This window comes from Ictidomys tridecemlineatus, chromosome 13, assembly GCF_052094955.1.
Source record: "Ictidomys tridecemlineatus isolate mIctTri1 chromosome 13, mIctTri1.hap1, whole genome shotgun sequence".
NCBI lineage: Eukaryota > Metazoa > Chordata > Mammalia > Rodentia > Sciuridae > Ictidomys > Ictidomys tridecemlineatus.
The window spans coordinates 15,928,041-16,430,438 of NC_135489.1; the positions used below are offsets into that span (position 1 = coordinate 15,928,041).

Here is a 502,398-nt window from a genome sequence, read left to right on the forward strand (position 1 = left end):
GTCTCCAGGCCAAAAACTCTGCTGGGCTCTGAGACAGAAAGATGCATTTGCTGCAGCCCATCCTCAAGGACTGTAGAGCAGCAGATGTAACCCTAGAACAGCACCAGAACCACAGGAGGGCTTGCTGGGTCAGGCTCCACCCACCTGGTCTCTGAATCAGGAAGTCTGGGTAGGGCTTAAGAATGGGCATTTCTAGCAAGGTCTCAGGCAGTGCTGCTGCTGCTGCTGGTACAGACCTACTATGAGAACCATTTGGTAGAAGTTGGGGTGATCAAGAACCCTTCTCTGAGTTATGAAATAAAGCAGGATCCCAATGCTCAACCCTGGGCGTGAGGATAAAATAAACTTCAAAGTCCCCTGTGGAGGAAGAAACCATCCTGAGGCTTCTCTGGAGGCTGCAGGATCACTCTGGGTGTGGGAGCAGGAGAGCCCCATCCCCTGTGAGCAGAGCGGGCTGGGTCTTCATGGCACTGGGCGGGCTGGCGCACTTCCTTCCCCCTGGCCTCCAGCTGCCTGAACCTTCGGACCACAGCTATTAGTCAGCCAGGGTGGAGCCTGGTGACAAATGCATGGATCTTGCTTCCAACCTGAGGAGTGGAGCCAGAATTCCTGAGAATTCTTTTCAAATCATTTACTTTTGTTTGGGTGCAGGGCAGATGTCCTGCATCTGCATGAACTAATTCAGGGCTGGGTAAAATGTGCATTTTAAACTCCTCCTGCAGAAATGCCCAGAGGATGATCAATGAGGAAAGCAGCCACGTAAATAAGAAGTAAATAGAAATGCAAGATTGGCTGAGAGCCCCTGGGGATTAACTAATTAATCCCACAGCAGTTTGATGAGAAACTAATTAATCCTCTAAATGCTGGAGGGACTGAGGCCCCAGCCAAGTTCAAGAGGCTGAGGCAAGGTGTGGCTCTCCTCTGAGGACTTAAGGGAGGGCCTGCGTGAGGACCATCTCTCCAAGGGTACTCTTCTCCTCTGTGTCAAGAATCTGTCTTCCAAGCTCATTTTGGAGTCAGGCATGGCTGTCACTCTGCTGGGGAACCAAATAAAAGAAGTTCTGGGGAAAGGCTGCTGGACTCCACTTCTCCAAGGAGAAGTTCAGAGCCATAGAGTGTCAGATAAGGAAAAGAGCTCACTTTACTGATGAGGAATGCCACTTGGACCTAGAGACAAAGAAATGATCTTTCTGATCATTTCTCCTCAGCACCCAGACAAGGGGTGTCCCCATCTCTTAGGAGTTGGCTTGAACTTTTCCCAGGAATTTAGCAGGTGCTTATTATGGCTTGGATATGCGATGTCCCCACAAAGCTCCTGACAGGGTGCATCTTCCCTGTGGCCTCTTCCCTTTCTCTCTCTGCTTCCTGGCTGCCATGAACAGAGCTGCTTTTCTCCACGATGCCCTTCTGCCATGATGTTCTGCCTCCCCTTGGGCCAATCTGGACTAAACCTCTGGAACCATGAGCCAAAATAAGCTTTTCCTCTTTTAAGTTGTTCTTTTGGGGTATTTTGGTCACAGTGACGAAAAGCTGACTAACACAGTGCTGAAATCGTTCTTAAATCACTGTGGTCTGATTAGGACCAAGATGATCATTTCTTCTTTATGTGATCACATGAACTTTGGTAACAGATGCAAGGCTGGTCACAAGCTATGGGGGTGGACCCTAACATAAATCTTTTCTATCATTAGCTCTTCTGATACCTTTTAATTTTCTGTGCCCCTGAAACCCAGCTTGCCTCCTCTTACAACCTGACTTCCAAAAATTGTCTGAGAGCCACCATCTGGGAACATCGGCTGTGTGACCCTTTCTCAGAGGACATTTTACTTTAGATTATACTCTCAGCAGAACTTGCAAAACTACCCAGTGGAGGAGTCAGAGCGAGTATTCAGGCTTTGGTGGGTATCAGCATTGAGGACAGGGCTTCTTACCCCCCAGATTGCTGGGCCCCACTGCAGGAACTTCTGATCTAGCAGGTCTGTGGTGGCCCGAGGACTGTGTTTCTCACAGGCTCCTAAATAATGCAAATGCTGCTTGTCCAGAGAGCACAGTCTGAGAACCACCAGGCTAAAAGTTTCTGTTCAGGCCAAGGCACATGAGGGTGGGACCTTCCATCCAGGAGCCCTGGCCTGCCGCAGAATGGCTACCACTGGGACCATCCTGTGCTGTGAGACAGCCATGCAGACCATCTCTCCCTGCACACCTTTATGCTCTTACATTTTATTTATTTATTATTTATCTAGGTGGTTAATTTTAGAATATTTCTTTCTGTGTTTATGTTTTCACCTAGAGTGAAATGGATGAGAATCAAATCCAGATGGCCGGAGAGGATGTGGATTTGCCTGAAGATCTCCGGAAGATGGTAAATGAGGATCAAGAAGAGGAAGAAGATAAGGATTCTGTTCTTGGGCAGTTGCAGAATCTCCAGAACATGGACTTGGACACCATAAAAGAAAAGGCCCAGGCCACCTTCATGGAAATCAAGCAGTCGGCTGAACAGAAGTGTTCTATGATGTGAGGGGACAGAAGAATGAGAAAGAAGTGGGGAGGGGACATCGAGAGGTCACCAGCAGGAAGGGCACTCGCCTGTGGGCCTTTCCAGCAGCATGAATTTTAACATCGAACACAGATAAGAAACCCATGAAATAAATCTGTCTACAAGCATATAGACAATGATTTGGCTGTGCTCATTGTGCCTTGCAGAGTACCTAGAGAGCCCTTGCAGAAGATGTCATACTTCCCTGTGAGTTATAAATGTGAGTGTGAAATTTTGGCTGTGAATGATGGGGCCAAACACCTCATCATTAAAGGTCTTTAGGACAACCAGGAAGCAACAAACACAAGCAAATGGCATTTCCTCTCTAACTCTCTTCCTTAGAGGGCAGTGCCTCACCCCTCCAACCATTAGCATGAGGTCAGCTCCTTCAGAGAAAGGCGCCTAGGGTCAAGGTGCTCACTGGGAGCCACAGTGAGGCTCCAGGACGCCAGTGAGACTTTACATCAAGTTTGGCACTTTAGCCCTTCTCAGCCAAGTGGCGGAAGCAGGGTTGTGGTCAAAGATGAGAAATGAAGGCAGAGAATTTGTTTTGCCAGCCGTTTGCACTGGAGATTATTATTTAAGGGCTACGTGAAGATGGGGCTTGAGGGGTGCAGAATTAGAGGCAGAAGGACAACAGAAAGCTGACTGCTACTGCTGGGCAAGAACAACTCCTCCTGTCTGCACTGGTGACAGGAAAGGAACAAAGCGGGCAGACAAATACAGTGTCAAGCAGTGAAGTCAGCTCTCGGTCTTGGCCTCTCTCTGACCCTTCCCTGCTTCTTTGTCATTCTCCTGTCCCCATCTTGCTCCTCCCCTTACTTCTCCTCCTCCTCCCTCTCCCACCCATCACCATCCTGCCACCTTACAAGAAATCACACTGGCATTCTGTGCCTCAGTGTTCCAGGGTAGACATTGATGTCTTTGGCTATATCTGGATTCATATTCATTCATTCTCTCTCTCTCTCTCTCTCTCTCTCTCTCTCTCTCTCTCTCTCTCTTTCTCTCTCTCTCATAATCATTCAAATAGATTTGCCTCTGAAACATTTAGAGCTATTAAACCAACACCAACCAAACCAAAACTAACTACTGGTTTTTCAGTGAACATCTTCTTCATAGCATTAGAAATACCCAATGACAAATTTTATTAAGAAGAATTGCTGTATTAGAGGAAAAGGAGGTTAAGACCAAAAAGCAGAGTCTACCTTATTCTATATCCATAGATTCCAGATGCATTGCTTAAGAAGCAGTTTCATGTTTAAAAATATGCAAATAAAGAGAGTTCCAGAATCTATGGTCCTTGGCAAAAGTTAGCCTCTCCTGAAAGGCCTTGGGAGAACCCTGGAGCCGTGTTGAGGTTATTGAGCCTCGTAGTTCACAAACCCCAGATACCATGGGCACATTATAAAACCACATTGTCCTCTGTCAGAACTGACATGTGAGTTTCTTTGGTTTTAAGGTTGAAATTTTTTAAAATATAGTTTATCCAACTACAAAATAATACATAAGATTTATTTTCAGTTTGATGCTGACTCTGCCCTCCAGTTGATGGGCAGGAGAGGTGGGTGAAAGGCCCTTCATGGGACTCTATGGCACACATTCTGTTGTGATATGTAATATTGCCAGACTATTCCACAGACCAGTGCAGGATGACACAGGAGACTTGCTTTCTTATAAAAGATGCAGCCAACGATGCCAAGGAAATCACTAGATTGGCACTTCATCTCAACAACCCAAACGACTCCAGTTCCACTTGGTCACTATCCAGTGGAGCTACACACCATAACGACTCCACACCACACAGCCACATGTGTAGTGCATCAAACATGACACCCCATACAACAATACACCATTTCACATGACACCATGCCACATCCTACCACATCACGTCACACCATAACACACACCCCACGCCAATCACCCCTCACTACACCACAGTGCATCACACCCAACCACACCACTCCAACCCATAGCAATCCCCATGGGTATTAGGTTGGGGCAGGGAGGGTGTGTGTGTTAGGGTACTCAGAGGCCCCCTTCTCTCTACAGGGTAGATAGGTGTCTATGCCTTTTGATCTTAATGAGCACCAAAAGGTCTCCCATCATCAACAATTGGATATGGACCAGGAGGAAATCTATTCCAAACTCCCATATATTAAAAGAACTCCTTCTAAGATGTCTCAATTGAGCCTTTCCACAAGCTTCCAGTGGTACAGAATTCACCACCTGGTGCATTTTGGTTGTTGAGATGAAGTGCAGGTGAGGGAATCCAGCCCTTCTAACTGTAGACATCTCTAATTGTTAGGAAACCTTTCTTTTCCCAAACTCAAGTTGTCAGTTTGCTTGACCCATTTATCACAGTTCTGTTGTATGCGGCACCATAGAACAGGCCTAAATTCCCAGTCGGGTCTTTGATGTTCCCACTCAGTTTTCTCTCTTCCAGGTAAGACATCCTAAATTCTTTTACTCCATTCCCATCCTACACTACTAATACCGTGAACTCACTAGGTGACCATGCAGACTGTCATTGTCCACTCTGTCACCATCTAGGAGGGATGCCAGCCAGAAAGAAAACTGAAGTGCTATCGCCTTCTACACACTGTCACTGGACTTGGTGCTTGAGGTCATTGCTGGATCCACTCAGTCTGGAATTAGGACTTGGTGCTCATTGCACCCGGCAATGACCCCAGACAAGACCTTTACCCTCTCTGGCAATGGGTTTTCTGAACAGGAAAAATGAAGGAGTGGCTTTCCTTCACATCCTGATTCATTCTATGGTTTCAGGATGGCCAATCTCAAGACACATTTAGTGTGGGAAAGAGAACACATTAGCTATTGTCACTGTCACAGAACTAGACTTTTACCAACACCAGCTGAGCAAAGAGACAGCAGGCCCCAGGAGAGAGAGTTTTGATAGGTACTAGAGGAGAGAGGGGTCCTGGAGGATTGTCTGGAAAAAGAAAACTTGGAAAAAAAAAAAAAAGAAAAGAAAACTTGGGAATCCGGGGAGCATTTCCACCCAGGCAGGAAGAACCATAAAGACACTGGGCAGAGGGCTGAAGAACAGGCCCCGGGAAGGCAGATTAAATGGGCTATCCAATTTTGCCTAGAGTCGGTCTAGTCCCAATTATGTGGACGGGCAGCACAATGAATCGGGAGTTCTACTTCTGAAAGCATATTGACACAGTAAGCTCATAGTTGTTCAGAGGCCCACTAATCCAGTTTGTGGGTTATATAAGCCCTTTGGGTTTGCTCCTGGCATGAGAAATTGGCCAAATCACCACTAACAAACAGAACCATCAGAGACAGGGAAAGGAGTGATATGAATAATGAACACACCTGGGCTTCCAGCTTCTGGTAATGAGATAGGATTAGCTCCTGTTATATGAACCACCCTGCAGGTGACAACTATACGCTGGGCAAAATACAAAGAAATGGCTGCCCAAAGGCACTGTGAGCAGTAAAAATTAGGCCTCCACTGGAGGGGAATCAAATCTACACCTGGAAGAAGGACATACTGGTGAGTTTTCATTTTTTTACAGTTTTCATTCGAGGGCTGGCCCCAATTGATGGCAACTAAAATTCATAGAGAAAACCCACAGCCTCAACTGGGTACAGTGGCACACACCTGTAATTCCTGCAACTCAGGAGGCTGAGGCAGGAGGATCATAAGTTTGAGGCCAGCCTTGGCAACTCAGAGAAGTTCCAAGCAACTTAGTGAGACCCTGTTTCAAAAATAGAAAATAAAATTATCTGAGGATATAACTCAGATGTAAAAAGCTCCTGGATTTAATACCTAGTACCAAAAAAAAATGAAAAGACATAATTATTCTAAGGAATTTATAAAATAGCCACCAAAACTGGTCAGTTAATTTAGGAAGGTTGTAGGGAACAAGGTTGAGATATAATAACCAATTATATTTTATAATACTATCTACAAACAATTCAAAAATTAAATGTGAAACAATTTTATGTGCAATAGCTAAAATTCTTAGTAATAAATGAAACAAAAGATGTGACAGTCCTGAACACTGAAAGCTGGAACACATTCCTGATGGAAAATTTAAGAGCACTCAAATGAATGTCTGTGGATCAGAAGACTTAATGTTATGACATCAATACCCTTTAAAATGATCTGTAGACTCGAGTGGATCCCAGCTGTAAGCCCACCTATAGAAAGCAATGAGCTGCTTCTAGAATTAAGTAGAAAGGCAAACATAGTAGGATACATAGAACAAATCTTGGAAAGCAAGGATGGAGAACAGACTCTCAGAGACAGAGCGTGGAGACAGAACAGGGAGCCCAGAAACAGACACACACTGATGTGTCAACTGATTTTCTAAACTTTGTATTTGGAAATAGTTATTGGATCATGGGAAATTGCAAAAGTAGTACCAAGAGGCTTCACAGACCTTTCCCCCACTCTCCCTGAATGGTTGCATGTTGTATAATTACAGTACAGTATTCAAACCAGGAATTACATTGGTACAATGTGTGCATTTAGTTTTGTGCTATTTTATTACAGTTGTATATTTGTGTAACCACCATCATAATCAAGATTCAGGATTATTCCAATCACAAAATCTTCTTGGTGTTTACACCATCATATCCATCTCCGTCTTCCCATTCTTAACCTTGGGCAACTATTAACTTCTCCATCCCCTGGCCAGATGATTCTGAATAAAGGTGCCAGTGTATGTGCTGGAATATATCAAACCCAGACCCTTACCTCACACCATATCAAAAAAGTTGATCCAGTGTGTATCATAAGACTATAAAAGTTTTAGAACAAAACCTAGGAGAAAATATTTATAATCTTGGCATAAGGAAAGCCTTCTTGGAGCACAGAAAATCTTTTTACATATATATGTGTGTATACACACACACACACACACACACACACACAGTGTCTTTTGATGAGCAGAAGTCTTTAATTTTGAAATTATATATATATATATATATAACTTAAAACTTTACAAACTTTTTTTTAAATTTAACTTTTAAAAAATTAAACAGGCCAAGAAACTAAGCAATCACTTAACAAAGAAATATATACTAATGATCAAATATGGAAAAGTGCTCAATTAAACCTAAAGGAAATCAAAGTTGAAATCTATCACAAAGCAAAATATCACCAATGACCCACTCAAATGGTTAAAACACCAAGTGCTGGTGAAGATGGAAAACAATCAACAGTCTTGTATATTGCTAGAGAGGACATACAACTACTTGGAAAAAGTTCTGGCAAGTGAATGTAAAACTAATATACTAAGATACTAGTTTATTATATTGAACTCTAGATAATGATATGTATCCTGACATATCTGGGAGTGAACTGTACTTACTTTTACAAGCATAAAAGTTACAAGATATTGATGGAGAGATACAGAAATAGATGAGTAAACAGATGTAATAAAACAGTATATAAAATATTGATTTTAGAATCCAAGTTGCAGGCACGTGATGTTTATAATTCTTTAAACTTCATATATTAAACATTTTTTTCTTAATAAATATTTTCTATTTAGTTAAGTGTTGAGGGTAAAATGAATGAACTTCACCACTTGTTATCAGCTCTAATGAAAAAGGTCTAATTAGAAGAGAGGCTAACCCCAGCAGTGGCACATGCACAATTCCAGTGACTTGGAAGGCTGAGGCAGGAGGATCACAAGTTCAAGATGCCACCCAGCCCCCAGCAAAACACCCTTGCACTTTCTGTCTCTGGGAATCCGATTACTTTAGGTTCCTTGTGTGAGTGCCACCCCACATTATTTGTCTTTTTGTAACTGACTTACTTTCCACTTTTTGGTAGTTGTGAATAATGTTGCTAAGAACATGGGTGTACAAGTGCCTGTTTGAATCCTTGCTTTCAATTCTTTTCATATATATCCAAATAGAACTGCTGGATCACCCTCAGTTTTTCTCTACATGAGAAATAGCAGTTTTGAGAGCCACAGAATTATGATTGAGAATATAAGATTTACAAACATACAGACTAAACTCAGATTCAGAAATCTTGTATTTTTTTTTAAACCTTTCTGTCAGTTTGGTGCCACATGCCTGTAATCCCAGTGGCTTGGAAGGCTGAGACAGGAGGATCATGAATTCAAAGCCAGCCTCAGCAACAGCAAGGCACTAAACAACTCATTAAGACCCTGTCTCTAAATAAAATACAAAATAGGGCTGGGGATGTGGCTCAGTGGCCCCTAAGTTCAATCTCCAGTACCAAAATCAAAACAAACAAACAAACAAAAACTTTTTACGGAAAATTCTCTTCTAAACAAAAGCAGAAAGACTCGCATAACAAATACACAAGTACCAGAGTTTGACTCCTTTGCCCAGCTCTAAGTGCTGCTAGCTATCCTTGGAAAACTACATATTTTTATAATTCCATCTGCAAACTGAAGACATCACTCTTGGTGTCAAATTTCTGAGCTATAAAAAGATAGCATACATATACAAAGTGATATTTGCTTGTTTTCTTGAGTTGTTTCAGAATCCCTTAAAGATTTCAAGTTGTTTCTTATTGAGGATGATTCATTTAACAATGCACATGTCTTGCAGTAAGCACTAAGCTCCTGACAGTTGAATGAAGGAAGACATTTCTGGGAGCATCTGAAACCCCTACTGAAAGCATATGGGGTTAATTAGATTCGTCAGGACGTATAGGATCAGCATATTTAGGGCTTAACGGGTCAAAGGAGAAAACATAGTAAAAATGAACCAAAAAAATTGTCCCTAAAATGACAATAAAATATAAAAGTAAACCAAAGCTAATAGTCTGCAGCACAGCTGCAGGAACGACTCTGGAACAAGAATGACAGTCCCTCGGATACTGTGGGCTCTGAGCAAGATGGCAGTGGCCCTGCCTGGGAACGCCTGTCTCCTCTTTTAATGAACGCTCACATCAAAGGCGGTGGAGGAAACCCCGGCCAATGCTGATGCTAACAAGAGTGGAGTGGACTGAAATGCCTTTTGAAAGTGATCAAATGATTTCTGTGGGCTATTTGAGAAGGAAAGCAAAGCCGTTTGACAGTTTCCAAACACATGGGAAATAATTAATATCTTAGAAAACCCCAGATGGATGACTTGAGTATAAGAATGTGAAAAAATGTATATTTGCACCAATTAATGGCTATGTGAAATCAGACAAGTTACTGAACTGTTTCCTCATGTGTGAAATAAGAGTCCCTTGTAGTTATTCATTAAATCAACCACTGCTATTGGGAACACAGGTTCTGAGAGCTGGGGATCCAGCAGACAAGGTCCTTGTTTCCAGGTAGCTTGAATTCTAATGAGGAGAGACAGGTAGTACGTAGTAAAGAATATAGGTTTAGAGAGTGGTAGGTGCTTTGGGAAACATAAAATGACAATCAAGAGCTTGTGGCAATTTGTGGGAGGGGATTTCTGGGAAAGAGACGAGTGAGAGAAAGGTCCTGAAGCAGGAAAGAGTTTAGAGGATTTCAACAAGGAAAAAAGGCCAATGTGACTATCGCTTGGTAAGCAAGGTGGGAAGGACAGAAGAGAGGTCCTGTGTGTTAAATGAGGATGTTTCAGACGTGGAGAAGGGTAAGTGATACAGAGTAGTTTAGATTTTATCCTAAGCACAGCAGTGAGTTTGGTTGCATTTATGGAGGGAGCATGATGGTTTGATTCACATTTTTGAAAGGTTGTCTGATTGCTGAGTGGAAAGTAGAGAGACCTAAGAGCAGAAGGGAGACCAGAGAGAGGCTAATTCTGTACTCCATCCAAGTAGGGATGTTGGTACCTATACTATGGTGAACTAGAGAGAAATAGGCTCCAGGAAGGATTGAATCTGGGGTGCAGGTAGAGAAATGACCTGATGAGGAGCTATGAAAGAGAAATAAGCATATGTAAAGGTAACACATGCTGCCTGCCTCAGTAGACTTATCACCACAGTATCAACAATGACAAAAGCAAAGAGCAGAAGGAAGACATTGTAGCTTGCACTTTCCTGTAGAGCCAAGGGCAAAACCGTGGACCACTTGGCTTGCCTTCAGAATGGCAGGAGTTAGACAAAATTCCAGAAAACAGGCAACCTCTACAGTAAATTAGATAATGAAGAATAATGGAATGTTGGAGTTTGTTAACTATTTTTTCTGCATTTACGGATCTGATCGTATGCTTTTACCCCTTCACTCTATTAATGCAGCTCATCATCGTTAGAGATTTGTGCATGTTGAGCCATCCTTGCATTCCAGAGATAAATCCCACTCAAATCATGGTAATGAGCTTTTTAGTGTGCTATTAAATTCTGTTTGCTAAGATTTTGTTTAAGATTTTTCACCCAAGTTATCCAGGCTGTTGTCCTATGATCATCTTGTCTTATAGTGTTCTTTTCTGGCTTTGATGTGAGAGTAATGGTGGCCTCATAAAATCAGTTTGAAATGTTCCTTCCTCTTCAATTTTTTTTTTGAAATTAATGCATTGATAGTAATTCTTCTTTAAATTCTTCCTAGAAATCACTGGTGTGTGAAGCCATCTCTTAGGCTTTTCTTTGTTGAGAAGGGTTTTGAAATCATTATTATTACTTATTCATCTCCTTATTCATTGTTAGTCTGCTCAGATTTTCAATTTCTTTAGGACTCTGTTTTGGTAGGTTGGATGTTTCTATAAATTTATCCATTTCTTCTAGGTTATCCAATTTGTTGGCATGTAATTGTTTATAGTGGTCTCTTAGCATCCTTTGAATTCCAACTAGAATATCTCCTCTTTCATTTATAATTTTATTTATTTGAGTTCTTTCTTTTTTTCTTGGCTAAGCTAGATAATAGTTTGTTGATTTTTGTTTATCTTTTAAAAAATCAACTCAATTTTATTTTTCTTTTCTATTGTATTTCTAGGATATATTTCACTCATTTATGCTCTAATATTTATAATAAAAACTCTCAGCAACTTGGCTATAAAAGAATTTACCTTAACATTAAAAAGACCATATATGATAAACCCACAGCTAATATCATACCCAATAACGAAAAGCTGAGAGTTTTCCTCTTAAGGTTAGGAACAAGACAAGCTGCCCAGTTCCCCACTTTTATTCAACATAATACTGCAAGTCCTTCCCTGAGCAATCAAGCAAGAAAGAGAATTTAAAAATATTCACACTAGAAAGGAAGAAGTTAAACTGTCTCTGTTTGCAAATGACAGATGTTTTTATTGATAAAAATTCCTGAAAACTCCTTCAAAGAAACTTAAAACATGAGTTCAGAAAAATTTCAGGATGTCAGTATAAATATTAGGTGCATTTCAGAAACAATGAACTATTTGAAAAAAGTTAAGAAAACAATTCTGTGTATAATGGCATTAGAATAAAAAAGTAGTTATGAAAGTAAATTTCACTGAGGAGGTGAAAAAGCTGTACACTGAAAACTGTAAGACACTGGTGAAAGAAACCGAAGAAGACACAAATAAATGGAAAGATATCCTGAGTTCTTGGATCAGAAGGATTAATATTATTAAAATGTTCACACCACACTCAAAGTGATGTACAGATACAATGTAATCCCTATCAATTTTTTTTTTTTTTTTTTTTTTTTTTACAGAAAGTGGAAAAACAATCCTAAAATTTATCTGGAACAAAATAGTCAAAGCAATCTTCAAAAAGAACAAAGCTGGAGAAATCACACTTCCTAATTTCAAACTATACTACAAAGTTATAGTTATCAAAACACTATAGTACTGGCACAAAGAGACAAGCCATGGAGCAAAATAGAGAGCCCTGAAATGTACCCACACATATATGGCCAACTACCTCTCTCTCTCTCTCTAAGGATATCATGACTGCTCAACAGGGAAAGGATAGCTTCTTTAATAAATGGTGATGGGAAACTGGATATCCACATGCAAAGGGATGAAATTGGACCATTATCTTACACCACATACAAAAAAAATCAATTAGAAATGGGCTAAAGACTTAAGACCTGGAACTAAAACTCTGAGAAGAAAACATAGGGAAAAGCTTCTTGATGTTGTTCTTAGATATGAATTTCTGGGCACAACACCAAAAAGCACAGGTGATGAAAGCAAAAATAAACACTGGGCCTATATCTTCACAGCAAAGGAAACATTTAACAAAATTAAAAGGCAACCTACCGAGTGGAAGAAAATATTTGCAAATCATATATCAGATAAAGGTATCAACAACCAAAATGTACCAGGATGCATATAGGTCAATAGTTAAAATAAACAAACTTATAACCTGATTTTTAAAAAATAAGCCAAGAACCCAAAGAGATATTTTTTTCCCTAAGAAGGCATACAAATAGCCAATAGATATATAAAAAGTGTTCAATGTCACTAATCATTAGGAAAATGCAAAGCAAAATCCTAATAAGATCACCATTTTACACCTATTAGGAAGACTTTTTTTTTTTTTTTAAGAAAAGAAAAAGCATTATCAAGGAGGGGGAGAAATTGGAACCCTTGCACATATTTGCTGATAGGAATGTAAACTGGTGCAGCTCCTGTGGAAAATGATAGGGCAGTTCCTCAAAAAATTGAAGAGAAAGACCACATGATCTAGCAATCTCACTTCTGGTATACATTGAAAAGAATTGAAAGCAGAAACTCTCGCTCTCCAATATGAAAACTTACAAAGTCGAATCTGTTAAACTCCTGTTTTTAGAAGCCCACCGCCATTGGGAGGAGGGGATAAAGAATGTGTGTGTTAACTTTGCGTGTCCACGATCAGTAAGTGCTTGTGAGCTGGCTCCCAGGAACTCTTGTTGCAGAAAGAAGAGGCCCCAGGAGCTGCAGCCCCAGCCCCAGGGGTGGGGGCTTGTCGAGGCTGCTGCAAATGGCGTCCTCTGATTTACCTTCTTAGCACTCTAAGAGGATTGATGAGCTTCAAGACTATCATCCCCTTGAGATAAATGTCTCTAGTGCTTCTCCCTAGACACTCTGAATTCAATTAGTTTAATTAGAAAACAAGTAAAGAGGCATTATCTTAATATAGCTTTGCTCCTAACAAGTTAAAAAAGTCCATTTTGGAGGTGGGGGGGAGCGAAATCCAATTGCCCTCTTTTATTTATGTACTCTGAGATGGTGATGCAAATTGTCATTTTTAAACAAAAAGATGAACATTCTTTGGCTCAATAGATCATGTTTTGTTTTGTTTTAATAATATTATTAATAAACACTTCCTGATTCCTTCACTCTTTGGGGAGATAGGAGCAGCGATATGATATCAACCTGTTTTAAAAGCATTAACTGGGAGACATACTGGTTTTTAGTGTTTGCCAATTTCTGTGATACAAACACTCCTACTATGGCTAGTGTCAAGCTCCTAATGTGAATCACTGAATTTAGATCTGGGACAAGATGCTACCCATGTGCTCTCACAAACCAGGGATCTGGTTTAAACACACCCATGGACAGGAAGGAGTAAATATATTGTCAGGGGGCTTTTTAAAAATTGCATAGAGGTTCCTTGGACTTGCATCAGTTATAAAAGCAATCTGGGGACCCCAAACAGTTGGGTTGGTAAATGACGGGGGGTGTGGGGTGAAGAATAACTTCATTGTGCTTGCACACAGACTGGCCTACACAAGCATGGGACCTGAGTGGGAGAACCTGAGAGCTCAGCAAGCAGGTGGGAAGCCCAATGGCCTCCTGGAGAGCCAGGGAGGGCTGACACAGGGCTCTAGTCCAAGCTCCACCACAGATGTTCTCATGTTGGCAAATCCTTAATTTCCCTGGACCCACGAGTAAAAGGAAAGGTAGGAGGTAGACATGAGAGGATAGAACAAGAGAATCATCAAAGATCCCCTTATGGGTCTACCACATGGGAGGCTCTGAGACAACAGAAAACTAATGGGAAACTAGTTTTTTGTGATTTTTTTAATATTTTATTTTTTAGTTGTAGATGGATACACAATATTTTTATTTTGTTTTTATGTGGTACTGAGGATGGAACCCAGTGCCTCACGTGTGTCAGGCGAGCACACTACCACTGAGCCACAAACCCAGCCCTAGTGGGGTTTTTTTTAATATTCTTTAGTTATAGGTGGACACAATAGCTTTATTTCATTTTTATGTGGTGCTGGGGATCGAACTCAGTGCCTCACACATGCTAGGTGAGTGCTTTTCCTCTGAGCCACAACCCCAGCGCCCCCAGCCCTAGTTTTTTGTGTTCTTTTTGTTGTGGTGGTTGTTTTATTTGTGGTGCTGGGGATGCAACCCAGGTCTTTGCACGTGCTAGTCAAGCACTCGGCCACTAAGCTACATCTCTGGCCTTTGTTTTTATTTTTCATTTTGAGACAAGGTCTCACTAAATTGCTGAGGCTGGCCTTGAACTTGTGATCACCCTGCCTCAGCCTCCTGAGTGGATGGATTATAAAGCATAAGCCACCACCATGCTCAGCAGGGAACTAGTTTTAAGGGATCCTGTTTCTGAAAATAACCTAACTGGGAAGCCATGGGCATGGCAAAGGAGGATGGACTTCTGCTTTTTGCTGGATGTTCTGTAAAGAGCTGTGGTCCCCGTTCTGATGTACAAGGACAGTTACCTCTGGGAAACACATCAGCTCCTAACTGCCCTGTTTCCACCTCTGACCAGATGAAATGTTTGCTGCCATAAGACCAGGGAGGGCACCCCACTAGCCACAAATGCCTCTTTTCATTCTCTGACGGTATATGTGCCACAACTATGCGATGGGGTTCTTACTCCTAACAATAACAATATATAAATAATTAACATTTACTGTTGAGTAGTAAACTGGTGTATATGAGGTGTGTGATGTTTATCATCTGTGCCAAAGTCTTATTCTTACAAAAGTGGCCAAGAGTATTCATTATTAGTTATCCACAGATTAAAAATGAAGTTTCTGATAAACACCTCTCAGAATGTTTTTCTGATATACCTTCTCTGGTGCTTCAAGTAGGAAAACAGTTCATCAATTAGGAGGACCTGGCAGTGAGAGATGAACAAGCATACTGTCTTCATCTCTGGATTCAAGTTGTTAATATTAAAGAGAAAGATTAGCTTCAGAGTTTTTTCCAACTTTGCCAGCAACTTGCGTATTATACCCACGATGTCCAATATATAATTCAGGTTAAGCATCCCTAATTTAAAAATCTGAAGTGCTCCAAACTCTGAAACTTTTTGCATGTCAATGTGATGCCACAAGCAGAAAGTTCCACACCTGACCTCACATGACAAGTTGCAGTCAAAAGACAGGAGACCTAAAAGAATTGTATGAAGTTATCTAGGACTGTGTATAAAGTATATATGAAGTATAATTGAATTTCGTGTTTAGATTTGGGGAACCATCCTGAAGATAACTCAGTATGCATATGCAAATATTCTAAAATTGAGAAAACACCCAAATCTAAAACATTTCTTGTTTCAAGCATTTTTTGGATAAGGGACATTCACCTTATGTGGAGGAGAAATCACAACCTCAAAGGCAAATACTTCAAAATATACTTCAAATGCTTAAATCTATATTACCAGAAATCACTGAGAGTAATTTGGAACTCTGGGAACAGAGAGAGTTCCCCAAACTTCATGAGACAGCCTTGGAAAGTTGAATGGTAACTTGTTTTTTAGCAGGTCTGCCATCATTTCAACTGAAAATAAATTATAGATGACACTTCCTACCTTCCTCACTCCCTCTTGACTTTGAACTATATTTTTCCCATTTTCTTGAACTCCCAAATTTCTTATTTTATTCACTGGTTCTCTTATAACCACAGGAGAATTAACAGGTACACACACACACACACACACACACACACACACACACACACCATTGCAAGGTGGTACACATAGTGGCTAGAAAGTTGTATAACTGAACAAAACACCTGGGTTCAAATCCTGCCTCCAGGTGAAGTCAGCTGTGTGACTTGCCTGTTTCCTTAACTGTAAAGTGGGTAACGATGTTTCTTTAACTGTAAGGTGGGTAACAGTAGTGTCTGCCTCATAGGGATATTGTAAAGACTAAATTAGATAATCCATGTAAATTACTCAAAAGAGTGTGGCATATACTTGCTAGCATAGATAGAGTTCAGTAAATAAACTATGTATGTATTTAACTTTTTAATTGAATTTTGTGGAACTTCAGTGCAGGGATTTGTGTGTGCACTTAATTATATATAAGTTGGGTTTTTCTAAAACTAAACTTAAGTTGCCTTCCCTGAACACGTATCAGCAGTGGAAGGAGGTGGTCCCCAAGCGTGGAATGCCACAGGTAGGGATGTTCCAGGATTAAAATACTACTCAAAGGATAATCCCCATGGGATGATCAAGTTGGTTTTGTGCACTCTGTGAAGGGATGTCCCATAGACCCTGAAATAGACATTTTTCACCCAAACATCAAAAAGCACTGAGAAGCAAAACTACATCGTGTAGCCAAGTGGCATTGATTCATAGACATCCCCTCTTCCTTCTCCAAGTCTGGGGACTCTGTAGAGGTCCATCTCTCTTAAAGAATGTGGCAGGTAAAACAGTGCATCTACTGTAAGTGCAGAAATCGGCATCCCTGCACACAGCCAAGAAAACAGAGCCACTTTATACTAGAACTTCCACACTTCTGAAAATGTGTGCCTGAACCATGCCAAGTTTAATGGGGCTCTATCTGTGTCTAAGGTCAGCCGCAGGTGGGGGCTGGGAGGAGGGAGCTTCCTTTGATCCATCTAATGAATTAATGAATTAAACAGAGGTGGAGTTCAGAAGCCAGGCTCCCTACTTTCCCTGAAGCAGGGCTGATTATGAACTAGCATAACTGCTGGAAAAATGCAGCTTTGAGCTAGAAGAATTAGGGACATGGCGGAGTCCATTCATCTTCCCTAATCGAATTCTTGGGAAATACACATGTAGATTAGCCCCTAACAATGACCCCCGGCTGATTGCTTGGAGTACCCTCCACCGCGCCCACAATGGTATTGACTGGCTCTTTATGTCCCACACAAAGGCATGGAGCTCCCCTGTCCAGCTCAGCCCGGCCCTGCAGGCCCTCACCAGCGGCTGTTGAAGTCTTTCTGCTTTTCTCCTGAGACTTCGAAATAAATAGTAAATAAAAGCTCACCTCACCTGGACCTATTAGGAAGAGCTGGGCAGTTCTAGAAGGTATTAACTTTGGAAAACAAGGCCATAAACCCCTTAACACTGTGTGGACAGGAGCTTAAGAAATGGCTGCCAATCTTCATTTGGCAGTGATTATAAAGATCAATTAAATATTGAGGAAGTTTATATAAAAAGCATTCTCAGAAGGGAAGCAACAAACACTGATTAATGGTATCTACATCTGCCCTCCGGTCAATTCAGTCCCTGGACCACTTGGTCTATGTAACTGGCACCTAAGAAGGGGCAATGTCTTGGGCAGCAACTTGAACTGCCTAGATGGCTGATGAGGGGCTGGAGATATGTTTCACCTGGTGTACAGTGGAACCTGCTGTGGGTTTGTAAGTCTCTCTGGACATTGATGCCCATGGCCATTCTCAATGGATTCTGACTTTATTTCTTCCAAGTGCTGGCAATGTGTCCACTTCAACCTCTTAGATGCATAATCCAGGGACTCTTCAGGGAAGAATTGCAGATTGCAGCAAAGATGTGCTTTCTTAAAATAAATAAATAAAATAAAACTAAAAAACCCTCTAAATAATAATTACCAAGGTGCTGCAGCCAGAAAATCCAAGACAAGGAGTCAGTTGGCCTGAACTCTGGTCCTGACCCCTCCACTTCATGGCTGTCTCACTTTGATCCTCAGTTTCCTTGTCTGTAAAGTGGGGACCATTTTACAGCATTGTGAGGATCAGATGATATGGAAAAATGTAAAGTCTTCTTAAAACTAAAACTATAAAACATGAAGTGCTATTAATTTTCATTTAGCTTTTTTCTTAAAACAGAAAATAATTTCAATCCACTGCAAATGCAAGCGTGCTTGCTATTTTAAATTACCTTTTTTGTAATTTTATTTAAAATACAGCTATTAATGATCCCCTCCCCATATGCCTATCAGGGAGAAGTGATCATTTAACAATCCTTAAGGTATTCAGTTTTCCTTCGCAAATGGTCTTCTAACGCCAATCTCCGAGGGCGGATGTTTTCTCCTTTGCCTTGTCTCAGACTGGACGCTATAAACTCCTCAAGGCCAGGGGTACTGCCCACGACCTACAAGGCCCACGACCTCGCCAAGGGCAGTACTGGGCCAGCAGAACCAACGCAACAAAGGAGTGTCTGGATGCAAGCAGGAAGAAAGGAAAGGGGGGTAGGGAAGAGACCGCTGAGATGGAGATCCAGAGGACCTACCAAAATAATTGAGGAATGTGGTTCCCTAGATCTTTAGCTTTGGGGGGAGTATTTTAATTCGTGCTCCCAGTTAATAGTCCAGGAAGGCTGGGCTCCTGCTCCACTTGGAAGGTTGCAATGTTCCCAGTGCCATTGTCCATCAGCACCGCGGGACGTGAAAACACACTCGCCCTCACAAATCATCCTTCTGCTTAGCCTTTGAGTAGCTCTGGGTCAAGGGGCCCCATAGGGGGAAGAAACGCAAGCGGATTATGCCGGTAAACCTCAGGGAAGCGCGGGCTGTCTCTGTGGGCCAAGATTCTTCCCCTTCAGCTCTGGGTCTTCCCCTTGGCCTGGAGAAGTGTTGGGAGCTAGAAGGAAGGTGCCTGTCAGTAAAGGGCCCTGTCCTTCCCCCAGGGCAGAGATAGCGAGGAACTCCTTGCGGGTGTGCTGCCGGACATCAGCTCAGCAGCTTGTGGCTCTCTCGGCCTCCCAGCTCTTGAGGTCACCGGACCTGCAGATGGCCCCACCCGCTGCTTTAGCGGGCAAGAGAGTGAGAGAGGCTGCCCTCGCGCACGTCTTAGGGGGTAGTTAAAGCAGACAAAGACTAAAGAAACCCGATGTCTGGGACTTGGGACCACTGGGCTGAAAGAGGAGTGCGGGTGGGGTTACAAAACAGGACGCGAGATGATTCAAACTGGGAGTGTGCGCTGACCTCCCTACCCCTCAGAGCTGCAAAGCCTTCGGCTGGGATCTGGGCTCTTTCTAGGGGCGCCCGGTCGCCAAGCCTGGGTGTGCAGCCCTACAGGCGAAGTGAGCCGCAGTGGGGAGATGAAAGCAAGCGAGCGGAAGAGGGGGACCCAAGGAGGTCAGCGCCTTTGAGGCAGGACTGGGGCAGGGAAGCAGGGGAAATCAGGCTAGCCGACAGGAGCCCCCAGGCCCGTCAAACATCCCACCTCTACACCCCAGAGAGTGTTGGTGGTATTTGAAAAAGGATGATCAAGAGGTGGAGGAGAGTCGAGGGGACGTTCCTAGTGCTGGCCTTGGAGTGGCAGGGCTAGGACCCCGAGGCTGGGCAGGAGAAGGACCCGCCCCTCTGAGGGGGGAGGGGCTGAGAAGGGGCCCGGTCCGGGCGTGAGAGGAGGAGCCCCGGACTAGCCCGCTCCCAGCTTTAGCTTCCGGAGCCCCAGTTGCTCCGCCGCCGAACTTCCAACTTCTGCAGCGACTCGGGCGGCGGAGGGTCGAGCGCTCGCCCACCTCTAGCGCAGGCGGCCTGGGCGGGGTTGCAAGCCGAGCTTGACCGTGGGTAGAACCCGTGCGGTTGCGCGCGTTCCAGAAGTCCCACTCCCCTGACCTGTACAGTTGGAAAGAGTCCGCTTGGAACCTCTTCTATCTCCAAAGCGGCCAGCCTTCCTCCAGGCGCTCCCCATGCACCTGCCGGGCTGCGCGCCCGCCATGGCCAACGGGAGCTTTTCGCTCGCGGGTCACCTGCTCCGCAGTCCAGGCGGGAGCACCTCGCGGTTGCACAGCATCGAGGCCATCCTGGGCTTTACCAAGGATGACGGGATCCTCGGTACCTTTCCGGCGGAACGGGGCGCCCGGGTAGCGAAGGAGCGGGAGCGAAGGCTGGGCGCGCGGCCCGCCTGTCCCAAGGCGCCTGGGGGAGGCGCGGAGCCCTCCCCGCCGCCAGCACCCGCGCCGGTCCCCGAGTACGAAGGTGAGTGTCAACTGCAGGCTGCTGCGGCGCCCTTGAGGCGCTCTGCAAGAGGAGAGCGTCCCTTCGTTAACTTTTATTGAGGCGACTGGGCACGGGGGTGGGGGTACTGTCCACGACGGGAGCTTCCAACTTGCGTCCAGAGGATGCTTAGGAACCCCTTGCAGTTTCCACCCACCCACGACCTCTCGAGGCCAACTCTTCGCGGTAGCTGGGCTGGCCAGACACTACGAGGAGGCATGGTAGGCCCAGGGATGCTCCCGCAGTGTCTCTGACCCTCAGGGGCCTCGTCGCCCCAGCCTCTCGCCCCTACTGTTCCAAGGAGCCGGGGGAGGCACGGCCGAGTCCAGGGTTGCCTGTCGGGCCAGCCGCTGGCGATGCGAAGCTGTCGGAGGAGGAGCAACCCAAAAAGAAGCACCGGCGGAACCGCACGACTTTCACCACGTACCAGCTGCACGAGCTGGAGCGCGCCTTCGAAAAGTCCCACTACCCTGACGTGTACAGCCGGGAGGAGCTGGCGGGCAAGGTCAACCTACCCGAGGTCCGGGTCCAGGTAAAACGCCCGAATTAAGGGATTGGGATCCGAGAGGGCCCAGGCCTAAACTGCAGCCAGTGCTTCTCTGGGTTCCCGGGCATCCACGCATTTATTATCGTGTTTCTTTGGCAAGCCCAGAGGTTCCCCCACGCACCCGTCTTCTGGCAGAATGTCCGAGTTTATAGGACGATCCCCCTTTTGGGGTGGATCTCCCTCTTCTAAACTAAAAGGAGGAATTGAGAATGACTTTTGAGATAAAAGCCGGGATGGGGTTGGGGAGACGATGCTGCGCGGAAAGGGAATGTAGGCAGAGAGCACAGAGTCACTGGATTGAGATCCCAAATACCACCCTTGCAGCGCACATCTTGATGAAAAGGAAAACACTGTCTCCTTGCGCCGGACCGCAGTTGAAACTTAAGAAAGTGGATTTTAGAAAGTGACTTTTCCTTCTCTGGTGCACGTCCAACCGAAATTTAGCGCTGCAGAGGCCTTTTCTTTTTATTGTAAAGGGGTTTTCGCTTTAATTAAAGCTGAATTATCTTTAATCCCTGATCATTAAAATATTTGAAAGCCTTAAATATTTGCTAGTCATCTGTGAAAAATCTGGGAGGAGTTCCAAATTGGGAGAGTTTAGAGAGGCCTGAAAGAGAGACACTGGGAACAAATTTCAGTGCATCTGAAAGGCAGTGGAACTGAGATGGGATTCTTGTGTGTGTCTATGAAATTAGATTTCCAGGAAGTAAGGATACTCAGGTGTCTGGTGCTTTTTTAGCTGTGTTTTAGAAGTAAAAGGGAACAAGCTCTTGCCTTTTGTCTCTCTTTTGCTTAGGTTAGGGGTTTAAAGTAATGAGTAAAAAGTCGTTGTTTTTAAAAGGTTCACTAATGTGACTCAGGATTAACTAGCAAGGACAGTTCAATTTCTCCTAATTTGGGGCAGTAAAGCGGCAATCATTTCATTGAAGGGATGGAAATTTTAGCACCTGCTTTCCATTAGAGGGAGGGTTTGGTAGGGAGGGGGAGAATACAAGCCAAAGATGAAGAAAGAGGAGAGGCCCCGGCTTTCAGTGCCCTACATCATGCAGGTAAGGCAGCTTGAAGCCCACCTTTGCACTACTCTTTGCACCTGACCCCACCTTTTTTCTGGTTGTCCCACTTTACTTGTTCAGGGGTTTTGGCTTCTCTGAGTTGTGAGAATCTTGAAAACAGCGTGACTTCTCTGTGACTATAGGGCCAGCACAGCATATAGCGGTTCTTAATATTTGCGTGTGGTGTATTTGGCATTGGAGGCATTAGGAGAGCAGTAGGATAGCCAACTCTCCCAGGCTTCAGCTATATGAACTTGGATACTGTATCAGAGAGCTAGAGCTGCAGTTTCTGGCAATAAGGGAAGCCCAAGTGGTAGTGGGAAGGGAACCCCCACCCCAGCCTGTTTCTCTTTTCTCTAATGTAGCCAAACATCTAATATTTCCTGGTGGTTCAGGGCCTTGGGTATGCAGATAAATCTTTATAGGAAGGGGACAGGGATGCTTACATTTTTCTTCTTTCCTCTTTTCTCCCAAATTCCAGCCTTGCCCTACTCAGTGCTGGACTATTGTTTTCTTAGCTCTCCTAGGTTGCCCTCACCTTCCTGTCCAACATAAATCTGCTTTCCCCCTTCTAGTTGCATCTATTTGCTCCGTTCCCTTCATAAGCACAATACTGAAGCCATCTGTTTGGCCAAAGTTCTTCCGTATTCTCCCCTAAACTAAACCAATTCTCTCTGTTCTGTTTTCGAGAGTGGAACTTGGTGGTGAAACGTTAATTACATTCCATTCTGGTGCTTTTGTTAGTAGTGGAGGATTCACTGCAAGAAACCAGTGAAAGCTTGGCCAGGACTATATGAACAGCAAGAAGGAAAAAAAAAAACAACCCCTTGAGTACTTACTGAGCTAATATCTTAGGATAATGTCAACCAGAAAGTAAAAGTAGATACAATAAATGTGAACATTGTAACCTGTGAAAGTAATCCATAAGAAACTTCAGAAACACTAAACAACTATCAATGAAATAAAATGAAAACCTTATTAAAGCAATAATTGAAATGTGCATATGGTAAAATAAGCCCATTTGCTTCTATCTATATGATAACTAATAATCCATGGAAATAGCTGTATTCAACTCTGATGTTGCCAGTATTTATGTGTACCCACGTTTATAATAGAGACAAAAAGGCAGATATAACAAGGTATGAGTCAAACACATAGCAATTGAGAATTATATCATACTGGGAAAAAGCAAAATCTTAACTCAAGTGTCAAGAGGAGCTGCCATCCAGCAGGTCACAGAGATCTGGTTTCAAGGGCCTATGGTCCAGAGCAAAGTGAAACTCTTTTTTTTTTTTCTTTCTGAGCATCTGCTCCATGTCAGGAATTAGAATCAGATGTAGTCACAATCAGAGCTATGGGTGCGGTCAACAGGGGAAGGGTGTGGATGCCTCAGAGGACTAAGATGGGACAAAGAGATTCACCGCAGGGAAGAGGCAAAAAGGAAAAAAAAACAATAAAAAAGAAAATAAAGACATTGGATGGAAGGAAAGGTGGGGATGAAGGGAGTCGTAGGGGATGAAAGAAAAGAAGGCCCAAGGCCCTCTCCGCAGATGCAAAATAGTCAGTACTAATTTTGTTTGGAGCTGGGGGGTCAAACTAGCCAGTTTGCCTTTGGCGCGGGAGTCGGGCATGAGTTGCAGCCTACGACCTCGACGTCCGCTGTGCTTTCTCTTGCAGGTGTGGTTCCAGAACCGACGGGCCAAGTGGCGACGGCAGGAGAAGCTGGAAGTGTCCTCCATGAAGCTGCAGGACTCGCCCCTCCTCTCTTTCAGCCGCTCCCCGCCCTCGGCAGGTCTGGCGCCCCTCGGGGCCGGCCCGGGCAGCGGCGGCGGGCCACCAGGGGGCGCCCTGCCACTGGAGTCGTGGCTCGGGCCGCCGCTGCCCGGAGGGGGCGCCACAGCGCTGCAGAGCTTGCCCGGCTTCGGGCCGCCGGCCCAGAGCTTGCCCGCCAGCTACACTCCACCGCCGCCGCCGCCCTTCCTGAACTCCCCGCCGCTGGGTCCCGGCCTGCAGCCGCTCGGGCCGCCGCCGCCGCCCGCCTACCCATGCGGGCCCGGCTTCGGGGACAAGTTTCCGCTAGACGAGGCGGACCCGCGCAACAGCAGCATTGCTGCGCTGCGTCTGAAAGCCAAGGAGCACATCCAGGCCATCGGGAAGCCGTGGCAGACCCTCTAAGGGGGACTGAGGAGCCTGCTGCGTGTTGACTGCGAACCGAGTGCACGGTCCCGAACCCTTTCTCTCCTGGACCCCTCACTGGGCCACTCTTTCCCCGTCCCTCCTGCAAGCCGCCTGCCGGGCGTGGGTTAGGGTCGCGCGCCTGCTCCCGACTCATAGGGAAGGACCAGCCGTCAGGCCGGAGGTGGCCCTCTGGGCACTTCCATTAACAACCTCCGTCCCCAGGTTCTGATGCTGGAGGGTGGCTCCGCTGGGCACCCTGCTCTTTTCCCTGCCAGCGCCAGATCCTCGATATTCAAGGATCCACTGCTTCTAACCTTGGTTTCCGGAAGGGGAAGGAATAAGTCAGAAAAATATAGTTTGAGAAACTGTATGAGTAGTTTCAAGGTGTTTGGAAAGAGAATTAAAGATTTGCTTGTTTGGACTTGATTCTGATTGAACGCGCTGAGACAGGGGGAGTGAATTTGGGGCTACCTGAGGAGTGAACGGTGATGGACTAGGTGGGTCAGAGAACGCAGAGGAGTGCGCTGGAGCTCGGGGTTCCTTCGGTGCAAATTTGGGCATACTTTACTACAACGCAGAATCGTCGCCATCCTGTGTGCTGCGGCTCTCGACCAGAGACGCTCTTCCCCGGTGCGTGCACGCGTGCGTGCGTGCGGTGGGTTGCAGGTGTAGGGGCCTAAGACTCTGATGCTACGTGTCCCCAGTTCCTCCCTAGTCCAATAGCTGATCGCGGGGTGCTACTTCCAACCCAATAAGCAGCGCCCACCACACCTTCCGGGGCGAAATCTGAGCGTCCTGTAGCTCCAGAGGTCTCCCTGCCCTTCCCCGCCCCCTTTCCGGTCTGCGTCGCGGGGAAGGCCGTTCTCAGATCACTGTGCTGATCTCAGGGCTGGTGCCATCCTTGCCACCAAGAGTTAATGAAATTAATTCTCCGAGGACTGAAGTAGAGAGACTCTTTTTGAGCCCCACGCCTCTCTGGTCTGCCCAACACCGCCCAACCCGGAGTTGTTAACCGCGAGTGGGATTGATTGCTGCGCTCCGAGAGTGGAGAGTGTCCTGGAGGCTCTGTGCCGCTGCTCGGTGGGCTCTACCTCAGAGAGCGTAGGGAGCAGTATTCTTAATTCTTTGGCACCAGACTCAGGGGCAGGGAAGAAATCTCGGAGTCCCCGCGGTCTTGAGAAGTTCCCGCAGTCTCTTGGAGTTCAGGGCGAAGAGCAGCCAGGACTCTGACCCAAGCTGCCGCTATATCCGCGGTTAACCTCCGAAGCTGGGCCACTGCCTGCGCTAACTTGGATTCCTGCTGCAGGAGTCCTGCTCCCGCCTGGTTTGAGCACCCAGGACATTGTGGCCGTGCCTTAGCTGCAAACCAACAACTACCTGTAGGTCCTCAGCAAAAAGGCTGTGGCGCCCCCCTTTTTGCCATTTATATGGGCACTAACTCAGCGGGGGTGTGTGTGAAAAGATGGAATAAGTATCCCCCGTGAAGACTTCAACCAAGTGCCGGACATAAGGCAATAATACATGGGGTAATAGAGGTTCTCACGGCTTCACAATATTTCTGTACTGCTCACCGGTTCCTGAACCGAGTTAGGAGATGGATGAGTATCCTGGGGCTCAGTATAGTGGGAGTGTCACAGCAGGAGTCAGTCCCTGTTCTGGCGGGTTATGAGAGGCTATTACATAGCCAGGGATGGGTAAACTGGACCTTCATCTATTGCCTTGTATATAGTAGGCTTGTCAGTAAGAATTTGAATACAATAATTTCCTCAAGAGGCAGGAAGTAATACCTGCACTTTTCCTTTACAAGGATCTGTGTGGGGGAAATGGATGGGGTCGACCAAGTGATATTAGTTCTTAGCAAGGAAAAAAAAAGAACACTGTGCATGAGTATGTAAAGTTCTTTCAGTTTGGCCTACCTTCTACTTCATCCTTTAATCCCTGCTTTTAATAGGGGTGATCTGATGATTTATTCTGAGAACTCCCAACTTCACTGGTCCCAGGTGAATATATTTGCTCTGTCCTCCTCCTTTCCACAGTTCTGGGTACCTGTGACTGTGACTTTGCCCATCCCATGAACATCACTTTTTTTTAAAAAGATTTTAATTTTAGTTGTACATGCGCACAATATCTTTATTTTGTTTATTTTTATGTGGTGCTGAGGATCAAACCCAGTGCTTCACATATTCAAGGCAAGCGCTCTGTCACTGAGCCACAACCCCAGCTCCCCAGCATCACTTTCTTTAGATCATTTATGTGATTATCCATTTTGTCTCCTCTCCACTACTCCTCCCTTCATCTTCTCCCCGCCCCCCATCTTCTTCTCCTTCTTTTTCTATCTTTTTGCTCTCCCTCTGAAATAAGAAGAGTTTATTCAGCAACGTCTTCTGAACATGCAGTATGATCATGAACTGGCTGGCACTTCCTGTTATCCCAGGCAATCTCTCTGTGCCTCTGAGGTCAATTGTGTCTTCCAGATAAGGTTGTTGTGGGCTTATCTGAGTAGATGTAAACTTCTTGGAAGAGTGCTAGAACATAGCAAGGCTTCAATGGTCATTAGCTATTAGTGTTTTTATGATTATTTCCCAAGGATTTGGCTCTGCAATGGGAATGTGGCTACAGCGATGATTTAGAAGAGCATCCATTCTCAGATGTAACTAAATTATAGAAGAGGGAAGGGAAGTAATAGAAAAACTGCATATGGAAAGATAAATAGAAAAACAATTCGAGGCCCTGGGTTCTCCTTATTTCGATTCCTAAGAAGAACTTATTACGCTATATTGGGAACTGAGATCCTGAAGAGTGGGCACTAGCTGTAAGTGCTTTTCTGGGGGAGATTTAGATAACCTTCTTCCCTTGTCTGGCCAAGCAGTTCTAAGGTGGGAGATTCATTGTCAGGCCAGTAGTGGGGCTGGAATCCGTTACTTAGACTGGAGGTGAGAACCGCTTGCTAAAAGGCATTAAAGCTCTGGGTGACCCTGAAGCTCGTGGTCCCGTGGTCCCGCTGCTGAGCATCATGGCCACTGAATACGCAGAGGTTCTGGCCAACGTGTGGCAAGGCTTCTAGAACCCGACTGCTAGCTCTGGCTTGGGACGGATACAAGTCTTTCAGGAATCCCAAGGGTAAGACCTCTCCCACCCCCTCACTGTTCTGCAAGCCTACATTCACTTTTCTAAAATCCACATCTACTAGTTCTTGAATCTTCCATAAAGATACTGCAGGTTTGGCTCAGGTTATGCCATTAGTATCCACCAAAGGGAAGCGTGAATCAGTTGGGAATGGTCGTAAACGGTGCAGGGAGGAAAGCTCCAGTGCGGTTTCAAGCATAGGAGACCAGATTGAGAGAGGCCTTAATTTGGACCATCTCGCTCCAAGAGCCTTGGAGACACGCCCTTCCCAACTCTTGCCGCCGCCCAGCCAAAGTCCACTTTGGCTGCCAATCACGAGAAACAGAACTGCGGGGGACCCAGGTTGGGTGGGGCCCAGGGCGGGGCTCTCGGAGCACGGGGCGGGGCTACTACACGTTGGATTTGACCGCAACCTGAGGAGGGCGGAGTCAGGCGGGGTGCCGCCGCTGCTGGAGCTGCGGGGCTTGCTGGGCTGACTCGCAGAGCCCGAGCCCGCGTGGAATGGGCCACTCAAGCCCCCGCGGCCCTCAGCCACCCTTGCCGGTGGGAGCATTCCAACTTTGGAGTTTTTCCCTTTCTGAAGAAGCCTCTTCCTGCACTCTAGGGCGATGTGTCCACGCAGCGTTCAGTGGCTGTCGATTTCGGTTGGAGAAGCTCGCCATCCCATTTCCCACCTGTCAAAACGCCGAGGACCGAGGCGCCGTCTCACACGGTAGTTGATTTTTGGCTCCGTGGGGTCCGGAGAGCAGCCGCCAAACTACCGAGGCCCCCTAGCACGGTGTCCTAGGGTTCTGTGCGCGGGTCCGGGTTGCTGGTCACTCGTCGGTTTCCACCTCTCCCCGCCCGGCTCTGCTCGGTGTGTCTGAGCTCCCACCTGAGCCACCTGGGAACCGGGAGGCGCGGGGCGATGCGATCCCAGCTGGGCTGGGTGGGAGGCACGGTGCGCCTGCACGGAGAAACCGGTGGGGCGGGCGTCGGTTGGAGATCAGCAACCGAACTGGGACAGCCCCGCTAGCTTCATTTTAAACGTGTGTTTAATGTTTAGGGAGATGGGAAATGTCAAACTGGAGAGAGAATCTCCGCCGGTCCCCAACCCCTCTGGCGGAAGGAGGGAATGCCAGTCCCTCCCTCGCTTGCTCAAATGAATCGGTGAATTGACAATTTCTGGGGAAACTGCTGCACCCTGGCCCTGCCCGTTTATCTGGCTCCATTCCAAGCGCTCCTTTTCACCAACAGATTCTTACTACAGGAATGGAATCCAGACCTCCAGGAGGTGGACTGGGAAAGACTTTCAGGTGAGATAATCATCAAAAGTCGCGGTTCCTGTTTGCTCCGCACCAGCCCTAGGTGCGTTCTAATCCGCCTGGGAAAGGCCAGGCCCCGCAGAGCCTAGGGACGCGCCCCACCCTGCCAGAGGCTCGCCGTGTGTTTTGTAGCCAGTGTCTTCCTCTTAATTGGGGATTGGCTCTAATAATTTGGTCTCAGCTTGTTAACTGTGCAATAGTGGGCAGAGTTAATGATTCATTAGTGATTAATGCTTTAACCGCATCTTAATTGCTCACTGTAAAACCCCTTTCATAACAATGGATTAAATCATCTGCATCCTTGGCTATGCCTCAGGAAGGCGCGGAGAGACTGCTATTCCCTGCCACCTTGAGCAGGTCAGCTTCTTACTGGCAGGTGCAGTGGCGACCCCCCTCAGCCTGGCAACCCTGATCTGGGGTCAGGTCATGACTTTGACATGCCTGGTCCTGTGACTTTAAACAAGGTACATACTTCTCCCAGTAGCGCTAGATGTCTAAGACTTCCCCTCCTTCCTCATCACCACCATAGGCACCTGCAATGCAGCTCCTCCTAGAAGCAGTTTTCCTCTGATTTTTTCTTGATAGAAAGTAGGTGCCTTTATGTTGGTGGGTTCTGAGTGAATGTCATACAAGGGTGTGCCCTGTCCAAAGCTGTGAAAGGCTCTCCAGGTCTAACAGTGGCCTGTTAGTATTTTTTTAAAAAATTTGTCCCTGGGTGGTTTTTTTTCCACTTTCTATCTTTGCCCAATCTGGAGCCTTTAAGGCATGGTGGGTGTGTAACGGTAGTCTCCACACATGGCCAAGGGAGAGGAATAAGGATTCCTCTGTGCATGTTTCCAAATACCTGTTGGTTTTCTCCACCAAACATCCCATAGGCCACCCAAAACAAATGTACTCAAATCAAAGTATCATTCATATGGCTCATAAAACCTCCTTAAAACTGTCCTCCCCCTTTCTGCATTCATATCCACCAAAGATATTAGAGAATCATTCTTGACCCCTGATTCAAGTTACATTCCATTTTCTTTTCTACCTTATTTCTCAGCCATACATCTTCCACATTTTAGCTGATTGCTTGGTTGCCAGAATAAAGACACTCCTAGCCTCCCTTTCCCAGTAGATGTTATCGAATAATGATGAGAGTGTATAAAAGAAAACACTTGGAGGAAGCAGTTCTTTTACAACTGAGAACATGCCCTTCCTTTGCCCCCTCCTGCAATCCCTTTGCTGTGATAGAGATGTGTTGTGGGTACTGCAGCAGCTCTGTTGGTCTGTGTCATGAGACAGTATGTTGAGGATGTTCAGCCACAGGATAAAAAGGACCCCAGTCCTGACTCTGTATTGTACTAGCTCTGGGTTGCTGCCTGGATTTATTTATTTTTTGGGGGGGGGTGGTACTGGGAATTAAGCTCAGGGGCACTTGACCACTGAGCCACATCTCAGCCCAATTTTGTATTTTATTTAGAGACCGAGTCTCAGTGAGTTGCTTAGCACCTCACTAATTGCTGAGGCTGGCTTTGAACCTGTGATCCTCCTGCCTCAGCCTCCTAAGCTACTAGGATTATAAAAGTGTGTGCCACCACACCTGGCCCCTGGACTCTGTTTTAAATCTAATTTTTTTTGGTCATTATCAGCCAAATCTAAACTGAATTCATCATTCCTTTCCTTCAACCCCTGTGTACAGTTGATTACTTAAGCTTAAATGACTTGACTTAGTAAGAAACAAAAACCAAAACCAAACATTGACTTTGCTCTACTTACCCCTATTTCCCCCCTCCCTGCCTGTTTGCTAATTCAAGACTTTATTATCACTCATCTGTGACATGCAGTGCTTGTTATGTCACTTACTATTTGGTCCCATTTCATACAGTAGTCATTCCATCATTGATTCATTTAGAAACATTCACTGGGTCCTTTTCTCCCCCTGATCCCTGGAGCCGTGCAGATACGGCCTCCATATTGGTGTCCTTGTTCTCAGTCCTTTCAATTTACCTTTCATGCAATCTCCAGAATCAAACATCTCCAACAATTCCTGTGCTTATAAACAACTCCATGCAGCAGTCTCCTGAGACTGAATCGGAGCCCACCTGTCCTTCAGGCTTGACCTCCGCAGCCCTCTCTCTCTCCTGGCTCTCTGTTCAAGTGACACCAAGGCACGCTGCACTTCACTGATCCATCCTGTGCCTTTTCACTTTGCGACTTTGAACTTCAGAACTAATAAGTGAGTTTGGCAAGGGTGTAAGATACAAGGTCAATATGCAAAAAATTAGTTGGATTTCAAAATATTTGCAATGAACAATCCAAAAACATGAAATTAAGGAAACAATTTCATCCACAATAGCACCAATAAATAAATAAATAAAATACTTAGGAATAAATTTAACCCAAAATGCAAAACTTATACTCTAAACCCTATAAAACATTGTTGAAAGAAAATCTAAATATATAGAAAAACATCCCATATGCATGGATCCAATGTTAGCATCATTGTTGAGAGGGCAATAGTTCTAAACTGGTCTGCAGATTCAATACCATCCCTATCAGAATCCCAACTAACTTTCTAGTACAGATTAAGGAGCTGATTCCAAAATCCATATGGAGTTTAAAGAAACCCAGAATAGGAATAACCAAAAACAATCCCGAATAAAAGAATAAAGATACACACCAACTGATTTGAAAGCTGTCACAAAGCAACGATAATCTAAATAGTGGGGTATTGGTTAAAGATAGAAATATAGATCAAGTGAATAGAACGGAGTCCAGAAATAAACCTGTACATCTGTGTTCACCTGGTTTTTGACAAAGATGCCAAAAAATACTAACAGGCCACCATGAGACCTGGAAAGCCTTTCACAGCTTTGGACAGGGCACACTCTTGTATGTCATTCACTCAGAACCCACCAACTTTAAAAGTACCTACTTTCTATCAAGAACAAAGCAGAGGAAAACTGCTTCTAGGAGGAGGAGCTGCATTGCAGGTGCCTATGGTGGTGATGAGGAAGGAGGGGAAGTCTCAGACATCTGGTTCTTTCCCCCCATTCAATGGGGGAAAGAATGGTCTTTTCACAGTGGTGCTTGGACAACTGGATATGCACATGCAGAGGGGGGAAGTTGGATCCTTATACCACGTGTTAATCAGATTTCCATTATTGTGACAAATACTTGAGGCAGTGACTTAGAAAATATTTATTGTGGCTCTCAGCTTTGGAGGTATCCACCCATAATCTGATGACCTTGTTGTATTTGGTCCTGTGGCAAGGCAGAGAGTACACTGTGGCAGAAGCACGTGACAGAGCAAAAAAACACTTCCCTGTGGCCAGGGAGAGAGACTGAGGAGAGGGCTGAGGTCCCACTATCCCCTTCAAGAGTACATACCAAGGACATGAGGACTTCCCACTGGACACTACTTCTTAAGTTTCTGCCACCACCCAGTAGTGTTACCCCGAAGACTCAGCTTTTCACACACGGTCTTTGGAAGACACTTGAAATCCAAAGCATAGCAGACCACACACAAAAATTAACTCAAAATGGATCAACTACATTAACGCAACAGCAAAAAGCACAAAACTCTTAGAAAACAAAGAAATCCTTCATGACGGTGGATGTGATGAAAGAGTCCGAGATATGATACCAAAAGAATGAACAACAGCAAAATGATGAATTGGAGTTCATCAAAGTGTCACACTGTGTGTTTCAAAGGACACCATCGATAAGGTAAAAAGACAACAGAATGAAAGAAAATACTTGCAAATCACATCTGAGCAGGTACCTGCATCTAGACCGTAACACTTGCAACTTGATAGTAAAAAGACAATCCGATTTTTACAGTGGGCAAAGGATCTGAATAGACATTTCTCAAAGGAGATATACAAATGGCAAATGAGCACATGAAAAAAAAATCAGGAAAACACAAAACCCCCCAATGAGATACGACGTCACACATCTTAGGATAATTAGAATTAACAAAGGTTGTAGGAAGTGTTGATGGGAATAGGGAGAAATTAGGATCCCCAGACACTGTTGGTGGGAATGGGAAATGAACCAGCTGCTTCGGAAAATGTCCTGGCAGTTCTCCAAATGATTAAACAGTTACCACATGACCCAGGTACTCTAAACCCAAGAGGAATTAAACCCACATGATCACATAGAGGTTTATTCTTGAATGTTTATGATAGCATTATTCATGGTAGCCAAAAGGCAGAAACAATCCAAATGTTCGTCAGCAGATGATTTATAAGCAGAACACGTACGTATCCATATCACGGAACATCATTTAAACGTAAAAAGACTGAATACTGATACATGCTCCAGCAAGGGTGGCAGGCCTTGGCAACAGTTTGCCGAATGAAAGGGGCCAGTCATAAAAGACCATATGTTATATGAGTGAAGATTGAAATGAAAGTCCAGAATAGGGGAATCTCTGGGGACAAAGTATTTGCTTGCTCAGTGCTGGGATACCAGCATACGGGGACACAGGGAGGATGACAGGTAAAAGATGCACTTTCTTGAAGCAATAAAAACATTCTCAATCGTGCCACTGGGTGCACGTACCTGTGAATCTAAAAGCTCTCAGGTGGTGCTGTACCTGGGTGACGTGTATGGTATGTGATTTAGACCTCAGTAAAGCTGCTCAAGACAAAACTAGGCCTCCCCCAAGGCTCTCGCTGCTTCCACACACTTCAGGCTCTCAGGTTGGAATAATTACCATCTTCATCTTGTAGCTCCTGTGCCCACTGGGTCTACTAGAGTCAAAAAATGTATCAATTCACCTCACATACGGAGGGCCCACTGTCCTAGCTGCACAGGATGTCTGTCTGTCCTAGACACAATTCCACTGCCCTCCCAGCTTCAAGGCTCATCTGCAGGACTCACCCACCTCAGGCCCCGTCATCTTCTTAGAGACCCTCTGCTCGGAAACCACTGATCTGCCCAGCTGCTTGGCCTCCCCAGGTCCTCCCTGGTACTGTCACTCAGTGTGGACAGTGCCTTTTTATCCAATGGTAGAGACAAGCCCAGAATGCCGGGTCTCCTGGGGAAAAGAACCAGCACTTAGATTCACTCCATGATGGTTGAGCGAGGTGTGGTGGAGTGGAGGCCCTGTGTGAGGCCCGAGGCCCAGGGAAGCTCAGCTTCCTTCCCACTGCAGAGCCAGCCCTGCTGGAGGGTGCCTTTTCTCTTGCCTTGAATTTTCCTCCTCTTGGTTCAAAGCTCATCACCCCTAGGGCCTCTCTGATTTTCCCCTGCCTCACCCTTCGCCCCCCACTCATTCTCTTTTAAAGCAGACAGGCCCTCAGTAAATGTGACCTCCTGACAGTTAACCAGAACTCTGCTGGAGGCTCAAGTTTCAGCCGGTGACACTTTGCGCTCAATTTCCATTGGCTGTCAGGGCACTCAAATTGCGGCCTGTTTTGCCTTCTCTGCGCCTTACTTTGTTTTTATTTGGGTGAGGGAACATTCCCTTCAAATGATTTAGAGATTATCATTATTATTTCTTGGGCAGTGGCAGGAGCCCAGTCCTACTGACTTGATAAGGTGGCTTTAGGCAGACCCTGCCTGGGGCTGCCAGCCTGTACCTCCTAACCAGAAACAAACTCCAGCCTCAAACTGGGATCTGGGGACTAGCTCACTTCAGTCATCTGGCCAAGGGTGCCACCTGATGGCCAGTTGGAGAACTTCACCTGCCTCCTGTGCATTAGACTTTTCTCCTAGAAGGCCCACTTCCCAGGGTCACCAGCACCAGGAACAGCCTTTCCTCAGCCAAAGACTGACCTTCCTTAGGAGCCCACCTGCAATTCTTGGACTTCAGGCCTCCCTTCGGGTGGATTCCTTCACTTTCCACTCGGATTCTCACCCAGGCAGTCAACACAACCACAGGAATTCTTAAGGTCAGTCCAAGGGAAATCAGGAGTGTGTGGAAACCCGCGCTCTTGTGTTTTCATGCTGCTCCACCATTCCGGCTAGGAAGGAATTGGTTCTAAGTGGATTTATTGAGAATGTAATTGACTTAGCCTCTTAAATATCTTGTGAGTGAATGTTTGCATTTTTTTTAAAAAATAAGATAAGCCCAACTATAATGTACCATTAAAAAATGTGTATAAAATAAAATGTACCCTGGAGTAGGACAATAATATACTCAAAAAATTCTACAAAAATGTAGAATTTTAGATGCCTGAGAAGTAAAAACTATATACCTGATATATGGTAGCCCTTTGTGAAACCTTCAAAGGTTACTACTTATTAAGTAGTAAGTTTAGTTCCAATATCAGCTGATACAGACTACAGGATTTCCACTCAGTTTAGTCTCTATTATTTTATAATATTGAGGTATTTATGGCTTAAGTATTTCAATACACCATCCATCTAGAAATATCTACATTTTAAGTCAATTTACTCTGTATCATTTATTTACTTATGCAAATTTGTTATATATGACAGCAGAATGCATTTCAATTCACAGTATACATATAGAGCACAGTTTTTCATGTCTCTGGTTGTACAAAGTAGAGCCACACTATTCATGTCTTCACATGTGTACCTAAGGTAATGATGTCCATCTCATTCCACCATCTTTCCTACCTCCCTGCCCTCTCCCTTCCCCATGCTCCCCCCCACCATCCCATTATAGAGCAGTATCCATTTATCAGAGAAAACATTCAGCATTTTTTTTATTAACTAACTTCACTTAGCATAATATTCTCCAACTCCATCCATTTACCTGAAAATGCCATGATTTTATTCTCTTAATGCTGAGTAACATTCCATTGTTCAGTAACTTCTATAATCACCCTCACACAGCATATGTGTGACTGAGATATTGTTGATTCTTGAGGATCCTAGGTGGGAACTGGCGCTATTTACCTGCTTCCTATAACAGACAGCTTCTAGAACCATCCCAAGATGGTTTTTTGACTCTGGGCTATTAGTGCAGGATTGCTTGGTATAGTAAACTGGAACTTGCCTTGGAGTTGAACAAATTGATTTTATTCCTGTTTTCCAACTCATAACCAAGGTGCCCTGATGCTGGTTCTTAAACTGTGTACCTCAGATTACTAATCTTGTAATTTGCATGCTGTCATCTACCTTCAGGGTTGTTCTGAAATCCTCAACTGCATCATCAATTTGGAGGGTCCAGGTGCAACTTCAGTTCAGGCTCAAACAAGGTCTCTTCCTCCTGGGGAAGCCACAGACACATCCTTCACAAGCTCTTTCTTAAAGAGTCGCAGAGGTGGACTTCCTGTAAAAACATAGTTCTATGAGGCTGCATCTTCCCTCTCCTCTTTTCTTTCCTTAGCTGCCGTTCAAAGGAAACAAACCTTTGATCACCAATGTCGGTGCAACTAGACGATACCTGTGACTCAAAAATTAAGAGAAAATGGACAATTGCTGCTGTTATGGTTTGGATATTAGGTGTCCCCAAAAGCTCATGTGCAAGGCAATGCAAAAAGGTGTAGAGGTGAAGCAATTGGTGGAGACCCTTCAGCTAATCAGTGAATCCATGCCCTGCTTCCTCGTGTGAGGTCCTGAGCTGCTTTCCCCTGCCACATTCCACCATGAAGGGCTGCCTCACCCAGCTCTAAGGAATGGAGTTGGCCACTGATGGACTGAGACCTGTGAAACTGTGAGCGTCAGGTAAACTTTTCCTCCTCTAATTATTCTTGTCAGGTCTTTTGGTCACAGCAGCAAAAATAAATAAATAAATAAGTTGACTAAAACAGCTGCCAACAATAAAAAGGACTGTCATGGAAGCTTCATGGGAGAAAGGAGCTAGAGGTACGTCCACGGAGGTAGAGCTCAGAATGTGCCATGAAAACCCACCTGTTAACAGGAAGTATATCACCTCTGTGAGACGTAGGGAAGGTGGGGCAAAGGTGCCCAGGGACCACCTGGGAGAAAGTTCCACAAAGAAACCCACAATAGCAGCACATCTCAGAAAGCGCCTCTGAAGGCCACGGGCTTTCTATAAAGTGCAAAATACAGAGAGAAGGAAGGAAGTGGTAAAGACAAGAGCAGAAATCAATGGCACTGAGAACAGGGGGACCATCCAGAAAATCAGTGAAACCAGATGCTGGTGGCTGTGGTCTGGTTGTGACCCCCCAAATGTCCCAAGTTAGAACTTATTGCCCAGTGGTCATGGTAAGAGGAGGGGCTTTGGAGGGCTCCACCCTCCCCAGAGCCAGTGTCCCAGTAAACCAGGCTGACGGGAGTGTGGCTGTCCTTCTGCTAGGGAGGAGGCAGCAGAGAGGGGCCTTCTGGGAGAGGCGGACCTGCTCCTGGTACCATATTTGCCGGCACCTTGATCTCGGGCTTCCCAGCCTCCAGAACTGTGAGCTGTAACTTTCTTTATAATCCCCCAGGCTAAGGCGTTTTGCTTTAGAGCCTGGAGGGACTGACAGATGCTGTTTCCTTAAAACAACAGCAACCACCTCAATGAAATTCCAAAACCTCTAGTAAAACCAGCGAGCAGCACAAGATGGGGAGATGCGTGTCACCCGCATCAGGAATGAAACGGGTATCGCTGTGGGTGCTGCAGATATTAAAGTAACAAGGGAATAATTCAAACAACTTTGTGCTGCTGATTTGACAACTTGTAAGAGAGGAACTAATTCTTGAAATCCACAGACTACCCGCCTCCATCAAGGTGAAAGAGCCTCATGACTGTGCATGAACCTGAATTCAAGGGTTAACCCCCACCTCCCCCAAGGAAGCTCCAGACCCAGGTGGTTTCCCAGAAGAATTCTATTAAGCACTTAAAGAATGGCCAGTATTTTCACATAGTTTCTATGAAACGATCAAAGAAAAATCTCAGATCTTAGTCTTTGGACTTACCCACAAACTAAGGGCTCGTTCTGAATGTCACCTTCTGGTTCAGCAGCAACTATCAACCAACTGGGAAATCCTGGTTGGAACTACCGGACACTAAGACCACATCACCCCACTAACCAGGTAGCCACCTTGGGTTTCCTTCCCTTGGTCCTCTGGAACCAGTGCTTATCCACCAGTTCCACAGTGAGGGGGTGTCAGGGTGACCCTAACAGCCCCCCGGGCACAGCGGGCATCTCCTGATGCTAGAAAGCCTGTAACAATGTCGCTTCCGTTTGAAGCCCTCATTGGCTGCTGGTTCAGGTGGCGGCTGGTTGGGGTCACATCTTTTGCTCTGGGCCAACCCCAGATGAAGAAAGTGAGTCCTCTAGGGCACAGGAAGCTGGAGCCGTCCCCTCAGCTAGGAGACAGGAGTTAGAGATACTTACTGGAAAGGCCCTAGCCCCATGGGGGCCAGGGTTAGTTAGACAATTATTGACACCTTCAAAACTTGGCAGAGAGCTTCTCACTTCATGTCGCTTTTTCTTAAAATCTATCACCCATCAAAATCATGAAGAGCTGGGTGTGGCTGGTACCTGTAATCCCAGTGGTTTAGGAGGCTGATGCAGGAGGACTGAAACTTGGAGGCCAACCTCAGCAACTTAGCAAAGTCCTAAACAACTTAGACCCTGTCTAAAAATGAATGAATAATAAATAAATAAAAGGGCTGGGGATGTGGCTCCGTGGTCATGCACCCCTGGGTTCAGTCCCAGTACCCACCAAACAAAAAAGAAAAATCATGGAATCTCTTGAAGTCAAACCCAAATCAAATCCAATCTCTCTTTCTCTCTCTCTCTCTCTCTCTCTCTCTATATATATATATATATCCAGAGAACAGTGACATTTTCTACTTGGAAAGTTAAAAATCCCTAAATAATGATGGTTATTCCATGAGAAAAGCACCATCAGCCCGTCGCAAGCACATGTAGTGCCACAAGATCAGGTGGAGCCGAGCAGAGGGGCCAAGTGGGGCTTGGGCCACGCAGACCCTCATACTTGCAAGCTTCTACCTAAGTCCCGCTTCCTGGTTCCTTTTGAGATCCAGTGAGTGTTCTTGGCAAAGGAACCCCCAGAAGCAGAGGGTCCACCCCTACCCCTCCCTGGCTCTGTCAGGGCCCTGTCCACTCGCTGGCTGGGAGCTGCTCAGCAGCAGCATTCTGGGGTGGGTCGCCTTGTCCCGCAGTCACACCTCGTTCGGTGGTGAGACTGACCTGCCAAGGAAGGAGTGGATCTTCCAAACCAGCAAGGGGAGCAAACTTCCTTAAGACACGGGGCACACCACTGGAGGAGGGCAGCAGGAAGGGCAGTTTAAACCAGGTTTTTGGACAAACCATGGGGCAGTCCCATTGCCCCTCACATACAGAGGTTCAACTGGGATCACAAATTCAAGTGTCCACAGTGGGCAGGTGGGCGATGTGAACGTCAGCGGGGGCATGATGGGTGGGTGGGGTCTGTGGCAAAGCGAGCACCCGCCCTGTGGGTGCTGAAGATGTATTTAAGTCACGGAGTCTCCTAGAAAAGAAGACCCCAATGGCAGGTCTTGTTTGCAAAAGGTGAGTTTTTATATGACTTCTCTTGATGTCAAAATGTCTCTTGCTATTCTAATTTTTAAGACACTGTCCAGGCCACCAGCATATCTAGGAGCAGATCCCAGCAGGAGGCTGCCAGTTTCTGACTCCTGAGTGAAATCAGTTTCACGTTATCCACCTTCCCCTCCCCTCTGTCCCCAGGCGTTAGTGCCGTTCCTTCTGCAATCTGGCTTGCTTTTTGGTTTTGTTTTTAATGAGTTCAACCCCAGCCCGTCCACTCACACTGTCTGTATGGAGGCATCTTGGGACCCTGCCAGGTGGAGGCAAGCCCAACTGGAAGCTGTGTTTCCTTCTCATCTCTGTAGATGTCTGCGGTGCCTTCAGGCAGCAATTAAGTTGACGCTCGTCTTGCAGGGAGAGAGGAGCAGGGCAGAGACAGCCAGGCAGAGAGCCGTGCCTGTCCACCCTGGCTGCGCTGTCAGCACCTGGGGCCCAGGAACCGGCTGCTGCTGGCTCTGAAAGTCCTGAGGTCTTAAACACCATCCAGAAGGACTTCCTGGGAGCCTCTGAGGGTGAAATGAAACCTAGACCATTTGCACTGAATTGCAGTGACTGACTTTTTAAGTTGCTGTTAGTGATAGAAACAGGGTTGTGTGAAGTCACAGATGAAGTTCATGCAAACGGCCGAAGCTGTCAAGGGTCCATCCCAGCTCAGTGCCACCCTCCTTCCTTACTGGGAGCCTTAGTTTTGTAGATGCGTGCCTTCCTCCCATAGGACTGCTCAGGAAAAATCCTCATTGGGTGAGGCTAATCATAGTGGTCTGGTCCCATTTTAGTGATAGGTTTAGGGAAAACATGTAACTGATTTGGTCACTATGGTGTGAAGCCTAAAAAGAGATGTCCCTTTCTTCCTCTGAATGTTGTCATGTCTGGATGTAATACCTGGGACTCCAGCAGCCATCGTGTGACCGTGCCGTGAGGAAAGTCCACTTAAAGACAAATCTGAACTGCTGCTGGCAGAGTGGGAAAAGAAGAGAAAGACCCGCATGCCCCTGGAGATATATTCAAGTCACAGAATTAAATTGAACAAACCCGAGCACCCCGTCCCCTCTGGAGTTCTTTGTTATGAGCTACTCCATCGATCTTGTGTGCCAATTTGAATTGAGAGCTTGCAGTTACCAACAGCCACGGGAATCCTAACCGCTCTGGCGTTCATTCCTGAAGGCCTGCGGAATGAAGAGTCATGTGGACACAGTCACCCGTCATCTGGCAATTAGTGTAGAGTCGGAGCTCAAGGAAAAGAAGAGCCGTGTGTGGGTCCCCTCGGCTGAAGTCCATCTTGCCCTCGGGGGGCCGTTTGTCTCCAGCCCCCCCCCCCCGCTCCTGGGGGCCCTGTGAGTGAGGAGTGCAAACTGCCCCCCAGACACGCGCATCAGCCACGCGGGGTCCCTACACACGCAGAGGCGGGAGAGCAGGAGGAGGCTTGGCCCCTGTAAACGGGTACTGGGAAGCATCATGTCTCGGGTTTAGTTTATAAATGAAGGTGGCGTCCAGCCTTAGGAGACCTGGTTGCCATCACTGTCTCTCTTTTCCAGAGATAAAGGCAAGGCAAGGCCGTGGAGAAAGTGTCACAGTGTCTGTGCCGTGAGCTCCTGGTCCTCGGGATTCAGGAGGCCTGGGACCCGGCAGCTTCTGGGTAAGCCTGGAGCCATACTGTCCTGGAGCCTCCTGGTCACTGTGGCTTGAGACCCACCGTGTCCAGCCTGGTTCTTTCCCAGGATTTAATCTCGGAATAGTGGACATGGCAAACATTGCTAGCTGCCTACCCAACGCCTTCCTCTTCTTTTGCTTATTAAGAGAAGGAAGTTTTGGTGTTTGGGGATTTTTTTTATTGGGGGATGGGGGGTGGGGAGGTGGATAGAATGATAGAGTAGCCCTGTCCCCAGCTGAAATATGACATTTCTCAGCTTCCTTTGCTGCGAGAAGAGGCCATGTCACACATTATGACAAAAACACAAAGGTTGAAGATTTCTGAGAAAGCTTTCTTTTCATGATATGGGCCCCTCTCTTTTCTGTTTTCTGTTATTTTTCCTGAAGGAAGCCAGGGTGTGTTGATTGGAGCTTCAGCAGCCATTTTGTGAAGGCAATCTTAAAAACATCACAGAGACCTTGGCTCTGAATCTTTGGATCACTGCTTTGGCCTGTCTTGCCAGCTCTCTTTATCATACGATAATGATCTGCCTCTGTCCACCTGGCTATGTTGTATAATTTATGGGGGACACACAGAGAAGGTGGGAAGACAAAGAAAATGGAGAGAGGATTCTAGTTTTTATCTGGGTCTCATTTGAGACGGTTAATTGGAAGACACAAAATCCGAGACGTGGAGCTAGGAGACTTTTTGGTGCCCATGCAAACATCTCTCTCTTGCTGGGGGAGGGGCCAGGGTTCCTGGTGGTGGGTCTCCCTCACAGAGTTCTTCAGGTGTTCTGATCACACCCGCCCGTGGCTGAGGAAGTGAATACTGCAGTCCTCATATTCTGCCTAGATGACTCCCCATGTATCCAAGCTTGGTTAAAATGCTCTGTGATGATCAAACACCCCCAGTAGGAATGGAAAGGTGGGCATTCTGAGGCTGGAAATTGTACTGTGCTGTTTGAAATGCCCATTAGTGTGTGAGTGAACCTCTGATCATCAACAAAGATTGCTCAATCACCCACAGCAATCCACCCCGCAGCACTTAAAAAAAAGAGAGACTGTTTTTAAGAGACCAAATTTGAAGTCTATGATTGCTTTCTTCCTTTTGGATTCTTCCTCTTGATTATCCTGCTTTGCTGCAGGATTTCTAAACGTTGTCACCTCTTAGATGCGGTCCCTCTCCTTGCTGTGCACACACGGGCCGACCTGCTGTGGAGACCAGTCCCTGGGCTCCTGCTCTCCCAGAATCCCAGGCTGGTGCCGACTGTTCTCTAAGGCAGGAATAGGCAGAAATCAAAGGGGAAATTCTTTTTGGTCCAGCGGAGGAGGGGACAGCTGTTACCTGTGTTCACCACCTCTTTTGTGACCATCTCTCAGCTTTGATAGGGTCCCACATTCCCAAGCTAGAATCCTGAAAACTACATTTCCCAGTTGCCCTTGCAGCTAGCCATGGGCATGTGATCTAGATCCCACCAATCAGACCACACTCCTTCTGGACTGATTTGGGAGTGACCCCCAGGGAGAGGTTTTCAGGGCTGGGGCACTTGGTGGCAGAGGCAGGAGGAGGAACTGTGCACCCGGGGAAGCTCTGCAGAGTGCTTCCGGCATCACCATCCCATCAACTGACCAAAGCGTAGGCTCAAGGCCTGAACCCAGATTTCTGGCCTTTCCCATCTAACATCCATTCACAAATTCCTCCTTATTTACTTCAGCTGCCCCAGATGGGTGCCAGGAACCACCAGACCTCACAGATAAGTGATGTCACTCCACTTACAACAAGTTCAAGACAGTTCTCCTCGTCGGGAAGAGCCTCTCTCAAATGAAGGGATTCTGGTGCTGACCTGGGCTGGGCACGTGGGAGTCCTCAAGGGTCAGGAGCTGATGTCACAGAGAAAACGTCCCACGGACGTCTGCTCCCTGGAGATGATGCAAGCAGTGACAGTCTAGATGGGGTTTTCCTAGCAATGCTGCCACCTGTCTGGGAGCCTGGTCCTCCCTACCTGCAAGGCCACGGGTACAGAAAGCTTAGCCTGGTTCTGGAAGATGTTTTCATCTTTGGGTGTGTGCTGCCAGAGAGTGGACCCTCCCCAGGGCCTACCCTCCATCAGCAGCTGCGTGGGCTTCAGTTGACAAAACCCAGGATCAAGTTCTTGGGAAGAGAGGCCCAGGAGGCCTCCGAGGTAGAGAACAGGGGCTGGAAGAGGAGATTCGTCTTCCCAGTTCCCTAGGCCTCACTTGGTAGAAGCTTTGAATGGACATAGTGTTAGAAGGAATGACAAAGGACATGTCACCTTTTTGTGGATCTTCGACAATCAAAACCAGAACAAGATAAATCTCTCTAAGGTTTCAGATGTGATTTTCCTAAATGAAGAAAGTAAACCTTTGTCAGGAAGCTTCTCAGCCTGTTGACGTGCAAACACCCTGATAAAATGCAGCCCGGGAGCATCCGTGGCCTGCGGCAAAGGGAAGGCAAACTCTCCAGTTCATCTTAGCCTTTTGCCGACCAAATCTGGCGTGGGGGATGACCTCTCTAAGATTGGCAAGGAAGTTTTGAGGAAAAAAAAGACAACAAACCCCCAAACAAAAATAAAACCAGTGATACTTGGTAAACATGATGAACGGGAGATTTAAAATGCCGTGCTGGGGAAAATCTGTGACTATGAACATTTGGATCCCAGCTCCACCTGCTGTGTGACCTGGGGAAAGTCACCTGCCCTCTCTAGACCTCTGTTGGCTCATTTAGATGAGAATGCTCACTCTCAGCTTATAGGAGTAGGATGGGGAATGTGTCGATGACATCAGCAACTTACCTGATAGGTAGTGATAAGGACTGACTATAAGGGGCTTCCTAAGTGACAAGGAGGGCCAGCCAGCCTCCATCTCCAACCTAGCCCAGCAGCTGGCAATGACAGAGAGACTGGTGAGATCCTGGAAAGGCCATTCTTCACTCCAAGGCCTCGGTAAGTGGCCTTCAGCTGCAGAGCTGACCATTCGGCCTGACTTAGTCAGCAAACCCCGAAGCACGCCATGGAGCTAGCTGTCCCGTTCATCACTGCCCCCTCTCCTCCCACTTGGACTTGAAATAAGAGAGCAACCTGCCCCTCAGACAAGGTGTTTAAGCTTTTATTGTGAACGATGACAGATCGGGGGGCCTGGACCTAATCAACCAAGAGCCAAGATGGCAAAAGCTTCATTGGAAGACTCATTGGGGACAATCGTTTACAGCAAACAAGTTCAGACCAGAAGATGCTGCTTAGAAATCACGGACTCAGCCAAGGTTGAGAGATACGAGGATGGTTCGATGTTCTGCACAAAGGAGATCCTGCCCATCCAGCAGAGGTGACACTTGCGGAAGGCAGTCTCTCAGGGATTTTGTTGGGCTCCTCTGAGGCCGTCGTCATTGTCCCTCAGCTGGGCGTCCCTTCCTTCCTCTGGAGAGGCTGGAGCAGAGAGTCTGCCAACTGGAAAAACAGCAGAGAGAGTGAAGCAGACATATTATTAATCCTGAAGACAAACCCACTTGCAAGAAACCCTTGGCCTCACTGGGGAGCTCATTAGAAAACAAGATGAATTTTTGGGTCTGCCCGGCCTTCCTGGCTCGGAAATTCTGGGGAGAGGCATCCACCTGCCCGTGTGAGCCCTGGGGATGATTCTGACCACGCAGTGTTTGAGCACCACAGTACCCCCAAGAGAGAAACTGCCTCCGCTTTTTGAATTGCTGTATCTGGGGAGGGGTCTTCTGTTGCATCTGCCTACCTTGTGCCTGCTGTGATTTCTCAGGCAGTTGTAACCAGTGTTGGAAGTGAAAAGTGTAATCCCCAGGACTTGACTTCTAGGGTAGCAGCTGGTGGGGTGGGCTGTGGGGACATGCACTTTCGTTCTTTCTTGGCCGATTTTGGCAGAGCCTGGTGACACCAATCAAAGCCAGTTTCCAAACTGCACCATCGCACGCTCCCAGACCTAGACTGCAACTGGTAGTCGTGGGGCACCCTGGGAAGGGGGGCTCAGTCGGGGGGTCTCTGCCAGCACTCTAAATGCAGTGTGGTTTGCTTGCTGCTGCTTCTGCTCAATTTAACTAAGACTGAAGAAAGAGGAGTGAGAATTTAAAAACACTTCTCTGGTCTCATAGCAGTGTTTACCCAATGAGATGAGAAACTAGAGCTCCTTCCCCTTCCCAAGGTTCCCGGGCAATTCAGGTTCCCCAGCTTCCAGACGGGCCATTTGTTCCTAATAAAGACACTACTGCTATTCGAGGCAAACGGTTACCTGCCCTGTGGCTCCACTGGAAAGCGGGTACTAATGAGCCCGGGGCTGGGTTCAATTCCCACACAGGCCAATTAGCTTTTCCTTCCTCCCAAGGGCTGCCAGGCTGCTGGAGATGAGACCATCCATCTTGCCATGCGAGCTGCTGTCCATGGGAGGAGTCAGAGACATTGGGGAAGAGACACAGATGTCCCCCATTGGCTCAAATATTGAACTGGGAGGACTGGCTCAAGGCGGGGAAAGGGAAAAGAGCCCTGTGGCTTGGCACCTTCAGGGTACCCCCGGACAGAGGCGGCTGGGTAAGGAGGAGCTGTGTTGGAGATGGGGGCTGCCTTCTTTCTTCCTCCATAGAAACTGCCAGGACTGACAGTTATTCCTGATTGTATGCTGCCTGTTCTGTGTGCCGAGCTTCCTTTGGAGCATTACAAAGATTAAGAAAGAAAAGCTTCATCCTGTTCATACTGACTGGATGGGACAGTGAGAGGGGTCCCTTATAAGTGAGGACAAACTTGCACCTCTACTTCCTTTCCAGAAGGGCTTCTGGAGTCCCTCCCTCTACCCCTTCTTCATGTCCACTAAAAAGAAAAACCCAAGGCTACCGAAAACAGTGGCTTGGGACGCAATCACAGAGACCCCCCAAGGCTAACTAATACTGGCACCGGAAGTCAGCACCATCTACAGCCACACCCTGGAGCCAACCCCCACGCTGTCTGGCTTTATTAGAAACCATGGGGTAAAATTTCCACTGATTTCAGGATAGGATGAGAAGATTCGTGGGGAAAGTGCAGGCGAAAGGTTAAAGTTATCCTTGGAAATGGTGCCCATGTGCCCTAATCCAGAGTCAGTGCAGATTTCCACACATCTTCCTGAATTAAGTAAATGTCTTTGCCATCAAAACATAGGAAATGCTCTGGATGTCTACCTCCTGCTCCGGGAGAGTTGGCAGCAGTACTTGGTGCTTTATTACTACGGTGAGAGAAGAGAGCATATGTGGGTAGTTTTTAATTTTAAGCAAAGTCCTTCAGCTTCTGAAGCTCCTGCTGCTAATTCTGGCTAAGTTATTAAGCTTCTCTCCAGCACCACGAGATATATGGATTTCTAATAGAATTATTCTCTTGGCACCCCTTCTTTTTGAATAAGATAATTGTAAGATGTTTTCAGTTTTCATAACAACACACTTTCATTGAGGCAGAATCTCCAAAGCAAAGGGGAGTGATAAACGGTCTTGGTCTCTGTTTTGTTTTTCACATTTATGGAAAATATACCCAAAGCTTGGCACACAGGCTCTTGCCCTGGTTTCACCAGGGAAAGGCTATGCGACTGGTCTGCAGTCGCTATTTTTCAACCTGAGGTGGAATCAAATGGGATGGGTTTTCTAAACCTGTAAAAATAAAAGCAACGCATAAAAACAGAGAGCAAGGCCAGATTAGGAAAAAATTACCTTTTTTAGCTCACAATGGGAGAAGTGTCTCTCTCTCTCTCTCTCTCTCTCTCTCTCTCTCTCTCTCTTTGGTACCAGGGATTGAACCGCTTAACCACTGAGCCACATCCCCAACCCCCACCCCTTTTTATTATTTATTTTGAGTCAGACGGATCTCAACGAGTTGGTTAGGGCCTCACTAAGTTTCTGAGGCTGGCTTTGAACTCATGATCCTCCTGCCTCAGCCTCTGGAGCTGCTGGGATTATAGGTATGTGCTACCTACCAGGCTAGAAGTCCCTTTTTAAGCAGTCACTCCCCACCATTTCCCACTCCATGAATCCTATAATACTACCACTCAGAGACCTTTTTGGAGATTTTCTTTCACAATTGTCTTGGAAGCTTCCGAAATTTTTCTGAATATAGGAAAGTTTCGATCCTTGAAGGATTTGAATGTTTTCAAAAGATTTCAAAGATGTGAGCCAAGTTTGGAAAATAAGCAACTTGAACTAGAACTGTTGTTTGGTTCAACAAATGAGGCACTATAGATTGATAACATGGTGGGTGTGTTGGGAAGTAGTATTTTTCCAATGCACTGTGAAAGTCAGTCCATTTCAATGTTTGTAGAAATCGATTCTGAGGGTTTTGTGGGGTTTTTTTATTATTATTCAAACAAATGAGAAGGCAAAGCACTTGACCAAGAAGTGGGGCATGGCTAGGTAGGGCCCGGAAGCCAATCACAAGTTCCCAGAGCACTCAGCATGTGATCCTTCAGCAAAGAGGAGGGCTGGTCACCTAACACCTATCACACAGATCTGTCAAGAGACTCACTCAGGGCTCTGTACAAAGTTGGCACTTGGCTCTGACTTGGTTGATTTAATCCAGATTTTCTTTCTGAACAAAAGCTACTATAAAGACTTTCTCTCCAGGTGCTTCGTGCAACAGATGAGCTGTTAGTTTGCATTTAGCATGAAAAATCCCCAGTAGAGGGAAGAGCAGTGGAACAGAAAGTCTCCCTCCAGAGAGGCTGACTAAGGCTTGGCAAAGCCAGCCAGAGCCTCTGCAAGGGGGCCATCAATCAAAGAGCTAACCACCATGAACGAGAGAAGCTGGGAGGTCTCCAGGCTCCATAAGTGAAAAGCAATATTATTTATTGCCAGAAACAGAGAGGAGCAAGGCCTTCCGCTGCATCCTGCATCCTGTGTATCTAAGATCAATAAGGACCGTTACCCGGAACATGGCCTGCACGACACACACTGTCTGGGGCTGACCAAGCACAGGCTCTTGTCCCAGGTTCACCAGTGCAAAGCTGTGTGATTAGGTCTGTTTGCACATCTCCAAAACAGAAAGCCTGGGGCTATATAGCTCAGTGGCAAAACACGTACTTAGCATGTGTGAGGCCCTGGGTTCAATTCCTATTACACCCCACCCCCACCAATATGAGAGAGTAAAAGAATCTTTCTCCTAACACTGCTGTGAGCATTAAGTTGAAAAACTGGAGGTAAACTGTTTAGCCCAGTATTTGAACTATGAAGAACATTCAATAAACTAGCCATTGCTGTAATTGCAAATAGTTTTACCTTTTCTTGTATATTTTGTGGAAATTTCATAAAAGTGATCATCATCTCATTTTCGGTTGTCTTGCTTTTGTCCCATAAAATTTATTCTCTGTTTTATTTACTGTCTTTGCATCTAAACATTGACCGTTTGGAATCACTGTTTCCCCTATCCTCTATAACAGCCTACGCAGGACAAATCAGTTGACTTCAGATATGTTCACCAAGTTTTGAAATATGAGGATAAAACCTGAACTTGGTGATCTGGGAACCAATTGAAGAAATACTACTTTGCATATAAACAGGAATGCAATCAAAAATGCCCCCTTCTGAAAAACATCTAGGAAGAGGCTCTTTCTTCCATGGTACTTATCAAAAATAAACACATCTGCAGACCCACAGGGATTTACTGGAATAGAGTCCATGGCCTCACTATCAAAATATTTTGGTAGGGCCATCAATGAGTAACTTCAAATAAACACAATTGCTGATAGAACTCCTAAAGGGAAGTTTTGAAACAACAACATTTTGATGGGACCATAGGAAAAATCATCTATTCTGGCAAAAATAAAAGACAGCATGGAAATTGCCCGCTGTTTTGGTAAGCATATGTTGGTGTTGGCCTCGCAGAGTGGCTATTAAGACTTACATCATAAGCACTTTTGTGTTTCCCCTCTTTCTAACTCTTCTCAAATACCTTTCACCCCACTTCTCAAGTATGTTGGCCTCACCTACATCTTTCAAGTTGCTGCGTTCCTCTGAATCCCAAGAGGGTTGGCGATTGCCCAGGGGCTGGAGTTGAGGTGGCTGATGGCTTCTGTCCCCCTTATCCTGTATGAGGTCCAGCAAATTCCTTGCAGCCTCTTCCCACAGAGTGTGTCTCCTCAGCTGCTGCTTCAGGCCGTCTCCCTGGGACACGTAGGGGAATTCTCCCGTGCTCTTTTTCCCCATTAAGTGCCCTGCACAAACAAAACCAGACCAGAATGCCACACATTTAACCAGCGGGAATGAATGAATAAGAAAGATTAAAAAAAAAAAAAAAGTTATGTTTGTGCTGTTTCCTTCTAAATGCAGCGTAAATAGCATTTTATTTACACTGACAGATTTTGCCCGGTGTTAAAAATGTGCAACAAGGTGGACAGAATTCAGAACTGTAACCCAGGAGTCCTGGTGTGGGAGTCAGTTGACCAAAATGCCCTACAAGAACAACTCAGAAGAGTGAAGGTGTATTTTGGCTCTGATTTCAGAGGTTAGTCCGTAGTCTCAAGTTCTCGGCTCTAGTGCTCTAGAGTATCATGGCAGAAGGACAGGGCAGAGGGACACTGCTCTGGGCACACCCCAGTGACCCACCTCCTCCAGGCACACCCCATCTGTCTGCAGTTACTACTGAGAGGTCCCAGCTCTCATAATTCCATCCTTCCACCTCTGAACATTCCTGCATTCACACAGGAGCTTTGGGGAGGACAAGTCACATCCAAGCCGTAACATCTGGGTTTTTGTTCCATCATTTCTATGAACTAGCCAGGTGACCTCAGCCAAGTAGTTTAATATCCTGGTCTTCCATTTTCTCAGCTCTAAAATTTATAGGGTGAGCTAGATTAAACCTAAGGAACCCTCTAAATCTCAAATTCTATCATCAATTCTATGTGCACCAAATTCTATTCCCAACAGAAGAATGGGCTTTAAACATCTTCCTCGGCCAATTCTGAATTGCTTCTGAAAATAAAAGCCTTGGTATGTTTCTTTGTGGGATTAAAAGAAGAAGAAGAAAAGGAAAGTGTTGCTTTCCTCTTATCTTTAATACAAATGTACCAAAGGAATTTTTCACTTAAACTTTCTCCGAATTTTAGCTGAGATTGAATCTAGGAAACTTCACCTGGACATTATTAGTTAAGAGCGTGATGAAAAACAAGCTGGAAACAAGTTCTGACTAACACTTGGCAACCACATAAATGCAGGGTTTTCTCTTGGATGTCTGAGATGGTCAGTGAGTGTCTCTAAGTGGCCTCAGGGACACGCACCTGCTGTACAAATAAAGCCATCATTAAGGAGGCCAAAGTGCTAAAGACAGGGAAATTCGAGTTTGCAAGTGAAGTTAACACAGGATAAGAAACAGGCAGGGAATTCAGGGTCTGCGGTCTTAATACTTTAACCCATTGCTTCAGCTACACACATATGTTGTCTTCTTCTGCTTTCCCTCACCCCATCTCTCTAAAATTAGGCCTTTACCTCTTTGAAATTTTAACATCAATGAAAGATGGTTTTTTAAAAAAATTTAAAGTATATACTGGATAAAGTCCTTATGGTCCCAACAGAGACTGGCATTAGAAGTATTCAAGACAAATATCATGGAAACAATATTTGAAAGACCTTCAGTCACTTAAAAGAGGCCCCTTCCCAGAGCACTGTCCACCAACAAAGAAGCCTCATTATAACTTCATCACTGTCATATATACTGCAACTGACAGTTTCCAGAATGTTTAAATGTGGATTATTTCATTTGATTCAGACCACAATAGGTTTTACTGTAATAGATTTGGTGAAAATGAGGCTTACCTGAGGTCATACAGATATTAGCAAAGGTCCCTAGGATTAAAGTCAGCTCAGAGTCCAAATTCCATTATATTGTTTCAAAGTGCCTTTTAACTTCCTAAAACTACAAGGTAGCAACACATCATTCCAGGGTCTGGAAAAAAGAGTAAGATCTGAAAAAAAAAAAGCCTTCCAATTTTATAAAAGGCACAGAGACTGTATATTAGTATATAATGGCTCATTATGTAAATGAGAAGAATTAATTCAATATAAGGGAGACTTCAAATGAGATTTTCAGTGTAAGTCCTTGCTAAGTCACTTACAACAGGAGACTTCACATGATTTTAAGACCCTATTGAGATCAGTTTTCAAGCTGAAGCACTGGGATCCTGAATTCTTGGCTCTTCACTTATATGCGTGGCCAACTTGGTGCCTGGATATCCACTAAATAACCTTGCACTTGGCCATAACAGTGATTATGTTGAACAACTTCCCAGGAAGTTCTGATGCATCAGCTTCATTTATACAGAGGAAATTGAATCATGATGATTGGAAGGCAGGATTGGAACCCTGATGCTCCCTGTAATGACCTCAGTCCCTCTTGCCCTCCCTAATTGCCTATCATCTAGTCAGGATGCTGGAAATGAGGAAGGAGTTATTGGCTCTGAAACAGAGGGGTGATGGAGATATTATTTTTACAAACAAGAACTTTATTTTGTCATGGCCAAATAATTTTGTGGACTTTCTATAATGGGAGGATAAAGTCATCACCCATTCTGTGATCAATTTAACACAGATCCTGTGACGCTGGACTGAATTTCACGTGTGGTGGGTGTGTGATGTTCAGCTCCCCATCACTAGATCTACAAGCTGTTTATTAAGGAAAGCACACCATCTATAACATCCCAGGGAAGCACTCATTTCCTGGGTCCTATTTCACTTTTGTGCTGGCTACTGTCATCCAAATCATTGTCTCCATGGCAACATGGAGGATATGCCCACTTCTACCTCTCCTCCCATCATCATCTGTCACATGTCCATATCAAAATAATGGAGATCTCAGCATAGACAAAAGACAGGCATTTGCAAAACAAAACCTTGGTCAGAGAGACAGAGAGAAAAGAGCTTCTGTTCTTTTTAATCATTTAAAGAAACCACTAATAGACAAGTCTGAATTTCCTTGAAGTCAAAATTTGAAAATTATCCTAACTTAGGAAAATATAGACATCAACATGTGGATTAAAGTATTGAGTACTTCTAAGAAGTAGTTTTTCTGGAGTTTTTGTGTTTTGCTTTTGTGGGGCTGGGATTGAATCCTGGCTCTTGTGCATGCTAAGCAAGTGCTCTACCATGAGCTACACCCCCCAGTCCTGGAGCCACACTTTAAATCCCCCAGTTTCTGAGTCAGCACTGCAGTGTCAAGCCACTTTGCAGCTTCAGAGTGGTGCTTTCCAATTCCACCTTCTGGGATAAGCATCACATCAAAGAGCCAACACTAAGAACATTGCATGGAAGCATTGAGAATAGTGTGTGTTGACACACATTTTCATTGCACAAACATTCCCATGGACATCCAGCCACAGAGGAGCATGCTACATTTTCTAGCTGTCATCTCCTTTTCTGTTGCTACACTCTGCTTTTGTCAGGTGGAAGGAGCAAATCAGTTAACAGGCCTGCAAATGGAAGCTGACAGCTTCCTTGTAGACAGCAATATGTGTCTTTAGTTTTGCACTAATTAAAACTAAACTGTGTGTCTTTGTTATTGGAGAGGATTGGCCTTGGTTTGGGATAACTGAAAGCTAAACTTGAAACTTAACATCATTTGTCCCTGCCAACGCTTCTTATTCCAACACTGGTATGTGTACACACAACAAACTTTTAAAATATAAAATGTAATTTTAGGCTGAAATTTATATTATTCTTGACCTCCTTCTTCCCTTGGTCTTCCTCACACCCTGTACAAACAGGGGGAAGAGAAAAGGGTACATTTAATAATAAATTTCAAAGTGGCATTTGGGGTTGCTGCTGGTCTGTGTACTTTGGGGTTACCACTAGGAAGGGTGAATAAATGCAGACACCCTAAGTACCTGGGGACAGTCATGTTGCAGAACTACAGCAAAACAGGTCGGGCCTGGCTTGCACCAGAAATAATGACCATGCTCCCCAGTTAACTCTGTTCTCCTACTTTGGGCCTGCAAGGCTTACCTCATAGTAAGTCCTGTTAGTATAAAAATACAGTTGAGGAAAACAGGTTGGAAATCTGAAGGCTCACTCCACCTTTCCTCCTCCTGAATGGTGGCTATACCAGACAATGGCCACTGGACTTAAGCTCCCAGAGACCCTTGATAAGAATTACTAATTCTAAATTTGGGTTCTTTGACCCCTTGTGAGTGTCCTTCATTCTGGAAGTGCAGGGCTTCTCAGCCTCACCCAGGCCAACTTCTCCTGGGTTCCACCGGGTCCTTGGAGATCACAAATCCTCTCAACCCTGGGGGGAGGATGATACTAATAGCAATGACAAAAATTGCTCTGGGCAATCCCGGGCTCTTTCTCCTCTGACAAAACCAAAGGCAACACAGAGGCCCGGGAAACCAGTTCCAGCCTCACCACCCCTTCCCCCAAATTCCTCCTCTTCGTGGCAGGAGGTTGATATTCGAATTAATAAGTACTTTTTCAACACACTGTTTCCGGTCCTAAGTGGTTGACTAAGGAAATAGTGCGTGTCTCTGCGTGTCTGTGTCTCTGTCTCTGTTTCACACACACCATCTCTTTAGAGATGGGCCGACTCCCAGGTTGAGGTTGGTGCAGTGAGCTGCGGTGGGGTACGTCTGGGGATGTTGAACCCCTCGCGTTTGCAAGAGGCTATGCTTAGCGAGGCCCAAAGGCCCGCGGGTGATGGGTGATGGCGAAGCTGGCGGCGGGTGTGCCCTCGGCAGACCCCTGACCTGGCAGGCGCCCTCCCGCCCGGCTCCGCCCGCCACCAGGCAGTCTCTTCCGCCTTGCTTCCGGGAATCAAGACATGGGAATCACCACGCCGGTGTCGGAGAGCAGGAGGTTGGCAGAGGAGATGGGAAAGACGCTAAGGCAGAGGGCGAAGTCGTGCGTTTAGATAGACCGAGACTGAGAAAGAGCGGGGGCTCCAGGAACAGAGAGGCTAGGGTGAACGCTAAGAGCACGCGCGAGTCCCGTAGCGCGGAGCCCGCGGGCTGGAAAGAAAGAGGGTGGGCAAAAGGCGGGGTCGGGGGATAGTATCTGTAAAGGAAAGAGCAGGACCCAGACAACCCAGGAGAGCCACAAACAGTATACATTCAGGCACTGTTAGCTGAACAGATTTGGAACCCGGGGCGGGAGCGCTGCGTCCCTGGACCCCACACCTGTGGCTTTGCGAGGCGCAAAGGGGCTCCAGCCCAAGCTCGTAAGAGTCGCAGCCTGGACCTGGCTAGACCTAGGCTCAGAGACACGATCGCGACACCTCGCTCCCCAAAGTTGTTCCAGGAGAGACCCATGCCAGAGCGGGTTGAGATTAGGTGAAAAAAAAAAAAAAAAGGAAGTGTCGGATTTGTGCGGAGGGAAGGTGAGCTGAAGCGTAGGGTTGGGATTTTTGGAGAGCTGCGCGCTGGCTTCTGCGCCCTGAGGAGGAAGCGGGTGCGCACCCACAGAGAGCGAGCGGGAAAGGATTCAGGGACCAGCCTCCGGTTAGTTAGAGACCCAGTCTTCCCGGGACGGGTAAAGGTGGGGTGGAGTTTGGGAGATCAGGGTTGGTGTTTTAGTAGAAGGGTCGGAGCAAGCCCAAGCCCCACAGCCCGTCCGCGAAAAGGCTGAGATGCGGAGACAGGTCTCCTGGGGCTGGCTGATCCCTCCAGGGACAAGAGCGCGCGGCTCTTGCGGCCAGGACACTCACCCACCGCCCAGTGATTGCCGCGCGGGTACATCTTGGCCAGCACGGTCCCTTCGCCCACCGGCACCGGGGCTGCTGGCCCCAGGGGCGCCTGGCAGAGGACCAGCGCCAACAGGACGAATGGGAGCTCGGGGCCGCCCATGATGCCGGCGGGAAGCCCTGGTATCGGAGCCGCGAGGCTAGGCGAGGCCGGGCGGAGAGTGCGCTGCCCCCGGCGGAGCAGCGAAGGAGGACTGGACCTCCGAGGAGCTCCCGCCGCTGCCGCCCGCGCCACTGCTGCAGCCTCCACTAGGGCCCCGACTTTATATGGAAGCCGGGCGGGGGGGCTGGGGGGTTCTTCCACCACCGACCAGAGCGCTCTGACGTCTCCCTATCGCGAGCCGGGCGCCCGGACTCCTGGCCCGGAAAACCATCCATCTCCCCTCGAGTGATGAAGAGGCTGAGCGTACCGTGCCCCCTCTCCCTTCCCCTCCTAGCCGCGCCCGCCTTCCCCACTCCGGATTAGGTCCGCCCATCCTCGACGCCAACACAATTTCGTGAACTGCCCCCAGTCTGACCTCACCGGTCTCCCGCTTTTACTGAGCTCGCATGCAGCAAGGGGTAGAGAGCAGCGACCCGCAGCCTGATCTCAGAGGCAGAAGGGTGAGCACGGAGGATGGACGTTTTGTGATTGGGCAGTGTTGAAAGTGTTGGAACCGTGATTGCAGAGTACTCCTGATGTTCCAGACCCTTCCCTTCCAGGGACAACCTCCCCGCAGTCCCAGTCTTAGACCTCCGGGCTGGCCTCCCTCCTGCAGACCTCCGCTCCGCTCCGCCCCGCCCCGCCCCCAGCACTCGGTGCCTCCCTCCACCGCGGCTTTCCCCGCGCACCTGCCCACTCACACCGCGAGGTGGAGGACGGAACGGAAGACCCGCTTTGAGAACAGCGAGAACGCTAGTTGGACTAAACACAGGGCCCCTTCCATAAGCACGCTTCTTCCATATAATAGAGAAGGAAACTGCTCTTCTGCTGATTTCCCTCGGCTGCGCCGGCGGGAGAGCTCCAACTGTCCCTCAGCTGCTCCTGCCGCAGGAACAGGTCTCTAGAGGTGCTCAGCCTCCCTCTGCTCTTTCTGTTCTCTGGTCTAAAGACCGTTCACCCGCCCTATTCCTGAACAGTTAAATGCCTTGAATGTGAAAGGGGCTCGCGCCATAGCAATGGGACAATAAATAGAAGCTGGTAGGATGCTGTTGCCCACGATTTGGCCGCCAGAGCTGCTCGTGTGGTTGTGCTTGTCATAGATGAGGGCTAGTCCTCACCAAGGGCTGGTGACTTGCCTCCCTGGTGAGTCTTTAATGTTCCTTATCCACATGGTGTTGACAAGATTGAAGCTGAAAATGTACACTTTGGTCTGAGTATCTGGTGATTCAATGCATATGTGCCTTTCTTAGGTGAGCACACACAACATATTGCATGAGTGAACATTAAAACATGTGTTTTTTTTTTCTGTGCATGTGTCTGCCTGTAAGAGGAAAAAGGCTGATTTTATGATCATTATTAGTAGCCAAGGAAATACAATAATATTATCCTGGGGAGTGATCCAAGTGAAAATCAAAAGGAAAGAGTCTACAGTTGGCTTTGATTCCATCTCTCTTGGGTTACCAGCCTCTGCAGTGAGTCCCTCCCCCAACTCCTCTGTGAACAGATGTTCACTGACAGGTGACTGATCATCCATAGCTTGCTCCCTCCCACTGGGTGAGCTTGCTTCAACTTGCTTCTCTGTACCCCACAGAGTGCCTGGATCACAGTGGTGTTCAACAAGTATTTGATGAATGAACAACTTATCTAAGATATGCTTAGGCCTGATGCCTTCTACAACTCCAAGTCTTCGAAGGAACACTAAATTCTTTTCTCTCCACATTAACTTGTTGGGAAAAAAAAAAGGCCTTCCCATTTAGTTCAATCAAGAAATTTTAGAATCTTCTAAATGATGTTTTCACCCTATGGAACTAGGAAAAAAACCACTGTAGAGACATTCAAGTATAGGAACAGTACTACAGAAAGCATAATTTTTCTGCTAATGCAGGCAACACACATTTGTGTGTGTGTGTGTGTGTGTGTGTGTGTGTCCCTTGCAGGGCAAGATGTATCTGGGTCCCTCCATTCACCTCAGTTCTTGCTTTCAAAATTCCCAGCCCACAAGATTTCTACCACCAAACTAAGGCTGGGCTATGTGACTTGCTTGGCACTCTGTAAGGGCAGCAACTGCATCAGTCTTGTTCAGAACCGCATTCACAGTGTGTATCCCAGTCCTAGGCACAGAGAAGGGACTCAATAGATGCAAATGGATACATCGTCTTGCAGGTGTAAGATGTGATCTAGTTCCCTAGCCAGAAAAGATAATGATTTGTTGTCAGAGAACGGAACCATTGTACATTTGATTTAGCTGGTGTGAATGAGCCCAAACAGATCCTGGTTGGATGCCCTCTCTTAATGAATGCCTTTTAAAGTTCTCACCAAGGTGTGCCAGGTAGAGATGATCAATCCCACTGACTTGGTTAGGGGAAACTTAACTGCTATGAGAAAGAGATCTCACTGCAAAGACCCACCTGAAAGAGACATTGGTTTCCTATTTTTTTTTTTTTAATCCAGAGCAGGTACTCCAGGTTGGCAGGCAGTTCTATTCCTCCTGGATATTCACCCCTTTCTTGAATCTTCCATTCAGGAACATCTAATCTAATTTTTTTTCAAGTAACTGTTCCATCCTGTGCCTCTCCCATTCCCCAGAGCAGTGCCCCCCCAGAGGATTAGCCCACAGGGAGCTGAGAAGAGTGTGTCAGAATGCAAATGGATGCTCTTCATCCAGAATGGCATGCGCTGGGAAAAAACTGTCACCTGAACTAAACAATGGCCTGCTGATTCGTGGTCTGGAACAAGCCCTCGACTCATTATGAATGGATAACAAGTAACTGATCTCTTGGACCACAGTGATTCCCTCTGTCCTATAGCACTGTCCCTGTCTGCATGGCCTGGGTGGCAGCTGGCAGGACAGGGAAGATGGACGGGGCATGCCTACTGTCTTGCTATACCAGTTCCAACGTAGCTCTGGTCTCTTTTGCTTATGTTCCTTTGGGTAAAAGTCAGCCACATGGCCACAGGTAATTGCAAGAGGGGTTGTGGTTGCAGTTGACAGTCAGTGATATACTAGCCCTGATTGCTGCACTGTGAAAAAGGAGCCAGTGAAGTCTGATGGACAGCTAAGAATCTGCCAGAACCAGCCTAGGGTGTCGAAGGCCTGGAGGAAGCTTACAACTTTTACTTAATAAAATAAAACTAAATTCTACAAGCTTGGTTAGGAGGAGAGTTCCCTCATAGAGATGAGCAACTTGACCTTGAGCCACCTCCTCCACCCCAAAGATATAGTCCTTTAGGGGTTCTATTGCTATCACCATGGGCAGTAACCCTTAGGCTCATTGGGCTGCTATTGCCCAAACTAGGACACCTCTTCCTTGAATCTTCCATTCAGAAACATCTAATCTATTTTTTTTCAAATAACTGTACCGTTTAATCACAAAAGTGCTGTGTAACAAGCAGCAGGCAACATGAGGTTTATTTCTCCTGTGTGTGCAGTGGGGCTGGTGCTGCTCAGCAGTGGCATGTGGGCTCCTCTGTCTTGGCTCCAGGCCAAGGTTGGGCTTAGGTTTAGGTGCCTGCACATGTTTTTCATCCTGTTGGAACCAGCCAGCTGGCAAGAGCATGTTCCTCTCCTGGCGGGGCAGAGAGTACAATCAGCAGGGCTCCTGAAGCCTGAACTTAGGGCTCACATGCTGTCATTTCTCCCTGGTGCTATTGGAAGTCACATGCAAGCCACCTGGGCAAGATCACAGCCAAAATGTAGGGAAGCATGCACCAGGGACCAGGAAATGGCTGCAGGGAGAAGTAAACAATGGGGTCCCTATGGCCATACAGAGTAGAGGGAAACAGATTCTTAGTGACATCCTGCAAAAGAATCTGGTCCAAAGGAAGATGTTTGTTCACCCTTGGCTTGGCATCTCTGGGGTTGGAGGGTGTGTAGGGCCATACCCCTGGGGGCCTTTCTCTCCAACCCCATGTGGTATTTTCCAGGAAATCCAATGTTGGTTTCTCCCTGTGCAATCTCTGTGGCTTCCAGCCTGAAATACATTCTTTTTATGTTTATGTAGGTTTCAGGTCTCTGTACCATGACTTTTCTCTTCCAGAAATCATGGCTGTATGATGTGATTTTTAAGGGGGTTCCCCCACCCAGACTTGGATGGTCTAATTTAATCAAGCCTCTTTGTATGCTAAGAAGAGAGACCCACTTAAGCTAGTAAAGTGGGATTTGTTGTAAGGACACACTGGGAATGTCAGGAGCCCAAAGACAGGAACTGTGTGGTCCATCTGAGTCTCAGTGAAACCAGAACTAGTCCTTAGGTCCCCCATAACCTTACTCCATGTTGTGTTCCCTCCTCTTTGCATCTGCTCCTTTCTTCTCTCTGTAGACTTAATTTCAGGTCCTCTACGCATTCTCATTCCCACATAAATTCAGCCTGCTTTGCAGCTCACTGCACCTACACCAGCCTCCTGTAATGGAGCAACTTTCCCCATAGCCTCCTAACTTCTGCTTCCACTGGAAACTGCCTCTGTCTTTCAGTTTCTCATCTCCAGGTTTCCAAGAGAAATAGGATCAACCTATCTGTTTTGGTCCAGCCACACAGGTTTAAGTTGCCCAAGATCAGATGCATGAGCATCTGGCAAAGATCTAGCAATGCATGATGGTAGCCGTGGCCACGCTCACTCCACAGGACTCTGGGCAGGACTGTGTTCCTGTGCATAGGTGAGGCAGGTACCCAGATGTCTCATACACAGCATTCTTCTCCCTAGATCCTCAGGTGTGTCATCTTGGACCTGATATTTCATGATTTGTGCTGTATCCTTTAGCTAAGCCCCACATATTTCATCTCTCAGGGCAATTTTTGTTATTTTCTCCTATGAAGTTCAAGTTTTGAAGTTGAAGATTTTTACTATGAAAAAGGTCCTATTTAATTTCCCATTTCAGTTTACTGGAGCCTAAGGAATTGTCCATTAGCACTTCTAAGCAGGTAGAAATAACCAGCATTCCCAGAGTTGATGTAATTCCAAACTAAATCACTGAAACATTGATAGTGGTAGGTCTTTGCAGTTGTGTCAGGGTAACTGAATATGTCTAAAGGGACTTCTTGAAATATTGAAAATGGCTCATGCATCTATACCGTTGCCTTAGGAGATGACAGGTTGGAGTCCCTGCTTAAATTTAAAAGGCTATTTTGTAAATGAAGTTAGCCTAGTGAGAGGACTACTTAAGCCATCCCTGATCATGGGCACACTGGTGCCAATGAAGGATCTGGAGGCATGTCTGCTGCAGTGGGATGTTCCCAGATTCCCAGGCTCAGGCCAGAGCAGAGTAGGCAGTTGCAAAGAAGAATTTCGGGAACAGGAGCAATGGTTGAAACTCAGGACTCAGGCTTACCTGGAGTCCATTCACCTCAACCAGTTAGGAGCTACTGTGTGACCTCAGGCCATCCACTTCATAGCTGCATCTCTGTTTCTCCATCTGGGAAATGAGTTGGTAATGCCTTCCCCACTCCAGTACTGAGAGGGTTAAATGAGACCATATGCATCTATTGACTGACAGCTACTTAGTTTTTGTAATTAATAATAGTGGAGAACTCTCAATAGAGCAAGAGAATTTCAGTCTGATTTTGAGTTTCAAGATGGCATAATTTCCTTGTTCAGTGCCTAACCCAATGTCACGGATCAAGTCTTCTGAAGAAATATAGGCATGATATTGTATCATGCCAATAATAATTGCCACTTTGTATCTATTAGGTCCCAGGGACTGTGTGGCTGTTAGGTGCATTTGCTCATGTCATCTGCACAGCCGTCTTAGGAAGCCAGGGTTATTCATCCATTTTATAAATAAGGAAACTGAGGCTCGGAAAAGTTAAATAACTTGCTCAATACCCAGATGACAATCAGCAGAGCCAAGATTTGACCTCAAGAGCTATATGATTCTCAAGCTCTGAGTGTAGTAAATATGACAGGAATGAACTTCTTTGTAGTTGAGCTATTCCAGGGTTTGATAAATTTTGCCAGCCAGAAAACAGAAAAAGAATTTTAAAAGATAATTTCAGAAGTTGGGGGTGAGGGCGAGCCTCTGGGGGAAGTCCCACTGTGGGCCCCTCTGCTTGCCCACTTTGTGCTGTTCCCCGCCCCCAGCCCACCCTGCCTCTGGATTTGCCTGCATTGCCTCCCAGCCTGCAGGTGGAAGTAGGCGGGAGTAGTGGGAGCATATAATTTGCTTTCTGGAGAATAACAGGCTCATAGTTTTGGCTACAGAAAGGATGGCCAGAGTCCCAAAATATAGCCCACAGTGTTTGAAACTGAAAATGTATCTCTGAGATTTTCCTACTTGCACATCTTCCTGCACACTGTTCCTTGAGTTGTAGATGCTCTCCGATTGCCTTCCACGGTCTTCCAAGTTACCAGGCAGATTGAGGGGGTGAGTACCCTAGACCCAGGATGACAGCTGGTCTAATCCAGGGTGTCTCAACCTTGGCACCATTCATATTTTGGGCCAGATAGCTCTTGGCTGTGGGGGCCGTCCTGCCCACTGTAGGATGCTGAGCTGCAGTCCTGGCCTCTAGATGCCAGCGGCCCCCCCTCAGTTGTAACAACAAAAATATCCCCAAATGTTGCCAAATGTCCCCACTGCTCTCATCTAACTGCTTTGGCGCCTTGACCCCATGCTGGCTGGACAGTCCTGATGTCCCTGCTTGGACAGCTCTAGGGTTGGAGAGAACTCACTTGTTCTCAGCTTTGGAGAACACTAAGTTTAGAAAACACCTCCTCTGGTCCACCTTGTGGAGACTCTTCTAGAGACTTTAATGCATCTCTCCAGCTCCCCCATCACCCCTTCCTGGTCTCCCCTGACCACTGGGCCTCGTGGCGATGCCATCATGGCACACTCGGTTTCTTCTTGGTACTAGATGTTCTCCGTGCTGTCAACAGCTCCTCACACAGAAGGGCTGTACCTCCCCTCCCTGGCCCTGACCAATCTGCACGACCGGATTAGACATTGTCCAGGTCACGGTTTCCCCATTAAAAAGCTGAGAGACAGGAATGCTGGGTATGACCACAAACCCAGGAAGCTTTGGACCTTCCCCAGAGGGAATTGAGCAGTGGTCCAGAAATCTGGTGAGCAAGGGGCATGACTTTCCAGAACTTTCTACAGGTCTATTCTCATGTCAGGTAGACTCCTAACTGAAGGACCTAGACCTTGGAAAAGGAAAGCCATTGCGTCCTCCAGGTCTACACTGCCGGGAAGGCTGAGAGGTCTCAGAGCTTATGACTGCTCCTCAGATCAAGCCGAGGTGAGGACCAGGGCAGCCATTCCTCAGGTGATGTAGAGCGTGAGCAGAGCAGGCGATGGCGCCAAGGTAGGGCTGGCACAGTTCCGGGCTGAACAACTCATTCTTCTAAGGAACCTTCCGCACAGAAGACCATGAATGTAAAACCGCTTCGTAGACACTGGAAGAGCTGAATGCACAAACACAAAATAGGAAGTACAACGGTCTGTGAATCCCCGCCCTCCTGGCTCGATGGCTTCTGGTCAGGCAAAGTTGCAAACCAAGTTGAGTAGCAAGTTCCTAAGGAAAAGATTATGCAGAAAATTCTCTGAAATGCCATTAGCTTAACCTGATTTGACTTATTAAATCAAGAGACATCTATCAGTCTCTCTTGTTCTCCCTCTTGGTGGCGCCCAGCACGGTGGCACCCAGGTATTCAGACCAATGTATTACATTATGGCAGAAACGGGGGTGTCTGGGAGGACAAGAACATAGAGACCCCCCACAGCAACCTGGGAAGGCTCGGGACAGAGAGGGGGCTCTGCTGGTAACACAGGGACATGCACGGTGCACAGGGTTTGGTAGTAAATATCACTTATGGTCGAGTGAGAAGGGCTTTGTATTGATATCTAATTTAATCCTTATTGATGAGAGGTAATTTCATTGTCCCTTTCTTGGGGAAGGGGAGGCTGAGAAAAGGGAAGCATGTGTTCATGGCCAAGCAGCTGGCGTTAGAACCTTAGAAGTATGGTGTAGACCCTTCTCATCAAACGCTCTTCTTCAGTGCTAAGCACTGAGAGACAACAGGTTCACGGAGGCCTGGACCTTGTAATCCTCTTTCTAATCTCAAGCACAACCTGTCTGCTTTATCCCAGGTTCTCTGGAGAAATAGAATGAACAGGACATGTCTACCTACTTATCTTTCTGCCTATTTATTAGAGATTTATTTCAAGGTATTGACTCTGGTGATTTTGGAGGCTTGACAGATCCAAACGATGGAGGGCAGGTGAGCAGTGGAGACCTGGGAAAAAATTAATGTTGTAAGTTCAAGTCCAAACACAGGTTGCTGGCAGAATTCCCTATTGCTTGACAGGTTAGTCTTTGTCTATTAAGCATGCAACTGATTGGGCATGGCCCGCTCACATTGGTAGGGTAATGGACTTTACTCAAGCTTACTGATGGCGTCTTTTAAAAATGACTTTACAGAAGCATCGAGAATAATGTTTGACCAAAATATCTGGGTATGGGGACCTGGCCACATTGACACATAAAATTAGCCATCATGATGTCCCCCCTATTTGTCAAGTTGGGGGCACCTGCTGTCAATGCTGCCATAGCCCCTGATTCATTCTGCATTTCCTTTAGGTATTAGGCAAATAGCACTTTTCCTGAAGCTCTGCCAAAGCAAAATTGGAATTTTCCAGAAGGAACTTGGCGAGGAACAGAGGAAGTAAAAAGAAAAAGAAAACCATGAAAATGGAGATGTAGACAGGATTTTTTAAAAGATGTCAACTTTATTGAGGTATAATTTGCATATTAAAATGCATCCTTTTTAAGGGGCTGCTTTATTGAGTTTTGACAAGTGCATACAACCACCACAATCAAGATAGTGAACATTCCTGTCACATCAACTTGTTCTCCCAACTTTAGAAAATCACTGATAGGCTTTTGCTATGACAGACCAATTTTGTCTTTTCTGGAATTTCATATAAATGGTGTTCTACAGTCTGTCATCTTTTGCATCTGGTGTCTTTCGGTGCCATATGCTTTTGAGATTCAAGAGACTGCTGCATCTATCAGATGTATGTTTCCTTCTACTGAGCAATAGTGTCCCCTTGTGTGGCTGTCTCTCAGTGTGTTTACTCATTTGCCCACTGATGTATATTTGGGTTGTTTCCAGTTTTTTGTGATTTTTCTTTTGTCGCCTTTGTGTTGTTATTGTTGTGTTTTGTTGACTAGACTCTTTTTCTGATACTCCAAACTGATCCTCCCTGTCTGAAAAACTCTATCAAGTTAATCCTCCCTATTTGAGGATGTGTCTGATTCTATGTTTACTACACAGAAATTCCTGGTGGATCTTAAGTGAATCTTCAAGCTCCTCCCTGAGTGCTCACCTCCAGAAAGGTATGGCTTCCACTCCTACAGGTTTGTGATTTCGCTTCCTTTGGATAAACTCCACTGAAGACAACAACTGGAATAGTCCAGTTTGACTCCCTCTGGCCCAAACTTCAGCTGGAATGTCAACTGCTCAGACAGTAGAGGCCAGGGTTCTTGGCTGAGGCAAGTGGAGAAAGAGGCTGTGGCAGACACCGTGACTAGCTTACCCAGCACCCACGGCACCTTTCTTCCTTGCAAAGAGAACCTGAAGCCCAGACTCAAGCAACGGATCTGGCTTCAGCTCAGTGGTGGCAATCCTGTTTCCTCCTTTCCAGGTCTCTCCAAGGGCAGAAGTGGACATGAGACCTAGAGCTAAGTGGAGGTCAGCTTGCAGCGGCTTCTGAGAAAGTTTTGCCTTTTTGATAAAGAGCACAAATATAGAAGATACTGCCCTTCTACCTTCTATTGTTCTACAATAACAATACAAAGGCGACAAAACCCATTCAATTTTTGCCTTGAATGTAGACCTCCCAATGAGCTCTAGCAGCCTTCCTGTGCAATGAGGGAAAGGCCAAGAAACACACAGAAACTTTAGCCCTGATGAAATGGGAAATCATCACTGGTATTTGTCCACTTCTGTATTCTTGTTACATGTGACAAATAAACCCCTATTACTTTAAGCTCTCTCTCTCTCTCTCTCTACACACACACACACACACACACACATACACACACACATACATATATATTTTAGTTGTAGGTGGACACAATACCCTTTTATTTATGTGGTGCTGAGGATCAAACCCAGGGCCTCACACGTACGAGACAAGTGCTCTACTGCTGAGCCACAGCCCTAGCCCTTTAAGCTACTATTAATAAGGCTTTTGTTACAGCCAAATAAGTCCCTAGACTATATAGGAAGGTTTTTTTTGTTTTGTTTTGTTTTGCTTTTGGGTTTTTTTTTGTATTGGGGGATTAAACACAGGGCACTTTACCCTGAGCTACACCCCCAGTTCTTTTTATTTATTTAATTTTGAAGGGTCTCACTAAGTTGCTTAGGGCCTCTATAAATCCCTGAGGCTGGCCTTCATCTTGCAATACTCCTGCCTCAGCCTCCCAAGACGCTGGGGTTACAGGTGTGAACCCCTGTGCCCAGCTTATGGAGGTTCTAAAAGGAACATTGAAGCAGATGGAAGACAAATGTCATGTTTCTTTGACTAGGGCCAATCTTACCTATAAACAGAACTCACCTCTTCTCAAATCTTCTAGTAATCTCCTAGGTTTTCTTTCTGGTTCCTTCTGCTCTCTTTTTTCCTCCCAGAGAATGTAATTAGGTCTTCTCTTCTCTACCATTTATTGTATATCCCTGGGAAAAACACTTAACCTCTCTGCAACTGCATTTCTTCGTGTCTGAAATATGGATAATAATACCTGGTTGCTCTGAGGATCTAAAGGAAATAGAACAGCAAAATAAAGTTCTCCTAACAGCGTCTCCTGGATCTGCAGGAACCGCATGGGTGATGACAATGAGGATGGGGGAAGGTGTACAAGGCTTGGAATCTTGTGGAAGCTGCACTAGGACACCCCCTTCCTGCATCCCCACTTTCCTGTAGCAAAGCCGAGACCTCTAAACTAGGATCACAGGAGAAGCAGGTTTGCAGCTGCCACTTCCTGTCCCCACTGCTGCAAAATCCCCTTCACCATGCAGTATGCTGGGATATCAGGCCACCTTGCAAGGTGTGTTGGAGGATACCAGGTGTCCCTCCAGTGCCTCCACCACAGGGTGGGGCGTGCTGTTGAGTACTCAGACCTTCGCACAGAAGCAAACCTTACTGCAGAACCTGTCTCCCATTGCATTTCATCTTATTGAGTTCTGACCAAGGTTCTCACATATCCAGGTCCTTTGGTAAATTAAACTTTGATTCATCTTCCGTATTTGCCATTTCTCATTCATTTTGCATCATCTGCAAATTTAATCTAAGTCAAGTTTACTTTCCCTCCAGGTTATTAATGAGCACTGTATATTGGATGATAGGGTTTCCGGTATTAAGCCCTATGGGATCTCTCTTGATTCCTATTCACATTCGGATCTAATTTAAGATGCCACCAATTATCATTTGTATTGGCCATTTGTCAACAAAACCCAAAATGGCATTACCGTCAAATCTTCCAGGCCCTACTTCTTTAATTGCTCTATGAATTGCTTGGGTCAGAGGTTTCACATCAAATAAATGTTGAAATGATTTCCACTGAATTCCCCTGTGGGGTTTCCAGGCTGTAATTGTGTTCAAAAATGGTTGTGCCTGTATTAGAGAGAATAATTGGAGGCTTTTGAATCTGCCTGGCTTCTTGCTCATTAGATTCTCTTTCACCATGTGCATAGAGATCCATTTTCTTATTGAATTTCTTAACTTCTTACCTGGAAGGACAGGCAGACCACCAAACGCTCATTTCCTGAGTTACCGCATTGATGGATGCTCTTCTGCTTCTAAAGTTTAGAACCCTCCAGGCCCCAGGTTCGTGTTGTATCCCCAGCTTGTGCTGTGACTTTGGGGTACTAAGAGCCTGGGGTGTCCCCCTCTTCTGCTTGAGCACCAAATTTTAGGTACCCCTTACCTAGTTAGTGGTCAGTCATTCCATTATCTTCTAGTCCAGGTTCCCAGTCTTGACCAATTGTGTCCCCTCCCACACTCCCTCCCCACTGGAGCAAAGGCAATGCCTGCTGGGAGTTTTGGTTGTCACCACTCAAGTGGTGGGGGACAGTGTTACTGGTATCAACTGGGGCAGGGCCAGGGAGGGATCTCTAATTATCTCACAATGCACAGCACGGTGCCCCACAACAAAGGGCTTTCTGGCCCAGAATGCCAATAGTGCTAAAATTGAGAGATCCTGTAAAATCCAGGCCATTCTCAAAGTTGTCCCCCGTCACTGCCACCAAGGAAGAGGGAGCTGTTAACTGAGAGGCAGAGATCTGCTGCCCACTGGCTCTTCACCTCCCCGCTCTGGCTACCTCTCTTTCCCCATTAGATCTGGGAAGGGGTCAGGTCTATAGTAGAGATTGCAAATTCTTAAGTGCCATTTCACTCCCTGCCTTCCATTCCCTCCTGTGTCCTTCCTTCCCTCCTTCCTTCCTTCCTTCCCACTCTTCTTTCCACCCACCTTTTCTCTTTCCCTTCCTCTCTCTTTCCCTCCCCTTCTTTCTTGCTTCCTGTTTTCTTTAAAAATCTATTTATTGGGCTCCAGCCACAGGCCAAGCACTGTCACAGACACTGCAGATGCAGAAGTTCATAAACAGACAGAACCCCTGCCCACTGGGGGCTGACATTCCAGCAGGGGAGTGAGATAGAGCCCCACAGCAGGCATTTCAGAGACGTGTAGGTGTTCAGAGAAGAAGGTAGTGCTATCTGATCTGTACTATAACCACCCATTTTAGTGGCCCCAAACCCAGCCTCTCATCGGGGCCATGCAGAAGCTTCTGGCGACAGACCCTGGGGTTTGACTCCTGGGTTTTCTACTCATGAACTCTGTAGCCATCAGCAAGTTTATTCATCTTTTGGAGCTTTAGTTTCCAAGAAAGTAATGACATCTCTCTCGCACAGTTGTTCTAAGGATTAAAAGAGATGATGTATATTAAGGGCTCAGCACTGGTCCTGGCGTTTTGTAAAGTACTCAATAAAGGAGCTGTTATAATGTCCATATGGAGAAGAATCCTCCTGCCCATATGTTATCCTTTGCAATGAACCACCACTGCCCACTTCTTCCCCTGGTGGATACTGGGAAACAGAGACTTACTAAATACCACTCGGGTGGACACCTGGCCCTTCTCCCCCATGATCCTGACTCTCCTGTTATCTAAGTCCTCCACCAGTGGAGTCGATGAGAAACCGCTGCACTGATGTTAAAGGTGGTGAGACTGATTTTATTCAGAGACTGCTACAGCAGGAGAGATTGATGTCACTGCAGAACTGAACTCAATTCCACTGAAACAAAAGAGGAGACTTCTTAACCCCTGGGTTTTGATAAAGGAGAAGCACTGAAGGGTGTGTAAGTGAGAGTGTCACCAATGGAACTGGGCCCTCTGTGCTTGCTAATTTATTCTTGTCTTGGGGAGAAACAAACTTCTCATAGTTTTTAGACAAGAGGTAGTTTTGCAGGTTGGGTGAGGTGCCTACTCAGCCTCCCGCAGAGGGGGAGGCCAGAGAGCCAGCTTCCTCCATGTTTGTGTTTCAGAGGAACAATTCTCAGGTCCTCCGGGAAATGTTTCTGGACGGAAGAAGACCTACACCTCTAAGAGTTTATAATTGTAAGTTTTCTAAAGTAAGTTTTCTCTAGCAATGGGAAGTCGGGTTTCCATTGGAACAAACAGTAAGTTCTGGCAACATTTGAACTTTCTCAACCAGACAATTTAAGGGCCGTTCTAGGGACACAGTTTTGGATGGTAGGAGCTCTGATGGCGTTTGGTCAAGCCTCGGTGTGAAGCAGTTGGATGGAGTCATTTGTGCCCAGAGGTTTACAGTGGTTGATGGGTAGGCTCTCCCGTGGACCTCGTCCTCCTTGCCCATGGTCATGGGTTTCTGTGGACTTCCCACATTTCATTATTCCTCAGCCTCCTGAGGGTGTGGCAGATGTTGTCATCTGTTAATAGACAGGTTCTAGTTCAGAGAAAACACCTTTTACAAATCCGTTTGAACTTTCTTGTCAAAAATGTAAAGTATCCAGGGAAGGACTATGGTAAAAAAATTAAAGTCCCCTTTTCTCCAAGCCCAATTCCCCAGAGTGGATCATCCTTAACTGGGTGCGGTGGCACAGGCCTGTAATCCCAGGAACTCTGGAGGCTGAGCAGGAGGATCACAAATTCAAGGCCAGCCTTTGCAAATTAGCAAGAACCCTATCTCAAAATTTAAAATAAAAATTTAAAAGTCAGTGGGTGTAGCTCAGTGGTAGAGTACAAACAAACACATTACTAATGTTCTGTATGAAAGCTTATCATGCGCCTCGGAGGCTGGTATTATTACCCCACTTTCCAGGAGGGGAAACCAAGGCCTTTTCCCATTTGCATGGTGACCAGTTGGCAGGTTGGGGAACAAGGACAGAGATCCAGGCTCTCTGACTGCGTTTGCTCTTCCCCACAATGGCCTGTGCGAAGGGTTTTACTTTCCCCTTTTTAGTCAAGATCACATTCTATCCAGAAGTTGGCTTGATTCACCAAACAACAGGCTAAGGCTGTTTTTCTGTCAACACGTGAGTCCACCTTGTTCTTCTGAAGGAGTGTTGCCTCTCGCCTGTTTGACCCTGATCCTCTTGGTGATGATTTCAGACACTGCTCACTTCTTGCCAGTGCAAACAGTGTCGTGATGAGCCCCTCTTTACAGGATTCCATACACACTTGCGTCTCTGTTTGGTAGTCCTAAAAGTAGAATGGTGGTATCAAAATTTATGCCTATTTAGATTTTGCTGGTCATTATTTTTTAAAAAATTTTTATTTATTTTTATTTGTTTTAATTAGTTACAAATGACCGTACAATGATCTTGACAATTATACCCCATCTGACTCAAATGCTGGTCATTAGTAAAGGGCCCAGAGGACACCTTTAAGATATTGCTGTGTGACTGGGGCCGGGGGATGCCTCGCTTGGTTTACTTCTGCCAGAAACACTTGGCCTTTCACCACGTCCTGAATCCTCCGGCAAAACAGCCCGTTAATGACTGAGAGTAAATTAGTGGGGAGGGTCCCATGGGGCTGGGGAGGCTCCCTGGAGCACCTCCATGTGTTGAGAATGTTGAAGCAAATTAACTGTTAATCCTTATGAGTGGCGCGGGTGTGATAAACCTGGCTTCAGTTTGACAAGAGGGGATCCCAGTCATCTTCCATAATTCATGAGGATAGGTGTGAATGTAATCACAGTTCAGCCTCTAATCCTCCCTCGGTGCTGGGTCTGTATTCTCTACCTAAAGCCTAAGTGTCCTAACTAAGCAGGTTGAAATGAACAATCACAGTGGTCCTGAGCCACTTCTTCCATTTGAGTCCCTTCCCCACTGCTATCACCTTTTAACTTTCTTATATTCTAAAGAAACCAGATAAACCCATTTTAATTGGTTTTTAAAATATGCATACCAAGAAAGAGCCCCCTAATTTGAAGGAAGCTTACTGATTTATTTTATTTTGTTTTGTTTTTCAACCTCAGGCAAAATGATCCAGGAATGAGCCTGGGGACAGGAAGACATTAATGCCAGTAATCTCATTGCTTTGTCGTTAAAGTAGTATGTATGGAAATGACAAAAACAAAAGATTAGAACTGCCACCTATTTGTCATCATTGGGCTTACAGCATGGTAGCTACAGTGTCTTCCAAAGGACAGGACAGATAGGATCTAATCACAAACTGAGGGACATGGCTGTCTATTACCACTTTGATGCAGTTGAAGGAGTGTGTGTGTGTGAAGGAGTGTGTGCACGCGCATGCCTGTGCACACACATGTGCATGTTATTCCACATTTAATGATTATCTCTGTTCCCAGTGTGTAAACACAAACACATCCTCTCCCTCATTCCCTCCCTGCTTCTGATCTCCTGTCTGCCTTTGCCCAGACATTTCCAAAAGGAAAAAGAGTCCTGGCAGAGCAGCTTGCTCGTCAAGTTAAGGGCTTTGGCATTTCTCCTGGGTCTCCTACAGCGAGGAGAGAGTAGAACACGCAAATCGAGCTAGGAAACCTCCTAGCCACGTGGCCCCTGGGTGCAGGGAAGAGCGGGTCTGTTTGTTATGGGCTGCATGACCTAAAATGGACACATGCAGTCCTGGAAGTCCAAAGGGAGCAAGAAAAAGCCAGCCAGGACACCTCAGCACTTCCCACGGAACCCGTGGGAAGCACGCAGCCTGGCGTCCTGACCCTGTGGCGCAGCCCAGGCCGGGCACGTTGGTCTCTGCTCAGAGCTATTCTAGTTGCTGCATCCGTGAGAGTCCTGCTGTGGCTGACGCCGTCCGAGGGTGGGTTTCTGGGTATTGATCACCAGGCTTGCAGCTGAATAACTTCCATTTCTTTCATGTCTATAAACACCATCTGTTTGGGGGAAAATGGTAACAGGAAAAGGAGAGGGTGCTAAGCAATTAGAGAGGCAAGCTGTGTGTGTGTGTGTGTGTGTGTGTGTGTGTGTGTGTGTGTGTGTGTTGAGGGAGGATCTGCTTCAGTTAAGAGGAAGCTCCAAGGCTGGGATGGGATTTTTCTATGCATTTTTTTTTCTATGGATTCCGCCAATGAGGCTGAGGTGGGGAATTGACTAACGTTTGCTGAGATCTTCAGGGTGGTCAGTAATGAATTTGGAGAATGACTATGTAGGAGGGTGTGGGGGGTGTCCTATGTTCACCTCACTCCTTCCCAGTCTATCAGCCCCTGCTACTTGGAGAGACTATACCTCCAGGGGGTGACACCATACGCCCCGCCTTCACACTCTGAGATTTTGCTCAGCCTGTTGCAACCATGGCAATGGGCATGCATTCACTTCCCACCTCTGCAATCAGATTTCCTCAGGAACTCGACTTGGAATCCACACCCCAGAGTTCAGCTCAGGTATGTGCTTTCCGGCCATGTGATCAAGGGCTCCATGATGAGAGCAGGCATGGGCTTCTCCAGGGTGCAGATGGCCCGGTTCTAACAGGAGTAGTTTCCACACTGGTTGACTCAGCAGTAATTCCAATAACCTTCCTGGGCTGGAGCTGTGGGATGAGCCCTTGGGGTCGATGGAAGAAGGAGTTTTACAAGGACCAGAGTAAATTCAGCGGCACAAGGAGAATATATGGTTTCACAGCAGTTTTTATAAAACAGAAAAAGAGACAGGGGATTCCTTAGTAACAGAATATGTCTAAGGCAAGAGGGTCTTGTGGCTGCTAAAGAGGCTGAGGCCAGACTAGTCTCTGTTAACTGATGCAGAGGCAGGGGACTGAGTCCTACTATTGATGAGACACTGGGTCACAGAGAGGCATTGTGGTGCAATGGAAGAGGCTGAAGATGAGGGTGAAGATTTGAGTTTGCCTCCCAGGTCTTCCCCTGAAGGCTTGGCTGGTTTCTTTAGACAATCCATCTTATTGAGCCTCCGTTTCCTGATCTGCATTATGTGAGTTCTTGTGCCCTTCTTGCATATCTCAAAGGGTTGGAGAGAGAACCAAAGAAATTCAAATACTACAAAGGGCTATTATAAATCCTGACGTGGATCCAGTTCTCAGCATTGCATCTTAGTAGGTGGATGGTACCTATTACATCATGGTAGAACATCTAGGGAGCGGAGAAAGCGGGGAAGGCTGGGGTGACCTACAAATTTCCATGTCTCACCAGGCGCATGAAATAGGAGAAAACCCGCAAAACGCAGGCTTAGCTGTCCCGCTAACTAGCTTTAGTTAACTAGCTTTGCAGCCTTACTAGCCTTGTGACCTTAGGTCAAGTTACTTAAGCTTCCCGAGTCTCAGGTTCCCCATCTGTGACCTGGATAATCACAGGGAATTTGAAGACTGCATAAAACCCTATATATAAAGCACCTGGCATACATGACTGATGGTTGCTAGATTCTTCCCTTTCTGAAGGAAGTGAGAATGTGTTCTCCGGAGGAGGAGAGTCTGAAGAGGGACCATATTGTTGTTTTCAAACATCTGAAGGCTGTCGTGTAGAATGAGTAAACTTTTAATATGTGTTGCTTAAGAAGCTAGAAGCAGTGGGTGAGAGTCTCAGGGACTTCTGTTCAATAGGAGTGGAGCACTGTCCATGCCGTTCCACAGAACACACTGCTCCGTGAAGGACGGAGCACCTGTCACTGCTAGGTGTTAAAGCAAGGCTTGATTCACCACCTGTCAGGGACGCTGTAAAAGACAGCCCTGCTGTGGGAGACAGGGTAGACGGTAGTTCCCACTGCACTTTAAAATTCTTTGATCCATAACATGATGTTCCTTTAATTCCCTCGTATGCATTTTTACTCACAGATAAAAAAATATAAAAGCAGTCCCTTTGTTTTAGTAAGCTTTTTATTGCTGCGACCAAAATACTTGACAAGAACAATTGAGAAGAGGAAGTTTATTCTGGCTCCTGGTTGCAGAGGTTCAGTTCATGGTCAGCCTACTTCGTAGCTCTAGGCCCGAGAGAGGGCCTAGAGAACATCAGGGTGAAAGGGTTTGGTGGAGGGAAGCAGCTCAGGACATGGCAAGCAGGAAGGGAGTGGGTGGGAGGGGACGCTGTGCTCACCAGGGACAAAATATAATTCCAAAGGTACACCTGCCTATGGTTACCACCCATCCTGAATGAATCCACTGATTAGGTCACACCTCTCGTAATCTAATCATTTTAACTCTGAACTTTTTTTTTTTTTCCTGAGAGGTGCCAGGGATTGAACTCAGGGGCACTCGACCACTGAGCCACGTCCCCAGCCCTATTTTGTATTTTATTCGGAGACAGGGTCTCACTGAGTTGCTTTGCACCTCGCTTTTGCTGAGGCTGGCTTTGAACTCACGATCCTCCTGCCTCAGCCTCCTGAGCTGTAGGGATGACAGGAGTGTGCCACCACGCCCAGCTTCTTCATTTTCTTAAGAGTGTTATAAGTATATATCACAAGTCATGGTTCACAAGATGTGCCTCTGTTATTGATACCTAGTCCTATTTATTTATTTTATCATTTCTACCATGGAATTGCCTTTAACTGTGAGTTCCTCAGGAGTGCGTATTTCAGTTTCCAAACATGTTGACAATTAATTTTTCACCTCGTTGCTTTTTTTAATAGAAACTCAATAGTCAAAACTTGTTTGGAATTTGTGTCTTGATATGTGATCCTTTTTTAAAAAATGTTCTCCATGTTCTTTAAATGAGAAATATTTTCTACTTTATTGGATGCAGACCTACACATCTATGACTTATATCAAATTTTAAATCATACTGAATAAGTCTTCCATAAACTTTCTAATTATGGCTTTCTTGAACCTGGAAATTTCAAGGTTTCCATTCTAGGATTTGGTTAACTTCTAATTCTTTTAGTTTCTATTTTACATAATTCAGAGTTGCATCTTAGGTGAGTACAAAATAATGCCTGCTGCATCTTCTGGTCAATTGTTTTATGGTGTGTCGAATATTTCTTTACCCTTAGTAATTCCTTTCTCAATTAAATTCTATATATTTGTTATTAATATTGTAAAAACTTCTTTTGATTAATAGGTAACTTGAATATCATTTCCCAAAACTTTCTTTTTAACCTTTCACTGGTAACTTTGTTTATAGAAATTTTCTAAAAATTTAGTTTGTTGTCCATTTGTTTTAATCCTATTTGAAGGTCTCTGTCCTTTAATAGGTAGGTTGATTCAATTTCCGTCCCTTATGGTTACTGATATGTTTGAATCTATTTCTATCATCTGGTTTCTCTTTACCAGCTTTTTACTTTTCTTTTATTTCTTCTCTGGTTTCTGCTGGGCTGATGGAATTTTCTATATTCTCTTTGTTTTTCTTTTCGATACTGGAAATTCTTGATGGTGTTTCTTTTTTGGAGCATGAACTTTTCTTTGAGTATTTTTTTTCTGACAATGTACCAAGCTTATCAGCATCTCTAGTCTTCTCCAAAATGAAGCAAAACCCCAAGTGTACTTACCCATTAAGTGTTTGCTGCTACCCTCCCTTGTTCGTTTACTCATTTAACAAGTATCTATTGAACACCTCCAAGGTGACAGGTGCTAAGGCTAGGGTCGAGGTAGCTCAGAGAGCAAAGGAAAATCCTGTGTGAGGGCACGTCTGTTCCATGGGGAACCAACGAAGCCAAGCCTACATCTTCTTGTTATTATCCAGAGCTTCATGTTAAAAATAAACTGAAATGCACTCATTTATTTTTCATCTCTTAAAATCAATAGTTAATTAACTTTACCCATTTGCCCTTTTCATTTCTGTCTTTGTTGCTGTTTCTTGAGTCCGTTTGTTATGTTGCCTGGATTTGTTGTTCTTCTTGCTTGGTGGCTCTTCTGAAGGTTTTAAGGTTTTAAGGGTCAACTCAACTTGGATGTCTCCAAGGATCATTTGTGTACCCCTCTTTTTGGATGACAGTAAAGTTGGGGAGAATTCTGGGTCTTCAGGTGTTTTTCCAGCACTTTGAAGATTTGGCTTCAACAGCTGTTGGGGAGAAGTCTATTTTCTATCTAAATGTTCCTTTGTTGGTTAGGTTACAGGTCACTCTGATACCTCCAAAGATTTTCTGTTTAGCCTCAAGGTTCTTGATTTTCGCCAAGTTATGGCTAGTATGGATTTGATTTACTTATCTTTCTCAGTACCAAGACAATGTCTTTAATATGAGGCCTCATGGCTTCATTCAATTCCAGAATAATCTTACCTATAAGATCTTCAAGTAAGGCTTCTCTGACATTTCCTCTTTTGTACTTCCTTGAATTTCTACTGTTGCATCTTGGAGCTTTTGAGTCTGTCTGTCTGTCTGTCTGTCTCTCTTTTTCTTTTCAAGTCTTTCAACGTCTGTGGCCTGCATTACAACCCCTCAATTCGCTTGCCATTTCTTCTCCTGTTTCCAGAATTTGTCCTGTCCATCGAGTTTCCGATTACAATGACTGTGCTTTTGATTTCTAAGGGCTCCAGTTGCTTATTTATCATATACTCCATTCTTCATTCACTTATGTTGCTTATTGCCTCATGACATTTTGTTCATTTTTATATATGATTTTTCCTTCTTTGGCCCTTAATGAGTCTAAATGTAGTTACTTAAAAATCCTTTTACTTTGTTATATTATCTAATTCCAAAAGGAATCAATTCATTAAATTGCTCTTCCTGATATCGATTTTCCTACCCAGAGTTCAAATTGCAAATTTGCGCTTCTAGGCTCATCTTGTGTGGGAAGTCAGTCTCTCTCAGCTTTGCTCCACTGACACTCCACATCTCTCCAGCAAACAGTCTGGAACCAGCTCTTATAAAAACCTCAGAGAAGCCAGGCGTGGTTGCACACGCCTATAATCCCAGAAGCTCAGAAAACGGAGGCAGGAGGATCGCAAGTTCAAAGCTAGCCTCAGCAAAAGTGAGGTGCTAAGCGACTCAGTGAGATCCTGTCTCTTCATAAAACACAAAAAAGGGCTGGAGGTGTGACTCAGTGGTTGAGTGCCCCTGAGTTCGTTCAATCCCTGGTACCAAAAAATAATAAATAAATAAATGAAACACCTGAGAGAGATTGCAGAAACCATCGTGGAAGCCGGCAGCAACTTCACTCAGGTCCTGCTTGAAAGGATGGGCCTATGTTCTCTAACCCTGCTCCCTGGGTGTGCAGCTATGTGAAAAACAAAACCCAATCCGCTAGTGCTGCAATTTCTCCCAGCTCTTTTTTTAACATGGAGAAAGCCGCATCCCGCTGGGCTTAGACAGAGATGCTGCTTCCCTTTCCTACATTCTGAATCCTGTGGTTCCCCAGAACCGTACCCAAGATCCATCCTGCCTGCTATGACTAAGAACCCCTCAGGCCAGCATCTGAGAGTGTTCGGTGCAGAGGTGATGCTAACAAGGGGAATGTCTTCAAACATGAACTGTCAGTGCCACTGTGAGTCCAAGTGTCACCTCATTTTGGCTGATTCTTCCCCAACACTCAGGTTGGTAGAGGAACAGTTTCATAGCACTTCACACTGGACCAGGGCTCCTCAGGCCTCCATCAAAATATACCCTTTCTAGATAGGCACACCTGTAATCCCAGCACTCAGGAGGCCGAGGCAGAAGGATCACGAGTTCAAACTAGCCTCAGCAATTTAGCAAGACCCTATGCAACTCAGTCTCAAAATTTTATATATCTGCTGGGAATGTGGCTCAGTGGTTAAGCCGCTGGGTCCGATCCCTTAGACTTCTCAGTGCAACAGTTAACCGACTCCCCTAATCCTACCCCTATTGAAGCTGGGGGAGATTACACTTTAGAGAGGGGTAGACACAGGTGCAATTTTTATGTTTGTAGTTGGCATTCCAAGATGAAGGAACTCATTCTTAAAGGCCAACTCCATCATCAACGAGACAGAGAGTTGCTGCTGGCTTCAGTGTCATAGTCCACAGATATTTGAACTTGCATTTTATCTTCTTGCAGAGTTTCATATCGTATTTGATTTCAGCTACTTAAATATGCCACGAGCTAAAAACTTTGGGGGGGGGAACTAAAGGATTATATTCATGAATTAATATCTTAGACATTTTAGGAAGGATATTTGTGGGTCTTAACCCTTTTGATCTTCATGAAAGTCATGGCTCCCCCCTCAGCAAGTGAGTCTATCTCAGTTCCCATGTTTCAGTTTCACCTGTGGCCGAGATCAGGAGCTGGTCTTTCTGAGTGCTGACCCTTAATTAATTCACAGACTCACAGGAAAAGCCATCAAAAGCCCTTTGTACTAGGCCATAAAAATAGGACCTGATGACCAGTGGATGGATTTTTTAATTTAATCCGTAGTATTTATTATTGTGCTCATCAGTGGCCTTATCTCCAACAAATTAACATCATGTGTACACGTCACAGACTTCACCCAATAGTTTACAAGGTTTGACCCAACACAGTCAACCAAGGGCCCTGGGGTCAACTAGGAAGTAAGTCATAGTAACCCTGGTGTTCTTTGCCATTCATGTTTTTTTTTCTTGAGAACTTTTAATAAATTAGTACAAAATGTACAGGTTTGCATTTCACCTCCCTTCATTTTTCTTCTTTTGCATATATCAGCCAGAAGCAGATGGCAGAGAAATTCAAATATCTGAACCATTTATTTACAATCTGGGTGATTAATTCCTAAATGTTCTCCTTACCTGTCTTTTTGCAGAATTAAAAAATACAAGTGGGGCCAGTGTTTGTGAAGGATAATAATATGAGAAAATTAGAAGTGTTATGCTATCATAATGAAAGAATTCTGAAATAGCCAACTGAGACCTAAGACACTTTTGCACCTTCCAAGGAACAATGGTAACTGATTTCCATGCAGACTTTAACTATGTGATCATAATTCACCATTTGCAGCTAGCTATGCTCTGACCTCTAAATTTTTTTTTTATTAATGTTCCATTTTTCTTCTGGTATAGAAACACCAATTGTCATTCTGAACATTGTGCTTTATTGGGGGCTGTAAGGAATAATTTCCTCATGGTTAGAGATGCATATAGCCCAGCCTTCCGCAAAGGGCCACCAATGCCCTCTTTAATCCTTTTTCTGGGAAGCAGGTTCCATGCAGGGAAGCTGGGAAGACAAGAGACTGGAAACTGGGCAGCTAAGAGAGGCCGAGTTTGAGGGAGAAATGAATCCCCTTAGCGGTGGTTGTCATGGAGGGTTTGCAGAATGGGCTCCTGCTTAACAGTTCCTGCCAAATGACACACCTGCTTCCTGATGCTGGCGCTGCGGAAATGGGAAGTGAAAGATTGAGCAAATTATTTCACTCACGCTCGATCCACAGATCTAATTAGGGAGGACTCACTCTCAGCGGCAGACTCTCCTGGACACACTCAGGGTTGGAACGGGCAGGTGGTGGAAGGCCGGCAGCCGGTGTGTACCAGTAAAAGCAGGTCAGCTGAGTGCAGGGGGTGTCCTTAAGTGGGTGTCACAGCAGCAGGGCATGCACAGGAGAGAGGCTGTCCTCCAGGTTTCCGTGAGGGTGTGGTGATTTTCTGTGAGTAAGGTTCCTGGCCCTGTTTCCATGGTGGAGTCAAACCAATAGCCACATCCACCCCCAAGCAAGGATCCCACGTTCCTCTCACTCATGGCACCTGAATCACCTACGAAGCCATCTAACCCAATAGGTTCAAATTTAAGCCCCCAAACTTCAGGATAAGGGGAAAAGATAGCAGTGTCTAGGTCTTTGTTCTTCCAAGTGGTCCAGCAGCCAGCAGCCTCAAGATCACCTGGGAAGATGTTCAAAATCACAAAATCTCAGACCTTCTGAATCAGACCTTAACAAGATCCCCAGATGATTCCTATGCACAGTGAAATTTTGAGAAGCACTGATTTGGGAGCATTTATGTGTGGGAAGCAAAGTGCTAACCTCTCTACCTGCTATAGATGGAATGTCTGTGTCCCTCCAAATTCATATGTTGAAACCTCAACCTCAAGGTGATATGTTAGGAGGTGGGGCTTTGGGAGGTGATTAGGTAATGAGGCAGAGCCGTTATTAATGGGATTACTATCCTTATAAAAAGGGCTCTAGCGGGCTCCCTCGCCCTTCTACCAGGTGAAGAGGGCACGGTGAGAAGATGGCGGTCTATGGACCAGGAAGAGGCCCTCATCAGACACCGCCTCTGCTGACACCTTGACTTTGGACTTCCTGACCTCCAGAACAGTGAGAACTTGATTTCTGTTGTTTATAAGCTACTCCGTCTGCGGTACTTTGTCACAGCAGCCCGACTGCCTAATGCTTCATGGAGATGGCATCTCCCACCCAGGGGTAAGAAAGCTGCTCTTCTGTTAGTGATGCTCAACCATGGTGGCCTACGAGAGTTCCCTGTATTTTAGAACAAAAAAAAAAAATGCCATGTTCAAAGTGCCCAGGTGTCTCCAATGGGAAAGCCAGGGCTGAAAACCACTGGTGACTGGAGACTCTTAGAAAATGAAGTCCCTGCTGGAAAACCCCAGGCCTCCTCTGGCTGCTTCCTGAACACTTCTATCTAGTCTCTTCCCTCCTCTCCCAAACCCCTCACCTGGCAAAAGCTGGAACTGGTGCGAGATGAGGGAGGAGTCCCTGGCTCTCTGGGTAATGGAAGCTCCAGAGTTTGGGTCCTAGCAGGGGACGGTCGCCCTGTCTGGTCTTCAGTGGCTGCAGGGGTGGCCGCAGGGGGGGGCATTTCTGATGGGAAAGCCATCACACAGACATGGCCTGGCTCTTCCCTGCCAGAGCTGGGCCTGGATGGTTGAACTTACAGCCAAGAAGAATTAGAGGCTGACTGGATCCACTCCCAGACAATTTGTTACTTTTTATCTTTAGATACTTGGTTTTCAAATTTCCTCTTAAAACCCTTAATCACCATTTTACATCTTACCTGTCAGAGGCCCTCCTGTGATTTCTCATTTTTCTAAGTTCTTATCAGTCTCCTGAATGATAAAAATGTTATTTTTATATGTAACAAATTTGGACCAAAATTGTAAACTAAGCAATGCATCAGAAACAATGTCCATGCACATACATGGGGTGCGAGCCGGTGTGAGCAGGCGCACATGTGTGCATGCACGATGGCAGAGGGGTGGGAAGAATGTGTTGACATAAGTCATTTTCCAGAGGCCATAGGAAGCAGAGCTTGCAGGTGTGTATGATTGTGCATGGCATTGTCACCTAGCTAGAAACTGTCCCCACCATTCAATGAGAGCAAATGAGTGACTCCATTGGCATAAAGAGTTAGTGCTTCACACCCCAAACTTCCCTACCTCCCCTATCAAGGTATCCGCAGTGACCCCATTTATATGAAGTTTCAAATTGATGCAACCCCCAAAATATTAGAGTTGGAGATTAGGAACTAAAAGTGGCATGAAGATAAGATGTCGGAAGAATGAAAGCATCCTGGCATGAAAATCAGTTTCAAAGAGATGGCACTCATGAGCCGTAAGCAAGGGAGCTCCTTCACATGGTCAAAGGGAGAGGAGAGGGGAGCCTTGTTCTTGCATGGGCCCAGGCTGGGGGGGCCCTGTCTCTTCTAGGTAAAAGCTTGCTCAAAAGCAGCTGCTGAGTTGGTTGCTGAGAATCCTGATCATACGAGAAAGGACTTGAGCTGCTTCCAAGGGTTGGGGGTCCTCGGGACACAAAGAGAGACTCAGCCCTGTGACCTTAGCAGCTAATGGCTGAGCTAGAAAAAGAAAGCCACTGAACAGGAAATCAGGTGTACTGGTGCATTTAAACGGCTCAAAAGATAACAGAATGAAAAGCAGTTTATCTGACTATGTGCTTGAACCTTAATGCACACACACACACACACACACACACACACAAATGTCACCTTGCATCTTCATATCATCTCTGTTGTTTGGAAGAACATGTCCGGTGGGGTGAGGGGGTGAGTGTACCACATGTGCTTCATCTCTGGAACCTCTCTGTCTTCCTATGACTTGATTATGAGTCCTGGTGGGAGGTAGAGTCCTTTTCCCATTGTATAAACTGAAAACATGAGATATTTTCTTCTTGGCCTCCTTTTCCATAAGGCAAAAACACGATTTCAGTTCATCAAAGGTAACCTATCTGGAATGGTTACCTCTGGAGAAGCAGAGACAGACAGATGTGGCCAAGGGAATTACATCTAGTCTCTAGAGTCAGCCAGGTCTCTGGCAGCATCCATGGGCCGGGGCCAGGGTTAGGAATGAGAACATCATAGTTGTGTGATCCAGGGAACACAGTATATTCACAGGACTATCTCCCTGTAGCCTGATTTTTTTTTTAAGTTTTTAAAATTGAACCTCCCTCAGTTCTACTATTTTTTTTTTTGAGCTTAAATCTCCAACATCCACAGAAAATTGATGAATTACCCAACAACACCCTCCTGGAAATTGCTTTTCTGGATGAATGAGAATCAGTTTTGTTATTTGCAACTTAGAATGGACAGATATATCTAAAAATGAAAAATAAAATAACTGAAGTAAAAACCACATGGGATAAGATTACCAGAAGATTACACCCTGCGGAGGAAAAGACAAATAATCTTAGAAATATAGTAATACAAATCATTCAAAATGAAACACAGAAAAAGAAGATTTAACAAACAAAAACACCAAAGCATCAGTGACATTTAATATATGTGCAATTGGAGTCCCAGAAAGAGAGGACAGGGGATAGAAAAAATAATGGCCAAAGGGGGTCCAAATTTTATTAAAACAATAAACTTGCAAGTCCAAGAAGCCAAATAAACCCCAAAGGAATAAATGGACAGAAACCCATGTCAGAGAGCATCACATTCAAATTGCTGAACACCAGCAATAAACAGAAATGCAGCTGGAGTGGGAGGGAAAGTTTCACATTCGCAAGAGTAAATTTTATGTTAGAAAGGATGCAAGCCGTCAGATAATGGAAATCCATCTTTAAAGAGTCCAAAGAAAAACAAAGCTCTCAACCTCAGTTTCTTTACCCATAAGATACCCTTCAAAAGCCAAGGCAAATGGAGACTTTTTTCAGACAAATAATAGCTGAGAGAATTCACGGTCAGCAACCTGCACGACAAAAAAAAATTTTTTCAGGCACAGAAATATTTATATTCATTCATTTTGATGGACTCATCTAGTTTTATGGCTTTAAAGAGCATCATTAGGTTGACAACTCCTACATTCACATCTCCAGCCCCAGACTCGTCCCTGAACTCCTGCCTGGTACGCACAACTGCCTCCTCAATGTCTGAGCGTGAGTGTCTAATGACACTGCAGACCATGTGTCCCACGCTGATTTGCTCCCAGTCTTCACCATCAGGGTGAATGACAACATTATCCTTTGTATTTCTCATTCCTAAAACCTTTCAAAGTCAACTCTGAATCTGACCATTTATCTTCACCCCTGTTGCTATTCTCTGGTTTAAGCCGCCATCTTTCCTTACCTAAATTATTGCAATGGTCTCCTAACTCTTCTTATTTTCTGACTTCTCTTCTCTGGAAGTCTTTTTATAACACTCCCTCCTTGCTCAAAGCTTTCTAAATTCTTCCAATCTCATAACAGCAGCTGAATGACAAAGAAACTAAGTGGACAGTAAATTCCACTCTTATGCATAGTCCTTGACAATGACCTTCAAGGTCATGACCTTATCTCTGCCTGGATTGCATCTCCTCCTCAGCAGCTCTGTGGTCCCTCAAGTCTAACCACACTGACCTTTGCTGCTCCTCCAACTTACCAGGGCCTTTGCACTTGCTGTTCCTTCTGCCTGGAAATCCTCCCCCCTCTGATAGCCTACCTTGCTCCCCTACCTCCTAAAGCTCTTTGCTCAAATTCTACCTTTTCAGAAAGGCTTTCTCTGTCCATCATTTTTAACATTCCAGTCCCCACAGGACTTCCTTTTTCTTCCTCTGCTTTATTTTTTTTTCCATAATACTCAATGTTATCTGACATTCCCCATATTTTGCTTATTCTTATTCCTCCCTTAAATTTTCTAATAATGTAAGTTCCATGGACGCAGGATGTTTCTCTTTCTTGTTCACGGATCTGTTCCCAGGACAAAGATCAGGGGTTGGCACCCATCAAATGCTTGATGAATATTTATTGAATGAAGACATAGAACAATTGAGCTGGGAAAAACTTTAGACATCACCCATTTGGTCTCTGCTAGTCCTCAGATGACAGGAGACATCAACACATATAAGGACCACGTCTTTCACTGCAATTTTTTTTTTCCCTGCACGAGCATCCTGGGATCTCCTACGTTGCCCAAATATTTGGGACCTGGACCTAAGAATCTACATTTTCTTGTGTAATTTATTTTCATGAAAGTTTGAGAGCCCTTGCTCTGTGCTCTCTAGTTGGATTCAACCGCAGAGACACAGGCATGCAAGGTTACCTGAAAGAAAAACCTCAGCCAGTGATTGCAAGTAATGTTCCTGGGCCAGTAATGATAGCTGTCATCATGGTACATCTCTCGAGAAACTCAAAGTGGGAAGACTCATCTCTTTGGAATGTTCCCCAAATGCTGAATGCCTTTGTGCACAGTGAAAAGTTAATGTCAGTACCTCAAGGGCATCAACAGTCTGTGAGTGTGTTTGTTTAGTAATGCAAATGCATTGTCAGGTGAATCTTTGTTTAGAAAGTGGTGGGATGTGTATGTGGGTCACTAGCCAAGGCTGGATTACTGGCTTTAATGCCTTGCATATATAACACCCAATAAAATGTTAACATTGATCAGCATCTAGCAACATTCACTCTTCACCCCACTACAATCTGCCTTCTTCCCCTAGCACTCCAAAAAAAAAAAAAAAAAACCAACTCTCATTCTGGTCTCTGGTAAGAACCAAGCAAATGTCCTTCTCTTTAACTTGACTTGCTCACTGCATATGACAGCGTGGGTCTTTCTTTCTGACCTCCACATCAGTTTTCTGTTCTAGCTTCTTCCTGCCACTCCAGCCACTCCTTGCCATGCTTTGTGAACTTCTCTACTTACTCTTTCAGTGTTGATGCTACCCAGGGTTCTGTCTTCTTTGTTTCTGGGAAATAGTAAGCTGTGTGGACAGCCCCAGTTTATTCCCCCATTTAAATACCTGGAGAGGTGTTCTGGGTGGTTCCACTCACTGAATATAGCAGTTTACCACATCAGAATGCATTTGGGAGGTGAGAAGTCACAATGTGCTCAACACCAGGGATCCACAACTCCCTGGGAGTTCACCACTTCTTTGGACCCTGTAAGGACCCTCTTGTCTAAACTTTCCAGCTCTAGACTCTGTCTGAGGGAAAGTCTAGAAACATCTCTCTGTGAGCAGAATATGGTAGGAAAGACCCTCTGTGAAGCAATGGATTCAAGAATAAAACTTTGAGAATAAAATTGAAAACCACAGAGGACATTTTCCATGGATTCAACTTATGCCACTTAGTTGCACTTTAATTTTTTATTGGTACACTATGATTATGCCTAATAGTGGGATTCATTGTCCACTTAGTTTCTTTATCATCAGCTTTACTTCTGGCACCTTCTAACACAGCAGGCTCCCTCCCTCCTGATGACCAGAGAGCAAAGGACAAGCAAGCAGTTAGTAAGCGACTGCCTTCTACATTTGTTCAAAGGAACTCTTTTATGGACCACCTTTTTATTTAAAAATGCTTCACAGTGGTTTATTCATTTAGTCACTAAATATTAGAAAGTAGAAAACATAACATTTAAGGCATAAGAATGTGAAAAATGATCTCTTAATGCTGTGTTTCCTCCTTGTTTCCCATGTTGATTGAAAAGGCATCAGGTCTGCACACAATGCATGACGTACATCCATAGGCAGAGCTGTGCCCTGGCAGGGACTGAAGCATCTGATCTTAAAAATTGTTAAATTTGAGAGTGAATCACCAGGCTCCCTTTGGGTCTTTAATCCACTATTGAGCTCTGAGCAACTGTTCCCTGTGCCACCAGGTAGGAGCTCTAAATGTCAGGCTGATCCTGCTACAATCTGTTTCTTCCTTAGTGAGAAGTCAGAATCTACCTATCTGCCTGGAAGTCCACTGATCCAATCAGGAGGGCTTGAGAGTGATAACCAAGAGGGAGGGGGAATGTCTACCAGCCACAACAGGTTAACCAGATGCTGCGGAGGAAGCCAGGCGTGCCACAGTGAAGCAGAGAAATAACAGAGGAAGCTCCCAGGGATCATCAGGGGAGGAAGAGATTCAGATGTTCCCACATCAGTGCACAAATCAGGAAAGGGAGGTAAAAATCAATGGGAGATTTTAATGAAGGGAAGAATTCTCTCTTACCCATGAGATTGAAGATTGGAACTTACACAGGAATACAGAGGCTGAAAGTTGTATGATTTTTTTTTTCCCCAAATGTGAATACTTAGGGGAAAGTCTGCAGTCTGGTTATCAATAAAGTGATTCTAAAGATTATAAAAGAGAGGCAAAAGACCCAGAATAGACAACATGATAGTAAAGGAGAAGAATAAAGTTAGAGGGCGGCTTATCATATCTGACTCAATGCTTACTAGAAAGATACCACGACCAAGAGAGAGAGAGGCACGGATGAAGGAATAACCAAAGTGATCAATGCAACAGCATAGAGGGCCCAGAACCAGGCCCCACAAATACAGCCAATGGCCTCTGGTGAGGAGCAAAGGCAGCACAATGGGGGAAAGATGGTACTTTCAACAAATGGTGCTGAAACTGCACATCCACCTGCCAAATACACACACACACACACACACACACATATGACATCTTCTACAAAAGTTAACTCAGAATGGATCTTGGACCTAAGTGTAAAATACAAAACTAAAAACTCCTAGGAAATAATGTAAGAGGAAAACCTAGAAGACCTTGGCCATGGCAATGGCTTTTTAGATATTACATGAAAGTACTATCCATGAAAGAGTTGGTTGATGAGCTGGATTTGTTAAAATTAATAACTTCTGTGTAAAAGACAATGTAGAAAATGAAAAGACTAGCCACAGACTAGGAGAAAATAATTGCGAGAGAGAGAGAGAGAGAGAGAGAGAGAGAGAGAGAGAGAGAGAGAAAGAGAGAGAGAGAGAGAGAGAGAGAGAGAGACCTGAGAACTCTTGAAACTCAACAGTAAGAATGTAACCCAATTTTTAAAAATTGGGTAAAAAACCTGAAGAAACTCTTTACCAAAAAATATACAGAGAGAAAATAAATATGAAAAGACTTTCAACATCGTGTCATTAAGAATTTACAAATTTAAAACAATGAGATGCTCACTACATAGCTACTAGAATGGCTAAAATCCAAAACACTGATAACAACAAATGCTGGTGAGGATGTGGGGCAACTGGAATTCTTATTCTTTGGAAGGTGATGTGACCGCTTCTTACAAAATTAAATGTACTCTTATCATAAGATCCAGAAATCACACTCCTTGATATTTATCCAAATGAGCTGAAAACTTATGTCTATACAAAAATCTGTACATGAATGTTTACAGCAGCTTTATTCATAATTGCCAAAACTTGGAAGCAACCAAGATGTCCTTTGGTATGTGAATGGATAAACCATGGAGATCCAGACAGTGGAATATATTATTCAGCACTAAAAAAATAATGATCAAGCTATGAAAAGACACTTTTAAGGGAAACTTAAAAGCACACTGATTCAGAAAAGCCACCCTGAACCTACACACTGAGTAAGAATAGTTAATGGTCAGCAATCAGAAGTGATGGGCCCAGTTGAGGTTTGGTTCAAATGCAGAGACCACACCAGGAAGCTAATGGTAGAAATACTATTGTGCAAGGCAAGGCCTATTTCAAATGTAAAAGACCATGGGGCTCCTCTGTGGGAACACTCCAGCCAACTCCTTTGTCCCAGAGAGGCAGAAAAATGGAGGGTGGGAGTGAACCCAGATGGGAGCTTCAGGAAGGATTCAAACTCAGGCTGAAGGACGCAGCCAATACTTTTTCAGTGCCTGTTTAACATAGATTTTGCTCCATGCTCTACTCAAGACCATGTAAGCCCCTAAGCTAGCACACCTAAATGGGGTTTTCTGCTCTCTGTCCTCCTCCCGAAACTCGGAAGTTCTCCCTCTTCTCACTTAAGTAAATCATGTTCCATTTGCTCTTCCCTTCCTTTATTGTCCGTGGATTTTATTCCTCAAATTTGCAAGACAAGAGCCCAGAAGGAAATTGGTGAAGCAGGGAATCTGGTTTCATCTCAAAACTCCAGTTTCAATATGATTTCAACTATATAACATTCTGGCACACCATGGGAAAGCTAGTCGGTGGTTGTCAGGGGTTGGAGGTAGGAAGAGATAAACAGGTGGAAAACAGGGCATTTTAAAGGCAGCACAAGGCATTTTAAAGGCATTTTAATGGTGGACACATGCCATTGTACAGACATTTCACCCACAGAATGTGCATTACCAAGAGTGAAGCCTAAGATAAACCATGGACGTGGAAAGATACTGATGTCTTGTCAACAGTTGTAACATATGTCTGTGCTGGTGGGATATGTTGATAACGGGAGGTGCTATGCATGTGTGGGGTCAGGCAGCACAGAGGAAAGCTACTCCCTATTCAATTTTTCTACGAACCTAAAGCTGTTCTAAAAAATAAAATCTATAAAAAAATTCAAGCAAAATCCTGCAGCATGCAAGAAGCTACACATCTGTAGGAAAATCTTGAAACCTAGAAAGAGTCATATGGCATAGAGTGTTTGGGTGGTAACTGAAGCGGGAGGAAGGCAGAGGGAATCCTGCAACAGAAGGCCCAGCCTCAGAGAGCATGTGGAGGAAGTGTACTGTTCTGTGCTGGCACAGAACTGGTGCAGAGGCAAGATTCAGTGTAAAAGGGGTTTCTTTACACTTATATCATCCTAAAACTTCAAGTGGCTAAAAGTAGAAGCTCTGGAAAAAAATGTCCCTGCAACAATATAGCAGAATTGAAAATTCAGAGAAAATGTAGGTGGAATTTTTTTTTGGCCAAAGACAATAGGAAAGAATGTTCGAGAGGATCTTGAAAAGAAATAGTAAAGCTGTGTTCACATCCAGGCATCCAATACTCTTGACTTTCCCTGATGCTAATTCTGGAGATAAGGAAACTGAGCCCAAGTTAGTTTCAGACTACCTAGGTAGTAGGTGAAGGCAGGGCCCTATCTATCATGGGACTTAAAATCCCTCTTCCTCTCCTACCCTATCCACCCTATGCCTTTTATTTGAAATGGAAGAAGCCTGCTGAACCCAAAGAGTGGTGATGGATGAATCTTGGCCCAGAATTTCAGGAAGAGACTAAACTGATTGTCCAGAGCCCTGGGCCAAAGGCTGCTTCATAAGATATGGTGCTCAAACAGAAACCAGATGACCACTAATAGAGAGGTGAGTAGGAAGTGGTGGTGAGAAAGGGAGAGGGTGGCATGTAGACACAGTACGTTTCTGGTTTTTTCCTATCACGCAATCTGCAGATGACGTCATGAAGACGAGAAGGAAGCTATGAACAGCCAAGCATCCTAATCACATTTATTCCCAACTAATTTGTGCAGACGTCTGTTTCTTGCTGGTTCTTCACGCTGCCTGCACATTAGCTACCTAGGGAGTTTCTGGAGAGTGGGAATGCCTGGGATTGCTTCCCTTAAAGATTCTCATACCTGTTTACTTAGAAAGATCAGACTTCTTCCTCTTCACATCAGGGCTTTTATTTGCCTGGCTTTGCTGCGACAGAGGCAGCTCCAAAATTTTCAGTCATTTATTAGTGTGTGCACCATTGTTGGAGTGTGTAGGCATGTACACTCGGAGTTGTGTTTTTGCATAAGATTAACATATTGATTGTCAAAGGGAAAGGAGTGGAAGGGCAGGGCTGCAACCTGTGGGTTAGGAACTCAGAGGTCTTACCACTAACCTCTTTAAAAAATCAAAAGCAAAACCTGAAGCTTATCCCATAGCAGACACATTGTGGTTCTGATGGAAATCTAAATAGATCTTAAAAACGGTGTAGTAAATGCCATTTAATTTCTTTATATGCACCCTCTTAGAACACAGTGAGGTCTCTATGGACCGTCCCTGAATCAGATGGTGTCCTGAAATGTGATTTTTATGCTTTTGTCCACTTTTCAGTGGTATCACCTGCTTGGCAGGGGTCCAACAGGCAACTCACCGTGATGTGTCTAAGTTGTAAAAAACAGTTGCCTAATTGGGTGAGAAACCAGTCCCATGGCATCAAAAGCAGCCAGTAAGAGGCTCTATCTGATGGATAAGTGACCAGCTCTGATATGGTTCTTGGTTGTGTTCCAGATATTGAGGCTAAACTGAGATTCCCAGAGAAAAAGAGCTTGCCTTTACCAACTCCTATCACTTCCACTTTGTAAGGACCAACAGCATCAAAGGGGTAAAAAAAGAAAATCTTTTTAATCAATCATAATTAAATGGCACCAGCCGAGCCACATTAGGACTCAGGTGTCTTTGCAAAGCTCAATTCAGAATGTTAGGCATGTTCAAAGAATTCCCCAAAAGCTCAACCATGTTAAGAGCCCTTTTTTTATGTTAACCAACTACTGAACCCAAGATGATGATAAAATAATAAAGTATTGACCCAACATTTTAAAATTCTATTTTTAGTTGAGGGCAGAAAAAAAATCTATTTTTCTAAGAAAACCATTTATTAAAGGGCACAAGAAAATAGTGTTTTTAGAAAGTATTCTGTAAATATTTTTTTCTTTCACTTTGCTGATTTCAACAGGATGGGGCCCATTATTGTTGCAAAAGCCTATTTAGTAGAGAGAAAGGATTAGAGGGCAGGCTGCCCCCAGCGGAGTGCTCCTGCTGGTCTTTTACTGAATCACAGGCTCACTGGGGAAAGGGACTGTATGGGTGTGTAATATGCCACAGACTTACACCAAAAAGGAAAAAAAGTACTCCAGGTAACATTTATTGTATGCTACGTACTTGCCAAGCACTGTGCTAGCAGTATTTAGTGTATTATCTACTTATTATTCATGATAGTCTAGTTTGACAAGTATAGTTCTTATCCCCCATTTAAAACTAAGGGAAGATAAGTAGCTTGCTTGAGACTGCCTAAGTCGTTGTTATGATATAGAGTGTGCCCCAGACCCTTGTGTGATGAAGGCTTAGTCCCCAGTGCAACAATGTCCAGAGGTAGATCTTTTGGAAAGGGACTGGATTGCAAGGACCCTGACTTTATCAGTGGATTAATCCACTGATACTTGACTGGACTGCTGGGAGGTGGGTGGAGACTGTAGACAGTGGGACCTGGTTGAAGGAAGTCAGTCACTGGGGACACGCCCTGGAAGGGTTCTTCTTGTCCTGGGCAACTCTCCTCTGCCATGCCCCTCCACCCTGATGTTCTGGTCGTCTCAGGCCCAGACAACGCAGCAAGCTGGTCATGGACTGCAACCTCTAAAACCATGAGACAACAGAAATCGATTCTCCTCCAATTTGTTTTTCTCAGGAATTTGTCACAGAGACGGAAAGCTGACTAGCACAGTATTTGAAACTTTTACAGATTCTAAATTTTTGAAACCGAATTAGAACCTAAAAGAATGAAGCAGCTTTGTGAGGTCTGACTGGCTGGATGTCCATGTCTTGTAGTTCCATGAAAAGAAAACATTTTTGTAAAACTGAGAAAGCTATTTTAAAACACCCCTGGCCACCTTTGTATTCCCCTAGCACTTTGCGGTGTAGGCGCCAGTGGCCTTAGCATCACCCAGGAGCAAGGCAGAAATGCAGAATGGCGGCCCCTCCCCAGACCTCCTGAGCCGGAACCTACTTAGCCACCATCAAGGGATCTGCATGCTCTGGAGAGCTTGAGAGGAGCCGCTCAAGCCTGCCACCAGCTTCCCCTCTCAGGGCTCTGCCCTTGCTGGAAGGCTCTTCAGGACTGACTGGCCTCACTCTCTCTCATGTCTCTTGAGGTTGTCCTTCCTGACCTCCATATGAAAAATGGCATCTCTGTCACCCTCTGTCTGTTTACCCCAATTAATCTTCCTTCATAGCAATGAGCACTACTTAAAAATCATAGATTTACTCTCCCTTCCACCCACTGCACTGTGACCTCAACTAGGACTGGGACTTTGTACCTCCAGCACCGAAGACAGTGAGTGGCTGGGATGTAAGTGCTTGCTAAATATTTGAATAAGAGACTATCTTAGATGCAGGACTATCTATAGTACAAATACCTAACTTAACAGCAGAGATCCCTGGGAAATGGAAAGGAAAATGCCCCTTCACCCTTTTGTAGTTTTTTTCAAAGGTGTACAAACTGCTTTTCCAATTTATTAAACACTTTCAAATAATAGAACAAACCACCTCAAGATATATCACCAGAAAATCAAGAGCAGATTCCTTCCTTCTAAAAAGTTTTAGGAGTTATGGAAAAAATGACACCTTAATAAACACGGAGCCGTGTCCTTTGATGAGCCTACTTGTTTCCATCAGAAATGCCACTAGATGAAGCTGGGAATTTATTTTGAAAGTCAGACATTATGACTATAGCACGTGGATTGGGCTTTGTCCCACAAACTCGGCTTCAAGTGACTACCACAACAGCAGAGAGACTGAGCAGATTCCAATCAGAGTCCACAAAGAAAGCCATCTTCACTGATGAATCATTTATTTGGACAAGACAAAAACGTCTCCACAGGGTTTTCTTTTATACAGAAAGTGGAACATTTCAAATATATTAGTTTTTCGACAGAATTCATTTCAATCTGGTCCCAGGAACTGCTGCACACATTAGGATTCACGTTTTAGTAACACGTATGCGCCCATTACAGCCAAAAGAGCGTACTGTGAACAGAAACAAAATGGAAAATTACTGAGGTCTACAAATAAATTTGGCCTATGAACTTAAAAGGTAAAAACAGCTATTTTAAATAATAAAATGTATTCAGATAAAGTCTAAATAAATAATAAAATGTATTCAGATAAAGTCTGTTCAATACTGGAGTGATGACAGAATCAAAAGATGACCTCTTCCCTGTTGGCTTGTTCTCCAAATTAGCTGTTCAATGCATGATATGGTTAAAGGCCCCCAAACAGGTCAAACACTCGACACACAGACAGTGCAGTGCTTGTACCAATGCAGGACTCCTATTTCTTTTCAAGTGATTTTTTTAAAAAAAATAGAAATAATGTTTCTGTTGAAGTTGTTAGATAAACATCACTGGGTTTATTGTCCTACTTTTTCGTATGTTTGAAAATTTCCATAATAATAAGCGACAACTATATAAGTGCCATTTTAGAACACACTGTGAATTTAAAAGGTAAAAGCAGCTATTTTAAATAATTAACTTAAATGTTAATTTAAGTGGTTATGTTAATTTATAGTTAATTACAAATACTCTGCAGAAAAATTAATGGCAAAATAGCTAAAGAAGATGACCTCTTTACAGTTGTAAAGCTCCAATATTTAAAAATGAATAGGCCCAGACACACACATAAATTCCTACCTTAAATTTTGGATAGTCATTCATTATTATGGTGACCATACCAACATATGGTAAAAACCTAAGTTGTGGAAATAAAAAGGAAGAAATATATAAGTTTATGTTTATAATGAGGAGAGTGACATTTGACACACTGTGTATCAACCTTAGAAACACACCTTCCATGGGCACACCATTGGCTGGAGCTGTAGGGACAGCATTCACCCCTGTCTCACAGTGAAATGCATCAGAGCTAATAGCTGGGACAACTGTCTCAAGCAAACATGGATTTGACCTAGGAATGGCACAAGTCTTCATTTGCTACACTTAAGATCATCAGTTGAACCGTATGTTCATCCAGAATAGGCAACTTTCACAAATCTTATTTTTTCAGAGGAAAAATAAGTTTCAGGTGGCCAATATGAAAATTACTGTTAGATAAAGCTTTAAGGCACATACATAATTAGTCTGTACTTAAAAAAAATACTTTCATTTCAGCGCTTTTCAGATTAACAAATACATTTACTGGGCAGTGAATACAAATGTGAATGCCATAACCTATATGCAAATATGATTATGATCCCAGAGAGACCAAGTTCACAGCTGGTGATTATGCCGACCAAATTAATATCAATATGCAATCAGTTCCACCCAGTCTCATCATCCCTACTAATGGGAAACAAGCTAACACACCTACAGTACCCTCCAGCCAAGTCAGAAGCATCCACCTCTCTCTGGTCCAGAGCCTTTCACCAGAAATAGAGGGCAGATGACCTGAGATTCTCCTCATCTCCCCACAGATACTTGGTAATGCAACAGAGTGGTTAAAGGGATAGCAAGGGGTCTTAAGCCACAACCTGATTAATAAAGCTACCTCTCACACAACTGTGGCCAGTGTCTCCAGCATAACACAGCTATGAGACCCAGAAAACAAGAACACATTTCTAATAAGGTTAAATATAAAAAGGATCATTGAAAGAGGGGAAAAAAATCTCCTTTTTTTAAAATAAGAAGATACAACTGGGCACAGTGGTTCATGCCTGTAATCCCAGAGCCTTGGGAGGCCTAAGACTGGAGGATCACAAGTTCAAGGTCAGCCTTAGCAACTTAGCAAGGCCCTAAGCAACTCATTGAGACCCAGTCTCTAAATAAACCTCAAAAGGGCTGGGATGTGGCTCAGTGGTTAAGTCCCCTTGGATTTAATTCCCAGTACTCCCACCCCCACCAAAAAAAAAAAGATACACACTTGTTGTGTCAATTAGAAGCAGAACTCACTGCTGGAACAATCAAATAAAATTAATGTTAAAAGATTTATCAAGAACTGTTTTCAGACTGGGCATGGTAATCCCAGTGGCTTGGGAGGCTGAGGCAGAAGGACTGAGAGTTCAAAGCCAGCTTCAGCAAAAGCGAGATGCTAAGCAACCTAGTGAGATCCTGTTTCTAAATAAAATACAAAATAGGGCTGGGGATGTGACTCTGTGGAGTGCACCTAAATTCAATCCTCAGTAAAACAAACAAACAAACAAACAAACTGTTTTCAGTGGGGAAAATAGATATGACATCATTTAAATGTCTGCCACACCCCAGCCCAAAAAAATGTCTACCAAAAAATGCTTGGTTATAAAAGCTATCATTATCAATAGCACAGCATGTAGCCATGTAAAAAAATGGAGTCACAGGTTTAACACAAAAAAGTTTTTCCCACTTCCTTCTAGGTAAAATTATATATGCATCCACACTCACCTGTTAGGCACAAAGTATCCAGAACATTCACCAAAATGTTAAGCAGTGGTCATCTCTGGGAGGATTAATTGTAATTTAAAATTCACAAATAATTAATCCCTATGTGAGGATATGATAGAGTTAACCCATGATGAAAATATTGTACCCTAGAATTCAGTTTTAGATCCTAGAGAGTTCTAAGTTTTCTTTGGTCTTCACAGTACACACCAGAACTACTAGAATGCTCCTGACTCGCCATATTTGCAATCAATGATTCTATTATCCTCTAAAGGTAGTTTCCTTCTAAATATTTTCCTGGTTCCTGAACTGTCTATACGTCTTGAACGCTGGTGCTCACCCTCGTGCTCTTCCCACCACGTCCTTCTTCTCCAGCCAGTTCTGGCCTTCTTTGTATAAGCCTCTATCATCAACTTCATTATTATCTCCTTTAGTCAGAAATTTGATGTCTCCATTATCTCTGAAAAGCAAAATGATGTACTCTCAAAAATTATTATTTTTTTTTATTGTTGGTCGTTCAAAACATTACACAGTTCTTAATACATCATCTTTCACAGTTTGATTCAAGTGGGTTATGAACTCCCAACTTTACCCCGTATACAAATTGCTGTATCACATCAGTTACCCTTCCATTGATTGACATATTGCCTTTCTAGTGTCTGATGTATTCTGCTGTCTGTCCTATTCTCTACTATCCCCCCTCAAAAATTATTTTTAACATAGCACCATTAAAAAGAATTAGTTCACATACAACATTAAGGTCAGACATGAGCAGACGTGAGAAAGCAGCTGAGGAATACTTGATCTTCCATTGATCTAAGATGATTGCTTACAGACATTCAGATGAAGCACAAATATAATGACAATTCTGTGGTTTAGATTCTAAAACACTCCAGTAACCCTGACAACAAGGAAGCACGGAAGAGCGCCAGGGATGGGGAAGGCAAGGACTGGCTTCCAGTACAGCTACACTTCTTGCCTCACACCTTCTTGGAAGGAAGGAAAGGCTAGCATCTAACCTGTTTTTCAATCTGGAAATAAGGGTATTCATCGGTGGGCAAAATATGTGAACAACCTCTGTGCAATTCTTTCAAATCCAGATTCACAGCACACCGAGATGCTGCTCAGGGGGAGCTTCTCCAGGCTTGATCCCGTCACTCATCTCGAGTCAGACTAGGTCAGCAGTCAGGACACGAGGCTGATTTAACAAAGGGGTTGTACCCAAACTGTTTCTATTTCTTCTTAGACCTCATGAGCCAATTAGTCAACATGGATTATATTATTTTTCACTCTAGACATAAATTTGGTCCCCAAAATTACTTGACTTGAGCACAAAGTAAATCTAAAAGCAACTATGCTCTTAGCTGCCCTCAAACTTTCCCTTGTCAAGCACAGATGTATCAATGCACACTCCCTTCACCACTGAGCAAGCTGGTGTAAAATCCTGTTGGCAAGGAAATGAGAATCACCATGGATGGGATTTGTTAGGCACTCTAAACTGGCGCTGAGGTGACCTTGATGCCAACACACAGAACCATACAGTCTGGTGCTGTAAAGAGGGTGGTCCTTCAATAAGGCAAATGAAAAAACATACCATTCTAATGAGATAAAATATTTAAAGCCCACAAAGATTTGAAACCATGTCCAAAAGAGCGTTTTGACTTACAGTCATGGTTATACAGGAAACTGAGAAGATAAACTCCTGGCACTTCTCACAATTCATGCAAATTAAAACCAGTACCATTTCCTCAACTTTGAAATGTCTCATCTTCAGAAATTATTTTTAAATCAGGTGAGAGTACTGCCACGTCATGACTGAATGTGCTTCTTCCTCAGCAAGTAACAAGTAGGCAGCACCAACCACTGGACAGCACCAGTGCAGGGACACTAATAAAAACGGAGGGTCCCGGTGTCCAACACAAAGTGCACTGAACATGTTAAGTACCAATGTCTTTGGGGACACCTGGAAGCAGTGAATGAAATGAGAATCTAATACCAGAATACACAAGTAGTTCCTCTCTCTCTCTCTCTCTCTCTCTCTCTCTCTCTCTCTCTCTCTCTCATACACACACACACACACACACAGAGAGAGAGAGAGAGAGAGAGAGAGAGAGAGAGAGAGAGAGAGAAATGTTCCATTATTTAAAAACACATATAAATACCTAAATATAATTCTATAAATCATGTAGATAAAAATTCTACACTAAGCTACAAAAAGGGAAATGAACAAACAAGTATATAAAATGCTACATTTTCAACTGTCTCCTGGAAACTTTCTATATTTGAACTAGAGGTAAATGTTTGGTTCCAAAAAGGAAACCAGACCTTATTAAGGTCTGAAGTCCTCCCAGCACCTTAGGGAAAGGCAAGGCTGTCTGTAGGAGAAGAATTAGTGCAGGGTGTGCCATGTCCAAATAATGAGGCGAGATGGGGAAAGGAATTTTTATCCATCTAGGGCTAATAATACTGCTGAAAATGCCTCTTTGGCCAAATGTACAGAGAAACAGCTAGCTTTTTTGCACTTCAGAAAATAATTCCTTATCAAAAGAATCCTGTTACAATGTGATTTGATTCTGTTCAAGACTCCTTCAAATAACTAATGTAACACATTCCACCTAACATTTGTGTAGTGATTTGACTTTTTAGGTACTTTTGTGAACATAAGTTCATTTAATTCTCATAATCACCATGAGTTATTGTGGGCAAAATAGTATTACTCTTGCCTTACAAACTGAGGCGGCTGGTCCAAAGTCATTTGATTAGTAAATGGCAGAACTAGGAACATAACCCAATGCTTTCACTACTTTTTAATTCACCATCTACCAAAATTTACAAAAACAAAAGAAGAAGAAAGGCCTCTTTACTTTTCATGAACTTTGATTACTCTGTGAACTATTGGAATGTCTCGTCCTTCAACTTTAAAAACGACTATTTCACCGGCTCTAATGGGGTCTTCCCGGAAATTTGTGAGGAAGAGAAGGTCTCCCCGGTGAAAGGCCGGCTCCATGCTGCCACTGGAAAGAAACACAAAAGTGAACATCAGTGTCACCCAGTGTCCAAAAGGGAATGATGACAAACTTACCAGTCAGAGCTGAAATTCCCATCAACAGCCTGCAAGTCTCAGATGCTCTAAAGGGTTTCTTTCCTGCTCTGGAGACAGGATGAGAGAGGAAACAGTTTCTACCCAGCTTGCGGCAGGCAAGGGCCCCAACAGGCCCCTCTGCAGTTTGCATCAGGGAAGAAAAGAACCAAGGAGAATGTGGACTCTGCACAGTAAAAGCTGCCAGTTTGAGCCTTCAACAAGCCCTATCTCTGCCAATCCGGGACTCCTCACTCAGAACTTTAGGCCAGGCCTGCTGGCTAGTGCCCTAGGGCAATTGTTTCTTTCCTTGATACCCCAGCACCCAGGACAATGTTACTTGTTTAAGAAAAGAAAAACAGAAAAGTGACTACACCCTAGGGAGCAGGACCTGTCCTACAGCCTTGCTGAGGGTTGGGACAAAATTTGAACCCTGGTCTTGCTTCCTGCAGCAGCACCCTTCCAACCAGGTCTTTCCTAAAAAGGCCCAGTGTTAATAAGGACTGACTGATTTTGATGTGGAGGTCCACAGATAATCCCCACGCTACCTGTTCAAACTCATGCCAAAGTGTTTGGTGGATACAAAGTGAGCTGCAACCTACCGGGAGCTGGAATTTAAAAACTGGGTCCATTTCCACATGGTCCTGCTTTGTTTTAATGTATGAGAAAAGAATAAGACCTAGAAGTGTGCCTGGACTGGACGGGTGGCCAATCAGCAGAGAGCAACACGGGTCTGGCTGGAAAGAAAGGGGAGGAAGCAGCAGGCTGCCAAGGCCACAGAAATGGCCTCAAAGGCAAGCGCAGCACAGGAGGCTGCCCTCCTCTCCATTCCTCCTGCCCCTGAACTTCCAGGGGATGCAGAATGAGGAGGGAGAAAGGCCTGTCCCTGAGCCCCTGCTGGGAGCTTTGTTTTAAAATGAAACTGAGGAAGGATAGAAGAAATAAAGAGAGGGGCAGAGAGGAGACAAAAGGAAGGACGAGGACTATAACTAATCTAAAGTCCTGCGGCATACCTTTCTAGGCCTGTCACTCTCCAAGTTAGTTCTTCTCCCAGGCCTGTCACTTCTAAAGTTCTGGGAAATCTATAAATCTTAATTACCATAAACTCACCCACTTATGAAAACTATCTTGTGTACTGTTAATTAGCTATATAGTAAATATATTAAGCAGAGGGAGACGATATTTTAAGAATCGTATAATGTAGGGTACTTGCCAACATTATCTACTGATGGATAACAGAGACCATGTCAAGCCTAAGGATCCCTAAAATTGTCAGACCACCATAAACCACCTTGAGACCACCAGGCTGACGTCATCCTCACATACCCTCCATGCCCACTCCTCTCCAAGTAACTTTAAAAGAGCTGGAAAACCCCAAAGCATCTGCCACTCTCAAGATGGCCTGCATTCTCCCTGAACTTGCGCTCCTTACTTTACCCCCTCTCGAGGGACCCACATTATCTCTTGAACATGTCTCTGCTTTCCTAACTAAATTTCCCTACCTCAACTGACACATCCTTAAATTCATTTCTGTGACGTTATCGAGAGCCCCCCGTGTTCTAAGTTGAGGCCCCCCTCTCCAAGAATTTCTCAGACCTCCTCCAGTGACAAAACCAGTTGCCCCTGAGATAGACACCAGATCAGCACTCAAAACCAAGAAATCTGAATAAAAAGGGAGAAGATAAGCAACAGGAATGGCTAACAGGGCAGGAAAAAGAAAATATCTGAGCAAAACAAATATGGGTGTTTTCTTTTGTTCCCCAACATGGAATTTTATTTTGCCTTCTTCTGATAATGACTCAAAATTGCTTCAGGGTTTTGTCTTCTCTTAAAGAACAGCAGCTAAACTACTCAAGGTGATTTCTTGAGATGGCTTCATCTCTACTCCTTCCACAGAATTCCTGAGGACCCACAGTAGGAAGATATTTATAGAAAATGGTCTTGGTCCATGGAAACAGGACCACAGTGAGGAGAACCTCCCTCCACAAGTCTCAGAGGTCAGAAGAGCACACTGAAGCTTGGCGATGAGGGACAGGATGTGTACCATTGGGAAAGTGGTCCTTTTAAATATTTTCCTAATAACAGCTTAGAGTTGCTTTCTCCTGAGCCAGGGGTTCCCCCAAGGCCACATACCCTTCAGGGTATCAAAAGTTTATGCTGCCAAATCAAATGGCTTTAGAGTAAGAAAGGACACTTTTTAAAAGTTCCCATGCACTGTACTCTCACAATAACTTCCATGGGTAAGCATGTCTGTGTGATGTGAGAAGGAGGGCCAGTGATCTCAGATCCAGTATTATTCTTCATGTAGCCATAACGTCAGCCAAAGAGAAACACTTAAGTCAATTTGGAATCAAATGACCACGTTTGGGAGCCAGGAGATGCCCCAGGATGCTCTTATCCAGTGTCTTAGATCACTGGGTCTTTCTGCCAACTCTGGAGCTAGATCACTGGCCCTTGAGATGTTTGTAACTTGGTCTCATTGGGCCCCAAGTTCCGTATCTACTAGGTGAGAAGATCCATCTAAATTTGAGGCTTTTAATTCTCCTCTTCCTCCTTCTCCTCCTCTTCCTCCTTATGGTGGTGGGAACAAAATCCAGAACCTTAGACATGCTAGGCATGCACTCTATTACTGAACCCCCTTCTTCTTCAAGGAAAAAAAAAAGGCTTAAAGTCCTTCCTTCATTGAGATATGACCAGATAAAATACCTGAAAGAGGAGCTGCTGCAAGTGAAATAAAGCTAGGTGCTGGGGATCCAGAGGCCTGGACCCTTTCTCCCTTCTCATCTATTCACCACTCCAGGGACCTCCCAGAGCACAGTGTGAAGACCAGTGAGACAGGGTCCCCTTGGTTCTGTTGTGAGCCACCCCCTTCTCAGGCTTCTACATTTACGAAAACTCGACATCTCTGCAAGTGTGCCCCTTGGCCGGTCACACGGAAGTGTATACAGGGCTGCAGCCCATTACATGGTAGCAGGCCCCGGGGAGGGAAAGGGCACTGGCTCCTGCACTGGTCAGCTGTGACTGCCCACATGACTGCTGCACTGCCCAGCCTGGAGCAGTGAGCCCCAGTGACCTGAGATTCAGTGGACATGACTTCATAGACTGCACGAAGTTGACTGAAATATTCATGCTGTACTTTCGTAAGCATAATAGTCTCCAGAAGATAGCAGCCATCTACAACAGTAGCACTGAAGCCTGAAAAAAGAACAGGCCCTTGCTGGGCACCAGGGAGACGCACACATCCTATCCATTGCATGAAGAAAACCAAGAGACATTACTAAAATTAATCATGTTTAAAAATCAATTTGCACACCAATAAGGCACTAAAACCATATTGCTAAACTGTCATTTTGAAATGGATTAAATGTACCAGCATGACATGATTAAAACTATAAAATGTCTTTTGAAAAGGATAAAAATTTTCAACAAAAGTCAAGAAAAAAATGAGACATTCTCAAAGCAGATATCAAAAAAGAAAACTCTACTAGTTTATTAAATTAGAGTCTGTAATCATAGCTGTCACACAGGCTCAGCTCAAGGCACCCCGTCCTGTCTTGGCTAAGCAGTGTGACAGAGCCCGGGGCCAGCTGGCGGGACCTACCTCAGCACCACCACGATGGGGCTCTCACTGCCCGTGAGGACGATCAAGCCTTTCCATATCATGAGTGCAGAAGACACGATCATGGCAAAGTTTAAAACCTGGTAGTAGAGCTGGAACGAGAAAAGCCAGGCTCAAAGTGAAACCAATGACAGAATATTCATCAACCCAAAGCTGGAGACCCACTTACGAAATAAAACAAAAAAGATGTGATTTTACGACGTGGAACTAATTTAAACAAAGTCAGAAATCAGGTGGCATTCCAACTTGCACCCATGAAATAAGTCCTTCAGATAGAGTCTCTCCTTCAGTGAGAAAAAAGGAAGCAAATCAGAGCTATTCATGCTGAGGGCTTGCTTTTTTCAAGCCCCCCCCCCCAGGCTCTGCTAACCACTCTCAAACCCCTCAGGGAACTTGCTATACAAATTCCAACACCAGGGCCTCCAGCTCTAGACTAGCCACAGGCCACAGTTCTCCCAAAAAAAGCATGTGCCTAATCCTCAGGGACTGTGTGAATCCACCCAGAACTACCCTTCAGTAGCACAGCCAAAGACAGCCTCAAGTGAAAGGGTCACAGTACTTGGCAACGAGGCCTCTGCACCTGAAGATTACCTGTTGAAAGGAACAGAACCTTTAAATCTCCAGATGTTAAATTTTCCAGAAGCATCTAAAAAGGTGAACAGCAAATATTTGGTTGAGACACCTACAAGGTGGGTGATGGAAATCAGTATGGAGATTCCTCAAAAGAGTAGGAAGGCAACTACCATAAGACCCAGGGTCTACCACCCCTTGGTATCTATCCTGAAGAATTAAAGCCAGCAGAGTACAGCAATACACGCATGCCTATGTTTATGGCAGCACAATTCACAATAGCCAAACTATGGAACCAGCCTAGGTGTCCATCAACAGATGAATAGATACAAAAAATGTGGCATATATACACAATGGAGTTTTATTCAGCCATAAAGAAAAATGAAGTTATGTCATTTGCAGGAAAATGAATGGAACTTGAGAACATTATGTTAAGTGAAATAAGCCAAACTCAGAAGGTCAATGGTTGTATGTTTTCCCTCATATGCAGAAGCTGGAGAGGAAAAAGGAAAAGAAAGATGTTTGGGGGGGGGTCTCATGAGTATCAAAGGGAGATTAGTAGAGTAGAGGAAAGGAACCAGGAGGAGGGAGGAACAGAAGGAAAGGGGAGATACTGGGGAATGCTGTTGGCCAACGTTATATCATGGGATGCATGAATATGTAATGATGAGTCCTACCAATATGTATAATTTAATGCATCAATAAAAATATTTTTAAAAACACAGGTGAGGAAGTCACACAAGTCAACATATAATGGCCAGTTGTCAGCTAGGAGAATGATGTGTTAAGCTGCCCTTGGCCCACTTCAGAACACTTCTGAGCTTGACAACCCACACGTCTCACTCTTGCTCCCTCCCTGCTCCACAAATGCTAAAACACAGGTGTTTCTCAAGACTGCTGCCTGCCACACCTCTTGGGGACTAAGGGGCAAAGCAACACTTGCACACAGCCCAACTCCCTTTGAACTTCAGCAGTATTGTCAGCCAAATTCTTATCATCCTTCAAGATGCTAAGTGACTAAGTCCTTTGTACCTAGTACTACCCAAAGGGTAAGCTCCAGAGGGCCTGGCCTTCCCCGCCCACGGGAAGGCGTCTGACTTTGGTAGCTGCTTCAATCTTCCCACTATCAACTCCTGTGTGTGTCGCAGTGATTTGCAGAGCTATGTGGATCCAACTCAATCCCAGACCTCCTCATCTTCAGCGACCTTCTTGCCCCCCAGCCCCGCTGGACCATCCACATGTGTAGCAACACACCTATAATGGCAACTGCTCCAAACAGACACCTCTCTTTCAATGATCCCTCCCACCTGGCTGCATAGGCCTACTCTCCTGGCACCTGGGCTCACCTACATGTTAGTTCTCTGGTTCTTTCAGGACCTCCATCCCTCACGTGTGCTTTCTATCCTTGGCATACAGCATGCAAGCCGCTCAGGTACAGTGTCCACCTTCCATCAAGCCTGGAAGCCCTTACTCCAAAGGCTTCTGTTCATCCCTCCAACGAGCGAGTGAACTTCTAGACCCTCATCTGGGAGGAGACCTTGGAGCAGAATGGGGAGGACAGTTAGGGGGTCGTATGCTTCTGTTTTTCTAATTTACTTCAGCCCTCCCTCCCCTTTGCCTTCAGCTCCAGAGACATCTGCTGCCATCAATTCTTGAGTCTATGAGGGTTCTGCACCCAAAAAGTGAAGCACTGTTCCTCATTCTCCCCCAGGGCCACACAGGACTTTGGCTTTCTCAGGCAATGTTGGTTACCATTCTTCCATGTATTCTGCAGCTTCTAGTGTCTGGCTGATCTTCTTTCCTTGCCTGGCCTCCTTATCTTGGAATAGCTGATGACTTCCAAAATCTTCTTACTGTAGTTTTAGTGATGCTTCAGGGGAAGTGAAACTAGATCATTCAAATCCCCACCTTACCTACCCATCAGCTCTCTAGAACATCCTTTTGAACTGGGTTTGGAACTAGGGCCCAATCATGTTCTGAACATTGTTTACTCAAATATCCAAGTTTAAAATCAACTGAAACAGAATGTGGGGTATGGGCTCTTTTTGAGGACTGAATGTAGTTTAAGAATAAATTCTGGTATTCTATTGCAAAGTAGTGTGTACGGTATATTTAAAAATAACCAGAGAGAAGATTCTGAATGTTTTATTACAAATAAATGATAAAGATTTAAGGTGACAGATATGTACTTACCCTTATTTGATCATTACACAATCTACACATGTATTAAAACATCACATTGCACTCCATAAATCTGTATGATTATGTATCAATTAAAAAATTAAACTACAATTTTTAAACATAGTTTAAGTGGTTTAAAATACAGTTTTAAAAATGCACAGGACTGGATAAATGTGGCTACAGACACTCAGGAAGAGCTACTAAGGAAGTGCCATGTCATTTTTTTCTGGATGTGTAGACCCCCCTTTACAGCAGGGGCTCTCAAACATCAGCATGTACAAGAATCATTTGGAGGCCTGATGACTGCATTTCCAACAAGCTCCAGGGGATACTAAAGCTGTTTGTCTGGGACCACGGCTCTATACCATTAGTTCTCAACCTTGGCTGTACTCTAGATTCAAGTGGGAAGCCTTTCAAAAGTAGGATACCTGGCCTTCATCCCAGACCAAGTGAATCAGTGATGGGGAAAGGGAACATCCATGTTTCATAAACAGCCTATCCAGTAATTCTGATGCATAGCAAAGGCAGAGCCACTGCTCCTGCCCATCAGCTTAAGTTGCTCCATCTTGAACCCTTCCTCCACTTCACATCCCCCTTCACCTTTAACACTTTTCTCTTTCACAGCCAAACTTCTCAAAAGAGCACCAAACCCAGGCAGAAATCTGAGAGTCCACTCTTTGAACACTTTCTTCTCTGTCTTCCTGCTCGTTCTTCCATCTGAACCTCCAAATGAGGCCCTAGTACCATCACACTACTGACTCCCAATCCTGAGATTCCCAGCCACCTCCCTGACACTTGCATGTCTTTAAAGGTAGCTGAAACTCTACATATCAGAACTGAGTTTTCCTTTTCCAGAAAAACTTGCACGTCCAGTGTTGTCCAGCTCAATAAGTGGCATTGCCACCTAGTTGTCTGGAGACACTCCCTTCCCATCCACTCTCTGCAGTTTACCTTCTAGACGTTTCCAGAATGAGTACAGTTCTCTCCATTCCCACTGCCACCATTCTTATCTAAGCCACAAACAGAGCCCATGGAGCCCCTGCAAGAGCCTGCCATGGTCCAGAGATCCACTCATCTCTCCCAATCTATCCTACACTTAGTACTTTTTTTCACATGTATGTCTGGTCATCTGGTCACATCAATGCTCCACTTAAATCTTTTCAATTGTCTACCACAGCTCAGAGGATTAAGACCAAACCTCAATTTAAGCACAAAGGTTCTGTGTGACAGAGCTGGGAAGTACCCCTATTGTCCAGTTTCAACTCGGGAAGCTCACGATGCCCAGATGAACTTGTTGTATCTGTCGATGCTCCAAAAAGCATGTGCTCCTTCCCAATCCAGGCTCTTTACTCAGCTCCTTCCTCTGCCCAGAAGGCTCTCACCCTGGACCCCATGGCACTCATTCATCTTTAAGTCCCACTGCAAACACCAGTGTCTGTGAGAGGCCTTCCCTTATCTGCCAGACCAGGAGTCAGCAAACTTTGTGTAAAGGGCCAGACAATAAATATTTGGGGTTTACAGGCGACGTGATTATCAACCAAAACCACTTAACTCTGCCACTGTAGCCAGAAAATACCCAGAGACAATATATAAAAGAAGGAACATGGTTATGTTCCACATGACAACTTTATTTATAAAAACAGGAAGACCACTAGAGTTAGCCAATCTTTACTGTAGGTTGGTCTAGGTCTTCGTATTACATATTCTCACTGCATCCTGTACCTCCCATATTCAACACAGTTCTGGCAAAAAAAATAAGTGCCAAAATTGTTGAATAAATAATGATAAAATAAAACATCTTTGATACATGGTGAACGCAAATGAACCATTAGTAAGAAAAACACCATGGGGCTGGGGCTGGGGATATAGCTCAGTTGGTAGAGTTCCCTGCTTTGCATGCACAAGGCCCTGGGTTCAATCCCCAGCACCACATGAAAATAAAAAAATAAAATAAAGGTACTGTATCCATCTACAACAAAAAATACTTAAAAAAAAAAAAACCAACACACCAAAATCCCAACAGAAAGAGGTAAAAACTTAAAACTGTACTTTTCCAAAGAGGAAATACAAATGACAAATAAACATTTACAATGTTCAAACCAAAAATCCTGCCTGTTTCCCCCTCCCACCCAACCCCACACCCCAGCAAATTTAAAGTTTTTATTTTTTTAATTGTTTTTTAAAGCTAAGACTCAGTGTGGTGGGGATGTAAATTGTTTTAACCATTCTGAAAGCAATCTGGCACTAGTATCAGGAAGTTACTCTTGACCAGGTAATCCCACTTCTGGAAATTCCATCCAAAAAGCAGAGAGGGAAGTATGACCTGAAGATGTTTATCACGGCCAACTAGCTAACTTGTTTGCTTTCTCTGCCTTATTTCTGATAATGTGGAAAAGGAAATAAATTACCACCATCAGGAAAATAATTGAGTAGAAAAATGGCAGATTACTCTTCCAAATAATGCATAAATAACTTCAATGACTTGATCAAACACTTAAAGGATGTTCAGAAAAAAATGTAGGCTGCAGTAGAATCTCAACAAACCATAAAACAAACACAAGGAAATGCTCCATGACGCTACCAGAGGCAATCTTAGGATGATAGAATTATGAGTCATTGAATTTTCTTCTTTAAACTATTCCCTATTGTTTAAAATTCCTATATGGGCAGGGATTAAGTCCAAAACCTAAGGGGGGAAACGTGTTAAAAGGAAGTGCTATTTGAAAGAAATTAAAATAATCACTTTGAAGAGTGCGGCAAACACTAAACATATTCTGATATGATGTAAAGTAGGAAAAGCAAAGCTTGAAATTGCCTCTTGCCAATATTACAACTGTGAAATATGTAATTTGAGATAGTTATGAAGGATACAACTGAGAGTGGAGACATAAAATGCAAACTAAAACAACTGTTAAGGTATTTGGGTGCAATAAATGAAAACAAGAAAGTAAATATAATCCAATACAAAACTACACCATTTTAAACTACGTGGCTACTATGTCAGTAGTAAATTATGAAACTATCACTGTATTTCCAAGAGAACAGAAAATGGAAACTGAAGTGCTAAGGGGACACTGTTAAACCATCGCTTTTTAAAGTCAAATCAGCCTTGCAAGTCACATCTGTCTAAAGCAGAAGTTGTCACTGGAGTTCACATTCAAAACCTTTCCCACCTGCTGTGCTTGACTTAAAGGACTTGATAAACAATTGTTCTTTCATTATGAATTACAGGTCTGATTAGGAAAGCTCCAAACCGTGGTATTAAACAAAGATCACCATTTTTAGACAGGTTTTTCAAACCATCAGGCTCCACCCTGATACAAGAAAATTATAAATACTTGCCACTTGTCTAATAAAGAACTTGTACTAAGAACATATTTTTCTAGTATCATTGTCTTTGCTTGAAATTCTTTGAGAGAAAATAAAATCAATTCTTCAATAATACTTACTTTGAACTAGGCATCTATCTGCCAGGGAAATGACCAGTAGAAAATGGCATACATAAAAACATAATAATCAAACTAAGTACAAAACCACAAATCACGATTCCAACATCCTACTTTTAACCTATGAATCTGAGTGTAGGTTTGACATCCTGGAATCTAGAAACAAAATTTTGACCAAACTACTGACAAACTGAATGAGTTAGAAAACATACACCGCCACATTTTTGTTTGTATTCCTCTTTGGCTACCAAATTTGTATGCTTAGCATTTAACAACTCTAGCAGAGTTTAGAAGTAAGCCCACACTGAGTGGTTGCCAACCAAAGATGAAGTAGTCACTTTATACGAGTTTTAAAAAAACATTTCAGACCAGATATTCTGGCTACAGAGCAGCAGAAATGCCAGAAGCTGTATTTCTTTCTTTCTTCCTCACTGCAGAAACAAAGAGCCCTTGTTTTGCATGTGGCTCTTGCCTTAATTAATAGTAAGCAGGGGCAGCAGAGAAAGGAGGTCCCGCTTCCAACATTGGCAAAGCATGAAGGCCTGACAAGGTGTCACAAGGATGCTAATTTGAAAGGAAAAAAGAAACAAGCAAAAAAAAAAAAGAAGAAGAAGAAGAAGAAGAAGAAGATAAACTTTAAAACAAAAAGTACAACAAGGCAGTATATTTCAGCTTCTACATTTGAATTAGAAGATTAATAAAATAAGCAATGCAACTAGCTAGCTTCTGACAGGCCCATCCCTGAAGAGTGGGAACACCCAGGGCTTCCAAAGGGCAAACTGGGTTAGGGATTGATACACTCACTGGAAGTCTTTCTCTAATAGTCCGCAATTATAGCCCTGAGTAATCAGCACCAGTTTGAGAAACATTTTTAAAAATCTAGCCAATAATCTGGATTTTAAAATACAGTTCTGTTTCCTGGAGAATCTTCCTGCAAACCGCATCAATGCTCAGATCATTAGCTTTCGGTGTTTCAAGCTAGTAGCATACTCTACAATTTCTCTTAATCACGGAAACCACAGGAGCTCATCAGCTATGCATACCTAGATACAACCAGATCCTAAACAGTTTTGAAATCCAAGTCATCAAACTCTCCCACATTGCTACTCTGGTCTGAAATTCTACAGAAAAAAAAAAAAAAAAGGCGCCCAAAGGAGTAAGCTGTGCCTTGCCACAGGCATCATTTTGCATCCTCATATAACAATAAATGAAACTGGATAAAAATCATGAGCATTAATACCATTTTTAAAGACAATCAAAACCCCCTAGTAAAGGTTCCAGTATCTATCATGATAGGGAGCGCAACAGGTCCTCCAAATTCTCTATCTAGACGCCTAAGTAATACATTTTTCCTGGCTGAGAGGGCTTCCAGTCCCTTCTCATTCTTGCCATAAGTTGAAGGGACAAGGACCCAAAGACAGTGATGATGGCCAAGAACTGGCTAAGAAGAGCAGTTTTCCTCTGAGGTCCTATCACGAAGGAATCAGAAATCAATTTCAGCTAACCAAAGACCCCCAGCTAACTGCCTCCCATATTCATGGTGCAGACAGCATGATTCAATCTGAGAGGAAAGTTAGAGAAGACGCCTGGAATTCGCTTTGGAACACTGCTCGGTCCACAATGACTGAGCAGCACCTGTGAGATCACTAGGCACGGAAAATCCTGCCCCGGCCGGGAAGAAACAGCTTTGGGAGGTATCACTGGACAGCTCCCATTGTCAAAAAGTTCTTTCCTTCTGCCTGCCTCTCAGCCACTTCCATGCGCGCGCAATCAGGCCTCTGGATGGCTACAAGGAAAAGTGTTCCTCCTCACTGAGGGGCCCTTCAAATCTGCGCACAGACAGCTGTCACTCGCGCTCCAGTCATCTCTCCTCGCTTTCCCAGCGCATGTCATCCACTATTCTCTTCCCCTTCCTGACCATCCTCCCCTCATTTGCTCTTATCAGTGCAAGAAAGCACACATTTGCCCACACGTGGGTCTGGGAGGATTTGAATCCAGAGGCTCTGAAAGCTTCGGGTCGCCACCGGATCGCAGTCACCCGCAACTGCCCTTGTGCAAACCCTACACTCCAAACCCGGACTCCCAGCTGCCGCAGCGCAGCCCCGGCGAGCCCCCAGCCCGGGCATCGGTTACCTGCCGCTTGTTCATCTTCCTCAGGTCCCCAAAGATGTCCAAGCCGGACGCGGGGAGGTGCGTCCCCACGGCGCCCGCGCGTACCATGGCAGGGTCTCTGGGGGCCAAATCGGCCCGCCGGCTCCGGTTGTCACAGACGGCTGCGGAGCACCGCAGGCCCCGCCCACCAGCCCCGCGTCCTTGCGGACCACGTGACCGGCTACATGCTTGGGCGTCTGGGAATCGTAGTCTCGCGAGTCTCGGCCACGGGTCCGCCCCGTAGGAATCGAGAGGAGAAAAACTACCATGCCCAGAATGCCGCGGGCCGACAGCCTCGGCCAGTGAAGACCCTGGGCTCCCAGGGAGGGCAGCGACTGGGCTCGGGAGCCTTCATCGACCGTTCCGAGGGACTGTGGGGCAGTGGGTGAATCCGCATGTCTTAGGGGCAACTCGGGGAAGTGACTGCTCAAGAGAAACTGAATTCCCAAGTCTCTGGTCAGGCGCCAAAAGGACACCTAAATATCCCTCGCAATTACCTAGCCGTGTATCTTGGCCATTGGATGACTGCGACACGGGAAGGCGGAGCTTCTGCCTGGGGTCGGACAGTGCAGAATCGGGGTGGGGCCCAAAGTAGGCACGCCTGATGGGCGGGGCCTGAAGAGGCGGGGGTTTTGAAACTGCAGAGCTCCGTGCGCTGGAAGACTAAAAAAGTAGGGTTTGAATGCAAAGGAGCATCTTTAAATCGTCATGACCAAAATGTGTAGAAACAGGTATTAATTGAATGAATAAATAACCACCTAACTCTTTTATACAAGGAGTCAGAGACCCAGAAAGGTTTAATGACATGGCCAAGTGACAGAGTCCGAAATGGAAATCATATTATGTAATGACAAGTCCTACATTACTAAGTCCCAACTTTAGATTACCTTTGATTTATTCACTTACTCGCTTCTGCCTTATTTATTTTGTTCCTTTATTTATAAACCTTCATGGAGCTCCTACTATACACCTAGTTCAATTCTAACACTTGAGAAAAATCAGCAGAAAAATGAGCAAAAATCCTTCGAGTTTATTGAAGGCAAACATAATAAGATAAGCAGATTATAATAGTACCCGAAGGGTGGTGGTGGTGCTGTGGAAACAAGAGAAGCAGAGAAGCTGGATCTGGATCTCTGGAGGAAGGGAGCATGCTGCAATTTAAAATATGCCAGAACTTGACTTACCGTGAAGCTAATAAAAGGTGAGCTTTTAGATGCTTCTTGCATAGATCCTTTCCTGGTAGAAATACAGCCAAAGAGCTTTGTAAAGTTTTCCAAAGAAAGATACTCAGATTGCTGTTGATTAAGAGTTCTGGGGGTTTTATTTGTTTGGTTTTGGTTTTGGTTTTGCATTCCAACTTTTTCTCCATCATACTTTTTTTAAAATTTATTATTGGTTGTTCAAAACATTACAAATCTCTTGACATAACATATTTCATTAGATTCAAGTAGGTTATGAACTCCCATTTTTACCCCAAATACAGATTGCAGAATCACATCGGTTACACATCCACATATTTACATAATGCCATATTAGTAACTGTTGTATTCTGCTACCTTTCCTATCCTCTACTATCCCCCCTCCCCTCCCCTCCCATCTTCTCTCTCTACCCCATCTACTGTAATTCATTTCTCTCCTTGTTTTTTTTTCCCATTCCCCTCACAACCTCTTAAATGTAATTTTGTATAACAATGAGGGTCTCCTTCCATCATACTTCTATGGGGGTGGGTACAGTAAGCATTTGGGGATCAAATTAAGGAGAAGTTGAGTTGGAGTATTTATGTGACTCATGGTCATTTCCTGTCATCCTAGTATAGAAATGGCTTTAGAAATACTGTCACCCATTGTGCCACCTCATGACAGGAAGTTGCACTAGAGGTGGCATCTGATATGAGACTATCCTACAACCCCTGGCCTCAGAAGTAGGAGAGGAGAAACAAGGTTTGAAATGTACAGATCCAGAATCTTAGCTGTGTTGCTGAGGGACAGAAAGTGGAACATCTATGCCCAGCCCCACCCTGGTGCAGTGTTTTCCTCTTTGGGGAAAAGGTGAAAGATGAGATGCTATACCTCTAAACAACTATCATGAGTAAAGAGACTCAACACTTGGTAGGCCTTCTTGTAATCTGGAGGCAATATAGATCTCTTTGAGTGTATATTTTAGTCTATCTGCAAGTGACTCCTGAGGCTGCCAGTTTTAAGAGGTAACCATAAACCAGGCATGGTGGTGCGTGCCTCCAGGGACATGAGAGGCTGAGACAGGAGGATTGAAAGTTGCCAGCCTCAGCAATTTATCAAGTCTTAGCTAATTAAGGAGACCCTGTCTCAAAAATTAAAAGGGGTGGAGCTGTAGCTCAGTGGTAAAGTGCCCCTGGGTCCAACTCTAGTAACAAAGAAAAGAAAAGAGGCAACCATAACAAGAAAAGGCTCTGCAGCATATCCAGCTCCTGTGTTAGATCTCATGATCCAACTGATACAATAGTAACTCAAAGTGTGGTTGATAAATATGACAGATGTATCAAAACTCTAGCAAAAGAGGAACAGGACAGATTTTTAGGATAGTGAAGGAATTTGTGCCCTCTCCATAAATGACTATATTCTTCTTGAGAAACAGCTTCTATATTGCCATTGGTCCTTGGGAGAGCCTGAATGCCCAGCAGTGAGATCTCAGTAGACCATGCAGCCCAAGCTTCCTATCAGGTACTAAGTGTTTTATGCCCCATCTAGCCATTAGGATGAATGGATGGATGAATGGAAGGATGGACAGATGAATGGGGCAGGAATTTATTTCCAAATGAAAATGGTACATAAGAGACCACTCTCAGGCAGATCCAGAGGAATGAGTAACTTGAGTAAGCAGGTGTCTCCAGCTCCTGCAGCCTAGTGCATTGCCTCCTCTCCTTCAATCCCTCCCTCCACTCCCCTCTTGAGGATTACCTCATGTGCAGTTGACTAAGAAAGCAAAAACTCAAGTCTCGTTTATAATTGGGTCTATATGATATGCCAGTACTCCCAGAAAGTTGAGTATTATGTAACACAATAGCCACACAGAGGTGATCCTAAAGGATACCCAAGAGGAAAATCTTCCCAGTAGACAGAACTGCAAGTAGAACACTAGATTGAAATATGGCCAGAAGTCTGGATCTACAGTAATTTGCGGAATTTTGTCAGTGATTTGACTGGATCACTTTAGATGGGGAAGGAGCACGACTGGAATTTGGTGATGAGGATGTCTTTTTGAAAAAGTATGTGGCTAGCTAGACCTCTCAGAATGGGGTACAGCCATGAAGATGGTGATTTCCCAACTGAATTCCTACATCTCCTTTAAAGGAGGCTCTTAATAACCAGGTAGGCAGAATTACATTATCCATGAATATCAGTTAGACTCTTTGGTCATTCCAACACTTGCTCAATATTCCCATAACTTAAGTAGGCTTAGTGCAAAGACAGAAGTTATGCATGGGCCAACAACATGGACTTTCCTTCCCTAAGGCTGACCTGAATAATGATTACTGATTGCCTACTGTGAAAATAGTAGAGACCAACATTGATCCCCAATATGACATAATTCCTTGGTCAGAGCAGCCAGTTGTCTAGTCCCAGATTGGTTACATTTGTTATCTTCCACCATGCAAAGGGCAGGGAATTGCACTCACTGATACAGATACATCTGTACCTACGGACATGCCTTCCTTGCCGCTAATGCTTCTGCCAGCATCATCATTTATGAACTCACAACATGACTCACTCACATCCTGGCATCTCATCAAGGAACTCTTTTCATAGCAAAGAAACATACAGAAATTGGCATGTGGCTAAGAATAATATGTTTCTACTACATACGTTCTTGTCCATGAACAGCTGGATTGATTGAACAGGTGACTGGCTTTACTGAAGACTTGATAGTGGCACTAATTGCCACTATGATACTTTGAAACATTTCCATTTTCTCTTCTGGGATGCATCATATGCTTTGAATTGATGACCATTCTATAGTGCTCTCTCTATAGCCAAGGCCCATACAGGGCCTGGAAATCAAGGGGTGGTAGTGAAAATGGTTCTTCTCACTATTATACCAAATCAACCATTCTCACTGGTTTAGCTTCCCATCTTGGCAACTTTAAGCTCTGCTAGTTTGGAGGTCTTAAATCCTCAAAAAGAAATGCTCTCACCTGGAAACACAGCAACGAATTCATCAAATTGGCAGAAGAAATGGCCCTCTGATCCCTTGCGGGTCCTTTTACCACTGAACTAGAGAGTATTAAAAAGTGACTGATATAATTGATCCCGATTGCCAAGAGAAAATTGGATTATTGCTACATAATGTGACCAAGGGTGATTATATCTGGAATCTAGTTGATCTTCTGGAATATCTTTTAATTTGTCCATGATCAATAGATATTGTTAATAGAAAACTACAGCAACCAAAAAAAATTACTATCGAGGACCTATACCCTTCAGCAATTAAGATTTTGTTCCTTCAGCAGATAATCCTGAGTAGCCAAGGCCCGATTGGAAGTAAGGGAACTATATAGAATGAGTAGTGGAAGAAGAAAGTCATATCCTCTTGAGCTTGTGAGCAATTTTAGAAATGAGGATTATATTAGAGTTGCAAATTTTAATTTTTCCTACTATACATACACCTTAATTTTTAATATATAACATTTTCTTCTCCCTCCTTCTTCCCATTACTAATTTACATGAAGTTGTTGGAAGTTAATTTCCCAATTTAGTCTTTAGGCAACAGAATGTTCAGTGGGGCTAGGTCTGAATTTGAGAAATAATTAGTAGAGCCAGTGAGGATACAATGACTGAGACTGTAAATGACCTCATTTTGGAGAAATTGAGAACTTTGTTTTGCCTTTACAAATATTAGCTGTAGCTTGTTAGTTGGAAACATAGGGTATTTTTATTGTTTTCCCAAGTTCAAGTGTGAATAGAAGAATATAGATGAAGCAGAGTAGCTAAACCCCTTGCCAGTGATTATAAATTATAGTAATTACAAATTACTGCCTCTCTGCAAATCTACCCTTCCTCACCCTGCTTTGTGATATGGAGCCGAACCCTGTAAACATTTCTCCTTTGCTTGCTGGCGCAATGCTAAACCATACCAGTAGAGAGCGCTGGAGGGACCCTGGAGGAGGGAGGGGTGCTGGTGTCCCTTTTCTCCTTGTCCCTGAGGGATGCAGATGCCAGTAGCATTGCAAGACTCAACGCTGCTCACCCTCCAGCAGGTTGCAATGGCACCTCAGAGACTGGCTACCATTGAGTTTTATAAGCACCTTAGCTGGCTTCTCAGTCACTCTCACTGGCTCCCCAGTGGGCAGGCTCCTCTTGCAACCTGTCACACCTCCGAGAACTTGTCCGCTACCCAGTGGGTGGCACTCTCACCCTCTAAATGGAAAACTCAGCAAGGCTTCTTTCCTTGGGTTCTGTGCCTCAGCCCCATAGTGACTGTTACTTTCTGATCTGCTGTTCCTGTATTCTTTACAGTTATTTTTACCTCTTAGTAGCTAATCCACTGTTACTAATATCATTGAATTTTCCTTTTTGGGGTTTTTGTTGAGATCTGTCTCTTGACCGATATAATTAATCATTCAGGAGGCTGCTCCAACCCCCAAACAGTGTCTTACTCAACAAAGTTCGTTGTTCTAGTTATTTTAATCACGAAAGTGACAAATCACTATTCCACTGAAAAACCAAATTACACACTCAAAAAATGGAATTCTCTTCATCCCACTCAACTCAGCATAGCCTCGTTCACTTCCCAAAGTTGACGTGTGTCCTTCCAGTCCTAGTCTCTCTCCTCTGATGAATTTATTTCCCTTTTTGCTTTTGAAACAATGTCACAATGGGTGGTGTGTGGGATTTACGTGTGTTGGATCTGTAAGACGAAATTCCTAGAAACTGAATTATCGAACCAGAGTATGAATATTGAAAATCTAGCTGTCCTTCCAGAATAGCTAAACCAATTTCTTATCCCTCACAAAAGAGGTTTGACATCATGTGATGTCAAAATTGGGAGGAACCCAAAAGTCACATGGTTAAAAACTTTTTGACCTTATTGATGACAAACCCAGGGTCCAGAGAGAGAAATGATTTTTCAGAGTCACAGAATTACTAGATCTGGACCGGGTAGGGGAAACTGAAGTCCAACTAGGCTTGACGGGATTACATTTTAAATAATAGTTAGAGGGGGGACTGAGAAAATGCTTCACATAACACTCTTCTAATTATCCTACATTTCAAATAAAATAGTCTGTGCTTCTTCAACCATGGTGATTTGGTAGCCTGAGTGACCCAGCTATTGGCCAATTGTTCTGTTTAGGATTGTAACATCTAATGCTTCAAAGGGAGTAGAATCCTTCTGGGTCAAGTTCCTGCCCACGGTTGGCATCTCCTCTGGCAGACTAGATAATCACAAAGCCTCTGTTGAAATGTTATTGAACAGCTCCTCAATTCCCTAGTGAAAATAGAGCAGAGGCTGACTATTTATCAAAAATCAGGCTTCCCTCTCTTCCAGTTGCACCTTTTTTATATAGTAGACCTTTAAAAACATGGAAGGAGGCTCACTTGATGAAGGTGAACTGGCAGAAACAGGGATACCAGCCTCCCATCCTTCCAGCCTCACCCGCCATCCACAGGGCAGGGAACACTCCTGGTACTGTCACTCTAATAGGTTGATGTTGGAGACCCCTCCTGGACCAATTCTTGTTGCTGCTGGGCTCCTAGTCTTATCGGTTTGATTTGTTCTTACAAAGGAAGTCACTAAATCAAGTGAGATCTCAAAATTCCGTGGGGCACCTGAACAGCCTCTGCCCACCCTTGGCCGGCTCTCAGCCTCTCCCTGGCTCTGTCTTCGCTCCTTGTTCCTCATTTCTCCATCTTCAGTTGCGCTGTGATAGCAAATACAGGATTTTCACTCTTGTGGGCTGATTCCCTCCCAAGACCCATAAAAAAGAGCAGAGTTGACTTACTGTTGGCTTTACTGCCACCATCTGGGGAGGAGCATTGACAATCAAGCCTTCCTTTATTATTCCTTTATTTGCCTATTTGTCTTTGTAGATGGATCCTTTTCTTTATTATATGTTGGAAACCAAAACATAGTATTGTTTTATTTCTCCTTTATGAATGGAGAAGAAAATGTGTGAGTTTTCCTTATGAAATTCCATAAACACAGGCTGACCCCACACGTTCTTAGTCATTCTCTGACGCTTTCGATCCCCTTGGGAGAGAGAGAGAAAGAGAGAGAGAGAGAGAGAGAGACAGAGACAGAGCCCAAAAGATAATTCTAAGAGGTCTCCCATACGACAGTTGGCTCATTCCCTTAAATATTAAGCTATTTGCCCCATCAGGCACTCGGAATTCAGAGCTAAAAAAGACAGTTTTTAGGCACAGCCAATGCTGTGAATGTGTAGGCATGATCACCATGCAGAATGAGAGAGGACCTCCGTAGACTCAGAGGTGTACCGTCTGGTTCAGAACCCCTTAGCACACCAGCATGACCTTTGTGAGCAGTAGGGGTGATTGCTCATGGAAATTCAAACACTTGGGGATTCTGGTCTGCTAAGGTGTGGTGAGAAGATGTGGCACCCATTTAGAAATGGAGCACAAACAGGAAGACATCAGATGAATGACTTGGACTTCGCTGGGCTCCAGCACTTCTGCTGGGAAGGACTCGAGATGTCTCAGATCTGAGTCAGAGGCACTTGGTTAATGGTGCCAGACACCAGCTTTTTGAGTCACTCCTGACCTTCTCCATCTTTTGTACCTGCAGAAGAACAGCACCGTTACCCAGGGATGTCACAATCCAGGGTAGAAACTGGGGCTGCCTGTCCCTCCTCCACAACTCTTCTTCTGCTCCACTGCCCAAAAGACTCTGGTCAAAATCAGTCATTTCTTATATTACCACCCTCTTCTACCCCAGCTGACTGCTCTGATGACCCCTTCCTCCTTGTAGCTGCTGCAACAAGCCCCAACCAGTGTGATGCTTTGGAATGTGTCAGAAATAGGTAGGGGCGGGGAGGTGGAAAGGAACATGACATTCATTAACAAAAGATGCTCATTTTGATTTTGTGTCTCATGTTACTTGATGCTCATGAAACAATCAAGAACTCTGAAAATTTGGCCTCAAAGTTTAACTAAATGCTTTGTGTGTGTGTGTGTGTGTGTGTGTGTGTGTGCGTGCGCATAGGACCTTGTGCGTGTGAGGCCAGCACTCTACCCAATGAGCTACATCTCCAGCCATGAATGCTTTAGTTTCAAAAATGGTAGGGAGGCATTTTCTCCCCACATGTTGATACATCAGTAATTCCCACAGGAATTTAAATAGACACAAGAAGGCTGCCTCCTGTGGTATGGAGCATCCCGGAACAAGACACAGGACATCCACATTGTCCCCCAGGCTGTGTTCATACAGAGCAGAGTCACCTTGAGCTACTCTGGGCCCCAGCTTCCCTACCTCTGTGGAAACAAATCTGTAGCCTCTAACATTTTGTGGCAGGTTCCCCAATCATAGCCTCCAGGAAACAAAAATGTTTAAATTTTATTTTCCTGAAACTCAGAAAAGTTATATTAAAGTCGTCTTCTGTCTGGTTAGCAGCAACAGAACGATCACTCTCTGTGTCACAAGTGGTCAGTTTGAGGGGACGTTTCAACTCCCTGCTCTGCCCACTCTTTTCTCCCCAGATAACAGTGAGTTCAGGGAAGTGTGTGGCGACTTGCGGGGCAGTTTTTTTGTCTGCTTTTCCCTCTGATCTGTCTCATTCTTGCTCCAGCATCCTTTGAAGTGGAACTTGTCTGGCCTGGTCCTCAGATGTGACCTCTCTTCATAGGGACACTGTCTGAGTGGCCGGCCCCTGTCCTCACTGCCCCGCTAAAGTGTCTGAGGCACGGCCATGGCCTCTGGCCTTCCTAGCCACAGGCATCATTAGCGGTCTTCTTTGAGTTCACCAGTCCTCTGCCTTTGGGGCCTTTCTGGACTCACTTCCCGAGCTCATCTCTATTCTGTTATCCTACACCTTTGCAGTTCAGGGACATGGCAAGGGAGTTGACACTCAGAGGTCCAAGTGACACATTTCCACTCTGGAATTATCAGTCTTGGAGGGGACAGGTGTTTTTATCCCTCACTCTCCCTTTGGGACTCAGCTGGAAAAGGTCAGATGCCAAGACAGTCCTCGTAACCTTGACTCAGTTTTTTCTAACTTTCCTTCCCATGCCTTAGCTTCGAGAGCTTTGAAGGAGGTTCAAAGGAAAATGGGTGATTCTAGACATTTTCCTCTTGAGATTTCTCTGGTCTTAAATCTAAATGGTGTCTCTGGACTTAGAAGTCAAGAATTTACCACTGGCTTTATAATAACTTCTTTTTTCACCAAAGTTGGTAACTCATGTGTAGCTGTCTTTGCTGGGACAAGGACCGTGTCTTGGGATTGGAATGACACTATTAAAAGAGTGGACATGGAGATGTAAAGCAAAGCTCTGGGTCCTACCTATGCCAGTATGACAACTCAATGACTGGGTGAACTAACCTAGGTTAAGAGAGCGACTCATTCAGGAAACTTCCTAAAAATCAGGAATTCACAGATCCTCACTACTTACACTGTTCTAGAACCCAAGGATTCAACAAGCACAAGACAGACAAGGTCCTTGCTTGCATGATACTTTATTCTACTAAGGAAAGATACTAAACAAACAGACAAAAACAATTAGACTAATACAAAACATTTATAATTGTTATAAATGATGAGAAGTGTCTGGCCATTCCATATCCTAGGGGAAGAACATTTGGAACCTTGAGATCAACAATTACAAAAGCCTGAGACAGAAAAGAAACTAGAGGATATGTGTAAGATGGATGTAAGAAATCTGTGCAAGGCAGGTCAAACATCAGAATAGCACAAAGGCATTATTCACATATTGAAATTTAGATAGAATAGGGTGTTTCAGTGAGGTAGGGTCCCCTGAAATTGAGATGTGGTAGGGAAGTAGGGACAACCAGAATGTCATTTAATGATATATTTTTCCATCATTAATTCAGTTACTTATTCATTCATCCTATAATCACTCATGGAGAACTCTAGGGGTTATACAAACAGAAAAATCATGGTCCTAAATCTCAAAATGCCTACAAATCAGTGGTGTAGCATGTGCTTATCATTCATGAAGCCCTGATTTACATCCCTAGCACTGCAAAAACAAAAGAAAGGAAGGAAGAAAGAAAGAGAACCCACAAGGAAGGAAGACCTATCAAGGAAGGAATTGGGACATATAATGAATTACATTCAAGTGCATTAAATGCACACAAACACATGCATGCACAGATCTTCAGTGCATCCTGGTCTGGAGGCAATGGAAACCCAGATAAATTGAAAGGGAGCCAAAAGTGCCCAAGGTTATTTGTCACTTGCTTTGCAAACCAAACCTTTGGAGGGAGAAGCAAATTCTCTTTTATAGGTTCTAAGGTTCTGTTTTCTTTCTTTCTTTCTTTCTTTCTTTTTTTTTTTTTTTTTTTTTTTTTTTTGTACTGCTGGGGATCAAACTACCACTGAGCCATATTCCCAGCCCTGGGTTCTGATGCTTGCAATCAAAAGTCCTGACTTTGAAAGCGATAACTTCTACAGGGAGTTTAAAAGTCTACAGTAATTAGATGGTAGCATGAGGAGCTCCATGGACCCATTCACTAGTGAAAAAAAAAGCAAAACTGGTGAAAACAATCATGTGAAGTCTCTGGAAATTGTCGAAAGGAATGTACAACCAGTGAAGAAACACTTATTCAAGAGGACCTATTAGTGCTCAATAAGAATAGTAAAAGTTAATGGCGTCTGAGCCACAACCCGGTCCCCTCTGCCCAGCTCAGCTTGACAGAAGCTCCACTCTGGGTGGGAGGGTAAAGAAGATGGGCCACATGTGGCTACTTCGGGAAGCTGAGAAGTCCCAGATGAAGGCACCAGCAGCTAAGTGTCTTGTAAGGATTCACTCTCTGCTTCCAAGAATGGCTCCTGGTTGCTGTCTCTTCATATGGCAGAAGGGACAGAAGGGCCAAAGGGGACATGCAGGCTCCCTCAAGCCTTTTTATCATCTCATCTGTGAAGGCAGAGCCCTCACCACCTAATCACCCAGCAAAGGCACCACCTCTTAATGCTATTGTACTGGGGGTCAAGTCTCAGCAAGAATTTTAGAGGGGCCTTAACATTCAAACTATCCCAGCTAGCTAGTTCACCAGCAAGAACCAGGACAACAGGCGGCTCCCAAGAGCCCTCCCAGGGTCAGGAAAACCTTCCACTGCCCTTGGTGGGCATCACTAAATGGTGCCATCACTCTAAGAAGCATGCAGCAATCCCTCAAATGCTTAGTTTAGACATAGAAGTATTGTATGATCCAGTAATTCTACTCCTAAGTATGTGCCCAAGAGAAGTGAAAATATAAATCCATGCAAAACCATATGTCTTGGTTAAATCAGTATCATTTATAACAACAAAGAGCAGAAAAAAATCCAAATTATCCATCAGCTGATGAATGGACTAGTAAAATACATACAATGAAATATTTGACAATAAAAGAGAAATATAATACTGATACATGCTACAACATGGATGAACCTTGGAAAGTATTATTCTAAGTAAAAGAAGTGACGTACAGGAGACCACATATTGTATGTCTACATTTATATGAAATATCCAGAATAAGTAAATCTTATATAGAGAGAGATCTATAGAGACAGAATTGGTGTGTATGGAGACAGGATAGGGAGGGATGGGAAGTGTGGGAGGTGACAGGGAGACTGATAGGTGAAGAATATAGGGTTTCTTTTAGGGGTGATGAAAATACCCTAAAATTGTGTTCATGGTTGCACATCTCCAGGAATATACTAAAAGCCAGTGAACTGTGCTCTTAAAGTGGGTAAGTTATACGGCTTGTTAACTATACCTCAATAAAGCTGTTTTTTAAGGGTTCTATAATGCTTTGATTCTCTGTTATTGGCTATGGCCGCATAGAGAAAACCATCACTGCTCCAAGAAGATTGGGTGCAGGGTCCTGGTTAGGGTACTATAGGAATAAGGAAGAAAGCAGGTCACAAGGCAGCCCCAATACTAGGGGTAGGAAAAAAGATTCTTCCCCATTATTAGAGCAGTAAAGAATAATGTGCATTTTTATAATAAACCACACATACCTTAACTTGTGCACTGCAGGTTTCTTCTTAAATTTTCCTTGATTTCATAACAGAATTTTCTTTGGGGAAGTTTTAGAATTTGAATGTACATCTACTCCCTGGGGAAGGACAGTTTGGGGGCCATTAGTCCTTAAAGCAGGTTTTGGGGGTCAGTGCAGGGCAGTGTAGAAAATCCAGTGCCCCAAGGGGTAGAAGAGGGAGCAGCAGGTGTGTCCTGGAGTCCTCTGCTTTGGGAGGACAAAGTCTAGAATGGAGCATCCAAACAGGCAGGAGTGCTAGGGAAGAACCTTCTCAGGTGACAGGGGTCCTGCAGGCTGGCTGACCCCAGGCAGCCAGCCATGTGTCAGCAGCAGAACACCCCCACCTGCCAGAGCTGTGGGATGTTAATCTGGGACCAGGATTTTAAGATGTTTCCATAACAACAACAAAGTTCTTCTTGTGAGTCGTAGACCAAGTCCCCGATACCAGGCAGAAGGCAATTCCCAGGACAGGGGCTGGGATCAACCAGCAGCAGACCTGGGAAGAAGGGCTTCTCCTGCCTTTGCTCAGGATGAATTCCGGATCCAGCAGCAGGGATGAGCCAGATAGCTCTGAGAGGAAGAAGTCGAACAGAGGCCGGCCCCCGGTGCTGCACCCTGGACTAAGGCCTAGAACTAAGGGAATTTTCACAGACTAAAAATTGAAAGTAATCGTGAACATGATGAAAGAGGAAGCCCCAGGTGAGAGTCAGGAGTGGAAACGTGAGCTCCAGAGTGTCCGCAGCCTTGTGCTCAATTTTCTCTGGGCTGAGGAGGGCCCCCTGGAGCAAGGTTTCTCTGCTGATCAAAATTCCTTAAGAGGATCCTTAACAAACAACAGCATGTCAAGAGAAGAGCTTTGAAACTGGGGAGAGAGGACTGAAGTGCCATAGCACGTTAGAGATGGATGAGAAAAAAGAGAAGTGAAGGCTCATTTGGGTCGTAAACAAGAAGAGAGGCAAATAGGGGGAGTAGGGACAGAATTATAAGTGCTTTAAACTAGTCGGTGGGGAGGACAGATTTTAGACCTCAGAAGGAAAAGCCAGGACTAATCTGTGAAAGATGTCACTTTACAGGGAAAATCCAGAGTGGAAAAATGAAATAGGATTTCTTGTAGGGGTAATGAGTCCCTGGTTCCTGGAAGTATACAAGCAGAGATTGTTGGGAAACTATAGAAGAAATTTGTGCATTTAATAAAGAGAAAATCAGGATGAACTCTAAATATCTTATGATCAGAGATTCTAAGTCTCTGAGACCTAACTGGAGGAGCAGTGAGAGCAGTAAACATAGTTAGCCGGAGTCCTTTATGGAGAATGGATTTCAGGAAGAGCAGTTAATCAGTAAGTAAAACAGATTGGAGAGTGTGGGGGCTGGGGGTGGTGGCCAGTTGGCAGAACAGTGGGCATCCCTAAGATAGTGTTCCTGCTGCTCCTCTTTTCCTAGGAACTGGCCCCTCTGCTCACTAGCCACAGGCTGCGGAAGCATCCTCTGTGTTGAATAAGATCCTGACCTCAGCCATATACCTGACCACAACTGACCAGCCCCAGTGTCTACTCCAGTGGACTTCCTGGGCCCTGCCCAGAATGGGCTTCTGCCTGAGCTTACTCAGTAATCCCTTCTCCAGCAATTTTAGATCTGGAAGTCTTTCCCTTGGTGGCCAAGACTACCCACTACTATGTGTGCTTCATGAACCAGGCAAGAAGAGACAGTGTGTTTACAGACAGGGAGAAGGAGCCCTGCAGGGATGCCCAGGAAGACAGAGGTTGGAGGTGAACAAGCCCTGCTCACCAAGCTCCACTGTCTCCTAGCATAACCTTGTTCCTACTCTGGATTTCTGGAGATCCCCTGGTGTCCTCATAATAAAGTCCCTTTTGGTTTAAGTTGGATAAAGAGCAGTTTCTGTCGCTTGCTACCAAGAAAGTCTTAACTAATTCAAAGCGTTTTTAACAATAGCATAAGAGGAACAGAAGGGGGGTGCTGACTTCAGTCACAGACGGAATTGATGGGCTGTCACACTTCCTGTCTGACTCCCCACAGAGGCTCTGAGGCTGATGCCTGAGAACATGCTCAAGTGCCAATTTACTGTGAAGCCGGTAAATTGGCCATGGAACAGATGCTACGCAGAATGGGACTTAATTTCATTAGCAACTTTGCATTTGCCAAACAATGTTTTTGCCAGAAGTGCCAGCACATCAGGGTTGTGTGTTTGTTAAAATTAAGCAAGATCCCAGGGAGCCCTGGAGAGGGTCATAGGCTGCCTGGCAGATTGTCTGCCGGCTTCCTGCAGCAGACCCACAGAGTTGAGATTCCCAGGAGCCTCTGTTGCTTGCTGCCCCCAGCTGGACTGGGATGGACCACAGGGGAGGTTTTCCACCTGAGCATCACTCAGTTCAGAAGGCTTGCTAAGAGCTTCCTAACACCCACATTTTTCCACAAGTGGCACCGCTCATGCCCACCCCCTACCCCAGAGGGACAGCCATCGCCTCTGCAGTTGGTAGTCAGTTTGCAGTCATTAGAGTGCCTTTCCTCTCCTCTTAACTGTTTCCAGTGGTGTTCAAGCAACTACGCCCTCCCCTCACAGAGTGGATGAGCCTTAGTTGACTTCTCTCACTGGTAGCAATCCTTCTTTCCTTTGAAGCAAATGCTCTTTTTCATTAGGGCCTAATGATAATGGCTTTGAATTTGCCAGAAGGACTGTCTCAGCCACCCACACCTCACCTTTGGGGCGAGACCCCAGTCCCCATCACCAGTTTCACCATCAACAGCTTCATGCCCCTCAAGGAACATGGTCTCAACAAGTGCAAGGCTCTTTATAAGACATCTTCGGGTTGTTCTCTCACCAGCAAACATGCTCACTGGGGCTATTTCTCATCCACTTGTGGACTATGAGCATGTATTCACACACGACTAAATATTGTAGGTCATATGTCTCAGTATTGGCCTATCCCTGAGCACAGAATACCTTAACGATAATTTTGTCTTGAATTTACACTAATAGTATGTTTAGCTTAACAGATTTACATGATCTTTGGTCTAGAAATAATTCCTAGGGTCAGGACTTGCCAGAATTCTTTGGATGGTAAGTGACTCAAGGCGGATTTGGCTTTCTACAACCTTCTGAGGAAAGGCAGGTTGTTGAACCTCAGGACTCACATTTCCTATTTTTTTCTCTCTTCCTCTTATGAACACATTAGTTTTATTCTCCCAGGCTGACTTTTTCCATGGGGCCAAAATCTAGCTACCTTCCCTGCTTCACCTCCAGAGAGGAAAAAAAAAAATCACCTAATCCAGAGGAGAAGCTCTGGAGTCTTCTAACAGGTTTACTTACCCCTTACTCCAGCCAGGGGTAAGAGGAACCGTGACTGGAGCCTCCTCCCCAGCGCCATGATTGGGAGGCTACAGATCCTGGGAGGGGGCTGTTTCCCAAACAACCACATAGTCCCCCACAAGATGGAGGAGGTTCCAGACAGGACCAGACAACAAAGAGTCATTCTGGAGGTGACCGTACCATTTCCAGAAGAGGAGGCAGAGGTCAAGAGGCTGGGTGACTTGTCCATCCAAATCCCAGACTGGAAAGACAGTTATAGTTTCCAATCCAAGAGTGAGACAGAGTTCAGACAACTTGTTGTTCAATATTAGGGGTTGAATATTTGAGATCACAGCAGTCTTGGAAACTCTGGATTTTTTAAAGAGCCATATGCTCCCAGAACAGAACTTCACATGCGGTAGATGCTCAAATGCACTGAATTCTACAACATGATAGCACTTAATTATTTTCTTCTTATTCCAAGTCTCTTGTCCTCTCTTCCCTGGCGTCTATGACGTCATGAGAGGGGAAAATGAAAGACTCAGAGCCCCCTGGTATAACCAGAATGGCAACTCAGTCCTAGAGCTTTTTACCTTCTCTCAACCTGCTTGTCACAGTCCCCAAATGCTGAGGAGCAAGGGGGATTCTGGAATAGTGTGGGTGAATGTGCTGTTTCAATGCAGCTTTTGTGCAAAGCAATCGGGGAAAGAGCCCTGTAGCTGGGGCACAGCAGTGGAACCCACTGCCAGCCTGATAGTTAAGGTGCCAGAGGTATTCCGCTGATGGTGTTCTTAGGGATCTTCCTCTTTGCCCTTGAAGAGGTCCAGTCACATGGCAATTGTAAGCTTCCCTACAGGACAGACCTTGGGCTTGGGTAGGAAACGCCCAACCTTCCTGTAACTCTATCCTCCTTCTGTTGTCTCTCCTCCCAGACTCCAGTGCCCCAAATCCTCCCCTTGTACCAGACCCAGCCTCAGAATGGGCCCATGTTTCTCTTTCCTATCCCAGCCTTCCTCCCATCCAGGACGACTTTGCGATAATCTGGAGGTTTTTGATGGGAAACCCGCAGAGACATTATCCTTATCCAAGTCTTTGATTTGCAAAACATAATGAGTGCTTAACTGCTAAAAAGTCAATGGGAAGGACTTCCATTTTGAACAATATGGCAGACTAGCTTTCAGAGACTCAATACAGCACACGGAACTCTGCTTTAGAAACGGAATGCACAGTTGAACTGTCAGGAGAATAAAGGAATTATAGATATGTAGAAGATGGAGATTCCTAGCAGCATAGAACCTGGATTTTAATGGGCCACATGCACAGGGACCATGAATATCCCAATTTACTTTTCAAAATGTTTAAAAATATAAAATTCTCATACAGTGAGAACAAATCAAAGTTTTATTTAACTCAGTAATGAGAGAAGCAGAAGATGGCAAAACTAGTTCGAGGGGGAGATACCAGAAACCCACGTGTAAAATGGTTCAGGGACACTGGTTACACAACTCTGAAGTCAAACAGAAAGAGGGGAGGGGGGCTCCCAGAGAGTCAAGGATCTATCTTGGGAGTGTTCTAGTTCTTAAAATGGGTGGTGGTATATATTTACTTATTTATTTTTACTGAAACTATGAAGATAAATTAAATAACCTCTTGTAGGCATGATTTATTTATGATATATTTCACATACACACATGCACACACGCGCGCGCACAGTCCATTGGTATGAAAACCAGCAAACCGAGAGAGTGTGGGAGACCTGCTGTGACACCTCCCTCCCTCCACACCCTCTGGTGGATGTTCCAAGTTCACGCCGCACCGCGCCCCCCCCCCCCCCCCCCCGGCTGTCCTGCCCATGCAGGAGACTCTGTTCTGTCACAGAGACTTGCTCCTAATTCGTAATTCCTTTGTCCCCCTTACTAAACAGCTTCTGAGGGTTAGGTCTATGTTTCGTTCAGATCCTTTATCTCTTCAGTGACAAGAACACAAAAATAAATACATACACATATTAACACACACACACACACTTTCCTGATTTTTTTCCCCTCTAAATTGGGAGGACTGTGATTTGGGGAAGAATGGATTTAGGCATGTAATGGTTTGGATCTGGAACGTCTCCCAAAAGCTTGTGTGTTGAAAGCTTGTGTGTTGAAAGCTCGGTCCCCAGGGCAGCAACCTTAAAGGTGGGGCCCTTGGAAAATGTTTGGAGCAGAGGGCTCTGACCTCATCCATGGATTCATCACATTTTGGAACAATCACGCAACCTACCTAGGTTGGTGAGAGCCTAAGAATCTGGGTCCTTATTGACATCACCGAGTTACACTCTGTAACCTTATGATTTTCCACATCTCTGGACTTGCTTGGGAGATATTTTTAATTGACTTCTTCACCTCTTCATTGTTTAAACCATAGTTGCTTTAGTCCACAGAGATTGGGTGACCTCTTCCAAGGACATTGGTTATTTGCATATTTTTAAGCAAGAAAGCTCAAGATTTCTGATTATTTGACCCCATAAACATGACATAATGGTCCTTAAGCTTTATAAATAGCCTCAAAGAGGTCAGGGGGATTTTTGTGGAGCAAGGCCAGATAGCAGAATTTTCAGATTTTCAGACTCATAATTCAGCTAATTTGCTGTACCTTTATTCAGATAGTTGTAGAGGTGTGTGATGAATTTTATTTATCCAGCAAATAATCCCCCCCCCCACACACACACAGGGGATATTTTTCTAATACTGAGGATTTACCCTAGGGGTGCTCTAACACTGTGCTTTATCCCTTTTTATTTTTTTTATTTTTGAGACAGGGTCTCACCAAGTTTCTGAGGCTGGTCTCAAATTTGTGATCCTCCTGCCTCAGCCTACTGGGATTACAGGCACGTGCCACCATTTCCGGCTCAAACCACTCCTGCCCCCTTTTTCTTGGCACACTATAATTATACATGATAGTGGGATTCATCATGCCATATTCATATATGCATATAATCTGTCAAACAGCCCCTTTTGAAGTACTCCTACCCCATCTCTTCCATGCGGAACGTCCGTCCCCTTCAACGCGTGCCGCAGGCTGACTCTGACTAGTGACCGTTCTTCAACTTTCTGGCCATAGAGAGCCTCCCTGGAGTCTCCAAAATGGCCGATTGCAAACGATAGAAAAACACCCCATCTCCAGCACACCAAGCAACAGAATTAGTGTAAGCAGGCTGCAGAGATGGGACCCGGAATTGACCGACCTGCTTCCCCCAGAACCTTGACCAAGGGTTCAAAACTGAGTGAAGCCTGAGAATGACACACACACTCTCTCATCTCTGCCTCTCACAGGAGAAGCTTCGTCTCTCCCTGTGTGTGTGTGTAGATCCGCTTCCTCCACATGACACAAAGGTATCCGTTGAGAACTCTCAAGTTTTAGGTTTTCTGACTCCCCTAGTTCAAGTCCTACATCCCAGGGAAAGCCCGGCTTGGCCTGGCTTGGGGCAAAGATCTACCCCTAGTCAACTAACCTAGGTCAGGGTCTTATGATTGGCCCAGTGGGGTCAGGGGCCAAGTGTGCAAGGACCCAGCAGCTTCTGCAGGGACCACCAGGACGGAAAGTGGAAAGGAGCAGTTCCTAAAACATTGGGGGAGCTGCCCTTAGAGGATGGGCAGGAGATGCTGAGCAGACACACGACAGACATCCGCTCTGCCTTCCACAGCACCCCAGGCTTTGTGCTGTGACTGCATGTCTGCTCACTCCCCAACGAAGCTGAGTCTTGGGGTAGAAAGCTGGTTTTCCCCAGTGAAGACACACCTCAGGCAATAGGGTGCCATGGAATGACCTCTGACACCTAGTCCAGGCCTGATCCTATCAGTGTGAGCTCAGATAACATCCCCATCTCTAGGTGACAATATGCAGAGTGGTGCCAACCAGGAAGCTTGACCAAGCCTCAAGGCCTAGCATTTTATTGAGAGTCCATCACGTAGACATCTGCAGAGCTGCCTCCAGCCCCTCCAGAGATGGAGCTAATACAGGTGATCCAAAACCTCCCCCTCAAGTTAGACTGTGTGATGTCACTCCAAGCCCCCAAGGAACCGCACTCTTGCTGGGCATAGAGATCCAAGGAGTTGAAAATCACCTCTTCGGAGTCACAAAGAGGAGACTGCTCTTTGGTAAGGCTGATTCCTCATTGCACTGTCATAAGTTTCTTATATTATTAGGTATAAATAGTGCCTCGATCAACCCTGCACCTTGTCTTACCTTACCTTTACATCAAGCCATCTAACTGGGAATGGAGCCCTTGGCAACCGTAGAATAATTGTACCAGATCAGTTGAAGACTGACACACTTTAGCACATACTGAGAAGTGGACACCCTTGCACCCAGTAATGGTGCAAACAGAGAGAGAGGCTGGGTATGTGGGGACCATTTCCCAGAATTTCCTCTCGAAAAATTCTGGGAAAAGCAGCCAGTAGTGCATTTCAAATTTGCAGGCAATTTAAAAACAAAACATCTTCATTCCAATTTGCTTTTTTAGTAAATCTATAGTCATATATTCAAGTTCAAAAAGTACAAAGTGTGTGTAATGAGAAGTCCTCCCTCTCAGGCAGGCAACCCCAAATGGAATTCAAACTGATGGAAACATCTGCTTATTTGCTCTCCCCACCCTTGTGTCCCTGGAAATATTCTGCTCTCAAGAATGATTTGAGGGAACTTCATTCAGGTTTTGTTTGGTCCAAATGAGCCGCATAAACAAACAACAGTCTTCATCTGAGTGGTGTGTCCTGCTCTCTGCCAGGCAGGCATGGGGTAGAATTCATTAGAAAATCCTGACCTTCTATTATAACCTAGTCACCTTGCTCTGAGACTCTTTTCCTGCATATTTTGGCAAACTCGGGGCAGCTTCCCCGGGATGATAAAAGATGATCTGTCCACGGAGTGAGGGTCTAAACCTGCACATCCCCTTTGTGTGGGTCTCCTCCTGTCTCTATCCAGGTGAACTTCATTTTACTTTGCTAAATAATGTGTTTTCCATCCCTTTGCCTTGCCAACTCGAGGCCCTGAGACCAACACATACTTTCAGCTATTCACCTGGAAAATAAAGCGACAGTATTCTAGGTCTGTTCATCTCCAGGAAGCCTGCTGAAGCGCCACGCGTCAGGCGGGCATGCTGCAGAGCACACAGGTTAATAGGGACCAGCTTTGCAAACAGCAAAGCCCAGCTGGTGAAAACCAGGGAGAAATGACATTTGCAATTACCTGTGTGTCGGAAGCCGTGTGGAGAGTGTCTGGGAGCATTTCATTTTGAAAGCACTCCCCCGCACACCCACTGCACTTCTTGGCATCCATTATCAGAGTTGGCAGCAACTGGGCATCTCTTCCCTGTTTCTCACCGTTTGTGCCAAGAAAACAGAAGATAGGGAAAACAAAGCCCGGAGGGTTGGTTACCTGAACACTGCCAGCTCTCTTTCCCAGCAGAGCTTCTAAAACCCTCAGAATTGTCTTTTTGAAATGCTGCTTGGGACCTTGACCCTACCTAATGCACTGATGCCACACCTTGACCTTACAGTCTTCAAGGGGGACTCGGGGCCTGGCCTGGGTGTCCCTCCTGGCTCCATGGTTTGACTGTACTGATCTGCTAGGGCTTCCATCATGAAGTGCCAACTGGGCTGCCTGAGCAACAGACATCTCTTGTCTGGACTCCCTGGAGGCTGGAAGAGTGAGATCGAGGTGTCCACAGGTTGGTTCCTTCTGGGTCTATGAGGGAAAATCGGCTCCAGGTCTCTTGCCTAGCTTCTGCCAGCCGTGAACACTCTTTGGCCTTCCTAGACTTATAGGTGTATTAGTACGTCCATCTTTCACGGCATCCTCCCTGCACGCGTATCTGTGCCCCCGTTTATAAGGCACGGTCGTGTTGGAACAGGGCCTACCCTTCTCCAGTGTGGTCTCACCTTTCCTAGGTATATCTGCAGTGACCCTGTGTCTAGTGTTGTCACATCCTGAGGTACCGGAGGTTAGGACTTCAACACGGGAACTTGGGGGAGACACAGTTGGATTGGTAACACCAGGTGAGTGGACCTGGACAGGTTTCTCAACCTCAGATCCTCCACTTCCTTAAAAGTTGGAGCCTGCCTTCCAGTGGACACCTGTGAGCTGCGCATTTGGTAGTTCTGCACAGAACCTGGCACATAAAGTCTGTCCGGTCCCTTCAAATAATCACAAGGGCTTCCAGATTTGTACTCTGTTGTTGTCTGATCAGTTTGGCCTTCAAAGGTCTTCTTTATTGGGTTCTACTTCTGTTTAGAGAGAAGTCTCTACTGCTTAAAAACAAACCAATGATCTAAAAACAGCAGCACTTGAGGATGCAGAGTAGTACTCGAGATCCGAAGAGTGGGACCCGAGCTCACGCAGCCCTCCTTTCTCACTGGAGAAACAGAAATACCAGAGGGAGTCGCTTCCCACCCACACCAGTTGAGAGAACTATTTGCCAACTCCACATCCTATTGATCCCAGTAATCGCTGTCTCCAACGCTGCCCACTGATTTACGGGGTAAGAGGCACCTGTAATGTCAACATCATTCATTAGACCTCACGCCACCCCCAAAATCAATATCAACGTTTCAGGATGGAACAAGTCTTCAGAATTTGCACCACGCCCATAAATTAAGCAAAGTTCTGGGCTTTGTCATTTCATGCAGCTGAGTGTTGGCAAAAGAGAGAAGAAGAGATGGAGAGAAAAGGAAGGAACACGTCCAAGGAAATCAGGATCCCATATGCAAGACTTTGGGACTCCATGGCTCCAGTGGGCACTGGCACTAGGCCAAGAGCTAGTTTTGTGGCCCCCGATCAACGGCACCTCCTGATTGACACCTTCACAATCCTCCCAACTTCTTGCCACCGGTTCATGCAGATTCCACTCTCCAGCCCCCTGCGGCTCTGGGTTCAGGTTTTTCCTCCCACTCAGGACTGTGCCATTTCTTCAGCTCAGGCTTCACCGAGGCCTGACAGCATCCCTTCCTGGCAGACCCTGCAGGCTCACTCGCCCCTCTCCTTCTGTCCCCTCACTTAGGTCTGACGTCTACGCTGGCGCCTGCCCCTAGCTTTCATGTTCTTGGTCGGCATGTACTTTCCAGAAAGATGTTCTCCTGAGCAGTGGGATGATCAAGGCCCATGGACAGCCAGGGCTCCCTTGGGGCTTTGAGGCCAACCAGGCAGGGCTGAGAGACAGACTCACCAGAAGAACCCAGGCACTGGGGAAGGCAAGACAGACAGCCATCTGGAAAACACTCGGAATCCCAGAAAAGCAGCAGGAAGGCCAGACTCCTCCAGGGACGCAGGTGAAGCGGGTCAAGAAACCCCGGGAGAAGCCGATAGGAAAACCCAGTCCTTGTCCCAGATGCCAATCTGACAACAAGCACAGGCTTTTGAGGAAAGGAGTGAGGAGAGTTATTGCTTTGCTAGCAAAGGAGAAATGCAGGACTCCTATCCCAGGGGCTGCGACTGGGGCAGGGAACAGGGGCTTTTTAAAAAGGTGATTCAAAGGCTACACCCTAGGGTTTCCATCATGAAGTACCAACTGGGCTGTGCCCTGTCAGGGGTCATAGTTCACTTGTAGCCTTCAGAGAGTCATCCGTAGCCAACGTGAGAGTCTGGACTCCTCGATTCTTGTGGTCTATGAGCCGAAGAATGGATACCTTGGCCTAGGATAGGAGGACGGCTCACCCTGCCTCCCTCCATGAGGAGTGAGGGAGAAGGGGAGAAGAGAATGGAAAATAAAGAAAGGGGGGAAAGATATGTTTTAAAATAAGCCGCAGTGGCGGAGCAGCAAGGGTTATGTTCATGAAGTGGACCCTGTTACCAAGCCACAGACCCAGTGCAAAGTCCTGTACATTATTGTCAAATAAACAGATGACCTTGAAAGCTGAAAAGAGAAGCCCCTGACCCTAACACAAACATTTAGCCCATCAAAGGAACTTGCCCATGACTCTTCTCTGGGCTGGGCGAGACAATGCGGGGAGGAGCTTCGTGGCCACTCCTGCTTGAACTCCAAGAGAGGACCAGGGTAGAGACCGTGGTAGGTTGCAGACACCACTTTTCTCTCATCCCTGCATTCCCAAGCTCTCAGCCAGGCCATGTGAGGGTTTCCGAAGCAGCCTGTGTGCCCAGGTGAATACTCAGCCTTCCTCAGCCATCCATAGTGTCCCAGGTCCTCTGTCACCATCTCTCTTTAGAGTTCCAAGACCCTTTGATTGGATTTTTAGAAAAGGCTATAACTGGAAAATATCCGCCACAAGAATTGTGCAAGAGAAAGTCTCTAGTCCCTGTGACCTGAGGGTTAGGACAAGTGAAAGGAAAGATCAACACCTCCAGGAGGCAGGTCACAAGCTGTGTTAGTGTTATGCTCGAATTCGGGACCCCCAAAGACCACCAGAGACCAAGATCGATGTAAGCAGCAAAGAGGTGTTTATTGCGAGCTAGCTCGGTCCTCTGCGCGCACACAGCAACTGGTGACGCTGAGAGGCCCCGAGCCCAGGGTTTGTAGCAGTTTTATACATTCTTTGGAGAAGGCAGGGACCCCCACATACATCATAGCATCTCTTAACAATCATCACACACTGCGGGAAAATCAAATAACAACTCTAAAACATGATTAGCACATCCACTGGCGGGAACCAGTTGGGTAGGGGTGATTGGTTAGTACAAGAGGGGGATTCATTTGAACTGATTGGTATAAGCCAAGAGGGGTGTTCGTGCTGAACTACATGGTTTCCCAAGTTGTTATCAACCACCATAAACTACTGGGAGGGTCACCTGGCATCCCAGGTGTTTCCCTGTCTCATGCTGATTGGTGGCTGCTAGGGGGTTGCTATGGGTCCCCACCTAGCCTGACTGAGTCAGGGACACCTGGCGCAGCAGATCGCTCCTGTTATTTGTAGATGAACCACTCAGCAGGGTGGGAAGGTGCCTAGGAGTGCTCTGTGGGTCTTTCCAAGGACAAAGGTCATGTCCCTTCCTTGGGCAGGCTTTGCTCTGAGGTAGAGGCTGGTTTTTCATCAGTCAGTTTCTTGTCACTGTGACAAATACCTGAGAAAAACAGCTTAGCAGCGGAAAGGCTTATTTGGGCTCACGGTTTCAGAGGTTCAGTCCGTGGTCAGCCAGCTCATGGCTTTGGGCTTGAAGTGAGGCAGAGCATCATGGCAGAAGGTCATAGTTCTTTTGTAGCCTTCAGAGAGTCATTCGTAGCCAGCTTGCCCAGGAAAGCTGCTCGGCTCACGGAACCCAGGAAACCAGGGTGGGGAGAGGAAGGAGCCAGGGACAAGATTTAGTCCCAATGGCATGCCCCCAGTGACCTACTTCTCCAGCCTTGCCCCACCCCAAGGGTGGAAGTGCATTCGGTCCCCATGCCACGGGTGAGGGAATGGTGTCTTTGCTGGACAGTTTTGCATTTTAATGTCATGGACAGCAGCTATCTTATAGACAAAAGTTCCACTATTTTTTTTTTTTTTTAAGAAAAGGGTTTCTTTTATACATCTCCTCTTCAACACTGGGAAATATCGTCTCAAAGAGTATCTAGAAATACCTTAGTAGAAACCTAAAGTTTTGAAAAGTGTTCTGGGTTAAATCGTGTACTCCTCAGATTTATATTTTGAAGTCCTTACTCTCGATACCTCAAGTGTGGCCTTGGAAACAGAGCCATTGCAGACGTAACTTGTTAGGAGGGGGTCATCCTGGAGTAGGGTGGGCCCCTTTTTCAACATGACTGATGTCCTTATAAAAAAGGGACTTTGCACACAGAAACATAATCAAGGGAATGCCACAGGCATTTGTGCATCAAAATGTGGATCTGTAAGCCAAGGAACTCCAAAGGTGGCCAGCACGCCTCTGGAAGCTCAAGTGAGGCCTGGGGAATTCTCCCTCACAGTTCTCCAAAGAGCCAACCCTGCCAGTGCCTTGACCTTGAACTTCTAGCCTCCAGAACTGTGGGACAATCATTTCAGCCACCTACTTGGTGGTGCTTTACTATCATAGCCCTAAAATCCTCATGCCAAAGGCACAGCAGTGGATATGAAAGATAAAGGACAATTTGAATAAAACTGTCTATTGCTGTGTAAGGAATTCAATAGAATCCAGGCGCCGGGGGAAGCTGAGGAGCACATAGTTCAAGAGAAGATTATTTTGCTTTCTAGGAAAGTATTCTCTCATTTGGAAATCAAGTCTTGGGGTTTTAACCAAATTCTAACTCTTACTTCCTTTTGTTAAAAGTAGCATCACAGCTGGGCATGATGGTGCATGCCTGTAATCCCAATAACTTGGAGGCTGAAGCAGGAGGATCACAAATTCAAGGCCAGCCTCAACAACTTAGCAAGGCCCTAAGCAATTTAATGGGATTCTGTCTCAAAGTGAAAAGGGTTGGGGATGTGGCTCAGTGGTGAAGTGCCCCTGGTTTCAATCCCTGGTACCAAAAAAAAAAAAAAAGTAATGTCATAATGTGATCTCAGGTTTCAGTTCCAGTTCCTAGTTCTTTCCTGTATGCGGGATAAATCCCTGGTCAAGCACAGTGGCCAGGTGTCTCAGCGCACAAGACAAGAACAGTCCCTGGGCCTGCCAACTAGAGGTTCCCTGTCCTTCTTGTCCTCTTAGAGAGATTTGGCAAGAAAGGGAGAGCTCAAGTGCATGCCTTGTGTCCCCCCGTTGGTCAAGCCCCAGGGGTCTGGTCACTAGCTCTGGGTCTTCTCCAGGGAACAGTGAGTGGAGGATCAAGCCATGGAAAGGAGGAGTGGGGAGGGGTGGGCAGAGCCCTGTAAGCCTCTGCAGGGGGAAGTAGGGAAGGTCTCATCCTGCAGCCAAGGGACAGGTGCCAGAGAGGACAAGGCCAAGTGGGGGAGCTGCCCACAGTCCACAGCCTCTGTGCACTCAACCCAATGAGCACCTTTGTCCTCAGGCCTGGAATCTGCTGCCCAGGGTTGTCTCCTGGTCCTTGAAGGAGTGCTGAGAGAGGGCAAAGGCCGGGGAACTGGCTGGCCTTGGTTCAACCTTCCTCTCAGTTAGGAGCTGTGGGCCTTGGGCAAGTTACTTAACCTCGGAGTCTCACTTTCCTGTCGGTATTATGGAAACAATAGATCAGATTAATTATGAAGTGAATGAGGTAAAATAATCTAAAGGGGTTGGCACATGGTCCAGTACCTGGCTGTCGCAATGCACAGACTCCCCCTCCCCCTCCTCTCTCCTCCTTCACACACACCTCCTCCTCCTGTGACTGGCAGATCCGGGGGACCCCTAGGCACTGACCTCGGGCGTTGATTTGACTCATTCTGTTAGTGCAGTGAGAGAACACGGTTTCTCTGCCCCCATTGCTAAGTTCCAGGGGCAGGGGCCGTGCTGCCTGTGGGTACAGAATGAGGCAGATCTTCCTGCTGCACAGGAGAGGACACTTTTTCCACTTTAACAAAGAGCCACAGAGAGGTGATGTGAGTACCCTGGGGACCAGGCAAAGGAACTGCATCCTTTCAGGGCCAGATTGCACCTCAGCTGGGAGTAGGAGAGTGACAGAGAGTGGAGGAACCTGGCCTCCTGCCTTCCTGAGCGGGGGGCACATCTCTGCTCAGGAGGCCAGCGTCAGGCGGACCCCCCCTGGATGACACAGAGTGAAGGCCTCTGCCTCTGACAGCTGGCTTCCGGATTATTAGGAACTTACACTGAAGTGGATATTATGGACATGAATTTCAAATACACTAAAAGAGTTTTTAAGACACTAAGTCTTAATTGTCTTATGTTTATGCTATTATTGAAAGAAAAAAATAATTTTTTGATATCAAAGATTGAACCTAGGGGTGCTTTACCAGTGAGCCACAACCCCAGCCCTTTCCATTTTGAGACAGGGTCTCTCTACATTGCTTAGGGCTTTGCTAAGTTGCTGAGGCTGGCCTTGAATTTTCAGTCCTCCTGCTTTAGCCTCCCAAGTTGCTGGGATTATGACTCCAGATTTTTCTTTTTAATGGAATACCAAAAAAAAAAAAAAGTTTAGAGTCAATCGTTCTGTGATCTAAAAATCAAAAGTAAAATGTGGATATGGTAAGACATGAACGGACAAAGTGACTGGAATTCAATTTAAGCAGACATTTAAATTTGTTTAGAGGGAAAAATGAGTGCATGGGAAAACACTCCTGTGATTGTACACACACATGAACAGCCATCTGTCCCCTCTCTGGGGCAGTAAAATTGTGACTGATTTTATTTCTTCAGGTTCATTTCTTTTCCTTTCGCTCCCATTGGGCTCTGCAAGTTTTCTGAATTGAGAATGCGTGTCATAATCAGAAAGAAAAAAGTCATTTTCAAGAGATGTTTGAGGTTGGTCGTCTAAGATGGAGGCAGTTAGGCTCACATTCTCCTGTCTTTCTACTAATGAAGGCAAGGAGAGCTCCAGGGGGTGTGTGAGTGCTGAAGAATCCCTAGTAGAGAAGATTCCGGAAACTTGCGGGTGGACAGCCGGTGAGAGGCAAGAGTTTGAGCCGAGGGAGGACAGGGCCATCATGGCCAGGGGTGGGTCTCCACCACGTTGGAGTCCCAGCTGCAGGAAGGACGAGCCCCAGGAGCCAGCAGTCCTGTCCTTCCTCCAGGTGGAGCCATCCACTGGTGGAGCTTGGTCACAAGGCTGTCCCTGCAAGGGAGCCGGCTGTGGTGCCTGCTGGGTGGCCACCTGCCTGGCCAGGAGTCTGCTGTTAGGAAAGGAGAAAATGGATGCTGGGCTCAAACAGCAGCCTCTCGCAGAAAGATGGAAAAAAGGAGAAGATGCAGGGGACTGGAAAGTGAGAACAGAGAAAAAAGAAGACTCTAAGTAGAAGGGAAACCTCCACTTGCTGGGGAAAGCCCTGGGCTAGGTTTCGGCCAGCCCCCGTAGCATCAGCAGGCCCCTGGGAAGCTCTTCTGTGCTGGGGGATGGGGGTCCGTGGCTGCCCCAGGGAAGGAGGCTGTCCTACCTGCCGGGACTTACCTGGCTACACTTCAGACTCAGTGGCTTCTGTTTGTGAATCATTGCTTCAGACTTTGTAAAACCATTTTTCCTTTTCCTTCTTATGATCCACTCTGCTTAAACAACTTGACCAGACAACTTGAGTGGACTGGACAGGGGTGATGGAAAGTTGGGGACCATCCCCTACTAGCTTGAAAAATACAGCAGACTTTGCTCCCTTTATATAGTGCTTTTTCCTTTTCAAAAGGTTCTTACAGATGTCTTACTTCCCTCCTTTAACAGAACTGCAGGGAGGAAGAGCCACTGTAATACTAAGAATTATGGAGAGCCAATCCTCTGGGGTCAGACTTCCTGACTATAATCCCAGCTCTGCCATTGACAAGCTGTGTGACCTTGGTGACTCACTCAACCCCTATGAGCTTCCCTTTTCTCAAGTGTTAAATAGGACTCTAAGTAGTGTCTACTTGAAAAAATTATTTAAGTATTTCTAACAGTTGTTATAAGGATTAAATGAGATAATCCTATCTGGTATAGGGTAAATACTTTATGATGGGGAAACTGAGGTTGATTCCAGTGGTTTGCTCCAAGATTCAAATCTGTCCTTTAACTTCTAATTCTACTCTACCTCAAGGCATGGATTCGGGGAGCTCGACAAAACAGGTGAGTGGCTTGCCAGATAAAATAAAACTAATTTAAGATAATGAAGCAAACACAAAACACGTGGATCAGAAAAGAAATCCAAGGAGTGGAGATACCTGTAGCACAGAAAAGAGCCCAGAAGAATGAGACATGGGCAGAAGGGTACGAAGGCCTGGACCTCATGTCCCAAACAGGGAAACTGAGGCATGAGGCAGTTGCATGCAGCTCCAGAAACTGGGCTGCATGGAGTCAGATCCTCAGGTGGACGCTGGAGAACTTTCTCACTCTGGAAAGTTCCACCCAGCCATCCACCTGGGCTTCAGCCTCCCAGCTCCTGTGGAATTAATTGTCGGGAAGGACTTGGGAGGCTTCTCCCTGGCTGTGCTCACTGCAGACAGACAGGCATGGCTGGCGGAGGGAGGAAGGCACACATCACAGTGTGCTCTCCTTCCCATTTCATTGTAATCCCCTCTGGGGGCAGGAGACAGATAACCTTTCAATAATCTGAAATTCCAATAAAAAGAAACCCTCTCTGAAAAGTACACAGTGTTTGGGAGGCTTTGGTATTTAGTAGACTTTAAGGATTTTCATCAGCCCTCCAACTCCTCTGTGTGCTTTGGAGGCATGGAGGAGACTCATATTAGCTGAATCAAAGGTCACTACCACAGAGTTGTTTTTTAGCAAAATAAATTTGACACAGCAAAGCGGAAAGCTGTAGATAGAAATGGAGCTGCTCCTAACACCCCCAGGCAGGTGCAGCTATCATTTCCCACACCCCGCAGGTGCAGAGGAAGTTCTTTCCACAGGTGCTTGTACATTTTTTTCTGCTCAATTTTTATTCTTTTTCTACCTTCTCACTCTTATTTCCTCTCTACCCCAAGATTCACCTGGCTTTGCAATCATGCACATTTCCACCCAAGTAATCCCTTGCTGGTTCTCAAACTTGAGAATACATCAGAATTACCTGGAGAGTCTGTGGAGGGTGACCCCAGAGTATCTGATGCCAGAAGTCAGGGAAGTATGACGAAATGGCATTCCTAAGGAGTTCCTGGGGATGTGCTGATGGTGACCGAGGGACCATACCAGGAATGACTTGCTTAGATAACCTTCCTTCAGTGTATCTCTGGGCCCTGCCTTAGCCAGTGCTTCCAGATATCTCTACACTCTCTTCTTACTGTAGTTATAAGGAGACCTTCATTGTCAATATCACAGCAATCCCATCAAGACTCCAGGATACACCAGTGCAGCTTCCAGAAGGATCTGTGGAGGCTAGCCTGAGAGCCTGTCAAAGCCAGAAGGCAGGAGGAAGTCCTAGCCCCAAAGCCATCCCAGAGAGCACTCTGACCTTCCTTAACTCCAAATGTAGTTGCAGGTCCCATGTTTCTCCCTAGTTTGTGACATCTCTGGACTGGCCCTCGACGCTGGTTAGGATCCGAGGTCCTGGAGGCTGGAGCTGAGCAGGAGTCCCAGCCATCCTCTGACCCAGGAATGCCAGAGGCCTCTGAGGGATCTCCACCACCAGGAGCCAACATCCTCCCTCAGTCCTGGTGGGGGTAGAGGGTAGGGGGACACAGCAGGGCACTTGACTGATGCATTGGGCATTAAAGACCCAGGGACCTTGACAGGCAGTCCCCATCATGAAAAATGAAAAATAAATAAGACATCAGGTTTTGTTTCAAGTGCCTCGGAGAGAAGGTAGTGGAAGTCACTGAATGATAGGTTGTTTTCTGATGGAAATGATATATATTGAAATAATAGCTGTTTCCAAAAGGGTTAAGTGCAAACCTTATTTGGGCATTCTATTTTTCACTGGGCTTGCCTTTTGAAAGGAAGCCACCAATCTCCTTTGACTTTCCTATTGCAATTAACAAGTTTTCCTAGGAAGCTTCTGATGCATTTCCAGAAGGCTGTGAGGGCCCTCTGCAGGTTCCTCAGCTGCTGCCCTCTTGTGGTCACCTAAGCACATGCCACTAAAGCACCCGTTTGTTCCAGCCCGCAGGCGCAGACAGAGCCCAGCACTTGAGTGTGCTCAGTTCTCTCCTCCTCCTCCTCCTCCTCCCTGGTGACTGACCCTGAGTACCATCTCGCCTTACTGGCAGTGGCCCTCTTACCTGTTCATAAAGTTCTGAGGAATACCCAGAGGCCAGCTGAGCATGGAGAACAGTTTCTAGGTTTGGTCCTGGCAGGAAGTGCCCACCCTCTTTTCCAGCCCAGAAGTTATCACAGTGGAGAACGGGCAGCGGGAAAGCAGCTCCTGTGCTGATGGCTTCTCGATGCACTTCTCACTGGGAGGGGTTGAGACCCACAGTGGTCCTAAAAGGGGACATAACTCTGAGACTGGCAATTGGGAAGGCACAGTCAGGGGAAAGGACAAGTTTCACTGCAAATCGTTTGCCAAGTGCAGAGAGCCTCCACTCGTCCCTCTGCAGCTACCTCTTCCCTGGCTTCCTGCAGCCACTCAGGCAGAAACTGTCTCTGATGTTCCCATCTGCCCTGGTCCCTGTCACCACTGACCCACCTGCCCCTGGGTGAAGTCCTACCAATGATGGCTTAATCCTAGAAACTCTTAACCTCTATCTTCTTCATCGTGGTCATTACAACCTGCTTAGGTGCTTTGTATAAAACTGCAACTGAGAAACCAGATTTCTGCAGCTGGGCATGGTTGACTTCACCACCCAAATGTCAGAGGTCAGACTGTGATGGAGCCAATATTTTGCATTTTTAAAATTTAGTTACTAGTTCAACAGTGTTTCTCCAACACTCCCCACAGTGTTAGAAGAAGAGGAGAATCTCTAGACTCTTAACAGTCTCCTGCTGCCCCTCACAGTGGTTGTATAAAAGAAGACCAGGAGGCACAGTTGCCCTCCTGCCTAGAGATGGTAGTGGGGATCCATTCAGGGTAAAATAAAGTTCCCATGGGACTTGGGTCCTGTTGATCATGCTGGACACTGATTTGCTGTGTAACTTGAAGCATGTTTGTCTGAAGTTCACTCTGTAATAGCATAAGGCAATTTTAAGAAGGATTTTTTTTAATATCATAAATCTTTTTTTCCATATTTTTATTGGTGCATCATAGTTGTACATATGGTGGGATTTGTTGTTACTTGTCTGTACATGCACACAATATAACAGTATAATTTGGCCAATATCATTTCAATATTTCCCCTTCCCTCTCTTCCCTCCCTCTGGTCTATTTTCTCTGTTCTACTGATCTCCCTTCAATTTTCATGAGATTCCCCAGCCCCACTACCTTTCTTTTCCCTTTTTCTCTGTAGCCCCCACATCTGAGAGAACACAGACAACACTTTGCCTTCTGAGTTTGGCCACTTTCACTTAACATAATGTTCTCTAGTTCTAACCATTTTCCTGCAAATGACATAATTTTATTTTTCTTTATGACTGAATAAAACTCCGTTGTGTATACACCACATTTCTAAGAAGGGGTTTCTACATATCTCAGAAGGTTTTATGGGGCCAAAGGAAGCTATTTCCTGCTCCATCCATTCCCAGTGCGGAGCTGGAGGCCACAGTGTTCCAGGCTCTCCAAGGGCCCTGTGGGGTTTCTGGCCTAGCTCAGCCCACGAAGAGTCCGGCCATGTTTGCAACATCTGGGACAACAAGGGGCGCCTCCTGGGAAATGTTAGGAGACCGAGTGTCACTGAGAAGAAGGCAACATGCTTGGAGGAGCCGTGGGCCCCTCTTTGGCCCTTGTTACCCTTCAGGTACTGAGGAGACCAACCCCTTTGCAGGATCCTCAATGCAAACATACTAGATCATTCCCATCTTCAAAGCTCCCCTCCCACTCCAGCTTCCAGGTCTCCCTCCTGCCTGTCTCAGCCAAACTTCTGGAAAGAATTTTTCACAACCCCCCTACCCCTGCCGCCTGGTTAATCTGCTCATCCCCAAAGCCACCAGAACCTGGAGACTGAGAGGGGGCTCTAGAGGCAACCCACATAGCGCCGCCCCACCTTGCACAAGCGACTTCTCCTGTGCCTCAGTTCCTCCATATGTAAACCAGGATGGTGAGAGCACTTGCCAGGGAGTGAGCTGAGTTTCTGCAAAGCGCTAGATGAGCCCTCCACATACATTAACCTTCAATGTCCTTCAAGTCTCAGTTGAAAACTACTTTCTCAGAAATTCCATCTCTGGCCTCTCAATTCGGATCACGCATAGTTCTCTGCTAAGTTGTCAACATGGATTTTTGGTATGATTGTTGTTATCCTCACCCAGGGCACCAGAAAATCAAAGAGAGTAGAAAAGGCACATTTTCCATATTATATTCCCACAGTTTGGCACAGGACCTGGCATGTAGCAGGAACAAAGAAATATCTGTTGAACATCCAAAGGAGCGAATGAATGAAAGCTCAGTCCAAAGAATTTGTGCCCCAAGTTCCTGGATGAAGTCACCATGGAAGAAATCACAGGATGGCTGGTGGCTGAAAGGTCCACTGCGGCTCCCAGTGTGAGCCTATCAGGGACTTCATTTCTGCATGAGAAAGCTCACTTTGAGCCACAGCCTGTACAGGTACAGGGGAAGTTGCTATTTGCATGTAAACATTCTATATTCAGCCTCAGAGATGTAGAACAGGTCTGTTTTAGTCAGCTACTCCGCCACTGTGACTAAAAGACCCAACCAGCACAACTGTAGAGGAGGAAAGGTTTATTTGAGGGCTCACAGTTTCAAAGGTCTCAATCCATAGACAGAAGGCTCCATTCCTGGGGTGGGGGGTTCACAGTGAGGCAGAACGTTGTGGAGGAAGAATGGGCAGAGCGAAGCAGCTCACATGGCGATCAGTAAGCAGAGAGAGAGAGGGAGAAATCTACTCTCCAGATACAAATATATACCCCCCAACCACACCTCAACCCCCACCTCCTCCAGCCACACCCTACCACCTGTTACCACTCAGTTAATCCCTATTAGGGGATGAGTTCACTGATTGGGTTAAGACTCTTTCAACCCAGTCATTGGACCTTTTTGCATTGTCTCACACATGAGCTTTTGGGGCACACCTTCCATCCAAACTGTAACAAGGTCCTATCACTCACTGAGTCCAGTGGCTCAGAACCCAGTGACTCATAACTTTGTGAAGTTTTGGAAAAAAAAAAAAAAAGTCCAGACTCCGAAGCGCCTCTACCTCCAACCCGCAAATCGCCAGGAGTCTATCCTAGAATCCTGGAGTTTTCCAAAGCTCCTCGGGTCATTCTGTTGTAGAGGTTCTAGGACGGAGGCCAGCATGCCCTCATCTTGTCATGTGGTCTTTTTACAGAGGAGGAAATGTTTACTCTCTCTATAAAGATGGTGTGAACTTTTGAATGAACACAGAAGTTAGCTGATAATTCGCCTGGGACCGGAAAAACTTCAGTGGCCTTACAAAACAGCACAGAAGACAATTACTACCGGGAAGATTCATTAGCATACCAATGAGGTCTGATTAAAAGGCCCTGACTGCACCTCCTCCTCCTCCTATTAGGAAGAGGGTAAATATCAGCTTGTCACACGTCCTCCAATAGACTCGTCACACTTGGCAGGGACACTGGTGCCAAGTTCTACACAGCATGGCCCACTGTTACCAAGGGCTGACAGCCCCGTCACCAGTCACCGCACTAAGTCCTTCCCCTCCAGGGCTTTGCACCTGAGTGTTCTCGGTTCCTGTGAACACTGCAGTCATCACCATGATCCTCTAAGGCAGGTTTATCAACTTGGGCACTTAGGACATTTTTTATTGGATAATTCTTTGTCAGGTATGGTGGGGAGTGAACTATCCTGTTCACTGTAGGATGGTTAGCACATCTGTGGCCTCTACCCACTAAAAACAACTAAAGATGCCTAAGACCCCAGCATATATCTTCTGGGAGGACAAAGTCCTCCCACTCTTCCCTCCCACTGAGCATGCCTCTAATCTCATGAATCCACCTTACTAAGAACCTCAAGGACTGCTACAGGAGATCAGGAAGTTCCCCTGGAGCCTTTTTCCCCATGGAGAAAATATAAAAGAATATCGCTAAGGATTCCATGAACAAGATTCAAAAAAAGATAAACCAAAAAGAAAGGACTGATAATTTTGCCTGCATTAAAGTGTAAAATGGTCACAGGAGAGACATGAAGTTGCAGCAGACCAGGAAAAACTCTTTGCAACTCAAATAATTGACAAAGGATTAATTTTCAGAAAACATAACAGATATCTCAAAATCAGGAATAAAAAGACAAGCACCCAATAGAAATATAGGCAATGGAAAAGGTAGGCTATCGGTGAACAGGTAACCAAATGGTCAAAGCACACACGGAAAGGTCCGGCCACCTGGTGGACAGGCAAATGCAAATTGAAATGCTCATATGCTCCCTTACACAAAGTACCAGGGAGGCAGGAAATGAACAAGTTAACAGAGCCAAGTGGTGGGAAGGCACCTAGGCACTGGCATCTACTACCACACATTACTAGTGAAGGCGAAAACTGGTTTAAAAAAAATCCCTTCAGAATGTTGTCTGTCATTATCGTAAGGCTGACTCTGCCATTACCCTCCTAACTCATCTCCACAAGGGTATAGCCATGTTTGCAACCGTGCAAAACTGAAGACAATCCAAATGTCTGTCTACCAACTGGTGAATGGGTAAACAATTAAAATGCACATGCACACAATGGAATAGTATTAGCATTAAAAATTAATGGACTGGCTCTATGAACCCTGTTTAACGGTTAAAATGTAAGGAGGGGTCCGGCGGAACGTCGGAGGGAGAGACCACACAAGAGACTTACTCCATGCAATTGGCAAAAGGGGATTTATTGGGGATCCATTCCAGCACGCTGGGACTCTGTGCCCACTCAAGAAGGGAGAGCAGCCCAGAGCCCAGAGCCAAGGTCAAGCAGAGCTTAAGTACACTTTTTGCAGAGGGCAGTGGGCTTTGCATACATCAGAACAAATCATCATGAGGCTCAGGGAAATTGAACAACAACTCTGAGACGTGATTGGCACATTCATTGGCGGGAACAGCTCGGGCAGGGGTGATTGGTCATTCCTAAGCGGGTTGCACATTCAAACTGATTGGTTCTGGCCCTGTGACAAACTGCACAGGGCCCTAGGCTAAATGGCTAGTAGGGTGTTGTCTTAATTATCTCAGGAATCTGGGTGTAACAGAGGAACTCAATAATACCTAATCTTTTACATTTTAATTCAAGCCTTCCAGCTTAGAAACTTTACCCTTTCAAAAAACCACATTTTTTAAAGGACGATCCAGCATGGATCAATTACACAGAGCTTAAGAGCAAAGAGTGCTACATACCATTTGTAGACACATGCATGTTGTTAAAAAAAAATTCAGAACATGGATGAAACTTGGATAAAAGGGAGGAAAGAAATGGCATGCAGGGGTTCTACAACTGTGTTTATGATATTTTTTTAAACAAAAATGCATCGAGAGGAAACACGGTGGTATGCTAACTTGTATTTAATTAGGATGACAGGGATGTGAGGTATCAAGTATGTCATTCTCTAGACTTATTTGAATGTCTGAAATATTTTATGTACTGAACAGTAACTGTCTGGAAGAAGCAAAACTACAGGGATTGAAAACAGGTGGTTGCCAACAGCTAAGGAGGAGGGTCGGGGTTAACTATAAAGAGGCCCAGAGAATTTTCACGCATGAGGGCACCATTGTATATTTGCTGTGGTGGTGACGAGTTTGTTAAAACTCACAGATAGTACACTTTCTTAAAGGCGAATTTCATTGTATGTGAGTTATGTGTTAATAAAATCAAAAATGAAAAATATCTGCTGACAATGGTAGGAACAGGAGGTGCAGAATCAGACATCAATTAATGTATAAGTTATGGCAAAAGAAATGCTACAAACAATTCGTTGTTACTTGAGATGAACACATTCCTCCTTGTAAGCAATGCATCCTCTAAAAATCCACATTGGAAATGTGGGGAGTCGGTACATCTGTCTATACTGCAGGATGTGCTGAAATGACCAGTGCTTTGTCCATCCAGACCAAAACACACTTTGGGGCTGGGGATATAGCTCAGTTGGTAGAGTGCTTGCCTCACATGTACAAGGCCCTGGGTTCAATCCCCAGCACCACACACACACACACACACACACACACACACTCACACACACAGTTCGAGTCCTTTTCTCCTGCTCAGGTCACCCAAATAGATATGAAGATCCTTCAAGACAGGATCCCCAACACTTATTAATATTCCTGATGTCCTTACAACTAGGTGGCTTTCAGAAATATTTGGCTTCGACTGAATGAATGACGGAAGGGAAAAGGTCACTTCTTGCCTTGGCATCTGCTTCTGTGTTATTGGAAGTCATGGCTTCTCCTTCCTCCCCGACAGCGCGCGATGGTTTTGTTGACTTCTCTCCTTCCTACGTGATCGCTTCTCTGAGCTGTTCTCAGGTTTGTGGTCACCCTTGGCTGTCCTTCTCATGATCAAGAGTGAGCCACTGAAAAGGAGGGGAAGCTTTCTTAGGGTCAGCAGCCATCTCTGTCTGTCCAGCATAGAGGGATTCCAGAATAGGAAAGGCTCAGCATTAAAACCAAGAAGGTTCCAGGAAAAATCAGGCTGCGTCAATACCCCTTCTCAGCGTCAATCCCCCTTCTCAGCGTCCATGGTTGGAGCTATTCCACTTTCAGCTCCCCTGGAGAGGGTGTGGCTGGAGCCTTTTTGGAACAGCCTCTTAGGTCAATCTGTTGGGCTTTCATCTTGGGCTCGTCAGAAGTCCTGGAGAAACCTGCAGCCTCCTGCCTGAGGAGCCAAGGCCTGCCGAGCCAGGGTTCTGGCAGCCTGCAGGACGGGGTATCCATGCAGTCCCTTCCTTCCTGAGATTTCAGTGCAGTGCCCACATCCTCCTTGTGCCTGGCCGCCTCTGCCCAGAGTCCTGCTCTGTTGGCTCAGCGCATGGGCCTTGCCCACCCTCATGATTATAAGATGCTACTGCAACTCTAGAGACCTGGGCTGACAAGACTGAGGGTGGCAAGGACGAGGACTCACCCTGATGTCTACTCCTTCCCTTCAGCCAAGCAAGACCATCTTGCTCAGAAGTCCCAGGGCACGTGTCCTTTGTCTCATTGACTTATATTCTATTTGGGGTCGAGGGAATAAAGCTGTAGAGGCTTCCCACCCTTCCAGGTGCCCTTTGACCTCCCAGCTTTGAACATTACTGACAGGGGGACCGGGTGGGCATTTGGGGGATTCTTATAAAATGGATCATATCTAAGACCTGGCTGAGAGGGGCCTGCCTATCTGATGAGAAGCTTCCTGGATTAGACTCATGGAAAGGAAGGAAGCCATGACTTTGTTGGCTGTTTATTTAGCACTCACTGTGAGCTCGTTGGGGCGCGGAGAGGTACAGACACAGCGGTGAACAGGAAGATGGGGGAGAGAAAGCTATCATCACCCAGACCACCTGACCACCCTCCACCCCAGAGCCTAGACTCCCGCTGCACCCAGGGGAGATGGGCCTGTGTCAGGATGGCTGAAAAGTACAAGAGCAATTCTTGTCAAGATGTGATGGCCACCCACAGCGCTGCTCTAAGGCCTGGCTGAGGAGGCACACAGGGGCAGAGGGTGCTCTTCTACTTGTGGCATTTGTGCCCTGATGCCCACCGCGGTGGGAGCACCCGCCAGCTCAGCCCACGTGAAGGCTTGGGAAGAGAGGCATGGGGACATCAGCAGGTGTGGGAGGCGTGGCCTACCCCTGGTCTCTTTGTCTCCACAGATTGGTACTTGAAGATAAAACGTGGGTGTCAGAATTTAGAAGAATTGGAGGAGGCATCTATCAATTTATACCTATTCTGCTCTGAAAATGTTATTTTGGTAGATTTTTCCCTTCTGTTATTATATGAATTTCAAACACATACAAAAATGGAGAAAATTGTATAATGAGGTACCATGTACCCATCACCCACCCATCTTCAAAAATTAACTACATGAGGCAGGGGTGGTGGAACACACCAGCTACTCAGGAAGCTGAGGCACATCTCAAGTTTGAGGCCAACCTGTGCAACTCAAAATGAGTTATTTTTTAGATTTAAAAACAAAATTAAGGGGGCTGGGGTTGTGGCTCAGAGGTAGAGCACTCGCCTAGCACGTGCAAGGCCCTGGGTTTGATCCTCAGTACCATGTTTAAATAAATAAATAGGTAGATAGATATTGATAGATAAATAAAGGTATTGTGTCAACTACAACTGAAAATATTTTTTAAAAATTAAAAGGAGCTGTGAAGGTAGGTCAGTGGTAGAGTACTTCCTTAGCATGCATGGATTCCACCCCTAGGACTGCAAACAATAAAACAATTACCCACCTCAGTATCCATTTCTGCCAGTTTCTCCCAAAATTATTTTGAGGCAAGAACCAGATTTTGTATCATTTTGTACATAATTATTTAAATATGCATCCAAAAAATTAGGAACTTAAAATATATATAACCACAATACCATTACTGCATGAAATGTTTGATAAGTCCTTAATATCATCAAATACAATTAGGTATTTGATCAATGTTCAATTTCCAATTGTCTGATAAATGTCATATGCCTTTTTACAATTTATTTCAGCATCCAAATAAGGTCCACAGTTCTATAAATTTTAAACTTCCAGGGAATTCTGGTTGTTTGCACTTAATTACCCTTCTTTAACACCATGTTTTACATAACCACAATAGGAGGGAAGGTGTTTTCTTTTTCTTCCTTATTAAAAAAAAAAAAATCATTGCAAGGCTGTCAATGGAAAATCATTTCCCCAGGCCCCAGGTTTCCAGCCTCATAACTAGAAGCATTTAGCAATTTGGCCGCAGAACAAAGTTGGCAGGTGAGTCATTTCCCCCTGGAGTCCACCCACGTTGCCAGGTTACCTGGTCAGTGCCACTGGCCCTTAGAATTCCTCTGAGGTCTAATTAAGTTAGAGGGCGCAGGTGCCCGTGGAGCCACCAGGGGGCGCCCAAGGAACTCGATGAACTTCACCATTACCTTAAACCCAAAGTGGCTGCTTTAGTTTAGGCAGAAGAGACAGAAGATGCCAAGTGAAGATTGATCCTCCCTCCTTCAGGTCAGATTTCAGCAGCCAAAGACCAGCTCTCAGGGAAATGTGGTGCTCATTCCCTGTGCGGCCTGGAAAAGGCCAAGGTAGCTGTCAATTGCCTTGTCGGAGTATTTGAAGTTTCCAGACCTGCCCACACAGAGTGGCCTTTCTCTTCAATCTACTTGACAGCAAAGTGCATACCAGTGGCCCATCCCATGTAGAGGAGCTCCTGGTAGCTCCACAACTTTTTTTTTTTTTTTTCTTTTAGAGTGAGAGACAGTGAGAGAGAGGGAGAGAGAGAGAGAATTTTTAATATTTATTTTTTAGTATTTGGCGGATACAACATCTTTGTTTGTATGTGGTGCTGAGGATCAAACCCAGGCCGCAGCATGCCAGATGAGCGCGCTACCGCTTGAGCCACATCCCCAGCCCCTCCACAACTATTAATATGTACTTTGATTACTAAGTAGATGGAGAGCTGTGTTCTCAGCAATGTTAAACATCTGTAATAAGGATGAAGTTCAATGGTGGAATGCCACCTTAGCATGTACAAGGCCCTGGGTTCAACCCCAAGCACCACCAGAAAAAAAAGAGATATTCAAAGTGTAATAGTTGAGGTGAAGCTAAAAACTGAAGGCCGAGCGCCTGGCCCTCCGGCCTTATGAGTTCTAGAGTGGTTATCACAGAGCACCACAAACTAGGTGACTTAAGACCACAGAAACATATCCTTCCTTCACAGTTGTAAGGGTCACAAGTTAGAAAGCAAGGTACCAGCAGGGCCACACTCTCTGACAGCTCTAGGGAGAGCCCATCCTGCCTCTTCCCTGGTGCTCACCAGCATGCTTGATGTTCCTTGGCTTGTACACAGTCATCTTCTCCCTGTGTGTCTTACATTGTCCTCCCTCTCTGTGTGTGTCTGTCTCTGGGTCCAAATTTCCTCTTTTTATAAGGACCCCACTAGTGTGAGATTAGTCTTCCAGCTCAGCAGCCTCATTTAAACTTCATTACCCCTGTAAAGATGATCTCCAAATAAGGACACATGCTGGGGAACTAGGGATTAGGACTTGGGCATATCTTTTTGGAAGGACACAATTCAATCCACGACAGGAACCATGTGGTAGAAAAGATGATGTTCAAGAAGATAGTGATCAGAAACCCCACGGATCATGTGTGCTTATGGGTCATGCCACCCAGAGGTCCCAGAGTAAAGACCACAAAGACGTCATAACAACACACAAATGATCATGGTGTGGAAAGCTACATGTGATTTGACTGAGAGGAGCACGCATCCGAGCCCAAGTGAACCTCATAAGCCAAATTACAATAAATTCACTACACTGGATCATTTTCTATTGTGAAAAAGAAAATTGAAGCACGATAACATTTTAGAGCCGTTTGCACAAATAACAATCACGAATCAAGCAGCCCCCAGGCACAAGTGGTCCAGGAGCTCCCGAGGAGGGAGTGCGAGGGGGACAGGCGCAGGAGGGAAGCAAACACAACATGTGATTGGTGACAGTTACAGAGCTGCCTTATTTAGTCTCTGGCATTGGAAAGTCCCTGGTTATATAAGTTCATTGGCTGCTCCGGGTTGATTAAGTTCTGTTTTTCTTTATTATAAATATTTACAAGGAATAGCTCAAGTTAAGTTTTGCTTACATCTGCCAATCCAGCAAAGTTCAAGGTCACTTAGGAAGGTTAACTGGCTTTGTCTACTCTGGACCCTCCAAGCCTGGCTCCATTTTAATTTTACACTATGATCATTGATACAAAAAAAAAAAAAAATCAAGTGCAAGCCAAGACCCAAAAAAAGAAATCCAGATTTTTGTTAAAATGATTCAGCCGAGGGCGATTATTGTGCTCCTACAAGAATTATCATAGAACACTCTTTGATTTTAAACACAGAGAACTTGTATGTATTAAATGTTCATGAAACAAGATTCACAGCTCTTCTCAGGAACACAAGCATCCTTTGCTTCATGAGGATATCGGGGCCTCTGCTCGTCACCACCAACAAAGGGCCATCCATTCTTCTGGGTCTTAGTTAGAGTGTTCATGGCCCTGCAGGCGCCCGGCCACACAGGCTCTGCTTCAGTTCCTGCCACGGCCTCTCAATGAACAGCGTCAGGGCCAGCCCGGAGACGAAGGTCAGCACACAGTGTCCAGTGAAAAGATAGAACTGCAAGGGAAAGGGGTACAGCGGATGCAGTTTTACTCTCCAACTCCCTCGGGTTTGGATCTTAGAATGTGTCATCCTGGTTATACGAAACGGCTCTGTAGAACAGACAGTCCCAGACATTAAAAAATAAAATAAAGATGTCACCCTGTGTAAAGCCCTTCCTCTTTCTCCCCCAAGTAAAACAGAACAATCAATCTCTTTGGAAAAGCAAACAGGCTTCTCACAAAGCCGACACTTTGCTGTGTCACTGAAGAGGAAAAAAAAAAAAAAAAACAAAAACCTGTTGTTCTGTGACAGAACTGGGGACTGGGTCCGGGGGCTAACTCACCATGTTGGAATCAGTGTAGTGAATAAGAGTCTCCTGAAGTCCATTGTGCAGGATGATCAGAACCGGGTGCACCAGGTAGCAAGCGTAACTGATGCCGGCCAGGAAACTCCAGATGTCACAAGAAAGCACCCTTTTCACCAGACCTGGAGGGGCACGCGCTGCCTCATGAAGCCACAAGCCCCTCTCTCAGATCTTTGGGGGCCCTTATTCAGCCTATGGAGTCTCTAGGCTCCCCACGACCTCCACCCCATGGGGTTTTTTTCCTTCCCTGTTGCTATAGCCCCAGCATTAGAACATCACTTGGCATAAAAACGCGTATACAAAAGTACTTTTTGTAATTAAGAGAATAAAAAAACAAGATGGATTCAGAGATAAAAGATGGACTTGCTCTGAGCAGCATCCAAATTAAGGTGATCCAAGATATCACCAGGCAACAAAACAAAAAACAGTCATCAAAGAGCCTAATCTCAGAGAGGTACGCCAAGCACACAAGAAGGCCCCGCGAAGCCAAGAATCCCACGCACAGCGGTGAGCCACAACGGACTCCAGCAAATTGTCATCACTTTGTTAGTGGAGCTAATGCAGATTTTATTGGTTTTGTAGTTTTATGGTTATTTTATAATTTTTTGAGGCTTTATAAATGTATGTGCTATAAGTATAAGAACTTGTATCTAGACTTATGTTTGTTTGTATTTAGGTAAAATTAGGATAAAAATAACTGAGGCCAACATGAAAGATCCAAAGAATTTATAGCCCTTTAGAATAAGTCCAAACATAAGTTCAGGGGCCACAGCTAAAAGTGACAGGATTTCAGCCAAAGGAGTAACATGGTCAGGAGATGAGTGGTCATCTGAGGGACCTGCATGGTCTATGTTGGCACCAACTAAAAATGATTGGAACGATCATTTGAAGCTATAGATCCTCCCTCATCCTGAGAGTCTCAATTAGACACTTCTTGAAATGTCACCTTTTTCTAAAAGTCTTCAGGAATATACATTTTCTCAAAACTTATCTGAACACTTAAATCTCCTGCATTCACTTACTGATCAATATATTTTTTTTTTCCTGGTAGTAGGGATTGAACTCAGGGGCACTCAACCACTGAGTCACATCCCCAGCCCTATTTTGTATTTTATTAAGAGACAGGGTCTCACTGAATTGGTTAACACCTTGCTATTGCTGAGGCTGGTTTTGAACTTGCAATCCTCCTGCCTCAGCCTCCCGAGCCAGAGGCAAGTGCCACCATGCCCCGGCCTGGCAAATCTTGATATCTTGTAAACAGTGTTGGAGACATGAACCCAGGATAACAGTCACACCTGTACCTGTGGATTGACTCGTGACAGCCCCCTTTGATACATCACTCAGGAATAAACAAAAGGGCTCATTTGGCACCTGGAGGAAGAGAGACATCACCTTACTCACACTAATGACTGAGAAAAGTGACTAGGGCCACTGTAATGATATAGCTGCAGGTTTGTTCAGTCTTCTAACAAGCAAAGTCATTCTTCTCTCATGGTCATTTGCGTCAGCTAGTCACTCTTGAGAGCAGCAGGACACAGCAGACAGGAATCCCGTGACATTTGCCACAGTACTGTGAACGGCCAGGGCTGGGCTAGGGGCTGCTCACATTCTGAGGCTCTGGGAACTACTTGGGGGCATTGTCCCAGAATGGGGAAGGACCTACGGCTGTGGTCAGGGGATCTGAAGTTCACCATAAATGAAGACACAATAGCCAGCAAGAACGCAGCCCTCTTCCTCTTCAGCGTCACCTTCATATTTAAGGGAAAGCTTCTAACACTGGGACATTGGCCTGGGGAAATGGCTCAGTGTTAGACTTGCAAGCATGAGGCCTTGGGTTCAAGCCCCAGTGCTGTAAAGTGTGTGTGTGTGTGTGTGTGTGTGTGTGTGTGTGTGTGTGTGTATCTTACAGCCAGGCATGGCAGTGCACACCTGTAATCCAACACACACAGGAGGCTGAGGCAGGAGGTTTGAAAGTTCAAGGTCAGCCTCAGCAACTTAATGAGACTCTGTCTCATTAGAGAATTAAAAGGGGCTGAGGATGTGGCTCAGTGTAGAGTACTTGCTTTGCATGTGCAAGACTCTCAGTCCAATCCTCAGTACTGAAAGATAAAATAAAATTGGAATATAACAGAACAAATTATCACTAGATTAAAATTCTCAAAAATTCAAGAATTATTCTAATCAACATCCAAAAGGGGGAATGTTGCTCAGTATCGAAGCGCACCAGCCCTTGACATTATACTGCCTTGGGTGCTCCTTCTAGCTCGGCCACTTCCCAGCTGTGTGGCTTTCACTTCATGCACTGTGTTCTCCTAGAGAAACAGAGCTCATTATCGGTGTGCCTCTTAGGGGCATGACCAGCGTTACCTGGGGCACCACAGGTGACATTTCCCACAGGACCTGGTGCACAACCTGGGCTCCATCAGCCATGTTAGAATCACACCATGTTTCCGACCCCTTTGCTGAGGCTGATAGGTTTGGGTTCCCAGGTGGGGTCTAACCTCTTCCCACCAGTGTTCTCAGAGGGTGAAGCTGTCATGCTTCTGCTGGCCCTGGCTCTTCATCCTCAGGGATTCTGGAAAGTTCAGGGCTGCAACTTTTTGTGGACACTGCTTACGAGCCTAAATCTTGCCATCTGCTGACCCATGCCCTCTCTTCCTTCCTATCAGGAAAACGTTAGAGATCTCTAACCTGGAGATTCTTTCCTTTCCATTTTCACCTTTATCTGCTTGACTCCAGCACCTCCAAAGCTGATTTGACAGCAGTAGTTTCCCGGTTATGGAAGGGGGTCTTGGAAACTTTGACTTTACCTCCTCAGAGGAAGAGACGAAGGCTCAGGGTGGGTTGACCAGAAGTCTTATCCCCTGGCATTAAGTTGCTGTTTTCTTAGTGCATTTCTCTACCTGAATTCTTTCCAACTTCTAAACTAGCTTTCCTGTCTCCAGTAACAACTTTGTCCTCAGAATTACATTTGTACACAGACCCACATAAAATCTAAAACAGTATGTGGGGTGTTTTCTCCAAGGATATACACAAATGGATGTTTCTGAGTCAGTAGGAGCCATTCATCAACCACTCCAGTACAGAGAAGCCCCTCTAGGTACACATGCTGTGGTTTAGATTTGCCACCCTGTGGGAGCGCCGGAGCAGGGCCCAGGGCCACCTCCTACCTCCATAGCCTTCCTGGCACGCAAAGATGACCCAGCCCACAGCGGCAGCCCACAGGGTCCGATGGAGGGCCTGGTAGACTGCAGCGGCCACCCAAGTCTCAGCAGAGAGATCGTCCAGCGCGTATGCCAGAGTGACAACCGCGAACAGGGTCAGCATGGAGCAAGTCCACCCCAACAGGGCCTGCACCTACAGGGAAAGGAGAAGTGGATCACAGCCCATTGAAACCACTGTGCATTCCTGTCTGCTTGTACACACTCACTTTTTTTTTTTTTTTTGGTGTTATTTCTGTCGCTTCAGAAACCTCAACTGTGTAAATTTGACTCAGGTAGAGGACTCAGCTTACCAGTTGCCACAGGTGAGCAATGGGTGGGCAGAGAGGTGTGTCTGACTGTAAAGGGGTGGGATGAGAAGGTGACGCCGTGTGGTGATGGAGAGTTGGGCCTTGACTGCGGTGGTGGTTACTCAGATCACCACAGGGGACAACACGGCCCGGAACTACATGAATATAGGTAAAATGGGTGAATATAGGTAAATATAGGTAATGAATATAGGTAAAATGGGTGGGTCTATGGATCGTGCCCATGTCAATTCCTGGGTGTGGAAATGCACCCTTAGCTGTCACTTGGTACCTGGCTGAAGGCTGCTCAGGACCCCTCTGTATCCTGTGAATCTACAACCATCTCAAAATGAAGGTTAAAAGAGAAAAAGTCAATTAGGCCATGCTCTAACCTGCTTCTACCACTCCTGACCTCCCATTCTGCCTCCTAACCAGAAGTGGCTCTTTGCTGAATCCTGCCCCACCTAAGTGGGAGAGCCCACAGGCCACCTTACCTGCCTGGACTGTGCCCTAGACACCAGGACACAAAATGTCGGAAGGGAGAGTGGGGACGTTCTCAGCTCCAACAGTTCCCTGACTTAAATGCCACTGCTTAGTCTGAGGTCATGGATCTTACGCCACCTTTCTTGACCTTTTTATTTCCAAATCACCTTCCACGGCTCTGTCTTGCTCTCCCATGTTCTAGTTCTCCAGCTGCTGTGATGATATCTACTGAATGGAGCCAACTTCAGATCAGTCCACCATCTAGTCTCTTAGACCTTCTAGGGTCTCCAGCTCTTGCCCTAGTTTCCAGCTACAGGGAAGGAGAGGCAAACCCTCAGAGGCTCTGAGCTCTGTCAGCCTAGGATCCCCTTCAGCCCATTGCTAGGTCCTTGGTCTTGACAGCCCTGCAGCCTTATAAAATGCATCCCAGCTGCGTGCTCTCTCCCTGCCTTTCTTCTACCAGTAGTGCATCCTGCCTGAACTCATCCCAAGACATGGTGCATGACCAGCTCCTTCCAGCTTGCACTCGGTCCTTATTTTAAACCTTCTTACACTTGAGTTGGTTCCACCTAAAGTGTCCCTGTTGTTCTTCTGCTGTGTCCTAGTTCCCCACTCCCTGTGCCTGACATTGGCCCCTGAAGTGGTTCCCCAATGCTCCCTCTTCATCTTAACCTTTCCCCTTTGCTCACACTCATCTTCACACCCCACGTAACCTGGACTATGTTGAAACAAGCCCTCAGTGATGCTCTGTTAGAATCTACAACTGAATACTCTCTTTCTACGGAATATCACATACCCAACCTATTCAAAAGTCACCTGGCCCCTGTATACTCTTTACTTCTGGGTAAATCCTATCTCTTGTTCCTGCCATGATCAACACAAAAAGGTTTTTACAAAGACCAAGGTCCCATCTCTGAAATGTAAACAAAAGGAGGGTCTTACAGAAGCATTTGGGCAGGAGTTGCATCCTGCTAGTGCCATGGAACTCCTTGCTTCCGCTGGAAAGCAAGTTCCCTTTCATTCCTTCATTTATTGAATGGCTTCAGTGAGTTAAGATCTCAGAACCAGGCGCCACAGATTCAGAGGTGAGTAAGAAATGCTGTGCCCTCAAGGAGGAGAAAGATATTGGCCAAATTCTATTATTATGTGGTGAGCATGTAGGAACATGCAACAATGAATCCCACCATTATGTATAATTACATGCACCAATAAAAAAAAAATATTGTTCAAAAATAAATTAGAAAGAGAAGAAGAGACAGAACCAGGCAATGTGCAGGGAGGGATCCAACCCAGCCTGGGGGGTAAGTGAAAGCGACCTATCTGAAAACCTTAAAAGGAGCCTTTGAGGATAGACAGGAGTTAAATCAGGTGAAAGGGAGGGGCAGTGGGGGGAAGTTGGAGGGTGGAAAAGCATGTTCCCAGCAGAGAAGGAAGCATGAGCATCCACACAGATCAAGAAAGAGCAGGTCTGGGATCAGCACACCCAGAGGCAAGAAAACTAGTGAAGAAATCTAGGGAAGAGATAACAGCTTCAACCAAGTTGGCTTCAGAGGTCCTGAAAGCACAGCAAGAGAAACAATCTGCAGGCTGAGGCGCTTGGCTGGAGCTGGAGGAGTGGTCCGTGACCAGGAGGCATGGTCTGTGACCAGGAGGCGTCCATGCAAGCCCAGATTTCCAGCTTGAGCAGTGAGCTTGAGTGCTGAGCCAGAATCACTGCCCACAAGAGAGCCAGGGAAGGAAAGATGGGCTCAGGGCCCACATGGAAGGCAAAGGAACAGACTCCCCCTGTTTAGACACCTCCCGTCTTGATTCCCAGATGGAACCATCAAACCTGACCAGGAACCCTGTCGATAGAAACTGCAAGGATTTACAAATCCAACCCACTCTGTCCCCTCCCACGAAGGCCTTGCCATGATAATCTCAAGGGCAGGCATTCCCAGATCATTGTCTGAACCAAAGTTCTAATGGCGGGGACTCCACTGAGCTCTAAATTGGAAGCTTGGTAACAGAAACTCCTTGAAGAGAATTGGGATCTGGCAAGAAAATCAACTCCTTCCTATCTTTTAGCACAAAGACACATCGACAACACACAGCAGCACAGTAAATTACCCTGTAGTCGGATTCCTCCTGCCCGTGGCTAGGATGAGTGTGAACAGATGGCTGCACCAACCCAACCAACCCAGTGCCCTTACAGGGAGGCATGGGAAAACCACACCTTGGTCTTGAGAATATTTGACTGATGGTTTTGGTGCATGAAAATGCTCAGAAAGAGGCCCACCAGGAATGGTCCATATCGGCAGTAGGGCTTGGTGTAGTATTCCAAGAAATACATTACAGTCTCATTTTCACTGAAAAAAAAAATACAAGAAAATAAAATAAAAGGTTATGTTTCTTCTAGATATAGAAATGGAAATCTCTGAGATGTCCATTGAGGTAACCAGCAAAACCAAAGGTACATTTGGGGCACATTTGTTCATTTATCTACCAACAGTGCCCTACCTTGGGCTGCTGGCTTGTCCAAATTCCATGGCCAATTCCTAGGATATAGAGTGACATTGTTCACTTTAAATAACTGTTTCTGGTGGCTGATACTCCAGGATAGCTCTGAGAACATGATGCCCAGAAGAGACTAATATGAGGGAAAAGCATTCTGAGAGGTCCAAGCTGGGCTCTTGAGAAGATACCAAAGAGCATTCTTGGATGCTGTGATTTCCAAGGTAAGGTCCCCTGACATTAACAGCAGCATCATGTTTAGAACTTATTAGGAAGCCAAACTCCTGCTTTCCCCTCCCCTGACCTACTGAATAGGAGGAAACTGGTAGAGGAGCCAGCCACCTTGCCATAAGAAGCCTTCCAGGGGACTCTGATACCCGTCAAGTTCGAGAAGCACTACCTATGGAGTGTCTGTCACAGGAAATGTCCAGGTTACACTCAGGCTCATTAAATAAGAAACTCTGGGCGTGATACCCAGAGAGGAAGATGGTCAAAGCTCATCTGGGCTTGCAAAGCACAGCCTCGATTGGGAACTGTGCTTTAAATGTATCACTGTTCCCCCACCGAAGCTAAACATGCTCTCGGCTCTGACTCCCCTCACCGCCCATGCAGGGACAACCAGGCAGGGAAGTTTCCTGAGGATTAGTGAGTGGTCCTTCTACATAGCTGCACACTAAAATACCTGGGGAATGCTTATGAAAGTCAGTTGTGTGGGCTCCAGCTCCAGAGATTCCCAAACAGTTGGCCCAAGGTAGGCTAGAAGCACCAGAAGGATCTAAAACTTCCCAGGGGACTCTATAGTGCATCCCACAGAAGGAACCACAGGGGTAGGCATGAGTAAGCCTCCTTTCTCCATCACCTGGACACACCCACAGAGGCGGATGACATTTATGGGAAGGGCGTGGCTCTCCTGGCCAAGAGCTTGCTGTGTAGTCATTCATTCATTCATTCAGCAACACGTCCCGCCCACTCACAAATACAGAGGGAGCACTTATGTGCCAGGCCTGTTCTGACCATTTTATATGGGGACGTCCATGAAGGAGACGCTGGGACTGTGACATTTGCACAAACATCTGAAAGAGGTGAAGGAGAAAGCCCTATAGAGATCTTAGACCCTATGGAAGAGCGTTCTAGACAGGGTGTAGGACAAGTGTGAAGGCCCTGTGCCAGGAGTGTGCTGTGTGGTGGAGGTGAGGTCAGTGTGGGTCTGGAGGCAGCAGGCAGGAGGGTGACAGATGAAGCCAGTCACTGGAGGAATCAGCCCAGATGGCTGACCTGTCTGATGCTCTCCTGTGTCACTCTGCTGAATTAAGAATAGATGAGCTGGTGATTCCACAGCGTGGTTATAAGGAAGATCATACACATAGCTCTCGGGGAGGAAAAACAGCATCGTGGGTAAGGTCCTAGGTTCAATCACATCCAGGCCATCTAGAAGTAGCCTTGTCACCTCAAAGAGTTAGTCCCTAATTCCTAAATTCCGATCCTTTCATCCAACAAGAGAGCAGCGATTCACACACTAGAGGAGAAGCACCATTTCGCCACGCGGGGGCGCTCCTTTCCTCTGAGAAGCATTTCCACGGGCGGCGGCGTGAGTTCAAGAGCACCCCTCGAGGCAAGTTGAAAGGTTCAGAGGTTTGGAAGCAAAAACGCGACCGGCTTTCTCCAGCAGATGGGAAATTTCCCACCCAGCTTTCCCACGAGCCGAGCCGGTGGACACAGAGCAGGAAGCCTGGCCTTCAGCCGCCCTCCCTGGGAGGTCTGGCATGGGAGGGCAGGAGAGGGACAGGGGGACAGGCTGGGAACCATTACCTGGCTGCGGGTGGAGACGACACGGGAAGTCTGTAAGCCAGTGTGAGCAGAGCAGTGGCAGTGAAAGATGCCAGGAACAGCAGGGCCCCGAGGAGGACAAGCACACGTTTGCTTCTGCAAAGAAGAGAGGACAGAGGAGGAGGGCCCTGCGGGTCCTTGCACCACCTCGTGTATCAAGCCTGACAACCCAGGGAGCTCCTGCTGGCCTCGCTTCGCCAGGGGGTGGGGGTGGGGAGACCTGGAGGGTTGGGGCGAGCTGGGCTGAGGTGGGAGGACCTTTACTAGCTGTTTCCTTGTCTAGAAGCTTATGGTGCCGCTCAAAATGAGGCCATGCCAGGAAAAGTCCTTTGTCATCTATCTACACAATACACTATGGATGTAAACGGTTGATTAAAGAGAGAAATGAATTGCTCAAGGCAGAAGTGAACTGTGGACACCGACACTCACTCCAAGGACATGGGAGGGGGACAGAGTAGGAAGAGGATCCTGGTGTCCCCCTGCCAATCCGGAAGCAGGCCAGAGATAAATGGGTGTGCACAGTTCTTGTGGAAGTAGGATTGGGGATAGGGAAGAAGAACAAGAAAGCAGGGAGAGCCAGTACAAGGTTATGGGCTATCAAGGTCACCAGGGCTCAGTTCTTCCAGAATGTTCTTCAGAGCCTCCTGAAATATATCTCAGAACTGGCCTGGGGATGAAAGAGGGAAGCATTTTTCCAATGTATTTTATTTCCCATGGGTCAAGGGTGGCCTCACACACACATTAGTGCTTCTGCACTTTGGAATTTTGCATGTGTAAGACTAGAGGGTCCCTGGAGTCCCAGCTGTAATACTGAGAGGCTCTGGTAAGAAAGAAGAGTTTTGGGAACCCAGGCTCTGAGCAAGGTGGAGTCTGTACTGGCTCACATAGTAAGGGTTGGGACTGAGAGGCTCTGCAGTTTTGTAGAAATGTCAAACACAGGTGTCTCGATTTTTAAAAAGTAATTCATCATTATGATTCAAGAGCCCCAAAGACATTCATACCCTTTGGCCCAGTAATTCCTCCTAAGGATATGCTTTCTAAAGAAATATTGGAGTTGGAGGTAAATGATTGCCATGAATATATTCATCAGGCCATTATTTATAAAAGCATAAAATTGGAAAGAATCCAAGTATTTAACAATGGGAGAAGGTATAAGTAAATTACAGTTCATTCAGGAAATGGAATGTTATACAGGCTTTATGATTATGTTTTCTAAAAGTAAAATAGTACAGGGAAATGTGTGGGTCACAAAACTATTAAATAAAAGATAGAAACATATTTATACAGAACATTTTCATGTATATAAAGCTGGGCAGAAAAAAATATCAGTGGCATAATCATCAAAATATTAACAATGATTTTGCCTCAACCTCAGTGAGGAGAGACTGGGTGACTGTATCTCCCTCTCTTAATCCTAATGTTTTCCAATATTTCTTAAATTGAAAAAGTACTTGGACAAGAAAAAAGAATAATAAATCTCTTAAAATATGGCATGAATTATTGAGGCCATAAAGTATTTCTAAAACTAACAAAAATTAAGATGATAAATATCCAATGTGGGGAAGCAGGTACCCTGATACATTGCTGAGTGTGCTGTAAATTTCTTTTCTTTCCAGAGAGCAATCTACACAGTAGGTAACGAGCAGCACAGAATTGCTCCTACCCTTTGACCTAGTAATTCCACTTGGAAATCTGCCCCCATGGAAATAACCAGGAGAAGAAGTAGTGTGTTCAAAGACATTCATTGCTGTGCCATTTATAATCATGAAAAACTGGGTTCAATCTAGATGCCCAGCCACAAAAAACGACATATAAATCCTAAATCTGACAGGTATGCAGGTTATGTCAATACGTGGAAGTGTTTATAAGAAGAGTTGACGTGGAAAAACCTGAATGGTAGATATTACCTACATGCTAATTATAACTCTGCCAAAAACGTACTGAGCTGGGCCATAAAAAGAGAATGTGGAAGAAGGTAAATACAGAGGACATGGGACCTGCATTTCTGAAAAGCTCATTTGATCAATTTAAAAAATCTGCTCTATACACAGCTAGAGCACTTTCTTTAGAGTTTCAAGGGGTAGTTATCCCAGTTAGACTCACTTTCTGTAGACAAGGACAATCAGCGGTGTGGTGAGGTGGAACTGGAAGTCGTTGGCAAGGTACCAGGTCCAGCCATTACACTGCAAAGAGAAGCCAAAGTGACCTCTTGCCTTCAGATCTTGCCTCCTGCTCCACATCTCCCACCTGCCTGGACTTGGAGGAAGAGCTCAGTAGGTGGTTGGGATGAGGAGCTGATTGGGGAAGAGAAAGAAATTTGAGCAAGAGCGATTTCCATCCCTTGGTCCATAGATTCTTGGACCAAGTCTGGATAATACATTTTACAACATGGAGATTTGGACAGTTTTCTTTTTGTTTTTAAAAAAAACCAGTGATCGTCTCTTTGAACAGTTGTGGGAACTGGACTCCATCATGTTACAGGAATGTGCAAGGTAATTATCAAAACAGTGAAGCTGGAACTCAGCAGTTGGTGTTATTTTCTCTCCCTTGCCTGGTCTTCGCCCCCAACTTTAGGTGGCAAAACTGTGCTCCTTTGGAACCACGGCATGGCTCCAGATGCACTTGGGTGGAAGCCCCTGTGTTCCCATACAGGGTCCACGTGGGATCGTCTAGGCAAAACCACATGGTAGGAACTGTCCATGGATATTGAGAAATAAAGTAGTTACCTCCACTTTTCCTTCAATGTGAGGAAATCACTGGGGACGGTTTTCCTGTGCCTTGGACCCCAGGGTCCCAGGACGCTCACCCTTCTGCCAAGGAAGGGGCATCTTTGTCCACAGTTGAAGACAAACTTTCATGGTGGGGAAGAGCATGAGTAGCAGTCTTGAGGGCCCTGGCACCCTAGCTTCTGGGTATCTAAGGTGGACTTCACCTCAAAGAGGTAACTGGCTTCTGTCCTTGTCCCTGATTCCCATAAATGGTCCAGCGCAGTCTGCTGGGAAGACAGACTGTCTCCCAGGACCCCTGTCACCGATGGACTGCTGGTCAAAGCTGCTGGGCGTTGGCCATTTTATTAGTAAGTGGGTATGTACAATAATTAGGGACCTGGCACACTTAGGGATTTTTCTTTTTTGTTCCACTTTCAAGACATTTGAGGAATTGGTGACATGATTTAATTACAGCTATTTCAGTTTTTCTTTTCATTCCACATTTATTATGAGGACTCTGGGGGTTTGGGGTAGACACAGCATGTACGGAACTTGTAGTTCTGAACAAGCTCTGTCAGGTCTGGCTAGAAACTGAGTAGAATTTCCGATGATGAGGGTGCGGTGGGAGGTTCCACCCCAGGAACGGCTCTTGGTGAAGATGGTGAAGATGGTGTCTTTTCCTTTGGGGTGAAGGACATGCACGGGTACGGGACCCATGATGGCGTGGGGGCTGTCACCTTGGGACATGGACCTTGGCGGTCACCCCTCACTAACACTACTGTGCCCTCCTCTGCTTCCCACAGCAGCTGCCCCCTGTGCAGACTGACACAGCTCCACCCCCCCAACCTGAGATGGGACTCAGGTTGGCCCTACCCCAGGACTGAGGCACCGGTGACCCACCTGCCCTTACAAAGCCAACCACTCGACACTCACCGCATTCTGGACGGACACAAAGTTATTTAGCAACAGCAGATTGGTCCACCAAGCTTGCCGGCAGTTATCCCAGTGGAATTTGGGTACTTCCCAGACAGGTCCCCAGGGAACGACAGGGAACAATCCCACCAACAAGCACACTGAGTACAGGTGAAGAGGCTGCAGTCTGGCAGGAAAGAGCAGGAGAGAGGAGGTGACTCCCCAGAGGTCCGCTCAGCCCCGTGGTGGGCGCCTGGGGGACGGAGGGTAGGGGCTCTACAGCAGACTGTGTCGGAGGCCAGCCTCCTGCCAGCACACTCCAGCAGTCAGGCATCCCGGGGTCCAGCATCACTGCTAAGCTGCTCCCATGTGCCGTGTCAGTGCTACCTCCCGACACAATCACCGTCATTTACTCAGCAAGTCGTGGATATCTGCCTCCGTGATAGAAGCTTTTTAGATATTTCTAAACCTCAGCCTATCCAGTCAGGTAACCCTTTCCTCCATTTTACTGATGAGGAGATTAGGGTGACTTGCCCAGGGTCCCCTAACCACACAGCAGTGCTGAGATCTGACACGGGTTCGTGTTCTTTCCACAGGGCCTCGAGCAATAACAACCGCCTTCCTCACTCCCTCTTTCCCTCTCCCCTTCTGGGGCTTCATCTCTTCCTTCCTTCATACCCCTCCTGCTCCCAGGCAGGACTCAAGGTAGTTACGAAGGTGAAGCATAAGACTCCAGGTGTCTAGATCAGTGTGGCTCAGTGGAACTGGAACGTGAACCCCGTTTAACACCCCCACACACACACACACAATTTGGCATTTTCTAGTAGCTGCACTTTACAGAGTTAAAAAAAAAAAAAGGCACAATTAATTTTAAGATCACTTATTTAGCCCAAAATATTATCATTTCAAACATGTAACCAACCTAAAAATGTATTAGCAAGCTACTTTATATTCTTTTTTCTTTTACTAAATCTTCAGAAGCCAGCACATACTTTGCACCTGAGGGACATCTCAGTTGGCCACTGGTGTCTGGCAGAGTTGGGAGTGAGGTGTGACAGGGCGTCACATACAGTTCTGGAAAGGATTCTGGGTGCACTGAGGTCAGATCAATCTTTTTAAAAAATACATTCTGGGCTGAGAGTGTAGATAGTAGTAGGATGAATATTTAGCAAGGCCCTGGGTTCAATCCCTAGTACCACAAAAAAAAAAAAAGAAAAGAAAGAATATATATGCAATAAGGGGTGGGGGGCACTAGGGAAGAATAGCATTACCTTAGATTAGGTAGAGGGAAGTGATGGGAGGGGAGGGGATTGGGGATAGGAAAGATAGTAGAAGGAAACAGGCATTATTACTGTATATATATATATGTGACTGCATGACCAAAATGATTCTGCAACATGTACACTCAGAAAAATGAAATTATATACCACTATGTATGATGTATCAAAGTGCATAAATGCATTCTACTGTCATATATGATAATTAAAACAAACAAAAATTTTAACTAAAAAATTAATATTAAAAAAAGAATACTTCTTGATATTCAGTGTAGTTTGTCTCTAGTAGAGCAAGTAGACCCCACAGAACTTCTGTTTTGGTTTAGATAGGAGCTATCCCTCAAAAGCTCACTGTTATACAATGCAAGAAGGTTCAGAGGAGAAATGACTGGGTTGTAAGAGTCTTAACCCAATCAGTGATTTCATCCCCTGATAAGGATTAACTGAGTGCTAACTGAAGTGGCAGGGTGTGGCTGGAGGAGGTGGGAATTGGGGCGTGGCTTTGGTATATATTTGTGTCTGGCAAGTGGAGTCTCTGTCTCAGCTTTCAGTTCACCATGATGTGAGCTGCTTCCCTCAACCACTCTCCCCCACCATGATGTTCAGCCTCACCTCGAGCCTTGAGGAATGGAGCCAGCCTTCTACGGACTAAGACCTCTGAAACCCTAAGCCCTAAAATAAACTCTTCTTCCTCTATAATTGTGCTGGTCAGGTCCTTTAGTCGCAGCATTGAAAAAGCCAACTAACACAACCTCAGATCGTCTGGGGGCGGCATCAGGGCTGGGTGGGGTGCAGGCAGGACTTGGAGCATCTCCACCCACAGCTGCAGGACAGTGAATCAGTACCAAGCAAAGAGACCAGGACCATTGGGCTCCCGGGCCTCTGGGCAATGAGAGCATCCTACACAATGTCCACTGGGCATGCGAGGAACAGAGATGGGATTGTTGATCAAAGAGAGAAAAAGCAGGCGAGGATGTCCAGCGCACCTTCCCAGATCAGCTCACTCAGTGTCTGCTTGGGCAGCAGCCTCCCTGGGCCTGGGCCTGCCCTGCCAGCCATCTGACCAGAGCCACTGCAGCTGCTCCTCTGGGCCTCCGGCTCCCACCTCCCTGAATGCCCTTCCCACCATCTGCCACCTCCCTCTCCCTGAGGAGAGTGTCCGCCCTGCTCCCCTCAGAAGTAGCACTCAGGGCAGATGCGGTCAGGGGGGGCATCCCTCCTGCCCCACCCCTTCTCCATCCACCTCCCCTGGTACTGGTGAAAAGGAAGGCTCAGAATCCATGGGTCTTGGGGGGGGGGGGATGGGCCAACGCTGCTGGGGGAGGGCAGCTACAGGGAAAGAACCAGAGCATGGCTTCTAGTTTTGCCTGAAGTCTTCACATCTGACTTCTCTTTCTTCTTCTTTAAAAGAAGGATGATGCTTTCTGCCTCCTAAGCTTTTTTGAGAATGCAAAGAGGTAAATACAAGGGCCGTTTGATACATAGTACCATAGAAATGAATATGTGCTGTTTCTTTTTTTTTTTTGGGGGGGGGGGTACAGGGGATTGAACCCAGGGGCATTTAATCTCTGAACCACACCTCCAGCCCTCTTTATTTTTTATTTTGACACAAGGCCTCACTACGTGGTTAAGGATGGCTTTGAATTTGTGATCCTCCTGCCTCAACCTCCAAATCCCTGGGATTAAAGGCGTGTGCTACCACCCACCTGGAGTAGTACACCTTGATCCAAGCTTCCAGGAGAGTTAAAGTCAAAGTGGGTTTGAAAAGTGGGATCCTTGGACCAGGGTGTAGCTTACAATAGAGCATGTTGCCTAGCATGCATGAGGCCCTGGGTTCAATCCCCAGTACCCCAAAATAAATAAATGAAATAAATAAAATAAAAATAAAGAAAGAAAAAATTTAGAGGCATCATATCACCAACTCCACTTGAAGGAGTTTACCCCACAAACATACCCATCCAAGTGCACAATAACATATGTACATTGTCTTCTTGCCTAAGACAAGAAGCTTATAAATTACCTCCTTCCCCTCAATGGAACAGGCTAAATGCATAATGGCTTCCTACAACATAATGCCATGCAGGTGACCTCTAACATCAGCGACACCAAATCATTAAGTAAAAAAGTCACGTGCAAAACTGTACAACATGTAGGACAATGCTCTTAGGGGTGGGGAGCAGGGGGCAGTGCTTACAAATACAAGGAAAGTCTCCACTAGAATTCAATTGTTAACAAGTGTGTGCTGTGGGGAGTGAGGCTGGAAGGGGACCCCCTTATTTTAGTTATAATCTTCAACTACAGTTAGACATTGTTCATCAGAAGCTATAATATAAAACAATTTTTAAATGTGGCTCTTAGTTGGAATTACCCTGCAGCTCTCGGGTATCTATGCCCTTCATTTCCCAGTAGATGATCTTTTTTTCTGATTTTCCCCCAGCAGTGGGGTTTTTGAATTTTCTTATAACTTGCAATAGCTCCCAACTGGTCTTCCCACTCCAGCCCTGCCCCCTCATGCCCGGCTCGCTGTGGTGCAGCCAGGGTGAATCTTGTAATCTGACTGGACCACTCCCCTGCAGACCCCTTCAAAGGCTTCCATCTTAAAACAACGTGGAAACTGCTCCCCCAGGCCCCACGTAACATGCCCTCTGACCTCATTCCCTCCTGCCCTCCAGGCTGCTCGCTCTGCTCCCAAGAGTGTGTATGGGCTCCTTGAAGTCCTTCCAACACACCAACTGCACCCCTTCTCGGGACTTTTGCACTGGGTTCCCCCTGAGCAATTCTTTGTTTAGAACGTTCTTTTTCTTCTTTCACAGTCCTGGCCCAAAAGCACCTTCTCTGACTACCCTTCTAGAAGAAGACCCCCACCTCACTTCCCTCTCCAAATGACCACTTTGTGGCCCTCATCACCACTGACCCATTCTCCACTCACTGGTATGCTGTAACTTAATGTTGAATATCTATGTGTTGACTGTGTTCCTCAACGCTGGGAGGAGTTCATTAAAACACTGAATCTAGAACAGTTCCTGGCATACCGTGGGCCTCCAATGAGTGAGTGGACGAAGGATCTAGCCTCCTGCCCTCTTGGAGTACTACATCCTAACCAGGTAGAATCAGGGAGTTCTGCTGGCATGAATGAGAACGCCTGAATGTCCCAGCCCCTGGTGGTTTTGTCCCTGGGGACCTCCCAGGCTGTGAGTTCAGACTGTGTGTTGGTGTCTGGTGGGAGTCATCTTCTTCCTAGTCTCCCTGCAACCTGCCACTGTTCCAGAGTTCTCCGTCCGACAATACTTCCATCAGGCACCATGTTGCTCAGGCCAGGAAATCCTAGATTTCTCCAGTCCTTACTCCCTCTGCCAATCACCAGTCCAAAGCCTGCTCTCCTCCCTGGATGTCGCAGTAACTCACCCACAAGTTCTCACCACTCCTCCACTCCCACCGGGGCTTCTCTTATCCCACTTCTTTATCTGCTGGTAAAAACCCTCCTGGATTCCTCCATCCTAACTCCAGATTTTTCCCAGAGAAACCTGCCAGACGACGGGATCTAATCCCTCATGGTCTCCAACTTTGGCCTTCAAGCCAGTCCCTCTCCTTCAGGAATCCTCAGAGAAGAACAGGCTGCTTAACCCAGAGCCTGTCACCCCAAAGACATGGTGCATTCTGTCCTTCCCAGGAGGAGGGCTAGATTTGATAGCGCCTGGGAAAAAACCACAAGGACCGTGGTAAAAAACCAAGGTCTACTCCTGAGCTCATCCTCATTCTTAACCAATAGGAAGGAAAAGGGAAAAGAAAGAAATAACCACAGTAACAATGGTAGCTTACACTCACTGAGGGCTTACTACCCACCAAGCATTTTCTAAATTCTTCACATGCATTATCTTGATTAATCCTTGTAAGAGTCCTACAAAGTTAAGAGTGCCATTATTTGTCCCATTTCAGAGATGAGAAAACTCAAGCACAGAAAGGCTGAGATGCTTACTCAGTCACACAGCAGTGTCTGAGCCAGAATGCAAGGTCAGCAGTGGAGCTATGGCCTCTGCTCTTGCCCACTTCATTTAACTCGCCCTGAAGATGGCTTTCACTATTTCATGGACAGTGTGGTGGACCAAGATGGGATTGGAACAGGAATCCTGAAAGTGGGGTTCCAGCTCAACTCTAAGCAGGACTGAACAGACGTATAAATGGGAGAGTTGGAGCACAGGTGTTGAAGTCTCCTTTTCGCCTTAACTTTGACATCACATTCTATCACTGCCACTTTGCCATCACTGGTTCTGTATTGTGTCAATCTTGGAATCCTTTCTGCTTCAACCAACCCCCTTCCCACAGGAAGCCATAATTTCCCGCCTCCCTCTCAGCAGAATGGCCATTCAGCTGAGCTTCACCCAGTTCCCTTCCTGGCTGTGTCTTTTATTTTTATCATTACTGTTCATACTCTCATTTACAAGGTCCAGTGTCGGCCAACTCGCAGTCACACTGATTCTCCAGGAGCATATAGAGATCTTGGAAATTGGTAGCACTTTTATCAAAATCTGCTTTCCATTATTTGAGGAATAAGGGAGCTTTTGCCAGTGGAAGATACAAATTTCATGGCATTTATTCTACCAGAACTTGAACTACACACACAAACACACACACACACACACACACACATTTTTTGTATAGGGGATTGAGCTCAGGGGCAGTCGACCACTGAGCCACATCCCCAGTTCTATTTTGTATTTTATTTAGAGGTAGGGTCTCATTGTATTGCTCAGTGCCTCACTTTTACTGAGGTTGACTTTGAACTCGCCACTATCCTGCCTCAGCCTCCTGAGCCGTTGGGATTACTGGCGTGAGCCACCACACCCAGCTAGAACTTGAACCATATTAAATCAGCAAAAAACAACTGTATTTAAGGAAGAAAAATATTTTCTTAGTATATTTTGCTTTGGAAATTCTTTCAAAAGAGGATTAAGCACTGAAAAAAAATAAGAACTTATTATATAGCTACAATGAAGTAAGAAATTATATTAAAAAACTTACCTTATAAGACGATTAAGAAAGTATCTGAGTATGACTTTAGGGGTTAGTCCTTTGTCTGAATTCTGTTGAATCTTTAGAAATGACCTTGCACTTAACCAACCACTAAGAGAAAGAAAACAGGAATTACTTATCAATAATATAGTTCATTGTTGATAAATGGTCATGTCAGTCAGGATAGACTAAGTGATACTGCAGTAACAAAGCAGCTCCAAACCTTAAAGCAACAGGTGTTCGGGTTGTTTTATTTTGCTCATGAAACATACAACCAATTGCCTGGGTCTTGATATCTCCTTGCTTCGGAACTTAGGCTGATGGAGTTGCTGCTGTCTGAAAGTTCACCAGTGACCATAGCAGAGAACAAGAGTTCTGGAGGGTCTTAACAGTTCAGTTCTAGTCTAAACATGACACGTTTAAAGTTCTCAGCATAGGATCTAAAAGCACTTTGCAAAATGGCAATACGAGGTGCTACTTGTTAGTCAGAACTAGTGATGTGGCCCACCCAGGCCCAGTGGGGCTTGGAGAGTAAAATGTTGCCAAGTTCCTGGAGGGTGGAGTTCCAGAAATACTTGGTCAACAATGCTGATAGCTACCATCTTGGTCTTTTCAAGTAGAAACGTCAAGGACTTCCATTTCTACAGTATGGCATCACCTTCAAAGTACTTTCCCCAATGAGATTGCCTTTGCTTCTGCAGCCACACCAAGAACTACTTCCAGTCAATGTTTACTGAGTGAATGGACTCACAGGTCTATTAAGTCAAAGGGAAGACATTATCATTCCTCATCCCTAACAGGAAAAGTGAGACTCAGAGATGATTAAGTGGATTGCTCAAGATCACAGTTAGAATTCTTAACCGACACATCCCAGGGGCAAACTCATGACAGACAGAATGTTCAGCAAGAGGAACGGAGGTGGTGGGTCATGGCGCTGAGTTATAACTTTTAGGTGAGCAAGTGCGTGAGTGAGTTGCCCAACCCTGTGGCATTTAGACCCATGACCTTTGTGGGTGTTTCTCTAAGGATCAAATTTATTTCCTATTGCAAAACAAGGCTGCGTGTGTTGGGCCCAACTTGGAAGGGATCCTGGAGGGCTGGAGAATGTCTTCATTCTCTCCCTGCTAGATTTGCCTTTGAAAAGCAAGTTGGATTCATTATAATAGGAACAAAATTTATAGAGACATGTAAGAAAGAGTGCTGCAGGGTGGAAGTAGGACAGCCAATTCTGATTCCGGCTTCCTCTTCATTTCAGAAATGGATAAATCAGGGCCATCCTTTCTTTTCAGAGAGACTGGCACTCCTCTCTACAGCCTGGTTGCTAAGCAAAGCCTGGGTCTCACTCTGCGTTCGGGTGTGCACCGCCCAGCCTTCAGGTCTGTAAGCAGAGGGCACTGAGAAGCCTGGCAGGAAAACAGGCTGTGGGCAGGATGATGGGCTTATTATTCTTTTTTTAAAAAAATATGTTTTAAGTTATAGTTAGGCATAATACCTTTATTTTATTTGTTTATTTTTATGTGGTGCTGAGGATTGAACTCAGCGCCTCGCACGTGCTAGGCGAGTGCTTTACCACTGAGCCACAACCCCAGGCCCCACCATTAGTTACTCTTTTTTTCTTTCTTTCTTTTTTTTTTTAATTAGCTACACATGACATTACAATGATCTTGGCAATTCATACATTTGAATCAATTGGGGTATAGTTTCTCATTTTTCTGATTGTACAGATTTCAGAATCACATTGGTCAGAATCACATTGGTCAGAATCACCTTGCCATTTGTTATTCTTAAAGACAATCAGCAGTCTTGGTTCTGATGCATAAATATTAGTGGTGCGGCAATTAAAAACAGCTTCCATGTAAAACATATTAGAGGTTGAATATCTGAAATCCTTGGGACAAGGAGTGTTTTCAGGTTTTGAAACGTTTGTACATAATGAGTTATCTTGGAAAAGGAATCCAAGTCTAAGCACAAAATGCATTCATTTCACACACACGTAGCACATGTAGCTTTGAGGCAGCAGCATGCTTAGTGTGCTTGCATTTTGTCTGCAACCTGTCACATGAGGCTGAGTAGAGATTTCCACTTGTGGCATCATGTTGGTCCTCGAAGGTTTGAGAACAGTTTAGATTTTAGATTTTCAGATTTGGCACGCTCAGCCTGCATTCTTAGGTTCTGATTGACACCTTACTTGCTGGGGAGATATGGACAAATCAGTTCATCTCCAAATACTGAATTTCTCATTTGTAAAAATGTAGATGATATTGTTCCATGGTTCAAATAAAAATTTTAATTAAAGGCAAATGGGACCCTTCTAAAGGAACAAAATAAATACTGAAGGAAAAAAGTCACAGAGACAGGCAGTAAAAAAATAGAAACAAATAAGGACAAAGAAGAAAGAAACGTCCTTGACTCTAGACGGGAATCGGGATCTACCTCGTCCCCCACCCACCCTGGGCTCATATGGGGCTTGACCTTAGCAGGCATCTGGATCATTTGGGGGGCTTGTGACAGCCCACACTGCTAGTCCCACCCCCTGAGGGAGTGGGGTTGGGTTGGGCTGGGCCTGAGAATCTGCATTGCTACCAAGCTTCCAGGTGATGCTGATCTGAGCGTCACTGGTGAACGGCTCAGCTCTCTTCCGCCCAGACCAGTCCACATGTGAGGAAGGCAGTCCCCACATATTTGTGGTATTCGTGGAAGTTTGGCCATTCAACAACCTTGGCCTGTGGATATAGGGATACATGAGGCTACTCGGTGGCTCCTCTGGTGGCACAAGGATGGCCAGTGGCTGTTCATGCCCTTCATCCTTCCCTCCTACTGGCTGCTTTCCCAGTCTCCAAATTGGTTCTGGCCATCTTGGTTTGTCCTTGCCAGCTCTCCTCCCAGGGCTCAGGCCTGCCAGTCAGACCCGTTCCAGCCTATGGCATGGGTGTGTGTGTGTGTGTGTGTGTGTGTGTGTGTGTGTGCACGCGCGCGTGTGTTATGTGCATGTGCACGTGTGCATGCCTGGTTTTGCCCTTTCAGGGAAAGGAGTTCTGGTGTCTGATGCTGTCCCACAGGCAGACCTCCTCATCCTCCAGGGATCCATCACAGGTGTTCTGAAACTGTGTACGTCACCTGTCTGTCCAGACCCCACTGTGCTCTCTGGAAAAGTCTAGTGCCCGGTGGCTCCTGTATCAATACTAGATTTTTTGCCGAGTGCTCTGAACTCTGCCTGACTGGGCTGCTCTCTCTTGTCACCTGGGCCACCTTCTAGCCTGAGCCACTGCCCTCACAGGTAGGTCTCAGCTCATTCTGTACCCCACTTGCTCTGCATTATAAAGAATTATCACAGCAGAGTCTTGAGATCAAACAATGAAGAAATGATTCATTTCAATAATTGAGCAGCATTCTATGGCCAGCCTTGCTCCAGGCCCTGGTGACACAGCAGCACACATCACAGAAAAAAGGTCCTACTGTACATTCCAGTAGAAAAAGAAGAAGAACAACCCATCAGTAGTATGTTACATAAATAAAATCTCAGGAAAAAATGAGCTAGAGAATGCTGGAGAGGTTCATTTTAAGGGGGCCAGGGACAAGAAACACTTGGCTGTGAAGGTGACATTTGAGAAGACATCTGATGGAGAAGAGAGGGCAAGCCACCAGGAGAGTAGGGAGGTAGGTGTTGCAAGGCTGGATGGGGATTAGTAATCCCATACTAGTGCTTTGCCCAGCTGGGAGCTAGTTCTCTCCTAACACCATGGTTCATATACTTTTGAATTTCCTGGGCTTGGGAAAAAAGGTTTTTTTTAAATGTGAAAACATTGCTCTGTTGCTATGGTTATTTGGCATCTCCATCATGTACCCATGTGTCCCTTTCTCTTCAGTCATTCCCAACACTATAGCTATGCCCTGAAGCATTCTGTGGATGACCAACCACCCTGTGTCCCCCGCAAATCATACAGCCCCGCTCCATTCCTTTTCTCCCTTAAACAGCAAGATGTCTCAAAAGAGCTCTCCACAGTAAGTGCCTCTACCTCCCCCCATCTTTACCCCACCCTGATGGGCTTCCGTTTCCAGCACTTCACTGGCCATGCTCCTGATGAGGATACCCAAAGTCTCCAGCTGCCAAGTCCAGGGATCACTTCTCTACATATTCAGCTCCCAGTGCTAGGTCCCTCTGACCACACCCCCTCCTTGAGCAGCTCTCTTCTCTTGAGGATTAAGTGAGGTAATGCTTCCAAGTACTAAATACAATGCCTGCCGTTTATTAAACAATTAGGAAATTTTAACTTTGCATTAGTTTAAATAAACACAATTTTAGGAAACATCACATCATTTTCTTCATTATTCACATTTCACTGTAGTGAGAATTAGAAACTTCATCACGAATCTGCACCAGTCTATGGACCAGATTTTGAGAACCAATGAAATAAACAATTTTGGTAAAGAAAATTGACTTTTGTCAAAGGCCCAATGCTTAGAGTCATCCTAACTTGTTCAATGAACCACGGATACTGAAGGGAGTAGCCTGTGACAGCAGCACCGTCTATAAAAGGACAGAAGCAAAGGCCCAGGCAGGTAAATGTGGAAGATCCGCCTTGCTCACTAAGGTGAGAACGGCGATGTGCGTGCACATGGCCCAGAACCAGCAAAACAGAGGCAAATGCAGTTCAACTTGATTACCTGATCAGGAAGAAGGTATCAACCCCAAGATAGAAGGGGCCACTCCGAGAATAAAGGTACAGTGGGTTTTTAAGCACTCTGGTTTTCCATTCAAGCACGTTATCTGTAACAAACATGAAAAGGCAGGGTTTTTTTGTTTAATGGAGGAAAGTCACATGCTTTCTCATTTCAGAAAAGCAAGAGGAACACCATCAACAGTCAGTGCATCGGGAGGCCCTATGAGCCACTGTCCTTCACTAAGAGAACTTAGACTGGGAACAAAGGTGTTGACTGAAGTCACTGTCACTCAGGCTGTGACCTCCCTTGTGCTCTCACGGTGCTGACAGCCCCCATGGACTCTAGCAACGTCAGTCCAGGTGCAGGTCACCTAGGAGGCTCCTTCAGTCTGCCCTGGACCGCCCCCTCTCTGATTCTGACTCATGTGTGGTCCCCTGCTAGAGAGCAGCATGGTTATGGTAGAGAGTGGCAGCAGAGGGCTGTCCAGATAGGCTGATTCGATGCCAGCAAATCAGGTTTACTTATGCTTGCCTGTTTTCAGGTAGGGAAAAAAAGAAAAAAAAAAAAAAGAAACCCAGCTCTCTGACCGATGATATATAATACCCAGGAATCACTATGTATCTGATTATATGTAGTATTTATACCTAGGATCACTCTAGAGGTCACAGGCTATGTCTCTAAAACAGGGGAGCTGTCATGCCCATGGCCCATGGCCCAACTCCATCTCACATGGAAGGTGCTCTCCTCCCTGACAGCTCTCAGGGGGAAGGCACACAGCTCTCCGCACCCAAAGACAGCCACGCGGTCATCTGGCCGGTGTGTCCTGAGATGATCCAGAGGAGACTTAAGACACGGATGCCATTCAGCGCAGGGCAGGTGCCTCCTGGCATCTTTGTAGTCCAGATGGCCAGCATGTTCCTCTGCCAAGAAAAGCACTGCAGAGCATGATCCACGGCTCCTAGAAACCCTGGGCCAGAGCAAAGTTGTTACTGTCCACCCAAAGGCCAGCCCTATCAACACAGCACCCCTTAACAGGAGCCAAAACACACAGAGATCTTGGCAGCCACCTGAAGCTCTCGTTCCAACCCTGGACTGCTCCACTCAGATCTTCCTGGTCCCCACTAGACCCATCTGCAGACTCTTGCACACCTCCCCACCCCCGAACCTTGATCCTCCCTAACAAGTTTGACCTGAGGTGGGTGCCCCACAGAGCCCTGCACAGAATGCACTGTCCAGCATGAGGCCCCAGGATGCCAGTCCCTGTCCCCAAGCCTTTGCAAAGGTTGAGGGAAGAAGGTAGACATCAGTAAGTAATCACCTGATCCACAGAACCTGTATTCCACTTGAAGTGGCATAGCTGGTGCTCACTCAAGGATGAACTACCCACAGTAACACCTTAACTCTGGTCCAGACACAGGCATGGAGACGAGAGAGATGGCACAGTAACTAAGGTGGAGGCCTTCTAGGTGCTCCTGGCTCTGAATCTGAATGTCATTTATTAACTCTGGGATCTCTGGAAAGAGAATTAACTTCTCTGTGTCTGTCTCCACACCTGCAAAATGGGACTCAGAGTAGATCTTCTAATCCCAGGATCATCATGAAGAACAAAGGAGCTAATACTCTGAAGAGAGATCAAACCCCAGAAAACATGAGATCACAGTGACTGCTATCACTATTTTAAGCCTTATTGCTTTAGGAATGAACACTCGCTCCTAGTTAATTTATTTCCTGTATTTTTTTAAGATTTAATTTGACCTATTTTAAGAGCAGATTAAGTGGCTGGAATTGTGAAATAGGAATCTCTGAAGCTCAGACCAGCTTCAAAAGACTCACAGTTTTTCCTGTACAGAACTCAGTGCCTTAAACATTGTGGACATCAATATGTCTTTGCAGAATTAAAACTTATTCACCAATGAGACCTGGCTTATAACCCAGCTCTGGAAACCTAAATCAATTTCTTAAATGAAAGAACTTAATTACCGAGCATTTTGAGGTTCTAGGGGTAAATCTGAGTTTTCCACGAAGCCACTCACTGCGAAGTACCTCTGTCCAGAGGCCCAGCCCTCACCCTTTCATTTAGGAAAATCATCCTGCACCAGACTTGGCGAGTAACTGCACACAGCCAGCAGCTTTTACACCTGGTGTCACCTGACTCCTCCTAGGTTTCCTGAGAAGGCCCTTGCTGTGATACAGACACAGGACCAGGGCCTGCCAGGTTCCCACAAGTGCTCTAACCTCTTTGATCCTAGTTTCCTCACTTTTAGAGTGGACAGTTTTAGTAAGATTCTAGAATAATGCCAAAGGTCTGGCTCAGTGCCACCTGGGTGAGCAGGTACTCAATACATTGTTGTTGCTGTTGATGTTGTTGTTGTTATTATTATTATTTTCTCTAATTCTATTGGGGGATGAACTTAACCATCAGGGTCATAAAAATCATCTGAAAATAACTGGTCTGTAGGGAAGACAGCTTCGCTGATTCCCGTTGGGCTCATTTGTAAATGGAAAGTTTTGTAAACCCCAGGGACATGGGGACGACTAGATGGAATAATGCATGTGGTCACTGGGAGTTCTCAAAATGGGAGTCCCCAGACCAGTGATCAGAGTTGTCGCAAGTCCTCCAGGTGATTCGGATGCACACTGAGGTTTGAGAACCACTGGGTTTCTCTGATCACAGAGCTTCAATTCGGGTGAGGAACCTCAAGTTTCAGCCGTGGATGCCTGACGCCACGCCAGGTGTGTCTGCCCTCAACCCTGCCGACGGGTCTGAAATGGGGTCTCTGGGGGCTGGCAAAGTGCTGATGAGAGCCATGCAGGACTCTTCAGTTCCCTTCACTCTGAAATCCAGCTGCCCCTGCTGCTTACTCAGCAAGGTCAACGCAGTCCAAGCAGAAGGTCTGAGTAAATCAAAATCCTCACCTGTCCCTCTCCTGGTTTAACTGAAGAGAATAAGGGAAAGGAGGATGAATTCAGAGGAGGTCAGTTCATATAATCTCATTTAATTCCTTCAACAAGTCCCATCTTGTGCCCCTATTTACACATGTAGAATCTGAGGCTCACAGAGGTCAAACAATCTGACCAAGGTCAGAGTTAGCAATTAAGGCAGGCTTAATGGGGATCTCTGAGCCTGTACCCTCTGCTATGCTGACCATGCCACCCAACGAAGAGCAGAGAAAAGTCTGGAACTTCCATCGTGCAAGAAGTCATTGAGAGATTCCAAGATCTGGGCAGTCACCATAATTGCTCTCAAGATCTGACAGGATCATCAGGAGAGTTGATCTTCCAGGTTGATCTTCCAGGGCCCAGCAGGCCAAACCAGACCCATGTGTAGATGTTGCAGGGCAGCAGGACCCTTGCCCAGGAGCTAAACAATCTGCCCTCCATCACAGCTGCATCCTGGGGAGCAGCCAACTGCTTCTGACTTGGAGATAAGTGGGTACCAGCGACCTTGAGGTCCTCTCAGCTCCTTCTTGGACTATCTCCAGCTTAACACAATATGTTTTGTTGTTTTTCTCCTTGCTGTTGTTTTTGTTTAAAATGCAAATGGAGGTCAGGAAAAGATCTTTGCTATGCTTTCCACCATGGACATGTTCCCTAAAGCCACTTTATCCCATATCATTTTCTTCTGGCCCATTCACTGTTTTTTTTTTTTTTAATTTCTTTTGCCCTCATTCAAGTTAAGGAAGAACATTTGTGTAGCCTTAAAGAGAATCTGCCCAAATTACTCCATGTGTCCTAGAGGTCTTTGCCTGGTGAGGCAGTTCTTGTGCGCAGTGTGTGCATAGGTGCTCTCCCCTGCAGATGGACAGGTGCACATGAAGTCAGTGCCCGTGGCTTCCCACTAAAACAAAACACAGAGCATCCCTCTCTAGTCCAGCCTCGTGCGACATCTGTCTCTGGCTCAGATCCACTAAGCAGCTTATGTTGCACACTCACCCCTACCGGGGCTTCAGGTTGTGTGTAAATCATTTATTTACCTCAGTGATGGCAGAAGCACCTCTGAGCCCTATTGAGTTGTCCTGAGACTGACCACAGCACAACCCTGAGCTCGGTCCTGACCTAGTCTTTGATGAGCACAAAAACACACTGGATAATTGTACCCAAGAAATAAAGCGGCCTTTTTGGTGACCTTGCTTTGCCTGGGCCCCCGGGTGGGAAACAAAGGGGGACTTGTAAGCAGCAGGGAGCCGGCCTCCTCAGTGACATTTAGAAGCTGCTGGGCATTCCCTAGAACCCAGCGCTGGAGGGGTCATTTTCCAACCAAGTCACCTCTCTTGGGTGGTCTCAGGTTCATGAAAATGCAAAACGCCTACCTTTTCCTCCACTCGTGGCTCCTGGGGGAGAGAGACGGGTGGGGCAAGCCGTCCACTGGAACCTGCTTCTTGGCCCCCTGCTCTCTGCCTCTCTCAAAGGCACACTCCCGTACTGGGTGGAAGGTGTCCCGGATGTTGGTGAAGTCCCAGGGTCAGGGCCCTGTCCGCTGGCCGCCACGAGGATGGTTCCAGCCAGAGGGAGTGCCAGGCCCAGCAAGGTGAGAAAGCTGCAGAAGACACAGGGCTGGGCCTTGCCTCCCTGACCCCAAAGGGAGGGGCCGAGGAAGGAGCCGACACACACCCCCACTGAGGATTCATAACAAGTATTTTAATAGCGGGGAATGACATTCTAAAGATAACAAATAATGAAAAAATGACAAAGGAGAAGATTAATGAGTTCCACTTAACTCCTTATTATCACTGGAAAAATTATCATAAGCAAACCAAACACGGAGGAAGATATTTGCAGCGATATGACTAAGGATTAATATACTTTATAAATGTAAGAAATTTAAAAATCAATAAGAACCCAACTAATGCGCACAGGAAAGGGAGAGGAAAATAATATAAGAGAAAAATACAGCGGTAGATAAACTCAGGGGAAAAAAATCTTCCTTACCAGTTTTTTTTTTTTTTAATGCCATTTAAACCAATTTATTCATTTATCAGATTGATGCCAGTTTTTATAAAGGTGGTTTTCGATGCTGGTGAGATGGGAACAAAGAAGACGTGGTCATTCCCACTGGGACAGTAGGAATAAATGGTTCAGGAAAACATGGTCAAATGAGTCCGTTGTTAGGACCTGACAATTCCACATCTATCTGCTTTGTCCTCGGGAACAATTAAAAATGCAAACTAGAAGGAAAGCGCAAGATACTCACAGGAGAGGCAACACCTCCAATCAGAGAAATCATCTTCACTGCAGTCACATGACAGCTAAGCTCCGGACTATTCTGGGACAGGACTTGTGTCTCAGTGGTTCTGAAACCCAGCCATGTATGGGTGTGGTCAACCTTTCCCTGGTACATTTTGCTTCTTCTTGCTGAAGATTAACGGAGTCCTTCCTATTCCTTATCCCACTCAGGATACTGTGACAAAGTGCCACAGATCCGGTGGCTTATGAACCACAGAACTTGATTTCTCCCAGTTCTGGAGGCTGGGAAGAGCAAGACCAAGGAGCCAGGGGATTCAGGATCTGGTAGGGCCAGCTCTCTAGTTCCTGGCACTGCTAGCTGAGCTCACATGGCAGAAGGGGCCAGGGAGCTCTCTGGGGTCCCTTTTATAAGGGCACTAATCCCACTCATGAGGGCCCCAAAGGCCCTACAGGGCACTGATTTAACATCGGAGCAGCCATCTTAAATGTTAACCGCCATCTCATGAGTTCCTGTACTTCTTACCCGAACCCCTCCCACCCCCATTAGTGACCTACCCCATGGTACCATAACCCTAAGCCAATTCCAGAAGCACACCACCCCTTGACTCTGGAAAGCCCCATGGTGCCATCGACCTCAGCCGATCCCATGCTCTTCCCACCGGCCTCGCTCTGACGTAACACCCCTGAGCCACAGCTACAAATCCAGACCCCTACCCCACAAAAGTGGAACACCCGAACATCCTGGGGCCTCTCTCCTCTCTACGGACAGATGGCCTTTGTGTGTCAGCTTTGAAGAATAAACTTCCGTGGATCTCTGGTCTCCGTCCTTCTCCCCAGACCACTACATTGGGGTTAAGTTCCAACACAGGGGTCTGGGGGACAAACATCCAGGCAAGGCACATTGGCCAGACATGGTTCCGTGAAGGAAATTAGGTAACTAAATGCAGTGGAGGAGGGGAAGTTGATAAAGAGGTCCCAACAAGACCACCGGGCCAGGTGCCTCAGACGGCTCTACTCACAGACACAGGGCAGCAAACGTGTCCAGGGGGAACATTCCAGAAGCACATCTGGCCACACTCCCGGCTGACAAGGAGGAAGAATTTGCTGTAAAGATGGAGAGGGAAGGAGCCAAGAACGAAGTGTTTCTGAACCTCAAAATATCTACCAAGAGAGAAGAGGCTGTGTTAATACCTGAGTTTACAACGATCCTTTGCACTTTCACAAGTACTTTCCTATTATTTTAAAATGAAAGTCTGACATTAGAAAGGGAAGATGGCCTTTGTATACAGATCTTTCATTTCCCTGGATGGATCCAACCTCAAAACAAAAATACTTTTTTTAAAAATCCTATCTGTAAATAGCACAGACAGACTCTCTTCCTTCTCATTATTTCCTAAACAAAATACAGTATTATTTATTTATGCAGCATTCACCTGAGATGCTAGGCATCATAAGTAACCTAGAGATGATTCAAAGCATTCAGGAAAATGTGCGCAGTTTCTACGCAAGCACCACGCGGTTTTATCTAAGGGACTTGGGCACCCATGGAGCTGGGGATCCTCGGGCGTCTTGGAACCACTGTGTGTGCTGTAGGAAGAAGGTAGGCGAACCAGGGCACAAATATGCTGCAAGCCACAGAGTTTGGCCCTCAGCCCAGCTGGAAGAGGACCACGTGTCTGCCTGTCTGCTCTCCTGCATCCTTTCCTAGCACACCACCCTGGAAATGAGAAGCCTAACAATGAGCCATTTCTGGTTCAGATCTCTCTCTGTGAACAGGTCGCCATAAGAGAGAGAAACAAATGCAATATTAGATGAAAAAATACAAAAGGAAGCTGGAAATCTGGGGGAGGAAACCATCCAAAATGGAAGCTGAGAAGCACTGGCTTAGGACACAGTTAATGAGTCTCTGGAAGAAATTGTAAAGATCTTACTAGAAGACAAGCACCAGTGTCTAAAATGTTATTGAGTCTTCAAATCACCTGGAAAGCCTACTAAGGGTCACTCTCTGCCTCCCCTTCTCATAGGCTTCTGATGCAAAGGTCCAGGAGAGACCCAAGAATCTGCATTCCTGCAAACTCTCAGGCAGCACTTTCCAAGGCTCAGCAAAGGGTGGGGATGTGGTGGGTTTCATATAGCCACAGGGCCAATCACGAATAACAACACAGGCTGCTGTTTGTTAAGTGCCTACTAGATGCCAGGCATGTTTTGTTCATTATTTCTAATCTTTCAACAACCCTACAAGGGATTACCACATTCCTTATTTTACAGAAGAATCGGCCTCTAATAAATTCATAAATTGAGCATAGTGATTAAGAGCAGGTTCTGCTGGGTGGGTACATCTGGAGTTCCAGCAACTCGGGAGGCTAACACAGGAGGATTGCAGCTTCAAGGCCAGCCTCAGCAACTTCTCAGACATTGCCTCAAAACGAAACTTTAAAAAGGGCTGGGGATGTAGCACAGTTGGTAGAGTGCAAAAAGAAGGTCCTAGGTTTGGGATCCTGGGTCTGTCTGTACTATGTGACCTTGGGCAAATTACATAATCTCTCCTTGACTTAGATCCCCATTCTTGGTAAAATGGGGATAATAATAGTACCTCCCTTCCAGTGTTGCAAATTCACACCCCAGCTCTAAATTCTGCCACAGTGGATAAAATCAATGAGCTGCCGATGCACATTCCATCAGCCTTAAGTGTCTGTGCCATCCCACCCCAAGCACTCAGTGTAGGATCAACATTCATTTCTTAATAGTGTCTCCTAATAGCTCAGGTCCACATATGTTCCTGGCTAACTTGCAGGTTTCCCAGAACGAGTAACACTGAGTTGACACTCGTGCGACATCTCATAAGGCCAGCTATGAAATTGCCCAAGAAATACTTTCTGGATTAAACTAAGAACAGAAGATGACATTCTGTGAAGTATTTTAGATTCCTTTTGAATTCCTCACCAGAAAGGCACTTCTGGGGATAATTTAAGGAGTTGCTACAGCTCCAGTTTCTCAGTCGGCACTGGGGAACCCATTCTGTGCAGTGCTGCTGGTTGGTCTACTAATTCTAATCATAATAGGCAAAGCAAGATGAAATTGGCTTAATAAGGTGCAGGAAAGAGAAGTCTTAAGCACTGATTCCAAGCCACTAAGAACTCAGTGCTTTTGGCCTCTGCAGAACAGTGTGATCATTATAAAATGATATAAAATTTCCAACCAGACAGACTCCTAGCAAACCCCTGAGAGTAGAAATCTGTAGCCCTCTGGTGTTGCCTCTGGAATTTGTTGACTCGGTGCTAAACAGACCCTTAGAACAAGGCTCTTCTGTTTCAGCTCTTGTGCTGTCCGCACGGCAGGTAACGTGCCTGGCTTCACATTGCACTTCAGTGGGCTTTGTCCAACGTTCTGAGTGCAGGGCTCTGGGCTAAGAGGACAAGGAGTCCTACACCACACAACCAACGCCCTGTTGTACTTAAGGGAACTCAGATAATGGAACCAGTCCAGCCAGTCCATGTTAGGTAGTGTTCTAGGTTGAATTAAGTCTCTTCAAAAAGGTGAGTCCAGAATTGGGTGTGGTGGCACACACCGGTAGTTCCAGCAACTCTGGAGGCTAATGCAGGAGGATCAAAAGTTGGAGATCAGCCCAAGCAAATTAGCAAGGCCCTCAGCCACTTAGTGAGATTCTGTCTTAAAAAATAAAAAAGGGTTGGGGATGTGGCTCAGTGGTAAAGACCTCTGGGTTCAATCCCTAGTACCAAAAAATAAAAATAAAACAAACCCAAAAGGTTCAAGCCCTAATCCCTGGTGCCTGGGAATGTAACCTTATTTGGAAATAGGATCATCCTAGATGTGCTCAACGTAAAATGAGGTCAAACAAGGTCAGGGTGGGCCCTGAGTCCAGTATGCCTGGGAAAATGGGGGACAGAGAGACACACAGGGAGGATCCCCACGTGACAACAGAGTTGGAGACTGGAATGGTGTGTCCACAGGCCAAGGAGTGCCCAGGATGGCTGGTGACTACCAGGAGCTAGCAAGGAAGCAGGGGACGGGCTCTCCCAGAGCTTCCAAAAAGCTCAGCAACTCCTTGATTTCAGATTTCTAGTCTCCAGATCTGCGAGGGAATAAATTTCTCTTGCCCTAAGTCACCCAACATTCCACACACTGGTCCCGGGAGCCCTGAGAAAGGAATAGAGAAAGTGACTCTGGCAGTCCTGGGTCTGAATCTTTGGGAAACCGCCCGGAGCTGGGTCTCACAGTCATCGCATTCAAGTTGGAGCTGGACTCTCCGCACCTGGTGCTGTGTATTTTTATTCTCAAGAGCTCACTGTAAGTCTGTTGGGTAAAATTTTGCAACATCTATGACAACCACTACGCAGTGCTTTATCCCAGCCTGTGGCCACAGCTGTCCTTTCCACCTGCCCTGCGCCTCGACCCCCGTAATACTGTGATCCTCTTCACTTGGCCTTTCTTCTACGGTGGCCCCTCAGCTGGGCCTTGCTAAGCCGGTTGTCCCCACATCTATAGAGGGAACCTTGGCAGCTCCATCACAAAGCTCCAAGGCATACCTGACAAATCCCTTCCGGATAGGGACCTTCCCCGGGCGGAGGGCTCTCATTCCCACCCTGGCCTCTGTGCCAAAGCTGGAGAAAGCCCTTAACCCCAAAGACTAACTTCCACTAATCCCCACTAATCCCCATGTCGGCTCTGCTCGCCCAAACCAGGGCCTTCCCGTTCATCAAAGAGGACCTTCTCATCTTTCTCAGAGTGTGAATTTCTCAAAATATCTTTTTTATTGATAGCAGTTTTCCAAATGTTTCATTTTATTCCAAAGGCGACTCTGGCAGGTAAGCTTAACATGAGCCAGAAAAATTAAATCTCTTCAATAAGAAAGATGATTTACTCATTAGACTTAGGGAGCCACTCGCTCACATGAAATGCCAATTTTACAAGACCTTCTAATGCATCTTTGTTTCTAGGATACTTATGGCTTATCCAATAAGAATTGAATTTGATTCTTAACAAATTGGGGCTTTGGGAATTTGTTTTTCTGATGACTCTGGGGATCAAATCCAGGGCTTCACATGTTCTCGGCAAGAACTTTACCACTAAACTACACTTATCAGCTCTTGTTTGTTTAAAAAACAAAACAAACAACAAACACAACAATAACAACAACAACAACAACAACAAAAACCCATGAATTAATAGGCTAGATAGACAGTGAACCCAAAGCTGTAGGGACAAGTTAGGTTTTCAAAACTTAGCTGCCATATTAACGCTTTAAAAAAAAACTCTTAATAATGTGTCCCATTAGTTCTCTCTTTGATGACCATAATCAATACAAAAGACATGAGTGGAAAAAGAATTTAGGATTTCAAGCTCTTGCTCCGAAAAAATCTGAAAGACTTAGAGGAAGTCAAGCCAATTTCCATACAGAAGCTAAACTTCATTCTTTCTCCATAGCCAAGGTCAGGAGGGATTATAAAGCCACAGAAAGCTAGAGCCAGGTGAACCTGAGAGCCCATTCACTTGCTGCACGGAGGAAGAGGACTGAGCCTCTGGAGATTCAGTGATTTGCCCAGGATCACGTAGCTGGGAGGTGACAACCAGGACCGAATGCTGGGCTCTTAACCCCGCAGTGCTCGGCCTCCCCAGACCTGGATCAGGAGCACCTTCTGATGCAGCAGGTGCCAGACACATGGGCCCGAGCAGAGTGCACACACCGTGCAACCCAAGGCCACCCACCTCCTGTCTCAGGCCTCACAGGCAGCCGTGTGAAGGAAGAGGGTTTAACTCCACATTGTTATCACATGAATGTTCAGCTCCTGTCTCCTCCTCTTCCTTTCTCTTTGCCTCCTGCCTACTCCACGGCATTCACTTCTGCTCCCAGCCCTCAACTCTTTTCTCTCAGTGGAGAGGATTGATGGGGCTGGAAGGTTGGCTCAGTCCCTGGGAACCACCCGTCTTGCCCCTAAGGAGTTGGGGATGTTCAAACTTGATACTGAAATAAGAGTTCCTCTTGTACCTACCCAGCCGAGACAACGTCGTCACATCCTCTTCAGCACAGGAATCAGGGACACATATGCCCACACTGTAATCGGCTCCATCCTGAGAAACAAACGACACAAAGCTCTTTAATTTTAGTGTTCGCAGCATGGATGCATGATCATTTCCAAGTAATGCTGCCACCACACACCACCCATAAATTCAGCAGATTGGGAGAAGGAGAGAAGGGTGTTGGAAGGAGAAAGTTTTCTCACTTAAGACATGGATTTTCCATCACAGAGTGATTCCGGTGAATGTCTACATCATCAGAGGCACATATATTTAAATTAAAATGTATCTCCAGATTTAATGGAGCTGATTATTTAAGAAGCAGCCACCGACGGGTTTTGGATAATCTGACCCAATGAATCTCTCCTCCAGATTAAAAATCATTAGGTGCTGATTCCCCTATCATTTTCGACACAATTGATAAGTCGCCATTTCAGGGTAACAGGACACAAGAATCTAGTAAAGATTTCATTAATCAATCAATCTGATAATTAGAATGCCTGTCCCAATAAAGAGAAGATCAAATTATAAGTAAATTCTGGAATGCTTCTTATAAATGTATAACATTCCTGATTAGGCCTGACCGTTTTGCTGTGATATCAAAACCATTAATCTGCTTTGAAAATGACGTTTGTATACACTGATTAAAGTCTCAAGCAATCATTATCCCAATCCTCAGCAAGACAAATGAGGCTGACTGATAATATCCCTGTCTCCATGGTTAACCACTGCAAGCATTTTATAAGCTTTAATATCAGAGAGCTTGCATTTCTTATTGTTATTTCAGATAATTGGTTTTAGCCAACTAGTAATGTTTCTTTTAGTCTTGTGTGACAAGTATAAAAACTGTCCTCTATTTAATAAAAGGCTGTGCTATTCCTAGTTTTTTTTTTTCCTGAGCTGTGAAAGGATTAACATGCTTTGAAGACAGTGAGCCCCACATCATTGGTCAACTGATTTAGCAATGTATTCATAAAGTCAAGACCCATCTGCTAGGATAACCTCAAATTGGGGTTTAGAGCTATGCTTCTGAGAAAAGGGTGATAGGTAAAGGAAAGTCTCCTCTGGTATTCCAAAAATTGATGGGGATTCAGGAGCTAGTGCTTAGAACTGTCTTCCAAGCTCCTTGATTTGATACACACCATACCAAGCAGTGTCATATCCTTGAGAGTAAGGATGTCGAGGAGTGACTTGGGGAGAATGGTGAAAGCCCCAAGAACCCTAAGAATCGAAGACTGAGCTTATAAAGAACATCCAACAAACCCAAAGAACATGTACAGGGTCTTGCTAGCAAAGGTGCTGGCCAGGACTTGAACTTGGATTCCCTATGAAGGCCCTCCGGAGGTCTTGCCCCACACCACGTGGTAGGAGGAATATGTCAAGATCCACGTGGTTTGGGGACAAGTGCCTCAAATAATTCCCCACACTCAGAAGAAGCTGAGCAACTACCTAAATAGTTTTGATTTTTTGCAAAACATGGCAATAATTTTTGATGTTTTTAATTAAGAAAAGCAATCCGTAGAGTCGTATTGTATTCTGTATCATGAAATTCACTTGACCTTCAAGAGCAAGCAGTCCTCGACACGACACTCACCTGCCGTACATAAAGCTTGCAGTACTGCCCTTGGAAGCTCCCTGCTGGGCCCCGGGCGGAGAGGCACTCACTGTATGATCCCAGCCTGTCCACATTTCCATTAAGAACGTTGCTCCCAAGCTTCCCCACAGAGTCATACACTGAATTTCAAAGCAGAAAAGGTTTGCAAAATTAGCATCCTTATGTCACTTTCAAATGAATTTATAGGAACTTGGCTTCACCTTCTAAACCTATCAGACACTTGTTTGACCAAAAAAGGAGGAGAGACAGATTCACACAGCCTCGCTCAACACCAGGACAGAATGGTGAAGTGCGTTCTCTTGCCATTACAGGACCTGTCAGCAGTTGCCGAAAAGATTTAAAAAAAAAAGAAAGAAAGAAAGAAAAGAAAAGAAATCAAACTCTTTAATAAATGCTTTCTGAGGAATAAAAAAAATGTAACTACAATCTGGTAGCTTTTCTTTCTCCACTCACATACTCATGAGAGAATACTCATGTCTTAAAACGAATAAATAAATATATTTGTCTGACTTTGTGGGATCTTATTTTTGGAAAGAGCTAATTTTTTTTTTTTTAACCTTAGAGCAGAAGGGAAGAGGGACCAAGCTGCACAGTCGATGCCATTCTCAGCCCTTGTCTTGCAGAGGTCCTCTTTTGCTTGGGTGATTTTTTTTCTTTCATTTAAAAAATTTTTGTCCTTTCATATTTCTTTATCTATTCCTTTCCCGTCCCCAATTTCCCCTATGTTGGAAGTATATGTTGGATGCCTTGTGTTGGAAGCGTATCCTCTCATTGGTAGGTGTTCTTGTTTTGTGTATGTGCGTTTGCCACTTACGTGAACAGTTGTGTGTTCCAATATCCTTCTGTTTATACACATGTTGCTCAGTGCTTCATTTTCAGTATTTTATGCATATCTAGTGCAGGGTTTCTAACTGATGTATAGTAATCCATCACTAATTTGATTTAGCTATTCTTCAGGTGATGGACACATAGATGGCCCCCACCTATGCAAACACATGGTGATCAATTCCTTGCACCTGGGCAGGCACTCACACACAAACATGTATACACACATACTCAGACCCTAAGTAACAGCCAAATCTATCACACTGTGAGAGCAACAACCAACATGAAGCTGGAATGTGTCAGGCACGGCTTTGAGCAACTTCTGTGCACTCTCTCCCTTGACCCTGGGAGATAACAAGAGAAGGAACCATTGTAATCCCCATTTTTCAGATGTGGACACTGAGAGAAGTCAAGTCCCTCACCCAAGTTCACATTACTAGTAAGCGGTGGGGCAGGTAGGAAAACTGAGGCCCAGAGGTAATAGGCAATGTGCACATCATATAAACGTGCCTCTTAGTGGTTTTTTCTTTTCCTTCAATTTTTATTGTTTTCTTTTATATTGTAAATCTACCTTTTTTTTTTTTTTAAGAGAGAGCAAAAACCAGAGCTATGAGTTCAAACTAACTGGTCAAGACTGGAGGTGGGTATTTAACCCAGTTTAACCTGAACCCTCTAAAATAGATAAAGGCCCTATTTTTACTTGTCAGTTTGGAAGATAACTTCTTGTACATAACTAAAAATAATGATATTCCTTAGAGTGAGCAGAGAGAAAACCCCAAATATAGCTCCTCAAATTACCGACTCCTCTCACACGGCTGTCTTTCTCCTCCCAACCACGACTGAGCTCCTGAGGTTTAACCCATTTTGTCCCACGGTCCCTGGTGTTGCACACCCATAAAAACTTAAATATTGATATTAAATATAGTATCAATACATAACATAATCATGTAAACTGTAATATAATAATAATAATATAAGAAGAAGAATATGATTATATTAATGCATAAGTTCTACAGTATGATTTCCAACCTATTTTAACATGTCTGTGTCAAATCTGTTGAAACATCCACACACCTGAAAATGTGGAACTTAATGGATTTCAATTTAGATATCAGGTTGAGATAACTGCATTTTGTTTGTATGTATGTTTTTTTCAAAAAAGTGCTATGCTATTTTGAAAACCTCTTGGCCATAATTGGGCCAAAAAAAAAAAAAAATTCCCTTAGCCATTTGTAGCCAGCAGTCATTTTTTTAAGCTAAAACTGAATAAAAATGATGAACCATGTCCTTCCCCTCTTTTATTTTTTAGTGTGTGTGTGCGTGTGTGTGTGTGTGTTTTGTGTACCAGGGATTGAGCCCAGGGGCACTTAACCACCACCGAGCCACATCCTCAGCCCTTTTTATTTTTTATTTTGAGACAGGGTGCTTTAGTCACTTTTTTTTTTTGCTGCTGTAACTGAGAAACCCGACCAGAACAACTGTAGAGGAGGAAAAATTTATTCAGGGGCTCACGGTTTCAGAGGTCTCAATCCATAGACAGCAGGCTCCATTCCCCAGGGCTCCAGGTGAGGCAGGACATCACGGCAGAGAGTACGGCGAAAGGAAGCGGCTCACATGATGATCAGGAAACAGAGATAGACTCCATCTCCAGATACAAAATATATACCCATAGTCACGCCTCCAATGAACCACTTCCTCCAGCCATAGCCTGTGTGTCTCCTGTTACCACTCGGTTAATCCCATGGGGATTAATTCACTGATTAGGTTGAGGCTATAACCCAATTATTTCTCTCTCCATATCATGGTGACATCAGGTCTACTGTTTCCCAATATTTGGATGGAATAAGACAAGGAACAAGCCAAATGTGGCCTCCATCCACCCACCAGTGCTCCGCTGAGAGGCTGTGGAGTGGATACTGCCATTGAGACTGTTTGGTCCTGACGGGTCCAAAGGCCAGGTTTTTGTCCTTCCTCTCCATCTTATGAGCTGCCCCACAGCCTGCCAATAGCTGCTCTTTATGTTGAAGTTTACCAGAGTTGGTACCTGGAGTTTAACCCAAGATTCCTTCCTAACTGATATGCCCAGTGACCAGAAGTTCAGTGTCTTAGAATCTGCCCAGGGAAATATGTGAGCACACATTGCAAGACGTTTGTGGCGGTAATGCTTGTAATGGCCATAAAAATAGGATACAGAACAGTAGGTTGAACCAAGTGAAAGCACCATCTTATAAGACAAAACTAGCTTAGTGTTGGCAGTTCAAATAGTTCTCCCTCTCAGGAAATAGTTCAGTGAGCAATAGGACTTTCGTGTTTCACAATACCATGCAAAAACAAAAACAAACAAACAAACAAAAACAGGTAAACATATTATTATGTGAGGGAAAAGATAGTTCAAGAACTTCTGCAATCCTGGCTACTCAGAAGTCTGAGGCAGGAGGATCACAAGTTCAAGGCCAGCCTCTGCAACTTAGTGAGGCCCTAAGAAACTTAGCAAGACCCTGTCTCAAAATGAAAAATAAAAAGGACTGGGGTATAGCTCAGTGATAGAGCACCTGTGGGCTCAATCTCCAGCATAAGAAAAAAAAAAAAGACAAACTATAAATATACTAAACAAACTCATTTTTCTATTAGATGTATATATTTTTTTAAAAAAAAAAAAAACAAGCAAGAAGAAGGTTCTTGGAAGTTCTAGAAAAACATACACCATTGTAACACTTTGTTATCCAGGAAGGGGTCTGGTATTTGAATGACAGAATTAAAAAAAAAAAAAAAGAAAAGAAAAAAAACCCTTGGGCTTTGTATTGTTTAGGTTCCTTTACAGTGTGGGTAGATTCATATATTACTTATATGTCATAAAATATAAATGCAATTTCAAATTAGTGCGTTTTTTTAACTTCAACTGCTCCCCATTGTCTAGAGCGGGGCTTGGGAGAGCACACCCCACCGTTTGTCAGTAGGAATGTGGCACACAGCCACAGTCATTTGTTTTCCTATTGTCAGGGCTTTTGTGTTCACACGGACAGAACAGCAGGCTTCAGTAGTTGCCCCAGAGGATATCTGGCCCACAGAACTGAAAATCTTTACTATTTGATCCTTTAGAGAAAAATTTTCAACTTCTTATTTAGAGCTGTGATTCTCCATCCTGGGACTGTTTTTTTTTGTTTGTTTTGTTTTGTTTTTTTTTTAATAATAGTGCCCAGGCTCTACCTTTGCAAAGGATGCAGTGTGGGCTCGGGCATTGATTGTTTTTCAGTTCCCCAGGTGATTCCCAAGAGCAGCCAGGCCTGCCTACTCTGACCTGTAGGATGAACTCTGGATTACCAAGACCTGGCGCTTCCTCCGCTCCATGGTAAGGACGCACCAGGCTGCCACTTGTCTTTCTGCCTGGGTTGTCCCACCTTCTCCTCTATTAGCAAATGGTGAATCATCCCTATCCCGTCTTGCCCAGGAAATACTCCAGACTCTTGCTCAATGCATCACACGGTAAGGTATGTCACTGTGTACCTGTCCCCCAAGAAGGCAGGGTCACACCATGTCTTGGTTAATGTATAGCTCAGAGAAGGAGCCCAGTGAACACTTGCTGAATTGAATTAAACTTTGATGGGCTGGGGATGTGGCTCAAGGGGTAGCGCGCTCGCCTGGCATACCTGCAGCCCAGGTTCGATCCTCAGCACCACATACAAACAAAGATGTTGTATGTTGGTTCAAATGTCCCAAATCCAACTGGGCACACTTGTATTCCCAGCCATTCTGGGGGCTGAGGCTAGAGTATCACAAGTTCAAGGCCAACCTAAGCAATTTAGCCAGACCCTGTCTCAAAATAAAATTTTATAAGTCTGGGTATGTAAATCAGAAGTACAGCACGTGTTTACCATGTGAGATGCCCTGAGTTCCATTCCCAGTACTGGAAAAAAAAGGAAAATCCAAAATCCAGCTTCACTGTCCCATAAAACAAAACAAAACAAAAATGATCATTGGATGCATTTATTAGAAATAGACAAATGATTTTCTAGGTACCTTCTCCATCACTGATGGGGTATCCCACACTCTTCAACCTAGGGTTTAAGGGTCTGGCACTGTAAGGGTTGAGGGGACAGAAACAAGAGAAGTGCCAACACTGAGCATGCCTTTCCCTGGGGTACACTCTCAAGGGTAATTATAGAGGGTACCCAATTCCTCATCTGAGAACAGTAAATTGTAGTTTTTTCTTCCACTTGGCATTTTGCTTTGCAAACTGGTTGCACTTGTGGTTTTTCAGCTCAGTGTGTTTTGGGTGCTGTACAAAATTTCAAATTTCAATGACTTCTTTCCTGATGATGAACTCAAATGGACAAGTCGCCCTTTTCCAGCCTCATCCCTAATTAGTTTCTGTCAAGAACCTAAGAGATAACCAGGGCATGGCAACCATCTAAATCAAAATGCACTGCGTCGTCGGGGGAGGGAGGAATAGAATAAACTAATGATTAATCACACCTGCTACTTCAGATCACATGGTAGTTATTCCAGAATTTCATTTTCAAAAGATTAAAAAAACAACTTGTTTCAATTCTGCAGGCCTAATTGGCAGACGAATCTTTCTCATAAGGTGGCAATGATATGTGGATATTAAAACACGCAGCCAATGTGTTTGGGGCTGGATTTGAATGGCAGAAAGAAAGACCTGAGTCGACTGACTTAAATTTTAAAATGTGATGTGGTCTGGGGGTGTGGCTTGGTGCTAGAGTGCTTGGTTAGCATGCACATGGCCTTGGGTTTCATCCCCCTGCACCACACACACACAAAAAAAAAATCAATAAATAAAATGTGACACATTTACACAATGAAGTTAAAGGCAATAGAAGCTTCTGGAATGCTAAGCCAGAAATAAATCCTGAAAGAAATAATCACCTTCAGCATTAACAGCAAATATTTATTAAGCATCTACCAGATTTTTTTTTCACTACAATGAAGATTTTTTTAAATTAGAATGCATAGTTGTTGCCCTATAATTGATGATACAGGGCAAACACACATAAAATGCTGACCACCCTGTGCTGGGGATTTCCTTGTGGTGAGAAAGAGATCTGAACATGCTATCAATTTCATGTCCAATTCCCAAGTCAGGCTCTTTGCAAACACTCCCTGGCTGCTCCCTTTGTGTCTGGTCAATGATTAATCTTAGACCTGCAGAAAAGAACAGGATGTATTTTCATTTCCTGTGGCTACTATAACAAATTACCACAAGCCTCATAGCTTAAAACAACAAAAATTTATTTTCTCACAGATCTAAAAAGCCATAAGTCTAAAATCTCTATCACTGTGACAAAATCAAGGTGTTAACAGGGCTGCTCTCCTTCCAGAGGCTCAAAGGGAGAATTTATTCATTGCTTCTTTCAACTTCTGGTGACTGCCAGCCTCCCTTGGCTTGCAGCCACATCAGTCTCTGCCTCTGTGGCCACATCAACTTTGTGTGTGTGTCTGTGTCACATCTCCTTATGCCTCCCTCTCTTAGAATCCATGTGGTTACATACATGATCCAACTGAATAATCTAGCACAATCTCCCCATTTTAAGATCCTTAACTTTATTTGGGGGTTGGGTTACCAGAGACTGATCTCAGGGGCACTGGACCACTGAGCCACATCCCCAGCGCTATTTTGTATTTTATTTAGAGACAAGGTCTCATTGAGTTGCTTAGCACTTCAATGTGGCTGAGGCTGGCTTTGAACTCGTGATCCTCCTGTCTCAGCCTCCCAAACTGCTGCGATAACAGACAGGTGCCAGCGTGCCCAGTGGTCCTTAACTTAATCACATTTATAAAGACCCTGTTTTCATATCAAGTAAAATTTGTAGATTCCCCCAAATTAGGATGTAGATAGCTTTGGGGAGAGAGTGCATTGCAGCCAACCACAGCAAGGATATCTGATATCCAGCAAACCCAGGAGTTCCATGGAGCCACTATGTCACCCTGGCTCTAATGGATTTTCTGCATCTTTTCTGTTCCAAACTCCAGCGCCAGCAGAGGGTCTGGCACTGAGTAAAATACCTTCCAGATTGCAAGCTGGGTGGGAGAAGAGGCAACATCCAAAGACTAAAAAAACAAATAACCCATTCCTCCTCTCCTGATGATGAAGAGCAATGGCTGGGATGGAGCGCTGGTGGCCGGTGCCCACCTATGCAGTGTCCACTTACCGACCACCTCCTCTGACATGGTAGTCTCATTATCTCTCTAAGCACCAATGATGAAGGACACAGATGAGGCATAAAATAATCTCTCCGGGAGATCAACTGTGAAGCCCCAGGAAGCCAGCCATTGGCATAGGTAGCGAGGCATCCTGGCCACAGGGACTTCATGTAGGAACCAGGGACGAAAAGGGCTAAGAAAAACTGAGAGCAAAAGTAGCCACTTGGGGAATATTTTGAGGATGTTAAGAGATGTCAGAAAACAGGAAATGAGCAGCCCTGCAGGCTGCTTGGGAACCCCTAGGATCCCCTCCTCCATCACTCTGTCCAGAGGGATAAAGTCCAGGAAAATGCAGAAGTCCCAGGAAGCCAGGGCCCAGTACAGAGCAGACTTAGAATTCCATGTGAGCAGCTCCTCCAAAAGCCTGGGCCGCAGACAGCGTCAGGAACGGTCCGCCTGGATTTCATAAACGGCTCCCACGGGTCAGCGGCATCTCAGGGAAGAAGAGGCCCAGGCCCTACTCAAGATGGATTGGCTTGTTTCTTTTTTTCCGACCCAGATGATAAACGTGAACTTTTAATTCTAGAGAGTGCGTTTGACAAGCCGCAGTGAGCTGCATTCATTCCTGTATTCATTTTCTAGAGTTGACCTAACAGATCTCCAAACAGACCGGCGGCTTAGACACAGGGAATGGATTCTCCCGTGGCTGCGGAGACAAGAAGTCTGAGATCTCACGCTGGCAGGCTGGGCTCCGTCTGAGGCTCCGAGGGAGAGTCTGTCCTGTCCTCTCTCCTGGCTCCCGTGGTTGCCAGCCTTCCCTGGCGTTCCTGTGCTTCCAGATGCAGCGCTCCTGTCTACGCCTCCACCACTGCACGGCGTCTCCCTGTGGGTGTCTGTGTCTGAACTGTCCGGCCTCTTTTAAGGAGGCCAGGTGTTGGGCATACTCACTCAGTATCCCCTCGTCTTGACTGCCTGCAAAATCTTGACCCCTCTCTCCAGGGAACCAGAGAGTTAAGGCATCACCATATCTTTTTGGTGACAAAATTCTGCCCTCCACACTCTCCAAGTGGGTGGTTTTATAAATGTGGCATGTATTAGCATTGCCAAAACAAAATGTCTCAGACTGGGTGCTTTAAAAAAACAAGAATTCATTGTCTCACAGTTCTGCAGCCTGTTGTGTCCAAGACCTGGCTGTTGGTAGAGTTGGTCTCTTCCAAGGCCTCTCTCAGGGATGCCAGATGGCTGCTTCCATGCTGTGTCCTCAAGCCGGCTCTCCTCTAAGCATGTCTGCCCTCATCCCTCCTTGCTACAAGGGCACCTGTTGTTGGATGGAGACGCTCTAGTCATCTCAGGGTAGTCTGGTTATCCCTTGGAGCACCAATCTCCACATACAGTCACGAGCTGACTTCCTGAGGTTAGGATTTCAACACACGAATATGGGGGGTCACAACTCAACACATAACAAACACAAATGACAAGTAATCATGAAATCCACAATATTTCTTAGTGTAATTCCACATATAGCCGATTGATCCTCACAGAATCCTTGACTGACTCTTTTTTCCCCCTCCAAACTCTTGCATCCATAGCCAATCTATGGTTTTCGTTGACCTGAAAGGATTATCCTGACATGAATATCGGTTGGTATTTCCGTTCATCTTAATGAGTCATATGAATGTGAAATAAGAAAGCTGTGTGTCAAAACTGCACTCATGTGCCCCAGACATGCTGAATTAGATGACGGGCTGAGTGTTAAAGAATATTGCCTCACCTCTCTGTGATGTTGATGATGAGAGGGCTCAATGCTCTACACGTTTTTAAGTCCATCTGCCTTCCTAACTAGGCCTCCATCAATTTCTTAAATGGAGACAATTAATGAAACAAGAAAGTAAACTCTAACTTGTAGCACTTACTGACCTCGATGGTGAAGATACTCCCTCCATGACTGATTCTACCTCCCAACTCGATGTCCTGACTGTGGAGACAGAAGGCCGCGAGCAGCAGTGTAGCAGCAATTCCCACCATTCAGACACAAGCAAAGTGAGTAGCTTCAAAAGAACTGATGACAGAGGGCTTGGGATGTGGCCCAGAGGTACAGCACTTGCACAGCATGTGAGAGGCCCTGGGGTCCATCCCCAGCTCCCCCCCTGCACGCACGTGCACACACACACACACACACACACACACACACAATAATAAAATGCAATCCAATAACCAGAGAGTGATGGACGTTGAGCACTTTTTACTTTTGTTCTGAACAACTTAATTGTGAATTTACGTGATTTAACCCTTAAAAACAACGGTTCAACAACCAGCTTCACCATTTAGTAATTGACTCTGGCAAGCCAGCCAGATGGGCTGTCGCATACTGCTGGACCTAGAAGTTGACATTTTTTAAAAGCTGCTATAGATTTCCAGAATGAGGGACACACAGCCCGGCCATGTCACAGGTGAGGAAACTCGTGGAGCAATCCGACAGGGCTTGGGTGCAGTCACAGCTTAGCACAGTTCATAGGACTGGAGGACTCCACCTCCAGTCGCTAAAGCTTGATTCATTTACAAGAAACAATGGGAAAAGGGACCAAGTACCTTGGGAAAGTTCTAGAGGTCAGATAGAGAAAAGGAATGAGGAAGAAGGCCGGTCAGCAAGGCAGAACGTCCCAGAGGGCACAGTCCCCGGCATGGAAAGGGGTAAAGATCAAGAAAAAGGAGGCAGCCAACCCTACACTGGTCAGAGAGAAAGACAACTGAGAAGTCGGTCAGCAGGTAGGACGCCGGGGTTCTTGAACTTGTGGGACTCTGGCCTCAGCCTCCAGAATAGCTGGGAATACTGAGTGCCCCGTTGGATTTGGGGTATTTGAACCATCTTTATCAAAGATGCAGTTTCTATATGTGATAAGACATTTCTGTGGATTATGGAGTTTATTTATTTATTTTTTTTAGAGAGAGAGAGAATTTTAATATTTATTTTTTAGTTATTGGCGGACACAACATCTTTGTTTGTATGTGGTGCTAAGGATCGAACCCGGGCCACACGCCATGCCAGGCGAGCGCGCTACCGCTTGAGCCACATCCCGAGCCCCGGATTATGGAGTTTAAAACAACAAAGTCAAAGAGGAAGACCACTGAGAACCAAAGAGACCAAGACGTTCACGTAAGGGCTCAACAGTCATCAGATATTAAATAAGACCACCAGATCCCATTGGGCACCAAAATCAACGCACACAAGAGTATCGGGTTCATTTCTTTCCCATTTAAGATGGTAAACCTGTGTCTGCTGAAAAGCAAATGGGAGGCGTAGTAGAAAGGAAGACACACAGCCTCGTTCTAGAGATGTAGGATGAGTCTTCTGTCTACCCCTGAGACCATCCTCTCTGCTCAGATGGAGTCTCTAGACTTCAGTCTTCTGCTCTAGAGCAGCCACGACTCCAGTTCCCCTCTGCAAGACCAAACATCCCTGCCTGGAGTCCATGGGCCTTCTTTCCACAGTACTCCTCACCACCCACCTGTTACCCAGAGCCAACGCCAGTTACCATCTGTGCACCACTGGGCATGATGTTTTAAAATGTAATCATTCGATATCTAATACATTTAGGGGGTGGGGTTGTGGTTCAGTGGTAGAGCGTTTACTTGGCACGTGTGAGGCACTGGGTGTGATCCTCAGCACCACATAAAAATAAATAAATAAAATAAAGATACTGTGTTTGAATTTTTTAAAAATACATCTTAAAGGCATGAAAACCCCCATCACTTATCTTAAAACAAAACTTGACCACTCATTTGAAATCTCCTATGCGCCCCATGTATCTCCACCCTTACCACCCCTCCAGCCTGCCTTGGGACTGTATTTGGAAGTTGGTCTCATGTTTTCCTTAACATTTATTCTACGGACACCCAGCCACAGAGAGCCTTCATTTGCATTAATTTAAACTTATATACCGTATATAATCTTCTGCAACTTGTTTTCTTCCTTCTTGATGTTATTTCTGTGTCTCCGTGGGCTGACACATATACCTCTCGTCCCTTTTTGCTGCTGGGTCTTTTGTTTTTGGTTATTTCAGGCAAGGATGGAAAGTAGGCTCTGAATCGGGGGCTCCGGAATCTGACGACTGTGGGTGGGATAATGGGGGCTCAAGGCCTGTCTCTACCCCTTGCTTCAAGTCAGATCGCTGACATCTCTGTGGCTTGGTTTCCTCGTTTATAAGTCAATGCTAATAATTCTCTCCCCCTCCTTAAGGGGGGCTTTGGTGACTAAAAGGGACAACTGCACAGGGAGCAGAAGGGGGTCTGCTCCGTCCAAGTGTTCACTAACTCATTCTCTTTCCCCCACATGCCTGTCAGGAAAACCATGCTGAGAACCAAGGTCAGAAACACACGCTGTGCTCAAAAAATATCAGGCAAAATGTCAGAGCGACGATGCCAAGTATTTTCTGGTACATTAGAATGAAAATCGGTTAAAACAACTATAGATAGATGTGTTCATCTATTAGCATAAATTAACAGTCACCTAGGCTACTGATGTTGGTCATTCAATTCTCTCGACCACTTATCTTGGGCAATTTTTTTTTAACTCAAAAAAAAAAAAATAGTTTTCACATATCAGGCTCCCACAGATGGAACATGGTTGGTGTATGAGGAGCGTAACTTGTGACTGTGACTAATGATGACAATATGTGCCACCACCTCGTCACCAGAAATCTGAGCCAGCCATCGCACCTTCTGGGCTCTCTTGGCCGGCTTATTTGGCCGGTGTTTGTCACAATGTTCCCTATCAATATCACCAAGTGTTGTAGCAAAACATGATCAATTCCAAAATGAGACTGGAAGAATGGCTACTGGACTTAACTGGGTTTATATTTTATCACCATTTCATTGGATACCAGGACATCTGAACACTGTAGAATAGCAACTGTTTCAAATCATGTGTGATTTTGAGTTACCCTACATTCTATCAAAATGCTTTTCCTTATGATATATATTATGCTACTAAGTGGTTTTTCAATACAAAATAAACTAGTTGTGAATTCTCCATGGAAGTGGAAATTGCTATGTTGGTTTATCTGGCTCTAGAAAGAGGGAGTTTTTACATTTTTCTTTGTTAGCAGTTTTCATCAGCCACAGAGAATCTTGCTCCTGGGACCAGAGTTTTTATCCCACTAAAAATGAATCCGATTTCCTGACCCTTTAGCTGCAAGAATAACTTTGGGAAACATACACACAAAAAAGAAAAACCAAAACACAAATTGTAGCTGCTTGAAGTCCATACATATCACATGCAAAGAGGCTGGGCTATAAATTCACTTCTGGCCCAAGGTCAGCGCATATTTCCACACACTCATTAGAATCTAGTATCAAGGGCATACATAATGAACAAGAACTTTTTCCCTAAATAACAAAGCAACTCATTATCTACAGCAGACTAAACATCTAGAAAAAGAAATAAACCAAGCTATGCCTTGGGACAGTAAAATGTTATCAACTTCATAATAGTAATCAGTACCACAGTTTATAACAATTCTCTTCTCATTTGAAGTTGGTTCTCCTGAGAGTTCTCTGATGAGACAGGCAACCGAGCTTTCTGCAATAAAGTCTCCTCCCTCTTTGATTCCTGGTGCCATTTCTAAGCTAAGCCTCTCTTCACTTCTTTATTTGGTCCTGTGTTTTTCATTCTTACGAGTTTGTTTACCATCCTTCTAGCACAAACCTCAGACTGCCCTGCGTCCACCTCCCCAATGGTCCAGGGAAGCCTACTTACTTCTCAGAGCGTATTCTTTGGGCTTCACTGAATTCAAATCAGAAAGGAATTCATCAGTATCTTGCATGCACTTGAGAGAAATGTTTCTTGCAGAAAAAACAAATGATAATTGAAAAGAGAGCAGGCAAAATAGGAAAGTTGAAGCCATTATGATCTCTCAACCTGTCAGGATAAACCTTCCTTCTTAGACAAAGAGCCTTATATTTAGGAAGCACTTGTCTATGATGTGTTGGGGGGTAAATGTGACATTGCTTGCTCCTTAACAAGCAAAGAGACAAATCATCTCTTCAGCCACCTGCAGAGATGAACAAACCATGGAAACCAATTTATACACAACTTGTTATTGTTGAGTAAAATAACTGTTACGCATGTGGGCACCGCCAACCACCTGGCTTCCTTTAGTTATGCAGATTAACCTTTCCAGCTAATGTGGATAAGGCTTGATTTTCTCCAGTTAGATGATGTGGTGTATTGTATCTCTCTGGGTTTAAAAATATACCAATGACGTTAAGTGGCAATATTTGGGTTTTGCCCAGGAACGATGATTAAATCCAACCTATGACATGTTTGGACAGATGATAAGCAGAGAAGGGCTTTTCCGTGATCCGGATAGATCATGCATCTGTTGATGGCTCTGCTGGACTTTGAATGTGGTGTTAGCCCTGGAGTGACGCACTCCCCCACAGGAAGGAGAAGCGATCGCAATAGGACAGATGGACACACATCCATACAAGCGGATTTAGGGCACACATCCTGGGAAGGAAGTGTTGCTGACGAAAGACGGGGTACCTGTGTCCACCAGCTTCAAGGAAACATAGAAAGTGTCAATTGGGATTTCTCTTGATGTAAATATTCGTTCCAGAGAGGCTTTCTTTAAATAGCAACCTCTAGATCTCCATTTAAAAGGTGACGCAATGTCTGGGAATCTTGTTGACAGTGCTGGTTATACATCTGCTCATGGGGGCGGTTCCGACTTGGTGCCACTTCCTGCTGCCTGTGGGTTTCAGAGCGTCTTCCAGCATCCCAAGCCACTGCCTCTCTCCTGGCATGTGCTCTGCTCTCTTCCCTTGGTTCTTGTTCCTACTACGCTCCTGTCCAGCATTCCCTTCTCTGTCTATCCTCATCTGGAGCCGTATCATCCATTCCTATTTATTCTCAGTAGGCGTTGACTCCTCTGGCACGTCCTCCCTGCAGGGAACAGGCAGGGGAACAGCCTGGCTGAGTACTCCTGGCTTAAGTACTGCCTGGCTAAGTACTCCTGGCTTAAGTACTGCCTGGCTGAGTACTTCTGGTTTAAGTACTGCCTGGCTTGAGTACTCCTTTATGTGCTCACATTGGAGGCATCTTCCGACTGGAAGCTCCAAGAGGGCAGACACCATCCTCCTTTTATTTTCCTGGACTTCTTTCAGAGGCAATTCATGCCATGATTAAAAGTCAAACCTGTCACTACCCATGTGACCTCTGCAATTAGGCTGTCTCATTAACCTCATCTGGGAAATGAGAATAATGATAGTCTCTACATCCTGAAACCATGAGATTTAAATAACATTTTTAAACTACTAAGAATACTTGACCCACCAAATATTCAAGAAATATTAGCTGTAGTTTTTATATTCTAAATGTCTACTATTTTTTTTTTTTTGCATCTGGCTATGTATTTACATCAGACATCTAGAAAATGCACACTCAAGGGGACCTTGAAGACCTGTCATAGATCCTTAATGAACAGCAGCTATTGCAATGATGTGTTACTTTTTGTTATCAGGCTAAATTTAAAACAAACATTCAAATATCACAGGCTGCAATTGTTAAGGCCCTATTGGGTGGGTAATTTTCTGAAAAACAAACAAACAAACAAAACCAGATCATTAGATCCAAGTTGTAAAGGTGAGAGTTTCAAAACTTTAGAAAAAAATCTTTCTAGCCATCAAAATTAAAAGCCAGGCATGGTGGCAAATGCTTGTAGTCACAGACACCTGGGAGGCTGAGGCAGGCAAGTCCCCTGTGCTCACCAACTCAAGACCAAGCCTGGGCCACATAGTGAAACCCTGTCTCAGATAAGTAAATAAAACCCTCCAAGATGAAGGGGGGTCTTTCAAGTGGAGCAGAGGGCTCCAACCTTGGAGGGTTTCTGTTACTGGCTGAACACTGGACCAGGGTGTTAAGAGATTCAAGGATTGAATGATCCTTGTGGAAGGGAGGTCTCCCATGACTGAAATCCTCTGTGTTCCCTTCAGGAGTATCTCCTGCTATTGGTGCATCGGTTGGAGGATGTTGTCAAAATGAAGCAGAATATTTCAGTGCAAAAAGCAAGATACCATCCAGCCCAAACAGCAACTTGTGTTGAACAGGGAGCCTAGCGAGAAGGGGAAGCTCTGGGAATGAGATGCAGCAAATTATGTGCTGTGCCTGCATGACTATGTCACAATAAACTCCACGATTATGAATAATTACAATGTAATAATCAAAACATAATGAAAAAAAAAGAAAGAAAAGAAAAGGAACCTAATTTGACCACAAACCAGGGTTTATGTTTTGGCTCTTAGAATCTGGTTCAGTTTCGCTGGCTGTAAAGTCATTAATGATCCTACCACGCAAGTGTTTTGTAGTATTAATTTGGAGTTCATAACACAAAAACATTAGATTCTTGTCATGAACGAATGTGTCACCATTACAGTTCCTTTACTAAGCCCTCTTCCTATCTTAAAAAATGTGTGGAAGAAAGGGATTGGAAAAACTAGAGGCTTACATAATTTGCATGTTTATGAATCAGGAAAATCTCAATCTGGATTTACTTACAAGACAGTTGCTGACATAGAGTTATTAAAAATAAGAATGATATTGCTTTTAGGACTCAGTGTTAAATACCCCCATCTTTTGTCAAATGGCGGAAAAAATATGAGCACAACCCACAAGCACAGATTCATCATTAGCAGTTCAAACCACTTAAAATGGTTTTAAGACATCACCTAGATAAAAGGGAAAAAGAAAATTTTGCTTTCGGGTAATTAATAGTTCAAGACCCTTCTAATGTTTGCCCCTCACCAAGAAATAAAATTATGACTGGTCAAGGTTCAAGAATACTCAGTCGGGCTGGGGATGTGGCTCAAGCGGTAGCGCGCTCACCTGGCGTGCGTGCGGCCCGGGTTCGATCCTCAGCACCACATACCAACAAAGATGTTGTGTCCGCCGAGAACTAAGAAAAAATAAATAAATATTTAAAAAAATTCTCTCTCTCTATCCCCCTCTCTCTCTCACTCTCTCTTAAAAAAAAAAAAAAAATACTCAGTCATTTTACCAAGATATGCTAGGCCTCTGTTTTATGCAGGGCAGTGTACTGAAGGAAAACAGGACAGGAAGATAAATAACGCCTTCCTTCCCTGAAAGCAGCCTTTATCATGTCCTGAAGCAGAAGCCATCCGCTGGCCCGTGCTGTTGTGAACACCAGTCGCTTAATTCAGGGGACCAGCTATGGAAAGGACAGGGCCTGAAGCCTCTATCATTTGGCAATGAGTTTGAGAAAACAAGGATCTGTCTTTGCTGACAAGAATCAAGATCATCTTGATGGAAAAAATGTAATATCTGCTGTTCTCAGGCTGCAGAATGAAAAATGCCTCTTGCACTGAGAAGAAATGGCGACTGCAGATTAGGAAGCGAGCAGAGTTCATGGAAAAGCTTAGAACATTCATCCAGAGGATGGCAGGCAGCAAACAGGCATATAACACCAGGCAGGGCTGAGGGCTGGGAAGAGCCCCGGGGAGCAGGTGCGTGCCGCTGGCCGGTGGATCATCTGGACAAAGGAACTGGAAATGGTTTTCTGAGCCGACCAGAAAGAAATGAAACAGGCCACATGGGAATAACTGGAGGAAGAGGCCACCAGAAAAAGGAGCGGGGAGGGCCAAGGTCCTGGGATGGGAATGTGAACAGTACATGGGAACAGAAAAGAGGGGGAGGTGACAGGATGTGGTCGAGGCAGATGGGGGATTAGGTCCCACGGCTACTGAAAAGCACACATTGATGTTGGTAAATCTCTTCTAAAATAGCTGACCCGGGCATGTGTGCATGGTGGCTTACTCAGAGGGCAGCAAGGCCCTCAGCTTCATGCTGTCCCATCTTGGTGCGGGCACTCCTTGTACTCTAGATGGTTCAAGAGCTCCTTTAAGGCAGCCTAGCTTTCCTCACTGTGACCAAACGGGTGCAATTCACTCGTCAGCACCGTGCTACCATCATGCCGTCACCATGTCACCAGAAGGAACATGTTCAACTGTCTCTGCTTCTCTTTTTTCCCCATATTAAAATATATATATATTTATATATTTTAATATGTTATCATACTCGTAGAGGGACACCTTTGTTTTATTTGTTTATTTTTATGTGGTGCCAGGGATCAAACTCAGTGCCTCCCACACACTAGGCAAGTCCTCTACCACTGAGCCACAACCCTGGTCCGTTCCCCACGTTTTTATTAGTGCATTACAGTTGTACAGAATGTGGGATTCGATCTTACATATTCACACCTGCATACGATATAACAATATAGTTTGGCCAATATCATTCCCAGTATTCCCCTTCCTCCCTCCCCCGGTCCCTTTCCTCTATTCTGTTGCTCTTCCCTTGATTTACATGAGACCTGCCCCCCCCCTTCTTTTTTCCTTTTCCTTCTCTAACTCTCACATGTAGGTCTCTATTCTTTGTGCCACCTACTCCAGAGTCAAGTCAAGAGCATGGTTTTGGTTAAGGGTTGGTCTTCATCCCAGGCCAGAGGTTAGGCTGCCAGGGCTCAGGCATGTGACCTTCTGGCCTCCATAGCAGGAGGTTAGATGGGTCTCTGGCCATGATTCATACAACAGCAGATCCCCCAGCACTGGAAGAGGAAGTTCAGGTGCTCAACTGGCAAGACCAGGAGGAACGTTGATTCCCAGGCTTACAAAGACACCTTGCAGCCTCCACATCGTGGCAGACGACACAGTTCTGCTTCCGACTGACTCAGCCTCAGCCTCCTCTCCCATCAGCAAATCTACGCCTTACTTGTCCATGTTCACAAGTGACGTCTATTCTCCAGAAATAACTAGTCCAATTAAGCCTGACTCGACCCAAAGTTCAGAAAATTACTTGTGGGTAAAACCCTCAATTTCTGCAGCTGAGTTGGAGGTGTGCTGTAGAGTGCTCTAATCCTAGTCTTTTTCTAACATGGTCTTGCAGACGTGGCCTTCCTTGTGTTTAGAAACAGATCTGCCGCGGAGTGTAATTTACAATTATAACTTTGGGGAAAAGCTTGGGGAGAAGCAGCTTGCCATAAAATAGCAAAGCAAATTGAATAATCAGCTCCCTTAAATACCATAGAACACTAGAAATAGTGCTTTATTGCGACTCAGAACTAACCTCACAATTTGAATTTAGAAACTAGTAAAACCTGTGTTCTGGGGAATGCTATTCTGTGTCCTTGATTAAAAATGCCTCCTGGGGATAGGGGATAGGATGAGCCTGGTGAGGGGACCAAAAAAAAAAAAGGAAAATGTCGACTCTCCCTAAGCACCCTGTTTGTTCAGACAGCCTACCTGGGAGGTGGCATGCACATAGGTCTGTCATCCACCCTTCCTTGTTCCGCTGGTGCCCAGCGTGCTGACCTCTATGGGCTATTACCGTGGCTTTCTTGTCCTCTTAGCTTTGGTCAGTGGGAGGTGCAGGCAGGAATATTTATGAGGAGACAGCTCCCTGGACTTGTCACGGTGGCCCTGCGGTGGCTGTGCTCTGCCCTGGCCGTGGCTGCTGTCGAACGGCCCGAATTCATAGCTCTCTCACGTCTACTTAGGGTTTTCAGACCTGAGGGTGACAACCCAAGCTTCTTTAAAGTCTGGTGTTTCCAGCTGGGACCTTAATTGAAACAAAATCAAATGTGCCCCCCCCCAGATCTACCCTTTCAAAGAAGGCAGCAAATATAAATAAGCAAATTCCCAGAAAAACAGGCTGATTATGAAGGTTTTATCATCCAAAAGTATTTTTTACTAAAAGGTTCACCCAAATCCACCAGGATGGGAAAGTGGGACAATGAATGAGAAAAGAGAATCCTCAGGGGAAACTGGCAGTACGGTGACACACAACTAAACCATCAGGGTCACCGGGGTGAACTAATCGCACAGAGGCAGAGAAAGGCCTTTTCCTTTGGGTTCTGTGACAGCTCTTCTGACCCAGCTCTCACAAAGGAGGCAAGGCCGTCAAGGAAGAGAAAGAGCAGGCCTGAACCCGGTTTTATTGGGGAGAAACCATTTAAATAAGGCAAGGGGTCAGGTTTCAGGGGGTTGAGTCTAGCTTCCTGATGTCTTGCTGGTCAGCAGGTTGACTGACATCTTGGAAGGCCATGCCCATCTCATGTGCTGTGTGATGATCAAAGGCAGAACAAGCGAAAGGGAAACCTATGTGCATGGTCCAGAAAGAGCTGGGTCGCCAGTCCAGTCCGCTTTGATGCTCACAGCTCACACACACATAGTCCACAGCTGGCTCGCCCCATCTCCACATTCCCACCGCTCAAAGTTAGGGGGCGCTCATCTCCTATGTGGCAGCTCCCGACATGGCAGTAAATGTGAAGAGAACACAATAGCCAAGTCTCAAATTCAGCCTCACACCCAAACCACGTTGACTGAGGCTGGACTGTTCAGAATGAGTGATTTGGGGGTAATGGTGACTACAGGATTACAACTGGCTAGCCTCAAAACTTCTGGTAGCAGAGAGGCTCTTTGCAGAGATATAGGAATTTAGGGCTATTAATTTCCCTCTTTGTAGTACTTTTGCTGCATCCCATAATCTTGGTATGTTGTGTTTCTGTTTTCATTTGTTCCAAGACTTTTTTATTTCTTATTTTGAGTCTTTTTTTTGGGGGGGGGGCAGCATGTTCAATTTCCATATACTTGAAAAATTTCCAAGATTTCTATTATTACTAGTTTCATATCCATTGTGGTCAGAAAAGACATTGATATAATTTCACTACTATTAAATTTGTTCAGATTTGTTTTGTGGTCTAAACAAATGATCAATTCTGGAGAAATTTCCTGTATACTTAAAAACCATGTTTATTCTGATGGTCGTGTTGCTCATCTCAAAATGAAAAAGGGGCTGAGTATGTAACTCAGTGATGAGCACTTGCCTAGCACATGTGAAGCCCTCAGTTCAATCCCCATTCTCTCTCTCTCTCTCTCTCTCTCTCACACACACACACATACACAAATTATACAATGATAAAGGAGTCAGATCAAGAGGTTATACCAATTGTAAATATATATGCACCCAACATCTAAATATATAAAGAAAATATCAATAGATTTGGACAGAAAGATAAATACTACAATAGTAGAGGACTTTAATACCCCACTTTCAACAATGACTACAGCCAACAGGAAATGAATAAGGAAACACTGGACTTTAACTACACTTTTTTATTTTTACTTGTTCTGGGAATTGGACCCAGAGGTGCTTTACCACCGGTTACATCCTTGGCTAATTTTTTTCTTTGGGAGGGGCATGGGTACTGGGGATTGAACTCAGACACTAAGCCACATCCCCAGCCCTATTTTATATTTTATTTAGAGACAGGGTCTCACTGAGTTGCTTAGTGCCTCACTTTCCCTGAGGCTGGCATTGAACCAGCAATCCTCCTGCCTCAGCCTCCCAAGCTGTTGGAATTATAGGCATGCACCACTGCGCCCAGCATTAGCTAAATTTTTAATTGAAAAACACTTTAAACAGTTCTTGCTAAATCACCCAGGTTGTCCTCGAACTTGTGTTCCTCCTTCCTCAAGTCTCTCAAGATGCTAGGATTATAGGTATGTGCTACCATGACCAGTTTCCTCCCCCTCTCCTAAAACTTTTGGCTTTAAGTCCATTTTGGTTAAATAAAAAGCTTAAAGCTCTCTTTTGGTTTCCATTGGCACTGAATATCTTTTCCCATCCCTTCACTTTCAGTCTCTTTGTATCCTTATAAAAGTGAGGAGAGTCAGTTTCCTAAAACAGAGCATCTAGTTGAGTCTTTTAAATTTGAGACAGGATCTCGATAAATTGCTTTAGTTGACCTTGAACTTGCAATCCTTTGGTCTCAGTCTCTGGAGTCAGTCGGATTAAAGGTGTGTGCCCCCACACCTGGCTTTTTTTTTTTTTTTAGACTTAATCACTATCTTTTAATTGGGGAATATAATCCATTCACATTCAAAAGTGATTACCTCTCACTAAGAGATAAGGACTTGCTGCCATTTTGTAATTTATTTTGTGATTTTATGGGCTATACTTTGTTTATTCTCTGCTATCTTTCCTTTTGGTCTTATGGGTTTCTGAAGCACTGTGCTTCAAATCCTTTCTATTTAGTGTATCTACTAGAGTCTTTTGCTTTACAGAGGAGTTCATATGGTCATGTCCCAGTGGCTTACAATTTCAATGAGGATGTGAGGTTCATAATTGAAAAAATTAATTTTTAAAAACTACTTCAGTAAAAACAAGAACAGTCGGGAATTCATTTAAACAAAAGAACAAATTATGCCTGAGTAGGAGCCAAGTTTTTAAGGTAACTGAGTGTACGGTTTCTCGTTTTAGAAAATTTATGCTAAAATAAGAATCACAATCTGGAATCTTTATAGCACCTGAAGTTTTCAGGGTCTCTGTATCTGCGTGCGAACTAAATGGCCTGGATGGCATGGCCCATCTAGCATATCCCTGTTTATTGGTAGACTACCCTTAGGGGCAGGTCAAGTGTTCCTCCAAGTCATATTTTAGAAAGTTCTTCAGGCATATCTCCCTCTTTTTCTCTTTCCAAGTATGCATTTGTTTTTTTAAGTACTTACAACATGCATATATTAACGTGAATTTTTATATTCATATTGGCTGCCCTAAGTTTTCAAGAGGAAATTTCACTATTGATCAAATATTCTGGGGTGAATCACACTGGTGAAAAGCACCCACCAGACCTTTGGGATGGGACAGTTGTTCTTTGGACTACTTATTGTGGTAGGAGTTAGGAAATTTGCAGAAAATGTGTTTTGGAACAAGAAGTGGTCTATGCCATGTAGTCTAAGCCTATATTTTCCTTTTTCTCACTTTTGTTAGGTATCATTTTGCTCCAATTCTTTCTGGAACTCCAGACATTTTTAGAGACTTTCATGTACCAGGCATGGTATTTCAGAATAGAAAGACTTTCAGGTTATCTTATAAAACCCACAGTGCCAAAAACAAAAGTTCTAGTATCGTGTTTTGCACATACTTTTTATTTGTTGAATAAATGAATATTTGTCAATATGTACATAACCACATAGAGCGAGCACTAGATTTAGAGCAAAATATTTGGGTTCTAATATGCAAAGCCACTTACCAGCTATGAGGGCTTAGGCAAAGAAGTTAATCTGAGCTCAGCTTCCTCAACTGTAAAACTAGGCTATACAGACCTGTGCAGCCCATCACACAGGTTTATTGCAAGGTTCAAATGCAGAAACATGTAAAAGTGCTATGAATACAACTTAGAGCAATACAAATATAACCATAACAAGTAACAGCAATTGAATTTCAAGTTGAGGAATACTTAATCACACCCTTGGATTGTACCGATGTACTGATGGAGTCAACAAGAAAGTGACAAAATAGCTGATCACCAATGAGAACAAGTACGCTGTTCTTCTGAGTGGAAGAATTCTGCAATATCCTGTAGCCTGTCCCAGCGATTAATCACTTCCTAAACTTCATGAAGATGTCAGAGACCCACCATCAATAACTCTCTCACAGAAGCACAAGGGCCAAATGTCCCACGTTTATTTACATATGAAATGTGTGTAATACAGTTATGATGGATGTAGTCATAACACCTGACAGCAGCAAGACCTTTTGAGGAACTGAACGTTGGCTACAGTCTATCATGCAAGTATCTATATATACACAAAAGAATTTCTTTTCTTAGAAAAAAAAATACAAAACATGTTCAGGGATAAATATAAAATGCAAAGGAAAACACAAAACAAAAACCAAAAAATGATAACTCCCAGAGAACTATAAACGGAAGGGACAGAAGAGTACCTCTGCAGCGCTTCAATAAAGCAGAACTACGGATGTGAGCTGTACTTATTGAAATGACTGAACAAACCCAGGTGGCTCAGTGCTTCATCTAATGGCCAATTGCAATATGCAGGCTGCTGTGTTGCCAAGTCGGTGGTTGAAGTTGTGCATCCCAACTCTAAGTACCAGAACGTTTGGCAGTAGCACCCAGAACAGGAAACACCAACTGTTTAGACAGCTAAAGGGTTAAGTCAACTGTGACTTTTTTTTTCCCTGTCAAGAGTCAGAGAAATACTTGATATTCTTAGTTGTGTCTGCGTGATAGTTAATAAGTTATGTGACAAAAACCTGACTAGACATTTATTGATCTAACTACAGATTTGTAACTTTTACAGTAGTCCAGCCCTTTCGTAGCTTGATCTCCTTGTGCTCTTATAAGTCAGCCTTGGAAATTTCCCTAGAGAACAATGAACTCCATATTTTCCCCCTTTAGAATTAATTCCTTTCTTCCCCATTCCTCAAAATGGAATTAAGGAAACCCACAACCCTTACAGGACTCTTGGCCTGTTCTGCCACTGCTGGGAAAGGAGGGACCACAAGGCTGCGTTAATCAAGCTGGTGGCTCTGACCCAGCCTTGCCACTCTGAGCTGGAGTGCGGGTGTCCCAGCCGCGCCCTGGCCCACTTGGGGCAGGCACGCTGAGGAGAGTGCTAAGACACTTAGAAGTTTCTAGTGTTTTTGAGACCCACGATCACCTACAATTTATGTAGTGAATTCTAAAAATTAAAAACACTAAAAAAAGGCATTATGTAAGCCTGTAATTTGTTAACCCATTCAAATGTGTAACATACAAAATGGTCTTTTTGAATTCAGGAACTGCCCCTGTTACTAAGAACTCTGTTTTAAAGAAACAGTACAAAAAAGAAAAAATTTAACCCAAAAAAACTCAAAAAACATTTTCCACTAAATACTGATACAAACATGTAACAAAGAGTATAAAAAGTTATTCATTTAAATATATACAAACTCTTTTAAACTCAAATACTGTTGTAATACTTATCGAGGATATATCCAAGGAGGTGAGGAAGGTACATTGAAAGAGAATATATTGCAACAGCCTAGACAGTACTGTTAACTCTATTATACTGCAAACTTTTTGTAACAAAAATGTCCTTTTTCTGCTTTTGAATTCCAATGTGGACAGGGGTTTTCCGGGGGAGTGCCTGCGCTATTTCTCGGCGGAGCTCATTCTTTTGGATTTGATGAAGGCCATGCCGTGTGTCCGCATGTGCGTGTTTAAGGCAGCTTCCGTCTCGAAGGTCTTGGCGCACACTTTGCACTTGCGGTCGGACGCCACGCCGTCCGCGGCCTCGTCCTCGGGGTTGGGCTTGTTCTCCTGCTGGCTGTCTTCCCCGGCCCCGTTCTGCTTAGACACGGGCTGCGGCTCCTTGAGCTTGTGCACGATGAAGAGGTGCCGGGACAGCGACACGTGCGACGTGTAGCACAGGCCGCACTCGCGGCACTGGTAGGAGGAGCCGTCCGACTTGTGCTGCGGGATGTGCTCGTGGAACTGCAGCAGGTTCTCGGTGGTGAAGCCGCACACGGCGCACTTGTGCACCTTGAAGACGTTGATCTTGAGCTTCTTCAGGGGTTGAGTGATGGCCCCCCTGGGAGGCCTGAACTCTAAAACCGGCTCTTCCAACTTCCGCTTGGGGCTGGGAACCTTCGAGGAAAAACACAAATCAGAGCACACAACTGAAAACCGCCCTGCTCTGCGGCGGGTCAGCGCCTTTGGAGCTGCCAGCTTGGGGACCCTACAACGCTCCTTCACCCCTAATAGGTCTGGAGTTCCCAAATTCCCAGGCAATGCTCCACTTGGGGTGGAGGGGGGACACAGGGAACAAAGAAGTCGCTGCTACTGTGGCATTTCTGATCCAGTGGTGCAGGACAGCCCCAAACAGAACAAGGAATCTAGGAGGAGTCAGACCCAGGACGCAAAACAGGGGGTGGAGCGGACATCCAGGGAGTGTTAGGTGAGCGGGGCTTGTTAAGTGAGCCAGGGAAGGCCATGGTGACAAGTGACAGGCCAACAGGGACCTGACACAGTGCAGGGCAGCTGCCCACTGTGGATGAGGTCAGGAAGGGGAGGGGGACTGCAGAGGACCTTGTGGGAGACAAAATGCTGGGGCTCTTGCTTTCACTATGTGAAGCTGAGGAGCCACTGCAGGGTCCACCTGGCCAGCACCTGCTCCCACCATGGGCAACACAACACCTCTTCATGTCCTCACTCAACTTCCTGCTGATCTACCTTTTCCCTCCATTTCAGCTTCTAAACCCTGCCTACATCAAATCCCCTCATTGCCACAAACCCAAAACCAAGTGGTACTTCATCCTGAGGCCCAGTGGCTTTGCCCTGTTCCCAGGGCACTTCTCTCACACTACCTTGACCCAAAGCTCCTTCTGCACATGCGTTCTTTAACTTCCTGGGGGAAGCCAGCGTCTTGTTGCAACCCTACTCTGACTGGTATTCCGATGAGGTTTATCTCAACAATTAACTGACTGAAAGCACTTTGGGGTAAACTGCTTTTAGCAGCACCCAGACTCAGCTGGGTGCCAGGGCCAGTAATGGCTGCTGAGCATCATCCCTCGATTTCAGGACCACTTGGCACAGCACAGTGCCTTGCACGCAGGCTTGTGTATGGGCATACACTGCAGGCTGACTGAAGTCCACTACCAACTAATGTAAGAACAAGGCACAAATTTGTGATCTTATCTTTTATCCATTCTAAAGAGAATTAAGGAAGTGCTGTATTTGTTATGAGGAATGATACACTGCTTAAAAAAAAAAGAATCTAGCTTTAACATATTTCTCTAAAAGACAACTGTTGTAAGTCAACATAAAATTTGGCAAGTTATCTATGCAAGTAGATCCCTCAAGCTGTTTTCCAGAAGGATACAGAGGAACAAAGGTTATCTGTCAGGAGAAGCTGAGGGGTTAGATTGGCCATTATTTTACACCTTTACACATAGTGTAGAATTTTTAAATCGTGAAACTGTACACACAAATGTAGATTTAAAGACAGAATAGGGAAAGCCAGCCATACAAGAGCCAGCAGCAATGTCTGACCTTGGTGTCTTCCTTTATTTCCGTCTCCTCCTCGTTGGTGGCTTCCGTCATTTCTTTCAGGTCAGGGTCCTTGATCCCGTGCATCAGCTGGATATGCTTCTCCAGCATCAGCCGCTTGGTGAAGGTCCGCCGCGAGTCCGGGCAGTGCCTGCGGAGCACAGGGAGAGGGGACGCCGCTGAGGAGTGGCACCGGGCACCCACAGGAGGGCTGCACCACCAACCGCACACACAGACCCCCAGAGGGGCTGTACTGCACCAGGGGCTCCAAGCAAGATGAGCAGTGCTGCTCTGCATCGTGGGGGCCCCTGGACACTGGGAAAGTTTTGTTTTTTTCTTTCCTTTTTTTTTTTTTTTTTGTTTGTTTGTAAACCACTGTTTGTTTTGTGTCCTTACCGGACCAGCCCAATTTGTTTCAGACAGAGTACTTATTTTGTAGGTTTGGTGAAAGTAGGACTTGGTTTGTTAATTCTAAATGACCTTGATTTTTTAATTTTAATTTTTATTTTTATGGAGTTTAGATGGACACGATACCTTTTTTTAATTTATTTATCTTTATGTGGTGCTGAGGATCAAACCCAGAGCCTCACAGTTGCTAGGCGAGCACTCTACCGCTGAGCCACAACCCCAACCCTAAATGATCTTAATTTTAAAATGTAGAATTTAAAATTTCCAAGTTTCCTTTACAATGACTCAGAGAATCCCCTCAGAATTTACATCACAATAGATGTGCCAGCCTAAGGACAGTCCCTCTTGGACCCTGTCCTGCTGATATTAATTCTCCCAGGCTATTCTTCTGTGACAAGATGGAACATCTGGCCCAGACTCCTCATCAAAACAGAGGCAGCGTATTTATAATCACAGCACCAAATACGGTTGTGCGTTCCGTAGATCAGGATGAAGAAAAGTGAACAGATATCCAAGGTAGTTAATTTACTTAAGTTTTCATTTAATTTAGGGGAAAAAAATACTAGATTATGAAGATCCTTTCTTTGAAAGATATGAATTACTGTCATCTTAATGAAACAGGCCAAAAACGGTTTTAAGAAAGATTAAGGGCCCTGGTGACTATGGATAACATATGTCAAACATGAAGAATACCACAGCAGGGAAGGGGGATGAAAGGCACCCGGGGCTCTCATTGAGCACCAAATCTGCCTCCTTTGAAAAGGTTTCTGAGGATTTCGCAAGGACAGGCCTCAAACCCTGATGATTCCAGCAGCATCAGGAGCTGGCCAGCACCATGAGCAAGCACTATGCGTTGTGAAGGGATTTGCTGGCAGTAAATCAGCTGGAGAATCCCAGCCTTTCACCACCTTGGGGTGACATCACCAGGATAGAAACAAAGTTATTGTAAAGGAGACCAGGGCATCCCTCCAGATTCTGACCAAGTGTGTCCTCTCCCCCACCCCCCATGCTGGGGATTGAACCCAGGCCCTCACACACACTAGGCAAGAGCTCTGTGCAACATCCCCAGACTTTTTTATTTTGAGACAGAGTCTCACGAAGTTGCTGAGGCTAGCCTCAAACTTGTGATCCTTCTGCCTCAGCCTCAGAGTATCTGGGATCACAGTCCTGTGCCACATACCCAGCTAGATTCTCATTCTTTTGGCTCAGTCTTGGAACACAGTATCTGTAGAACATTCTCACCTCACCAAGACCACTCCCTGCTTCAATTTCATTCCTGTGTTTCCCTAACTCACCAAGTCCCAGCAAACTCCTGCTGATCTGAGAGCCAACCTCAGGACTGCCTTCATCAGGAGGCCAGCCACACTCCTCGCTCACGTTCCTGCTGCATGACACACTGGCTCTCTGTCCTCAGGGTCCCCGAGTGCCCTCTCTTGTGAGAAGTGCCGTGTTCTCTCAGCTCACTTCACACATGTTCTGGTGCAGTGTGTGAGGAAGACTCTCCTCTAACAATGTGACGCAGCCTGGTCTTCACATGCAAAGCAGTATCTGACCAGCCACTGACGTGGGATTTGTGTTGGCCACTCCGTGCCTCACATCGGTTTGATCCCAGCCAAGAGTGTGTGCTGGGAAAAGGCTGCTTGCCCTAGTGGCAGATGGTAGCCAAAGTGCCCAAGACCTGGTCCAGTACTGAATCCATGACTGGCCTTCTTTGGGCCTCTTCTGAACCCAAGTAAACCACCCCACCAAATCAACTTGGCAAGACCAACCACTTCATGGGGACCACAGTTGGGTGGCTCATTCATCGCAGGCCAAAAAACACCAACCCCTTTCCCCAAATCCTCAGTAATAAAAATATATGCCAAACAAGCCAGACTCTGAAAATCAAGGGTTGAATGTTTCCTCTCATATGTGGAAGCAAAGCAAAATATGGGGAGGAGGTGGAGAGGTGGCTGGATGTCATAGGATATAGGGAAGATCAGTGGAGCAGAGGAAGGAGATGGAGAGGGAGGGGGGAGGGAACGGGAAAGGGGATGAAATGCAGAATGAATCCAACAAAACCACACTCTGTGCATACTTATATGTGAATTCCACCTTTATGTATAAATCAAAAATAAATAAACAAGTAAGAGGAAGATCAGTAGAGGACAGGAAGAACAACAGGGAGAGGAAGGGAGGGAAATGGTGGGGGAGTGGGGTCTAAAATGGAGTAAATCAAATTCCATGCATGTATGATTTTGTCAAAATGACCCAACTATTATGTATAACTATAATGCCCTAATACATACATACATACATACATACATGCCACTGAATAACGCAAGAATATACACACGGGGTGTGCAAAAAAGTGTTCCAGTATTTTTAAGCATAACAACCCAATTGAAAAATCAAGGCCCAAACAGAATATAGCTAAGGAATTTAGAAACTGGCGCAGAAGAGGAGGAATCAAAAGTTCCTGGTGAAATATGAAATGCTTCGGGACACCCCAACAGTCCCTCCCCTGTGCTTTGGTGGCAGCGATGTCAACTTACGAGCAGGTGTACACCTTCCTGATGCCTTTGTGCTTGATCCGATTGTGGCGACACAGGCTGTGCGAGGAGCTGAAAGACTTGTCACACTGGCGGCACGGGTGCTTCTTCATTTGCTGCATCAGGAGAGAAGAGAAGGTCACTGGAGACAGGGACGACAGGAACAAGCTAGAGGCAAGGGCTCTTCCAGGGGTGCGAGTTCAACAACCAGTACGTGAGAGTACAATAGCAAAATTTCAACAGAACAGTGCCTGCGAGGAGACCCTCGGTGGCCGGAGGGAGGAGAGCCAGGGTAGGTCTCTTCTCAGAGAGCTGATGATGTCAAAGGCAGTGCATCCCCCTTTCCTGATCTTTATGAAAACATGCAGAAATGAAGCCCAAAACAGAGCACAGCTTCAGATCACTAGTGACAAGAAGATGAGAAGTTTAAGCACTAGCACCCAGATCAAGCCTGTAGGTTCCTACGACCCAACAGAACAAATGGCTCTCTTTCTTTCTGGTGCTCTAGGGCCTCAGCACGCTAAGCAAGTGTGCTAAAGCTGACTTTCTTCTTCTCCGTTAAATCTTTTATTTTTTGTTAACACAACACCTTTATTTTATTTATTTATATTTATATGGTGCTGAGGATCAAACCCAGTGCCTCACACATGCTAGGCAAGCGCTCTACCACTGAGCTACAACCCCAGCCCTAAATATTAGTTTATTCAAGGTGCTCTAACTTTATTCATAACTTCTATATTCAAATTTTATGAGTTCATTATGGCTACTCAGTGACACTGGGAACAATAAAAATGGAAAAATGGTGTGAAGAAAGTGCAAAGTAGATAATTCTGTTTCTGAGATTTTTCTTCCCACTACTGGGGATTGAAACCAGGGTCTCCTGCATGATATGCAAGCATTCTATCACTGAGCTATACCTCCCCTGTTTTTGTTTTGAGACAAGTTCTGGCCTTGAACTTGCAGTCCTCCTGCCTCAGCCTCCTGCAGCAGCAGTGGTAGCAACATGTTTCTTTGATTTTAAGGCCATATGCGTCCTATTTCCAATGCAGTGAAAGCAGATACTGAGGGAACCAAGGCTTTGAGTGGACTTTGTATAGTTAACTACAGTCAGAAAAGGACCATGTTTTCCTGCTCAATTCTGAGTTATTTTTGTTTTTAAATCTTTAAAGAAACAGCTAATTTATAACCTGGCAAGGTCCCCAAAATGTTCACATAAAACTTTAGTCAAATACCAAATGCAGCAAACATGTGGGAGCCCTTCCTAAGCTTCCTCTCCAACCTCTCCCTTATCTGGGCAGCTTTCAGGGCAGAAAGCCTTTCTCCTCTGGCCAGAGCCCTCTGCTGAGTCCCGAGCACGGGCCCATTCTGAACCCTGAGGTGCAGACTCTGACGGCCACTGCTTCCAGATGGCTCTTGGGAGTGTGTCCTGGCTCGCTGTGGACTCTCCCACAATTGGACATTCCCTTTCTGATAACAGGTTTCTTCTTGTTTCTTCGTTTTCAGGTCTCTTTCTTTCGCAGGTGACTTTGAAGAGGTTTGAGGAAAGTCATAATGTCACACCACCTGGAGAAATAGCTGCTTCACCTTTTCCTGAGAGTTCCACCTCACCCCAAGAGGCATCTGCCTCACACCAACATGCAAAGAGCCTCCTCAACAGCCATCACCCTTCAGAAACACCCACAAACCCAAGGTTAAAGGCTGTACAGACTAACCTCAAGTCATGCTGATCCACCTCCTTCAGCTCTATCCTAACACTTTTTTTTTTTTATGAAAAAAGAAAAGCCAAACCAATTCTACATTTTAATTCTACAATTTAATTTTACAATTTACCACAGCAGCAGTTCCTTTAGACGTTAACTCCTAAACTCCAAACCCTTCCACAGGGACTCTGTTCTGCAGATACACAGCCTCTACCCACCGCCTTGTTGCCAGGGACATGTTCCAAGTTTCCCAACAGGTGTCTTAAAGCCTCAGGTAGCACCAAACCCCACAGATATCACGTCTTTTTCTATACAGAGGTTCCTTCACTTAGGAAGGGGCTATATCCCCATAAAAGATAGGTGGAAAATGCATTTAATACCCCCGTAAACCCACTAGAAAGCTGAAATGTAAGTCCAACCACCTCAAGTGGGAGACAATCTGTAAATACATACCTATGATAGAGTTTAATTAATAAATGAGTCACAGTGAAAAATTCAACAACAAAATATTCAATTATAACAATTTAACATACTGAAGTATTTTCACCTTTTCACTTACATGAAGCATCCTGGCATACCTGAACTGCTGGAGTCACTTATTCTCGCACTTTGGGGCCATTACTAGTAAAATAAAGGTTCCTTGAACACAAGACCTACAATCACAATAGTCAATCTGATAACCAAGATGGCTACAAAGTGACAGTTCAATTCCTGGGTGAGATGGAGCTGCCATGACAATCAAAATATGTAACAGATGTATGTAATGGACCTCTAAAACTCCCATGTGCCCCCCCCCCAATATAGGTAAGGCCTCTCCTACACCTGGGCTCTTAGCAACCATGACCTGTTTTCCAGCCCCCTAGCCTTGTTCACCAGAGCCTGCGTGAACGACTCTTCTCTGTAGCACATTAAATACTCAGTAAATACTGTGAATGAAAGGATAAATGAAGAATAATTCTCCATCAGAAGAAAATGAGTAGGCCTACAAAGTAATCACAAGCTGATAAAGTTAGGACTAAGCACCGGACGCAGCACAAGCACTGCCTATTTTTCAGAGGGCAGGTGAGACATAAACATGTTTAAGTACTGATGAGAAAGAGACTGAAAGAGGACAGGCCAGGCAATGACAGGGAGGCGGGAGAGCTCCGGCAGAAGGAAGAGCAGCTCTTCCTGTGGCCTGAGCAGAGGCCCACCCCGAGACAGGTGCAAAGCCTGTTAGAGTAAGTAGTGCGTGGGGGAGAAAGGGACCAGGAAATTGAGGGAATTCCTGCCCAGCAGCTTCTAGTCCCAACCTGAAGTATATATATGGCACTTTTAAATACTGTGGCCTTCCTTTATTGTGAAAGTAAAAAATGCTTATTTCAAAATGAGAGAATAAAGATGGCCTCCTATCTCAATCACCCAACCATTGTCAATTTCTAGTAATAGATCCTTCCCATTTCTATTCTCAATATATATACTCATCAGTATTTATAAAAATGAGCCGACATTAGATTTTTCCATCTGATCATTTTCACTGATGAAGGACACACATCTACATATATTTTAACATGTTTACATTCTTTTTAATGAATACAGTGTATTACATTGTATAAATGGACATAATTTATTTAACTAATGTCTAATGATGGTTTAGGTGTTTCAACTTCTTCCTGAGAGTCTCTAATCCCAGCTCACTGTTCTTCAACTCTGCCCAAATGATCTGTAAAATATATTTCCCTTTTTCTTCAAGGCAAGTGATGCTCAACTCCCACTGTGTACTCTCTGGTCTCTATTTCTTTAGTGACTTACCCAGTCATGTCCTTTATTTGGTTTTCTATAGAGCAAGGACAGGAGAGAAGGGAGGTCAGAGAACAGATTGGAAGATCCATGGTCTAAGGAGAGGCCTGGAGATGGTCATGGAGAAGACACTGGAGAGACTGAGTGGAGGAGTCATATGACCTACATGTTTGATGTGCCATTCTCGCTGTCAAGTGTGGGTTCTGGGAAACCAGTGAGGAGGCTGTGAAGCTCAATGGCTAGAAGGTAGCAAGCTGCAGAATTTGTGGATAGGGGAATGTGAGTGACAGAGGGGAGAGCAGAAGGGGCAAAGGATCGTTCCAAATTTTTTGACCCAGATCTCTGTTAGAAGAATGTTGCTGGTTACTAAGTAGCAAAGGTAAGGCGTGGAAGTCACTGGAAACCTCCTCAGTGTGTTGGTCAACTGGAAGATCAGAGTCTAGCTGGGAGGACACAGGGGAGTGCAAGGACAGAAAACTGCTTCATGGAGACGCGGTAAAGGGAAGCGGAGGGAAAAAATGGCAGCAGGGAAGGTGGGGCTGGATAATTGTGCTTTATCTACTGCGGTAAGAGGTACCTTGGCATGCTTCATGATTTTGAAAACTATTGAGAAAAGCTCAAGATACTCCTGAGTGGTCAACAAAGGGGTTGGAGATGGAGGGACACAGAGTCCCATGGAATGGAAGAGCACAGAGTATGTAAATTCAGATCAAGAGAGTCTTCACAGCCACTGCTCCTTAAGTGTTCCACAAAATCAACTTCCTGGCCTCTGCAACTGTCCACAATCTAAAGAAGACAAGGACATTAAAGACAGCCTTTGTTGCTAGCTACTCTTCTGACAGTGGATTAATATCTAGAATACATAAAGAATCAAAAAGCTTAACAAAAAAATTTAAAAACCCAATTGAGAAACGTGCAAATGACACTTTTCAAAAGAAGAAATACAAATGGCCACCAACCATGAAAAAATGTCCAACATCATTACAACTAGGGAAATGCAAAGCAAAACTACACTGAGATTTCATCTCACTCCAGTCAGAGGGCAGTCATCAAGAATATAAACACTAATAAATGCTGGAGAGGATACAGAGAAAAAGGAACTTTTACACTGTTGGTGGAATTGTAAATTAGTGCAACCCCGATGGAAATCAATATGGAGGTTCCTTAAAAGATGAGGCGTGGAACCATCAGGTGTCCAAGTTATTCCATTCCTCAGTATTTATCCTGAAGAATAAAGCCATCATACTAGTGATACATGCAAACCCATGTTTATAGTAGCTCAAATCACAACAGCCAAACTATGGAACCAGCCTAGATATTAATGGATGAATTAATAAAGAAAATGTGAGATAGATACATATACTCACAATGAAATTTTATTCAACCATAAAGAAAAATGAAGTTACATCATTTCCAAGAAAATGGATAGAACCACTGACCATTATTTCAAGTGAAATAAGTCAAACCCAGAAGGTCAAGGGTCATATATTTTCTCTCATATGTGGAAGGTAGAGAGGAAAAAGGAATTTAAAAGACGGGGGCCAGGTAGGGACCTCAAAAGAAATCAAAGAGAGATCAGAAGAGGAAAGGGACAGGGGATTGACAGGAGGAAAAGGATGGGAGAAGTGCTAGGGAGTGATACTGGTCAAACTGCAGTGTCATATTGTGTGTATGTACAGATACGTAACAGTAAATCCCACCATTATGTACAATTATGATGCACCAATAAAAACGTGGAAAGAAAGAGGTGTGGGGGTGGGGGCAGCTTTTGATCTCCCTGAGGTCCATTCAAACCCTTCCTGACCTCTCCAGCCACCCATGGTCTTCTCTTCCTCTCATCCATATCCATACACCTACCAGAGCAAACCACTGGGATTGCACATTGTGAAGGCCACTCCTCTGCCTAACACCCATATGGTGCTCCTTATAACAGGAGTGAGATCTGAGGCCCTTGGACTTGACCCCTCCCCAATCCCAACCTCCCTCCACATGCTTTAGCTCAAAATGCTCAGAACTAGGTGTCTACAGGCACTGATCATGTAGCATGCTGTTTGTACCAACCAGATCTATCCTCCTTCTGACTGCTCAGCTCATGGACAAATACCTCCTGTATATTCTTCGAACATCATTCTGGGCAGTCTCTTCTGTGAAGCCTTCCCTGGCATCTCCCATCCCCTGCCAATCTCCCATGAAAGAGTGGCCCTTAAATCTTTGCTTCTTTGGATCCTAGATATAAGTTTAATTCCTCTCTTCTACACATCATGCTGAGCTTCAATTTTTAATTCACTTCTATCCTCTAACCTTTTCCCATGTGGGACTGTATTTCATTGTTCACTCCAGTCACTGGGCCTCAATAAGCACCGAGCTGAAATCTGAATTCAAAGGTCTCATTTAGTAATTAAATATTCCCTTGCGATTCCTCTTAGACACCCAACTCTTACATTAACTTTTGTTTTTAAAACATTTATCTCTTCTCTTTCTATCAAACAAAAAGCATCTGTAAGGCATATTTTCATTTACATGTTCATATCAAATTATATGCAATTTGGAAAATATTTCTTGAATTAAGGAGAGAGGTACATACAGAAGAACAAACACATGCCCAGGGTTCAGCATGCCAGGGTGTGAATGATGACCTGTTTTCAGTTTTAGAAGTGCATGTCACACCTGTGATATGCAACAGCCCAGAAGAGAGAAAGAAGAAAGGAAAGGGAAAGAGAAAAAGGAAGATAGGTTGAACATCCCTAATCTGAAAACAAATGAGTGGAAGTCCATGCAAATATTTCAAATTCCAAAAATATCCAAAATCTGAAACACTTTTGATCCCAAACACTTTGGGTTAGAGATGCTCAACCTATAGTACAGACTGATAAATCTGAACAAGTTTTTCAAAAAATCTACAATCTAATCTGTCTCCTATAAAATAAATGAGCTTTTCTACAAAATAGAAATACACTGATTACATAAGTTATAAAAAAGTTGATTTTTTTAAAAAAATCACTTAACATGAAATATTAGTATATGTATAGTAAATGAAAGTTCTAATTTTAATTCAGGTTTAAGCTTTTCATCAGGATAAATAAAACCAATACTTTGTAGGGAGTAAAGTTTCTCATTCACTCCTATTAGATCAGGATATGGTCACTATGTAGCCACAAAGTGGAAAGATTTCACTCCTGCCATATAAATATGACCTCCAGTTATACCAGGTAAATTACAGGAAATAAACCTGCTTATCCAAGCCACTGTGCTCCCTTAGCAGTGGTCCTTAACACAGACAAGAAGTAGCCTTCTCCTGAAATTTGAAACACTGTGAGTCATAAATTCTGAAGTCCCTACTGAGAAAATTTACCGTCTAGGGCACTAGTGAGGTTTTTCAGTTCCAATTTTACTACATCTAAGAATAGACAAAGAAAGAGGTATTTTGATGCACACAGCACAGAAAACTTAAACTGCCTACATGTAAAAAAAGCTTGGAGAAATATAATTGTTGCATGCTAAAATTAACTATGCCATCCGGGTTGCTACAAATTGGAACTGAGTAGCTTGGGGAAAATACCTAGGCACAGAATATAAACTTAGACCATGGGTCAGTCAACTTTTTCTATACAGGGACAAAGAATAAACATATTAGGAGGTTGGAGTTGTAGCTCAGTGGTAGAACTCTTGCCTTGCATGTGTGAGGCCCTGGGTTCAATCCTCAGCATTACATTGAAAAAAAATATATATATATATATATATACACACACACAAACACATACACACATATATAATAAAGATCTTGTGTCTATCTACAACAAAAAACACATTAGGGGCTGGGGTTGTGGCTCAGCGCCTAGCATGTGTGAGGCCCTGGGTTCGATCCTCAGCACCACATAAAAATGAATATTTTGTGTCCATCTACAACTAAAAAATGAAAAACCAAAATAAATAAATAAGTAAATGCAGTCATTTTTAAAAAACACACACACACATACACATTAGGTTTTTAAGGCCATAAAATTTCTGCTGCAACTACTCAATTTTGCTCTTGTAGTTTGAAACCAGACACAGCCAATAGTACATGAATGAATGGGCATGGCTGTGGTTCAATAAATTATTTACAAAAAGGGATGGCAGGACCATGAAATGTAGTTTGCTAATCCCTGATTTAGCCCACTATCTCACACTCAATAGAAAAGACAGACAAATCACAAAGACATCAGGACCTGTCTAATTAACATAGTGGATAATCGATCTAGGTAATCTTTTCAACAACGTGGATATCAGTCTAGGTAAACCAAGTCATAACTTACAAAGCAAGGGGAATGCTTTTGTTTCATGGAACATGCTTTGCACAAATTCTGAGTACCAGCAATACCACTGTCATGTACCTAGACTATTGAGGTAAAAACTTTGAAATGAACATTTTCATAAGCATATGAATGTTTGCTACTATGCTTATTTAAAAGAACAAAGCAAAAACAAGTCTCCAACTTTCTAATTGTAAGAATACCTGGTTTGCTCATGACATCATATAATTTAAAACGTAGTGACACAGACGAGTAATAAACACACAGTAACGCAAGGCCAAATCCAGAGCCGATGAGAAATAAACATGTGCTGCTCCACCGCGTCCATGCCCAGAGCACATCCAGACACTGGGATATGGAAAGTTCTGGAATGGAAGGCTCACTTCCTAACAAAGCTGCAGAAACCAGGGCAATGAAACACAGCAACGCCTGCCAGGTTTGGTGGGGCTGCCTGGGATGCCCCACGACTGCCCCCACTGAGCAGTGGCCCTCTACAGTAGAGGTTTGGGGTTCCCACTAGACATGCTGAACAGCCCACATCTGAGGCCCTCACACAATAGATCCTGACTAACCCTTCCTCCTGCTCCTCCTCTTCCTCCTCCCCACAATCAACATTCAAAAGAGAGACTGGAGCTGAGTGGTACAGTACCTGCCTACTGCACCTGCCTACCATGGGCAAGATCCTGAGTTCAGGCTCCAGGAGAGAGGGGCAGGGGAGGAAGAGAGAAGACAGACAGGGCCTCTGTGGCTTATGCTGTAGCCTCCTGAGCTCTGGAGCATCTGCCAGGGACTGCGTGATGTGAAGCTCACCCCAGCTGCCCAATCTTCTGCATCTGGTCAGTTTCATTCCCCCCTCTACTTGCAGGCATTGGACCTATCCCCAAAATCTCCCTGCTGCCTAAAATGTTTGCCTATAGAGGTGACCTGGCATTGCCCATCCTCAGAGAATCCAGGCTTTAAGGAGGGCCCACTGCAGGGTATATAGAACATTTCCTTCTCATATGACTCTTCATAGAATCTTTTTGCCCTTTTTAATTAAAAAAAAATGAACTAAATAGGAAAAGGTCATTGTCAAAGTTTTTTCCCTATCATCAATAGTATTTTATAAAAGGACTGCCATGGAATATTTTTTAAAAAGTAGAATCTTTCTAAATATTATTCATCTTCACAAATAAAAACACAAAAAATGAATCATTTCTTTTAAAGATAATTATTTTTTTTAACCAAATGATCTGCAAGGAATCTGTTAATAACTCTAAAAAGTGGGAAAAAAGCACAATTAAACATTCCAAAAGCGAACATTAAAATTCATGAACTGGTTACTTTCTGTATGACGTAGTCCTAACCCTGCATCACACAGGATTTTTCCATTGGTCTAAATAAGTCATTTTAATGAAGAGCTGTGCTAGGTACAATCAACCAACAAATCCAAAGGGGTAAGAAAATAAAAGGGCTGATGCCCCAGCGACCCCTGGAGTGTTCCCAGGGAGGCGTCCTGTGTGCTGGATGAAAACAAGCTCACAGGCAGCTGGGCAGAGGCTCCTCGGTGCTCCTTGACTTGGTGTTGAGCTCCGTTCAAATTCCTTGGTTTGGGGCATGAGGTTCTGAGTTCCCCATCTCTTCCCTGAACCAGCCTGCTAGCTCGTTTCATGTTCTGCAGTGTCATCCACACACTCCCAGGCATTTCTGGGGACTTGCTGAAGCTGACTGCTCTGAGCCTTTCTCCACGCCCGCATCTCACCCTAGGGTCTGGCTCTTCTGCCAAACAATAAGAATCTGTTCTCCCTCAAAACCTGAGGTGGCTACTTTAAAGCCACACCTGTAAGCTTTGGCACAGGGGCTAAACTCTGAAAAAAAGTCCTGCTGTCCTCCTGGGTCTGAAGTTTGCCCCATGCATAAACTAAAGAGAGTAGGAATCCATGACCCCTGTTACTTCCAGGGCCCTGTTTCACAATTCCTTATCAACTCTGTCCCAAATGACCTTTTATTTCCTTGGACACCCCCCACTTGTGGCGTGTTAATTTATTTTCTGGCTTTTGAGGGGTTTTTCAAGGTAATGTCAATCAGCAAACAGTCATGGGTTAAATTCTGAAAAACTAAAAATCTAACTTGCCAGCTGGATTTAGGAACACTTTCCTTAAGAAATTACAAAGGATGGTTGCATTCTTGTACAAGTCCGTGAGAGCCTCACGTGTGTGGCAGAACCTCAATCCCATAACAGTATCAGGAGTCTGACCACACGGTCAGCACTGCTTCCATCAGGAAACAGAATCCCAGACCAACCTGGGCCCCAAGACATGAAGAAATGACTCCCTGTCCCCACAAGACTTGTAGCCACCCTCTACTGCCAGGGATCCCAAAGAAGGAGGGAGCCTGAGGCACAGGAAAATTGGACAGATGGATGATGAGAGGCATCATAGGAAGGGACTCTAGACTGGAGAGACAGATGGGACCAGGGCAGGTAGCAGGGGGAGAAGGCAAGGCTTTGCTATCTAGTAAGTTCTCCTGGGGTAGAGAGCTGCACAGAGAGAAAACTCCAATCTCAAAAAAGGGGAAAGAACCAGGAGGGAAAGAACCAGGAGCTAGGCCCACTGCAGCTGCATGCAATGGAAGCAGAGCAGTGCTGTCTGGGGCGGTGTGGGAACTTGGCCTCTAGCTGTGGTGGTACTTTTAATAAGAAGTGTTCTAAGCCAGCAAGTCTTGGTACATTCACCCAAAGCAGACTGTGACGGGAACGAGGCTCATGTTTTTCCTGTCTCGGAAACAGTGCCAGCCCGGCGTCAAGGAAGCCTCCACCTTTTGAGCATCCTAGAAATAAACAGGAAAGGCTGGGGGCAGGAAGTACCTTCCAAAATAATAGCAGCCCTGCAGGCAACACACTACATGTGTCTGGATGTCGGTAAACATCTTAGTCACTGTGTTTTTTAAGCACCCAACCTGAACCAGCCACACTGCCCGCGCCTTATGGGGAATGAACTCTTTGGAGACACGCCATATGTACTGTACTTTCTGTGCAAAGATCCAACCCGATATCCACAGCCCCAGTACTCTCGGTGACTGTCCCACCCCTGTTTAGTGAGCCTGCACAGATCCATGCTCTCATGGGGATAATTCTGGCCAAAGGCTTGCCTCTGCCAGGTGGCAAGGTAAAAAACCAAAGATGCAAATCTGTGGTTATGAAAAGGAGTGAGCACAGGGCCACCGTCAGCCCTCAGCCACACTGCAAGCCTGACCCAGCCTCACTAGCCCAGCATACCACGAGGGCGACCACTGTGAGCCCTGACTCCTGTCTTCTCATCCACTGAGCTCTAGCATTAAAGTGCCAGGATCTTTCTGCCTTGAGGACATTATGATCTGTTGAAGAAGGAAGACAAAATACAAAGTGGTCATTCCAGATGCAAGAGGGCCACAGCAGGGAATAAGGGAGCCTGGTGCTGGCCATGAAGAGCTCACAGGTGCAATGAGGCAAGGAAGGAGATTTTTGGCAGAAGGTACTGAAGGAGCAACGACAAGGGAGAATATGGCACATGCCAAGCAGCTACAAACGGTATTATATTGCTGGAACAAGAACAGGCAACGGGATGTGAAAGAGGCAGAGCCTGCATGCTCAGGGCTTCAACGCTCCACGTTAAAACACGCAGGAGGGGCCCCCCAGTACAGGCAGATCTCTGCTTACAAGAGAGGACTCTGGCAGCTGTGAGGATCTGCCAGGGCGAGTGCTGTTATGGGGGGGTCTAATCTATAGTAGGCTCTCCACATCCATGGGTGCTGCATCCCCAGATTCAACCAAACACAGAATGAAAATACTTAGAAACATGACTGCATCTGTACTGAACATGTATAGATTTTTAACGACAATTTGCAAAGCATTTGCATTGTATCAGGTAATCTAGGAGGATGAATGTCAATTACACACAACCACTGTGCCATTTTACATAAGGGACTTGAGCATCCTGAAATTTTTGGTATGGGGGCAGGGAATAGCAGCAGTTCTGGAACCTACCCCTGTGATACTGAGGGATAACTATATGGGGTTCTAATCACTAGGGTCTGGCTCTTTTGGGGGACTGGGCCCCCCAGCTACTCCATTGGGCCCCCCACCTACTCTAGCACTACACAAAATAAACAAACAAAAGTAAGCTTATATTAGCTCCTGAAATGCAAGTTATTCTTCAGCATCATCTTTCTGCTAGGGCAGCTTTTACAAGCTCTCCAGCACAGAGAGCTAGTACCCTAAATAGCTTTTCTCTCAGCTGTCAACTGACTTAATTCCTTTATAGCAAACTTCTCCGAGGGCAGGAGAGTAGGAAGGAAGGCGTGTGAGTGTGAAGATATCACCATTAACCAGGAGAATCTAAAAATAGACTTCACTCCCACCCAGGTCCTGCTCACCTCCCCAGGCCCAACCCAGACAACAGAGCCAGAAAAGAAAGCTCCCCGTCTCGGATGTGACCAGAGGACCTCTGTTCTGACACCCGCTGACAGGCAGGGGCCTCTCCAGTGCACCTCTCCATGTCCTGAAATTCCTCCAGAAACCACTCAAAACCTCTGCCAGGGTCCAAGTCTGGCTGTAATCCATTCAGGGCCCAAATATCTTCTAGGTGATCACTAAGAAATAAAATGCAGGCCACTCTAAAATATGTCACGACTTTTCAAGACACCTTCCCCATGCACTTACGATTCCACAGTGCTACTAATCTCAACTGTGACTGGGTCCACTGAAGTGCTGGGTCCCAGCCAGGACTCCGACTTACGCAAACCTGCTACCCACACTGCCACACACTCACAGGAATGGGGGGAGCCAGCTTCCACCTCCACCCGACACTCCACTGAAACCACTGAACGTACAACAGAAGGAAAAACTTCATGGAAAGATGCACCTGTATCGAAAAGACTGAGTGAAATGAAAATTAGGCCATTTTTGAAATGGCAGCTGCTGTGTCACGCAAACACCACTGCTAGGCTCAGCACCAGTCCTCTGAGCTGTCAGCCTGAACCTGCCTCTGAGCTCTCAGCCTGAACCCAGTCCTGGAGGGTCCCTGAGCCTCGCTGCCCTGTCCGGTAACAGCATGTACCTCAGGGGCCTACTTCAAGGTCCAAAGGAGATAACAGATAATGCCACCCAGAAAAGTCCTTGATCTATTAGCCCCTGTCACCATCACCATCCCATCTTCAAATTTAGCCACAAGTTACCAAAATCAACAGTTAGATCTATGTTTCAATGGTCTTTGAACTAAAAAGTTTCAACATTATTTGACAAGTCATTTATGTCCGTACATTAAGTTTTTCATTAAGTCACAAAATAGGACTTGGATAAAACTAGATAAACTATACCATTATAATATCCAATAAAGTAAAAGCATACCTAATATATATAAATTACAATAATTAAATTTTATTACAACAATGAAATTATGAAATATATAAGAGGCAAGGTCTAAAAATATCTAAAATATGACAATAAAAAATACTGATGAAATACTAATTTTGGTGGCCATAAAGACAGCAGTGATGAACATTTCTAACACAAAGCATTAACAGATGAACTCTAATTTATGTTTTCTTAGTCCTTGGATTTCACATCTGATCCAAATGTAGAACCAAGTAAGAAGCCACACTTTTCCAACAACTGAACAGGAAACAGAATATTCAACTGCTTTTTCTTTTTGCAGTGCTGGGGATGAACCTGGGGCTTTGTGCATTTACACATGCTAGGCAGCACTCTACTAGTGGCTGTCAGCCTCCGAAGATGCAATTGATTTAAATACATCTCTCTGAAAACCTTGAGTGATCACAAATAAGCTCTGTACCAAAAAAAAAAAAAAAAAGATAAGAAAAATGATTTTCCACCTCTTGCTGGAGTAATATGATTTTGGCAGAAAGTAAATATCCCCGCAGCTAGAAGATGGCTTAAGAAGGATAAAAATCTCTCATCTTCCCACACTTAGATTAAATAAAAGATCTTTTAGTATTCAGAGTAACACACAACTCACGGCAACAGTAGGAACTATAATGGTTAAAAAAAATGAAAATGAAACCATCCGGCTAAACTATGCAAACTAGACGCTATTTTCATAACCTTAATTAACTGTCATCACCAGGGTAAAGGAGGAGGATAGAAACAAAAGGAAGGGATGATACTTTCAGTTTCACAAATTTCACAAAGACTGGGGGAGGAAATTATGCCCTCCAGATATACATGAGTAGGATCAAGGTGGAGTAGGGGGGTACTTTAAAAAAAATTATGTGCAAAAAATACTGTGTAAGTGCAAGACTCTGCAAAGCCCCACAGTCCACCTGACCCTGAGCAGGCTGCCCGAGCTGGGGAATTAACCCGGCCAACACCTGCGCATCAATGGCTCCATCAAGCTCCAGGGCTCCTGTTCATTCTCCCCTCTCCTTTTCTGCTACTGCCCTTTTCTTTAATGAACAGCAGGCATTCCAAATCCCCTGCACCTATAGGAAAAGCAGGAGGTAGGGTCTGTGGCTTTACCTTGAAGGGGTTACAAACTCTTTAGGAACAGAACACCAATACATCCTAAGACCAGGCATTAAATTATACCAAACAGACTGTGAGCTTAACTGCCCCTCTACTTTAATAAAGCTGAAATCTCCTACTTCTATAGAGTTGTCCCCTAAATTCACCACCAGAAGAGAACACTGGGTGGAGTCATGTGAACAATAGCACCTGGGATCAACCCTTCTCCAACATAAACCAGCAAAGGAACACAGCCAAGTCACACAAGAGAGGGCCACAGCAACATGCTTTATTGGCAGACCCCGGTGACAGTTTCCAGCCCTGGCTACACACTGGAATTAGCTTCACAAATGCTAGAGTGGGGCCCCAACAAGGCCAACTAACTGATGTGGAGAGCAGCTCCCCTGGGAGATCCTAGGGTGTGGCCCTGTGCTCCACACACCACCCTACAGCAGACAGTGACTTCTTCCTGGAAGTGGTTTCCCTCCAGAAATCAGATCAACTGTGCAAAGAAGTGCTTTTTATTGGCTTTGGTTAGTTCAAGGAATGACTTTGGGACAGTGACTGGTTTAAAACAGCCCTCTCCGATCTCCACCCAGTGTTCTCTCCCTCAGATTGGCTATGGCTCTACTCCATGTGCTACTGCATAGTAGGTGGTCTCACTTCATTCCTGTGTCAGAGACTGCAAGGCCACTTTGGCCCTGGGGTCCTTCCGGTTTTTGGTCACTTCCTGAATAATTCTAGTGACAGGTGGACATTTCACCCATCCTCGGCTCCAGTTGGCCTGTAATTACCCTGCGCCAGACCTCTGAAGACATATTTCAAAACTCCCTTTGACCCCGAGTTCTCCAGTCTTCCAGGCACTGTCTCCAGTCTCTCACCAACCTGGTCACCCTCCCCAAGGCCTAGTTTGTTGGCCTGCACCATCTTGGATTCAGTGGTTTATGCTACTTGTCATTCCTTCTCCCTCAAGGTACACAGAAGATTACACTCCTCAGTCCCCTTCAATTGGGCTCTCCTGTGATTCTTCTGGCTAATGACATGTGTGGCGCATCACATCAGAGTAAGAGAGGATGAGTATCAGGTATGGTTCTCCAGTGCCCATCTGCCAATTGGGTACCTATGTTCAAAGAGTGAGATTTAAAGAAATAGCCTTGACCACTGAGTTTCTGGTGGAAGAGCTGGCTCCCCCAGAGAAAAGCTCAAACCTCTGGCAACCCCAGCATGAGCAAACTTTTATTGTATAAATCAATGGGCTTCGGAGGATTATACTGCCACTTAGACTAAGCCAAGGGTTCTGAAAGTACAGTCCCAAGTGTAGCATCACACGTCACGTGGAACTCACAGGAAGGCAAATGGTTAGGTTCCAATCCAGACCTGCTGAATCACAAACTCTGGGGGTGGTGACAATCAGGAGTTTAACAAGCTCCAGGGGACTTGGAGGTATGTTCAAGTTCTGAGAAGCAACGACTAGGTGACAGTGCCAAATCAGGAAAGGGTACTGGCCTCCTGGATATGATGCCATCTCTGCAGCTGCAAAAAAGATGGGCAGTGTCGACAAGACACAAACAAAGACAAAATGTTTTCTCACATAACTTAGCTAAGTCACATCTACCCCACATGATATCTGTGTGCTTGGCTTTTCTTTAGTGAAAAGCTCTACATCAAATTAACAACTATCTTGCAAAATCCCTCCCAGCTCCATTCCCTATCACGTTGCTCATAGAAAGCTTAGGCAGAATCTGATCCCGGGTGGAAGCTCTCTCCAGCACAGCTTCCACGATCAGCTGTGGATTCAACACTCCATTCAGGCCCTTTTGCACTGTCCTAGGCAGACTAATATCCAGGAAGAAAGGCTGTTGAAAGTTTTGCTGACTCCAACTTTCTGGCTGTGGGGTCATTCTATCGACCACCTCTGAGAAGCAAATAAGATTAATGAGATGTTCTTAGTCTCCATCACATTCTTTTCCCCAGTGCTCAGGCAGGACCCAACTACTTTATAATCTGTGTCCCCCACAGTCAGGCAGACTTTGTACTCTTGTGAATCCACGGGGACTCCTCGTATTAGATGAGCAGACTATTCGGGTAGAACTCATGTTCCATGACATACCTATCTGCAAGCTCCTTTACCCCATGTGACAATGGAGAAGTGGACATCCTTACGCCAGCTAGACCACTTGACAGGGCCTTGGCTCTCTTTCTGGGCATCTGTTCCTTATGAACACTGGTTCCACATTTAAAGAAGCAAGTGGAGTTGTGCAGTTTTTCTGTCTCTTATCAACTGTGAATGTCACATCATTTCCCTCAATAACAGTCCATGTTTGTCCTGCCCCTTCAGTTCACAAAACATGTCCATCAAATATTCCTTCCAGCAGCTTATTCTAATCATAACTGAAAGCATCTGATAAGAGCCTACAAATTGCCAGATATATCACTCCTCACACTACATAACTGGGAAGTCACTTTGAGGCTTATTACCTTTTCCACCCACACGGTTTCCCCAGTTACAACTTCCCATGCTCAGCAGGGATCAAAATACAAATCTAGTCTCTTAAAATTGTGCTTGCTACCAGGAATGATAGTGTAACCCCAGTGTCTTGGGAAGCTGAGGCAGGAGGACCACAAGTTCAAGGCCAGCCTGGGTAATTTAGTGAGACTCTGTCTCAAAATAAAAAGGCCTGGGGTCACAGTCCAAAGGGACAACATCCCCTGGGTTCTATCCCTGCAAAAAGAACTAGATCTGCAAAAAAAAAGTTTACTGTCATTCTCAATTGAAGGATCTCTGGGCTCCCAAAAGAAATGGATGACTGTAGGGCTGGGGAAGGGAAAATAACAAATGAGCCATACACACACTGTGACACCAGAGAGCTGTCCTACAAAGGGGTTTGTCAAGAAGTCATGGGAGCTGCGGAAAGGAACACCCTCTGATCATTTCTGGGGCCATTTGAGCAAAACTATAAAGAACAAAAGCAATGGATTCTGTGTCACTGGGGAAAATAATTATTTATAAGTCTATACAGCTCTTAATAAAAACTGAGCTCATCCTTACAACAGAGTTTCAACAAATAAACACAGAAGCAGGGATGGAAGCAGAAAGTGACCAGGAGGCAAACCCCACAGTGGTCACTGTGGAGGGTGGATGTTCAAAGCAGCAGGTGAGAGGATGATGAGAAACCGTTATGTTCTGCAGAGTCTCAAAGTATCTCCCCACGCGGCACTTATTAATAGCAATTTTCAGTAAAGAAACCTGTTAGAAACCACCACTACCAAGTGTTCAGGAGCTGAGTCATGTAGTCACCAGGCACAGCTAGTCAGGTTGCACTGAGAAGGGACAGCACTATTTCTGTGATATCCCAACCAAAACAGACAGCCAGAACTAGTCACGAGAAACAGCAGACAAATCCAATGGCAGGGCATATATCCAATAACTATCATGCTCAAGCGCCCGCATTGTTGAGAGACAGGAAGAAAACTGTCATGGAGGAGACTCAGGAGACAGGCAGCTGAATGCAAAGCTGCATCTTAGGCTGGATCCCAGACAGGAAGAGGGACAACTGGTCAAAGTGGAATGAGGTCTTGAGTTTTGTTAATAGTACCTACTGATGTTCAGGGTAGCTGCTGCTCTATGTACAGAAGCCATTCACTATCTGCAATTTTTTCTGTGAGTCTAAAATCACCCCAAAATGAAAAGATTTAAAAATACATTTACATGTTGTGAATTTAGAAAGTCTAAACCATTTATCCTGAAGAGCTTCTTTCATGGAAAATTTGATTTTTTAAAATGTTAGCCTTTGGAGAGGAAATACATAGAGAAAGTGGCTACCTCCTAAGACATTTGATCTTGAGGTTTAAAGGACGCTTCTTGGTATTATTATTTCTACTCTAGAACTATGTAGAATGAAGCTGGACAGGTACTTTCTTATAAAGTCACTGCAGGTTATGGTGCCAGAACTCAAACCCACGTCTGTCCGGCTCCAGAACCCCAGACTGCTCCCAAGTTACAACACAAAACTGATCCACATCCACACGAGGAAGAACCTCAAAAGGTGGTAAGATTCCTCTGGTTGCACCTGAGCTCCATAATTCAGTGCATGCCACTCTGCTTTAGACTCTTCCGATGAACAAGCTTAGGAATAGTTTCTTCATGAATAGGGGTGGGGTGACCAGGCGGCGAATGAGAAAAGGACTAGAATTTTCAGATTTCACAAATACAAGTAATTTTTACTTTTTTATTTTACTACCAGCACCGATAATTGCAGAAAGTTTGATCTATCTATAAGAATGACTTCAGATATTATTTCTTCCGGAGGATCTTAATTTGAGGTTTCTGGAAAGGGTTAATGGTTTGGTGAGTTCATCAAGTTAATGACACAGATGAGCCCATTTTATGGCTGAGAGCAGAGATTTCAAATTTGAAAGAATTTCTGTAGTTAGTAAAATGATCAGATGTCTGAACCTAGCCCTCTGTTGGTGTGGGCATGGACTTGTGGCTCAAATAGAACCCCTTCTCATGGATGCCTGCGACAATCCACAGAAAACTGCTTTCCATGAGTCCCTCCAGCGGCTCTTTCAGCAAGCACAATGCTATAAGCCAGAGAGGGCATGGTAATAAAACAGACTCAGAGTCTGCCTGCCAGAGCTCATCACTGAAAAGAACACCTGAACCTGGCCACAACAACAGAGGATAACATCAGCTTCACCAAGTGATCCATCTTATTTATTAGTGGTGGTTTTAAGAAATTTCTGTAACCATAACTATTTTAAATGCTCATGTTTTATATTTTCTTTTTAAAATGCTAAAGTAATAATTCAGCAAGTTATAGGTTTTTAAAATTACACCTTTAGTAAATGTATCTGGCTTATTGTCAAAAGATGTGTTTTGACACGATATCATATTTCAACAAATTACTGGAAAAAATTTTGAACCACTGAAAGCGGAACCAGGTTAGTAGTTTAAAAATGCCTTAGAGATACAGAGAAGCTAGTCACTGAATATTTTTTAAAATATTAAAGACAAAGTTACAGAATATTTTCCTGTAATAAGTGAAGCTCTATACAAAATATCTTTTAGTAAAGATTTCTTGGTTGGGAACTGAGAAGAGGAAGATGGTCAAAAGCAACCAATGAAACCAAAAAGCCAATGAGAAGCAATGATTTGTCTTAACATAAAACTTTAACTTACACCAGTTGGGCTTAACCTTAAATCTTTTCTCCAAGCTATGCCCAAGTAATAATCATACTTCATAGTAGAAATAACAGCGTATTATGGTTAGCAGAAAATGTCTAGGTTATTCCAAATTATTCTATACACATATTTATTTTTAAGTCATTATTATGGTATTGAAATCAAGTACATCTTCACAGTTCATTGGTTCAGAACATTTTACATACTTACCCTGATATATAGTAATATTTTATCAGCTAATCCAATAAATATTATGAGCTCCTGAGACCTTCAGCCAAATAGAGTTTTCAATGTCCTACATGTGTACAGCATAGTTCATGTTTACATCTAACCTTAAAGGACTGGAGGATGCTCACCACCTGACATATATAGATCTTTCTAGGTCCCTACAACACTAGAAACTGGGAGGTCACTGAAGACCATGGAACTGCCATTCTAAAGAGGAAGGTAAGCCCAGGGATTAGATGTTTGCCAAATCAGAACACAATCTAGATACATTAATTTAAAAAAAATTTTTTTTTAACTTACTACAACTTAGGTGCTATCTAGCAACTGAAGAAAGGAGGGAAACACAAAGTCTAATGAGAGAAAGAAATAAGGGACGTGCTTTGTCCAGTCTGTTCTGATAATGGAAGTGCTGTCATGGAAATACTCAAGCAATTGGTTTCATTGGTTGCTTTTGACCATCTTCCTCTTCCCATTCAGTCTTGGGACCTGCGAGGAATTTCCAGCTGAGGTTGCGGTCCATACTGAGACCTAAAGGACTAAGAAGTTAGCCACCAGAGAGGTTTGATCTTTCAAATTAATGAAACATCACCCGAGAAGCTCTACAGGCCCATGAGCAAATGTTGCTAGAAACACTGAAGGCAGTTTGGGTAAGGGTGCACCATATGAAGACAGGGCTACAGGAGGGTGGAAAAATTAGACCTAGTACACCATGTTAGGAAGGCTAGACTCTTCTAGGGTGATGGCAGCACAACACTTTATGTAACAACATGACATAATCAGATCTGTACCTCAGAAAATACTCACTGCCTACAGTGACAGTAATAATCCAGGCAAGAACTGATAAAAGAGGTAGTGGCTATGAGAACAGATAAATGGCTGGAGAAAAGGGTACCTAAGAGATGGCTGGGAGCTTTGAAGAAAGGAGGAATCAATCACCAAACCAGTAAGACACAAGGCTCTTGTGAAAGCTGGGGGTAGATGAATAGGTGGGTTTTCTGTTGGAGAGCTTCCAGGTAGTTTCTGTGAGATATGCAAGAAGTTATAACACTTCCTAAGTGGTCAGATTTGAAAACTGGAATTCATGCAAGAAACCACGGCTGGAGACACAGATTTGGATGGTCAAGGTAGAGATGAAGCTGAATTTCCCAGAGGAGTTAAAAAGTTCCTAGGACAGAAGCGTGGTGGGTGTTCCAGCAACTGTGAGAAAACCCAAGAGAGTGGAATTCAATAAGGGCAGAAAATGAGTTTTTGAAAGAGCTGCCCATCATGTGAAACACAAGTCAACAGAAATAAGGACTGGAACGTGTCCAGTGGACTCGAGGAGGAGATCTGAGCAAGATGGGTTGGGCGACACGGTGGCGTTGACATACACAGGTGTGACGGCGCATTCTACAGAAAGGGAAGGAAGCTTGGCGCCTTGCAGGAGGTCTGAGACGGCACAGGCAACTGGGCACTTGGTGTTTAGAGGGAAGAGAGGGGTGTTCTGTCAGAAAGAAGAACTGGAGTAGACATGAGTGTGCTTGCAGGGGTTCTAGTTGGACACAGGGGTGCAGAACATGAGCCCTGGTGTGACACATGACACTCTGCGTTTGCACCCAAAGACAGACAGATCTCTCCTTCCCCCTCTACTGTCCCTTCGTTCTTTCAGGATTGGAACTGCAAATTAATGTGATGTTCCTCGTTCTGAAAGGCAGGCTCCCCAGCCCTCCGGAGGCCAACCCCACCTGTTCCCTTCTTCAGACCCGCACACCCAGCCCAAGTGCTCCCACGTGCTCCACGGAACATGCATACATGTGGGTACACCCCAGGCGAACTCCATGGTTTCAGCGAATGCCAACTTTCACCTCTCTTTTCCAGAGCCATCTCCTCATCTTATTTTCTAGATCTGGCAACTATTAGATGTGCAAGAGAAGGTTTCTTTGGTTTTGTTCTTGTTTTTGTTTTTAATAAAAAGAAAGAATTTGGAAATGTTACACACTTGACAGAACATGTACAAGCAGTGAAAGCACCGAACCACGAGTAAATATTAAGGTTGCTCCTGTTTTAACACTGATGAAATCCAACTTGGGCACCAAGTGAAGAAGATCTCCCTGAATCACCACAGCAGGCTCTAGAGAGTCACGGTGGGGCATTTACAGAGGGTGGGCAGGAACTGCTCCAAAAGAACCACCCAGTATGTACAATGAATGTGTAAGGTCCTACATTGGGGAAGCCTAAAATCAAGACAATTAAATAAGTGATGTGCCACTAAAGCCAAATATATGCTATAAGTAATATTTTTAATATGATAGAGCTACTGTAGTTAGAACACATACAATAAAAACACTTCTTTGCAATCTTCGATCACTGTGAGGTTCAATGGCATTATCCCACTTGAATGGTTAACAAGGTAACATGTTAGTTAACTTCCTTAGTAGCTCAAATAAATATAAATAAATTAGATCAATAAATGTAATTAACACATAATATAACAAACTTTAAGGAACCATTACAAATTAACTCCCATGTACTCTTGACATAGTATTGTTGTTCTACTGCTAAAGCAACTTTCTTTAAAAATATTATGTATCTGAACCCACTAACCAATTTTAGTGTCCCTAAAGATGGGATAAGATGGTATTTTGTTCCTTATGACATGATACAAAAAGAATACACCACCTATAACATATTCTTACCTAAAAACCTCAACCTGGATCTAATCATAATTCTCAGTTATGGGATAAAGAGGAACAAGTTAACCAGTGTAAAAAAGAAGTAATTACCCCAAACCAGTAATGTGAGGGATAATCTAAGGAACAAATAACCCAATTTTTCCAACAAGTCAATGGCACATTAAAAATAAAAATAAAGCAGAAGGATTGCTTAAAGATATTTAAATTATACAACAGCCAAATGCAATATGCAGAGTTTCTGGATCCTGACCAGACAATCAGAAAATGTGAGCACAGTCTACTATCAATATGTAAGTACAGTATTAGATGACACTGAAGATAACTGCTGATTTTCATTAGGTCTAACAAGGGATGTTTTAAAAATTTCTTATCAGTTGGAGATAAATACTAATCATTTAAAAAAAAAAAAAAAGAAAGAATGTGAGTATTGCGACTCCGATTTTTCAAGATTTTGAGTTGCAGGACTTCTCCTAGGAGTCAGGGATGAGGGTTTCTCTTCCCACTATAAAGGAAGAACCATGTCAAGTCACACGCACGCCACCAGCGGTTCTCAGCACGTCCACTGCCTGCCTTCCTCCTCTCCCTGGTCGGTCACAGAGCTGAGAGGTAAATCCAGATGCCTGTGACTCTGGTTTACCTGGTTCAGCTTCCTCAGCTGTAAACACGACGTAGTGCACAACTTACTCCTCGTCTTGGGGTGTGCAAGTGAAGGCAGTTAGCAAAAATCACAGAATGAGCCTGGGAGGATTTGAAAATGTCCATTTTACAGATAAAAGAACGGAGGCACAGAGACATGGAGTGATTTTCAAGGTCACGCTACAAATTGCTGACAGAGCCAAGCCAAGAACTGAGTCTTGGAAGGTCGCCAGCTCGCGCTCCTCCTTGCGCTCTTCCCTCTCACTGACCTTCCCATGTTCCTTCCTCACGTGGGAGATGTACACATCCCTCTGCGTGAACAGGCGGTCACACTCCCAGCACGTCCACCCGGGACTGGCCACTTTCTTGCTTTCCATTGACTTTTTCACAGGAGATGGAGATTTCTTTTCCGATTTCTCTTTCCCATTCATGGACTTGGTGTCCTCTTTGTTCTGGTTTGCTGAATTTTGAGTTGCAGGCTTAATGCTCAAAGGCAAGTTTATGCCCAAGTTTGGAGGCCCTTCAATGCTTTTCAATGTTCCATGCATAGACTGCATTATAAAAAGAAAAGAAATATCATCACAAATCACACTATCAAAGGAAAACATGAGTGTAGACTACTGCCAATGCTTTACGGACACTTCAGCGGGATTTTATATTAATTCAGAAATACCTCCTAATATATAAAGGAGCAAACCTGAGCTAAAAAGACACATTTTAAAAATGTTTATAAAGGAGCATTACCTTTTATGGTTATTGCAAGTTGTATATTTCTACTTCAAGGAATTTTTAAAAGTTTACATATCTGTGCTATTTTAAAACTCTTTAAAGATACACCTCTGAAATGAATCAAATTAATCCTGGTACTCTGTCCTCCCTCATGTTCCAGAGTAAGTCTTTCCTACCACAGACTATTCTACAGAGCATTTTACTTCCCTTTCTGCAGAAACGTTTCAACATGCTAATATACCAGGATGCATCCACAAGCTTCAGCTCAGCTTGAACCTACACCGGAGAGCTAAAGTTAATAGGAACCTTTCTCGTCTTTCCCGTTTTTCACATTCTTGAGATATTTGTAGGTTGGGTTTTTGCTGGGTTTTCGGGGTAATTTTTACCTCCCTACCTATCCTGATCCATCCCTTATTACTAATAGCACCCAGATTTGCAAACTGTACATGGTTGTGCTCAAAAAGCCTTTTGAAGTCACGTAGTTCATTAACATAATAGCAAAATAATCATCTTAACTCACAGGATTTCAAATGTGAGTTAGGTAAAATTAGTGCAATTTGATCTATAGACCAGCTCACTTTAGTTTTCGTGTCTGCTCTGAAGACATGGAGTCCAGAGAGAAAAGGAAACAAATCTGAATCTCAGATACAATCTCTTCAGGAGGACTTCCTCTTCCCATCAGGACTTGGGCAAGCACCTTTCCACTCCTGAACATACCCAGGGAACACGCCCAGGTCTCTTGGTTACAGAGATTGGCGGTGTGGAAGTGCTCCATGCTCCTCAGCAAGTGTGCATTGAAGACGCCATTCCTTCTGCCTGCTCCAGCACACTCTCAAGGGCAGGTCTTCTCTAAATAGCACCAAGAAGTGGCCTCCTTTATCTAGCACCATCTTTCCCCAGGAGGAAAAGGGGTTCTACTGACTTCCTCATCAGCAGAGGTTACAAGGTTTACTCCCCAACAGACACCAGTCTAAGGGTGGCAGAGAAGGTCTACACAAAGCCCTCCTGCTGCTTCCCACCATGTGAGCAGAAGGTTTGTGTATCTGAATGGCTGTTTTCAAATCAGATGCTGATTTTTTACCTTTCTTAAGCATTTTAAACCCAAAGAAACAAAACTCAAAACCTTCTAAAAAAGGTTTTCCTGAGTTCTTAGTCAAATACATTTTTACTAACTGAAAAGCTAAAGAGAGGGTAAAGTAATAAAATAACATCAAAACCAAAATGTCTTTTTTTTTTTTTTAAACAATACTGGGGTTTGAACCTAGGAGTGCTCTGCCATTGAACTACACCCCTGAACCTTTTTATTTTGAGACAATCTAATTAAATTGCTGAGGCTGGCCTCAAATTTGCGTTCCTCTTGCCTCAGCCTGCCTCGTAACTGGGATTATAGAAATGTACCACCACACCCAGCGCAAATGTCTTTTTTTAATAAAAGAAATTCACCTTGGGATTGGGGTGTTGTTCAGTGGTAGAGCATTTGCCTAGTATGTGCAAGGTCCTGGATTTGATCTCCAGGACAAGAAAAGAAAAGAAAAGAAAAGAAAAGAAAAGAAAAGAAAAGAAAAGAAAAGAAAAGAAAAGAAAAGAAAAGAAAAGAAAAGAAAAGAAAAGAAAAGAAAGAAAAAAAGAACTATAATTTAATTCTTTTAGAATTGATTTTTTCTTTGCTCTTATAACAAAAAAATAACTTGAATAACTAACAAATGTAAATGTCAACATGAAGTACAGGGGACCTACAAAGTCAATGAATCTATATTTGTTAGAACAAAGAAATAATAAACAGGGTGCAGTGGCACATGTCTGTAATCCCAGCTGGGGGGGGGGGGGGCAGGAGGATGACAAGTGTGAGGCCAGCCTGGACAACTTAGCAAGACCCTGTGTCAAAATAAAATATAAAAGGTGCTGGGAATGTAGCTCTGTAGCAGAGTACTCCTGGATTTAATCAAAGAGGGAAAAAAGGAAAGGCAGGAAGAAATGAAGGGAGGGAGGGAGGGAACAAACAGGGTCAAGTTGGGCAAATAAAGAGTCACCTATAAATTAGTGTGTGGAATGTCCCCATCCACTTCTTCATTCCTTCCTCACAGACACCAGGTAAAGTAATGAATGACACAGCAAAACCTAGACACGTCATCTTAAAAAGCAGGGCACCCCTACAACTTTATCTTTACCCCAAACATATACATGCAGAACATTTTAAGATGCACTGAATATACTTGAAAACATCAGTGAACATTCCCACTGGCTTCGTTTCATGCAAGCTTGTTAAGGTTTAGATTTTTTAAAAAAAATCCTGTCCTTGTGGCCATAGGCCTTTACCACCCCTCTCAGTCTCTACTCCTTGGAACCTCATCCACCTCCAAACCTTCTATTAACACAAGGAAGACCGTAACCAAAAAGCCCACAGCCCCACCTGCAGATGCAAAGACCGTCCCAGACGATGAGAAAACTCCTTGGAGGCAACGTGTCTCCTCTTTTTCTCTTTCTTTTCTTTCTTTGATTGGTCTCATACATGGTTTGTTAAAATATTTTGTTCTAATTTCAATGACCCTATGTTTTTATCAGTAGCTTCTATTTTCCTGTCTTTGTTAGTATTTATTGTTGGAACATTCTTTTATAATGGGCAAAATATCTTAAAAAGATTTTATTGGACTCCCACATACTTCTCGTGCATTTTACCCACAACAGTAAAACCGCCACAACTGCAGGAGCAGTCTCTCCAAGACACTGCGTGGAATGCTGGTAGAAGTTGACTCTGTATAAACTCACACACAATCAAGACGGGGATCTGCAAGGACTCGCAGTCCATTCACTGAACTGATACAAGACTAGAATAACTTAGAGACTTTATTTACTCTCTAACTGACTTTTTATTTTTGAAATTTAAAAAGAAAAAACTAAAAGAAAAGAAAATGAGTTTATGATGGCATTGGATAGTGCCACTGGGTAGCACTTCCTAGGTGTACACGGAGTGAGCTGCCACCCACCATGGTGACGGCCAAGCAATGAAGGTGAAGCACAGCCTCAGAGACTTAGAAGGCTGAAAACAGACCTCAGTGCCCTTTTGGGAAACAGAGAGCAGATAATCCAACAGAATATTTATTTACTTCATTAGTTGAACTCCTAATAGGTGCCAGGTACCTGCTACATCCTGAACATTTAAGAGTCAATTCACATGCAATTTTTATTTGGGGGTGGTGGTAGAGGGGTGGAGAGGACAAAGAGACCAAAGAACATCAAATAGGAAGCAAACTTCTTAAATGCTTAAAACTTGAGCACTTAAACAATTTCAAGGGGAAACATTCATTTATCTAAATATACCAATATTTGAATGAATTGATATAATTCATCAGAGCCCCTATTTCTAAATCTCATACAACACAGAGATCTCAAAACCGTAAACTTCACAGTCATCATTTTAGAGACATAAAGAGGAAACCTAATACTTTATCATTCTTATTATTCTTTTAAAATCAGGGCACATTTGCTCCTTTTCATGATTTTTATGGCGGGCAGATCAGGACTCAGTGAAGTGGACCCACGATGACGGCATGTAGGTTACTCATGACAATGACCAGCATCCATCCCTTCCCTGGACAGTGTGGCATGCTTTACAGCAATCTGCAGCTCAGCTGGGGCTGATGACCAAAGTAAGAATCTGCAATTCACTTAGAGGAGAGGAGAGATGCTCACACACCTTGATATGATCCATCATAAGTTGCTTCTGTGCATATAAAAGAGAACAGTCTGGACACTTGAAAACAGACACCTTCTGGTTTTCAATGTGCTGGTCAAAGTGGCGGTACAGCAAGGTTTGCAGGGTGAACACAGTGTCGCACATGGAACACTTATAGATTATTCTAAAATAGAAGAAGCGCAGCAAAATAAGGTCAGTCAACCTCATCGCTCAAGTCAAAGGAGCTGCTACTTGACATCTGAAGAACTCAGGAGGCAGAAGCACACATACAAACACAATTAAAAGAACATTTTAGCTTTGAAACAAACTTTCAAGACAACTGGCATCACTCAATCAGAGATCTTAACATTTGAGTAAAGATGTATTTGCTACATTTGTTTATAAGTGTAAATTAGTGGCTACTTTACTACTCACAAATCTACAGCTGACATGCAAAAAAGCATTCTTTTTTCTTTTCTTTTTTTAAGGTACTTTTTAGTATCAGACAGGGCAATACAGCTCAAAGGTAGTACCCTGGCTTGGAAAACAGTCTGATTAAGAGTTAAGCAGCCCACTCAATTCTAATGCCAGAATGAATTGTTACTTGTTACAAGTTTTTAAGTCAGCAGTAATTTTACACTTAAGTGTGAACATTTCTATACCAGTTCTTAACAAAGGAAACCCTATGCCAGTAAACAACTATACACTGAGACAAGAAGACAAAAAAGGAAACCCAGGGCTGGGCATGTAGCTCTGTGGTAGGGCACTTGTCTAGCATGCATGAGGACCTGGCTTCTGCAAATAAAGAAAAAAAGAAAAGAAAACCCATACCACAAGAAAGTTCAGTGTTTCTTGTGCTTTAAATGCCGTGGGTACTCCCTTGGCCACTGCAACCATTTCCACATCTGTCACATTACACCCAGTTCATGCAGCAGACTGAGTCTTCTGCACAGAATCCTTTCTACCTGTCCACATGCTTCACTCAAACTTGGGCAAGACAGGCCACCCCATCTTCCACCTCAACTGACCAGGAACTCCAGCCACAGTAGATCATCCCTTCTGGGTGACTGCTGTGGATCATCCCAGCCCTCAGAGGAGGCCCTGTGGGAATCTGCTTGTCTTCCAAAGAATGTGCGAACAGGGTACAAAAAAATCTAGGGAGCAGCTTGGGAAAATGTCAGAGGAAAACTGGTGAACATAAAGGCCAGGGAGGAGCGAGGAGCAAGGCCAAGGCCAAGGCCGCTGCAGAGCTAGAGGAAGTAATGCCCCCTAAGGCCACTCAGAGTCCATCTTAACACAATGCTTCTCAAGATAGCTTCACACTTCACTGTGCAGTGTGCTGCCAAAACAATTGCAGATTTTACTTTTTTCTACACAAGATTTAAAAATTTAATTGGAGTGGCATATGCTTTTTCCAAAACATCCTGCCTGATGTTTTCCCTTCCACCTCTGACTGGGGGTGGGGGGTGAAGACCAGAAGAGACCAGAGGATTTGCAAGACCTTAAATACAGCCCAATAATGGTCCCTATGATGCAACTGTCACAAGTGTGACGAGAATTATCTCTTTACTGATGGAATCACTCAGGACTGTGACAGCCCCAATGTTCAATGAGGTAAGTGCTTAAATGCAACAACTACATGGAGATCTTTTTGTAATATGTCAAAATACATTCTGTCATGTATAATGAAAAATAATAAAACTTTTTAAAAAGATATCACATACATATACCAATGATATAGAGAGATTTTCACAAAAAGTAAAATAAAAAACACTAGATAACAAGACAGTTATATGATCACATTTTTTTAAAGGTGTAGAAAATAGAAGGCATATAATTATCATCATCTCTGTTGGGTGACAGCATATTTGTTCTTTTTACCGTTCTGCTTTGCTTGTTCATATCCCCCCCCCGCCCACCCCCCCGTAATTAAGATATAACCATTAAAAGAAGAAGAGCTTCAAGAAAAGAACGAAAACTTATCAGCTGGACTGAGAATTTTCTCAGGATTCTATTCTCCCATTTTCAGAAATAACTGCTTCATGAAAAGCAGCACCGCTCTCAGGTTACTCGGTCCACTTTCCTTTGGGGAGGGTTGGTCTGTTCAGTTGTTGTCTCATACTTACTAACAAGGAAAGTATAAAATGAGGTCATTCACTTAGCATATTTCTGAGTCACCTGAGGATCAAGTGGTCAGGATGGTACTGGAATACCTCCCACAAAATACTACAGAGCACAGAGAGAGATGTGGTGACATGACAGTGGAGGGGCCGGGAGACGGGGAAGGCCACATCACCACTAAGGAGCAGGACAGGTGAACGTGGCCTGCGCAGGCGAACACAGAATCCCTTCTGAAGCATTCCTGCAAGAGTGCACGTCCTGGGCCAGCTGTGAGAAAACAGCCAAGGGCCGGCAGGTCATCCCCAGGACGACAGGCAGGACTGTGATCCCTTTTGGATGGCCATGGCATGGGGCCAGTAGGAGGGTATCTGAGTAACTATTCCAGATGGAGGCCGGGGAAGAAACAGGACAACTAAATCCAAAGGGCGTACCCAGATTAGGATCTTGGACAAGAAAAGAAAAATACACTGACGGCCATCTAAGAACTGGAAGACACTGTAATCAACACCTGCTTCCTGAGAGCGGCTTGTGAAAAGGGCTGACATGAGTGTCCTTTCCAGGGGGGAATAGAACACAAAGAAGCATTTAGGTCATGATGCCCAACCTCCTAAACATGAGGGGTGACAGGATACGAGAACAATGGGAAGGACCAAATACTGTAAATGAAAACAACCAAGGAACCTGGGTGAAGGGGACGCATAAGTTCTAGTAAATTCTCCCCGCGCTGTTGCAGGACTGAAACTATTACCAACTGCTGCTAACATTTAGAAAAATAAATAAAGGTACCACAAAGCTCACAGGCATGATTTTTAGGGATGGACCATAAAGATGGAGCCAACTTTCCAACAATAACCAAGAAGCCCCAGGGAGACAGTGTGCCAGGCAAGGGTGGGAGAGGCTTTCAGACAGGGAAGGTCTCCTTGGTGCTAAGGGAACTCTGCACCTGCGCAGCATGAGGGGACAGAGAGAATCCTGGTGTGACGGGTCCCCAGAGTGAAAGGGAGGGTGCTACTGAGTTGTGAAGAGCTTGGGAAGCCAACCGTAAAATTAATCTCGAGTGTAAGCCATGCAAATGGCAGGATTAACTATACCATAACACAGAGGGGAGGAAAGGGGAGAAGAGGAGAGAAGAAAGGGAGGCAGGGAGAGAAAAAGAAAAGAACAGAAAGCTAAACCCAAATGTTCTCATTCAGGTCAAATTTACAATAGCCCAAACTCCCCGGAACACTGTGTTACACTTGAACTAGGTGTAAAGACATAAATGCATAAAGGACTCTAAGCCTTGAAAATGTTGCCATAAACCCCACATTACCATTGACTGATCCCACCAATGGGAAGTGCACATCACACACCTGACCCCCATACCCAGGCTAGGTGGATTTACACTCATGCCAGTTCCCAGTTGGCATGCTGACACTTAGATAGTTTGCTTCATGTTAAATAAACCCAGGGCCATGGTTCAAATTCAGCTGTTTCTGAGACCTGCAGAGTCCTTTACCATGCTGATATCCTAACCTGACTTGTCTTTATGTCTTAGGAACTTGGTAAAAATTCTGTTTCTTATATAATTCTAAACTTTGGAGTTCTCGTTTCTCCACTGATATACATTTAGAAATAGCAAATAAAAGGAAAGCACAGTAGAAGAAACTGCAGTTAATCAGATGTCAAGGAAAAATTAAAAGACAAAATTTTATCCCTACAAAATACAGAGGTCAACACTGAAAATGCATCTTGAATAATCCAGAGAAGATTAAGGGGTGTCCAAAGGTTCCTTTTAGAAAACAGAGACATATGCCTGCCCATAAACTAAAAAGCAAGAAGCAACAGGCTTCCAGCAGTCCTGGCACTCAGTGAACACTGTGTAAGTGTGGTGAGGTCAAAGTCCTCCTGCAGGAAGGGGATGGAGGGGAAGGAAGGGGGCATGGGGTTAGAAAGACAGTGGAATGTGATGGTTATCACAACCCTAAGTACATGTATGAAGCCACAAAGAATGTGACTCTACTTTGTGTACAACCCGAGATAAAAAAAAAAATTGTGCTCTATGCATGTAATATGTATTTTAAGGCATTCTGTTGTTATATATAACAAATTAAATTTAAAAAATAAATAAAAATAAAAATGAAATCCTAAATTGTGCTTTTCAAATTGAGGTGCTAGGGTTGCAGGCTTTTATGGTGTATTTTCAAATACTCATGTATTCACTAAATATAGTAGGAATTATTTCAGAACTAATCATTAAGAAATAGTGCAAATTGTGTGTCATTTGCATAACCACCTGTCAACCAAACACTGCTGGAAGATTTCAGGCTCAAATTTCCTTTGGAGTAGGGACTACTTACTCATTTTGAACTTAATGCCAAAATAAAGCTTTTGGGTCAAATGTAGGCCAAGCAACTGCAGGATGAGAAGTTTCACGGTGGTTGGAACTGGAGCAGATGGCAAGGGAAGCACTGTCTCAGGCTCTGGTCACACAGGCCCACAAGCCCCTCGGAGCTACATCAGCAGCACCCTTTGCTATAGACAGGCTGCAAGCAAAGACAACACAGCCCAGCCCAGCCACACATCAAACTAATACTAACTTACACTTCATTGGTGTGTGAGTTTTGTTTGCCATTTCATCTGCAAATTTGTTTTAGTTTTATAGTTTAAACCACAATAGTTTATAACCAATTTTAGGCCTATACTTATGAAAGTATCATGGTAGTAAATCTATTTAAGAAAATATGGGAATAATTTCTTCCTAAGTAATACAGTAGCCTCTTCTCTTTACCCACCAGGTACAATGTTCCAAGATGCCTGGTAGATGCCTGAAAGCCTCAGGTAGTACCAAGCCCTATAGTTTATTGCTTTTCTCTCTTAACAGTGCTTATCACACATTGTGGCTATAACGTTTGATGGACAACAGCAAAACCAGCACTAACACGTTTTTCCTTCATAATTTCACAAACAGAAGATTTGTTCTCATGGTAGACCTTAGCAACCTCAACTTAAGATTTTTATTTTCTTTCCCTATTAAGGTCAAAAACTTTCACCCCTTTTTATTTAAAGGTAGCACTTTATGGCTTTTCTTTGGCATATCTGAATTGCCAGTATCACTATATCTGGGCTTTAGGTCCATTATTAAGAAAAACAAAGGTTACCTGGCCACAAAGGTTACCTAACTGTGGTGTGCCTTCCACCAAAGTCCATCTACTAACCAAGCTTGTCACCAGTGACAAACAGGCCAGCAGCATACACGGTGTGGACACACTGAATAAAAGGATGATTTGTGTCCTGACAAAGCAGGATGGTGGGAGAGTCTTTATAAATTGTTTATTTCTAGAATTTCCATTTAATATTTTTAGACCATGGCTGATACTAAGACCAAAGAAAATAAAATGGCAGATGCAGGAAGTAGAGTGACTACTGTACTAAAATTTGAGAAATACTATTTTAGCTTATTTTAATATCTGCTGCCCTGTATTTTCAGGTTAAAACTACTGTGCCAGATTTCAAACAAAGTTTAATTTATTTGAACAGAGAATCAAATAACTATATTCATGTGAGAAAAAGGTTGCATTAATGCCCAGAAATTTTATTTTTATCAACACCGAAGATGCTAACATTCACTAATCCCCATCTTCATAGTCAACATTTCAACGTGCACACAGATCCTCGAATTTGCAACTGATTTCACTGAGAATCAATATAGAAAAGATCAAAGTAAAAGTCTTATTAGTATAAAATCATATTTTAACATTTTTTTAGCAAACAGTTATCTCTAAGTATTCAATAACATTTTCCCAAAACTAAATACTATAATAAAAACTAGATATAATAGTGAGAGAAAAAAATACAGATATTATATCACATACCTGCATTTTCTCCACAATAATTCCTTGATAAGCAGTTATGGGCAAAAATACACCAATGGGGGTGGGGTGTAGCTCAATGGTAGAGCATTTGCCAAGCATGTGTGAGGCACTGAGTTCAATTCTCAGCATCAAATACATACAAATAAATAAATAAAATAAAATAAAATAAAGGTTCATTAACAACTATTAAAATATTAAAAATATTAAAATATTTTTTTAAAAAAATTATTTGAACAGCAAATCCAGCCTCATGTAATTAGCAAACTCTACATTGCAAATGAATTCAGGAATAAAACGAACACAACCAGAAACATATAATCTAGTGCCGTGTCCACAAGGGGCAGAGCCATGCAGGAAGGAACAAATGCTTAGAGCCTATTGCAATCGCCACACAGGACCCATGAGTTACATTTTTTTTTTAATATTTATTTTTTAGTTTTCAGCGGACACAACATCTTTGTTTGTATGTGGTGCTGAGGATCGAACCCGGGCGTTACCGCTTGAGCCACATCCCCAACCCATTTTTTTTGTTGTTTTAATTCTTATATATTGCTGAGGCTTAGAACCCAGCCTCATACATGTTGGGCAAGCTCTCTACCACTGAGCTATAACCACAGCTCCAAGCTACACATTTTTCAGATATATCATCTCATCTTCTTCTACAGACCCTGGGATGTAAGCATTACCCCCACTTTAGAGGAGAGAAAATAACTATCAAGACAAGTAAGCAACAGTCAAAAGCTATGCAGCCGGCCCATGGTAGAATTCCTTCTCTCCTGTGGGCAGGAGGCCCCCACTGCTGAAGGCCACTCCACTATTACTCCTCAAAGCAACAATCAGTAAAATGAAGATTGAGGTGAAGGCAAAAACAAACTTTATTTCTACTCATCAAGGACTTATGCTGGCTCTGGAATTAAGTTCAGCAACCAATGTCTTCTGTTGACTTCATTTTATAAACATTATTGGGAAAAGTGTATCCTATAAAAACTATGTAAAATTTTAAAGTGGAGAGGTTGGTGGTGTTGTTACTATTTTCCTAGAAGTTGAAATCATCTTAAAAATAAAATAAGTATTTGCTTGTTCAGCAAAAATTTGTGAAAGAACATGAATAGTAAGTGACATTTTTGGACAAGAACTTTACCTGGAAAAAACAGAAAGTTTTGGGTGAGCTATGATTTGTATTCATAGAGCATCAAAATCGGCATTGCTGAATAAATGTTTATATCTTAAATGTCATTGAGAGAACAATCACCTCCTCTAAATGACTATTTCAGCATCGGAGTAAACATGAGAAGTCAGCGTGACTTACTTTGGTTCTCCTATCTTGATGCCAGGATGCTGTGTATAGGAGTGGGAATGTGTACTCGGGGCAGACTTAAACGCCATTGGGCAGATAGGGCACTTGTAGAAGACTTCACAGTGAGAGCCTTGAATGTGAGACTTCAGTGCAGCCACATCAGAGTACACAACATTGCAATGTACACATCTGTCAGAAAAACAACACAGTCGTTAGCACAGAGCACTAAACACACGTGACTTTGCTGTTGAAGAACTGGGTAAAAGGAACCTATTTTATGGCCCCTTTGGGTTTCCAATGGCTTTTTGGAAGTATTTTGCTTTTCTCTGTTTTCACCAGATTAAACTTATTTCTACATGATTAAGAGGGAAGATCATGAAAAAAAAAAAGGAAGAAACTCAAGTTTTTTGAGCATCTTTACAATTTCCAGAAATGATGTCCCTACTCCAGACTATTTTGAGACTAACAGACTATGACAACCAGGTCAAGACCCAGGAACACAGCAAGACGCCATAACTCCTGCCTTTGAGGAGGACTTCCAAGGCACCAGGGACTAGGGTTTCCCATCCTTCCCAATATCTAGTGGAAGATACCTCCACAGTCTAAACTGCATACCTTAACAGAGGCCAGAGGCGACAATGAACACTGGTCCCAAAGCCATAGGCCACTGTCTCCCAGTGCACACTGTATAGTTAATGGATGGTCACCCATAGGGTTACCATAGGGTGGAGGTTAACCGCCTAGAATTTCTGTCTCCTGAAAATAAATAAGCACACCTGCATTTGTTATTAAAATTACATGAATTATAAGCTTCTGAAAAATCAGCATTTCTTAAAAAAAATGCCTCCAAGATAATCTCCTTATTTGTTTGTTTATTTACTTATTTATTTATTTTGGGGGTAGTGAGAAGTGAACTCAGGGGCACTCTACCAGAGCTATATCCCAGGTCCTTTATTGTGAGACAGTGTCTCATTAAATTGTGCAGGCGGCCTTTGAACTTGCAATCTTCCCACCTAAGCCTCCCAAAGTAGACGGTTTTATAGACACACAACAACTGTGCCTGGCTTTACTTCTTGAATTTCTAAATAACTTGACAACTAGCTCATTCCCTGCTCAATTTAACCCCACAGAAACAAACTATAAAATTAAGAAACATTTCTCCCTTACCTCATCTTTTTCACACAAGGACTCTCAACAACACTTACAACTCCTCCCACATGATGGCAGAGTCTTCTTTGTTCATAACTGGAAACCAGTTAAGAGTGGTCTCGCTGTAGACCCTTAGGAATCTCCAAAGATATACCTCAAATGCAACTGAACATGTGTTCCTGGACATGTGTACATGAGTCACCTGGGGGGAGGAAGGCTCAGATAGGGCCCACCATCCAAGAAGCAGTGCCCAGGGACTTCTAATAAACTAAGACATCTCTATTCTTAGAAGCTCCCTTCCAAATCGAGGAAAATGCTTCTAAAGTCACACAGACGTGGCATGGTGTGAATTATACGTGTTCAATAAATCATGCCATATTGGTTTTACAAGAATTTTTTTAAGTTGTAATTAATGCATTAGCATTTTCAATGTCTTAAGGCATAATGTTCAGCAACACAGGCACTAAAAACATTACTAACAACAGGAGAATAGAATGAAATCTTCGCTATGCTATCTACTGGAACTGTAATCTTAAGCAAAAGAGGAGTCACCCAACATACTCAAATTCTTTTGGGTTAACTTACTGTGTTATCTTGAATAGGTTAATGTTCCTCTGTGGGCCAGTTGCTCATGTGTTAAATGACAAGCATTGGAATATATCAGTCTTACTTCTTACCCACTCTAGAAGTCTATGATCCCAAGGAAAGGGGGAGACTGTCAAACAGGAAGATGGGTTACTAATGAAAACCAAGACTACACTATGCCATAAACCTCAAGTAAAGATCTTCCCATCAGATGTAGGAAGGTGGTGTTCAAAATGCACCAAGGAAAGACAAAAAGGAGCAAAGATAAAAGCTTAATCCCATGAAGTCAGTGGGACTAGAAGGTTTAATTTATAGAAAGTATGAAGAAGTTAAATATCTAAACTACAGCTGGCATTTTTCGAGACAGGAGAAAGTGGCAATGACTCAGTCCAAAAAGTATTATAGAGGTGAAGGGGAAGTCCTCCTTAAGAAAAGAAAGCAGGGCATGTTTAAAGTCCTAAGAAAGGACAATGCCGTAAAGCCTCTGCCCAGAGAGGACAGAGAGGTTCAGGGCAACCGAAATCAATAGGGAATGCAAATGAGACAGGCTAAAAGAAACAGAATTTAAAGGGCTCATAGTTTTACAACGTTACTGAAAACCCTATCTATTGAGAAATGTTTGTATACCCGACGTCTTTTATATGCTGGGTACCAATCAAGGTTCTTTATTTTTTGAATATTTTTTAAATGTTTATAGTATGTAATCCTATAATAATCCCCTTGTAAGATGTAGAGCCAATATTTTGGGAGGCAGAAAAATACTTGACTTTTATCCATATTCAATATTTATCAAGTTACCAGGAGCCTGGGTGACCCCTCAGTATTCAGGAGATGCAACATGAGCAAGAAGAAAGAGAGTGAGGCTGGGGGTGCCCGCAGGCCTTCATCCAGGGAGGAAAAAACAAAACAAAGGAAGGCCTGGGAACCACCTGAGTGGCTTCTCTGGCTACAGATAACAAGCTGAAAACAATTAGCCATGAGCCAAAAAGGAGAGAGAGGCACAGCAGGGCCAAACCAGGCAAACATCAGAATGGACCATATGTACAACAGCAAGAAAGAAATAAACACAAATTAAACTTCAAAATAAACAAACAGAATATTTTTACAGTTCACAAATCCTCAAGTCCAGGGTAGAGGAAAGGTCATCTATACTTAACACAAAACTTTTTAACAAAAATTGGAACTCTGTTATTCAAAGCACCACATTTAAGCAACTCTAAAGATGGGGCAAAAGCAAAGCTGGATGTCTTTTCCAAAACAAGTGACTGCTTTCAGGCTGCATGAGGAGCATTTTAACTTACAAAACATACAAGAAGCAGCTCCTTCCTTGTCCGCTCCACCTAGGTTTGCTTTCATCATATCAGAGGAAGAAGGGAAAAGTTTGAGAGGAGTCTAGACGAGAGAATCAACAGCACCCGTAGAAGTGGCGGGGAACTTTCTACTCTACATGCAGGGTCCACTAAGAGTTTCAAAACATGATGATAAGGACAAAGGGTAAGCCTGCGTGGACTTGTGGAAACAGGGACCTGAGTATCTTATTTAGCTCTATAAAATCCAGAGCCACTAAAGGAAGGTACTCCCTCAGTTTGTTCTCTGCAGCACAGAGAGAATACATGAATTTGTATACCATCAGTTATGGACAAAACTGATACAAAAAAGCCCCCCTGGTTTCTTGATTTCTACACCAAAAATTTCCTAACAGGATAGATCCAATCAATAAAATATTTGTGCACTGGGCTAGGGATGTGGCTCAAGTGGTAGTGCGCTCGCCTGGCATGCGTGCAGCCCGGGTTCGATCCTCAGCACCACATACCAACAAAGATGTTGTGTCTGGCGAGAACTGAAAAATAAATATTAAAAAATTCTCTCTCTCTCTCTCTCTCTCTCTCTCTCTCTCTCTCTCTCTCTCTCTCTCTCTCTCTCTCTCCTCTCTCTTTAAAAAAATAAAAAATAAAAAAATAAAATAAAATATTTGTGCACTAAAAATTTGAAGGTATGAGCTGAAAATGGAAAGCCAGCCTCATATTTTAATATTAGAAAATATGGGGAAAGCCACCCAGAAACCAATGATACCAAAACCCACGTTTAAATAAAGTAAAATCATACAATCATACCAACTAGACCTTGTTTCTATAAAATACAATTGGATTACAACTAAAAAAAAAAAAAAAAAAAACCTACCGCATATTAACAGTCCATTATTAAAGCTACCAAATAACCAATGTTAAGATAAACATACAATACAGTAATACCTCTATTAACAAAGACACTTATCAATGACAAGTTCACTTGGGAAATTTTAATCAAATCGAAATAAAATATAGCACATGAATGCATTTTAGAAGGTCATGAAGTAGAGAATAAAGTACCTCATCACTCAACACTATCTAAACTAGCCTTGAATTTGCCAGATGTTATAAAATACACATCTGGGAATCTTCAGAGACAGTGAAAGGGACCATAGTTATGATACATAAAAGAGACAAAGGGAAAACCTAGACTCAGGTAAAAGAGAAGGAAGGGAAGAGAAGGTCATTTGAAATGGAAATCCCTTCCAAAAAGAGCAATGTTAGAAAAGAACGTACACCAGATCCCTCAATGTGGATAAAGTAACCAACCATCATACCATTTCTATCTTCACTAGCAAAGCAGAAGTGTTTAGAGGTGCAGAAATGCATATTTTTGCAGGGGTTAAAATGTGGGGAATGTGACAATGAAAGTATGTTTAAAGGGTGCAGAAAGTCAATCAAAGCCAAACCTCCATACGTGTGCATTTTGGCTACAAGACGTGCACTTTGGCTACAAGACAGGCCCTCTTCCTCAGCTTTGTGTGGAGCAGAAGGGCCAATGTTGAAAGGATTTAAACAGACCAACTCTACTACAAACCAACTAGGACCTGTTAATCGAGGTATCACCACACCACTCTGAGAACTGTGAGCTCAGACCACTCAAACAGCAGTGTAGTTATAAGTGTACGAGCTGAACTTTACACATAAGTGAACAATATACTAACCGAAAACCAACTCTCCGCGTGTAGTGCAGACAGTTCTTGGTGACGTGGGTCTGGAAGTGCACCGACCTGCAGATGGCCCCACACTCAGGGCAGGTGTAGGGAGATTTGTGCTGATGGATTCTCTGGTGTGATGCGTAACTGCACTGGTTAGGAAGCAGCATCTGGCAGATAGTGCAAGTCTTCTAAATAAACCAAAGGGGGAAACAGGGTTGGTCCTGCTAAGTTTCTTCTAATAGGCAAAGAACCTTGGTTAAACCTCACAGTAATTACACTTCTCTCATTTCAAACACTATTGCAATTGATTCTAAGCCAAAGGGAAATGCAATGGAAAATTCTTTACCCTGTAAAAGAAAAATAATCTCTACTATGCAGTCAGGTTTGTCTCAAAATAGGAGTTCCAATTTTATTATTTTTAATTTGTTTAGCGTGAAGAAAAGTTATTAGGAAAGCTGTTCCTGTGAATTATGTTAGCAATTCAACTTTCATGTAAAATAATAAGTTCATGGGTATGTGTATCTTGACGGTAGTCACAGTTTCCATAGTTCATAAATTTTCTTCAAAATTACAAAAATTAAACAGAGGCTAATCCAGTTTCTTTTTTTCTCCCCGTCACTTCAGTTATTTAAAATCTGAAATACAGGAATGCAAAAGGATGGCCATTAGTTTTCTATTTGCACTTAAATTCGTCTTAAATGGATGAACTGGCCATAATATGATTTATAATTAAAACCAATAAACTCAAGCCTCAACATGAGTTTAGACATTAAATTGAAATTTTATAGCTTAAGATCTGATTACATATAAAATAAAATGAAAACTGAAATCCTTTTTGAAAAAGGTTTTATCATTAACTATCCATGAAAAACCAAAATCACTATTTTTCTTCCCTTTATATGTAAGTACCAAACATAGTCTATTTTAAATACATAAAGGAAAAAACCTTAAAATGTAAACTAAAGACTTATTACTTCCACCCTAAAAATACACCCAGCATAGCATATGAGATAAAATGTGCTTGAATACCTTTAAACATTCATGCAAAAACAAATATCTACTATCTTCTAAAATACACAACTTGTATTAAAGTCAAAGTCTCAAAATTTAAAGATTTTTGCTAAGATTTAAATCACTCTTAATATATTAACAACAGAGCTAGAAAATTTTTAAAGGCTTTTTTGATGCCCTAGGTTTAATCCCCCATAAACCCCTCCCTCCAAAAAAAAAAAAAAAAGCACCTCATATCCTTCTAGCTTTTGAATCAAGCCCAAAACTTAAGATTTAAAATTTAAACTACAGAGTGACTTAGACCAAGAAAAACAGGAAACTCACTTGAAAATTCTCTCTTGGTTTTCTCCTGAAAGGACTAAAGTACAAATTTTAATCCCATAAAATGTTTATTATAACCATAAAATAAGAACATTACAGGCAGCTTTGATGAGGTTAGTGTCATTTAAAAATAGCATTCCTTTTCTAATAACATATTTCAAAGGTTAAACAAGCCACAACAAGGAAAACCAATCAACAGATTCATTAATTACAACATTCTGTTAACGTCTACATCATCACCAGTAATCATTTGTTTCTTTGAACTAAAGTCTTCTATCTACCTTCACACAGTCATTAATACCAGGCATCCAATTACGATGACTAGTTTTCCACAGGCATCTTTAAAATGTCTTGAATTTACTTGGGAATAAAACTCAGATTTTTCAATTTTAAAAAAGTCAAAAGACATTATTTATGTACACATATACACATTTATGCATATATACATACACATAAATTATATGAATGTGTGTATATATAAAATATAAATATAGACTGTCCCATTTCACCATGAGCCAAGTGGCAAATTGGGTACATAAATAAGTTTAAATACACCATCTCATTTATTTTTCATAATAATTTGTGAAGTAGATAATATCTCCATTTTACAGGTGAGGAAATGAGGCTTTGCAAAGTTAATAGACTTTCCTAAGGCCCCCAGCTTTAAGTGCAAGAATCAGCATTTGAACCAGGCTCTATCAATCCAGAGGCATCTTGATGGAGGGGTAGGGAGGAAGTGGGATGGAGGTCACAAGAAATAAAAAACAAAAAATGTACATCATTTAAAAACTATTAGCAAATACACCGAATGCCAAAGATGACCATGTTATGTTGGATCAGAAATTATTCATCTTCCCCCAAAGACTCTGTTATGAAAGTAATGTGATTATACTATTTTTATAATAGGAACAAATAACACCTAAAAGGGAAGAAGGTGTGTTTCCTAAAAGCTGAAAAAACTTTTCATCAGGATATAATTTCAACTGGTTACCCCACACAACACAAAAAAATTCACAATGTATCACTGAGGTCCTTCACCACCATCATCATCATTACCACCCTGCCTCCCGCCTCCCACGCAGGAGGAACCTGCACTCATCCATTTCCACCAGCTGAGGCTTTTCACTCACAGGGTACAGAAGGCCTGGGAGAAAGAGGGCCAGGAGGACTACAGCCTCAAATCAAAGTGCTTTCCCATTCGCAATGGCTGAAACAGGAGCGTGTGGTCATCCGGGAATCGTGCTGGGACTCAGGGACCTTACCTGTACTTCACATAGACCTATGTATATTCTTGTGCATACACTGCTTTTACTCCTGAAAGGGGGCAGGGTGGTCTTTTGGTTGTAGACATTCTCCTCCTCCATGCTCACTCAGTACCAGTATTTTCAAATTGATATCGTTTACTTAACTGTACTCCCTCCTGTTATGTAACTGCACCTGTTACAGAAAACATGTCATCCCAGCTCCCAGGATAGTGGTGATGGGTTTTCACAGCACAAAGCGGGTATATTCCACCGCTTTTCTGGAAGCTCTGAATTCATGACAAAAATGCACATTCTCTAGATTTAGGGAATACATTTGAGCAGAGAGACAGACAAGGATTTCTCCACAGACTATAAGAATATGGCTTTCCCTTTCTTTTTTAATCAAGGAAAATAAAATATATCTGAAAAGTCTAACTCTTCATTGCACAAAATTGAGACTACTTTACTAGAAGAAAGCAGTTCACCCTGACAGTTCCTGTATTTTGAAAAGAAGAAAGCGTTTCATGTGTCTCTTGACATTTAATTTACACTATTAGAAAAATGGATATTTTCAATACCTAAATAATAAATAGCTAATTTCTACTTGGGGCAGGTTCATTTGCTCAGGGAACTGTTAAAAGTAGACATTACTTTTCAACAGCATCACATAGTCCTAGAAAGCTATGTGAAAACAAGGCTGAAAAGTAATTATGTTCTGTGCTTCATAGTTACTCTTCTTAAGCCTTTTTTAAGCCAATTGTGGCACTAAAACTGATGGCGGGCTTGCAAATACAGGCCAGGGAAAAGGAAAGGGCCGTAATGGCCTGGGAGTCAGAATGTGGAGCTTGGCACTCTCTTCCCCTAAGTGAGGAAATGTCTGAGTAACAAGGAAAATAATTCTACATATTTCAATTCATACTTCAGGCAGAAAAACAGCCTCAGGAAGGTACAAAGTGAGGGTGAGAAAGGCTAGAGAAACATGAGCCAACATATCTAATATTTACGCTCAACTTCAAATGGACCAACGCTTGCAACAGCATGAAACATGGATCCAAAGGCCCAACACTGCCAGCTCAGCAGTCAGCCAGATGCTAAGTAAATTACTCCGCCTCATTAGCAGCAGTTCCATGATCTCTGTCTACAATATAATTACCAAAAAAATAGTAATAACAAAGCATACCAGTTTGCTTTCTGGCCTTCTTTTTCATCCAACTTCACAAAAAGAACACAAAGAAAACATTCTGTTTCAGATCTCACTTAAGTGGGAATAGCGCTTGCTGCATATACCTTTGTTCCCAAAATACCTCTGTCTTCAAGTCATTGGCCACAATCAAAATCCCTAATAAGAGTTCACTGTTAAAAATGAGCAAATTTACAGAAAGTGTGGATCTGACTAAGATGATCATCTAGGTACACTGAGCTGGTAACACTAAAATACAAACTGGGACAGGACTAGTCAGATCAAAATAATAAAACTTCAGTATTTCAGAAAGCAGGATCCAATACAAAGAGTCAAGAGTCTTTAGCTCATAATGTCATCAGGGAGGAGCTGAGGTCCTCAGTTTTCAAAAGAAACTGCCTGAGTAGAGTATACCTGGAAAGTCAAACTGGCAAAGACTGCTCAAAAGAATTTAACACTTGCTCTGTTGTGTTAATGACACCTGAAACCAAAATGAATGAGCAATCTGAAAATGAGGACCACTGTGGATATGTAACCTTTATCTGTACTCTTAAAGCTCATGTGGTGTAACCCCAAAGTCTGTTCTTACATGATTCCTAAGCTCCCACCAGCTGTAAAATTCTATGCTTCTATATCCTAAGGAATCTGTATGAAGTGGGAAGATACAGAAGCAGCAGTAAAGAAACCCTGCTCTGAAACCCTGGTTCTGCCGCTAATTGGACATTTGTTTTTCCAATTGTAAAGAGTAGACCAAAGGGCCTAGCACATGTGGCTGGTGTAGATTCCATAGAAAGAAAACAGATTTTAATGATTAACAGGGTACCACATCCATTTCCAGTCTGTACTTGGCTAAATTCAGTCATGGTTTTATTAAGAGGTGAAGCAATGACATTCCAATGTTTAAATATCAATTATGAAAGCTACAAAAAACTAGAGCCATCAGCTCCTGCCTAGCTCAGGAAGAGGCGCAGGCCCCTCCAGCCTCAGTCTGCTGCTCACTCTCTCAAGGTACCCCACAGCAGAGATTACAAATCAGACAGGTCAGAACAGGGACCCACAACAGGGACAGATTTATTGTTCACTGCCCTGAAGGGCTGAGACCCACCCCTCGGTGCCATCACCTCCTCTGTGTAAATGTACATGGGCAGGCCTGTTTAACCTCAGCCTGTGCTTGCTTTATTCCTGGACCACATCACCTGCCATGTGTGATGAAATTCCAAGACTCAGATACAGACTTGGGAAATGTCAGTGAAGAGGGCTGGGGCCAAGCCCTGTGCTTCAGCCCAGCTCTCCCCAGAGACCTGGGCCAAGGTGCCACTGAGCACAGAGACGATGCTCTAGGCATTGCTATTTCTGTACAGATCAGCCGCAGAGCATCAGGAGAAGAAGAGCAGGCAGCAAGCAGAATTCAGCAAATGCCACCAAAGCCTTCCTTCAGGCCGTAACCGATGGGCACGCCCTTGGAAGGCTGAGCACCCAGGCAAGGGAGGTGGTTCGGGAAGATGGACAAGCAGAGCCACAACCCACGTTCGAGGAATGGGAGCCCTCACCAGGTTCACTGGGTTTGAAGAAGAACAGGGGAAATAGGACACGTGGCAAAACGGAAGAGAGAAGATTGAAGTAAGAAGGGAGGCATCCAGGCTTCTTACAGCTTGATGTAGAGCACTTGTTTGCCCACAGTCCCTAGGATCCATCACTAGCACAGAAAAAGACGGGCCTTGAGTAGCCAGCAAAAGGCTGCCCTCTGGGCTCACCAGAGGAAGAAAGAGGAAGACCCCCCTTCCTTCCTGACTGCTGTGACAGAGGGGGCTGAGGACAAGGAGGCCGACACTGGGCAATTGAGACAAAATCCCAAAGAGTCATACTGAACAGGAAGGAAGCCTAACTCCAAAATCCAGCCCAGAAAAGCCCTAGGCGAGGACCTGGTGGACAAGATATATCCCTGAAGACAGAACCATACTAGGACCTCTAAAAAAGGGTGTAGAACTTCTAATTCCAGGAAAGGGGAATGAAAGCACCTTTCCCTATCCTTCCCACTGAGCACCCACAAAAGGACTCTGGAAGCGGGGAGCAAGAAGGCAGACTGGCGAGGGACCTGGGATGGAGGAGTGCCAGGCTGGGGTTCCCCCATTTCTTCCAGCCTCACATGTCCCAGACTAGAGTGAAGAAGCTGGCCGCCCAGACATGCCAGAGGATAGAGACAAAGCCCAAGGAACAGGAAAGGGCAGCCTCAGAAGAGAGGAAATGCTCAGACAACTGCTCTGCTCCAGCCAAATCCCACAGAAACACTGTGGCCCCACCAAGCTGTGCCAGGCTCCTGCCCCCTGAGACTGCTATGAGCTGTCCCAATAGCCCTGCCCAGAGGGTGTCAGAGGCGCAGAGAGAAGGGGCCTTGATAATGAGCCTCCACCAGCTCAGGGAGTATTAAAAAAGTGCCCCCAAAGAAATCTCGGAGCCCAAATGATTTCACTGGAGAATTCATCAAATGTTGAATTATACACATTCTCATCCAGAAAACAGAAAACGAAGGATCGCTTCTCAATTCATTATATTAAACTAGTATCAAACTACCACAAACCAGACAAGGACAGGAGGAAAAAAGAAATACTCATGAATATGGATGCAAAACTCCTTCGCAATGCCAGGTGCAGTGCACATCTATAATCCCAGCTACTCAGGAGGCTGGGGCAGGAGGATCACAAGTTCAAGGCCAGCCCGGGCAACATATTTAGTGAGACCCTGTTTCAAAATAAAATATATGTTCTTTTCAATCAGGGTGTGCTGGGGGATGCACCTCATTGACAGAGTTCTCCTAGTCTAAATCCCCAGTTCTACCAAAAAACAAAAGAAAAAATTCCTAACAAAATATTAGCAAATTAATTCACAATATAGAAAAATAATTATGTAGCTTGACCAAGTGGGATTCATTCTAGGGATGCAAGGCTGTCTCAACATCTGAAAAATCAATACAATTTACCCCTAAAATATTCTGAAACCAATAAATAAGTTTAAAAGAATCAGAGAATACACAATAAATATACGAAAACAGATAGCGTATCTACATGTTTGCAATGAATATACGAACACCAAAAATATGAATGTGTACTTCCAAAACACAATTTGACTGGTACATGTAACTCAGTGGCAGAGTACATGCCAAGCATGCATAGGACCCTGGGTACTATCCGCAGCATAGCAAATTTTTTAAAAAAAGGAGGAAAAGGAAACCAAGAGAACATGAACAGAATTTATATAACCAAAATAAACAAAAAAGAGCTAAATAAATGGACAGCCTGAATTCACAGACTAAAAAATTTAACACAACGAAAATTGTTTCTCTCCCAAATTGACATAAAAGTTTAATGCAAGTCCTGTCTAAATCCCAGCAAGATAGAAAGATTTTGGAAGACATAGCCAAGATTATTCTAAAACTAATATGGAAAGGCAAAAAAATGAGAACAGCTGAAATAATTCTGAGAAAGAACAAAGTCTACTGGGTGTGAAGCTATCACATGGTCACAGCGCTCAGGGCTGGTGGCAGTGCTAGACGGCAGACAGATGTAGGCTGGGCAGAACAAAAAAGCCAGAGACCACCGACACAAGCACACCTGACTGACCAACCCCTTGCACCTACCACAGGCACACAGGTAGTTCACTGGAGGAGAGAGCCTTTTCAATAAATGGTGTTGGAGGAAGTAGACATGAAAGAGCAGAAAAAGAAACTTGCTAAGTTTACATTGTATGCGAAAATTAACTCCAGCAGGCTTAATGTAAAACACAAAACTAAAACCCTTTAGAAGCCCAGGAGAAATTCTTCAGGATTTAGAAATTCTTCAGGATCTTGAGTTCTTGGCACCAAGAGCATAAGCCATAAAAGATAAAAGGAAAATTGACAAACTGAGCCTCATCATAATTTTTTTTTTTTTTTGGCTTGGCCATGGACTTGTTAGGAGGGTAAGGAGATATGTTACCAACTGGGAGAAAAGACTTACAACCACATATTCAACTAAGGACTAATATCTGGACTCTGTCAAGAACTCATGCCAGGTGTGGTAGCATACGCCTATAATTCTAGTGGCTCAGGAGGCTGAGGCAGGAGGATCACAAGTTCAAAGCCAGTCTCAGCAACTTAGTGAGGCACTTAGGAACTCAGCAAGACCCTGTCTCTAAATAAAATACAAAAAAAGGGCTGGAGATATAGCCAAGTGGTTAAGCATCCCAGTACAAAAAAAAAAAAAGAACTCATAAACCTAGTTTAAAAAAAATCTAATTAGAAAATAGTCAAAAGATATGAAGAGATTTCACATAATAGGATATATTGAAAACCCATAAAAAGACATTTACCAAGTCATTGGGGAACCAAAACCACAATGAAATAACACTATATACCTACTAGATGAGCAAAAATAAAATTTAAAATGGTACCATATCAAATTCTGGCAAAGATGCAGAGAATGGGATGATTCACACAGTTTACAGGAATAGCCACTCTGGAAAACAGTTTCTTAAAAATCTAATGTGATCTGGATTATGGATGTAGCTCAGTTGGTAGAGTGCTTGCCTCACATGCACAAGGCCCTGGGTTCAATCCTCAGCACCGCAAAAATAAATAAATAAATAAATAAATAAATAATAATAATATAATGTAATCTAATGACCACTACCATACACGCCAGTAATTACAACCCTGGGCATTTACCCCAGAAAAATAAAAACTATGTTCACACAAAAACCTGCACACAAATGTTCACAGCAGCTGTGTTCATAAGAACCCCAAACTGGAAACAATGCAGGTGTTCTTCAAAGAGTGATTGATTATGTAAACAAACTGGTACAACCTCATAATACATACCACACAGCAATAAAAAGGGACAAATGGCGGAGGGTCCCCAACTTGCAATGGTTTGATGTATGATTTTTTTGATGTCTAAAAGAGATACATATTCAGTAGAGCCATACCAGGGAGTTTTCAATCTTTTATCTTTTCCCAGGATATACACACACACACACACACACACACACACACACACACACAGTCTGATATTCTCTCAATACGCTGGCAGTGGTGGCCAACGTGTCACAGCTAACAGTTAGCCATGATATCACAAAAGGAAACCCTCTACAGTACCCTGCTGCTAAGCTAGGATGTTAGGCAGATAAGGAGAACTGTGTACATTTTTGACTTATGCAATATTTTCAACATACGATAGGTTTATGGAGATCATAACCCCATCATAAGTCAAGGAGCATCGGGACTGATACAGGCAACAAGCTGGATGAATCTCCAGGGAATTGTGCTGAGGGAAAAGAGAGTTGTATACTCATATGGTTCCATCTATATGACATTTCTAAAATGACAAAATACAGAAATGAAACAAATAGTGATCACTAGGCATTAAGGTTGGGGTGGCAACGGGAGTAACTCTTACGGTGATGAAACGGTTCCATTTCTTGACTCATCAGTGTCCACCTCCTGTTGTGACACTGTTCTACAGCTCTGTGAGATGTTACCATCAGGGGAACCTGATGAAGGGTACATGAGCCCTCTCTATATTAATGATTCCATGAATCTAAAATATCTCAAAATAAAAAGGAAAGAAGGGAGAAAGATCCCTGCTGCCAGTGAACTAGTACCCCTTTCTCCAGGCCTGTTAACTCAGGCTGAAAGGCGCCAATGAAGGGTGGTGGTCTTACTGGTCTAGCCAGGACCCACGGTCAACCCCTTCCAACCCTCGGAACCGTAACAGAGGTGGCCAGGCCAGTTCAGGAAACTACTATGGATGGTTCTCTGAGAGGAGGGTGCAGAATGAGGGAACGCTGCCTCCAGACAGATCTCCCAAGAGCCATGAGCTGTGGGAACAAGGCTTTGCTCCATAGGGGCCCTACCTCAAAGGGCAGCTGCAGTGAGGCTATGGGGAAGTCCTTACAAATGTGGATAGGGAGCCCTGAGTCTCTCAATTCACCAATAAGTTACCAAGAGCAGGGAGGTCAACGGAAGATGGGAGGCAACATTTCAAATTCACAGACATAGGAGGCAACCCCGCAAAGAAGGGGCTCGGCCAAGGTTAGGGTCCTGGAGATTCCACTCATCTCCTAAATTCTGTAAGAAGACAAAAGTATTCTAAGTGCCAATCTCAGGAAATTTTCTTTTTCTTTTTCTTTTTTTTTTTTTTAATTTTGTTTAGTTGTGGATAGACACAACACCTTTATTTATTGATTTTATGTGGTGCTGAGGGCTGAACTCAGTGCCTCCCAGGTGCTAGGCAAGCACTCCATCATTGAGCTATACCCCCACCCATCAGAAAGGAAATATTTTTATAGGAAAATTTTTTTTTCCCAACTAAGTTTAAGTTCACAGACTGTAAATTGGCCAAGGGTCATGTGATGAGCAGACTGGAAAGACAGACTATGGACTGATCCCCATTCATCTGGTCCTTCTGTCTTACTAAAGCCCTACTGCCCGCTACCACGCTTACCCAGTGTCACACCTGGTAGCAGCAAGGGTGAGGAGGCCCTAGCTCCCACATTACGGAGCCAGCATTTCCAGCTTGCCTCCCAGGCAAGTCTAACTTCGAGTGCAGAAGGAGAAGCAGCTGCTCCACACAGAGCTGGTGTAGCCCGGGCTGCTGAGGCAGAACCAGACTCCCCGTCCGTCCACATGAGAACCACAGCCGTGTCTGAGGCAAACAAGAGGTTGTGGGGGGTCTTCGGGGCCATGACTGCAGTGAGTGGTGGGGCACCAAACACCGGAAGAAGGTGACAGGGGCACTTCTGTCTCCCGCCCTTCAGGCCTGGCTATACAGTCGGATGAAGCTCACTACCTGTAAATCCTCTTCTTGGGGGTGCTGAGGGGGTGACTTAGGCAGGCTTAACTGGAGAAAGGAAATGGAATGATGGTCCATATTTTGCTTGATGTTTACCTAACCTTAGAGTTAAAACAGAGTAAGGCAGTTACTTATTCCTTAGGATTCCAGGTGACATAGGGGACCTACATGTTTTACCTGTCCCAGCAAAATACAAAAATGACAGCAAAGCAACCACACACAGGAGAGAGAGCCATACCCTTTTGATCCCAGCTTAATGTTGAGCCTAACAGGTCAATAGAGAACAGGAACGGGGGAATACAAGACCAAGGAAAATGTCTGCAACTTTGCCCATGTCCTTCCATGTTCCTGGAGAAGAGGGGGGTCCCAGAAAAAACAGCCACATCTGAGGGCAGTGCCAAACTGAGGACCTGAAAACTAGGGTCCTGTGGGAACCCTCCAAGGCCAGCAGGGAGCCCACTAACCAGAAACAGGGCTTGGGACAAACACTGTAAACAAACGGCTTTGAGGTTTTCCTTGGCTTCTTTTACTGCATTCTTTTAAGATGAAAACAAATACTACCCTTTTGATGAAGAGGCAATAAGATAAGAGGGCATCCAGATAGAACCCAAGCATCATCACTAGGATCCACTAAGTTCCAGCAATCACTCCTGACTACAGAGCTGCTTCTCTTCTGACGCACTCGACAGTCGGAGCCAGGGACACATTCAACATGCAAACCCGCAGGAACACTGTCAAAACTCTCATCGCATCTGTTGCCACTAAACTGAAAAATCACTGGAAAAATACTGAGGCATTCTTGATCTTTGTTCCCCAAATTCTAAATCCTACAAATAACAACCCAGTAGTTGCCTTTGAAGAACCAATCACCAAAACTACCAGTCCACAGCACATGCCTCCTGATGAACAAGATACCGGAGAAAGACCACCTCCCCGCTAGATCTCCATAAAGACAGGCAGAGTATTAGCTCAAACTGGCACCCCTCCCCCCTCAAATTCCACTCATTTGCTGATTTGGCCAATATCAAACATTTCTCTAGCTGGAAAGTATTTCAGCATGTGAAATTATTTTCGAATAGTAGGTGTATTTGTTAAACATTTAACATTTAACTAAAAGTTGTCTCAGACAGAGAAGCAAGTGACAGAGATAAAAGATGAGGTCCACTGTGAAAGATATTTTACCAACATGGATCTGTACTTCACTACAAAAATCACAAAAGCTGCAAACACACACAAAGGTATCCCATGTACACAGTGATGGGTTTTATCATTTGTGGCTTCCACTAACTGTAGTAAAGAACATTACAGAACATACTGTTGAACCTTCTTAAGTAGACATGCCATAAAAGTACGTATGCATTGGGTATGTTTATGAAAGCCATTTCAGTATTATAAATAATAACAAGTAATTTTTAAATTCCAAAATTGTCACTAGTAACTCAGGAACTGATCACATATACCAACTTGATCACTTAACACAATGGGATGACAGTATGATTTTATAGCTAAATCCAGACTCCCAGCATATATTCCAATGACCAATTACTTAAACCTAACTACCGTAACTAAGCCATCACATACACTTTTTATCTAGCTAAAAGAACCATCTTTATGGTACAACATTGCTTCTATTCTATAGAAACAATCCTTGCTCTCTCCAGTGCTTACCTGCACACACGCGCGCGCATCCCTGTCCACGTAACTGCACTACCACCCCTAAAATCAAGCCATCTTATTGAGCACTCACAGCTACAGACCCATCACTGAAACACCAAAATTTAAATGATACTCTACTTGTCCACTCGTATCTGCAGCCTGCTGGAAATGTGTGGCCAGCGACGTCTCGTCCTGGAAGACTTCGTTACACTCCAAACATTTGAGACTGTGTCTACAGAGTTTGGAGGGGTCTTCATCTAGGGGCATAGCTGGGGTGATGGGTGTGCTTGAAGGAGCGGAAATGACGGTCCCAGTTATGCCAGACTGGATTTTTGTTACAGTGTGTGTGCCAGCTCCCACAGAACTCTGCGGAGTGGAGGATGAAGCGGGAGTATTGCTAGACGGAGAAACTATCATTTGATCTGCTGGGACTGGCTTTAAAATTAAATGGGAGCACTGCATTACCACTCCTTTCTCCTTATGCCCACGAGCATGGGAAAGGAGGCTGCATTTGTTGTAAAAAACAAGGTTCTTTGTACAATGGTTGCACGTTACTTCGATGCGCACACTACGCCTGTCGTAGTGCTGGGTCAGGCTCTTTTCCAGTGCAAAGGAGTCCCCACACTCCAAGCACTTGTACCCACGCGTCGGTAACGTGATCCCTGCATTGGCGGGAGGACTGAGGTTTGGGATGTAAACTGGGACTGGATTGACACTGCTCAGCACCTTGTTGAAAGCTTCCACCACAGAACTCTGCAAGGACGACACCACCTGGACCCGAGACACCTTTTTGGGTGGTTGTGAGGCCGCTGCATTGATTATTGCCTGCTTTATTTGTTGCTGAGGTTTGGTTAGCACTTGGCGGAGTTCAGAGGTGGCCTGGGCACCCTGAGGCAGAAGGTTAAGGTTGGCAAGGTGCACAGTCTTTGGCACGAGTTTGGCATTGGCCAGGCTGGATGCCGGGACCACAACAGTTTGCTGCTGGATGGCGTTGGCGGCTTTAATGATGGCGCTGCTGGCACTCTGAACAGAGGCAGCAGATATGACTGTGGCTTTCACCGTGGTGTTATTAGCGAGCTTCAAATTGATGACCTGGGACCCTGCCGTCTTGACAGCAGACACAGGGAGGAAAGCAGTGGCCACAGGCTTGATGGTGACCTGTTTAGGGGTCAGCTCTGCAGGGGAAACTGCATTGGTAACAACAGCTGACTGGAGAGGCGCCCTGGGCGGGGAGGAAAGCACAGCAGCAGATGCTGGAGATGAGAGGAGGGACGTCACAGAGGCCATCACGGATGCTGTCTGCTCAGAAGGCTTCTTCACAGAGTCGAGATCGACTTCCGGCAACACCCTGGTCACAGTTCTCTTGATCTCGCCGGAAGACGTCTTGATGGTTTTGATGCGGACCTTGGGGATGGCAGGTGTGGGTCCTGCGGGGGAGGATGGGGAGCCTTTGCTGCTGTTCTCGCTGGACACGCTCCGGGGACTGTCCGGTGGCTTTAGGGAGGCTTTCTTGGTGCCATCAATAAGACTCTGGGATTCGGGAGACTTGTCGGCGGCCCTCGGGCTATCGTGCGTGTCTTTTGGTAACGGAGAGGGTTCCCTGGAGTTGGCCACAGGCTCTTTGCTGCAGTCCGAGGCCGCCTTCTTGGCGCTCAGGGCTGCGATGGCTGCTATGCACGAGGAGAGCTTGGAGGAAGACTTGGTCTTAGGCGGGGCGACACCAGCAAGACTCACGTCACTCTTCTCGGAGCTCAGCTTCCCATCCAGGACCCTGTTCTCAAGCACCTTTTCCGAATTCTCCTTCAACTTATCCTCCACTTTTCTGACTTTAAAAGGTTCATAAACACTCAGATTTATGGAGTTGGTTTCTGTTTCTCTCTTAACTTTGTTTTTTTCTACGCTGCCTGAAGTAGAGATTCCAGTTTTGCTGGAGTTTTCCCCTGCAAGAGCCTTCAGCTTGTCGTAGTCCTGCTGGGGTGCGGACCCCGCCAGCACATTCGGTCTGAAGCCTGAACGCACGTCCTCCTTATCAGGGGGGTCGTCCACCTCAATTTTCTCGTCGTCATCAAATTCTTCAGCACTTGAGATGGGGCTGAACTGGCTGAACGTGGAGTCTTTCAGAGTCCCCTCGGAGGCAGGTGCATCCCCTTTCAAGGACTTCGCTCCATCTTTACTGTAACTGTCCAGAGAGGACGCAGTGAGAAACCCGTTATGCAAGCCATTGCCTGTGGGGTTGTGTCCATCCTTCTCGGGGCCCTCCGAGGAGTCGATGTTGCGAACATTCTTAACAATCACGCTGACACCCACGTCGGAAGAGGATGGCGTGTGAGAGTCCTCGTCCCCATGGGCGTTCTGCTTGATGTGGCTTTCGTGGTCATCGTGTCCAGACTCAATAGCTGCTTTGGGATCGACCATATCTGGGATGTCAAATGCTGCCAGGAGGTCATCAAAGTCTGGGGTCTTCATATCCCCCATGGTCATGAATTTGATCAGATGTTCTGTTAAAGGAAGATAAAAGAATTCCATCAACTGGTGAGGTCACTCTCCCTGTGGGGTTTATACCAACACACTGATGATCACCAAGGAAGCACAAGTTGGCAAAGGCACTTGGTGTAACATTCAGAGAATATGTACAAGATCCATATTTACAGTTTCAAAAGTAACCTCTCTAAAATGCTATCCGATATCACCAGTGTGACTCCTATCTCAGGAAAAGTCAGCCAGTCAACACTGCATAGGTCAGAAAGGCGGGTCTGGTGTAGCAACTAAAAAGCTGTCACGTATAACTGAGTTTATCACACCGTTTTCATACACACTGACTTCCAAACATATTTTGAACTTGAAAGCATTTAATTCCACAGCAAAATTATCAGTATTATAGTCACCACCAGACTTGGAATACTATAATAAAGCAAATAGATTATGATCAAAAAACCAATTATAAATTTCAATATTCATCCATCAGAAGAAAGAAATGGGCACTCAAACCCACCACAGGATATCCACTACTAAGTTCCACATGGGACTTTTTTAAAAACCCCTAAGGAGCTGATTCCATCCATATTTATTTAACCCTAATTTTCCCTATTATGTTAAAAGAGAAATAGTCCTGGTCAGGTACAGTGGTGCATGCTTATAATCCCAGTGGCTGGGGGGGCGGGGGCGCTGTGGCAAAAGGATACCGAGTTCAAGACCAGCCTCAGCAACTTAGAAAAGCCTCAAGCAGCTTAGTGAGATCTGATATCAAAATAAGAAATGCAAAAGACTTGGATGTAGTTCAGGGGTTAAGTGACTCTGAGTTCAATTCCTAGTATCAAATAAATAAGTGAATGAATCAATGAATGAATCAATCAATCAAAGAAGCACTCCTGGATGGAAGGATAGTTAGTTTTAGGAAAATGGACAGTCACCGCCATTACCAAAGATGAAAGGGAAAAATGCATGCACTACTTGGGGTCTTTGCAGGGGGCCCTTCATCCCACCTGCAGAAGACAAGTGATACTAAGGATCAGATACAATTTCCACTTCAGGAGAGCTCATTCTGCTCTCTGAACCCCATACTGCTCATCTTCAGATTCTATTATTTCCTGGTATATCCTCCAGCATGTGTGTGCTTATCTCTTCTCACCCCCTGGCCTGTAAACTGCCTGAGGACAATGTGCCACTCCTCTGTACACTACCCACACAGAGCATTACTGGGTCTAAGTCAAGGCCAGAGGCTGGATTTATAACAAAAGAACAGGTGTGGGCCCAGCTTTGTCACTAGGGCTGAGACGCTCAGGAAGCAGCAGAATCTCCTTGGACTTGGTCCTTCTGTCTGCATTGGAGGCAAGCAACCAGAAAGAGAAGGAAAGGAAAGAGGAAAAAAGAAAGGAGAACGGAAGATAGGAAAGGGAGAGAAAGAGAAAAGGGTCGGGAGAAGAGATTGAAAGGAAAGGAAGAGCCAAGCGCTATGGCCTCACACCAGTAATCCCAGCTGCTCAGGAGGCCGAGGCAGGAGATCGCGAGTTCACAGCCAGCTTCAGCAACAGCAAGGCACTAAGCAACTCACGAAACCCTGTCACTAAATAACATATAAAATAGGGCTGGGGATGTGGCCCCTGAGTTCAATCCCCAGTACCAAAAGAAGGGCAGGTGGAGAGAAAGAGGCATTGAACAAGCGACAAAGTTGTAAGGGAGGAGGATTACCACTGACACAGGCAACTGCAAAGGAAGAATGAGCCTAACCAGGTGCACACATACCAGCTCTCCAGGATTTACTACGCTATTCCTCCTCTAACCTATTCAGTGGCTCCCGGGATGCTGTCTTCCACATTTTCCTTGTGCTTTTATTTCTTGTACAACCTGTAAAAGATGGAGCATTCCTGGTGAAACTAGCAACACAGGGGTCAGGGATCTGGCCCTGAATATGCATCCCTGTGAAAACTGATAAACCACAAATGCACAACTCTCTCTGGGAACACAAACCCGTTGAGGATGAAATACATACCTGAAGTATTAATTGCCTTTCATTCACACATCTCAGCCACACAGAGCTGGAGAAATCTTGGTATAATTTTCTCCCAGTGGTTTGCTTAGCTTGAAGCAAACTGGTCACTATTCTCTGCCTACTCCATCAGACTGGGAAATATATATACCCCCAGCATCAAACCACTACTAAGATAAAAGATGCTTAGAAGGGGCTGGGGCTGGGGCTCAGCAGTAGAGCACTTGGCTAGCACATGCAAGGCCCTGGATTCAATCCTCAGCACCACATAAAAATAAATAAAATGAAGGTATTGTATCCAACTACAACTAAAAAATAAATATTTTTTTAAAAGATGCTTAGAAAAGAAAATATTAATATTTTACTGATGTGAAAATATCCATGAGAAGTCATACCCAGGAGGAAAATGTAACTGAACATTTAAACTCCAAAATGTGGGGAATAAAAAATCCATCTGTCAGATCCTATATCCACACAGGAATCCACCCACGTATGAGTAACCTTTGAATGCCACCACTCTTACTTTTAAGCCTCACTCTGCTGTTGTGAATTGAATGCCCACAATAAGCTGCCTAAGCAGAGCCGCCCTGCAGTCTATCTTTACCAACCACAGGGCCCTAGGTTATAGGCCACCATATTTTGAAAACTTATTATAAAGAATTACGACTCACTCCCTGCCCGAGTACCAGGGTGGGAAAGTGAATCTTTACCCAGCTCCCAGATGACCCCAATGGTAACTGGGCCCTGCCTAAGTCCTCCTAGCCTATCCTTACAGCTGCATGGGACCTTTGTCACTAACCATGTCTTTGTGATTTGGTAAGCAAAACACATCACACTGTTCCTACCAAAGCACAGTCAGTTCAGGTACAAAATGATGGAAAAGAAAATCCAAATATCTGCTAGTCATGAGAACCAGGACATACCACCACAAGAAATGACAAAAGGTCACCATGTGACACAAAACTTGAGCAACTGGCAGTTCAGATGGCAGTGCAGTGGGTGGGTTTTCCCATAAACACTTGCAAGATTAAAATGCGATTTTGAACACCTTCCATTCCTGCTGAACCACAGGCTGCAGCATTAGACCTTTCAGTCTGGGCTGACTTCTTGCACCCACACCAGCACATCCTTTGCTATCCACCCAGCAGGGTATATGCATGGGTGACTGGCCTGCAAAGCCCAGGGGTCAATGAGGCACTCAGAAGATGCTCCAGCAGTTGCTCCTCCATTGGGACTGAGTGTGCCCGGCCTCCCATTTCTTAACTCCACCCAAAGTTTACCTTCCTTTTTTCTTGCAAGGTATGAGAAAGCCCAGGGTAAAACAGTGGGGCGCCCTGAAGATGTGAAAGTGAATTACCAGATAAAAAAATATGAACCAACAGAGCGCAGTGGCACATGCCTATAATCTCACCAGCTCAGGAGACAGAGGCAGGGGATCTCAAGTTCAAAGCCAGCCTCAGCAACGGCAAAGTGCTAAGCAACTCAGTGAGACCCTGTCTCTAAATAAAATACAAAATAGGGTGGGAGATGTGGCTCAGTGGTTGAGTGCCCCTGAGTTCAATCCCTGGCACCATAAATAAATGAATGAATAAATAAAGTGAAGCAGCTGTCATCTTCCCCTGAAGGAAGCCTCACCACAAGCTCAAGAGGCATCATGAGTGAGTGGCCGATGGGAGGCCCGTCATGTGGTCTGAAACTTGAGGTCACTGCAGCAGGTGGGCTCGTCTGTGCCATGTAGTCAAGGTAATAAACACCCTGTTGGGTAACTTCACACTCCACTTCTACACCCACAGGCACACTGGCCTGTCACTGCCTCCCCTTCCCACACTCTGGAAGGCAGAAGCTAATGTTCCCGGTAGAGGGAGAAACCCACTCCACTCCCACTGCATTTCTCAGTTACACTGAGCACAAAGAGAACGACTGTATCTGGAAGTTTCCCTCTTTCCCACCCAATCCCCAGTACTACCATCTTAAAAATAGATTCTTGTTCTTAAAAACATTACGAAAATAAACTTCAGTTTTTTTTCTTTTAAAAGATAATATAGAGCAAGCACCCTTGTTTTAGATTCCCTTTCACTTGACAGTTTGATTTCCAAACACAATAATCTTTGCTTAGTGTAACTATGACTTTCATTTCATTTACACCCTACAAAATATATCTTCTTTCAAAGGTTATCAATGGGGTTTTAATTTAAACCAAACCCCATATCAATAACTAATAATTCACTAACAGCAATTGTGCTTAATGTATAACGTCCTTTCCCACCAAAGACACTGAAAGTATCTGGAGGAAAAAAATACTAGGCCCATTTACAAAAAAGGAAATCAAAAAACTGAAGTCTGTCACATGGCTGCTGCATTCCATCCTATAAGACAGATGAACAAAACACTTCCTTTCCTACCAAAGTTTCTTAAAATTACAGAAAGATATTTCACCTTTGTTGACAGAAACCAAAATTTATCAAGTCGAGAAAAAATTGAGGAAAACCTACTTACGGGCTGGGGATGTTGCTCAAGCGGTAGCGCGCTCGCCTGGCATGCGTGCAGCCCGGGTTCGATCCTCAGCACCACATACCAACAAAGATGTTGTGTCCACCGAGAACTAAAAAATAAATATTAAAAATTCTCTCTCCTCTCTCACTCTCTCTTTAAAAAAAAAAACAAAAAAAAACCTACTTACTACTTAATTATATACTTCTTATCCTTCGCAATTAAAAAAAATGTTCAATAAAAAATAGTGTTCTTCTCAGTAATAAAAGAGGATGGGTGGCTTCCCAATTTCCAACCAGAGAAGTCAGTGTTAAAAACCACAATGATTCCCACAGGGGAGACATGGGCCTAATCATCCCCAGCTCTACCTCCAAGACACAGAGAGGTTAATCCGACCAGTGAAAACACGAGATGCCCCATTTAAAAAAAGAAACTAGCATTCCTCTTAATGAAAATCAATAAAACTCTAAATCATAATAGTCCTATTTAAAGAAAAACAAATGAGTCTAATGACTATCTTGACAGTATTCTACAAACATCCCATTAAACAACTAGATATGTCATTCTCTTTTGGGACTTCCTGTTGCTATTCTAGACAATCTGGTCATTGTAATTTTTTTTTTAATGCCATTGAATTTTTTAAAGAAATAATTTAACAGATTAATGGATCTAATGCATGTTCTTATATCCTTCTTATCCTTCTTTCAAATATAAAATGTTCTTATAACACATGTTTACATTATGCAATATTTCAAATTTAATTTGTTCCTTGTGGCAAGTGAAGCAAGCATCCCCAGTCTTCAAGGGAGCACACAGGGATGGGCTTCCTCTGGCTGCCTACATCACATTCTAGCTTCTCCCACAGCCCACGAGCCAAACTTCAGCTCTTCCTCCATTCCCAATCTCTTCTACCTGGAGGAGTTTCAGGACCCTCCACAGTACAGTTCTTCGACCCACTGACCTTCTGCTTTTATCCCCCTCCAATCTGAACTGCTTATCAAAAAAAAAAAAAAAAAAACTTCCTCCCTACAATTCCATTCCCAGCACCCACTCAGTCCAGTCATGCAGTCAGCCTCATGCTTCTTCACTGTTCCTAAACAGCAATGGCTAAGTTAAAAAACAAAACTAATCATCTGCACCTCTGGAGCAGCCGTGAAGGATCGCTGGCTTCCTCAGTAGAGGAAGTTGCGGGGGGACACAATGGGCCTCAAAATGTGAAGATACCCCAATTTTAGAAAACCATACACATGCATGCATATGTGAATACTTAAGTGCATAGAGTTTGAGGGAAATAAGCAATAATAAAAGGAGCTATGTGATCTCTTAAAAATTCAAACCCTGAGTAACTCTCAACCATAGGCCAGAGCACATACAGTTCTAAGTTACTTTCAGCCACAGAGAAGACAGGTGACATGTAGGAACACTGAGTCCTCTCGATCCTCTCCCCTTGCAGCACTGGTGGGGGTCAGATGGCAAAGCCAAGTTGAAGGCAGAACTTCATTTTCTAAACAGCCTACTCTAGGGTGACACTGCAACAGCAGAGTTTATTATATACAAGTGAGAACAGACTACACATTTGGTTAATTCTGTACACCTGTTAACACAATTCTGTCAAATACAGTTGCCATTATCCAGGATAGATAGATAGATATACTGGCTTCATTAATCCTGATGATATCAATTACGAATCTACAAACTGATATTTAGCCAAGACAATATGTTTTCTTCTTCAGCTAACAATATTTCTGATTTGAAATACAACAGATGTGAACATTCAAACTACTTCTGAAAATATAAACATGAAGCTGCTCACTAATGCCATTAATCAGGGCATGGTCTTGGGAAATATAGAAATAAACCTAGCTAGGGCCCTTGCTTACAGTATTCTACACTTTCCCTTCAAGGGTCTACACACAGCGTCCACCCTATCCATTTTCCCTCAGCCCTGCAGAAGCAGCTAAAGGAACTTGCCATCCACATGGGCAAAGATGCCTGCAAACCTCGGTCCTCCCCAGAAGCTCAGCTTGCTCCCCTTACTCCCAGGATTCCTGGCTCAAAAGCTCAGTGAAAACTGGCTTCTTTGCCTTTTCCAATTGTTAAGGGAAGCTCCTGAGAAAGACCTCTTGAGGCCTGACTGTGCAAGTCTCTGCGTCTACCCTCCTGTGGTCGGGCCGCAATGTCAATAGGCACTGAAATTTCCCCCTCTTGCCTCTCTTATGAACGCCCACTCTGCAAGGGGAGAGTGGCTCTTTCCAATTTTCCCTCCTGGACTCCACCTCTGTTTATCTTTCTGCAGTTAACGTAAAGAAAACAGTCACAAAGCTGCCCAGGGCCTTTCTTCACAGTCCTCCACTGGTCACCGCCCTTCCACTCTGAGTCACACGTATCACTTCTGCCTGCTGGCATGGAGGCTCCCCAGCCTTACCCAAGGGACCCTGGGTGCTTCTGTCCCCATTCATGTGCCTCCACTGCTCAAGTTTCCCGGCACTGGGACAAATCCTCACTTCCCAGTGCCTTCCTAGACCTCGGCAATCCACGCTCTGAAAACCACTGTCAAAATTCAGGAGGACTCAGGGGAGAATCTGGGGAACGATGGAACTATTCTGTATTACAAATTTGGCGATAGAGACATACTTCTATGTACCTGTCAAAACCCTGAGAATTTTAAGGTACCTGTGGGAAGGGATACATATATTTTATATGTAAATATTGCCAGATGCTGTGGCCCACACCTGCATTCTCAGCTACTTGGGAGGCTGAGGTAGGAGGATCACAAATTCAAGGCCAGCCTCAGCAACTTAGCAAGATCCTGTCTCAAATAAAAAGGACTAGGAATGTGGCTCAGTGGCAGAGGGACCCTGAGTTGAATCCCAAGTATTGCCAAAAATAGAAACAAAATATTAAAATGTTTAAAAATCAACTAAGAATGGAAGGGGAAGACCAAAACAAAAGACCAACTTTAACAAGAACCAAATCATACACTGTAAGGCCAAAGAGGAAAGGAACAAATACTGTCCTCTGATTAGTTAACACAACAACAAAGACTGCTGAAATCTGAATAAAGGCTCTAGTCTCATTAGCAACTTTTTGTTTTTTACTTTTGATAAGTGTGTTATAATTAATGCAAAACATTAACCTAAAGGAAAGTTGAGTAAACAGTACATGAAAACTCTATACTATTTTTGCAACTTTTTTTTTAAAGAGAGAGAGAGAGAGGAGAGAGAGAGAGAGAGAGAGAGAATTTTTTTTTAATATTTATTTTTTAGTTCTCGGCGGACACAACATCTTTGTTGGTATGTGGTGCTGAGGATCGAACCCGGGCCTAACGCATACAAGGCGAGCGCGCTACCGCTTGAGCCACATCCCCAGCCCTATTTTTGCAACTTTTTTATAAGTAAAAATTATTTCAAGATAAAAAGTTAAAAAGGAAAACACAGGCTTTGTGATATAAGAGAAAGAAGACAGGCCTGGACATGAATTCTTGCTGCACTACTCACTACTGCTAGCCAGGAGCCCAAGGCAGTGCCCTCACCTCTGAGCATCCCCTCCTCACAGGTACAAATGAAGGGGCACACTGTCACTAAACAAGGTCAGGCATCCCCAATCTGGAAATTTAAAACCTGAAATGCTCCCAAATTATAAGCTTTTTGAACATCATGAAGGTACTAAAAAGTTTTGCTTTTCAGAGCGCTCTGAATTTTCAAAATAGTGATGGTCAACCAGCAAAGTCTAGGGAAATATCCCAAAAACCTGAAAACTCCAAAATCTGAAATACTTCTGATCCCAACAATTTCAAATAAGAGATACTCAACCTACAGCAAGGGCTACTATGAAACAAAGCAAGTTTCTCACAGTTAGAAAACACTCCAGCAGGGCTGGGGTGCAGCTCATGGTAGAGCACTTGCCCTACATGTGCAAGGCCCTGGGTTCAATCCCCATGATTACCCGCCAAAAAGACTCCAAAAGCAATCCATTCCCAATCTTTGTTCCCTTGTCCCTGTTCTTGTTGCCCATGACTTTTCTGCAGAATTTCATTTTCCAGTCGTCCTTTCCTCTTGCGGACGTCAGGGCACTGCCAAGGGCCTGCTTGGCTTCTCTAATTTACTGGGAACTTCTGCTTCTCGCCCTTCAAGAGTCCCTTCAGACTTGGTCATCTACCTTTGTTCAACAGCAATCTCAACAACTCCCATGGTGCATTCCAAGAATGCCCAGGTTTCTGCACTCACCAGGTTCACCCTTAAGGGCCATCCAGCCAACAGCCAGTGTGATATTCTGCCTGGCTCTCCCAACAGGATGCCAAACTTCAACGCAGCCCTGGTGTTCCCACAACCTGCTCCTCCTCCAAACCCTGACCGTGTTTTGCCCATGACAATCGCCTTCTCTATGAAACAATAAAACTCCTCAGGCATCCTTTCAACTCTGATACTGGTTCTGTAGTGTGTTACCAAGTTTTGAACAGAGACAAGACAGAAATACATATAACCAATGCTAGATTTTTCTAAGTTAGGCAGGTTTCCTTTATAGACTCTATTATGCTAATGAAAACCATAAATTTCTAAACTGCAATGTCAATAGTTTTTCAATTTTGATCAACCAACAGGTCATCTTTCCTGCTCTGAATACAGATGTCAACATAGTCTGCCAAAGGATACAAATGTTTTTACTACTACCAGTTATGCATTATTACAGTTTTTAGTGTATCTTGTCCCCTAACTCTTAAATACCTATTAGCTAACGTCAAAGGCAACCAAATGATGCTTTACAATACTTCAATTTCCACATTATTAGAAAGTTAATACCTTTTCCCCTGTGGTTTGCTTACTAGTAATAATAGAACTATTTGTTCGATGAATACTGAATGAAGCAATGAAAGAACATGAATTTCCTATTTGTTTCTCTGCAGCTCCGGAGAGTTAAGTCAGTGTCTAAGGACAAACCCAGGAAAAGGGAACAAACATTAAGCTCCTAACTGCCAACACACAGCAGCAGGTGGGAGGGCACAGGGCCTCCAGCGCAACTCCACTCTAACACTAAAGGATCCCTGGCTATTTTGCATCCCCAAATTTTCCACCTAAACAATGAGGGTACCAACACACACAGGGGTATGTAGAGGGAATCTCATCATAATCAAACCTGTGGCACAGAACATTAAGCACAGAATTCAAATCACAAGGAACCAGGAGTCAGAGAATTTCAAGCATTCCCTTCCCTTTCCATCAATCGAGCATAGACAGACCTACTTGGCTGACAGCTGGGAACCCTCAGCTAAGGAGTACAGAACGAGGGTCAGAGGGGGTCAGCCTTGTCAAATCCAGAACCAGGGGCTGCAAACAAATGACCCCCCCAGATCAGAAACAGGGAGGCAGGCAGAAGAGCTGCTCAGACAGGAGACTTGATCGCACGCGACATGCTCACCTGAGCCCCCAAGCCACAACACCACCACAGACACCAATGTGGCACTGCCCAGTTCATAAAACGTCCCAGGAGCAGCCGTCACATATGAAAGGCCCCCAGCTCCTCTGTGGTGCAGGATGCAGGGGTCAGCAAGGCGAGTGGGAGGTCAGCAAGGCGAGTCCTGAGAGCCTTCCTTCTCCAGGTGTCAGGACCCCACCAGGAGTGCTGCCCAAAGCAGCCGAGGATTTGTAGAAACTGAGTTGAAGGTCTCACTAATTAAAAAATTAACCAATAGTGACTGCAGCATAGGAGCAGAAGAAGAAAAAACATAACGATCTGTTTTGAGAAAAAGAGTATATTATTTTTAGTTTACAGTTTATTCACTTAGCAGTGAGAAAGTAGTTCTCAGAAAGGGTTTCCTACAAAGGGCAAACATAGAGAACAGACGACATCCTCAAGATGTGAGTCTGCACTGTGCCATTTGTCCAGACTTTCATTAGCCTCCTTCATGGAACTCTGTCAATCCTGGACATCCTACACAGTGCAGCTGCACCTTCAACTGGGAATACCACAAAGGTAATACTTCCTGGGACCATGTTATTTAAATTATTTATTTTTGTCTTGACAAAACCAGATATTCAAAATATAACTTTCCTAAATTTTTAACTAACTCATGAATCTGTAAAATTCTTAGAAAACTGTAATAAAAGACACAAGATTACAAATCAAAAATACTATCGCCCAAATTCTATCTTTATAGCCAGGTTTCTATAGAGTATCAACACTGGAATCCAGACCACATAAACAAGCAGCTAATTCCTTATCTGAGTAATAATATTTTTGTTATTAGTCTGGCGTTCTAAATTTGACAACTATTAAAATTGAAACTGGGCAAGCCTGCCTGCCTGCCTTTCTTCGTATCTCTGGTTTTTTTTATTATTTTGCAGTACTAGGGATTGAACCCAGGGGCACTCTATCCCTAAGCAACATTCCCATCCCTCTTTTTAATTTTTTTATTGTGGGGCAATAACTACCAACTAACTACCAACACACAGAAGCAGGTGGGAGGGCACAGGGCCCTGCAGCGCAACTCCACTCCAACACTAAAGGATCCTTGGCTGTTTTGCATCCCAAAATTTTCAACCCAAACAATGAGGGTATCAATACACACAGGGTATGTAGAGGGAACCTCGTCATAATCAAACCTGTGGCCCAGAGGCTGGCCTGGAATTTGCGATCCTCCTGCCTCAGTCTCTGAGCAGCTAGGATTACAGGCATGCACCACCACACCCAGCTCAAAGCTGAGCAATCTTATAGGAAGATTAGATAGGAAAAAGTGAGGCCAGGAAAGGTGAATCCTGGCACAGATAACTTAGTGACCAAAAGTGAGGAAGCCATCTTGGCCCCAAGATGAGTGGCTTCTAACACCGCCCCATTCCTTGGATTAATGGCTGATTCTAGGACCAGGGGAAAAATGCATCAGAAGATTTTGGAGCATCTTACAATGCCAGAAAGTAAAACTCACCTCCCACAGATGGGTCGTGTCAAAGGGATACAGAAGCCAGTGGAAAGCTGAAATCATGAGTGGTAAAATAAATAAAGCAGGAATAATTACAACTCAAAATATAAAATAAATAGCCACAGGTCCATATTGATATAAATGATAAATAACTAGATAAATGGGGAAAAGTACACAAATCTCCTGTGCAGAATTCCAACAATTTATGAACACCCCGCCCCCACCCGGTCCCCGCCATGCTTGCCAGCACACTGGGGCCTGTGGTTCAACCCCAGCACGGGGGAAAGAATCTCAAAGAAAGAAAAAAAACTATCCCCCACGCTTAAGGAAATAAACAGCAACTCCCCACCTCTTAAGTGACCTTCTTCCAAAGAATGCAAAATGGAAAGGGACAACAAAAGTAACAGCAGAGAGACCTGACCACTCTACCTTGCCTGGTGACCAGGGACAAGAGCACCATGGTAAGTCACGCTTGACGGTACGTCCCCTTGATGTAAAAAGAACAAGCACGGCACTTCTGAGCTCTCCTTCCAGAAACACAGTGCCTAGATCACTCCTCAGGGGGAGCCTAAAAAATCCCCACCCGTCCTCCTCAAAACTGCCAGGGTCACAGCAAAGGAGGCCAAGGGGCACAGCAAGCTGCCAGAGTCAAGGGCAGCCGAGGGAGACACCTTGGCTAAATGCAGCATGATGTTCTGGGTGGCCCCTGGGCCAGAACAGGACATTAAGTAAAAACTCAGGATCCCTGAATCACGCTTTATAAAACAAGGTGGACTCTGGCCTTATAAAACAAGGTGGAGAGCACGATAGTCAACAGGGGTATGAACATGCAAGGTGGTGCAGGGAGCAGAAGCTGTGAGCCCCAGCCCTTCCACTGCAAAGGGGCCAGACAGAGAGAAATCACTCCTAATGTGCTAAATAACAGCTCAGACATGGGATGATTAAGTTTCTATTTTATCCTCTTACCAATACACTGCCTCAAGGTCAGTCACTGACTAAACAAAATGACTTAGCAACTTCTAAATCAGAGTTCATTAGAAATAGAATTTTTGAAAGTGTATTTTCCATGCTTTCAGCACACAGTGATGGAGCTGATCAAAGCTGATCTTCCATGGCTTCCCAGCCCCAGTCTGAGGCCAGAGGTGATAAATTATTTACCTGGCTTATCTTGTGGACCAATAGCAGATAGGCCACCTGACAATGGAGTCTCTGATAACCTAACATACAGAACTAACAATTTTAAAAAGCAAGACAGGGCCTTCCTAAAGGTCTCATGGAAAGAAATGGACTCTGTCCCCTTTACCATCCCTCAGCATGTCCTGACCAGGCCAGCCTGTTCTTCCACAGAAACATAACCAGGTCTTATGATTCCAAAAGCTAACAGCCATAAATGGGAACTACTGTTTCCCTTTCAATAACTTATGTACAGTATAGTTTCCCAACCACTCATGAAATCAAGTATGAAAATTCACATATACCACAAAGCCAATATATTTACATTAATAGCCAACACACAGGAAAAGAGAATAATATATACATCTACGTTTTTTTAACAATGGTGAAATACATACAAGAGAATTTCATCTTAAGAATAGATATTTATTTTTTTATATGAAGAGTCTATAAAATAGCAAAAGCAAAACTTCTACCTATTTATTATTAAGGAAAGACACATAAAAAAAGAAAAAAATTATTTGATCTGTCCTCAAGGTAGGCTGAAAATTTCTTTAAAACCTCTAACAGGCAATTTAATAAATGCACACACTCTACAATACTTGGACTTCAGTTTTCTAAAAACATATTTGCTAAACACCCCACATGATATACTAGTCACTCTCCTTCAGAAGTTAGACCATAGCTCTGTATTTTCTTGAGCTACCTGGGTGAAGGGGATTTATAATCAGATACCTCACAATCCTTTCAAATAAATTTAAGAGGAATCCATCATCTATTCCTCAAAATCAGACTCCTCTCTTTCTACACTATTAATTCCTCAAACTAGAGTTTCACCTATTATTCTTTCTCGCCAGGCCCTGTGCACGCTCCTTTGGCAACGTGGTTTACACGCATGCTTTTTAGAAACCACGTCACTTCTCTCTCACGCAACTTGTCTTATGCCTGGACAAATAACAGGCTACTCCATTTCTCCACCCTCTCATTAGAACTGACAGATTCATCTTCCCAAAGACTCTTTTAAATTTTATCTTTTCCCCTGTTAAAATTACTTAAATCTCTTTCCAAACTACATCTAAACTCCTTGGCCTCCCACCCAGCACCCTGTTCCATCTGACCCCTGCCCACTGCCCACATTGCAGGCCTGGGTGTGTTCTCCACAGCCCCACCCTTCCTTCTTGATTCAAGCTTCTCCCTGACATTGTGTACCTACACACACACACACACACACACACACACACACACACACACACACACACGTCTCCAGTGTGCAGAACCCATTCCTCAGCTTCTGAAAGGAGAGACTCAAATTTTCTCATCTTTAAAACGGGAACTAATAACAACCCTATCACAGGGAGCAGGAATACTGTGCATATGAAAACATACAGAAAGCGCTGAGCACACAAACCTTAAAATACTATTTTCTTCTTTTCTTTATTAGTTCTAACTAAACAAAGTAGAAAAAAAGAAAGAAACCTGTATTAACAGATAATGAAGAAGTTCTAAGGTGACGGAGTTTGAAGGAAGAGGAGGAGGCGGGTTCCTGGGCACTCTGCAGAGGGTAGCAGAGCCTCCCCAGCACACTGCACCTCAGCTTCGAAGGAGGACAGGCCTCCTGATCTACTCTGGGGATCAGTCATTAGGAGAGTCACCTGGAGTTCACAAGTAGAAAAGATGCAGCATTTGCTGTTAAAAGGAAGCAAAATTTCATCAATTCTCGAAACACATTATCTCAGTGTTTTTCTCTGACTCTTGGGATATGTCTTCACAGTTGACCACTATCCAAGAAAGGGCTGGGATCTCAGCCCACCCTGCCTAACTCACCTCTGCCACTTGACACCTGGAGCCCACGTCCAAACCAGTCCAAACCCACACTGCTAAGGCCGACACACACTCGTCACAGAGCTCAGTACCATGTCTCCTCTATGTTAATATTTGAAATGTGGCGAGGATTGGCCACAAAACAAGCGGAATGAATTATGAGTTTCTATTCCTTTCCTCCTGAAGTCTCACAAAGATGGCATTAGAAGTGTTCTGTTAAAGGTATAAACAAGCAAGTACAGGGAAGGGTGGGTACAGCCCAGCAGCAGGGCACTTGCCTCACAACCGCAAAGCCCTGGGTTCAATCCCCAGCACCATTTTTTCTAAAAAAGCAAATACAAAAAGACACAGAAAGTAGATTAGTAGTTGCTTACGGCCGGGGGTTTGGGAGAACCAGGGAGAGACAGCTAAAGGGACAAGTTTCTTTATGAGATGACTAAAACATCCTACTACTGATGTGACGCTGGTGAACACAAAAACAACATCAAATGGTACACTTTACACGGGTGAGTCATGTGGCATGTGAAGTATAGCTCAATAACTGTCACCAAAATTACACGTGCCCAAGGACAGAGCATTAAGAATGGGGTCAAAACTGAGGTAAGCCTGGGCAAAGGAAGAGGACAGGGAGAGAGAGATGCCTCCACAGGTGGACAAGTTCCATGCCAAGGTCTGGGGAGTCTGCAGTGTAGGTGGAGGATGCTCAGTAGGAAGATCTCCAGGACACTCAGAGCCCGGAGTTAGCAGACAAGGGGCCAAGCATGGAGGAGGCGGGTGCGGCCTAAAGCAGGGCCAGATAGAAGTGAGTCCACCCAACCCTTGGCTCCTGCTCAATGGGCAGAGAGAAAAGGAAGAGGAGACGTCCCTAGGTTATCAAAACTTTGGAGGCTCTGCAGGGAGGATGAGACAGGAGGCAGCACAGAGAGTTGGGCCATCCACTTCCTTCACCCCTAAGGCCAAGGCCACGCCTACTCCCCAGCAAGAGCCCAAAGGAATGTGCAGGAAATTGGCTCCAGATGCTGTCCTGAGGGGTCCCCTCCAGAGAAGAGTTCAGCTCCCTAAGGAATCAGAGAAGCCCCCTGGGGACAGCCCCCCCTGGGCAGGCACAGCTCCCAAGCAGCTATTAATAGCTGCATCTCCAAAGCCGATTAATCACCAGGCCTATGATCACAGGCCTATGCCTCTAGCACAAGAAATCTAAGGCGAAAAACAAAAGGTAAAAAAAGTATGACTCCACAAGGAGTTAAGAGAAGAATATCATATACATACATTAGAAGCCTCAGAGAAAAACAAAGTTATAAATATTTTTTAGAAATTATAAATATTCATAACCAAAGTAAAAGATAAAAGTAAAAAACAGTTAAGGAAACCAGGATATCTCTCAGAGAGTAGAACTAGAAAAAAAATAAAGATAATAGGAGGAAAAAAGAAACATGAAAATTGAAAGTTCAATCCCATTGGTCCAACATCTGACTAATAAGAGTGTTCCAGAGGGTTGGGCACATGGCTCAGTGATAGAGTGATGGCCTGACTCATATTTCCAAGGTAAGGGGGTGGGGATGGGGGCGCAGAAAAAGAAAATGCAGAAAGAATATTATCTAAGAAATAAAAGAACCTCTCCCAAGACCAAAGGAGCCAACTTGAAAGGACTCTCACAGAACCACCAGACAAAATACCCACATAAACAACAAATAATCTTTTCATGTAAGTCTCAGTCCATTGTTTATCTGAGCATCTTGTACTTTCATTTGCCACATCCAATAACCCTCTACCTCTGACAGCTCAGCATACCACGTGGAAAGGTCCAAAGTGCAGAGAAAATCAGAGCACCAGAAGCACAGCAGCAGCCCAGCAAACCGGGGCGCAGGTTCGTAGAGCCCAGGCATGGGTGAAGTGGGGTGCTGGGTGCAGGTGTTGTCGTGAGTGCCCACAGCAATCAGTGGGGCACTTGGTACCTTCAGAGGAAAGGGCCTCTGCCTGGGCCTGTGCGCTGCACTACCCATTGATCTCAAGAACTAACAGAGTCTGGTTTTTTTTCAGTCTCATAGGAAAGTTTGGCTCAGTTTTAATTTTGGAAACTGGCTAAGCAGATGGGAATTCTGGGAGAGAGCTAGATGTGGGGGTAGGAGGTAGCCTATGTGCACGGTCATAGCCTCTGCCCTTGACAGCCTGGGAATCCCAGTTAACTTCCCCTCTGCAGGGGCAGGAGTTTGAGGAGGTGAAAGGCAGAGGAAAATAAAAGAGAGATATCTTGGACAGAAAATCCCTCCGAAGTTTCCACTGCTAAGACGCCCAGGGCCCAGAGGATCCCCGTTACAGCCCACTTCCACCCTATGCTCCCTGCAGATCCAGCTGTCACTCCAGCTTTGGCCATCCAAGCACGCAAGCATGTTAAACCCCAGTGTGGAGGCAGATGCCTGAGAAGCCAGCTGCAGGCTTTGGATGGACATTAAGGGCCAGGCCACAGACAGAGCTTGATTTAAACCTTTTAAATATTTAGGCATATAGTATAGCTTTTTAAATATTTAAATGTACCTTTTAAATATTTAATTATATCTTTTAAATATTTAGCCATCTGGACTCCATTTAGATTCTTGCCCCAGGTCCTACAAACATTAAGAGCAGATTTTGGACGATTATTATTATCATCACTATTATTCCTATTGTATACGTCTAGTAAGAAAGTTTATGTATCTTTCTCAAGGACATATGGCCAGTAAGTGAGAGAAGGTGGTGAGAATCCAGACCTGCCTCCACACTCCAGACTTATAACCTTCTCTCTGACCACAGACAGCTAAAATGAAGTCATCCAAATTTAGCAGTATAAGCATATTATTTAGAAATAAGAAAGTCAATAACAACAGATCAAAAACTTCAAATTAACTGCCTACAGGAATTATGACTGGAAAATTCTATTTGATTTTTTAAAGTACGTGTGTACACATACACATACACACACACACACACATACCAAAAATTCCCAGCAGCTTGAGAGGCTGAGGCAGGAGGATCATGAGTTCAAAAACCAGCCTCAGCTATGGCCAGGCATTAAGCAACTCAGTAAGATTCTGTCTCTAAATAAAATACAAAATAGGGCTGGGAATGTAGCTCAGTGGTTGAGTACCCCTTTCAATCCCCAGTACCAAAAAAAAAAAACAAAAAAAAGCTTAAATTTTTTGAAAACAGTTAAAAACTAACTTCATGTCTCTTTCCTCAATGTAAGCAACTTAAAAATCACAGCTCCTCCAGCCTCATTCCTCCCAAAACACAAAATATGGGAATTGTGGTTTTTCTAATGGGAAAGCACATCTGACACAGTAGGAAAATGTTTCACTCTCTGTAACCAATGAAGAGTCCTCCTGCATTCGGTGTGGTCTCAAAACTGTTTACAGTAAAATTCGCAAATGCTGTATCATTCTCACAAAATGTTAAGTAAATGAAAACTCAGGTAGCAATTTTAAATTGCAAAATTACATTTCGTGAATATGGAGGAAGGATTATTCAATGTATTTTTCTTTTTGAACACCAACCTCTCAATCTCAATGAATTTAACACCCTCAGACAGTGAGAAGTTTTTTTCTTTTTTAAATTAAGGAGAAGGGGGAGGGCAGAAAAGCTCTCAGTGTTGGACTACATTTAGATTCACATTCCAAAAAACTGTATAGCTTATAAAATTATTTGTTAATTTAGACACAGAGGACTGTCATGTCAAACTTAAAATCTAAGAGTTCACATAATGAAATGTTAATAACAATTTCCTCTTAGACCAAGACCCATATCAAAGAGAAATTCTAACCCAGAGAATGTTGTGTATGTATCTATTCAAGCCCTAAGGGAAAAAACAGAAAGAAAAAGAAAAAGACTTACAACCCAAGACCTGACCCCAAACAAGCCAGGGCTCTTGAAGAGCCAGGTCACAGGGCCTTCCATGCCTCCTCCACCCTGCCAGGCTGCCCGCTTTAAAACCACAGTCCCTAAGTCCCCAGGGGCTGGCATCTGTCTCTCACGCACTTTGCTTCTTTATCTTCCTGAGCTCCATGTGTCAGCCTGGCCTGGCTGTCTGTCCTCCTCCCTCCCAGAGCCCCTGACAATGCCTCCATCTAAGTGATCAAGCTCAACTTCACATCCTTCCTATGTATTGGTCTTTTCAATATTATATACATGCTGTGTTGTCACTTTATTTATTAAATACCTCCAAAGAAGGAGTTGAGGTAGCTGAAAGAAATACATATATAAGAACCAAAAACTTATACATATATAAGTCAAAGACAGAAGGACACGAAGCTATCATATTCCTGTATGGAGGTAAACACATGGATGGAGACGGCATGTGCAGGAAATCTCCTTCCCTTTACCAGCTTCCTCTCCTGTGGCCTGGCCAGGTCACAGGACACTCGCCAAACAGAGCTGCAGCCTGCACTTACTTGAGGGCCTAGATCAGGAAAATCAGAGACAGAAAGCAGAACTGCAGTTGCCAGAGGCTGGGGAAGGTGAGAAGGGAGAGTGTTCTTCATCTGGTTCAGCCTATGTTAGAGATGATGAAAAAGTTTTAATAGAAATACCGCAGTGCACTATATTTTCATGAATGGTTAAGATGAAAAGCATGTTATGCACGTCTTACAACAACTGAAAAAAAAAAGTTCCACTGATTTAAAAACTAAAAATTTTAATAATGTATTCCAATGTCTGCAGCCTTTGTGACATCATCAAGGAAATGGTCAGATAAACACCAAGAGTACGTTAGTTAACACCAGCACTGAAAGGGGTAAGAAGCCCTGGTTATCTACATTTGTCCATTTCTGTGACTTAATACTCCCACCATGTAGGTTCCAGGCAACAAGTAAGAAAGATACACAACAGGCTGGTGAGCTGATCAGAGCACTGACATTTCCCCAAATGCACTAGATGCACAGATCTAGGAGCAAAGAAACATCAGGGTCAGGCGGCTACACAAAGTTTAAAACTGATTTCTTAACCACAAACCTTTCCCAAATCTTTATTCCCACTCCTCCTTTTCGAACTTCAATATACTTGTGCACATTCTACTTGCAGTATAGAATGTTTTCTAAATCTACCTGATCTCCGAACCCTCTTGCCCCTAAAAGCCTCTCAGGTGTGTGCTGTTCCTTTCTGGGAAACACCGCCTTTGAGAAATGGGTCTGCTGGTTTGCAGCCAAGCACAGAGCAGCAACAGCCAGGCCTGCAGGAAGAGCTGGCCACCTTCAGCAGAGGGCCATGAGACCTTCGGTGACTGGCACCTCGGTGGACAGTCCAAGTTGGGCAAGCTGATTTGGGGTCAACTGTAGCAATAATTTACAATAAAAGCCCAATTAGAGCCTCTGCCAATGGCCCCATGCCACAGGGATGGGAGGAAAGGAAAGGGAAAGTTTGGGCACAGTTTCCTTTGTCCTTTCTTCCAGGATAGCAACTTTTCTCTCAGTTCCACATGCTTACAATGCCCTTATGATTCCAGTAGCCCCCCAATATCTTACTGTTCACGCTAGTCTCTAAAACATTCCAGGCAGGAAACATTAAGAAAAAGTGCTAAAATATCTAGAAAAAAAAGCAGAGAAAAACTCTGTTCATAAAATGCCCAAGAATGCCCCCAAATCAAGGACTTCTAGTCTAATGAAATCGAAGGGGGTCAAAGGGAGAAGAAAGCTGCACACAGGGAAGTAACAAAGGAGGAAAGACTGAGGCCCACGCCCAGCTAACACCCAGCCCAGCCCTGTACTATTTTGGGTTAGTAAGAATGTTACTTTCACTTATTTTATTATTTAAAGCCTTTCTAGACAGAGGAAGTCTTTCTACTTTCAATGGAAAGATGAAATCACATATGCATGCTTTGGAAAAGTGCTCTGAAGAACGGCAAGACCAATGAGGGTCCCCAGGAACAAGACAGGAATTGGCCACAGGAGGCCTGGGAGACTGAGAGCTTCGCTCTTCTCTCAGTGGTGAGTCTAGAACCAGAAGAAAAATGCTTCTTCTTCTATCAAAGGTGAAAAATATGAGACAGGAAAAAGCCACAGTAAATACACTGAACATTTTTTTTTTTTAGCTTTTCGAAGGATTGGGAAACTCAGGAACCACCCAGGAGATCTATAGCTTAGGTAAAGACATGGTCATTCTCCCCCCACATCCATCATGGCTCTCTGTGGCTTATACCATGGGAAACATAAGGAAAACCCTTTGCAGATAAAATTCAAGCCAACCATTCACAGGTAGAGTGAGATCTCCGAGCAGGACCAAAACACTGAATACTAAGTGCTTAGACCCAAAAATTTATGCAGCTTCCCAATTATCTTATTTCTAAAAGCCAACTATTAACTTAATAATAGGGAAACAGTCATTGATGTCTAAAGCAATTCACAGAAACTTCTAATTATTCTTCTTTTTCCTTTGAACTACAAATCAGAAAGAACTGAGTTGATAATCTAGAATAACTTGCTTTCAGTTAATTGATGAGCATATTCCTTAAGACTCTACATACACAGAGCACTACAGAAACTAGTCAAGAGCCTCATGTCACCTGCCAGCAGCATCACTTGCAGTGATAGCAGGCCCATCCTGTGCCTTCCACACCATTCCATCCAAGGACCTTCCAGCCAAAAACACTGCTTCTTCACTAGAACCACCCCAACTTGAATGCCCAAGTAGTATCTTTGCAAAGAGTTGTATTTAAGGGTGAGGTAAAGCTCAGTGGTGGAGGACTTGCCTACCTAGCATGCATGAGGACCTGGGTTCAATCCCTCATGTATTTAGCTCACAGGCTGCCATCTATTCAAATGTACCTCTTTCACTGCTGGACTGTATTATCAGAGCAGTACCTGCTCCACCACACTCTAAAACCCAGAGGTACAAACAGAAGGCAAAAGCCTCTGGGAGACCAACCCACCAGAGTGCAACTCTGATAACATTTGGAACAGAGACTTCAAACACATTCATAAACACAAATACACATAAACACACCACTTCCACATAATAGCCTCTTTCTATTCAACAATATATAACAGACATCATTCCATGTCTATGCATGTTTCCATCACATCACAGGCATGTTTCTAAGCCAACATGAAACACAAAGTCGCTTAAGAGTATCCTTTTAAATTTAGATTATGGTATTTTTCAAAGAGAGTTCAAATCCAAAGCAAGGAACCTCGAAAGATCTTTCTTCACTAATCTTTGAGAAATAAAATACTATTACTACTATTAATAATAATAATATGTAAGACATATTATTATGTCAAGTTTCACTAATTTGCTTTAAAATCCTAAAGAGTTATTTTAAACTCACATGGTAAAATTAAAGATGAGGGAAACATATATTAAAATAATTTACTAGTGCCAGGAGCGTTGGCTGACACCTATAATCCCAGCAACTGGGAGGCTGAGGCAGGAGGATTGAAAGTTCAAGGTCAACCTCAGTAACTTAGTAAGACCCTGTCTCAAAATAAAAAATAAAAAGGGTTGGGAATATAACTCAGTGGTAGAGCACCCTTGGGTTCAATCTTCAAAACTAAAACAAAAAATAAAATAAAATAAAATAATTTACTCATACTCTTAACTCAGAAGAGTTAGGGTTGGGGTTAGAGAGTGCTTGCCTAGCATGCACAAGGCCCTGGGTCCTATCACTAGCATACACACACAAAAAAAATTTAAAAAAAAAAAAAAACTTTTTTTTTTTTTTTTAATAAATCATAGCCTTTAAGTTCAACATTTCTCAAAGAACACCTGGTCACTCCATCCGTCAAGATGTGTACTCCTGATTTCTGGGTTAACCAGGCCTGCTGTAGGCAAGTGGTACCTGGCACATCAGCACTTTCACTTTCCTAAAGCATCTTAGCCTAAAGGAAATCTTCTAGGACACACAACAAACTACTTCCCCCAACTCAAGAAGAACACAACTCAGAAGTTCTAGTCTTAAAGACTAGAAGTCATTAAGGAGATAATAACTACCCTGTACAGAGGGCAAACTAGACAACAGAGGCCCTTAACATCATGCCAGATGAAAACAGCACAGTCCATCCCAAGGAAGGCTGCGCAGGAGCAGACAGCCAATTTCTGCAGGCATGTAGCTCAGTGACAGAGCACATGACTAGCCGCACAAGGCCCTGGTTCCATTCCCTGAATCAAAAAGAGAAAGTCAGGCATGGTGGCACACCCCTGTAATCCCAGCAACTTGGGAAGCTGAGGCAGGAAGATCCCAAATTCAAGGCCTCTCTCTGCAACTTAGCAAGACCCAAACAATTTAGTGAGACCCTGTCTCTAAATAAAAGATGAAAAGAGCTGGGAATGTGGCTTGGTGGGTAAGTGCCCCTGAGTTCAATCCCTGGTACCAAAAAACAAAAGAAAAAGAGAAAGAGACGGCCAATTTTCTAAGACACCTTTAGTCAAACTCATTATCAATAAATTTCTATTTTAAATTTATAATATAGGGCTGGGGATGTGGCTCAAGCGGTAGCGCGCTCGCCTGGCATGCGTGCGGCCCGGGTTCGATCCTCAGCACCACATACCAACAAAGATGTTGTGTCCGCCGAGAACTAAAAAATAAATATTAAAAATTCTGTCCCTCACTCTCTCTTAAAAAAAAATAATAAATAAATAAATAAATAAATAAATTTATAATATAAAAAAACACAGACCAAAGCCAAGTATAAGAAATCTTTTTAACCCCACTTACAAAGTCTGATCCATTTTATCTACTGCTTTATAAGTACAGGGTCCCAATTCCCTTTCAAAAGGAAGGAGGGGAGCCATTTACCTACTGGGAGAGCTGGAGAGGCAGGAGGTAGAAGAGCAGAGGAGAGAAAGGAGGGAAGAGGCAAACAAAGAAGGGAGAAAAAGGGAATAGTACAACCTTAAGAAGAAGAGACACCCACTGGTTCACAGCAGCTGGTGAGAACACAGGTAGCACCTGGTAAGTAGTTCACTTGTTCTTCCTTCCAAAGTTAATTTCTCAATAACAAAAACACAAACCAAATGGGGTGGGGAGCCAGGCGTGGTGCACATGTCTGTTAGCAACTTAACAAAGCCCTAAACACCTTACTGAGTCCTTGTCTCAAAATGAAAAATAAAAAAGGGCTGGGGATGTGTCTCTGTAGTAAAGGGCCTCAGCTCAATCTCCAGTACCCCCAAAAAATGGCTAGGGGAGAAGAAAAGAAAAAGTATTCCTGGGCTGGGAATGTGGCTCAAGGGGTAGCGTGCTCGCCTGGCATGTGTGCAGCCCGGGTTCGATCCTCAGCACCACATACCAACAAAAATGTTGTGTCTGCCGATAACTAAAAAACAAATATTAAAAAATTCACTCACTCTTAAAAAAAAAAAAAAAAAAGTATTCCTTTAATAGGGCATATTGGAACCAGGAAATTTTGCTGAGTAGAAGTTGAAGGTTAGAAAAAAGACTAGAAGTCATTAAGGAGATAATAACCACCCTGTCAGCAAAAAAGAGCCAGGAACAACCCCGTAGCCATAGGCAGTTAACTGCCCTCCCCATGAAAGCAAAGCAAATGTTTGGATAAGCTCAGATCGTAACAGTTAAGTAGTAAGGAGGGTACTTAATTTACTCAAAAGTTTATATTTCTTAAGCACCTGCTCCACTTCTGGAAAAATGACCTTTTAAATAGAATGTACAAGTTACCATGAGTAGCAGAGATTTAATATTAACTAATTTTATTTAAAAAGGTGAGCTTGTCTGTTACTTGCTGTAGGAGGACGAGCTGGTGGAGCGCAGGTGAGCCTGAACAAGCACCTTCTATACCTGGGGCAGCAACAGGGAGCCAATAGGGTGAGGGCTAGTCACCTCTGCCTAGCAAACTCCAGAGCGTTTAACACCTGTATGTTAACTGTGAAGCAAACACATCTCAAATGCTTGGGAGCAGGGCACGGGTGTGCAGGCCTGTAATCCCAGCAACTCTAGAGGCTGGGTTCAAGACCTGCCTCAAAATAAAAAGAACTGGGAATATAGCTTAGTGGTTAAGCACCCCTGCGTTCAATCCCTGGTACCAAAAAGTAAAAGAGATAAAATGAAATGCTTGTAAAATCAAGGAAACAGAGGATATGAGCAGCAATATGCTGAAGATGGAAAAAAGAAAATTATGAATCACATGCATTTCTATTTTTAAAAAGAAATTTCAAAATGAAAATATTTGATTTCATATTTATAAAAGTAGAATATATGTGAAATTGAGCCATGATAGGGTACACTGTGATTCTTTACTTTCACATGGAGTTAACTGATTCAAAACTTGACTTTGATTTGTAGTTTTTAAAATTGCATGCATGTTTCAAAATGCTCAATTTTCTTGTTAATGAACAACCTAGGGATTTTCTCCTGACCCTGCTTATGTAAAATTCTCCATGAAGGTTGTTTTACTATTCGACTGAGTTGATTCCATTAAAATATTAAATTTTCATCATTTATATCAGAGCATAATCCTAGAGACCCTTTAGAGAAAGACATAAAGTTCTGTTCTTTCAACTGTCTTGAGAACTAGAATAGAAACAGTTAAGGAATAATTTATGAAGGCAAAGGACTGACCTAACAGAAGATTGTTGGAGGGGGGCCTCTTTAATTCCAAGCCCCTGCTCTGAAGAAAATCCATCTGCAAAGACCTGGACTCCCCAGGGCGGGCCCAGCAGGTCCCAGGGGAAAAAGCCACTTTCACAACACCCAGGGCCGTGGCGCTTCCTCAGGAAGTGGCAGGAACCACAGCAGCTCCCCCCAGACTGCGGAGGCCTCCACTCCTGAGAGGCAGCAGGACTGGGAAGAGGACCCGTAACCACAACCAGCAATACTGCAACCCCGCGTGACAGACTGCGGTGAGCCCAGCGGCCGGTCCTGTTCTGGTTTGCGGCCTTGGTAGAGCAGGGTGAAAGATGACGAAACCGGAATAACGCCACCGCGCAGCTCTCTCACCTCTTCCCCAGCAGACCACCTCGCCTACCCAAGGTGGCTGAGTGGCAGGGTGCTGCACCACCCTGGGACTAAATCTGTATCAAACAATAACCACATTAAGCAAACCCACATGACCCCTGTCATCTTCTTGCTCAAAAATAAAATGGTGCTGACCTGCCGTGAGATGAAGGTTCTTAAACAGTGGAATATCTACTTAGTGAATATACAAAGCTTCCAAAAATACCTTCCTGGTGTTTTTCTGTAGAAAACAAAATGTGAATTTTAAAGGGCAAGACTGCCCAAAGGTTAGCATTTCAAAATGATGGTCTCCAGGAAAAGCTTATACATAGAAAATTTACTAAATGCCAAACCAATGCATGGAAACAGGAACAGCCCAAGAGGGCCAAAGACTCTGTGAGCCCCTGAATTACTGTGCATGAGCCACTAACCCAGCTATCAGAGGCAGTTATTTGGCTGTGTTGTCCCTCAAGGGCTCCTTCATTTCACCTCCTAAGTGCCTCTGGGGACCAGATAAGCTACCTGAGTGACCATGCCTGCCTGTAAATATCTGGTACTGAACCAATCAAAAAAGTGAAATGATCGCCCATGTACCTGCTGAACTATGGGCTAATGAAAGAAAATTCTCAGCTGAGCTACACCTCCAGCGCCATCTTAACCATTTGTTAAGTGTACAGTACAGTAGTGTTAAGTACACTCACACTGGCTTGGGTATAGTTATTTTGTTGTTGTTTTTGTGGTACTGAGGCTTGAACCCAAGGATGCTCTCCCACTAAATTACAGCCCCAACTCTTTTTATTTTTCATTTTGAGGTTGAGTCTCACTAAGTTATCCAGGCTAGCCCAGAACTTGTGATCTTCCTGCCTCAGCCTTATGAGTCATTGGAATTATAGGCATATGGAACATACCCAGGGCCAAGTGCCCCTGAGCTCAAACCCCAGCACCCCCAAAATAAATAAATAAATAAATAAAGCATAAACAGGACTGGGGAGGCTCAGGTTGTGGCTTAGCGGCACAGTGCTCACCTAGCACGTGCGGGGCCCTGGGTTTGATCCTTAGCACCACATAAAAATAAATTAACAAAATAAGGGTATTTGTCCATCTACAACTTAAAAAAAAAGGACTGGGGATGTAGCTCAGTGGTAAAACACCCCTGGGTTCAAACTCCAATACCAAAAAAAAATCCTAGAAAGGTTTAGAAGGATGCAGAGAGATATTTTGACCCTTGATCTAGAAAGGGCAGTGGGACAGAGGGCAGGGGTGGGGAGTGTAGCAAGACTTTGAACTTTTATTCCATACTTCTATTTATATTCTCTTAAAACTAAAGAAAAAAAATTCAAGTTTCACCCATATAAACATACATTTGAATTTTCAAAATCTCCCATCTATACACAAGGAAGCAGGGAGAAGTTTAAATTTCCCATAAACTTAAGACCTGTCAAAATATAAACCTTGACAATCTGTGGAAGGAACTGTTGTATAAACTTTATTTCCCAATGGATCCACTATGTTCTTTTAACTCCAAGATGTCATCTAGATACCAGAAGCTTTCTTTTGGAGTTTTGTAAATACCATGCTTTTGAGAAGCATCTCCACAATTCCAATTTGAAGCAAAATATAGATTTCCTAGATTACAAGTGATGTTTTGAATACAAAAAAGAAAGCTTCAAAATAATTTTCCTTTGTCACCTAAATAAGCCTTTGAATTTCTGCACCATGGTCCGAAACCCTGCACAGCAGCCTTTGTCCCTGAAATGCTCCAAACCCTCAGCCACATTCCCTCAGTTGTTTTTTTCTTTCTTTTTTTTTTAATTGTAAGTACTAAATAAAAAATATTTGCAAACATTTTGATACTCCCAGCATTAGAAAACATGGAAGAAAGCCAGGCATGGTGGTGCAGCCTGTAATCCCAGCAGTGAAGGATCCCAAGTTCAAGGCCAGCCTCAGAAACTTTGTGAGACCCTTTCTCAAAATACAAAACAAAAAGGTCTGGGGATGTAACTCAGAGGTAGAGCGCCCCTGGGTTCCATATCCAATACAAAAAAAAAAAAAAAGGTGGGGGGGGAGAAAGAGAGAAAACCAGTAGCTGCAGGGACCTGCACTTCTGTGAAGACTTGACCATGTACAGGCTGCTTCCCTCATCAGAGGTTTTCCTTTTGGAATTTTCACCTCCCAAAGTTTGGAAGTATTGTTTTTTGCAAGGTTTGGAGTCAGTGGCTGGTGGTGGGAAGTCAGGTCCCACCACCACCGACATTTAACAAAAGCCAGAGATATTCGGGTGTCATAACTTAGAGGCGGAGGCATGCTACTAGCATGCAGTGGGGAGAGGCTAAGGAAGCAGCTAAACATCCTCCACAGCACAAGACAGCTCCCCACAACAAACAATGTCAACAGTCCAGGGCTGGGAACACAGTACAGTGGAAGAGTGCTTGCCTAGAATGTGTAGGGCCTTAGGTTCAGTTCCCAGCATCACCGAAAAAGAGAAAAGGATGTCAACAGTCAATATTCTCAATAGTGCTGAGATTGAAAAACCTTAGGCCACAGCACACACCTATAATCCCAGCAACTCAGGAGGCTGAAGCAGGAGAATCACAAGTTGGAGGCCAGCCTCTAACTTACTAAGGCCCTAAGCAATTTAGAGAGACCCTGTCTCAAAAGAAAAAAGGGGGCACTGGGAACGTATTTCAGTAAAGCACCCTGGGTTTAATCCATAGTACCAAAAAAGAGTTTAAAAAAAAAAAAAAGGAAAAATCCTTCCCCATGAAAGCACAGACACTTTCCTTATATGACCTCCTCCTACCAACTCCGAATCCTGCTGAAATCATGACAAATTCACTTCCCCAGGTCTCCCAAGCCAGAATGTAGGCAGCAGCAAGCCACTGCTCCAGCCAGCCCTGCCCCTCATCTCTCACCAGTCTGGGGGAGGGGGTGGGGGGAGCAGCTCCCAGCACAGTTATCACCATGCTTCCGACATTCCCAAAGGATACCTTGGCCAGCCATGAAACAGTTCTCACTAGACACCAAATTCACTACAAACATTTTCTGAATTATGAATCACAGTACTTTCATCTGTAAAACATGACTGAGTTCATCCCTGAAGTTACCGTTCACAGCATGCCTACCACCACTGATTTTAAAAATAAGGTCATGGGGGCTGGGGATGTGGCTCAAGCGGTAGTGCGCTCGCCTGGCATGCGTGCGGCCTGGGTTCAATCCTCAGCACCACATACAAACAAAGATGTTGTGTACACCGATAACTAAAAAATAAATGAAATATTAAAATTCTCTATCTTTCTCGCTCTCTCTTTAAAAATAAAATAAAAATAAGGTCATTTAGAAGCTCTTTTCCAGAGTAGACAAAAAAAGGAAAAAAGAGAACTAATTGCATCATTTCATCAATCACTGTTATATTAACAGGAGGGGAACGGAGCTAAGTACCCTCTCCGCCCTCATCTTTCATTCATTTAATCAAAGACAACCAATAGCGCAAAATAATATTCATCCAGACATGCACCTCCCATTAATGCAACTTTCCACCAAAAAAGGGGGAAAAAGAGGCCTTATAGTCTAGGAATCTAGGAAACACTAGGTTAAATACACATATAATCTTCTTTTCTCTCAAAGTGTCTCAAAAAACTTTCTGGTGATGACTGTGTACCTACAGTGCAAGTCTTCAAAATGGATCACAACATCAAGGTCAGCTTGAACAATTCAGCGAGACTCTATCTCAAAATAAGAAATAGGCTGGGGATGTAGCTCAGTGATAGAGTACCCCTGGTTTTAATCTCTAGTACCAAATTAAACAAATCAAGAAAAAAATAAAAAGACTTCTCTTTGATTTCAGACATAGAAATGATTGCTAAAAAACCTGGCCTGGCTGGCTCTGTAAGAGCTGACAGAAGCAGGCTACCTGGGTTGTGAAAGTCACATGCACCTACAAGAAGGCATACGCAGGTATGGAAAAGGAAGACAGGCTGGGAAGGCAGCGTGCTGTCCCTTCAGCGGCCACAACCACCATTGGGGTCAGGCAGGAAGCAAGAAACACCGCTTGAACAAGGTGGCAGGAGAAACACTGGCTGGCTTTGAACCTGAAAGACATTTGAGCCTGCTACTAATTAGCTGCAAAATGACACCTACAGACCACAGCACACTGTAGTGGTCATAGCCTCAGCTGTGGAACAAGACAAACTGAGGTGAGCCCTGGCTTTTCCCTTTAAAAGTCATAAAATTTAAGTAAGTCACATAATTTCATTAGGATTCTATTCCCACAGATGCAGAGATGAGAAGATCAACCCCCTGGAGGGACTGTGAGGATTAAATGAAACAATCCACGTAGGTACTTACTCCAGTACCCAGTATTTACCAGTATTTACCAAATGTGAGTTATTTTAAACAAGGTGAGTGATAGGATGCTATCACAAAGAAAGTACAGAAGAAATTAAGCCACACACTGGTGCTCCCTGACAAGCAAAACCAAGACAGCTGTCCTCAGATTTTCCAACATTCATGGAGTTAGGTAACAAAGCATCCTCAAGTGCCCCTTGCAGTCAGGCTGCTCAGCAAGGTCTTCTAAGAAGCCAAACAGATGCAGAAAAGATGTTTCCTATCCTCGATGACCTGTAAGTACAGCACTGTGTAACCAAAGACATTACAGCCACATCTGAAATTCTAACCGAGTCAACACTATCCTAAAGCTCCAGATCAGAGGAATATATTTTTTTTTAATTCTGAGTCATCTAAATCAAAACCACTAAGTAGGCTACTGTTATGTCAAGTGTTAAACTACATGTTTAATCTTTCCCAAAATGAACACTGGCCAGCTAAACCAGACTCATATTTTGCCAAATACTACATACATCTCCAAGGGGCCTCAAACACACACACACACACACACACACACACACACACACACACACACACACACCTAAGAGAAGCCTCAAATACATATCCCTGTGTGCCATGAAAGACCCTAAACACTAGGCATGAACAAGTCCTCTAGACTCTCAGCCAAGCTTCAGTGTCGTAGTCCAGTGCATTACTCAGACAACCGGCAAAAGCTATGCATTTATGGAGTAAATACTACAAGCCAAACACTGTTACTGTGATTTTTGAGTAAATAGAAAATAGAAAACAGGGACTGGGGATGTGGCTCAAGCGGTAGCGCACTCGCCTGGCATGCGTGCGGCCCGGGTTCGATCCTCAGCACCACATACCAACAAAGATGTTGTGTCCACCGAGAACTAAAAAATAAAGATTAAAAATTCTCTCTCTCTCTCTTCTCTCCTCTCTCACTATCTCTTTAAAAAAAAAAAAAAAAGAAAATAGAAAACAGATTCACTTTCTATATTTGAAAGAGCTCATGCACCCTGAACCCTACACTGAAGAGTGAGGCGGAGGGTAGCTAAGGGCCTGAAAGACCCAGTCATGAATGCCAACTTGACCCTCCCTTGGCAAATTCCTTAGGCTCTCTGAGCCTCAGTTCCTCAGGTGTAAAATGGGACAACAGGGCGGCCACTTTCTGGGGTTGCTATGAGCTCTAATGACTCAGAAATCAAAAGTGGCTCCAAACAGACGCAGTTTTCTTGGCTGCCTTTCCCAAGGTGACCAAGTCCCCCAGTCAGCTCATGTTCTGGGCAACTCGTGGCTCATCATTTCCTAGTAAACTTCCCTCCAGCCACGGAAGAGGTTCAGGGGCCTCTGTAGACATTTTCTTCTCATGGCAACCGTGGACTGTGCCTGCCTTTTTGTCACACTCCCTCCTTCACCTTCTTTACAATTCCACCAAGACCTTCTCTGAAATCCAATCCTTTCCTCTTCTCATATTCTTCCCAGCCCTGCCCTAGAATCCAGTAACTGTGTCGGTAAGTGTGAAAATGAAGTGCACAAATTCAATTTACTTATGGCTAAGTTGCCACTGTGACAACACAGTGATAAATTAAGGCAAAGCTACAAAGCACCCCTAAAACAGAACAGTCATGGAACAACTCTGCGCTGGAGGCTACAGGAGCAGATGAAGAATGTAATGAACTGAGGAACTTCATCCTTACCACTGAAAAGACTAACGGTTGGCCAACAATGCCATTTGTATATATGAACAAACGATATTCTACATGAAAAGGCAGCCCCCACTTTCATTGCCTTTTTGCCTCCAGCGTATTAAATTTACCTAATAAACACACGTAGCACACTTCTGACTTGACTCATTCGGTTGATGCAGATCCTGCTCCCCTGGTAACACTCTAGAAGGCACAGCATTTTGAAATGAGGAAGGAATACTCTGACTATACAGGAGAGAAGGCCAACGTTGCAGCGATTTTACTTTTATGGTTTTTACTGTGGCCGAGCACTGGATGTCTCGGTAGCCCAATGGCCACCTTCACCGACAACGACTGTCAGCCAAGACACTGCTCTCCCAGGCACTGCCAATGACACCATGTCTGGTCTTGAATAGCGGAAGTAGGACTGAGGAACACAGATTACATCCACTAGTATTTTAAATGCAGACATGGAAATATAGGAGCTTTGGGGAAGTCACATTTGGCCACATACACAGGAAAGAAGAAAATGCAGTTCAACCAAGGGCAGGGCACAATGGACAACCGAGCACACGTGGCCTGGAGAAGAACGAAGAGTAAGCTTAGTGCAAGATGGGGGCCAACCAAGTTTCTGGACTCGGGTCTTGGCAGTTGCTGTGGCAGGGCCTTTAAAGAGCTTCCTTTTCATTATGTAAAAGGACGGCTCTGTCTTCGCCCCATATCCTCCATGCCATGCAAACTCCAAACAATCTAGTCTTTCAATGCCTCCCACAGGAATCCAGCTTACAAGGAGCCACTGCTTCTGACCCACATGCCTCACTCCTGCCCATCTGGGCCACCAGATGTCCTCCATCACCATCCCACATGAGGGCTGCCAGGTAAGGTCGGTTCCCACTCAGTTCTGCAGTAATCCCGGGTATGGCATCGCATACTAGCCTCCCTCATTCACCTATTCACTCACATTCCAGGTCATCCAATGGCCTTTCCTGCCAGCACCATCCATCATTCAGAGAGCCTGATTCTTGCCGTCTTGTACTTTCAAGTATCCATCTGTTCTGCACCCACATGCCCTCCTGGTCTTGCCCATTTCATTGTACTTGTGACCACCCATCCCCGTTTCACCTTCTGATGTCCTCCACAGATCTGGTCCCAGTCTTTGATTCCTACTTCACCCACTCTTGGCATGTGACAGCCAAGCTTCTGACTTCTACCTCAGCTACTTTCTAAACTCACCTCCAAATCTGATGGATACCCACAGTTCCATTCCCTTTCTTCAAGTCTGGCCCCATAGTCTTGCCTGTCCTAACACCCAACCTTGTCCCTGTCCTTCCAAACCCCATCACACTCCCCTTCTAGCCACCACCATTGGCCCTGAGCAGAGGTTCCCACCGTGCCAGGTACAGGATTCTGCACTCAATAGGGAGAGATAATGGGTTTAGCTAACAACTAATAATCATATTCAATGTCCCAGATTCATTTCACAGAATTCTTGGTGTTGAAATATTCAGTAAGATCTAAAACTCAACTAAGAATTCTATGAAACAGTGGGCTTTTGCAGAGATGGAGTGGTAAACTATCTCATGTGATAGACATAATTTTAATGCCTTAGTTGATTTTTTCAATGTGCCTTCCCATAGGAAGAAACCCACTAAACTCTTTCAGTCTCTTATAGTTCAAGCTCTTAACACATCAACTCCTTCCTGCGACTCAACTCTGCCTTTGGCGAGGGCCCTATGGTGACCTCCCCAGGAGAGGGGGGCCCAAGAACTCAATGGTGGTTGTCTCCATCACGTGCTAGAGAAACAGTGTCATTAGCCACTTTCCAACAGAGCTCTGTAAGGTGTTCTTTTGTGACTTTCATCCTGAGGAAAAGTCACAAGTCACCTCAATTCCCTGTCAGGCATTTTGACAGCAACAGGGGTGGGCTAACAGTTTGGAGTCTTCATCTCTCATTGGGCACTAAATATCTGAACCAACCACACATGGCACAGTCACTCTCACATGCCGACCAAAGGCCTGAAGTCTTCACGACAATGAGTTATAACAGGAACCCCTACCACACATCTCCTGGATCTAATGTTAACATTAAAATTACCTTCCGTCTAGTTGGTATCTAGGAAATAACCAATGATCCAGTCAGATCCCGAGTACTTAGAAGTCAATGTTCACGCCAGAACTGAACATCTATGACCAAAAATCAGTTTTGGCCCCATTTGCACTTACTGATGCCATCACATGCCAAGCCAGAAGGTGAGTCCTTGTGGAGTCCGGCAAGAATTAGAGAATCAGATGGTTCTGGAAGCAGAGAAGCAGCATGTCTAAGACCAAGGAAAAGAGACACCACTCAAATGTGGTCCACAGACCAGCAGTGTCTACATTAAGCCACTTAGAAATGCAGAAGCTTGGGGCCACCTGGGTCCTACTGAATCACTATCAGCATTTTAACAAGACCCCCCACTCCATGACCTACATGCAAATTAAAATGTGATAAATGCAATCTAGGCAACAAGAGTAACCCAGGACACCCTGGGTGACAGGTACAGAACATCAGCAGCTCATGGAGCTTTTACATGGCAAGCAGTGGGAAGGGCTGGAATCAGGGGAAGAACCTGACCATGGTTCAAATCTAGGGCCAATTGTTCACCAGCGGAGCAATATTCAGCTGGTCACTTCCTCCCTCTGACTCTTAAGGGGGATATTAAGTATACCTTACAGGATACAATCTAATGCATAGGAATCTAGCACACACACAGTAACCAGCAGGAAACACTGCTTCCTTCCCATTCAGAAGCACACACCACCCAGCATGTGATAGAGAGCAACAAGTTAGGAATATTCAGGAGACAAAAAGAGCCCAACCAGGGGAGGATGAGTTTCTCCAATAAGGAGACACCAAAACAGTTATACTTTTTTTCAACCTAAGGAAGGCCTCAATGACATCAATAAATATGAATACTGCCATGCATCAGAGATTACACTGCTAAATTTATTTAAACATCCAGACCAGCACTGTTCAATATAAATACATAAAAGTCACATATATAGTTTTAAATTTTCTAATAGCCACATTTTAGAAAGAGAAAAGAGAGGGATGAGATAAATTTTAATAATAAAGTATAAGGGCTAGGGATAGCTCAGTGGTAAATCAAGTGCTTAGCATATGCAAAGTCCTAAGTTCAATTCCCAGCACAAAAAAATAATAATAAAAGGTGTTTAACCAAAATATTATCAGTTCAATATATATTCAATATAAAAAAAACTGTTGTATATCTTATACTTACAGCTCACCTCAGTCAGGACTAGATACATCTCAAGTGCTCAGTAGCCATTTAAATAAATAAATCATTGGAACCCCTGGATCCCTTCTCCTCTCAACCCCCCATTACCCCCAAGCCCAGAGTGCAGGACATAAACATCTAGTCATTGTCATATCACATGGGAAGAAAGCACTGGGGATGGCTTTTGCTAACCTGTCATATTTTCACAGACAAGTTTTGTCTTAAACTTTGATCAATATAAAATTATATCAATAGAAAACCTTGACTACAGTCAGGCATTGATTGGGCTGAATTTTTCTGGAAACCAAAACAAAATTATTATCTTGAAGTACAAGATAATAATGAAAAAGTTTGGGCAAGATTTTCAACTGAATGAAAGCACTGTCAAGTTGGGACATGTATACTGCCTTCTTGCCTAGATTTCACCCACTTTTAACCAGATTTTGGGCAGCTATATCTGAAGTCCTACAGAGACAGGAGACATACCTTTTATGTATTTTCATGGTCAAAAACAAACACTACTCACAAATAAGGTTAAACCAGGACAGGAGACAATACTCTCCAAGACAGGGAAAAAAAAGACAAGTCATTCTCCTAAAACATGCAGGCCAAGAAACACAGAATGACAGCTACAATTTTAGAAAGGATATATTAGCATACACTCTGCAAAGCACTGTGTATGTATTTAATCCTCAAATCCTTAAGAAAAGTATGGTTTGGAATTTAAGAAGCTTGCTCCAGGTCTCAGTGCTAGTAAGCAGCAGAGCACAGGTTTATAACATTGAGGGTTAAGCAAACAGATTGATGTCACTGAGACCTGGGAATGGCATCTGGAAATCTCCATGGCCTTATCACACAGATTTAACAAGAACACTAAGAATAATCAGTTCTCCAACTTCCTCTCCTGCTCCTGCTATGTAAAATCAGTAAAACTGTTAAGGATCAGCTTATTAATTAAAGGTGAGTCTTAATTTGATTAACTCATGCTTTCAGGCTCATCAGATAAAAGGATTATAAATATGAATAGGATTATATACCACCAAAGCACATATGATAAATGTTGGAAGGCAAGAAAAAGCCATGATGGTGGCCACACTGGACCACAGGTCCAGATGCTGGGCTCCAGCTCAGACTGCTGTTAATGACCTGTCCCCCTGCCCCATTCAGGCTCACTGCAGAAAATTAGGAGATCATAAATATCTGAAGCATTTCAGCTACATGCTCCTTTAAAATAGAAGGCTTTTAATTTTCTGACCTGTTAAGTTGTTCAACAACCTATTTCTTACTATTCAGATCCCTAGAAAGAATCTGTTCCTCACAGAAGAAAATTATAAAATCAATACCCATTACCAGCCCCAAGAATCAGCTTCCGAAAGGAGTTTGTATCCCACAAAGAAAGGCTGATGATGAGAACAGTCAAGAACTACAACACCCCGGTTATCTTTAGATCCCTATGGATGAGTCCAGATGCCTGGAAGCTCTAATTATGTAAAGTTATGATAACTGAAAAGGAAACCATACAAAACCGGCATTTTCCATCCCTTGAGCCCATGGAGGAAAGGCTCTTTAGTAGGGAATACGTGGGGCAGCTAAGAAACCACACGGAATTTGTCTAAAATTACTTATTTTTCTGTCTCCAGATGTAGATTAAACAGAATCTGCTCTCACTGTTCATTCTAAAACACCAGAATTTAGAACTTCCTGCCTGAAGGAAATGATTTCAAAGAATTCTTTAAACTATGTTTGTTTATTGTTGGATTTTTCTCAGCACTTTCAATTTACTTCGCTTTTCTCCTTTTCAACGAGAATGTGAAACAAAAGCATTTCTCTAGCCCTTCTTCCTTTCAATTTGTATACTCACCCTAGTGCCCGGCAAAATTGTTTAAGACTTTTCAATGTGCTATTTCTAGAGACGTCTCTGGTGCCAATAACAGATTCTCTTCTGTCTGTGCTAACCAAGGTCAAGAAAAGCTGGCTAACTATGAAGGCCCTTAGTGTACCTCAAGAACCCGGAGGCACTTAACCACTGAGCTACATCCCCAGCCCTTTTTATTTTGAGACAGGGTCTGGCTAAGTTGCTTAGGGCCTTGTTAAGTTGCTGCAGCTGCTTTGAACTTGCAATCTTCCTGCCTCAGTCTCCAAAGTGCTGGGATTACAGGCGGGCCGACCATTTCCCCAATACACATTCTCACAGGGCAGTCCTCAATCAATCTGTGTGCCATTGCTGGCAGTGTCTCTGCTGCTTGGCAATGCTATGCCCTATGGGCTCCTCCTCCAGGTTGCCACACCTCTAAACCACCTTCCAGGCTCCCCCAAGACAGAACCACCCAGTGAAAGGAAGCATGAGCAAATCCTGCCTCCACTACCAGGCATGACCTAAAAGACCTTGGCCAGTGTCTCTGCCTCAGTTTCCCCCCACCGGTACTATGTGGATAATAATACACAGCTCCTTCTCTTGTTCCAGAATTAACGAGATAGCCTAAGTGAAGGGCTGCCACATACAGGTGCTAGCTACTAACAACATTTTCTACCTTTCTGAAAATGTTCTGTCCTCCAAATTGCTTTTGTATGTGTGTGCCAGGCTGGGAATAAAACCTAGAGCTTTGCACATGCTAGAAAAACACTCTACAACTGAGCCACACTCCTAGCCCTGCCCCCAACTTTCTGAAGCATGCATTTTAAGTTCTTCAACTACTCATCCCTCTTCATGCATGGGTTTTTACTACATAAGCCATTATTTTAGGGGACCCCAAACTCAATCCTTTTTTACACCTTTCTTCTATCATCTCTGTCCTTTGCTAATTATAGCTCACCACAGCAGTCTTCCCTTATCTGTGACTTTACTTTCCAAGGTTTCAGTTACCCGAGGTCAACAGCAGTCTGAAAACATTAAATGGAAAATTCCAGAGGTAATTAATATCGAGGCATGGTGGAACCTGTACCAACAGGCCTGTAATCCTAGTTACTCAGGAAGCTAAGGCAGGAGGACAGCAAGTTCAAGACCAGCCTCATAAACTTAGTGAGACCCTGTCTCAAAATAAAAGATAAAAAGGGCTGGGGGTATAGCTTAGTGGTAAACCATCCCTTAGCATTTCAATCCCCAGGATCCCCCGCAAAACACTAAATTTAACATAATTTATATTAGTATATTATAATTGCTGTCTTTTGTTATTGTTAATATCTTACTATGCCTAATTTACAAATTAAATTTTCCACAGTTATGTATGTATAGGGAAAAAAATAGCACAGGTAGGGTTCAGTCATTGCAAGGTTTCAGGTACTCACCAAAAGTCTCAGAACCTGTTCCCATGGATTAGGGGATACTACGGGGCTCAAACCTAAACCTCTAGACCAAACAACACTACTGAATCCCAGACCGAAGAGCCTGGAGGCAAAGGGTGCCTCCAGGGGCAATGAATCCAAATCTGAACTCACCACATTCATCCCCTCCCACCTCCATTCTCCAGTCTCTTCTGCCTTCTCACCCTGCCATCTCCTAGAAAGGACCAGCTGCCAAATAACCACAGGGGATACCTTGGCAGCATCCTCCATCCCTCCTTCTCCCATCACTCCCAACATCTAGTTGGGTACCACCGCACGCTCCTGGCCCCTTGTGCAGCCAAAACCTACCCCACAAGCAACACCCCAGATCTCTGTGGTTTCTCTCTCCCAAACTCCTGCAGTGGTCCCCTCATCTGACTTCCCTGCCTCGAGCCTCTGCAGCCTCCACTCCATCTTCCAATGTGCTGCCACAGGATCTTTGTGATGAAGGATGTCCTCCTGCCAATACTAGCTGAATAAAGAAATCCACAATGGAAGGGACTGTACACAAAAACCTTCTTCAGTCTGTCCCTTGACTGTCTCCCAGATACACTGACTGTGGGACCCAAACCCAACTGGTAGACTAAGCCCTTCCCTCCCGATGGCTACTCCCTCCACTCACATGCTCTGCCCAGCATATTATTCCCAGAGCTGTGGCCTTGCTGGTCTCACTGGTTCAGCTGAGAAGCAGCTTCTTCAGAGGTCCTCCCCTGACCCTTGGCACTGGACTGCCATTCACATTACTATCTATAGGTTACTTCCCACACTAGATTTTTTTCTATTGTTCCTTTTCCCTTTGTATTCCCAAGACCTAACCAAGGCTTGGTGCTCAGTAAACACTCAGGAAGCGTCTGTTAAATGGATGAAAGCATCCTCAAATTAACATTGCTGTTTCCCTCCTTGCTCTATGCCACCAGCACCTCTATTTGCTCTTCTTGATCCTAAAAGTTGTTTTATTTCCTTTCAAATCTCCCCTCTTCATTGCCTTGATAGTGCCTAAATATTTTTACTTCCTTACAAGGTATCAAAGCAGAACAATGACTTCAAATTTTAGAATGCCACCAATATTTTAGCTGTAGTCTAAATCAAATTATAATTAAGTAGTTGTTTACACACAACCAAGATCTCAACAAAAATCTCTGGAATCACTTTCCAAAATTTCAACTCTATTATTGAGTTGTATTTTATGGAACCTAAAGACAAATGTAAAAATTAAACTGCCAAGTGTTTCTGAAGAGATTAAAAACAATTGCTGGAGGAAATAAAGGATATTTTACCACTTGGAGTTTTGTGTTTCCACTTTTGGCTAATTCCGATTAGTTCAGGGTTATAAAGCATGTCATCCTATTAAAGAGTGTTCTCTCAGGATCATCTCCTGAATGTCTTTAATGTTTACCACCATCTCTTTCTTAGAAATCTTAACTGCAGCTGTCAAGGCCAGATCTTTTCTGTGAGTTATGATGAGCTGAATTTATTTTCATCCAAACCTCTTTCTTATGTCTATACCATATGACCCAACCAAGTATTTACAGAAGAGAAAGAGAAACTATGCACGTGGCTAGGATGTAGCTCAGTAGTAGAGCAATTGCCTAGCTGCCTAGCATGTGCAAAGCTCTGGGTTCAATATCCCCACACTGGAAAAAAAAAATAGAAAAGAAAAGAAAAAGAAACTATTTTCATGCTCAGCAGGCTGAGGCAGGAGGAACACCTCAGCTCAGGGACTTCAAGAACCAGCTTAGGCAATATAGTAAGACCTAGTCTCAAAAAAGCAAAAAGCAAACGATGTTCGCATGAAAACCTATACACAAATGTTTACAACAGCTTCTTTCCACCCCCTCCCCCCAACGATCCCAAAAACTGGAAACAACTCTGATATCCTTCAACCAGTGAGTGGATAAATATACTGTGGTACATCCATACAGTGGAATGCTACTCGGCAATCAAGATGCATCTTGCTAAGTCAAAGAAGCTATTTATATGACATTCTGGAAAAGACCAAACAATGGGGACAGAGAACAATGATTGCAGGAACAGAGGTGGAAGAAGTCTGGTTACAAATGGGTGGGCAACAGAAGGAAATTTTGGTGTGATGGAATGATTTTGCATTGATTGCAGTGGTACATACATAATTCCATACATGTCAAAACCCAAAGAGTTAATGGATTTCACTGTATGTAAATTAAAATTTTAAAGTTTATTCTTTTCTTTTTCTTTTTCTTTTTTTTTTTTTTAAGTACACTGGGGACTGAACCCAGGGCCTCACTAGAGCATACTAGGCAAGTACTCTACCACTGAGCTACATCCCCATCACTTTTTAAAAATTATTGTTTTGGGACAGGATCTCAATAGATTGCCCAGGCTGGCCTTGAACTTGCAATCCTCCTGCCTTGGCCTCTGGAACAGCTGGGAATACAGGCATGTACCACCATGCCTAGTAACAGTTAACTCTTTAATCATGACTTGGTTAAAGATCATCCCTAAAATATAATTAACACAAAGGTGTGGATTTCTGTAAGGTCCATCACGGCTGCTGCTGTTCTCATCCTGCCATACAGGATTAGGAAGGGATCTCAAGGGATGAGGAAGGCGCCACCCCTAATGTCTTGTAGATCTTTTCAGTTTCCCTTGCACTGGCATCCTTTATAAGGTTCCTCATCAAAGGCAACCTCCGCGTCAGCTGTGTGCTGTGAGGTGGCGGTCTACCAAGAACATGGGAAAGGTTGCTCAAAACCTGCAGACAAACTGCACTCCAGAGCAAAGCCCCGGAGTGCAGTTCAAGGGAAGAAATAGAGGGAGGGAGAGAACACAGATTCTAACTTTCCAACCTGTCCAAGCAAAGGTAGGAGCAAAAAAATTCCACTTACATGCTGGTTCCTCCTTCCTAGACCTCCCTTAAAAATGACTGGGGGTGGGGAGTCTGAACGAGGAAGAGAGACAGTGTTCCTGAACCAGGTTAGCTGAGAGTTCTAAAAGTCCTGGATCCAGTGTTCTCTAACTTGGAAAATGTGACTCTAAATTTCAGGCAGATGATAAAAATAATCAAGGATTCAACACCCAGTTACACATTTTTTCCAGTGTATGGCTAGGCCCACCCCACACAGCCCTGCTGCAAGGAGATGGCCCAAAGGTCCTCCTGGGAGACTGCCGCAGGCAACCCCAACCAGGCATCAGGCTTGGGCTCCAGCTACAGCACAGGCCCCGCCCCCAGTGTGGGTGCCTGGGTGTTCCCTCCTGGCTCTCCCAGGAAGGAACATGCCCTTACATATTCTCCAAAGCACGCTGGGAACCTCTCCCTGGAGGCCTGGGCCTGCTAGGTTGTTATAGCCCAGCCTGAGATCAACACCTGAGGCAAGCCCCGTCCATGGTGAGCTCATGATCACTGCCCTGGAGAACCAGCTCTCCAACCTTAAGCAGCATTTGCAGCTGGAAAGACTGGCCTAAATGCAAAACAAATGCTATTTTCAGGAGACTTCTGGGGGGAGGGGAGGAACAAAGCTAAAAACCACCAAAGAGTAAACCAGAACATTCCACGACATGCAGTGCCCAAAAAAGGTTTTTTAAATATATTCTCAAGAAACAGCCACTGCAAGGAGTGAGCTGTCAAAGTTAAATAAAAATCACTGACTCCAGAAAGACAGGAATGAAGGACTAAATGATAAAACTGCTTATTGTATTAAGCTAATTAAGGTTTATCATATTAGCCATCTGAGTTTTAGTTGGCACCAGAAACGCAGGAACAGCATATCATGCAACATGGATTCGGATCTGCTTTGCAAGCATATTTCTGCCACAGTCATCCACAGAACCTCTGGCAGTCGAAAATGAGGTAGAACTGAAAACCAATTTTAGCACAGTGATTTGCAAAGAATTTTGTTCCATCGTGTAAGCTATTTGCTGGTATATCTGTCCGAGATTACATTTATCTGTATTAAATACTGCATAAAGTATTCCAAGCTAACCATGCACTCCTGTTTCCCCTTTTGCCAGTTTTATCAGACAGGCACTGTTGTGCAGCCAAATGAAAAACATTTCAACAATAAAAACCCTTGCACACTGAACACCCTCACTGCAGATATGCTGCCCACCAACTGCCAGCACACAACTTAACCAATTCTAAGATTCTCGGCATTTCTGAAAATACTACTCTGCTGAACACAGAGAGGAACGAGATACCCACTTCAAAATGAGGGAGAAATGTATTTGCAATGTCTCCTATGGGCTCCTCTTGACTGTACTTTTACCAGACCAGCCGAAAGGCAGAACCAGTTCTGTTGCTGAGATCATGTCGGATCCAACTCTGGAGCGACTGGTTTCCTGTTTGGGGAAGTTGCAGTTCTTTTCACAAGGAACCCCAAGGCAAAATGTTTAGTGTTCCCTTCACAGCCTTTGTTCTTCTCTTTGCTACACTCCTTACTGCTCTCTCCTCTCCTCTCCTCTCCCCTCCTCTCCCACCTCTGGTTTGGGAAGGTGCATGAAAATGCCAGCTCAAATCTAACTGCAATCTTTTAAGGCATGAGACATTTTCCACCACCCATTCCAGCAGAGCTGAGAGTTAACAGGCATCTTTGCACAGATGAAGCCAGACTACCCGGTCTCCCCCTGGTCTTGCATTAGTATTCCACATTAAAATGTATGCCACAAATAATCCAATGGCGAACTCACCGTAGACAGCCCCCAAAATCAATAAGACATTCCACCACTTGACTCGGAGTGAAAAATCTTTCAGGTTAACACTGAGAGCATGGTAAAAGAAAGGTGATGAATGAACAAAAGGAGAATCTACCTCCAGGCTCCTCAAATCCTAGAAAGGTAGCCAGGCTGCCTCGATTTGGTGAAGCCCTTCCTTTTCTTATCATCATCAGGAAAATGCTACATGTGTACTGCTTCAGTCTAATGCAAAACAGCGCATTCTCCACAAGGCCCTGCCGCCTACCATTCTCTAAACTTGCCTCTTTCCAGGCCTGATTGTTCCAAATGCCCAGGGCACATGAGATTTAATGTGCATTCAGAGTTCACCTTGATAGCAATACCATCAAAAAGTCACTCGGATCCCATCAAATGTGGATAACATTAAGAGTATTTCTTCTCCACCATGAACCCCATTTTATCTCCAGGGTACCAGTCCACTGTCAGTCTGTGTTTGAATGGATCTGTAAATTAATATTTAAATTCATGCTCAAAACAGCACGTCTCACCTTGTGAACCTTGACCTTTTGGAAAGACTTTGGACCAGTGCTCAATTACTGTCACTCGGTTGCATTCTCTGCAAATATGAAAGGGTTAAAAGCAGCCCCAGTCAACAGGCCTACAAGGAAAAAAAAAAGACAGCATGTATGGCTAACAGCATCACTGGAAGGCATTTATGCTCATTTCCTAGAACAATATTGTTACCTTTTGGCCTTCATAATAGTCAGAAGTATCCCCAACACCCTTTAGTAGCTTCTAAAAGGAAAAGCACAAAACAGAACATACCCTGCAAGAGAAAAAAGGCATGCAAAGTAGCATTCTCCAGCAACAAACAAACTACCATTACAAATCCATCAGTTCACTCTGGTTTTGTTTTGTTAAAAACACAGAGAAGAGACTGCACAAACCAAGTGTCCCCACCCTAGCAAGGCACATTTTTTTCTTTAATAAGGGTCATAAATCTCAACTCCTTGTCCATCCCTTAAGCAAAAGAAAAAGGCAGGAAAAGCCCAAGTAATCTCAGACCCTGCAAACCTGCACCTTTTTTTCCATCGTCTCTACACAGGATCTTTTAGGGCTCCATTAGTCACGTACCAGTGCTGTGTGGTGTCTAAGTGTGCATTCACATACTGTGTTGGGATGGCACCTTCCTGCAAGCTCCTCTGCTTTTGGCTGCCATGAAGGGAGGAAGCTGCTATCCTACTGTAGTAGCTCAGTGACTGCATTGTGTTCAGGAGCTGATCTGCCTCAAACCAGTTTCAGCCGGTTCTGGTCACCCTACATAAAAAAGCTATGGCAACCCTCGCTGAGTTGCCAACAAGTCCCTGAAAATCATCAGCACAGGGGGGATCTCGCTGGGGGTTGCCTCTCCCTTTTAGGTCTTCCTGAGGAGGGGAAGGTCATCGTGTGTCCCCCCGCACCACACAAGCACACAGCCTTGGAAAGGCTCACCTCACAAGCCCCCCAGAGCCCCTGAGGGCTCTTTCCCCCTCCCCTTCACCCCGAAGCCCACCGCAGACACTGTTTCCCCCTCCTTCTCCTTCCCCCACTTACCTCCCACAACCTGGCTCAGATCTTTGTGTACGTGTGTGTCAGTGTGTGTTCTCTGTGTTGGTGGCTGACAAAGAGCCCCCAAGAAAGCAATCTATGTGTGTCTCCTCACACAGGATGCGTCGGCTGCAGGAGCCGGCCTGGCCTCCTAGCAGAGTGGTGCTGGCTTGTTGACCAGGCTCCTCTCTGCCTGTCACCCCCACCCCACCCAGCCCCCTCCTCCCTTCCGTCCCTCTCCTCTCTCTCCCAGCCCTGTCACCATCACCAGCAGCCCCCCCAGTCTCCTCCTCCTCCTCCAACCTTCTCTTCTTTCAAGCACCTGGGGGGAGAAGTCCAAATCCCTTCACCTCAGGGTAGAACTCTGGGGATGTCTGAGGAGGGTGGGGGGAGCCAATGAAGGGGCAGTGGGGGAGAGGGGACACAGAGGCCTTGGAAAAATCATCTGTGCACAGCCAGCGCTGGGTAGGTGGGGGGAGCGCCCGCGCTCACGTGGCCCCCTCTCTGAGCCGGTGGGGCCTAGCAAAACCGGCCCTTCCTCGGCCCCCCAAGGAAGCTGGCGGGGCGCGAAGGCCAGCTGTCCCTAGGGCGAGGGTGGGACAGGCCACTGCAGTCAGGCCCAGGGGCCTGAGCCTCGCGCGCTCACCCCGACCCGCTGGGGTGGCACGAGGGGCGGCTCCCCCGCCTCTCCCGGCGCCCACCCGCGCCCCTGGCTCGCCCCGGCCGCCCCCTGGTCGCCCCCGCCGCAGAGGCGCACACCCACCCCCGGCCCGGGGTTGGCCTTCGCAGCGGTCAAGCCCGGGCGTCTGGGCCGCAGCTCGGATGACCTTTGTTCCGCGCGGCGCCGCCGGCGGCTGCTGCTGCTGTGGCGGCTGCTGCTGTCGTCGGAGCGGCGGCGGCGGCGGCTTCCATGTTACGGGCGTGTCATCCGCATTCCCGCAGCCGGGGTCTGAGTGTGCGTGTGCGGTGCAGCGGCCTCGCCGCCGCCCCGGCTGCCGGGCTCCCGGGCCGCCACCGCCGCCGCCGCCGCGGCCTCGCCGTGCGCCCGGCCGGCCCCGCGCCTTCCCGGGCGCCGCGCTCTAGGCCGCGCGGCGGCGGCGGCGGCCGGCCCGCCACGCCGGGGCCTACGGCTGGGGGTGCGGGCCCGGGCGGCGGCGGCGGCGGCTCGGCCCGGGCGGCGAGCGAACAAAAGGGAGCGCGGGCGAGGGGGAGGGGGCGTGGGGGAAGGGAGACTCGGGAGCCAGGCGGCGGCGGGAGCGCGAAGCCCCGCGGCCGGCGGGCGCCGACGCCCGGCCGCTGCCGAGCCCGAGCCCCGCGGCGGCGGAGAGGCGCCCCGCAGACCTGCCAAGTCTCGCCCCTACGGGCTGCCGCCTCGCAGCTTCGCCCCGGAGAGCAGAGCGGGTGGTGGTGGTGGTGAGGGGCCGGAGGGAGGGCTGCTTTTTTTTTCAAACGACATTTCAGACTCTCACCCAGTCCTTTCCATGGCCCCAAGCCGCGACTTACTCGAGTGGAAGGAAGCAAGGCCTCGCCAAAGATGGTTGAAAAAGACCGTGAGCCTCTCTCTACCCAGGATCTTGAAGCCAAGGTGGTGTTCTGTTCTCCTCGTAATGGTGGCAAATAAGTAAGAAGAGAGCACGCTATCTTCGGATAAATTGAGTCTGAAATCCTCCCTGGAGGTGAAGGAAGGGGCTCTCCTCTGGTTAGTTAGTGGTTTGGAGCCCTTTTCGCCTTAAACTGAGCCACAAAAGAATGGAAGACACCCCCTGGGGTGGGGAGAAAGCCCTGGTGTAAAAGACACACGTTTTGCTTTCAGAGAAAAAGCCACTGGGGCCAGATTGAAACATGGCATGTTCAGTTCATGTAGGTTTTTTTTTTTTTTTTAAATGGGGGAATGATATTGAGTAAACAAGATGTAATAGCTGGATCTTTAAATTCTCGAAGGGAGATGGTGTTCAAATGTAACAAGCACATATTGTACATACAGCAGGTGCTCATAGCTTACAGAACACAAAAAGGATACATACGTAAACCCACCAAAGGCCACGAGGGCTATACTCGGAGCCCATCCGAGAGCGAGACAATGTATTTCCATTCCAGATGAAGTGTGCTGTTTCCAGCCCCGTGCCCTGGTTCCTACATTGTTCACAGACGTGTACTCCATTGAAAGGATTTTAAAATGAGAGACAAACCCCCATGTCAAAGTAATTGTGCTGAACGCTGGAAATAGGACAAAATGGAAGGAGCTGAAAAAATGTCACCATTACCTTCCCAAAAGGCTCACTCCTGTTTGATCCGACTCTGAAGACACTAATAGACTGGAGTAGCAGTGAAGACTCCCAGCATAGAAAGTATTCCTATATGTTTTATTTTAAATTATATTGATAGCTAGGTCTGCAAAGTGTGCACAAAAGTTTCATTCTAAATGTCAGTATTCCCCTCTTGCATTAACTCTCATGGAGGAAGCCATTGTTCTCTAACACTGAAGTAAATTTCAAGTAGCGTTTTTTGCTCTTTAGGACTTCTCATGCAAACAACCCAAATTATTGTCTCACAGAAGAGTTGTCTTTAATTTCAAACAGCAAATTGAAGTTGCACAGAAGTTGGAATACACAGCTACATATTTACACACGTTTAGAAAGACCTATGTACAATCTGCAAATTTTGCCAGCACATTTATCATTGTTCCAAGATGATGAAATTGAAACTCTCATCTTCTTTTAGCTGGAAAACAATGCCACTACTCTGTGTGTTGAGTTTCAACTTTACCTGGGCTTGATTTCATTTGAAAAGAAGGCTTTTTTTCCTTCTCCCAAAGGTGGGCCCTTATTAATATGCATGTACAAAACATTATGTGCACTAAAGAGCATTCAAGGACCTGCTCATTTGAAATCTTGATGCGCTGGGGATATTACAATGTATGGAATTTCATAATTTACGTGCCATAGTAAATCCTAGCTTTCATGGATTTGGAATCTTTGTTTACTTAAAACTCTGCTTCCCCTCCCCCATTCTCTTTGAGGGGAAAGCACAGCAAAGCAGCATTTGAATGGTGACAAGAGTTGTACTCCCAAAATCAAAGTCTGAATTGCTTATCATTAGGAGTCTTCTACAACTGCCTCGTGGCTTCAAAATGTCAAATACTGTATGAGCAGAGCTCTGTATAACCCAATGTTTTGATCAACCGTAGTCTGGAGGAAATTTGATTTAAAAGCACAATTCTTCATTTGCACAAACAGCAACAGATAACATTGCCTCTGCTTTTCAATTCCACAAACAACCAAAAAGTAAAAGATAATCATTTCTAGCAGATTATCTCAGTTCTATCTTTACAAGGATTTCAGAGATGTTCCTTTGCCAGGTTGACTCAACAGTTAAAAGCAAAGCATCCATCTTAGTCCATTCTGCAATAATCATCGAATTTCTCAGCTGAAAAAGCTTTCATTCCAAGTTTTAAAAAAAGACACTACCTCTCTACCATAAAAAATATTAAAAAATTAAGGTTCATTATATTGTTCTACATATGCAAAGCTATCTTGTGTACCAGTATACTTTGAACAACAATAAAACAGTAATTTGACTACAAAAATGAAATATAACTATTATCTGAATGTAGCAGATAGGGAAGGGCAGAACAAAGAAACCATATGATTCACATGCCAAATAGAAACTAAAGGAATTCCAAATCCTTTGGGATTTTGTTGTTGCTGTTTTTATTGCTAACTATCAATGTCTTGGTTATTCCTCCAATCAGTGTATTGCAAAATCCCAGATTCTTTTTTTTTTTTTTTTTTAAGTCTTTTGTGGTTGGAAGCCGGCTTTGTAGAAGCATGTCGATATCATTCTTTCCCTCCAAATTCCACTATGAAATTGGGAAATTCCTTTGTCAGGCAGAGCACACAAAAGGTGTGCTCCTGAAGGGGAGTGGGGGGGGGGGGGCGAGTGGAGAAAGAAAAGGCTTTTCTTTATCTCACCATCAAAGGCCTTGCAAAGTACTCCTGAACTGAGCAGCCCCAAGACTTGGACTGCACATTTTTAGCTAAAAATCAAGCTAGGCCTAGGTATTTATAGAGAGGTTAACATGTAAAATTTGTTAGCATATTTCTAAAAGAATTATTATAATGTTTGACCGTAGAATAATAATTTCAAGATTTGCAGCAGAGTGGCTTTTTAAACATCAACCTATTGAAAGAATTAGGATTTTTTTCTAAATTTCCAAAAACATACCCTTGAAAGAAATCATAACCAGGTTTAATTTATTACCGGCCTGCCAGAAATAGACTGAGGAAAGAATTTGCCCTATCCTTTGTTAGTGATTTCATAAATAGACTTTCTATAGCAAAACTGCCTCTCCTTTTCTGAGCCTCAATTTGGAAACCCCACAAAGGACTTTTTCTGGGAGACCTGCAGGGGTGGGGGTTGGGCTCAGAGTTGGGCATTATTTAGGAGGCCCCTGGATATTTGAATGACCTCCTAGGTCCTGGCTACTGGCTGGATCCATTCATTCTTACCTCCTGCTGTCTCTTTAGGCCTAAATGCTGGGAAGCTGGACTTGTCCAAGGAAAGAGAGGGTAGAGACAAAGGAAAGTGGATAATTTCCATAAGCAAAACCTTGGGGAATTAAAGGAAAGCCAGAAGTACCAGGTTTGGGATAGCAGTTAAGAGTCATCTTCAGAAACTATGGCCCAAAGAAAGAGTCTGTTGAGAACCTTGTAAGACTTACTAACCCTTGTAAAATTTCACATCACAGCTGGGCTTCCCTAAAAGGAATGGGTTTGGATTTGTTTCCCAGCCTCTAAATCCAAGAGGAAGGACAGAGAAAGAAGCAGTTAGGAAGGTGTCTGAGAAACAGAAGAGCCATCAGGCTTAATCTTTTGAGGACCAACCAGAAAAAGAAGAGGACCCACAGCACTTGGGGATTGAGTTCCTCTTGAGAAGGGATCTCAAGGATCTTACGGGATACAGAGACCACCTGGACACCATGCATGTGTCTTAGCATCCCAACAGCTCCATCCATACACAATGCTTTGCACATCCCATTGTTGACAGGAGCTAACCAAACCCACAGGAACCTGAAAGTAAATGTCCTAAATTAAACTTAAGATCTTTGCCATGATATCAGATACTGTAGTTTTCTGTCCTGGGTCTCTCTTCAAGGAATTCACCTCCAACTCTAAGCTGCTGGGAAAGATAGTTTCTGACCACTCACAGCTGAGTCTCTCACTGCACAGGGCTTTGGCCACTTTCTTATGACAGCTCTTGGGATCTGCCCCACCCAGCAGTGCACCCCTTCCCAAAGAGCAGCCAACCTCTGTGCTAGCACAAATGAGGACCATGATGAAGGAGATGAGCAGCAAACTTCAGATCAGCAAGCTTTTCTTTATTCAGGATTGAGTGAGGAATCAATGGGTTGAATGCCTGGCATGGCTCATTTTGGGGACAGAAAACGGTGGTAGCCTTAGGCAAGATCTGGGTCATATATATAGGCCTGCCTCCTTTAGGGTGGGAAAGAACGGGGTTCATTCCTGGGGTTCACTGTATTGGGGTCTCCGCAGATCCATTAGGATGGGACAAGAATGTGAATAGGGAATTACCTGGGGCTTACAGTATTGGGGTCAGATGACCCATTAGGGGGTGTGGGGGGGGGGTCCAGGTGCCAGTCAGTTCCTTTGGTGTTCCTTAACTCTGGTTGAGGTCTGGACCTTTAAATGACAAAAACTTCAATTTTACCCCCATAAAGCAGGTGGGGGAACAGCTACGGATGCGGGGAAAGTCGTTGGGCTTATTTTCCACATCCTTCACTCTGGCGGAAACAGAGATAGAAAGCCTTGCCCCTCTTCCCTGAATTTGGGCCAACCCTAAGGAGCCACCCACTCTCCACAGCTCCTCATCCACTGGCTCTGGCCTGAATCACCACAGCATTGGGTCAACTTCTTTCCAAACCTGCCTGCTCACTCCCTCACAGGTTTATCTCCAGAGATTTCTCAGTCTACTTGTGGGTAATTCAGCCTGACGCACTCACCTAACCAGATCTCCCATCTCAGCTACTGCTTTCTCTGAAAATGGTATTTATTTCCTCTCATCCACCCCCATCAGCATGTGCTGGGCAGGCTCTACTTCCCTTGTATTGATCCCAATCCCTCCTCTCCACAGCTGTCACCCAGTTTAGAATTTGTCCCTGTGCAGCTAGGGTTGTGGCTCAGTGGTAGAGTGCTTGCCCAGCATGTGTGAGGCACTGGGTTCGATTCTCAGTGCCACATATAAATAAATGAATAAAATAAAGGCCCATCAATGTCTAATAAATAAATTTTTAAAAACCTTAAAAAAAAAAAACAAAAAAAAGAATTTGTCCCTAACTGGTCTCCCGACTCCACCCATTCCCCATCCCCCTCCCTGGCCTCTTCCTGCTCACATTCCCAGATCCAGACTTGCTGAACTTTCTGTTCCCTTGCCTGTGGCCTGTTTCCTCCTCCTCCGTCAAGCCTGCACAGATGTTGTTCCCTCTTTCTGAATGAGTCTCTCCACCTTCCCTACCTCCTCCATCTACTGCCTGCAAACCTTCAGGTCTAACTAAATGTCTGTCACTCATGCATAGAAGTCTCCCTCACTCACCTCCCCTCACATGAAAACCGAGTTTGGGTGCCCTGACATGTGTTGCTAGGTTGTTTTCACCTGAAACCTGAGATTTAGCTGACTGTGTCTTCCAAAGGACAAGAAGCCTGTGAGGGCAGGGACAATGACACTCAGGCCCACTGGGGTCTCCACTGTACCATCATTATTAGCAAGATATTTAAAAATTAAGTGATTGGAACATCAGTTTTAGCAGGAACAGGGTTTTTGTTTGTTTGTTTTAATGACATTTAAAGATAAAATACGATCAAATACTTTACAATTCTCTGCTAAACTTAGTAATAAATATTTTGAAGCTTTTTTGAGGTTTCTTATTTAATACCAAAAGACCAAAAGCCACGTTGGTTATTCCTGGAAAAATTTTTAAAAATATATAAAAAATGCAAAGTAAAGTAGATTCATTTGTCAGCAAACAGTTGAAAGATGCTTAGAAAACATTGCTGTAGATTTAAAGAAACATGTATTAGAATAAATTACAGAGTGTAGGAGGTTTGCTCAACTGTTTAAAGAAAAATACAACTATTTCTTTCTTTTTTTTTTTTAAGAGAGAGAGAGAGAGAGAGAATTTTAATATTTATTTTTTAGTTTTCAGCGGACACAACATCTTTATTTGTATGTGGTGCTGAGGATCGAACCCGGGCCGCATGCATGCCAGGCGAGCTTGAGCCACATCCCCAGCCCAAATACAACTATTTCTAACATACTGCTGCTAAGGGAAATGTGCTTTTTTTTTTTTTTTTTTTTTTTTTAATGAACTGCTAAATAAAAAGTTTAGCAGAGGTGGGCACAGGAATATGACAAGTTCAAGACTTGTCTGGACAACTTAGTAAGTAAGACCCTATCTCAAAATAATAAATTCAAAAAAAAAATGGGGCTGAACTCTGCAGTAAAACACCCCTAGTTTCAATCCCCAGTGCCCCACCCTGCACAAAAAAAGAAAAAAACAGAGCAGACTTGAATTTGCTGATTTTTTTCTTCAGTAAGTGTGGTCCATAATCCATAATGTGCTGCCAGATGGGTTTTGTTTTGTTTTTTGTGTATGATCAAAAACGTTAAAGCTGTCCCTTTGAGGTAAAAATAATATCTTTACCACCACAAAGAAGAAATTACCTTTAGGAAGAAATTCATGCTGCTGAAAGAGGATTTTACAGATGTTGCTGAGGCAAGAGGATCACAGGTTCAAGGTCCTTCCTGGGTGACCCAGTCTCAATAAAAATGAAAAGGGCTGAAGGTATAGTTCAGTGGTAGAGCATCCCTGATTTGATCCTCAGTACCAAATGAAAAAAAAAAAAAAAAAAAACACTGAATGCAATTTACATTGCAAAAATACTTGATTAATATCAGGAAACACCAACTTACCAGTCAAAACTCAACTACACCTTTTGCATAGTTGGTAGATGAGATTGAAAAGTTAGTATTACATTAAGTAAATGGTAAAAATAATCCATCTCTTCCAAAACTTTATTACAAAACTTCGTGAGACATCTTTTCTCATGACAGTTTTTAAAACAAGCCAGGTTGAGATCTTCAAATCGTTTTATCACAATTTGTTATACTAAGATTTCCGAAGAAGAAGCATGTTCAATCATACTGAGTCCAAAATATTAAGATCTTTGAGAGCAAAATACTTTTTATTGATAAAAATTAACTTTTATTGATATTTAATCCATCATAATTTCAAGTTTAATCTTCTTTATTTTTACTTATTTATTTATTTGTTTATTTATTTATTTATTTGGGGGGGCTTAGGATCAAACCCAGGGCCTGGTGGATATAAAGCATGTGTACTGAGCTATTCCTCCAGCTTTACTTTCTATTTTTGTGTCTACTTTGTAATGCACATAACATATTAGGTTAGTACTACCAGTATTTAATGTATAAGAAATTCTTATAAGCTTATTTTATAAGTGAGTAAATAAGTGAGAAATTTAGATGAATAGTGAATTTTTTTTCTTTTACTAAAGTCATGATGTACCATAAGAAAGGTAAAGGCCACACGTTAGAAAAATTGCCCGGGTAGACAAGTTTAACTGTTCTGCATAGTGAAACCTAAACTATACTTTCATTTCTCCAGCAGTCTAAATTTGAGGAAATTAAATGCATATGGCCCTAAATACGCTCATTCTGCTTTAAAAAAAAAAAAAAAAAAAGGAGAAAAAAAATCTATCATGTTCATGCTGTGTTTGAAAAGGCCCTGAGAACAGTCCGGGTTTGTGTTTCCACGTCAGCCTTGGAACAGGCTGGATTGGACCCGGAGTCTAGATTTTGCCACGTTACAGAGAGCTCCCGCATCCTCCCTCTCGGGCAGCGTGGCTCCTCTCCCCTTTCTTCTGACATGTCCATCCCAGATGGTGAGTGTTAAGTCGACTTGATGGTAACATAATAAAAAAATTTAGAGTGCCTCGTGCAGGCACACTGTTCCCCACGCCACCCTCAGGGGCTTTGTCTGGAAGCACTGACCCAGCCCTGAAGGTGCTGCCTGTCTGTCCACTCTCATCGAGTCCATCCTCCTCTTACCATCCCCAAAGCAAATTAAGTTCAATGGAATACAAATCCTTCCCCTCAGGACCCTCTATGGCACCTCGCTCAATGAATTCTACATAACCCTCTCATCAGAGAGGCTGTCCACTTTAGCTCTGCATGGGGCACTCTGCAACAGCCCCTTCGGATGTTTCTTTAAGAAATGCAGATTTGGACATGAAGAGGCCAAAGATAGAACCTTCAGACAGATCCCTGTTTCAGAGAGAAAGGCAGAAAAATCACTGAGGAAGAAAGAGTGAGGAGAAATGGCTTTATGGAAACAAGGCAAGAGCTAGCTTCCATGACAAGAGCTAGCTTCCTCTTCCCTTAGCTTCCATGACATCTCCCTAATGTCTGTATGTCTGTCTGTCTTCCTTTCCTTTTCTCTCTCTTTTATAGCATTATAGGAGATTGAACCCAGGGGTTGCTCTAACACTAAGCTGCATTTCCCCCAACACTTTTTTTTTTATTTTTTATTTTGGGACAGAGTCTCACTTGGTTGTCCAGGCTGATCTTGAACTTGTGACCCTCCTGCCTCAATCTCCAGAGCAGCTGGGATTATAGGTGGGCACCCCCCACACCTAGCTCTTGCCTTCTTTCCATAAAGCCATTTCTTCTCACTCTTTCTTCCCTAATGATTTTTCTGCATTTCTCTCTGAAATAGGGATGTGTCTCAAGGTTCTATCTTTGGCCCTCTTCATGTCCAAACCTGCCATTTCCCAAAGAAATGTGTTTGCTCTCAGGGCTTCAGTTCTTCTCCCCAGCCCCACCCCCACTCCAGTACTGGGGACTAAACTCAGGGGCATTTTGCCACTGAACTACATCCCAGCCATTTTTAATTTTATTTTCAGATAAGGTCTTACTAAATTGCTGAGACTGGCCATGAACTTGCAATCCTCCTGTTTAGCCTAACTGCTGGGATTCCAGATGTGTGCCACCCTGCCCAGCAGGCCTTCAAATGTATTCAAGTGATCCCCAAATCTGTGTTTCTATGTCTGCTCTCTCCCCTAATTCCAGATCATGATGAGTTCATAAGTAACAGACAGATGTCCTAAAACCTCTCCAACCCAGGAGGCCCAAAATGTACCTCCTCCTCCTCCACCCCATGTCATTTAATGTGATTTAATGCCATTCATGCACTCCTTCCATTCCTGCTTCCTCACTTTCCGCTCCTCCCTCCACATTCAAGAAAGGGGCCTACCGCTTCTAGCCCTGTCAAGTCAACACCTCAGTTGAAGCAGTTATCTATTATTGAAGCAGTTATCTATGTCTGATCTAATACAGAGACTTCGTAACTAATCACTCTTTTTAACAGTCTTTGGACAACCAAGGTTTACCTAGTAAGTGCAAGCTGGGGTTATATCTCAGTGGTATAGTGTGGGCTCAGCCTGCCAGAGGTTCAGGCATTAGCACCACACACATTGGGGGGGAAGCTGCCTTATTAAAGGCATGTAAACCCCCCATGGTCTTCTTGCTCTAAAAGAGCAAAGGTCCTTCTGTCAAAAGGTGTGTTCCTTGGGGCTGGAGGTATATATATAGCTCAGTGGTAAAGCCCTAAGTTCATTCCCAATGAGAGAAAGGAGGGGAAGAAGGATGGAGAGAAGGGGACCTGGGGTTGGGGGAGAGATATTGATTGATTCTGCTATAATATCACAAAATAAAAATTTTTACTATCCTAGTTAAGATGTAAATATGCCCTTACAATCAAATAGGAAAAGCTCATTGACAAATATGAAACAGGGAAGGCCTCCCTTTGCCTTAGAGCTGTAGATCTCCACATTCATTGGAAACCCAACAGCATTGGAAAACCATTCTTTTTTTTTTTTTTTAATATTTTTAGTTGTAGATGGACACAATATCTTTATTTTACTTATTTATTTTTATGTGGTGCTGAAGATTGAACCCAGTGCCTCATGCATGCCAGGCAAGCGCTTTACCACTGAGCTACAGCCCCAGCCCTGGAAAACCATTCTTTATCTGTTGTCCAGAGCACTTTTGGGGAAATTGGGATGATCATGACAATAGATCTTCCTGTTGTGGAGCAATCATGTTCTCATAACGATGACAGAGTTGCTCACACTCTCAAACTAGGTTGGGATTTAAAGCAGCCCTTCCATCCAGTGTCCCTTTCTGCTTTCAGATCTTATGTGTTCTCTAGCATAGAGCAAGGTACCAGCACAGTGTCCCAGATGGGCCCTTCACAGCCTCCAGCATGGACTGAGAATGAACTCCATTCTCATGCCACACTCAGCAAGTTCCCATCTACCTGTTTCCCTCCCGTTCTTCTTCCTTTTCCACCTCCAATCCTTAGACTTAGAAAAGCTCTTCATATAATTAGAATAAAATATGAATGGCTAATGAAACTGTGGACCCAACTCAGAATCAGACCAAGGCATTTCAGTTATTATATGCTTCCTGGGCACAGAACCCACTTCCTGACACCAGAATTGGAATTCAGGGTCTCTACAAAGCTGCCCCTGCTCTCCTGAATACTACTAGGCTTTGAATGTGTTCCCCCAAAAGTTCTTGAGTTGGAAACTTAATTTCCAAAGCAGCAAGTTGGGAGGTGGGACCTCACAGGAGGGGTTTAGTTAGGGCTTCCTCAGCTTTCTCTGCTGCGCATAACCACTTGCCCTTGAGCTTTTCGCAAGATGAGGATGCATCAACAAGTTGTGAGTGCCTACTGCCTAATCTTGGACTTCCAGCCTCCATAACTATTTTTTTTTTTTTTTAAGAGAGAGTGAGAGAGAGGGGGACAGAGAGAGAGAGAGAGAGAGAGAGAATTTTAACATTTATTTATTTTTTCTTAGTTCTCGGCGGACACAACATCTTTGTTGGTATGTGGTGCTGCTGAGGATCGAACCCGGGCCGCACGCATGCCAGGCGAGCGCGCTACCGCTTGAGCCACATCCCCAGCCCCAATAACTATTGAGTTAAATAAATCTCTTTCCTTTATAAATCACAGTCTCAGTTATTCAGTTATAGTCGCCCCTGCCAGCCAATACCTGTCTGGCTCCCTTCCTCATTTCATTCATGTCTCTGCTCCATTGTAACTTTCCAGAAGGAGCATCCATGACTACCCTAACTAACATTGTACCTTTTCATTTCTAGCTAGCCCTTTTCTCTGCTTTATTTGTCCCTTAGCACTTTCTATTATCAGACACTATATGTTTAAGGTTGCCAGACAAAATACATATAGTCTTGGGGGCTGGGAATGCAGTTCAGTATTGGAGTATATGCACAGCATGCACAAGGCTCTGGGTTCAATCCCTGGCACTGGACATACTTATACTAAAAATTATTTGGTGATTATCTGAAATCCATTTTAGCTGATCATTTTGCTTTTTATTTGCTAAATCTGCAACCCTAATTATATTGCTTATTTATTTATTTACACTCAGGATTGAACCCAGGACCTCTTTACCACTGAGCAATATCCTCAGACCTTTTTATATTGTATTTTGAGACAGGGTCTTGCTAAGTTGCTAAGGACCTCAGTAAATTTCTGATGCTGACCTTGAACTTGCAATCCTCCTGTTGAGTCATTGGGATTTCTGACAGGGGCCACCACTCCCAGCTATATTGCATATTTAATCCCTTTCTTTCACTTGCAAACTCCATGAGGGCACAGATATGTCTATTGGATTCATTGTTCCAAATCCCCAATATCTGATGTCAGGGCCTTGTGAGGCTTGGCATACAATAGGTACTCACAAGGGTTCAAAAATGACGAGGAAAAAAGCACAGAGTCATTCAGCACTGGCTGAGGATTTCCATGCTAACTGGGCAATTCATGCCACATTCCCATCTGGCCTCCAGTGCCTCCTCGGAAAATTTTCAATTGTAACGGGGATTCCGAGGATGCAAATATTTACTTTCTGGTCCAGATATTGGATTAAGACCACCACGTACCAAACTACCAAACCCCATGCAAAAAAAAAAAAAAAAAAAAAAAAGCAGCTTACAAATCAGAACTGAGCTATCAATCTGGCAGTGAAAATAATCCCCCCTTTTCTAAGGGACCCCCATCAGTTCCTTGTCCTCCTAAGTATCCCCTTCTACAACTCTACCCTTCCTTCTCAACCTGCGTTTACTCTCACTGTCCAGTGAGCTCTGATTCTATACACAGGAAGACAAAACTCTGTCCATCAAATACTGTTCTCCACTGCGGATCTTTAACGTACTTGCACACTTGGAAGGTGCTCGCTGGGGCAGCCTCACCGGATGTTCTGACAGTTGATCATTGTTAGTTCTCACTCAGTTCCTTAGACAATACTTTCTCATTCTCTCCCAATCACTGGTGTATTTACTTAACTAAGTAACTCCTGTGACCTGTGGCATTCTTCTCACGGGCATTTTCCAGAGGCAGGAAGCCAGAAAACAGGTTAAAGTCCCAAATATTCAGCAGCAGAATAATAAATGCCTCTTGCCACAGCTGGAACTTTAAGAGTTCTCACTGAGAAGGAAATCACATTTTCTTTTTCTTCTTCTTCTTGTTCCATATCCCTAGAGGGAGAAACACATGCACACGACAGCATCAACACACATAATGACATTATGCAAATAATTGTCATTCGTGCTTTTTTCCCCTTAAAAATTCCTTTAAGCTCTGCTGTAACTTAGCCATGTTAGTTTTTAGTCATGTTTTGGTTGTTGTTATTTGCTTGTTTTCAGTATTGCGGATTGAATCCGGGGCCTGGCACATGCTAGACAAGCACTCTATCACTGAACTACATTCCCAGCCCTTTTTATTTTAATTTGAAACACAGCTCAGTTGCCCAGGCTGACTCTGAACTTGTAATCCGCCTGCCTCAGCTGCCCAGAGTATCTGGGCTTACAGGTGTGCGCCAGCATGCCTGGCACATCTCGGGATATCCTGAAGTAAATGTCCAAATACCAAGAATACAGGAAGTATTGAGGTTAACTGGGAAGAATAACTACTGGAAATCTGCCAAGAAAATTTCAAGGATCTCAGAAACAACCGTCCCTATAAAGAAAAAAGAAAAAGTCAAAACAGGAGCAAGATCTAGGCAGCCAGGCAGGTTGGCACTGCGATTTAGAGCTCTCATGCACTGGGCTGTTTCACCCTGGGCCTCTTGTGAAGCCACTGTGATGGTCTGATAGCACGTTACTTCAAAAGGTTCTAAACCATTCTCCTATTTTAATGGGCAAGCTATGTTCTAAACAGAGCCTTATACTTCCAATAATTCTTCTAGAATACAGCAAAATCTTCAGTACATATTAGGCTTTGGTAGTAGGGATTGAACCCAAGGGAACATTTGCAATCCTTTTTATTTTGAGATAGGATCTCTCAAGTTGGCCTTGAACTTGTGATCCTCCTGCATCACCACGCCCGGCCTTTTAGGATGTTTTAGATGCTCAGGACTTCTGTTCAATGTTTTTATTTATTTATTTTTTAGACATTGATGGGCCTTTATTTTGTTCATTTATTTACATAGGGTGCTGAGAATCGAACCCAGTTCCTCACACATGCTAGGCAGGTGTTCTACCACTGAGCCACAACCCCAGCTCCCTGTCCAATGTTTTAAATGACCAGAGGCCTATTGGCTGTTTCTGCCTGTGTTGCATCTATTTCTCACAGGACTGCTACAGTCTTCCTTGTACTGTATCCTAGGAGTTATTCCTGCATTTCCAGAAGAACTGCTTTCAGTAGCAGCTCCTTTTCCAATCAGTCATTGACATATGGTGACCAAATTTGCAAGCACTATGACTAAACTAAAAAGAGGCGTTGACCTTCTGGGAGTTTCCATCTTCTACAGTCGATGGGCTTTTCCCTCTCCACATTCCTCAGATGCACATTAGATGATAGCTGGCTTTGCAGGATCCTTGACTTCTGGGGGTTGTAGGAGCAAGGATAATACCAATGTTTATGGAGAGCCCCTCCCGACCGAGCATTGTTCTTAGCATTTTACTCTGTGAGCAGTGTCTCATTTCACAAAAGCCTCTGAGTTGGATCTTTTTATCATCTCAGAACACAAATAAGATTAGGAAACTATAATGGTTTGGATGTGAATAATATACTTCTATAAGAGAGCAGATTGCTATCAAGTATCTGGCCCCTTTTACCTTCCCTTTCTTTGCACCCCCCCTCCCCACCCTTCCCAATTTTCCCTCCTGCATGTAGCATGAGACCCTCACCAGAAGCCAAGCATATGCAGCCCTCAACTTTAGATTCCCAGCCTTACAAACTAAAAGCTAAATTAACCTCTTTCATTTAAAAATGCTCAGTCTCAGGTGTTCTGTTATGGCAACAGAAAATGGACTAAAATAACAAACATCTCAAGCATGCAGCCATGGACAATTAAGCCCTTGGCAGTCTGGAGCCATGTTCTTGGAGTCCAAGTTTAAAAGCTCTGAGTCATCTGCAACCTTGTAGCTCAACTCTGTGCTCCAATTTTTATCAAGTCTGTGAATCAGAGTCTCCTAAACACTCCAAATCTCTTAAGAGAAGATCCTAAGATTTTTAAGATTCTCTTCAGAATCCAATCCTAGCTTACTTCCCCAGCCTTCTGGCTCAAATCCCTGGCAAGGAACACTCTTGTATTCGTCAGTGTCTCGTTGTTGGAAGTCTTTCTTGCCTTGAGTACTTTGCATCAAGACAGTCCCTTAAACCAGGTGCAGTGGCACAAGCCTATAATCCCAGCAGCTAAGGAGGCTGCTGGGGCATGAGGATCTTGAGTTCAAAGCCTGCCTCAGCAACTTACTGAGACCCTAAGTAACTCAATGAGACCCTGTCTTAAAATATTAAAAAAAAAAAAAAAAAAAGAAGAAGAAGAAGAAAAAGGACTGGAGATGTGGCTCAGTGGTTAAGCATCCCTGGGTTCAGTCCCCAGTGCCAAAAACAAAGACAGTCCCTTAACCTCTTTGTGCCACCAACTCTTACCATTCTCGCCATAACTTGGATCCACCTCCTCCAGGGACCCACAAAGGCCTTGTCACTGGGTTAGGTCTTCTAGCCAGCTCCTCACTTATTCCATTTTTTTCTGAAGCACTGATCCTTTCAGTCCCTGATAGAATGTAGGCTTCCTTGAGAGCTCGACCTCGGGTCCACCATTGAACACCCAAAAAGTAGCTGGGCTTGATGACACTTATGGTCCAGCTACCGTGGAGGTTGATGCAGACTGATTGATCGATGGGCTCAGGACCCATGAAGAACCTGAAAACTAGGTTCAAAATGTGCCCAAAAACCTAAACTGCAGGAGATAGGCAAGTTCCCCTTAAGAGCCAGAGCCTGTGGGCCAAACCTACTAGACAGCTATCTAATTGAAGGTATTCACCATACCCAGAGAAAGAATGTGTCCATCAGGGGAGGGGGAGTGGGTTAGATTAGAACCTGGGGAAAAGAATCCCAGGGGGAGTCCTGCTTGGGCAGCGTTCACCCAGAACCTTCCCCGGTGGGAGGTGCCAGCTGAGGCAGCAGGTGTGGCCTGGCGCAGGAAGGATGCAGCGACAGCTGAGTCACCGGCCTGCCTCCCCCGCTCCAGTTCCCGCGGAGTTGGCAACCCGAATGCAATTCCGCTTCCGCCTTCAGGGATCGCCTAATAATAGCTGCCACGTGTTGGTCTGCACCGGTGCTAGGCGCATGCCTACGCCCCTCGCTGCATTTGGGCCTCACCCACCCCAGCTTCCAGCAGCGGAAGCCTGGCGGGCTGGAGGGCTGGTCCAAGGTCAAGCTGCAGATCCCTAAAAGAGGAAGAGCTGCCCTTTTGACCCAGGCTCCCCAGCTACAGGCTCAAGATGACCTCGCCTGTCCTTTGCAGGTACCGCCCACACGGGCATGCCTGGACTCTGAGAAAATAACTAATTTGGTCTCTGCTTGGTGCCTTTTGCTGGCTGGTTTCATGTCTGCTTCCCTGTTCAGTACCTGGAGATTGAAATTGCTCCACTCTCCTTACCTCCAGCTGCTCCCCGCCCCAGAACAACTCACAAGAACACACTGAGGTTCTGTCCCTCTGCCCTCCTGCCTTCTCTTCCTCAGAACCACCCCTACCATTTACCGGCACAGAACATTCTCCTAGGAACTGAGAGTGCAAGGAGTAAATGGGGGCTTTCCTCTAACCACTGAACAAAACAAACCGCTGGACATCTCCACGGTTACACTTTTTTGAGTGACTGGAGCAGCCCATTAATAATTATGGCAAGACAATTGGCATAGCCCAGAACTGATTCCAGCATAGGGGACAGAATTCACCTTAGGCACTTGGGAGAGACCTGAGAGATGGATCTGTAGGCTGGGTTCATCCATTATCTAGTGTGTGACCTTGGAAAAGTCACTTAATGTTCCTGAAACTCAGTTGCAAAATTTTGGAAACTCAGGACTGAAAACTGTCCAGATGTCCTTCTCTTCAAGGTTAGAGCGACTTTAGAAGAAACAGTGACCTGTTTTAGCCTATGCACCAATAGACACCCAATGCATGATTTTAGACACTTGCCCCCTAGTTCTAAATTGACAGGATTGCAGAACCAAGAGAAAAAACGTGCCTATGGGTGGTGACCCAAATCGCTCATTCCCCCTTTCCTCTCCCTTTCTCTCCCTTGCTCTTCAAACACGTGCCAAAGCCTCATTAAAGACCAAAAACCAGTCCATTAGGTGCAAATGCATGGAAACATATTCATGATTATTCAAATGAAGCCCTGTAAAATAATCAGCGCTGCCTTCATGCATATTCATCGTCACCATGCTAATCACTCAGTAATCTCACAAGAGGGTGTGCCCCTCTAATCCGGCTCCCTTTCCCCTCTCCCTGCTCCTCCCTTTGTCTGAGACTTTTTTCTCCGCTCCTAAGCCTCCCAAGGTCTTCTTAGGTCTTCACAATCTCATTCAGGGGAAAGATATTTCTGGTTCCGTGCTAAAGGTTGCTTTATTTATCTCCATCGGAAGATGATTCTACCAGAAGGTTACCCTTCTTCTGTGAAGCATGCCTGGTTGTGGTTCAACAGCATCCGTACTTTCTGATGCTTCCTGCGATGGAGAAGAGGTTCTCTTCACCATATGGGCACTGGGCAGAGCACCGTGCTGGGCTGAGGGGATCACCCACAAGGACACTTCACAGTCAAGGGCAGGATGAAGACAACGGAAATGATGCTATAAAAACCTGCAGAAGGGAAATGAAAGGAACAGAGGGGGATAGGGAAAAAAAGAGAGTGGAATGAAGCTGACATCACTTTCTTATATTGTGTACATCCACAAGAAATTAATGAAAAAAAAAAAAACTATGGGTAAATGGCAGAAAATCAATGGAGGGAAGGGAGAGCAGCAGATAGGGAAGGGGAAAGAGGTACTGGGGTCCTACTTAGAAAAAAATACATTCCCTGTTCATGTAATCATATCAAAATGGATTTAACTGACTTGTATGACTAAAAAGGACCAATAAAATAACAAAATAAAATAGCACATCAGAAGTACCAGGCCAGGTGCAGTAGCACACACTTGTCGTCCCAGCCACTGGAAGGCTGAGGCAGGAGGATCCTGAGTTCAAAGCCAAACTCAGCAACAGCGAGGCGCTAAGCAGCTCAGTGAGACCCTGCCTCCATTAAATTACAAAATAGGATTGGGGATGTGGCTCAGTGGTGAGTGCCCCTGAGTTCAACCCCTGCTACCCACCCACTCCCCACCCCAAATAAACAATAGTACCAGGCCAGAGCCTTGGAAGTATGTAGGGGTCAGCATTCACCATGGGGAGCCTGATGTGGAGATGGGTGAGGCCACTCAGGGCTGAGGGTGGCATTCAGAGTCTTCATGCCAACTCTACCTGCTGGCCACTTACACTCTTGGTCTCCCCACCCCCTCTCCCACACAGATCCTCCCACATGGTTGGCAAGCATTGTACAACTGAGCCACACCCCCAGATCTATTTGTGTTCTTTGTTTTTTTTTTTTTTTTGTTTGTTTGTTTGTTTGTTTTGATGGGGGGATTGAATCCAGGGGTGCTTAACCACTGAGTTACATTCCCAGTCCCACTCCCCATCCCCTTTCTTTTGAATTTTGAATCAGAATCTCACTAAATTGCCCAGACTAGCCTCAAATTTGTGATCCTCCTGCCTTAGCCTCCTGAGTTGCTGGGAATATAGTCGAACATGCCACAGAGCCCAACTCCATTCATGGTCTCTTATCCTTCTCTTGGTCCTCTCTCTGTCTTTCATAACTTGACCAGGTGTCATTGATTGCAGCAAACATGTTCTAAGTTAGAAAATAACCATGAATATGGGTGAGACAGGGTACAAGGCAGATCCCTATAATAATGATATGTCACTAAAACTTAATCCCTCTAGTGAAGCCCTCCAGTAGCCTGTTGCAGTTACAAAGACTAAGCACCACGTCAAGAAAGGGGCCTCGTTCATGCAAAGAAAGGGGCCTAGTATGTGCACTTAGAAACCCAGGGGGTTGTCCCATTGCCCTTTTTGGTAGTAGCCAGAACAGTATCTAAAGTACTTTTGGTATTTAATGGTAAGGGAGGGTATTTGGTTTTTTGTTTTGTACTGGGTATTTGAACCCAGGGGCACTTAACCACTGAACCACATCCACATCCCTTTCTTAATATTTTATTTAGAGACAGGGTCTCGCTAAGCTGTTTAGAGCCTTGCTAAGTTGCTGAGGCTGGCTTTGAGCCCAGGATCCTCCTGCTTCAGCCTCCTGGGCCACTAGGATTATAGATGTGCACCACCAAGCCCAGCAAGAGAGAGTCTTAAGCCATTTCTATCCTTTGATGGAAAAAGATAGCAGGGAATAGGAACCCTCATAGTTAGGGTCTTTGAAAATTCTAGAATGGAAATAAAAATAACAAAATTAAAGGGGGAGGAGTGATAATAGCTACCACAACCTCTAGGGCCAAATGAAATGTTTGAGTACTCTTTTTAGATGCCACTCTGTAAAATACAGATGGGTCTCTTTGTTATCTCTAATTCTGTACAAGAAACATTTTACTTCTCGAGCTTTTCAGGGTGTAAAGAAAACCTAGTGTTGCTTTGGTTTTGAATAACATCATTTTTCTTTTTCTTTTTTTTTTAAAAGTACAATTAGTGCTTACTAATTGTACAAAATAATGGTTTTCATTGTGACATTTTATACATACATATAATGCACTTTGATCCTACCTACCTACCTACCTTCCTATTGCTCTCTCTTACCTTCCTCCCCTCTTCCCCTGGAAGCATCATTTTTCTTATCAAATGAGAAGCAAATTGTTCCTAAGTACCACAAATATATAGGATGAAAATGAATTGAAAATAGTTTCTACAGCAATACTTTCAGGAGTTTCATTTTGCTCCTTAAAGGCCTGAGAATAAAATAGCTCATCAAAGCGAGCCGTCGGTTTCTCTTTTCTATGAAGTGTAAAGAATACTACCAGGGATGTTGGGTGACAAAAACCATTATCAATTTTTCATGGTTGATTTGTTAGTGGTTGCAGAGAGGGAAATAATATTACTTTCTAATCCAAAAGAGGGCTCATATCTAATATTTGCAACATTATTTCTGAACGTAGCTCTCTCTTCCTAGAAATTGTCGCCCCAAACAGGAGTCCCTGGTTTGATTTAATGAGATTTACACAAAAGGAGTTGTCAGTAACCACAGAAACAGGGCAGGGTTTTCATAATGATTGTGCCTGAATTGTATTCCAGTCTGAAAAGAGCCTTTTTAATTATAGGGTTTGGGGACTGGGGGGGCGGGGGGAGCAGGTTGTGCCAAAGTAGAAGGGGCAGTGGGGTAGATGTAGTTTTTCTTGGTAAGAAACTGGGAAGTTCTTTTATCTGTTTACAAGGAGAACAGGGGGACCTCACTAACAAGTCTTAACCCCAGGACTTGGCTTAACCTGGGGGACACATTGGTCATGTCAACCCCGTGTGTTTGCTGGTTCCTCCCTTCTTAAATTGCAAGTTCTTCAAAAGGCTCAGAAGGCCTGGGGAGGGGTAGCTGAAGGGTCAGTCCAAGAGAGTTCAAAGGTTAAGAATACCTCTGCAGCCTCAGGTCCTGGAGATCTTGAGTTGGAGCACAGGCTGCCCTGAATCGGAAGCTCCCAGGCAACACTGAGTAGAGCCATTCTGAAGTTGGTGACATGGCAGTTTGTCTCCTGATCTCACAGAACAGGAGATGGGATTTTTACAGTTTTAGGCAATTCCCTCCCCTCTGAATTTCTCTATTTCAGTTTCTCACGTCAAGCTGAAAGCAGCAGCAGAACTCATTATAGAGAATGGTACCAAAAAAAAAGAAGAAGAAGAAGAAAGGAAGAAAGAAAGCAGCACAATCCAGTTAATGTCACCAACCTGCGGCACAGGACTGTGCCTTTTGCGTGGGTACGAAAAAGGGTAGAACTCAGAGTTCCCCGGGGTGAGCCCATGTGGGTGGCTCCACGGCCTCCGGGTTCTATCTTGTCAGGCTCTACCCCTCCTCTATCTCTCTTTTAATTCATTATTTATTTAGGGGCACTGGGGATTGAACTCAGGGTCTTGCATGTGTTAAGCAAGTACTCTAACACTCGGCCACCTCCCCAGCCCTTTTAATTTTAGACTAGCATGGAACTTTCCATCCTCCTGCCCTAGCCTCTGGAGACACTGGGATTATGAGTATGTGTCCATGTGTCTGGCTTCTTTGTATTTTTTAATTAGGTTTATTGAGGCATAATTTGCAGGTGATTTGTAAGCTCAACCCTAGCAATTGGATGGGACCAACATGGAGGGGCATGGATCCACAATTATAGTATCATACAGGATCATTCCAGGGCCCTAAAAACCCTCTATGCTGCACCTGCTCATCCTTAACCCCTAACAACCGCTGATCTTTTTACCGTCTCTATAGTTTTTTTCCTTTTCCTGAATGTCACATGATTGGAATTATAATATGCAACATTTTTGGATTGGCTTCTTTCACTTAGTAACACGCGCTGACATTTCCTCCATATCTTTGCATAGCTTGGTTTCACATTGTACTCTGGCTGTACCACAGTTTATTCACTTGCCTGTAGATGATAACATACATTTTAAGGTAAATTACAAACAAAACTGTTCAGTATGTCGACTCTGGTAGTGGACACAGGAGCCTACACAGGTGTAGAGTTGTATAAACTTAATTCCTACACACACACACACACACACACACACACACACACACACACAGAGATAAATACAAGTCATAATGAGGAAACCTAAGTATCATCAATGAACCGTTTCAATGCCAATATCCTGAGATATCACGGTACAGTTTTGCAAAATGTTACCATGGGGATTTGGGCAAAAACATACAAAGGATCCCTCTGTGTCATTTCTTACAGCTGTATGTGAATCTATAATTATCTTGGTAAAATTTCAATTAAAAGAAGAATTATAAAAATACTTCGTTTAATGATATCAATACTGAAGCGTGCAGGGTGAAGTATTCTTAGGAAATGCACAATGGGTGATTGATGGATGGTGAGAGGGATGTTTAGATGGATAGACATGTGATAGAGCACAGATCATAAAATTAATCACAGAATTGAGGTGGTGGGTGTTCACTGTGTAATTCTTTAAACTTCTCTGTATGCTTGAACTTCTTCATAATAAAACGTGAGAGGAAAAAAGCTGGAAATTACTTGCTTTGGTATAGGTTTTTCATTGATGCCAACAGAGAGCCATCAATCCTACCTACCAAGTTGGTTTCAACTTGTCCAGCTCATGGTTGCAAGGTAGCTGCCATAGCTGCAGGCATCACATCAGCATTAGAGAGGGGCAAAAGGGAAAGGGTTGGACTGCTGCCACAGTCCCCTTTCATCAGGAAATGAAAAGCCTTCCCAGAAATATCCCAGCAGATTTCTGCTTACCTATCATTGCTCTGAACTATCTAAGGTGGATGAGAGGTTGGGAAAGTGATTAGTTAGCACCGCCATTGTCAACCTCTCCCACTCCCAAATTTGGTTCATTAACAAAGAGAGCAGTAGGGACACTGAGCGAGTATTTTGTAGATATCTACAACTCCTATGATTGGCCACACTGCCTGGTGGGAAACATTGCTGTTATCATCAGGTCTGTGCTCATTTCTGTGATTTTGGCATTATTACTTCCGCCAAATCCCCACATTAGCTGGGTTAGTAGAAATCCCCACATATGTGTGAAGCCTATGACCGAAGACTTTACGTGACTATTCTACCCCATAGGTCATATAATTTAGGGCTCCTCATGGGGTCATGAGTTATATGGCTTAAAATTAAAATTAACCCAGTCAAGAAGCTAGCAATATTCCAGAAATGAGAAGACTTGAATTTCCTCTATTTTGAAATGACATCTATATATAGCTTATTTAACAGTGGGGCACTAACTAGTTGGGCACAGTGGCACTTGCCTGACTGTAATCCCAGCCACTCAGGAGGCTGAGGCAGGAAGATCGCAAGTTAGAGGCCAGCCTCATCAATTTAGTGAGACCCTGTCTCAAAATTAAAATATAAGAAGGGCTGGGGCTGTATGTAGCTCAGTGGTAAAGTGCCCCTGAGTTCCCAGTACCAAAACAAACAAACAGGCCCCATCAGATCTAAATATGCGTTCTTTGTTCTTTGTGTAGCAAGCAAACAATGTGAAAATTCCAAAGCTCCGACTCAGTACATCCCACACATCTGTTTATTTCAACTTGGTAGAAACTGATGTGAATGACCTTGGGCCTGAGATGTGGTAGCCACCTACAAGTCTATTAACTTTGGTACCAGCAGGTATTTTATTAACTTGGAGAGATACCTACCTTGAAGGTTTACATTCCATCTCTTCCGCACGTAATTTGTTATTGGATGGAACCCTTTAACTTTTGGATCCAAAGTAAAACACATAACCTTAAAATAAAACAGAATCTTTACTTGGTTCTTGCTTTTCTTTTTCTTGGTGCTGGGCACTGAACCCAGGGCCTCCCACACGCTAGACAAGCGTTCTACAACTGAGGTGCGCTACCAGCCCTGTGAACTGGACTTGTAAAATTTGGCTGGGGTAATTTTATAAGTCAGGTAACCATCAGCGACGTGGCCACCTCTGGATAGCTTGATAGAATTCCTCCGCCTCTGTAGTTGAGAGCTGTGTAGATTTTTGAGGAAATCTCCCACCCTCTATCCTTCAGCTTGGTTCTGGGGCTGGCCCTGCCCCAGGTTGGCTGTATGAATGAGTCCTCCAGCTACTTAGGCGAATCGGTGTTCCCTGCCTCTTCTTCAGACTCTGTCACCTTGTTAGGAGCAGGGACACATGTGGGCAGACTTTGTCTTTGTGTATTTTGTATTTTGCCAAAGGTCTGGCACCAGAGCTAATAAATAATCTTGGCCCTTTCTTTTGAGTAGCCTGCTATTGTTCTCTGCTCACGAGGCATTTTGTGCCCGGTTCCTGTGTGGAAAGGTCTTGGTTCTGATCAAAGGTGTTACCCAGTAAAAGGCAATTGGGCGGCTCAATTATTTACCGAGTACCCATAAGTACCTACCATGCTAGGTGTTGGAACTATCGATAGCAATGCACTCATTATTAGGGCAAACTATACAGAACATAAAATTGACCATTTTAATAATTTTAAGTATAAAATTCAGCAGCATGAAATATGTTCACAAGGTTGTATGACCATCGTCACTCTAGCCCTGGAATCCTATGATCGTCCCAAATAGGAACTCTGTCCCCATTCAGCAGTAATACCCCATTTCCTCTCCTAGTCCCCACCACTTCCTGTGTCTATGAACTTGACTCTTCTGGGCACCTCAGACAAATGGAGCCACACACTATCTGTCCTTTTCTGTCTGACTTATTTCTCTTAGCCTCGCGGCAGCCTTCCTTTTAAAATCTGAGTAATATTTCACCATGAGTCTAGGCCACAGTTCATTATCCATTTATCTGTGGGTAGACATTGGGTTGTCCACTGTGAATAATGCTGCTATAAACGTTTGTGTACAAAATGCCGGGTGTGGTGGCGTAAGCCTGTAACCCAGGGGCTCGGGAGGCTGAGGCAGGAGGATCGCGAGTTCAAAGCCAGCCTCGGCAAAAGTGAGGCGCTAAGCAACTCAGTGAATCCCTGTCTCTAAATGAAATACAAAATAGGGCTGGGGATGTGGCGCAGTGGTCGAGTGCCCCCGAGATCAATCCCCGGTACCAAAACAAAACAAAACAAAAAGCAAACATTTGTGTATAAGGATCTGCTTATGTCCCTGTTTGAGTCCCTTCTCTGATTTCTCTTGGGTATATAGTAGCAAAAGGATTGCAGGGATATATGGTAGCTCTGTTTAACTCTGTTAAGGAAATGTCACACCCTCATGTAATTCTTGTGTGTAGCTCTCCTGTTTCCTAGTTTCCATTTTACATTTTCACCAACAGTGCACCAGAGTTCCAATTTCTCCACATCCTCTCCAATACTTGTTATTCTCTGTTTGTTTATTATTTTCATGTCTTGTTTGTTTGTTATCCTGGGACTAAAGAGCGGGATCTTTTATGTAGTGGACAAGCACACACCATTTTTTGGTGTTTTTTTTTTTTTTTTGTATTGGGGATTGAACTCAGGGGCACTGGACCACTGAGCCACATCCCCAGCCCTATTTTGTATTTTATTTAGAGACAGGGTCTCACTGAGTTGCCAAGCACCTCATTGTTGCCTAGGCTGGCTTTGAATTCGCCATCCTTCTGTCTCAGCCTCCCTAGTCGCTGGGATTACACGTGTGCACCACTGTGCTGGGCTAAGCACACACCATTGAGCTATATGTCCATTCTGTTTTGTTTTTTAAATAACAATCATCCTCTCGAGTGTGAGGTGGTATCTCTGGTTTTAATTTGCATTTCCTTAGTATAGAAACATATACATGCCCATATATAATCCAAGGACATTATATTTTCCACTCCATTTTATGGATATGGAAGTTGAGGTTCAGGGTTTGCCCTGCTCTGAAGTGGGGGATGCTGATTTAATTCAAGGTGTGTTGGTCTGATTCCAATGCTGCTATGCTGACTCCCCCTGTGCTTTGTAAAGTAACAGGTGCTTTGACTTTCAATAAACATGTACTGTATTAAATATTGAATCTAGAAATGTGGCTGGGGTTCAAAAAATAATTCCTTGACTCCGTCGATCAGAAACTATTTAAAACCCAAAATAGGTTCACTGTGTCACTTTTGCTCTCTGCTAAATGCAGAGTATTCAAGCCAAAAGCAGTAGTTGCTTTGAGAGTGAACAAATCTAGGAAAACTTGGTGCCAATTTTCTTTCTAATGGAAGAAAGTGGAATAGCGGCATGCCCCAGAAGTCTTCGACACAACAAAAGGCTTAGAAACATTGCCATTTCCTCCATTTTGGTGGGTACACTGCTAATAGCCTTGTAACCGGATTCTAAGGGAGTTTTTGACAAGTGAAGAAGTTTCCTGGGGATAAACACAATAGGCCTTTTTTCCTAGGCAGAGAAATATTCTTCAGTAGCCAAAGAAAATCACCCCTATGGATGTCTAAAATTTTATCTCGCTAGGCTCACTCAAATTATCCTAAAAGTAGAACTATAGAAGGGCAAAAAAATGGGCTTCTTGGCATCCCAATTCCACCCTTTAGATGGCTGAGAGGAAATGTGGATGATGAGGCACCAACCAGGGGTGGAAGGATGGTGGCTTGGCCCAGGGTGGTGGCAGTGGAAAGAAACTAAATGATTCGGAGAAAACTTCAAGCTGTGTTGGACGGGGAGGGGTTTAGCTGCATTGCAATTTCTGTCTTGCTAGCGTAGGAGACGATGGTGATGTCTTCCCATAACCCTTGAGTCCATCTTGAACTCACCTGCCGCTTTGAGAAACAGCTGCCCCGCACCCTGATGGCATCTGGGCTCAAGTCCTTTTGTCCCCTGCCCGTGGGCCTTCCTTGGCAGCAGAAGCGTGCTTACCAGCAGGCACCCAGCTGGAAATGCTGCCCAGTGAAAGCTCCCAGAAGCAACTGTGGGTCCACAGGCCCTAGGGGGCCGGAGGTGTAGCCCAGTGGTTCTCAGCATGCGTGAGGCCCTGGGTTCAACCCCCAGCACCGCCCCCAAACCCCCACAAACCAAACAGGGTATGGGAATTGCTGGGTAAACCCCCCAGCTCCCTCTCCTTTCAGTGGGACTCTGGTGGGTGTGTCCTTTACAGTAAGGAACCAGCTCAAAGCCAGTTGTCTGAAGGGGTAACCCAGTCCTTAGCACCCTACAGATGCACTTCACTCCCTTTTCCATCTCATTTCTCCATTCCTGGAATCCCAAATAAACCACCAGCACCCAGGGGAATCCAAAACTAAGGCACCTCCCTGCAGGCCACCCACCAGAAGGCTTAGGTTGGTATTTACTTCTCAAGCCCAGCTTCTCTTCCTACCCACCTTACCCAGATCTCTGGAGTTGCCCATGTCAGGAGCTGGGGTAGGTCCCTTGGTGGGGGGTGGGGGGTTGAAGAAGAGGGAGGGGACCTAGGTTTTAGACCTACAGACTTGGAAGGATGGTGGTACCATCCACAGAGCTAGGGAATGCTGGACCAGTTGAGGGTAAAGATCCCGGGTGAGCCGATTTCCTCGCAGAGACAGCCGGTCCGTGCCTCTCCCCAATCACTGAGTGTTTATTGCCTGGCTAAGCGGAGCAAGACTGGCTCAGGCACTTGTAAGGTCCAGCACGAAAATGATACACAAAATTATAAGAGGTTATGAGGGGCAAGGGGGAGGGAAAAAAAAGGGAGAGAATTGAACAACAGCAGAGGAGGCAGAGAGGGAAGATGGGAGGGGAGGGGAGGGGAGGGGGGATAGTAGGGGATAGGAAAGGTAGCAGAATACAACAGTCACTAATATGCCATTATGTAAAAATGTGAGTGTGTAACAGATGTGATTCTGCAATCTGTATTTGGGGTAAAAATGGGAGTTCAAAACCCAATTGAGTCAAATGTATGAAAGATGATATATCATGAGCTCTGTAATGTTTTGAACAATCAATAAAAAAAAAAAAAAAAAAAGAAAGAAAGAAAGAAAGAAAAGGCAGGGCCTTTGTTCCAAAGTGAAGAATTCCAAGACGGCAAACAGAGCATTCAATCCAGCAGGGGCCCCTTCTGAGGGCTGGGCCTGTGCACTGCTCAGGTGGCCCTGCCTAGGGCCCCAGCTAGAGCTGGGGGGGCATTGGGGTGGGGTGGAGGAGACAAAGAGGAGGAGGAGAAGCCTGGTTGTCACAGAGCTCCGGGGCTACCGGGGTCAGAAACAAGTAAACAAATAGTTACAAGAATTGTCCTTACCTTTTAGAGACCCATGATAAAATATTTGCAGATGAAATGATATGATATCTGGGATTGCTTCAAATAATTCTGGAGATAAGGGACAGTGGGTGGGGAGTATACTGCCACCAGTTAATCATTGTTGAAGCAGGGATGGTCCCTGACTGTTCATTGTAATATGCCTTATGACATACGTACACACATAGGTTTGACGTATATATGTATGATATGCTTTATACTTTATATGTTTGGTGTTTTCCAGAGTTTAAAAAATTTTAAACAAAAACAAGCAGGAACAATACTATATGGAAAATGATGGTATAGATGCTGGAATTTGGAGATTATTTACATACCACATCCAGTCCACCCTGTTCCTGATTTACAGTATTTTTGAGATTTATATATTTCAACTTGGAATTTAAATATTTACGTACAGCCTCCCAAAAGAGCAGAATAGATTGTTTTGTTTTTGTTTTTGAGACAGAGTGTCAGTGTTGCTCAGGCTGGTCTCCAGTTCCTGGGGTCATCTATTCTCTTGTCTCAGCCTGCCAAATAGCTGGGACTACGGCACGTGCCACTAAGCCTAGCTTCCAAAACGGTTTCTAGACATGAAAACCCCTGACCTGCTGAATGATTGCTCTTCATCCTCCACCCTCTGCCCAGCCTTCTTCTTCTTCTTTTTTTTTTTTTTAATAGAGAGAGGGGAGAGAGAGAGAGAGAGAGAGAGAGAGAGAGAGAGAGAGAGAGAGAGAGAGAGGATTTTAATATTTATTTCTTAGTTTTCGGTGGACACAACATCTTTTTTTTTTTAATTTTAATATTTATTTTTTAGTTATTGGAGGACACAACATCTTTGTTTGTATGTGGCGCTGAGGATCGAACCCGGGCCGCACGCATGCCAGGCGAGCACGCTACCACTTGAGCCACATCCCCAGCCCGGACACAACATCTTTACAAGATCTTTGTATGTGGTGCTGAGGATCGAACCCAGGCCGCATTCATGTCAGGCAAGCGCGCTACTGCTTGAGCCACATCCCCAGCCCTGCCCAGCCTTCTTCTAAGCCTGTCAACTACTGATCTGCTTTCTGTCTCTGTATCTGCCCATTCTGGATACTTCATACAAATGGAATAATACAATATGGGACATTTTGTATCTGCCTTCTTTCACTCACTTCGTTTTCAAGTTTCACCCACATTGTAACATGTCAGTACTTTAGTCCTTTACATGGGTCAATAATATTCCATGTTATGACTACCATATTGTGACTATCCAGTAAATAGTTGATACACCTTTGAGTTGTTTCCACCTTTGCCTACTGTGAATAATGCTGCTGTGAACATTCAAGCACAAATATTTGCTTGAATTATCTGATATTAACTCTTTTGAATACATACAGAAGTGAAATTGCTGGGTCCTGTGGTAAATCTATTGAACCCTGAAGAATTACCGTACTGATTCCATGGTATTTATATTCTCACTAGCAATGCCTGAGTGCTGAGAGCCACAGCTGAGTCGGAATGGCCCCTGGCATTTTGCCAATAATATTGATTGACAGGCAAGGCATTACTATCTGCCTCGGCCGCAACTTTGCAGTTCTCACGCTACTTTGGAGTACTCGTGGGGATTCCAGGGGATTCCTGGAGAGTTCCCATTGGTTGGGGAAGTGCAGGAGGAGGGATTTCCGGAGGATATTTCCAGCTACTGGTTCCTGGACAAGCCGAGTGGCGTTTGGGGGAGTTCCCCGGAGCATGTGTGGTGTGTGCTGGTGGAGTTCAGAAATAAAGTTTGTTCCTGCTTCAGTGGCTCCTGACTTGTGCCCAGCCAGACTGCGGCACCTGAGAGCTTCAGCTTCTGCACATCTTCACCAATACTCGGGTTATTAATCATTTTTTAAAAAATCATAGTCATCCTAAACCGGGCACGATGGCACATGCCTGTAATCCCAGAGGCTCTGGAGGCTGAGGCAGGAGGATCGTGAGTTCAAAGCCAGCCTCAGCAACAGCAGGATGCTTGGTAACTCAGTGAGACCCTGTCTCTAAATAAAATATGAAATAGGGCTGGGGATGCGGCTCAGTGGTCGAGTTCCCCTGAGTTCAATTCCCAGTACCAAAGAAGGAACAATTATAGTCTTCCTGGTGGGTGTGAAGTGCTATCTTGGGGGTCCTTCCATGTTTGGTTCCCTTTTTCTTTCAGATGCTTTTCCTTCCTTTTAAAACCATCTTGATTATAACATTTACATATATAAAATCTTCCCACTGGGTGTGATGGCAGACCCCTTAATCCCAGCTCCTCGGGAGTCTTGATTGCAAGTTTGAGGCCAGCCTGGGCACTTTAGTGAGACCCTGTCTCAAAGTAAAAAATAAAAACGGCTGGAGATGGAGCTCAGGGGTGGAATGCTCACCTAGCAGGTCTAAGGCCTTGGGTTCAATCATCCTACCTCAAGAAACAGATAAACTCACCTCTGATGGTTAGTAGTCAGATAAAGCATCTACTGTGTCCAGGCCTACTCTTGGCGGTGCTGACTGCCCCAACATCTAAGTGACAGGATGTGGCCATGGAAGTTGGGAGGTTTCTCTTGACGCCCTGAGGAAGCAAACTGGGCTCCGGAAAGATCCCCGTGGGTTGGGGGAAAGCGTAGGCCTCCATCTCCCCTCTGCATCATTCAGTTTCTACTGTGCCATACAAACCTGTGCACAATAGAAATGTGCCACGGTTCTGGGGCTGGAGGTCCAAGATCACACGGGTTGGCATGTGTGGTTCTTCCTGAGGCCTCTCTCTCTATGTGTACACATCCCTGGTCTCGTTCTCTTCTTTTATGGTCTCAAGTCATATTGGTTTAGGGTTCCACACTTAAGACCTCATGTGACTTTAATGACCTCTTTAAAGCTTATCTCTAAACAGTCACCTTGAATAGTAGGGCTTCAGAACATGAATTTTGCAGGGACATAATTCAGCCCCTCTGAGTTTTGACTTTGTCGTCACCTTAAAGGAAACAGAAAGCAACTTGAGAAGCTCATCGACACTCACAAGTAAAACCCTGGCCCTCTGCCACACCACTCATTGGCTCACTGAGCCAGGCCAGGTGGAGATCTACAGCAGAACCGGCTCTGCCCCTCAGGCCAGGAGAGGATGGCTTTCAGTTTAGAGGCCACCACTAAAGCCCTTTTATTTCTCTGGCCAGGTAGTTATTACAAGGATCAAAAGAGAAAATGCATTTGAAAGTGTGTTGAAATTTTAAAGCACTATATAAAGAAAGCCATTAGCATTATTATTGTTTTGCTGGGCTCCGGTGGGGGTGGGGTGAGGTGGGTTGGGGGCTTGAACACTGGGCTTTGGGCGTTCTAGCCAAGTGCTCTGCCATTGAACGACAGACACCCAAGTCGTCTTATTGCTTTTGTTGTCCGTATGATGCAATCTCAGCTAAGTTGGGAAGTTATTAATTTTGTGTTTTTTAATATTTATTTAAAAATAAATATTAAATAAATATTGTGTAGGTGGACACAATATCTTTATTTCATTTTTATGTGGTGCTGAGGATGGAACCCAGTGCCTCATGCGTGCTAGGCGAGCGCTCTACCTCTGAGCCACAACCCCAGCCCCCCTTTCAGTGTTTTGCTTATACCATTTGCCACTGAATTAGTAATGATTTGGCTTGGCTCTGAGTGACAGAAAACCCCAAATAACAGTTGCTTCATGAGACAGACCAATTGAAAAGCAAGCAGTCTGCTCCAAGCAGTCTTCAGGGACGGTTCTAATGGTCCGAGTGGGCCAAGCATCAGGATAGGAAAAGGAACAGGGAGAGAAGTAAAGGGTTGTGAGCCTTACAGACTGTACAATCGTCCATCCTATGGGTCAGGATGTGTCACCTAGCCACGCTTGCTTGCAAGGGAGTCCTGCAGATGTAATATCAATTCTGGGTGGCCATGCGTTCCACTAAAATTTTTATTCCTAGGAAAGATGAGAAAAACAAATATTGCCGAGAACTGGGAATCTCTGTCTTACACTCTGCTCCTGAGGTCCTCTGGACTTCAGTGGGTACATGAGTCGACCAAGAAAATGGGGAATGAGCCAAGAAACATAGTGGGAATTACTTTGATGGGTGTAGTTTGATTTTAATACCTGGTTTCAGAATCTACAGATTCCTTAGGTGAGCTGAAATAGGTAAACTCGTGCATGTTATTATGAAAGTGTTACTAAGACAGAATAAAAAATGGCTGTGGAAAGCATCATTGACTCAGTTCTGCGGGCGGCCTCCCATGTCACCTTCTTCCTGGATTGATTGAGGGTGTCCAGAGCTTAGAGATTGGTACCCAGGAGATTATAATTTATGGAGATGACCAAGAGATGATAGAGAGAAGTTAGTACCATGGAAAGATTTTCATGACTTACGCTTTCCAAGAGAAGGGGCACATTGTGCCACACAGGGTTAAGGAGGGACACCAAGGATTGTTCTGGAGACGGAAGCAGGAACCAGGGGGAGGTTGAAGTAGAACGGGTATTGGGATATCTGAGTGAAAGACAAGGCAGGGCCCAGCAAATGATTTAGGCTTGGATAGTTGAAATTATTCCAGTGGGCTTTGGGCTACAGAGGAGGATCCAATCGGTACCTAGCACCAGGATGATTTAGGGCCAAGGTGACATTGGCTGAGTGCAAGAGTTGGACAGGAGGCTATAGGATAGGCCTTGCATGTGAGGGGCCTGCTCTAGGCAACTTGTTTTTACCCTCAGGAATTGGCTGCCCCAGAAGTGTAGTCCATTCCTGGGTCTGGAACATCCCCTCCCCTCCAGATGTCAAAACATTACAAGAGACAGAAGATAAAATACATGGTTAACACAGAGACAGAACACGTGGAATTTCTATCACCAAGAATTGTGCTTCACCCCACAAAGATTAGTGGAGGCTCTGTCTGGAGCAGTGGTTTCCAAGCCTTAGTCTCCCAAGTTGCTGGGATTCCGGGGGTGTGCCACCACACTCAATTACAAACTTTCTTTTAGGCAGGGAGACAACACTGAATGACTTGAAGGCTTTGGAGTCCGGCCTGACTGTGTGTTTGCAACCATGAGCCTCGGGAGAAATGCATGCTCTCTCGAAAGCTTGACTTCTTCATCTATAGAATAGGAAAACCAGTAATATCTACGCAGAACAGTTGTGAGAATTAAGTAAGTAATGTGTGTCCCTCTGACTTGGAGGAGTGTTACACATCATCATGGATCTCCTCTGGGTTGGTCTTGGAGAACCTCTCCCAGAGTGTTTGGCCTTGAAACTCTATGAGACTTTGCCTCCACAGCAGCCTGCTTCTATCCTAACTGAGAGGCTAGACTTCAGCAATTGTTCTCTAAGTTGTAACTCACTTTGTGGTTAATGTCCTTGGTCCAGCAAGTGTATTTCCTGTGAGATTTTTGTTCTTTCCAATTTAATCATTATGAAAAAGAAAAAAAAATTGTACGACAATAAACCATGTGATTTGTGAATTCATACTTTGTCTCTTTGTTTTAACCATACAAAGAATTGTTATTTATTATTATTATTATTATTATTATTATTATTAGCAGTACATCTATACAATGATCTAGAAGTATATGGAAAATGAGCAATTTATTTATCCAGCAGGTACTCTGTAATAGTCACTCAGGCCAGAGATAAACAAGTAAACAGAGGGTTCCGTTGGCACAGAGTTCCCACTCCAGCAGGGGGACAAGCCATAGGCACAGGGATGAACAGAGTCCAGAAGCTCGGGGGGAGAGTGGATGGTCATGAAAACAGCCTCTGCGTTCTCACTGTGTGGCCGGCTCTGTGCCGAGGGCCTATTGGTTTAATCCTTAGAACAACCCTAGGAGGCAGGCTATTATTATTGCCACCATTTTACAGATGAGCAAAGTGAAGCTCGGAGAACTTACGGTGCCAATAAAGGGCAGAAGCAGGACTCTGACCTCTTCAGAACTATGATATATGGGCTGCCATTTTTCTGCCATTTCGATTACAGCCTCTAGCCGATAGGAGTGAAATTGTATATAAATCAAGGAATGTTCAAAGTGCAGCTCTTGAGCTGAGGATGTAGCTTAGTGGTAGCACACTTGCCAGCACAGGCAAGATCCTGGGTTCAATTCCCAGCACCACGACAATAAACAAATGAATAAATGCTGCTCTTTTTTTTTTTTTTTTTTAAAGAGAGAGTGAGAGAGGAGAGAGAGAGAGAGAGAGAGAATTTTTAATATTTATTTTTTAATTCTCGGCGGACACAACATCTTTGTTGGTATGTGGTGCTGAGGATCGAACCCGGGCCGCACGCATGCCAGGCGAGCGCGCTACCGCTGAGCCACATCTCCAGCCCTAAATGCTGCTCTTTATAGTAATTTATAGGGCTCATGTTCTTAAACATAGAATATTCCTGAAAGTGCACTTTATCTGCATTAGTTCTATCCCTGGGAAAACTACTTAATCACCTACTTTGTCAGGAAGCCAAAAGCTCCTCCGGAGGCAGACTGCAGCAAAGCCTGGTTCATCACTGTTCTGTCTTATTTATTTATTTTTGTACTGAAGTTCTTTGGCAGAGGACTTGGGAAAATCTCATACTTCACAGGCTGGGAACTTCTGAGCTCAGAGCCTTGGAAAACATAAAGAGGCACAGCTGACCGTTGAGATTTAGAGGGGTACGTGCAGACACTGACGCAGGGCTTCACAATGTGCTCTAGATGGGGACGGACCCAGGGCTTTGCACATGCAAGGCAAGCACTCTGCCCTGAGCTACGCCCCCACCCCTTTTCTTGCCTCCTTCTCTCTCTCTCTCTCTCTGCACCCCCTACTAAGAACTTTACGTTCTTAGACATCCCCAATTTCTCTTCACTTCCAGAACATAAACTTGGCTTTCGATTGAGGACTATTGCTCAGAGTTGACATGTTTATCTCTGTGCATGAGCTACTGTGGGGCTAGTTACAAGCAGGAACCACAGGCTGGCTGGGTCAAGGATGCTGGGAGACCCCAGAGACTCCTTCCCCAACAGGAATGCAGCTCCTCACCGCTCTGTGAGCAAAGGGGACTTCATGGCTTGGTGAAGTGGGAAATAACTACACAAGTCTGTATTTGAACTGTTGATGAAGAATGAAAACTAGTAATCCACAATTCCCAGCACATAGTTAGCATATATTTTTAAAATACGTAATTTTTTGGTTGAAGGTGAACACAATAACTTTATTTATTTTTATGTGGTACTGAGGATTGAACCCAGTGCTTCACGCATGCCAGGCAAGCACGCTACCACTGAGCCTCAGCCCCTGCCCCAGAGTTGGTATATTAATTAGTTATTACTGAATAAGAAATAGCTCCAAAGCATAATAGCTTAAAACAAAATAAAACAAAAGTCATTTATTATCTCCCTTGGTTTCTGTGGGCTAAGAATACAGAGAGGGCAGAGCAGGGATAATTAATCTCTGTTCCACAGTGTTTGGGCCCCTGCAGGGAGACTTGGAGGCTCTGGGCTGAGATTATCTGAAGCCTCATCCACCCCCACACGTGGGGGGGCACTCAGCATATGACTGGCTGTTGGCTGGGGGTCGAGGGATGCTGCTGGGACATCCCATGAGTTCTCTCCATGTAGCCTGGGCTTCCTCACAAAATGGTGCTTCAGGTCAAAGGGCAAGCACCTTGGGAGAGGGAGAAAGAAGGAGAGCTAGACACCGTAACCTTTTGACGGCCCAGCCTCCAAAGTCACATGTGTCATGTCTGCTGTGCTTCATCAGTCAGGGCAGTCACCACGCAGACACCACGGCTGGGGAAGGCTACCCTTCCACCCCCAGGAAAGGCATCAGTGCCCTTGTGTGGGGGGAGCACACGAGGCGGGATAAATACTCGGGAGGTTACCTCTGGGAAATAACATCTGCCACCAATGGTACTCCACTAATTCTTACCGGGTACCTCTGTGAGGCCCACTACCTGCTCTGGAAGAAATGACAGTCTACCAATGAAGTAAACCACAGAATCATGGAGCTCTGGATAAATGGCCCCTAAGTTAGGGAGTTATATGCAACTTAGTTGCCCTCACCAGTGGGGTCCAGAGGTAGTCTTGCCAGGTCCTGGACTATCAGGACCATGAACAAGCGTTTCTGTCCCCTGGATTTCTATGTGTGCACACACAAGTGAGACATGTCCTCTGCTCACTCCACATGCTGGCTCACCCAGCTTTGGCTCTGAAATGTGCCTTAGGAGAAGCACTGAGCAAAAGCCAGGCGGAGCTTCTTCCCCGTCATGTGATCTTGAACAAGTAAACTCTCCTCTCTAAACTTCTGTTTACGCTTGTAAAATGGGATGATTGACTCAGCCAAGAAAAGGTCTCTGAAAGTCTGGGCATAAGGTAAAGGATTGGTGTATGCTCTTTCCTGTCATCCTGCAGCATCGTCCAGCCCCAGGCCCGCCTGAGGGCTATCTCCCAGTTCTCTAGAAGATGAGGCTTTGTCTGTTTTGCTGTTTACTTCTAAGGTCCAGGTTTTCTGAAGTAAAGTGTTGACCATTAGATTTTCTAGAGTGGTGAAGATGATTCCTAAAGTTGTGGGTCTCAATGCTCCTAGGGCCATCGATGATTCTTCTGGAATTGAGAACACCTGTTCAAGGATGCTTTTCCTGTCTGGCTGTGTGGACCTCTGCTGATTAATTTCTCCTCTGTCCCAGTCTTACCATCCTCCTGGCGCTCCCAGGAATGAGTTACCTACACCATGCACATAAGTTCATTCTGCATTGGTATGAGAGTCAGGTTTGTGACTTTTAGAAAAATATGCATTGATACCCACCAAGTCCTATGGAAGCCAGATTTAAAATTAGGTAGTCAGTGTAGTTAGGTAAATCGGGTCTAATATCGAGTAAGATTTAAAATGGAGGCCATGGAGGCCATGCAGGCCATGCTGAGAATGAATTCTCAGGAAACTCTTGGAATGTTAATGAAGTCCTGAGAAAAGCCCTAGGCCCAAAGTCCATCCCAAAGAAATGTTAATGAACAGCCCCAGCAGATTTAAAGAGAGCCCATCTCAAAGAAGTGTTAATGAAGTCCTTCCTGCCCAGATTACTTCTTTGGCCCACCTGTGTCCCACCCCTCGGACCTTCCCACCTACATTCCATCCCCAAAACTATAAAAAAGGGAGACATCCGCACTTCCGCGGATTCCACCTCTTGGGTCCCCTTCTTCCTCCGGGAGAAGTCTTTTCTGCTGTCCTTTAATAAACTTCTAATCTCTACTCTGACCTTGCCTCAGCGTGCTTCTCTGGTGTTATTCTTCAACATTGGGGAAGCAAGGACTCGTCACCCATCAACAGCGGTAACACTACGTGTCACAGGGAAACAGAAAGTAATTAGCTGTCACCGTGCCACCCATCTGTCACCCCAGTTACTCAGGAGGCCGAGGCAGGAGGATCGAAAGCTCAAGCCCAACCTGAGCAACTTCGTAAGGACTGAAAATAAATAAAAAGGGCTGGGAGTGTGGCTCAGTGGTGGAATGACCCTGAGTTCAATCCCCAGTACTACCAAAAAAAAAAAAAAAAGAAAAAAGAAAGAAAGAAAAATAGAAAGTAGAGTCATGGCAATTAACTGGAGGAAGAAATCTGAAGGAATTCAGGGAGACTTTCTAGAAAGGATGTCAGTAGTTATAGAGGACCCTTTCACAACCGGAGAGGGCCTTTGAAGGGTGGGAGGCCATCTGCACAGAAGAGGGGCCACATAATGGAGAGAAGTCAACTGAATGAACCAGAAAGCCACGGTCCGGAGATGATAATAAATAATATTTTGAAACCAACCACATGAAAGATGACAGATAAGCTGCCACCTCATCGGTTGTGAGTTATCAAGATGCAAACCAGCAGTTGGTATGTGTTTGAATTGTATTTGTTTAATTGTATTTGTTTTTGTCTTTCCTGGTTGCTTTGCTTTCCCAACTTGGAGGAGGGGGAAACGTGCTCAGAACGGTGCCTTCCGGCTCGCATCTGCACGAGCCTGCATGGGTGGCCTCTCGTGGGTTTCATTTAGAAAGGAAATGAAATGGTGCTGTGGGTCGTAAAGTTTTTATTTTTTTCCCCTGGGCTCAGCAGAGCAGCCCTGTGAGGCAGGCTGGGTGTGCCTGCTGGAGGGGTTCCCAGGACCAGCCTGAATTTGTAACAGGTATGAAAAAGCAGTGGTTTCCTGGCTTTGAAATGTTTCTCGAGAACTCGACAGGCGCCCTGAATGAAAATAAAGTCTTTTCACCTCTCCTCTCCTTTATGACCTTCCTTTGTTGAACAGCAGGAATCTCTACTACCCTATATTTTGTTTTTTGGATGTTGTGATAAACTATACAGAACATAAAGTTCACTATTTTCCCCTTTCAGTTTCCAGAATTGCACCCAGGTATGCAGCATACTAAGCATGCAACCCACCACCAAGCTATACCCCAGTCTCCTATTTTTACCATTTTTTTTGATACTGGGAGTTGAACCCAGGAGTGCTCTACTACTGAGCAACATCTCCAACCCTTTGTACTTTTTGTTTTGAGACAGGATTTCACTAAGCCGTTCAGATTGACCTTGAATTTAAAGATCCTCCAACCTCGGGCCCCCTGAGTCCATGGGATGACAGGCATGCACCTCTGCACCCAGCTAGAAGTTCCTTATAATCCTCTACCCCTGAGCTTCCCAGGCTTGTCTTGGTTCCTGCTCTTAATTCTGTGAGCTGCTCAGTATCACTGAAATAACCTTTTGGGTCTTAGCATTTATAAGTCAATTTCTTTTGCTTTCTATCAAAGACCTTTAAATGATAACGATTCCAAGTGCAATTCTTGAATTTCTTCAAGAAATACAGGAATACCCTAAAACTCACTTGACTTGAAAATGATCTATTTTATTATGGTCCATTTCTCTCGGCATGTCTTGACAGCTATTTTTAAAACATGTCATAGGCAAAAGAAAATCTGTTCTGCTTCCCTCTGTGTCCCCAGTCTTAGGGTCTGCGTCTCTCTGGGAGGGGGAGGAGGAGGAGAAAGAAGGCTTGAAGAAGGGAGCAGAGAGAGGGATGTTAATATGGAGTAGAACCTTCAATTGTATAAAATGTGGAAACTTCCAAAAGCGTGTCTGTTCCGCTGCTAGAGGTCTACGCCTTTGTACAAAGAGTGTTTCTAATTCAGGGCTTGATTTACTGTCTCCAGTTCTTGGCGTAGCCTCAAAGTAAAGATGCACTTGGGTTGGAGAGTTATTCCCATCTGAGTGAGAAAAAAATTGTGTCTGCATTTTCCATTATTTGCTTTGTGTTTTCTTAAATGAGAGAAATCCTCTAGAGTCAGAAACTCTCCAAGTTCTCTAAAAACTCGCCTCATTTGGGCCACTGCTCTGTGAGCCCTTTTTTCTAAAGAGCTGCTTCTGGTCTGGATGCTTCTCCACAAAGCGTTTCAGAATGTGTTGGTCTCTTTTTTCTGAACCACATCAAAGAGCACAGATTGTTTCCTTTCTGAGAACAAAACTCTTTAATGACAAGAAAGAACAAGAAACTGAGCAGCCAATCATCCCTATCAGGAAAGACACCCGTAACCCTAACAATGACAAATGATCCACTTTGGCAATCTCTAACCTCTTTTTGAAATTTAAGCCCAAGTACAGTAATAATGACCTGGTATGTGTCTCTCACATGCAATCACATCTTTCTACTCTAAAACTTTTCTTGAACCTGGGTTAATGATTCATTTTCATAGGGCAGTTTAGTAAAAACCATCCAATATTTTACAAAACATTTTAAAAAGCTACAAATAGCTAGCAAAATGAAGAGTGAAATTGAAAATATTTACCAAGATTATAAGTATCCCCACTGAGGATTGAATACAGGGCCTCATGTGTGCTAGGTAAGTGCTACATACTGAGCTACATCCTCAGCCCTAAAACCACAAGTATTCTTGTTATTTGACTCAGCAAAGATATTTATAGGACTTGATCTTACAGATACATATATACGTGAAATAATATGCATATGTGAAAATAATAGCCCATCTGGTGAAGTAGAATGTAGCTGTTAGAAAAGGGAACATTCATGGGGCATGGTGGGGCACAGTTTTAATCCCAGGTACCCCAGAAGACGGAGGCAGGTGGATTACAAGTTTGAGACCAGCCTTGGCAACTTAGTGAATCCTGTCTCAAAAATTAAAAAAAAAAAAAAAAAAAGAAAAGAAAAGGATTGGGCTTCTAACCAGAGCACTTGCCCGGTATGTATGAGGCCATAGGTTCCATCCCTAGAACATGTCCCCTGCCCTTCATGCAAGAGAACGCAGTCTTTTTTTTTTTTTAATTTTTAATTTTTTTTAGTTGTTCATGGACCTTTATTTATTTATTTTTTACTTATATGTGGTGCTGAGAATCAACCCAGTGCCTCACACGTGCTAGGCAAGTGCTCTACCACTAAGCCACAAACCCAGCGCACAAAAGAACTTCTAAGAATCTCTAGTATGTACTGTTAAAAAGCCAAACAACAACAACAACAACAAAAACAAAAACCAAAAAAGCAAAACAAAATCAACAAGGTATATAGTATAGTTATTGACTGTCGATGCATATTAGAACAATATGTATATAGTATAGTTATTGACGGTTGATGCATATTAGAGTCACCTGTGAATTTGTTATTGTTGTTGAGGGGGGATACTGGGGATTGAACCCAGGGTCTCACACTGACTAGACAAGAGCTACATCACTGAGTGACATCCCTAGCCTTTCTATTTTGAGAGAGGGTCTCACTATGTTGCCCAGGCAGACCTCAATTTGTGATCCTCCTGTCTCAGCCTCCTACATCTCTGGGATGATCGGTATGTGCCACCATACATGGCCATCTGGGAAAAATTTTTAAAAACTGTCAGCTGGACCCTTTCCCAGAGATTATGATTTATATTTTCTGAAAAAAAAAAAAAAACAAAAAAAAACTCCCCCAAGTGATTCTAATGTACAGCCAAGGTCGAGATAAACTGATAAATGATATACTTCTATGAGCTTAAAAAAAGATTAAAATGCATTCACATTTATAAGCTGAGATATCTCTAGAAGGATACGTACCCAAGGAAGTGCTATCAGTGGCTGTGTTCGGATGGGAACTGGGCATAACTCCATCTGTATACTCTTTCAACCATTTGAATTTTTTTTTTTTTTTTAAAGAGAGAGGAGAGAGAGAGATAGAGAGAGAGAGAATTTTTAACATTTATTTTTTAGTTCTCGGCGGACACAACATCTTTGTTGGTATGTGGTGCTGAGGATCGAACCCGGGCCGCACGCATGCCAGGCGAGCGCGCTACCGCTTGAGCCACATCCCCAGCCCTCAACCATTTGAATTTTAAACCTTGGGAATTTTTTTTTTTCTGGGATCAAACCCAGGACCTCCCACATGGTAGGCAGCCACTCTGCCACTGAGCTGAGCCTCTAAAAAAAAAACCAGATTGAGACAGTGTCTTGCTAAGTGGCTAAGGCTGGCCTCATGCAGCCTTGTGATCCCCGGCTCAGCCCGTGGGTGGCTGAGATGAACAGGTGAGCGCCACCACACCTGGCTCTGAACGTATTACCTATTCAAAAAATATGTAAGTGAAATAGAATTTTAGAAATAATCTTCTCAAGTGCTACTTTGAAAAGAGCAGGTGAAAACTATTAAGCAATATGATCTCCCTCTCCCCCTTTTCTTCCATCCTCACAGTTCAAGAGACAGAAGCAAGAGGCAGGTGACTGTGAAATGGATCAGAATGTCATTTTCCAGGCAGCCCCTCCTTTCTGGTTGGCCTGGAGATGGAGCTGCCGTTCTGACCATCGGGAGGAAAGAAAGACAGGGGCTTTCATCAACTGTTTCCTGTCCGTCCATGCATCCATGCAAAACGTCAGTAAAACATGTGTGGACTGCACAACAGGCACAGGGTCCCTGCTCTGATGGAGCTCAAACTGGGGGGAAAGAAATTTTAAGCAATAATGATAATGATGTTGTTAATAAGAGCAATTCATCGTGATGAGGGCTAACGTAGGGGTGCATACAGGTGATTTTGTGTTCTTAAATACTTGGGATTCTCTATGGCACATAAAAGTGAAAAATTCTTGGACAAGGAATTTCAACCTGACTGACACCTGTGTTATCTTCCCCGGGATCAATTCATGGAAGTGGGTAGAGGTGGGAAGGGAATGCCAACAATAGGCAAGAACAGGCTGCAAAATCTTTCCCAGCATAGCCATTGAACTTTTTTTTTTGCGTGCCGACCAGACTTCTACATTCATAAATATGAATGAACTGAAGCTGGGCGCAGTGGCACATTCCTATCAATTCAGCTACTTGGGAGGCTGAGGCAGGAGGATCCCAGGTTAGAGGCCTGCCTGGGCAATTTTGTGAGATCCTGAATCAAAAATAAAAAAGTATCGGGATTGTGGCTCAGTCATAGAGCACCTCTGGGTTCAGTCCCCAGTACCAAAATAAGTAGATATAAGAAAAAAATTTAAAAAATATGAATTAAACTTATTGTTGATTTCAATACAGTGTTACCCAGGCTGGCCTGGAACGTGCCATCCTCCTGCCTCAGCCTCCCAAGTAGCTGGGACCACAGGTGTGTCTCACCACATCCTGCCAGATGCAGATTTTTAAAGAAAGCTTGGTTGGCATGAAGAAAGCAAGGTGTAATTGTAGTTTTCAGGGAAGGTAAGGTTGCAGAAAATATGCACATGTTGTAGACAAGAGTAGGTACCAGCGGGAAGCATGTGGTTGGAAGAGAGTTTAATAAATGAAACAGTCTCAGAAGAGACAGATGGGAGTGTGATTGTAGGAAAGACCGTGTCCGCAAGCTTCCTGGGTCCCAGGGATCACCCAGGGCGCTAGCTAACAATAGGTTGCTCTGTACCTTCCCAGGAAAGTCTGATTCTTGAGGTCTAGGTTTGGGGCCCTGGAATTTGTATTTCCAGCAAGTTCTCCTTGATGATTAGTAAATAACTCTCATCTTTAGAAATCTGGGGACACGATGATTGGAAACCCATCAGGAGAGCCCAGTGGAAGCAGAACCCATTCTAGGTATTCACCCACCCGAGTCCTCTGCTGCACCAGCTGAGCTGTGGAAGCCCCCCCCCCCCCTCTAGGTATCTCAGAGGAACCTAATACCAGGAAGCAGATCTGTACGGAAGCAGCCAACCCTCCCACCAGGGCCAACAGAATCCGGGAACCACAGAAGCATCCTCATAGCCAGCAACCCCTGGAGCAACCTGAATGCCCATCAGTGTAAGAATGGATGAGGAGCCAGCATGGTGGGCTACACCTGGAATCCCAGCAGCTAGGTGGGCTGAGGCAGGAGGATCACAAGTTCAAAACCAGCCTCAGCAAAACGAGGTGCCAAGCAACTCAGTGAGACCCTGTCTCTAAATAAAACACAAAATAGGGCTGGGGATGTGGCTCAGTGGAAGAGCACCCCTGGTTCAATCCCCCAGTACCAGGAAAAAAAAAAAAAGGATAGATGAGGAGTTGCCATATGTTCATAAAATCGACTGCCTCCCGGGCATCAAACAGAGGGACTACTGCTTCACACAACGGGAAGCAGAGCATTGAGCAGAAGCAGCTCGACGCAGCATGGCTCTGTCTACACAAAGTCCCCAGACAGTAAAACTAAACTGTATTATTTAGCATGTCTACCAAGGAGAAAAGGAAGAGGCAATTCTGAAGCTCACGATAGTGGTGAGCTGTGTTGAAGAAGAAAATAGATTATAACATATTATATTTAACATAATGTATGTATACAGTGTGTGTGTGTGCGCGCGCGTGTGTGTGCGCGTGTGTGTGTGTGCGTGTGTGTGTGTGTGTGTGTGTGTGTGTTTGCGTGCTCGCGCACATGCAGGCAAGGGGTTGGGTCCTGGTGTGCAGGCAACAATGTATGTCCTGGCTGGATGATGCTCACATGAGTGTTTGTTTTATAATTAGTCATAGATTGGTGCGCGTATCTTATCTCCTTTTCTCTATGTGTTATGTCATTTCACAGTAACCTCCCCTCCCCCACCCCCACGTCCTGGGGATTGAACTCAGGACCTCACGTGTGCTAGGCAAGCACTGAGCTACCTCCCCCTCCTAAAATCTCATCTTTTCTTTCCTTGTTTTTTTTTTTCTTTTTTCTTTTTTGTGGTGCTAGGGATCAAATCCAGGCCCTCACACATGCTAGGCAAGCACTGTACCACTGAACTATATCCCCAGCCACAGAAACATACTTCAAAAAAAAGTACTAAGGAGTATCATCAATTCAGCGTGCTCCCTGGCCAATGAGGAAACTCCTCTGAAATATGGCAGGGAGGCTGGGAGGCTGGGAGGCTGGGAGGCAGGGAGGCAGGGAGGCGTGCAGCAGGCTTTGTGTTTGTGACCATCACCCTCTACACAGTCACAATGGCTGTTCACCCTGCAGAGAGGGCCCCCCAGCCTAAGTGTTTCTTCGAGGCCTTTCATTCCTACGTGGCCCCCATCCGCACACGCTTGCTTCTTGCCTTCCCAGCTCGTGGCGGATTTAAAAATAAAACAGCAAAATTGCAAGGAAATGCCCAGTTGCTGAGTGCAGGGCACCAGGGACGAGATGGAAGACAACCAGAAAGTGACAAAGCACAGAGAGCCAGGTGTGAGGCCTGTGGGGACCATGGGCCAGCAACCTCAGAGCCTCCCTGCTTTTATCCTTGCCACTGGGGCTGGTCCTGGTCCTCTGGAAATATGTAGGTGACAATTGGTCTGCTCTAAGAAAGCAGGGGTACGTGTCATTTATTGGACAAAATTTCTATTAAAACAAAAATTTTTTGAGGTTTGGCACTTAAAGGGGTAGGCTGAAAAATTTTTAATTTTTAAAAATTGCGCCATAATATATAGAGAGAGTAAAATTGACCATTTTAGCTATTTTTATACAGTTCTCTGGCATGAATTATACCCTCATGGTTGTGCTACTATCACTAGTATCCACCCACAGAACTTTTTCAACTTTACAAACAGAAACTCTGTACCTACTCTTTTTTTTGGTGGTGCTGGGGATTGAACCTGGGGCCTTGTGCATGCAAGGTAAGCACTCTACCAATTGAGCTATGTCCCCAGCCCCCCAGCCCTGTACCCACTAAGCCACAGCTGCCCACTCTCCCCACCACTCACCCCTGGCACTCACCATTCTACTTGCTATCTCTATGAATTTGCGTACTCTGGGTCTCTGGTACCTCACTACAATTCTTGTCTTTGGCTTATTTCACTTAGCATAACATCTTCAAGGTTAAGTGTATCCATGTTGCAGTGTGTGTCGGAATTTCTTTCCTTTTGAAGGCTGAATGATAATCCATTTTAAATCTATGCCACAGCTTGGTCATCCGTCAGCGGGCACTTGAGACTGGAGTTGGTTCCATCTTTTGTCCATTGTGAATAGTGCTGCTATCCATGAACTCCGATATACAAGTGTCTGAATCCCTGGTTTAATTTCTATTGAGTATAGACCCAGAAGTAGAATTGCTGGATTATATGGTAATTCTATGGTGAATTTTTTTTTTTTTTGGTATTGGGGATTGAACCCATGGGCACTTAACCACTGAGTCACATCCTCAGCCCTTTTTTGTATTTTATTTAGACATAGGGTCTTGCTGAGTTGCTAAATTGCTGCGGCTGGCTTTGAACTCTGATTTGCAATCCTCCTGCCTCAGCCTCCCAAGCCTCTGAGGTCATAGGCATGCACCACCATGCTCGGCTCTGGTTGATCTTTTGACAAACTACTGTTTCCTATAGTGGAAAGTGCCATTTCACATTCCTACCAGCAATTTCCTCACATCCTCAACAACACTTACTGTTTTCTGTCTTGTTTGTTTTGAAAATAGCTTCTCCCTAATGGGAGAAGCTGAAACTTTATTTACGTGAAGAAACTCATTCTCCAATGATACCCAATAAAAGAAACAAGACTTTTCCATATATGGCCAAGGTGGGTATTTTCTTCTCTAGAGGAGTGTTCTAGAGGTTTCACTTGGAGTTAGGCACCTGCCTTCCTTCTATTCAAGAGAACTTCTGGAATCTCTTCTGCCACTCTGGGAACTGTGATGCATATGGATAGATGGGAGGGTGCATACAGAAAAAGCTGAGAACCAGTTTAGAAAGATGCTCAATAGTTGGTTGATTTTACATTTCCACCTGATTTCTGTGGACTTTCCCTCCACTCTCTTTTTGCCCTATTATTTTCCACCTAATCTTTAAATACCAATCTTGCCTTTGCTGTCAGTATGCTTGTGCACTAATTAGATATGGTTTTCTGCTCTTTACTCTAAATGGCCTATTCCTATGGTAAATTACACCATTCATAATTTCCAGTTTATTGCTTTTCTCCAAACACTTTTGCTTTCATTACAAGTTCATAAATTAAAAGTCAACTGCCCAAAGATTAAAAAGAGAAAAATCTGCAATATGGGGGAGACCCCCTTCTAAATATGTATGTTACATGAGAGAACAGACTTTGAACGGTTGCCATCTACTCCACAAGAAGGGTTAGTGAGGGAAGGAAGAACTCCAAGCCCTAGGGATCCTGAGCTCAATTGCTTGTTAGCGCCAGTGCAACCAAGAATCCAAGACCAAACAGGAGCACCCAAGGAGGGTGGCAGAATGTGAGCTGCACAGTAATGGGCCAGATGATTCCCAAGTCACAGATATCAACCGTTTTTTAGATGACAACCAAAATGAAACACATTTGTGTGTGTGTGTGTGTGTGTGTGTGTGTGTGTGTGTGTTGGGGAAAAACACAAAAACCTTAAAACTCTCAAAGGATATTTGTGGCCCTTAGTGGAGAAACTGCCATACAGGACAGCTAGCTGTGAATTCTGTCATCCTTTGGGGCCACAGTTCAGTTTTCTGCCCATGTCTGGTTAAGATAATGCCACCTCTTACATTGCCTTAAAACAGCTGTGCTGTAGACAAGAGCTGATTGGACGAAGGGCGGTAAACCTGTAAATTGGTAAAGAACAAAGTTGAGATGGCAGGTGTGAAAGTAAATGCTTGCAAACGTGGATGATGTTCCAAAGGATGGAGGGACACGTTTGCTTAAAAAGAAACTGGGGGGCTGGGACTGTGCCCTTGCCTGGCATGTTGTGAGGCACTGGGTTTAATTCTCAGCACCACATATAAATAAATAAAATAAAGGTCTAACAACAACTAACGATATATTTTAACAAAGAAGAAGAAAGTAAAAGAATTACGTGAACCTATTAGTTCAAGATGTTTGGGGAAGAACAATTGAAAGAGAGAAGCCGGAATAAGGTTACTGATGGTTAGGTGCTATGGTGCACACCTGTAATCCCGGCCACTCAGGAGGCTGAGGCAGGAGGATCTCAAGTTTGGGGCCAGCCCTGGCAATTGTTTTAGACCCTGTCTCAAAAAAAAATAAAAAGAACTGGGGATGTGGCTCAGTGCTAAAGTGCCCCTAGATTCAATCCCCAGTAGAAATTAATTAATTAAAGGCTGCCAGTGTCTCATTAGTGTAACTGACGTCTTCAAAATCGGCCTTTTTCACAAAATGACCTTGGTCAAAAGGACATGCTCATCATCTTCTCCTAGCTAGATACCAGAAGAACATCAGAATGAAAATTGATAAAATTAACTTTTAGTTAATTCAAAAAAGTCATTACCCTGTCATGAGAGGTTTATTTTTTAAACAAATATTTATTCTTAAGTTTTAGGTGGACATAATATCTTTATTTTACACTGACGTGGTGCTGAGGATTAAACCCAGTGCCTGGTGGATGCTAGGTGAGCCTCTACCACTGAGCCACACCCCCAGCCCCGTCAGGAGAGGTTTCTACAGACTCGGTCTGAGGCACAGTTAGATTCAATCAAATCTATTTTATCAATGCTCACCACACTTCAGACATATCCTAATTCTAGGTCCTAACTGAGTCTACACCTACGGGTCCCAGATGCTCACCTGGGATGTGTGTTAAGTTTGGGAGGCTGGGACTTGATCTGGGCCAGAGGAGTCTGGTGCAGGGGGGACAATAGTGGTGGAGGTCTCTTTCTGTTTGGGTCCTGTTAGTCCTGCTGGCCCCCAAAAGTCTGGTTTTTTAAGTCCCAGTTCAGTTGTGCTTGCAGCTGGTAACGGGGGGGGGGGGGGGGGAGTTGTGGGGTGTGCGCCCAGGGTGTAGACTCTTACTAACTTAAGTCTAAGTTCTGCAGTTATCCAGGTTTTGAAGTTCACATTGCATCATGAGCATATTGCTTATAGTTTTTTTAATCCAACACACACACAATAATTAATAGAATCAACAGTCAATAATCTATAATATTTCTGGTACTCATGTCACCTACACATGTTCTTCCTGCTTCCTATCCTGTCTTTTTGTCATTTTGCTACTGGTCTACTGTGAGAAGTGGTGGGGAAAAAAATGTACACCAGTGAGGTCATTTGAGCTTTTTACTAGTGTTTTTGTTTTTGTTTTTTTGTACCAGGGATTGAACTCGGGGGCACTCGACCACTGAGCCCCATCCCCAGCCCTATTTTGTATTTTATTTAGAGACAGGGTCTCACTGAGTGGCCAAGCACCTCATTGTTGCTGAGGCTGGCTTTCAACTTGCGATCCTCCTGTCTCAGCCTCCCTAGCTGCTGGGATTACAGGCGTGTACCACTGTGCCCGGTTTTTGAGAAAGAAAAAAAAATGATTAAAGAAGGTTGAAAAGTGGTTTGTGGATGATCTGTGGGTCTTAATGAGCCAGGAAATGTTGTGGAGGCAAGGCTATAATAGTAATGAAGTCAGAATTAAGCAATCTAGCTCAATAAACGGCATATCCAAATATTCACACGGGGGAATTTGTTTTTAATTTCAATTCCAAAGCCCTTTCCCTGCCTGGGCGAACTTGACCCATTGTCATCAGAGAACAGTTTCTCTGGGCAGGCCTGCAACGTGTCTGGACCTTCAAGGGAACCCTAGAACTGGGCTCCACGATGCTTACCTGTGAGCCCGGCAATTGGGGATGCTGGGGAAGGAGGATTGCAAGTTCAAAGCCAGTTTCACCAACTTAACAAGGCTCTAAGCAACTTAGCAAGACCCTGTATCAAAATAAGACATTAAAAGGACTGAGGGTGTAGCTCAGTGGTGGAGCTCTTACCTAGCATGCACACAGCCCTGGGTTTGATCCTCAGAACTGGGGAAAAAAATCCCCTCATTTATTTTCTCTTTAATATCTGTAAGCTCTGCAAGAATGAATCCACATCGATTTTCTTTTTCCTCCTTCCTTTAGACTAAGATGGCTCTGAGGATGATTACCAGAAAGACTTTAGGAGTGAGCTGAAATCCATGGAGAGATCCATGCCTGAACTGGAAACAGCTGCCACTAACAGCCACAGGCACTGCCCATTTCTCCCTGCTGTGTGTGTGTAAGCACCTCCCAGCTCCCCATGCCCTTCCTCCTCCTTCCTGACTCAGGCTCCCTTTGGAGGTCCCTGCAGCAGACTCTAAGCATCTGCTGTCCCTTAGAGTTACTTCCACTTTTGGGTCTCCGGCTGGAGTAGCAGCCCAGGGACAGGCTTCAGGTGGAGCTCTTATTTGGCTGCGTGTGTCACGGAGCCCTGCACCAAAAGCTTTGCATCTAAAATCCTTACCTGTTTGCACCATATACTCCTCACTTGATTTTCATTCTCAGACCCACACTCTCTCATCAAAACGATGTGGTCTTCATGCCATTGTATATATTGTTTTCCTTTTCTGAAAATAATTCCCTTTTAAAAAATTGTAGCAAAATACACAGAGCCTAGCCCATCAAGGTAGTACATGCCTATAATCCCAGGAACTCCAGAAGCTGAGGCACCAGGATTGCAAGTTCAAGGCCAGTCTCAGCAATTTAGCAAGACCCTGTCTCAAAATTAAAAAATAAAAAGGACTGAGGACATTGCTCTGTGGTAAAGCACTCCTGGGTTTAATCCCCAATACAGAGTAAAAATAAAAGAAAATAAAATTTACCATCTTTTAGGGGTGCTTAACCACTGAGCCACATTCCCAGCCCTTTTTTATATTTTATTTAGAGACAGTGTCTTGCTGAGTTGCTCAGGATATCAGATGTCAGGAAAAACCACTCAGGATTCAAAGTACTGGTACAGGGAAGCACAATACCATGATTCTCTTAAATTTGGGGGGGATTTGGTAGACAGCATAGCTGTTTTGGAACAGAACCCAGCAAAATCTCCCATATGAAGTGAAAAGTGCAAAATGGTAGGAGTTGAGACCAAAAGATTGGAGTTGGGTTGGCACTGACTGTTAAGAGAACAAAACTCTGTTTTAATCTTGGCTCCACTGCCTACTCGTGTAGCTTTGTGGTTGGACAAACTACTTAACTTCTCTAAATCCTAGCTGCCCATTTGCAGCTGAGGATGATACTACAACCACTTCATAAGCCCTTGATGTTGACTTGGACAATGCCCACAGTCAGGGAATGCTGGCTGTCTACCCTTCTTCCCAGATTCTTTTTTTTTGTGTGTGTTAATCAGCTTTCCATCACTATAATAAAATACCTGAGATAATCAACTTATAAAGAGAACAGGTTTTTGGCTTACAGTTTGGATCACAATGGTCTGTAGGCCTTGTTGCTTTGGGCCTGTGGTGAGGCAGAGCATCATGGCGGGAACACCAGGCAGAGCAAAACTAATCACTTGTGGCCAGGAATCTAAGAGAGTGAGGAGGAGCCAGGATCCACAATTACCTTCTAGTGCATGCCCGCAGAGACCTCAAGACCTCCCACTAGACCTTACCCCTTAGAGGTTTCATGTCCTCCCAGTAATAGTATCTAGGTACCAAGCCTTTAGCAAATGGGCCTTTGAGGGACATTCCAGATCCAAACTGTAGCATTCTCTCCGTCTTCTAGATCAAACTGGTCGTCACAAGGGTTAGTCTTTTTTTTTTTTTTCTGGTACTGGGGATTGAACACAGGGCCACTTAACCACGGAGCCCTATTTGTATTTTATTTAGAGACAGGGCCTCATGAGTTGCTTATTGTGTCACTTTTGCTGAGGCTAACTTTGAACTCGGGATTCTCCTGCCTCAGCCTCCCAAGCTACTGGGATTATAGGCATGCACCACTGAACCTGGCACCAGGTTTTTAGTCTTCTTCCTGTTTCTTACTTTCTGGAAGTGGGTCTGAGAGCAGAGTTGGTGTTTTAAAATGCAGGTTTTATAATTATTCATGTTTGGGGACACCAATCGATCAGGAGGCAACTGAAAAGACGGTCTTTATACACACAGTTCCCTAGAAACGGGCAGCACAGCAAGCCAAGCCAGAGCATATGAGCAGCCCCGGGGCTGGCTGAAGGCAGAGGGCAATGGGGTGGGGAGAGCAGGGGTGAGAGCCTTTGGTATGGTTTTCCCAGGGTGAGCGAAGCTGGGCAAGCGCAGTGGACAGGCTCAGGATGGGCTAGTCTGAGTAGGTGAGTAGTTCTGTGGGCACTGGACGTAGGGGTCTCGGTTGTTTGGCCTCTGGCTCTGGGCGAACAGGACCCTGGGGGACATTGCCTGCTGTAGTAAGAGAGCCAGGCAGAGAAGGTGGTGGGATGTGGGCTTGGCCTCGGCGGGCAGTTTGCTATTTCCTGGAACCGACTAACCCTCTCCACAGTCAGGAAGGGCCTGGTGCCAAAGCATCAGGAACACAGAAAAGAAGAAGAAATACTCAATACAGCAGGCGAGTGGGGAACCCAGACTCGGGGGTCCCGCGCTCCTGGGCTTCTTGGTCTAGATCTGTCTCCAGGGCTCAGGAGCCACTGGATCTACCAGCTGAGAAGTCATGAGGGACACAGCCTCTCTGCCCCAGGTCCCCTGGATTCCTCCGAGGCTCAGCCTTCCCACCAGCTGGCTCCTCTCGATTCTTCACACAGAAAGGTTTTAAAGGCCTCATGATAAATATCTCAGAGAGGTTAAGAAATGACCTCGAAGGGAGAAAAGCAAACACTGGCTGGGAAATTTCAACGTAGGAGGGACCTTACAGAATCGAAAACTTAAGGGGGGAAAAAAAAAAGATGTGCAGGAGGAACACTAGTGACCGTCACAACAAGACATATTTTCAAACGAGGGTCCTGACTCAGCTGTAAAATCTCACCAAAGTCGAATGGTGAAAAAAAAGACTTTGAAATAATAAACCCAGCTCCAAATTAGGAGTGCTGGCAAATGTAGTAATTTCTACCTAAGAGGCTTTGTGTCCAAACATGTCATTTGAGATCCCAGGCAGACAAAGGAGAATGCCCTTGGAAACAAGGCGGCCATTCATCCCGTCGCCCTGGGGCATTGGATTTCCTCTCTGGGCTCAATACATTTTCAGCCACATTAGGCACCAGCTTCAAACCTGGTGGGAAGCAAATTTAAGTGTCTCTTTTAGTGGGAAACAATGAGAATGCTGTATTTCACAAAAGAAAGGAATTCTATCACTCTGGATTGGCAGACTCCAGTCTGAATGATTAAATTTGGCTATAGCTGTACTCTTGGATTTTTTTTTTTTTTTTGGTACTGGGAATTGAAACTGGGGGCGCTTTACCATTGAGCTATAGCCCCAGCCCTTTTTAATTTTTTGAGACAGGATTTCTCTTAAAAAAAAATGCCCCGGAACCCCCACCCCCCCCCACCACCATTGAGCACAAACTCTTTAACAGTCTAGGGAAAATGTTTATCCTTCTCATATTTATCTTTAAATTCCCAGGAATGGATACAGGAACGAATGATTGGGGCTGTGGTTGTGGCTCAGTGGTAGGTAGAACGCTTACCTAGCGTGTGTGAGGCATGGGTTAGATCCTGGCACCACATAAAAATGAATAAATAAAATAAAGGTATAAAAAAAGTGTTGTATCTGTTTAAAATAATAATAATAATAATAATAGTAATAGTGATAATAATAGTAATAAAAGAGTGAATGAATGATCCATCCCTGTGTTAGAGAGGTGGCCCCAGGATACGGACATCATAGGAAAAAGAGAAAATTTAGAAAGCATACATGACTCAAGTTCACCAACCCATCTGTTCATTCATTCACTCTTTTCTTCCATTAACAGATGTGTACTGATGGCTGCTGTGAGCCAGGCACTTGAGACACAAAGTTGGCAAAAGAGATGTGTGGTGAGGAGTAGAAACAGAAGCATCTGAGCTAGGGAGTAGGACCTCATGCCTACAGGTGGAAGAGAAAAATCTAGGAGCCGAAAGAGAAGGGATGGAGACAGGGGCATGGGAATGGGCAGGGAGCAGGGTCAAAAATCAAAAAAGAAATCCAAAGAAAAAAACAAAGAAGCCAAGAAGGACTGAGGTGTGGATAGAAAGCCGAGCAAGAACTCGAGTCTGGTTCAGAGGGTAGACTCCAGGGGATAAGGTTAGGAAGGAGAAATGGTGTCTTTTGGGGAGGGAGTGGGGACTGAGGATTGAATCAGTCCAGGGCCTTGCGCATGCTAGGCAAGTGGTCTACAAATGAGCCACACCCCCTGCCTGGGACATGGTGTCTTTTTTTTAGTGCCAGGGATTGAACCCAGGGGTGCTTAACCACGGAACCACTCCCAGCCCTTCTCATATTTTATTTTGAGACAGGGTCTCGCTAAGTTGCTTAGGGCCTTGCTAAATTGCTTAAGCTGGCTTTGAACTTGTGATGCTCCTGCCTCAGCCTCCGGAGCTGCTAGGATTACAGATGAGCCCCTCTGCACCCTGTGAGAAATGGTGTCTTCTAAAGCCAAAGGACAATGAACCACCTCTGGGCCACCTCTGTCTCCGTGCGGCTGCTCGGCATGAGTGTTAGACAAGCCCAGAACTGGCCAGAGGAGATCAGCCGGAGGGACCCAGCTCCCTCTCCTGTGAATTGGAGGTGTCCAGTGGGGATCATGGCCCCGGGTTAGGTCGACACAGTAGCCAGCAGGAGACTTGTCAGGGTTTGCCATGTCAAGAAGAGTGGAGAGAAACCGCGTGGCTGGAGAGCCCCCTATACCAGCATACTCTTACACTCACATACATTCTGAGACCCTTGTGATAGGAAAAAAATCCTCCAATGTCCTGCCCCCAAATTCTTGTCCTAATTCCCGGGGCCTGGAATACCCTGACTACGTTCCATTCAGTGTCAAAAAGGGATTTTGCAGATATCATTAAAGTTCCTGATCAGTTGATTCAGAATTGATCTAAAGGGAAATTATCTGGGTGGACCTAATTCAATCATAAATCCATTAAAAGCAAAGAGTTTTATACAGCCAATGGCAAAAGGGGAAGTCACAGTGATTGACATCCAGAGAAGGGTAGTTGTCCCCTTCCTGGCCTGAACACAGCAGGGATGGCAGCCCCAAGAGCAGCCCCAAGAGCGGCCCTGGGTAAAGCCCACAAGGGAACAGACCTCTGTCTAAGTTTTGCCATTAATCCAAAGGAGCTTGGAAGTGACAACAGCTTGGTTTAGCCCTGTGAGACCCGGAGCAGGGACCCAGGTAAGCCTACCTGGACTTAGGACCTTATCAGCAGGGACTGCTTTCTACAGCCAAGTTTGTGGCAATTTGTTTGGCAGCAATGGAAAACGAAAACAACCGTCCATTGGGCTGGACAATACAGAGACAGAGCTGCTGCCTTCCAGAATCTTTATTTTGTGGGGACAATAGGTGCAAGCTGTTGCAGAGAAACGTAGGATGAAAGCCAAAGGAGTGGGACGTGGAAAATCCACTCCTGAGGCCTGGTGGGGTGGCGCATGCATGTGATTCCAGCGGCTCAGGAGGCTGAGACAGGAGGATCACAGTTCAAAGCCAGCCTCAGCAACTTAGTGAGGCCCTGAGCAACTCAGCGAGACCCTGTCTCTAAATAAAATGAAAAAAAGGGTTGCAGATATAGCTCAGTGGCTAAGTGTCCCTGGGTCCAATCCCTGGTGGAATGCCCCCCCCCCCCCAAATCACTCCTGAGATGATCTGAGGAAGGGGATGAGAATGGTGTCAGAGGTCGCTGCAGTTATAGTCTCCAACATTTAGGTGTCTTGGCGCCCCAACAGTGCTCTATGGAGGAATGGGTGTGTATATGGGAACAATTCCTCCCTGCCTTTTAAACATCAAAATCAGTGAAAAATAAAATCAGGGACGGACAATTTAAGGAAAAGATACAGGACTAGATAGGTCCCTTGTTTCTGAACATTCATGCGTTGTCCTCTATGATGTTGGTCACAGATACCATTCATAGACTGTGTCTGCTTTGCTCTAAGAGGCTGCTACTGCCCAATTATCCAAAATTCTGCTTCTTTTCAACAATACTTTATTAAAAAGTCAGCACATTCACATTAAAGGAATATTTAGGAACCCCAGGGAGAGGCAGGTGTCAGCCAGCTGAGGCAGACACTCTCCTGGGAGCAGGCTCTTCCCCAGGACCCCTGCCCACCACCTACAGTTGAGGACATCAGCCAAGAAAACACACCTCCACACTTGTCCCTTCTCTAAAGCCTGAGAGGTGGGCAAAAGGGAGGGATGGGGTTGGGCCATGGCAGATGTGAAAGGGAAGCGGGCCAATCAGTGCTCATGTTGCTGTGACCAAGTGCCTGCAAACGCATTCAGGAGGGGACTGTTGCATCCTGTCAGTTACCATCGCCCGAAACTTCCATAAATGGTTGACAAAAACATCCACTGGCTTCCCCCCACCCCCTGCTCTGTGTGAGAGATAGGACCCAAGGGCACTTTACCACTGAGGCACCACCCCAGTTCTTTTTTATTTTGAGACAGACTGACCTTGAACTTGTGATCCTCCTGCCCCAGCCTCCTAAATTGCTGGGATTACAGGGGTGGCCACCACACTCAGCCAGTTTTCTGCTTTGTCATATTTCTCCACGACCATTTCCTCTTCATCAAGCCTAGCATAAAACGACTCTGATAAAGGCTCCCGTGCTGTGTAAAACTTTTAATTAAATGTGCATGCTTTTCTCTTGTTAATCTGTCTTTTGTTGGAGGGACACAACAAGCCTTGAACCCAAGATGGGCCCAGAGAAAGGTATTTTCCCTCCTCTCCCCCTTCCTCTTCAAGGACCCTTCTTCCAGAACAGTCCCCTTTAACTAGCTTCCCTCTCCTTTGTGTTTTCAATCTTTCCCCTCCCCCTTCTCCACTAGCTCCTACTTCGAGGCTGGAAAGCATCTTTAAATTCTCCTTCATTTAAAAAAAGAAGAAACAAACAAAAACATGAAACCACCCCAGCCATCATGCTGTGTACAAAAATACCCCTTGACTGTTGAGGCCCAAGCAGGGGCAGACACACCGGTCTTTCAGGGCCAGGCAGTAAATTTTTTGTGAGCCACGTACGATGTCTGTTGCATATCACTTTGTTTTTTCTTTACAACCTGTAAAAAATATAAAAGCCATTTCATAGCTTGTGGACAATATAAAAACAGGCTGCACACCAGATTTGTCCTCTAGGCAATACTTTGCCGATCTCTTGTTTATGGAAACAAGCATTTGCTTCTGAGACAAAGTCGAACATCAGCCCTGCCTCCGCCCTGAAGCTGGGCAGGGCCACGGGCTTGCTTGGCTGGTAGAATGGTAGCCACTGTGACATGAGAATAAGCCTGGGGTACTTGCCGTTCCAAGAACAATGACAGACATATGGGGCAGACGTGGATACAAGCTCCAGCTTGGAACCAAGCCTGGCTGGGCCCATCTCGGAGCGCCCAACCCTCAGCCTGTGATGTTGTGCAATATTAATTGTTGACTACTTAAAAGTAAACTGTAAAGCGAGCCTGGAATTCCAGCAACTCAAGGGAGGAGAAGGCAGGAGGACTGCAAGTTTGTGGCCAGCCTGGGTAACTCAGTGACATCCTGTCTCAAAATAAAAAATAGAAAGACCTGGAGATGTAGCTCAGCTGCAGCATCTTGACCAGCCTGTGTGGGGCCCCGGGCTTGATCTCTAGGATCTTAAAAAATAAATAACTGAACTGCCTGAGGAGTTGAATTCAGTCATTGCAGTTCTTTTTGTTTTGCTCAGGAAAGCCTTACACAAGTGTTTCTCTAAGTGTGGTCAGGGACCACCTGCAAGATGTGATCAGAGACAGCTGGGATGGTTGCGAGGTATCAGTTTCCTAAGCCCTCACCTTGCAGGGAATAATTTAGAATATCTTGGGAGAAAACTCAATAATGTGCATTATTACTAAATTCCCTTGGAAGATGGGAAATTACTGACTTTTTTCCCTTCATGACCAGCATGGTGCTGGGTTATTGACCCCAGGGCCTCACCCGCACTAGGCAAGCACTCTACCACCAACCTGCACTGCCAGTCCTTTGTCTCAGACTTTTTCTGAGGAGTTATTTGGTTCATTTGGGCAGTGTCTGCTTTTGCAGGGCATCAGTTGCTCTGCAATAGACACATGAACTTAATTTTAAACCTGTTACAACTCACTGGGTGTGTGGTGCATGCCTGTAATCACAGCGTCTCAGGAGGCTGAGGCAGGAGGATCTCAATTTCCGGGTCAGACTCAGCAACTTATTGAGACTGTGTCTCAAAATAGAAAATAAGCAGGGCCGGAAAGCTTGGTGTTGAAGCGACCCTCGGGCTCAATCCTTGGTACCGTTAAAAAACAAACGAAAAACTTGTTACAGCTCTGCCAGGTCCGTGTGACTCTTACAGCTGAGGACACTGAAGCTTAAGGAGATGAGGTCACTCTCCTTGGGTCACATGAGAAGCCAGAAGCAGGGCAGACTCACCCGGGGATTCTTCTGTGCTTGCTTCCTGCTGGCATCCTTAATTTGGTTGACAGCTTTCGACTTACTTGGGTTATATAACTATGCAAATCCACCCATGCAGTCGGCCTTCCAGCCAGAGAGTTGGGGAAGCAAAAGGGAAAACTAGAGCAAGGGAGGGGGAGGGGGAGGGGGAGGGGGGGAACATGGGCTCCGGAAGCTGTGCCAGGCCTACAGGGCAGGGGCAGCGCTGGGTCTGCTCCTCAGGCCTGATTGGCTATTTTGGATTCCAGGGAACCTATAGAAAGGAGTTGGGGAGGAGGAAGGGACTTTAGGAAAGCAGGCTCCGGACAGTGGGGGTCAAGTGGTCCAACCTGAAGTGCTTCTCTCACTGTGGAGACAGAAACCTTGAAGTTCATGTCAGGATTCTAGTGGGGTGTGCACTTCACAGCATCCTGGTCTGGAAATGAGGGTCTTGCCTGGTCCAGGCAAGCTCCTCCCATCCTGGCTCTGGACCCTCCTCTGACACTAATCCTGAGGGTCTGCCGGGCTTGCAGCTTTAGGTTACCCAGTGTTTGCCCCAAGCCCCAACCTCCCCTCTTCCATGCACAAGAGTCCCGCCGGGATGTGTAGGGCTGGCTCCAGGACAGAGACCTTCAGCCAAGTGAAACCAGAGCCGCAGCCTTTGAACCACAGCGCCTGCTCCCCAGCCCTGCCTCCTGTGCAGGCCTCAGGCCTGCAGCAACAATGCAAAGTTCAAATCTATGGCTACTTGCAAGCCCATTTGGCAGCCATTAGGTGGCCCCTGACCACCCCCCCCTGCCCTCTGACATGTGACCCCAGGCCGCCCTCCCTGCCAGAGACTCAGGGTTCTTTCTGAATCAAAAGAAAAATGTATGAGGCCTGTCTGGGGGGGAAGAAATAAACTTAAAATACAATCTCTAGTAAATTTTTTTTTTCTTTTAAGTAATTGGGATAATTGGCTTCAGTCTGAGATAAACAAACAACAAAGCAAATCCTTTAACCTCCTGTTCGGGGCTGTAAAAGGGCCTGCATTTGTATTTCCCCGGTGCTTTTTATGACCTAAGGGCTGGCCTCTCTTTGCCACTGGACTGGGGCCAGCACAAAGCCAGGCTAATCACAGAGCAGTTTCGGAAATGAGGGTCTTGAATGGAATTTCCTCCACACCCCTCCCCGGTCTGCAGCCTCCTCACTGAGCTTCCCCTTCTGGAAGGCTCCGGGCCCAGCTCTGGACAGGGCAGGAGAACAAAGGACCGTTTCTCCGAGTGTCCCTGGAGCCCACTGAGCCTGGCCTTGTACGAAATTCAATAAAAGCAACTCTTATGCTGCGTTCCCTGTCCTGGGGTTGTCAGAAGAAAATAAATCAAGGGCTGTGTATTTATGGGGAGTTTACAATGTGTAAATCTCTGTGGGGGGAATAAAAAATTGTATGTTGTGGACAGAAGCCTTGCCCTCAAAGAGCGTAATGTTAGGTTGGAATGTTCGGACGAGTCACAGCAAGAGGGGAAAGTCAGTCATGGAAACCATTACTTGTGGCAGCAAAGCAATCTTTTTTTTTTTTTTTTCCAGTACTGGGGAGGAACCCAGGGGTGCTCTATCACTGAGCTACATTCCCACCCCACCCCTGCCCCAGCTCCTTTTTTAAAATTTTGAGACAGCGTGTTGCTGTTGCTAAGTTGTGGAGGCTGGCCTTGAACTTGCGTTCCTCCTGCCTCAGCCTCCTGAGTCACTGGGTTTCCAGGCACGTTCCACCCCTGGCTCAAGCATTCTTTTGGCAAATAAAAGCTCTCGGCTCTGAGTTCAGTCGATGTGAAATACATGTTGGATCAGCCAAGATTGGGGATGGCAAAAGCCCTCCATGGCAGCTTGTCTTCAAAGGGGCTGCCATCAATTCTTGCCTTCCTCTGTACTCTTGCCCCTCGCTCTGGGAGGCTGGAGACTATTTCCCGTCTCCTCTACGTCTGGACTGGCCTCTGACCACCTTGACAGTCAGCGCATGATGGGAGACAAGCTTGACGGGCACAGGCCTCACCTTTAAGAGGGTGGCAACTCTGCTTCTCTGTTTCTTAGAGCCCAGCTGTGGAAAGTCCCAGGGGTGGACGACCGAGGCTTCAGGACCGTGGCCCCAGCTGGGCACCCGGCCCCCGCACTGACTGTCCAGCTCTGTGAGCAAGCCATCTCGAGGGCATCCTCCATCCCCCTCCACCCGCTCTGACTGTGGGGAGCAGGGATGAGCTGTCCCTGCCAAGCTGGGCCCCAGTTGTAAACGGTAGGCAAGTCAGGGACAGTTGCTGCGTCTCTGCATCTGCCTTGTCCTCACAGCAAGTCTGTGAAGAAGGCTTTATCAGCATTATCCCCATTTTGTAGATGAGGAGATGAGGCTGAAGAGGTTAAGTTACTGATCCAAGATCACACGGGTCCTAACGGAGAAGTCTCAGGATACAGGATGTGTCCTGGGGTTGGGGCATGTACCAATTTGGCGGGAGTTAGGAACATTAATTAGGAAGTTGCATGGTATAAAACAGGAAGATGGATGGGCTGGGATAAGATTAAGGGGGACCCACCTGCTAGGATAAGAAGGTGGCACTTCATTCAGTAATGGCCGTTTGAAAGTGGTGAGTGATGGCTTTTGAGCAGAAGTGATGGGCTGAAAAGAACTTAAAAAGAGGTTGGATAGAGGATCCTCTGCAGGGACAAGAGGCTGTAAGCAGCTGGCCCAGCAGAGACCCAGAGTCGGTAGGTGGGAAGTGACGGGGCCTGGGGTGGCAGAAGTGGGAACAGAAAGAGACAGACGGCAGCAAGACTTAAAAACAACAAACAAGCAAACAACAACAAGGAAAGCCCAGCGGGAGGGAGGTTCTGACCAGCAATTTAAAAGGACTTGGACCTGGGCGTCCCTGAGGAGCATGGGTGAAACCTCTCATGAAATTGGAAAGGCAGGAAGGAAGGCCAGCTTGCGGAGGTTTGTGTACTCAACAGTTTTTTCTTTTTCTTTGTGTGGAATTGGAACAGAATCGAGGACATGTTAAGACCGAGGAGCTGACAAGGAGTGAGGGCTTGGAAGTCACAGCCTGGACCCAGGCAGCTTGCAGTCCTGAGTTCCCTTTTGTATGTACAATAGCCTAAATGTCTGGTACTGAGCATCCGCGCTGTGGTCAGCTGGGAGAGACCAGTGGGCCCTGCAGCATCCGGAGGGGTTAGAGAAGAATCTGACTGTAGAAAGGGAAGATCAACACAGGCGTCACACACTCTTTGAAACGTGACGTTCAATGACCACCGAGTATCCTACCACCCAAGTAGCTACAATTTATTAAACTGATCCTCTAGTTTATTTTTTATCAACATGTATGAGGAAGACAATTTTGGCTATTATAAGTAATGCCAAAATGAAGGTCTCTGTAAAATATTTTTTGGTGTACATCTGATCATTCTTGAAGATAGGTTCCTAGAAATGGAATTAGTGAACTGAAGGGTAAAAAATTTAAAGTATTCTTGATACTCATTGCCAAATTGTATGCTTAAAAAAAAAAAAACCACCAGTTCGCACTCCCCCGCCCCCCCCCCCCCCCCCGCCCCCGCTGTGTATAAGGGGCCCGTCTCACATTTAGTCTACAAAGGAAAGTCAGTAGAGGCCTTAGAGCTGGGTTTGCTGAATTATCTGTTTTGTACATTAAATCCATGAAGTTAGGTGAAAAGACATTAGTGTTGCCGGCCCCAGGGGTCTAATTTTCTTCTGCACACATTTTTATAACTTTCTTAAAGGGTATGCGTTCTGACCACAGTTTCTTTCTTTCTCTTATTGGGAATTGAACCCGGGCCCTATAACCACTGAGCTACCTGCCCGGTTTTGTTTTGTTTGTATTAAGCTTCCCCCCGAGCGGAAGGAAAGCCTGAGTGCCTGGATGAAGACTTCCGCAGGGGGCTGGGGGACAGTGGAGGGTGGTGACCGGCCTCTCCGTGGGCCTTGGCAGGGCCTCAGCTGCAGGTAGAGGTGGTCTGATTCTCGTCCATCACCGTCCACAGACAAAGAGTCACAACGAGGGAAAATCACAGCTCCCAGGGGAGGGAGGCCCGTCCTCCTGGATTCCAAGTGCTGCTGGGAGAGATCAGGATGGGCCAGCCGGACGGACGGACGCTGTCGGCTTTGTAGGGGAGTAAAGCTGCTGGCCTCCCAGTTGCGGGGTTTGTGGTTGGGGAGAGGGATGCCGAGATGGGGCTGAGGGATGGTGGAATTAGGCCTTGGCCCCTGCTTCCTCGGGACCAATGGGGAGCTGCCAGCTCTGAGCGGCCAGTGCCCAGCCTCCCCTGAAGCTGGGAGATTAGGGCAATTTAATCCTTTGCTCTCTCCCTTGGCTATTTCTGTAGAGAAGGGGGCTGGGCAGGCTGTGCGCTGGTTCCCCCAGCAACAGGCCCTGGCCTGGCTCCATTGTGAGGAGGCCCCGCTGGGAAAAGCAGGGGCAGGAAGGGAGGAGATGGCTTTTCCAGGGCCTTCCCTTCTCAGAGGTGGTGGCTGTCAACACCCAGGAGCCCTGGTTCCAGAGGGGGAGGGGGAGCTTTGGGGACCTCCGCCCCTCCCTGGGAAGGGAAGGCCAGAGAGGGGCCTGTGGGCATGAGTGAGCTCATTGTTTACACGTGGAAAGCGGCTGCCTTCTCGGGAGGAGGACCAGGGCAGCCCTTCCATTTGATGGAGCTTGGAGGAGGCCACCAGGCCCTGACAGCCCTGATCCAGCGCGGTGGCCCTCCCTCAGCCTTCTTAGCCTTTCTGTTTGCAAAGCCTCTTAGAGGCTTCTGCCCCTAAAGTCCCCTCTCAGTGGTGACTCTCGGGCCTGCACCTCCCCGGGCGCTGTCTTTACCTGTCTTTACCTGGTGCTCCCCATCCCTCCTCCTCTTGCTCATCCCTCCCAGCTTCCCCACCCCCCGTATCCCCCTCCCATCCCCCAAATGAACAGAAATCGCCGTCCTCTTTCCTAATGAAAGTTCTCATGGCCAGGAAAGGGTCGACGGGTTGGCTGAGAGGCCAGCAACCCGTGTTGTGCACGGAGGCAAGCGTTGGTCTTCCTGACGCCTTGGTCTTGGAAGACCTGAGCTTCCAGGTCTAAGGCAGAGTCTCTGTCAAGGCCATTTTCTGACCACACCCCGTGAGAAAGACATTAGTATCTTTCACCAACGTGATTTGATTAAGGTCCTTAAAAAGAAAACCAGTGTCTTCTGGAGGGATACATCGCTGTTTTCAGTAATTCCCACAATGCCACTTCCTCGGGGAGTGTTGGTTTAGCCTGGAATATGTCCTGATGTTCCATGTCACACTGAGGAAACTCGGCCACCGGTTTCATGGGGCACCATCTTGTTGTTGAATGCATCACCCACATGCAGGAGACCAGTGCCCAGGCCCCTGTAGGACACAGCAAGTAAATCCAAACCCACCTCCTCCGAGGCCTTCTCTGCCTCATGTGCTTCATTAAAACACCCGGCCTCTGGGTCTGGGGCTGTGGCTCAGTGGTCAAGTGCTTGCCTTGCATGTGTGAGGCACTGGGTTCGAGCCTCAGCACCAAATAAGAATAAATAAAGATACTGTGTTTTCACCTACAAATAAGTAAATATTAAAAAAAACAAACACCAGGCTTCTTTCTCACACAGGGAGAGTGTGCTCCATGCTCCTTGGACTTCATTTTCTGCTTCTGTAAAAGAGGATCTGTTGTGAGGATTAAGGTAAATTATCTGTGCTGGGCTGGGGTTGTCGCTCAGAGAGCATGTGCTTAGCATGTGTAAGACTCTGAGTTCAATCACTAGCAACAATGGTGACAATGATAATAATAAGAAGAATGATTATAATAACTTACGTATGTTGAGCACTGACCACGGTGCCTGCTGCACAGTAAGCAACGTTAATATTGTCCTTGACCTTTTTCTTTTGTGAATATGCCTATATTATCTCATGTTACCAAGACTCACGATAAAATAGTGTATTATCAAGAATCACAATCAGTGCACAAGGATTGCCCACCTCGATCTGCAGAGAGGGGGGTGGAAGCACAGGCAGGGTCAGTAATCTGCCCAGGGTCATCCAGCCAGGTAGAGAGTGGAGTCTGGATTTGAACTCCAAGCGCTCATCAGCGCCCACCACAGCCCTTTCCAGAGCACCACGGGCCTCTCCAGCAACGTGACAGTGTTATAAATGGTTCGCCTGCCCTGAGTCCCCAGGGGTTGGTCCTGTGGAGACAAGTCCATTATGTCAATGCGTCTGAAAACTGCTGGAGGCAGCCCTTCAGAGCGTGGCTTTTAATGCCTATTAAGCAGGTGGAGAGAGAACAGATCAATGAAGGGTGATGTTCTGCAGCTCCCACTAGGGCATGCAGTCCTGTCCACACTGCCTGGTTCTCAGGCACAACTGAATGCCGAGGCCTTTGAGGAGATGGGTTTTAGGCAAGGACAGAGGAGGTGGGTTTTCCTACAGAGTGATCTCAGGGGCACAGGAAGGTTCCTCTGGGTCCCAGTGTCTAACAGGAACAGTGTCTGAAGCCCCAGGTTCAGGACTCTTCTTCGGGTCTCAGCTCTGTTCAGAGTCCTCTTTTCGTTTTCACAAGAGGCAAGAGTGATGAGCCATCTTCCCAAGCTGCAGCAGAGGACCGCGAAGCTGGGGCGGAGGGAGGAGGATAGGGAGGTGGCTCCAAGGGGAGACTGGGTTCGGAGGACCGTGCTCCTTCCCTCCGTGTCCCACAAAACAGACCTGACTTGTTTCTCGGTTCCTGCTGGATTTTCTTGCTCCTTTCTGCTAATTTCTGACCAGGGATGGAGAAGAGGAATGACAGCTAGGGGAGGGGCAGAGGTAAGGATGAGAGGTGGCGGGAGACAGGAGGGAAGCTGCCCCAGTCCCAGTGAACGTGTGAGCACAGGCCACATGGACACCACATGCCAGATGCAGCAGACATCTGACACACCTCACACCCACACACACACACGTCACACCAGTCATATCACACACACACACACACCCCACACTACATGCACACGTATCCACAAACACACATGTACATGCCACACAGATCACACCCAACGCTCCACACCGTATCTGCGGCCACACACAACCTTGGGCTGTGTAAGAGGATAACAGCGCCACCTGGTGGCAATTTACTCGAAGAGCTTTCCCCACCCCCCACGATAACTCAAGAACAAAAATTGTTATTCTGTACTTATTTACTCTTGTTCCCCACAGTTGTAAGTCCTCCTCTGCCTCCTGACCTTTTCTCAGAAATTGAGCCAAACCGTAAATGCCCTTCTGAGAAGCGGTTTACAGTTCCCAGTGGCGCCCCGGGTGAGAGGGACGATACTCAGAACATCTTCTAAACAGAACTCCCTGTGCTCAGCCCCTCAATGCCATGACACTAAGCCCATTTGGAAAGGAAGTGCCAAATCCAGGAGGCAGAGAACGGTGAGGAAAAGTCTTGACTTTAGGAACTGATCCTAGCCCCTGTCCCAATTGTACTTTTTTTTTTAAGCTATAAATGACCAAAACAGAGAACCTTGCATTATCGATATCTATTTCTGCTTTTCTGACCCAAACTTGTGATAAAAGGGATGCCATCATTTATATCATTGAGTTCCTCCCTGGGCCAGGTCCAGTGTGTGGGAGCCCTGACCCCTGCGGTGACTTCATCCTCCAGGACATGCACACACACTGCTGGTTTGCTTTTCAACCAGTAACTCAGCCCAGGTCCCAGGTGACCTTTGTCTCCCTGCATCACCGCAGTCACAGGGCTCCCCAGGACCAGCTCATGTGTACCACAAGTGGATCTCGTAGCCTGGCGCGGTGAAAAGGCCCGGGATAGCCCCTAGTGACGCGTGCAATTAATAACCATGACTGGGGAGAAACACTAAGCCTTAAGTGCTTTGAGACTTTTACCAGGACTCACGACAAGGCATCAGCGTTTCCAGCTGGGAGACTTATTTATGAAGGAGTTCAAAGAGTTCTTTCCAAATGTTCATTCTCCAATCCTTGCAACATCCCCCGGAAATGCCTGGCCAGGAAAGGGAGCGTTGCTCAGCCATTAATCTGAGAACCATGGCAGTGGAGGTAGGGCAGGGCACAAGCCGTTCCCCGGAGCCTCCCCCAAATCCGGAGCCGGGAAACGAGGTTGCAAACCGCCCAGTACTGCCTGCACCCTATGTCCTAGGTACAGGGAGACTCCCTATTCATCCCAAGGCAAGGGAGGCCGGAAACGCCGACAAATGGCTGGGGACTAAGGACTAGCAGGACACAGGAAGGAGCTGGAGGGCAAACATCCTTCGCCTCCTTGCCCACCCTTGAACACAGGTGGAATCAGGGCAAAATGGGTATGAAGAGGGCCTCAATTGAGGCAGGACTTAGGCTAGGAATGCAGGGGGACAGCAGTGGGCTTGTGGGACTGTGGAGGAGGGGTGGTCTCTGGAGCCTGGGGTTGAGGGGTTAAGGATCAATTCAGATCTGTGAGGCTTAGATCTTTCCTGGCACTGGCTGCCTTCTTCCCCTGGGCTGCCTGTAAACTGGGGGCTAGGTTGGTTACCTCTCCTTCCTGCTGGGTCAAGTTTCTTAGCCCTGTCTGTGGAGGACCTTTCTAAGTCTCCAGAAGAAAGCCTTAAAAAAAAAAATTAAGAAAAAGTTTAGCTGGCTAGGTGGCACATGCCTGTAATCCCAGCTACTGGAGAGGCAGAGGTAGGAGGAGGTAGGCCAGCCTCCACAATTTACCAAGACCCCATTTCAAAATGAAAAGAATAGAAAGGAGTGGGAGTAGAGCTCAGTAGTAAAGTGCCCCTGAGGCCAATGGCCAGTACTGGGGGGAAAAAAAGAAAAAATAAATTAAAATATATCATCTGCCCATCTGTTAGAAGCAGGGCTTGAGGCCGTGTTCCTTCCTAGACAGCCTAGTTTCAGCCTGTTATTTTCTCTTCTCACCTATTTTAAAGGCTTTTTTTTTCTTTTTTAAAGTTTTGTAATGAAATATTTTAAAACTTACAGAAAAATAGTACAGAAGGTCCCCACGTGCCTTTCACTCAGCTTGCACTAGAGGTAACCTCTTACATAACCCGACTACAACAATCCAAACCGTGCGATTCACATGGTAGAGGACTGTTCACTAAACTGCCGACTCTACGTGGGCTTTGCTGGCTTCTCCCATGAATCTCCCTCTGTGTTCCCAGGTCCCAGGAGAATGCTGCTTCCCATCCGTTGCCAGGTCTCCTCGGAGTCCTCTGATCTCTCACCGTTTTCCTCAGTCTTGCCTTGCCTTTCCCAAGGCTGGACACAGCTCATTTTGAGTTGGTTTGATGTTTTCTCATGATGAGACTGAGGCTGTGCATTGTGTAAGAGTCCCACTGGAGTGACGTGGCCTTGTCTGTGGGCTGTGTCAGGGGACGTGATGTTGACAAGCCTCCCCATGGGTGACGTTACTTCGATCACTAGACTAATGTGGTGTCAGCTGGCATTCTCCTCCAGCCTGACCTTGACGGTGGCACTGCCCCTTACAGCTCCAGGGCAGTGCCATCCCCAGCAGGTGGAGCTCCCCCTCTCCTGCAGATCTCAGGATGGGAAGCAGGCTACTTGGGGCCCCGCCAGGGCCTGTGTGGGTGCTCTGAGTCTGCCTCTGTTTCCAACTTAAGAGAACGGATTATTTATTTGTTTATTTATTTATTTTTTCACATCTTCTTTCCTTTTATTGAAAAAAATTTTAGAAAATGGCAATTAATAAAGGTCGCAAACAAGTCAACAGGGATATACTATGGAAAACAGACAATATAAAATTAAAAATGCCACTGGCTTCTTCAATTGATTAAGAACACAAAATGTTTAACAGGCAGGTCTTTTTAGACAAATTTAAAAGCTACATTTTGTGGGTTTTTTTGTAGTTTCCCCAAGTCAGATATATACACACCCACAAAAATGGTGTGTGAGGAAAGCTGTCATACACAAGAAGTTGTATCCTGAATTCTTCAGGAAAGAGTTGTTGAAACAGAAATTAACATGAAGTCAGAAACAGGTTAACAATTTTTTAAAATTGAGTCTTCAAATGCTGCATGGCACAAAGCTATACTATAGAAAGTACTACTATGTACAAAAAAAAAAAGTTTTATACAGCTTTTAGCAAGAATGCTTTTCCAAAGCAAGTCAAAACAACACAATCAGCAGACCAAGGAAGCTACAGCTAGAAATAAGAGCTACAACTTCTCGTATCTGTGCTAGAAAATCCTATTTTTCCAGAAGAGACTAAAATTTCAGGACAAAAAAAGGGACATTTTAAACATTTCTTACTTTACCCATTTTAAGTTCTGTTTCTTCCCCCACCCATCCAGTAATTCAGCATGATCCAGCAGAAAGAGAGCTGCTTTTAGAATTGGCTATTCTATTTTTCTTTCTGTGGCAAGACTGTCATGGAGCCTGGATATTTCAGGCTCGTATGCATCCATGACCAGTGTCCCGCTATGGTCAAAAAATTTGGTGATAGACTTAGTGAATTCGGCTTCCCGCTGCTGCTTTGGAAAACTGATTATTTAAATACAGGCTCAGATGGATGGTCAGGAAATGACCAAAAGAGCCCGCTTTATAGCCACAGTTAGAAATAATAGTGACAAAAGAGCTCAATGGTGGAAAGCAAGGGCTTTGGAATCACCAACCTCCACAGCCCCCCTCTGCCCTGTAGTCCCACCTGCTGATTGACTTCTGGAGTATCTGTTACCATCCCTTCCTAGGGAGGTCAAGGGGGTTCAATGAAGTGATGTGCCAATGCCCAGGATGTGCTTGGACTTCTTCTTCTTCTTTTTTTTTTTTTTTTTGCTACTATTTCTCATCATAGTGTAACTTAGAAGTCATAAGATCTTCATTTAAAAATGAAGCTATAATGCTATCTTCTAAATTCGGTGCATTTAGTTATCCTCATTTATAATATATACTACATGAACATTAGCCATAAAGATCAATCATCTTAGGTTTGATCAATAATCAATGCTTTTTCAAAGCGGAGCCGGGGGTAGTTTGTTGCAGTACTGCACATACCCAGTTAATTTGGGCTTTGTCTGATTCAATGTCTAAAACCCACCGTGGGTGGAGGCTGCTGGGCAGGGTCCACACTGGTCACAGGTGTGAATCTGTGTCAGAAGCACAGTTAAAAAAAGATGCTAAGCTGATGATTGACTATTAAAAGCCTGGAACTGTAACAACTGCCTTCCCCATCAGAGCCCCGGCCCTTTTGGAGTGAAGAATGCCATGACTTGGATCCCAGGCTTTCCCTCAGATGAACTGCATTTGATCCAGCTCTGCTGCTTCCTGGCCCTCCACTTGGAACATTTCTGAGTCTGAGTTATTATGAGCACTGAATGATAGAACGCGTGGTTCTTGCCCAGCACATATGAAAACCGCTCCTTTTATCATTGCCCGTAGTGTGATCTTGACCACATGTGGGGTTCTAGAAGGACTTAGAATCAGTCCTGGGCAGCATCTCAAGCCAATGTGTGAGCCCACTCCCAGGTCCTTTTGGTTGGCACCTCTTCTTTGCAAACCCTGAAGGCCAGGAGGACACTTTCTGTCCCAGAGCCAGTTCAGGACAGATCATGATGCGTGTGTGGGCAGCATCGTGGTTGGTGGTTCTTCAAAAGCAGAGCCTGAGGCAGGGGCTTTGATGCAGGTGGTTTATCCAGGAGGTGGTCTCTGGAAGCAGAAAGGAAGTGGGGTGGGGGGGATGGGGCAGAGAAGGAGGAACCTTTAACAAAGGACACGTGCATCAGCGAGCAAGTTCCCCCAGCAGACAGCCTGGGCAACCCACGCTTAACCTGGTGTAAAAAAGAACAGTTACCCACCTAGGGGTGTGGGAGCTGAGGGACTTTTGCAGGAACAATGTCCTGGGTCACTGGTCGATGGGGTGGGGGTTGGTATGAATTCCCGGGCACTATACTGTTAAAGACAGAAGAGAGAGAGCAGGCGGGAAGATGGTATGAGTGGATTTAAGCCCTAACAGGAGACCTTCCCTGTGCAGAAGCTCTTTCATATTAGAGTCCCCGCGGGCCAGCACTGTGTCTGGCGTATAGTGGGCATTCAGTACCTGTGCTCGATTGTTGAGGAAAAGGAGCTTCTATGCCAGGGAAGGGCAGAAAGGGCCAGGAAGCAGCAGGGCAGTGAGCAGGCATTGCTACACCCGTGCTGGGCCACGTTTGCAGCTTCTTCATGAGCCTCAGGAAGTCTGTATTTTGGGAAAGGTGTGGCCTGGACCTGGGGTTCCAATCACTTGTGGGTCCTAGAGCAGGCTATTTGAGGCCATTTGAGCATCAGTTTCTCATTTGAATTAAATGAGATCATGTAGGTAAAATCTCAGAGCACAGTGCTCATCATTAAATGAGATCATGTAGATAAAATCTCAGAGCACAGTGCTCATCACAAATGATGCTGGCTCAGGCAATGGCAGTTGCTTTTCTTACCCTTCCTTATTATGTCTTGAGAAGTGTGTGCACAAAGTAGCTGCTCAGCAATTATGCCTAAATTGTTCAATACGTGGTGAAAAATGAATATGCATGCGGTGTGTATTAGTGTGCAATGGCTGCTGTAACAAATTACTACAAACTTCCTGGCTAAACACAACACATGCTCATTTGCATACAGTTGTGGAGAACAGAATTCTGATTTCAGTTTCCCTGGACTAAAGTCAAGTTTCAGGCAGGCCTGGTTCTTTCTGAAGGTTTCCTTGACCAGTTCAGCTTCTCTTGGCACCTGTGTTCCTTGGCTTGTGGTCTCTTCCTCCATCTTCAGAGAGTGTCTCTCCTGAAGTCTCTGCTTTGCATCACATCTTGTTCCCGCTTCTGTCTGTCTGGCTCTTCTCACATTCCTGTCATAAGGATCCTCGTGATGCCATTGGTTCACTCAGATAATCCAGGAAAATCACCCCATCTGGAGACTGAATTTAATCACATCAGCAAAATTCCCCCCTTTTTTTCCCTTCAGATAAAGTAATATTTACAGGTTTGAGGATTAGCACGCAGGGCCATGATTCAACTGGGAAATCAGGACACAGAGACTGGATGGTATCAAGGGAGGAAATTTTTTGCAATATGGAAATCTTCCTGTGACATCAGTCACCCTAAGTCCAAGGCTGGGGAATATTTCTCCCACAGGGTTCTGAGATGTGTGCATGGGAGCTGTGTGTCTCCATGTGTTTCCCACCACAGGGGAGGGGAGGGCCCTCCTGGGACTCTCCTAAGCTCCAGACTTGAGACCCTGAAGCAGCACAAGTTTGTTTCTCCAGAAAGCAGAGAAAGATCCTAGAAGCCAAGCTCTTCACCCAGCAGGCTGTGCAGGTCCACTGGGGCAGTACTGCTGGCCAAGTAGCTGCGGAGAATGGAAAGTGGCCAAAGCACACTGAGTTGTTTTTTTTTTTTGAGGGGGGAGGGGTACGGGGGGTTGAACTCAGGGGCACTCAACCACTGAGCCACTCCCCAGCTTTATTTTGTGTTTTATTTAGAGACAGGGTCTCACTGAGTTGCTTAGCGCCTCACTGTTGCTGAGGCTGGCTTTGAACTCGCAACCCTCCTGTCTCAGCCTCCCGAGCTGTTGGGATTATAGGCATGGGTCACCTCGCCTGGCCTGAGCTGTTTCTGTCTCTGATGAGATTTTTCTGGCTTTGGCTTGGAAAAAGGAATCCTATCCTTCTGCCTCCCAAGAGAACCAGATTCAGGTAGGAGTTTTCCACACACAAAAACGCTGCTTCTGAGGGCCTTCAAATTTATGGAATCCCAGAATGGCACCCATCAAAGGAGGTGGAGGGTATTTAGCACCCAGCGGAGGAGCGCCTGCCTAGCATGCAGGAGGCCTGGGTTCCATCCTCAGCACTGCCAACAGGGGAGAAGCCTCACCCCTCAGAGTTGAGAACGAGTGACATCCACGTGTCCCAGTTACAAGGTTCTAGTTACAAATCTTCTACCTTGTGGTCAGGTCTGTGTGTCTGGCCACCAAGGAAGGGGGATCCCTGGGCCCTCCCTCACCAGAGCACAGACCACCCACTTAGAGGTCTGGGCACAACACGTTTATTGCTGTGTACTCCCCTAAGGGTGTGGCACTGAAGTCCCCAAGAGGAGACTCTTCACAGAAGCCCTCAAAGGGGAATTTCAGCATGGAGGCTGAGTCAGCATGGAGGTCATTAAATGTCGTTACCACCTGAGCATCCTGTGGGTCAATCCTCCCGGGGCCTCCCCTTTTCGCTGAATTTCTCTTAAAGGGACTGTCTATGTCTCTACAAAGGTGTGAATGTCCACACATTTAGGATGAGCACATTTTCCCTCTTCATCACTTTTATACTTTTTTTTTTTTAAATTAAGAGACAGTCTCCTATCAAGGTACCCAAGTTGTGACCTCCTGCTTCTGCCTCCCAGTAGCTAGGATTATAGATATATGCCACTCTGCCTTGCTTCAAGACTTTTCTACTTTTTACAGGGAGAATCAATCTCTCTCTCTCTCTCTCTCTCTCTCTTTTGGGGGGTACTGGGAATTGAACCCAGGGCCACTAAACCATTGAGCCACATCCCCAGACCTTTTTTCTGTTTTGTTTAGAGACAGGGTCTTGCTGAGTTGCTTAGGGCCTTACTAAGTTGCTGAGACTGGCTTTGAACCTGAGATCCTCCTGCCTCAGCCTCCTGAGCTGCGGGATTGCAGGTGTGTGCTGCTGTGCCCAGCAGGGAGAAACTCTTGATGAGGGGTGTATCAATTAGAAATTTGTTTAGCTGAAAAAACCAAAGCAATGACTGAAGCCTGGCTAAACAGAGCGAGGTTTCTCAGCCCTAGCACTCCTGACATTTTGGGTCACATAAGTCTTTGTCATGAGGCTGTCCTGTATATCATAGGATGTCTTGTGGCACCCTTGCCTTCCACCTACCACCATAGCCAAACTCAGCCAGGGGTGATTTGACCCTTCAGGGGACAAATCAAAATGTCTAGAGATATTTTAGGTTGTCACAACTGGGGATACTACTGGCACCTAGGGGCCAGAGACCAGGGAGTCTACTGAAATATCCCATAATTCACAGGACAGCTTTCCAACAGCAAAGAATTCTCTGGCACTAAAAATCAGTAGTGCTAAGATTGGAAAACTGTGGTCTCAAGAAATTGAAGTGGACATTTAAGTTGATCCAATGGGATGTGTGGAGGAAATCCCAGACGATGACACCCTCTAAACATGTAATTCATATCCTGTTCTTTCAAAACCTGGCTCCTTGTGGATAAATCCAGAAAGACTTTTTTTCTTAAAGTATTTTTTTTAGTTGTCGATGGACCTTTATTTTATTTATTTACATGCAGTGCTGAGAATTGAACCCAGTGCCTCACACATTCCAGGCAAGCGCTCTACCACTGAGCTACAAGCCCAGCCTCAGAAAAATTTTTTTTTGGTACTGGGAATTGAACCCAGGGGTACTTAACCATTGGGCCACATCCCCAGCCCTTTTGGTATTTTATTTAGAGACAGGGTTTCGCTGAATTGCTAAGTGCCTCTCCAAGTTTCTGAGGCTGGCTTTGAATCCTCCTGCCTCAGCCTCCCTAGTTCCTGGGATTGCAGATGTGTACCACCACGCCTGGCCCCTCAGAAAGAATTTTAATGGATTCCTGGGATGAGATACTTCACTCTCTGGCCAGAGGCTCACAGTGCTCCTGTGAAAGAAGTGGGAGACTTCTTGCAGGAGGTGAGCACATGTTTCATCCTAAGGCAGCCAGGGAAGCACACGGGAGGGTTAACAGGCACACGCCTTGCTTACTAGTAAGAGGCTGCAGAAATTCCAAAGCCACCTAATGCAGCCGTGCAGTTAATATGAGCATCGGCAATATGCCGAAAAACAAAACAAACTCCAAAGGCCAGATGCAAACATAGCCACTGGAGACAGTGGGCAGAGTGGCCTCACCTTTCCCCCAGTTGCCCATGTCTGGGAACACTTCCATCCCAGGGTGCACTCAGACATCGCCCACTTGTGCAGACAAATGAAAGCAGGCCTTGGTTCTAAAAAATAAAGAGCAGATAACAAAGGGAACAGGAATGCGTGAGAGCACAGATGCCTCAGCTTCAGGTCCACTGAGCCCTGGGCGTAAGAGGCTGTGTTTTGTTCTGTGGTAAGTATAGCTAGGTGATGATAAATAAATGGATGTGGGTTGTCACCCGTAGAAGAGCTGTTCACAGTGTTTCCCCAGGGACAATGCAGTGGGCACAGGTTGAGGGAGAAGGTCAGATAGATAGAGAAAGAAAGGGGAGGTTAATTAAAGCCACGCTCTGAAGAGCTGCCTGGGGCACCTGAAATACTGTTCTTAAAACTTCTTCTTTTCCACCTCCCACTAGCTTGCCATGTAAAAGCTCAGATGTGATTTTTCCCTCTCTGCTCTTTTGGATTAAGAAGTAACACCATTCCTGAGGGCCAGCTCCCCAGCCAGGGCTCTTGCTCAGACTCAAGCTCCTTAAAGAGCTGGACAACTCAGTGAGGATGAAGGCAGGCCAGGCAGAAGCAGGTCCTCACAGGTGGCACATCCTGAAACACGCTAGGCACTGAGACATTCCCAATTGTTAAGGTCCCCTGCTGCTAGGAAAACTACTTTTTGCAGTAGGGCTGAAACAGAGGGCCCATGGGGGAAGAGGTGGGGTGGGTGGTGAATGTGTGCATATCTGCCCCTGGTAGCACTGATACCCTCCTTAAAGTACTGGGTGGGGGGCGGAGAATTTGCCAGTCGAAATGGACAGTTGGGGCCATTCTGGCTCCCCAAGAGTGTGACTCTAACAATCTCTGAAGTTGGTAAACTTATCCTTCCAGCAGCTCCTGAGCCTTCCCAGGATGGGGACTGTCTGGGTTGAGCTCATGGCTGCACTTGGCACCCGGCACAGGATCAGCAAGGGTGTAGTCATTAGCAATGTCACTGGAGCTGGGTCTGAATCCAGGCTCCACCTGTAGGTCCTGTATGACCGTGAATGATCTAAGGTCTGAGAGCCCCTGAGACTTGACTTCCTCCTTTGTGAGATGAGGAGAGTATCAGCATCCCCACGGTCAAGACCCGAGTGAGTTCACAACTTTGCTCTGTGGCAGATTCCTAGGAAGCTTGCTCTGCCTATTAGCTGTTGTTATTATCAGGGGTTCAAGTTCTGTGTTGCTCAGCTTTCGGCTCATAGGAGGCCATGTGCCTAATGCATTTTATTACTTAAGAATTCTGATCATGTCCGGGTCCGCTGTGCTGGCCATGGCACCTTGCTGGGCACCATGGCCACACTGCTGGCACTGCTGGGTCTAGCCAGCAGGATGAGTGCCCGGGTCCCTGGCGCTGGCTCTGTTCCTGCTGGGGCCAGACACCTGGCTGCTGTGCATGGCCCAGGGAGTCTGCTGTGACCACCAGGACTCCAGCAGAATCACTGAGACAATAGGCAGAAATGACAGCAGCACAGAGCAAAAAAAGCAAAGCAGGTCACAGCAGCTGAAAAAGATCTTTCAAGAATACCATGCTGGACTGGGGATGTGGCTCAAGCAGCAGCATGCTCGCCTGGCATGCGTGCGGCCCGGGTTCGATCTTCAGCACCACATACAAACAAAGATGTTGTGTCCGCCGAAAACTGAAAAATAAATATTAAAAAATTCTCTCTCTCTCTCCCCCTCTCTTACTCTCTCTTAAAAAAAAAAAAAAAAAAAAGAATACCGTACTGCTGGCCTATCATTGCACCTTGGAATCTCATTAGTCTCCTGGGGGGTGTTTTACATGGTGGTTTCAGGTGGGGTGGACAGGTCTGCAGTCCTGCTTAAACTTTAATTTAAAGGGCCATGGGTCAGTCCAATGGATGTGGTAGCCTACACAGTCCATGAGTGAGGATGGCATCACCTTAGTCTCTGTGCCCTTCGCTGTCAGGTGTTTTTGGAAAGTGGGACTTTTTAACAGCTGCACTTGATGAGCCCTTCAGTTGTAGGCCCTGAAACTTAAATTACACAACATGGATTGGTTTTAGGGGTGTAGGTTTTTTCTGGGTGGAGGGAGGGGTATAATTGCTGTGTTCTTGTGAATTAATTTTACTTTTGTCTGCAAAAACCAGGATTTTGAATAATCAAATAATATATATATATATATTTGTTTTACAGTTTGTTAATGCTAAAAAAAGAAAAAAAAAAAAAAGAAAATCCTGATCATGATTCCTCAGAACTTCCTTTTGGCTCACTCTGCACGTGATATTTTCAACCTGACATTCCAGAGGCCTTCAGACAGCCTTTGGTTATTTTCTGACTGCGGGCAGGGATTTCTCTGGGGTCTTTTCGAATACTTTCAGATGAGATGAGGGTTCTTTCTGGCCAAAGGTGGGAGGGTGTTGGGGAGACATGACTGAGATACAGGATGTAGCCTCCTCCTGAGGTGTTCTGGAAAGCTCGAGGGTGCACAGTGGCTTGCAAGGGCTTCACACTCACCTTGGAATTCCTCATGTTCCCCCCCACCCCCAGCAGTCATTCTCCAAGTCTCTGCCTGTTACGTTTGGGATGTGAGGTGTCCCCCAAAAGCTCATGTGTGAGGCAATGCAAGAAGGTTCAGAGGAGAAATGGCTGAGTCTTAACCCAATCAGTGAATTAATCCCCTGATAGGGATTAACTGAAAGGTAACTGAAATGGTAGGGTGCAGCTGGAGGAAGTGGGAATTGGGGCTTGGCTTTGGGGTATACCACCTAGGAATGCTGCTTCTAAACATTTCTCTAGGGTCCCCAGAGCTGGGTGGGAATAGAAAGGAGTGGGGAGCGGGCCCCTGTGCAGGTGTGTTCATGGCCTGCCAAGTCCAAAACTGCTTAGCGAGTTACCTTGGTCCTTGGGGTTCCTCAGGCCTTTCTTGCACCCCATCCCCCTCACTATATTGACTCAAATGTGTGCTGTAGAAATGCCTGGTGCTCCCAGCAGGCTCAGGACTTTGGGCAGGTGCAGAGGGACTGTTGCTGGAGACCAAGACCAAATGCAAGCCTGTACTGCCCTCTGCTGGCAATCCTGGCTCACAGCCTTGAGGACAGCAAGCAGGTTCAGAGCCAGCGGTCCTGAAAGAGGCGCCCCAAATTCCTGAAGATCCCTCATGCAGGTTCTTGGCCAGTTCATCCCTGTTGAGACCTCAGTGGGTCACCCCGGCCTGTCTGCCCTTTTTGTGGGTGCAGGCTGCCAAACAGAAAGCCATTTTTGTAGGTCACCAGGTTTGTGTTCTGTCCCCCTTGGGCTAGATGAGCTTCAATTGTCTCCCTGAGGCAGTTTTGTCTCCTGCTTATTCCTCCAGAGTGTGCCATGTCTCCGGTTTGTCCTGCCATTGCCACATACCTCCACGTCCTTTCCAAAATACAATTCTTAGTGCCTGCCTACTATCAATCCCAATTATCCAGAGAGTCTCTGAAGAGCCCTCCCGCCCCTAGGCCATTCTGGCCTGACTGATCTGCACAGAACATTAATCTGTTTCTGCCATGCTCCAACCGGACATCCTTCATGATATTGGTCAAGAGGGTCATGACCAAGTTGGCATGAAATACAAAGCTCTTGAGGTCTAGCTTCTGCCTTCTTCTCCACAATTAACTGCAACATTGTCATTCAAACAAGAGCTGGTGGAACAGCTCGGATCCTAGAGCAAAACTGTATGTCTGCTAGCTGTTTGACCTGGGCGAGTGCCTCAATGCCTTCGCCCCTAAAATGGGGACTGTAGTAATAACCTAGAATTCCTAGAACAGTTAACATGTAAATAACATGTGTAAAGCACTTAAAACAGTACTTGGCATGTCGCAGGCACTTTATAAGTGTCAGTTATTATTAATTGAAAATATTGGTGATGTCTTCCTTTTGACTCCAACTTCTGTTGATCCGATAGCTGGAATATTCACAGGAGCAACCTATCCAGCAACCTCAGAGCAGCAACTTGATCTTCACCCCAGTACCCTTCACTCCCAGTTAACCCAATCCACCCACACCCACGACCGTCCCAGCACTAGTCAGCACTCAGAACTCGAGGCACTGACTTAGAGTTCTTGAACTTTAGTGTGGACGACTGACCACAAGAGCTGACCCTTGGGCTTTCCCGATGTGCGCTATTTTGCAGCTGCTCAATGCTTTTCCAAGCCATCCAGCTTTTTGGCTTCTCCTTTTTTTCTTGGTCCTTTAGATCTTTCTAACTTTAAAAACTTCCCTACCGAGTTTATACATTACTCATCCCTTGAATTCTTACTAAGATCTTTAATTCTCTTGCACATTCGTTCATTCATTAACCCAACAAACATCACTGAGCCTTCTATGTGCCTGGCCCGACCTCAGGTGCTGGCACACATGAGGCACAGGGCACACTTCTTGCTCACAGAGCTTAGAGCCTAGTTCAAGAAGACAAAATCAAACACTAAAGATTGTACGATTACTCATTGAGAACATTCTAGAAAGTCATCAGCAGGGTGCTAGGAGGCTGAATAAGAGGAGGGCTTCAGGGATGACATCAGAAAAGCATTCATTGCACTTTAGCAATCAAGGCCATTGGAAACTTTGGCAAGGATGGTTTCAGGAGAAAAGTGTTGGATCAGAATACTTTAGAGTTAATGAGAATAAAGTGAAATGAAGTGAATTCATGAAGTGAGACATAAGTAGAAGTACAAATGATTCATATTGGATACTGTTGACAAACCAGGGAGAAAGAACAGGAAAATGGGAGATTTTGTAGCTGGCAGAACTGGTCCCTTGTTCAAAAATGAATGACCAGTGTCAGTGTAGGAGTGAACCAAGCACAGGGCTCTGTGTAAAATGCAAAAGGCACATGCCCATGAAGCTGGCTCTAACAGATTTGTGTGTCAGTGAAAATAATTTGTCAAAAAGAGAGACACTGATAATGTAGGAAAGAAGATTGGGAATAACAGAAGAAATAAAATTTGGGAAAGATGAAAGGGAGATGGGATCTAAAGTATACATGAAGGGGTTAGACAGGAGGAGGGACTTGTCCTCCATTATAGCAGAAAGAAAGAACAATATGGTGGTAGATGCACTAAGATCAGTAACGTGGCTTAGATGGTGTGTTAGTCAACTTTTTTTTGTCACTGCGACCAAAATACCTGATGAAGATAACTCAGAGGAGAAAAGGTTTATTTTGGCTCATAGTTTCAGAGGTTCAGTCCATGGTGGGCCAACTCCATGGCTCTGGGCCCATGGTGAGGCAGAACGTCATGGTGGAAAGATGTAGTGGAGGAAAGCTGCTCACCTCCTGTTGGACAAGAAGCAGAGAGAGGGGAAGGGGCCCCAGGGAAGATGCAGCCTTCCGGGGTACTCCTTTAGTGACCCACCTCCTCCAGCCATGCCCTACCTGCCTACAGTCACTATCCATTCAGATTAGGATGCACTAATTAGGCTACAGCTCTCATAATCCAATCATGTCATCTCCAAACATTTCTTCATTAACACAGGAGCTTTTGGGAAACACCTCATATCCAAACCATAAGAGGTGGCTTCTAGTTTTCAATGATGACTTCATTTTCCCGAGGACAAGGGAGGCAAGGTTTTCAGTCAATAGTGGGAGGGCAAGAGGGGAAGGATGAGTGGTCTGAGTACAGAGAAATGCTTGTGGAAGATGGTCGGGGCTGGATTTATGCCAGTAAAAAGAAAACCGAGCTGGGTGCGGTGGCGCACGCCTGCTATCCCAGCAGTTTGGGAAGCTGAGTCAGGAGGATCTGTAACTGTGTGAGGCACTAAGCAACTCAGTGAGACTCTGTCTCTAAATAAAATACAAAATAGGGTTGGTGCCGCAGTCTGGCTGGGCACAAATCACGAGCCACTGAAGCAGGGACAAACTTTATTTCTGAATTCCACCAGCACACTCCACACATGCTCCCAGGAACTCCCCCACACATGCCTCTCCAGGAACTAGCAACCGGAAATATCCCTCCTCCGGCACTTCCCCAACCAATGGGAATTCTCTGGGAATCCCCTGAGAGCTCAAGCGAACTCAACGGGAACTCTGCCAGAACTCAAAAGTCATCATCTTAATGGCTCGTTAGCGTCACCTCTCAACCACTACTTCTGGCAAAAATGCCATGCGTCATCCCGACTCGGCTGTGGCCCTCAACAGGTTGGGGATGTGACCCAGGAGTTGAGTGCCCCCGAGTTCAATTCCCAGTACCAGAAAAAAAGAAAGAAAGAAAGAAAGAAAGAAAGAAAGAAAGAAAGAAAACTGAAAACCATCACTGGATGAGCTAGAGATGGGAGATAGGAGAGTGCATCAGGGAGTTGTTGATGTTTGTGAGAGAGTGATAGTAATATGACAAATAAGACAAATTCAGGTTTGGCAAGAGAATAAGTCAAGAGAGATGGACTGAATCAGAAGGATAAATGGGGTAGCAGTCCAGGTTTACGCAAGGGGTACTTGAGAATTGGGGCTGGAAGGATAGGGTTTGTGATCACAGAGGACAGTATGAGTTGATGATACTGGAAGCATGCAGTTTCCAGACCATCTGTGGGATGTGTGTGGTTGAGTTATAAGAAGAGATCTCTGTTAATGGGGAATTCAAGGATATGAGAGAGAAGTTGGGTGGGCCATCACCAGAGAGTGGAATTTTCCAAAAATGACAAGAAGGCACAGGCTGGAGCACGAGACTTTAGGAAAAGTGCTAAAGAATTCACTATTTTTTCAAGACAGGGTGAAATTATGCCCTATTATTTTCTCCCTACAACCATATTTTTTCTTTCTCCCTCTTTTATTCCCTCTCCCTCTTTCTTCTTTCTTGCTTTCTCTTTAGTACTGGGGTTGAGCCCAGGGGTGCTCTACCACTGAGCTACATCCCAGCCCTTGCTAAGTAGCCCAGGATTACAGGTGTGTACCACTATGCCTGATCTGTGACCAGATTCCCTTGGTTCTCCCATTTTCATTTATTTATTTATTTTAATTAGGTATCTATGACAGCAGAATGCATTTTGATGCATTGTACACAACTGAAGCACAACTTTTCATTTCTCTGTACATAACGTAGCGTCACACCGTATGTACCTAGGAAGCCCATCACATTCCACCATCTTTCCTGCCCCCTCCCCACCCCTCACTCCCCCTTGTCCAATCAAAGTTCCTCCATTTTTCCCATGCTCCCCCGCCCATTTATGGATCAGCATCCACTTATCAGAGAGAACATTCGGCCTTTGGTTTTTTGGGATTGGCTTACTTTACTTATGAGATTCTTCAATGCCATCCATTTACCTGCAAATGCCATAATTTTATTCTCTTTTAGTGCTAAGTAATATTCCATTGTGTATAAATACTTCAGTTTCTTTATCCGTTGAAAGGCATCTAGTTTGCTTCCACAGTTTAGCTATTGTAAATTGAGCTGCTATGAACATTGATGTGGCTGTGTTACTATAGTATGCTGATTTTAAGTCCTTTGGGTATAGACCAAGAAGAGGGATAGCTGGGTCAAATGGTGGTTCCATTCCAAGTTTTCTAAGGAATCTCCATACTGCTTTCCAGAATGGTTGCACCAATTTGCAGTCCCATCAGCAATGTTTGAATGTGCCTTTTTCCCCACTCCCCTACCACTTATTGTTTGTATTCTTGATAGCTGCATTCTGACTGGTGTGAGATGAAATCTTAGAGTAGTTTTGATTTGCATTTCTCTAATTACTAGAGATGCTGAACATTTTTTCATATATTTGTTCATTGATTGTATGTCTTCTGAAGAGTGTTCAGTTCCTTAGCCTGTTTATTGGTTGGGTTATTTATTTATTTATTTTGGTGTTAAGTGTTTTGAGTTCTTTATATATCCTAGAGATTAGTGCTCTATCTGATGTGCATGTGTCAAAAATTTGGTCCCAAAATGTAGGCTTCCTGTTCATCTCATTGATTGTTTCTTTTGCTGAGAAGAAGCTTTTGAGTTTGAATTCATCCCATTTATTAATCCTTGATTTTATTTCCTGTGCTTTAGGTGTCTTGTTAAGGAAATTCGGGCCTAATTTGACACGATGAAGACTTAAGCCTACTTTTCCCTATATTAGGCTCAGGGTCTCTGGTCTAATTCCTAGGCCCTTGATCCATTTTGAGTTGAGTTTTGTGCATGGTGAGTTGTTTTTCCCATTTCATCTGAGATGCCAAATACCTGCAGGACACAAGTAAAGGACAAAGAAAGACACAGTTCTTTCTTTGGACCAGGAGGGGGCACCAGAGACCCAATCAGAAGGTCCCGAATCTACTGGAAGTCTGGGAAAACAGGTGGATTTTATAAAGGAGCTCAGGATACTCTCCCTTGGGCTGTTGTAACAATCACCACTAGCTTGGTGGCTTAAACCTGCAGAAATATATTCTCTCATAGTTCTAGAGCCCAGAAATCCAAAATCACTATTAGTGGGTTGAAGTCAAGGTAATGGCAGAGCCATGCTCCCTTCAAAGGCTCTGGGGAGAAGGCTTTCTGGATCCTTCCAGCTCTGTGGCTGCCAGGATTCTCCTGTTGTGGTTACATAGCCAGTTCCTGCCTCCATCTCCATGTGGCTTTCTTTGTGCCTTCTTCTTCCCATGAGGATATTTGTCATTGGATTTGGGGCCTACTCTAATCCCATATGTAGTCATGCCAAATACTTAATTACGTCTGCAAAGATCCTATTTCCAAATAAGGTATCTAGTGGGTGGCTCAAATTTTAGTTTGATGATAGTATTAGTAGATTTACTGGGTTCTGGCTATATGTCTGTGCTAAGCTTTATGTCCACGCTAAACTCTTTAGGAAGGTGCTTAGCATTACCTTATTTTATGTTAAAAAATACCTAGAGCCCTACAGCTGAAAAGATGTTGATATGTGAGAAAACTGAGACCCATGGTGGTGAGTGGGTTGCAGAGTCAGGTTTGAACCCTCCTACTCCCAGGCGGGGCTTCCTGCCTCTTCTTGGTTGGTGGGAATGTTATAGGTTTCTAAAGCCTCTGTTTGTGTTGTTCCCATTAATTGAATTTCATTTTTAAAAGGTGAAGTTTGGAAGTAGTCATTTCACATGTAACAAAAAGGAAATATCAACATAAACTTACCTGTAAACAGTTTAAATTGAGATGTAAGTCTGGCTGGACTAAACCATGGAAGAACTTAGAATTGAGGCTCAGGTGCTCTGTAGGTGCAGTTCTGGAACTCAGAGGAAGTGTAGGAGCCTGGACAGTCCTTTTCTGACCTTCATTTAAAGAGATGGAGAACACCATCGTGGGGAGGCAGAGCCTTGGCACTGGTGGCTCTGGTCCTTCCAGAACTTGTCTGTATCCTCTGCCCCTGGATCTGGAACATATCCCCGCGTCATCCTAATGAAAGTTCATTTTTGTTAAGCTCATTTAAGGGGGGGTTCTGTTAACAGGCACCCCAAAGATGACTTCTTGAGCCAATTCCTATCCTCCTGGGCCTTTCACAAATTCTAAAGACCAACCTGGAGGAATCTATGAGAATCCTACTCTCTCTCTCCCTCCTTTTTTTTGGTACCAGAAATTGAATGCAGAGGTGTTTATCCACTAAGCACATCCCCAGCCCTTTTGATGTTTTCTTGGAGACAGGCTCTTGCTAAGTTGCTTAGGACCTCACAAAGTTGCCGAGGCTGGCTTTGAACTTGGGATCCTCCTGTTTCAACCTGCCGAGTTGCTGGGATTACAGGTCTGTGCCACCACCCAGTCTTCCTCACTTTCATTTTACTCTTTCCATTCTGGTTTGGATCTTGAATATCCCCCAGAGGCCCATGTGTTGAAGACTCAGTCCCCAAATGCAACAGTGTTCAGAAGTTGGATCATGAGATCTATCCTTATTAGTGGATTAACCCATTAGATGGATTAATAATTTGAATGAACTGTTGGAAGGTGATGGAAACTGTAGGAGGTGGGCCCTAACTGGAGGGGCATGTTCTGGAAGGGTATTTCTCTTGTGCCCACCCAGGTGCTTCCTGACGACCATGAGCTGAGCAGCGTTTCTTCACCATGCCCTTCCACCATGAAGTTCTGCTTCACCTGGGGCCCAAAGCAATGGAGCCAGCTGAGAACAGACTGAAACCTCTGAAACCATGAACCAAAAATAAATCTTTCCTCCTCTAAGTTGTTTTTCTCAGGTATTTGTCACAGGGAATGAAAAGCTAACTAACATCCCCCACCCCCTTGATACTCAGTTTATCAAGGACAGACCTCCTCCATAAAGCAATGGCAGCCATGAGTCAGAGAGTTCCTCCAATGCCCTTTCTTCCACCCCCTCTGTGCTGTGTGTTCTCACATAATTTTTCCTATGCTGGTCTTGAAATTAGGAGGGAGGATACATTTGAGAAATGAATTGATTTTGGAAAAACTCCAAAACAAAACAACCTCAGTAATTTTGAACTACATTCTTTTAAGAAAAAGTTTACTGAGGGAGAATTCATATACTCACACACTTGAAGTCCACACTTGGAAGATCTATAGATCTCACAGCCATCCCCGACAACAATTTTAGGATATTTTCTTCATTCTCAAAAGAAATCCATTAGCAGGCCTCCCTAGCCCCCACTAATCAACCTTCTATCTCCAGATTTACCTTCTTTGTACCTTTCTCTATTCTCAGAAATAGAACTGTACAATAGAACTACAGTCCTTTATTATTTGTGGTGAGCAGAGGGGTAGGTGCCACTCTTAGGACTTTAGAGTTAGATTCAAATAGAAGGCTTGTTCTTTCCACAGTTAGCCATTGGAGCAGCAGAGATGTAACTATTTGAAGACTTTTTAATGAAAGTAGTTTGGTGGGATGGGGAATAGGAGGATAACCATCTGGATGACCTCCTTTTTTCTCTTTGCTCTCAGCCCTGTCCTTCCCTACCAGCAGCCAAGAGAATAAGATATTGGGGGGGAAAAGAAAACTTGAAAGCTTGGGGCTGTGAGGGGAAGAGAGGAGGAAAGGAGAACAAGAGAGAAATCAGATTTTAAGAAACTTAATACCTTAAAACACATGTGGGGGTGTTTCAGGGTGACGCCATTTCTCCTCCTTTTTCTGACTGTAAGCCTGGAGTCTCCCTGCAGCTTTGCTGGCAGAAGTCTAGCCATGTGCCTCTGCAGGGAACTGGACTCAGCGAAGCACACTGTACTTTGAATACATTTGTCTATATTCTACATCCCCCACTATACATTTTTATTTTTGGTACTGGGGATTGAACTCAGGGGCACTCAACCACTGAGCCACATCCCCAGCCCTATTTTGTATTTTATTTAGAGACAGAGTCTCACTGAGTTGCTTAGCACCTCGCTTTTGCAGAGGCTGGCTTTGAACTCATGATCCTCTTGCCTCAGCCTCCTGAGCTGCTGGGATTAGAGGCGTGGGCCACCACACCTAGCTGTGCCCTATACTTTAAATCATCTCTATTACCTAGTACAGTGTAAATGGTAAATAAATAGTTGTTACACTGTATCAAGCAATATGACAAGAATGTCTGCACATATTCAGTACAGATGGGACTGCCAGAGACCAATGACATCATATGTCAGAGAGCGCCAGGGGCCTGCACAGCTGCAAGGTCTCAGCAGTGCGCCTACATATCCCCTGGTTCATGTGGAGTCAGTGCCATAGTGTTTGGTGTGTGATTTCAGTTTTGCTTTTTGGAACACTTCCCCTGAGTGTTTTGGATCCTCAGTTGGTTGAGCCCACTTTGCTGAATGTGCCTATACAGAACTGCTGGTTATTTGGTGACATTCTTTTCAGTCCATGGAGAGGACAGAATCAGTGCTATCTGATTTGTCTGAGTGGTCTCTGTAGCCCTCATCATTTCACACTAGCCTGCCACAGCTTGGGCCTTGGTGACAATGTTGCTCACATACTGTAGAAAAGGGCCCAGGACACAAAAACTTAGGAAAGGGCAGTCCTGAGACTCACACCATGATAAGGACCATGTCATAGGTCAAGCCTGAAACGTGGTAAGCAGCTTTCAAGGCAAGTCCATGAGTTGATTGAACAGATAACTCCTGCTAGAGGAAACTTCAGTCAGAAAGGGGCATTGGTGGAAGACACTGGCAGGATCCTGCAGGTGCTGGTTCAGGCAGGGACTCTCAGTTTGGAAGCATTCTAGGTTCATGGACAAGGCTGGCCAATGACATGGTTGTTTCGATCACCTTAGCCTGCTGTCATTAACTGTCCCTTTCATGTAATTACCCCCCTTGCTTCTCTCATGCTCACAGAAATGCCTCTGCCTGATTTGGTGTTCTGTGCAGGTATGCTTTATGGAAGAGGATGTCCCAGCACACTGACCCCTGTGCTGGGACAGGCAAATATCTACCTGGCCCTCCCCAACAAGCTCCCTCTGCCTTTTAGGTGAGTGTGCCTCTGTGCACCTTGAAACTCAGTCAGGTGACACCGCAGTGTGAAATCAGATTTTAAGAAACTTAACACTTAGTTAGCAGCAACAATTGACTCCAACGGGAAGGTACCACATGCAGACTTGCCTTAACAGTACCGACCAGCAAGCCACGTCTTGAATGACAAGGTTGATTGAGAGCCAAGTTTGGTGCTGTTTGCTCCAATAGCTAAAACTGCTGGTCAGTACCTGCTCACATGTTTTTCTTTTTGGTGGTTCTGGGGATTGAACCCAGGGGTTCTCAACCACTGAGCCGCACCTCCAACCCTTTGAATTTTGAGACGAAGTCTCCCTAAGTTTCCCAGGCTGGCCTCTAACTTACTATCTTCCTGCCTCAGTCTCCCAAGATACTGGGTCCACCATGCCTGGCTCTCATGGCTTTTACTGTTGGGAGCAGCTCAAACTGAATGGCTCACAGAAACCTTTCCTTAACAGGAGGCTAGAAGATTCTAGCCTCTCCACGTAGCTTGGAAATTCTCCATCCTCTTCTTTCTCTCCACTATAGTCTTGAGAGTCACCCAGCTGCTATCATTTATGGCTGTGTGAGAGGAGGAGAATCTCCAAACAAAGGTGGGGTCTGCCAAGGAGACTAGAGCCCCAACCCTACCCACCATTGAGGATCTATTCTAACATTTTGAAAACTACTGGGATCCAAGGTGAGGTCAACTGGATAGGAAAGTGGGAAAGTGGGAAGAGGAACAAAACCACTTACTCAAGGTGGGGCAGAGAACAAAGGGTGCTGAGGTCAGGTATTGCAGGAATCCAAGTCTGGCAGCAAGAGAAATGTATGTGTGTGTGTGTGTGTGTGTGTGTGTGTGTGTGTGTGTGTGTGTGTGTGTGTGAGAGAGAGAGAGAGAGAGAGAGAGAGAGAGGGAGAGAGAGAGAGAGAGAAGGTTAGGGTGAAGATTAGAGAGAAACGATGTACTCTTCTAGGGCATGGCAACAGCAATCACCTCCTCCAGCCAAGCCTGACCTGCCTAAAGTTACTACCAAATGAGGGCATTGGAACCAGGATAGAATGATACCATCCATAATCTACTCTTGCATTAACAGGAGGTTTCGGGCTGGGGATGTGGCTCAAGCGGTAGTGCGCTTGCCTGGCATGAGTGTGGCCCGGGTTTGATCCTCAGCACCACATACCAACAAAGCTGTTGTGTCCGCCGAGAACTAAAAAATAAATAAATAAATATTAAAAATTCTCTCTCTCTCCCTCTCTCTCTCTCACTCTCTCTTTAAAAAAAAAACACAGGAGGTTTCACCCAGTCTTCTCCTCCTCCTCCTTCTCCCACCTCTTCCTCTTCCCCTCCTCCTCCTGCTCCTCCTCCTCCTTTTCTCTCTTCTCCTCCTCTTTCCTTTTCCTTTTCCCTCTTCCTCCTCCTTCTCCTCCTTCTTCATCTTCTCTTCCTCATCCTTCTTCCTCTTCTTCTTTTCCTCCTCCCCTTCCATATCCTGCTCCTCTTTCTTCTCCTATGCTTCCTCCCCTCCTCCTCTTTTCTTTTTCTGCTTCTCCTCTTCCTTCTTCTCCTTCCTCCTCCGATCCTCCTCCTCCTCCTTCTCTCCTAATCCTCCTCCTCTTCTCCACCTCCTTCCCCTTGGGATTCTCTGTTTTCTCCTCTCCTCCTTCTCCCTCTCCTTATTCTCCTTTTCCTCTTCCTCCTCCTCCTTTTCTGTTCCTCCTTCTTCATTTTCTTCTTCTCCATTTCCTTTTCCTCCTTCTTCTCTTCCTCCTTCTTCCTCTTGCTTTCCATCTCCTCCACCTTCTTTTCCTTCTTCTTCTCCTTTTCCTTTTCCTCCTCCTTCTTACTCTGCCTCCTCCTCCTTCATCTTCTATTTCTTTTCTTCTCCTTCTCTACCTCCTCTTTCTCCTCCTACTTTCCCCCATCCCTCTCTCCCTCCTCCTTCTCTTCTTTCCTCCTCCTCCTCCTTCTTCTTCACCTTCAACTTCTCCTACCCCCTCTCTTCCTCTTGTCTTCTTCTCCCTTTTCTTCTTCTCCTCCTTTTCTTACTACTACTTCTTTCTCTTCTCCTTCCTTCTCTCCCCTCCTCTTCTTCTTTTTACTCCTTCTCCTCCTTTTTTCTTTTACTCTTCTCCTTCTCTTGTTCTTCCTTCTTCTCCTTATTCCATCTTTCTTCACCTTCTTTTTCTTCTTCTATTTCATCCTCCTTTTCTCTGCTTCCTATTCCTCTTATCCTCCTCCTCAGTCTTCTTCTACTTAGTCTTTTTCTCTTTCTTATCCTCTTCCTTTCCTCACCCTCTCTTCCTTCCTCTTCCTCTTCCCCTCTTCCTTCTCCTCCTTCTTTTCTCCTCCTCCTTTCCTCCTCTTCTACTTGTTCTCCTCCTCCTTTTGCTTTTCCTCCTTTCCTCCTTCCTCTACCTCTCCTCCCCTTCCTCTTCCTTCTGACTTTTATGTCTTCCTCTTTTTCTACTCCTCCTCTTTTCTTTCTCCTCTTTTTAAAATTTTTCTTATTCTTCTTTCTCTTTCCCCTTCCTCCTAATTCTTTATCTTCTCATTTTCTTCCTTTACGTGTTCTCCTTTTCCTTCTACTTCCTTTTCTCTTCTTCTTCCTCCTCCTCCTTCCTCTCCCTCTTCCCTCCTCATTTTCTCCTCTTACTCCTTCTTTTTCTTCTTCTTCTTTTTCTCCTTCTACTTTTCTTCTTCTCCTCCTTTTTTCCTTCTTTTTCTTCTCCCCTCCTCCTCCATCTCATTTTCCTCTTCCCCCTTCTTCTTCCTTTTCCTCTCCTCCTCCTCCTCTTCTTTCTCTCCTCCTCCTCCTCCTTATTCTCATCCTTTCTCTTCCTCTCATCCTCCTCCTTCCCCTCCTCTCTTCAACCTCCTCCCTCAACTGTTCCTACTTTTCCTCCTCCTTTCTTTTTTCTTCCCCTCCTTCTCTTCCTTTTTTCCTTCTTCTTCTCCGTCTCCTCCTCCTCCTTCTTTTCTATTCACTCTCCTCTTCCTCCTTTTCCCTCCTTTTACTCTTCCCCTTTTTCTACTTCTTCATCTTCTGCTCCTCCCTGTCTTCCTCCTCCTCCTCCTCCTCTTCCCACCCCACTTCCTCTCCTCCTTTTCTTTTTCTTCTTTTCCTTATCCTCCCTCCTCCTGTCTCCTCATCTGCTCCTCCTCCTTCTTCCCTTTCACCTTCTCTTTCTCCTCCTTCTTCCTCTTGTCCTTTGCCTGTTTCTCCTTTTCGTTCATCTTCTTCTCCTTCTCCTCCTCCTCTTTTTCTTTCTTCTCTTCTTCTGCCCCGTTTCCTCCTCTCTTCCCTTTCTCCTCCTCTTGTTTTTCCTTCTACTCCTTCTCTTCCTTCTTAGTCGTCTTTTTCTTCTCTTCCTTCCTCTCACTATTCCTCCTCTTCTTTGCCTCCTTCACCTTGTTTTTTGCCTTTCATCTTCTCCTCCTCCTGTCATCTTGCTTGTCTTCTCCTCCTCCCCAAGTTCTCTTCTCCTCCTCCTCCTCTCCTTCTTCACCTTCTCCTTTTCTTTTTCCCCTTTCATTCTTTTTTTTAAAGAGAGAGTGAGAGGAGAGAGAGAGAGAATTTTTCATATTCATTTTCTAGTTCTCGGCGGACACAACATCTTTGTTGGTATGTGGTGCTGAGGATCGAACCCGGGCCACACGCATGCCAGGCGAGCGTGCTACCGCTGGAGCCACATCCCCAGCCCCTCCCCCTTTCATTCTTCTTCCTCCTCTGCTGCCACTGCTGTTTCTTCTTCTCCACCTCCTCCTCCTTCCTCTTTTTCTTATCTCCCTTCTTTTCTATCTTTTTCTGCTCACTCTCCTTCTCTTCTTTTCATTCTCCTCCTCCTCCTTCTTTCCCTCTTCCTCTCCTCCTCCTATTCTCTTCCTCTATCTTCTCCTCCTTTCTTTCTCTGCTTTCTCCTTCTTCCTCTTTCTCTCCTCCTACTCTTCCTTCTCCCTCTCCTCCTTTCTTCTTTTCCTCCTTTCTCTTCCCCTTCCCCTCTTTCTCCTCTTCCTCCTCCTTCTACTTCTCCTCATCCTTCCTCTTCCTCTCCTCATCTTCTTTCCTTCTTCTTCCTCTTTTTTCCTTTCCCCCTTTCTTTTCTTTCCTCCTCCTCCTTCTTCTCTTCCTTCTCATTCTCCTCCTCCTCCTCCTCCTACCTCTTTATCTTCCTTTCATCCTCCTACCTCTCATCCTCCTACCCCTCATCCTCCTACCCCTCCTCTTCCTCCTTCTTCCTCTTTTACTCATCTTTTTTCTTTTCTTCTTTTCCTCCTCCTCTTCATCTTCCTCTTACCCTTCTTTTCCTCCTCCTGCTCCTTCTTCCTCCTCTTTTCCCTTTCTCCTCTTTTCCTTCCTCTTATACTTCACCTTCTCCTCCTCCTTTTCCTTTTCCTCCTATCTTCCTCTTCTTTTCCTTCTTCTTCTCATCCTCTTCTTTTGCTTTCATTCTCTCCTCCTCTTCCTCCTCCCCCTTAGTCTTCTACTTACTCTTCTTTTCCTTCTCCTTCTCCTCCTTGTTCTCCTCCTCCTCTTTCTTCAGCTTCTCCTCTCCCTCCTCCTTCTTCATCTTCTCCTTCTTCCTTTTGTGTCCTCCTCTTCCTCTCCTCCTCTTCTTCTCCTTCTTATATATTATATAAAATTATTAGAACACCCCCCCCCGCCGTTGGTTGTCTTCCTTCTTTTTATGAGGTGATGGGTATGAACCCAGGTCCTTACATGCTGGGCAAGAGCTCTACTCCTGAGGTCATCCCCAGTACAGATGTCTTTCTTGTAATACTGAATTTACCATAGTATACAAGGTTAGAAGTGGCAAAATTAAAGCTGATGAAAATATATAAAAATGTTTTAAAAACAAAATTTTCCTATCATAACAGTCTTCTCCATTGAGCAGAATATAGCAACATCAATTTTAGGACAGACCTTTTAAAGTTCTTTGAATATGACCTATGGTTTACATTTATAGATGTATCTTTTACAAATGATCTTTCAATATTTAAGAATATTTTTTCATGGAAGAATGAAATATTGACACTATTTAGATATTATTAGAAACCCCCATTGGCTGTCTTCTTTCTGTGGTTAGAAAACACCCAAATCAAGCACCTGACCTTATCTAATTCAAGATGCCACTTTTGTTGTCAAAGTAGGACAATTTCTTGCAAACTTCAGTTATATATCTTAGGCACAATATTTATTACTCCATTAAATAAGAGCGCTTACTGTCACACCACTTTTGTACCAATTCAAGAATGATTGAATATCTTCTTCATTATTGTACAAGCAGCAGCAGCATTGTGGAAAATATAATGGGCTGTGGTCTAGATTTGAGTCATCCTGCCTCTGCACTTACCACTTGTGTTATCCTGGGATAACAGGTAATCCCAGCAATCAGTTTCTTCATCCATAATTGCAAGGCTATTGAGGGATAGATGAGACTGTTATAAAATGTTTGTATGTAGCATCGAGAAAGTGATACTATCCACTATCCTGGTGCTGAATAGCTTACACCACCATTTTTACAAATGAAAATGCTATCAACTAAACTCAACAGCATGAAAAAAAATGTAATGACTTCAGATTTATGGGTAGGATCAGATTTACTCATTTTGTAACAGGTGTAATTAGTAATAAGCACCTCTGTAATTATTCATTATATTAAAAAACATACAAGGTACTGTACACTTTTAAGATTATCCTAATGAAAAGGTAAAAATGTGTCCTAAAAATAATTATTAAACTTGAGCATCATATTTACATTATACATTTGTATGTCTATATTTTAAAATTATACAATAGTTTTGCTATGTATAAACTTCGGAAAATACAGGTAAGCAAACAAGGAAAAATAATCCCACTAGAGATAAATACTGTTAATCTTAGTAAGTTACCTTTCAGAGTTGTGGAAGTAGTAATAATAAAGTACTTTATACAGTATTAACAACTGATGATGTTATATCAGCATGTTTTTTGAAAATAAAATTCAAATGTAACGTATCTTAGAAGATATACCATGCCAAAACTATGAACGTACTTTATAGGAAATACTTTAACAGCAAATACATTCTGTATTGGTACAGGTATGGTTTTGAGAATGTCAGATTGGAAGAATAATGTTCATCCTTCTCAAAAAGTTGCCACTTTATAGAAATGATCTTTTTTAGTACTGCCAGCTCTGTAAAGTATTATAAGCTCTCTGATTTATACCATCATCCCCAATTTAATAGATAAGGAAATAAGAGCAAAGACAAATGCCAACTTCAAGTCACAACATGACTAAATGGTAGAGTCTAGAATTACCTCAGATGACTTGTTACTAAAGCCAAACTTGTGTTTGATGCTGTAGTATTTTAAAAGCTATCAAATAGGATAAAAGATAATATGCACATCTATACAACATTCTCCTGTTCTGGGTATATTTTCTTTACTTATACTTTATTAATATGGAAATATGTTGTATAACTGAAGGCGTCAAAAAAGAAAAATAGAGCTGTTGATGTAGCTTGAGCACTTTAGCCATGCTTGAGGCCCTGGATTCCATCCCCAGCACTGTGTTTTAGTCAGTCCTGGACAAAATTCACAATATCAAACTGTGATTTCAGTCTGGGCTGTGGCTCAGTGTTAAAGCATGTGCCTAGCATGTGTGAGGCAAGGGGTTCAATCCTCAGCAGCACATAAATATAAATAAATAAAATAAAGGTACTGTATCCATTTACAACTACAAACATTAAAAAAAAAACTGATTTCTTTTTTATACTGGGATTGAACCCAGGGCTTGAGCATGTTAAACACACACTACCACTGATCTACACTCCAGCCCCTCAAACTCTGAGTCTGAATGTCAGTGTCCATCTGAGAAACAGGATGAAGTACACAAGGAATGTATAAATTCTGAGTATTTGTTATCACATGACAAATAAAAGTATATAAATATCAGAGACATGTGCAAGCAACAGGAAACAGATTTCATCCTCATTAAACTTGTGCCTATGTATATGTCAGTTACCTAAGCTCTGGCTACCTGGTTGAATTTCTTGAATTCGATTAAAAACTAACTACTGAAGATCCACCTAATTGCTTCATATGAAGTCTCAAAGCAACTGGCCTAAGAGAGTTAAGTAAAATAAAAACATGGCTGACAAAATTAAAAAATGGTATCGTTTATTTTTAAAATTATAAAGCTATAAATAGGTTTAAAAATGCAAATAGTAGGGTATAAACATGAAAGATAAAATGTTCTTTAACCTATATAACTTCTAGTTCTCCACAGCTGCAGTCTAATATGGCAGACATTAGCTATATACATAGCTAAAACTGAAATTTAAAAATATGGTTTCTCACACTAGCTATATTGCAGTTGTACAGCCACCACAGGGGGCTAGAGGCTATCACACTGGATGTGCAGATAGGAAGCATTTCCACCATCACAGAACGTTCACTGGATAGTACTGATGTAATCACATTCAAGCACTTGCACATAAACATATATATTTTATTATTATGAGTTCTTTCCAAGTCCCTTATATTTTTCCAAGTCCCATATATTTTTCAAAATTTTCTTCCTGTTCTGGGGCTGTCTTCTTATTTTCTTAATGGTGACTTTAAGGCACAAAAGTTATTTTTGATGAAGTCCTAGTCAACCTAAAGCTTGAATACAAAATGGCTATTTCCTCCCAAGAGTTTCAGTTCCTGTATCTAGATCTGCGATCCATTTTGAATCAAGTTTTGTATGTGGCATGAGGTAGGGGTCATTTTGTAACTTATAAGTTGTCCCAGCACCATTATTGTAAGACTCCTCTGTCCTTACTGAGTGGTATTGATACCTTTGAGAACCAACCAGCAACATTTAAGGTTTCTTTCTGGACTCTCAGTTCTGCCCCTTTGCTCTATTTATTCACACACCTACACTGTCTCCATGACTATAACATCGTAGTAGTGAGACAAGTCCTCCCACTTTGCTTTTTTGAAGTTGATAGGGCTTTTCTGGGTCCCTTATTTTTTTCCCTTATGATTTCATGTTAATTTTATCAGTTGCTTGTCAGTTTCTGCAAGTAATGTGGCTGGGATTTTGATAAAAATTGTTTTCACTTTGGGTAGCATTGCCATCTTCATTAGATCTTTTATTTCTTTCCACTTTTTTTCTTATGCCTTTACCCTTTTTGATATTACTATAAATAGAATTTTCTTAATCTCATTTTTGGAACATTGTTAGTATAGAAACAAAATGGATTTTAGTATATTGCTTTTGCAAATTTTTGAATTCAGTTTTAAAATGAATTTCCTATGATTTTCTATGCTCAAGAATATGTCAACTGTGAATACGTATACTGGTTATCACTTATCCCAAACACTTGAGATCAAAAGTGTTTCAGATTTTTGGACTATTTACATATATATGAGACATCTTGGGACACGTTTACCCCTTATTCACAAAACCTGATGGCAATTTTATGTAATATTTGTAGTGTGTCTGCTTTTTTTTAAAAAATATTTTTTAAATTGTTGATAGACCTTTATTTGTTTATTTATTTATATGTGGTGCTGAGAATCGAACCCAATACGTTATACATGCTAGGCAAGTGCACTATCACTGAGCCACAGCCCCAGACTCATGTGTCTGCATTTTGATTGTGGTTTGTCATGTAAGGTCAAGTGTGGAATTTTCTACTTGTGGCATCATTTCAGTGCTCAGAGTTTCAGATTTTGGAGAATTAGGAATGCTTAACCTGTAGTTTTTAACTTGAAAACATCATGAACCATTATGAAAGAATGTTAGATTTTATCTAGTGCTTTTCTGCATCTGTTATGACAATCTATGTGGGTTTGTCCCTTATTAAAATGGTATGGTTGGATCTTCATTATTAACTTGCTAAAATTTATAACCTCCATTTTGTCATCTTTTTCACTGCTGAGACTAAAAAGATCTGACAAACACAATAATAGAGGAGGAAAAGTTTGAGGGCTCATGATTTCAGAAGTCTTAGTCTGTATAAAGAAGGCCAGCTCCATTCCATGGGGATGGCAGAGGGAAGGGGCTCACATCATGATCCAGAACTAGAAAGAATCCACCGGCCAGATAGAAATATATACCCAAAGCCATGTCCCAATTCCCATCTCCTCCAGCCACACCCTACTACTTCATTTACCACTCAGTTAATCCTATCAGGGGATCAAATCACTGATTGGGTTAAGACTCTTACGACCCAATCATTTCTCCTTGCACTGACTCACATGTGAACTTTTGGGGGACACATCACATCCAAAACATAACATTCGGTCCCTGGCCCCCAAAAGCTTTCAACCATCTCACAATGCAAAATATATTTTTTTCCATTTCCAAGAGTCCCCATAGTCAACAGTTCTGAGATTGCTCAAAGTTCAGGTCCAAAGTCTTCTATGAGGCTCAAGGCAATCTTGCATTGTGAGATTCTATAAAATTAAAAGCGATTTATAAGTATCCAATATATAATGGTATAGAGTAAACATTTCCAGTTAGAAAATTAGAAGAAAGGGATAGGATTAAAGCAAGACTGAAATCCATCTGTGGCTCCAAGTCTGGCATCTGGGGCACATGGTATCTTGAAGTTCTCTCCAAAGGGTATGTGTAGCTCTATCCCTATGGCCTTGTTTGTTGAAGCCCAAGTGGTCTTTATGTTGGCTCGTCTCTGCTCAATTCCTGCAGCTTTCCTAGGACGATGTTCCACATTACTGGCATTTCCTTAATCTCGGGGGTCTCCACTGCACCTTTGGCTTCCTCCTCACATCTCCACACTGACTTTTCAGGGGGTGCCTGCAGGGACTACAACCCTGCCTGGCCTTCCTTCGAAATCTTGGTAGAAGCCTCCATAAACCCCTAACTCCAGCATCCTGCATTCCTGAATAACCAGCACCACATAGTGGATGCCAAGTTCTGCTGCCATCTTGAGCAGTAGCCAAGCCTGCAGGGACCCTTGCGGTAGCAGTCTCTGAGTGTCTTGGTGGCTGAGGACGTTGAAAAAACTTCCTAGGCCCCCTTTTGCAAGAAGGGTGCTCCACTGGTCTTTTCTCAAGAGAATTTTCTTTTACCTTTTACTTCCTTGAGCTTGAGATGGGTATGGTCTTGCCAGCTCCTGAGATGCCCTCAAGCCATCTTTCTTATGGTCTCTAGGCAAAGTCTTCAGCATTTCTGTAGTAGCAGTGAAGTCTTTAACAACACAACTTCTTTAGCTCTAGTTTTACTCAGGATTTTCAAGTTCACTTTTTCCAAATCTTTCTGCTCCTGATTATCACAATAAATTTGGCTAAAAGTTGCCAGCAATATCTATGCCACTTCCTGAAGGTTATGCTGCCTAGACATTTCTTCTGCCAGATTAAGAAGTCTATCACTTCTAAAATCATCCTCACAGAAAGTCTCTGGACAACCCACTTCAATCTAATGTATGAAATATGATATGTCAAGAGCTTTGTAATGTTGTGAACAACCAAAAAAAAAATAAAATTATAAAAAAAAATTAAAAAAAAAAAGTCTCTGGACATGGGCAAAATGAAGATAGCTTCTCAGCCAGAACATAATATAAATGGCCTCTACCCCAAATTCCAATAGAGTCATCCTCTGAACCCTCCCTCTTGAGCCCTGTCTTCATTGTCTCCAGTCTTATTGGCATTCTGGTCTTCTGAGCTCCCACCACAATCAGCCATTAAGCTCTGCTTACAACAATCTAAAGTATTTCCAGCTTGCATTATTAAACATCTCCAAATTCCTCCCACCAATTCTAAAAATCTCAAAAAGCTTCTGAACCACATGGTCAGTTTGTCACAGCATTAACCCCACTTCTTGGAACAAATTTCTGTCTTAAGTCAGTTTTTTTCACTGCTGTGACTAAAAGCATCTAATCAGCACACTTATATAGGAAAAAAGTTTTATTTGATGGTTCATGGTTTCAGAAATCTTAGTCCATAGAAGGCTGGCTCCATTCTTTGGGGCCTGAGGTGAGGCTGAACATCAGGGCAGACGGAAGTGCTGACATCATGATCAGAAAGCAAAGTCTACTTGCCAGATACAAATATATATACCCAAAGCTACACCCCAATTCCCACCTCCTCCAGCCACAACCTGCACCTCAGTTACCACTTAGTTAATCCTTATCAGGATTAAATCCCCCATTGGGTTAAGACTCTTACAACCTAATCATTTCTCCTCTGATCTTTCTTGCACTGTTGCTCACATGTGAGCTTTTGGGAGATACCTCACATCCAAGCAATAACAATTCCCAAATCAACTCTTGAGGAATTTTGTGGTCATTTGTAGACATGTAGAGAGTAGTGAAAAATTTGTCACCCAGACTACATGTTCCCAGATGAGGCCTAACAAGGTGATGCTCTGCCTTCTTGCTTTAGTTCTCATGGAGATGACAAAAGGATGAAGGTGGAAAGTAGTTCAGTGCGGTTCAACAGTTCAGAAGCTCTGGCTCAGGCTGAATTCCAACTTTGGCACCTGTTAGTGGAACAGCCTCAGGCATGTCACTGAACACTTCCGAATCTGTTTTACTTTTGTAGAATGAAGAAAACAGAATCTATGTGAGATATACATATCTATGTGTACACATATGTACACACACACATACCTATTTTCCTAGGAGCAATGGTTCCATAGTCACTAAATCTATGTTGTGGTTACTTTATGGAGCATAACAATTGTGAATAATGAGAGCTGACTATATATTAGCTTAAATGATGTTTAGATGTTAAACCTTGAATTTCTGGCATAAATTCCACTTGATTATGGTATGTAATCTTTTTATATGCTGTTTGGTTTTGTTTGCTAGTAATTTATCAATAATTTTTGCATCTGTATTCATAAAGGATATTGGTCTGTAGTATTCTTGAAATGTCCTTGTCTTGTTTTGGCCTCACAGAATGAGTTTGGGAAACGTTCTCTCCTTTCTTTGGGAAGAATGTGCAAAAACTGGGTGCTGATTTTAATGTTTGGTACAATTCAGCGGTGAAGCTATCTGGGCCTGGAATTGTCTCTGTGTGACTTTTAAAATTACTAAATCTTTTTCCTTGTTATTGCCAATTTTCTTTTAAACCTGCTTTTATGTAGGACACAAAAAGATAAGGATATTATCTCTTAAGCCCATTTTAAATTACTAATTTTCTATTTTCCCTTGTTATTTCTAGCTGCATTTCAATCCAGCTTTTAGGCAGAATCATAAGTGATAAGAATATCATCTCTTAAGTCCAGTTAAGTTCAAGAAGGAAACTAGGCACAGTGGTGTATGCCTGTAATCCCAGCAGCTTGGGAGGCTAAGGCAGGAGGATCATGAGTTCAAAGGCAGCCTTGGCAACTTATTGAGGCCCTAAGCAACTTAGTGAGATCCTTATCCTGTCTCAAAATATAAAAAGGGCTGAGATGTGGCTCAGTGGTTAAGCATACCTGGATTCAATCCTCAGCACACCCCCCCAACAAAAAAAATTCAAGAGGAAAATATGTCATCAACCTTTGGAAGATTCAGATAAACATCTACCAAAATTACATCTCTATTCTTAACTCTGCTGTCTAGCTTCAACACAGATAAACATTTCATCACCTCTCGTGGTTTTGTGAAATTATGAACAAGAAATTTCAGTCCTTTCTACAAAAGATTTATTTACAAACAATCTTAACTGACACTTGCAGCAAGGTCCTATGATTATTAACTGAAGTTTATACATTGCTCAAGATAATATACAGATATGTGTACTTACCTACCTGTCTTTCAACCTATCTACAAAAGTAACAGTTGTCTCAAAATCTGTCAGGAAGGCAGGAGTAGAGAAAACATGGGAACAGAATTCTGGAGTCTCAGTTCTGATGCCAGCTCCAACTTACACAAGAGACTTTAATCTTTTTCTCCCACTGATAAAACTAGGTTAAGCCTGGTGATCAACAGGACTCCTTCTGGTGTAAAATATACAATGACTTATTCTACAACAATGCCATTCCCATTGCTACTAACTCAGAGTGATCAAAATGAAAAGATTTTTGTTATGTACATGTACATGTACATACACACACACACCCACACTCACACCCACACGTCATTCTTATAGAACCAACCAACCACTTTCACAAAGTCTTAAAAGAGAAAAAAGAGCAAGAGGAAGTCTGTGGTTAAATAATATAATTCCAACAACTCATAAAGTCCTAAGCCTGCTATGAAACAGTTGTTGCTTATTTTCTTTGTATGTATATATATATTATATTTGCCTTTTCACAATGCTCACTTTTTAAAAAGCACTATTTCATGTGAGGCATCTAATAAGAAGGTCACTTTTCAGAAATCATGAGCCTATCAGAGAAACTGAATGGTATTTCATCAGTTGTCTCGACTGGCACATTACTTCTACTAAAGTGGCAGGAATAATGATGGGTATGATAATTTGAAATAAATGCATTAGGAGTCCGGCTGCAATGACACCTGTCTGATGGCATAACACTGTTTGAATTACTAAGATGTGAATGGTAGACACCATGGAATGAGTCCTGGGATGAATGATAGTGCCCTGCTCCCCCCAAGGTGGATGTGGAGCTATGGTAAGGCCCATCAGACATGAGACGTGTAGGAAGGCAAGTCTTTCTTCCAAGACTTCGGTGCATGTCTAATTTAGCGATGAGAGGCTTCCCGACATTCACTTCCTGCTTCTCCTCCACAGTGTCTTCCAGTCCTGAGTACTGATAAGACAAACATACTGTGAAGATTAGATGTTCCTGAAAAGGAAAAGAAATGAGGTTTACCATTTTATCAATGTTAAAAATATCAATCTTAAGATATAATTCCCATACAACAAAAAGCCATTCAGCCCTCTATCCCAGGTTCCAATTCTCAAGGCATCCTCTTCCTCTCCCCTAAATCAAAAAAGGCTGGCCATTAGCCATCTTCTTTTCCTTCCTTCAATACTTAACTGAACAAGATAATGGGCTAAACCTTTAAGAGATGACTTTAGCTAATAAATAATTGTGTGGCTATGAATGAGTTAAAAACTCAACTTTTCTAAGGATATGACTTTATTAGAAAGTTTAACCATGTAGAGCTAGCTTCTCATTAGCAAATCAACTAGAAATTAAAAAAAAAATTAAAGAGAAATTCCATACTATTTTGCTGTATATTCTGTGGAAAGTCATAGAACAAGGAAATGATGATTCAAAAATGCTAAGATATTTAAAAGTAGAATACGCTGTATTTTCCTAACTTCTCAGGAGTATGGATGATAAACACACACACTCTCACACAAAAGTCCTCAAGCCACTACTGGGGATAGAATATAAGGACACTGAGAGGACCCACTGTAGATCGGTTATCTCAACTTCAATTTAATAACCAATAAAGCAGCATATATATGGATTTTGCCAACAGACTTTTCAGTTTCAAATAATTTTTCATTAGTAGCTATAATTAGGAAAAGTAGTAACCTTTAATTTTTGCAGTGAACTGAGTCTTGTATACAGACAATGCTTGGGAAGATCCTTTGATACTAAATAGCTGCCAGTTTCTTCAGGAGTTCCTTTATTTGCATCCTTTGGATCAATATCCAGGTCCTGCGGGGGGGGGAAGGGGGAAATCAGTGAATGTTTTTAATGAAATCAATCAGTCACACACTGTCTATGGTAGAACATCTTGACAGGTATTGCTCTCATGAATTTGACATAAGTAGTGATTCCTCGCCCAGGATTAAAGAAGCAATGAAAACCACATTCTATGATTACAATAGAACTGTAAATTCTGTACTAATATATTTAAAAAGTAAAGTTAGCTCTGAAAGGGTAGTGCTAACTTTACTACTCTTTGAAATACTTATTATCCTACTCAAGTTTCTTTTTCAGTAGAGAGAACCCCATTAGTAATTAGCTCCTGAATTCTTTCTCGTTATGATCATATGTTTAGAATATTTAAGAAGAATAAATGAATAAGCTAAAGTCAGCCCTTCCCTTTTTCTTTTTTTAGAGTCAACCACTGGTGAAGGATACTGCACTTCTGCTTTTCTGGAGGGACGCCCCAGCAACACTGGGTGGCCTAACCTGACCAGTGCTGTTATCACTGGAGGCCGGTTGAAACTAACTGAGCGATTCCGTACTAAATCATTTGCTGTCACATGAAACAATAGGTTCCATGAAGTCTCTATAAATAATGAAAGTGACATTTTGGACTTGTTTCTCTTAGTCTTTGCTTACTTCTCAGTTTGTCATACCTATGTAGAAAGAGGAGTACTATTTATTAGATTCTTTTGATCAATAAAAAATAAATACTAGAAATAAATGTTTGGAAAGAATAGAATTAGATTTCTATTCTTCCAATATATGACCATAACTTTACAAGTAAGTTTTGTGTTATAATAACACAATGGAAACAATAGTTTTTTAAAAGAAAATCCCCCCACTCTATATATGTACGTGTATGTATAAATAAAATATTTTGTTCTTCTACATTTGACATCCTATTTAAGGTCTGAGAAAGGCATCCTTTCTGAGTGAACTTTAGACATTTTAAAATTAGTCAAACAAGGTATTTTGGCAAAAATAATAAATATCATGATCAATGTTTCTAAACTACAAAGAAGTAACACTTATATAAATATATTTCCCTTATATTTACCATCAACTTTTAAGTTTTTAAAAGTTTAGATAGGAAAGGCAGCAGAATACAACAGACAAGAGTATGTCAATATGTAAATCAATGGAAGTGTAACTGATGTGATTCTGCAATCTGTATACGGGGTAAAAATGGGAGTTCATAACCCACTTGAATCAAAGTGTGAAATATGATATATCAAGAACTATGTAATGTTTTGAACAACAAACAATTAAAAAAATAAATTAAAAAAAATAAATAAAAGTTTAGAAGTTTTTTTTTTTTGTGTGTGTGTGTGTGTGTGTGTGTGTGCGTGCATGTGCGTGCTGAGTACTGAACCCAAGGCCTCCTCACATGTTCTAGGCAAGTGCTCTACCACTGAGCTACATCTCCAGCTCAAAAAGTTCAGTTCTTTAACATCAAAATACCCCTTTTATTTTTCTTCCCAGAACTGGGGTTTGAAATCAGGGGTACTCCATCACAGACACACATCCCAAGCCCTTTTTTATTTTTTGAAACAATGTCTCATCTTGATAAGCTGCCAAAGATGTTCTTGAACTTGTGATCATACTAGCTTCCTGCCTCAGCCTTTTGAATTGCTGGGATTATAGGTAAGTATCACCAAGCCCAGCTAATATCACTGATTTTAAATAAAAAATAAAAATAAAAAAGGAGAGACTTACAAGTGGGAAATCAGTAACATATGCATCACACATTATTATCTCAGGTGGTTTGTGAACTATACTTGTATAGATTATCATGACGTTGGAAAACTCAGCTGCAAATCCTAATTGAATCTGAACACCACATTGAAATTTAAGACACATACTTTCTGGAAGTTCTGAAAAAGAATAATAGGGACAACTTATAAAGAGTGCTTGGTAAATTTTCTGATAAAATAGCTAGTATTCTGTATAGGATAAAATACAATTAGAGACTTTTCTTTTGCTTAAAAAATGTTATATAACCAATATTATTTAAACACATATTTTTGCTGGCTAAAAATATCAAATCTTTTATTATAATTCTTGCCCATCTGCATATATACTTAGTGGTAATCAAGAGTATATGCACAATTATAGATATATTTTCACTGATGTGTCAATCTTCATGACAATAATTTTTTCTGGTGCTGGAATGAAATCCAGGGTCTCATGAATGTTAGGCAATGCTCTACCAGTGAGGATTTTTCACTTTTTATTTGAAGACAGGGTCTTGCTAAGTTGCCTGGGCTGGCCTTGAACTTGGGATTCTCCTCCCTCGGCTGCTGGGATTACAGATGTGGACTGCACTACCTTCTCTTACCATTTTATGCTATTAAAAAAATCAAAAAACCAAAAAAGCTATCTACTTATTAAATTTGTTACAAATACCTTCTACCTGACTTTTTAGTCTTATTTTATAGAAGGTTTTGTTTCCTATTGATCTTTACCACTGTCACTTTGTGTTGTTCAGACTTATTTACAGAAAAGACATTCAATTTTAATTACTATGCAATTATCTGGAATGCCAAGATAATATGTTTACAGCACTTTACCCTTTAATGTGCTCTAATATGTTAATTTGCTAAAACTATTATAGAAAGAAATATGCTTTATAGGCATTCAATAAATGTAATTATTTTTCAATTATTTCTACCAAGAGAGTCACAGAATAGATATTTGGAACTCAAGGGAAAAATCTAAAATCTTTATTACATTCAATAATTCAAACTTATTTTTTCACTAAATCATAAAAGGTAAACTGCAAAATAATTGCCAAAATGTAATTTAGGCTACAGATAGGATTTTTATCTTACCTTTTCCTTTTTATAACCCCAAACCAATAAATTGTCAAAGAGAGAATGGCAGTAATATTCATGGGCCACGCATGTCTTTCAATCACAGCAATCCTATCTAGTAGGATTTCACTCTCATGTTATAGATAACATGTTTACCAGGTGGTAGAAACCAGGTCAGAACCCAGACCTCACTAGACAGCTACACACTTCAGTATAAGACAAATAAAAAAATTAACTCACTTAAAAAACACAAAAATAAAACATACTCAGTTAAATTTTACCAACGGTAAAAACAATGGGCTAAAATTTTTGAAATCTTTAAATTGGTATAATATCTATAATTTAAACATTTGAATTTGCCCACTAAGCCAAAAACTTTCACTGTAAAATTGGGAGGAAATCTATTTAATCAGAATAAAAAAAAAACCTTAACAATTTAAAGTAAGTTTATGATAGAAAGATTTCACAAGAAATATACCATACCATGAGCCTTGGCCCACTGTAGATTGCGCACTAGAGATTCTGCAGAATGAGCTGTGCCCTGAATTGGATCGGTGAGTGCTCTCTTCTCAGACAAACTGCTTCTAATCTCTAGAGCTTGTTTGCCTTTGGTAAGGTGACATTTACCCATATCTAAAAAAATAAGAAAGTAAGTAGTATTTTTAAAGTCAGCAATTCTTTTGTTATGTTTATAACATTTAGCCAAGAACTCTCTTATAAATCAGATTATATTCTCAAAATGATCCACTGACTCAAAAAATGTTTACTGAGCACTTACTCAGACATAGATTAAGGTGCCAGTGATGTAGCAGTAAGCAAAAACAAAAATACTGAACCAGTTTCTAAGAGCTGAAAGTATTTTTCTAAAAAAAGCAGTCATGATAATTTTATGTCTATATTGGCTTACACTATGACCCAGCAATTCTAAATCTTAAATTTATATCCCAAAGAAACTCTTGTAGGCACACCCTAGGAGACATATACAAGAATGTTATAGCAGCACTATTCCTAGTAGGAAAATGCAGAAGTAACTCAAATGCCCATCAACAGGAGAGTAGGTGGAAAGAATATATGTTTTAATAGTGGAATTTTTAAACAGAAGTCACAATGAATGAACTATAGTTATGTAATAATATCAATCTTGGCAATATAATATTAATTGAAAAAACTTTTAGTCAAGTCCTGAGAGACTACATATTGTGTAATATCTTTCTATAAAGTTAAACACAACCTAAAACAAATAAATACATAATTTTGGGGGACATATGGAAACTCTTTTTTGCCCCTTTCTTGGTACTGGGGACTGAACCCAGGAGCACTTAACCACTGAGCCACATTCCTTGTTCTTTTTATTTTTTATTTTGAGTCAGGGTCTCACTAAGTTGCTGAGGCTGGCCTTAAACTTGCGATCCTCCTGCCTCAGCCTCTTGAGCTGCTAGGATTACTGGCATGAACCACTATCCCTGGCAGAACATATAGAAACTCAATAAAACTATGTAAGAAAGAAACTGAGGGCTGGGATGTGGCTCAGGAGTAGAGATGTTTGCCTGGCATGCATGAGACCCTGGGTTCCATCCCTAGCACTACAAGAAAAATTCAGACACTGCGCTCCCCCCCCCCAAAAAAAGAAACAGACTAAAGAAATGATAAATGGTGGTATTTAGAAATGATTATTATCATGGAAGGTGGCAGGGAACAGATAGAGGAAATATAATTAGATGTAGATTTCTGTAAATGTCCTAGATTCAGATTGTGCATCTGTTCACAATATATACCTCAGAAGTAAGTTTGTCGGTACTACTAATTAAATAAGCTTTTTTGTTTTGTTTCTGTAGTGCTAGGATCAAATCCACATGCTAGGCAAGTCCTCTACCACTAAGCTACATTCCCAGCCTGTTTTATTCTATTTTTGGTCAGGATCTTGCAAAGTTGCCCAGGCTGTCCCCGAATTTGGGATTGTCCTGTCTCAGTCTTCTAAGTCACTGGGATTATAGGCTTGTGCCACTGTGCCTGACTAAATAAGTGTTTATTTCTAGCAGGTCTTGGAGTTTAAATATGAAGATCATTTTCAGATATCTGAAAGTCAAACTGACGAACTAGACTAGTAAGCATTCATTTTGCCATTTCAATCAATTGAATAGGCTGTACTGAATAGTACAAAAAATTATATTCTGGAGCTACAACTATTATAGCGAGCAATTTATTTCGCATTTTGTTTTACTTGTACATAGCTGAAATTGGCAATTTTAATTAAGGAGACATGGTTGATCTAAAAAAGATGAGCAAAAAGCAAAACTTTCCTAAGAAGTTTATAAGAAATTAAAAAATAATCACATTACATACCAAGATGCCATTTGTTGTCATGGCAACTTGGTAAGAAATCCTATATGGGTAAGTATGGAACTTTTTTTTTTTTTAATACTTTAAAAAATAACTTGGAACAAGACAGGGATACCCTCTTTCACCACTTCTATTTAACATAGTTCTTGAAACACTGGCCAGAGCAATTAGATGAAAGAAATTAAAGGGACACACATAGGAAAAGAAGAACTCAAAATGGCACTATTGGCTGATGATATGATTCTATACCTGGAAGGCCCTAAAGTTCCACCAGAAAACTCCTAGAACTAGTAAATGAATTCAGCAAAGTAGCAGGATATAAAATCATATCCATAAATCAAAGGCATTTCTGTATATCAGTGACAAATCCTCAGAAAAGGAAATGAGGAAAACTACCCCATTCTCAATAGCTTCAAACAACAACAACAACAACAACAACAAAACAAAAACAAAAAAGACTTGGGAATCTTGGATAGGCAGAATTAATATTATCAAAATGACATACTTCCAAAAGCACTATACAGATTTAATGCAATTCTGATCAAAATTCCAATGACATTCCTCATAGAAATAGAAAAAGCAATCATGAAATTCATCTGGAAAAACAGAGACCCAGAATAGTAAAGCAAACCTTAGCAAGAAGAGTGAAGTAGGTGACATCACTATACCACACCTTAAACTATGCTACAGAGCAATAGTAACGAAAATACATGGTATTGGCACCAAAATAGACTGGTAGACCATTGGTACAGAATAGAGGACACAGAGACTAACCCACAAAACTACAATATTATTTTATATTAGACAAAGGTGCCAAGAAAATGCATTGGAGAAAAGAGCCTCTTCAACAAATGGTGCTGGGAAATCGGAAATCCATATGCAACAAAATGAAATTAAACCCCTATCTCTCACCATGCACAAAACTCAACTCAAAATGATCAAGGACTTAGGAATACAACCAGAGACCCTGTTTCTAATAGAAAAAAAGAGGCTCTAATCTCCATCATGTGGGATTAGGCCCCAACTTCCTTAATAAGACTCCCGTGGCACACAAATTAAAATCAAGAATCAATAAATGGGATGGACTCAAACTAAAAAGCTTCTTCTCAGCAAAAGAAACAGTCTGTGAGGTGAATAGAGAGCCTACATCTTGGGAGCAAATCTTTACCCTCACACAGCAGATAGAGCACTAATCACTAGGGTATATAAAGAACTCAAAAAGCTAAACACCAAAAAAAAAAAACAAAAAAACAAAAAACCAAAAAACCAAATAACCCAATCAATAAGTGGGCCAAGAACCTGAAGAGACACTTCTCAGAAGATGATGTACAATCAACAAATACATGAAAAAATGTTCATCATCACTAGCAATTAGATAAATGCAAATCAAAAACACTCTAAGATTTCATCTCACTCCAGTCAGAATGGCAGCTATTATGCATACAAACAACAGTAAGTGTTGGTGAGGATGTGGGGAAAAAGGTACACTCATACACTGCTGGTGGGACTGCAAATCGGTTCAGTCAATATGGAAAGCAGTATGGAGATTTCTTGGAAAATTGGGAATGGAACCACCATTTGACCCACCCAGCTATCCCTCTCATTGGTCTATACCCAAAGGACTTAAAAATAGCATACTATAGGAACACAGCCATATCAATGTTTATAGTAACACAATAGTAATTCAATTCACAATAGCTAAACTGTGGAACCAACCTAGATGGCCTTAAGTAGATGAATGGATAAAAAAAAAAGTGACGCATATATATATAATATATATATATATATATACATATATATATATATATGAATATTACTCAGCAATAAAAGAGAATAAATCATGACATTTGCAGGTAAATGGATGGAGTTAGAGAAGATAATGCTAAGTGAAGTTAATCAATCCCAAAAAACCAAATGTCGAATGTTTTCTTTGATATAAGGAGGCTGATTCATAGTGGGACAGGGAGAGGGAGCATGGGAGGAATAGATGAACTCTAGATAGGACAGAGAGGTGGGAGGGGAAGGGAGGGGGCATGGGGTAATTAATAATGGTGGAATGTGATGATCATTATTATCCAAAGTACAGGTATGAAGACACGAATTGATGTGAAAATACTATGTATACAACCAGAGACATAAAAAATTGTGCTCTATATAATAAGAATTGTAATGCATCTGCTGTCATATATAGATAAAATTTAAAAAAAATTAAAGTTAATACCTAAAAAATAAACTTTTATTTATTGCCTAAAAATACTTTTAAAAATAACTTTATTTATTTGTTTTTATATGGTGCTAAGGAACAAACCCAGTGTCTCATTTGTGTTAGGCGAACACTCTACTACTAAGCCACAACTCCAGTCTGGTGCTTTCTGTTGTTCTAAAATAGTTGAAATATTCATTCATTCATGATACTAGGGATTGAACCCAAGATTATTCTGCCTCTGAGCTACATCTCTAGCCCCTTTTGTCCAAGCTGGTTTGCGATTCTCCCTGCTTCAGCCTTCCAAATAGTATACCAAGCTTAAAATATACTTTAAAAATGAAATTAGACTAAAAACACTTTAGAGGCTCTGAAGCACCTTAATGGATCTCAGTATAAAAATAACTAATATAATCCAAATATTTTACTTTTTTTGTTTGTTTGTTTGTTTTAAGCAGAAGAACCTTTTCTTCAATTGACACTAATAGGGAAGCCCAATGTGTAAATGAAATAAAAGCAGAACTTCTCTGGAAAAAAGCAGGAGGGTGGGGAGAAAACCCAGCACCCTGGCAGGCTACATTAAGTAAGAGAGTGGTTAAGTCATGGGGTATAACTAAAATATCTACATTGACAAAAACATAAAAATAAATGTGACTGACAGTTGCTAGTGAAATAACTTATACTCAAACTGTCATCTCAGGAACATCCATGAAACTCATTTTTAGGGAGTGCTAGTTTGCACTAGTATTACCTTATTTTTGGTCTGGATCATAAAAGGACATTTCCACAACACTGTAATCTACTGAGGTAACATATACTTATTCAGACCTGCCATGAGCACAGACAGCAAGCACTGTACTAGAAGCCAGGGCAGGGGACAAGAGGATATAGAAGACACAGCATTAGGCCTCTAGGATCAAGCCTTTACAGCAGGCTTCAAAAATACTAAGTTCACCAATTAAAGAATGAACTTGGCTTTTTCTATCAGAGTGTCAAAATTTCTGTCTCTCTCTAATCTCAGAAGAGACTGTTCACTGGTCTTTTTCCCCCCCTTTCTTCCAGGCAAGTACAGTGGGCAGCATCAAGGCACCAGGCACAAAAAAAAGGTATAGTTCTGAGGATTACTTTATCATTGTGTCTGATGTCAGCCCTGTCAGCTAAGTGATACTGCACAAACACCATGAAGCTAAGACTGCATGGAAAGAAAGGAATTAAATAGCAGGGGCTCTGATGAACATTATATTTAAAACTTGTTTTATAAAATAAATGTCAATTCCAAATCCACATGGTACTAGTAAGAATAAAATAATCACCAAACAGGGAACCCTGAGTAGGTTTATCTCCCACTCCTTTTTCTGAGTTGATTTCTTTCTTTAAATTTTACCTTCTGCAACTTCATCCAGTAACACAGTAATTTTTTTATCTTCTAATAATCTATCTTTTAAAAATTTCATGAAGATTCCATTTGCCAATCCAGAATGCTGGATTTCAAAAGCTTCTGCTCCTTGACACCTTAAAAACACCAAGAGAAAGAAGTGAAGTAAACCAGGCATAGAAAGCCAAAAGCCACATTCTTATTTACATGTGGAGGTTAATCAAATCAAACACAGAAAAGCAGAAGGCAGAATGGTGATTCCTGGAGACTGGCAAGTTGGGGGAGTGGGAATTGCTGGTCAAAGGACAAAATGCTATTAGACAGTAAATATCTTGAGGTGATGAATATGTTAATTTGTTTGATCCATCACTCCACTTTGTACTCCATAAATACATAAAACTATACTTTGTCAATGTCCACTGAATAAGAAATTAAAGAAAGAAGTTTTTAAAGAAGCAAATACTTGCTACCTGGAGTATCCATGTACAGTGATGAGCTTCATTCTCTCTCCTCCTCCCCTACAATGACATCCCTAATTAAAGAGTTATCTTTAAGCAGGAACTAAATGCACTGGTGCTTAGTAATAAGATACCAAGACATTAGGTACTGATGTCAAGTATTTAAAACTTTGCACCAAGAACATCAAGGAGGCAAATTTATGTCTAGATATCTATGCATCTAGGCCTCTAATCTCCAATCAAAAGAAAACATCAAAGAATAAATAAAGGAATTTTAACATAAGCATAAAATTTTCTTACGTGGCATATCCAAACACAATATTGGCAGTGACTTTTAGTGCATCCAAGATTGGAATGGTGTCATCATAATCATTTCTACTTAAAAGGAAGAAAGGAGAGAAGGACAGATATAGATATGAAAAGTTGAACAGTATTCTTTAAAGAATATAAATAATATAATGAAAAATACAATATAATTTTAGTATAAATTATTTAAAATTGCAGGTTCCAAATTGCTTCATTTAGTCAGCAATTTATTTACCAAAAATAATCTCAGGCTCCTACACACACAAAAAAGCAAACAGTCACATCTTCTGTTAGCTTTAAAACTGGAGGTACATTTAAACTTGGGCATTGGGTTTGATTGGTAAATGCTGAGAAAGTGAAAAGCAGTAAATCCAATAATCATTGATTGGTTCTGTTCCTTAGCAATGCCATGGCAGGCAAATAGGATCCAAACCTTTAAACATTTGCTTCAGCTATCCTTTCAATATTTGCAGATCCAGGGCTAACTAGTGATGTGTCCTAACTCTAGGGGAATGGTTTTGTTTTAATTCCTGAAGGAATAACTGTAGTGACTGTCAGAAACATGTTCAGGCATTCTGGAGAGTTAACTCTTTGTAGTGTGATAACCATGGCTTTTAGTTCTTCACTTTTATTCTCTGACAAACAGGAATAGAATAAAAATAATTTGATATACATAGAAAAACAAGGATTTTTTTCTAGTTTTCTTCTTTCAGTTTCAATTTTTAATCAGAAATTCAAAAATTCAAATGGTTCTTGACTTCTTACAAGTTTGCCTTAGGTTTAATTTATCAAGGTTGATATTTAACAACAAAAGTAATTTAATAAACATTAAAATTTTACCTTTTCCTACACATATCCAACAAGAATACATTGAGTCCAGTTTCTTTTTCTTGCATCAATTTCAGTATATTTTGTACACACAGGCAATTTTCAGACCTATATGGATTTGGAGCATCTACAGGGACCATAAAGCTGTTTCCAAAGTTTTCATAACCATGTCCTGCATAATATAATAACCCTGGAGAGAGGGGCAGGGAGAAAAGAGATAGATGTTAACTCTAAGAAACACTCAATATAAATTCAGTCAATGTTAACTTCCATTTTAAATTATTGAGGCAACAGTCTTTACTTAAATTCTGCATTTAAGAATCAAGATGCAGTATGAAGTATATTCTAATTCATACAAGAATATATTTATAATATGAATTGCAGTTTTATCTCAGGTTGTATAAAGAAAAGGGTGTAGGACTGTTTTCCTGGCTCATTTATCTCAAAAGGTGAAGATTTCCTTCAGTGCACAGAAGTCTTAAATTCATCTGTGTATTCCTGGCACAAGGAAGGAGCTTAGAAAATATATAAAAGATGAACAGGCAAGCAATGTTCAACATCATGAGCCACTAGGAAAATGCAAATCAAAACCACAATAAGATATCACTTCACACTTACTAGGTTATCTATAGTAAAAAAAGAATAAAAAGTGCAAGTAAAGATGTAGAGAAATCGAGATCCAATTACTTCTGGAGGGAATATAACATGGTGTAAGAAGTTTAGAAAGTTTAACAATTCTTCAAAAAGGTAAACAAAAAATTACCATATGACCCAGCAATTCCACTCCTAGGTACATACCCAAGAGAACTGAAAACTTAAGTCCACTTAAAAATGTGTACCCAAATACTTACAGCAGCATTATTCATAATATCCAGAAAGTGAAAACAATTCAAATACCTACCTGCTGATGAACAGACAGGAAAAATGTGGTATATTCATATAATGAAATATTATTCAGCCCTAAAATAATAGAGTCTGATACAGGCGACAATACGGATGAAACTTAAAAAATTTACACTAAGTAAGAGAAGGCAGACATAAAAGACTATATATTAAATTTGCATTTATATGAAATGTTCAGAATAGGCAAGTCCATAAAGATAGAAAAAGGTAGGTTATGGAGGAAAAGTACTGACTACTAATGGGTTTCTTTTTGGGTTAAAGAAAGTAGAGAGTTGGTGATCACCAGTGCACAACTTTGGGGACAGTCTGACCCACTAAATTATACATTTTAAAAGTAAAATTGATACTAAGTATTCAAAATATGACTCTATTTCCCCATCAGTGACTTCACTGCTTATTTTGAATCTTCATGACTTTTATTCTTTGATTGCCCTATATTTTAACCCATCTTCAAAGAGCATCTCAAGTTCAGACTCCTGGGCAAGTTATCATTTGCTTATATCTTTCTAACATACTGCAATCTCTCCCTGCTTTGAAAAGTGGTGGCAGTACTTTTTAACAACCACTGGCTTTGACTAACATTGTATCGTTGTACACACACTTCATTTTTTCTGATAGAAAATGATCATAGTGACATGTACTTTCATACAATCTAATTTTAATACATATAACACGATCTATAAATTATTCCTACCTACATAGATAAGAAAATTAAAAAGATTAAATGATTTGCTTAAAGTCATACAACTGATAGGTGAATAGACTCCACAGATAGTGCTCTGTCCCATTATATTAAGGAACTATAATTTTCTTGGGAGAATAGATCTTGTTCTTTATTCTCTATATTGCTCTCAGCAGTAGCACATTTCTTATCTGGAATGTGGATATGATAGGAATCCAATAAGTACTTACTGAAATGCATTATATCAAACTGATCAAGACAGAATCAGATATAGAACCCTTTTATAAAGGGTCTGATTTAAGTAGAAGTGGTGCTATTCTAACTATGGGTATTAGAGAGCATGAACCAGAAAGCCCGGGTGCTACCCACATCATATCATTGAACATGCATAGCTTTAGTAAGATTTGGTCTGGGAGAAGAAACAAATTAGGAGGGAAGAGAGGGAAGGTTTGTTTCCATTCATCTAGGGGAAAGCTAGGTATGGTTCTACTATGTCAGTCATATGCTCAGCCTTGTAACTGCTGAAATCAAGGTACTTAAACCAAAATACGTCCGTCTTCTTCCCAAGAAGATTCATGAAAAGTATAAATATTTTCTATTAAAGCCTGCAACCAAATTATATTAAGTGTTTTTATGTAAAGTAGTTGAGATTTATTTTAAAAATTCCATCTCCAGTAATAATAAACTAACCCATTACTCAAGGACAGAAGACAATATAGATGTCTATAAAATGTCAAAGAACCTAACATAGTCAGAGATATAATTCTGCACAATAGATCTTTAGGGTATTTATTTCTCTGGAATATGATTTTCAAGAATAAAATTTGGGGCTGGGGATGTGGCTCAAGCGGTAGCGTGCTCGTCTGGAGTGCGTGCGACCCGGGTTCGATCCTCAGCACCACATACCAACAAAGGTGTTGTGTCTGCCAAATACTAATAAATAAATATTTAAAAAAAAAGAATAAAATTTGCCAAAGCTATTTATTTCTGACCACAGAGGAGATATTCACTTCTCTAGAAAACTCTCCCTCCCGAGAGGATCTGCGCTCCACCTAGCACAGTGCTCTGGTGAGGTCAACTCCACCTCTGGGAGACTCAAGAGAACTTGCTGTGCCAGGTCTGGCTCCAGGACAGCACTTCAGTTATGTGACCTCATATAATCCTCAGGACAAGGTATATAATATTATATTATCATTACCCCTTTACAGATGTGAAAACAGACAATAATAAGTTTATAAGCCTACCTGAATTCAAACCACTAAGTGATAGAATCAGAATTTGAATGTAGGTCAGTTTATCACTGTGCTGTACTATACTGTCTCTATTATTTACTGCTGACTTTTTACTTAACATTATTCTCAGGAAATATAAAGTATAAAATGTTAGTATACCAGTTTCTCACCATTTTACTACTTTATAAACTCCTTTCCCCCCACCTCCTTAGAAACCTAATGGAGGCCCAAAGCAGAATGCTGCCTAGTCTAAATCCTCGACCTAAAAATAAAGGTTGAATTAATTTCTTTAATAAATTTTCAGGAAGTCGTCATTGCTGCAATATTTTGAGCACTTCAAGGTGCCAGGCATGGAAGTAATTATTTGCTCTTACTTTTCCTTTACCAATCCCATTAATTTATTACTAATCATTTTTTGAGATCACTGTTGGCTTAGAAAAGGTAAACCACCTTAGTTATACTGCTTGGAAGCAGAAAAGTCGGAGCCTAGGCTAGCTTACTCTGAGGCCTCCTTCTTAACCACTGAGCTGCCATGAACTGAATGACAAACTCTTCCTCAGTGAACAAGGCTTCTGCCATCTTTTGACCAGACACTTTTATTTCTTCCCCACAAAAGCACAGATAAGCTGCAGCCAGTGATGAACATACTAAAGCATTTGGTGGATGGATAATAGGCCAAATAGCTACTTTTTACCTTAGCTATCTGTATAACAAAAAATCTTTATCTTATTTATCTTTAAGGACACCTAATATCATTCAATTATTTCGATTTTTAAGGCATTTGTAAACATAAGTTTCATGTTTTGAATTACTTATTTTCTGTTCTACTGTAACTTATATTTTACAAGCCCATAAATAACATAATAATATAATGGCATAAACTTGAGTCCCTATGTTTTTCTAACCTAAAGTTGTTCAAGCTGAAATCCCCATGACTCTACCTTTACCTCCTCTCCACCCCTCAGGTACTACCAGTCATCTGGGGATATCAATCAGAGTCAAAGGCACAGTCCAAACAAAAATGAAAGGTTTATTTATGAAATGCCCTAAACCCTCAGGCCTTTAACACACTTACATTTAATGTAGATGTGTCTGATGTTTTGGATAGTCACAATACTTCAAAATAAAATGCAGCCACCCTGTTAAGACATGAATCAGTGGGATTTTAAAAAGTTCTAGCTTCCTTAAGCTACCATTTTGTCCTAACATGTCTCTTTACTCTGTACCCCAAGATGATGTCTTTATAGTGGGGCCTCAACTGAAATCTTTCCCAAGCTTTTTATATTTCTGGTTCTCTATTTAGCAGGGACAATTAAAGGTTTTGATTTGATTAGCCAAATAAAAGGCTTAAAAAGCAAGGTGACACTGTCAATAAAAATAAGAATAAATACTCAAGTACATACTTTTTCAGAGAATTCCTTCACTTTCAATAGTTTACCAATCTAGAAACCTAAATTTACCAATATTTTTTCTTATATCTCATTGCTTCTAAAGAAGTTTTGAAGACTTTTCCTGTTTAAGCCATTTAGGTACCTTAAAAACTGAGATGAATACACTTAAGCAATCCACCTGAGTCTAAGATGAAAGTATAGTCAGTAATAGGGCATCTTAGTACAGTATATTCTTTCCTATTTTCATAAGAAAAATGGATGGTTGCACCCATCAATTATCATCCCATAATGCTCATTAGCAAAGTTATACTATTACAACATGAACATAATAGCTGAAGTTGCAAATAGTAGTTACTTTGTTAACTTCAGCTGTGTCACAGTGGTAATTCTCATTATTCAGAAAATGAGTCATTTAAATAAGATTTTTTTTTCCTTTGGTACTTAACCACTGAGCCACATCCCCAGCCCTTTTTAATATTTTGTTAAGAGATAGCGTGTCTGGGCTGGGGATGTCGCTCAAGTGGTAGCGCGCTTGCCTGGCATGCGTGCGGCCCGGGTTCGATCCTCAGCACCACATACCAACAAAGATGTTGTGTCTGCCGAGAACTAAAAAATAAATATTAAAAAATTCTCTCTCTCTCTCTCTCTCCTCTCTCACTCTCTCTTAAAAAAAAAAAAAAAAGAGCGTGTCACTAAGATGCTTAGGGCCTCACTAAGTTGCTGAGACTGGTTTTGAACTTGCAATCCTCCTACCTCAGCCTCCTGAGCTACTGGGATTACAGGTGTATGCCACCATGCCGGCCTAAATAAGATTTTAAGACTTTTCCTCATCTCTTATACTCAGTGTGCTAAATCTTAAAAGAAATGCTTTTTGTTCTATTAAAAATTCTACTTTGAGAATTATGAGCAATTCTGCCAACTTGCCTGATTAATCAACCTAATTATAAATAAAAAATCAAAATCCATAAATTATTAAAGTAAAATTACTTGAAACATATAAAAGTAAAATTGAAACTTTTTTTTTAAAAAATTGATTGTATGCCTAGGGATAGCCCTGGAAGTGTTATTTTCCTGGCAGTCAAATGTTATTGCACAATGTCATAGTAAGCATAATTTTCAGAAATATAGTTCAGATGAGCTCAACGGCTGGCCTACTGATGTTTGAGGTTGCGCATATTAAAAAAAATAAATTGACAAATTACCACTGAAAACATATTCTGTTGCTTTAAAAATTCTTTATCAGACATGCAGTGTCTTAATATATTTAAGTAAAAGAATGGGAAAAACCATTAACATTTGAATCATATCTGTATAGGCTCTCTCTCAGTACTGGGGATTGACCAAGGGCACTTTACCACTGAGCTACATCCCTAGCCCTTATTATTTTTATTTTTAAAATCTGACATAGGGTCTTGCTATGTTGCCCAGGCTAGTCTTAAACTTGTGATCCTCCTGCCTCACCCTAAGTTGCTGAGTTTAGAGGTGGGCACCATCATGCCTGGCTATCTGGATTTTTAATTTCTAAACTGACTAGGCCAGAGTATAGCACAATGGCAGAGCACTTGCCTAGCATATGTGAGGCTATGGGTTCAATCCCCAGCATCAAAAAAGAAAAAAAGAAAAAAAAATTATATACCTGTTCACCAACATTTCCATATTAAAATCTGGTTCTCACTAAAAAACTATAAAATACCACGCAATGATTAGGAAAAAGAAGGAAAAAACCCCCATAATGTATATTCTGGTACAACCTTTCATACTTATTATTTTACATATATGAAAGTATCTTTTCCTATTTGATCACCAAGCTTTACTATATGGTAGCTCTCATAATCAATAAAAAATAAAATCACAAAAGACTGCTAATAAGTCTAATAAGAACAATATTGTTTTGATGAAATAAGAAACATAAAAGTAAAGACATTGAGCTAAAAAGTTATCAGTTATACATGGAATGAAGATCAAATTTACCTTTTTTTATAAGAAAAATAAAACTCTTCAATAATGTATTTATCTTACCTTTACCCTAATTTTCAATTCTTAACTTGTACAATGAGAATAGTAGATAATTATAAAGAGATTATAAATATCTTACCATATACTCCTTTGTCTAGAAGCAGTAAAAATTCATCCACGGCATTACGCATCTCATATTCAGTAAGATCCAATAATGAAACAACTTTGAAATCTAGCTGTCTTAGTAAGTTGGTCAATTCATACACATCCACCAAAGGAGCTTTAAGTTTGGGGTGCTCCCAGTAATTCATATTTCCTATCAAAAGAGCAACTTTGTCCTTTGCTGTAAAAAAAAAAAGGGGACGGGCATTGTAGGTTTAAAGGAGGATACACAAATTAAAACCTATGGAAATGATATCATTTTAATGTACTTTTGCTTTAAGATTGTATCATTTCATTTCAAATAAGATTTTATCATAATCTAATTTCATTTTAGTACTATTGCTTTATGTAGGAAATCAACACATGAAGGGACTTAAGAGGCTATATGAACAAACAACTGAAATTAAGTTTACAAATACTTTTGAGAACCAGGTAAAGGACATTTGTTAGCTGCAAAGAAATACAATGGTAACTAACATTAAAATACACTTTTATGGCCAGGAGCAGTGGCGCATGCCTATAATCCCAGTGGCTTGGGAGGCCAAGGTAGGAGGATCATGAATTCAAAGCCAGCCTCCGAAAAAGTGAGGTGCTAAGCAATTCAGTGTGATCCTGACTCTAAATAAAATACAAATTAGGGCTGGGAATGTGACTCAGTGATGGAGTGTCCCTGAATTCAATCCTGGTACTGCCACCCCCCCCCCGCCCCATTCTTTTATGGAATTACAACAAAATAATATTCAACTAGACTTTCAGAGCAAATTAAACAAAGAATATTTAGAATCGAGTCCCCATCAAATTAAGTCCTATTTTGCTGAGAACAGAAGAGGTAAAAACAAAAGAAATACCTAAAAAAGAGACATAAAGAAGTCTTATCAGAGCAAGTAAGGGAAAAGATCAGAGAAAAGAAGAAACTCCAGCAGGATTGTATTATTTGTTTCTGCAGTAGCTCTGTAAAGCTACTACTGTCTTCTCTTAACTTCTTTTAAAAATACTTCCTGTCTGTCATGAGGCTATTTGAGGGATATGTGAGCTCAGTGTACTGTGAGACTTTGCTAAAGAGTGGGTTCTGATAAAAATAGGCTTTTCTCTCTCTCTCTGTGTGTGTGTGTGTGTGTGTGTGTGTGTGTGTGTGTGTGTGTAAGATACCTATACCTAATGCCTTAAAAGTACCAGATAGCTTACTCAGGTGTGTGACTTGCTCTAAACAACCAGCTCAGGGCTTAAGAGACTTTACCACTACCTTTCTTTGAGGGCCTAGGGTGGGGACAAAAGGTGTAAACAATATATTATGCAGCCTGTCATATGAAAATATAGCACATTCAATGACCTATAGGACATATTTGAAAAGGATGATGACTATGCTATTAGTTTATATATTTTAAATTAATCAGTGTTATTGTAGAGTGTACACCTTCTACTTACATTAAAAGAAGTTCACTGTACAAATTGCCTTGTTATGCTGACAGCAGTCTCATACATCTTATGTTTACTACATCTCAACTGTACTGGGGCCACATTCAGTAATTGACCTACATGGCCTCAGAACATATTGCTGTCATTAAATGACACAGACTATATTTGGGAAAGAAGAGTACAGTTTAGATAATGCCAAGGTTCAACAATTTGAGAACTATATGCCTTACAATGTATGTATCAATAATAATGGCCCATAACTCTTCCAAAATTTTCCCCAATGATAGTTTTTAATAGGCAGTTCCTAAAATCCCATAGAGCATTTTCTTCAAATTAATGTTAAGAAAATTTATACAAGTAAATCCTACCTTGCCCCATCTACTTGTGAAGCAGTTCCTTGATGGCAGGAGAACTGGGGTGGATTTAGAACAGAGAAGCAGATGCTATGGTTGAAATGAGAGTTGACAAAGACTTATTCCAGAAAACTGGTTGTGGAAAGAGAAAGAAAGAGTAAAACTTTAGAGAAAGGACAGAGAAAAAAATGGTAAAATTTGAATTTGAGGAGTTAAGGGAGAAGAATAAAGAAAAAACTTCAAAACAGTAACTATACAATTTATGTTTGGGTTTTCATATAAAAAATAAATGCAAGAAATTTTTTATGAAAACATTAACTGTAAGAACCATCCACAACTTTTTGAACACAACCCATTTAGTGGAAAAAGAAACATGGGGTTAGGGGTGTAGCTCAGGGGTAGAGCTCATGTTAGCATGCATGAGGTCCTGCATTCCATCCCCAGAACTGCTACCCCCAAAAATAGGACTAAAAAAATAAACAAAACGCTAATTCATTACACAAAAGAAAAATGAAACCATTTCAGAAAGATATTTTAACTACATGATCTAGACCTATTCTGATGTTTAATGCAGTGTTCTTCAAAAATTGGTAAAGTTTTATATGATTAATTTTGTACCTAATAAGTCTAATTATTATGTTACTTATTCAAAATGAGTTAATATCCTTTAGTACCTAGAAAAGGGACTGGTACAAATTAAGTGCTATTAAATATTTGTTAAATAAAAAAATCTTTGCATATGCATCAAAAATTGAGTAACAGCATACAATCTGACTGGCTAAATATATAGTCCTTATTATTCTGATGCATTAAACTTTTTAATGACTCTCCCCCCCATGTTCTACAAACTAAGGTCCAAGTTCCTCGGTCCAACAAACAAGGCCATTCTCATTCTAGATCATGCCCATTATCTTTCCAGCTCCAGTAACAGATGATCCTCCAAGGAATCATGTATTCTTGCCCTTGTGTGGTACAGACTCACTCCTGAATTTGGGCACCCCTGTGACTTTTGCTGAGCAACATAATGTGGTGTGACACACTGCCAGTTCTGAGTCCAAGCCTTAAGAGTTCCTGACAGTGTCTACTTTTGGGATCCAGCTACCATGTAAAGAATGCAGTAGATCAGTGAGGGAGAAGGTACAGTAGGAGGGGATCTTCTATCATTCCTCACTAAAATACGTGAGCAAAGCTATCTTGGATGCTGCGGTCCTGATCACTAAGTAATTGCACACCAATGAGTGTTCCTAAAGGAAAACAGTCAAGAATCATCTTCTGAACCCAGATGAACTGCAGAATCATGAGAGAGAATAAAACTCCTGTTTTTAAAATAGTAAATTTTGGAATACTGTTATTCAGCAATAGACTACACTACCACTCTAATCTGTAAATTCCTTTCCTAGGACTCTGCCTTCCCACAGTACTGACCTGCTTATTCCCTACTCAGGTCTCATATCTCCATGCTCACCAAGCTTCATTCCTTCTGCCTCAAATACTATTCTCACTTTGTCTACTTGGGATCCTCCTATTTATCTGAAAATTCTCACCTGGGCTTTGCCTCTTAGGTAAAGCCTTCCCTGGGTTCTTCTTGGACAAATTTGATTACCATCTTCCATGAACAATTTCTGAACTATTTCTAAATTCTTTACCTATTTCTTGTATGGCATATATTACATATCTATTTGTGTTATAGCATGCATCATGTACTGCATTATTCACTTAACATCTGTGTCCCTTATTAGGATTGCAATGCCTTGAGTTCAGGAGCCAAGGCAATATTATTCTCTTACTTCACAAAGGGTAGCATAGATGAGACATTTAACATTTGGTGAATTTCATGATAAAAGCTAAGCTGATCTTTAGTTTATCTTGCTATTCTTTCAATTAGTACAGCTTGAGAAAGGACACCCAACATAAAAGAAGCTGTGGAACTCCTGGGTATATCAATACTCCTGGGTATTGATCCTCAGCTATGAAATTATATAATCCTAAACAAGTTTCATTAAACACTTAAAGAGTTTTAGCTGGCACAATGGCTCATGCCTGTAATCCCAGTGACAGGACGCTGAGGCAAGAGGATCAAAAGTTCAAGGCTTGCCTTAGCAATATAGCAAGGTCCCAAGCAACTTAGCAAGAACTTATCTCTAAATAAAAAAAAAAATATAAAGTACCTTGGGTTCAGTCTATAGTACCAACCCCCACAAACCACTTATAGCTTTAAATTATCATCTACAAAACATGAGGAAAGTGTCTACGTCTCAAGGCATAATTATACATTTCACCAAGTGAAAACACTTAGTTTACTGGTATTACACTAATATTAGTGTATTTGATATTCTACTAAACCATCTTCAACTATCAGCCGGTTACATTTGGACCTCATCATACTGTGTACTTACATACATATATAAGGATAGAATAGCCATGGCTTTGTTCAGGATACTACTCTAATAGGACTTTCTTAATAACTGAGGCTTAGGGTTCTAGAGGAAAGATAACAGACCTGCAATGCACAACAACTTACCACTATGAATGAAACAGAGCAGCTTTTTAAAAAATGCAGTAATTCCTAGTCCCTTGTCTTCTTTAGCACCAAAGGCTTTACCTTCACTGTTGCCAGTTCCACGAGCAAATCCTGAACCTTGCTGTCACCTAAGCTACTGCACCTCTGTAACCCCAAACAATGTATTTCCTCTTTGTAACCATGGTGGCCTCTTATTTGCTAACATTTTTGCCCCTATATTTTTTCTTTCAATTCAGTAAACTCTTTGTCTCCTGATCCTCATATTCTCCTGCTTTTTCTTGGTAGTACTGGTGGTTGGACCCTACTGGGGGTTGAACATGCTAGGCAAGTACTCTTTCACTGAACTACATCCCCTGCCCATCTACTAAACTTTTTAAGGCTGTCTTTACTTGTGTAGTCTTTATTCCTTGTTTAATTTCTCTAAATACTTGCTCCTCTGGATGTGCCCTGTAAACTCTACCTCAGTGCCTGGCTTGCAGAAAGGAGCAGGAAAACTAGTCCATCAGTCTTCCTTCTCTAAAAAGCTGAATTGTTACAGAGAAGTCACATAACTGATTTGTACCATTATAAATCCTAATTTTTTTTAAAATTTATTTTTTAGTTTTAAGTGGACATAATATCTTTATTTTATATTTATGCAGTGCTGAGGATGGAACTCAGTGCCTCAAGCATGCTAGGTGAGCACTCTACCACTGAGTCACAACCCCAGCCCATAAATCCTAATTTTTAAAAGTCTTAGTTTGACTCCTTCCATATTCTTGGAGATGGTAGCTTTAATTTTCTTTAGCCCCTAAATATCTGCTATTGCCCAAGTTCTATATTTAATCTTACTCTACTCTTTTTCTCAATTCTTTAAGCAGAATTATCCAGAAAGGAAAACCATCAATTGAAAAATGTCAACTTCCTCACAAATCTTTCTACATCTTTACCAATCTCTCCTTCCTGCTACATCACCCCTCTCTCTCCCACAAAATAAGGTTTCAATATTCCACTTAGAGCCAATTTCTCCTTTTTCCATCTTGGCCCAAATCCCTAATATCTCTATGAACTTACTCCATAAATTGTCTTCTCTTTGATGGAACCCTGTAACCTCTCACCTGCAGTTTCAGGAGAGCCCACCTCTCAAATGTAAAGCCTTGTATTTCTCCCATCTTTTCAAGAACATTGATTATACATCTATCCAATGAATCTTGCATTGCCATTTTCCTCAACAAACTAATTTGTTTTTGTTTTCACATGTTCACTTCTTTTTTTTTCTTTTTAAAGTTTTTAGTTGTAGATGGACACAATACCTTTATTTTATTTGTTTATTTTTATGTGGTGCCAGGGATCAAACTCAGTGCCTCATACATGCTAGGCAAGCACTCACCACTGAGCCCCAACTCCAGCCCACGTGTTCACTTCTGAATTATTCTTTATCTACATATTTTACCTACATCTGACCCGCCAGCAAAAGCTCAGTAACTGACTCATGTTAGGTGGGCGCTGTTGACATTTCACTAAAAGTAAAAATGGCTTCTTCAGTAACCAAATCCAGTGGTGAATTTTAGATATTTCCTTACCTGACTTCCATTGAAATCATTATGTTGACTGTTTTTACCCTTTTTAAAAGTTAATCTGCTAACTTTTACATGGTATGAATCTCTTGGATATTCTCCAATTTTCTTGGTTTTCTCCCTTATATTTTCTTCTCTAAGCATTCTTTAAATGTAACTGTTCAGTTATATCTTGCCCTTCATTCTCTTCTGTTCCCACTGGACAGGATGGGAAATCAAATGCCAAAATTTACTGCAATGCCTATGGCTTTTCTAATTTCTACCCCACCAAGAAGTCATGTTAAGCACTTCCTTTTTATGATCTATTTAACAGGCACATGTTTCTCTTTGATTACATATAGTGAAAAACACAGAAATTATGCCACAAAAACTGACCCCTGAAATGGAATTTGTCATCTTTTTAAAGCCTCTTTCTTTTCTAATTTCTTCTAAAAATATTAAAAATAAATGCTTGGTCCTAAATGGATTACATCTGTAATTTTAGCAACAATTTGGGAGACTAAGGCAGGAGGATTACAAGTTCAAGGCCAGCTCTGGCAAGTTAGCAAGACCCTGTCTTAAAATAAAAGTAAAAATAAAAATAAAAAAGGCTGGGAAGTGGCTCAGTGGTAGAGCACCCTGGGTTCAATCCCAGTACCAGGAAAAAAAAAAAAAAGGTCTCAACATTCAAATGTTTATAAAACCAAGTTAAAATATCTTAAATCCCTTCATGATCATCATAAAATAGAATTAAATTATGTTAATTATATTTGATTATGCACTTTAAATCTACTCACCCAAAGGCTGGTCAGTTGTTTGCTCTTTATTATCTATATAAAGATAAAGAAAGCAAAACAGATGTTATTATTTATGATACAAATATTTTCAGAGCTAAAGATGTGAGAAAAGTAATGAATGAAAACATCAGCAAAGTCATTAAAATGAAGAATATGGTAGAACAGAATTCACTAAAGGCTGGAAAGGGGAAGGGAGATAGACAATGGGCACCAAAACACAGAGGACGTGAAGGAGTTCTGTCATACTATACCCAAAGGACTTAAAAACAGAATACTACAGGGACACAGCCACATCAATATTTATAGCAGCACAATTCACAATAGCTAAACTGTAGAACCAACCTAGATGCCTTTCAGTAGATGAATGGATAAAGAAAATGTGGTACATATACACAATGGAATATTATTCAGCATTAAAAGAGAATTAAATCATGGCATTTGCAGGTAAATGGATAGAGTTGGAGAATATAATGCTAAGTAAAGTTAGCCAATCCCCAAAAAACCCAAATGCCGAATGTTTTCTCTGATTTAAGGATGCTGATTCATATTGTGGTTGGGTGGGGGTGTGGGAGAATTGGATGAACTCTGGATAGGGCAAGGGGGGAGGGAGGGGATATTTGGGTAGAAAAGGTGGAATGAGATGGACATCATTACCCTAAGTACATGTTTGAAGACGAATGATGTGACTCTACTTTGTGTACAACCAGATATATGAAAAACTGTGCTCTATATGTGTAATATAAATTGTAATGCATTCTGCTGTCATATATAACAAATTAAAAAAAAAACCCGCAACTGCAGTCTACAACACATACACATTTCGAAATGAGAGAAGCATTTGAAGGTTCCTTACACACAGGACTGATAACATTTGAGATGAAGATGCTAATTATAGCGTGATATGATCATTACACACTGTATACATGTATCAGATTACATTGTGCTCCATAAATAAGTACAAATATTATACGTCAATTAAAATATAAAGAATTTAACCCTGGGTTCAACTGCAAGCAAAACAAAACAACAAAAACAAAGAAAGACTTTAAAAGGAAAAAAAAAAGTATATCTAGTTCCTAATAACTAATTTATTTATTTTTTTATTTATTTATTTAAAGAGAGAGTGAGAGGAGAGAGAGAGAGAGAGAGAGAGAGAGAGAGAGAGAGAGAGAGAGAGAGAGAGAGAATTTTTAATATTTATTTTTTAGTTCTCGGTGGACACAACATCTTTGTTGGTATGTGGTGCTGAGGATCGAACCCGGGCCGCATGCGTGCCAGGCGAGCGTGCTACCGCTTGAGCCACATCCCCAGCCCCCCTAATAACTAATTTACTGTTTTAAAATTTTCAGATTTTTAAATTAGTGCTTTACAGTTATGCGTTATAGCTGGGTTCATCCCAACAAATTCATATATGCATGGAATTCAATTTCAAATCACGATCCCCCACTTTTCCTTTCCATCCTCCCATCCCTCCTCTGTTGTCCTTCCTCTATTCCTTTCATTCATCTATTTATATTTGATTATTTTACTTATACATAAAGGTGAAATTCACACACACACACACACACACACACACACACACACATACACACACGATTTTTAAAGAATTCATTCTGTATTACCTTCCATTTCCCATCCCTCCATTCTGCCTCTAAAATCTTCTACACTACTGATCTTCCCTTTAAGACTTTCAGATTTTTTTCTTTTTAATTTTTTAAATTTTTAAAAATTTGTTTTTATTATTAGTTGTTCAAAATATTACAAAGCTCTTGACATATCCTATTTCATACATTTGATTCAAGCAGATTATGAACTCCCATTTTTACCCCATATACAAATTGCAGATTCATATCGGTTCCACATCTACTTTTTTACATATTGCCATACTAGTGTCTGTTGTATTCTGCGCCCTTCCTATCCTCTACTATCCCCTCTCCCCTCCCCTCCCCTCTCCTCCCATCTTCTCTCTCTACCCCATCTACTGTAATTCATTTCTCTCTCTTGTTTTTTTCCCCTTTCCCCTCACTTCCTCTTATATGTAATTTTTTAAAATAAAACTATATAAGGATGAATGGAATTGGAATTAAGGTAGGGGAGTTCCTTTGATAACTGAACGACAAAACTGGGGTAATAATCCTTAATACTTTACTAGCAATAACAATCTGAAAATGGGAGTGGTGTTAAGAATAAGTACCAGCAGTAACACTGATGCTTTGGTTGGCACTGTTATAACTGCTCTCTACACAACAGATTTAATTAGACCTCACTTTACCCCATGAAGTATGTGTTATCATCAACTCCATCATACAGACAAAGAAAGAGGTTCAACTCAGTCACTTGCCCAAAGCTGTCAAGCTGGTAGTAGCAAATCTAGATTTTGACTGAAGGAGTCTCATTCTTGATCCTACACTCTTACCGTTATTCTACATAGAATGAAATCTCTCTCATCCTTGAAAGCCACCAGGAAGAGAGGGAGGGAAAGATGCAGTTCAACCCATTGTATGCCCACTTCTGTAGGGAGGGTAACTATTTACACATTTAGTAATATAAATGCTACAGGAGCCTATTACAAACACAAACTTTGCCCACGTTACTTTTATTTTTTTTGTACCAGAGATTGAAACCAGGAGTGTTTAACCACTAAGCCTCATTCCCAATCCTTATAATATTTTATTTAGAAATAAGGTCTTGCTGAGTTGCTTAGAGCCTCACTAAGTTGCTGAGGCTGGCTTTGAACTCGCAATCCTTCTGCCTCAGCTTCCTGAGCCAAGGGGATTACAGGCGTGTGCTATGGGCCAGCCATGTGTCCCTCTTTTTAAACTCAAATTCTTTGTCTCTATGAGTCTTGGGGAGTTAAGGAAGAAGAGGGGCAGGAAAATTTTAGAAGTTAGTAATGGATGTAAGCAGAAGGTTTTATGAAATAACTTCACAATGTTCATGAAAGGGCAAGAAATAATAAATTTAGGAAGAAGGATTCAATGTAGACCAAGTGAAACAACATCTGATGGTTCTCAACTGTATTCAGTTCTGAATGTTTGAAGCAAGTCTCAGGCTTCACATGAATTCGAGGATATCACAGCAAGGAAACTGATATATTTTGGTAATGGTGGGTTTTTTTTTTTTTGCTTTATCTAGGTTGCCAATAGACAATTAGCACAGCTCAAACAGCATTTAGAATGATAGATCTTTATGCACATATATATATATTTTTTTTAATTTTATTTTTAATATTTATTTTTTAGTTCTCGGCAGACACAACATCTTTGTTGGTATGTGGTGCTGAGGATCGAACCCGGGCCGCACGCACTCCAGGCGAGCGCGCTACCAGTTGAGCCACATCCCCAGCCCCAGATAGATCTTTATTAATGAAATAGAAAACTATTAATTAAATAGTTTAAACTATTAATTAAATACTTCATTTAATTTAATTAACAGCAAATAGCAAATAGGAGCTTGGGTATAGCTCAGTGGTAGAGTGCTTGCATGGCATGCACAAGGCCCTGGGTTTGATTCCTCACACTGCCAAAACCAAAAACCAAACAAACAAAAACTCCAAACAAAAAACACACAAACTAGTTATGTGTGTTAAAATAATGAGAAATAATGACTTTCTATAGACATTAGATTATATAATTCCCTTCTTAATGTATTGCTGCATGCTTTTACTTTCAAATCTATTCAGTCTCACAAATCTATCTGCACCTTTTAGAATGCTCATAAGCTATACTGACATCCTTTGCTTTACATTTTGATAGACCTTTTATCCTAGTTAAAGTCTTCCTTTATCTTGTTCAGAAATCTTTTCTGATTAAAATCAGCCTAGATTCTTAATACAGCCTGCATATTCCTGCCATCTGTCAGTCTCTTAATGGTCACTGAGAAGCCTACCTGCATAGTGCCAGCTTTCCCCATTCACACACATCTCACCTCAGGTGAAGGTGACCTACCCAGCTACTTCAGATGCATTCTGTGTCTCCAGAATGGAGAACATGGGCTAAAGTATGACCTGTTCGGAAATGTAGCCTGTCACTTTTTTTGCAGTGCTGTGAATCAAACGTAGGGCTTCAAGCATGCTAGCCATGAGTTGCACTGAGTTGCACTCCAGCCACTATCACTCTTTCAAACCTACTTCCCTTTTACCAAATTAAAGATCATCATATTACCCATTAATTCTTGTTTATGATGTAAGGAATAATTCACAATTATAAAAAATACAATAGTATTTTATGCTGCCTCAAATACTTAGTTTTCTACCATTATTTTTGTTTCACTTGCATGAAATTCAACTCCATGTAAGTAATTTCAACTATAAATTATATTCTTTCAACAAAAAATTACTATTATTACTGTATCAAGAATTATCTATGGTGTTTTTACTGTATTCAATCACTTAAAAATTTAAAACTAGGGGCTGGGGTTGTGGGTCAGCGGTAGAGCACTTGCCTAGCATGTGCAAGGCCCTGGGTTTGATCCTCAGCACAACATAAAAATAAATAAACAAAATAAAGGTATTGTGTGCAATTAAAAAATATTTAAAAAAATTTAAACTAAAACATTTTATGTTTGTACTACTCACCAGGATGCCCAAAATCATTTAGTTCATCTGAAACAGAATAAGGGAAAATGTTACTTTAAATAATCTGCCAATTTCACACAAACACACTAGAGAAGTAGTTTTTGAGTTCTTAAATTATGTCATAATGTTTTATTAGTTTAGAACTTTTCAAACTAAATGAAGAAGCCATGCAAAAACTGCATTGGAAAGAATGCTGTTGTGGACATCATTTAGGACTATTAAGCTACTGTTGCTTTCATTAAATACTGAAAATTCAAATAAATTCATTCACAATTTGTTCAAAGTTTTAGATATTCTGGCCAATTATGGGGGAGGGGAACTCACAAGAGGTCTATTTGTGGCAACTGTAAACTTCTTGAAACTAACAAAACTTTAATTTTAGAACATTATAAAATTTACAAAACTACTGAAAGATAGTGAAGAGGGTTCCTGTACTCACTGACTTAGTCCCCCCCCCTTTTTAATCATCTTAGGTTAGTATGGTGTATCTGTCATGACTGATGAGCCATTTTATATTCTTTTTTGTTCTAGGATTCCATTTAGGAAACAATTGCTCAGACATTCCTTATTTCTAATGAATGTGACAGTCTTGAGGAGAAATTGGTCACTTATTTTGTAGAATGTGCCTTTACTGGGCTTTACCTGACGTTTTCCTCCTGGTTACTCATGGTTTCTCAAAAAGTGATTATGCTTCAGGGAAGTAGAGTGATTTTAGAATTAGCCTGTACCCACTTTGAGTCATCTTACCACGGCTCAAGAACAGTTAAAATATTCCAAGCAAATGTCCATGCCAATATAGCCACTATTTCTAAAATTCTTCAAAAAATTTTATGAAGGTAAAAACTAACATTAACAATACACTGCAAATGTTATACTATTCATAAAGTGTTATGCAGAAATTTTATTATTATATGTGGCATAAATCAATCTAAGAGTGATATGAAGCAGTGCATGGGGTATGGAAAATTTCTTCTGCCTTCAATCTTAGACTACACTCATTTCCAGTAGTTATGTCAGCATATTCTTAGCAAGGCTGTTTCACATGTTTGTCATATAGTTAGGTGCTTTGGGCATATTCTGCATTCCATTGTGGGGGACCCTTCCTCTGGCCTCCTAAGTGATTGTTTAAAATCTGTACATGTGCATTACTGCTATAGTTTTAACACAGGACAGATTCCATGCCACCCAAACCCCTAGACTTCACTTATTCAACCTCTGCCCCTTGTCCTAATCAAACATTTTAACAAAATACACAAAATGAAATAGAGGACATTATATTTTGTAGGTTAAAAAAAGATATAACATGGGATACTGTTCACAATATGTATCAATTCACCAACTATAAAATATCTCATCTTTATAGGCTCTTTAGAAAAAATTGGATCTAACTTTTCATTCTGAAACTTTTGGAGCAACTTCACCACTAGACTTTCATCTCTACGTGTTCTGAATAGAGCTGTCTGAAAAAAACAAATTTTTGTATTTTTTTGCCATTGAAAAAAATTACTTGAGAAATTGTGCAGGTATAGAAGCAGCATGGCAGGGTGATAATCACATGCATCACCATGAAGCCAAATAACAGTGCTCTCTTTTTATTTATTTTCACAGTGGTCAGGTATCCAATATTAGGATGTTTAAAAGAAAATATGCAATTAGGCAAAAAGGAGTTAGAGAGATGTTTGATGAGTAAATCTTCACATGGCTCTCTCACCTAGGGTTAACAGATCATGGATTAGAACTCCCTTATGTGAGAAAATTCTTATTTATTACCATGTACCAGGATAAAAACAATAGTTACAGTATTTTAAAGTGATATGATATGAAAGACAGGAGATATGAAAGACAAGAAAACCAGAAAACATGATTTAACATTATTTTCTTACTTTATCCAAGTAGAACCCAAGATTATGTAGTAGTCTGAAGAGGCAGCAAGTGAAAAAATACTTTGCTATCCACAGACATAATTTTACAAATCAATGTGACAGCACACTAAGGGAAGGTATCTAAGTTTTAATATTTACTCTTTACTCATTACAATTTAAGTATAATGTTTGGCTAATTAAAACATATTAGAAGTTTGTGTTGAAATAGATTTTCCATTTTTTACATATTATGGTACAGGTGACTATAATCTATAGATTTGTAGCTTAGAAAATTATTGTATTATTTTCAGAATATTTACTATTTGATTAAAACATGTAATAAACAACAAATCTCCTGTTCTGAAACTTTTATAGTAACTACATTTGCATTTGGGCGGCATCTTATAAAGGCTAACACATAAAGTAATCTAAACAAATATTCATGACAATATAGCTACATATTATATAAATTTTTGTATGATAAAAATCAACATTAAGGATTAATCACAAATGTTCATTATTTAAAACAAGTTATGCAGGAGCTTTGTTATATACAACAGAAAATCAACTTAAGACTAATAATTTCAGAATTTCGGTTTAATAGCATCTGTGGCAATTCATAAAACTTCAATGACTAACATACATTATTCTTCAATCAAAATAATTTCTTAGAGCTAGTATTTTTTCCATCACTGCACTCAGTAAGCTAGAGCACTTCACCAGTCCCCAGAGCAACCAGCATGCAAAAGCCTTGGTCTTGAACCAAAGAATTATACTACCTTCAGTGCACTCCACTGCCTCATCTGTTCTTCCTTGTTTCAGAGAAAACAAATTTGAATATATTATAATTCATGATCTTATGAAGGGCAGCCATCAAGCAAAGAGATAAATAGCACAAAAACATGTGGGCACACCAACCCATGCATCACCATCATCTTCTACTAACAACAGGATCACACACATAGTAAGCTTCAATAGCATAAACTCCCCAATTAAGCTGTTCATAGTGGGGATTGTTAAGTAATAATTATGTTTTCCTTTATGAGTCTGTGATGTTTACTTTTTAAAATGTTTTATTAAAAATCTTTTTCTGGGCTGGGGTTGTGGCTAAGACGTAGAGCGCTTGCCTAGCATGCGTGAGGCATTGGGTTTGATCCTCAGTAACACATAAAGTAAAATAAAGACCTTACACCTAGAACTAAAAAGTAAGTATTTAAAAAAATCTTTTTCTATCAAATCAAGTTTTTTTTTGTACGTAAAGCTTTAAAGAATATGTTTTTTTGCCATGAATGTTTAAAATAAACTAAAACATTTCAAGAAAATTAAAATTACCTAAATGGCTTTTGTTTGGATTCATTTTGCTTTTTGTATGTGACTCTAGATATGAGTTTAGTGTGCATTCTCTCAAATTCTATATAAACAATATAACTCCTGACATCAAACACACTGTTAAATAGTATGGGGTTAAAATGTAGAATTTCTTTTGCATAAATGTTTCAGTTTATATAGCTTATATTATATGAGTAATACAGCTTACCTATGATGACTTCTACCTTCTTGCTATCCTGACTGTCTCGATCATTATAAACATGACACCAGTAGGTTCCTTGATGTTCTAAATCCACATAGGGCACCTGTATCAATATTAGAACACATACACATTTCACCTTAAAGTTTTAATTTAAATTGGCTTGGAGAAAAGTCATCTTATACTAACAAAAATTTCTAAAACATTTCAGAAAGCTTTAAACGTTCTTAGATTATTTCCATTTACTAGGCTAAATAGTAGCAAGGAAATAATATGATTTAAATAGTGGTGAGTTTGGCATAATACTATTTGGAACTTTATACAGACGCCAGGATTAAATTCTAATTTAAGAACCAATTAATTTAATTTATTTTTATTTTTTCAAAACAGAAAATAAATATTTTAATGTATTGTTACATTCATTTCCATTATAATATATTTATGGAACTTATACCAATACCATTTTTAATTGGCTATTCTTTCTATTTACATGTAGTTATTTACCTCTTAGAGGTTAGCAAATTTAGGAATAATTATTAAAATAATAATTTACTTACATATTGGTTTTCCCCAAGTGCAGGATTAAATATTAGATACTAAATTTATAACCACATTTGTCAACACTTTATATTTTACCTTCTTATACTAACATTAGGAGGAAATCCTTGATTTTACAATGTAATGTTAGAATGTGCAAGTATTAAAAGTTCATTTGAGTAAAACTGAACCTCAAGTCATTATATGTCATAATAACCAAGGTACATAATTTTACATAGTTTTGTAACTGCAATATTATTATATACATAAATGTCCTAAGTAAGTCTTAATTTGGCTTATGATATCAATTAGCTAAAAAATTATTAATTAGCAAAATAAAGCTTTCTTTGAGAAAGTTATCTTATTTAAGTTAAATACATTTTAGTACTGTATGTAAAGTTTTAATATTTGGTAAGGAAAACTTATTCTTATCATCCCTTCTTTTAATTTATTCTACATACATTTTTGGTAATATCTTCTATTTCCTATTACAGGGAGAATATTGCCCTGGGTTATACAGTACAGTGGGTTATAATTATTTATGTAACTTTTATCAATTAATTAAACTTAACTTTCATGATATCCTTTTATTTATCTATAAAATAAGGGCAATGAAATAATATATTACCCCTAAGATCTCTTCCAGTTCTAAAATATAATAGTAAAGAGCAGATTATATAAATTTGTACATTTATAAAAATGTACCTCTTAAAATGATTTCAAAATAGCCTTGTAAAATATGAATTTCTATGTTGCAAAACTGTCAACCACAATTTACTTTCTTACTCAGTTCTAAAATATACTTACTTTATCAAGTTTCCTTAGAATATGTTGAAATAATGTCAAAACCAAGATGTTATATTTGAGCATTATAAACACTGTTGGTAATAATTATATAATTTTTTGGTTAACATAGATACAGCCCTCATTATGAAATGAAATAAAGTCAGCAGAACCAATTAATTTTAAATCAAAAGGGACTTGAAATAAAAATATTGAAAACATTCAAGCACCTTGAAGAATAGGAGTTTTAGTGTTCACTTTTCATTTTAATTCTACCATTTATTTCCTCAAACCCCCCAAATCAACTACCTACCATGTATAGCTTTTTTGTCTCATGTGGTAATGGCGATTCATTTTTGAACCACTGGTAGTGAGGAATAGGGCTTCCAATAGCAACACACTGTAAAACCAATGTGCTGCCTAGCATTAGCTTTTGGGACTTTGGTTCAACACAAATTTGCAACCTGGATTCAGACAAGCTATCCGGACTTCCTTAAATTAAAAGAAAAAAATCTCTAGGTTAAAAATAAAAAAACACATTTTTTCCTATAATTAAAAAAAATACATAGGTCTAAGCTCACTATTCAGTTTTTACAATCTTTAAAAACATTTGCCAAATTAAGTTTCACAAAACTGTAGTATTATCAGAAACATTAAGAGATGTTCTGAGGATAAGCAAGTGCTATGACAAGTAAGTTTAGAAAATTCTGAATTAAGCAAAGTTAACAGGCAGGTAATGGGGAGAAAATAAGCTTGAGATGGAGATGCTGTGCATGAAGGCAGAGTAATAGGTAATGGAAACTGCAGGGTAGAGGAGCTCAGCAACAGGGACCAGACTGAGAAGATTCTGTGTTATCTTAGAAGATGGCGTGAGAATGCAAGTGTGCATATGCACAAACACGGACACACACACACACACACATACACACATGAAAGATGATTAAACCACATGGGGTCAAATCTTAGTGACTAGTGACAATGTATTAGACAAAGTATGTATGTGAGCTTTTCTTACTATTTTGACACTTTGAAGTTCTTTTAAAGTAAAAAGAGTTAAGGCAATTCATCAATCAATATTAAACTTCTTTTGTCACTTACTCCGGAAGCTTTCTGTTACTTCTGTCACATCACAAACATCCAGCTGTGACCACTGGCTGAATTCAAAGGTAAGATTATTATTAACACGACAGACATAAAAGCCTGCATCTTTTACATGCACAGTGTTAAAAATAAGTTCTGATGCATTTCCATATGGAATCTGTGAAGGAATAAAGGAATATAAGTGTATATTCATCAAAAAGGCATCTTAAAATATATGACATAATTCATGATATAAATTTGGTAATTTTCCCCCTCCAAGTTCTGAAATATTAAAAAAAAACAAATAATAGCATTTGGACTTATTTAGGACTTGAGTTAATAGAAATCAAGAGCCTTTTTTAAAAAAAATCATTAAAAGGAGTGAGATGTCCTCCAAATATCTTCCTGAAACTAATAGAAAAGCTGCTCTGCTATAAAAACAGTTAAAATGTTCAGTACTGAAAGGATTTGCAACTGCAACCTTTGTAAGTTAAGTAGCATATAACATGATAAATATCACTACAGTGTGGAGAAAACACAATTAGACCTGGCTATAACTTTCAGTTCAGACCAAATGAGCTGTGAATACATGGACACATTATTTCACCTCATCTACAAAATTCTGTAAGAGGATAATCTTCTTTAACAAACCATATCCAGCTGGGCAGAAAAGGGTTATGGAAAGCATGTAAGTTTTGGGAGGGATGGCCATCCTGGGTCTCCTGAGTTCTTCTGCCTGGGCTCTGTCAATGTATTAAGGTTTCTTTCACCTTTGCTGCTCCCAGCAATTCATCAACTCCACCCAACTTGGGCACACTGCCAAGGGGCTTCCTCAAGTGCAGCCTCATTGTATTACAGCAGCCCCTTGCAAGGTTATTTCAAGGAGACTGCAACTCTTCCTTTCCATATTCCAACCAACTCAATTCTCAGTACAAGAGCAAGAGCATTTCACTGAAAATGGAACTACTGGGATGAGAGGCTGTACTTAGCATGGCCTGACAATCCTTTTATGTTACCCTGCTAAGCCTGCTTTCCCATTAGATGATTCAGTAAACTTTCAAATCTCTTGCAATCCTACTTCTCTTAGGCATTGAATACAGAGAGAAATTCTTTCCTCTTGCTGCCACTGAATCACAAACCCACCTATCAGTGCCCATGCCTATTTATAACTGCCCTCTTCCTTCCTGTTCAGATGGAAGATGCATCTTTCTAACAAAGACTGCTTGGGCTAAAGACCTGTGAAGACCCACTTGGCACCTCAAGTGTTGGTGTGAAGATTGTATTAAATGAAAGACATCTGGGATTAAACAGAAACAGAAAAAAGTCTTCTCATATGTCCCTTTTCTGACCAAAAGAAGAAAATTCTGGGAAATGAGGCTGCCATAAATTCCCTCCTAGGGTAACTTCTGCTCCTTGGAAGGTGACCAGAGTAAACCTACTATAAATCCCCTCTCCAGTTTTATGGCTATGAAGAACAGGAAAAGACTCAGCACCACTCAAAGATTATTACAAACTTTCCTACTCCCCTTATTCTTCTAGAAATTCTTTGTTATTTTTCCACAGAAGTTTCTATGCAACTTAGGTATTTAACCAGTTAGCAAGTAACTTCTTTGTAGATTCCTGCATACATATGAATAACCTCCTTCTCTTGCTAGTTGCAGGTTCCCATAAATGGAGGCAGAGCAAACACTTTATTTTCCCAAAAATCCCATCCCCTCTGATTTTGCTCCTGCAATGCATCTATTTCTCCCACTTACTCTATCACTCTCCCAAACACACTCTACCTTAAGTCAAAAAACAAACCTGCCTTGACTCCACCTGCCTCCTCCAGGAAGTACTGAAGAAGCTGGTCACCCTTTCTTCTTGAAATTCTTTATTTTTTATTTTTCTTGGTTTCTTTACTGGTTCATCCTTTAATACTGAACTCTCAATGTTATCTATCTCACCAGATATCCAAACTGCCTAGCTGATTCACTTGGATGTATAATAGACATTTCAAATTTAACATGTCTAAAGTCAAATCCTTGATGTTTCTCCTTAAATCTATTGCAGTCTTCTCAACACCTCAGCATAAATATGTCCCAGATGCTCAAGTGGAAAACCTAGTCACCATCCTCTACCTTTCTTCTTTCTTCCTCATGTTCCACATCCTAGCTATCAGCTGACCAACTCTATCCAAAATACAAGCTGAAATACCCTGGGATCCATCTCTACTGCTTTACCCAACTCCATACTAGGGTTATTTCTTTTCCAGCACAGTCAGTAGATCCCTGGTCTTCTTGATGTTCTCTGTTTCCTTCAAATGTTTTTGTGTTAAAAACATAAATCCTCCCATACTACTTATCTTGCTTAAAACCTTTTGTGGCTTCTCACTTCTCACTTTATGCTTATTTTCTTACCACATGCTTATTTTCTCCTAGCTCTGAACTCAAAGAAATGATCACATTTGCTTACCATCCCCTCCCCCCGAAATAGGCAGGGACCTTGCATTTCACTGCTCCATTGTCATGCCTTCGAATGTGACCTGGCACAAAATAGGTGCTCCACAAATACCTAAGTGGATATCTCCTAAAATAGACCGAGGAACATAAGAGTGGTCTGGTAAAACTTGTTAGAATTTTCAAATCCACTACAGGGCTGAGGATGTAGCTCAGCAGTAGAGCATTTGCTTAGCACATATGAGGTCCTTGGTTTCATCCCAACAGGACACACAAAAAAGTCTTTTCTAAAATCCACTTTAGCTCTTCATATCTAAGATGTACTCCACAACCATTACATTTACACCTTTCTCCAATTAGGAAAAACCTTAAAACTGTAGGCTTAATGCAGTAGGGTTTTTCTATTACTTATCTTGCAAAGGTGTTTATTCAAATAAAAGCAACTTTGCAATAGAAAAAAAATGGTAAAAATACCTTTCACTACTATGTTCCAACAGCCAAGGCACATATTTAATTCTTATAACTCCTGATGGTAGGAGTTCATGTGGTGAATAACAGTAGTCAGGATTCCAACCCACAGACCTGTCTAGCTCCAAAACCTACATGTAATCTTTTTACTACATGTAATCTTTTTACTACATTCCATAGTTGCTCTACTTTACCTATGAAGGGATGGAAATTAAAAAAAATGATATAAAACCACAAACTTTTTCTATGGTTTACGGTGATTCCATGTAAGCAAAGATCATAATCTTATGGCTCTTTTACTTGGTTACAGATTTGCAAATGGAGCCTTGGCATCAAGTTTTAAGGATGTTGAATTTACTGTGACGAACAGGTTGAAAAGAAAATGCATGGAGTTTCAAGGTGTAATGTTGGAGAAAAGTGGGTGAAGGATATATATGGGACAACTAGACAGAAATCCCTAATGGCAGGGTGGCTCAAAAAATTTCAAGAAAAGATAATTCTAATATGTGATTTTAAATTACTTATTGAGAGGTACAGGCATCTAATCCTTCTACAAGTAGAATAAATGCCCCACTCTGTGAACCTTAATTTTACTTAAGAATGGATAGGACCAGGGGTATGGCTCAGTGACAGAGTGCTTGCCCAGCATGTGCAACGACCTGGGTTCAATTCCCAGCAAAAAAAGAAGGTCTATATCTTCTAAAATAACATAGTTGTGTAGAATTCTTCAAATAATAACATTGCATTAGCTTTGCATCTAGCCTTCAAAGACTTTTAGCTAAGAATTGTGGTTGAAATATAATCTGTTGTAAAGAAATTGGAAGATATGTTAAAATGTACCAGTGATGGTTCCTATTTGCTAACACTGTTGCCCTGAGTAATCCCTATTTCCCACGATTTTTAGAGTGGAAAACTGATTTCATTATTGTTTACATTGTTTTGGCAATTTTAGAATTATGTTACCATAATAACGATTTTTGAATACTTCATTAATAATATTAACAAATTCTATCAGACTCTTAGCCAAATTCCTAAAATTGCAGTTAGGACAAAAATATTAATTAATTTTCAATATTTTTCTCTTCTTGAAGAAATTAAAACACTTAAAAAATTACCTCTTTATTCATTTTGAACCATTGGTATTGTACAAAAGGATGTCCAGTTGCCCGGCAACACAGTTTCACAAACTGTCCAGCCAAGACTGCCTTTGATTCTGGGTTTACAGTGATCTTTAATCCTTAAGAAAAAAAAAAAAAGTTGTATAAATAAAATCACAAAAGATGGGTTCTCCTTGTATATGTCTGAAACCCAAAAAGGAAATATTTTGAAAATAACCTGTCATAAATGTGTTTATTCAAATAAAATTAACTTGCTTCTATATTAGTTTATGAGGTTGTGAGCTGTAGGCTTTGTAGAATCTTGAGGAAAGAAACTTACCTGCAAAAGACATTGATTTAATCTACTTCTCATGACTGGAGGAGAATTACATTTCTTCAATTCTTAGACATGTTTTCCCTACATTCTAATACTTCTGAAATCAGGATGCACTTCACAGCAGACGCTTGCCAGGCAACAGTATACTGTAGTTCTCAGGGACTGTTCATGCAAATACCTGGTCCAAAATGCTCACAGGGCTGGGATTTCAACTGAGTTAGGTGCACTATTAGTAAAATAAGAATTAAATTTAAATGTCTGCTGTGGGGTCTCAATGTGTCACCTAAAATTCGTGTGGTGGAAATAGTCCTCCAGACAACAGTGTTGGGAGGAGGGCCAATGGGAGGGGTTTAGATCATGTGGGCTCCATCCTCATGAATGGATTACTACACTATAAAAAGAGCTCTCAGGAGTGAGTTCACTCTCTTGCTTTTCTGCTATGTAAAGACACAATAGCCACGCTTGCCAGTCTACCTTGTGTCATGTGAAGCTAAAGCAAGAAGGCCCTCATCACATATCCATGCCTTGATCTTAAACTTTCAGCCTCTAGAAATGGAAAAGTAAACTTTGTTCTTTAGAAATTACCCAGTCTGGCTGGGTGTGGTGGCACATGGCTGTAATCTCAGTGCTCAGGAGGCTAAGGTAGGTGGATCACTAGTTTGAGGTCAGTCTCAGCAACTCAACAAGGCCCTAAGCAACTTAGTGAGAATTTGTCTCAAAATAAAAAATAAAAAATGCTGGGGATGTGGCTCAGTGATTAAGCATCCCTGGGTTCAATCCTGGGTTAAAAAAAAAAAAAAGGGAAAAGTAATTTCCCAGTCTGTGGCATTCTATTTAGTAGAACAAAGCAGATTAAGTAAGATGATAGCATAAAAATGTCATGAAATGATCATATTATGACTTAGCACTGATATGAAACCTAAGCTTTGGGGTAATCTATTTGCAGCAATAGATAACTGACATTACAAAAACCTCCAAAGTTAGGAAGTTTTATATTTGCCAAGATTATAATCCATAAAACTTGGTTAAATAGATTACAACAGACACTAGTATGGCAATATGTAAATCAATGGAAGTGTAACTGATGTGATCCTGCAATCTGTATACGGGGTAAAAATGGGAGTTCATACCCACTTGTATCAAAGTGTGAAATATGATATATCAAGAACAATGTAATGTTTTGAACAACCAACAATAAAAAAAAAAGAAAAAAAAAACTTGGTTAACTTATTTTCAGGAAGAAGAAAAGATCGTTAAAACTTCCTGATCCTACTTGTTTTCTCACTTATCCTGAATGTGATCTCAAAACTGTTTTTTTCCCTCTACAACCCACTAATCCAAAGTAACAAAACAAGATTACAAGTAGTGAGGAGATTAGAAATAATAGCAATCTTAATATGTCAGAGGTACTAAGCTTTTATAAAAAAAACTGCTTAAAAGTAAAATGTGAAACCATACCAGAAAGATACCAAATAAAAACAAAACCTGAGTAAATATTTATTGCATACCTAGTACAATTGATGATCTGGAGAAATCCTAGACAGTCTTTAGCAAATTAGTACAATTTCTCAAAAAAAAAAAATTAAAGCTCTTGACAGGGAAGAGACTTCAGTTTCATTAATCATTTATATTGAGGATGAGATGAATGAAGTTCAGAATTTTTCTGAAATCTGTGAAACATATTGGTGGGAAAGTCACAAAACTATATTTTATTTATTTATTTATTTTTTAATATATTTATTTCAGCTTTCGGTGGACACAACATCTTTGTTTGTATGTGGTGCTGAGGATCGAACCTGGGCCACACGCATGCCAGGCGAGCGCGCTACTGCTTGAGCCATGTTCCCAGCCCCAACAAAACTATATTTTAATGTCTCCACATTTATCATTATCTACTTGGGAAGTCTTACAGCACAATTTTAAAATGTGGATATTCTGATTTTCCAGGTTTAGGTATGATAAGAAGGGGAGACAGTTGCAACAATGATGAAAAGAAAAAAAATAAATCTGAAAAATACAGCTTTGATTAAACTGGCTTTAAATGTGGATGGCCTCAGTACCTCCAGACACAATCAGACTGCCCCTCCAGTTCCTGCAGGTTTCCAACGGGAAAGGTTGCAGCCTACCATCATCTGACCAGTTACTCAGGATTAAAACTTGGAGCAGTCATCCTTGAATGCCTCCTCCTCATTCGTCATTCTGCACTTGCAATCTGTATGCAAGCCCTGCCCATTAAGCTTTTCCATGTCTCACCATCTTTCAGTACCCCAATCTTTTTTTTTTTTTTGTACCAGGGGTTGAACCTAGGGGCTCTTAACCTCTGAGCCACATCCTTTTTTCTATTTTATTTAGAGACAGGGTCTTGCTGAGTTGCTTAGGACCTTGATAAGTTGCTAAAGCTGGCATAAAAAGTACCTCCTCCTACCTCAGCCTCGAAAACCGCTAGGATTAAAGGCGTGTCCACCACACCTGGCTCAAGTGCCTCAATCTTAATCCAAGTTGCTGTTAGCTATGGAGCGATAATAAGCCTGTTCACTTATTTCCTTACTTCCAACCAACAGTCCAAATATCTATTAAAACATAAATTAATTCAAAATCACTCCTGTAATTAAAACCCTCGAGTGCCCTCCCACTATACTTGGAATAAAATTCCAACTCCTTACCACAGTTCACAAAGCCCCACATGAGCTTTTCTCAATCATTCAGGTCTCTTACTAAAATGTTAGCAGCTTCTCTGGGAAACATCTCTGAATTAGCTACTTTTCCACCCCAAGTTCCCTATTACCTGAAATACCCTTTCTTGCTGCCTGTCTAACCTATTAAAATAAAAACTCTGTGAGAGCAAGGACCATGTTTGTCTTAATCACCAGTTTACTCCACACCTAGAGTAGTGCAGCACCTGTCAAACATAGTGGTACAGTGGGGTTCAACATGCAGTTGTTAAGTGAATGTGCAGAATAATAAAAATTATTGTAGCAGTAATTTACTGGCTGTTTAATATGCACCAGCATTTTTATCATTATCCTCCAAAATAACTATAAAATGTAGATATGAATTATATCTATGTTGCAATAAAAGAAGTAATTTGCAGAAGATCACACAAATTATCTCTTTTTTCCTTGTAAAAAAAGGCAGAACCAGGATGTGAATCTGTACTTTTTCCAGTGATTGTCAATGTATTCTCCACAGTAATCTCATCTTTGCCCCAATAAGCCTTTCCAACTGAGGACAGTGTCAGACAAAGCAACTCTGTACCATAATACTGCTTACAAATTTACCATGGCATGTATTCTCTGTAATTATATAAAAAGACAAGAGACAATAACTACAGAAATTAAAAGGCTTTCTTCCTAGAGAGTCTTACAATGGAATGAATGACTTTACTGGAAGAGAATCACATGGCATAGATGTTCTAAAGGCATCTTTCCTTTGTGTGGGACACAAAACTAAATAATTTCTAAAGAAGATTCCAATTCAGTTTGTAAACTGGCCCTATACCAAAAATTTTAGTACAGTCTAGTCTTTAACAACAAATAAATATATTTTGTTGTTATGTATATACACATACAGAAATATGTATACATATATGTATGTGTGTGTATATATATATATAAATAAATAAACCCTATCACTTGTTGCTTCAAAGACTGAGAATTTATAGGCAAAATGAGATTTGGAAACTGCCCCCAGTGAGTAGTAAAGCAAAGAAGTTGCAACACCTCCCATTTAAACCACACACATTTCCTTCCTCCCACGATGCCTTGTATGACAGGGAACCATGGTCAACCCTTAACCACCCCTTTGCAGTGCCAACTAGTCAGAAGGTGCTGAACAAAGGTAAGGAAAGAATCTGGCACCATGCTATGTAGGATGTAGCAAGGTACACAACTGAAAGTTCTATTTTAAATGGTGAATGCACAGTTTCCTGGCAAACAAGCATATTTTCAGATAACATCTGCAAAGAAGTCAAGAGAAGTTACTTGATTTCCTGTAAGCCTGGGAGAATGTGACTAGATATGATGGAACTAAGGATTGTGCTTTACAAACATACACACACACACATATACACACACATATCAAGCAATAAAAAAATTTTAAAATATTGCTAGAATTACAAAAAAGGTAAATCAGGATGATTCTTGGTTTGAAAAAAGGATTCAACATAGGTTCACTTTAAGTTATTTTCACAATTCATGTAAATATTGATGTAATTTACAAACACCCTTTCCAGAAACAGATCTATTGAATGTGTTTAAATACATCTACTTTCAGAGGCCATGAACCAAAACAACAACAACAACAACAACAACAACAAAAAACCCCATCAGCTTCCAACTAAAATGTTTTCTCAAAGTTACTCTAAAAATTTCTAAGCTATCACAGCAAACTATCAATGTGTCCTACAGCATTCCAGAATAAACACCCCTCCTCTTCCTGTAAGGTAACATCTCCCCTTTTATACAACCAGTACATGCCCACAAGTGTCCTTCTTACATGTCAATTTGCATCTATGAGGCTAAATCTAGTCTCCCACATCCATCCCTTGTTGTGCTGCAGGGCCCAAGACTGAACACTCCACACCCAGAAACACATTCTTTCAGACCTCACTTAATACTCCCTTTCCATCTCTATTTTTTAATCTTATTCCCATCCATACTATCTCTGTCTTTTTTCACTTGTTGTTATTTTCTTTTTCAGGAATAAGTGCCAATTTTCTGGATCCATGAAACAAGCAAAGACCCTTATAAATAAGAAATAGCATTTAAACACTTTTAAACTTGGTAATAAGAAAAAAAATGAAATCCATGGGTCAAAGAAGCACCTGAGGTAATAATCCATAACTAAGTTTCTCAAATGACCTAGAATTTTCTAGCATTTTGAAAATGGTACTTGATTCAGCAGACCTAGTTTTTATTTTATATTTTTTAGACCTAGTTTTTAATCTTGTCAATAACTAACTGTGACTTTGGCCAAATGATAACTTCCAGAAGTCTCATTTTCCACATAAGTATTTGCTGGTTAAGATTAAATGTTCACACTTCACTGAGATATGAAGATAAAATTGAAGTTATGGTATTTTGGACACTAAAGAATACTGTTCAGTAGTCTCTGCACTTATCTTAGAGATCATTTGACAATAAAAATTGATATAAAACATAATGAGTATGGTACAAAGAATTCAAGAATAAAAGTGATATGAAATCAAAGAAAGGGGTGGGGGCAAATGGAAAAGATGCTCCTGAAATCATGTGCTGTGCAATAGTAATCTGATAGGTATCCTCAATGAAGCATCTTTTATATGAAGAATAAAATAAAAACAGCAATATCACAAAACCAGGGTAAGAAACTTACCTGGTTTCATCCTAATGAATTCATCCTAATGAAACCCACATATACAATGTTAATTATCTTTAAATGTCCTCACATTTCCAGCCCCTGTTCTACCAATTGCAGGTAAGTATCTTACTTCCTTAGGTAATCATTTCATGATCTACATAAATATAACTGATCGAGCTTATAAGTCTGTGCTCAAAATGTTTTCACTTAGAATAAAAGCAGCAAAAATATCTTGAATTGCATATCTAAATTTATCTACATCTTCCAAGACTATATATGCCACTATTGTTGCTTTGGGATCAGAGTCTTTGACCCTTAAATACAATAAAGATCTGAAATGAGATCTCTGGTTAAAAACAATTTTAGCACATTTGATTACCTCCTTGTCCAATTCCCAGAGGAATAAAAATAGAGGAACACTATGAGTGCTGGAAACCAGGAATGGATACCAGCCACACAAAAACACAAAACAATTTCTCCAACATATAGTTCAAGCAAGACTGAGAGGAAGCTGGCCAACTACCTGCTGTGGAAAAGTGCAGTGAGAGAGAAAGCAGAAGGGAGGAACTTTAATCTGGACTTCAGAAAATGTATTAGGTGCCAGAGCCTAAAGACAGCAAGAATTTCAGGATGAGTTCACACTCACCTAAGACTTTACATTAAACGGCCACTGAAGCTGGCTCCAAATCACAGGGATTATTCAGTTAGAGATGGAGGAACATTCACAACTTTAGCTACTTCTGGGCTACCAAATATATAAAGGAAATTTGGCCAGTTTCTTAAAAGACATATCAAATACTACAGTTATCTCTCAGGGTTATTTCACATTATTGTTTCATAACAATTGAAATGGAATATAGCAAACTAAAGTTCCTTCTGTCAGAATATACCTAGAATTTCCCCTCCTCCTTGCATTTGGACTTGCAAAGACCTGTTCTAAGGCTCACAGCGTCTTTGACAGAATTCATATTATTAACCCTAACCAGACCCCTATCAGAGCCCCTAACATCAGAGAAAAATCATCTGACCCCTATCAGAGAAAAATCATTAGACTTTCTGTGGAATAAGGACTAATATCATCCTGTGAAATGATATTAACTACAAAATATAGAGAAAACATTAGAATATTTCTTAGATTCAAGAATATAGTACACTGAAAAGGAAAACTAGAGATTAGATAAACTTACTTTACATATACTTATTTTTACAGTTGTCCTGGCTATGATGTTTGCCTCCCCTACTAAACTAAGACCTTCAATAGGTAGAAACTATTATTTAATTCAGCTCTGAATTCACAATACTTGACATCTGAGATAGCAAAGTATTGGAATACAGTAAAGGTTTACTTAATGAATGAGCAAAGTCACAAATTGAGGTGATTCTATTAGAGCTTGCAATCTTCTCTTTTTAAAAATATTTTTGATGTTGATGGACCTTTATTTTATTCATTCATTTAAATGAGGTGCTGAGAATCAAACCCAGTGCCTGACACATGCTAGTCAAGCACACTACTGCCGCTCTACCACTGAGCCACAAACCCAACCTCAGAGCTTGCATTCTTAATATAATTATAATAGTTTTTATTTTTGATAGCCTTGATATTAAAATTCTTCTTTATAAATCTTACATTTCTTTATTCTAATACCTATAGTGTAAATTTTAGATTATTGGGGAGCTATAGATATTAAACTAACAATAGTTTACTGCTTCCTAAAATTATTGAGCTTTATTAAATCCCCCAAATATTTCCTTTTAAATAAATAAATAATATTCAAGTAACAACCAATTTTATTGATACCACGTGGTTAATACAACAAAACCTTCACAGAAACAGCATACAAGTGGTAATATAAAAACTGTTTTCCTATTTCCTACAAAAGAGCTCTATGGAATGATCTTGTAAAAACCTATTTGCCACATATCAGAACAACCTGAACAGGGCACACTGACAGGAGAGTGCTCTTATTATTTGGAGAAAAGCACAAAGAGCAAAACTGGATTTTTAAAAGGAAGATTACTGATGTTTACTAGGGAGGCACTTTACCAGTTGCTGGCTTGTCAAAAGTCAAAATATAAAATATTATTTAAAAAATTCAGGCAGATCATTACATATCAATAAATTTATGACTCAATTTCAGTAAAGCCTGGTTTCACATACAGAAAACTTTAATTGGGAACCATAGATTTCAAGGTCAGTGACCGCACCACAAATTTAAGAGATGTGTTTGGCCCCTATCACTGTCTAGAAACAATTCAACACATCATTACTCCATGTCACTCCTGCTCTTCTGACAGAACACTTCACTCATTTTATAGAATTGATAACCAATGGTCAGAATGATTGAAAAAGAGAAATGAGATTCAAAAATGTTATTAAATTCCAAGAGAAGTTTCTTAAGTTTTCAGAGGCCTTATTGTTCTATAAAGTATGAGAACTTAGTGCCCTAATCTGGTGGATTTTGATCCTCACAACTACTGTGTACTCACTATTTGAGGCATTGGGCATATAAAAATTAATAAGTAGTATCTTAAGAAGTTTACTGATTGGTGATGGACAGAGTTACATACTGGGGCATCTGTATTAGCAGCTAGTTATTCCTAGCCTGCAACACTTGATATGAAGAGGCAGTGAGAAACAAAAACCAAACATTTAAAACTGTGCATATCTCAAAGGAAGCATTTACTGGTGGCTTATTTTACCATCTACATTAGTAAATTGGGATGACTTGGGAGTCCATGTTTCTTCTCATTTGTTCATGACTTTTTGTTTATATCTCCAGCATCTGTTGTTTCTGTTTTCTAATTTTGTTTGGTGATACATGTGGTTCCTGGAAAGCTGACTCAACCCAATTCACTACTGGCTTTAATCCAGGCAAATCAGCACATTCCATGTCCCTGGCTACAATGACAGGTTTAGGGACAGGGAAGTATACAAAACTAATTAATGAGAGTGAATCTTTTGATTTTTCTGGGAATGTGGGGACAAAGATGCACGAGACCAGGAATAGACAGCAGACATCTTGGGCTAATGGAGCAACAGTCTTAAAAGGAAGCTTATGTCAAGAGAAGAACAGCAAAGACAAAAACCAACCAGTCCCTTAGAAACAGGCTTTTCAGTTGGGACAAGCAATGTATTCCCTTTATTCTATCAGTTTGAGTTGGGGTTTCTGGTACATGTAAATCCATAGTTCACTGCTATACCTTCTGTCCCTAAGTCCTTATTTAACATAACAATATATCATAACCAGATTGGTTATATAATGAAGTGGCATTCTTGAAATTTACATAAAACAGAGAGCATCAATTCCTTAGTCTATGGCCCTTCCAAGCCTGGCTGGCCTCTTTGCTTTCAGTGGACACTTGGGAGTCGGCAGTACTGTTGCATCAGGCAACTCTGATACATGTCTTTCCTGACACCATTGCAACTGACTGACTCTAACTATAGCTACAGAGAGGAGGAACTGTTTCCTATTCCTCACTTGACTTTGGAAGTAAGATGCCTCACTCAATTTTGACATATTGAGGAAAAACTATTGTGGTTTATTTAATTACACTTCAAAATATCATGTTGGCAAAAACTTAAAACATTAAATATCTGGCAGGTGTGGGAGCACATGCCTGTAATCCCAGTGGCTCTGGAGGCCAAGTCAGGAGGATTGCAAGTTCAAAGCCAGCCTCAGCAACTTAGCGAGACCCTGTCTCTAAATAAAATATTAAAAAAGGGTTGGGGATGTGACTCAGTAGTTAAGCAGTCCATACCAAAATAAAAACAAAATAAACATGTGTCCTACTTCTTTTATCATCGAAATACATACGTATACAAAAATAATTGTGTGAGTTCACTTTTTTGGCTGTTTCAGTGTCTGTTACCTATAATAGACAATACAGTCTTATCTATAATAAGATTACTATAATCTTACCTATAAATATTTTAGCATGCATCCTCCTTGGAATATATTCCTCTATATAACTACAATATTATTGTATGAACCCTATAATGTCAAATATGTAGGCTACATTAAAAATTTCCCAATTGTTTCAAAAACATCTCCTATAGCTGGTTCTTTGAACTATAATCAATGTTCATGCATTTTTATTTGCTTTTTTATGTCTTTTTTGGTTTCGATATAGGACAAGAAAAAATTTAATGAAATTTACCTGGTAAATGAGAAGTTTTTCTCTAAGTTTTACTCCACAAATTTCTACATAATATTCTTACCAGAAGACCCACCTGGGGGGCTGAGAAGCTGAAGAACTTCAGTGTGTTCCATAGCCTGTAGGAAGTCGCTCAATTCTGCTACCGTGCAACCTTTTTCACCCATTAGTTTTAGTAAACACAGGCTTGGGCTTCCTTCAGGCTCCAACACCTTAAGAGAACACTGCTCCAGGTCCAGACAACTGAAAATGACAAATTTATTCAAGTCAACAACCTCTTTTCAGAATGATACATCTACTAGGTACTATAAGGAATTAATCACAAGTTAGTGTGTGCTGAAAACTATTTACATTATCAGTGCTAGTGTTCTTTCCTCCTCCTTCTTTAGAATTTCCTTCTCCTCTTTATTCCCTTTTCTCACTCAGTTCCCAGAGTTATTAAGGCAGGAGAGTTCAAGAGAAATCTTGAAGCAGGATGTGAGAGAAACTTAGCCTTGATAGTGATCGAAATTTTTGTCTTTCATTTGAACATAAGAACTAGGAAGAACAGAAAAAAAATCTTTTTAACTTCTTTGAAGATAATGAAGCACAAGATGATCCAAAATGAAGGTGTTAAAAGGTTAAATTCTGCTGTTTTATGAAAGGAATATGCCTTCATTCCATTGGGGAACTACAATATCTGAAATCATGGCACACGAGCAAATACAAATAGTGCTAGTAGGGCTCTAGAGAAAAAGAGAAGCCAATGACTCAAAAATGTCACTAGATAAAACAATCAGTGTTACAAAGTTAGCAATTGGAAAAGACTTAAAACACCCAAGTCAAGCCAAGGAACAAACATGGAAATAGCATAAGGACTACTAGGCTTTTTTTTTTTTTTAACTTACAACATAATGAAAGAGCTTATATTTAATATAATACTTCTCAACATGGGATGTTACTCAATTAATACAAAGGTTGTTTTGCTTACACTGAATCTCTTCCAATGTCAATATAAAGGGTTCTTTTTAACTTTAAATCTTTTTCCGTTTCAATATAATATATATTAAATACATTTTTCCAAACCTTTTTCCCCCATAGATGTTTTAATTTTGGCTATTTGATATGTAAGTACAATATTAACTTGGTATATAAAGCAACTATATAATAAAAACATGGAGAAAAAGACTCCTTAAGGATTCAGGAGGCAGTGATAACTTGACAGTGGAGATCTGCCAGATTCTGGAGAAGAGATTCTTCCTTCCTATTTCCTGTGCTTTGAGAATTCTGAAACTTTCAACTACTACTTACTTTATACCATCCCATGTCTTTGACACTTTTTCTAAGCAGCAAATACAATTTATAGGCTGCAGTTTTCAGTACATTATTTGTTATAAAGAAAACATTTTTTTCCATGTAACAAACATCTATTTGTTCTCATTTCATGGGAAACAACTAAGAATAAGAAACCATTACCGTTCACTGGGAAGTTTACAGACTAAAGCTCAGGTTTATCCTCAATAACACAAAAGTTTTCAGGGCAAAGTTGATTCAGGAGGCCCTTAAAAGTTACATGTGTCCATTCTGCTTTCATGCATACACACCAAGGCAAGCACAAATGCCTGCAATGCTGAGAACCACATCTAACAAGGTAGCGATTATGTCCCTGGTTTCTAGTGTTTCAACAACTAGCAGAACCAAAAGCAATGAAATGAGGACTAAGAACAATTGTGTTGAAACTGAGGTCACGATACTGGGATCTTGAAGGCTGAGAAATGGTACATATAAAAATTTATCTGGCTTGAAATATTCCCTTTTTGGAGCTCTGGATGCTGAGGCTAAGAGAGTACATGTGACACCGCTTCTGGGAAGCAGCCATTACAAGAATCAGGATTACTAAGTTTTTAAATAATTAGAATGAGATTTTTAAAAATAAGAATACTATATGCTAAATAAACTTGTTTTATGAGAAGTTTGCCAGGATCTAATACATGAAATTAAGACGTCATCTCATTAAATCTGATGCTCTGTTTACATTGATATAGAAACACTTTGACTTTTCTGCCCAAAAAGACCAAATTGAAGTAATCAATTTCTCTTCTTATACAGAGGCAAAGAGAAAAGCAAGATTCTGAGTCTCCCTTCATTGTACTAATTTTCTGCATGGGTACTGGCTTTCAGCTAAGGTGATGTATGAAATATACTCAAATTTTATCTTTCCTTCCTTAGTTATATTCCTGTAAGTGTGCTTCCTGAGCCCTAATTCAGAATTTTTGAATTACATTTAAAAACTGCTTTATTACTGAAACAAATGGGCTTTGCTTTTTATAAAATCAAATGGAACATATTATAATGGCATTTTTTTTGGGTATAAACCACAGAATTGCTTTTAGGTCCTTCTGCTTCTTCTCTTGGTACATTTACTCTCTGGAATCTTCATTTATTAATTCAATTTATCTATCTATCAATTTATGTAATTAGTTTTAATTTCTCAGCATCAAAATTATGCTGGACAACTTATTTATTAATCACCCAAAGTAGGTAAATTTTTTCTAGGTATTGAGGATAGAGCAGCAAATAATATTTGCTACCCTCCTGAATTTTTTCACTTTAGAGGAGGATAGATAACACACAAATCTCTCTCTCTCTCTTTTTGGTACCGGGGATTGAACCTAGGGACACTGAACCACTGAGTCACATCTCCTATCCCCCCTGCCTTATTTTTTTTTTTTTTTGAGTTAGAGTCTTGCTAAGTTGCTTAGGGCCTTGTAAACTTGCTGAGGTTGGCCTCAACCTCCTGAGTTGCTGGGATTACAGGTGTGCACTGCCATGCCTGGCACATCTCCTGATATATATCCATCTATCCAATATTTTGAAGAAAACTAAAACAAAGCAAGGGGACAAGAAATACTGGAACAGATGTATGGGGTAATTTCAAATCTTATAATCCATAAAGTATTTGTCCAGAGGATGGCTTTTAAGCAAACACTTGAAAAGTGGACAAGCAAATCATGTAGTTATTTGTGGAGACCACCTCATTCTGAATAAGCAGCAGGTACAAAGACACTACTGTATTCAGGGGGTATGACTAAAGCGGTGGTGGTGGAGAGATTGATTAACTGTAGGATGTAAGGTTCAAGCGTTAACTAGTATCTAAACAGCATTTTTACACTGAGATAGAAAAGTAACTAGAGGGTTTTGAAGAGAGGATAGACAAAATACAATTTAATATTTTTAAAGAATCTTCTATGCTGTGAACAGACCAGAAATAGGAGCAAAGCAAAAGGAGGAAGAAGCTCAGTAGCTTTTGGAATAATCCAGGTGAGAAATAATGGTAGCTTGGCCCAGTATGGTAGATGTGGAAATTGGATTCCAGATATATAGTGAGGATTTGAAGATAAAAATAACATATCTAGAAGCAGAATCAGGAATGACTTGATTTTTTTTTTGGCCCAGCAACTGGAAGGATAAAGTTGTCATTTATAGAGATGCAGAAAACTGAGAAAAAGGTTTGCGGGAGGGGACATGTTAAGATCAGACATGTTACATTTAAGATATCTAAAAGACAATCAAGAAGAGATGACAAATAGACATCTACACACACCCAGGGATTCAAAGCAGATATATTGGGAGTAATCAACTTAATGATATATAGTCATATGACTGAAGAATAACACCAGGAGACTAGGTTAACAAACAAAACCGAGAGATACAAAGCCTGAGCTCTAATGTACGATAAATTCAGAGACAGGAGATGGAGAGGAGGGAATCTTTGGCTAGAACTTTTACACATATTCTGATTCCTGTTATAAGCTGAGTGAAGGCAGGGTTTCTGTAGCTAAAGGAGCACCTTTTACATACATGTATGAAATGACTGATGGTTTTTCCTTGGTGCGTGTTCCACAGTCCCATTTTTTAGCCTCATTTCTTAGCTTCTGACTGAGCAGAATTTAGGCATTTTAGAGCTCCCTCCCCACAAATCTTTGCCCATCCCTGAAGCTTATAATTTACATTATGGGCAAGACACTCAGACTCTGTGCCTATATACAGCAGTGTCCAATATTATATCAGTTTGGAATGGAACCACGGTTGGTTTTCACGTAGGGCATTCATGGTCGTGGCAAACTAAACCATAAGTAAGCAATCATGCTGAGTCATCAACAACCATGTGAAAATATTTACAAGTATTCCTAATTCCTGCTGGACAGCTCTGAATGGACTTTTCTTGTGGTTTACTGATTTATATTCTTAAGTAAATTCTTATCTAATTTGAGGAAAGATATAGGGTCAGGAAAAAAGTGAAGACACAAGAAACAACTTTCAAGATATTTGGGCTGTGAATCTAGTTAACTCTGAGGAAAACTCTTCACATTCTTTTGTGACTCATTGTTTACTCGGATCAGACTCTCACACTACAAGTCTTGTCTAACATTAGAGAAAAACACTTTTAGGACCTTCAGATGCTCTTCTCCCATCATGGTATGAAACCACTTTAACATAAGCTTTTTTGGTCTTAAATGGGCTGAGAATCACCAGCTATCCCAGAACCCTTGCCTATCACTCTCCAGCCCCAAGTTTCCCCTGCTAACTTTTATAATGGCAGCTTAACTCTTCTGATCTCAATAGACACAACCTTAAACATCCTAAATTCTCCAACTCTCCCCACCTCAACTAACCTACATGGAACTAATCTTCATCATCCTGGAAGACTGGTGTAACTCACCTGTCTTGTCAGACTTCCCACCAGAATTCCCAGATTTCACAAATGCATGCCCTTCCGTGCTTGTCACCTCTTGCTAGGCGATGGCCCTCCTCTCTATATTACTCCACAGAAAAGTGGCCTCAAAGCTTTCACCAAACTCCCAAAGCTAACAGCATTTTGCAGCCTCAGTGACTGAAGGCTTGGAAGGAAAATGCAACACCCAGGATCAGGTATCCACTCTTTGAGATCCCAGCAGCCACACGTTTTGCTGGCAAAGTCTTACTGACTTTATTCCTTTATCACCAAGTGGTAGTACTCTCCAAGAAGCCTAGATTTTTTCCTAACTAGGTTCCTGATTAATGCCAGAACAACACGAAGATCTGCCTCCAAAGACAGTTTGGTTGTGTGTGTGTTGGGAGGGGGGGAGGGTACTGGGGATTGTACTCTCAGCTCTACCACTCAGCTACATTCCCAGCCCATCCCCCCCCCTTTTTTTTTTTGATTTTGTAAACTTTGAGACAGGTCTCACCAAGTTGCTGAGGCTGGCCTAGACTTGTGATCCTCCTGTCTTAGTCTCCCAAGTCACTGGGATTATAGGCATATAACACCACTCCCAAGATGACAATTTTTTACATTATGATGAGTCTAGAAATTCAGAAATCTGTGGACTTAGACTAATAGTATTTTGCATTTTCTTTGTACAGCTAAAAGCCTAATGTGTTTTCCCTCGAATAGAAGAAACTTGCACCCTATGTCTGCTTGACTTTCTTAGCTTACATTTCTTACCTCATTTCTGCATGGGAAATAATCCCAAATCATCATTACATTTTGCTTCGATCTTAACTTTGCAACTCAGGATTGTTGGGAGGGTTAAAGTAGATAATACATATAAACACTTAGTACATTGTTTGGTACTCTGTACTCAATAAAAAATAAAACCCCATTTTTAGTATTACATTCAACATGGCAATTAATGTTACTGTGAATGTCTCAAAATTCTAGTCTATTGCTAGATAAACCCTCATGAAGAGGAATAAAATATTTAACTTTTAATCTTCTGGAACTTTTAGCTAATAGCAGACCTCAATAGTTTAAATGAATGACTCTCAATTCAACAAGCACTTAATGTCTAAGACAAGTTCTATGCATAACAGTATTGGGAGGTGACTTTGTATAAAGATATGTACAAATAATGGTAGAACAATATGAAGTTTGGTCACTTGAGAAGTTTAAAAAACTGCTAAGGAGTTCAAAGGCAGGCCAAAGTCATAACAAAGGCATAGAGTGGTAGTTATAAGTATGGTCTCAGAAGCCCTGTTGCAGTTCCTGGACCCTTTCAGGAGGTTCACAGGTGAAAATGTTTTTTTTTTCATAATAATATTAAGATTTTATTAAACTTTTTCATTCATTCTCCCAAGAGTGTACACCAAAGTTTCCACTGTTGTTATCGGATGATTTCAACAGACTGAATACAAAGAAACATAAAGAATCCAGTTTTTGTGATTGAATCAAGACGGTAGAGATTTTCAAAATGTAAATCAATGCTACTTTGCTAATTACATTTTAAAAATTTTGGACAAGTTTGCTCTTCTACAGAAATGTTGTTAACCATGTAATGGGTTCTTTTAAAATAAACTAACGTCTTGGAAATTTCTTGCTTTTAATTTCAAATGTGATAAATGTCAATATATATAATATATATGTAACACAATAACCTACATAAAGGCTCTCTAAAATATATATAATATTTTATACACACACACACACACACACACACACACGGGGGGGGGAGGGAGCTGCTGGGATCCCAACGGAGGGCTTCATTCATTCTAGGATAATTCTTAAGAGTGTAAAGGAGTCCTGAGATCAAAAACTTCAAATATCATTAATAGCATGGACCCTTTCCTTATCAGGAAGTTTCACTTATCAAGTTTATGCTCCTGACGAAAGTCAAGAAGAAAACCTGGTAACTTGATTTAATGGAGTCAGATGGTGAGTTTAGATTCAATTTTTCCCTTTCTCTGCACACAAATCTTCAGGAATCCCTGCACCCCAGTCCTTGGCTTCACTCCCTCTTCACCTGCACACCTGCCTCCTGACATTCCTTGGCCCCTCCAGGGCAGGGTCCACCTAACTTTCTTCTGCATTTTAAGTTCTCTGGAATTACACTCAGAGAGAATTTCATTCTCTCAATATCTTCCCGGGTCAACCTCGACTTGTGGCTCTCAGCTCCAGGGTCAGAGGGCAGGAAGAGGGTGCGGCGGCCGCGGGGCCACTTCGGCCTCTCCCCCTCGGCGCCGGGATCCCACCCCGCACTCCTCGCATTGCCAGGGCTTGGCGTTTCGGGCTCTCGGAGGGAGACTGGGGAGGCTCTCGGTAGCCGTCCGCACCTGCGCTCTCTCCTCACCCCGGCGACGCGCTCCAGCCCTCCGCCCCAGCCCACACGCCCGCCCGGGCTCACCTGAGCCGGAGGCGCCCCCGACTGCCGGCCAGCTCGGCCAGCCGCCTCCAGCCCCGGCCCTCTGGCGCGCGGTCCAAGGTCTCGCCGAGCCTCCGCAGCAGCGGCTCCCCAAGGCGGAGGAGGGTCGCGCTGGCCAGGGAAGCTAGCGACGGCCCCGAGGGCGCGCCCGGAGGCGGCTGCAGGGCCGGGAAAGGCGAGGCCTGCAGCGGCTCCCCCCTCAGCGACATGGCCCGCGCGGGCCGCGGCTCCGGCGCCCTTCCGCTAGCCCCTCGGCTCGCCTCGGAGTCCTGAGACAGCGGCGGAAGGAGAACTCGGGCAGCGCGGCGCAGCCCTCGCAGGAGGAAGCTCTGCTCCCCGCCCCGCGAGACAGGTTCTCCCGGGCACCCGCCCGGCGGGCCGAGGGGCGGGGCCTCCGCTGCGCGCGTGCGTGCGACCGCGCCTCCCGCCTTCCCCCCACGGCCTCCGGGCCCGCGCGGCGCCCGTGGCGAACCCGTGGAGCGCGGCGGCGCGGTTGGCTGCTGCTGCAGGAGGAAGCTGTGTAGGAACTGCGCCTCGGCCGCTCCTCCTCGGCGAGGAAGCCTGCGGCATCGGGGCTTCCCGAGGCCGTGGGAGGAGGCTTGCCTCATGCCGGGGAGGGGAGCACTCGACTCCCGGCCTCCGGCCCCCACGCGCTTGTTCCCGAGCCGCGCTCGCCGGACTTGGGGACTTGCGTGTGTCAGGCTATGCCACCAGCTCCCGCGTTGGGCAACCTCAGTGGACGCTTCCTCTTTTGGAGGGTTAGATTTGTGTGGCGTTGCCAAAGGGAAGCAGTAGTGCTGGAGCTTCCTATACTTGACAGGAATCGCCCGAAACGTCCGCCTCGACTTTAATTTTAAAAACTGAAGGGTCGGGCATAGTGGCATTCCTCAGTGTTAGGGCACCTGCCGAACTGCACAAGGGCCCGCTTCCATCCCTCGCACTGCAAACAAAACAAACTGAGCTGTGGTGTACCTGGCTAATCAGATCTTGGAGATTGTTTTCTCTGGGTCAGACTGCCACCCACATTCGTAATCAGAGCAGGTAACCTTACAGAAGATGCCTTTCCCTGGACTGATCCACAATAGATAAACTGATAGACTACTACACTGGAGCTTTCTTAGCTATATTCAAGGCCACAATCACAATGGAAAGTGTAGGCTAGTTTGGGACGAAAGCAAATAATTTTATGAAGTCTGTCCAGCCAGGTAGCCCTGAGATTCTGGCCCAGCTTCTGGGTCCATTAACTTTTTCATCAGCCCAGACAGCAGGATTTTCTTCAGCAATAATTTGTATGCCCAGATTTTCATACCTGTTAGTGAGGTAGTGCTCCATACAGGCTCCCCCACATTCTAGCATAATCAGTCATTAAACTTTTTCACTCCTGTATGAGTTCAGACTTCAGAATGCAGTATAATGGTAAAGAGCATGACTTTTGGATCCAGATATATCTCCTGGGTGCAGGTTTTTATGACTTTGAATAGGTTACTTAACTTCTGTGTCTCCTCTGTAAAATGGGACTGAAATATAGTTTATGTAGGTTTCTGCTGGTGAAAGAATTTGATGTATATAAAGCACTTAGCTCAGTGCCCAGCACATAGTACACAATAAATGTAAACTCCTACTCTTAACAATACAAATGCTGTTTCACGTTCTGTTTGACTTGGCAAGTCTCTTCCAATCACTTTTAGTGCTTTCCTGTTTTGTCCTCCATCACTGGACAAATATTTTCTCAGAGTCATTACCTTCATATGCCAGTTGGGGAAGTTAAGTCTTCTAGTCTTTATTAGAATCCTACCTTTGAATTTAAATTTTGTAGACTTCTTTTCTAAACTTACTTTGTGCAGGGTGTTACTTAAGCAGCTCTTCATATGTGAGCATGGACTAAAATGGGTAGCTGTGTTATATTTATTTACCCTCTAAGTATCCTTGTCAATCTGATCCAGTGTTCTTTACTCAGTACAGCTCAAGGGGGCACTACATTGACTCTCCTTCCCATTCTCCTACTTCCTAAGTGATAGCATCCCTCATTTCACCCTGTTCCCAACCCTGTTTTCTACCTAGCCATCTTATAGCCTATCCAGTCACCCTACATATCACCCTCCATCCTATACTCTGGATTGACATTACATTTTTATGACTGATCTTTTTCTTTTTCTTTTTTGTACCAGGGATTGAGCCCAGGATGCTTAACCACTAAGCCACATATCCAGCCCTTTTTATAATTTATTTATTTATTTGGTACCAGGGATTGAACTCAGGGGCACTTGAACTCTGAGCCACATCCCCAGCCCTATTCTGTATTTTATTTAGAGTCAGGGTCTCATTGAGTTTCTTAGAGCCTTGCTTTTTGCTGAGGCTGGCTTTGAACTCACAATCCTCCTGCCTCAGCCTTCTGAGCCGCTGGGATTACAACTATGTGCCACCACACCCGGCTTTATATTTTATTTTGAGACAGAGTCTCACCAAGTTGCTCAGGACCTTGATAGATTGCTGAGGCTGGCTTTGAACTCACAATTCTGCCTCAGCCTCCTGAGTGGAGGCTTAAAGGCATTCACCACCATGCCTGGCTGCTTACTGGTCTTTTTCTGCTCTCAATCAAATGTTAATATTTCTGCTACATAATTTTCATTTATGTTCTGGCGCATAATGGTATAGTAGGAAATACATGATCTTTAATTCAAATCTTAATACTGTCAATTATCAGTGGTGTGACCTTAGATGGTTACTTAAACTCTCTAAGCTTAAAGTTTTATGTCTGTAAAAAGCAGAAGATAATAGTACCCCAGCATATAGTGTTGGGGAAAAGCAGGGCAGTATATATAGCCACACTTTGCTTATGGTTGGGGATATGTTCTGAGAAATGCATTGTTAGGTGATTTCATCATTATGTGAGCATCAGAGTGTTCTGGATGGGCTGGATGTGACATGACTGGGCAATATGATCTTATGGGACCATATTGGTATATGGTATATTGACTAACATTTTGTTATGTGGCATATGCCTACATCAGTACTCTAAAAATTGCACATTAATTATGGAAACAATATAATCAGTAATTCAGCTTCCTTTTCCTGTCAATTATGTATATATAAAGACAGGAGAAAAGTTGAGAGTATGGATCTGATTTTTAAGTGTCCCTTAGAAGTTAATGCATATAGATAATATCCTTGGGAGTTCTTTTTCATTTAGTTTAAAGTGATATAGATCTTTATAAATCCAGACAATTTGCAGGAAGCTCATGGTTTCATTCTGTGGAACTTTACTGATGTAATCTTCAAAACACTCAACAGATGTGGAAGTTGACTCATAGTTTTTTTTCCCCTTTATACAATATGACTGTAGATGGTCTCCAACTAAAAACGGCAGAATGATATATAGTATAGAATACCTGTGGGTCCTTGGATCTGTTTACAACTGAGAAAAGGAAACAGGAGTTATGTGTTCACTGTCTCCCATCTCTTATGCCATGCCTGGAACCCTTGGTGACCTCTCTGACTCAGCTCCTGTATTGGGGCCACTTGGGCAGCCCTCAGACAAGACTTGCCTTGCCACATCCCCTGTAGCCTGTTCTTGCTAACATTTCTGAAAGGATTAGGGGAATTTCCTCAACTCAGTTTCAATTTTGGAATAGAGGCCAAGAGTTACACTAGTATTCCACACCCTACTTTCAGGATGAATCATCCAGACCTAAATACTTGATGTTGACCATGGCAAAGACTATATTTACTTGTCTAACTGTATTATTTCATTAAATTATTAACAGGTATGTACTGCGTATGCCTACTTTGTGCCAGGCTGAAGGCCAAATGATGTTAAAGGATGGTTTTGAGAAAGAAAGTTAAAATCATGATTCCCAAGAAGTACACAATGAACACGTGTTAGAGGCTTTAATTCATTGAGTTATAACCATTTCAGAGGAGAACCCAAAGACTTATTAAATATGTAATTTTGTCAAAAATGCCAAAATATGTTTGATTCATAGATACAAAACTGGCTTCTTTCTCATCAGAGGAGGGAGAGCAATTGGACTGCCACTTTACAATTATTTATAAACAAGAATGATATGTACTACTAACAGTTTTCTACAAATCAGCTTCTATTTCACCGAGTTGTAAAACAACCTAGTCAAACACAACGCAAGGGAAAGATCAGCAGGTCTTTTGACCAAATGAGCTGGTCAAGATGCCCAGCATATTTCAGCCTTCTAGCAGTGTTTTGTTTGAGTACAATGTTGTCAAAATCCAAGGACAGGGAGTGGAGAGTACTCTGCTGATGGCAAAGGAAGTGTAAAAATGCTGAGGAGGGTCCTTCCGTCCACATGAGCAGATGAGAAGAGATGCGTGGAGAGAAGGGCTGGAAAGAAGAGCTATGCAATGACCACAAAACATCATGGCAAGTTGGTGACCTGCAGTTGGTTCAGGAGAGCTGGCAACACACACGAGAAAAGGGCAAGGACCAAAACCAAGAAGGCAGTGAAGATCGGATTGGGTCAGGCCAAAGGACCAGGTTTTTCCTTCTAGGTCTGTGCCTTCCAGAGGATCATTTGTGCATCTTTGGTGATACAACATATTTTGGAATAGCACATGGATGTTTTTGTCTTCATAGTTATACACTTATTTAATACAGAAAAGAAAAAAATCTGCCAAAGTTGCCATTTCTCTGATAGTATTAATTAGGATGAGGCCAACTTTAAGTTAAAATATGATTTTATTTAAAGGAAAAGGAATCTATTAAATTTCCAAGACTACAGGTGAAACGTGAATATGTCAAAACTTCGAAAGCAGGTAAATATTTAAAGCTTGAGAAATTCTGCTTTAAGTAAGTAATGGGGAGTAATGGAAAATTTTTAAAACTCACTTTGGCAGCATTGTAGGGAGGGACAAGTCTGGAGATTCAAGAAGTATTACAATAATAGTATAGATGAGAAATAATGGCCTCTGCCAAGTGTCTTGATTCTGGGCATGAAAAGAGGGGACAGAGTGAAGAAATGTTGGGGGTTACTTTTTGCCAGTCCAGGGTAGTATTAGGCTGTATGAATCACTATGCTTTAAAGAATGTTTAGTTTAAACTTTCATAGCTTGTTTTAGCCAGCAGGAAATGAAACAAAACATTTCTAGTGTGTGGAATGTTGTAAAAGTACAATAGAGAGGGCAAAGGTATTAGAAGGTCCTGTCCTGTTGTTTTCCATTTTATTTATTGACTTCCTTTTTTCTCATGCTGGAGATTGAATCTAGGGCCTCACACATGTTAGGCCTTGTCTAACTGTATTATTTCATTAAATTATTAACAGATATGTACTGCGTGTGCCTACTTTGTGGCAGGCTGAAGGCCTGCCACAGTGCTACACTCCAGCCCTAGCCCTGTGGTTGAATGAAGAAACTGGAAAGGTAGAGAAGATGAATTATTCCCAAGAGGAGAATTGTGTATATATGTATCATCAGCAGGTTCTGTGTGATAATAAGATTGAATACAGTGGGATTTAAATAACTGGTTATTCATAAGTATTATAATAAGTAACCAGCAAATGCTTCCTGTAGGCAGAGTTTAGAGTTGGATCTTGAAGGCAGGGATGAAAATGCTCCATGTGGGGAAATAAAGGCCAGAGGGATGGAGGTGGACTTCAGCATTCAAGGGTTGGAATATACATTGCCTTGGAGAGAGAAGTGGATAGTAAAGGGAAATGAGAGCTGTGAAGGGCTGTGGTTGACAGCAGGTTTTGGATACCAAGAGGAGTGAGTAGGGTTTGAAGGGCCAGGCATACAATGGAGCACTGGAGTCAGAAGCAGCTACTTTTCTGGCTCTAGGACAACATTTGCTTAGGGATTCTTTAGGTTTTAGTGCCTTTACTACTTGAAATCAGCTGTGACGTTACTAGTCCCTCAGTGTGCTCAGGGGATTGATTCCAAGCCACCCTACCCCACAGCTACCAAAATCCTCAGGTGCTCAAGTCCCTTATACAAAATGGTGTATTTGCTTATATTCTATGCAAATACATAGGTATATTTGTGTATATCCTATGTACATCCTCCTGTGTACATAATAATCTCTAGATTTACTTATGATACCACATGTAAATGCTGTGTAAATATTTGTTACACTGTGTCATTTAGAGAAGCATGACAAGAAAAAAGCCCATACATGTTCAGAACAGATGCAAGTTTTTCCCAAATATTTTCAATCCTTGATTGGTAGAATCAGTGAATGTGGAACCTACATATAAGGAAAGCTGACTGTTCAGCATTTATCCAAACATATCTGCTTATTTGGCCTAGTTTTACTAAACATATCCCAAAACTAGTGTTCTAGAGATATCCACAAGAACCCAGAACCACCTAGAACCACCCAGATCTGAAGACACACAGCTGCTACATCTCCTCTCAACTGAGTGTCCAGGGAGCACTGAAGTGTCACTGCTCTTCCTGCCCCACTCAATGACCACAGTGGATGACCTGGAACACTGTCCTTATCCTCACATTCAGTAGTGATTGTCCAAATTCAAACACGTTTTCAAAAATGATAAAACAAGACTCCTCTCCCCCTAAAAAAGAGATAGATTAATTTATTTGAGAATGGCAAGTCTTGAGGCCTTCACTCATTATTCCTTAGACCTGTTGTCCACATTTTCTTTCTCAAAGTTCACTGTGGGATTTCCGGTTTTACCCATGTTATGCATGTATACTTTCTTATGGACTTGTAACCTGTATACATTGAGATCTGGGATTAAAAACTACGGGGAACCTACATGTATTTCCATCTCCCGCCATCCTCCTCTGTCTCCGCATCCAGAATCCCAGATGATTCCTTCCTGGAAACAGAACCTGCAAATTGAGAGAAATAGTCCAATCTGCAGACAGGGTATCAAAGCATTCCAAAAGGCAGTTGATATTTCAGAATAGACACCTGTTGGGGAGGAAGGACATATAATCGTGTAGTCAAGTATCCTGGCAGTTCATTTTAGGTACACATTTTTGTGCCTGATAGAAAAGAATAATTTAGCAATGCTTTATGAGATGGAAGACATGCACAGGAGCAACATCCCTCCAAGGATATTACCATCTTATCTTTCCTCTTTAAAATAACTTATCTGAGCATGAGTTTTATGACATGAGCAATATTAGGCATTATGATAGAATTGCCATTATAATAGGAAAAATACTGAATCTGATTGAATTTGTTATCTACAAAGGAAAATGTCAGACATTTGGATACTTAAATTACCATAAGAGATACATTTCAACTGCAGGTAGGAATTATAATTGAGGTGTTATTTCTATTGAAAATTAGACACTTTCTTGGGATTTTCAACAGGGTAATAACCTCATTAGTCCACACAATAGGTTTTTGAATTTATGACAATAACAAATGCAGTAGGTTACAGTGCAAATGGAATCTCTGAAGAAATTATTTCAACAATGAATCCATTCTTTAGTACCAACTACCAATCAGTATACTTTCTAGTTTTAGGAGTGATGCTGCCTATACCAATGTTCCTCAAACTTGGCTACACATTAGAATCGAATGAGGGAGCATGGTGGCACATACCTATAATCCTACTTCCTTGGGAAGCTGAGGCAGGAGGACCACAAGTTCAAAGCCAGTCTCAGCAACTTAGTGAAGCCCTAAGCAAGTTATTAAGACCCTAATTTATTTTTAATAAAATTTGAAAAAAAAGGGATGGGGATGTGGGTTAGTGGTTAAGCACCTTTAGGTTTAATCCCTAGTACCACCTCCTCCAAAAAAGGAGAATCACATGAGGGTATGTTAGTTCCTCAAAAAATTAAACATGGAATTGGCATGCAATTCAACAATTCCTCTGCTAGGTATAAACCCCAAAGAATAGAAAGCAGAGTCTTGGATCCTGCTTAGGGTAAACATATCCCTCATGTATATGTTTAGAGTCACATATTCATAAAAGCCAAAAGATGGAAACAATTCAAACATTCAGCTACTGATGAGTGGATAAACAAAAGGAGGTGCATATACACTATTGGAATGTTAGTTAGCCTTAAATAAGAATGACATCCTGATACATGCTATATCATGAGTGAATGTAGAGGGCTTTGGGCTAAGTGAAATAAGCCAGGCAGAAAAAGACAAATGTTGTATAATTTCACTTATGTGAAGTATGTGGAGTAGTTACATTCACAGAGACTGAAAATAGAATGGTGGTTTCTAGGGGATTCGGGAGGAGAGAATGGAGGAGGACTTATTGTTTATTGGGTACAGAATTTCTGTTTGCGATGATGAAGATGTTCTGGGAATGGGTAGTGGTGATTTTTGCACAAAATCATAAATTTACTTAATGCTACTGACTTAGATACAAAAATGGTAAGTTTTATGTTATACTGTTTCTCTCTCTCTCTCTCTCTCTCTCTCTCTCTCTCTCTCTCTCACAAACACACACACACACACACACACACACACACACACACACATATTCATCTGAAGAACCCTGAAACAGTACTCCATACCTGGGCCTCAATCCCCAGAGACTTAATCGGTCTGGGGAGGGGTGTTTTTAAAACCTTCTTAGTATCTAAGATGCAGGCTGGCCTAAGAAGAGATGCATAATCTCCAGGGCAGTGGTGTTCAGTCTTGACTTGGAAATTTTAAAGTATACCAATGTCTGGATTTTATATGGTCCTGGGTCAACAGTATCACTATCTTTAGGGAACTTTTAGAAATGCAGATTCTCAGTCCCCAACTCAGACTGTTTGAATCAGAACATCTGGGGACAGATCCAACAATATGTGGCTTCACAAGCCCTGCAGGTTATTCTGAGCTTGCTAGTACTCCCCCAACACCTCAGCTTCAAAATATTTTGGGGCAGTAACTTCTCTTAGATGGCTTTCAGTCACAGAGAGAATTACTTCCTGTTTTATGTCTAAATTTATCTCCCTAAAGCTTTGAAGAGGAGAGCACAGTCTTCAAAAGTATAGACACTTTTCTCACGTTCCTTTGTAGGTATCAGCAGAAAAGGAACCAAGCCGAAGGAGGAGATGAAGGCAGAACCGGAGCTGGGCAGGAACGTGGGGAAAACAGGGCTGATTTTTGCCACTTCTTTCCAACCATTGTTTCATAACTGGATACCTCAAGATCCACTCCAGAGAGGAGCATGGCATAGTCTGGCATGAGTCATGAGTACTTAAGATTAATAACACTAGTCAAAGGACTTGGGGAGAAACTTTGGAGCTATGTAGTGGAGATGATGAGAATCTCACATAATGGCTGACATTACTTCAGAAATTGTCTGAATAAAGCAATATGGACTAGAGAAGAGCAGAGCCTTCTGGGTGCTGAGCACAGAGAGGGAAAAATATGGCTCCAGATGACTGGTTGTGACTTAGAATGCGATGTTTATTTCAAGGAATTCAGGGAAAATTTCATATTAGCATCCCATTACTTGCATCTTCTGTTATGGTTTGGACCTTAAATGTCCTCCCAAGCTCATGTGTTGAAGGCTTGATTCCCAGTGCAGCAGTGTCCCTTGGGGAGGTGATTTGATCACGCTGGCTCTGACTTCATGAATGGACAAATCTGTTAATGGACTCTCAGGAGCTGGTAGAAGCTTTTGGAGCTGGGGTCTAGTTGGAAGAAGTAGGTCATTGGGGGTATGCTCTTGAAGGGTTTATTTTGTCTCCAACCCCTTACCCTCTCTCTCTGTGACTCTCTCTCTCTCTCTCTCCCTGACCCCTTTCCAGCCATCATGCAGTGAACATCTTTGCTTTACCATATGTTCCCTGCCATGATGTTCTGCCTTGTCATAGGCCCAGAAACAAAGCCAAGTGACCAAGGACCAATCCTCTGAAGCTGTGAGCCAAACTAAATCTTTCCTCCTTTCTAGTGACAGAAAGCTGACTAACACATCTTTCTTAACTTGGCATTTCCCCAGCATCATTGATACACTAACTAGTAAATTTTAAAGCTCACACATCTTTACCACATATAACAATACTCTTGGAAGGACTACTACCTTCTTCCCTTGAGAAGCATATTCTGTTGTGCTCCCTTCACTTCCTGTCATCAAGCCAGTGCCTAGCTGGGCATGGTGGTACATGCCTGTAGTCCTAGCTGCTCTGGAGACTGAAGCAGGAGGGTCCTTTGAGTTCAGGATTTTGAGACCAGCCAGGGTAACATAACAAGACTCCAACTCAAAGCAAACAAACACCACCAAGCAAATGCCTGAACCTTTCTTCACTTGTTTTAATCCAATGTGTTTAGAAAAGTTGGGGTTTTGGGGGGTTTGTTTTTTTAATGGTTCTTGGGGATAAAACTCAGGGCTTTGTGCATGCTAGGCAAATGCTCTACCAATGAGCTATGTTCTTAAGTGCAACATTTGCATTTTATGTAGAATTTTTGATAAAGAATTTTATCACTATAAGTAATTTATGTCCCCTAATTTGCATAATATTATTCAATTATGCCTTCCTTTCTCTGGGTACCATGTTATTATTCACTTTGTGGATTGTTTGCGCATTTAGATTTCCTTATTTTTATTACAGATTCCTAGAAGTATTATTGGCAGTTTGACAGCTTTTAGCTCAGTGGTCACCTGTAACACCAGTTTGACTGATGGTCACTCAGTTTCATCTTCAGTGAATACAGCCCAGTATTTATTCTAGTGACTTACAAAATGAGTTTTCAACAACTCTTTTTAAATGAATGCTTCAAAACTATTTGCTTCAGGGCTGGGGATGTGGCTCAAGTGGTAGCGTGCTCGCCTGGCATGCGTGCGGCCCGGGTTTGATCCTCAGCACCACATACAAACAAAGATGTTGCGTCCGCCGAGAACTAAAAAATAAATATTAAAAAAATTCTCTCTCTCTTAAAAACAAACAAACAAACAAATCCTTCCCATCTCCTTTAAAAAAAAAACAACTATTTGCTTCAAAAGACACTTGGGACAAGACTATTTCTAGAATAGAGAGCAAAGATGAAAGCAAAGAAAGTGTGCCCGTGCTGATCCTCTCCTTCCTGAATGCACATTTGCTCTGCATTAATCTACACAGACGGCAGCAACATGGACTAGGCTTTGGTTGTAAACTTTTGGTTTCACCTTGTTAGGTCTCCTCCCTTTGTGGTTAGCCACTTGGGAGGGGATTTCCGGAGATGCAGGCTCTACAGATGGTTTCCCAAAATATTTTGCATTGTTTTGGGTGACAGAGTGGGTTGCCTACCCCATGATACCTAGGTCTTGGAGAGCTAATATGATTTATAAAGCATAGTCACATGATCATAATTTATCCCACTGGTGAAGGAGGGTGTCTCTGTCAAAACGTGTTCTTTCATAAGAAAACTTAAAAAAATTTTTTTTTAAATTGTGGTCAAATATAAACAACATAAAATTGGCCACTTAAACATTATTAAGTTCACAACGTTGTAAAACTTACCACTATCCATTCCTAAAACTTTTTCATCAAACCCTGGTCCCATTAAATGATAACTCCCTATTGTCCCTCTGTCCAGTCTCTGGTAATTTCAATTCTACTTTCTATCTCTATGAATTTGACCATTCAGAAGGCCTTATAAGTGAAATCACACAACATTTGTCTTTTGTATCTGGCCTATTCCCATAGCACAAAGATTTCTAGGTTCATCCATGTTGTAGCATGTATCAGAATGTCATTCCTTTTTAAGACTGAATAATATTCCATTGTGCATGTGTGTGTATGTATAATCACACCAAAACACAAATTCCAAGCTTATAAAATAGTTTTTTAATCCATTCATTCATTGATGGGCATATGAGATATTTCTACCTTTTGGCTTTTGTGAATATGCTGTATTGTGTACAAGGATCTCTGGGATATATACCTAGCACTGGAATTATTGAATTGTATAGTAATTCTGTTTAACTCTTAGAGGAACTGAAGAAGGACAACTTTTGAAGTATATGTTTTCTTCACTGACCACCAGTTGACTTCCCAGGCTCCAAATGTGATATGAAAGAATATTTCAGAATATGCTGTTGCCATTTAAAATCATGGAGTTTGGGCCTGTCAACTTCCCTAGAAGCTGGTTTGGTGTTCCTGACAAAGAGCATGTTGGGGAAGGCAGTTCAGTCTAGGGTATCTTATCTGGACCCCATGATATTTCTATACAGAAAAGATCTAGGTCTTTTCCCAGGAGGATACTGATTTTTAGGGCAATTCTAAAAGTAAGCCTGCATCCTGAATGAAGCAAACTGGAGCTTTTATAGAACTGGACTAATCCTAGCATTGATTCAGGTAAGACTAACACTTTCATTTCCTAAACTGCCTAATCATATTCATCCACGTTCTGACAAGTTCATCGCTACATTCTACTTTACTCCATTTCTACTGCTGCAATCTGGTCTAATTTACCTTCAATTTCCCTGTGATCCCCTTTAGTAGTGTATCTTTGGCATGTACTGTTGTACTTCATACTGTAGCTAAAATGATTCTTTTGAAATCCTAATCTGATCATATTGCAATAGGATTTTGTTGCGGCGGGGGGGGGGGGGGAGGGTGGAACCAAACAAGATAACTATAAAATTCATATGGAAAAGTAAACTGGTAATAATCAAGAAGTTTTTGAAAAACAAGAGTAAGAAGGGACTAGCCCCATCAAAAATCAAAATAGATGATAAAAGCCATAAGTACTAAAATGGTTTCTCATCAGTACATAGACAAATCAATGGAACAGAATACAGAGCTATAAATGAGACCTGAGACCCAAAACAGATTTAATGAATTTAAATTATAATAAAGATGCCATTTTGAATCAGTGGGGATTTTTTTTGGGGGGGGTACTAAGTATTTAATGCAGGGGCAATTTACCACTGAGGTACATCCCCAGCACTTTTTATTTTTTTGAGACAAGGTCTCACTAAGTTGCTTAGGGCCTTGCTAAATTGCTGAGGCTGGCGTTAAACTTGGAATCCTCCCGTCTCAACCTTCTGAATTGCTGAGATTACAGGCAAGCGCCACTGCTCAGCTGGTAGGGAGATTTTGATTTTGCATAATTAGGTATTGAGAGAATTAGAAAAAAATTTCCTTAATTAATGCATCACACTAAAACAATTCCAAGAATATGAAATATTTGTGGGTGTGTGTTGCTGGGATCCCAACCCATGACCTTACACATGCTAGGCAAATATGCTACCACTCAGCTAGCTCCTAGCTCCTCTAAATAATGAAAGATTTAAATAATATACATTAAAAATGAAAATATGAAAAACAAGAAGAGAATTCAGGAAAATATCTTTATATTCAGAGTATAAAGGATTTTTTAAAAATGGAAAGTCTCAAAAGCCTTCAAGAAATGATTCACAAATTATTCTACATGCAAATTAAGCTTTTTAAAAAATATTATAGGTTAGGTAAAAATGTATGTGACAAATTGGCAAGTATGTTAAGGACAAGCAGTAACATACTTTTCTTTTTTTTAATATTTATTTTTTAGTTGTAGTTGAACACAATACCTTTATTTTATTTATTTATATGTGGTGCTGAGGATTGAACCCAGGGCCTTGTACTTGCTAGGTGAGCACTCTACTGCTGAGCCACAACTCCAGCCCAAGGAGTAACATAAAGTACTCTTACAAGTCCATATAAAATCAGTTATCAAAGAGAAGATGGGGGACTGGGGATGTGGCTCAAGCGGTAGCATGCTCGCTTACCTTGCATGCTTGGGGCGCTGGGTTCAATCCCCAGCACCACATAAAAATAAAGATGTTGTGTCCACTGAAAATTAAAAAATAAATATTAAAAAATTCTCTCTCTCTCTCTAAAAAAAAAAAAAGAAGATGGGCAAAGAACATGAACAGGCAATTTGTGGACAAAAATCATTCAAATGGCTTTTGAAAATATACTTAGATTCCTTTTAAATAACAGAAACGTAAGTAAATAATATGATAATACTAATTCCATTTATCAAATTGGCAAAAAAATTCTGATATATTGTATCAGCAAGAGTGTTTCAAATTCAGCATCTCAAATGTTAAGAATTTAAATTAGTATTATTCTTTAAAGGCAATTTAACAATAACTATCAAAATCAAAATGCATTTACTGTTTAACCTAGCAATTGCATTTCTAGGAAAATTTTTCTGAATTTTTTTCTTGCCAGGGGCCTAAGCCATGATAATAGATTATTAAACCTACACTTGAAATAGCATTGTATAGATAAACCTAAGGAAACAGACTTCTCTACCCAGGTAATTAACAGTTTCTTTATTTGATGGGTACAAGGCATGTTTGTATATTAAGGAGGGTATCTCCTTACTGTCCCCCCTCCCAATGCTCTGATTTTCATCAATGATAGTGATATCTTCAAATTAACCCTTTGGGTTTTTTTTGCTTTGAGGTAAACATTGCTTTCTTTGGGCATTCTATTTAAAGTACAAATATTCTCCAAAGTTAAGGCATGAAGTTTATTAAGGCATTAATGTCATAGTCAGTATGAGTTTAATTCAGACAAATATTACCAGCCTACTGTGGGGTGGAAAAAATACTAGGTGAAACTGATGATGCAATTGGTGAAAAGTGGTTGATAGTTGATAAATGTCTGAAAGTAGTGATTCCATTGTGTTGTTCACTAGCTGCTTGCTCTCAGAGAGCTTGTTGAAAATGCAGATTTCTGGCCTTGATAGCACTGAATAAGAATCTCTGGGTACCTAAAATCTGTATTAAACAAGAGTCCCAGGTAATTCTGATGCATACATAGGAAAAGTTCAAAACTAACTGGCTTAAAAGTCATTTAAACTTCAAATAAAATCAGATGAAAATATCTTAGAGCCTATATTTTGTTTTTATCTCTACTTTCAAATTGATGTTAAAATTGGGGAGTGAGTGGAATTCCATAACATTGCACGGTCAGAGAAGAGGGAAAACTGATGAGAGGGGTGAAGGACAGATAGTTGATTATCAAAGAAAAGGAAATGGGTAGATAGCACTAAATTGCTAACAACCTCCAGGGGAAGGGAAGGATACCACTTTCCAACACAAGCAATCACTCCCTGGAAGGAAACCTAGAATCTATAAAGGGTCAAGACATCCCCACTCCCTTGGGTACCGCTCTGGGTTCTCTCCTCTCTGAAGTCCTTCCCCTCCCCTTCTGTTCTATCCCTTAAATAAAAACTTATTTTCTTGCCTTGGAATTTCTCAGATATTTAATCTTCAACACCAGGGGAATGAGGACCAGATCCTAATTTTCAAGACCCATATTAATGAGATGGGGAGAAGATGGAGTGTAAAGAACAGGCCTGGGAAATGATGTTTCCAAAATTCCGTCTTTCCTGCTGGGGTTGAGACTGGCCTGCTGAGGCTCCTCAGAATAACTACAATTGATTTTACCTTCCACTTTAATGAGTGCCATTTCATAAATTAGTTTTTTGAGAGTGAATGAGGAATGTACTGCTATGAGAAGACTATATGTTTAAGATCCTGCCATTCAGTCACTGATTTGAGCCCGTTCCAGCCAGACACTATGTTAGGAAAGAAAGAGTGAGCAGTGCATCTCATAAAGCTTACAGACTGGCTGCGGGAAGAGGTAACAAGAAAATGAAATCAATATTGACATTTGTTTCAAAACAAGTTTCTATGCTAATGGTAAAAACGGCAAGCTATCTTTGTTATTTTGTTTTACTGTATGAGGAAAAGCTAAAATGGGAAAATCCATAGTGCTTACAGGCTTTATTTATTTTTTTTAAAATTTGTAATGAAAGAGCTATCCAAACAAAAGTTAATAAAGCACCATGGCACAAGCAGTGATTTCAACAGCAATATAAATGCATCTCTCACCATCAGGAAATAATTAGTTTTAATGGGGTGGTTTTCATTTTCAGAATTCCTGTCTGCTCTCTGCTGCCACCAGATCTTTGGGTTTGTCTGAATCTGTCAGATGGTCAAAATGAAGAAATTGGATTAGGTAATTGTGAAAGGACCTTGAAATTGTACTTGTTCTTCCAGAAAAGAGATTTCCTCCACTCCTTTAAACTGGAAATGGAAATGGAGTGGGTTAAAAAAAATATCCAAGCTGTATCTTGGTTAAGTCTGGACAGATGTATCCAGATGAGGAATATCCACAAAAATGCCCATTACAGGCATGATACTGTGCTAACCTGGGCCGGAAACCCAAAGAATGAAGACAGGTCGGCAGCCTGTAGGACTTAACAAATACAGCTGAGAATATTGTACATACCAAGTGATGTTCCTCTGTAGTCAGAGGAAACAGCTAAATGTATTTGGTTGTGGCTGCGTTGTCTCCTCCTCTTGGCCAAGGGAGGAGGTAAGCTCCATCTTGAACTGTCTTCCCACCACCAAGAATCTAGGGAACTCAAAGTGTCAAAATAAATGGGAGACAGATGAGTTCAGAGAAGGGGGATGCAGGAGTGGGGAACTGGAGCTACTTGGAAGGGCACCCCTTGAGCTGACCTGTGAAGGAGGTTGGAGGAGTGTGGTGCAGAGGTTAACGTGGGGAGCTTGGTCACAGGGAAGAGGTGGGCCTGGTTGATACAGAGTGCTGGGGAGTGGAGAGCAGAGTTCAGTGGAAGCAATTCTACCTAGGGCTCAATATATCATGGTCCTGGGAATGAGCCTCAGATGGTCCAGCTTCACATTAGCTTAATGCCAGTATAAAATATGTTCTCTGAAAGATCTCCAAGGTGCTAATGATAAATACCACAGACAATTTGTCATGGACTAAATTCTGATCCGTATGTATTACCAATCCACTGAGGAGATAAATGGCTGACAATTGATACAGAAGTTGAGGAAATGAGGTAGGGAGAATGCCCCCACATTCCCTATGGGAGAGCAGACTGCAGAATCAGGGCTGCAGCAATTGATTCTTTGTTAACTTGACTGGGCCAGGGGGTGGCCAGATTGAACATTATTTCTGGAAGTGTCTATGGGGGCATTTCCAGATGAGATTAGCATTTGAATCAGTGGACTCAGTAAAGCAGATGGCCCTCCCCAAAGTGGGTGTCCAGGGCTGAAATAGAACAAAAGGTGAAAACAGAAGTAATTTACCCTTTCTGCTTCCTGCCTGCCTGCTTGAGCAGGGTCACTGGTCTTCTGTCTTGAACTAGGATTTACGCCATTGATTGCCCTTGTTCTCAGGTCTTTAGACTTGGCCTAGAATTACCCCAGCAGCTTCCCAGGTCTCCAGTTTGTAAGTGGAAAAACATGGGCCTTCTCCACCTCCGTAATCACCTGTGCCAACTCCTCATAACAAATCTCTTCATGTGTTTCCTATTGATTCTGTTTCTCTGGAGAACCCTGAGTACTACAAGGACCTACTTTTTTTTTTTTTTTTCAATTCATTTCTGGGTCAGCTTTATCACAGGACACTAGAGGACTCAAGAATGTTGGTCCAAGAGGTTTTAGATTTATGTCAAGCCCAGGGAAGACTTAACAAAAAGTGAGAGATATGAAAACCAGAGAGTTCTAGAGGACTGGCCCGATGGCTGTCTGCAGAGCAGCTGGCAGTGGCTGCAAGTGGTGGTGATGGTGGTGGACCTAGACGGAGGAGGGTGGGGGCTACTGCTGTGGCCCTGTCTGTGTCAGGTCAGGGTGTTGGATAGGAAAAAAAATGGACTCATAACATGCTCATGAAGCAAATGAGCATGGATGAGTGCACGCGGACCATGCACAAATATTAACTGCTTACATTATTGGTCACATGCAGACGCCTTGACAGGTTGGGATGATAGCTTTCACTATGGAATGAAGTTCTGTTTATTTATGAGGAAGACAGGTCTGAATTACCTTAAGAGAGAGAGGGCTATGGAACAGAGAAGGGCCATGTGCTCAACAGGGCAGCCACAGCTTTGCCTCCCAAAGGTGGGAGTTTGCAGGGCTGGCAAAACAGCCCAGAACTCAGCCGCCTGAGCATTTTATACCAAGAGAAGTTTGACCAACTTGCACAAAGCCTAGATAATACTTTGGAGTTCCAGAAAGGGCGATTGGGGTGAATTGTGCCTCAGAAAGCTATGACTTGGAGTGATTCTCTTTTGTGAAATTTTGCTCCAGGCAAGGAACTTAGACTTTTCCTAACCTTTGTTGTTGTTGTTAGATATTGTTAGATGCCTCCTATCAGGTTGAGAAAATTACCTTTTATTTCTAGTTTGTTGAAATTAAAAAAAAAATTGAAATGGGGTCCAAGTTGCTCAGGCTGGTCTCAAAGTTGTGGTCCTCTGGCTGGGGTAACAGGTGAGTGCCAGTGTTGGCTATTGAGAATGTTTAATCACGATTGGCTGTTGTGTTTTTTAAAAAAATTAATTAATTAATTAATTTTAATGAGATATATAGAACAGCAGAAAGCATTTTGATTCATTGTACAAAATTGCAGCACAACTTTTCATTCCTCTGGTTGTACATGATGTAGTCACACCATATGTGCAGTCATACATGTACCTAGGGTAATGATGTCCATCTCATTCCACCATCTTTCCTGCCCCATGCCTCCTCCCTCCTCTCTCTCCTTTTTGTCCAAAGTTCCTCCATTTTTCCCACACCCCCTGCCCCCATTATAGATCAGCATCCACTTATCAGAGAGAACATTTGGCCTTTGGTTGTTGTGTTTTGTCCTACTTTTTCTGCCTCTGTTGAGCAGATGATGTGGTTTTGTCTTTTATTCCATTAACAGAGCATTATATTAATTGAATTTTAGATGTTAAAACATCCTTGCATTCCTAGGATCAATCCCAGTCAGTCATGGTGTATAAATAGTCCTTATGATATTTTTCTGGATTCAATTTGGTAAATTTCATTAAGGATATTTGTATTTATGTTTCTGAAAGCTATTTTTTTTAGTTTCATTTTCTTGCAACATTTTGTCTTGCTTTGGTAGCAAGGTAATACCAAGAAACAGTTCCTATTGACAGTTTTTTTTTCCTCCGTAAAAATATACTTTTCTGTTTCTTTGCATGTATCGTAAATTTTTGTTCAAACTTGTCATTTTAGATAGTATATTGTGGTAACTCTAAATTACCCTCTCCCTGCCAAAGGTTGATGTTGCTTTTTGGTTTATTTGTTTGCTAGTTTAATAATTTGCCTAGAATAAATCTATAAGATTTGTCTTCCCAAAGTGTGTGAAAATGGATCTCTCTGCTCAGTTATATATATATTAAATCTTGATTTTATTGTTTGTTTTTGTTCTTTGAGATTGTGTCTCATTATGTTGCCCATGTTGGCTTCAAATTCCTGCACTCAACTGATCCTCCTGCCTCAGCCTCTCATGTGCTGGGACTTTAGGTACATGTCACCATGCCTGACATACAAAAAAGCTTGACTTCCTGGGGGTGTCCCCCTTGTATGAATAACTTTGTGGTCAGCTAAGGATTGGACAGAGGAGGTGCCCAAATACCTTGAGCCATTAAATCTTCTATCTTCTGCCAGTGAGTTAGTGTGTGGATAGGGGAGTACATTCAAATATCTACCCTGATGTTTACTTTCTGCTGGGCCTTGTTGAATCTCCTCTGGATATGCTAAGAATGTGTAGATTGCTGGGTTCTCCAATGTGCATGTATGTAGCATCAATCTGTCAGATGTTTGTCTCAACCAAATCTCATCTTTGGCTAGTAGAGCTTTTGGTCCTATTCATTTGTAGCTGCCAAGGTCACATCCATCAGTAACACTGCTGAGCATAAGCATTTTCTAATGCCCCATATACAGTGAGCCTTCTTCGATCATGTCAATGAAAATGCTCATGCTCAGAGCTTGCCTGTAGAACATCTCTGATATCAGAGTAAGAAAAGGGAATGAGAGCTGTTTCATGCAAGAATGTTGTAGATTAATTGTTATTACCCAAAGTCAAAAACTTTTTCAAGCACAAATGCTTCTCAAAGTGTTGTATCTTCTGTTGAATTCCAGAGCACCAATATAGTGGTTTGTCTATATTGTCCATTTTATTATTGGTTTTTGGGAAGAGGGTTTTCTGAAATTCTATTTTTAGTGGAGGAAAAATCCCAAGTCCTAACTAGTATGTCTGTGTTAATCTGTTAGTTGCAAAAAGTTGAAGGCCCCATAAAATCAGGGAAAATTGACAATCTTATCCAGGTTGAGAAAAACGGCACAAACTGATGTAGTATGTTAGCAAATAACATGAAAAAGTGGGGAAAAGGCTTGATTTGAACCTAACCTTTCTCTTTATACCTTATAGCAGTATGACCAAAGAACCTCCTACAGGGCCCACATTTAAAAAGTCTCACCACCCCCCAATACCACCATCCTAGGGATCAAGCATCCAAACATGAACCTTTGTGGGCTGGGGATGTGGCTCAAGTGGTAGCGCGTTCGCCTGGCATGCGTGCGGCCCGGGTTCGATCCTCAGCACCACATACCAACAAAGATGTTGTGTCTGCCGAGAATTAGAAAATAAATAATAAAAATTCTTTAAAAAAAAAATGAACCTTTGTGAGGGCACACAATTAAACAATATCCAAACTGAAAAAAAAAGCCGATCAAAAAAATTTAAAAAGACAACCCATGTATGAAAAAGGGTCAAAGAACTTTTATAACCTCAATAGTAATGAAAGAAATGCATATTAAACCAGATACCAATTTTTATTTATATTTTTAGTGCTGAGAATTGAACCCAGGACTTGGCACATAACTTGGCAAGCATTTCACCACTGAGATACACCCCCATAAAGGTGCAAACATTTAAAGGACAGTGATCAGTGCCAAGATTACTTTCTTGGGGATGTGGGCCATCTTATAGCTGGTGGTGGAAACATAATGCAGTACAACTGCTAGAGTTTTGTTTGGTAATATGTCTTTAACCTTGAAAATATTATTGGGCAAAGGGGAGGGAGGGGGGAGCATGGGAGCAGGAAAGATGGTGGAATGAGATGGACATCATTACCCTAGGTACTTGTATGACTGCACATATGGTGCAACTCTACATCACGTACAGCCAGAGGAATGAAAAGTTGTGCTGTAATTGTGTACAATGAATCAAAATGCATTCTGCTGTCATATATACCTAATTTAAATAAATAAATAAATTTAAAAAGATATACCAATTCTGATAAAATTGTATTTTTTATTAATATTTTGCAAGTATTTTAGAACTTCATCTTTTCTTTAAGAATTTTATAGGAATCTATTAACTGGGATGAAAAATGCCACAACAGGACAGAGTATTGCTTATAATATTTTTTTACCGTGGTACTTGAGGGGGGAAACTGCCTGTTTACTGCACCTACCTGAGTGACTGGCAGCCATTTTAAATAGGTGAGGTGAGCTGAATGAAGGTTGCAAATGCATGTTTCAGGTCATGCCCACCCAGGAGAAGCCCTGGACCCTAGAGAAGGATGAATTGTTGGGAGGGAATTCTCTCAGTGCTGGGGGGACCCTGCCCCAAACGTTGACTGCTCTGTGCAGCAGGAGTGACCTGCTTAGTTCCATCTTGGCCGGAGGACCCTGGCAGGACTTCTCACCTGACATGTGATTGGTGTAAGTCTCAGCCAAGAATGTGCTCAGCTGGGAAGGGCATGACATCACTTGTGCCATTCTACACCAGCATTTAGGACTTTCTGTGCCAGGCAGACGAAAATGAGCAGATAAACTACTCACGAACCATCCTACCTCAAGTTATAGAAGTGAAAAGCAGCACAAGAAATGAATAAATTTGCTCTAAGAGTTCAGATTACACTAAGGGGTTGGGGATATAACTCACTTGGTAGAGTGCTTGCCTTACATGTACAAGACCCTGGTTTCAATCCTCAGTACCACACACACACACACACACACACACACACAGTGTGTGTGTGTGTATATATATATATCACAACAAATTACCCTTAAGAGTCAGGAACTGATTATATTCCTGTCCCCAGCCAAGCCTAAGGTGGCTGTGACTACAGTGGCTCCAATTCATTTGGGAACCCCAAAAAATAATAGTGGGAATTTTGGGGAAGCCCAAAAGGAACTCTCAAGAGTTCTAAGGTCCTTAGAAGGACAATACCTCTACAAATATTTCTTTTCCCTTTTTTATAGGTTTAGAAAAATAGATTACTTAAAACATGTTTTTTTTTAATACTCCATACTGCTTGACTTGGAATTATACTCAAGTTTTTATGTCTTTACATTTAATCACAAACTCATGTATTTTTTGGTGCAATAGAGGTGCACCAACTTAGGACTTCTTTTTTCTCTTCAACATCCTACTCCTTCCATCTCTCCTTTAATAATCACAGAAAATTCAAAGCAAGTGTCCTGAACTCAATTGAGCTCAATTTCAAGATCTCTGATTTTCTTCTATCCCTGCTCCTAAGATTGAAATAAAAATAAACCTAAGATTGAAATAAAAATTCCATGGCTGCAGGCTAACAAGATGATAATGAAGCAAATATGGTCAAGTCAGTCAGTTATTCTATCAATCATCTATTTCTTCTTCTGCTCCTTTATTTTTTTGTGAGATGAATTCTACAGATTGAAGGAGTTAGTTTTTCAACTTGTTTGTGAGAAGGAAAATTAAGTTTCACAGTAAAATACATTCTACTGTCATGTATAACTAAAAAAGAGCAAATAAAATATTTTTTAAAAAGTTTCAATGTTTAGATTAAAGTACTCCCAGGCAACTTGTCTTTCATAACCATATCACATTCATCTGTTGCTTTGGGACATGTGTTCACTTTCAGCTTTGTCCTCTCTTGCTGTGTGTGAAGACGTTTGTTTATTATTTACCATTACTCCTCCTCCTCTTTATTCCCACCTTCAAGTTATCTCTCCTTGTCCAGAGAGTCCCTGTGAAACGCTCAGCTTTACAGAAATCCAAAAAATACCCACAGTCACTGATCCTTGGTAACTCGTGCATTCTGCTGCATTGCAAAGGTGTGTTCTCAGGAGACAGGTATTATTTTATTTTATTTTATTTATTAGTTGCTCATGACAATACAATGATCTTGACATATCATACATTTGAATCAAATGGGGTATAATTTCTCATTTTTCCAAGTGTATAGGTTCCAGAATCACATTGGTTATACGGCCACATATATACATACAGCAATACTAGTGTTTATTCCACAGGTGTTATTTTAGATTCTTAGTGTTCAACGTCTATCTTCCCATAAAAAGATAATATTCAGAAACAAATTGATTCTACAGTACATTTATTCATGTTTAACCATTTTAGATAATTTTTTTGGTCTGCAAAACAACGTTGCTTTTGAGGATTATAGTGCTCATACCGGAGTGAAAATTTATAGTTATGTCCCTTTCAAAGTCACCCACTTGGAGCTGCTAATTTTAGCTGTCTCTGGGTCTCACAAGAGGTTTCTTTCTAAGCTGTCAGTATTCAGGTGCCATGCATTAAAATACTTTTGTCGTGAGACAAAATTGCTCTGGATTTTGTTTTTTTTCTTGGATTTGGACAAAATTCAACCATAGAAATGCCTACAGTACAAGTTGACTTTGTCAACAGGAAGAGTTTCTGGCAATCTGAAGGAATAGAGCTCATGGTATTTCTTCTGAGACTTTCTTCTGATCTTTGTGTATTCTTTTATTTCTTACTAGTATAGTCAAAATAGGAAGAGGGTGTGGATGTGCATGTGGAGGGGGAGGCGGGGTAGGGAGGGCAGGGGAGAATGGGTCCTGCCTTGTTTCTGTGGCTCAGAGAACTTCCGAGGACGACTATAGTGCCATTTCTAAATGAACAACACATGACTCTTATTTTCACCTCTTCTCTGCCCTCCCTTCAGGTTTCCTATGTACTTTAAGCGCCTGCTCCCTGTGGTACAAAACCCTGGTGTGTGTTACTCCAGCCTCCTGGAGCCGTTTTGCTTTCCTAAGAGGGGAGCCATTAACTCCTGCTTGGTCTGTGTAAGGAGCTGTCAGTGTCCCCACAGCAGCAGTCAGTGACAGCTCATCTGGGTTTCATCAGCTCTCTGGGGCAGCGTTTCACCAGGCCCCTTTGCCAGAGCCTCCTCGGCGTCAACAAGTGTCGCACCTACTGCAGAAACAGCCCTCAAGTTTCATCACAGTGATGCTCAAAAATATTCTCCAGCTTCGGCAATGACCTAGTTCATTCAAGGGCAGGGGAAAAAAATGCCCTTCTTCCAGAACTTGCCTGGGCACAGAGTTTTCCTCTTAGGAAGACAGGACTCCCAATTGTGCTTTGATCAGTTTTTGGAAAAGACCTTGAATTTGAATCCCTGTCCCAGAAACTGCGTCACCCAATCAATGTCTCAGATACAGCCTGGAGAGCCCACCACGGAGCCAGCCCTCCAATAACATCTCTTGGACAAACAGTACTGAAAAGTAAGTATGGAGACTGGTTCTTACTGAAGGGATGGCTGTGCTTTAAATACACAATCGTTTACATTTCTACAACTAAGAGCAAAGCAGACTGCTTCCTTAAGAACTAAAACAAGATAAAGCAAGGGTATCTGGGTGGGACGCTGGGACATACCACAGTTTTAATGTGGCCAAATTCTCTTGGTCTGGTAATTTAAGTCCACTCTGACCTTTCTTTTCTTTTTCTTTTGAAAATTATGATTATTTTAAAATGTTTTTTTATTTTGGCTTGACAATAATTAAAATAGTTTCTTTCAAATTGTGTCTGTCTTAGCAACTAGAAAAAAACAGAGGATAACTCAAAGGAATGGTCTGCAGGGGCTTTGCAAAGTAACATGAAAAATTGAGACAGTTATCTGGGTAATTCTGGCCCCACATACTTCTGCCTGATATAAATGAGTATTTTAGTCAAAAGTTATTCCTCTTCCCTTGGATTATCTGAACGATTGAAAATTTGAAAATTTGCCTTTTCTGGAGGACACAGCAGTAGTTTTTCTGATAACAGGTAATGCAAGTTTCTGAAAAGATCTCTGATTATTTCAAAATGGCTCAATGGCTCATGCAAACATTCATCCAGTTGTTAAGTAGTTTTTTTTTTTTTAAATGTAAGGCAAAAAGTCAGTAAAAAAAAAAATGCCTGCTGATAAAAAGGCACCACCATCATGTTACATTTTAATCAACACATCTAAACTTTAGAGCCACTGATTAAGGGTGTCAGTTACAGACATCTGACAATCATTTAAAAATAGATAAAAGCAAGAACAGCATTTAGAATTGCTTCTGCTTGAATTATTTTCTTTCCTCAACCTTTCCCTTGTGCAAAGGTAGCCCTCATTTTTGAAGAACAATTAATCAGGAATGGTAGTCATTCTTACTGCTCTGAAGGCATACGGTTTATTTCACAAAGAATGGGCTTGTCTGCTCTGAGCCTTCTCAATTGGAACCCAGGATGCTGAGAGCTACCTTCTGAATCAGCAACTCTACAAATCCTGTACCAAAAGTGCTGATGGCCAATAGACATATTCAGATCTTGGAAACCAAGATTTGAAACCAACTAAATGTCTTTAGGCTCCCAAATAACATTCCTCTTTTAAAGTTTATATAAAACCCTTGATCAAAATTTAAGGATACTTTTAGGTAGGGCAGAATTCCTGTTTTTATCACCTGACCCCCCAACACTCCCCTAAAAAAGAAACACTAGTTTTTTACAGCTCCATGCACACTTACATGTAGCTTTCAGCCTATGTGCAAGGGGAGGGCCATTGTGAATAGTCTCATCTGGATAGAGCTGGGAACGAAGGGAGCCCAGGCATTGCAGTCAAATTCGGAATCAACTTCTGACTCCAGCACAGTTTTTCCAAATGTCTGAACCCCAGTTTTTTTTTCATCTGTAAAATGAAGAAAATGACATCCACTTTACCAGAATTGATGTGTGATTAGAAGAGTAAATATATCTAACATGTCTGCCACATCTGAGTTTCTCAGCAAAAGTTAGTTCATCACCTTTGTTCATTCAAAGTTTCTTTCTTTCTCTTTCTTGTTACTAAGACTTCAGGATATGATCATAATATTAACTCTATGAAGTAACAGAAACTATACCTTAGAGATATTGGTAGGGTGATTAAACAAACAACATGGAAAATTAGACTAAGGAAAATTCTGTATTTGGAAATAGTGCGTTTAGAAATAAAATTAATTTTAAAAAAGAACTATGTTTTGGAATGCATCTAATAAATAAGAAAAACATTTTACAGAAAATCATTGGCCATATGTTTACTATCTAAAAAGACAGGTAGAGATTTATCAGCTTCATCTTAGACTACTTTTATCTAGCAATACCATATTTAGATATGAGTGTTTGGGAATGGATAGGAATGGAAGATGGAGTCAATCTATATATAAGGTGATGTCCATGATTATTATGGAAACTATGAAAACTGAGGCCCAAGTCCAGATTTTCCTCAAAGATGATAGTTGAGACCTGCATTGATTAGACCTGCTGTGGAGTGGAGTGGATAGAAGTGGAGGTGATGACTCTGAAGAGGATTGTCCGTATGTGGGGGGCTGAGCAGAGATAGTACCTGGATGGGCCATCTCAGGAGCAGTGCAGTTTCTAGTACTAGGGACCACCCTGCGGGCTGAAATCGTAAGTTTCATGGTGAAAGTTCACAGCGAGCAAGGCGTTCTCTTGTTCTGAAGGTGGTGAGTCAGGCACAGAAAGGGCAGGCGAGAATCACCAGCAGGACTTGTGAGATAGCTCCAGAGAACTTTACAGATGTCATTCTTATTAGCCATTGTTTTTACCATCTTAGTCAAAAGTATCACTCCACAGCTTTCCCCAGACACATCAGGGTGATTTTGATGGATTTACTGTTTGAGCTACTGACTGGTTCACATGGAAATGCCAAAAAGAAAAACTGGAATTGGAGAAATGTAAAAAACTTGGGAGAGAATGGTGTCATCTAGGGGCTAGCAAAAACAAGGGGTAAATAGCCAGCCTACACAAGAGAAAAGAACATTTAAAAAAGTTTAGAGACTTTATTAGGATTTCTGCAGATGTGCACCCTGCTGGCATGGTCTAAAAGCACACAACCAATCAGGGCATTGGACCTCATTGGACCTCTCTTCAATCAAGAGACAGACAGCAGGTTAAAGAGAGGCTCAGTCCTGGAAAGCTCAGGTCTGGACACCCTGCACCTACCTCTCAAGGGTCAAACTCTGCATAGCTCCTAATGACACATCCGGGGTGGCACCAGTCACCTCGATCTTCAATTGATCCTCACCCAGCTCTTAGATAACCAGGCTCATTTCCCCCTCAATCTTGGTCTAAGACATTTTCCTGAGTCCAGTTATTCTCACACTTTCAAGTGCATCCATTTAAAGTGAATGTTGTTAAAATACCAGTTGCTGGGCTCCACCCATCAGAGTCTCTGATTCTGAGGACCCCAAGAATTTGCATTTTTTCCTGGTGATGCTGATGGTGAGATACCCTGCTTCAGACATTTCTTTGGCCTGCAGTTCCTCAAGAAAACCTGCTTATGCTTCTTATTTTCAATCATTGAACTTGCCTTCCTTCTCAGAGACACCAGGTCACTGATACAAGGTGCTAGTGCTGTAGTGAACACAAAAGAAAAATCAATCGGGTATCCTGCAGGCAAACCCATTACAGTATGGCTCTGTTTGAGGGATGCTGGGCCTGGGGACCATGCACCCTGGTAAGCAGTCCATTACTTGAAGGAGGCTACTTTTTCCAACTGAAGATGTCAGGGAAATCTTTAAAGGAAGCGAGCATTTGAACTTGGGCATTTATTTGAAAACAGGTGGGATCTGAACAGATGGAGGAGATCCTTTTATGTAAAGGAAAGAAGAAAATATAGACAAAAACATGAAGGACAGAAAGATAATGAGTGTGGAGATGGGAGATTAGTTTGGTGGGTCCTGGCCTCTCACAGCTCTCATCACTTTCTTGGGGGAAGCATTCTTTAATTGAGCCATCTAATCTTAAATCTGTTATTTGTCTGTAACATGTTATAATTGGAGATCTGAAACGGGAGGCAATGAATGGCAGGATTTCAGGGCTCAGGTGAGAGGAGGAGAGGGCGTAGGCGCTTCACTATGCCCTCCAGAAGTAACCGAAAAATCAACTCTAGCTGAAATAACACGGAGAATTACTGCTCACTCAATGGAAAAGTCCAGGAATTTGGTCAGAACCCCGGTTCTGTTTCCCTGCGTTTTGGGGTCTCGGCCTCTTCCCATTTTGGTTTCAACCTCAAGCCAGCTTTCGCACAGACCCGAGACAGTCGTCTCTCCAGAGAGGTACCCAGCCTTCTGCAGGCTTTCTTTTTCCTGTCGAGGACCAAGGGAAAGACGTAAGCTTTGCACTGATTGGCTCACTGCCACCACAGTCTGAGAGTGCCACGTGATGATTGGCTTAGACTTTGGTTAGTGAACCAATCAGTGGGCAAGAGTGCTTATCTGTTTAGACCAATCAGAGTCCACGGAGCAGGAAGGGCGAGGTCCTGCCTGTTCTAGTCACCAGGCGGCCAAGCAATAGGAGACCCATGGAACTGTTAGGAGGATGCTTTAGAGTTTTAGGATTTTTTTTTTTTGAGAAAGGTCGCCAAAACTCATACCGTCACTTCCTTTAGTCATAAGGTTATCTATGGGCAGCGGCCATGCTTTAAAGATTTAGGATGAGCCTGCTTTCAAGTTCAGCCCCGACAAATTAAAATATTCTTCCACAAAATAGGCTTACTGTCAACGGAATGAACCTTGGCTCCTAAGAAGCTGTAACTGGCTGAGTTGAAGGATGATAGTAAAACCTGTGCAGAGGTGACTGCCACCCACCACTACCATATCCCCGCACAGCTGATGTGCTTTGAGTCAGTGTACTGAGAGGTGGTTGGTTCAGCATAATGAATTCAGGCTCAGTACGTTACTCCCGGAGTGGATCTTGTTCTTGAGTGCAGGGCAAGGAGTGGGTTAGATAGAAGAGAACCGAAGATTTCCTATTCTCTTCTATATTGCCTGGTTCCTGAAATTCCACATCATTTCATCTCTTGGACCCATTTAAAATAAATGCTCTCTACAGAGTTGCCCTGGGAGTTCTGTTACAGGGGAAAGGAGCTGGAGGACTCTGGGAGTCTGGGCAAACGTGGAGGATGAGAGGAGGAGCCAGAGGAGGAAGTCTTTACTATGTGGTGTTCTTATTGATGGCCCTGCTGGCACATTACCAGATTGCTCACTGCAATCAGCTGCAACATTTAACTTCAAACCAGAATGATATTAATCGGTTAATTCATGAAAGTTGGTCTCATTACACCTCCACGACCTGTGCAATTTTATCCTTATAAGCTCTCCTCTCATCCCTGTCTTTACTCTGAGAGAGATCAAGGATGAGATGAGCAGGGGACTGTATCCTTTGAATACAACACACTGAGAATCAGAATCAAGAAACCTAGATTCTGCTACTAACAGGCTGTGTGACCTGCCTGTGTTTCATTTAACCTGCCTGTGTTTCAGATGTGTTTTCTTTTTTTTTTTTATTGGTTGTTCACAACATTACAAAGCTCTTGACATATCATATTTCATACATTAGATTGAAGTGGGTTATGAACTCCCAATTTTACCCCAAATGCAGATTGCAGAATCATGTCGGTTACACATCCACATTTTTACATAATGCCCTATTAGTAACTGTTGTATTCTGCTACCTTTCTTACCCCTACTACCCCCCTCCCCTTCCCTCACATCTTCTCTCTCTACCCCATCTACTGTAATTCATTTCTCTCCTTGTTTATTTTCCCATTCCCCTCACAACCTCTTATATGTAATTTTGTGTAGCAATGAGGGTCTCCCTTCATTTCCATGCAATTTCCCTTTTCTCTCCCTTTCCCTCCCATCTCATGTCTCTGTTTAATGTTAATCTTTTCTTCCTGCTCTTCCTCCCTGCTTTGTTCATAGATGCTCTCATTATATCAAAGAAGACATTTGGTATTTGTTTTTTAGGGATTGGCTAGCTTCACTAAGCATAATCTGCTCTAGTGCCATCTATTTCCCTGCAAATTCCATGATTTTGTCATTTTTTAGTGCTGCGTAATACTCCATCAGATGTGTTTTCAAACTGTAAAATCAGGGAATGGACTAAGCTCTTGCACAGCTTTCATTTAATATCTAGCAATTTGTTTTAGCCTTACCGTAAAGAATTGGAAGTTGGCACAGGTTTTAAAGAGAGAAGAAGAGAATCAGTGGGAAGACCCTACATCCACTTAAAAATTTTTAAAAAGAAAGTTCAAAACAAATCGAGAGAAAGCAGCAGCTACAGCTCAGCCTTTCTCATGTCTCTGTGAGTGTCTGTATCCAGACACACTTGCACATGCAGAGGTGTTCACTATTAATAATGAAAAATTAAATTTCATTTCTTTATTAGCTAACATATATAAAGTTACTATCTTAAGTAATATTACCCCCCCACACACACACACACTGGGGCCCTCTTCCAGGGGCAACCAGATTACAAATTTCTTGTATATTTCTAAAGTTATTATATGTCTAAATAAACATATTAGGATATCCTTTTTGTCTTTTTCCTTTTTTTTTGGCTTTGGGGATTGAACCCAAGGGTGCTTTCTCACTAAGCTACATTCCCAGTCCTTTTTATTTTTTGAGACAGATTCTTGCTTAATTGCTGAGGCTGGCCTTGAACTTGCTATCCTCCTGCCTCAGCCTCTCAAGTCACTTGGGATTATAGTCCTGCAACTACCTTGCCTAGCAGGATATTCTTCTTTTCTAATACAAGGATAGCATACTCTGCACTTCTATACTCTATTTCACTTAACAATAATATATCTTGGAGATTATTCCATGTCTGTGTGTACAGAACTGCCTTGTTCTTTTTTAATGCCCTCTTCTATTTAAAAAATTCCATTGTTTAGATATACCATAACCATATTCCTAAGAATGAATATTTAATTTTGTTATTACAAGAAATGCTGCAATGAATATTGTAGGTGCCTATTAAGTGCTTGTCTCTTGTGCTAACACAAAATTTAATGTGAGGCATATTTTATGTATCATGTCATTCACCCTTTCTAACTGTTCACTTCAACAACTTTTTAGTTAATTTACCAAATTGCATGACCATTGCTATAGATAAATTTTAGAACAGTTTTGTCTCCTGAAAAAGATACTTATCCTTCATGTGGATTTAGTAGTGTTCTCTCCACTGTTCATACCTCCAGCAGTCAATAACTTACTTTCTGTCTCTGTTGCTTCTTTTGGTTATTTTGTATAAACCGAATCATACAACATGTGGTCACTTGCGTCTGGCCCTTTTACTCAGTGTAATAAAAGCATTATCGGAGGTTCATCCATGTCATATCATGTACAGTTCCTTTGGCCCTTTTAATCCATCAGTTGTACAGCCATGCCATATTTTGTTTATCTACTCACTAGCTGGAGATTTGAGTTATTTTCAATTTGGGGCTATTCGGAGTAATATTGCAAAGAATGTTTGTGTACAAGTCTTAGTGCAGAAATCTGCTTTTATTTCTCTTGGTAAGATACCTAGGTGTTGAATGGTTAGGTCATGTGGGAAATTTAGGTTTAATTTCTTTAGAAACTTCTGAATTGGTTTTCAAAATGTCTTTACTATTTTTACATCCCCACTATCAGTATAGGAGGATTCTTCCTGTTTTCCACATTCTCACTGTGACATTTGGTATCTATTATAGCCATCCTAGTGGGTATGCAGTGGTATCTCATTATGGTTTTATTTTGCAATTCCATAATGACTAATGATGTTGAGCATCTTTTCTTGTGCTTATTTCATTGCCTCTATTTCTCACATACAACCCTAAAATTATGCCTAAGAAAGAAGCATAATATCTGTGTTCCAGAAAACCTGGGCTCCTAGCTCAGCTCAGCTCTTATGTAGGCCATAAGAAATTAGGCTTGTTATATCAACCCTTTACTTAAGCTTCCAGGTCATTATCTGTGAGGTGGGAAAGAATATCCACGTGGGGGTTTCGCTGTGAGGACTCCATGTGGTCATGTCTATGTGGTGCCCAGCCACGGGACTGACACATGGGAGGCACCAAAATGTGTTAATTGTCTCTTCCTGCATGATCTGTCTCCATCCCTGCCCCAAATGTCAAGAACCCATCTTTGGGGAGGGTACTTCCCCTAAGTAACATGGGACTGGTATTAAGTGACAGTGGGTGTGGTGTCCAAATGTTCAGTAATTCAGAAGGCAAATGTAGGAACGCCATGGCCATTGGATTAGGCTGGTTAATCAGAACTAATCCCTCCTGTCCCCAGTGGGAAGGCACTCTGACGACAGGCTTTCCTGCCAGCTCCATGGTCTGTGTGTGGGCTGTGGCCTCTTTCCTGATCCCTTCAGCTGACAGCAGCCTTCCTGCTGACAGCAGCCATGCCACTGGTTCTTTGTGTGAGGCAGATTAGCCAAAATGAAACCTGGCATCATTTGAGTGTTTTAAATGTTCCAAGAAATCCTCTAGCCTCTCACTTGCTCTCCACCAATTTGAGAAAAAAG

General features: G+C 43.3%; 7 protein-coding genes, 3 long non-coding RNA genes and 1 pseudogene across 35 annotated transcripts in view; 5 read left to right on the forward strand and 6 right to left on the reverse strand.

Moving 5' to 3' along the window:
• Positions 1-2,676, forward strand: part of Cplx4 (complexin 4) — a 19,828-nt gene extending 17,152 nt beyond the window's left edge. The window contains exon 3 of the mRNA XM_005323021.4: positions 2,291-2,676. Coding sequence (XP_005323078.1) covers positions 2,291-2,518 — 228 coding nt within the window. The 3' untranslated portion in view covers positions 2,519-2,676. The remainder of the gene's footprint in view (positions 1-2,290) is intronic.
• Positions 2,677-18,534: 15,858 nt separating this feature from the next.
• Positions 18,535-24,718, forward strand: Rax (retina and anterior neural fold homeobox). The gene is made up of 3 exons (XM_078029938.1): positions 18,535-20,502; positions 20,799-21,052; positions 23,797-24,718. The coding sequence occupies exons 1-3, from the start codon at positions 20,214-20,216 to the stop codon at positions 24,292-24,294; spliced, it is 1,041 nt and encodes a 346-aa protein (XP_077886064.1). The 5' UTR covers positions 18,535-20,213; the 3' UTR covers positions 24,295-24,718.
• A 19,199-nt stretch (positions 24,719-43,917) lies between these two features.
• Positions 43,918-54,804, reverse strand: Grp (gastrin releasing peptide). Of its 2 annotated transcripts, none has more exons than XM_021724958.3 (3): positions 54,481-54,804; positions 48,779-49,006; positions 43,918-44,271 (listed from the first exon to the last, which is right to left on the reverse strand). In XM_021724958.3, the coding sequence occupies exons 1-3, from the start codon at positions 54,617-54,619 to the stop codon at positions 44,174-44,176; spliced, it is 465 nt and encodes a 154-aa protein (XP_021580633.1). In that variant the 5' UTR covers positions 54,620-54,804; the 3' UTR covers positions 43,918-44,173. The 2 variants fall into 2 exon arrangements, with proteins under 2 accessions (XP_021580633.1, XP_005323079.1); XM_005323022.4 differs by having other exon boundaries at positions 48,783-49,006; positions 54,481-54,795.
• Positions 54,805-91,610: 36,806 nt separating this feature from the next.
• On the reverse strand, positions 91,611-109,395 carry Sec11c (SEC11 homolog C, signal peptidase complex subunit). 2 transcript variants are annotated; one of them, XM_078029940.1, is made up of 7 exons: positions 109,210-109,359; positions 102,800-102,986; positions 100,862-100,971; positions 97,046-97,195; positions 94,522-94,641; positions 92,466-92,523; positions 91,611-91,803 (listed from the first exon to the last, which is right to left on the reverse strand). In XM_078029940.1, exons 3-7 carry the CDS (start codon positions 100,942-100,944, stop codon positions 91,750-91,752), a joined length of 465 nt encoding a protein of 154 aa, XP_077886066.1. In that variant the 5' UTR covers positions 100,945-100,971; positions 102,800-102,986; positions 109,210-109,359; the 3' UTR covers positions 91,611-91,749. The 2 variants fall into 2 exon arrangements, with proteins under 2 accessions (XP_077886066.1, XP_077886065.1); XM_078029939.1 differs by lacking the exon at positions 102,800-102,986 and having other exon boundaries at positions 109,210-109,395.
• Positions 109,396-149,627: 40,232 nt separating this feature from the next.
• LOC101971483 (O-acyltransferase like protein) lies at positions 149,628-194,583 on the reverse strand. Its single transcript, XM_078030688.1, has 15 exons — positions 194,565-194,583; positions 187,549-187,688; positions 185,930-186,008; positions 180,938-181,079; positions 179,045-179,271; positions 175,522-175,701; positions 174,738-174,840; positions 170,082-170,183; positions 163,807-163,972; positions 162,269-162,348; positions 160,148-160,261; positions 158,061-158,193; positions 155,025-155,211; positions 151,834-151,976; positions 149,628-151,505 (listed from the first exon to the last, which is right to left on the reverse strand). The coding sequence occupies exons 1-15, from the start codon at positions 194,581-194,583 to the stop codon at positions 151,380-151,382; spliced, it is 1,941 nt and encodes a 646-aa protein (XP_077886814.1). The 3' UTR covers positions 149,628-151,379.
• Positions 194,584-209,535: 14,952 nt separating this feature from the next.
• Znf532 (zinc finger protein 532) lies at positions 209,536-316,464 on the reverse strand. Of its 19 annotated transcripts, none has more exons than XM_078029941.1 (12): positions 315,445-315,665; positions 313,839-313,920; positions 313,643-313,710; positions 304,072-304,143; positions 268,157-270,516; positions 255,789-255,970; positions 251,054-251,230; positions 243,791-243,953; positions 239,637-239,918; positions 216,401-216,513; positions 213,462-213,609; positions 209,536-212,057 (listed from the first exon to the last, which is right to left on the reverse strand). In XM_078029941.1, the coding sequence occupies exons 2-12, from the start codon at positions 313,850-313,852 to the stop codon at positions 211,563-211,565; spliced, it is 4,074 nt and encodes a 1,357-aa protein (XP_077886067.1). In that variant the 5' UTR covers positions 313,853-313,920; positions 315,445-315,665; the 3' UTR covers positions 209,536-211,562. The 19 variants fall into 19 exon arrangements, with proteins under 19 accessions (XP_077886067.1, XP_077886069.1, XP_077886077.1 ...); XM_078029943.1 differs by having other exon boundaries at positions 315,509-315,662; XM_078029951.1 differs by lacking the exon at positions 251,054-251,230 and having other exon boundaries at positions 315,445-315,666.
• A 14,921-nt stretch (positions 316,465-331,385) lies between these two features.
• LOC144369776 (uncharacterized) lies at positions 331,386-344,305 on the forward strand. Its single transcript, XR_013429534.1, has 3 exons — positions 331,386-331,609; positions 335,992-336,139; positions 343,844-344,305. It is a non-coding gene; the product is annotated as an uncharacterized LOC144369776 (long non-coding RNA).
• A 7,603-nt stretch (positions 344,306-351,908) lies between these two features.
• LOC144369778 (uncharacterized) lies at positions 351,909-361,742 on the forward strand. Its single transcript, XR_013429537.1, has 2 exons — positions 351,909-352,859; positions 356,683-361,742. It is a non-coding gene; the product is annotated as an uncharacterized LOC144369778 (long non-coding RNA).
• Positions 361,743-375,066: 13,324 nt separating this feature from the next.
• LOC144369777 (uncharacterized) lies at positions 375,067-416,747 on the forward strand. 2 transcript variants are annotated; one of them, XR_013429535.1, is made up of 5 exons: positions 375,067-375,371; positions 375,648-375,743; positions 376,659-378,344; positions 398,508-398,676; positions 415,857-416,747. It is a non-coding gene; the product is annotated as an uncharacterized LOC144369777 (long non-coding RNA). The 2 variants fall into 2 exon arrangements; XR_013429536.1 differs by having other exon boundaries at positions 375,067-375,250.
• Malt1 (MALT1 paracaspase) lies at positions 413,502-470,480 on the reverse strand. 5 transcript variants are annotated; one of them, XM_078029958.1, is made up of 18 exons: positions 470,059-470,196; positions 463,268-463,453; positions 462,981-463,159; positions 453,106-453,227; positions 449,103-449,262; positions 448,318-448,496; positions 446,694-446,790; positions 445,936-445,968; positions 443,295-443,321; positions 438,719-438,751; positions 432,074-432,277; positions 425,783-425,960; positions 424,937-425,011; positions 424,188-424,315; positions 418,744-418,893; positions 417,164-417,321; positions 415,325-415,450; positions 413,502-414,622 (listed from the first exon to the last, which is right to left on the reverse strand). In XM_078029958.1, exons 3-18 carry the CDS (start codon positions 463,081-463,083, stop codon positions 414,182-414,184), a joined length of 2,214 nt encoding a protein of 737 aa, XP_077886084.1. In that variant the 5' UTR covers positions 463,084-463,159; positions 463,268-463,453; positions 470,059-470,196; the 3' UTR covers positions 413,502-414,181. The 5 variants fall into 5 exon arrangements, with proteins under 5 accessions (XP_077886084.1, XP_077886080.1, XP_077886081.1 ...); XM_078029954.1 differs by lacking the exon at positions 463,268-463,453 and having other exon boundaries at positions 470,059-470,480; XM_078029955.1 differs by lacking the exon at positions 463,268-463,453 and having other exon boundaries at positions 462,993-463,159; positions 470,059-470,479.
• Positions 464,465-468,388, reverse strand: LOC120884462 (small integral membrane protein 30-like; annotated as a pseudogene).
• Positions 470,481-502,398: the final 31,918 nt, after the last annotated feature.

What these genes read in the sequence shown, in the direction of transcription:
- Rax (XM_078029938.1), top strand. Translation starts at nt 20,214, where the DNA reads ATGCACCTGCCGGGCTGCGCGCCCGCCATGGCCAACGGGAGCTTTTCG. An exon ending in GCCGGTCCCCGAGTACGAAG is followed by an intron (nt 20,503 to 20,798) that starts GTGAGTGTCAAC and finishes TCGTCGCCCCAG; the next exon opens with CCTCTCGCCCCTACTGTTCC. An exon ending in TACCCGAGGTCCGGGTCCAG is followed by an intron (nt 21,053 to 23,796) that starts GTAAAACGCCCG and finishes TTTCTCTTGCAG; the next exon opens with GTGTGGTTCCAGAACCGACG.
- Grp (XM_021724958.3), bottom strand. Translation starts at nt 54,619, where the DNA reads ATGGGCGGCCCCGAGCTCCCATTCGTCCTGTTGGCGCTGGTCCTCTGC. An exon ending in CGGCAATCACTGGGCGGTGG is followed by an intron (nt 49,007 to 54,480) that starts GTGAGTGTCCTG and finishes TTGTTTGTGCAG; the next exon opens with GGCACTTAATGGGGAAAAAG. An exon ending in CAGCAACTTGAAAGATGTAG is followed by an intron (nt 44,272 to 48,778) that starts GTGAGGCCAACA and finishes CTGTTTTTCCAG; the next exon opens with TTGGCAGACTCTCTGCTCCA.
- Sec11c (XM_078029939.1), bottom strand. Translation starts at nt 109,296, where the DNA reads ATGGTACGCGCGGGCGCCGTGGGGACGCACCTCCCCGCGTCCGGCTTG. An exon ending in CCCATCGTGGTGGTGCTGAG is followed by an intron (nt 97,196 to 100,861) that starts GTAGGTCCCGCC and finishes GTTTCTTTCCAG; the next exon opens with TGGCAGCATGGAGCCGGCCT. An exon ending in GTGGTGGGAAGAGCACGAGG is followed by an intron (nt 92,524 to 94,521) that starts GTGAGCACCAGC and finishes TCCACAACTTAG; the next exon opens with GTTTTTACCATATGTTGGTA.
- LOC101971483 (XM_078030688.1), bottom strand. An exon ending in GATACCTTCTTCCTGATCAG is followed by an intron (nt 170,184 to 174,737) that starts GTAATCAAGTTG and finishes TCTTTCTCTTAG; the next exon opens with TGGTTGGTTAAGTGCAAGGT. An exon ending in TTGTGTCCGTCCAGAATGCG is followed by an intron (nt 162,349 to 163,806) that starts GTGAGTGTCGAG and finishes TTCTCTTTGCAG; the next exon opens with TGTAATGGCTGGACCTGGTA.
- Znf532 (XM_078029941.1), bottom strand. An exon ending in CTGCAGATACGAGTGGACAA is followed by an intron (nt 255,971 to 268,156) that starts GTAGAGTATCAT and finishes TGGTTTATTTAG; the next exon opens with AAGACTTGCACTATCTGCCA. An exon ending in AAATAAAGGAAGACACCAAG is followed by an intron (nt 212,058 to 213,461) that starts GTCAGACATTGC and finishes TTTTCCTCGAAG; the next exon opens with GTTCCCAGCCCCAAGCGGAA.
- Malt1 (XM_078029954.1), bottom strand. Translation starts at nt 470,285, where the DNA reads ATGTCGCTGAGGGGGGAGCCGCTGCAGGCCTCGCCTTTCCCGGCCCTG. An exon ending in GAAGGTAGAAGTCATCATAG is followed by an intron (nt 445,969 to 446,693) that starts GTAAGCTGTATT and finishes CTCTGAAACAAG; the next exon opens with GAAGAACAGATGAGGCAGTG. An exon ending in ATTGTGTTTGGATATGCCAC is followed by an intron (nt 424,316 to 424,936) that starts GTAAGAAAATTT and finishes GGTGTTTTTAAG; the next exon opens with GTGTCAAGGAGCAGAAGCTT.